Source organism: Canis lupus, chromosome 14 (assembly GCF_048164855.1).
Source record: "Canis lupus baileyi chromosome 14, mCanLup2.hap1, whole genome shotgun sequence".
Taxonomy (NCBI): domain Eukaryota; kingdom Metazoa; phylum Chordata; class Mammalia; order Carnivora; family Canidae; genus Canis; species Canis lupus.
This window is the reverse complement of record NC_132851.1, coordinates 49,567,336-50,144,051: the sequence shown is the minus strand read 5'-3', so window position 1 is coordinate 50,144,051 and position 576,716 is coordinate 49,567,336. Positions and strand designations below refer to the sequence as shown.

The 576,716-nt window shown below is 39.1% G+C and overlaps 6 protein-coding genes, 4 long non-coding RNA genes and 2 pseudogenes across 30 annotated transcripts; 7 read left to right on the top strand and 5 right to left on the bottom strand.

Annotated features, from left to right (window-relative positions):
- Nucleotides 1-97,996: 97,996 nt before the first annotated feature.
- Nucleotides 97,997-98,555, bottom strand: LOC140603550 (protein Cripto-like; annotated as a pseudogene).
- Nucleotides 98,556-119,833: 21,278 nt separating this feature from the next.
- On the top strand, nt 119,834-148,512 carry NMU (neuromedin U). The gene is made up of 11 exons (XM_072775112.1): nt 119,834-119,992; nt 120,321-120,516; nt 126,910-126,968; nt 134,618-134,665; nt 137,988-138,047; nt 139,006-139,035; nt 139,128-139,178; nt 140,805-140,879; nt 144,588-144,641; nt 145,674-145,713; nt 148,363-148,512. Exons 2-10 carry the CDS (start codon nt 120,426-120,428, stop codon nt 145,707-145,709), a joined length of 504 nt encoding a protein of 167 aa, XP_072631213.1. The 5' UTR covers nt 119,834-119,992; nt 120,321-120,425; the 3' UTR covers nt 145,710-145,713; nt 148,363-148,512.
- Nucleotides 148,513-151,801: 3,289 nt separating this feature from the next.
- Nucleotides 151,802-181,335, top strand: PDCL2 (phosducin like 2). Its single transcript, XM_072775089.1, has 6 exons — nt 151,802-151,982; nt 157,154-157,274; nt 157,819-157,909; nt 171,662-171,805; nt 177,946-178,154; nt 181,147-181,335. The coding sequence occupies exons 1-6, from the start codon at nt 151,977-151,979 to the stop codon at nt 181,302-181,304; spliced, it is 729 nt and encodes a 242-aa protein (XP_072631190.1). The 5' UTR covers nt 151,802-151,976; the 3' UTR covers nt 181,305-181,335.
- Nucleotides 170,936-187,235, bottom strand: LOC140604094 (uncharacterized). Its single transcript, XR_012007132.1, has 3 exons — nt 186,235-187,235; nt 173,118-173,429; nt 170,936-171,138 (listed from the first exon to the last, which is right to left on the bottom strand). It is a non-coding gene; the product is annotated as an uncharacterized lncRNA (long non-coding RNA).
- A 551-nt stretch (nt 187,236-187,786) lies between these two features.
- CLOCK (clock circadian regulator) lies at nt 187,787-328,972 on the top strand. Of its 17 annotated transcripts, none has more exons than XM_072775104.1 (25): nt 187,787-187,943; nt 189,182-189,260; nt 222,854-222,940; nt 227,087-227,227; nt 247,754-247,846; nt 254,563-254,652; nt 257,243-257,302; nt 260,971-261,119; nt 264,367-264,458; nt 277,817-277,906; nt 283,749-283,869; nt 287,062-287,175; nt 287,306-287,424; nt 289,591-289,673; nt 290,371-290,477; nt 296,003-296,150; nt 296,688-296,763; nt 302,189-302,330; nt 304,743-304,843; nt 305,368-305,457; nt 308,670-308,822; nt 309,651-309,860; nt 310,575-310,777; nt 318,021-318,276; nt 321,160-328,972. In XM_072775104.1, exons 6-25 carry the CDS (start codon nt 254,606-254,608, stop codon nt 321,337-321,339), a joined length of 2,541 nt encoding a protein of 846 aa, XP_072631205.1. In that variant the 5' UTR covers nt 187,787-187,943; nt 189,182-189,260; nt 222,854-222,940; nt 227,087-227,227; nt 247,754-247,846; nt 254,563-254,605; the 3' UTR covers nt 321,340-328,972. The 17 variants fall into 17 exon arrangements, with proteins under 17 accessions (XP_072631205.1, XP_072631208.1, XP_072631207.1 ...); XM_072775094.1 differs by having other exon boundaries at nt 187,788-187,943; nt 310,572-310,777; XM_072775098.1 differs by lacking the exon at nt 187,787-187,943 and adding an exon at nt 188,022-188,089 and having other exon boundaries at nt 310,572-310,777.
- Nucleotides 201,586-201,699, top strand: LOC140604382 (U4 spliceosomal RNA; annotated as a pseudogene).
- Nucleotides 328,973-329,861: 889 nt separating the features above from the next.
- TMEM165 (transmembrane protein 165) lies at nt 329,862-354,698 on the bottom strand. Its single transcript, XM_072775109.1, has 6 exons — nt 354,474-354,698; nt 343,194-343,419; nt 335,794-335,969; nt 335,075-335,257; nt 331,709-331,814; nt 329,862-330,836 (listed from the first exon to the last, which is right to left on the bottom strand). Exons 1-6 carry the CDS (start codon nt 354,681-354,683, stop codon nt 330,760-330,762), a joined length of 978 nt encoding a protein of 325 aa, XP_072631210.1. The 5' UTR covers nt 354,684-354,698; the 3' UTR covers nt 329,862-330,759.
- Nucleotides 353,839-361,188, top strand: LOC140604098 (uncharacterized). Of its 3 annotated transcripts, none has more exons than XR_012007134.1 (4): nt 353,839-354,210; nt 357,430-357,485; nt 358,094-358,318; nt 361,024-361,188. It is a non-coding gene; the product is annotated as an uncharacterized lncRNA (long non-coding RNA). The 3 variants fall into 3 exon arrangements; XR_012007136.1 differs by lacking the exon at nt 353,839-354,210 and adding an exon at nt 355,263-356,191 and having other exon boundaries at nt 357,430-357,560; XR_012007135.1 differs by lacking the exon at nt 353,839-354,210 and adding an exon at nt 355,328-356,191.
- Nucleotides 361,189-368,017: 6,829 nt separating this feature from the next.
- Nucleotides 368,018-385,138, bottom strand: SRD5A3 (steroid 5 alpha-reductase 3). Of its 2 annotated transcripts, XR_012007133.1 has the most exons (6): nt 384,863-385,138; nt 377,453-377,595; nt 375,228-375,425; nt 371,763-371,897; nt 369,373-370,876; nt 368,018-369,241 (listed from the first exon to the last, which is right to left on the bottom strand). XR_012007133.1 is itself a non-coding variant. In XM_072775110.1 (5 exons), exons 1-5 carry the CDS (start codon nt 385,081-385,083, stop codon nt 370,617-370,619), a joined length of 957 nt encoding a protein of 318 aa, XP_072631211.1. In that variant the 5' UTR covers nt 385,084-385,138; the 3' UTR covers nt 368,018-370,616. The 2 variants fall into 2 exon arrangements, 1 of the variants encoding a protein (XP_072631211.1); XM_072775110.1 differs by having other exon boundaries at nt 368,018-370,876.
- Nucleotides 385,139-386,629: 1,491 nt separating this feature from the next.
- On the top strand, nt 386,630-516,471 carry LOC140604092 (uncharacterized). Of its 2 annotated transcripts, none has more exons than XR_012007131.1 (4): nt 386,630-387,137; nt 403,142-403,197; nt 490,461-490,554; nt 515,412-516,471. It is a non-coding gene; the product is annotated as an uncharacterized lncRNA (long non-coding RNA). The 2 variants fall into 2 exon arrangements; XR_012007130.1 differs by lacking the exon at nt 515,412-516,471 and adding an exon at nt 508,777-509,039.
- On the bottom strand, nt 448,345-453,045 carry LOC140603479 (uncharacterized). The gene is made up of 2 exons (XR_012006457.1): nt 452,584-453,045; nt 448,345-448,384 (listed from the first exon to the last, which is right to left on the bottom strand). It is a non-coding gene; the product is annotated as an uncharacterized lncRNA (long non-coding RNA).
- Nucleotides 516,472-527,761: 11,290 nt separating the features above from the next.
- Nucleotides 527,762-571,504, top strand: KDR (kinase insert domain receptor). The gene is made up of 30 exons (XM_072775088.1): nt 527,762-527,918; nt 532,110-532,203; nt 534,208-534,404; nt 537,437-537,567; nt 537,800-537,968; nt 538,560-538,699; nt 539,326-539,503; nt 540,969-541,083; nt 541,173-541,336; nt 543,149-543,302; nt 544,223-544,346; nt 544,860-544,968; nt 545,821-546,162; nt 548,286-548,432; nt 548,786-548,917; nt 551,304-551,410; nt 551,843-551,978; nt 552,347-552,451; nt 554,021-554,134; nt 554,696-554,784; nt 555,268-555,421; nt 557,343-557,440; nt 559,665-559,787; nt 559,933-560,044; nt 560,265-560,364; nt 560,770-560,875; nt 562,423-562,574; nt 567,340-567,439; nt 567,952-568,037; nt 569,803-571,504. The coding sequence occupies exons 1-30, from the start codon at nt 527,852-527,854 to the stop codon at nt 570,023-570,025; spliced, it is 4,068 nt and encodes a 1,355-aa protein (XP_072631189.1). The 5' UTR covers nt 527,762-527,851; the 3' UTR covers nt 570,026-571,504.
- Nucleotides 571,505-576,716: the final 5,212 nt, after the last annotated feature.

Sequence of the window (576,716 nt, the reverse complement as noted above, 5' to 3'; positions counted from 1 at the left end):
AAGCTATTCCTTTTCTTCATTTTTTTAGTCCTTAATTCTATTTTTGATGATCTATACCCTTAGAGCATTCATTGACTTGAGGATAGATCTGAAAGCCTTTCATATTCACTATCAAGTCAATAAAACACTTTTGTTTTCCTCTAATAATGTGAAACCTTCCAAAAGATGAAAAACAAATTAATTTGCTCTCCATTTGCTCAGCAGGAGTAATGAGCAGTAGGTAAAACTCTGAGGAGAAAACAAATTCACTGGAACTTTAGAATTTGGGAGTTGAGAGTACTTGGATTTTTGTGAGCCCCTGAGTTTCACGATGCGATTTTTATCAGCATGTATAAGCTAATTTTGTTTTTCTTTAGGCACATTGCCACATGTTTACTGATCATGTGGATGCAAGTGTGTCTAGTACCTACCAGGCAGCTTGTGGGTGTTCTGCAACTCTGAGAGGCAGAGTCTGCAAGGATGGAAGGAGGGGGGCTGTGGGCTGGCCCAGGAGGTGCTTTGGTGCAGTTTCATGGATGGAAAGGACTCATGGAGGTGGAATTCAAGATGTTGTACTCTGTGCTTCTGAGAGAAAAAGGAGAGGGGTTTGAGGTCTGGGGTTCAAGGCATGCTGCCTCTTTATTCTGCTGGCTTAGGGAAAGCAGCCACCTTCCTGGCAAAGGAACTGAGGAGGGTTTATATCAGCACTTGGTGAATCCTGGCCCAATAGCAGTGTGTGTGTGTGTGTGTGTGTGTGGCCTGCGCAGCTAAATAGCACATCATCATCACAATCATAATTAACATCATAATAGGTAGCATAGTTGAGGGCTTTCTGCAGGTCAGATAATATGATAAATGCTTTATACCTGAACCCATTTGACTTTTACAATAATAACTCTTGGTAATAAGTACTATTTATCATTTCCATTTTAAAGATGAGGTAGTGGAGGGGCAGAGTTTTCAAAGGACATCTGACTGACAAGTGATACAGTCAGATTTTTGCTCAGGCCTGTCTGTGGTGGCACCTGTGTGCTTCACCACTGTACCACACTGCCCAGAGCAGAGGGGCAAAGAGTCCAGGTAGGAAGCACTGGGACCTGCTACAGCCCTGTGAACAGGGAATGCAGTGTAATAATTGCAGCTCCAGGATTGTGAAAGCAGCCCAGTAGGAATAAAGGGACTCAGTCTACAAGCTGCTACTTTCTGCATTTCGGCCACTGGAGGAAGGAAAGGTTTTGTGACTGTGGTGACCAGAAGTGAGGAATATATCTACGACTGTGGCAGAAGCAGTGAGCATATTAACATCTGGGTCAGAAACAACCTCTGGGTCACACAGGGGGCCTCTGTTGGAGACCAAAGAGTTTAACACCCTTGAAAGCCCTGGCTGAGTTTTATCAACTAGGAAGCTCATATACACTGTTGCCTATCACAGCACATCATTTATTAGCATTCATCCAGAAGGGTTCACCTGCAGCAGGCACCCTGCTTTCTTTTTATGTAATACTTCTATCACTCTCCAGGGACAAAGCTGCACTCTGGTGGTAGCTCCATGTCCTCAGATTAGATGACCAGGCTTTACTACCCTGGTGAGCCTCCTTATTTCCCATGGCAGCTCTGTCCTGTTGGTCATCACCTCTCTAGCCCTACCCACCGACTCCATTCCAGGGAATTGCAGAGAATAACAAGGAACTGGGAACACTCAAAAGGCAGGAAGTGGGATACATGATGCTAGTGGGCAGCAGAGCAATTTGGAAGGGGCCTGATCTGGCCTGTCCTACCCTTTGTGCCAGCCTGATTGGCTGACATGGAGTACCAGAAATAGCAGAAGCAATGAGTATTGATGAGTTGGTTCTGCTGAAATGTATGTCTTTGTAGCATACCACCCCCAAGTTTCCTGTAGCTTATCTCACTAGGCGTTGTCATCAGGATCAAATGAAATAAAGCAGAGAGCTTATTTTACATTGTCCTAGGCATAGGGTACTTTTAGAGCTGGTGGCAAACTGTATTACTTATAAACATTCAGTCTATCTCTTGGGGGAAGAACTGTTTATCCCTACCCTGTTGATACTGGCTTGGTCCTGTGATTTGCTTTAGCCAATTGCCTGTGAGCAGAAGTGATGTATGTCATTTCTGGGCAAAAGCTTTAAGAGCCAGCACGTGGTTCTCCACATTGTCTTTCCCTCCTCTGCCTTTGTTGGGATGCAGCCTCTGTCAGCTTAGGTTCCCAGTGATTGCAAGAGCAGGCAAAGCCCACTGCTGATGCAGGATATGCACGAGTGAGGAATAAACATTGTTTTAAACTGCTGAGAGTTCTCGGGTTGTTTGATACTGCAGAATAGCCTCACCTTGCCCAAATGATATGTAGCTAAACCATGAGGTGTTAGGGTGTTTCTGGAAATGAGCTACTGGAAATGTAAATGCTACTATTTATAACCAAGATTGAAACACTTAGGAAAAAGCCAAGGAAAACTTGTTGGTTTCAGTTTGAGCTGAAGAGAAAGACTCCTTTTTACTCTTTGTTATAATTTTTTAAAAAGACTTTTATTTATTGATCTATTCATTAGAGACACAGAGAGAGAGGCAGAGACACAGAGAGAGAAGCAGGCTCCCTGCGGGGAGCCCCATGTGGGACTCAATCATAGGACCCTGGGATCACGCCCTGAGCCAAAGGCAGATGCTCAACCACTGAGCCACCCAGGCTTCACTACTTGTTATTATTTCAAAATTTTTCAAAATTTTTCTTTGTATCTTGTGCTTTGGTCTTTAGCTTGAGTTCAGTATTTAACTGGCATATACTACACGTCCCACTATGCAGAAAATACCATATATACAGTATATTTCTTTACCTTCTATGCACAAATTTGGGTTTATATTAGTGTTAGGAGATGTGGAAAACCTGTTATTGACTTAAAAATCATCTTGTATATTTGAACTTCACTATCTTTTTATGTAGCATTTGCAGCTTGTTGTAAAATATCATCTATGAAATAGAACAGCCTGTTTGAAGGGTACTTAGTAATGTCACCACTGCTTATATGACAAAAATTATATAATTGAAAAATTAAGAAATGGTCTAGTTTTTAAAAAATTAAGTCTACCTGAAACTATCAGGCATTTATTTTTAAGTGAAAAGAGAAATACTTTAAAAATATTATTGCCATGGAAATTTATTTAATGAAATAAATAATAAACTATCTTTTAAATGAACCTTTACTCTAGGAGAAGTATCTGATATTAAAAAAATATATATAGTCATGTGATTTGACCAGGGAGAAGCAGAGCAAATGACTTTACAAGTTTACTTCATAAATATGTATGTATAGTTTTCTGTGTGTGTTTAAGTATTATATATATATGTGTGTGTGTGTGTGTGTGTGTGTGAGAGTGGTGAGATTTTAATTTTGTTTTTAGGATTTTTGCTGTATTCTTACACAGAGTACAAGCACAATACCAGGAAACATGCAGTTCTCTAAGGTACACATTTTCTCTAGACAATTCTTCCAGTTTAAAAGAAAGTCATTAATAGAGTTGATATTTTTTATTGGAAATTTAAGATAATCTGCTATAAATGTTTAGTGAGGTTGAAATTAACAGGATATGTTGAAAAGTGCATGGGCCTTGATGACATACAGACCTGGATCTGAATCCTAATGTTATCCTTACTACTTATATGTATTTGGGCAAGTACATATATCCTTTCCACCCTCAGTTTTTTCACATATAAATGGACATATTGGGACAGTCTTCTATGCTGTTGATTAAAAAGATAAGAGAGGATTGTCTTATCTCTTCTTGTTGCATCTGTTTTCATCTGGATACTTAGAACAGTACCCAATGTCAGATATTCAATACTTGCTGAATGAATGGATGATTCAATGAATGCACAGCATAGGTCAAAATACTAAAACGGGTATATAAACTTTATGAGTTTGTATCAATTTCTGGATCTCTTATTCTCTGTACGACTTTCTAGAGTACCACCAAATCAGGCAGTGCAATCATCTATCAGAAATCAGTGGCATATTTTTTGTTTGTGTGCACACATGTGTGTTCTTTAGAATACTGTTCACTTTACAATTTTATGACACAAATGCATCCAAAGAGGTAAATATATCATCATGCTTTTAATTTACATATGATTCATGTATTCACCACAGCTGATATAAGACCAGCAATATGTTATATTACCTATGATTAGATGTATGAATTAAACTAGACTAAGACAAAAGGTAGAAACATTTTTAAAACCAAGGATAGTAATCACCAACCATCAGAAAGTCATATAGCTTAAAAGCACCTCAATTGATTTTTAAATTTAATTTATTTTCGGTTTTGTTATAGTACTATTCTGATAGCTCATTTATGCTCATGCCTCCCTCCTGTAGCCCAGACATTTATATGGAGGATGAAGCCTCAGAGAAAGAGAAGAAATGGAAATTTGGCATACTTTTGCTAGTAAGAAGTCTGTGGTTTAAAAAGGAGAGACCAGACATAAAAAAATGTATTGTCTAATCAGTGCTCTAATAAGGCACTGTATAAAGTCTCAAAATGTGCTGCACAGACAGTGGGAGCATGAAAGTATGTAACAAGGAACCTAGTGTGTCTAAGTGCAGTGGATTCAGAAGTCAACGTGGGGAGAACCAGGGTGAAAGAGCATTTTCAGCAGTGGCTTCACCTATCAATTTTGAGGTAAGGGATATTGATCCTATAGTGGCATACTCCGATCACAGTCTTAATAGCATCTGAGAAACAGGAAAACCGCTATGTATCTTTGCAAAAGACTAACCAGGCCATGACATTCAATATCAATTCCAAATGACAGGTAAGTGAAAAATGAGCCATTGATGTTCTGGATAGGTGTGAATTCTGTGTTATTGCTTAAAGAGAACAGTGCTATTTTAGCTTGAGAGTTTGCTTCCCAAAGTTCCCTTACACAAAGGATCAAAATAATTTTTCGAGTAGGGTTTTGCTTTTGCTACTGGAGTCTGAGTCCCCCCCCCCCCCCATATCCTGCAAAGAGACTGGAAGCCCCAGGGCAGCCCCAGGTTTAGTGAAAGCACAACAGAAGTAGTGTGGCGTGTTAGCGTGTTAGTTAGCAATAACTAATAACTTAATTTCATCTTGGTGTTGCCTCTAATTAGTCCTGCAACTTTGGACCAGTTCCTGAACCTATTTTAGAGGATATTTGGATATAAGTGTATTAAGCATGTTTCTAGTTTCTGTAAATTTGATGCTTTAACATCTGACCTACATGCATATACTGAACATGCCTTGTTCTGGATAACCCAATACTATGCCTGGGTCTCCTGTCTCCCTCATTCCCTCCGCAGGCTCCTCAGGAGTCCTCTCCAGGGGCATGTTTTTCCAATATGGACCAACTGATGCAGAGTCCACATTCCAACCATCTTCTTTATCAGACTCTTATACCCTGGGCCATTCCACACTTGCCTTCATGAGCCCAAGGGCAAGTACTAGGCAACTAGGGACAGCTTCTGTGTCCCACATCCTGCTGGAATTACTCGGATAATCCTAGACCTATTTACCTACTTCACCTGTTACTCCCCATGGAAGCCACAATAGAGGCTTTTGCCCACAGTTCCCTCTTCTTTCTGTTTCACAACCAAGCCCAGTGCCTCCTCATGTGGTTTCCTCCTCTTGAGAGTTGTGAGCAACAAACTAGCTTTGCAGTGGCAGTTGTCTCTTAATCTGTTGGAGTCAGATTTTCTATTAACGCACTATATTTTATTTTCCTTTAAAGATTTTATTTATTTATTTTAGAGAGAAAGAGTACGAGTGGTGGGGGGGAGCAGAGGGAGAGGGACAAGCAGATTCCACACTGAGCACAGAGCCTGACTTGGGGCTCTATCTCATGACCCTGAGATCATGACCTGAGCTGAAACCAAGAGTTGGATGTTTAACTGACTGAGCCACCCAGGGGACCAGTGCACTGTATTATATTTTATTTTATTTTATTTTATTTTATTTTATTTTTATTTATTTATTTTTAAAGATTCTGTTTATTTATTCGTGAGAGAGAGAGAGAGAGAGAGAGAGAAAGAGAGAGGCAGAGACACAGGCAGAGGGAGAAGCAGGCTCCATGCAGGGAGCCCGACGTGGGACTCGATCCCGGGTCTCCAGGATCACACCCTGGGCTGAAGGCGGCTCTGGGCCATGTGGGCTGCCCTGTGCACTATATTTTAAAGCAGTAAAGAACTGATTTCACTCTAAGTCTTCCTAACTACAGTGGATACTCAGACGGATGGGAACTGGGAACCATGGAGAAAGTCTTTCTAGGTTGCAGGAGTCTCTTGTCTTTGCTTTGCTCTATACACCTGCTCCATCCTGCTTACTTTCTAAGGGCTGGCTTCCTTTGCTGTTGGGTTATGACTCATCAGAGTTGCCCTCAGTAGTACTCTTGGGTGACAAGTCTGTTCAAATCCGACATCCATATTTTAACTGCCTGAGGCTTTCTCTGTCTCTCTTCTGAATTCTTGGGAGAAAAAAAATTTGATCAGGCCAGTACAGCCTTGAACAAGCTGCCCATGAACCAGCTGCAGCCAGTGGGTAGGACAGACATGGCTGCGAGGCATTCAGAGGGGAGGTGGGAGGAACTGAGTACCTGAGGGCATCTCTCAGTATTATTTCAAAAAAGTAAAGAAAGGGGTTCCATTTTTAAAAATTACAAATAGCTGAAAATATTACAAGTTATTCTTCAAAACCAGACTTGTTCAGTCAGGTAGCTCATTTCCCAAAGCACAAAGGTGAAATCAAGAGGTCTGCAATGTTACTGAGTTCAGTCTTCTAGTAGAAATGATAAACTGATGACTTCTCAGAGAGCTCTAAAGAAAATGCTGATAAAAGCCATACCTGTTGTTCATCTTGTAAGTGATGCCTTAGGGTACTGTGGAAAGCTGAAACTTGGAGATTATTTAACAATAGAGGAATAATTGTTTCAGAGACTTAAGTTGAGACATTATGAAAGCCTAGTGAATGTAAAAATTAAACACTGTTTATTAGAGTTTAAAAGGACTGTAGGTCAGGGTAAGGGTTTTAAAGTAATTTAGTTAAAATAAATCCAACATTAGGACTTACAACTTCTTTTTTTTTTTTTTTTTAAGATTTTATTTATTTGACACACACACAGCATGAGCATGAGCATGAGCAGGGGGAGGAACAGAGGAAGAGGGAGAAGCAGACTCCCCTCTGAGCAGGGAGCCTGACATGGGGCTCAATCCCAGGACCCCAGGATCATGACCCGAGCCGAAAGCAGGTGCTTAACTGACTGAGCCACCCAGGCACCCCAGGGCTTATAATTTTTAAAAAGGAGATGCTTTAATTATTTAGTTTCCATAGATGCATGCAACAAGGAGAAGCCATGGAGGACAGGTGAGGTGGTGGCTGTCAGCAAGGAGAGCCCTCATCAGCACCTGAGTCAGCCGGCACCTTGGTCTTGGACTTCTGATCTCTGACGCTGTGAGGAAATAAATTTCTTTTGTTTAAGCCACCCAGACTATAAAGTCTAAGCAGACAGATATCCTTCAAGTCTTTTTGGCCATGAAATTTATTATTAAAATATCACTGTTACAACCCCCCTCCCCCAAAAACCTGCACTGTTTCCCAGAGAATTCTGAGGAGAAAAGCTAATGTTTTTCTCTTTAAAATGTGTAAATGATGTCTTTCTCAAGGGATCTTTCTCAAATTGATTAGCAGTGAAGTGCCCCTGGTTGTCCCAGTAGGGTGTGTAGAGATGAAGATGGTCAAAATTTGAGCTAAGGCATTTTAAAAAAAATTTTTATTTATTTATGATAGTCACAAAGAGAGAGAGAGAGAGAGAGAGAGAGAGAGAGAGGCAGAGACACAAGCAGGCTCCATGCACCGGGAGCCCGACGTGGGATTCAATCCGGGGTCTCCAGGATCGTGCCCTGGGCCAAAGGCAGGCGCTAAACCGCTGCACCACCCAGGGATCCCCCGAGCTAAGGCATTTTTAATTTAAGTATTTTTTAAAACTTACTTATGAATTTGTTTGGAAATGCAATGCAACTTCAAGCCCCTAAGCCTCACAGCTGTTTTTCCTAGCTCTACTAAAATGTTTCTAGTTGGAGCCAAAGTCTGAACCTGGGTTATTTCAAAACATGTGGACAGTCACAGGGATGAAGGCTACTTCTAGGACATCCTAATTCCCCATGATCCTGTAGTCTCTGTGAAGTAACGGGGGATAATGACATAGACTTACTGATTGAGAGGTGGTTAGAAGTCCTTAGTCATGGCAAAAGTGATTTATTTGGGATCTCAGGCAGATTTTAGATGCAGACTGCTTATTCACATTGTATCATCCAGTGAATGAAGTGCAAATTCCCACACTTTTTAAAAAATTTATTTTTAAAGTTCAAGTATCATTAACACAGTGTTATATTAGTTTCAGGTGTACAATATAACAATTCAGCAATTCTATATATTACTCAGTGCTCATCGCAATAAGTGTACTCTTAATTCCCTCCACCTGTTTCACTCATTCCCCTGCCTCCTTCCTCTTCATCTACTTGCCATCTGGCAACCATCAGTTTGTTCTCTGTATTTAAGAGTCTATTTTTTTGTCTCTTTTTCCTTTGTTCATTTGTTTTATTCCTTAAATTCCATATATGAGTAAAGTGACATGGTATTTGTCTTTCTCTGACTTATTTCACTTAGCATTATGCTCTCTAGACCTACCCATGTTGTTGAAAGTGGCATTTCATTTTTTATGGGTAATATTCCTGTGTGTGTGTGTGTGTGTGTGTGTGTGTAGCACATCTTTATCCATTCATCAAAGAAAATGAAAACACTAATTCGAAAATATATGTGCACCCCTATGTTTATTGCACCATTATTTACAAATTCCCACCACTTTTTTGAAGTAGGGCTACATGTCCAGTGCAGAACTCAGTGTGGGGCTTGAACTCATGACCCTGAGATCAAGAACTGAGCTGAGATCAAGAGTCAGACGCTTAACTGAGTCACCCAGGCACCCCCATCCTACAACTTTTAATCAGAGTTGGCCTGTGGGCCCCTGCAGGTTAATCTACAGGTGTTTTAATGAAAATTTGCTAACATTTAAACACATAAAAATCTCTCATAAAAATCAAGCTTTTTGGCTTGTTTTTAAAAACTGGAAGAACTGGCCAGATCAGAATAATGTATATTATCATACACTATTACTCATGTATCCCTGTAGACAAGTCATGAAGTCTCCAGGTCCCTAGTCTTTATGACTTTTCTTGATGTCTTTGATCTGTCTTTTCTACTCATTCATATTATGGGTCATTTGAAATCAGAGACCTTTAAGAAGATTGCTCTACACTGGCCTCTTTCTCAGAATCCATTGGCTGCTGGATCAGAACATTAGGCTAAATAAAACACTGTAAATGAGTCAACTTTAGTCATTATGTACACATAAATTATGAAAGAGGGGTTTCATTAGAATGATTGCTTCTGTCTAAATCAATCAAACAAAAAAAAAAACCCCTCCTTGGGGAAACACAAACCCATCCCTGGGCAGAAAGAGTTGGTATCTGGAGGAAAATCCAGTTTTGCAACTTCAAATAAATTTGCTTTTCTACTTGAATTTTAGAAACATCTTAGATTTTATTAAATCAGGCATAAGTGGGACGCCTGGGTGGCTCTGTGGTTGAATGTCTGCCTTTGGCTCAGGGCGTGATCCTGGAGTCCCGGGATCGAGTCCCACATCAGGCTCCCTGCAGGGAGCCTGCTTCTCCCTCTTCCTATGTCTCTGCTTCTATCTCTGTGTGTCTCTCATGAATAAATAAATAAAATCTTTAAAAAAAAAAAAAAAAAACAGGCGTAAGTAAGCATACTTCTTATTTCCTCCAAAGACTCAGCAATACATCTAGGTGGCATGGACAAACTTAAAGTAAACAGAGGCAGGAGAGACTGGATAGGAAACGAAAAGAAGGAGATGAAAAGAAGGAATGATTGCTGAAGTAAAAAGAAAAGGGATGAGCATCATAATTTCCATTACCTTTTGTTTCAGAGCCATTTTGATTCACTTTTGTTTTGGACTGTTATTGTTAATTAATCCACCAGGTGGTGCTCTGAAATACCAAATAAACTTCAGTCCTTAAAAATGTATGTCACCTGGACCTTCCAGTGTTGACATACATCAAAACTGAAAATGACACGTCTGATCACTCCTTATTTGAAAATATTTCTATTCTATAAATACATGAAATGTTAGAAAGATGAAATTTAGGATAAAAATTGAAGATTCATTTAAATTGTTATTTTTCACCATGAAAGACTCTTAACTATAGGAAACAGAGGGTTGCTGGAGTAGGGTAGGGGAGGGATGGGGTAATTTGATGATAGACATTAAGAAGGGCACATGATGTGATGAGCACTGGGTATTATACGCAACTGATGAATTATTGAACACTACATCTGAAACTAATGGTGTACAATATGTTGGCTAATTGAATTTAAATTTTAAAAAAAGAAAGTGGAAAAATGGTTATTTTAATTTTCCTTAAAGGTGTCTTTATATTTATAAAGTATAAATTTTAAAAATCAAGAGAATTGCAATGACTTTTTGTACCCCTAAAAATCTATGTTTACATATTCTCCTCCCAGTTTCTTAGTTGGTCCCCTGTTAGAGCCTTCTGTCCCCGTTGCATCTGTAGATGCTATGAGATGCAGAGTGAAGTTAATTGGAGGAGTCTAATTTTCTACATTCCACCTAGAATCACCAAACACACTAGCTCTATACTCCCAAGTTTTGGTCTCTGCTTTTGGTACACCTCTGTCTTCTGGGACCCCTCAGAAGCTGAGGTCCAGCTTGTCCATCTAGTACCCTGGTTTCCTCTTGGCTGCCTCCAAACACAAATTCCCAGATAGGTCTGACTCTACTCCCCCTTTCATAGCCACTGGAGGTGAATTTAGACTATTTTTTCAAAGTCTCTATGGCACAATATAATTTAAAGAGGAAAAAATAAGTGACAAGAGGAACTACGCATTGGGGGCTGTGTTCTCAAAGATTTGCATTAAATACTAATAATTATGACAAATGACATTGTGAATATAGCAACAATATCCTTGGAGTCAGACTGTCCTGAGTTCAGATCCTGACTACTCTACACATCACCTATGTGATTATGGCAAAACTTTGAACCTCATTTTTCTCTTCTGTATAATGATAATGATTCCTACTTTCCTTGGTTGTTGTGGGGATTAAATGAAATCTCAAACTTAAGGCACCTGGTTTAGTAGACTATCAGCTTCAATGCCCTTTCTTTTCCCTTTCTTACCCTAGTCCTGTGTTCCAAATTAAAATTTTTTCAGTGCCAGTAACAGGGGCACTTCTATGCTCCCCTAAGCCTTGTCTTGCCTTGGTAATTGGTTTCCAAATTTTCCTGATGTGACCACTGCCTGGATCTTCACTATCTTGCTACTTCCAGTTCCTCATTGCCTCGAGCTTTATGCTGCTGGAACAATCACTAGATGTAGTTTGCTGTCTGTAGCTTGCCTGCTTTCTAGAATGGCTGTTAGTGCTCGCTTCGGCAGCACATATACTAAAATCTAGAATGGCTGTTATCCCTAACAGCCTGCTCTCTGGGTACATCCTCCACTCCCATAGCCCAGTGAGATCCCCATTCCTGCTTTGGGGTTAACCTCCTAAACAACTGCCCTATTGTGAAGGCCTCATTTAAATCACTGGGCTTGATGATTTAGGAAAAGTGTTGCCCAGCTGCACTGTGCACAGCATCTTTGCTACCTATGCATGTGCAGAAAGGTGGTGATTTTTTAAAAATTTTATTTATTTATTCATGAGAGACAGAAAGAGAGAGAGAGAGGCAGAGACATAGGCATAGGGAGGAGCAGGCTCCATGCAGGAAGCCAGATGTGGGACTCAATCCCAGGTCTCCAGGATCACACCCTGGACTGAGGGCTTGCATAGGGCTTCCTGTTCAGTGGAGAACCTGCTTCTTCCTCTGCCTCTCTGCACCACCATGCATCTTGCTCGTGTTCTCTCTCTCTCTCTCTCTCTCTCTCAAGCAAATAAATAAAGTCTTTTAAAAAATTGCTTGCATAAATAAATAAATAAATAGGATGTGGAAGATGGTCTGTATGTCCTGACAGAGAGTGCTGACCTTTGCTAGGACAGCTTGAGGATCTGCAAAAGTTTCATCTGAGGTGTTGTATCACCATAAAGCATGGGTCCTTTCAAGACAGGAGTCCACTTAGTGGAGCCCCAGGCAGCAAAGTCAAGGCTGTAATATGAAGTCTGAAAGATGAAGTGAGGTCATCAACAAAAGACCAGATAAAGACCTCAGAAGCTGTGTGTCCTCAGAACAGGTGGTTCAGGCCCAAGGCCAAATACACTCACAGAATGAGTTACAGGGGCCTTCGAAGGCAAAGCTATCAGCTGGGAAAACGCATTAGGGCATGTTACTATTACTCTAGCTGCTTAACAGTGCACTCCTGTTTACATACATTTAAATACCAACCCAGTAATTCATGGGTATAATTTTCTATCATACTTCTTAAACTGTTTTTATGCTAAAAAGTGCCCTTTAGAAAGTCCATTTATCTGAATTATTTTTTTTTCCCACACTGGTGTAATAAACACAAATGCTTTTTCTGCTATGAGGAATTGACTCAACTTATATAAAATATAGCCTCATGCAGATTTTTACATTCAGTGCTTAAAATCCAAACATTTAAAATTCTGAGAGAAGTAATAAATAAATTTTAATAGAAACTCTGCAAATGCGCCACTTAATTAATGGTGGAAATGATTGTGAAAATCTGCTAGTTTTCATAGTGTTCCTAATTATAGACACAGAAATATTCTAGTAATTGGCATTTGGTCAAGCTCAGGATTATTTGAAATTGGTTCTCAATGCAAATTTTATCTCCAAAACTTGAGTCTGCTCTGCACAAACAGTAACACTGAGCAATAACCCAAAATGCATATGGTCCCAGTGAACCGACTGTCATAGTTTTAAGGAGTCCAAAATAAGACGTTTCAGTTTCCAAAGCCATTTCTTCTTTATCTCCTCAGAAGAGTAACACCATTGGCAGCTCTGCAGTTCATTCCAAGTTGTACACACAACCATTCTCTCTAAAAAACAGAACCAAAATAAAAGACTGATTATTCTGAATGCTTTTTTCCCCCTGATCCAGTTTCGGTCATAAGGTGATGTTGGTTAACTTTAAATTTTGCTTAACAGGATCTTTAAAAATCAATGTAAAGGATGGATCTTAAGGGCAAGCTCAAAAAGCCAATCTCAAATGGTTATATACTGGGTGATTATATAATAGCCTCCAAATGACAAAGTTATAGTGCTGGAGGAGCAGACCAGTGGTTGCTGGGGCTAGTGCTGGGGCCCGGGGTGTCACAATTAAGGATTAACATTGGGAAGTTTCTCTGTAGTGGTGGAACCATTCTAAATCTTGATAGAAGTACTGGTTATTCAAATCTACACATACAATAAAACTTCATAGACTAGAAAAGAGGAAAGGGAAAAAAAAGTGTTTATAAAATCTGTGAAATCTGAATAAAGTCTACACCTGAGTTAATAAAATTGAACAATATTAGTGTCCTGTTTTTGACAATGAGCTAAGGGCATATAACATTATTGGGGGGGAAAAAAAAAAACATTATTGGGGGAAGCTGGGTGGAGGGTACATGGTAGCTCTACTACTTTTTCAGTTCCTTATAAACCTTAAACTATTCAAAGATAAAGTTATTTTTTTTAAATCAGTAGAAAGTAATTAGGTGAAGGGTTTCTTTATTTCTTTTTAAAATTTTTTAAATTAATTAATTAATTAATTAATTTTTTTTTATTGGTGTTCAATTTACTAACATACAGAATAACCCCCAGTGCCCGTCAACCCATTCACTCCCACCCCCCGCCCTCCTCCCCTTCCAACACCCCTAGTTCGTTTCCCAGAGTTAGCAGTCTTTACGTTCTGTCTCCCTTTCTGATATTTCCCACACATTTCTTCCCCCTTCCTTTATATTCCCTTCACTATTATTTATATTCCCCAAATGAATGAGAACATATAATGTTTGTCCTTCTCCGACTGGCTTACTTCACTCAGCATGATACCCTCCAGTTCCATCCACGTTGAAGCAAATGGTGGGTATTTGTCATTTCTAATAGCTGAGTAATATTCCATTGTATACATAAACCACATCTTCTTTATCCATTCATCTTTCGTTGGACACCGAGGCTCCTTCCACAGTTTGGCTATCGTGGCCATTGCTGCTATAAACATCGGGGTGCAGGTGTCCCGGCGTTTCACTGCATCTGTATCTTTGGGGTAAATCCCCAGCAGTGCAATTGCTGGGTCATAGGGCAGGTCTATTTTTAACTCTTTGAGGAACCTCCACACAGTTTTCCAGAGTGGCTGCACCAGTTCACATTCCCACCAACAGTGTATGAGGGTTCCCTTTTCTCCGCATCCTCTCCAACATTTGTGGTTTCCTGCCTTGTTAATTTGCCCCATTCTCATTGGTGTGAGGTGGTATCTCATTGTGGTTTTGATTTGTATTTCACTGATGGCAAGTGATGAAGAGCATTTTCTCATGTGCATGTTGGCCATGTCTATGTCTTCCTCTGTGAGATTTCTCTTCATGTCTTTTGCCCATTTCATGATTGGATTGTTTGTTTCTTTGGTGTTGAGTTTAAGAAGTTCTTTATAGATCTTGGAAAGTAGCCCTTTATCTGATATGTCATTTGCAAATATCTTCTCCCGTTCTGTAGGTTGTCTTTGAGTTTTGTTGACTGTATCCTTTGCTGTGCAAAAGCTTCTTATCTTGATGAAGTCCCAATAGTTCATTTTTGCTTTTGTTTCTTTTGCCTTCGTGGATGTATCTTGCAAGAAGTTACTGTGGCCGAGTTCAAAAAGGGTGTTGCCTGTGTTCTTCTCTAGGATTTTGATGGAATCTTGTCTCACATTTAGATCTTTTATCCATTTTGAGTTTATCTTTGTGTATGGTGAAAGAGAGTGGTCTAGTTTCATTCTTCTGCATGTGGATGTCCAATTTTCCCAGCACCATTTATTGAAGAGACTGTCTTTCTTCCAATGGATAGTCTTTCCTCCTTTATCGAATATTAGTTGACCATAAAGTTCAGGGTCCACTTCTGGATTCTCTATTCTGTTCCACTGATCTATGTGTCTGTTTTTGTGCCAGTACCACACTGTCTTGATGACCACAGCTTTGTAGTACAACCTGAAATCTGGCATTGTGATGCCCCCAGATATGGTTTTCTTTTTTAAAATTCCCTGGCTATTCGGGGTCTTTTCTGATTCCACACAAATCTTAAAATAATTTGTTCTAACTCTCTGAAGAAAGTCCATGGTATTTTGATAGGGATTGCATTAAACGTGTATATTGCCCTGGGTAACATTGACATTTTCACAATATTAATTCTGCCAATCCATGAGCATGGAATATTTTTCCATCTCTTTGTGTCTTCCTCAATTTCTTTGAGAAGGGTTCTATAGTTTTGAGGGTATAGATCCTTTACATCTTTGGTTAGGTTTATTCCTAGGTATCTTATGCTTTTGGGTGCAATTGTAAATGGGATTGACTCCTTAATTTCTCTTTCTTCAGTCTCATTGTTAGTGTATAGAAATGCCACTGACTTCTGGGCATTGATTTGTATCCTGCCACGCTACCGAATTGCTGTATGAGTTCTAGCAATCTTGGGGTGGAGACTTTTGGGTTTTCTATGTAGAGTATCATGTCATCGGCGAAGAGGGAGAGTTTGACTTCTTCTTTGCCAATTTGAATGCCTTTAATGTCTTTTTGTTGTCTGATTGCTGAGGCTAGGACTTCCAGTACTATGTTGAACAGCAGTGGTGAGAGTGGACATCCCTGTCTTGTTCCTGATCTTAGGGGAAAGGCTCCCAGTGCTTCCCCATTGAGAATGATATTTGCTGTGGGCTTTTCATAGATGGCTTTTAAGATGTCGAGGAATGTTCCCTCTATCCCTACACTCTGAAGAGTTTTGATCAGGAATGGATGCTGTATTTTGTCAAATGCTTTCTCTGCATCCAATGAGAGGATCATATGGTTCTTGGTTTTTCTCTTGCTGATATGATGAATCACATTGATTGTTTTACGAGTGTTGAACCAGCCTTGTGTCCCAGGGATAAATCCTACTTGGTCATGGTGAATAATTTTTTTAATGTACTCTTGGATCCTATTGGCCAGTATCTTGTTGAGAATTTTTGCATCCATGTTCATCAGGGATATTGGTCTGTAATTCTCCTTTTTGGTGGGGTCTTTGTCTGGTTTTGGAATTAAGGTGATGCTGGCCTCATAGAACGAATTTGGAAGTACTCCATCTCTTTCTATCTTTCCAAACAGCTTTAGGAGAATAGGTATGATTTCTTCTTTAAACGTTTGATAGAATTCCCCTGGGAAGCCATCTGGCCCTGGACTCTTGTGTCTTGGGAGGTTTTTGATGACTGCTTCAATTTCCTCCCTGGTTATTGGCCTGTTCAGGTTTTCTATTTCTTCCTGTTCCAGTTTTGGTAGTTTGTGGCTTTCCAGGAATGCGTCCATTTCTTCTAGATTGCCTAATTTATTGGCGTATAGCTGTTCATAATATGTTTTTAAAATCGTTTGTATTTCCTTGGTGTTGGTAGTGATCTCTCCTTTCTCATTCATGATTTTATTAATTTGAGTCTTCTCTCTCTTCTTTTTAATAAGGCTGGCTAATGGTTTATCTATCTTGTTAATTCTTTCAAAGAACCAACTCCTGGTTTTGTTGATCTGTTCCACAGTTCTTCTGGTCTCGATTTCGTTGAGTTCTGCTCGAATCTTTATTAACTCCCTTCTTCTCTTGGGTGTAGGATCTATTTGCTGTTTTTTCTCTAGCTCCTTTATGTGTAAGGTTAGCTTTTGTATTTGAGTTCTTTCCAGTTTTTGAATGGATGCTTGTATTGCGATGTATTTCCCCCTTAGGACTGCTTTTGCTGCATCCCAAAGATTTTGAACGGTTGTATCTTCATTCTCATTAGTTTCCATGAATCTTTTTAATTCTTCCTTAATTTCCTGGTTGACCCTTTTATCTTTTAGCAGGATGGTCCTTAACCTCCACGTGTTTGAGGTCCTTCCAAACTTCTTGTTGTGATTTAGTTCTAATTTCAAGGCATTATGGTCTGAGAATATGCAGGGGACAATCCCAATCTTTTGGTATCGGTTCAGACCCGATTTGTGACCCAATATGTGGTCTATTCTGGAGAAAGTTCCATGTGCGCTTGAGAAGAATGTGTATTCAGTTGAGTTTGGATGTAAAGTTCTGTAGATATCTGTGAAATCCATCTGGTCCAGTGTATCATTTAAAGCTCTCGTTTCTTTGGAGATGTGCTTAGAAGACCTATCGAGTATAGAAAGAGCTAGATTGAAGTCACCAAGTATAAGTGTATTATTATCTAAGTATTTCTTCACTTTGGTTATTAATTGATTGATATATTTGGCAGCTCCCACATTCGGGGCATATATATTGAGGATTGTTAAGTCCTCTTGTTGAATAGATCCTTTAAGTATGAGATAGTGTCCCTCTTCATCTCTCACTACAGTCTTTGGGGTAAATTTTAGTTTATCTGATATAAGGATGGATACCCCTGCTTTCTTTTGAGGACCATTCGAATGGTAAATGGTTCTCCAACCTTTTATTTTCAGGCTGTAGGTGTCCTTCTGTCTAAAATGAGTCTCTTGTAGACAGCAAATAGATGGGTCCTGCTTTTTTATCCAGTCTGAAACCCTGCGCCTTTTGATGGGGTCATTAAGCCCGTTCACATTCAGAGTTACTATTGAGAGATATGAGTTTAGTGTCATCATGTTATCTATTCAGTCCTTGTTTTTGTGGACTGTTCCACTGAACTTCTTCTTAAAGGGGAATTTTAAGAGTCCCCCTTAAAATTTCTTGCAGAGCTGGTTTGGAGGTCACATATTCTTTTAGTTGCTGCCTGTCTTGGAAGCTCTTTATCTCTCCTTCCATTTTGAATGAGAGCCTTGCTGGATAAAGTATTCTTGGTTGCATGTTCTTCTCATTTAGGACCCTGAATATATCCTGCCAGCCCTTTCTGGCCTGCCAGGTCTCTGTGGAGAGGTCTGCTGTTACCCTAATACTCCTCCCCATAAAAGTCAGGGATTTCTTGTCTCTTGCTGCTTTAAGGATCATCTCTTTATCTTTGGAATTTGCAAGCTTCACTATTAAATGTCGAGGTGTTGAACGGTTTTTATTGATTTTAGGGGGGATCTCTCTATTTCCTGGATCTGAATGCCTGTTTCCCTTCCCAGATTAGGAAAGTTTTCAGCTAGAATTTGTTCAAATACATATTCTGGCCCTCTGTCCCTTTCGGCGCCCTCGGGAACCCCAATTAAACGTAGGTTTTTCTTCCTCAGGCTGTCGTTTATTTCCCTTAATCTATCTTCATGGTCTTTTAATTGTTTGTCTCTTTTTTCCTCAGTTTCCCTCTTTGCTATCAACTTGTCTTCTATGTCACTCACTCGTTCTTCCACCTCGTTAACCCTCGTCGTTAGGACTTCTAGTTTGGATTGCATCTCATTCAATTGATTTTTAATTTCTGCCTGATTAGCTCTAAATTCTGCAGTCATGAAGTCTCTTGAGTCCTTTATACTTTTTTCTAGAGCCACCAGTAGCTGTATAATAGTGCTTCTGAATTGGCTTTCTGACATTGAATTGTAATCCAGATTTTGTAACTCTGTGGGAGAGAGGACTGTTTCTGATTCTTTCTTTTGAGGTGAGGTTTTCCTTCTAGTCATTTTGCTCAGTGCAGAGTGGCCAAAAGCAAGTTGTATTGGAAAAAAGAGAAAAAGAGAGGAGAGAAAGAAGGAAAGAAAAGAGAAAGAGAAAAACAAGGGAAGAAAAAAAAAACGAAAAAAAAAAAAAAAGAAGAAAAAGAGAAAGAAAAAGAAAGGAGAAAAAAAAGGGGGTGGGGGAAGGAAACAAATCAAAAAGCAAAACAAAACAAAACAAAAAAAAGAACCACCGGGGAGTATCTTCTGATTCTGTGTACTTTAAGTCCCTTGGCTTCTCCTGGAAGTTGTCCGTCTAGCTGGTGTTCTGGGGGAGGGGCCTGTTGTGCTGGTTTTCAGGTGTTAGCAGTTGGGGGAGCTGCTGTGCCCCTGCCTGGTGCAGGGCTCAGTGGGGGTTATTTACCCCGTGAGGCCGCAGGAGGAACAGCCCCAGTGGTGGGGCCAGCTCTGGGAACCTGGATTCAGCTCAGGCAGGAACTCCGTCTGCAGGGCCTGGAGGCTCCGGGGCGGGGCCGCTGCTCTGCTCAGCTGGGGCAGGGGCGTCCTTGCTGTCCTGGGCCCTCCCGGTCTCTGCCTGTCCCGGGGGAGGCGGGATCCTGGGCTGTGTCCCGGCGCCCTGTGCTCCGGGGCCTGCGCTGGTGGATTCGCGCTCCCGGGCCGCGCAGCCCCCTCCGCGGAGCCGCCGCCCGAGCCCCTCCGAGCTGCTCCTGAAACCGCGCAGCCCCCTCCGCACGGAGCCTCTTCCTCTGCCCGAGCCCCTCCGAGCTGCTCCCGCCCCGCAGCCCCCTCCGCGGAGCCGCCGCCCGAGCCCCTCCAGCTGCTCCGGTCCCGCCGGTCCCGCCGTGCGCGCTGCAGCCCTTAGGGAGCTCGGCGCACTCTCCCGGGGCGCAGGTGTCTGTTAGTGTCCGTGGGAGCCCGAGGGCATCCCCGCCCTCCTGGGTCCTGCTCCAACTCCCCGCGAGCCCCTTTCCGCCCGGGAAGGTCGGTGCAGCTCCTGCTCCTCCGGGTCGGGGCTCTCCTGTCCTGGGGACACTCGCCCCGGCCTCAGCCCGGCTCCTCGCGGGCCCCTCCCCCTTGGAGGCCTTTGTTTCTTTATTTCTTTTTCCCCGTCTTCCTACCTTGATAGAAGCGCGAACTCTTCTCACTGTTGCATTCCAGCTGGTCTCTCTTTAATTCTCAGGCCGAATTCATAGATTTTCAGGATGATTGGAAGGTTTTCTAGGTAATTTGGTGGAGACAGGTGATTTGGAGACCCTACTCTTCCGCCATCTTGCTCCTCCCCCCCTTTTAATTTATTTTTTATTGGTGTTCAATTTACCAACATACAGAATAACCCCCAGTGCCCGTCACCCATTCACTCCCACCCCCCACCCTCCTCCCCTTCTACCACCCCTAGTTCGTTTCCCAGAGTTAGCAGTCTTTATGTTCTGTCTCCCTTTCTGATATTTCCCACACATTTCTTCTCCCTTCCCTTATATTCCCTTTCACTATTATTTATATTCCCCAAATGAATGAGAACATATAATGTTTAAATGACAGCATCTAGGTTCTTGGAATAAAGTATAAAGTAGAGACGTTAAATGCTTTAGGGAAAAAGGAAGGTTTGTAATAATTCATAGCAATTTCCCAATAATAATTTCCTAAATAGTATTTCCTTTTAGTGGTAGTTTCTTCTCCCCCTCCTGTTTGTCCAATTTTTAAAAATCTCCTATGCTCCTTTGTAACACATGAAAACTGTGCTTCCTTCTCTCCCACTATCTTCTATTTCTTGTGCAAAATGTCATCTCATTACCCTACAAAGCCAAAATCCAGGTCAATAACTTCCATCATTGTTATAAATTTAGTCCCTAGTCTATATGTACTTCTTTGTATTTCTGGAGAGAGGATAGGGTGTTGGAAGAACCTTGACTAGCTAGGATAGTGAGGTAGAGAAGAGAATGTCTCCTTATTTAAACTTTACTAAGGGTAAGAGTCTCAGCATTCAAACCTCTGAATTATTTTTTTTGCATGGCAAGAATGTGTCTAGATTTAAAAAAAATAAAACTACAAGTGAGTAAAAGTACTTCCAGCTGTCTCCAAATCCCTATATAACTCACTTTTAGAAATGATCTTTAGGAGGTACCTGGGAAGGGACTAGAGTAAACAAGAAATAAGTTGGTAATATTTTCTGTCACACTGGCCTGGTCAAAATGTTGGCAAAATGAGGTGACATTCAAAATTGCTAATTTTCTCATTCCAGTGCAAAATTTCTTGGTACTGCAGAGGTCAAAGTCGATTTTCCAGAATTGTTTTAGGGTTCACGTTTACCTGAATCTTTAGGTCAATATGATACCAAAACTCAAGACAATAATCTATAATAGACTTATCCTATCTTTAAAGGAAAGAAAAAATAAAATGAAAAAAATGTGGGTACAGAAGTTTTCTGTTTGATATTCAAGAATGATTCTACATTGCTCAATTATATAAACAAACTTTGGAGATTCTTGGAAATGGCTTGCCAAATTCAATTTTCTTTATAGTTTTGACCAGTCTAAACTCTTCTCCAAAGCCTTTGGAAATGTGGGGGTCAAAGGAAGGCCAGAGTAAGAATTGCAATTGCAGTTACATGGAGTGTCTGTGTGGGATGAAGAATATGACTTCTTTTATTAAATATGACACAAGAAATAATTACCAAAGTGAACCCTGGTGTCTACTGGTGTATAATACATTTTGGTGTTGTGGAGTAATAGTGGTAGCAGATGAGTCATGAAATTAACATTTATAAGATACCAATCAGATCCTTTCAAATATCATCAGTGTCTGCATATCTTCTCTGCCCTTCATTGATTTTGAAATATAGAAAAACAAATTACCCTGGTTCTAGAGAGCCTTATAAAAATGAATACGAAAATCTCTGGGATGGGGTTCTCATTGACTTAAAACTTGGCTAGCATTGTCATTCCTTTCTCAGTGTCTCTCTGGACAGTCTAAAGATATCTTAAATATCCTGAATGACGATTTGGGAATCCCTGGAATGTAGACTTCCAAAGGCAGTGACTTTGTGTTCCATGCCATGTCTCCAGTGCTGGAACAGTGCCTGACATAAGCGCTCAAGGGCCATTTGTTGAGTTGGATTGGTAAATTGTTATTGGGAAAAGAACTTTGTTTCTTCACTTAGACCAACCTTGGTTAGGAGCCTGACTCTGCCACTGGGGGACCTGGAAAATACTTCACTTCCCAGAGCTTCAGTTTTCTTGTGAATAGGGTGCTGACCAGATTAATCAAGATAGCATGCACAAAGTATCAAGCATGGAGCTTAGGAAGTACTGGGTTTTGGTGGATGATTGTTCCCTCAATAACTCATATCCATCCCATCCTTTTTCTGTTAGAGCTTTCTATTTTTCAAAATGCAATTAATTCAAAAGGAAGTACATCAGAGAAGACTATCCTGATTTCTAAAAGGAGTCTCCAGAAGCTGAATTCTGGGCAAAGGAACTCACTTCTTCCTGATTTCCTTTGCTTTACTAATCCTAAATTAATAACTACTTCATATTGGACCTATGCCAGTGTAAACATGGAAAACACACCACATTCTAGATTTCCATCAGACTTCACATTTGTTATTTTCAGATGGGATGGAGGTGGGGGAATTTGGGTCTAGTTGTGTGTTCTATTTTATTTTCCATTTATCAAGTAGGTTGTTACATGGACCTTTTGGATGTCTAGGATGACCCAAGAAGCTAAAAATGCAGAACTTTCTTCTTTCTTGACATCTCATGGTTGACATATTAAATTCCTCAAACAGGTGATTTCTAAGCATTCTTGTCTTATAGATTGATCACAAGTTCTTACTATCATTCAGTTCTAGTGTACCTTGAATCCCTCATTTACTTTACTTTTTTTTTAAGATTTTATTTATTTATTCATGAGAGACACACACACATAGAGAGAAAGAGAGAGAGGCAGAGACACAGGTAGAGGGAGAAGCAGGCTCCATGCAGGAGCCTGATGTGGGACTCGATTCCAGGTCTCCAGGATCACACCCTAAGGTGAAGGTGGTACTAAACCACTGAGCCACCCGGGCTGCCCCTTCATTTACTTTATTAACTAATACTGTAATGGATTATTGGTTGCTGATTGTGTATCTGTGCATTCTAATGCAGTGAGGAATAACTGAAAATAAGAAACAAATTGAGGATATGGAATCTATTCTCAGGAAAAAATAACTATAAAGAAAAATTTAAATATATTTGTTGTGTTAAATGTATTTACAAAATGGATTGGATAAATACAGGTAAGCTATTATTATTATATGTGATTATTATTATAATTACTAGTTAAACTGAAAAGTCAAACCTTGTATACATTAGACAACTAGGAAAAATTATTTGGGAATATAGGCAAATGCTTGAGAATGTGGTAGAGCATTTATTTACATACTGGTGGGATTTTATTTTATTTTTTTATTTTTTTTAATTTTTATTTATGATAGTCACAGAGAGAGAGAGAGAGAGAGGGAGAGAGAGAGGGGCAGAGACACGGGCAGAGGGAGAAGCAGGCTCCATGCACCAGGAGCCCAACATGGGATTCGATCCCGGGTCTCCAAGATCGCGCCCTGGGCCAAAGGCAGGCGCCAAACCGCTGCGCCACCCAAGGATCCCACTGGTGGGATTTTAAAAAAGATTTATTTATTCATTTGAGAGAGACAGAGAGAGAGCATGAGTGGAAGGGGCAGAAGGAAAAGGAGAAAGAACCCCAAGCAAGCTCTGGGCTGAGCTCAGAGCCGAGGCAGGACTTGATCTCACAACCCCAGCCAAAACCAAGAGTTGGGCACTCAACAAACTGTGCCACCCAGGTGCCCCTTATATATTATTTTTAAAAAGTTTTCACTCTTGAAATATAGTTGACACACATATATCATACATATATAGTTTCAAGTGTACAACTTGGTGATTTGATAATTCTATATGTTACCGCAACAAATGTAGTTACCATCTGTCACTATACAACATTACTGCAGTATTAATGACTATATTCCCTATGCAGTACTTTTCATCTCTGTGACTTATTTATTTTATAACTGAAAGTTTATACTTCTTCCTCTTTATTTAGCCCATTCTCCCACCATCTCCCCTCTGGCAATACCAGTTTGGTCATATTTATAAGTCTCTTTTAGTTTGTTAATTTGTTCTATTTTTGAGATCCCAGATATAAGTGAAATCACATGGCATTTGTCTTTCTCTATCTGACTTATTTCAATTAACACAATACTCTCTAGGTCCATCCATGTTGTCACCAATGGCAAGATCTTTCTTTTTGATGGCTCAGTAATATCCATTGTATATGTATACACACACACACACACACACACACACACACCACATCTTTTTTATCCTTTCATCTATTAATGGACAATTAGCCTATTTTAAATAATGCTACAATAAAAAATGGAGGTGCATATAACTTTAAACTTTGTATAATTTTAATTTTAATATGTAGTGTTATATTAATTCCAGGTGTGCAATATAGTGATTCAACAGTTCTATACATTACTCAGTGCTCATCATGATATGTGTCCTCTTAATCCCCTTCACCTATTTTACCCATTTCCCTACCCACCTCCTCTGATACCCATGAGTTTGTTCTCTATTAAGAATCTGTTTTTTGGTTTATCTCTTTTTTTCTTTGTTCATTTGTTTTGTTTCTTAAATTCCACATTTGAGTGAAATCAAATGGTATTTGTGTTTCTCTGATTGACCTATTCACTTAGTATTTTACCCTCTTAATTCATTGATGTTGTTGCAAATGGCAAGATTTCATTCTTCTTTGTGGATAATATTCCACTGATATACATATATATATATGTGTGCATGTGTGTATGTGTGTATGTATATATACACACATACACACACACACACCCCACATCTTCTTTATGCATTCATTTATCAATGAACACTTGGGCTAGTTCCATGATTTGGCTTTTGTAAACAATACTGCAATAAACATAGGGGCACATACATCTTTTCAAATTAATGCTTTATATTCTTTGAGTAAATACCATTTAGTGGAATTAATAGATCATGTGGTAATCCTATTTATAAGTTTTTGAGGAACCTCTATACCATTTTCCATTGTGGCTGTACCCATTTGCATTCCCACCAACAGTGTAGAAAGGGTCTCTTTTATCCATATCTTTGCCAACACCAGTTGTTTCTTGTGTTGTTAATTTTAGCCATTCTGACAGGTGTGAGATGCTATCTCATTGTAATTTTTTTTAATTTTATTTATTTATGATAGTCACACACACAGAGAGAGAGAGAGAGAGAGAGAGGCAGAGACACAGGCAGAGGGAGAAGCAGGCTCCATGCACCGGGAGCCTGACGTGGGATTCGATCCCGGGTCTCCAGGATCACGCCCTGGGCCAAAGGCAGGCGCCAAACCGCTGCGCCACCCAGGGATCCCCTCATTGTAATTTTTATTTGCATTTCCCTGATGATGAGTGGTGTTGACCATCTTTGAATATGCCTGTTGGCTGTTTTCTTTAGAGAAATGCCTATTCATGTCTTCTGCCCATTTTTAAATTGGATCATTTGTTTTTTTGGTGTTGAGTTGTATCAACTTTTTATATATTTTGGATACTAACCCCTTATCAGATATGTCATTTGCAAATATCTTCTCCTATTCAGTAGGCTTTTAGTTTTGTTGATTGTTTCCTTTGCTGTGAAGAAGCTTTTTATTTTGATATAGTCCCAATAGTTTGTGTTTCCTTTTGTTTCCCTTGTCCATGGAGACCTATCTAGAAAAATGTTTTTACAGTTAATATCAGATAAATTACTGCCTGTGCTCTCTTCTAGGCATTTTATGGTCTCACATTTAGATTGTCAATTCATTTTGAGTTTATTTTTGTATATGGTACAAGAAAGTGGTCCAGTTTCATTCTTTTGCATGTAACTGTTCCATTTTCCCAATGCCATTTGTTGAAGAGACTGTCTTTTCCCCATTGCACATCCTTGCCTCCTTTGTCTAAAATGACCATATAATTGTGAGTTTATTTCTGGGCTCTGTATTCTATTCTACTGATATCTAGGTGTCTGTTTTGTGCCAGTACCATACTGTTCTCATTACTACAGTGTTGTGGTATATCTTGAAATCTGGGATGATACCTCCAGTTTTGTTCTTTTTCAAGTTTGCTTTGGTTATTCAGGGTTTTGTGGTTCCATACAAGTTTTAGGATTATTTGTTGTAGTTCTGTGGAAAATGCTGTTGGTATTTGATAAGGGTTTCATTAAATCTGTAGGTTGCTTTGAGTACTATGGACATTTTAACAATATTTGTTCTCCCAATCCATAAGTATGGAGTATCTTTCCATTTGCCCATGTCATTTTCAATTTCTTTCATTAATGTGTTATGGTTTTCAGAATATAAATCTTTCACCTCCTTGGTAAAGTTTATTTCTAGGTATTTTCTTATTTTTTAGTGTACTTACGAATGGGACTGTTTTATTAATTTATCTTTCTGTTACCTCATTATTAGTGTATAGAAATGCAATAGATTTCTGTATATTGATTTTTGTATCTTGTGACCCTACAGAATTCATGTATCAGTTCTAGTAGTTTTTTTTTGGGTCTTTTGGGTTTTCTATATAAGTATCATGTCAACTCAAATAGTGAAAGTTTCTTTTTCCTTGCCAAATTGAATACCTTTTATTTCTTTTTCTTGTCTGATTGCTGTGGCTAAGACTTCCAGTACTATGTTGAATGAAAGTGGTTAGAGTGGACATCTTATTTTATTCCTGATCTTGGGGGAAAAGCTCTCAGTTTTTCACCATTCAGTAGGATATTGGCTGTCTGTTTTTCTTATAAGGCCTTTATTATGTTGAGGTATGTTCCCTCTAAACCTAATTTATTGAGGATTTTTATCATGAATGGATGTTGCACTTTGTCAAATGCTTTTTCTACATCTATTGAGATGATCACATGGTTTTTATCCTTTCTGTTATTGACTTGATATATCATATTGATTGATTTGTGAATATTGCATCACACTTGCATCCCAGAAATGAATCCCACTTGATTGTGATGAAAGCTTTTTAAAATGTATTGTTGGATTTGGTTTGCTAATATTTTGTTGAGGATTTTTACATCTATGTTCATCAGGGATATTGTTCTGTAATTCTCTTTTTTGGTAGTTTTAAATTTAGTTTTGGTATCAGAGTAAATACTGACCTCATAGAATGAATTCGGAGGGTTTCCTTCCTCTTCTATTTTTTTTTTTTTTTTTGGAACAGTTTGAGAAGAATAGGTATTAACTCTTCCTTAAATTCACAGGTGAATTCATCTGGCCCTGGGCTTTTGTTTGTTGGGAGATTTTTAACTACTGATTTTGTTTCTTTGCTGGTTATTTGCTTTTTTTGTTGGTCTGTTCAAGTTTTCTATTTCTACTTATTTCAGTTTTGGTAGTTTATATGTTTCTAGGAATTTATCCATTTCTTCCGGGTTGTCTGATTTGTTGGCATAGTTTTTCATAATATTCTCTTATAAACTGTACTTCTGTGCTGTTGGCCATCATTTTTACTCTCTCATTTATGATTTTATTTATTTGGGTCCTTTCTCTTTTCTTTTTGATAAGTCTGGATAGAGTTTTACCAATTTTATTATTTTTTTCAAAGAACTAACTCCTGGTTTCATTGATCTATCCTATTGGTTGTTTTTAGTTTACATTTCATTTATTTGTGCTCTAATCTTTATTTACTTTCTTCTACTGATTTGAGATTTTGTTTGTTCTTTTTCTAACAGGTATTAAGGTTAGGCTGTGTATTTGAGATTTTTCTTACTTCTCAAGATAGGCCTGTATTGTTATACACTTCCCTCTTATAACAACCTTTGCTGCATCCCAAAGATTTGGGACCATTTTATTTTCATTTTCACTTGTCTCCATGTATTTTTTTATGTTGTCTTTGATTTCTTGGTTGACCCATTCATTGTTGGTAGCATGTTATTTAATTTCCATGTATTTGTGGTCTTTTCATATTTTTTTTTCTCATGGCTGATTTCTAGTTTCATAGCGTTGTGATCGGAAAAGATGCAAGGAATGGCTTTGATCTTTTTGAATTTGTTAAGACTTGTTTTGTGGCATAATATGTGATATATTCTAGATAATGATCTATATGCACTTGAAAAGAAATGTGTATTCTGTTTTAGGATAGAATGTTCTTAATATATCTATTAGGTCCATTTAGTCCAATATATCATTCAAAGCCTGTTTCTTTCACTGTTTCTTGTTGATTTTCTGTTTGGATGATCTAGCCGTTAATGTAAGTGGGGTGTTAAAGTCCCCTATTATTGTATTACTATTTTTTTAAGATTTTATTTATTCATGAGAGACACACACACAAAGAGAGAGAGAGAGGCAAAGACACAGGCAGAGGGAGAAGCAGGCTCCATGCAGGACCCATGCCTGGGTCTCCAGGATCACGCCCTGGGCCTAAGGCAGGCACTAAACTGCTGAGCTACCCAGGGATTCCTTTTTGTACTACTATTGATTACTTCCTCTGTGTTTGTTATTTGCTGCTTTATGTATTTGGGTGCTCCCATGTTGGGCGCATAAATATTTATAATCATTATATCTTCTTGTTGGATTGTCCCCTTTATCACTATACAGTGTCCTTGTTTGTGTCTTGTACAGCCTTTGTTTTTTTTAAATAAATTTATTTTTTATTGGTGTTCAATTTACCAACATACAGAATAACACCCAGTGCTCATCCCGTCAAGTGCCCCCCTCAGTGCCCGTCACCCATTCACCCCCACCCCCATCCCTCCTCCCCTTCCATCACCCCTAGTTCGTTTCCCAGAGTTAGGTGTCTTTATGTTCTGTCTCCCTTTCTGATATTTCCCCACATTTCTTCTCCCTTCCCTTATATTCCCTTTCACTATTATTTATACTCCCCAAATGAATGAGAACATATAATGTTTGTCCTTCTCCGATTGACTTACTTCACTCAGCATAATACCCTCCAGTTCCATCCACGTTGAAGCAAATGGTGGGTATTTGTCGTTTCTAATGGCTGAGTAATATTCCATTGTATACATAAACCACATCTTCTTTATCCATTCATCTTTCGATGGACACCGAGGCTCCTTCCACAGTGTGGCTATCGTGGCCATTGCTGCTATAAACATCGGGGTGCAGGTGTCCCGGCGTTTCATTGCATCTGTATCTTTGGGGTAAGTCCCCACCAGTTCAATTGCTGGGTCGTAGGGCAGGTCTATTTTTAACTCTTTGAAGAACCTCCACATAGTTTTCCAGAGTGGCTGCACCAGTTCACATTCCCACCAACAGTGTAAGAGGGTTCCCTTTTCTCCGCATCCTCTCCAACATTTGTTGTTTCCTGCCTTGTTAATTTGCCCCATTCTCACTGGTGTGAGGTGGTATCTCATTGTGGTTTTGATTTGTATTTCCCTGATGGCAAGTGATGCAGAGCATTTCTCATATGCGTGTTGGCCATGTCTATGTTTTCCTCTGTGAGATTTCTCTTCATGTCTTTTGCCCATTTCATGATCGGATTGTTTGTTTCTTTGGTGTTGAGTTTAATAAGTTCTTTATAGATCTTGGAAACTAGCCCTTTATCTGATAGTCATTTGCAAATATCTTCTCCCGTTCTGTAGGTTGTCTTTTAGTTTTGTTGACTGTATCCTTTGCTGTGCAAAAGCTTCTTATCTTGATTAAGTCCCAATAGTTCATTTTTGCTTTTGTGTCTTTTGCCTTCGTGGATGTATCTTGCAAGAAGTTACTGTGGCCGAGTTCAAAAAGGGTGTTGCCTGTGTTCTTCTCTAGGATTTTGATGGAATCTTGTCTCACATTTAGATCTTTCATCCATTTTGAGTTTATCTTTGTGTATGGTGAAAGAGAGTGGTCTAGTTTCATTCTTCTGCATGTGGATGTCCAATTTTCCCAGCACCATTTATTGAAGAGACTGTCTTTCTTCCAATGGATAGTCTTTCCTCCTTTATCGAATATTAGTTGACCATAAAGTTCAGGGTTCACTTCTGGGTTCTCTATTCTTTTCCATTGATCTATGTGTCTGTTTTTGTGCCAGTACCACACTGTCTTGATGACCACAGCTTTGTAGTACAACCTGAAATCTGGCATTGTGATGCCCCCAGATATGTTTTTTTTTTTAATTCCCCTGGCTATTCGGGGTCTTTTCTGATTCCACACAAATCTTAAAATAATTTGTTCTAACTCTCTGAAGAAAGTCCATGGTATTTTAATAGGGATTGCATTAAATGTGTAAATTGCCCTGGGTAACATTGACATTTTCACAATATTAATTCTGCCAGTCCATGAGCATGGAATATTTTTCCATCTCTTTGTGTTTTCCTCAATTTCTTTCAGAAGTGTGCTATAGTTTTGAAGGTATAGATCCTTTACCTCTTTGGTTAGGTTTATTCCTAGGTATCTTAGGCTTTTGGGTGCAATTGTAAATGGGATTGACACCTTAATTTCTCTTTCTTCAGTCTCGTTGTTAGTGTATAGAAATGCCACTGATTTCTGGGCATTGATTTTGTATCCTGCCACGCTACCAAATTGCTGTATGAGTTCTAGCAATCTTGGGGTGGAGGCTTTTGGGTTTCTATGTAGAGTATCATGTCATCGGCGAAGAGGGAGAGTTTGACTTCTTCTTTGCCAATTTGAATGCCTTTAATGTCTTTTTGTTGTCTGATTGCTGAGGCTAGGACTTCCAGTACTATGTTGAATAGCAGTGGTGAGAGTGGACATCCCTGTCATGTTCCTGATCTTAGGGGAAAGGCTCCCAGTGCTTCCCCATTGAGAATGATATTTGCTGTGGGCTTTTCATAGATAGCTTTTAAGATGTTGAGGAATGTTCCCTCTATCCCTACACTCTGAAGAGTTTTGATCAGGAATGGATGCTGTATTTTGTCAAATGCTTTCCCTGCATCTAATGAGAGGATCATATGGTTCTTGGTTTTTCTCTTGCTGATATGATGAATCACATTGATTGTTTTACGAGTGTTGAACCAGCCTTGTGTCCCAGGGATAAATCCTACTTGGTCATGGTGAATAATTTTCTTAATGTATTGTTGGATCCTATTGGCTAGTATCTTGTTGAGAATTTTTGCATCCATGTTCATCAGGGATATTGGTCTGTAATTCTCCTTTTTGGTGGGGTCTTTGTCTGGTTTTGGAATTAAGGTGATGCTGGCCTCATAGAACGAATTTGGAAGTACTCCATCTCTTTCTATCTTTCTAAACAGTTTTAGTAGAATAGGTATGGTTTCTTCTTTAAACGTTTGATAGAATTCCCCTGGGAAGCCATCTGGCCCTGGACTTTTGTGTCTTGGGAGGTTTTTGATGACTGCTTCAATTTCCTCCGTAGTTATTCACCTGTTCAGGTTTTCTATTTCTTCCTGTTCCAGTTTTGGTAGTTTGTGGCTTTCCAGGAATGTGTCCATTTCTTCCAGATTGCCTAATTTATTAGCGTATAGTTGTTCATAATATGTTTTTAAAATCGTTTGTATTTCCTTTTGTTGGTAGTGATCTCTCCTTTCTCATTCATGATTTTATTAATTTGAGTCTTCTCTCTCTTCTTTTTAATAAGGCTGGCTAATGGTTTATCTATCTTATTAATTCTTTCAAAGAACCAACTCCTGGTTCTGTTGATCTGTTCCACAGTTCTTCTGGTCTCGATTTCGTTGAGTTCTGCTCGAATCTTTATTAACTCTCTTCTTCTGTGGGGTGTAGGATCTATTTGCTGTTTTTTCTCTAGCTCCTTTATGTGTAAGGTTAGCTTCTGTATTTGAGTTCTTTCCAGTTTTTGAATGGATGCTTGTATTGCGATGCATTTCCCCCTTAGGACTGCTTTTGCTGCATCCCAAAGATTTTGAACGGTTGTATCTTCATTCTCATTAGTTTCCATGAATCTTTTTAATTCTTCCTTAATTTCCTGGTTGACCCTTTCATCTTGTAGCAGGATGGTCCTTAACCTCCACGTGTTTGAGGTCCTTCCAAACTTCTTGTTGTGATTTAGTTCTAATTTCAAGGCATTATGGTCTGAGAATATGCAGGGGACGATCCCAATCTTTTGGTATCGGTTCAGACCCTATTTGTGACCCAGTATGTGGTCTATTCTGGAGAAAGTCCCATGTGCAGTTGAGAAGAATGTGTATTCAGCTGAGTTTGGATGTAAAGTTCTGTAGATATCTGTGAAATCCATCTGGTCCAGTGTATCATTTAAAGCTCTCGTTTCTTTAGAGATGTTGTGCTTAGAAGACCTATCGAGTATAGAAAGAGCTAGATTGAAGTCACCAAGTATGAGTGTATTATTATCTAAGTATTTCTTCCCTTTGGTTATTAATTGATTTAAATATTTGGCAGTTCCCACATTCGGGGCATATATATTGAGGATTGTTAAGTCCTCTTGTTGGATAGATCCTTTAAGTATGATATAGTGTCCTTCTTCATCTCTTACTACAGTCTTCGGGGTAAATTTTAGTTTATCTGATATAAGGATGGCTACCCCTGCTTTCTTTTGAGGACCATTTGAATGGTAAATGGTTCTCCAACCTTTTATTTTCAGGCTGTAGGTGTCCTTCTGTCTAAAATGAGTCTCTTGTAGACAGCAAATAGATGGGTCCTGCTTTTTTATCCAGTCTGAAACCCTGCGCCTTTTGATGGGGTCATTAAGCCCGTTCACATTCAGAGTTACTATTGAGACATATGAGTTTAGTGTCATCATGATATCTATTCAGTCCTTGTTTTTGTGGATTGTTCCACTGAACTTCTTCTTAAAGGGTAATTTTAAGAGTCCCCCTTAAAATTTCTTGCAGAGCTGGTTTGGAGGTCACTTATTCTTTCAGTTGCTGCCTGTCTTGGAAGCTCTTTATCTCTCCTTCCATTTTGAATGAGAGCCTTGCTGGATAAAGTATTCTTGGTTGCATGTTCTTCTCATTTAGGACCCTGAATATATCCTGCCAGCCCTTTCTGGCCTGCCAGGTCTCTGTGGAGAGGTCTGCTGTTACCCTAATACTCCTCCCCATAAAGGTCAGGGATTTCTTGTCTCTTGCTGCTTTAAGGATCTTCTCTTTATCTTTGGAATTGGCAAGCTTCACTATTAAATGTCGAGGTGTTGAATGGTTTTTATTGATTTGTGTCTGTTTCCCTTCCCAGATTAGGAAAGTTTTCAGCTATGATTTGTTCAAATACATACTCTGGCCCTCTGGCCCTTTCAGCGCCCTCGGGAACCCCAATTAAACGTAGGTTTTTCTTCCTCAGGCTGTCCTTTATTTCCCTTAATCTATTCATGGTCTTTTAATTGTTTGTCTCTTTTTTCCTCAGTTTCCCTCTTTGCCATCAACTTGTCTTCTATGTCACTCACTCGTTCTTCCACCTCGTTAACCCTCGTCGTTAGGACTTCTAGTTTGGATTGCATCTCATTCAATTGATTTTTAATTTCTGCCTGATTGGATCTAAATTCTGCAGTCATGAAGTCTCTTGAGTCCTTTATGCTTTTTTCTAGAGCCACCAGAAGCTGTATAATAGTGCTTCTGAATTGGCTTTCTGACATTGAATTGTAATCCAGATTTTGTAACTCTGTGGGAGAGAAGACTGTTTCTGATTCTTTCTTTTGAGGTGAGGTTTTCCTTCTAGTCATTTTGCTCAGTGCAGAGTGCCCAAAAATAAGTTGTATTGGGAAAAGGAGAAAAAGAGAGAGAGAGAAAAAGGAAAGAAAAGATAAAAAGAAAAAACAAAAAAGGAAGAAAAAAAGAAAAAAAGAGAAGAAAAAAGAAAAAGAAAGGAAAAAAAAGGGGTGGGGGAAGCAAACAAATCAAAAAGCAAACAAAACAAAACAAAACAAAAACAAAAACAAAAAAACACGGGGGAATATCTTCTGATTCTGTGTACTTTAAGTCCCTTGCCTTCCCCTGGAACTTGTCCTTCTAGCTGGTCTTCTGGGGGAGGGGCCTGTTGTGCTGATTTTCAGGTGTTAGCACTTGGGGGAGCTGCTCTGCCCCCTGCCTGGTGCAGGGCTCAATGGGGGTTGTTTACCCGTGAGGCCCCAGGAGGAACAACCACAGTGGCGGCGGCCAGCTCTGGAACCCTGGAGTCAGCTCCTGCAGTAGCTCCGGAGCTCTAGGTCTGCAGGGCCTGGAGGCTCCGGGGTGGGGCCGCTGATCTTCTCAGCTCGGGGCAGGAGCGACCTTGCGGTCCTGGGCCCTCCCGGCCTCTGCCTGTCCTGGGGGGAGGCCGGATCCTGGCCTGTGTCCTGGCACCCAGTGCTCCCAGGCCTGCGCTGTTGGATTCGCGATCCGGCTGTGCAGCCCCCTCCGCATGGAGCCTCTTCCTCCGCCCGAGCGCCCCCGAGCTGCTCCCGGCCCGGCAGCCCCCTCCGCTGAGCCGCCAGCTGAGCCCCTCTGAGCTGCTCCCAGCCGCGCAGCCCCCTCCGGGGAGCTGCTCCGGGTCCCGCAGTGCGCGCTGCAGCCCTTAGGGAGCTCGGCGCACTCTCCTGGGCGCGCAGGTGTCTGTTAGTGTCCCAGGGAACCCGAGCGCATCCCCACCCTCTTGGGGTCCTGCTCTAACTCCCTGCGAGCCCCTTTCCGCCCGGGAAGATTGGTGCAGCTCCTGCTTCTCCGGGACGGGGCTCTCCTGTCCTGGGGACATTTGCCCCGGCCTCAGCCCGGCTCCTCGCGGGGCCCCTCCCCCTTGGATGCCTTTTGTTTCTTTATTTCTTTTTCCCCGTCTTCCTACCTGATAGAAGCACGAACTCTTCTCACTGTAGCATTCCAGCTGGTCTCTCTTTAAATCTCAGGCCGAATTTGTAGATTTTCAGGATAATTTGAAGGTTATCTAGGTAATTTGGTGGGGACAGGTGATTTGGGGACCCTACTCTTCCGCCATCTTGCCCCTCCTCCCACAGTCTTTGTTTTAAAGTCTATTTTGTCTGATATAAATATTGACACCCCAGCTTTATTCTCACTTCCCTTTTCCATCACTTCACTTTCAATCTGCATGTGTCATTGGGTCTGAAACAAGTCTCTTCTGGGAGCATATAGATAGATCTTGCTTTTTTATTCATTCCATCACCCTGTGTCTTTTTATTAGAGTGTTTAGTCCATTTACAGTCAGAGTAATAGGTACATATTTGTTGCTACTGTGTTAGTTCTTGCTTCAGTTTTGGTAGTTTTTTTTTTTTTTTTAGATTTTATTTATTTATTCATGAGAGACACAGAGAGAGAGAGGCAGAGACAAGGCAGAGGAAGAAGAAGGCTCCTCACAGGGAGCCCGATGCGGGACACAATCCCATGAATGGGATCACGCCCTGAGCCAAAGGCAGATGCTCAGTCACTGAGCCACCCTGGTGTCTCTAGCTTTGGTAGTTTATGTTTCTAGGAATTTATTCAGTTCTTCCAGGTTGTCCAATTTGTTGGCATATAGTTTTTCATAGTATTCTTTTATAAGTTGTATTTCTGTAGTGTTGTTCTTTTTCCTCTCTCATTTGTGATTTTACTTATTCGGGTGCATATAGATAGGTCTTGCTTTTTTATCCATCCCATCACCCTGTGTCTTTTGATTGGAGCATTTAGTCTATTTACATTCAAAGTAATTATTGATAGGTATATATTTCTGCCATCATGTTAGTTGTTTTATGGTTGTTTTTGTAGTTCTTCTTTGTTCCTTTCTTTTGTTCTCTTCTCAAATGGTTTATGGTTACCATTAGGTTTATATACATTATTATGCATAATAATAGTCTATATTGAGTTGATGGCCACTTAAGTTTGAACCCATTCTAAAAGTAGTAAATTTTCATTCCTCTCTCTGCCATATTTGGGGTATGTATAGTGTCATATTTTACATCCTTTTATTTTGTGAATCCCTTGAGATATAGATATAGGTATAGATACTTAATTTTACTGTTCTTGTGCTTCCTACTTTTTAAAATTCTTCTTATTGTCTTTTCTTTCCACTCAAAGAGTCCTCTTTAATATTTCTTGTAGGGCTAGTTTAGTGCTCATAAATTCATTTAACTTTTATTTGTCTAGGACAAATATCTTTTCTGAAAGATAACCTTGCTGGATAGAGCAGTCTTGGTTTCAGGTTTTCACTTTCAGCACTTTGAATATATCATGCACTATCTTCTGGCCTACAAAGTTTCTGCTGAAAAATCAACTGATTACCTTATGGGATTTCCCTTGTATGTAACTGTTTTAGTTTCTCTTGCTGCCTTTAAAATTCTCTCTTTATCACTGCTTTTTAACATTTTAGTTACTGTGTGTCTTGATATGGACCTCCTTAGATTGATTCTCGTGGGGAATCTCTGTGCTTCCTAGATCTGGATTTCTGGATTTCTCTTTCCTTCTCCAGATTCAATAAGTTATCAGGTATTATTTCTTCAAATACATTTTCTGCCCCCTTTTCTTTCTCTCCTTTTCCTGGGATCCCTATAATGCATATGTTATTACAGTTGATGGTTTCATTGATTTCCTTTAATCTATTTTCATTTTTTATTATCCTTTTTAGTCTTTCCTGTTCAGTTTGTTTGCTTTCCATTACTCTGTCCTCAGATTGCTGATCCGTTCTACTTCCTGTAATCTGCTGTTTATACTCTTCAATGTATTTTTAATTTCAGTTATTGATTTCTTCATCTCTGGTTCTTTTTAACATTTTCTATTTCTTTGTTGAGGGTCTCACTGAGGTCCTCTACTCTTTTCTCAAGTCCAGGGATCCTCTTTATGACAATTACTTTAAATTCTTTATTAGGCATATTACTTATCTCCATCTCATTTAGCTGTCTTGTTATTTTGTCCTGTTCTTTTATTTGAGATACAGTCCTTTGTCTTCTCATTTTGTCTAACTCTCTGTGGATCTGTTTCTATATTTAGGAAAGTCAGCTACATCTCTTGAAAGTAGTGGCCCTATGAAGAAGAGGTCTTGTTGTGTGTGCCTGGTAATGCAATATTCCCTGTTTACCAGAACCTAGTACTTCAGAGGTGTCTCCTGTGTACATTATGTGTAACCTACTATTGTGGCTGAGCCACATTTGCCTCCAGTCCAGTCTGCAATGGCTGTCTTTGCCTGTTATGGGCAGAGTTTCATCCTTATGTTGTTAGTGGGCCATTTTGGGGCCATGCTGGACTTGAGTTGGGTCAGACCAGGCATTTGTCAGAGCAGTGGTAGCACTGAATCATTCTCCCTCTGTTATATCCTGAGACATTTTCACTGGTGGGTGAGGCCTGCAGTCAGACAATATGTCTGACCCCAGCCCACTGCTGGAGCTGCAGTCAGACTGGGGAGTGTGGTTATCTTCCCTCTCTCCAGGGTAGGAATCATTTTATAATTGTGCTGGCCCTGGTTGAGGCTGCTTACACACTACCAGGCTTGTGGCACTATTTTGGATGGAGGGGATGGGATTATAGGAGGACAGGGAAGGATGTGCTGTTTAGAAGCTAGGTGAAGTGGTGTTTGGGCTGCTGTGGTTCCCACAAAGGTCTATGTATCTAGGCTGGGGTGCAGGAGAGGAAAATGACACCCACCAACTCCTTTGTTTCTGGAGAAGTCTCCCAAAGATCCCTGCCCCTCCAGCACATGCTCTGATATTAGTAAACAAATCTCCTTCCTACATACCCTAGGTATTTTTCAAATTGCTATTTCTGTGCTATATCTCTGCAGAACTGCTTGTCGTGTTGTCTCTTGAAGGATGGGGACTCAGCTTCCGGTTGCTCTCTGATTCTCCCAGAGCCAAGCCCAGTGATTTTTAAAGTTCCAGATGTTAAATCCCATTGATTGTAAGAACTCATGAAGTTTGGTCATTCTAGTCTTCAAAGCTAAATGTTATGGGAATTCATCTTCCCACTGTGGACCCCCTGTGCCTGGGGTACCCAGTATGGTCCACTCCTCTCCCCTCTCTATATCCTTGGTGTCCCTCCTGCAGACAGTTTGACAAGTGTCATTGTCAGGGTGACCTTGGCTGTAAGACATACTGGTACTATGTAAAAAAGAAAGGTGTGGTGGAGGTTGGGACCAGAGAAATTAATTGGGACAAAAGTGTTGACAAACCTTCTAGAAAGACACTAGAAATTACCAGGTCTACAAAGGCACAGAAAACTCTTTCCTAAATGCCAAAAATTTCTAGGGATCATCTTGGGTATTTGTTAAAAATACATTATCAGGCCCTACCCTAGATATCCTGAACTAGAACTTATAGGAGAAGGGCTTAGAATTTTGTATTTTAAATGAGCACACCTGATGACTATGACTAAGTAATTTTAGGAAAGACTGCTTTAGTCTAATATAGTGTACAATCAGAATTAAAGTTTTCTTACTCATGAGGCAGAATAAGGCTGGGAAGCTGAGCTTTTGAGATTCAGAAGGGTTGTATAAAAAGTATAACAAGAAGGGATCCAGGAAGCAAGATACAGCTTTGAGAAATAAGACTGCCATGTTCTAGATATAGATATTAGGGTTCCAGTGAACTGCACCATTAAACGCAAGGCTCTAGTGCTTGTGGGAAATTAGTGGAGGCAGAATCTTGAGAGATAAGATATCAAACAAACATCCTGGCAACAGATGAGTGTGGTGGCAAAAATCCTACCCTCTTGATGTAGATGAAAGATTTAGGCTTGTGTAGTATACCTGTCTGATGGCCTGCAGAAGTTGTGGGGTATGCCAAATCCTTGTGAGTAAACAGCAGATGATGTCTCTATTGAGAAGGATCTTATACTGTATGGTAGCCACTGGGGCATATGAATAGTCCTTAGGAAACCAAAATCCACTGCCAAGGCTGGACAGGCAGTGAGGAGACTCCAGTTTTTCCTCAAGGCCTTATTCTTTGGGTCTTCATGAAAAGGTGTCTGGTGAAGCTTTTGGTGTAGGTCCTTGAAGCTTCCCCTTGAAGTTCATTAGGGTCATGGTAGGTATAATCATGTGCCAGAACTCCAAAGGTGAAGGCAAATCTCAGAGAACTTGAGTAGTGCTGTTAAGCCTAGGAAATCCTTCTCACAAGACAGCCTGAGTTTTCTGCAACCTCAGAGGATGTCCTGGAAGTGGACATTACTTTCAGGTGAGGTTTGAGCATTTGGTGGAGGTAAGCATGTGATGTATGAAGATGATTTGTAAGTTCTATTGGAACAAGAGTGGGAACTGTTAGACTGGGAAGTAATACAATTTGACTTTGATCATTTTTATAGACTGAATGTTTGTGTCTCTCCCATCCCTTCAAATTCATATGTGGAAACCTAATCCCTAGTGTGCTGGTGTGTAGAAGCCTTTTGGAGGTGATTAGGTCATGAAAGTAGAGTTATCATGGATAGAATTGGTGCCTTTATAAGATGCTCAAGAGATCAGAGTTCCACCATTCCACACAGCAAAAAACATGGCCTATGTGAACAAGGTAGTGGGTCCTCACCAAACACTGAATTTACTGGCACCTTGATCTTGGATTTTCTCATTTCCAGAACTGTGGAAATGAGAAAATCACAACACAAATAATGTGTTGTTTATAAGCCACCCAGTCTATGATATTCTGTTATAGCAGCCCAAAGAGACTAAGACAATTTTAAGATAAATAATAGAAATTATAGCTGCTTTTTTTTTATAGCTGCTTTTTAAAAATTCAAATAATAGCCTGGAGTGTCTTTCTAAATTCTAATAAATTTGTTTTCCTCTCTCAACAAGAGTCTCTCATTATTCTCTTCATGGCCAAAAGAAACAATAGACTTTCTGGTTCGCTATTTTTTATGCTGATCCTCCAGGTTATATTGTCATGTTTTGCATCCTAAGCTTCTCATTTAGAATCAGTAAATAACTGAGTAACACTTCTTGAATGAATTAGAAGACTTGGCTCTCTTCATCTTTCAGAATCCTCTCTGCCAGTCACACTTCTTCCTATTGCTTATAGCCATGTCAAAATCACTTCTTCCATGAAACCTCCCCTGGCTCCTCCATCTGTGTATGAATTCTGCATCTTTTGAGACCCCACAGCACGTTGGTTTATAAGTCCTTTATGGCACTCACCACTTACATTCTTCCTTTTACCTTTAACAACATTTCACTTCTCTTTATTTAGCGTTTATTAATAGTCCTTCCTGTCCCTTCCATGAAGGAAACCTATAGAAGAAATAGAAAATAAATGAGAAAATGGCAATGAAAGGAAAACAAAGATAGGACTATAAGATGAAGCCTACTGCTACAAATATTTAGTGGATACTTGCCATATCTCACATGCTAGACAGTCTCTGCTCTCCTGGAATGCAGAATTGAGTCAGGGCAGATATATGCATTAAAGGACCAGTTCAACTTTCAGAAGTACCCAGGGACCCACTTCAAACCATCAATAGAGATTTGATTTTAGTAATTTAGCCTCCTACCTATCTTCTTGCTAATTTACCCACTCTAGCGTAGAAAATGGGCAACAGTGTATTCTTAACTTGCTAATATTTTTTATTCAAAGACTTCCTTTCTAACTTCATAGATACCTTGGTAGCTTTTCACCAAGTTTTCTTCAAAGTTCAACAGTTTCTACTGCCAAGGCTGGAAGACTGTTCATATAGTTATGTTGGGGAGACAGGGTATCCCTTAATTTTTCCATGGAATTTCCATTCCAGTTTGTGTATACTTAATATAGATTATCTAGTAAAATGAGTCCTTGGCAGTTTTTCATCAAGTACAGCTGCCTCTGTAAAAGAGGCTACAGTTTTAAGCTGTTTTCTCTACATTGGCTAAATGGCAGCAAATAAGATAATGATCATTTTCCAAATGTCATAAGAGCAACTGATGGCACCAACATAGTCATTTATGGCTCCAGGGCAAACTATGGGTGGAATGTTATGACTGTACAAATATGTGAAAATGTAGATTATTATCATAGCAATGTAAAAAGCTACTGATTTTCCCCCAATCAATACCTAGTTTTTGTATTTTGACCAAAATAATTGTAGAGGAAAGTCCCTTCTAGGCCATTTTAAGAGCAAAGCATTTGCATTAGGAACTTTTTTTAAAATATAAGAATATTTAATTTAATTTTTATTTATATCTTTATGCACGAAGAAAGAATAAGGAAAAGTATAATTGTAGTATAATTTTGATTCCAATTGAGCTTTTAAAATAGTATTTTTATTATAATAACTATCACCTTAGATAATAACTAGCAATTAGAATTTTCTCTCACAGGACATATTTCTTCAAAAATGTTGATTTTTTTTCTTGCTCTATTTTCAAAATTTGACTAAGTTGTTAATTTAAGATCATAAGTTTAAGTGCTCCTCCATGAATTAGAATTTTATTTGTAGGCAGCTTTAAGAAATGTTAATTTCCTGAGTCTTTTCCCCTGTATATAGTAAAGTCAGTTACTTTAACATAGAAAGAAGATATTAGACCCTGCCCCGCAAGAGAGTCAGGTGTATGCATTTATGTATATGAGGAGCTTTGCTAGCATCATTTTGGGGCTTTTTCTTGGGGTAAGATTATATCCGGTATAGTGTTGAGGGGGAGGAGGAAAGAGTGTCAAGAGGCATCCGGCAGGCTGGGTCAATGTGGATGGCAGTGCGCAGGCGTCAACCTGTGATGATCCAAGCAGCAGGGAGAGCCGAAAATGGGAGGTCATTTGGTGACACTTGGAACCAAGGAAAATCATAGCAAAAGCCAAAGGGAAATAAGTCAGGAATCTGGGAACAACTGCTAGGGGGATCCAAATAAATTTGTAAAAGGTTTCAGGCAAATATTTATTAAATATCTGACAATGCTTCCCAAGTGTTCTGACCACAGTTAATAAGAACTACATTTTATGTCTTAGCCTAACACACATTGACACACAGCCCTCACTGTGTCAAGAGTTTTACAAAGATCCTTACCTTCACCTTGAGTGAGGCACTCCAAAATTTTCAGTTCTCTTAGGTTCAATTCTATTTCATTTAAAAATGTTGATAGGATGGGTACCTGGCTGGTGTGGTCCATAGAGCAAGTGGTTCTAGATCTTGGGGTTGTGGGTTTGGGCCTCATGTTGGCTATAGAGATTACTTAAAAATAAAACATCTTTAAAAAAATAAAGATGTTGATAGGAGACTTATAAATTTCTTTCATGATCTGTTAATTGATAGGAAGCCATAGTTTAAAATGTACTGTCTTGGGGATGAGGGAGATGGAATAAAGAGAGTTAAAAAAAAAAAAAAAAAAAGGACTAAAAGACTGGAGGACATGGTTTCTGATTTTAAGGAGTTGGAAAGCTCCATAGGAAGTTGGAATGTAACAAGTGAAATGACCAAACATAACACATTTAGAGTAGAATAAATGGAAACAAGCAGATTAACAGGGAAATTAATATTAATACAAGTTGGTTATAGAAGTGTTGGCTTGATATGTGAATAGCTAAGGTCAGCAATTAGCCCCTCATGGATGTGGTTAACATCTTACTCATCTTCATAGCCCTTTACTGCTTGACACACTGCCTTGCACTGATGTTTGAATAGTTTAGCACAATGGGAATACCAAGGCATTGTTGTTATTCCATGTCTCTTCAGGGCTGAAGTTAAAATTCTTATTTTTTATTTAGGAGAATATCCTAAATTATTTCCCATGATAGTTTAGTAGAAATTAGTTTATCAAGTTACTGCGGTTATTTGACCTTGGATTGGCTTTGAGGTTGTGGGTGGTGACTATCAAAGGGAAAACTTAGGAAGGTGAGGGGAGCCTCAGGGACACTCACAGAAAGGAAATACATATCAGAGCACTGAAGTCAAACTTTATCTACTTAAATAATCTTACTTCAAATTATTCTGCTATGCCACTGCAACATTTACTTAAATAATATCTTGTAGTTATGTCCTCTCATTGTTTTTATGGTGTTTCCTCAATCTTGACACCACAGGTAGATTTTATTGTGGCTTTTCAATAGGCATTATGGGTTCTCCCCACTTTCCCACCACGACCAAATCTACAATGTGGATACATAAAAGATGCCCAAAAATTACTTGGGGGTAGAAAATATATAAAACTCTATACAGGGATCCCTGGGTGGCGCAGCGGTTTGGCGCCTGCCTTTGGCCCAGGGCGTGATCCTGGAGACCCAGGATTGAATCCCACGTCGGGCTCCCGGTGCATGGAGCCTGCTTCTCCCTCTGCCTGTGTCTCTGCCTCTCTCTCTCTGTGTGTGTGTGTGTGTGTGTGTGTGACTATCATAAATAAATTAAAAAAAAAAACTCTATACAATTAGAGATTATCTCTCTTGCTCATTTTATCTTTACCCTAATACACAATAGCCATAATTTTTATATGAACAAATACATTTTCTCAGTGGTCTCTGAATTCCACAGCCCCTTTCCTTTAGGGGCTGGAAAAACTATCATCTCTGAGCTTAAATTCTCATTTCCTTGTATTCATCACATGTGTCAGTATACAATAGAAGCATTATCTTTTTTAGTTAAAATTCTGGCAGGGAACTACAATCAGTGATTATATACTCTAAATGACTTTCATATTTGTTGTCAGCTCTAAAGCTAGGAGGCCAGTTGAACCTGACCACAGATTACCTCGTGACCTTAGATGATTCAGTAGTATCAACTCTCTTTTGAAGTTGTAAGTTAAATAATCTTTATATGTCAGTATAGAAGATGATGCAAATTTCTTTTTTTTTTAAAGATTTATTTATTTACTTATTCAGAGAGAGCGAAAGAGAGGCAGAGACACAGGCAGAGAGAGAAGCAGGCGCCATGCAGAGAGCCCAATGCGGGACTCGATCCCGGGTCTCCAGGATCATACCCCGGGCCGCAGGCGGCGCTAAACCGCTGCACCACCGGGGCTGCCCACAAATTTCTTTCATACTCAGCTATCCATAGTCTTTTCTTAGGGTTGTTGTTGGCAATAGCCTGTATCATATGAGGAAATATCTACATGTTCCTGATGTAATTAAGACAAGTTCTTCCCCTGAAAAATTTCCATACCGTTCTTCACCAAGAGCAACTCTTGATGTAGCTGGAAGAAGTTTGGAAAGTAGTAATATTTCTGTGTGATAATGTTGCACAAACATTGGAATATATTTCTGAATTGCAATCCACCAATTCTGCAGTCTACATCTACCACATTATATTTATTTTGATTAATTACATAAAATATTTTTCAGTATAACCATAAAAAGAAACAAATTAAAATGGGCATTCCCTTTTTTTATTAAATATCCTTCTACAACATCATTTCAATAAACGCCTAGTATTCCACCCAAGGAATGGATCACAATGTGAATAAGTTTAAAATAGAATTTACAACAACAAAATATCTTACTCAAGGATCCACAGTTTCTGCCAAGACTTCATTCTCAGCTGCTAGGAAAATAACACTCAACACAAAGAAATGTCAGCTTCAGATAAGATAAATGGTTTAAATTTGATGTCTCATTGAAAGTCTGATTCTTTTCCCTCTAAAATATCAAGAATCTTTGTTCCAAGGGGGTATAAAGACAGATCTTTGTTGTCTTGACACTCACCAAGGAAGTACCTAGAATTCCTGTGTTAACTTTTTAAATTTTTAGATTGTACTTAGATGTTAAACTGATAATTTACTCTTTCAGAAAATTTTTAAGATGAGAGATCCACTCTTTGTGATATAGGGTAGTCTAGCAAGCTAGATAAGATAAATAGCAAGACCTTGTAGGATCTTTCTTGATTATATTTAATAACACTCTTTATTAAATATACTTAGTTTATTAAATATACTTATTTAATAAAGTATTTGTAAGTATATAAATAAATAAGTATAAATAAATTATAAATTTATATTTTATATTATATTTTATTATAAATTATAATTTATACTTATAAAGTATAAATCCAATCATTTCTTAAGAAACTACTCTTTGCTGGAATTGGGGAATAAGTATGAGTAAGACATAATTTTGTAAAGAAGAGAGCTTTTTACTCTTCACTGACAAACTGAATCATCATTTGTAAATGCTTCTGAAGAGTATAAATATTGCAAATAACATTTGTAGGTTTTTAGGAAAAATGTAATTCATTATCATACACATCTGTGGCACAAATGGCCTGGCCTGTATCTTACAGAGCATTAAACTTCTTCTGTCTTGAGGTCCCAGTCCTGAAACTTTGGGTTCCTTCCATATTTGCAAATTATTAGTAATAAATTAACAAAAAGAAACGTATAACAACTACATACAGATAGTTATATTTGATGTCCACATTGATCATCAACTTGGTGTCATTCCTTAATGTCCCACAAAAATACATGCTTTTTCTGATAGAGATTCAACCATTATTACATCATGCTCTATTATCCATTGATGGATGCCCTATCACCTGTTCCTAAGGTTGATGGCTCCCTGTTCAAGAGGGTCTTCTGTTCTCTTAGCAGCATTATCTAGTTCTTTCTTTCATTGATTTGTCAAATATTTATCAAACACCTAATCTATGGTTCTGCTGTTCTCTGTTTATAATACTACATGTCTTGTGCTTAAGGCATTACCCTGCTTTTTTCAAAGTCCTGTTTTGATAATTGTTCCAGCATATATCCTGAATACACTGGGGGTTTTCTCTGGTACTTGGACTAATGGCAAAATAAGGTAACTCAGATTTAATTGAATGTAGTATGTCTTGCTTGATGGAACCAGTGCAAATTACAAGCATTTAAAAATTTGAATTACTTTAATAAGGACAAAGTAATTTCCTAAATTAATTAATATATAATTTATTAACTGCTATTAAGCCCTTGTTAATTAAATAGAATGGAAAGTTAAATAAAAAGATGGATAATTTCCTAAAGGAGATGAAGTTGTGATTTAAATATCTTTCTTAATTGGTTTAATAGACAAGCACAGTAGTGTATAATTCATCTAGGACTTGGAACTTCAGGGTGATGAAAGACCACACAGGTAGAGCATTATAAGAACAGGAGAGAGTAGGGATCATTTCCAGAGAATGACTGTATTCTTTTTTGTTCTATTTCAGTGGTTATTAACTTTTTCTTGGTTAAGAATTCAATATACATAAGTCAACTAATGTTTACCAATTATCTCTTATACCCAGGCATTGTAGGCATAGGAGCTAAGGATTTATTTGAACAAAATAGATCTTTTTGAGAATTTGGTGAAAGCTAAGGACTCCTTCCAAGAGAAAAAAAATTAAATATATACTGCATATTTATAACAGTTTTTGCACACAAACTCTCAAGAGGTATATAGACTTTTGAGATTCATCCATGGAGACCCATGGGTCTGTGGATTTAATTTAAGGACCACTGCCCTATTTGAAGTTATTCAACCTAGGAATGATATATATGTGCCTTTGGACTAGTCACTTAACCTCCCAAGGCTTCCATTTTCTTGTCTGTTAAATGAGAGCAGTAGATGAAAGTTTTCCTTTTCTAAAAATCTGTCTGTGAATGGATACTACAAATATGCTTGTCTATTTATGTCATTTACCTCTCTGTTGCTCATATTAGGGTGTGGGGATAGGAAAGAATAGTATAAAACAGAGCATAACAAAATAGAATAGGAATCAAAGAATCTCCTGGAGTTTAGAGACCATATAAACTCCTCCATGAGTCTGCGCCCTGCTGTCTTCAGGAGCCACAGCCCGGGGAGCACAATTCCAGCAGCACAGGGACCTGGATCCCAAGGTGCCGGGTGGACACAGCCGGAATCCTGTGTTCCCCCTGGGACAGGCGGAGGTGGGGAGAGCACAGGACAGCAAGGACTCTCCTGCCACTGGGTGCCCCCAAACTGTGCAGATCAGTGCACCTGTGCTGCCCCGGGAGCATCCAGGCCAGTGCGGACTGGGAGACTGTGGTGATTATTGTGGGATCTGACTCCAGAGCTGGAGACCTGGCCCCCACCAGTGTTGTTATTCCTTGTGTCACTGTGTGCCTGAGAGAGTGGAGCCACCAGGGAATAGAGGCCTCATGGGGTAAACAGCTCCCACTGAGCCTGACATCCAGTGGGGGGCAGTGCATCTCCCCCAGGTACACACACCTGAGAATCAGCCCAGCAGGCCCCTCCCCCAGAAGACCAGCTAGAGCAAGTTCTTGACCCAGCAACGCTGGAAAGCTCCAGGGGAAGTTGAGGGATTTACAGTATATAAAACCAGTTTTTTTCTTCCTTTTTCCGGTACAATTTGTTTTTATATCAGACTGTGTAAATTTCCATTTTTTTTCTCTTTTCCCACCTTAACTACAATATTTTACCACCTCTTCATTTTTAAGATTTTTCCTTTTTGACTTTCATATTTCTACAACTACAGGTCCTAGATATATTTTCCACTTCTAGATTCCCTTCAACATACTCAATTTAATTTGGGGAGATATACAAGATATGTTTTTTTTTTTTTTTGCTTTGTGTTTTTTGTTTGCCTCATTTTGTTCTACAGTGGTGGAAGTCAATACCTTCTAAAACATGACCAGCATGCACCCAGAACCAAGTGGTACACTGTGCTGGTTCATTCTGTGAGATTCCTTATTCCCATTTTTCCCCTCTCTTTTATCTCATTTATGTTTTGGTGGTCAATGTTGGGGCCCTCTACAAGTATTTCTGGCGTATATAAATTTGGGACTGAGCATCTTGTAACATACAAAACTTAATATACTCAGAACCAAGAGGATCACCCTCTAGAACCCCTCAGGTAGACTACATTCTCTCTCCACTACAACTTCGTCACCACCACCATCTCCCAGTCCCCACCCCCACATTTTTCTTCTCCTCTTTCTTTCTTTTATCTTTTTCTTTTTCTTTTTCTCTTCTTCTTTGGCATTCTTGGCCTTTTATTTTTTACTACTTTGTTTTAAAATTTGTTTTTCACTTTAACAGTCCTTTTGTTTTATTTCGTTCTGAGCTTTGTTTTCAATTTCTGGTCTCTGACCTCATCAGAATCATCTAGGGTGAAATTTACTTAGGTTGTGGTTGATATTATTGACTCAGCCCACTCATACAGCCACTCTGCACTGAGCAAAATGACTAGAAAGAAGAACTCACCACAAAAGAAAGAATCAGAAACAGTCCTCTGCCACAGAGTTACAGAATTTGGATTACAATTCGATGTCAGAAAGCCAATTCAGAAGCACAATTATAAAGCTACTGGTGGCTCTGGAAAAAAGCATAAAGGAATCAAGAGGCTTCATGACTGCAGAATTTAGATCTAATCAGACTGAAATTAAAAATCAATTAAATGAGATGCAGTCCAAACCGGAGGTCCTAACAATGGGGGTTAATGAGGTAGAAGAAAGAGTGAGTGACAGAAGACAAGTTGATGGCAAGGAAGGAAGCTGAGGAAAAAAGAGAAAAACAAAAGACTATAAGGGAAGGTTAAGGGAAATAAATGATAGCCTCAGAAGGAAAAATCTACATATAATTGGGGTTCCAGAGACACCGAGAGGGGCAGAGGGACAGAAAGCATATTTGAACAAATTATAGCTGAGAACTTTCCTAATTTGGGGAGGGAAACAGGCATTCAGATCCATGAAATAGAGAGGTTCCCCCCAAATCAGTAAAAACCGTTCAACACCTCGACATTTAATAGCGAAACGTGCAAATTCCAAAGGTAAAAAGAAAATCCTTAAAGCAGCAAGAGACAAGAGATCCCTAACTTATATGGGGAGAAATATTAGATTAACAGCAGACCTCTCCACAGAGACCTGGCGGGACAGAAAGGGCTGGCAGGATATATTCAGGGTCCTAAATGAGAAGAACATGCAGCCAAGAATACTTTATTCAGCAAGCCTGTCATTCAGAATAGAAATGGAGATAAAGAGCTTCCAAGATAGGCAGAAACTGAAAGAATATGTGACCACCAAACCAGCTCTGCAAGAAATATTAAGGGGGGGACCCTGTAAAAGAAAGAGGAAGCCCAAAGAAAAAATTCACAAAAACAGGGACTGAATAGGTATTACGATGACACTAAATTCATATCTTTCAACAGTAACTCTGAATGTGAATGGGCTAAATGATCCCATAAAAAGACGCAGGGTTTCAGACTGGATAAAAAAGCAAGACCCATCTATTTGCTGTCTACAAGAGACTCATTTTAGACTAAGAATACCTACAGCCTGAAAATGAAAGGTTGGAGACCATTTACCATTCAAATGGTCCTCAATAGAAAGCTGGGGTAGCAATCATCATAACAGATAAAAGTTTTTATCCCAAAGACTGTAGTAAGAGATGAAGAGGGACACTCTATCATATTTAAAGGGTCTATCCAACAAGAAGACCTAACAATCATGAATATTTATGCCCCGAATGTGGGAGCTGCCAAGTATATCAATTAATAACCAAAGAAAAGACATATAATAATACACTAATCGTAGGAGACTTCAACATGCCACTTTCGGCAAATGACAGATATAAGCACAACATCTCCAAAGAAACAAGAACTTTAAATGATATACTGGACCAGATGGATTTCAACGATATTTACAGAACTTTGCATCCAAACGCAACTGAATACACATTCTTCTCAAGTGCACATGGAACTTTCTCCAGAATAGACCACATACTGGGTCACAAATCAGGTCTCAACCAATATCAAAAGATTGAGATTGTCCTCTGCATATTTTCAGACCATAATGCTTTGAAACTTGAACTCAATCACAAGAAGAAATTTGGAAGAAACTCAAACACGTGGAAGTTAAAGAGCATCCTGCTAAAAGATGAATGGATCAACCATGAAATTAGAGAAGAATTAAAAAGATTCATGGAAACTAATGAAAATGAAGATACAACTGTTCAATATCTTTGGGATACAGCAAAAGCAGTCCTAAGAGGGAAATATGCAATACAAGCATTCCTCAAAAAATTGGAAAAAACTCAAATACACAAGCTAACCTCACACCTAAAGGAGCTGGAGAAAGAACAGCAAATAAAACCTAAACAAGCAGAAGAAGAGAGTTAATAAAGTTTGAAGCAGAACTCAGTGAAATAGAGACCAGAAGAACTGTAGAAGAGATCAACAAAACCTGGTCTTTTGAAAGCTGGTTCTTTGAAAGAATTAATAGATAGATAAAGCATTAGCCAGCCTTATTAAAAAGAAAAGAGAAAAGACTCAAATTAATAAAATCATGAATTAAAAAGGAGAGATCACAACAAATACCAAGGAAATACAAATGATTTTAAAAACGTATTATGAGAAGGTATACGCCAAAAAATTAGGCAATCTAGAAGAAATGCACACATTTTTGGAAAACCATGGAACTACCAAAACTGGAACAGCAGAAACAGAAACCCTGAACAGGCCAATAACCAGGGAGGAAATTGAAGCAGTCATCAAAAACCTCCCAAGACACAAAAGTCCAGGGCCAGATGGCTTCCCAGGGGAATTCTATCTAATGTTTAAATAAGAAACAATACTTATTCTACTAAAGCTATTCCAAAAGATAGAAAAGGATGGAATACTTCCAAACTCGTTTTATGAGGCCAGCATCACCTTAATTCCAAAACCAGACAGAGACCCCACCAAAAAGAATTATGGACCAATATAATTATAGATCTGATGAACACAGATGCAAAAATTCTCAACAAGATTCTAGCCAATAGGATCCAACAGTACATTAAGAAGATTACTCACCGTGACCAAGTGGGATTTATCCCCGGGATGCAAGGTTGGTTCAACACTCATAAAACAATCAACGTGATAGATCATATCAACAAGGGAAAAAACAAGAACCATATGATCCTCTCAATAGATGCAGAAAAAGAATTTGACAAAAATACAGCATCCATTCCTGATCAAAACTCTTCAGAATGTAGGGATAGAGCGAACATTCCTCAGCATCTTAAAAGCCATCTACGAAAAGCCCACAGCAAATATCATTCTCAATGGGGAAACACTGGGAGCCTTTCCCCTAAGATCAGGAACATGACAGGGATGTCCACTCTCACCACTGCTATTCAACATAGTATTAGAAGTCCTAGCCTCAGCAAATCAGATAACAAAAAGAAATAAAAGGCATTCAAAGTGGCAAAGAAGTCAAACTCTCCCTCTTCACCGATGACATGATACTGCATGTAGAAAACCCAAAAAACTCCACCCCAAGATTTCTAGAACTCATACAGCAATTTGGCACTGTGGCAGGATACAAAATGAATGCCCAGAAATCAGTGGCATTTCTATACACTAACAATGAGACTGAAGAAAGAGAAATTAAGGAATCAATCCCATTTACAATTGCACCCAAAAACATAAGATACCTAGGAATAAACCTAACCGAGAGATAAAGGATCTATACCCTAAAAGCTACAGAACACTTCTGAAAGAAATTGAAGAAGACACAAAGAGATGGAAAAATATTCCATGCTCATTGATTGGAAGAACTAATATTGTGAAAATGTCTATGCTACCCAGGGAAATTTACATATTCAATGCAATCCCTATCAAAATACCATGGACTTTCTTCAGAGAGTTAGAACAAATAATCTTAAGATTTGTGTGGAATCAGAAATGACCCTGAATAGCCAGGGGAATATTGAAAAAGAAAACCAGAGCCGGGGGCATCACAATGCCAGGTTTCAGGTTGTACTACAAAGCTGTGATCATCAAGACAGTATGGTACTGGCACAAAAACAGACACATAGATCAATGGAAAAGAATAGAGAACCCAGAAATGGGCCCTCAGCTCTTTGGTCAACTAATATTCGGCAAGGCAGGAAAGACTATCCACTAGAAAAAGAACAGTCTTTTCAATAAATTGTGCTGGGAAAATTGGACAGCCACACACAGAAGAATGAAGCTAGACCATTCTCTTACACCATACAAAAAGATAAACTCAAAATGGATGAAAGATCTAAATGTGAGACAAGATTCCATCAAAATCCTAGAGGAGAACACAGGCAACACCCTTTTTGAACTCAGCCACAGTAACTTCTTGCAAGATACATCCACGAAGGCAAAAGACACAAAAGCAAAAATGAACTATTGGGACTTCATCAAGATAAGAAGTTTTTGCACAGCAAAGGATACAGTCAACAAAACTAAAAGACAACCTACAGAATGGGAGAAGATATCAGATAAAGGGCTAGTTTCCAAGATCTATAAAGAACTTATTAAACTCAACAGCAAAGAAACAAACAATCCAATCATGAAATGGGAAAAAGACATGAAGAGAAATTTCACAGAGGAAGACATAGACATGGCCAACAAGCACATGAGAAAATGCTCTGCATCCCTTGCCATCAGGGAAATATAAATCAAAACCACAATGAGATACCACCTCTCACCAGTGAGAATGGTGAAAATTAACAAGACAGGAAACAGCAAATGTTGGAGAGGATGTGGAGAAAGGGGAACCTTCTTGCACTGTTGGTGGGAATGTGAACTGGCGCAGCCACTCCAGAAAACTGTGTGGAGGTTCCTCAAAGAGTTAAAAATAGAGCTACCCTATGACCCAGCAATTGCACTACGGGAGATTTACCCCAACAATACTGATGCAGTGAAACCGAGACACCTGCACCCCGATGTTCATAGCAGCAATGTCCACAATCGCCAAACTGTGAAAGGAGCCTTGGTGTCCAACAAAAGATGAATGGATAAAGATGCGGTCTATTATATACTATGGAATATTACTCAGCCATTAGAAACGACAAATACCCACCATTTGCTTCAATGTGGATGGAACTAGAGGGTATTATGCTGAGTGAAGTAAGTCAATTGTAGAAGGACAAATGTTACATAGTTTCATTCATTTGGGGAATATAAAAAATAATGAAAGGGACTAAAGGGGAAATGAGTGGGAAATATCAGAGAGGGAGACAGAACATGAGAGACTCCTAACTCTGGGAAACGAACAAGGGGTAGTGGAAAGGGAGGTGGGCGGGGGAACAGGGTGACTGGGTGATGGGCACTGAGGGGGGCACTTGACAGGATGAGCACTGGGTGTTATGCTGTATGTTGGCAAATTGAACTCCAATAAAAAAATATACAAAAAAAAAAAAACCCTCCTCCATAAGAAGAGACAATGACAATTGGTAAATGATCTCTTGGTGAGTGAATGTCAGAGTTAGGATCTGGCTCTGTACTTCTTGACTTCCAGTCCACAGCTCTTTCCACAATGCCACAGTATGTATGAAGATTTTATCCCCACTAGTGCCCATAAAGTGGTTACACTAGTAACGTAATATATATAGTGTATTGAGTAGTAGAAGATATAATAGTGGTTGTATTAATAACTTTCTCCTTGAATTGATATGGTGAATCTCAGTTCTTGTTGAATTAAGATATTTGTCTTTTTTTTTAATTTTTTATTGGTGTTCAATTTACTAACATACAGAATAACCCCCAGTGCCCGTCACCCATTCACTCCCACCCCCCGCCCTCCTCCCCTTCTACCACCCCTAGTTCGTTTCCCAGAGTTAGCAGTCTTTACGTTCTGTCTCCCTTTCTAATATTTCCCACACATTTCTTCTCCCTTCCCTTATATTCCCTTTCACTATTATTTATATTCCCCAAATGAATGAGAACATATAATGTTTGTCCTTCTCCGACTGACTTACTTGACTCAGCATAATACCCTCCAGTTCCATCCACGTTGAAGCAAATGGTGGGTATTTGTCATTTCTAATAGCTGAGTAATATTCCATTGTATACATAAACCACATCTTCTTTATCCATTCATCTTTCGTTGGACACCGAGGCTCCTTTCACAGTTTGGCTATATTTGTCTTTAATTAGGTGTATTACTAATAAAAATATTTTATAGACTTGGCATGAAAGATACTTGGTATAAAAGATACTTATGAAATTCAAGGATCTGTGGGAAATCCAGAAAGCTTTACTAATGGCAATAATCCTAGTGTTATTAGTTGAATTGTGTTCATCCCAAATTTATACATTGAAGTCCTAACCCCCAGTACCTTACAATATGGCCTTACTTAGATATAGGGTGTTTATGGTGACAATCAAGTTAAAAATGAGATTATTAGAGTGGACCCTAATTCAATATTGACTAGTGTCCTTATAAAAAGGGAAAATTTGGAGAGAGACTAATGCAGTAAGAACACCATGTGAACATAAAGGCAGAGGTTGAGATGATAGGTATATGCATGAGTCAATATTTAAAATATGTGATAGTTAAGCCTGTTACAAAAGACTAACATGCAAATAATTTGTCCCCATCACTCATTAAATCTTACCATCAGAAATATTGACAGTTCTATAGTAATGTGATTTTTAAAAAGTTCCATTTATTAAGTGTTACAATGTGCTAAATGCTATGAGACATACAAGTATGCTATAAGCTACTTTATTTAACTTTGTAACTTTCTGAAATATTTTGAAAAATTCAATACTGATATGTGCTATACCTTTCTTATTCCACTTAATGACTCATGCACTTACTGATGCCAATAATATTTGAGCTAAAGCTTTTGTTCCAACATTAAATCATTCTACCACATTTCACAATGAATATTTTTAGCAAATATTTTCCAGTAACTATTTTTGTAGAAAAATAGTAAAAAAAAAATTCCACTAACTATTTGCCCTGATCTGAAAAATATTTCTGGCATCCACAGTTAAATATTTTGACAGTCATATGAATCTAATATGAATAAACCAAACTCTGAGGTACTAAGGGAAGGCACCACAGAAAGAGATAAAATAATAATTATTTTGGAGTAAATTATTGTTTACTCCATGGCATAATTTAAGAGTCTCATGCTCTACCGACTGAGCTAGCCGGGCGCTTATGGCATAATTTAAATGCATAAAATGAAAGCATTTTTAGAACAATTACAAAATTTTTTTAGGCATATTTTAAAAATAAATATACTATAAGTTATTGGAGAATATGCTTAGCAATGTTATAAAATGTATTCACTGTTTTCAGTTTGAGATTTTTGTGGTGATGGAATGGGTCAAGACAGCAGTTGGGACTCTGAGGAATGCACTTGTGTAGCTAAATCATTTAGCCAACATTTCATTTATTTATTCATGAGAGACATGTCTCTCATGAATAAAGAGAGAGAGAGAGAGAGAGAGGCAGAGGAAGAAGCAGACCCCCTGTAAGGAGCCCGATGTGGGACTCATCCTGGGTCCCGGGATCACACCCTGAGCCGATGGCAGATGCTCAACCACTGAGCCACCCAGGTGTCCCTTAACCAACATTTTTAAGTTGATAAAAATAACATACCTTATTTTCACATCCAAAATGTGTAATAATGTTTACATGTGATTCACATTTTATTACATTTAATTACATAAAATTATTCATGCAAAGCACCAAGGTCATTGCCTAGCACAAAGAAAAGTGTTCCGGATATTAGCTGCAACCCTTCAACTCCTAATTAAATTTAACAAAGATGTCAGTTACATACTATTGTGCCTAACATTATGCTAGATTGTCTATTTAAGAAAGTATTTTTTGTTTAATTTATTTAAGGTATAAATATATCTCATGGCGTGAGAAAAACTTTAAAGAGTAATATTCAATCCAACAAAGATTGAAGTTTCAAGTTAAAGCAGGTAGGAATTAAAAGATTTGACATTGTCTCTATTCTTGAAGAGTTTGCTGCCACTATTTGAGAATAAGACCACATATAAATAAGTACTCTGTTGCCTTATATAAATGGTAGATAAGTAGCTGTTTAGGGAAGGGTAGTAATGTGATCTGCAGTGGTCAGATAGAATGTGAACTGAATCTTAAAGAATGGAAAAGGTTTGGACAGGCAATGAGGAAAGAGAGAGCCTCCTGGGAGAGTAAATGTTTTCTCACTTATAAGCAGAGCAAGTAGTTTTTAAAACTATTTTAAAATTTACTGTACAAATTATGGTGTTTGCTAATGTCCTGTTAGGTTTGAGGTTGTAAAATCATCCCCTAATATAGGTGCTTTGCTTAGGGTCATTTTCAAAACCTCCTTGAGAAATTTGAGGACTCAGAATAGCCAAGACAATCTTGAAAAAGAACAAAGTTGGTCAAAGTTTGTGGCTAAGCCTTAGCCACTTAGAAGGTTTAACTTTTACCATGCGAGATGTGTGTGGTTTGGAGGCCACTTTACCGTTCAGAGTTTAGGGAGTTAACTTTGTTGTTGTTGTACCTTTTCAGCTGTAGGAGCTGTAGGAGCTAGTAGGTTGGAGCTTCCTTTTTTGATAGCTCCTGAGAGGTCTAAGGGAAATATAATTAAAAAACAAAATCTCCTCCCAACAACAGAAAACCTCTCCACAGACATAGCAGAGAGAGAAAACAGTTTTGTTATTGAATAAACATTAAGCCAGCATGTCATGTGCGTCAGAAGCAATCCGCTAGGACATGGCAAAGACTGAAAGAAATCTCACCCTGATATATCACCAAGCAGGTACAACAAATTATGTGCATGTTTTCCAGGTAAACAATGTCTTGTCAAGTAAGAAGACTTGGCAGCACCTTTGGCACACATAGTTCATACTCGCTTTACCTGGTAATTGGAGTGGCCATCTGTGTTGACTTTATCCAGGAGGAAAACAAACTTCTCTTCATGACAGGATGTAGTTTTGCAACCTGGAACAGGGCCCTACTGAATTTAGACTCCTACCTCCCCGCAGAGACTGGGAGACAGGAGTGCTCTCTCCCTTGATGGCTCCCAGGTCTTTCCAGATGTTACTGGGTCACAGAGCAGAAAAAGGCTGATCTAGTCTCCAAAAGGATTTATATACATTTCAGAGAGGAGAAAGTACTTAGCTTTACGAGTCTCCTAAAGTAAGTGACCTGGGAAAAAATAAGCAAGAGAAGAACTCTCTTTCCTTGTTTTCAACAGGGAAGATTAAGCCTCTTATTTCTAATTGTATTTGCTCTTATGGGGGATGCAAACCTTGATGTTCAGAGGCTGCAAGGGATGCCTGTGGTGTTATTTTTAAGCCTGTTTTCCTAGGAGTTGCCCCTTAGAGTGGCTTATTGTTCTGTCTGTTTGGTCAGAGGTTGTATTTAAGCCCCTTATGCCATTGAGTCTTCTCTCCTGTGTTGATAATTCTGTGTCCAGCTTGAGAAGTGCTTTCAAGTTTGCCCATCTCCTGAGGGCTCCAACGGGGGGGGGGTGGGCAGCCGAGTATATTTGCACTGCCTTCCAGATCCCCAGAGTTGACTCTGACCCAAGACACCCATTAAACTTCAAGCTGCTTTGCTGTTTTGCTGTATCAAGGAGCTGCCAGCCTCTTCTTAATTGCCCTCCACAAAGATCTGTATTATTTTTCAAAAATGCCCTTAGGGACGGAGTTCTGCACTCCCAGTTCCAAATAAAGTCAGTTTTCTCAGAGCTTCAAAGCTCTTTTTCCAAATGGGCTGCCTTTCCTCCAGGACAGAACCCCTGTACCACTCTACCACATTTGGTTTTGGGGACCTACTTTCCCTGGAATGACACCCCTGCTCTGTGAGTATGCACTGTGGTGGGAGGGAGAGGGAATTGGCAGCCCATGGTCTTCTCAGCATACCCCTTCAGGCATGGGACCTCCACCCTATGAGTAGAGCTGGAGTGGAGGTGATTGGGGCTCCAGTATATTTGGCCTCTGTGCCTGGGGTAGAGCTTCTGCATTATGAATAGAGGGCTGGGCAGAGGAGGAGAGACCTGATCCTCTTAGGCACACTTACCTAGAACAGAGCTTCCTAGAATAGATGAGAAACATCTGCACCCTGCCCATCTTGGACTGAAACTGTAGTCCCAGACTGGGAGCTGGCAAGGAGTGGAACTCCCATTTTCTTGGCTGCACATGAATAGAACTTCTGTAAGGAAGAGCTGGGAGGAACAGTGAAGTAGGTTATGGTTCAAATACTACTATTTTTCCTGATATTTAATAGATTTTCTTGAATGAATGTTTCTCCATTTGCTGTATACCCTTAGGACAATTTCTAGAGACTTTAAATAAATAAAAATTTCTCTTTAACTAGTCAAATTGTTTCACTGGCATTTGAGCTCCTTACTCTATCATTCTGGAAGCCCCACTTCTCACCTTCATTTTGAAATATACTTTACCGGATGCAGAATTCTGGAATAATGAGTTGACTTTTGTTACTGTTTTTGTTTAAGTATTTTAAAGACATTTCTATATTTTGGTTTACATACTTTTTGATGATCGTCATCCATGCCTTTGTTCTCTGTATATAATGTTTTTTTTTCTACTTCCCTAAGTTTTTTTTTTCCTTTTGTTTTTAGCAGTTTGTAATTTGGTTGGGAATATTTCTTTTCCAATTTTCCTCACTTGGGGTTCTCTGAACTTTTTGGACTTGTGTTTCTTGTTGTTATTAATTTTGGAAAAATTCTCAGCCATTATCCATCCCTATAGATATTTCTGTTGAACTGTTCTCTCTTCCTTCTCCCTCTGGTACTCCAATTAGATCCATATTACACCATTTGATATTATCTCCAAAACTCTTAGATGGTCTGAGTCTTTACTGTTTTTGCTATTGTTTGTTTTTCCCCCACTTTGTTTTCACTTTGAGTTTTTAAGATTTTATTTATTTATTCATGAGAGAAAGAGAGAGAGAGGGAGAGAGAGAGAGAGAGGCAGAGACACAGGCAGAGGGAGAAGCAGGCTCCATGCAGGGAGCCTGACGTGGGACTCAATCCCGGGTCTCCAGGATCAGGCCTTGGGCTGAAGGTGGCACTAAACCGCTAAGCCACCAGGGCTTCTCTCACTTTGAGTTTCAGTTGAGATAATGTCTGCTGATTTATCTTCAAGTTCACTGATTCTTTCCTCTGTTACATCCAGTTGTCTAATAAGTCTGTTGAAAGAATTATTTAACGCTGATGCTGTGTCTTTTTTAATTTCTAGAATTTCTTTTCTTTTTTTCTTTTTTTAGAGAGAGAACACGTGCATGCATGAGTTGGTGGGGAGGGGCAAAGGGAGAGGGAAAGAAGAGTGAATTTTAAGCCGGCACCACACTCAGCAAGGAGCCCAACACAGGGCTCAGTCTCATGACTCTGAGATCATGACCTGAGCTGAAATCAAGAGTCAGACATTTAACTGACTGAGCCACTCAGGTGCCCCATATTCCTAGAATTTCTATTTGACCATCTCATATATATTCCATCTCTTTGCTAAAATTCTCCATCTATCATTCAATTCTGTTCTACTAGAGGATTTAACATATTAATCATAATTATTTAAATCTCTATTAGTTTTAACATCTGTTTCTACCTCTTGTAGCTGCTTTAGCTTGATAATGACTTGGTTTTATTTTTTATTTATTTATTTTTTAATATTTTATTTATTTATTTATGATAGTCACACAGAGAGAGAGAGAGAGAGAGGCAGAGACACAGGCAGAGAGAGAAGCAGGCTCCATGCAGCGGGAGCCCGATGTGGGATTCGATCCCGGGTCTCCAGGATCGCGCCCTGGGCCAAAGGCAGGCGCCAAACCGCTGCGCCACCCAGGGATACCATGACTTGGTTTTAGTTGCTTTTTGGATCTCTTATTTTTTTTTAATTGAATGTCAGAAATGTGTAAAACAACATCAGAGACTAAGGTAAAAAAGCGGTTACATCTGGAAATGAACGTGTTTCCTTTTCTGTCAGGTTAGTCAGTAGTTTAGCTGTATTTATTGTTGTTGTACTTAACCTAAGTACAACATAGACTTCAGATTCCTCCATCAGAGGGTTACTGATACTTGTACTTGGTGTGGAACCTGGCATGAAAAAAGGGTTTTTCTTAATTTTCCTGCTTCACCCTCAGCCTTCAGTGGGCCCTGCCCACTTGTGCCACAAAGAGGTTTTGTTTTATGCTTTTATCTCCCCACTCCCCACAAAGTGACAAAGTTATTACTTGTTACTTAGTGCCATAATTATGATGGGGACATGGGCTTTCTCAGTTTTTGTGCTCTGTTTTCAGTGAGGAATGAGTACTGTGTGCACTGGGCCTCAGTGCTAAAGCTTTCTCAGTCTTTCTACCCATTCATGCCAATGCACTTTGCCTTGTATTGGTGAGGAACTTTGGTAGGAGCAAGTTTCTCATCTCACCTCCAATAGTTGAAGATCTTTGCTTTATACCAGTGCAGGATCCTAGGCCTGAATAGGTTTCCTTTCCCCTCTTCCAGCAGAAGATAGCCTTTATTTCTGTCTCTTCCTCAGTGGTAGAGAGCATACTCTTGGAATGTGGGAGGGTAGAGGACTTCCTATTTCTCTTCCAATGGGAGGAGGTCTTTGTCTGGGACCATGAGGTAGAATGTTTCCTTTCTTTCCCTAGAACCTAATGGTTTTTGCTTTTTAAGAGTCAAGGGTCTTGAAGCAGATGGGTTTTCATGTCAGTGCATTATCTAGAATAGAGAGGTTCTCCCAATTCTTCCACCCTGACCCCAGTCTTTTTTGTGAGCACACAGTGGATGCCTATGGAAATAGCTGGTGAGAAAGTTCAGAATCCTAGAGATTGTTAGGTATTATGATAGCCCACACTTAGCCTTTAAGTATTCTTTGAAATTTCAGCTGTTTTCTCGTAACCTGCTTTTTGGGTAGCTACCTCTTCCTCCCACACTATGTCAACTCATCTCTCTTTGGAGGGGCTCTTTATCCTTTGGAATTAAGCTTACCTGGTTATCATTTGACCTCACCTTTCTGATAGTGGTGTATCAATCTATTGCAATCATTAGCCTTTTGGTTCTTAATTGTAGACTTTTTTTTTTTTAATCACTTTAACTTCACATTGGTTCTTGTGCTTTTGGGAATAACCTAGTAATTTTGAAGTATTTCCTTTCTTTCTGATATAAATTGAACCAGTCTCATTTGTATCTTTCCTCCTCTAGACCTGGAACTAGATATTTCTGTAAGGATATCTAGTTCCTTTTAGTGACAAATAATATCTAGGAATCATAATCTGAGGGCTAAGGGGGCTCTTTGTTTTTTTTCCATTTATAAACATTTATTTATTTATTTATTTATTTATTTATTTATATTTATTTTTTTTATTGGAGTTCAATTTGCAAACATAGAGCATATCACCCAGTGCTCATCCTGTCAAGTGCCCCCCTCAGTGCCCGTCACCCAGTCACCCCGTCACCCCGTTCCCCCGCCTACCTCCCTTTCCACTACCCCTTGTTCATTTCCCGGAGTTAGGAGTCTCTCATGTTCTGTCATCCTCACTGATATTTTCACTCATTTTCTCTCCTTTCCCCTTTATTCCCTTTCACTATTTTTTATATTCTAAGGGTGCTCTTTGATATTGAATTGTCATTGCTTCTAGGCTTTTACAGTGTACAGAGCTAGAAAATGTGTGCTTTTCAGAGGAAACAATCTCATAATTGATACTGATATTTCTTTTTTTTTTAAAAAAAACAACATCCTTTTTTTAAATTTTTTTAAAATTTTTTTTATTTATTTATGATAGTCACAGAGAGAGAGAGGCAGAGACATAGGCAGAGGTAGAAGCAGGCTCCATGCAGCGGGAGCCCGATGTGGGATTCGATCCCGGGTTTCCAGGATCGCGCCCCGGGCCAAAGGCAGGCGGCCAAACCGCTGCGCCACCCAGGGATCCCTGACACTGATATTTCTAGTTCAAATCTGAGATTATGTAACATGTTTGATTTTATACTTGTATTATTTTATGTTACAGTTGAAATCTTGGTTCCTAATGGCATTAACAAGATATTTATTTGCTTTATCCTATTACATATGTAATGTTTTCAGAATAACGATGCCACTATTATTACTAACAGTAAGATTCTTGAATGCAGTTTAAGATTACTTTGTAATTCTTTTTTGCCATTAGGATATATACTAGTGAAGTACAAAGGTCCAACTCAAAATTCCTTCAAGAGGAATATAATGTCACAAGATAATGTCAGAAAGTAATAAGCTCTCTGACTTTCTGACATTATCTATGCTGACCCACTCTGCCTCATGCTTTTTTTCCCCTTGGAACATTTATAATTCCAATGTTGAATCTCACACTCTGCACCTGACTCAGATGGCCTTGAATTGCCTTTTACTTAAAGACTTTAAATAAAGTTGAGTATAATGCAATGAGATCAATCTTCTTGAGAGATCTATGGAGTTAATCTAATTTATTATCACCACAGTAAACTCGAAAGGGTAGATAGATGCATTTGTTCTTTATATATCAGAAGGAAATAGTTTCCCTTACTAAGCAATAAAAATTTAATTAATTTTTTGGGAACTTGTCTCACAATGACACAGACTGAATAGTTAGATCATCTTCCAGGACCTGGAAACCAGATAGGTCCCCAATACCCAATACCAAATGACAGGTGGAACTTGGATCAGAAAAAAGCTGGGCAAGGTATCTGAGGATCTCTGCTGGTCCATTGAGGCTGGATAAATGAAATAGCTTGATCTTGTGTTCAGAAACCTATACTTTGGAAATCCATTTTCCCTTTCACATTTAGTAAATTTTTTCTTTAAATATGTTTGCTCATCTCAAATAAGGACAGGAGTATTTGCCAAAGAGAAACAAGGGCAGGAATATTTCTTTGTCCATGTATGGACCACCATAGTTTAAGGATTTGGACAAGATGGGAGTGATAGAAATCAGAGCAAAAGAATCCCAGGAAGCAGCCACATCCAGAAAAGCAGAGTGGGGCAAAGATGGGGCATGGTCACCTCTTCTATGCCTTTCAGAGCTTAGTCAGCCTGTGTTTTATGTGGGTGACTGGCTATTCCCTCCCATGCTCCCCACTGAAGCAGAGTGGCAAGGAGGGAAACAGACGAACCGTGAACTGTAAGATCCAAGCTCTGACCCTTACTGTTTTTGTAGCATCAGAATAATCCCTAGAGCTCAGCATGATCTGGTGGCTGCATCCCTTGCCAACGTCATCCTCTACTCACTTGGCCCATTCCCTGTGCTCACTCGCCAGTTGATTCCTGCTTCTGAGCTGACCATTGTACTTTCTGTTTGCTCTGCCCAGATGTTCTTCACACATTTTACACTGGCAGGCCCTTTCTCTTTGTTCCTGACTCAGGCTCACATACCACCTCTTCAGAGAGGCCCTTTCATCAGAATGACCTCTTTCTAGCCAGTCCCTCACTGATCTTATCAAGCCTTCCAGAGAGCTTATCACTTTCTGACATTATCGTGTATATCTCTTTGCTTTCTTGCCATTGTCTGTCTTCCTCCCTCTGGGTTATCAGCTTCACAGGCCAGCAACCTGGTATGTCTTGCTGGCTCCTATGTTACTCACACTGGGGCCTGGCACTTGGTGGACACTCCGTAAATGTTTGTTGAATGAATTGAATGAATGTGAAATGAAAGAGACAAATAGTTATATACGTGTGTGTGTGTGTACATGCATTTACTTATGCTTTATTTCTTGAAAGAGTATGAAGTGACTTACAAGAAGCAACCAGCTTTGAATCTAGGAAGCAATTAATTTTTCATTTTGTTGATACTTACGCCATTTTTCACTGTGATCTGCTTATTCATTTGCAATAAAGGGTATAGATTTCATTTTCTTTACCCATTTTCTATAGCAGAAAATGAAGTCTTCTGGTCCTCTCTGACTATATGAAATGGCTGTTTCTTTTTTTCCTGTCATATTGTTATTAACCTATTGCTACAATTGATAGTTATTTATCAAATCAGCCACTGATTGATACAGCATAAAAATCTAGGAGCAACTAAAAACAAATGATATACTTTATCAACAAAAAGATTAATGAATTTCCTTCAAATATGAGACTATTTGTCAATATTTTGTTGTTGTTAAAAAAAAATTTTGTTGTTGTTCACCCACCAGGCTTATTTCCATAATATGTGAAATTTTAGTTAGAAAATTTGCATCCCTGTCATTATTCATGACCAATCAAGTCATGGAAAAAGAGAGGTCAGATTAAAATTTTTAAATGACGTAATTATAAGGCAGATTGCCAGATCCTAAGTGGCCAGATCTCTGTGAAAATTCCTTTTATCATTCGGGTGTTAGAAAAGATGTATATAATTGGTTTGCTCCTTGTATATAATTGTGTATGGAAAGATAGCAATCCAACATTACAGAAGGAATTAAAAGGTGTGGGACTATTATTTGAGATAGGGTCCAGGAAAATCCATTAATGTGGTTTTCAGTAAGTTGCTTATTTTTTTGTTTACTTTTGCCACCTGTTTTCTCACCTGTAAATTTAGAGTGTTAGACCCCCTTAAGCATCAAATTTTAGCTCTGAAATTCATTGACAGGTCTCCCTTCTTTCTTCTATCTCCTTTGGTCATTTTCAGAGGACACCAGCAGACATCCCTAAACTAATTTAAATTTCTGAGAATGATCTGTTATGAGTTTGGGAGAGTAGAGAAGTTTTCCGAAGAGCTGATAGGTAATACTGCTGCTGCTGGGAATCTCTTCAAGTTCATGTCACAGTCACAGCCATCTTAGACCTCAAGTCTGACCTGTGGGCTCATGTTCAATTTGTGGGCAACCTTGCTTAGAGGATAAATATAGCAAGACGTGGATTTTCCTTTTTCTTAAATTTTATTTATTTATTAGATACAGGGAGAGAGAGAGAGAGAGAGAGAGAGAGAGAGGCAGAGGGAGAGGGAGAAGCAGGCTCCATGCAGGAAGCCGGACGTGGGACTCCATCCGGGGTCTCCAGGATTATGCCCTGGGCTGAAGGCGGTGCTAAACCGCTAAGGGTTTGCCCGGATTTTCCTTTTTGACATTAAAAAGAACCTGGCTATTAAAACCGACCATTTAACAGCTGTATCTGGACATTCAAGCTACATGTGGGATGGGTTGTTTTTACTAATCGTTTGCAATGCAGTTTATCTCAAAGTATAGTTTGTGAATTTCAAGGGTCAGAATCCTCCCCTGCCATCTATACTGTGTCTAAAATGACCTACTGAACCAGAATCTGGTGGAAGGGGATGGTGCCCAGGGATCTGCAAGTTTCACAAATTCTCCATGTGATTCTTATTCACACTCAGGTTTTGAAACCATCTTGTCAATTTATTATTTCTGATAAATTAGAAATAATTTCTAACTATCCTGCTGAAAGTGGAGAAGCAAGGTAGACCCACACAACTTAGTAGGGCAAATCCTACATCATTATACTGAAAGAAAATGAGTTTGACATTTGTAACAGGCTGATTTGCTTGTACTGTAATCCTTATATAACTTCATTTGAATATTTTTCTCCTTAATTTCTGTTCTTGAATTTATTTTCAAGTGATTGTGAAAACACAAAGTATTTGTGGTATTTTTGCTTATTTAAAGATACTATTTAATTTAAGGTAATAGATAAAATAATTTTATTCCCTTCTTAATGTTCCAAAAGTACATACTAGTTTAGTTTAATGTAATATCTAGTGGTAATATAAAAAATATAAAATTTTCTTAACTGAAAACCACTACCTCCCCCAACCAAAAAACACAGAAAAATAAAATCTTCACACTATAATTTTTTTTTTAAATCTACGATAGTCATACAGAGAGAGAGAGAGAGGCAGAGACACAGGCAGAGGGAGAAGCAGGCTCCATGCACCGGGAGCCCGACGTGGGATTCGATCCTGGGTCTCCAGGATCGCGCCCGGGCCAAAGGCAGGCGCCAAACCACTGCGCCACCCAGGGATCCCCTATAAATGTTTTTAAACTAACGCATCCATAAGATGATCATTATTCATACATCTCTTTAATGCATTTTTAATCTATTAATAGTCACCAATATATTTTTAACTGTAGTAAAATATGCTTAAGATAAAACTTATTATCTTAACCATTTCTAAGTGTATATATTTGTTGTAAATATATTCATGTTATTGAATAACCAAACTCCAGAATTTTTTCATCTCGTAAAACTAAAGTTCTATGCCCATCAAACAACAACTCTTTGTTTCTTCCTCCCTGTAGTACCTGGCAACACCATTCTACTTTGTTTCTATGAATTCAAATTATCTATATATCTCATAGAAGTGGATTCAGACAGTATTTGTCTTTTTGTGTATTTCATTTAACATAATATCCCCAAGGTTTATCCATATTGTAGCATGTGTCAAATTTCCTTTTTTTTTTTAAGGAAATAAATAGTTCATTGTATAAATACACCACACTTCATCTATTTATCCATCGATGGATACTGTGACTGCTTCTACCTTTCAGTTATTGTCAATAATGCTCCCATGAATATGGGAGTACAATTATCTCTACAAGACCCTGATTTCAAATTTTTTAGATGTATACCCAGAACTAGAATTGCTAGATCATATGGTAATTATATTTTTAATTTTCTGAGGAACTGCCATAATGTTTTCTATAGTGGCTGCACCATTTTACATCCTACCAACATTGCTTAAGGGTTCCAACTTATTTTCTTTTAAGATTTATTAATTTATTTTTGAGAGAGGGAGAGAGAGAACATGAGTGAGGAGAGGAGCAGAAGGAGAGGGAGAGAGAGAATCCTAAGCAGCAGACTCCACAGTGAGCACCACGCCTGACATGGGACTCCATCCCAGGACCCCGAGATCATGATGTGAGCCAAAATCAGGAGTGGGATACCTAAGTGACTGAGCCACCAAGGCATCCTAAGGCTTCCAATTTCTCCATATCCTTACCAACACATGTTATTTTCAAAGATCATCAATGTTTTGATTTATTCTTTTTATGGACATGTTTTGTTGAGGTAAGAGTTCTAGAACAAGGTAGAGTTTTTATAAGTTTTTTTGGTTATTTATTACAAATTAATTTCTAATTAAAAAAATGCTTTGTTTCATAGGTTTATTTAAATGAACACATAGTTACAGAGAATTCATGTTTTATTAATCACACATAGTCTATAATATAGCAAATCATGACTTTTATTGAACTTAAATACAGTCAAATATTTATATAGTGATTTTATAGTGATCTACAGTTTACAATGCATCTTCATATGTTTTCTTACAGTATTTTCATGCTGATTATTTATAGCCATGATCTTTCTCAAATGCAAATCTGATCATTTCACTCTAACTTGTAGATTTCTAAGATTTCCTAATACCCATAGAATAAAAATAAACCGTCTCAGCATGGCAAATTATCTCTAGCCCCATCTCTAGTTGCATTGTCCTCCCACCCTACATTTCAGCTGAATCAAACTGCATGTAGTTTGTTGATCACACTATATATATCTTTGACTATTTCTTCATGGTTCCCTTTGGCTGGAATACCCTTCCCAACATTGCACCCTAGATTCACTGGGAAAAATTACTTGTGCTTAAGACTCACTTCAAGTGTAACCTCTTTTATAATGCCTGTCCTATCTCTCTCTGGGTGCCAGTGAGATGTCCTTTCAAGTCCATCTCTTACCAAGTAGAAGTAACCTCTCTTTTTCTGCCCAATGTGGACAGATAGGTTTTCTTTACAGGACTCATCACATTTTACTACATTCCTTTATACTCCTGTCAATCTCTCTTTCTAAACTGTGGATTTTATGAATGGGGAGGTTGAGTGTAGTTTAATTCCAGTGTCTGGCACTTAGTAAATGTTCAATAAATGTATGTTGAATGAATAATTGAATTAATAGTGAATATATGGGGGACTATGGCTCTATGAAGTAAGTAGGTAATAATATTTATATAAGATTAAAAGCGATTAATGAGCTTCCCAAGATCATACCATAGTAATTTGAGGGCTACAACTCAAATCCATATTTTTTAGCTTAATGCTTCCCCCACCCAGTGTGGCCTTCCAAATTTAAAATGCCAACATTAAAAATAGTGTATAAAAGAACAATAAAACACACTTATTCCAATTATTGAGTCTTTTTAAATAGGTGGATAAACTAATCTGATTCTTTCAACATATTTAATTGAATCTGTTTCCTGATGCTCCTACTTTGTCTCATTTATGAAATATTTCATTAAAATCCAGTAAAGGCACTATATAGTTGTGTTAGTAAAGTCTTGACATGAATATTATCCAAATCCAAGCAGTTATAAACATTTGCAAATTCTTTCTTTCAAAGTAATCTCATAATTTCTTTTCTCCCATTTTCCATCCCAGTGGTAATGAAAATAGCACGGACATTGGACCGGAGCCTTTGGCCTGTATTGGCTTACTGGTTATATGACCTTATCCCAAGTCATCTTGCCTGTATGCCTTAGTTTGCTTACCTACAAAATGAGAAGAATGATACCTATTTCATAGCATTACTGTGAAGATCAAGTGAGATAGAATATGCCCAATGCCTGGTACATATTAGGTATGCAAAACATGTCAATTCCCTCCTTACATGAATTTAGTTCATTAAAAAAATAGACATTGTATTTTTCAGAATGCAGTGAGATCAATTTGAAGATCATGTCTTCCAAAGCAGCCTGAAGTTTCTTCAAGGCAAAGATCACATGTCATTCATCTTTTCTACAGTCTCTCACACGGTAAATAAATATTTCCCGATTGCTGGTCATTTACATCAGGCATGTATATTTATAAAATACTTTTCAATAACTTCTTTGCTTATCATTTACTATGTGCTTTAAAAGAAGCTATACATTTTCCTAGAACTTCAGGTGGTGACCAGTGAAAGATGACTGATTATGGCCTTTGTATTTTGTCACCATGCTGTGTCTTTCTGGATGGGGCTCAGGCAGAGAATCAGAAACAAAACTCATTTGGCCTCACATCATCTGGCTTTTATACTAACTCCATTTTTTATAAGCTCTGGAGGAATGAGGCTTCAGATTAAATTAGTCTTCTTAGAGCCTGCTATTAGAAGTCTAATATATACTGTATTTAATTTTTAGTTTGCATATATGCAATTACAATAGTCATTTTCAAATGAATATTTACATGTTCCCGCATAGTCTAGACAACTGTTAATTTTTAGATTGAGCATATCTGTGCTACCTCATACGAACAGAAAATCTCCCATTCATTGAGTAGCTAAGACCAGGACATTTGAAACCATTAGAGAGGTTTTATATATGTTTTATCATTTGATCCTTACAATGACCCTGTAAATTAATTATTATCCCCATTTTACAAATTAAAACAACAACAACAACAACTGGGTTCCATGAAGTTAAGGATTTGTCTCAGGGTCCCTTAGATAGTAAGTTGTAGGACTGAAAATGAGATCCATATATCTGGTTATAAAACTGCTACTCTTGTAATGATACCAATATTTTCCAATGAAGAGACAAAAAATAAGAATACAGAAACAAATAATCTGGGATGATGTGCCTAAACATAAATAAGGACAAGGTCTATCATAGACACAGGTAGTGTAAAACATCACTGAACAAATTCAGATATGTGTTTCAGAAAAATGCAATGTTTCTTGTGGAAGAGAATTATTATAAATGTTTCTTTTTGGAAAAACCTATAGTTTATCAGAAAAGTATTTTTTAATAATTTGAAATTGTTGAAGAAGGCTAAGATGTCTTAATAAAGCTACATTAGACTAGCCAAATTGTTGTATAATAACATACACTCGCGGTTTGGAAAGTTCTATTTTTACCTCCACAAATATTTCCTTCAGGCACATTAGGGATGCTTAGCTTCTGGGAGTTGGCTCCTCAAACTGATTTGCAGGTTCCTACTTACTTCAGATGTATACTTTCCTGTGTGAAAGTAGAAGTTCAGTATTGATCAGATGTTTACCAACTAGCTTTCTTGTTGTAGGTTCCATAACTTAGGAGGAATGTATAAGAATTTGTCTCATGTGTTAAGGAATGAGAATCATATGTGGGTAGTAAATAAGATTCATGCATATTGGTTACTAAGTACATGGGAATTAATTTAGATCATCTGCCCTCCTGAGCAAAAACTATTGTGACCTGCTAGTTCTAGCTCAAGTGCCACTATCGCCCAAGGTCATAATTGTTTATTTTTGCCATTAGGAAGAATTTCTTAAAGTTAACAAAGATAAATTATCTACTTTGGATATGTTAGCTTTTAATTGGTAGTATGGCTCATTTCTTGTGAACATATGATTCTCAGCTTTAAGTGGATTTTAGAGTACTATAAACGTAATTTAGATTCCCATTTTATTTGACTCCTGGAGAACCATATGCAATTCTTTTGCTATAGAAGAATTAATCCAAAATCCATGTTTATTATTTGACTTTCCTTGTCTCTTGCTTAATTTAATTGATAAAGAGATACCTTTAATTTTAGGGACTTGGGTTCTCTTACAATTTGGGGGCTTGGCAGAAACAGTGGACAATTCATGTCATCTTCATTTGGCTCAGTGAGAGTGTGTCTTTTTCTACATGGTCTCTGAATCATCCTTAGAAAAATCATGTGCTTTGTCCATGTAGTCAGCTCATAGGAGCTCCACAGCATTCCACAAAGTAGAAATCCAAAGAGGAAGATGACCTCATGAGAATCAAAAACTTCAGTTTCAGAATTATTGAAGCAATTTAAACAGAGTTTAAAAATTTTTTTTAAGATTGTATTTATTTCTTCGCAAGAGACACACAGAGAGAGAATGGCAGATGAGAAAAACAAATGTAAGGAGAAGAAGGGACTTCCCCTGAGAGAAATACAAATTAAATGAAAATGAAATAAAATAAATTAAGTCATATTTTGAATATTCACAGTTCTATCCATGGTATGGACCCACCTAGAACATAGAGTGTACAATAGATGTCAGAGGCATAGAACCTGACCGAGTAGAAAAAGATCTAAACTTGGACCAGAACAGAAGCACAGAGCATTATGTCCTACTGAGGGAAGATCAACAATTAACATCAGACCCACACTCTATGCTCATTGAAAACTGTCATTTAACTACCTATCTTATATGAGTTGTGTATGGTTTATCCCATTTAGAGTTTGTATTTTCTTAACTAATCCCTTTCATAGATAGTCTTCTGCAGATTCCCTTAAGATACTGGTAAGGGGGATGTCAGTACTAGATGGACCCAAATGACCTTTACACTTGCCATCCTGGTTCCCAGATTGGGTAGACCAGTCATGTACCCAGCACATCCATGTTGATTGATTAGACACTTGGATTAAGGGGCATACTAATCCTTTAAAATTATGTTTGATCCTCAAATATATTTCCTTTGTGAATTAAACAACTAAACATCATCCCTGTATTTATTCCTCTCATCTACATTAGTGGATTAGAATGCATTTTTATTCCCCCAAATTTGTTTCTAGTGAAAGCCAGTACTGATTCAGGAGAACTGCTTTAGAGCTGGTATGTACGTACCCACAGAGGTGGCCATTAGGGAGTACCTGGTCAAGAAATAAGTATGGAATGAGTATAAGGCCAGACTCTTAGCTCAGCAAATGAAGATATGAAGCAGACTCACTGGCTCAGGTCATTTTTATTTTTAACGAAAAGTCCTAAAAGAGATTGAAAAACACAATTAGAACGTATTTCAGCATGCTCTTAGAAGTGCCATTGTAGGGGTCAAGGCATGGGGTTTATTTAGTTTGCTTAACTAAACGATGCCCCTCCCTAACTTGTCCAAAGCTCTACCTGGTAACTTCCTCATACTGGAAAATATAATTGAAACTTGATAAGACATATTGTTGTTTTTTTTGAATTGTGTGTTTAAGATTTAATTAGTAAAGTGGTATCGCTGCACATTAGAAATTGTTCTCAATACATTTGTTAGTGATAAAAGCAGTCTATAAAATTATGACTAATATGTTTTCAATAAAGGTATATATATGCATTTTTACAGTATAGTATATGGCACAAAATTTTAACAACGATAATCTAGTAATGATGTATTTTTTTGGTGTTTTAAAGTTTTATTCTTTGACTATTCTTATATTTCCAAAAATATTTTCATAACAGATTACTGTTTAAATCAGAAAAAGAAACTTAAAAAATTCCAGTTCTGCCTAGGTTAATGTTTCTGTAAGATGAACTGCAGATTGTGAAAGACTAACATAGTAAATAAAGAGGAAAGTTCATAAAGGAAAGCTTCCTGTTATATGAGACCTGTATCTTGTCCTGGCAAAGTCAAAAATGTTACTATCATAAGACATTAGTAGATGCTTATTGACCCCCACCTCATATACCTTAGCCCACCTCCAATTTCGACTTTTAGCTCTGGATGTTGACAGCATTCCACCTCCAGTGCCCACTCTGGGAATAAGATTTTGTGGGTAAATGCCTCAGCTTCCTGATCTTTGGTGGGAGGTTTTTGAGGTATTCCTCAAAGGGTCCTGTATTAGTTACCTGTTGTGGTGTGACAAAATGCCTTAAATTTAGTTTAAAATAACAAACATTTCTTGTTCCATAGTTTCTCTAGGTCAGGAATCAGGGAGCAGGTTTGCTGGGTTGTGTTGGCTCAGAGTCTCTCACAAGGATGCAGTCATCTGAGGCATGACTGGGTCAGAAACATTCACTTCCAACACACTTATGTGACTGTTGGTAGGAGGCTTAACTTCACCCTCTGGACCTATTCCTGGGGCTCCTCACCACATGGCTTCCCCCATAGTGAGTAGTCTGAAAGAATGGGCACTTTCCAGTGTCCAAAAAGGAAGCCATAGTCTTTTTTTATGACCTAATCTCAGAAGTGACATACCATCACTTCCATTGTTTGCTATTGGTTACTCAGACCAAGGCTGGTAGAGTCTGGGAGGACATACACAGGTGTGACTACAAAGAAGTAGGTGTTGTCAGGGGCCATCTTGGAGGCTGGCTACCACGGGTCCCAGCAGGACTGAGAAGTCAATAGATAAGGCATTGCTAGGTTGTCTTTTTCTTTTTCCATGACATCCTCCTCATTCCCTCCCTTCTGCTTCCTGAGATCACCTTCACTCCAATGAAAACCCTCCCGAAAACTGACCTAAACCGAAGTCTGACTTAGATTCTCATTTCAGAGCAACCCCAAATAAGAGAAATCTTGGCTCATATGCAAAATGTCAGTTAAGGTCTTCCTTGAATTTTGTTAGTTTACCAAAAAAATGGCCTCACTTCACGTTTTTAACTTTTTATATGAAAATAATATAAAACATCAAGTTGCAATAATAGTATAATGAGCCCCCATATATATTCATCCAGATTCACCAGTTTTTAATGTTTTGCCACATTTACTTTTATTCTCGAAAGGCCTGCATTTGAAACCCAAATAAAATATCAAATATCACTCATGCTTTGCTTTTATTCTATATTTAAAATATGACATAATTTTATTTCATTTTCATTTAATTTGTATTTTTCTCAGGGGAAGTCCCTTCTTCTCCTTACATTTGTTTTTCTCATCTGAAATGTGAAGATAATAACATTTACGGGTTAGGTGTGTTATAAAGGTTGAGTGAGCTAGTGCACATAAGACACTCAGCACATGGCCTGGCACACAGTGAGCACTCAACAAATATTAACCATTCATTCATTTTTATTAACAAATATTTATTAAGAAAGTTTTTGCTTTTATTCTTATTATATATCTTTTTAAAAAGATTTTATTTGTTTGACAGAGAGCACACAAGCAGGCCCAGTGGCAGTCAGAGGGAGAGGGAGAAGTAGGCTTGCTGCTGAGTGCAGAGCTCCATGAGGGGGCTTGATGAGGGGTTCTATCCCAGGACCTTAGGATTATGACCTGAGCTGAGGGCAGATACATAACCAACTGAGCCACCTAGGTGCCCTCATATTGTGGATCTTTGATGACTTATAAATAATTCAATTCCAGGAGGTAAGCACTGGTAATGAGAGTTAAAATTATAGTACGTTGACAAAGATTAAATAAATTGATATCGGAGTTTGCTTCAAAATAATTTGCAGGAGGAATGGCTAGGGATGTAGATGAAACAAGATTTTGAAGCTGGATGATGGGAACATAAGGTTTCATTATATTATCTTCTTTTTTAAATGTGTTTGAAATTTTCCATAATACAAAGTTAGAAAAAAAAGTACAAAGACACAGACATACAAATCAAATTAACCACTCTCAAATGCCTAGTAAATGTCACATTTTCTCAGAGTTGGGTCATTTAATTAGTTTGAAAAATAGTAAAATGAGACGATGAATCTTAAGCTTCTGACAGCCACAAAAGTTGCCTTCATGTACCTGCACCATTAATTTGACAGCTACTTTTCCATATTATTTTAGTATTGGGCTTTGACACAAATTATGTCCAAGTATTTTACCCATAGGCTATGCCTGAATAATAAATTGTTTACTTATTTCAGGTTTATTTCATTACATAGGCATTCATAAGATTATATTTATAAATGTGATTCTTTTTTTAAGATTGTATTTATTTATTTGAGAGAGAGAGAGAGAGAGAGCACAAGCAGGAGGAGTGGCAGGCAAAGGGAGAGGGAGAAGCAGACTCCCAGCTGAGCAAGGAGCCTGAAGTGGGACTTGATCCCAGACCCTGAGATCATGACCCGAGCCAAAGGCAGATGCTGAACTGACTGAGCCATGCAGGTGCCCCTATAAATGTGATTCTTAAATCTACTAATCAATTTAGGCCCTAACCAATGGGAGCCCAAACATTTTCCATGCAACAAAAGCTGGTATAGTTTAAATTTGTATTGTGAATGGCTATATTCTGAGAGCCAAACAGCAAAATTTTCTTGAATCATCATTCTTACTTTGATAAGAAACAAATATAAGCAAGAGAGGAGTTGTAAACTTGAATAATTTCTTCGTTAGAGATCCCTGAGCATTTTTTGTGAACCTCTTGAACTCGGTCTGAAAATGACTTTTCAGATGAAAACATGTGTGTTCCACCCTTCCCTCCTTCTCCAAAATCTTGTTCCATTATCTCCTCCCCAAACTGATTCTTCAATCTCTCTCCATGTTCTCACTTATGGTTGTGTGGACTAGTCTGGTCCGGTATTCCTTATCTTAAAATTCAGCAAGACTCTGCCCAGATGCCAAACTCTCGCTGATACACAGGAAGAGGACAAGAGTATATGCTATAGGTATAAAGACATTGTGGACAAAGGAAACAGTGGCTGCTCTGTGTTCCAAGGGTAGAGGACATTAATTATGGCACTGATTTCCTTCAAGCTGCTCCTCACAAGGCCATATTTGGGCAGCTTATTCCGATGTAAATAAAAGCAGATATGTGTTTCATAACATTATGTGAAGCTCCCAAGCAACTACCTCTGAATAGGCCAGCAAGTAAAGAATAACAGAAAAAATTGCACAAAGAAGTAGCAGCAAAGGGTTCAATTTTTCCTTTCTAAGCCCAGAAACCTTTCTGGCCTCAACCTTCATGATCTACTCTGCCTATGCCTCCTCACAAAAGGAGCTGCATGTCTGACTTCATTCTTTCATCAGAAGAATAAGAAAGTGACATTTTAAAAAAGCAATGGATTTTATTTTTTAAAGATTTTATTTATTTATTCATCACACACACACACACACACACACACACACACACAGAGGCAGAGACACAAGCAGAGGGAGAAGCAGGCTCCATGCAGGGAGTCCAATGTGGGACTTGATCCCAGGTCTCCAGGATCACACCCAGGGCTGAAGGCGGTGCTAAACTGCTGAGCCACCTGGGCTGCCTTAAAAAACAATGGATTTTAAAAGTTTCCAAGAATGCATCCATTTCTTCCAGATTGCCTAATTTGTTGGCATATAGTTGCTCATAATATGTCCTTAAATCTTTTGTATTTCCGTGGTGTTGGTGTGATCACTCCACTTTCATTTATGTTTTTATTAATTTGGGTCCTTTCTCTTTTCTTTTTGATAAGCCTGGTTAGGGATGCCTGGGTGGCTCAGTGGTTGAGCGTCTACCTTTGGCTCAGATTGTGATTCTGGGATCCAGGATTGAGTCCCACATTGGACTCCCTGCATGGAGCCTGCTTCTCCCTCTGCCTCTCTCTCTGCGAGAAAATAAATAAAATCTTAAAAAAGAAAAAGATAATCCTGACTAGGTGCTTTCAATCTTATTAATTCTTTCAAAGAACCAGCTTCTAGTTTTGTTGATCTGTTCTACAGTTCTTCTGGTTTGTATTTCATTGATTTCTGCTCTCCTCCTTATTATTTCTCTTCTCCTGCTTGGCTTAGGCTTTATTTGCTGTTCTTTCTCCAGCTCATTTAGGTGTAAGGTTCGCTTGTGTATTTGAGATTTTTCTAATTTTTTGAGGGAAGCTTGTATTAAAATGTACTTTCCTCTTAGGACTGCCTTTGCTGTATCCCAAAGGTGTTAAACAGTTGTGTTTTCACTTTCATTAGTTTGCATGAATGTTTTTAATTCTTCTTTAATTTCCTGGTTGACCCATTCATTCTTCAGTAGGATGCTCTTTAACTTCCAAGTGTTTAAGTTCCTTCAAATTTCCTTTTGTGATTAAGTTCTAGTTTCAAAGCATTGTGGTCTGAAAATATGCAGGGAATAATCCCAATCTTTTGGTATCAGTTGAGACCTGATTTGTGACCAGTATGTGATCTGTTCTGGAGAAAATTCCATGTGTATTTGAGAAGAATGTGTATTCTGTTGCTTTAGGATTGAATTTTCTGTATATATCTGTGAAGGCCATCTGGTCCGGTGTGTCATTCAAAGCCCTTGTTTCTTTGTTGATCCTCTGCTTAGATTATCTGTCCTTTGCCGTGAGTGAGGTGTTGAAGTCCCCTACTATTAATGTCTTATTATCTGTGTATTTCTTTACTTTGGTTATGGATTGGTTTATATAATTAGCTGCTCCCAATTTTGGAGCCTAAATATTTATAATTGTTAGATCTTCTTGTTAGATAGACCCTTTAAGTATAATATAGTGTCCCTCTTCATCTCTTACTAGTCTTTGGTTTAAAATATAATTTATTGGGATGCTGTATAGTTTTACAATCAAAAGAGGGCTTGGGGAACGCCGGGGTGGCTCAGTGGTTGAATGTTTGCCCTTGGCTCAGGGCATGATCCTGGCTGGAGTCCTGGGATTGAGTCTGGCATTGGGCTCCCTGTGAGGACCCTACTTCTCCCTCTGCCTGTCTCTGCCTCTCTCTCTCTCTGTTGGTCTCTCATGAATAAATAAATAAATCTTTTTAAAAAATAAAATCTAATTTATCTGATATGAGGATTGCTACCCCAGCTTTCTTTTGAAATCCATTTGCATGGTAAATGGTTCTCCATCCCCTCATTTTCAGTCTGGAGGTATCTTTGTAGACAGCATATGTATGGGTCTTGTTTTTTTTTTAAGATTTTATTTATTTATGAGAGAGAGAGAGAAAGGCAGAGACACAGACACAGGCAAAGGGAGAAGCAGGCTCCATGCAGGGAGCCTGATGTGGGATTTGATCCTGGGTCTCCAGGGTCACACCCTGGACTGAAGGCAGCACTAAACCACTGAGCAACTGGGGCTACCCAGGTCTTGCTTTTTTATCCAATCTGATACCCTGTGTCTTTTGATTGGAGCATTTTGCTGAGGATGTAGAGAAAGGGCAACCCTCTTACACTGTTGGTGGGAATACAAGCTAGTATAGCTACTCTGGAAAACAGAATGAAGGTTCCTCAAGAAGTTGAAAATAGAGCTACCTTACAACCCAGCAATTGCACACTATTGTGTGTGTATGTATATATATATATACATACACACACACTGTATACACACACACACACACACACACACACACAATGAAATATAGCCCAGCCATTAGAAAGGATGCATACCTATTTACATTGATGTGGATGGAACTAGAGGGTAGTATGTTAAGTGAAATAAGTCAATTAGAGAAAGACAATTATCATATGGTTTTACTCATGTGGAATATAAGAAACCATGCAAAGAACTATAAGGGAAGGGAGAGAAAACTGGGAAGAGATCAGAGAAGGAGACAAACCATGAGAGACTCCTAACTCAGGGAATAAACAGCGTTGCTGAAAGGTAGGGGATAAGGTAATTGGGTGATGGGCATTAAGGAGGGCACTTGATGTGATGAGTACTGGGTGTTGTATGCAATGGATGAATTGCTAAATTCTACCTCTGAGACTAATAATACAGTATATGTTAACTAAATTGGGTTTTTACAAAAAAATAAAGAGCAATGGATTCTAAATTAAGATTTTCGCTGCTTGGTAACATCCTGGAAAAGGAGAATTTAAATTTTTCTCATCTGTGTCCTTACATATTTGAACTCTCTGGAAGGACTCAGTGGAAACAAACTCTATTGGGCTTTGTTTAAGTGTGTACTCAGTGCTTACTAAGAAAGGTTAGTTTGAATCCTTGGGATGGTTCCTTATTTTCATTCTCACAGTTGTTTTCCACAAGATAATTAACTTAATTCTCCTTCTACCATTCTCTGTTAATTATAGCTATGGCTTGCCGGAAATGAGTTACTATAATATTCAAAGTCAATCACATGAATTTAATGAAATTAGATATGACTGTAGTTTGGAATGGGAACCTGGTGCAGAATGTCATACATTTTCATTTTTTTCCCTGCTTTTTTCCCGTCTTACTGTACTAAATGGATTTGCTTCATTGAATCACCAGCTCTTAGAATCTAAAGCTTCCTTATACATCAGAGTTGGGATTTATTCAGTACTGTATCATCTGCATGGAGCATCTGGAACACCGTATGTGCTTAGCAAATATTTGCTCAATAGCTTTGTTTGGGTCTGTCTTCCCACTCAGTGCAGGAATCTTTTCAACTATTTTCCTTCTGCTTGGACCTTTCTGCTTCCAGGGAGTCTCTTCCTTTCTTCTTCCTTCCCATCTTTTCTCCCTTCTCTTCCTGTAGATCTATATTAAGTAAATCTATGCTGGGCACTGTGCTGGGCTCTGGAATATTAATGGTGAAAATATGCTTCCTGCCCTTGTGGAATTCACAGATGAGTAGGGAAGACAAATGTCTATTAAAAGGTCAAGCAAGAAAAGTAAAGATAAATGCTAAGGTGGAGAGCACAGAGGGCAAAGTGGCCTCCTCTGGGAGGTCAAGAAGGATTCTGTGAAGAGGGGAGAACTGAGACCTGAAGGATGAATGGCAGTTGGTTTGGTGTAGAAAAGAAGGAAGACCACCCAGGCAGAAAGACCTGGGTGTTCAAGACTGGAATATGGGGAGGACCTGAGTGTGCACCAGGGACTGCAGTCAGCTGAGTAAGGGGGGAATGGGGAAAAGCTGGGGCTGGGCACCAACAGGAAGGCCTGCCACACAGGGTCTTGTAAACTCTGCTAAGGAACTTGGACTTCATCTTAAAAGCATTGGGAAACCATCCAGTGATTTTTACAAGGGGGTGATATGATCAAGTTGGCATCCCATTCACTGCAAGTTGTGCATGCGTGTGTGTGTGTGTGTGTGTGTGTGTGTGTTACAAAGTTCTTCCCTCTACTGACTTCAGACTGCCTCCCTATGACTTTGCCTCACCTCGTCTTGTTCTGTCTCTCTTCTGGAGCTCTCCAGAAACAAATCCACTCCCTTTTCTCAGTGATGCCTTTTCAAACGGAAGTTCTGTTTCAGCTTATTACTATCCTAATCACATTCTTCTGTACTTTCTTTATAATCAATCTTCCTAATGAAACATGGCTCATGAAGTTGAGTATAATTCTCCAGAAAGCTTTGGAGAATAACGGATATATTATTTTCTGTGGTTTGGACATCATTCTAGAGACACATGCAACACCAACTGTTTCCTATTAAGTTTGTAGTTTATCAAGTAACCCCAACCCACCCAGCCTTTTGAGATGCAAAGCTAAAATTCATAGGGTCTCTCTCATTTTGTTTTTGCTCCATTTTTAAAGCGCATGTAAATACGATGGCTCTGGGGTTCAGCCCCAACATTGCCATCAGCTTGCTGTACAATTCTGGAAAGGTCACATATTCTCTCCAGGCCTTTGTGCTTTAGAGAGGGGAGAATTTCTTTCTCCAATTCTGATGTATCATTCTGTGTGGTAGGAACCCCATTCCTGAACAAGTCTTGGATTGTCTCCATCCCTCTCACTCAATATCCCCAGAGGAGTGACTGATCTGATGGGTGAATTTGGAAGGAGAACATGGACACCCATAGCTCATGCCTTCCTCTCTCCCCTTTCTTTAGGAGCAAGCCAGCACACAGAAAGGATGTGCCCTCATCTGCTCCCCTGTGCTGAAAGTTTTCCAAGGAGTGTGAATCTCCAGATAGGCCTGCAGCATTCCAGTGGGTTTCTGTATTGGGAGGCCCACTTATGTGCAGATTTAAGCAGTTTCTTCATTATTAACTTCAACTATAATAAAATAATAGTTCTATCCTCAACTGCCTTATATCATTGTCCTATTTCTCAGTTGATTCAGATACAATACTATTTTTGGGCTCTCTCAAACAATGAAGGGATAACCAATGTTCATTTTCTAAAATTCCTGTCTTTAAAAACAGGACTTGGGATCCCTGGGTGGCTCGGCAGTTTAGCGTGTGTCTTTGGCTCAGGACGTGGTCCTGGAGTCCCGGGATCGAGTCCCGAGTCGGGTTCCCTGCATGGAGCCTGCTTCCCCTCTGCCTGTGTCTCTGCCTCTCTCTCCCTCTCTCCCTCTCTCTCTGTCTCTCATGAATAAATAAATAAAATCTTTAAAAAAAAAAAAAAACAACAGGACTTTGCATTTATCCCATTAAATGTCTTTAGGTTGGTTCCAGCCTGTTCTTCACTACAGCCAGTATTAGCACTAATTGGTACCCAGTGGTCTGGAGGAGTTAACTCATGTTCTTAACCAACTAGCTAGCTCTAAGTGATGCTGACTCTGGAATACATTCAAGAAAAAGAATGCATTATACTGAAGTGTTGCCATAGTATTATTCTCAACACCATCGTACAATAATATGGAAGCTCCAGCAGTAAAATGCCATTTCTTTGGGAGGCTTAAAATCAGATATGCTCTGTATTTATTTCCACTCTGCTGTAACTAATGTCATAGGAGGTCATATGTTACACATTTGACATATCCCCTGAAAAGTTTGTCCATGGTGCCTGTCGTGCAACAAATGCAGAACTAATCACACACATTGGTGATGGTGGTGTGTCAAATTGTTAGTAGTAGTAGTAGTATTTGCCAACTGCTTTACATGATTTAAAGAACTTTCAGGTACAGTATCTCACTTGGGTTTCCCAGCAACCCTGTGCAACAGAGTAAGAAGTATAGTCTTCATTTTGCAAATGAGGATACTGGCTCAGAGGTGTTCAAAAATGTGTCTCAAACCACAAAGTATATTTAGTAGTGGAGTCAGAACCAGAACATAAGGCTTGCAAATGTCTGAAATTTGCCTCTAATCCTATGGCCACTCCAATTATGTATTATCTTCCACCCTGAATTGGTTCTTACTTACAACTCTGATATAGATGTGAATATCACACGTTCATCACTAGACTCAGTGCCCCTAGTAAATTGCCTCTTCATGTTGTTCACTGTTGTGTCTATAACACACGTCTTGTGGGCAATAGGTCCCAGCTTCCTCAGGTTAGGGGCCAAGTGCATGCTGTTTTCTCAGCACCACATTTAATGTGGAATGGCAAAACCATACTTGATTTTAAAAAGAGAATGGAGAATGTGTTTGATATCCATCTTCTCTTTTTTCTCTCTTTACTTGGTTTTATAGATACAATATTAATGCATAGTGGGAAGGGCTCTAAGACCACAGGTATTAGAAACAGACTACATAGCTTCCATTCCTGGCTCTGCCAATTGCTGCTTGGCAATTTTTTTTTTTTTTGCATTCTCCTGAAAGCAGAGCCTGAAACATGAACTTGGGTGAAGATAATTTACTTCAGAAGTGATCTCAGGAAGCAAAGGTGGGGAAATTGAGATTTGGAAGGAAGAAAAACCAATAAGCAGTATATAAATGATTTGGCTGCTGTTATGGGCAAATAAGACTCACTTGTGCTGGAGACCTGAGGACCTATATAGAACTGTCTCATCCCAAGATGGGGACACTGGTGCATTTACCTACTGATTCCAACTCCACCCACCCATTGGTTGAGAGTAGACCCTAAAGTTATTGTCTCCATCCCTCCCAAATGATGCAAATGATGATCCTGAATGTCTATCACCATATAATTAAAAGGAATAAACTTATAGGCATACAGAAATCCAAGGAGTGTATGCACACACATGTGTGTGTGCCTGTGTGGGCATATGCCACGTGCACACTTAATTTTAGTAATTCATGAAAGATTTAATCCATATGATCTTCATATTTCAGAAGTCTTATGTTTTGGAGATCCAATTATGTTAATCTGCATTTGGCATTTTCTTCATTTTTCTGACATTATTACAACAAGACTGATTACATACCCAATGCTGTATTTTTCATCCTACTGATTTATTTATTTTATAACTGAAAGTTTATACCTCTTAATCCCCTTCACCTATTTCTCCCATCTTCCCAACGCACTCCCCTCTGGAAACCACCAGTTTGTTCTCTGTATTATTCTGGGGTTTTTTTTTTTGTTTATTCATTCATTTTGGTTTTTTAGATTCCACATATGATTGGAATCATATGGTACTTGTCTTTGACTGACTTCATTTAGCATTTTATTCTCTAGATCCATCCATGTTGTTGCAAATAGTCAGATCTTATACTTTTTTATGGCTGAATAATATTGCAAGATATATATATATATTCTTTATATTCTATATGTATATATTCTTTATATATATATATCTTCTTTATCCACTCATCTATAGATTTTCACACTTGGATTGCTTCCATATCTTGGCTATTGTATACAGTGATATAATAGGAATGCATATATGTTTTTGAATTAGTGTTTTCATTTTCTTTGGATAAATACCCAGTCCTGGAATTACTGGGTTGTGTGGTAATTCTGTTTTTGAGGAATCTCCATGCTATTTTCCACAATGGCTATACCAATTCACATTCCTACCAACAGTGCATGAAGGTTCCTTTTCTCCACATTCTCACCAACACTTGTTATTTCTTGTCTTTTTAATATTAGCCATTCTGACAGGTGGGAGATGGTATCTCATTGTGGTTTTGATTTGCATTTCCCTGGGGATAAGTAATGTTGAACACTTTTCACTTGTCTGTTGGCTATCTGGATGTCTTCTCTAGAAAAATGTCTATTCAGGTCCTCTGCCCCTTTTTAAATCAGATTGGTTTGTGTGTGTGTTGAGTTATATACATTCTTTATATATTTTTATACTACCCCTTATGAGTCATATCATTTGAGAAAATCTTTTCTCATTCAGTAGATTGCCTTTTAGTTTTGTTGACTGTTTCCTTCAATGTATGGAAGATTTTATTTTGATATAGTCCCAATAGTTTATTTTTTCTTTTGTTTCCCTTTCCTGAGGAGACATAGCTAGAAAAATGTTGCTTAAAGCTGATGTCCAAGAGATTACTGCTTATGTTTTTTTTTCTAAGAGTTTTGTGGTTCAGGTCTCATATTTAGGTCTTTAATTAATTTTGAGTTCATTTTTGTGTGGTTTAAGAAAGTGATCCAGTTTCATTATTTTGCATGTCACTATGTAGTTTTCCCAATACCACTTTTTGAAGAGACTATCTTTTTCCTCCTTTGCCATAGATTAATTGACCATATAAGTGTGGGTTTATTTCTGGGTTTTCTATCCCATTCCATTGATTTATGTGCCTATTTTTTGCCAGTGTAATACTATTTTGATTACTATAGCTTTTAGTATATCTTCAAATCTGGGATTGTGATACCTCTTTGTTCTTTTTTCTGAAGGTTTCTTTAGGTATTTGGGATATTTTGTGGTTTTGTACAAATTTGAGGATTATTTGTTCTAGTTCTATAAAAAGTACTATTTGTATTTTGATAGGGATTCGTTGAATCTGTAGATTTCTGTAAGTAGTATAGACATTTTGACAATATTAATTCTTCCAACCCATGAGCACAAAATATCTTGTCATTTGTTTGTGTTCTCTTCAGTTTCTTTCACTAATATTTTATAGTTTTCAGAATACAGGTCTTACATCTCTTTGGTTAAGTTTAATACCTACCTATAAATTAAGAAATACCTAGGTATTCTTTTTGGTGCAGTTGTAAATGGAATTGTTTTCTTAATTTTTCTTTCTGCTACTTTGTTATTAGTGTACAGAAATGCAGCAGATTTCTGTATATTACTTTTGTGTTTTCTGACTTTATTCATTTATTCTAATTATTTTTTGGTGGAGTCTATAGTTTTCTGTATATGGTATCATATCATATGCAAATAGTGACAGTTTTACTTATTTTTTTAGCAATATGGATGCCTTTTTTTTCTTTTGTTACCTGATTGCTGTGATTAGGACTTCCAGTACTATGTTGAATAAAAGTGGCAAGAACAGACATCCTTGTCTTGTCCCTGATTATTAGAGGAAAAATAGCTGTTTTTCTCCATTGAGTATGTTAGTTTAGCTGTGGGTTTGTCAGATATGGCCTTAGTTATGTTGAGGTATGTTCTCTCTAAACCAACTTTGCTGAGTTTTTTTTTTTTTTTTATCATATCAGATGTTAAATTTTGTCAAATGCTTTTTCTTCATCTACTGAGATGATCATATGATTTTTTATTCTTCATTTTTTTGATGTGGTATATCACATTGATTGATTTGCAGATATCGAATCATTCTTATATCCCTGAAATAAATCTCATTTGGTCTTGGCGATTGATCCTTTTAATGTATTATTAAATTCAGTTTGCTAATATTTTGTTTGAGGATTTTTTCATCTATGTTCATTAGGAATATTGGCCTGTAGTTTTTCTTTTTTGTAGTATCTTTGGATGGCTTAGAATCAGGGTAATGCTGCCCTCCTAGAATGAATTTGGAAGTTTTCCTTCCTTTTCTATTTTTTGGAATAGTTTGAGAATAGGTATTACCTCTTTTTTAAATGTTTGGTAGTATTCATCTGAGAATCCATCTGATCTGGATCCTAAAATTTTGTTTTAAGGAATTTTTTTATTACTCATTCAATATTTATTACTAGTAGTCAGTCTGTTCAGCTTTGTTATTTCTTCCTGATTCAGTTTTGAAAGATTGTATGTTTCTAGAAGTTTATTAATTTCTTCTAGGTTTTCAACAGTTTTCTGACATGTAATTTTTTGTAGTAGTCTCTTACAACCCTTTGTATTTTTGACGTGTCAGTTTTTATTTATGTTTCATTTCCGATTTTGTTCATTTGAGTATTCTCTTTTTGATGAGTCCAGCTAAAGGCTTATCAACTTTATTTATCTTCTCAAAGAAGCAGCTCTTGGTTTCATTGGTATTTTTCTGTTATATTTTTAATCCCTATTTCATTTAGTTCGGCTCTGATCTTTCTTATTTCCTTCCTTATATTGGTTTTGGGTTTTCATTTGTTCTTCTTTTTCTTGTTTCTTTAGGTATATGGTTAGATTGTTTGAGATTTTTCTCCATTTTTTTTAAGATTTTATTTATTTATTCATGAGAGACCCAGAGAGAGAGAGAGAGAGAGAGAGAGGCAGAGACACAAGCAGAGGGAGAAGCAGGCTCCATGCAGGGAGCCTGACGTGAGACTTGATCTCGGGTCTCCAGGATCACACCTTGGGCTAAAGGCGACAGTAAACTGCTGAGCCACCCGGGCTGTCCCTTAATCAGAGAAATTACATAATTGGAATTAGAGAGCTAGTACTGGTGCTAAGATTTTATATCCTGATGTTAGATTTTCTGGTCCCAACCCTAGCTCCACCATTCTTTAGGTATAGGCTCTTAACCAAGTTACCTTAACTTTCAAGGTCTTATTTTCCTTGTTTGTGCAACAGAGTGATAATAAGGCCTAGATTTTAGTATTGCTCTAAAGATTAGATGAGTTAAGGCTTAGGTGGAATTGAACGTAATATCTGATACTCAGTAAATATTCAATAAAAGTTAGTTATAATTATGTTGTTGATTTGATTTTAGAAAGAATTTTAGGTTGAGAATGGTAAGAAGGGTGGATTAGAAATGACAAAGCAAAAACATAGAAAACAATATCCAGATGAGATATCCAGAAGGGGGCCTGAGCCACACAAATGTATTTTATGTAAGCAGCTCTCCAAAACACAATGCCGTACCAGGAAAATGGTATCCTTGAGAGCCATACAGCACTATGGAAGGAACAGAATAATTAATAGGGCAAATTGCATTTTTTGAGATGGCTATGACAAGATCACTAATACCCAGTGCTCTTCTCTGAATGTGATGGTGATGTTTCTCCCATTCAATGGTAGGCCCTGTATTCCCTTCCCTTAGAATATTGGTGGACCTATGAATACCAGAGGTAACTATCTGATTTTCAAACCTGGGTCATAAAAGGGATACAGCTTCCACCCGGTACTCTTTGGACACTCCCTCTTGGAACCAGGAAGAAGAAGAGTTATCCATGGAGAGGACACATGTAGACGTTCTAGCCAATAGCCCTGGCAAAGGTCTGGGTAGAAAGATGAGACAATAGGTTTAGGTTTTGACACATGGTATTTGAAATATCTAAGGACAGCTACATTTAGATGTCCTGCAATCTGTTGACTCTCAAACCCAGAGGAATTAGGGCTACAGAGATTGTGATTCAAGAGGCAATTATGTTAAGCCATGGGATGACTGAATATCCCCAGGAAGAGTATAAAAGTGAGAAGAGACCCCAAATCAGAACTCTGAGAAAGCGTGCATTCGAGGAAAAAGAACAGATCAACGTGTAATCAGAGAAACAGGAGGAGAATCAGAAGAAATGGTTGGCAGAGGCACCAAGAAAGGTATGTTGGGAGGGGCTGGTCATTGGATCAAATGCTCTAGAGATGAAGAATGAGACATGAGAAGAGGGTATTGGGTTTAGCTCTTAGAAAGCCATTGGTGAATTTTGACAAAGGAATTTAGTAAAATAGAGGAATTGGAAGTCAGGTTGCAGATAGTGAGTATTATTAAGGAGGAATAAAGAAGCAGAAGTGCAAACTACTCTTTCTAGGATTTGTGGCAGTGTAGAGATAATAGAGCTAAAGCTAGGTGCAGGGCAGCCCCCGTGGCTCAGCGGTTTAGCACCGCCTTCAGCCCAGGGCCTGATCCTGGAGATCTGGAATAGAGTCCCAAGTCAGACTCCCTACATGGAGCCTGCTTCTCCCTCTGCCTGTGTCTCTGCCTCTCTCTCTCTGTGTCTCTCATGAATAAATAAATAAAATCCTTTAAAAAAATAATAAAGGTAGGTGCAATGAAATTCAGAGAATCCAACTATGCTCCTGGGCTGTAGAAAAGGACCCATGAGTTGGGGAGATTCATTGTACAATTATAAACTGTACAAAGTTGTCATTTACAGCAAAAGTGGGTGACTAGACAGGGAAAGTTTATTTCTTGATGCAAACTAAGGTAGAATCCTGGTAAGTGAGACAAATTTTGTTTTGTGGCCTGGAACATGATTCTGAGGGAAATTCCCAAAGTAAAGTTCCAAAAAATTTGTTGTTGTTGTTAAGTAGGCTTCATGTTAAGCATATTAGGCTGTGGGGCTTGAACTCAAAACCCTGAGATCAAGACCTGAGCAGAAATCAAGAGTTGGATGCTTAACCGACTGAACCACCCAAGTACCCTCCCCCCAAATATTTGAACAGTAACTTTTTTTTTTTGGAAAGAATATATAGATTCTTAGGATGCCCCTGGAAGACAATTTTTATTTGTCTGTATAAATTCTGGTGCCCTGGCAAGAGCAGATACTGTAATTATTTCCATTCTACAGTAAAGGTAGAGGTATAGAGTATCCTGGTAACTTCCCTCCAAAGTGTGAGCTCTTCATACTGTACTGGCCTTCTTTGCCTCTGTGTTTTGAGAAAGTTTTCTTTTATATATGTTTTTTTTACACTTATTGCTCATGTGGGTAATATTGTACAGTTTAAAGATACAGAGGTCATCTGGGTAGGGATTGACTGGCTGATTTTTCAATCTGTGAGACAAGACCTCGAAGACTGGCCCTACCTTGATGAAATCACCAGTCTTTCAAGTCTGGTTCTTAGCTTTGTGACCCAGGAACTTCACTTTCCCAGCCTACCAAAAAAGTCAGCTGACGCAAGTGATCTGGCTTAGACTAAACCACCTTGCTTACCAAATTATCATTTCATGCTGGGGGCTGTTCTTTTGGAACAACACATCACATCTGTCCTCCAGGAAGCTCTTCCTGGTTTCAAGATATCTCAAAGCCTGTGTGGATATAAATCAGTTGGTTGCTTTGTGAGCACAAAGCCAAAACAAAGGGAGGTTGATAGTATAGCCAGATATATCAGGAAGCTAAATGAGTCATTTCTGACTCAGAGCACAGTATTGCCTTTAGTAAGCATATTTACTTTCTTAGGGTCAGTGTTTGTTCCCCTGGACAATGTTAGATAGAAGGACACTGCCACCTTTAGTTGTTCTGATCCCCGTTTTCTGGCAGTTTCTTTCTTTTTTTTTTAAATTTATTTATGATAGGCACACAGTGAGAGAGAGAGAGAGAGGCAGAGACACAGACAGAGGGAGAAGCGGGCTCCATGCACCGGGAGCCCGACGTGGGATTCGATCCCGGGTCTCCAGGATCGCGCCCTGGGCCAAAGGCAGGCGCCAATCCACTGCGCCACCCAGGGATCCCCTGATCCCCATTTTCATATTTTCATGTAGACTACTCTCTCTTGCTGCAATATTCTATTTTTTTAAAAGATTTTATTTATTCATGAGAGAGAGAAAGAGAGAGAGAGAGAGAGAGAGAGAGAGAGAGAGAGGCAGAGACACAGGCAGAGGGAGAAGCAGGCTCCACGCAGGGAGCCCAACACGGGACTCGATCCTAGGTCTCCAGGATCACACCCTGGGCTGAAGGCAGCGCTAAGCCACCGAGCCACCCGGGCTGCCCTGCAACATTCTTTATTATGAGATATTTATTTCATACAATACTGTGTGGGGGCTTGAATCCTTTTATTTTTTTAATTTGGCTGCCTTTACATATGTGTTGATATTTTAAATCAACTCCATTCTTTACCCTCTCTACCTGACTACACTGTACTCCCTGAACAGACACGGCATGCTCTGAAGGAAGTAAATCAGACAGCTCCATGCGAGAAGTTATTTTTAAAACTTGCATTTTGCCTAGTGAAATACCTGTAAGAACACTGCTGGGGAACATTAAAGAAATAGCATAGCACTGCTATTCCCCCTAAGCTATTATTGTAGATTCCAGCCATTTATATTTTGCTTTTATATTGGTTTGTTCTCCATAAAACTCCCTCATGAAAACCCAGAAGAGATATTTAGACCACAAGCACAGCTGTGTTTGATGGCCCTTCAAGGTCTTAATACTTTTTTCTTTTGGAGTGGACTCCCCAGATCCTATCTGCTAACTCCTTTATTAACTTGATCTTTAGATGTCTTTATATTTATTTGGCTTATATCTATGAGTAAAAGCCATGTTCTCCAAATGCAGTTTGTGCTCTTTAAGACTTTGTTTAAAATTTCTTATGTGACAGTGAATATTCACCTGTTCCTTAAAGTTATAGCTTTATCTATAAAGCAAACATAATACCAGTACCAATTTATATTAGATTCTATCCACTGGTTCCATCTCATATTATTTTCAGGCTTCTAAACACCTATGTTCTCTAGCTCCATAGGCCGGAAATTTGTGTTCTGGTCTAGGAATTAAGAAACTTACTTACTATCACGTGAGAAGACTTAAAACCTTCCAAAATGCTAACTCATGTTCCCGCTCCCCAACCCTGGAGAATTTCAGAGTGGCATTGCAGCACATGCTGTCAGTCTGTCAATGTCTTGCCCAGATTCCTCCTCCTGCCACTTCAGCATGCCCTAGCCTACTTCCAGCTGCTGGTAGCTCCATCTCTTTGCCTGAGGGCTTTTCTTGAAACCACGTGCTCTGCCCGGATACAAAGGGGCAGGCTAGAAGGAAGGAATGGGGAATTAAAATACCTGAGCTTCCTCAACTAAGGACTGTTAGGACATGGTGTACAAATACTCAACATAACCCACTCTAGAGTGGACACCTTTGAGGTATATATTATACCATTTCTCCAAGTTCCTAGCAGCACAAAGCTTCAGTTGCCCACAATGATAGATAGCTTGATTACATGCCCTTTATTGCTTCCTTCCTTTCCCTGTCTCACTTCCTCATTCCCTACCTGTGCTTCCTGCGCTTTACATATAAACTACTTTCACTTGAATCATTGTCTCAGGGTTTGCTTCTGAGCCCAAACTGAGGCATGATATAATGGAGAAAAGGAAACTCCCAAGGTGTAGGACCAATAAAATCAATAGTCGTAGAGTCACAGCTGATGAACTATAATGGACATAGTGCCTGGTATATAATAATAATTGTTTTATTCATACTTTTCAAACAATCATTGCTTGAGGTCTTCCTTCAAGGAGCTCCCAAACCATTGGAAGTGGTTGACATATGGAATGCCTGAGTGGCTCAGCAGCTGAAGGTCTGCCTTTGGCTCACGGTGTGATCCCGGGGTCTAGGATCAAGTCCCACATCAGGTTCCCTGCAGGGAGCCTGCTTCTCCCTATGCTTCTGCCTATGTCCCTGCCTCTCTTTCTCTGTGTCTCTCATGAATAAATAAAATCTTTTTTAAAAAAGAAGTGGTTGACTTATAAACTCTGCAACTTTAATACAGTATAATTAGTGCTATAAGGGAGGTGTTAGAAACCTCCTGTGGAAGAATAGAGATGAATCAATAGTTCAGCAGGCTGGGATTGGAACTGGAGAAGGGGTTTCAGAGAAAGTTTTATTGATGGAGTGACAGGTAGGGAAGCTGGAAAAGAGCATTTCAAAAGGAAGAGCATGAACAGAGAGAGATTTGAACAAGCTGGGAGTACTGACAAGGTAAAGGGAACAGTGGGCTCCAGCATGGGGCGTTAGGGCGTAATGAGTGAGATGAAATTGTGAGAGGCCTCAAATGTCATGTGAAGGGGAATCAGCCTCTTTCTGAAAGTGATAGTGAGACATCAGAGGCTATGAAGTGAAGGAGCACTATGATCAGATCTTTACATTAGAAAATCTGACTTCCAGATATCTATGGAAGTAGATGGGACTACTTGGAGTAGTAGTATGAAGTAATATGGGACTTAAAACTGTTCTTAGTGCTCTTTTTACTTAGATGGGACAGTAGAAGGTAAGTGGTTAAACACATGGGATTTTATTTATTTTATTTATTTTATTTTTTATTTTTATATTTATTTATTTATTTTTTTATCTGCCTCTTGCTAATTGTGTGATAAAATAACTAATCTTGAGACAACTGGGTGGCTCAGCGGTTGAGCATCTGCCTTTGGCTCAGGGTTTGATCCCAGGTCCAGGGATCAAGTCCCGCATCAGGCTCCCTGTCAGGAGCCTGCTTCTCCCTCTGTCTCTGCTTTTCTCTGTGTTTCTCTCATGAATAAATAACTAATATCTTTTTTAAAAATAACTAATCTTTATTGATTTTACTGTGTTCATGGTGCAGTTATAGGTACTTTACATAAACTCAATTATTAAGTCATTTTTCCTTCAGATTCCTTACCTATGCAATGGAGATTTTTTAAAAAGATTTTATTTATTTATTAATGAGAGACAGAGAGAGAGAGGCAGAAACACAGGCAGAGGGAGAAGCAGGCTCCATGCAAGGAGCCCAACATGGGACTCGTTCCCAGGACCCCAGGATCAGGCCCTGGACTGAAGGTGGCGCTAAACCTCTGAGCCACTGGGGCTGCCCTACAATGGAGATATTTTAATAACAATATGGTATGTAACTGTCTGGCTGAGTAGTTACATAAATAAATTTACTTGTGTGAAACTCTTAGAACAATGCCTGGTATATAGCAGATAGCAGGTGATTAATATATACTATTGTTATTATTATATGCACCCCTCTGCTCTCAAAAGAGCTCATATTAAGGGGAATCCATGGCTTCACTAAGTTCCCCCATATGTGAGTTCCGACATTCATTACTGAACAGTATCCCTGGTAGGCACATGCTCCTGTTAAAGAACAGTGGAGGGTTATATGGTACAATCTCACATAGCCTTACTTTCCTTATATAGTTCTAAGAATTTTTGTCCACTGAAAAAGCAGCATACCTCCCAGACCAGAGACTTTGGAGAGCTGTCCATTAGTGGAGGTGCTGAAGGAGTTAGAATAAGTTTTTCAAAAAAAAAAAAAAAAAAAAAAAGAATAAGTTTTTCAACAGCCAAGGCACCTGAGCAGTGTTCTAGGCCTTGGAATCTAGGAGATAAAAGAAGCATGAAATTGGAAGTCAGTTCTAGGATCAGAATCTGGAGCAATGTCCGTTTGGCACATTTGATTTCAAGGAGCTTCTGCTCATTGTCTGTGGAACTGTCTGTAGAGCCTCCAGTGAACAACTAGTAAGTGGCTCACCCCACAGAGAAGATTCACATGGTTTTGACTGTGGAAAGGGCTATAGAGTTTCCTTGTGGGACAACCTTACTCCTGAAGCTTCAAGTAAGTTATAATTCTAAATGTCCCAAGCATGACACCTTGAGGGACAATGGAGACTATGGAGTGACAAGTTATTAAGCTTCTTACACAGACATCTTATGAAATTTGAAAGTTATAATTATGAATGTGGGCTCTAGGTACCGACAATAATTTTGGATTAGAGTTTGGCTTTCAAATTTCTAGAAACAAATGAGGTTTACAAAAACAGGTGCACTGATATTGTGATTTAGGCTTTATATATTTAGAAGTTGAACTAATTTTAGCTTTTTTGGAAAAACATTGCATGGCCATGTTGCTTGATTGTATGTATCCTTCCTAATTTTGTTCCTTTCACTAAACTCTTCCGCCTCGAGGTGAGTAGAAGGGTTGGCTTGAATCTTCAGACATTTCATGTTCATGGGGTCCCTGGGTGGCTCAGTCAGTTAAGTGTCTGATTCTTGATTTCAGCTAAGGTCATGATCTCCAGGTCGTTGTGGGGCTGAGATCAAGCCCCGCAACATGCCCCACATTGGACTCTGCATCAGGGTCCACGCTGGGCATGGAGCCTGCTTAAGATTCTCTCTCTCCCTCTCCTTCTGTCCCCACCCCCAAGTCTTCTCTCTCTCTTAAAAAAAAAAAAAAGAAATCTCATGTTCATAAGGAACTCTTGGGCCATTTTCTGGTTTCTTTAAAACAATGGGAGAAAACCATTTACCATCAATTGGGCCATTTATGTATTTTTGGGGTGTGTTTATACCAATAGTTCCTTAATTTAGATCAAGGAAAATGTATTGTCCTTCCTTCACATAAATTCCATGTTTTGAAAGATTCTGCCTATGAAACAAACAACTTCAACTGAGAAGTAATTGTTGGTTCATGAGAATTAAAGTAAGGGATTAAAGAATTTAGAAATAGGGAAAATGAAGTTGAATTCCTACTAGATCAGGGGAAAGAAATCTAAAGAGAAGGAGACAGAATTGATACCATTGTAGCCAAAAGCAAATACATTTGATGTCTCATTACCATGTATAATGCAACCATAGGTGATTATATAAATACTGTAATGGAGCCCAATTGGCTAACTCACCATCCATTCTGACATATTTTTAATGTGTCTTCCCACCCTTAAGAGGCTCAGAAATTTTGAACTACATTTCTGAGAGTTCCTTGCATCTAAGAATTTGGGTTTGAGTTGGAGTCTGCTAAGTTGGATGAACTTTCAAGGAGACTTGAATTGGAATGGAGATAAGTAGGGAGAGAGAAAGGCAGGGTGTACTGTATTAGAGAAGCATGGATCCAGCTTCCCAGTTCAACAGGCAGCTCTTTGATTGTGTCAGGGGCAGCAGCTGCCCTGACAACCCAGTTCTTGTGATGATGTGCCTTCAGGAGATGACCCAAGAATGCTACTGAAGTCTGTTATTTCAGCCCTCCCAACAATTCCATGAGCTACTAAATACCTTGTAATATATCTCATTCCACTTACACTACCTAGAGTGGATTCTGTGTCTACAAATGGACTCTGACCTATGCAGTTTCCACTAGGAATAAATATTGAAAGGAGATCGAGAACTCATGACCACCTTTTCATATCAATCTAGGCTTTTCCCAGTTCTCAAAAAAAAAGTTGGAACAAAGTGGAATCCTCACTTAATCAATTTTAAATGTTTAGCATCCAGATGGATATTATGGAGAACTCTTGTTATGATGAGCACTGGGTATTATAGATAAGTGATGAATCACTAAATTCTACTCCTGAAACTAATATTATACTATATGTTAACTAACTAGAATTTAAATAAAAATTTGGGGAAAAAAGAGTGCAAACTCAAAAAAAAAAAAACAACAAAATTCAGTAATTACATTAAATAAGTGGGCTAAACATTCTAATTAAAAAAATAAATGTTTACCACTCACACACAATGGGTCAATGTTTATTTCCATAAGTATGTAAAACAGTGTTTATTTTATGTTGGCTTCAAAATCCTTACTCTCACAAGTAAGAAAACTGATTATAAATATTTTCTATTTCATGTTCACACCTCCCTATTGGAGAGTAAAAAAGTTAATCAGCTAATAGTTTGGTTTGTATCTACATCAAAACATTCCCCTCCTTCCCAGGGAATTTTAAGGTGTTAGGGAATTTTTAAACTTCATAATAAAGGCAAAATATGGCAGCACAGAATAAACTGTTGGGAATTTGAAAATAATTTTGAGGTGCTACAAATTTGCTAAGAACAATTTGAAAATCTTTAGCTTGATGATAAATGAATTATAATTGGGGGGAAAAAACTCTCCTGATTTGCTAGTGTTAAATAAGTTAGTCTTACTGGCCAGAATATACATATATTTTATTGGCTTAACTAAAATGAAGAGATTATAGATCACATTATTTTCTTTAAAATTAAATTTAATAATTTTCCTTGATTATACGTTCATTGTAGAAAAAAGTTTCTACAAATACATTATAGAAATCCACCATCCATAATCCTACCGCCCATATATAACTATTGATAATCTCAGTACATATCCTTGTCTCTTTCTTTTGGGGTGTGTGTGTGTGTGTGTGTGTGTGTGTGTGTATTATTGACATCATATTATATATGCTGGTATGAAACCTCACTTTTTTTTTTTAAGAGAGAGAGAGCATGAGCAGGGAGCTGAGGATGGTGAGAGAGGGAGAGAGAGAATCTTAAGCAGGTATCATGCCCAGTGCAGAGCTTGACTTGGGCCTCAATCCCATGACCCTGAAATCATGACCTGAGTAGAAATCAAGAACCAGACATTTAACCAACTGAACCACCCAGGTTGCTCCTCTTTTTTTAAATAAAACATCATATTACAAAAATACCTAACTTTTAAATTTGAAAGGGATATTATTTTGCAACCTGTGCTTCCTTGTGCCATGCAGGTAATAAATGGTATTTAATCTACATGCTTCAGCATCTTTTCAAAATAATCTTATAAAGCATTATTATCCTTGTTTTCCTTATAACACAACGATAAAATTTGTGTCTACAATGAAATTAAATTACTATTCTTTACTACCCATTTGGTTAATATGTTTATTATTTTGGTAAAATCTGAAACATGAAGCAGATTGAAAATAAGAGTTGAAAAAGCAGATTGAAATAAGCAGTTAGGTACCAACTAAGGAAATAATATTAACAACTATTATCGTCAGTGAGGTAAGAAACATACTTTGGAGGTATTCTCCATCCTAAACATATCAGCGACACTAAGTTACAAGAATAAAAAATATTCCAATTATCACCACCAGCATCAGGAACCATCTGACTCTCCCTCTGCCCATCTGGAGAGCATTTCTAAATCCTCTAAACAATTAGGAGCAGCCTCACAGGCCTCTGGAGTGAAATGCTTCTTACAAAATCTATTCAACAAGAGGTGAGCCTGAGTTTATGCATTAAAAACTATTTATGCATCCTTTGGCCTTGCTACTCAAGGTGTGAATCTGGACCAGTATCATTAGTATTACCTGGGAGCTAGTTAGAAATTCAGAATATTGGGCTCTACTCTAGATCTTCAAGTCCACATCTGTATTTTAACAAGATCCTTGACTCATTTGTATGCACATTAAACTTTTAAAGGCATTGCATTGCATTGGGAGGTAAACGATATACTAAAGAATATTTTTTCTCTCATCTAATTGTGGAACTTACAAATGCTCCCCAGATGGACAAGAGAGACCGTCAGATGGTCTCTTTTCCTTTTCCATATTGATTCTCTATGCAGTGAGATCTAGTGTTTCGTGTAGAAGATCCAGACCACTCTGGTTGAATCCTGCGTTTACCATTTGTATAACCTCACTGCTCCTCAGTTTTTCTACCTGTACAAAAGGAATAATAATAGTATCTCAAAGAGTTGTGAGGATTAACGAGTTAATACTTTTTAAACTCTAATGGGAGGCCTAGGTGGCTCAATTGGTTAACTGTATGACTCTTGCTCTCAGCTCAGATCTTTTTTTTTTTTTAAGATTTTATTTATTTATTCATGAGAGACACAGAGAGAGAGAGAGAGAGAGGCAGAGACACAGGCAGATGGAGAAGCAGGCTCCATGCAAGGAGCCTGATGTGGGACTCGATACTGGGTCTCCAGGATCACACCCTGGGCCACAGGCGGCGCTAAACCACTGCACTACCGGGGCTGCCCTCAGCTCAGATCTTGATCTCAGGGTTGTGAGTTCAAGCCCTGCGTTGGGCTAGGCTGGATCTGGAGCCTACTTTTAAATAAATAAATAAATAAATAAATAAATAAATAAATAAATAAATCTCTTAGAACAGTGCTTAGCACATAGTAAGTATTCAAAAAAGATTCATTAGCATCATTATCAAGGTCTGAGTTTTGTAAGCCATTATCCTAGAATCTCACGTCCTACTTTAAGGTTGCTGCTGGCCGAATGGTCCAGAGACAAGGCTGGTCAGTTCAGAGAACCTGAGATAAGCAGGTTTGTCCGTAACCACTTTAGGACAGGTCTAGCTCTGGCATGAGACTACCATTTAATAGCTTAGTGCCCCAGTGTAATGATCATGGGATATTAATTACTAGACTAACCTCTCTTTCCCTCAAGTCCATTCATTAAAAGTCATTGAAAAATTTTTAGCCAATTCCCTGAAATCTTATTATCTCTACTTTGTAAGAAAACAAACTTCTTGAGTATAATGAAAAACCACTGTTAATATATCTTCTTCTTATATAATTTGATGTCATTGATGGAATCAATTCTGGCGATTTTCCATTCCTCTCTTTGCTGCAAATAACTCAAGTAAAGATGCGAGACTGAGTGAAATGAAAATGACAGTAACCTGATTCCATCCATCACCAGTCATCTCTAAGAAAGAAATGTCCCTTGGGCAGCCTGGTGTCTCAGCGGTTTAGCGCCACCTTCAGTCCAGGTCCTGATCCTGGAGACCACTGATGGAGTCCCACGTCGGGCTCCCTGCATGGAGCCTGCTTCTCCCTCTGCCTGTGTCTCTGCCTCTCTCTCTCTCTCTCTCTCTCTCTGTGTCTCATAAATAAATAAATAAAATCTTAAAAAAAAAGAAAAGAAAAGAAATGTCCCAGGCCAAGGAACACCTACCAGCCAGAGATTTGGGCTGTAACCCTGACATGGAGCCCTAGAGTACAAGGAGAAATCCTGTTGCCTGGGTCACTGCTTCTGAAAATATACAAATAAATCATCTTGTTAAAATGCAGATTCTGAGTGGAGCCTGAGATAGTGGAAGAGGGCCTGAGATTCTGCATTTCTAACAAGCTCCCAGGTGAAATCAATGCTGCTGGACTATGGACCACACTTTGAGTGAGGATTAGGCTATAACTGGTTACACCTAAGTAAGTCAAAACGATTCTTCTGCAACGGCCTGCCTGAACCCCACCCAAATCTTGACTCTATATTGTGGTTCTTAGTCCCATTTGCGCATTACAAACCATCTAAGACCCTCATCCCCAACTCCAGATGTTCTAATTTAATTGTTCTGGGGTCCATGAGTGGAAGAGAGCCAAAAAGGAAGAGTCAAAAAGAAATGATTCTTTTTTTCTCCCAACCTGGGAAAGGTTGGAGTTTTCATCCGTCTGCTTTAATAATGAAATTCTTCTTTGGCACTGTGATCTAATAAAATAACCTTGCCCTTGACTCTGACCCAGATTTGAGTAGAGAGTCAACAAGAGTGGAAACCCTTGAGCTTTTCATGGAGGTGAATAATAACTGCATGCAGTCAACATGGATGTCAAACCATTTTAATACAGCAGACCTAGAATGTTCTTTAAAATATAATACTAAAACATGTTCTTTTTTTAAAAAAAATAGATGCTATTTATTTATTTGAGAGAGAGAGTTGGAGGAGAGGCAGACAACCCACTGAGCAGGGAGCCTAATGCGGGTCTCAATTCCAGGACCCTGAGATCACATGACCCAGGCCAAAGGCAGACACTTAACCGACTGAGCCACCCAGCTGCCCCTATGGCTGACGTTTTTGGAGGGTAGGGCAGAAGAAAGTAGTACCTTAAGGTAACATTAGGGACTATGATGAAAATCTATTCACTATTTCAAGGCAATGACCAAATGATCATCTCTAGTTAAGACACTAGAGTGACAGCCTTTACAGGTTATGAAATTTGCATAACAAATACTGCATATGCAAGTGTCCACTAACAGTAACTTTGTAGAGCAAGGCAGATACCAGCTAGCAAAAAAGTGGTGCCCGAAGACAGTGTTAATCTTGGAATCCTGGAAACCAGGAAGTGCTCATCCATCACGTGGCCATCACACCCTGGTAGAAATGTCTGCAGAAAGCAGTGTAGCCGGCCTCACCAGCATTTACGCATGGAACATCTCTTGGGCAGCCAGGTGTCATGGGGCACAGACTCACAGTTCTCTTTTCGAGAATCGTGCTCACAGTTGCGACCATAGAAGGAGGGGCGGGCAGGCACAGAAGGATCCCAGCATGCAGGTTTCCCCATTCAGACAGCAAGTTTTGTTTAACTCCTTACTGTCCTGGATCCCTACGGAGGGCACAAAGTGGGAAGCCCGGTGATGAAATGCAGGCTCCTCTCGGGACCAGACACTGCCACCATCCCTTAAGGGCGGCTCTCTCCTCGAAAGTTCACGGTGGCCCAACCCAGCAACTAATTCCAGTTCAAACGCTTTGGAAATGGTCATAATCAAAATCACCCTGAAAGAGAAGCGCTCCATCTTTCTGAGGTCCATAGCTTCTAACGAGTCAGGGGGAAGGAATGTCAGCATGGCTTTCATTCATGGTCATTGCTAAAATACCCAAAGGAAAACATGAATTTCATGAAATGAAAAATGGGGATTTAGCAAGAAGAGTATCTCAGAGAAGGATGCTTTCCCCAGAAGGTCTTAGGAGGAACAGGAGCAGGATGTCCTGAGAGACGGGGGGCTCATCACCGAGCTGGGTCCTAAGGAATGCTTTGACCTTAGCCGGGGAGCGAGCCCAGCCAGCGGCCTCTCCTTCCTCAGCAACCACGAGGGAGGCAGGGAGGGCCGGCAGGTGGGCACGGAGGCTGAGACCCACGCCCATCACCAGGCACGGCCTCTCCTGGGCTCCTAAAACATGTTCTTGTGAAAAAACTAGGTCCAGGAATTCAGGAATGCTAATTTTCTCAGACTCTGGCAAAGGGACAACAAATCATATATTCACTTAGTGGTGGTGGGGTATATAAATATATATATTAATATATATATTTAATCCTTTTTTGAGGATTTTATGCTCTAGTGCTCTAGTTTGGGAAATAAAACCTACATGTTGGGGCAGGCCAGGTGGCTCAGCAGTTTAGCACCTCCTTCAGCCCAGGGCCTGATCCTGGGGACCTGGAATGAAGTCCCACGTCAGGCTCCCTGCATGGAGCCTGCTTCTCCCTCTGCCTGTGTCTCTGCCTCTCTCTGTGTCTCTCATGAATGAATGAATGAATGAATGAATGAATGAATGAATGAATGAATAAATCTATCTTTTAAAAAATAAAATAAATAAAACCTACATGATACAGTAAAGGGTTAACTCAGCAGGTCTGGGTTGCTCGAACCCTGTATATTCCAAAGAAAGCCTATCTTTATAGGACTGGCCTAGCTCCTGGATGATAATCTCTGAGCCTTTGGAATATCCTGCCTGTTAAGCATGTTTTTGTATGACTAAGGCCCTGGACCATGTTGTATCAGTTTGACCTCTGGAGAGCTGCAATGTGAGTAGTTAATGTTTGTCATGTGGGCACTGCATGCATACATGACTGATTTGCAATAATCATCATGGCTAAGAAGGCTCGAGTGGGTTTCTCTAGCTGGCAATACTTCACATGTGTTATCATGTATCATTACATAGAGAATGAAGTACATCCCTGTGCAACTCCATTAGGAAGAAACACCTGAAAACTTGTGCCTGATTTCTCCTGATTTGTCACATGCACCTTCTCATTTGCTGATTTTAATCTGTATCCTCTCATTGTAGTAACTGTAACGATGGGTTAACAGTTTTACTGAGTTCTGTTGAGCCTTTCTTGCAAATCATCAAGCCTGAGTGTGGTCTTAGAAACCATTGATAAAACATGGAACAGGCAAGACTGTTCCCGCCTCCCGCCCAGGAAGTTTATTTGGGAGGTGATCCAGAAAACAGAAGAGAAAGAAGGAAATAAAGCACACGTTACCGCATTGATCATCATCGTAAGTGCCCAAGGCTTGATGTTCCTGGGACATTCTGAGGAACTATAAAATATCTCTCAGAACTGTCTTCCTAAAGTGTGGTGGCAGCATTTATCCACCCCACTTCCCATTAATTATTTTTTTCAAAAAGATATTGGCTCCTTTAAATTCTGATCACTTTGATTATAAACTCCTGGGTATGTCCCACCCTGAGGCATCAAAGAGGCTCCAGGGCAGAAAGCAGGAGGTAGTTGGCAGAGCCTAGGCAGGGTGTTGTCGGAGCTGTGCAAAGGCTGGTTGCCATGGTAATGGCTGGAGTAGAAGATGGCTGAAAGCATGTGAGGCTGAGCATAAGAACTATTTATGACATGGGCAGCCCAGGTGGCTCAGCGGTTTAATGCTGCCTTCGGCCCAGGGCGTGATCCTGGAGACCCAGGATCGAGTCCTGTGTTGAGCTCCCTGCATGGAGCCTGCTTCTCCCTCTGCCTATGTCTCTGCTTTTCTCTCTCTCTCTCTCTCTCTTTCTCATGAATAAATAAATAAAATCTTAAAAAAGAAAAGAACTATTTATGACAGTCTATACCCTTGTACCACAACTTGTTGCCCTACATTAGGTCCAGTCCAGAACCCTCAAGATAGTGGTTGGCCACAATCTCTATAAAAGATTCAGTTCAGAACAAACTACAGTCAGTACTGCTGCAAATGGTCTCAAGGCTACTGCTGATATTTATGATCCACCTTTTCTGTTGTCCATTCTAGATTCCCTTCACCCTAGGCCTGCAAGCTAGGTCAGCAGAGTGCAAGCTTGTAGGAAGTAAGCATCCAGAACATTGAAAAGGAAATATATAAAATGTGTGAGGTGATTTTTAAAACTCAAGTTGAGACACTGTCTGGTTCTGCTGGACCCCAAACATGGGAATGGTTGCTGGTTATATAAATAGTAATTTATTGTGTGAATTGCTGTTACAGAAGGGAATATGCTGTATCCTCAATGTGTTCTGAGGCGGAAAACGGAGATTGAAAACTACTGATCTAGAAAACAACTAGTATTTGAAAACTTGATTTAAATTTAAAATGTTCTAGAAAGTAAAAAAATACTGTGATTAAATATGTACAACTGATCATCCATAATTTATGAGACAAAGAAACACTTTTTATGCTTTTATGAGAATTATACCCTGTCATTTTCTTAGTATCTGCTGGAATTCTGTTTCATAACACTGATCACTAAGGCCCTTCATTTATTAGAGTAATTTAACTATATTAAGACAACAAAATAAAAATTTAATGCCATCCCTATTTAAATCAAATCATCAGAGGGGCTTGGATTTAAGAAAAACTCAGAAAAAAGAAACACAGACAGATACACCCATATATACAAAACAGCATTCTCTATTTCTGTTTTAACTAATTTCCTATTTAAGAAGTCAAAACTCATGATGTCAGATATACATTTATCCAAAAAACATCATGAAGTCAAGAGTTCACTCATGTTTTTCCTTCCTTCTAAACAGATAATCATAGCAAACCTATTTAAAGAAGTTAGAAAGTATTCACATTATGATGACAAATGCTATATATAAGATTATACATATAATCTATGTATTATATCTATACACACACTCACATATATCTATATATTCAATTTTGTAAAAAAAATATAAGGTAAGTGGTGCCCTGCTGGCTCAGTTGGTAGAGCATGCGACTCCTGATCTCAGAGTTGTAAGTTAAAACCCTGTAATGGGTATAGAGATTACTTAAACAATAAATAAATAAAATCTTTTTTTTTTTTTTTTTTTTTTTAAAGACATAGGGGATCCCTGGGTGGCTCAGCGGCTTAGCATCTGCCTTTAGCGTGATCCTGGAGACCTGGGATCAAGACCCACATCGGGCTCCCTGCACGGAGCCTGCTTCTCCCTCTGCCTGTGTCTCTGCCTCTCTTTCTGTGTCTCTCATGAATAAATAAATAAAACCTTTAAAAAGTAAAATAAAAAAATAAAAAAGACAAAGTGAGATAAAACTATAGAACTTAACCATTACTATCATTGTTATTATTATCATTATCCTCATTCATTATTCAGGTCTATAATTCCTTGTCTAGGGATCCCTGGGTGGCGCAGCGGTTTGGCGCCTGCCTTTGGCCCAGGGCGTGATCCTGAAGAGAGGGGATCGAATCCCACGTCGGGCTCCCGGTGCATGGAGCCTGCTTCTCCCTCTGCCTGTGTCTCTCCCTTCTCTCTCTCTCTCTCTGTGACTATTATAAATAAATAAAAATTAAATAAATAAAAAAGAAAAAAAAATTCCTTGTCTAAAACTCTTGGAGCTAGATGTATGTTAGTTCAAAATTTTTTAGGCTTTTGAAAAGTAATACCGTGTATTTACAGAGTATTACAGAACAACTGCCATTTGGTCTGGGAAAGAATCCTGTAGTGAAAAAATAAATATTTATGCCACAAAATGTTGGAAATTCACACTAAATGGCATAAATGATATAAATAAATAGCTATGAGTAGTCTTTACATTTCAGGCCAAGTTTTGTTACCAAATTAATTTAGCTTATGTCAGGTTTCACTGCCAAATGAGTTATGAAACGTAGCTTGGGGCTTTTTGGATTTTAAAATTGCTGTTATGAGTTTGTGGACTCTTTCATTATTTTCATTTCATAGCTCAGGCTTGGATTAAAAAGGGCAAATATCACCTGCACCCAGAATGTTTGCTCACTGTCAGTGCTCAAAGCCCCACATATGGCAGAAAGGAAATAGGTTTTTTTGTTAGACAGACCTGGTTTGAATCAGACTTGGGAAAGTCACTTACCTTCCCTGAACTTCATTTTTCTCATCTACAAAATGTGTACAGTAACTCTGTGAACCGTCAATATTCCACAGGATGTATCTTGAGATCTTATAAAACTACAAACTTGTGAATCTCATTAGGTAAGATAGTCCCCTCACAAAATTCAATATATTTTTAGTGAACCCAGTTGCTTATCCACAATAGCTCATCTGTTGCCCTTTACAAGTAGTGAGACAGTCTAAATAGAGCTTATAAAAAAATGAATATTCAAAAGCTGTTGTTGGTTTGTTTCACTATCTCACATACAACATCTCGTAATCACTTATGTGGAGACATGTTTTATTCTTTATATGTAGTTGAATTTTGCTTTGGACATTGACACATCCATGGGAAACATCCAAATATGAAAATAAGAGACTTAACTAGGACTTTTTTAAAAAATGTTTTATTTTATTTTGAGAGAGTACATGTGAGCGGGGATAGGGGTAAAAAGGGAGAGATAATTTTAAGTAGATACTATGTATGAAGCTCTATGTGGGGCTCAATCTCATGACCCTGAGATCATGACCTGAGCTGAAATCAAGAGCTAACTGAGCCACCCAAGTACCCCAGCTGGAATTTTTTGATACCATGCAAAGAAAGTGCTTTTTAAGGTCTCTACTTAAAAAAAAAAAAAAAAAAAAAATTATATATATATATATATATTTTTATATATATGGAAAGTTTTGAAAAGAATAGTCATTTTTATGTAGTAATTCAATAATTTGAACTTAATTTTCCCCAAAGAAATTGAGGAAAAATAGTAAATAATTTTTAGATAATGGCTACCAAAACAAGGGAAATTTAAATACTTAAATCCACTGAAAGCTTATTCATAAAACAAACTTTCAAAGACTTAAAATTTTCACTTTTAAGTACAAAAAAAGCATTTGGAAATAGACATTTCACTGATGTTATTATTTTTAATTTAATGCATGGCAAACACCTAATTTCAGGTACTTTTGTGATGCTTAAAAATCCTTCATTTAAGGAGATACAGGATTTGGGGACTGTCTAGAGCCATTTACCCTTACCATAATCACTAACAATTCAGCTGAGCTTAAGTACAATTCACGAATCTAGAGTTGTACAGGATAAAGTTAAACAATTCAGGATGCCTGGAGTGTGTCATTTTTGGTATATAAGATTCAAAAATGAGTCAAATGAATCTCAAGATTTCACAATTAATAACAAAAAAAGGGACACTTCAATTCTAATTCAGACTTAGGGAATTAAAATGACTATTATATAAAAAAAATAAAATAAAATGACTCTTATGAAATCACATCTTCACAAAGTAGAAAGTCACCAGAATTAAATAATCAATCAAGCCTTGGGAAGAAAAGAGACATTATCTACTTGATATCTTTGTAAGTTTTAAATGAGTACTATGTGTGCCTGGAAATGAAAGTCTGGCTATCAAAGCCGCTGACAGGCAATGGCATCCTTCTCTGCCCCAAGAGAATGTTAATAATTCTTAGAGATGATATTTAGAATGAACTATTTTCTCTAGACTGTCCTCTGACATAAGAATGATCAGTTATCTTATGTGACTGAGTCTAGATTATGTCCTTTCTGGAGTGTCCTTATTGTGGTTTTTACAATTGGCATCCATCATAGATGAGAATGCTGATAGTTGGCAGTTGTGGTATCACTAATAAATATAAAAATGAATTTCTAACAAATGAGAACAAAAATAATACATTCAAAGTCTGTATCTAAAAATAATGTTTCTCATTTATTCATCCATTATCTGGGCAAGTTATTACGTCTCCTTAAGAGATTGAAAATAATGCTAATGATTTAATAAAATTTGATTACAATGTCTTTAAGTAGTTTTCCATGCTCCTGGGATAATCAAAGTGCTCAGAGGAGAAAAAAAAGTTGCGTTCTTTATGAATTCTATTTCCTCTCCCATGGATTCTCCATTTTTCTTAGATGGTACAACTGTTACCATCAGAATCTCACAAGATTTAGTCTGTATCAGAATTACCCAATTTAGGGAGAAAAAGCTCTAACTGGCAACATTTCCTTACTCTGAAGACTTTTTTCTCTCTGAAATAATCAAATTATAGGACAGTAATTTGGTCATATTACTAACTGTAACAATAATATTCTCTGCTACCAGAAGGATAGTGTTTTTCTTTGTTTTTATACCATACACATAAAGGATAGTTTTTAAGGAGACATTGTGTGTTAGGCATTGATACCTTATTATCTTTTAGGCCTGAGGCTTTTTTTGCTAAGTAATACCTAAGGAAGATTAATGTTTTATTCATAAGGTCCCAAACTTGAAACTATCCAACTGCCCATAAACCGGAGAATGAATTTTTTTAAAAATGGAATATTCATTCAATAAAATGCTACTGAGCAACAAATAAGAATGAACTACTAAATATAAGTGACAACATGAATAGCTCTCAAAAACATTTTCATCTATACCCACTAGAATGGCTGTAGTCAAAAAGACAATAACAAATGTTGGCAAGGATATGAAGAAACTAAAACCCTCATACATTGCTGGTGGGAATTTAAAATTATGTAACCACTCTGGAAAGTAGTTTTGCTGTTTCTTAAAAAGTTAAACATAAATGTACCAGATGAGCCAGTAATTCATCTTCTACTTCTCTACAACCCAAAATAAATGAAAACATATGTGAAAACAAAGATTTACAAATGAGTATTCATAGCAGCATTTTTCATGCAGTCAAAAAACTGAAACAACCCAAAATACTCATCAACAAACGAAAGGATTGAAAAAATGAATGGATAAACAAAACTAAGTATGTCCACACCATGGAATATTATTTAGCCAATAGAAGTTAAGGGGGACATATCTAGGCTACAATATTAATGAAATTCAAAATACTGTACTAAGTGAAAGAAGCCAGACACAAGGGGTCACATATTGCATGATTTAATTTACATGGGCAAATGTGTAAAGACAGAAAATAGATTAGTAGTTGCCTGGTTTGGGTGTGGGTTTGGGAAATACTTGAAAACAAAAATGAAGGATCTTACTGAGATGATGAAAATATTCTAAAACTAGATTACATAATTGCTCATCTGGAAAAATTTGTTAAAGTCATCCAACTACACTCAGAATGGGTGAATGTAATGATATGTGAAAGAAGCCAGACACAAAAGAGTATATTCATGCATGGTTCCTTTTAGATAAAGTTTAAAAATAGGCAAAATTAGTCAATGGTGTTAGGAGCCAGATATTGGTTGCCCTGAGGTAAGAGTGGAGGATTATTGATGGGAAAGGAACCACAGGGAACTTTCTGGGGTGACAAGAATGTTCTACACCTACATCTTGTTTTTTGAGGTAGATACCCAAATTGCTAAAGGGGATACAATTGTTAAAACTTGACACACTGAGCACTTAAGATCTGTGTATTTTGTTGTATGCAAATTTTATATCCATTAAAAATATAACAATAATTCCTTAATATTACCAAAAATTCAGTTTTGAATCCCCTAATTATTTATACAAAGGTGATTTGTTTAAATTAGTGTCTAAACAAATTCCACATATTGAACTTAATTGGTATGTCTCTCAAGTCTTTTTACTTTTTTTTGCTTCAAGAAAAATAACAAGAGGTGCCTGGCCAGAGCATGAGGCTTTTGATCTCAGGGTAGTAACTTTAAGCCCCACATTGAGTATAAAGGTTACTTGAAAATAAAATCTTGAAAAGAAAAAGAAATATAACAAAATTGATTTCTTGGTATGTGTTTTGCACATACATTTCATTCCATTTTTAGTAACTTTTGAAAAATATTTTTTCTATAATAAAATGCAAAGTGTTCAGTGTACATAGCTTGATAATCTTATAATGTGTACATGTATTTCTAATTAGGAAAGTAATTTAACCACATTGTACAATATATGAAAATGAGGGAAAATAAAATAAAAACAACTATGATTACCATTTTGGTATATTTCTTTTTATCTTTTTATGCAATGGCCTCTCCTGTGAAATGATATGTATAAAATATAGTATCTATTATTATTATTCCTTTCACAGGCATATATTTCTGAGGAAATGGTCAAATTTGTAGCTATAAATCTTAGTAATGCAACCATACTGAATTCTGAAGCCGCAGGCATGGTATCTGATACTACTCTATCATGGTCATATCCAAGGTAATTAGGAAAAGGCTACACACATGTGCAGCAGCATTGTGTACAATCACCTGTCTTCTGATGGATTGATTTCTTTATTTTTTAAAAGAAAATACATTTTATTATAATTCCTTATGAAGTTAAAGACAGAGGCAGACCCTTTTAAATAAGGGATCATAAAACAACAAAGGACCATTCCATTCAAAATCAAGCTTTCTAAAACATTTAAAAATGTAAGATAATACACAGGATCCTCAGTCAGCATTCCAGCTACTAACACGCAGTTCCCCTGTCACAGCTAGAGAGATTTACATCCACTTTCCAAATTCTCAGGTGAAGAAGGACGAGCCATATGATTTTTTTAAGTAGCAAAACTGCACATTAACGTAGTTGTTCATCTCCAGCGTGCAGCTCTTTCCATTTAGGGAGAGCAACATTCCAGTGTGTAACACATATAATTGTATGTATTCAGAATTTTCCTTCTTGGCTGTCTTCTCTTTCCTGTTGACAATCTCTCCAATGTATAAGTTTGCTGTTCCTGGGCTTCTCTTGAGGCCACCTTGTTTATTTGCATCACTTCCTGTGGTTATTCTTATAGGAGCTGGATGCTGAGGGACAATATAGGCTACAGGTATGGAAGCTTCAAGATCCGAGAACTTTGACATAAACACAAACATATACATAAATGTGCAGAAATTTTCCTGAGGATTGCAGAGGTCTTTGTGTTTGTTTCAGGGGAAAAGATACTGAATTATTCCGTACACAGGGGCCCATATTCACTTCCCAGTAGTTTTCCATTTAACAGAAGGATTGCATAGGTCTTTCCTTTGACATTTTCAGGTTCTCAACTGAGTATGTTTTCTTGAAAATGAAGTCATGTCCCAGCATATGTTTTGATCTATTCTTATCATAAGCTGACTTACTCCATACATGGGCTTTTTGAAAATAGTTTCCATGTAGCACTTGAAGCATTGATCTTTCTGCAATCTCATTAACTCCCATGTAAATGCCAGGTTTAACTGAGGAAGAATAAACTATGTTAAATGATGGGAACCTTGAGGTTTGGGTATTACTTTTACAGGCAGCAATTTCTTTCTGGTTTGGAAAAGGTCATAGCTTTTCTAAGTGTGCTGTTGTGGCAGGCAGTGGGAAGGGAATGCTGGGTGCTGCTGTTCCTTTTCCTGAAATGTAATGAGATGTAATTGGTCTGTCAACAAAAATGACTTTCGGAGGCTACAGTAAAATCAAATCAACACAAACAAGATTATCCTAAAGTGACTTTGGGTTTTTTGTTAAGATTTTATTTATTTATTCATGAGAGACACAGAGAGAGAAGCAGAGACATAGGCAGAGGGAGAAGCAGGCTCCCCACTGGAAGCCTGATGCAGGACTCAATGCCAGGACGCCGGGATCACAACCTGAGCCAAAAGCAGACACTCAACCACTGAGCCATGCAGGTACCGCCTAAAGTGACTTTTGAATAAAAGTGGTTATCCTGTTTTCTAAATAGCTTTGAAAATAATACCAAAAGGATGGAAACAAATTCAAAGGTAACTTAATGTTTTTAAAAGTTGATTGAGAACTGGGAATCTGGTTGGCTCAATCTGTTAAGTGTCTGCATTTGTTTGGCTCAGGTCATGATCCCGGGGTCCTGGGATTGAGTCCTGTGTTGGGCTCTCTGCTCAGCAAGGAATCTACCTCCCCTTCTCCACACCCCACAAACTCATGCTCAGTCTATCACTCTCTTTATCTTACATAAATAAATAAAACCTTTTAAAAAATAAATAAGATAAAAGTTTATGAGAGCCTTTTCAAAAAATGTGCAGGAGCAATTGGACATCACCGGTCCATCCAATTGGACAAAACCTTGACTTAAACCTTATACCTTATGTAAAATTTAACTTAAAATTAATCACAGACTTAAGTATAAAACATAAAAATACAAAACTTTTAGAAAAAACATAGGAGAAAACATTCAGAACCTAGACTTGGTGAAAAACTTTCTTTCAGATGTGACACCAGAAGCATCCATGAAAGGAAAAATGTGATAAATTGCACCTCATCAAAATTAAAACTTTTGTAGGGCAACTGGCTGGTGTACTCAGTAAAGCATTCAACTCTTGATCTTGGGATTGTGAGTTTGAGCTCCACATATGGCGTGGAGTTTACTTAAAATAAAAAAAAAATTTAAATTAAAACTTGTTCTGTGAAAGATCTTGTGAAGAGGATGAAAAGCCAAGCTACAGACTGAAAGAAAATATTTGTGAATCACGTATTCAATATAAGGTTCTGTATTTAGAATATATTAAGAACACTTAGAGACCAACAATTAAAAAATAATAATAAAATCTAACATACATTTCATTGAAGAGAACATAGAGATGGCATATTTGCAAAGATAACATCAATAGCTCTTAGGGAAGTGCACATCAAAACCTCAAGAAGATGGGGACACCTGAGTAGCTCAGTGGTTGAGCGTCTGCCTTTGGCTCAGGGCGTGTGATCCCAGGATCTCTGTGGGGAGCCTGCTTCTCCCTTTGCCTATGTCTCTACTTTTCTCTCTGTGTCTCTCATGAATAAGCAAATAAAATCTTTAAAAAAAACACACACACAAGAAGATATCACTATACACCAACAGAATAGCTAAAATAAAACATAATGAAACACCAAATGCTAGAAAGGGTACAGAGAAACCATCACCCACTGCTGATGGGAAAGTAATACGGTATAGCTATTCTAGAAAATAGTTTGTCAATCTCTTACAAAGTTAAATAAGCACTTAGCATATGACCCAGCAGTTGCATTCTTGAGCATTTATCCCAGAGAAGGGAAAAATTATGTCAATGCAGAAACCTGTACACAGTTGTTCAGAGCAGCTCTATTCATAATAACAAAAACTGGATGCCATTCAACAGTTGAATGGTTAAATAGAATATAATAGAAGGAAATCTAATGATACAACTTGGAAGGGTCTCAAGGGAATTAAAATTAAGAGTTTTTAAAAAGCCATTCTCCAAAGGTAACGTACTATATGATTCCACTTAAATAACATTTTTAAAATAACAAAATAATATAGAGGAAGAACAGATGGTTGCTAGGATTAAGAATGAGGATGGGGGGGCTTGGTATTGACTACACAAGGTTAGCATAGGGAGTCTTGTGGTGATGGAATTGTTCTGTCTTGATTCTGGTGGTGGTTACAAGAATTTATGCATTTATAAAATTGCATAAAAACACACACACGAGCACATGTAAAATTGGCACTATCTGAATAAGCTCTATGGAATGTATTAATGTCACTTACCTGATTTTAATATTATCCTATAATTATGAAAGATGTTACTTTTGGAGAACACTAAATAAAAGACACATAGGACCTGTCTGTATACTTTTTTGTAAAAACTTCTTGTCAATCCAAAATTCTTTCAAAATAGGAAGTTTAGAAAAATTGCAGGGGCTTGAGTTGTATGTTTATTGAGAAGTCTGGTTGGTAAAAGACCATTGTAGTAGTTTGTCCCATCTCCTTCTTCTGCCTTCCAGGGGAGCTGGTGGGTCTAGGTCTTGAAAGTTTCACAAAAGAACTCAATCCCAGATCCACGGATCACGCTCTGAGCTGGAGGCAGATGCTCAACTGGTCAACTGCTGAGCTACCCAGGCATCCCTTTCTTTTTTTCTTTTTTTCTTTTTTTTTTAATGTCTGTTATTCCTAGGCTCAACATTACCACCCCTCGTTGTGAAACTTTTATTTATTTTTAAAAAGATTTTATTTATTCATGAGAGACACAAAAAGAGAGAGTGGCAGAGACATAGGTAGAGGAAGAAGCAGGCTCCCTGCAGGGAGCCTGATGTGGGACTAATCCCGGATCCCGGGATCAAGCCCTGAGCTGAAGACAGACGCTCAACCACTGAGTCACCCAGGTGTCCCTCATTGTGAAATTTTTAAAACGTGGAGCAAAACTTTAGAAGTTTTCAAAACCCTCTCTTCTATTTGAAGACTTCTCTTCCTTCTCCATTTGCTTATCATCACCCATACAGTAAAACTTGTTGTGAACTTATTTTGTGTCAAACACTATTGAAATTTTTAGAAACCCAAACTAAACAAAATAAAAATGGAAATTTTTGATTTGCCTAATTCTGAACTCCAAAGGATGGACCTGACTTAAGGCATGTATAACAATTTCAATCTCTTTTTTTCTTTCTCCATTTCTCCTCACTACTTGGTATCATTCTAAGATAGCCTCTCTTCATGTAACTCACATGGTCTTTATATGTCAGGAAAAAAAGAAAGCCTTTGCCATAGCCCCTGTGCTAATCCAGGGATTGCCCTTGAATCTTATAAGACTCAGAGAGGAGGGAAGAGGGAGAGGGAGAGAAGAGGGATAGCTGGTTTTCCAAAGGAAGGGATGTTGTGCGGACAAAATTTATACACTCTCATGAATAATAAAAACTGGACTTTTCAAAGGTCAGTTATTATCCCAGGCCTCCCAGCTAACAGGTGGTGTTGCTATGACTCAAAGATGGTTTGTCCAGCTTCACTGCTCTGGTTCTCAATCCTGAGGTCATATTGCCTCTAAGAATTCTTGCTCTTCTGGTTAGATAATCCCAGTTCCAAACAAGATTTCTACACCTATTTTTATTTTCTACCATATGTTTATTGACTTTAAAAAAAAATTCCAGGGCAGCCCTGGTGGCCCAGCAGTTTAGCGCCACCTTCAGCCTGGGGTGTGATCCTGGGGACCTGGGATCAAGTACCACGTCAGGCTCCCTACATGGACCCTGCTTCTCCCTCTGCCTTTGTCTCTGCCTCTCTCTCTCTCTCTCTCTCTGTTGTGTGTTTCTCATGAATAAATAAATTAAAAAAAATTTTTTTTAATTCCAGGTTCTGAAGTCTCCCAAACTGAGTAGAACAGAATAGGAAATAGAACCAGGGAAGATTCTAAGCAATGCTTTATACATTAAAAGATGTCTTCTTTATTCCCATATGATTTAAGGGTGTATCACCATCTAGAGTAGATACATGCTTAAAGATTATATAATATTATAAAGTTTTATGAATTAGATTATTTTCCTTATTCATATATATGTATATATATATTTAGTGCCCACTATATCCCAACCACTCTTAGCACCAAGAACTAAAGACAATAGAATAATATGAAAGTGAATATTAAGTAAACAGTTGCCTTTTTTTTTTAAAGTAGGCTCCATGCCCAACATGGAGCTTAAACTCATGACCCTAAGATCAAGACCTGCATTGAGATCAAGAGTTGGATGCTTAGCCAACTGAGCCACCCAGGCACCCCTAAAATAAGTGTTTTCAAAACGATAAAGGAGATTAAAATCCTGACTTGGAGTTCTCTGTCCCGCAAAGAGAGACAGATAATAAACAAACAACAACTCTATTGAGTTATCGGGTATGGTCTACCGGGTGGTAGTATAATAGTAAATGCTAGGGAAAAAGTAAAGCTGTGTAAAGTACAGGAGGGATGAAGTCCTGAGAGAAAGAGTGCTATTTATTCTCAGATGATCAGGGAAGGAAGACATCATCAATAAGGCAGCATCTTATCTGCTTCCAATGCTTTGTCCAGTATAGAATTAATGATGTGGTGGGATAGAACAGGAGTTGGAGGCAATTCCTTGACATATTTTTAAGAGAATGAAAGTACAAGGAGATAAAAGGGTGAGAAAAAGAAGAAGTTCAGGTTGATTTTGATTGACCAATGACAATTGCCACAAATCAACAGTTGGCTGTTGGCAATTGAAACAAAAGACATTAAACATACAGATGTCATGACAGAGAATCCCCCGGTGACCTGCTTGGAAACCTACTCAGGTAAGGCAGTAATTGCCTTAACTTTATTTTTCAGTTTTCTCTGAGAAGTATGTTATCTTGTCTATTTCTGTTTTTCCCTTACACTGTTTAAAAAATTTTAAATTAGGGTTGAAACTCAGTAAGATTGAAAGTAACTTCTATCTGAAATCATACTAATGAGTGAAAACACAGGAAGGGGATCTGTGATTAATTTATGAGAAAAATGGATTTGATTACTTTACAAATGAACGAAGATGTGGCATTGGCTAATTTTATTCTTTTCAGAAATTTCTTAAAACAATATCAACTAGTATTTAAAGCAGTATGACATACACATATATACAACTTGCAGCATTTCATATCTGCATGGTCCACTTAAAAAATCAGACCTAAAATTATTTGAGACACTAGAGATAAAATGAGTAGTGATTATTCCTTTTATGATACTAACTGAAATGTCACTTATTTTTATATTCAGAAACTTACTCCAGGTCTCTTTTGATCATGTCAACATTTTTTAAAAAGATCAAATCATACCATTTTCTTCTCTTTATTTCTTCCAATTACCTTTGACCAAATGCATAAGATTTTTTATTTGAATATGTCTATGTAAGGAAACTGTGTATTTTTCATAAGTACCAGATATCTTTTGAAAATACAATAATGTTTTAATTCATTTTTAAATAGATTGAAAACCATCTGGTGACTAAAAATGGTTTTACAGTTTTACTGTGTAGAAATAATAAAATTTACTTTATCTGCCCTGTTATTTTTATAGCTATCATTTAATTTTAGGTTCTGTTTTTATAAAACCTCATATGTCAGGAAGCATTTGCTTTTCCGCCAGCTTTGCCCTGATGTGATTCATAAATATGTCAAGAAAATCTAATAAATCTTTCATTAGTCTGTATTAATATTTTAATTGCAATTTAAGGAACAAAGAAAAGAGTCTGCCCTCAACTGACTAAAATTTTTTTATCATCATGTTTCAAATTAGAAGTAACAGTTCTGCTTTTCTGTAATGGCTTTGCCCTCAGAACATCTATCATGAAAAATCTAGCCCTGTGGGCATTGATGTAACTGCAAAAAGTTATTGACTTTTGCCTTTTAAAAAATTCTCTTATTACTTTTCTCAAAAGGAATTTATCTCTAAAGGCTTTGAGGTAAACCTGTGTCTGCATGTTAACCTTCCCTGGACTGTGCTGAGAGAATTCACAGACAATGTTTCCACCCACAGTGCCTCCTGATCTCAAGAGTTGAAGAGATGGAACGTAGCTTCTTTCGCAAAACACAAAAACAGTTAAAAAAATAAACAACAAAATCCCAAAACATTAGCAAAAGTGTCTCTTGGACATACAAATTTCTTGTTGGCCATAAGTCCATATCACTATGTGCATTGGAAAACCCTTAAGGGGAAGGATTACAATAATGATGGTTATTATTCCTGAAACTATTCAAAATTAATTTTATCAAAAAAATTAATTTTACCAAGTAATTAGAGAAAAATTTAAAGCTTCCTCCTCTTATAAAAGATGTTGTATTTCTTACAATTATGTGAGCTACTGTGTCAATATTAGGGCAGCTAATTATCCTACAACAGAAAGTCTTAAGAAAGGTAGATATATTTGGTCTCTGATCCTCCATTTCTTGTATTCATTCTTCTTCTGCTGTCTTCTAGAAGAGTTTCTCCTAGAGTGATTTCTCGGTACAATGTGGTACCGAGAGGTCTCTCGGTACCAAAAGTCCTTCTGAGTCAAGAGATTTTGTGGGAAGCAGAAAGGTTGATATCTACATAGTTTGAAGACATGGATGGGAAAAGGGATAATTAGGATTATTGGAGTTACTATAAAACTTATGAAATATTAGTGCTGAAAGAGAAGGCAAACTCAGCTATAAAATGGGAATTTCATCTAGATGCCAAAGATGTTTGTGGAGAGAGCTGAAAGGTATCCTTGTCACTAAATAATAGCTACCCATCTTCTGAACCAAATAGAGCCACAGTCACTTGGTCATTTTTCCAGCCACAAATGACCACCTCTTCTTGCGCCTCAGCTCTGTAGGTCCACAACTGGCTTTTTCCCTGAATCCTACTTGGAAACCATAGGCTAAATTGGGTCTTTGGAGTCATTGGCTGTTTTTTTTTTTTTTTCCATTGGCTGTTTTATTTATTAATTGAAAAAAAAATTTTAGTGAACTTCTTATTTATTTTTTCTCTTTTCAACACAAGGCTAGAACTCATGACCCTGAGACTGAGACCTGCATCGAGATCAAGAGTTGGATGCCTAACTGACTGAGCCACCCAGGTGTCCCTATTTATTTTCTTTTTAAAATTTTCTATTTATTTTTAAGTAAGCTCTAACACCCAAAAGGAGCACTGAATTCACCAACCCAAGATCAAGAGTCACATGCTCTACCAAATGAGTCAGTCAAGTTCTGACTCACTCCTCAATTCCTCAATTCCTCACTCAGGAATTGTTGGCTTTCAACTTCCATAACCTCTATAGAACTTTGACTCTTAGATATTAGAAACTCTTAAGCAAAAACTTTTCTCTACATTTCAAATTTGATATCAGGTTGGTATTTCTAAAAGGTTCATCCTGCATGAGTATAGGCTGTAAAATACAGGAAGTAAAGAGCGTGGATGATAGGGTGCAAGTGGTCTTAGAGAAGCAAAACAGGACACAGACTTTTCAGCATTTTGTGCATCTATAACTCTTATAGCTGACACTGACTTAATAAATGCTCACTGAGTGAATGAACAAATGAGCATCCTAAAAGCATTCGAGTTATCATTATTTCACAAATGCTATCCACTTTCCATGTTTTAGATAATGATGATATTCCTAGTTAAAGGTTATATCAAAGTGACCATAAAGAACAAGGTTCTCCATCTGGGTGTAATGAAGTATTTTCTGACCTGAAAAAAATCAAAGCTGTGACTCTAGCACAGTCATTGATACAACCATGGCTCAGGTGAATGTCTTCACAAAGTGGGAGAGGAGGATCTCATAGTTGCCAAGAACATGCAGAAATTAAATAGCGAATTTTGGATATTTCATGCCAAAAACGGGTAAAACTTACCTGTACTAAATGTTTAGCAAAGACTGCCACCATCTAGTCCAACAGTCACCATGATTGTAACTGACCTGGGCTTCTTTCTTCTTTGAAAATTGAGGTGTAAATCACATACCGTATAATCCTTTTAAGGTATGGAATTCAAGGGATTTTAGTATTTACAAGATTGAGCAGCCATCACTGTTGTCTAATTCCAGAACATTTTCATTACCCTGAAAGGGACCCCCCCTTACTGATTAGCCATCATATCATGTCTGTTTCTCCCCAGGCCCTGGACACTACTTATCTATTTTCTCCCTGTGTGCAATGCCTCATACAATATGTAGCCTTTTGTCATTGGCTTCTTTGACTTAGCAAAACTTAAAAACAGGTTCATCCAGGCGATAGCAAGTTATCATTCCTTCATCCCTTTCTCTGGCTCTGCTGTAGACTTCTGCAATGTCCTCCCACTGTGGTCACCCTGCCTGCATCTACTAGGGTCCTTGGGAACCTGCTCACCATGGAAGCCAGGATGAGCTTTTTCAAATGTCAGTCACATCACCTCACTCTTTAACTCAAAATCCTCTAAAGGCTTTCTATTTTACTTAGAGAAAAATTTGATCTCCTTGCCATGGCCTCTAATGGCCTTCAATGATCAGGATCTGACCTTGTCTACTTCTCCAACCTCAGCTTCACCCTATTTTTCACTCTATGCCAGTGACTTCTGCTTCTTTAAGCTTTCTGGCTTGTTTCTGTCTTCGAGTCTTTGTACCTGATGGTCCCTTCACCGGGGGCCCTTCATTTGTAGTCCTTCCCATGACTGGTTTCTTCTCATCCTTAAGGCCTCCCACAGCATCTCCCCAGAGAAGCCAGGCTAGATAAGCCTGTCTCAAGTATCTTTCCCCCAACTCGCAGTCACCTATTATTATTGCATTATCCTGTTTTATTTTATTTTAAGATTATTTATTTATTTATTAATGAGAGACACACAAAGAGAGGCAGAGACATAGGCAGAGGGAGAAGCAGGCTCCCTACCTGAGCCAAAGACAGATGCTCAACCACTGAGCCACCCAAGCATCCCTGCATTATCCTGTTTTAATTTCTTTGTAGTATTTACTACTATGTGAAATTGCTTTGTTTTGTCATATTATTATCATCATTTTCTCCTTGAAAATCTGTCAACTCCACAAAGGCAGGGACTTTAGCTGACTTGGTCACTGCTGTATCCCAAGCTTCTACAAGGGAGCCTAGAAGGTGCTCAATTCATATTTGAAGGATTGTATGACTATTGTGCCTAGAACTTCTAAAGTTTCTAGATCTTGCCCCTATTCTCAATTCCTAAACCTGGATCTCTTTGCCTGCTACTAGACTTTGCTATTGCCAACTACTGTTTGACTGGATTTCTCTCTATTGCTGACTTTTTCACTGTCTGACATGCAACCCTTCCCTAACACCCTCCATGATGAGTCTTCTGAATGTCCCTATCATAGGCTAGCAGGTCTTGTTAATCTGTAGGTCCATGATCAAACGGAGCCTTCATACTTACAGGGTGTAGGCAGAAATTAAAGTTCAGTTGCCCATTTGCAATCAGGAATGCAAGAGATAATGGGTAAGAGGAATCAGCATGGTACCCAGATTCAAACTTTCAGTGTTGAACAGAGTAAATGGGAGTGCTTTAGATTCTATATACTACATATGATGGTGCATACTGATGTACAAGCTCAGTTTATTTATTTTTTTAAATATTTTATTTATTTATTCATGACAAATAGAGAGAGAGAGAGAGAAAGAGAGAGAGGGAGAAGCAGACTCCATGCAGGGAGCCCGACATGGGACTTGATCCCAGGTCCCCAGGATCACAGCCCGGGCTGAAAGTGGTGCTAAACCGCTGGGCCACCGGGGCTGCCCACAAACTCAGTTTAAATGAACATGGGGACACTTGGGGAGCTCCGTGGCTGAGTATCTGCCTTTGGCTCAGGGTATGATCGATCCCTGGGGTCCTGGGATTAAGTACCGCATCAGGCTCCCCACAGGGAGCCTGCTTCTCCCTCAGCCTATGTCTCTGCCTCTTTCTCTGTGTCTCTCATGAATAAATAAATAAATAATCACTTAGAATATAAATAAATAAATAAGAACTTCTAGGTACAGACTGCAATGTTTGTAAGAGAATTGTTAAGCCTCCCCTGCAGAAATCTGGGATCTAATTTCCTTGAAATATTTGGACAAAAGGGGACCTCTGGAATCAGCTTCATTCAGTCAGTTGTGGAATCCATAGTCTTTGCTTATGGGTAACTAAAGTGCCTATCTTCCCTCATTCTCCCATCCATCTTCTCTTATCATCCAAGTCACACAACAGCATGACCATTAGTCAGCACATCTTTTCTTAAGCAATTTTTTCAAAAATAACTCATATACAGAGAGTAGAACACAAGCCATAAGTGAGGAGAAAATATTTGCCAAACATTTAACCAATAAAAGTTCTGGAATACATAAAGCATTCCTATAATGGGTTAAAAAAAATAAAAAGCCTAACAACCCAATGGGGGCAAGAAACAAATGGGCATTTCACTGTTGCGAAAACAGCAATGGCGAATATATTTGTGAAAAGATACTCACCCTTATTATTAACGCTGGAAATTGTAAATTAAATCTATAATGAGATGCCACACCCACCAGACTGGCAAAGCTTTCTGCAAGGATGTGCAGCAATGGAAATTTCATGCATTGTTGGTGGTGTGGAGATTGGTATAACACATCGGAAAACAATTTAAAGTAGAGTTTAATGAGATTTTTCTCCCATGATAACTCTACTTCCAAGTACAGACCTCTGAAAACTCCTGCACATGTGCACCAAGGGACATGTACAAGGACATTCAGAGCCACCAGGTTCATGCAGAAAAAAATACTTGCAATGCATGAGTTGTTTCTTTTGCTGACCTGCTGGGGTATAAAAAGCCTTGAGGCCACTATTTGCAGGCTTCTCTGTTCTCACTGACATCTCACCCCACACAAGCTGCTGAAGCTAGACATCCTTCAGTGCACCTCCAGGAAATACAGGAAGGCAATCGGGAATCAGGGCCACCTCCACCCATCAAAATCCTCTGCACTACCTTTTTACTACTTTGGGAATAAATCAAAGCTTAAGCAATACTGATCAAATCTATTCTCATCCATCCTTGATTCCTGGTTTGGACCATGACTGTCATCCGGCCTTGCTCATATGCTGCATGAAAACTTAAAAACAGGAGTGACTATTTTTTTCTTATTACCTGTCAGGATGAGCACTTGCCTTGTAAGACAGCTATTTCAGTATGGATTTGGGGCCCTTCACCAAGTTCTAATTTCCTTTAGGGAAATTCCTCCTGTTACTAAAGATTCTAGTCTTTAAGGCCCCACTTTGCCTATAGTGCTTTGCACAGTGCATTTCTAGTGCATTAAAATCCCCAGCTTAGAGAAGAAAGGTCTTCGCAGAGGGGTCTCTCCCACAGGCTGATATCCTTGGGCAGACAATTTAATCTCCAAGTATCATCAGTATCATCAAATAAGCGTCATAATAGTTTTACCTTCCAGAGATGACATGAGTGTTAAATTAAATAGCAGGGGAAGATGTCCCTTAGGAAATGTTAATGTACTTCCTTTCTACCCTTTCCTCTGTGTTGCTTTCGTAAGGAGGTCAAATGAGCTCAGTCTTCCCTCTTTCAGTAGAAGGAAATTAAAACAGTATCAGCCAGTGTCCTAGAGAGGCTGCTTCCTGGACATTTCCACTTAGGAAGTAAAGGAAAGTATGGAGGGGGATGGCAGAGTTCCCATCACCCTAGAAATCAGAAAGCAACAGCTAGGGGGAGGGACCGCGGGAGAAACGCATGGAAAAACGAGCAACCTTGGGAACACATAGGATAGCCAGAGACCTTCCAGACCTATTGGAAATGTATGTGTGGTCAAATCCCAGCAATCCTTTCTCCTCGAGCTTCTTCAACAGATAACTGCATTTCCCTAAATGATCTCAGATCTTGCAGGAATTGGGGGAACACCAGGGTCACCACTGGTACTCCGGTACGCACCGGGCTTGAGCTGGGAGCTGGGGACGAAGGAGCGAGCGGGACAGAGGTGCTTCTGCGGAGGTGGAGGTGCGCACAGTGGGTGCGGCAGAGGAGGCCTTCCCGAGAGGTGCGCCAGGGGCGTCCCAGGACCCCCCCCCCCCCCCCCCGCGTAAGAACCCCGATCCCGGCCCCTTCGGGCCTCCGGGCTCGCGCTCCTCCTCCAGCCCCCGCCCAGACCCTCTCCGAGCAGGGAACGGACGTGCACTGGGTCGTTTCCAGGCTCATCCCCGAGCCCCGGGGCGGCCGGAGCGAGAGGCGCCCTGAGTCACGACAGTGGCCGGGGGCGGGTCCCGCCGCGGGTGGGGGCCGGGGGCGGGCGGCGGGTCGCGAGTGACGCGACGGAGCCCGGGGGCGTGGGCGGCGAGCTGACGCGCGTGGGGACCGCGCCGCCCCAGCCCACGTGTCCGCCAGATTTAAAACTTGGCGGCGGAGCCCCGCGAGCCGCGCGTCCGGGACCCGGAGGCACTGCCAGGGCCCCGCGTGCCGCGCTGAGCCCCGAGATGCCCGCAGCGGCCGAGATGCCCGCGCCGCCCCCGCCGCCGCCGCTGCTGCTGCTGCTGCTGCTCGCCTGCTGCGCGGGCACCTGCCCAGGTGAGCGCCCGCGCCCGCCGTCCTGGCGCCTTCCCCGGGCCACCTGCCTCGCTCTCTTCCTCCCTTTCTGCTGTCGGCTTGGGGGGGGGGGGCTCCCCGGCTTCCCGCCTCTGACGACCCTCGCGCGGCGCCGCGCACCGGCCCCCAGCCCCGCAGGTCCCGCGCACCTGGCTGGGCTCCCTCACGCGCGGGACGTCCGTGGCCCGCGGACCCGGGAAAACTTGAACGAACGAACATGCCGAAAATTAAAGTGCGTTCCCTTTCGTGGCAATGACTAGCCGGATTGATGGCTAAAGCCGAACTGGACTTTGACACCTGCCGATCACCTGGCGCTGCTGCCGGTGAACTCGGGAGAGCGCCGCTCTCCTTTAGGGAGTGAGCTCCTGTTGCGTTCAGATCACCCCGAGCGACGAAACAGGCCCCCTTCTGGCCCTTTAGAAGGGGACGGGGGTGCGCTCGGTGCCTTTCTAGGTTCTGACGCACCAGGTCAGGAAAAAGAACGGAGACTTTCTTTGTATCACAGAGTTGGAGAGGCAAGTGCGCCAGCCGGGCTTTCAATCAGTGCCGCAGCGAAAGCCAGTGAAGGCAGATGCCATCTGATAAAATAGGGATTTCCAGTGCTTGGCTCAGAGAAAAGAACTGGAAAAAGCAAAATCGAGGTCAGGGAGGGATGTCTGCAGCTTGGGAGACGAGGTAGAAGGAAGCCCAGTATGTTCCAGCGGGGAGATCACTCCCCTATTCCCCAAAGATTACCTGGAGGGATCCATCCTTTGCCCCCCACCTCTGATCCAGAGTCCCCTCCAGGGCCAGCCACTATCCTGCCAAGACTGAATCTTCTAACTCCACAGCAGGTTCCCTTAGCTTCCCTCTGCCCTCCTGGCGGTGAGGCAGAGGTGCGCAGACCATGTCATCACTGTTGAGAGCACTGGGGACTTGAAACCGTAACTGCAGGGGCCTTTCAGAGCTTGCAGGCCAGCCTTCAATTAGAGGTGGAGAAACTGAAGCTATTCTTTTCCAATATATTTATTTTTATTGCTGTCCTTTTATCATTTTTGGTTTTTTGGCCCCTTTCCTGGGGGTATTGGAGAAGGAGGTGGGGAGGAGCTCTCCTGCTTGCAAAATGAGGTCATTTGGCTATGGAATGTTAGCAGTCCGAAGCTAGACCTAAACCTTCTCCATCACATAGCCAGCAATGCTACAGCATAACCTATGCAAGGTAGTGTTAATATTTTAATGTTTTTAATTTGTTTTTGGTAGAATTAGGGTGGCAGTCTTTATCTACCTTGTTAAAGAAGCAGATGATTATAGTTTTAAAAGTGTCCTTTTCTCTGTAAAGCAAATGTACCTGCTATACATGTTACATGCTATATGATTACAGTGATATTTGGATCGGTGGGAGATAACTGCTTTTTTGAGAAATGGGGGAATTTTCAGGCTGCTGGTGATTAAGCAGAAACTGTAGAAGGCCTTTTTTTTTTTTTTGGCAAAAGACAAGTCTTTTTTTTTTTTTTTTTTTTTTTATTGGTGTTCAATTTACTAACATACAGAATAACACCCAGTGCCCGTCACCCATTCACTCCCACCCCCCGCCCTCCTCCCCTTCTACCACCCCTAGTTCGTTTCCCAGAGTTAGCAGTCTTTACGTTCTGTCTCCCTTTCTGATATTTCCCACACATTTCTTCCCCCTTCCCTTATTTTCCCTTTCACTATTATTTATATTCCCCAAATGAATGAGAACATATAATGTTTGTCCTTCTCCGACTGACTTACTTCACTCAGCATAATACCCTCCAGTTCCATCCACGTTGAAGCAAATGGTGGGTATTTGTCATTTCTAATAGCTGAGTAATATTCCATTGTATACATAAACCACATCTTCTTTATCCATTCATCGCAAAAGACAAGTCTTGGGTTTTATGTTGAGAAAGAATGTTTCTGCTGGCTGACCAATCATCTCATAAACATCCCCAGTATTTCTCAAGCAAACAGACAAGATGCCTTTTCCACTGCACAGAAACCCCCTAGACTATCATTTTGTATCTTTTTCCCCTTTAGACCTGCTCTTGATATTGAAAAAAATAATTTTATCTCTCTAAAGATGTGAGGGAGAGGGGAATGAGTGAACATAGTATGATCTTCCCTAGTCCTGAGTCCCTAAAAATGGCATTGGAAGGGAAGCATGACATACATAATCAAAACTGGGAGATAATCTATGAAGATTAATCATTATGCAGGATGTAACTGGATGTATCTAAAAACAACAAAACAAATATCACAAAGCCGTAGGAAAATAAAATAGTGTCAAAAAGTGGAGCATCCTTGGCAAAATGAGTTAGCAGAGCATGCAACAGCAAGATAAAGAGCCAGTCACAAGTCTGGTGGATGGAAACAGTTTACGATTCAAAGAACATCATTAAAATAAAGAAAGAAATTTTCTAAAAGAGGGAACATTTTGGATAACTGCAACAAACCTTGATTTGGCTTGTGACAGTAAGTGATCAAAGTGCCCAAGACTAAATTAAGAAGGGTTTTTTCCTACTCAGACCCTTGCTCTTTGAATATGTCTTAAAATTCAGACTCCTGCTCATTGACTATGTCTTAAAATTCAGTCAGTAGTAACAATTTCTCACTTTGGAACCCTACACTAGCTAAGTGCTAGCAACAAGGAAAGAAAATTAGCACCACTTTTAGAATAATTAAGTCTGGGGATGCCTGGGTGGCTCTGCAGTTGAGCGGTTGAGTGTCTGCCTTTGGCTGAGGGTGTGATCCTGGAATCCCAGATTGGGTCCTCCCCCCCCCCCCCCACCAGCATTGGGCTCCCTGCATGGAGCCTGCTTCTCCCTCTGCCTGTGTCTGCCTCTGTGTGTGTGTCTCTCATGAATAAATAAATAAAATCTTTAAGAAAAGTAATTATCTCTGTTTTTCAGAGAGAGACAGGTACTATATGATCTGACCTGTACATGCAATCTAAAAAACCCCAGCAAAACAAAATCAAACCAAGCATGTGGATACAGAGAACAGAATAGGGGTTCACAGAGGTAGGAGGTGGAAGTTTGAAATGCGTAAAGGGAGTCAAAAGGTACAAACTTCCATTTATAAAATAAATAAGCCATGAGGATGTAATGTAAAGCATGGTGACTACATGGTGTATTTGAAAGCTGCTAAGAGTGAATCTTAAAAGTTCTCATCACAAGAAAAAAAACCTCTGTAACTACGTTGGTGATAGATGTTAATGAGACTTATTGTGGTGATCATTTCACAATATATACAAATTTAGGATTGTTATGTTGTGCAGCTGCAACTAGCATAATGTATGTTGGTTATACCCCAATCTAAAGGTCAGTTCTTCTTTCTCTAACAGATGGTGTATTTGCAGATGCAAAAGTTGTCTATCCGTATTATTTGCATTAGTTAGACTGTACACTATAAGACTAAAGGTTTCACTTTACTAGACAGTATATAAGTATCTTAAAGCTGATCAAAAACAGTGCAGTTTTTGTAATCTACGAGATAACGACACTTTGACTATACTTAAGAAAATATCTAGGGATCCCTGGGTGGCGCAGCGGTTTGGCACCTGCCTTTGGCCCAGGGCGCAATCCTGGAGACCCAGGATCGAATCCCACATCGGGCTCCCGGTGCATGGAGCCTGCTTTTCCCTCTGCCTGTGTCTCTGCCTCTCTCTCTCTCTCTCTCTCTCTCTGTGAGACTATCATAAATTTAAAAAAAAAAGTATCTAGTACTACTATTTGACTATATAAAGCCCATACCTAGGGTATCTTGGGGGAAAAAATCACATCAACTTTGGTTAACAAGTACACAAAGGGAAGAAAAATATTTCCTTTTTACATTTGGGTCTGGTACTCGGATATTAGTGAGTTTCTATAAATTAAAAACATTTTGAAATTTTGGCTCCTCTAACCTTTTTACCCTGAGACTGTTTACATGTGTTGTGTAAGAACCACAAAGTACCCCTTTTTGATTATATAAGTGCTTGGGAGTAAGATATCATGGCAATTTCTGTGTGGCCCATGCAAGCTTGGGATGTGGAAGGAGGCAAGCTCACCGGGAGGCAGCATGGAGCTGGGAGCTTCCACTTTTACCGAAGGGTGGGAGACAGGCAGGTGAAGAAAGAATATAAAATTGTGAGGTGTCTGGGTTGCTCAGTTGGTTAAGCATCTGCTTTTGGCTCAGGTCATGAACCTGTGTTGGGCTCCCTGCTCAGAGGGGAGCCTGCTTCTCCCTCCCCCTCTCCCCCTGCTCATGTTCTCTCTCTATCTCAAATAAATAAAATTTAAAACAAAAAAAAAAGAGTATAAAATTGTATTCTTTAAACAGGAGCACCTGTCAAAGAGAAATGAACAGTGGTATAGTGAGTGGAGAAATCAGAAGTACATGCTGGTAAAGACTGAATCGAAAGAGTGGAAATCTTTGTGTTTTCCCTTTGCATCCGTACCTGCCTCTGGTTCTGTTCTTTTCCATCAAATCGTGCCCTCCCCTTCCATTCCTCTCCATTCCACCTTCCTATTATTCAGTCTTAGTAACTGCAGATAAGCAGGGCGTCCAAGTTGTAAGGAATGGGCCAATGGCCTTTTAGGTGGTTTTCGAGAGAACATCCATACCCCATTTTGGAAGTGTTCAGACTTGTTAGAGAGAAGCTTGGACCTAAAATGTCTCTTTGAGCTGCTTAGTTGTGTTGAACAATGAGGCATCCTCCATTTCTTCCTACGATGCAATGTTCTATCCTCCTGGATGTTCAGTGGTATCCAAGAACCAGTAGCATCAGTATCATCAGGGAACTTGATAGAAAAGCAGACGCTTGGGCTGGTCTCTGACTGCCTGAATTAGAATCTCATTGAGTAAGATCACCAGGTATTTTTTGTTTGTTTTAGAGACTTTATTTATTTATTCATGAGAGACACAGAAAGAGAGGCAGACACATAGGCAGAGGGAGAAGCAGGTTCCCTGTGGGGAGCCTGATGCAAGACTCGATCCCAGAACCCCGGGATCACCACCTGAGCCAAAGACGGATGCTCAACCACTGAGTTTCCTCATCTTAAAGTGAGAACAGGTATAAGAGCTATTTCAAAAGTCTGTTAAAAGGATATAATACACTTTAAATGTCCAGGATAGTGCCTGGCATCAATAAATGCTCAGTGTTAGTAGGTGCTATCTTATTTTTAAAAAGTTATTTTCTTTAAGCTTATTCTTTTAAGTATTTAATTTTGCTACATTTGAGATCTTAGAAAAACTTAGTCTTTGATTGCAGGACATTTTCTTGATTTTATTAAAGATAAATGTACATAGATAAGAAAATAAATAGTAATCACATTTAATATTAATAAATATTATTTCAGTGTTTTTGCTGAAATAATTTACATAGCATGAATTAGAAAATTGAATCTATGGAGAAAATATTATTTTAGTGGATGTAAGCTAGCTAACATTTTATTTCAGTAATAATTAAGGGCCTAACAAATAATTATTCTTTAAAAGACCTTTATTGAAATATACTTTATATACAACTCAGTAGGGGTTTTTAAAAAGATTTTATTTAATTATTTTAAAAAGCGAAGGAGAGCACACAAGCAGGAGGAGAAAGAGAGAGATCTCCAGGAGTCTCCACACTGAATGCAAAGCCCAACTCGGGGCTCAATCCCAGGACTCTGAGATCATGACCTGAGTGAAAACCAAGAGTTGGACAGTTAACCAACTGAACCACCCAGGTGCCCCAACTCAGTGGGTTTTACATAGACTTTAAGAACTGTGTAGCTATCACAATAATACAATTTTCCACTCCCCCCCCCAAAAAAAATCTGTTATGTCCATTTGCAGTCAATCTCCATTCCTACTCCCAGCTCCAGGCAACCACTAATCTTTCTATTATTATAGATTTGCCTTTTCTGGACATTCCATATAAATGGAATCATATAATCTTGATCTTTTGCATCTGGCTTATTTGATTTAGCATAGTATGTCTGAGATTCCTTTTTGATGAAGTATATATCAGTACTTCATTCCTTTTTATTGCCAAATAGTATTCCATTATGTGCATACACCACCTTTTGTTTATCTCTTATCAAATAACAGATATTTGGATCATTTCCACTCTGAGGCTATTATGATATACTGCTATGCACATTTATGTATACATGTTTTTGTGTAGACGAAAACAAATTCATTCTTAGAGTTATATTTTTGAAATGCTACTAAGGTTTATTTAATAATTATGTATCCTTATACTAAGTCTAATGCTGAAATATCTAGCTGAAATAGGAGGGTAATGATGTACAGTGAAAATGAAAAATGTCATCTGAAACTGAATTATATATAAATGTTTAACTTTAAAAGAAATACTATAAAAATAACATGTAAGCATAACTTTATTTTTAGGTGCTCCAGTATTATCTCAAGGATTACAGCCTGAACAAGAACCACAGCTGTGGAATGAGGTAAAGAATTGTTCTTATGCAAATTAGTGGAAATTTTACCTTATTTGAAATTATCAAATGAAATAAGATAATTGAGTTTTGAGACAACTATGATTTTACTAATATTCTGATATGATAATATTCAGAATTATTATTCTCTTGAAATGAAAGAAGGAAAATGAAAAGAAACAAAACAATTACAGTAAATGGTAAAGTAACATGACAGAAATAAGCCCAATAATAGAGTAATTACAATAATGTGAATGTACCAAAAATAACACTTAAAGACAGAGATTCTCAGATTGGATTTTTAAAATAAAGACCCAACAATTTGTTGTCTATAAAAGTTGCACTTAAAAAAGAAAAAAAGGCTATCCAAAAAGTCTGGGAAAGGACCTTCCAAAAAATATGAATTGCAAGAAAATTGGAGTAGCGATCTTAATATCTGATAAAATAGAATTCAAATAAACCATCATAGAAAAGAGGGAACCTTATTTTATGCTTTTATTAATAATGCTCAGTATCTCCATATGCTCAGATCTTGAATTATGTTCAGTGTTTTTATGCTGATAAAAGAACAGCAGAGCAAAAGATATAGCCATTATTAATATGTAGTTTAAAAAAACTCAAAATTTACTTAATAACTGGTAGAACTTCATGGAAAAATAGATCAATGAACAGTTATAGTTAGAGATTTTAGTATACCTCTCTCAAAACTGATGACATATAAGTAGATACAGCAAAGATTTAACCGTTCCATTAATAAATTCGAACTATTAAAAATACTTTTTAAAACCTACACTAGATAGTATACAGATTCTTTCTGAGTATAATTGGAACATTACACAAAAATAGACCATGTGTGAGGACACAAAACTTCCGTAAGTTAAAAGGGAAGCATTTTATTTTATTTTATTTTATTTTTTTATTTTATTTTTTTAGTCTGTGAATACCTTGTTCTACATTTTATTTATTTATTTTTTATTTTATTTTTTTTTAATTTATTTTTTATTGGTGTTCAATTTACTAACATACAGAATAACACCCAGTGCCCGTCACCCATTCACTCCCACCCCCCGCCCTCCTCCCCTTCCACCACCCCTAGTTCGTTTCCCAGAATTAGCAGTCTTTACGTTCTGTCTCCCTTTCTGACACTTCCCACACATTTCTTCTCCCTTCCCTTAAAGGGAAGCATTTTAAATGTTTTCCATTCATAACGCAAAAGAATTAGAAATTAACAGCAATGAAAGTACAACTTCAATATCCCATCTGTTTAGAAAATATGCAGCATTCTGGTAAATAACACCAGGCTAAAGAGAAAATTACAAAATGGTTAGAATTAAATCACATAAAAACACTGTAAGTCAAAATGTGGGGGCACCTGGCTGGCTCAGTCAGTAGAGCACGCAACTCTTGACCTCAGGGTCATGAGTTCAAGCCCCATGTGGAGTGTAGTTGAACTAGAAGTGCCAGAGAGTAAATGCCCCCCACTTTAGATAGCCCTCAATTGGTGACCCAAGGGAGTTGCTGAATAAGTACCTTAGCTGCCTCTTCCCTCTATCCCTCTTCAGTTGGGATAACAGATGTATTCTGCATTGGTTCCTAGAGTTCCCCAGACAGACTGATCCCAGTTATCCATGGTGGTAATATGCTTGAAAACATACTCTTTACTGGATTCCTTCTCTTTCTTCTCTGTCTTCATTATCCTACCAGTGCTTCTTGGGTCATCTCCCCGAATAATCTACTCATATCTACATCACTATCTCAAGGTCTGTTTCTGAGAGAACCCAAACTAAGGCAGAAATGCACAACTTACAATGAAAGCAACATTAAAAATCAGAGGGGAAAGCACAGATTGTTTAGCAAGTGAAGGCTGAGAAACTGGCTCGCTGTATGGAGAAAAATAAAGCCAACACCTCATTGGACATTTTGTAATGTATATAAATATCAAATCACAATGTTGTGCACCTGAAACTAATATATGCCAATTATTTTTCAATAAAAAAAAACTAACAAGTGAGCTCCAAGTGGATTAAAGATCTAAATACAAATGGTAAATGATAGTTAATAGAATCTATCTTTTCTATTAGGAAAATATCTTTGTGAGCTCGGAGGAGGGAATGACTTCTAAAACAAAATTTCAAATATAGATCATAAGGCCAAAAAGATGATAGATTGAATTACATTAAAAGTAAATATTTCTATCAAAAAGACTATATTTAAAAAAAAAAGTAAGAGCCTTTGAAAGATGTTGGCTACATATAAAACTGACAAAGGATTAATTTCTAGAATCTCTAAGATACTCTATCAAACCAATTGGATAAAAGATAGGAATCCAAGGTAAAAGTAGTCAAAGACAGAACAATTTACAAAGAAGAAACCTGAAGACCAACAAGTATATAAAGAGAGGCTCAGATTCATTAGTAAAAAAGAAATGAAAATTAAGACAACAACAACAAAGTGTCACTCTCTACCCATTAGACTAGCAAAAAATTGGAATCTAGGTAATGGCAAGAGTTGGCAAGAACGTGGAATGTACAAATCTCACACGTTGCTGGTGAGAGTGTAAACTGGAGCTATCTGGAAAGCAACCTAGATATCCCCATAATCTAGCATTCCCCCTCCTGGGTATATAGCTCAAAAATATCCTCCTTTAGAGCCATAAGTGGAAAACAGATACAAGGAGGTGGATAACAGCTTTGCTTATATTAAAATAGAACTGGAGGAAACCCAGCTATCTATCATTGGGGAGTGGGTAGGCAACAGTCATATGGTAGGCGCATTATAGAGTATTCTATAGCAGTTAGGAGCAACAAACTAGATGTCCCCAGTAACGTGGATAGATCTCAAAATATAGTTTTGAGTGAAAAAAAAGTAAGAAAATGCCATACATGCACACCAAATAGCAATACAAATTTTACAAGAACATAAATAAATGGGGAACACACATCAAATACATTAAGAAGAGTTGCCCATGGGAGGATGGAATAGGAATAAGAAACTGAAACATAAAAGAATAAATAAATAAAGCGAGTTCAGTGATGATCATAAACTATGAGCTGAGGAGAATATTCTGTGTACCTAAGCCACCCCAAACAAAATACATAAAGAAAGAGGCAAGTTGGAAAGTAAGTGCCAAGTACTACACAAGCTCTAATAACATAGAAATTCATAAAGTTTATGATAAAGTTCTCTGCCTTGGTCATCTATCAAAATACATGCTAAAGGCAGATAAACAAGATGAAGAATAATTCAGACAACAGACATTAATGTATAATACAGAAACATTTATTTTAGCTTGAAATTATATTTCTGTGGAAAATCTTTGAAAAAATATTTTAGATGATAACGTTGGGAAAAAACAGTGTTGTAAAATACTACGTTCTTTTACAGAAGATACTAAGATGCTAGAACATGTACTTTTCTCCTGGAGGTTTTAGAAATTACTGAGCTATTCAGACACCAGAAACACATTTTTTCAAACCTTATACAGAGATCTGACCATTTTCAAGCAGATTCATCAGTGGACTCTACAGAGTTCTCAAAAGCAATTAGTGACATTTAAAACCATTAGGGCCACAAGCTGAGTAAACTGAACAAATGCTTATCCAAATGGAAAGTGGGTGAACAATGTTGCTGTGCCTTTTAAAGGAAAGAGAACAAAGACTGCAAAGCTTTGCAATTATCTCCCAATTTGATTAATTGGCGTTTTTCTTATTCTGCTATTTTTATTCAAACAATATGAATGCACTAATTCATTAGCCCTTAGGCTCAAGGATTCACTATTTTTGGACACAGCCACCTCGCCCAGGCAGGCAGCTTGGTCTGCAGGTGGACAGCTTTGCCTTGGAGCATGTGATATCTTCAGATACCTAAGTACCACAAAAGTGTTATGGGAGGAATCTGTTCCTCTAACCATCCTGAAGCGAACTAAGCAAATTAAGTGGAGGTGATACATTGAAGCATTGATCACAATTCACAGCTTTAGAAAGGTATCTTTTTGCCTTTCAAACCCAGGAAATTGACTCAATTGACTTTTAATTTTCTCTCCATAAGTTCAATGCAATTTAATTAAAGAATATTTATTGAACATTTATTCCGGGCAAGTTAGATATGGCATAGCCCCTGCCCTCAAGAAGTTTATCCCTGTATGCATGTGTATATATCTTTGCAGTCATGATTCTAAATTTGTATGGCGTGGAAAAGGGGATAGTGGGTAGACACAGGGATGAGTGGAATAAAAAAATTCCCTAAATATTTGTGACATATAGAGGCCATGAGAGGCTCTGTGGGGATAAAAAGGAGAGAGACATGAAGACTTTGGTCTTCTTCATTTTTCTCTAAATTAGGGAATCGTATATTATAGTACATGTTCAACTTGGAAGCAATAAGGAGCATGAGGAGTTATGACCGAAGAGTATGATTATTCCCTCTTTGGTATAGTGTAAGAATGAAAACTAAATTAAACTGATCAACAAAGAATTCTGAGATGTCATACCATAAACAGGACTCAAATCATCCCAGACAAGAAACAGTACTGTTTTTTTCCAGCCCCATTTTAAAAGGCCACCAAAGAAATAAATGCCATAAACTACTCCAGACATCCAGCTTTAGTGCTTAACTTTGCAGCAGTTTTTTAATGATTAATATAAATCTCCTATACTACAGTTTGAAGTCTTTCCGTTTTTCTCTTTAAGATAAAGACTGAGAACAGCTGTCAACTGTTCAATAAACTTTTTTAGTCTGTAAAGATTTCTTTCTCTCAACCACAACAGCTGATATTCCCTGCTTCTAACTATTGCCATTACAAAAAAACACAACAATATTTTATTGTATCACCACCTCCTTTTTCATAAAGACCAGTTGATATCACATTTTGTTTATACAATTTAAAATGCTCCTTAGTAATACAAAACACAGGTGATTCCCTGAACATCTATTTCATGATAACATACATTCATGTTATAAGTCAGACACACAGTATCTCCATTTATTTTTTTTTATTTAAATCCAACTGGCCAACATATAGTACATCATTAGTTTCAGATGTAGTTTTCAATAACTCATGAGTTGCGTATAACACCCAGTGCTCATCACATCATGTGCTCTTCTTAATGCCCATCACCCAGTTACCCCCATCTCCCTCCCCTCCAGCAACTCTGTTTCTTTCTTAGAGCTAAGTGTCTTTCATGGTTTGTCTTCCTCTCTGATTTTTCCCATTCAGTTTCCCCTCCATTTAGATTTCCATCATATATTCTATCTTATATTGTCATTATTCTTCAAAAGGAAATTAGATATTAATACGTGAATCCCACTGAATGAAGAAGGGCATCACATTACCTTTGATGCAGCCACAACTACAATCCACACAATTTCACACACCCACCAGGAATACAGGTATTTCATGAAGTGATTAGAGAATAGAAATACATTAAAATTTGCCAGTTACAAATGCCAGATAGGGTCAGTATAAAAAGCATGTTGTAATTAACTATATCTGTCCAAAATTCCATCCCCTTTATTTTTTGAAGCATACTAGCAAGTACAGTATCTAAGCATTTAACTCATATTTCCTATAATATTTCCTGTATTACTCATATTCCCTATAATATTCCCTGTATTACTCATATTCCCTGTAATATTCTGACTTAATGTCTGAAAAGAGTGACTGACTTATTGCTTTCTACTGTGAATTGTGACATTTACTGACATTTGATGCAAAGTATGTTTCATGACATACTTTTCTAAATTTTTATGTCTGTAAAGTTATTTTCCTTTATGCACTCCCTGGTGCTTTCTAAGGTGTATTTTTTTAAAACAAAGGTCTTTCCCCTTTCATTACATTTCTAGGGTTCGAATCTAGTGTGACTTTGGGGATATTGAGTAATGATTGAATTCCAGTTAAAGGCTTTACTACTTTCTTGACATGTTATGGTTTCTCTCCTGCACGATATCTATGATGATGAGTAAGTTGTGAGCTCCAGTGAGAGACTTGCCACATTCTTTATATTTGTAAGGTTTCCCCTCAGTGTGAACTCTGTAATGATGAGTAAGGGTTGAGAAGTCCTTAAAGAATTTACCATATTCTTTACATTGACAAAGTTTCTCTTCAGTATGAATTCCATGATATTGAATAAGGTTTCAGCACTGAATAAAGGGCTTCCAAATTCTTTGTAAAATTTCTCTCCAATATAAATTCTCTGATATTGAGTCAGGGATTAGCATCGTTGAAAAGCTTGCCACAGGGATGCCTGGGTGACTCAGCGATTGAGCATCTGCCTTCTGCTCAGGGTGTGATCTCAGGTCCGTAGATCAAGTCTCTCATATCAGGCTTCCTGCAAGGAGCCTGCTTCTCCCTCTGTCTATGTCTCTGCCTCTCTCTCTGTGTCTCTCATGAATAAATAAATAAAATCTTTTAAAAAGGTGTTCTGAGAAAAATACTGATATAAAAAATAAATGAAAGCTTGCCACATTCTTTAACTGGTAATCAAGCCTTACTCAACATCACAGAATTCAGAAATCTATAAACTTGACAAATGTGGGGCGATACTTAACCATCCATAGTGCTCAATAAGTATCAGTATCGATCATCGGGAAGACCTTTACATGTGTAGTAAAATTAGAAAGGCCTTTACATAGGAGTCAAACATAAAAAAACTACAAAGCCTGTAGGGGAAGGGAAGGAAAAATAAAATAAGAGGGAAACAGAGAAGGAAGCAAACCAGAAGAGACTCCTAACTCTAGGAAACAAACTGAGGGCCTATGGAGGGGAGAAGGGTGGGGAATAGGGTAACGGGTTGGGCATGAAAGAGGACACGTGATGTGATGAGCACTGGGTGTCATATGCAACTGATGAATCTCTGAATTCTACTTCTAAAACTAATAATACATTATATGTTAATTAAATTGAATTTAAATTTAAAAATTTAAAAACCTACCAGAGGCCTTTGTAATGGAAAGAGCAATGCAGTGAACCTGAGAAAAAGTTTAAGCAAGGCTCAAATGGTAATAAACATCTGAGGACTCACTTTCCAGAGAACCGTTATAAATAAAATAAATGTGTGAAGGTCTTTTCTGAAAGCTCAGACGTTTTTATACGTACGAGTGTTCATATTGGAGAGAATCTTTAGACATGTAATGAATGTAAGAAAGCTTTTTCCTCCGATCAGAGAATTCATGTTGGAAAAACCCACGTAGATGTAATAAATCTGGGAAAGTCTTGAGTCAGTCGTCAAGTCTAAATAGACAGAAGACAATGTAAACTGGAGAGAAAACCTACAAATGTGGGGAATCTGGCGAGGCTCTTAAGTGGCCCCCCTTATTCCACATCACAGAATTCATGCTGGAGGGAAAGCTTACAAATGTAAAGAGTGTGGCTCTTTATTGATTCCCCAGTAAACCTTCACTGAAATAGAACCTTTTCCTAATGCTGGCTCCTTGCTGGGGAACTGATAGACTGCCACTGATTAAGAATTTTTCCTAAAAAATAATAATAATAATTTTTCCTGTGTGCTACTGATCAGTTTTGCACTTATGCTATTATCATGTTAACTTAGTTGATGTGGTTCGATTTATGTCATAAAGAACTACATGATAACAGGGTGCTCCTTGATTTTGAGGCCATTCTTTCTGTTTCCGAATTGTAACTGGCATTTTTTTATTTTCTACAGATAAGGGATGCATGTTCCGCTTTCCTGTCCCTTGACTCTCAGCCTCAGGTAATTCCAGTTGGCGGTGTTTTGTAGTGACTTAAGTAGATGTCGCTCCATTTCTCCCTCTGGACCTGTCATTACTTTATGGACTCATTAAAACATGTCAACACATTAGAAATGATTACATCATCTGCAGGTAATAATCAGTGCTATGAGTTTATGTTGTAAGGTCATGCTGGGGCCTTTATCTCTAAGTGAAATAGATTTGCAGGTAATATGCACATATTTTGGAAATGAAAATGCTAATTTCAAAATCAAATTCTGTGTTAGATTAAAAATAATGTGTCTGTTGCTGCATTTGGAGGCTAATATTCCGTCCCTCAATTGAGTTTGAAACCCATGGAGAGAGAAACATGGAGTCAGTCTCAGAGATCAAGTATCATTGTAACTGAAAAGTCAATTTATAAATGTGGCCTTCGATCTGGTGCCAAGTGTGTCTGCTAAAACTACTCCCAGAATGAAACTGGGGTTGCACAGTGACTCAAAGCCTCCCCGCCAGTCAGGTTTTCTGGCACCAGGCAGAGACCCGACAAGAACAGCCAGCCAGAAAGCTGGTTCCCTGGGAAGAAAGGGCTGAATGGAGCATTCCCAGTTTCCTCCTCCCAGTCATCCATCAGGTGAGCCTGTCCTCTTCCCACAGGCAAGGGTTCAGAGAGGGTTGGGGAGTGAGGAGTGGGAGTCCAGCTCCTGTAGGTGGAAGTGGGAGGAGCTGAAAATAAGCGCGTCCTCCTTACACCATCTCAACTGGGCGCTGCTGCTTTCTGTCTGCAGCTCTATTTCCCAGGTAACTTCAGAGTGTTGCCTTTCTTCACCAGTATCACTAGTGTCCCGGATGCAGAGGAGATTCTCAGGAGAGGATCTTGGCTCAAGTTCTTTCAAAGCAATCAGTGGTGTGCCTGGGGCATAACCCCTCTGTGGTCTGGCTGAGGTGCCATGCTATGCCAAGGTCATAGTGTCCTTCCAGAGTGCCATCATGTAGAGAAGCAGCCTTGTGCAGTGGCTGTCTCCTGCCTCAACCCATTCCCCAGTCTGCAGACGAGTATGTGCAGGGAGCTAGTGGCATTAGATGGAAAAGCAAGACCAGGATCACACTACATGACATTTATGAATGACATTTCAAATTGTAAGGAGCACTGATGGATATATGACATGGGCTGGATGTTAATCAGTGTGTAAGCTTCTGCATTGATTTTAAATTCAGGAACACCCTCAGAATCATTTTATGTCTTCAGTACTAAAAGGATGAATTTAAAACACTCCCTAGACACCAGGAAGCTAAATGAAGCTTTTTCTGGATTTGGAGACTGTGCACCTTTGGATGAGAGCTTCATAAATTTACCATGGAATTGTTTATGTTTACTGATACAATTTTTAAAATTCACTACTTTTTGCATGAACTACAATTTTATTATTCATGTGATTATCTGAACGGGGCTTCAGAACACTTTTAACCAAATAGAAAAGAAGGGATCTTTAAGGTCCACAAATAAAAAATAAAATCTTAAAAACCTAGTGTGAGAAAAATCCTTGAAGAATAGTGGTAGCTCAGAGAATAATGGCTTTATGAGAAGAGTGGCCGGAGAAAATGCAATTTGTTTTGAAACTTTTTTTCCGTCAAACTTCAGTCTTGTTGCCAAGCCTCATCTGGCTTCAAAACTATGTTCTCAGGAGACACTGAATTTATTCTTCTGCGTGTTAAGAGACACATGACATCACTAGATATTTTCTTTTTATTGTTTTGTGTTTTACAGCATTTCTAGATAGGCCATAAAAGGAGGCTTCAGGAATGTGTTTCCAGATTTTTATGGGGTGACCTATGTACCCAACCCTGAAGGGAAAAAGTGGGAAGGAACGGACCAGTGGTACTCTTTCCCTCATCCAACCCCCAGCCATAGGCTTAACAGTCAATGCCAGGGAAACCCACGAATGCCTGCAGGTCAGATGGCCGAGCTCCCAGGCCACACTGGACCAACTACGAGCCACATGTGGTATCGAGCAGCCCACGGTCTTTTAGAACCTCACTCTCTTTACACACGAGAAGAACTCTTGCTGTCCTGTGTCTCTCACAGCTGTGTTTTAAGGACAGAATATGAATTAGGTGTATGGAAGTGTTTTTGCAGTATATTGAAGCACTTCGTAAATGTGAACCATTTCATCTTATTCCTAAATATCCCCACAGTCTGCATGGCAGGCAAACAAATGGAAGAGAACAAAGCAGACCTCTAGGGTGAGAATATCGGTGGCCCCCAAACAATCTTTTATGGCACGTCTTCTAAATTAGGAGTAACTACAGTTGTAAATCCAGCTTTACAGGCCACACATTCTTTCAGGCTATTATTGTTAACTAATTGCTATGTACCTGGCACTGTGCTAAGAGCTCTACCTACGTTTAATCCTTCCAAGAACTCTCTGCAGCTATGCTGTCATCCCTGATTTATAGCTGAAGAAACTGAAGCTTAGAGACGTTAGGTAACCAGCCCAAGATGACACAGCTGAGGAGCAGAAATGGAACTTGCGGTGCTTTAGGGTTGCAGGCTGCTCAGCTCCATAGCCTGTGTTTTCATCTGCTAATTATATTGTTCCCCCAGCCCCTTTCCAGCTCCTCAGCGCTTCTAATGTGCATTTATTAAGTAATCAATTGTTCATGGTACTAGTGTGCTGAGTTCTGTGCAAAGCAGGTTTCGCCCCTGCTTGTCCATTTGTGTTGCTCCTCACCACACCCAGCTGGCTCCTAACCACAGGGAGCCCTGCCCTATTTTTCTGCGCTCAGATGCTTTGTAAAACCTGATCCCGGGGTGTGCAGTCAGCAGCCTGGCAGGGTGGTAACTCAGATGAGGTGCACCGTATGCGCCTTCTTCCCCCTCCAACTCCCATTGTTTGCGAGCAATTGCAGGATTTTCAAATTAGCCAATAATGAGTAATATTCAGCGAGGCTCACAGCTTTGGCACATAGATTCAGACTTTGCTACAAGCTGGGAAGAATAATCCCTCTTTTTGGCACCATTCTCCTTTCTCTCAGTCATAGAATTTCATGGACACTTAGCAAGCCCTGAGAATCTGTATCTGGACCACAGTGCAAGCCTGAATCCTTGCATATGTACAGTGTATAACATTCTCCCCCACTGCTTGGAAGGAGGGTTTTACTTGTAGGAGCCAAGTTTTTGTCATGGGAGAAACCAAGGGATTCCTGCAGAGTTTTAATGGGACACAAGAAGGATTCTATTCTGGGCATTTGGAATATCCTTGCGCTTCTAACATTCAGCGGTTCTATCTTCTACACAAATGTAAAAGCAGAAGCTCGGCCTATGAACCTTCTTCTTTTCACTAGGCACCCAATGCATTGAAGGAGCTTTGCATCACAATTATGGGGACTCTACCAAAGCCCCAGGTAAGGCTGAAATAGTATTTTATTTGTAGGCAAAAATAAAAAAAATTAAAAATTGCCCAGTGATGCCTGGGAATTTCTTCCGGAAGAAAATATGCCCTGTTTAGGAAGCATGTCATGAAGAGCTAGGAGAGCATAAGTCAATTTGGGATAAGAAACAGATACTTCAGCTTCTCAGTTGTCTGGGAATTCAGTGTCAACCATAACGGAGTTTACAGTCATCTAATTGGAAAATTATATGCCTTCCTCATAAGATGTGTTCTAGTTCTGATGAGAGAAACTTGGAGTCATTTTGGCTTTTTCTCTTCCTAACTTATACTATAATTGGAGAACAGATGTGTCTCAGCTTAGAGGTTAGAACATTGTGCTTTGTTAGAGAGGAGGACGTTAAAAATATGAAAAAAGCAAACTATATTGTCAACACCACTGTGAAAATTATATTCTTACTGGGGCACCTGGGTGGCTCAGTTGGTTAAGTGTCAGACTCTTGATTTCAGCTCAGGTCATGATCTCAGGGTCAGGGGATCAAGCCCCTAATTAGGCTCTGCGCTGGGTGTAGAGCCTGCTTAAGATTCTCTCTCGCCTTCTGCCCGTCCTGCCCCCTCCTCATGCTCCCTAAAAAAGAAAGAAAAGAAAATTAATTTCCCATTTTACCACTGTTGAACTATTAGGATGTTTCCAATTTTATTGTTTATTTACTTATAAACAATATTTAATTAATTTCCCATTTATTTTTAGAGCAATATGTGCCTAACCAATTTCAGTCTTATATTTTATATATAACATATGTGTCACATGTTTTTTAAAATTATATATAATTTATAATATTATAAATTTTGCCTTACATATACTATAGTATATGATTATAATACACTATAATAATATGGTAAGATAGTGTTTTTATATTATATAATTTTATAATATGTTATATATAATATGATTTTTCTCTTTTTTCCAACAGGAAACTGATGAAAAAGATAATACCAAAAGGGTAAGGTGATTTCCATAAATATATACACTAAAAAAATTGTAAAAGAAACCAATAGCCACCTATAGTAAATCTCACTACTTTTTTTTTTACAGTTTTTATTTCATTATTCAAAGACACGGAAGTTGGGCAATTCAAATGTTGTGGTAAGTTGTAGAATTACTTCTTATTAGAAATCACTAGTATTTTTCTTCAATCTGTTTTGCAGTTTACCTAATACAGCTAGATCAGGATTCATGTTTTTTTCTTTAAAAGTTTATATGTGGATAAACAAATGAAATTCAATATTCATTACACGTTTAATCTTTTTTATCTTCCTAGCTACACATAAATTAAGTTTATTCATTGATCCAACAATTATTTACTGAGTATCTATTATGTGCCAAGCACAATTCTAGGTACTAGAAATATAGCAGTAAATAAAATAGAAAATTCAAAAAAGAAATCCCTCCTGTCATGAAATTTACATTCTAGGTACAAAAAAATAAAGCATATGATCAAGTAAAATATCCTGTTTTAGATACCAATTAGTACAAGGAAAAAAACAGATTTATCCAAAGTCATTTTAAGAATGATTTTAAAAGATGACTGCCAAAAATGTCATTAAATATAACTAGAAATATCCACTTCTATTCCTCAGATCTCCTTATTTGTAATTAGGCTTTTAATGTGAGAATTTACTAAGATTAGCCAGACACCAGTAAAGTGAATTCAGTTTACTTCTAAATTGTGTGGTTTTAGTGGTAGTTTTTCTTTTTATATGAATGGATTTTAAAAAATGCTATTCTGGTGCTTCAATCTGGAATGCTTAGTAATTATTCGACTGTAGTATTCCTTCTCTGCTTGTGAGTCACTTCCATGGACCAATTTAGGGAATGAGGAGCATAGTGTATTTTAAACATGTGTGTACCTGCGAAAAGATAACTGTGATCTAAAGTCAGTTTTTAAATGTTTATCCTGGTGAATATTCTTATGTCTGAGGAGACGCACGGTGGGTTATACTGGCTTTAAACCAGATACAAATTGAACTGGTTAACAGATAACCGTTACATAAGGCTTAAAGTAATCCATTTGATAAATGAATTAAATATCTGTGAGAAAGTTCAATTCAAGCCCTGCCTTTAAAATGAAACTGTATCAGGTAACCACATGTCTCAAGTGTACTTTCATTTTCTTCTGCTTGACATCTTTACATTTTGAGAAGATACACCTAAGTCACATTTTTTTCACTATCGATGACACATTTGTCACTTTTTTGTGTCCCCTGTTGTCTTGTTCCATACGTTCAGTTTTAAACAAAATACATCTTCTATGAAGGAGACTACTAGATGTGTGTACGGGGATAATGTCCCAGACAAACATTTTTGTAGTGGAAAACCGATCCTCACAGAGTTGGCTTCGTCTGTCCACACCGTTTTGCATAAGTCTGGAAGCAGCAGCTTTTTGCCTCTCGGAGATGCAGGCGGATGATTTCCTCGCCGGCAGCTGCTGATGGAGCCGAGGCCCTAAGAAAAGTGTTTCTTCGGCATAATGACAAGGAGCCCAGTGCGGAGCTACCACATTTTATTCAGTCTCATGGCTTAGTCCCCACATTCTCTGGAGGGCTCTCAAAGGGCTACCTTACATAACACATCCTTCTTGTCCTTTTTTGGGGGCTGGAGCAAGTAGAGTGGGTCAAACCAAAACCAAAACTGAACAAGTAGGAGACCGTCTTTATGCCCAATGCTGAGAAGCTTCTGTGCTCATCACGTGTGTGTATTCATGTCTCTCAGTCGTCTGTCCTGCATCCGTTACTGCAGCTTGTCCCTCAACTGCATGAGAGAAGAATGAAGAGATTCAGACTGGACGTATGTAACACAAACTGCATGCTTGCCTTGCCACTCTCTGTGGGGCCGTTAATTCCCAGTGCTGGGGATTTCTAAGACGCTCTTTTTCAGGATAAGCCCGACATAAACACCCTGTGGAAGAGCATGTGTTTGCGGAAGTGTTTTCCCTGAGGAACACTATGCCTCCTCCCCATATTTCTGTCCCTTTGGATTCAAGCTGGGGGCAGTTGAGGGAAGCTGGGGTGACATTCCCTTCCGAGGGTCGTGGCCCTCCCAGTGAGGACACTATGCTTGGTTTAAGGAAAGGACAGGGCAGCGGGCCCAGTCCTTAGGTAGGGCCTGGAGAAAAGAGGAAGGACAATTTACCGCCCCTCACCACACAGGTTGGCAGTTGGCTAGGATGGTAAGCTTTCTATCCAAGTATTAAAATGTTAGCAAGAGTAAGGCTCATGAGGTATATATATCAGAATATATATACATATATCTGATAAATATATGAGAAACTAAATGCAGGCATTTGGGGTTTTGCACAATTAAACAAAAATATGGCCCGAATCCAGTATCTATGTTGAAGAGGAATACAATGGAGTTTTAACATGTTTTTGGCTAGAGATTGTGGAGTCTTTATTGTCATTTTAAAAAAAAAGTTTAACTCTTTCAATGATGAAAGTTTCTAGGTATTACTTTTAAGTGAATGCCTTACATTATTGTCATGCATTTATAGTTTTAAGTCTTCTATTACCTCAGTTTATTCTTTTGGCAACTCTGTTAGGATTTATACAAGTATTGGTGTCTCCAGGTTACTAAAAGGAAAACAACTCAGAATAGAGATGTTTCCCAAGATTGTGCTAGTAAGTGAGATTAAAGATTACAGCAGAGTTTTCTGACTTCTAGTCTAGGCAAATATTTTTTTTCACTATGCTGTCTTTTTATTGTCTAATCTGGGATACTTCTATGATTTCTTCAGAGGCATTTAGGTAACCTCTACACTCAACATGGGGCTCAAGAACTTACAACCCGGAAATCAAGAGTCGCATACTCTACCAACTGAGCCAGCCAGGCGCCTCACTTCTATTATTTTATTGTTAGATTTTTCCCTTAATTTAAGTACCATGTTAATTTTGTTCTTAAAATACTACCAAAAGTCCTCAAGTACTTTTAAAAATGCATATGGTTTAGGCAAATAAATTCCTCAAAATTTATTTTTATGGTCACTATTTCCTTCCTAAATTCTTCACATTCTTAAACTAAGCTTCCATCAGGGAAGACAAAATCTGCTGCCTACTTCAATAAGAAATATAAGAGGATGGGCACCTGGGTGGCTCAGTGGTTGAGCCTTTGGCTCCGGTTGTGGTCCCAGGGTCCTAGAATCAAATCCTGTATCAGGCTCCCCCTAGGGAGCCTCCTTCTCCCTCTGCCTATGTCTCTGCCTCTCTGTGTCTCTTATTTATAAATAAAATCTTAAAAAAAAAAAAAAAAGAAAAGAAAAGAAATATAAGAACTGTAGTAGTCTCTTAAAATTTAGGATTTCCAGTATGAAAAAAAATCAAATCCTTGTCAACAAACTTCCTAGAAGTAATATATGCTTGTTTGAATTAACTTTTACTTTCTGAAGACTGCTTGACTCATAAACAGTGTAAGATTTCAGTTTAAAGATCTAGTTTCTTAAAATACACCTACAAATTATTAGTTTACTATATCACTTCAGTGTCATTGTTTACCAGAGCTAAACCCTCAGTATTATGGCCAGTGATACTTTGTCTGAATGTTCCACCTTGAGTGAGACTTTATTTTCAGAAAACTAGCTGAATATGTGACCTCTGACTTAGCAATACATCCTGTTGAACAATTAACTCCTAAAAGTATTTTTCAACAAGCCAAGTTTCATAGGAACTGATGCATAGAAAAAATTATAATAGAGTGTTAGCTTTGCTGGGTCTAAGTTACCTAATTTTAAAACAGATTTTTGATAGTGAAATGTTTTGTATTCTTAAAGAAAATGAGTTTTCAGATCTTAGTGCATTTGAACACTTTTTCTTAAATGTTGTTTGCTAGACATTCCTTACTTCCATTCCCACATCTTTTTTATCTCTACTTCCCAAATTCTTTCTCCAATAAGGCTAAAAGGATCTGTATGTTTAGGGCTTATAAGTTTTAAAATTTGACATTATTTAAGTTACATTTTTCCCTGCCCTTTTTTTTTCTGTTTAATATAACACACATAACTTTTCTTACATAAGCATAGAAATATATAGTGTCCATGTGTACATTTTAAAATATTAAATAGGGGCTCAGTCGGTTAAGTGTCTGCCTTCAGCTCAGGTCATGATCCTGGGGTCCTGGGAGTGAGCCCTGCATTGGGCTCTCTGCTCAGTGGAGAGCCTGTTTCCCCCTCTCCCTCTGCCCCCCTCCCCCTGCTTGTGCTCTCTTTGTCTCTCACTTTTGCTCACTTTATCTCAAATAAATAAATAAAATCTTTAAAATAATTAAGAACAAAATATTAAGTAATTTGGGGACTGTATTTGTAGTCAGATGAGAAGTAGATACAAAATATTGAGAATTTAAGATATGTTTGTTGTAAGGCAAAGATTTCAAAGGGTTTTTTTTTTTTAGGTTTATTTGTTTATTTAGATAATCTCTATACCCAATGTGAGGCTTGAACTCATGACCCTGAGATCAGGAGTCACATAGTCTTCCAACTGAGCCAACCAGGCACTCCAAATTAATATGGGATTTCAGAATTTTAATGGATGTCAGAGCCAATTCTTAGAATTAAAAAAATACGATTATACTTATGGAATAATTTTAAAAGGCCTTAATGACAAATTTCATAGTGATTGCCATTCTGATATTTCTATAAGGAGTAGTTGTTGAAAATAGGAAACTACAAGAACCTATTTTATGGAAACCATAAAACGTTAAATCTTTTCCATTATTTAAAATGAAATATTTTACAAGAAAAGAAGCACTTCAAAATATACCTACTATGAAAAATTGGTTTGTTCTTATTTGGCATTTTTTTTCATTATCATTTCTGTGAATATGATTATATTGGGAATATCAACTCAAGTCTCATTGAATAAATATAGGTTACCAAAGTTGTCCTTCAATTTCAATTTCGATTCCTATAGAAATATAGTGTATCTTAGCTCTGACACAATTCTATATTTTTCCCTGTTTGTGTGTTAGCACATACAATATGTATTTTAAAGAAACTATTTCATTGTAACAAAATGCTGAGAGGAGATTTTAAGTCTAGTTAATCTATGAACTGTTGTTTTCATTCTACTTACTAATGAATATACATACAACTGACAAACTTCCTAGATGCTGTTAATGTTGATAAGGAAATTATTTTATTATTTTATTTAAAAAAATTTTAAGTAATCTCTACCCCCAAAATGGCACTCAAACTCAATGACTCTGAGATCAAGAGTTGCATTCTCCACCGACTGAGCTAGCCAGATGCCCCTAGGAAATTATTTTAAAATACAACATTCTGGTGATACTCCTGGGTGAAAATTCCTCAAGTATACATTCAAAGATTACTCATTGATGGGAATTGTATACTCAAGTCCTTGATTCCTTCCTTGTTTTTTTTTTTTTTTTTTTTCCTTCCTTGTTTAATTATGGTAGTTGAAAATCTTGGAGCTTCTCTAAGAATTCACTAAGAATTTGCACTTATTTTTACTGTTAGTTGATTTGCAATGGCTTCATTTTCTCTTCCAGGAAGAATTCCAAGGTCCTATCGCAAGCCAAGTTCGAAGACAGTTTTTGTTCAGGGTATGCAAGTCCTGTATTTTTAAAAATCTCTCAACGTTAAAATTGAAAAATACTCTGTGCATTTATGTACATGAAGTTTTTAAGTTTGTTTGTACATATTTAAGTTTGTTTATAGATATAGAGTCAGAGATTCACTTCTTCATCCACCGTATTGTTTTAATATTACGGTATCTCTGACCTTTTCTCTAATCCACTCATGTTTGTAAATGCCCCAAATGACATTCACCTAGTAAACACTTTAGTTCTATGAAATTTCATGTGCAGGTAATGAATGTCTTAAAGATGCATTACTCTTTAAGTTCCAAAGAATCATTTACTAAATATTTGCTTCAGGAGACTGGAAGAATTATGACTATTTTCATAAGTTTTTAAAAGGAAAAGAATCAACTATACTAGAGGCTGTAAGTAGACAAAACTTTGTAATTACATTTCGCATTTTGTATGTCCAAATTGTGTATGAAATGTGTTTCTTTCTAAGCAGCCTCACTTTCTAAAATGTTTGTATCCGTACTATATTACCAGAAATTTTTTATTCATTCATTTAGCAACTATTTTTTTAAATCTCTATGGGGTGCTGGGCAGTGTTGCAAAGGCTAGAAGTATACAGATAGATAGGATTCCATTCTTAGGCTCTAAGAGTTCACAGCTTAAAGCAGAAAACATAAATAAACAAATACAAAATACTGTGTTACATACACCCTCAAACCAGGGGCTGTGGTTTCTAAAAGAAAGGCACTGAGCTCAGGCCAGAGAGTGGAAGAGGTCCAGAGAAGGTTTTAAGGGTTGAAAAATCAGCAGGAATTAGCCAGTGAAATAGTTAACTGAGGAATTTCAACTTTATTGTTTGGCTAGGAAGAGCCCTATGTTAAGATTTGCATTTTGGAAACTAATTCTAACAACAAGTTGGAGAATGGATGAAAGAGCAAAACTAGATAAAAGAAGAAATAATAACTCCCATCGAAATCATTAGGTTGCTTTGTATGAAAATTAATTTCATTAATCCTGATTTATTTCTTATTTGTTATTTTCTAGCCACGCAATGGAAGGAGGTCAGAAGGTTACATTTAAAATGGTATGTACTTCCCAATTCAATCCAGTTTGAAAATTTCTGTCATTTTCAGATATTCACAAATTAAACTAAGCTCAGTATATTCCTATCACTTGATTGCCTGTGTACATTAATATTGTCTATACATATTACCATTATAGGGGCAGTGGGGGACTTATATGATGGAAAACATCAGTATTTTAGAGCCAGATTTGCCTTGCCCATGTCATGTGTTCCTTAGACTATGCCACAAGAGTCCCATTGGTTTTATAGACATTGGCCTGCCTTATCATTTATTGTGCAAGTAATATGTCAGGGATTGTGTCCTTCTCGTGGTAATCAGTGTCCACAAATAATGGGCCAGAACTTACAGATTGAATGTATTTCTGCCTCCCAAGTAACCTGTATTTGTTTATTTTTTTATTTATTTACGATAGTCACAGAGAGAGAGAGAGAGGCAGAGACATAGGCAGAGGGAGAAGCAGGCTCCATGCACCGGGAGCCTGATGTGGGACTCGATTCCGGGTCTCCAGGATCGCGCCCTGGGCCAAAGGCAGGGGCCAAACCGCTGCGCCACCCAGGGATCCCAGTAACCTGTATTTGAAGATTCCTTATAAGAGCTGTGGTTTACCACTTCTAAAGAACTAAGAAAATGTGGGAAGATATGAGAACATGACTTCTACTTTGGGACTCACAGAGTTTCCACAGCAAGGCTGGAGATATAGTAGATGTATGGCTGGCCCTACATATTTAATAATATGTTAATCCTGATATCTTATTGGGCTGTGAATTTTGAAATATATGTCTAGAACCCCAAATGCAGATTGATAAATCTAATATATTCTATTAATGTTATATGATCATAAATGCAGACTCTATGCTTAACATATTTTTGTAGATTTTTTTCATATCACTACCTTAACCCTTAAATACATAGTTAGCTTAAGAATATTAAAATTCTTAGTATTTTCTCATAGAAACAAAAATCAAAGAGCACTATTTCTAACTAATGAAGAAAATACCAAAAATTATACAAAGCTAGCAAATAAAGAGATAATAAATAAATGGTTCAACATTAGGAGGAACTGAGAACAAAAGGATAATGGAAAATAAAATAAAATAACATAATTAGCCTTCCCTAATTAAGAAAAAAAGAGATATACAAACACACATATATATGTTTGAATACATATATTTAAACATAAAAATATATAAACATACAAATGAAAATAAGGAAATTAAAACAGATATAGAAAAAATGGAAATCCTAAGACAGTACTTTGCAATCTCTGTGTTTATCAGTTTGAAAATCTGGATAAAATGGAGGATTGTCTAGTAAAGTAGGTACTACCAAAATGGACATCAGAAGAAATTAAAAAAAAAATCCTCTGAATAGAATAATGGCCATGGGGGAAAAAAAAAAGGAAAACATTACCTAGAACCCCCCCGCAAAAGTACTAGACCAATAGACTGAATTTTTACAGTTCAGAGATGGAAGAAAATCTCAAAGTATTTTTTATGAAGCCAGAAAATACTAATACCAAAACCTTATAAAAGTGATATAAGAAAGGAAACTGTAGGTCAATTCTGTTTATAAATATCAATGCAAAGATGTTAAAGAAATAATAAATTGTATTCAGCAGCATATTTTAAAAATTACATAACTCCATAGAAGTGAAGTTTGTTCCAACAGCTCAGGATGGTTCAACATTAGGAGGAACTAAGAACAGAAGGACAGGGATCCCTGGGTGGCGCAGCGGTTTGGCGCCTGCCTTTGGCCTGGGGCGTGATCCTGGAGACCCGGGATCAAATCCCACGTCGGGCTCCCGGTGCATGGAGCCTGCTTCTCCCTCTGCCTATGTCTCTGCTTCTCTCTCTCTCTCTCTGTGTGACTATCATAAAAAAAAAAAAAAAAAAAAAGAACAGAAGGACAATGGAAAAGAAGCTATCTTTTATACTATTACAAATGTAGAGACATTTACAAAAGTGGACAAAAAACAGCTTAACACTAGATGAAAAAAATGCCTGTGCTTGTAACACCAAACCAAGTGGTAGAGTGCTCACAAATGTGAAATGGAATTTAATCTGTGACTTTGTTAATTTAGTAAAACTTTCTTTCTGATTGAGGGAAATATCTTTATTTGGATTGTTTTCAAGATTGAGGCTTACACAGACTAACTCACTCAGGATTTCATTTTATTTTGTCAATAGTGAAATGGTTCAATAATCATTTTTTTCTTTGTTTTTCTCATCTTATTATCTGAGGTCTTACTCTGTCCTGATGACTTATATTTACTTGGAAAATGGTTAGACATAAAATAGGATGATTTAATTGCAGATATAAAAGGAAATAAATACATGAGGAGTAACCGCAACTTTTGAAATATTTTATTCATAGATCTTATTGGCATCAATGAATTCTAGGAAACCACTTTTATATAGTTAAATACTGTAAAATTTTGGAAAATATGGACATATAAAATAAGTGTTCTATCGGGGAGAGATGAATAGCTGAAAATATACAGACTGAAGAATAGCTGAGAAATATCTCTGATGTCAGTTTTATCATACATGGAGAAATATTTATAGGAATGTCTATATACCAACATTGCATATGAACCTTCACATACTTACTTACACTTGACTCTAACTTTAATTTTTCTTTTTATACAGGATACCAACTATTTTCTGCAGAAGCGGCACCAGAGAATGCAAAATGTTGACATTCTCTTTTCTTCTCAGAAACAATCCTTGCTAAACTTACCATGTTTGAGAATCCATGTGTTGTAAACATTCCCAATAAAAGCCGGTTGAGATTATAAATGCTTAATTTGTTGACGGTTTTAAAAACATCTTAAAATATTTTTTCTTATGTAATAAAGCTGTAAATAATGATGTTCCTTAGATCCCTGTAGCTTTCGACAATACAGTTGACCCTTGAACAACACAGGTTTGAACTGCAAGATTCACTTATACATGAACTTTTTTCAAAAAATACAGTACAACACTGTAAATGTATTTTCTCTTATTTTTAAAAAGATTTTATTTATGTTATTTATGTATTTTCAGAGAGAGAGCACACACACACACAATCAGGGACAGGGGCAGAGGGAGAGAGAATCTCAAGCAGACTCCCTGCTGAGTAGGGAGCCCAAGTTGGGGCTCAAACCCATAACCACAAGATCATGACCTGAGCCAAAATCAAGAATTGAAGGAACACTCAACTGACTGAGCCACCCAGGCACCTTTATTTCTTCTTGTTATTTTTTAAATAACATTTTATTCTTTTTAGCTTACCTTATTGTAAGAATACAGCATATAACACACATAAAATACAAAATATGTGCTCATCAACTATGTTATTGGTAAGGCTTCTGATCAATCATGGGCTATTAGCAGTTAAGTTTGGGAAATTTTGACTGTGTAGGGGATCCCCTTAACCCCTGTGTTGTTCAGGATCAACCATACTGACACACATGCTCCAAAGTCTAACTAAAATAGTTTATTAAAACTCAACTCTCTTCTGAGTGACTTTAATAAAAATATTTTAGTTCACCCTATTTGGATTTCATCAATGACAAATCACCAGCACTTATGAATACCATAGTGTCCAGGAGCTAACTACCTTCAGCCATGATCCATCCAAATAGTCCAATAAGCAAGTTCTGATTTATCTACCATAAAAGACATGTCCAACTGCTACAAACATATCAAGGGGTTAGCTTTTTCTACCAACTAGAAGTGTTCAATTTATCTTAAAATAAGTCGTTTCACTGAACAACATCTGAAAGGCAACTAGTCTCGTCCATTACCAGAAAGAAAATCTCACGAACACACTTGGAAAACTTTTTACATCAAATCAGTGTTTATTGGACACAGAATTAATCTCAGATGGATACTGAGATCATCTCCCTTCAGGTTCCCCGGCGTTTTTCCCTTCTGATGCCCTTCCTGGATAATCTCCACCAGCAAGCAGGCTGGCTGATTAGAGGAGGTTGGCTCTAGAATGAGTAGGTTTGGGTCTTAAATTCTTCAGGGTAGAGTACCTCACAAAGCTTTATCTTACTGATGCCAACTAAAAATTATAGCTTAAATTATGCCTTTTACTAATAAAATCCCTTAATTTCACTTCTTGTCAACCTGCACAAAGAACATAAGAAAGAACAGAAGAAGACCAAAAAAAATACATTATTTAAAAAATGAATTGCTTTGAAAGATGGGGGGCTTGAGAGGATTGAGGGCCTTCTGCTCTAAAGCCACAAATACATAGGGCAACATTAGCTAGTGCTACACACAGTAGTAATTCAACTAGCTTAGGTTTTAGATTGTCAAAATAAAAAGGAGTCAAATATTAATTTAAGAAGTAATTTCCAGGGCTTCTCAGAAATACAGAGAGTCTTAGGTCATGTACATTTTTCAAGGTTCCCAGGATATTAAAAAGAAGAAGAAGAAGAAGAAGAAGAAGAAGAAGAAGAAGAAGAAGAAGAAGAAGAAGAAGAAGAGGGAGGGGGAGGGGCAGGAGGAGGAGGAGAAGGAGGAGGAGGGGGAGGAGGAGGAGAAGAAGAAAAAACGACCAAAACATGGTTACAAAAATTGTGGGATGTTTAAAAATATTTTATATTTAGTAAGTTAGTTCATATTCTATATACCAACACAATAAAATATATAGGTTGCCAGGAGTACAAGATTTGTATTAAATATTAAATGGGCATTACACATGAAGTGGTCCAACACTGAACCCAAGTTTAAAATTGTGTCACTTGGGACACCTGGGTGGTTCAGTCAATTAATTAAGTATCTGCCTTTGGCTCAGGTCATGATCTCTGGGCCCTTGGATCAAGCCTCCCATCAGGCTCCCTGCTGGGGGGGGGGTGCTGCTTCTCCCTCTGCCCCTCCCCCTGCTCATGCTTGCACACTCTCTCTTTCTGAAATAAAACCTTTAAAAAATAAATAAAATTGTATCACTAAAAACATTTTTTTTCTTCTTTTCCAAATCCTATCAGTATATCTCTGTGACCATGTATAACCTTACTTGGTGATGATATCAAATGTTTTCTTCAGGTTCCTGGCAAGCTCCCAGTAAACATCCTTTCCTTAACCTAACCACCAAGGAACCGGACTGTCTAGGTTTCCTATCTAAAGCCAGAGCTCTTATCTTCTAAGGCAGTGGGTTTTTAAGATGGGGGTGGAGCACTTTTTGACAATCTGATGAAAGCTCTGTCCTAAACCCCCAACCAACAAATGTACACCTACAACACGTGTACAACTGGGGAGTTTTGGGTGGGAGATTCCCTAAAATCCATCCAAATATAGGCTATGGGCTCCAGGTTAAGAAGCCATCCTCTGGGGACACCTGGATGGCTCAGTGGTTGAGTGTCTGCCTTTGACTCAAATCCTGATCCCTGGGTGTTGGGATCCGGGTATTGGGATCCCATCTCACATTGGGACAAAAAAAAAAAAAAGAGAGGGAGGCCTTTTTAGATATTTTTATGTGACACAATAGTTTAAGGAGACTGTAAATATTTTTTTGACTATAAATATTTGTTTAATTACCTGAGAATTCAAGGACGCTGATAAGTAATGTACCTCAAAGTGAACCAATATATTAAAGATCTTAGGGGCACCTGGGTGGCTCAGCGGTTGAGGGTCTGCCTTTGGCTCAGGGCGTGATCCTGGGGTCCTGGGATCGAGTCCCCCACCGGGCTCCCCACAGGGAGCCTGCCCCTCTCTCCATGTCTCTCATGAATAAATAAATAAAATTGAATGAATGAATGAATGAATGAATGAATGAATGAATAAATAAATAAATAAATAAATAAATAAATAAATAAATAAATAAATAAATAAATCTTAAAGAAAGAAAGAGAAAAAAGCATCCCACCCCTGGAGGGCTCTCTCCCCTGGATTTTGTTATTTCTCGGTGAAGACAGGACTCAGGGGTCGAAGGGTGCCGGAGGCTCTGAAACAACGTGCTGACAGGAGGGAAGGCTGGCGGAACAGGAGCACCTGCCCCGGGCGCCGACAGGTGCGGCACCCCCTAGAAGGGACGGCGGGCGGCGGCCGCACCGCAGCAACCCCCGGGCCGCGCCTCCACGTTGCCTGGCAACAGCGCCGCGCCAGGTGCGGGGGCCGAGGCCGGGTTCGCCCCTCGCGCTCCCCGCGGGCGGTGGAAACCGCTGGGCCCGCGGCCCGCTCGCCTCCCCCTGGAAGCCGACTTCGGGGTGCGGGTGAGGCGTCCTCCCCCGGCCGCTGGACGACGCTGGCTCGCGAGGGCGAAGGGGAGCACCATGCAGGTGGGCAGCCTGGGGAACCGCCGGCTGGGCCTGGAGTGGGGGGCACCCAGGGGGTGCGCAGCCCACATTTGTTCTCGTACGAGCTCAGTGTTGCCTGCGGCTCCTTGAGGTTTGGGGCTGTCCGACTTGAGCCCCCCGAGAACACCAAATCCACACGCAAGACTTCGGCTGGGCCTGGGGGAGCGTTCGGAGGGTCGAGGGCCGGGTTTCACACCTGCGCCCTGGAAGCCTTCTGCTGCCCTACTTCTGACTTGAGAAACAGGCCAGCGACGGTAGCCCGGGTGTCATTCAATTGCAGTATTCTGCTCTCCTGCTTTAAAAAATAATAATAAAATAAAAAATTAAAAAAATATCAGAATGGACACCCAGGAGCTGCATCTGTCTTGAGAGAGACCAGCTGTCCCTGGAGTTTCTCCCACCTGACTGCAAAAGCTCAGCTAGACTTCCAGGTGTTCCTTAGAGGGCTGCTCCTCTGTCTAAAGCTTCCTTACTAGCCGGAAGCCTGTGCCTCTGTTTCTTCTTTTATCAGAGTAAAATTCTCACTTTCTGACTTTCAGAAACTGCTGCTTTCCCCCTGCTCCCCCAAATGAAAACTGTGATTTTTTTCTTGTTTTACATATTTATTTTTTACTGTATATACTGTATAATTTACTAGGATATTTTGAATATAAATCACATGTAATTTTTAATGGATAGTCTTTGTGTGTCAATTATAGATTCCTAGCAAATACATTTTCTCCCATCTGTAAAAACATTGCAAATTTGTCTGGATTTATGCCTCCTCTTTAAGAAATAGGTCAAAATATAATTGAGAGTGAAGTTAACGGCACATTAACCTTTGTTCATTTATTCATTGATTTATTCAACAGCCAGTTTATTCAGTGTTTATGTTTAGTTACCAATTTCTTCTAAAAGAGCTTACTATGAGGGAGAGAGAGTGGTAACTATTTGTGGCATGATAAATGCCATAATAGTTTTAACAAATAGATCTTGGTACCTATTTCTAGTAGATAAAATTTCATAGTAATTTCTAAAAATGAAGGAAAGCATAGACTGTAGAGCATTTACTGTTATATTCCATTGCAATGAACTCCTACATCAGTTAAGGAAGAACAGAGAAGGTATAAATAAAACCATAAGAATGTGGTATCATGAATATCAAGAAGGACCATTTTAGCAAGAAAGAATGACAAAGTCTCTCCCATTCTGCTTAAGAGATCAAATACAATGAATATCCACTGAAATGAACAACATGGAGCTCATAGGTGACATTAGCTAGAACATTTTTGAAAGTATTGGAAGCAACTTGGGAGTGGATTGAAGAGTTAATGGGAGGTGGGAGTACTTACAGCTTAGGTAGACAATTGTGTCAAGAAGTTTAACTATGGAGGAGAAAAGAGAAGATGGTAGGGGATGTCAAGTGCAGAAGGAGTTTTTTAAAAAAGGTAGTGCTGGATTTCTGAGATAGTGAACTACTCTCCTGCTTCATACAAGTAAAAATGCTGGCTAACATGTAAAACACATTTCTTTAAAAGCATCAAAGGGATGACTTGATAGTAAGAAACTATGAGACCAAATTTGAAGGGAAATTGGAAAACCACACAAATGGATTTCCACAATTCCAAAGCCACTGTTACCCTGAAGGCATTAGCAGTCTGTGTTTTGGTCCTGGGTATAATCACAGGGTGAAAGGAACCAAAGGGGTATGGTCCACCAAACGATGGAAAGTTAGTAGGAACAAAAGATAATTTCATGTCTAGGGGAATTCAGGGAAGGGTGTCTTGATGCTAGTGGAATAGGGGAGAAAAAGAAAAAGAATAATACCTATCCCCAAGAAGTTGTGGCCCAAGGCAACTCTCATATAGATTACGACCTAGGGCATATTGTCGGGGGTCCAGCAAGCCTTAAATTTGATATATATTAGTTATAGATTTAGTGCCCATAAATGCCAGGAAGAAATTTAAAAATCCTCTGTGTTGGAAGATGTCTTTATCTTAGGGCTCAAAGAATTGCCTTAGATAAGTTCCCAAGGATAGGAAACAGAAATCAATGAAAAGTAACCAAGCACACAAGGAAACAGGTCACTATGAATGTGAACCAACAGGAGACTTTGTTAGAATGATCAGAAACAGGTTATAAAACAATTATGTTTATTAGTTTAAAAAAGTAAGACTAGATTGAAATTATCTGCAGGGAATAGTGAGCCAAAAAAATTGATGAAGACATATTTATACACTACAATGGATAATCCAAAAGAAAATTAAGAAAGCAATTCCCTGTATATTTGCATCAAAAAGAATCAGATACTTAGGAATCAATGTAACCAAAAAGGCAAAAGACTTGTACACTGAAAACTACAAAATACTGCTGAAAGAAATTAAAGAAGACATAAATAAGTAGAGAACAACCCATGTCCGTGGATTGGAAGACTTAAATTGTCAATATGTCAATACTTCCTAAAACAGTCTACAGATTCTGTGTAATCCCTACCAAAACCCCAATGACATTTTTTGGTAAAAATAGAAAAACCCATCTTAAAATTCATATAAATCTTAGGAGACCCAACATACCTGAAAGTCTTTTAAACGGTGAACAAAATTGGAGGACCCAATTTCTGATTTCAAAATATATTGCAAAGCAGCAGTAAAACCATGTGGTACTGATAGAAAGACAGACATAATAAAGAAAAATGGAATAAAACAGAGAGCCCAGAAAGAAACCCTTACACACTGACCAAATGATTTGCAGCAAGCATGCTAAGACTATTTAAGCGAAAGGATAGTCTTTTGACAAATGGTGGTGGGAAAACTGGGTATCCACATCCAATGAATAAAGAAAAATTAACTGAAAAAGGATCAAAGACGTAGATGTAAGAACTAAAACTATAGAATACTTAGAAAAAAACATAGGGGAAAATCACCATGACATAGGATTGGCAATGATTTCTTGGATATGACACCAAAAATATAGGCAAAACAAGTTAAAAATAGATAAATTGGACTTCACCAAAGCTTAAAACTTTTATGCATCAGAGGACATTGCTGTATCAATCAAGCAAAAATACAAACCACAAAATGGGAGAAAATATTTGTAAATTATATAATTGACAAAAGATTAATATTCATAATATATAAAGAGCTCTTAAAATTCAATATCAAAAAGACAAACCCTATTGAGCAGGGACCCTGATGCAGGGGCTTGATCCCAGGACCTCGGGCAGATATCCAACTGACTGAACCACCCAGGCACCCCTTATTTTGGCTTTAATGAAGAATTTGCTTTAAACAAAGGTACCACTGTGGTGGGGGATGGATAAACATTAAAAACTAAATATATTTTTTCTCTTAATTTCCTTAAAAGATATTATAATTTTTTAAGGCAGAAATTGTAACATTGTATTATAGATATTCAAATATATGTATGTAGATTATTAGTCTTGGCAAATATTTATCAATTTCATTAATCTTCTTTAAGAACCAAAGTGTTTTCTTAAATTCCAAATATATAATGATCTCTTAGTGATTTCTCTCCTTGGTCACTGTGCTCAAATCTGTGAGGCTTTATTCAATTTCTCAGCTTCTTGCCCTCTTCCAAAATTGATAGTTGATCCATAGGGAAAGGCTCCAAACATACAACTCCTCTCTGGGCCTCTTTCTTATCCAAGATCTTCTCCTGATAATTCTCTTCACTGCCTTGTTGATTCTCCAATGCTTTCAAATTTTACTAGATGTTTTCAGCAAAAGGCTTATATTCAAATTGTGTAGTCTACTAGTGCAGAACTCCTACTGATACTGATTTTTTATTGTTATAAGACATAGAAAAATAGGGATTGAAAAGAAAGAATAGAAAGGAAGATCTCATGGATAGGGAGACTGGTAAAAGACAAAGTGTGGATAGAAAAACAAAACTTTGGCCAAAGAATAGAATGAAGAGGAGAAATAAGATGGTACTTGTATTTGTTATTTATTGTTGCATAACGAAGTACCACAAACATGCTGTCTTAAAACAACATATTTATTGTCTCAGAGTTTTTTATGGGTCAAGGATCCAGTCATTGCTTAGCTGGACCTCTTCTCCAGAGTCTCCCACAAGGTTGCAATGGAAGTGTTAGCCAAAGCTGCAGTCTCATTTGAAGGTACAGCAGAGAAAGAATATACTTCTAAATTCACTTACATGGTATTTGGCAGAATTCAGTTTTTGGGGGGCTATATGACTAAAGACCTCAATTTCTAGCTGATTGCGGGTTATTCCCATAGTTCTCTCCATAGAGCGCCTCACAATATGGCAGCTTGCTTTATCAAAGCCAGCCAATGAGAAGAGTGCTGGCAAGACGGAAGCTACAATATTATGGAGTATAATCATAGAAATGACATTTCTTCATCTTTGCCATGTTCTGTTGGTTAGAAGCATGTCACAGTTCCCACCCATAATCAAGGAGAGAGGGCTATGGAGGGATGTGAATACCAGAATGTGGAGATCATTCAAAGTCATCAAATACTTTGCCACAGTATTCCTTCATGTATGTATAGTTCTCTCTTCTCCTGGAAGGAAATATCAGTGAAAATGGACATCAAACTAGAAAGATAAGAGTTAATATATTACAACTTCTGGAAAAGCAGCAAATAAAATATCAAATCCTAAGTTACAAAGAAAACAAGATTAACTTTCATAGAAAGAAACTATGATTAGACATAATTTAAACTATGGAAAACTTCCCAGCCTCTTCTAACATTTAACCTTAGAGTAAGAGCCCTCAAAGCTGTATAGTTGAAAAGAGAAACATGTTCACCTGGAGGTCTTAAATGCCTATGTAGAAAAATGGAACAGTATTTGTGTGCATGATGTGAATTCTATAGTCATCAGAGAATTTTCCATGATTTATGAGTTTACTTCATTAATATTTGATATATGTGTTCCAAATTGATTTTTTATTAAACATCTCGGTAACTTTGAGGGTAGAGGATGTATCCTATTTATCAAAGTATGTTACCACTAGTGCTGGGAAGTGAGGGAAAAGTAGGCCACTTTGTTCTATTCTTTGAAACTAATTATCTAGTTATCTATAGAGCTCATGAACAATTACGTGGTTGAAAATGCTATTATATATCAGTTTTGCATATACATATTAAAATGCACAGCTATATTAATAGATTTTCTATTTTTTTTCATAGGATCCAAATGAAGATACAGAATGGAATGAAATTTTAAGAGATTTTGGCATTCTTCCTCCAAAAGAAGAACCAAAAGATGAAATTGAAGAAATGGTTTTACGTTTACAGAAAGAAGCAATGGGTACAGTTATGCAGTTAGTGGGCTGGATGAAGGAGATAATGATAGTGAAAATATATTTCATAAACTGAGAGAAAGGATATTAGAAATCCTACCTACACTTTTGAAATGAGGATGCTAATACCTAAAATTTTAAATTCATGTGTCACATGTCACAAGCTGGTTAGTAACAGCTGAAATGTCCTGGTATCTAACCTAGTGAGCCTTTTCTCTACCATATTCCTCTATGCCATAGTTATCTTCCATTTTGATCAGGTATATAATATGTTTTATTTGTCAAGATTTTCAAGCACTTGGGAAATCTGAATTTATGGAGTCTAACTGATGTTCACATCTACTTTAAATGTAACTTGGTAATTCTGTGAACTTGGAGGGAGACTCACTTTAAACAAATCTGAAGCAGTCAGCCACAAAATACAGTTATATATTGGAGAACCTGCAACATTAAAGATATTCTTTATTTCCATTTATCTATATATTGTTTTTTCTATAAAGTAAAAAAATGGTTTTTAAATAATTCAATTATCTAAAATGTATTTTGTTTTAGTTAAGCCATATGAAAAAATGACTCTTGCACAGTTGAAGGAAGCTGAAGATGAATTTGATGAAGAGGATATGAGAGCTATTGAAATATATAGGTACAGTGATTTATTTGGGCAACTTACGAGTTTTTGAATAGAGAAATAGAATAAATGAATGAAGAATGAAACAAGAAAAAGCCCTATAGATTTTTAAAAGAAAAAAACTAATTTTTAGAACATTTTAGTTATTTTTAAAGATTTTATACATTCGAGAGATTATGAGCAGGGGTGGGGGACAGAGGAAAAGGGAGAAGCAAACTCCCTGCTAAGCAGGGAGCCTGATATGGTACTCAATCCCAGGACCCTGGGTTCATAACCTGAGCCAAAGTCAGAAGCTTAATTGATTGAGCCACCTAGGTGCTCCAAGAACATTTTAGTTCTAGTTTTTGTTTTTAAAGTAACCTCTATACCCAACATGAAGCTTGAACTCACAACCCTGAGATCAAGAGTCACATGGTCTACCAACTGAGCCAGCCAGGTGCCCCATTTAAGAACATTTTAAAACCAATTCACTTTATATAAGATGGAAATTTTTTTCTGGAATATTTTTAACTTTGCTTAAGTAAAAAACTATTCAATAATATACAATAGAACTTCATCAGATTACATTTAAGTAAAGTGGAAAACATCAATAAAAGACCAAAAAAAGCCACAGTTTTCCTTCTAGGATGATGTCTATCCTTTAATAAACAATTAGTTACCAGTCATAAATAAATTATTTTAGAAATTAGAACAGGTGCATATATTTTCCAACTTATCCTGATACTAAAGCCAAATAAAAAAAATTTAAAAACAATGTCATAGAAAAATACCTCTTATGAACATAGGCACAAAATTTTTAAACAAAATATTAGCAAGTTAGGTCCAGCGATTTAAAAAGAAGACATATACATCCTGATCAAGCAGGTTTGGCCCCAAGAATGCTTTGTTTTAACATAAAAATGGAAAAAAAAACAACAGGGAATTGAGTTAGAAGCAGCAATAGTCTGGTAGCAATGAGTACACCTAGCTCTTAGCTCTTGGTTTATACATGCTATTCTTTAATAACAGGAACCAGTGTTCCTTGGAAAACTGCTTCATTCTGCAGTATGAGTTGAGAAAGCACAATGTGAGTCTGGAGCATCTTGTACCAGAAAGTAAAGAAGTGCTAAAGAAAAATTGTTTTATAAAGGTATAGGAACCAAACTAAAGACCTGAAAATAGCCAGTGTTAGAACAACTTGAACAACAAAATAAATACTCATAATACTGATATAAATAAATAATACATGAACAAATTCAGAGAAAGTCACACCTCTTCCTCACTGAAAATTCCAATATATAAATGTTAGGTAGAATAAAGAAAAAAGAAAATCACCATCAGGTGTGCCTGGGTGGCTCAGTCAGTTAAGTGTCTACATTCAGCTCAGGTCATGATCCCAGGGTCCTGGGATCTAGCCTTGTATGAGGCTCCCTGCTCAGCAGGGAGTCTGCATCTCCCTCTCCCACTGCCCCTTCCCCTGGCTCATTCTCTCTCTCTCTCCCTCTCTCTCTCTCTCTCTCTCTCTCTCACACACACACACACACACATAAATAAAATCTTAAAAAAGAAAAAATCACCATTGGAAGACCAGAATAATAATCCCCCATTGGCCAGCTCTGCTGACAGATGCTGAAATGAGTGGGAAAGTTTAAATAGAAACAGGATATTTTCATAATCTGAAAGTTATCTCCCCCAAAATATTTAGTAATTATAATGGAGGAAATAGTAAGTCTACGATGTAGTTTTGGCAAATCCCATCTTATAGAAGTGACCAAGGTTAACATCACCAATAATTTATATTGACATCAAGTAACTCTTAATATCATGCACTGAGAAAGATATATTACCCACATAATATCCTTGTCGGTAATTCATAACCTCTGTCCAATTATAAAAATACATGAGAAAAACCCAAATTTGAGAGACTTTAGAAAAACAACTGACTAGGTTGACATCAGGAAAGATGGCAAGAGTAGAAAGCACCAGGAATCTATATTTCCACCTAGATAACTATTGTACTGGCAGAGACTGTCTCAAGTGACAGCTTTGGAACTCTGAAGTCGGTTTGAACACTTGCAGCTTCCAAGATAAAGTTTAACAGTAAGTTGTAGTTAGTGTTGATTGATTTCAGTCCTTAGAGTGGTAAGAGCTATACATCCCTTATACCCAGCCCCATGGTAGGCAACTGCTTGGACAGCAGCCTGTGTTTCTGGCACAGCTTGTTGGAGAGTGGACAATAAAGACTTTGTCCTCAATATCAAGGTTCTGTGTTCTGATTATGAATTGTTGCTTCTGAAGGTAGAAGGTAATAGGCACAAAGAGTGGTGTCAACTTTCACTGGCTCAGGTGGCTTCCAGAAGATTTAAAGGAGCTACATCTGTTTGTTTGTTTGTTTGTTTGTTTGTTATTTTGGACATTCAAAAACAACCATATAAATGAGGAATTTAGAAAGATTTGGGAAAGATGAAAACTCAGAAAAGACCTGAAACAACTTTAATGCTTTTACCTCAGGCTGATCTCTGATACAGAGACATATAATAATAAAACAATAAAAGAAATCATCAGAGGTGAGGGTCTGATTTCCAGAGTTACCACATTGTAAGAATCCAGTGTTCTTGTCAAAAAAAAAAAAAAAAAAAATCACAAGACATATGGAGGAACAGAAAAGTATGGCCTATTCAAAGAATAAACTAAATAGATACAAAAGACACCTGAGGAAGCCCAGATGTCAGACTTATTAGACAATGACATAGAACCAAAACTAAATTAAAGTTGCTTAAAGAGGGCAGCCCCGGTGGCGCAGCGGTTTAGTGCCGCCTGCAGCCCAGGGCATGATCCTGGAGACCCTGGATCGAGTCCCACATCGGGCTCTCTGTGTAGAGCCTGCTTCTCCCTCTGCCTGTGTCTCTGCCTCTCTCTCTCTCTCATGAATAAATAAATAAAATCTTAAAAAAAAATAAAGTTGCTTAAAGAGCTAAAGGAAGACATGGACAAAGACAGGAAAGGATCATATGAACAAAGTGAGAATAGCTATAAAGGGAGATAGAAATTATAAAAAAGAATGAAAAAGATGCTCTGAAACTTAAAAAGTACAATAAAAATTGAAGTGAAATAAAGAGGACTTCAAAAGCAGATTTGAACAAGCTGAAGAAAAAAATCAGCAAATTTGAAAATAAGACAATTGAAATGATTGAATCTGAGGAACAGAAGGATAAAAGAATGAAGAGAAGTGAACAGAGCCTAATTAGCCTTGTGGTACACTAAGTGAGCCAACTTATAAAAATCTCAGTGGAAGAAAAGAGAAAGAAGAGAATATTTGAAGAAATAATGCCTGCAAACTTACCAAATTTAAGGAGAATCATAAATTTATAAATCCAAGATACTCTATGAATTTCAGTACGATAAACTCAAAGAGACCCACACAAAGACACATCATAATCAACTATGAAAAAATAACAGAATCTTGAAATCAGTGAGAGAGAAGTGACTTGCCACATACAAGGAACATTTAATAAAACTATCAATTTCTCATCAGAAACGTTGGAGGCCGGAAGGCAATGAGTTGATATATTTAGAGTTCTGCAAAACGACAGCAATAACACATAAAACTGTCAACTGGGAATTATTCATTTGACAAAAGTATGCTACAAGAATGAAGGAGAAATGAAGACATTCCTAGATAAAAGATAAGTGAATTTGTTCCTACCAGAACTGCCCTAAGAAATTAGCTAAAAGGGTCCTTCCTGCTGAAATTAAAGGGCTCTAGATAGTAACTCAAAGCCTTCTGGTAAAGATAACTACATAAGTAAATATAAAAGAATTGCTCAAATTTTGGTTCTTAATTCTATTTTTTCCAGTATGATTTTTTTTTATTTTTATTTATTTATGATAATCACAGAGAGAGAGAGAGAGAGGCAGAGACATAGGCAGAGGGAGAAGCAGGCTCCATGCACCGGGAGCCTGAAGTGGGATTCGATCCTGGGTCTCCAGGATTGCACCCTGGGCCAAAGGCAGGTGCCAAACCACTGCGCCACCCAGGGATCCCTTTTCTGGTATGATTTAAAAGGCAAGTATATAAAACAACCAACAATTACAAGTTGATGTTAATGAACAGACAATACATAACAATGTAGTCTGTAACAGTAACAGTAAAAAAGAGGAGGGATGGAGGTGTATACCAGCAGAGTGTTTGTGTAGTATTGAAACTAAGTTGGAATTATTCACGGTAGGTCATTATAAGACATTAATTTTAATCCTTAAGGTAACCACTGAGAAAAAACTAAAAGAATACAGAAAAGAAGCAAATTAAAATGGCACATTATAAAAATCAAGTAAATACAAAAAGAAACAGTGATAGAATTGAGGGGAAAATGCACATGAGAAACACAGAAATGAGCTAAATGACAAAAGTAAGTCCTTTATTAGTAATTGCTTTGTCGTGTTGGTCCCAGCCTATTGATAGTGATGCTGTTGGCTAGGAATGCCTGAGGCATTCATCTGGGCCTGTATTATTCATATTTTTTGGCTAGACCAGCCTTGTGGTTCTTATTATTATTTTAGAGTGCACTTAAGCAAAAATCCCATCAGAAAGCAGTAAGGAAAAAGATGTATTACTCATAGGTCCTGGAAAATATGTGGCATGCCTGTGGGCCACAGAGCCAGATCATAGGTAGGGAGAGAGAATGCAGAGCTAGGCCTCTGCCTTTATTAGGATCCAATGGTAGCATGTTTAGGTTTCACAGGTATACTCTTTACTGGCTAATTTAGAGCATAAGAGCTGGAATTAGAGCATGGGAAGGGAAAGCTGGCCACTCAAGCAGTCCAGGTTATCCAAGGTTTTCTGAAAGAGGGCTCTTCATGGGTGGGGGCAGCCTAATTCCTTATCTGGTTGTTTTGCTAGTAGCTGTGTCATACAGCTGGCAATATGTTTTTCAAGATGTATATCTTTTTAAATGGATGCCTCAGCAATCAAAAGCTTAATGTCAGGCACTTACACTACAATTAAAAAGCTTCATGTCAGGCACTTAATATTGCCTAGTTTGAATGTATTTTAAATTAATCCAGTTGATCTCCAATTAAGGGCAGAAATTGGCAAAATGAATACGAAGAAACACAAGCCATGTCCTGAAAACCAAAGAAATCTTGAGAAAGAACAAAGTTGGAGGATTCAAACTTCCTGATATTAAAATGTACTACAAAGTGACAGTAATCAAAGCAATGTGACAGTGACATGAGAATAGACATACAGACCAATAGAATAGAATACAGAGCCTAGAAAGAAACCCTCACATGTATAGTCAAATGATTTTCAACAAGATCCCAAACCCTTTCAATGTTTTCAACAAATGGTACTGGAAAAACTGGATTTCTATATGTAGAAGAATAAAGTTGGACTCCTATCTCATAAACAAAAAATGACTCAAAGTGTATCAAAGACCTAAATGTAAGAACTAAAACTCTAAAGCTTTTTGAAGAAAACATGGAGAGGGGGAATGTCCATGACATTGGAATTGGCAATGATTTCCTGGAAATGACACCAAAAGCATAGGCAACAAAAGAAAAAATAGGAAAATTGGACGGTATCAAAATTTAAATTTTTTGTGCAAAAGGCACTATCAAGAGAGTGAAAAGAAAACCCACGAAATAGGAGAAGATATTTGCAAATTATATATATGATATGGGATTACTAACCAGAATGTATAAAGAATTCCTAGAACTCAACAACAAAAGACAAATAACCCATTAAAAAAACATGCAAAGGACTTGAATTGACATTTCTCCAAAGCAGATATACAAAAGGAAAATAAGTACATGAAAAGATGATCAACTTAATTAATCACTAGGGAAATGCAAATCAAAACCGTGAGATTTCACTTCATTCTTACTAGGGTGGTTATAATAAGACAGACAAGAGTTGATGAGTATGTGGAGAAATTGGAACCCTCATACATTGTTGGTGGGAATGTAAAATGGTGCACTGCTTTGAAAAATAGAATGGAATTTCCTCAAATATGAAACAGAATTACCATATGATCCAGAAATTACTGTGTGTATATATATGTATATATATACATATATATATATATAATATGATATTACTATCATAATAGCCCAAAAAGAACGTGAATGTCCATCAACTAACTGGGTGTTAGATAAACAAAGCGTGGTTCATCTGTACTATGGAATGTTATTCAGCCATGTAAAGAAATGTGGTACTGATACATGCTACATGATTGAACCCTGAAAATAAGTGAAAGCAACCAGTGACAGGCCACATTTTATATGATTCCATTTATATGAACTATCCCAGGATAAGAAAATCCATAGAGACAGAAAGTAGATTAATTAATAGGGCCTATAATGGGGGAATAGGGAATAACTACAGATGGAATTTCTTTAGGGCAGTAAAAATATTCTAGAATTAGGTAGTGATGATGGATGCATGACTTTGTGAATATTTAAAAAATTACTGAACTGTGGGTGCCTGGGTTGCTCAGTTGGTTGAGTATCTGACTCTTGTTTTCTGCTCAGGTCAGGGTCTCAGGGTTGTGGGAGGGAGCCCGGCATCAGGCTCTGCTCTGTGTTCAGCAAGAAGTCTGCTTTTCTCTCTCCTTCCACCCCTCCCCCTGCTCATGCTTTCCCTCTCTCTCTAAAATAAATAAATAACTCTTTTTTAACAAAATCACTGAATTGTATACTTTAAATAGTTGAATTTTATTGCACATGCATGCCTCACTTTCTTGTACTTCACTTTATTGCATTTTGCAGATTTGTATTTTTTACAAATTGGAAGTTTGTAGCAACCCTGTCTTGAGCAAGGTTTTGGTGCCATTTTTCTAAAACATTTACTCACTTCAGGACTGTCACATTTTCATAATTCTTGCAATATTTCAAACTTTTTTATTATTAAATTTGTTATCGTGATCTGTGATCAGTGATTAAGACTCCGAAAGCTTGGATGCGATTAGCATTTTTTAGCAATAAAGTATTTTTTTAAAAGATTTATTTATTTACTTAGAGAGAGAGAGAGAGAGAGGCAGAGACACAGGCAGAGGGAGAAGCAGGCTCCATGCAGGAAGCCCGATGTGGGACCCGATCCCGGGTCCCCAGGATCACACCCCAGGCTGCAGGAGGCGCCAAACCGCTGCGCCACCGGGGCTGCCCACAATAAAGTATTTTTTATTTGCTATTTATTTTTACCTTATGAAGGTATATATATATATATTGGGTTTTTTTGACATAATACTATTACACTCAATAGACTACAGTATAGTGTAAACATAACTTATACACAGTGGGAAATCAAAAAATTCCTTTGACTCGCTTTATTGTGATATTCACTTTATTGCAATGGTCTAGAACCAAACTCACAATATCTTTAAGATATGCTAATATATGAGTTATATTACAATTAAAATGTAAAGATCAAGGAGGAGCTGAAATCTTCATATGACCACTCTGGAAAACAGTTTGGCAATTTCTTACAAAGCCACACGTACATTTATTTTTTTATTTTTAAAGATTTTATTTATTTATTCATGAGAGAGAGAGAGGCGGAGACACAGACAGAGGGAGAAGCAGGCTTCATGCAGGGACGTGGGACCCTATCCGGGGACTCCAGGATCACGCCCTGGGCCAAAGGCAGGCGTCAAACCACTGAGCCACTCAGGGATCCCCCTACATTTAACATATAAATCAGCAATCACATTCCTGAGGGAATGGAAGATATATGTCAATATAAAGAATTGTACATGAATATTCACAATAGCTAAAAACAAGACAACCTAACAGTCCATCAATATGATGCATGTAAAATAAATGAAAAAGCAAATTGTAGTGTATTCATGAAATGGAATACTATTCTGTAAGAATAGAAAGCAAACTACTGATGGACACAATAACTAGTGAAATTCAAAAGCATTATACTAAATGAAAGAAGCTGAACCAGGAGAATATTTGACATATGATCATATGCATCATTTAAAAATATGATTTTTGATGAAATTATAAATTTCTAAAATTGATTCAAGTGATAGAGAAGCATAAGACAGAAGGTAGACTGCTTCCTAAAATTTGCTTTCTAGCTGATTTTTCTCTATTTTCAAGGCACAGATAATCTCTGTTTTTATAAGGATGGAGAGCTTACTAACTTATTGCATAAAACATTGTTATATTAACTGACAATATAACCCTGATTGTCACAATTAGACAAGGCTCATTCAGAAATGAAGTAAGACTCATGATTCTTAGGTTGGTAGGTCAAAATAACCATCCAACACTTTTAATAAAAAAATTATATTTCTCGTGTGAATTGACTTTATGATAATGCAACCAGCAAAATTCAGACTGTGGGAAATCTTGGACAAACAATCTGGTTTCCTTCAACAAAGAAATTGCTAGGGAAAAAAAGAGATGAAAAGGAATCTGTAGATTAAATGAGATTTAAGAGATATTAACAACATTTGTATAAATCTAATTTGGATCCTCATTTGAACAGACTTTTAAAAATGGAGACAGTACTCAATGCCACTGAACATTTGAAAATGGTTAATTTGGTAAATTTTATGTATGTTTTATGTATTTTAGAATAGGATTATTTGAACAATATCTAAATATATTAAGGAATTATCACTGTTTTAGGTGTGATTGAGCCATGTGAATTAAATGTTTTAAAGCCTTGTCTTTTGGAGCTATGTAATGAAATATTTACAGGTGAAATTACATGATGTCTTATATTTGCCTCAGAATAGCCCTTGAGATGGGAAGTTAATGGGGGTAGAAATGCAAGAGAATTGGCCACATATATATCTGGGGTCTTTTTACCTTTGTATATGTTAATAATATGTGTTCCTGGGAGCAACACCAAGGGGTAATATTCAGTAAATTTGGGTTGGATCTCAGGAATATGCCCATCTGTAGAACCTGCTATACCTAAAGGATTCTCATATAGAATGTCCACATGCCTTAACTTGAAAAACATTGCTTTAGACCAGTTTCACTTTTGAAACATAGATTCCAAAATCTTAAATACCATATTGGCAAATAAAACAGTATATTAAAATAATCGTATATAGTAAATAGAGTTTATTCAAGGAATGCAAAGATTATTCAAGGATAGCAATCCTACTAATGTAATAATTTGTGTCAGCAGAATTTATGGAGGTGATTAATCCTGCTGTAACCAGCAGCTATACAATCTCAGTGGTTTCAGAGTTCCTCATTCACAGGTGGTGCATGTCCTACAGTTCCCCTGAACAAGTCTCCTCTGGGTGATGATTAGGGATCTGGGCTTTTTTCCTCAGGTTCTTTTTGTCATGTCAGAATCCTTTCCCTCCAGGCTTTGAGACTAGGGAGATAGTGTAAGTGATAGCATAGGACATTTCAGGAGTGAGTCACAGAAATGCACATATCACTTTCACTCTTGTTTTATTGGACATAATCCAGGCTCCAGTTAGGCCTAACCTAACTGCAAGGGAAGCTGGCAAATGTAGTTTTCCCGTGAGCCCTGGAAGAGGAAGCACCTAACCAATCTCTGCCACAGAGATTAAAGAGAGGCACTAAATGTGGAAGTTCTCTCATTTGCATATTCCATATCAAAAGTCCAATTCTAATCGCCCCAAATTACAGCATTACTTTCATATTTCTGCTGTCACTTTGGATCTAAGGAAGAAAGGAACCTGTAGCCTTTCAAAAGTTGTGATTAACAAGGAAAAGGTCCATAGTCATCCTGATGGTGGTGACTTAAAGCAAATTCCTCAATTAAAGCCAAAACAAAAAGTTTTAAGACTTTTTTTTTTAAAGCAGTTTTACATTCGTAGAAAAACTGAGTGAAAGGTACAGAGATGTACGTGGGTGTATGAAGGTGTATGAAGGTAGAGCAAGTATATGTAGGTGAATGTGAAATTTTGAAGCAGCTTCTGTAGATTCACATGCAGTTGTAGGAAATAATACAGAGAAATCTTGTATACATTTTATCATTTCTTCCAATGGTACTGTTTTGCAAGATGGTAGTATAATAGCACAACTAAGATGTTGACACTGATAGAAGATACTTATATTATTCAGTTGCCCAGTTTTGCTTCTACTAATGTGTGTGTATATTTAGTTCTATACACTTTAACATTTAAATCATACAATTCAGTGATTTTTAGTATACTCACGGAGTTATGAAACTTTCACTACCATCTAATTCTAGGACATTTTCATCAACCCAAAAGAAATTCTGAACTTGTTAGTGTTCATTCCCCATCCCTCCCTAAAAATATATATATATACACACCAATATACCTCCTGCCCAGCACATTCCTCCCTCCATTATCAACACCTCCCACCAGAGTACTAGATTTACTATAATTGATGAACCCACATCAATACACCATAATCACCCAAAGTCCAGAGTGTACATTACAGTTCATTCTTAGTGTTGTATTTTCTATCAGCTTGGACAAATGTATAATGACATGTATCCATCATTATGGGATCATACAAAGTATTTTCACTGCCCTAAAAATTCTCCATGGTCTGCCTATTTACCAGCCTTCCCCTCCACCCCTCCAACCCCCCACTCCCTCCCCTGTTTACCAATCCCTGGCTACCACTGATATCTTTATTGTCTCCATAGTCTTGCCTTTTCCAGATTGTCATATAGTTGGGGTCACACAGCATGTAGCCTTCTCAAATTGGCTTCTTTGACTTAGTAATATGCATTTAAGATTCCTCTGTGTCTTATCATGGCTTGATAGCTCATTTCTTTTTAGCACTGACTAATAATACAGTATCTGGTTATACTGCAGCGTATCCATTCACTTATTGAAGTACATACATCTTTATTGCTTCCAAGTTTCGGCGATGATAAATAATATTAGAGCTGCTATAAACACCTGTGTGCAGGCTTCTGTGTGGACGCAGTTTTCATTCCTTTGGGTACTTACCTAGGAGCATGATAGCTGGGTCATATGGTGTTTAATTATATTAGAGACCTCCAAACTGTCTTCCAAAAGGTATACATTTTGCATTCCCTCTGGCAATGAATGAGAGTTCCTGTGATTTCACATCCTCTCAATCATTTGATGTCAGTGTTCTGGATTTTGACCCTTTTCATAGATACATAGTCGTCTCTTGTTTCAATTCATATTTCCCTGATGACATAGATGTAGGGCACCTTTTCATATGCTTCTTTGTCATCAATATATTCTTTCGTGGGTTGTCTGTTAAGGTCCTTGGCCCACTTTCAAATCAGGTTTTTTTTTTTTTTTATCATTAAGGTTTTAGAGTTCTGTGTATATTTTGGATAATAGTCCTTCATCAGATGTGTCTTCCACAAATATTTTCTTCCAGTTTTTGCAAAGGAGATAGGTCCCAGTAGACAACAGTTGCTGCAGTAGCTTTCTGATCTCCAGTGTAGGTTGATAGTAGGACACAACTGAAACAGTAGTTCCAGATTTCCCAGTTTCTGGATTGCAGCAGAGAAAGCTCTTTCCTTGGCAGGCCAGTTTTCAAGGTTGTTTTTGGAGTCATTCCTGGTAACTCAGCCTAAAGTCTTCATCTTTACATCAAGTGTGTAAAACACTTAATCCCCCAGATTAAGCTTCCTGCTATTTAAAAGTAGCTGGAGGGCTTTCTGTTTTTGTGACTGAATCCTAATAGATATGTTAGGTGAAGACTGCAGGCCATTGAACACTATGTCCCTTTCTATGGCAAAACCAAACCAGATTTCTGTGACTCTTCCTGCCCACTTCCACTGAAATAACAAGGGAAAATGAGGAGGAGAAGGTGCAGGAGTAGAGGAAGAAGTGAAATAGTTGACAGTCACACCATTAAGTAGGTGTGGTACCATCATTGGGACAAAAACTTTTTGACATTTTTGGTAGCTATAGCCAGTGAGATAAAATTGAAGCAATTAATGATAGTGATGCTAAATATTCATTGCAAACAAAATAGAGCTCCCAAAAGATTTTTGGAGTAACCATAAGTTATGGATATCTGGACCGGTAGAGGGAAAATTGAAGGACTTCAGTTTGAAACTTGTGAAAAAAACCTTTGATTTGGATTCCTATTCTTGGCAATTTCCTCTAGGCTTCATTTTGCTTGGTTTACTTTTTATGTAAAGTGAGTGGTTTTACCTAACATGTTTCTAATACATGAAGTAAGGACAGGGTGTTCTAAAATATACCCAGGATTTTGTATTAAATTCAGGTATGGTTATGCCAACAGAATAGGAGATATTTGCCATTTCAAAGATAGTTTATCATTCAGTTCTCAAGAGTAGCTGGCTTGCCCTACAATGCAAGGCCATAGAAGGAAGCACCAGAGTTGGCTAAGAGGCAGAAAAAGTGAGGTGATAGTATGGACATGACTCCTCATTGTGATTTCCAGGGAAAAGGCAAGTTACACAGAGTGAGCAGATTTAGGATTGGCTAGTTTGAATAATTTTGGCAGGCTCTGGACTGTAGGAGCTGTCTCCAGTTGTCTGATTCCTGGCACAGGAATGGTTAGGGAATAGGATTAGTGACTCTGGCCAGTAAAGGAGGTGGTTGAGGAACTGGGCTCTGGATTGGTTGGTTTGCTTTTAAGCAATGTTCTCTGCAGTGGGTATTTGCTATCTTTAGAAATTACCTAGCCCTGGGCAAAGCAGTCTCTCCAGGATTGGCAAGGTCCCAGATGCCAGAGCATCAATACAGAAAATAAGAAAACAGGGCCTGGCTGGCTCAGTTGGTAGAGCACATGATTCTTGATTTTGGGGTTGTGAGTTTGAGCCCCATGTTGGGTATGGAGACTACTTTAAAAATTTTTTTTAATTATGCAGAAAATAAGAAAATATAGCTAATACACAGAGAAAGAAAGGAGTACATACTCCCAGATAACTTAGAGATAGGGATCAGTAACTTTTAAGAAAGCAAGTGTATCAGAAACCATTTGAATTTGCTTCATGAATCCAAGCATTCGACAACTAAAAGCATGCAAATTCTGAGTTGTTTAACAAAATTTCAATGTTCTCTATGGATAAATAACGAAGTAACATTTATTAAATGCTCAAGGTGTGCTAGGCACCATCCAAAGAAATCTACATGTATTATCTCATTTAATCCCCAACAATCCTATGCAAGTAGGTATTAATATCATTCCCATTTGCACTTGGGGAACTGAAGCTTAGAGAAATTAAATACTTGCCTGCGATCATGCTGCTCGTAAGTGGGTGTTGGCATTTAAACACAGTTTAGTCTGACCTTAGAGTAATCACTCTTCTCACTCTACCACTTCTCTTCCTGCAATAAATTTATAACAAGTAATTACATATATTTGCAAAGGCTTTGGACTGAAGGTCAGCTCAGCATGATAGTTAAGAGCATGCAAAAAGGATAATAATAGTACTAACTTCATAAAGTTAAATTAGTTAATATAATGCACTTCCAGTGCTTGGCAACATAGTAAGCACTCAATAGATATTAGCTATTATTATTACTTCCTTAGTAAGTTTTTAACCTGTGTATGAGAATTTGTTGGCTCAATGTCTAAATAAACTCCCTATAGCTATGATTAAGACCTAGTCTTAAATAAAAATAAATTTAAAAGTCAATAGTTAACTCTTTATTCTTTGTAATACCTGTAACACAAATGCCTTTTATCAAAAGAGAAATTGGCATTATAAGACTATTAATAGTTATTGTCATTCTTGAAAGTGTTTGATATGTACTAGCATTACCTTCATTGCCCTAAATTGTTACTATAAATTGGAATGATCTGAAGACTATGACAATTTTCTTTTTTTCATTTCATTTTTTTAATTAGAGAAAAGCGGTTACAGGAATGGAAAGCTCTTAGGAAAAAACAAAAATTTGGGGAATTAAGAGAAATATCTGGAAATCAGTATGTGAATGAAGTCACAAACGCAGAAAAAGATGTATCAGTTGTAATTCATTTATACAGATCAAGGTAATTACCATAGTATTTTTGTAAAATGTTAATATACTAATGTTTTAAGATACTTATGTCTGGTTTTGAGATTTTACAAGCATATAACAAAGACTATTGAAGAAAAGGACATATTATGTATACAACATATATATATATCAAATATATATCAAGATATATATATCAAAAAACAGAAATCAACCAAGTAAATTTGAAGATCTAATTGGCTTTATCCAGTGATTAATGAATCAGGCAGCATTCTATTTGGCAGGTAGAGGGGAGCTCCAAGGAGTTGTACAAAATGGGAGGTTTTTATACCAAGGAGGATGAGACAGGAAGTCATTAGTAAAAGAAAAGAAAGGATTATTTCAGGCAAGGTCACCTTCTTTTAGGGGGAATGACAGGGGTGGGTGGGGGGGTGTTTCTTATTAGATGGATCCTATCACCTCATCTTCCTCTGGGGAATGGAGAGCCCATGTGACAGATTACCTTATTTGGAACTAACCAGAAAATTCCAGATTGACTGGCTGGCTCAGTCAGAAGAGCATTCAACTCTTGATCTCAGGGTTGTGAGTTTGAGCCCCATGTTGAATATAGAGATTACTTAAATAAATAAATAAACTTTAAAAAGAAAATTGAAAAATAACACTCTTTGGCAGTTAATTTTTTTTAACTTACAAAAAAATTTCAAACATACAGAAAAGTAGAAAGAATAATAAAAATGAACACTCTAAATGCCAGCCAGGTAGTTTCAACAATGAACATTTTGCCATTTTTATGTTTTGGGTTTTTTTTTTTTTTAAGATTTATTTATTTATTTGGAAGAGAGAGAACACAAAAGGAGAGGGAGAGGAAGAGGGAGAAGCAGACTTCCCACTGAGCAGAGAGCCTGACAGGGGGCTCCATCCCAGGACCCTGGGATCATGACCTAAGCCAAAGGCAGATGCTTAACTGACTGAGCCACCCAGGGGCTCCATGTTATGTTTTCATTTGTAGATACATAAATGTGTATATATTTGCAGAATCATTTCAAAGTAAATTACACACAGCATAAAGCTCTATAAAGTAAGTACTTTGGCCCACATCTTCAAAATATAAGGGTATTTTTTATATAACCACAATACTGTTTCCTCACCTAACAAAATTAGTAATAATTCCAAACTTAATAATTGGTGAAGGAGCCAGTCAAGGGTCACGCAGTGCATTTGGATATATCATGTCTCTTAAGTCTCTTTTAAGAGAACAATTCCCTGGTACTCTCCTATGCTCCCCAAACAGTTAATTTATAGTGCCTACTTGTACTAAGTATAACCCAAATGTCCCCAGGCCTTACCTGCCTGGTATATGACAATTGGGTTGAGTGGACATTCCCCCAAGTCCAAGCCCCAGAGACACTGCAAGCTCCCACAGTTTCACAAATCTCTCTAGCATTAGGTCCCAGCTACGCTGCCCGGGCTCTAAGCCAGTCCAGGAACAAAGGCCATCCCGGGGGCCCTCATCGTCTTCATCTCATTCTCTGAAGAAAAAATGTCTTCTCTCTCCAGGTGCTCACAGAAACTCTGTACAGAGCAATTTATGCAAATTAGAGCCCTGCTGTTTACCAGCTCATCAATTCCTCACACAAAGTTTGAGAGGACACCATGTCCTGTAAAAGAAGACATTACTGTTATTGTTACTAAAATGCTTGGTAATTATTTTTTGAGTAGCTTAAAGCCTTAAAAAGAATTGCTTCCCATTTTTCCTTTACCACTTATCTGGTGAAACCAATCTGTAAATGCTGCTGATTTGGTTTCTCACAAAGAAGTATGAGAGACACGTTTACAATAATGGAATCCGTGTGTGAGAAATGTTATGTACTAAAGTGGTTCACTGAATATCTTCTCTGGGACTCAGTATGATTAGCAGAATAAATGTTGGATCTGAGTGCCCTACCAGAGCATAAAATTACTTACTTTAATTCTAGAAGAATTATTAGATTTGACAAATAATTTTCAAAAATTCATGAGAGAGATTGAATGTGTTATAGTTTCAGCCAGGCTTTTTCATTTCCTTTGATGGACTCAAGGAATAAATATCTTTTTAAATAATATTTTAAGTATTTGTGACCTTCTCAGAAGATATTTTGAGAGGCAACCAATCTAAGATAATTATATGCAATAATCATTTTCTTGACATTAGGAAAATGTATTCATGTATTGGTATAAAACGCCCATTTGTGGGTTTTTTTTTAAGATTTTATTTATTTATTCATGAGAGACACACACACACACACACAGAGGCAGAGACACAGGCAGAGGGAGAAGCAGGCTCCATGCAGGGAGCCCAATGTGGGACTCGATCCTGGGTCTCCAGGATTATGCCCTGGGCTGCAGGCGATGCTAAACTGCTGAGCCACTCGGGCTGCCTTAAAACACCCAGTTGAAGAAAACTAATCTGTAATCAAATTTGTAAAACGGAAAATAATTATTTGTGTGACAATGGTCCTTAGAAAAGCCTAGTTTTTAATAATGGGTTGACTCATAACTTTTCATATTGCAAAATGGAGTATAACTATTAAACACATTTGGTTTTGTTTTTTTTTAATTTTTATTTATTTATGATAGTCACAGAGAGAGAGAGAGAGGCAGAGACACAGGCAGAGGGAGAAGCAGGCTCCATGCCTCCCACCGGGAGCCCGATGTGGGATTCGATCCCGGGTCTCCAGGATTGCGCCCTGGGCCAAAGGCAGGCGCTAAACCGCTGCACCACCCAGGGATCCCTGTTAAACACATTTGTATGTTTAGCTGCCTTCTATAAATGTATAGGAATACGTTTTAAAAGATTTTGTTTATTTATCTGAGAGAAAGAGAGAGAAAGAGCCCAAGCAGTGGGAAATGGAGAGGGAGAAGCAGACTTCCCACTGTGCAGAAAGCCTGATGCGGAGCTCCATCCCAGGACCCTGGGATCATGACCTGAGCCACAGGCAGACACTTAACTGACTGAGCCAGATGCTCCAAGAGTCTGTTCTTGAACTAGGTTCCTCTGTTCTGTAATTTTAATGTCTTTTTGCCATTAAAATTCTAGAACTGGGCTGACTCTTTATCCAAGTGAAGGCTCAGCTTGCCGAGTGTCCCCTAGGGGGATCTAATCATCCTGGGCCAGTGAACTTAGTGGCTGAGCTTCAGGTCAGCCTTGATTCTGATTTTATTCAATCTTACCCCTGGGCCCAAATTCCAATTTTGGCTTCTACATCATTCTTATGCCAAATGCATATTTTGAACCTCGAATACCATAACTAGGCCCTTATCTCATGTTCGATGTCAGAGGTCTCCCTTACAGTTTACAGTTCTTCTGGGGGTATATTCTGGCCCCTGAGCCCCTTACTAAATGTGTTCCCTTACCGCTTGCTGTCAAAATTGTTTTCAGGCAAACTATCTTCTCCCTGCACATAATCTGTTACACCACACTCTCTTAACTCTACACTTTTCACTATCACCACCAATGTCCACCTACCTGCCATTCACCCCATCTACCCCATAAGTGTCTGTCATTACCACTGATCTAGCTCTCCTTCTGACAGTAATGATGCAATTCCATTAAATTAGGTATTAGTGGATTCATTTTACCTATTTGAGGAAAACTGAAACTTACAAAGGCAATTTACATTGTTGCTTTGTGTGGAAAATTGATATTTATGTTAGGTGGCTCATGCTTTTCTAATATTACAATAGGTCACCCACTAAAATAAAACAGACTCTAGATTTGTAGCAGGTTGTAGTTATCAAAATAAATGGCATTCTATATTTTGAAATGTAAGTTAAACGTATAATGCATTTAATTAGTTTTTCTTAGTTTCTTCCACCATAAATTGATATATAACATCATCTAGTATTAAGAGGATTTCTGAAGATTTTGTAGATGGTGGAGATACAAAGCCATCACTATAGCAGAGAGAGACCCTCTCTGCTATAGATTAAACATAACAATACAGTGTTTTAGGTGCTAGAGTTGAATTTTATATAGTCCTGAAGAAGGGGTAGTACGTTTTATCCTTGGAGGAAGGAAGTCTGGAACTTTCTACAGAGTATGTAATTCCTGGTCTTGGCCTCAAAAAATAAGATTCCCCAAAGAGGAAGTAGACAGGATGAGGTGGGATGTGTTAGAGTGTACAGCTTAAAGAAAGATTACAGAAATAAGACAGCATCTTGCTTTAAGTAATGTGGTAGCAGACAAAGAGACCACAGAGAACCTTGAAAGCTACACAGAGGAGCCCAGACTTTATCCCAAAGACTGTGAAAAGCCACTTAGGGAGGGACTTTAAGCTTGAGAGCAGGGCAGTTGTTACATGGTGAGATTTTCATGCTGAGCTCCCTTTGTCAGCAAGGGTCAAGGATGAATTTGGGAAACTAAGACTGGAAACAGGTCATTTAGGACAATCTGATGGAGCTCAGTTGAGAAAGGAAAGGAGTAAGATAATGGAGAAAAAGAGGAGAGGTTAGTTAGGTATGAGATAAGGAAGTAGGAGCAACATGATTTGATTACCGATTAGATGTAGAGAAAAGGGAGATTTCTGGCCTCTGTGCCAAACTAAGAAAATACAGAAGAAATGTATAATATATACATATATACTTTTTTTTCTTTAAGGGAGGTGGGGACATGAAGTTCATCAGTGTTTTTTTGTTTTGTTTTGTTTTGTTTTTTTAGTTCATCAGTGTTTATATCAGAATGGATAAGATGGCACAGTGAAATGTGTCCAGTATAAGAGAGTCCAGGACACAATCACAAAGAACATCCACATTTGAGTCATAGACAGAAGAAGGAAGTCAAAGAAGTAAAAAGGAAATTAATAGAAAGTGTTATCACAGCAGCTCTTCTTGCCCACGGGTCCTGTCCCCGTGCTTTAATAAAACCACCTTTTTTTTTTTTTCCCCTGGGGAAAAAAGTGTTATCACAAAAGCCAATAAAAGGGAAAACCTTTCAAGAAAGGAAGTGAACAGAACATAGAGATTATTATTTTCCTTTCTTTTGGGGCTATGAACAAGAGAGAGTGGTTATTTGAAGGAGACATAGAGTTGTAAGTAACTCTTAAAAATTTAGTAACTTAAGTATATTTATAGAAAGTGGAGGAAACAAGAGGGAGAGCAAAATAACAAGCAGAGAAAGGTCCCATGGGAAATGTGTATGGGATAAAGTAAAGGATTGGCTCTGAAACAGTTTGATAAGGCTGTGAATGAGTGAGAGAGAAAAGGGACTAATTGAAGAGTGGGTATATTGGGAGTCAAATGATAGCAGGAAGAATTGCAGGTTCTGGTCACACTTCCAATCAATTTTTTAAAAATTTATTAATCTCTCTACCCAACATGAGGTTTGAATTCATGATCCCAAGATCAAGAGTCGCATGTTCTTCCAACTGAGCCAACCAGGTGCCCCTTAAAGATCTGATAGCGAATAGTTCTAGATAATGGGAAATAGGATGCTTCATGGAGTGGGATGTCAAAGAAAAGTGTGGATGAGGTCAAGAAATTCAAGGAAATTTGAGATTAAAAAAAAGAAAGAAATTTGAGATAAGACACTTTGGATGTCATAATCTCATGTAAAAATAAGCCCAAGGTGGTGAAAAGAGTTGGAATCCTTTGTTTCAACTCAGAACTACTAAGGATTCCCTAGAAGTGTCCTGTCTTGTTTTGTTTTCCCTTAGTCCTGTAAACTAGGAACTAACTTGATTAAATTGATGCTAAGTCAGATGTGGTTAGCCTTAGTTATGCATCAAATTCCCATGGTAGCAAGCTTCACTCCCAGGCTATAATTGTGTTTACAATAAATATGGTAGGGCTCTGCAGTTTATCATTACTAAAAGTAAAAAGAGAAGATAAGAGTTTATATGCTGTTATATTAAAAGAATATCCAAAGAGGTGAACCTGGGTGGCTTAGTCGGTTAAGTACTGACTCTTGGTTTCTACCCAGGTCTTGGTCTCATGGGTCCTGGGATAGGGCTCTGTGCTCAGCTGGGAGTTGGCTTGAAGATGCTCTTTCTCTGCCCCTCCCCCCACTTAGCCCCCCCCCATTAATTAATTAAAAAAAGAATATCTAAAGATGTATTTTTGTCATGTAGATATTTCACTTAGTTCATTAGAGAGAAGTAGTGTGTTTTTAAAGATGTTGTGTACTGTTTCTCTTTTTAGCATCCCAATGTGTTTGTTGGTTAACCAGCATCTTAGTCTCCTAGCAAGAAAGTTTCCGGAAACTAAGTTTGTTAAAGCCATCGTGAACAGCTGTATTCAACACTACCATGACAATTGTCTACCAACAATTTTTGTTTATAAAAACGGTCAGATAGAAGGCAAATTCATTGGAATTATAGAATGTGGAGGGATAAATCTCAAGCTAGAAGGTAATAATACTATTTTAAAAATGTTTATTAAACAGGTGAAAACTTCCAAAAATTTACAAATATCGTGAAAGTTTATCTCCATAAAACATAAGGTATTTTCCCTCCCTTCTAATCTCTTCTTGTAGGCCTCCCGATTAATTTTCCTATAGTAATATGCTTCTTACAACATCTACTTGCTTAAATCCTTAAATGTTCCTTGTGGTCAAATAAGTTAAAAATACAGAATCTTCTGCTTAAGAATTTCAGCCTACCGATCCAACTGTATTACTGCAGAGACATCTTACTCATTTGTGCCTTTATTCTTGGTCTCATACTCATGCCCTGGACCCTAAATACCCTACCATTCTTTATTGTTCCTCCATATCCTGTTCCTTTGTGGTTCTCCTAGGTTTCCATTTCTCTAATTACGTGACTTTGGACCAATTCATAATCTTCCTCTTCTCTCCTAAATTTCTGTAGCATATTTTCTCTATAAAATTTATTTTTCACTTATCCACATACTATCTGATTTTATCAGTTAATTAATTCCCTTTATTTTCTTTTTCACAGTATGTAGCACAGCACTTTATAATTTTAATTTCTTTAGTAATTTTTATTTCCTGACCTCCTTCCAAGGCCATATCTAGTCATTTCTTGGAACTGCTTTAATCTATATTATTAAAATCTTTTTCTCACACCATGTTAAAGCCATTGAGCCTCATCCTTTTAATTAAACAAATTAATACGCAAGAGTACAAATAATAATATAGCAAACATTTATGTAATCGATTACTGTCGAAAATAACAAATGTGAACATTTCTTCATGTTTGCTTGAGCTATTTGTTTGTTGTTCAAATAAACATTACAGATATAGTTAAAGTTACCTATATTTTCTTCCTAGTCCCATTCCCCTTCCTATCTCTCAGCAGGCAATCATGATCATGAATATTGTGTTATCTGGTCCATGTTTTTTGTGGGTTTTTTGGGTATTTTTGGTATAAACAATTTTTTAAATTGTTGTAAAATACACATAACATGAAATTTACCATCTTAATCATTTAAAAATATATAATACAGTATTATTAACCATAGTTAACATGCTGTACATTACATACTCAGGACTTATTTGGCCATTTTTAAGTATACAGTTCAGCAGCATTAAGTAAATTCACACTGTTGTGCAGCCATCATCACTATCCATCTCTAGAACTCTTTCATCTTACATAACTGCACTCTATATCTACTGAACAATAGCTCCCTATTCCCTTCTCCTCCTCTGGTCTTGGTAACTACCATTCTACTTTCTGACTCCATGAATTGACTACTTTCAATATCTCATATGAATGAATCATACAGTATTTGTCCTTTTGTGACTGGCTTATTTCATTTGGCATAATGTCCTCAAGGTTCATTCATTTTATGGCATTTGTCGGAATCTCCTTCCTTTTTAAGGCTGAATAATATTCCATTTTATGTTTAGGCCATATTTTGTGTATCCATTCATCTGTCCATGGACACTTGGGTTGCTTCTACCTTTTGGCTTTTGTGAATCATGATGCTATGAACATAGATGTACAAATAATCTGTTCTAGTCCCAGTTTTCAATTCTTTTGGGCATATATTTGGAAGTAGAATTGCTGGATCATATAGTAATTCTATTTTAAGTTTTTGAGAGACAGCATTCTGTTTTGCATAGTAGCTGCCCCATTTTATGCTTCCATCAACAGTGCACAGGAATTCCAATTTCTCCACATCCTCATCAATATTTGTTTTCTGTGTATATATGCGTGTGTGTTGTAGTAACAATCCTAATGTATGTGAGGTATTTTCCCCACTGATTTTTAATGTTTCCTAATGTCATTTTTCATGGTTCCAAAACTGCTTCAATTTATTTTTGAAATTTCTATTGTCTATCCCTGAATCAATGTTTATTCCTATAGCTTTATTAACAAGCTAGTAGTCTTCAGTAGGGCAAATCTTTTCCAACATTTCACATAAATGTTGGAATTAGTCGACTTATATGAAAAATCCAGTTATTAGTCATTTTTATAGAGGAATTGTTGGAGACTTGATATGCAATAACAGTGGATGTTCCTATCCATGAATGAGCTGTATCTCATCATTTAACTTGGTCTTTTATGTATTTTGTGATTTTCCTCATAGATGTATAGATTACATTTTTTTAAAAGATGTTATTTGTTTCTTCATGAGAGACACACAGAGAGCAGAGACATGGGCAGAGGGAGAAGCAGGCTCCATGCAGGGAACCCCATGTAGGCCTCGATCCAGGATTCCCGGATCACACCCTGAGTTGAAGGCAGACACCCAACCTCTAAGCCACCCAGGCATCCCTATAGATTACATTTTGTAACATATTTTATAATTTTCCTCAAACGTGTGTTTTGTAATTTGCCTCATAAATGTTCTGTTCATCTATACTACACTTAGGAATAAATTTAACAAAATGATGAATTTGTAGGGATTGGAATATTTCGTTATCAGTTCAATTGGAATTTTGATTATCAGTTCAATTCTTTTGGTTTCTCCCTCGGGCATATTTTGGTGATTTATATGTTTGTTAAAATTTTCCCATTAAAGTTTTCAAATGTCTCAGCATAAGTTTTTCATAGTCTCATAGCCATATTAGAATCTACCTTGGCTATGCTCCATTTAAGTTGTTTATATGAATTGATTTCTTTCCTTTTGTGATTTTTTTTAAATTTTTTCCTTTTGTGATCTTTTTTGCCTGAGGTATATCTATTAGTTTCTTCAAAGAACAACCTTTTGATTTTATTGGTCACCTAAACTGATTTTGTTTTCCTACTTTTGCTAAATCTTTTCTTCATTATATTTCTCTTTCAGCTTTTCCTGGATTTACTTTATTTTTTTTCTAGCTGCTTCATTTGAACTTTTAAGACACTTATTTTCAGTCAATTTAAAATAAACATTTTAGCCATAATTTCTCCCTTTAAGTATAACTTTGCTGTATCCAATGTGTATTTTGTATTGCAGAACTTGAGTGGAAACTAGCAGAAGTTGGAGCAATACAGACTGATTTAGAAGAAAACCCCAAAAAAAGCATTGTAGATGTGATGGTATCTTCAATTAGAAACACTTCTATTTATGATGACACTAATAGTTCAAACAGTGATAATGATGATACCAAATAGAAATATTTAATAAATAGCTTCAAAGTATTTATATACTGAATGTTTTGTCATTCTTTATAATAATCAGAGATCAGAAAATTTTTAGATTTTCGTTTTTATATTAGAAGTATAGTTATACATCATTTCAAAAACTTTCAGGTATTTCAGAATATTTATTGCCTCCAACAAAGCCAGAATTTGTATTGAGCCCTTAATATTTTTCTGTGGTTTATCCTTTTTTGACTCATGTTGGATAAAAGCACAAAATATTACAAGTCCTCTGTGTTGCTTACTCCCAAAGAGGCCTATGAATGAAAATAATGAAAGATGACCATGAAATTTCACTTCAGTTACATCAATAGATATTTTTATTATCATTATTTTTTAAGTAGGCTCTACACCCAACATGGGGTTTGAACTCATGATCCTGAGATTGAGTCACATGCTCTACTGACTGAGCCACCCCTATATCGATAGATTTTTTTTTAAATTATTATTTTTTATTATTTTTTATTTCACTCAAGGCCCCTATTATTTAGGGGCCTTGAGTGAAAATACTTAAATTTATGACCATGCTTTTTTTTTTTTAATCTCTTGTTACAAAAAAGATTAACCACTCATTAGAAAAACGCAATTTAAGGATTCTGAAAAGTACATAGGAAACATCTGTACTCATTGTTTTTAATAGTTCTGTTATAAAGCAGAAAATTACTAAGTACTCTCACTGATGACTATAGAATCAGAAGTGTATGACATGTAGTTTCGAAATTAGGAGAAGTGAGACAAATATATTATAAGGCTTCCCCATGTTTTAATACTAATCACAGAAGACATCATCATGAAAAAGTATACAATATTAGGACACTGCAGAAGACCTACAGGCTGTTTTATCTTAGCTTAGTAATGAGCAGCACTCTTAAAGATGGTAAATCCAGCATGAAATAGTTCAGTAACAGGTTTTATTCTTCTACTTTGTTTGTATATACATGATGACTCATTATCATTCGGATTGTGGATATTCACTGATTTGTGAGAATCCATACTAAGTTTAAATGATTAAATTACAACAGTAAATTGGCGAGAATTGAGACATTTGACGTGGAGTCAAGAAAAGACTGCTGTTCTTGTCGGGGGTTGGATGGGGGAATAGGAATCAGAGGCTTTGGACAACGAGGAAGTGGGAGGCAGGTTAAATACAGATTTGAATATGGTAACAGGTAAGGTAAAAATCAAATGATCTAACTTGGCAAAGGATTAGGAAGATGTCTTCTGAGATGGCTAAGGGCTTTTGAAAACCTACATCTTAAAAAAAAAAAAAAAAAAAAAAAAACCTACATCTTGGGATGAAAGGATGGAAAATCGAGTTGCACAGATTTTTTTTAAATAGCATTATGCATACATAAGAGAAATAATAATCTATACCGGTTCAACTCCTGAAATTCTCTTTAACAAATGGATGGACATGTTTCTAGCTACAATAAAAGTTGTGGAAATGAAAAGCCATATTATAAAGTTAAAATATAACTTTAATACCATGTAATGTACATAAGTAACATTATTGCATCTCCAGTTAAAACCAAATGCAAAAAGTTCCAAGTGTAATCTTTTTTTAAAGTAAATACATATTTGTCTATTTTTCAAGTTAAAATTAACAGAGGAAGTATTAATAGTATTAATAGTAAGCTACCTGAATGAAAAGATATGTATTTCCCTTCTAACTCTTAACTCAGATCCACCAGGTGGCAGTAAGTTTTTATTCACAAGAACAGTTAACGAAGACTAATATTTATAAAAATCACAAAATTATAGCATATCATAATTAGGCTGGTTGTGATTCCAGTTGGTCTTTTTCAAATTATGTGTCCATGCGGACTTCCCCCCAATACACATTATTCTGGCAAGTTTGTGCCTGCCATTGCAGGTCAGTTCTACTTCCATATGCTATTTCATTTATACATTCTCACTTATAGTGAGAGTAGGGTATAAATACTTGTCAGAATGCTGAGAAATTAATATTTGTTTTCTGTTTTATTGAGTGATTTTTATTTAATGGGATATGTTTAAAATTCTTTTTTTTGAAGTTGCCAATATTCAATTGTTTTTGACCTACAAAAAAGGGATGATTTCATATATCTCAACCTAATATTTTTCTCTATTCCTTGCTGCCAACCATGCAATTCCCTTCCCTGCTTGACAGTGCCTTATTTGTCAAAGCGTAGTCCTGGAATTTGCAGCATTCCCAGAGGCTAGTTAGAAATCAGAATCTCAAGACCCATCCCAGACTAACTGAATTGGAATTTTTGTTTTAATGAGATCCTTAGGTGATTGAGCAGCACTTGGTATCAAACCCCTTAAATACATCTTCAGTGCATTCTTTAACTTTTCCTCTACATTCTTGGTTATTAAGAGTGATCATATTTCACTATTTGATTTCAGGTTGTCTCCCTTTTGTACTTTAAAACACACTACTAAGGCTAATGCTTGACAGGATTATAATCTGCTGCCTGCATTCATCATCTAGGATATAAAGATAATCCTAAAAATCTTCTTTTTAGCATGTTTTACCTTTTATCTCATGTATTCATTCATCCATTCATTCACCTCAGGCACTGAAACACATACTGCAAATTCAGTGGTGGACAAAACATAGTTCTTGCCTCTTGGAGTTTACCACATGCTGGTGAGGATGTTAGTTAATAAATAAGAAAACAAATATCAAACAAATATACATGTAACTTAAACGTGGTATTATGGAGGAAACAGTGGGCAAAATAGTAACCGTGAGTCCCAGGGGGTGGGGATGTAGCTGAGAGGTAGGAGAAACCTTTACTTAAAAATGAGGTAGGTAGAATTTTGAGACATGAGGACTGAGGAGACAGCCATGAGAAAAGGTAGGAGGGTGATCCAGGAAGGACACCTTTGGTATGTGCCAAAGCCAGAGAACAGAGATAGATTAGCAAGGAACTGAGGCAAGTTTCTATGTGGGAGTGTTATGGGAAAAGGAGAAAATGGAGAACATGAGGTGGGAGAGGTAGCAAGGGCTAGATCAAACAGGGGATAATGATTGTGATTAGGAATTTGCATGAAATGGGAAGCAAAGGTTTTCAAGTAGGAACATGATTTCATTCATATTTCCAAAAGAATATTCATGCTGCTCTTTATTTTTTTTTATTTTTTATTTTTTTATTTTTTTTTCATGCTGCTCTTTAAAGAATAGATTGAAAGGGCATTTGAGATACCCAAGAGGAGACAATTGGACATATGTGTATGGAGCCCAAAGGAGAGGTGTAGGCTGGAGTACAAATTTTGAAGTTGTTTCAACCATTCCTAGGGGCCCAACAACAAATTGTAAACATCTAAAACCACCATCCTTACTACTCAACCTTTATGTAGCACTTTATAAGTTACATTTGATCATCCTAATTCTGAGATTCCTCTATCTTTACAGATAAGTGCTCTGAAGCTCGGAAAATTAACTTGTTCAGCGTCTCTTAGTTTAGTATTACTCAGGATTTAAGCCCAGACCTTTGACTCCAAAGTCCGTAATACCACTCATATTATTGTACTTCCCTCTATTTTAAAGGTTCTAGAAACAGTATTAGTAATTAGCTAAACCATGGAGATTTCTAATAACAAAAAATCCCCACAAACTGTCCTTATATTCCCTATTACACATATCTTAGATTTCCTATGTTCCAATTCACTTTAAACTATAGTAGTGAAACTAGTAATGCCAATGAATGGCTGGATGAGAGAGGTATTATGAAAGGACAGACAGGACTTTGTAACTGATGGGACCCAAGAACTAAGGGAAGAATTTGAGCAAGAGACGTTAAGTATTACACAAAAGGAGATATCATTAATAATAACCAACACTTAGGGGTGCCTGGCTGGCTGAGTGGTTGGAGCATGTGACTCGATCTCAGAGTCATAAGTTGGAGCCCCATATTGGGTGTGGAACCTACTTAAAAAAAAATACTAGTCAAGAGAGATCTCTTATGTACCAGGTATTATTACACACACACATACATAACTACAACTATATATCTATATAGATCTGTATCTCTATATCTCAATTATCCCACGAGACAGGTTTTCTATTATCCTCATTTTATAGATGAGAAAACTGAAGAACAGGGAAATAACTTGCTCAAAGTCATGCAGATATTAAGTGGTGGGATTTTAAACAGGCAGTTTAGTTTCTGACTTTGTACACTTAACTCAGCTGTATTGTCTCTATCAAGATATCAACTAGGGGAATCAGTTGGAAATAAAACAGTATAGTGTATGAGGAGGAATTAACAGAATATTTAAATCATATATATAAATTGTGTTTAGGCTGGAGCCCTAAATCTGTGAAACTATGAGGCAAAATGTTTTAGGGAAAAGAATTGGGAAGTTGGAAGAGTTATTAGAAACATCTGATAGGGGGATCCCTGGGTGGCACAACGGTTTAGCGCCTGCCTTTGGCCCAGGGCGCGATCCTGGAGACCCGGGATCGAATCCCACGTCAGGCTCTCGGTGCATGGAGCCTGCTTCTCCTTCTGCCTGTGTCTCTGCCTCTCTCTTTCTCTCTGTGACTATCATAAATAAATAAAAATAAAAAAAATTAAAAAAAAAAGAAACATCTGATAGCTTTCTTAGAACAGATAAAATGTGAACTGAATTGTGGGAAATGTTCAAGAAGTGGCTGAGCAGAAAAACAGAGGATTATCAACAGGTCTTGGTAAATGATTAAATACAGAAAGAGAGAGGAAGGAGTCAAAGATGAACATGAGTTGATAGTAGCAACTAAGAGGACAATGGAACCATTAAAAGGGGCAAAGGTATTTTTGAAGATATGAACTCTAGATGATGTAGAACTGAGGAGGATCACTTTCTCTAGAAAAGATTATAAACATCCGTGTCATAAGGTGAAGCACTCAAACCCTCTGGTTTGGCTGCAACCTACCTTACTGGTATTAACTTTGCTTCCTCTCCTGCTACCAGCATCCCTTAGGATTCAGGATAGCAAGTGACAGAAAACTTCTCACTAGTTTAAGCAATAAAACACAAATATGAAAGAACTAATTTAACTGAAATTTCCAGTTATTTAGTCCACATTGAATTCTGGGCATCAAACGTATTCCCAGGCCGCATCTCCATCTTTCAATCTGCTTTTTTTCCATGTTGTCTTCTTTCTCAGAATAATCCCTAAGTGGAAGGATGGCTTCAGGCCTTCATTTTCCCAGATTTAAGTCCATTGGCAGAGAGCACCCTTCCTGGTAACCCCAGCCTAAGGCAGAGGATTAACTCAAATATGCTGTCCCTGTGGAGTCCTACCTACCCCAGCCCCGCGGACTGAGTGAATAGTTCCCCAAAGGAAATGATCAGAATTAAGGAATGAACGCTGAACAGACGAAAATATCTACTAAAATTCCCTTCTGCTATATAATGGAGTAGGTCAATAAATCCTTCTTTTCCCACTCTTGACAAGAAAAATGCTCAGATGAGGGATGAGGGCTAAGTTCCTTAATTACGATGTTTTCTCCTCTGGGCATACAGCGAGAATTTCAAATGCTTACTGGGGTGAATGTTACCTTGAAAGGCGCAGTTTATAGCTGAAAGGGTTGTGTACTTTTTTTCTGAAACAAGAAAAGTGGCTTCTATGCCAAATCCAAAGGACGTTCACTTAAAACATGAGAACGGCTAGAAACGAGGACTGCGCAGACGTCTTTTCCAATCATCTACAGCTACCGAGACGTGCTTTCCCACGTGGACCGAGTGTGTGTTTAAGTATCAAGGGAAGTAATTTCCCCTAAGGTAGGTAGGAAGTATTCTCACGTTTTTCTAGAAAGGGAAGCCTTGCAAATCTGGTCCCTGGCGTCCGCCCATGCTTCCTCCCCCACCCTTCGCCGGGCGGTCACCAGGCCTCCACCACCAGGCGCGGAGCCCCGGGGGACACACGCTGACCTCCCGACCCCCCGACCCCCCGCCACCCCGCGCCCCGGCCCCGGGGCCACATCCGCTGTCCGCAGGCCCGCGCACCCGTGGGGCGACCCGCGCCGCGCCCGGGATGCGCATCCACCTTCGCCAACCAGCTCTCCCCGCCCCGAGAGAGCAAACACGGGGGATGCCGCCGGGGAATGAGGGGGGGGAAGTCCCCCGCCAGCCAACACCCGGGGGAAAAAAATAAAATCTCCCCTGGTGCGCTGGCTACAAGAAGCCCTCCCGCCGCCGCCGCGCTCCCCGCAGGCCAAGCCGCCCGGACCCAAGGCCGCCCCCCGCCCGCCTCCCCCTCCGCCCGGCCCGGCCCCGCCCCGCCCCCCCGGCTTTCCAGTACTGAGCGCGAGGAAGTGGGCGCCGGGGAGCTCCCGGTTTCCCTCCGCCGACGGCGCAGACGCACGGCCCGAGGGCGCCCGGGATCCCCTCCGCGGCTCCGCGGCCCCGCGCCGCCTAACGGGCCAAGTCGCATGCGCGCCGAGCTGCGCCGGGGAAAGGGAGAGTGAGGGGAGGGGCGAGCGGCGAGCGGCGGCCGCCGGAGCCCGCGGGGGCCGCGGACGACGCATGCGCCGCCAGGGAGCGCAATCACGGGCCGCGCTCGCGGCTGCCGGCTCCGAGAGGAAACCCCGCGGGCGAGAGCGCGGAGGAAATCTGGCCGCCGACGCGTGCGCGCTCCCGGTGAGTGGCGCCCCGCCGGGTGGGCCCGGGGCTCCCGTCGGCCGGCCGCCCGCCTCGCCGGCGCATGCGCGCTCCCGGGGCCGGTGGAGGAGGGGAAGGGAAGGGAGGGGGAGGAGCGGGCGCCGTAGCGGTGCATTTTTTTGGAGGTAGGTGGGCGGGGGTGGGGAGGGAGGGGAGCGCCGCCCGCGGGCCCAGGTGCTGCGTGTGCCGGCCGCCGCGGGGTCGCCCGGACGCCGCCGGGGTCGCGGCTCCGAGTGGCCGCAGCCGGAGTCGGGGTGGGGGAGGGAAGGGGCCGGGGCCGCCGCCAGCCACACGGTGAGGGCGCGGGGAAGGGAGGGCGGGGGGCGGGGGCGCCGGGGGGCGGCGGCCCGGGCAGGGCCGGGCGGGAGCCGGAGCCCAAGTTCCCTGCCGGTGGCCCTGCTGTGCCCTTTCCCGGGAGTTGGGGTGGAGCCGCGCTCGGGTTGCGGGGCCCTCCGGGGCCGCTGGGGTTACCTGCGGGGCGGCGGCGGGGCCGGGGCTGGGGCCGGGGCCGGGGCCGGGGCCGGGGCCGGGGCTGGGGCCGGGGCGCGCGGCGGGCCGGGGGCGGGGGCCGGGGCCGGGGGCGGGGGCCCGGAGCGCGCGGCGGCGCTGGGGCCGGTTCCCGCGGCGGCGCGGCCGGGAAAGCCGCAGGCGCGGGGCCGGGAGGGCTTTCGCCGGGGACCCGCTAGGCCTTGTGACCCACTTTATTCCTGTCACAACTCGGGCACGTTTGGAGCGGCGCCCAATGGGGCGGCGGGGCGGCCAGCTCCTCGGGGAACCCCCGCCCTCCCGGCGCCCGGCCCGCGGTCGGAGCGGGCGGCCGCCGCCCGGGGGCTGGTTCCGTTAGGGGTCGGGGTTCCGGGGCTGCGGGCGGCGGGGCGCCCCGCTGTGCCCGCCGTCCCCGCCGTGCCCGCTGCGGCGGGGCGCCCGGGCCTCTCCGCCCGGTCCCGGCGCTCCGGCCCCCGGCGGGTCCTTCCTGCACGTAGCGCCGCAGAGCGGGGGACGCTCCTGAGTGTTTTCGCGGCGGGTAGAGGTCCTGTTGGTGACGCCGGGCTCCCGAAACATCCACGCCGCCGCCTCTGACCTGGCGCATCAGACAGCTCGGGTCAGGTGGTCGTTGCCTTGCTCTGGGGATGCCACGCAGGAGGAGGACTTTAGGGCTTACCAGCCTTTAAAAAAAAAAAAAAAATCAAAAAAAAATCCGATGTTTTCTTTTACAGCGAAGGCAGAGCACAAGAAGAAAGTTTTGCAGTCATTGGTGATATGACTATTACGCTGATCCCCCAAATCAAACTAAAGGTAACTTCACTTACTGCATTCTAACTGGTGGCTTTTGTTTTTGTAGTAAGAGAGTTGTGGGGTTTTTTGTTTTGGTTTGGTTTGGTTTGGTTTTGTGTTTTGCGCCTTCTTCACCTGCTTCACAAAACAAACGTCCCGAAAAGGATAAAACTTAGCTAATGAGTTGTTTTCTTGAAAGTCATCCCTTGGGACACCTCAAATCTGGTTTTTTGTTTTTGTTTTTTTATTTGTTTTGTGTTTTGCGCCTTCTTCACCTGCTTCACAAAACAAACGTCCCGAAAAGGATAAAACTTAGCTAATGAGTTGTTTTCTTGAAAGTCATCCCTTGGGACACCTCAAATCTGGTTTTTTGTTTTTGTTTTTTTATTTGTTTTGTGTTTTGCGCCTTCTTCACCTGCTTCACAAAACAAACGTCCCGAAAAGGATAAAACTTAGCTAATGAGTTGTTTTCTTGAAAGTCATTCCTTGGGACACCTCAAATCTGGTTTGTTTTTTAAGATCTTATGGGGGGGTGGGCAAGAGAGGGAAAGGAAACTAACTCAGGTAGTTATGTAGTTGGAAGGACAAGATGTCATTAAAGGTTAGGCAGGAGAAGGCAGATGAATGTTGTGGTGGAGCTAGTCTCGATCAGCCACGAGAAGAAAAATGAGGAAGCTTTTTGTGCACTGGCATGGAGAGCTCTCCAAAATATGTTATAAAGTGGGGGGAAAAAAAAGCAACCCCAACAAGGTGTAGGACAGTGTGAATAATGTGCTACTTTATGTGTAAAGATGTGGGGGAGGAATAAGAATATGAACTTGCGTTTGTTCTTCAATCATAAACTCTGGGAGGATACTGGGGAAGTAGTACCAGTGGGAGAGAGGGAGAAACTGTAGTGTCGATGAAGGGGGGTGGGAAGTGAGATGTATACTGCATGTGTCTTGGTATTCAAAAATTTTTGTGATGATGTTACAGATTCATAAACTAGGTTAAACAAAAATCCTCTTCAAAATGACTTGCTCTGTGGGTTTTGTCTGTTTGCCTGTCTCTGTTCCATTACTTGTGTTGATTTGGGCCATTTTCAGTATGATTTCTCTTACTGTTTTTTAGAAAAATGATATTGAAAGTTTAGAATAAGCTTGGCTCTTTCTCCTTTAATTTTTAAGATGCTAAATGTCACAGACTAACTCCTGCAGACGCTTAGTTGTATTTTGCCTTGCTTAGATATATAACGGCATTGTTTACATGGGGCATTATGGCTGGATTACGCAGTTTTCAAAGGATGGTTTTGTGTCCCCTTCCTCTTTTTTCAGGAGTCATAGTCATATGAAATTTTATTTTTCTTAACCACAGAGTTGTGATAATTGGAGAATATGAACACTCCATTACAATGATAATAGACCTGATTGTCTAGTAGTTTGCTTTTCAGACTGGGAAACTCTTTTCTCTTAAGGAAATCACATATGAACCTCAATGAAAATTTGTGAAGATAGTTCTTATGAAAAATTAAAGTTGAGATGCAGTGTATTTCTATTGGTGCAATAATGTAAAAGACTTTTTTGATTTATGGATTGCTGTAAAAATTGTGTGGGTTTTTTTTTTTTTTTTTTTTTTTAAAGCTTTGCCAGCCTAACCTTTATAATTAGGTTAAAATTGAAAAAGGGCTTTGTTAGAGTGGATATAATTTTGAGGGGAGGGTACTGAAACTCCCTCTGGTGGCAAATACTGTATAATCAAAGTAGTGAACCTTGAGTAGTGGGTGACAATTGCTTTGGGCATTTTTGTTACCAGTATTCCTTTTCATTTTGCAGGATAGGATAATTGCATTATTTCTGTTTGATCTGTAGGTCTGTAGTAGCCAAGCTTCTGCAAAATGGCATTTATTTTTCATTTGAAACCATGTGGGTTTATTAATCCATTTTAAAAATAGAATCATATTTCAGAATTTTACTTAATATTATTTTTAAAATTATAGAAGTAAATTGATGCTGATGAAAGATGAAAACAACACAATTTGTATCTAAGTGAAAACTTCCTTTGCATACCTAGACTTTTATTTCACATCCCTCCCCAGAGATAACTGCTGTTAACACTGTTGTATAACCACCTAGATCTTCTGTGTGTTTATAAACATGACTTTTTCATACCGAAAATTGAATTATCTCTTTTGTCCATTTGCCTCTGCTGTGGGCTCTTTTACTACCAACAGGGCAGGGAGACAACTTGGAGTATTTCAGAAAGTTTATAACATATGGTTTACTCCTTAGAACATACTCTTTTCACTTGTGAGGGGCCAGTCGGCTTGGAGTGCATTTACAGCTTGCAGTTAGATCATACTGGTGTGAGCTTTATCTGGTGTAGGTTGGATTCAGCTGAAAGAGTTGGATTCCTTGGATTCTAGGGTTTTCTTTGGGCTTTGACCTGGTCAGTAGTTCACAGGTTAAACTTTTTCTCCTGTTCTTGCAGACCACTAGGAACTCCTTAGATTACATGATGAGTTTCTTTGGGTCTTCTGAAGTGAATGTAGGCAGACTCTTAACTAAGAGACATTCATTCTTGAATGAAATCTAGCCTGTGAAGGGGAAAGGAGGAGAAGAGGCTTTTTGGTCTGACTTGTACTTAGCCTGACAGCAGACATGTCTCCTGACAGTGAATATGCACACCTCCACCCACCTCCTATCTCACCCTGCAAGAGAATACTACTTTTCTAATAATTCTTTTCAGGTGAAAGAGTGCAGAAAGTTAAGAGGATTAACCAAAACTAAATCTTTACTCAGCTATGTGAGATACACAGATGAAGTACCATCGACCCTGCCCTCTATGGGTTTGAAACCAAGTGTAATTAAAAGAGCACATGTGTAATGATTATTACACAAGATAGGAAATGATCAATTCCAGAAGAAAAATATACGTAAGGTTTATATAAGGATGAGGCTCTTTCCAGCCTTTTATTTTTACAGGATGGGGTTTGGAGAAATAATTTATATTCAACCTTTTAAATAGTTAAGAAAGGATAGAGCAAACTTAGAAAGCTCCAGTCTAAAAAAAGAAAGCTCCAGTCTTAGCCTTCAATGAATAAGGAAGTAAGGAGTTTAGTTGCATTGTTATAGCAGACGTTTATAAGACTAATTGATACTTGCTTTTTTTTTTTTTATAGTAGTACACAGGAAAGAGCCATTTGATGTTTAGTTTGATAATTATGATACAGCCTACATTAGGTTTCAGGATTGTTAGGAATATTAAGAAATTTAATTCTGTCAGTTGTTATCTACCATCTGATATGTCAGGCAGTGTCAGTATTAAAACTAAATTGTTTCTTTTTTCCTTTCCTGAAAGCACATATTTAATGTATTCTTCCCCCACAGTTTTACTTCTTGTGCTGTGTCAATTAAAATACATGTTGGCTGCAAATATCTTAAACAATGAAAACAATGAAAGCAAACAACATTGTGAAAAATTGAAGCTCTATATTACACCAAAATTACCTTTTATTGTTTTGTGTGTTTCCGTCCAATTCTTTGCAGATGCATAAATTTTTTCTTATAGGCATTGTACCAGTAAAGATTGCATTTTCCCTTTTATCAAGTCTAACATGCTAGATGAAGTTGTATGAATTCTATTTTAGAATAAAGCGTCAGAGTGATTTATTTCTTACTAATTGACTATAATTACTGTAATGGCATTTATATTTATAGGTTGCTTTTCAACCGTTTGTCAGTCTGTTAGTGTAACTTCTGTGAATTAGATGGATAGTGTACAGCTCTGTTAGTGTAACTTCTATGAATTAGATGGATAAGAGATTCCTGTTTTTCTCCATGTTTTTGGTTATGCAAATTTTAAATTACCTAAACCCATCCTCATAAGTATAGTGTTGTCTTTTTTTATTAATGTGTTTTAGGTGTGTATTTCACAGAGATGTAATTCTGCTATTTTAAGTCTTAGACTAAGTCAACAGAAATCACTTGTAAAAAATTTTTATTTTATTTAATTATTTATTCATAAAAAATACACAGAGAGAGAGGCAGAGGGAGAAGCAGGCTCCATGCAGGGAGCCCAATGTGGGACTCGACCCTGGGACTCCAGGATCACACCCTGGGCAGAAGGCAGTGCTAAACCGCTGAGCCACTGGGCTGCCCGTAAAAAAAATCTTTATGAATTGCTTTTGACCTGTGGTATACTGCTTAGGATGTGACTTACCTTTATTTTTCAGAAACATTTTAATTTCTACATTTATGAGGTCAAATAGTAATACAGAAATTCCCACTTTTTCAGAGTTCACATTTAATCAGGTACTTTAATTTTTAATTCTCACCTAGAATAGTGGAAAACAAAAATACAGGTTAGTTCATGTTAAGTGGTTTTGTATTTAAAGACAAAACAAAACAAATCACAGATGGGGGTTTTACTAGTAAAGACTAAACCATGTCCCTAGTTAAGAATTTGTTATTTGCATTAAAATATGACTTTAATGTAAATAATGCCTTTGTCTCTTTCTTAATCTCTTTCTCCCAGTTATAAAAATAGCACATCCCTAACATAGAAAATTTGGGAAACACAAAAAAGCATGAGTTAAATTTTTAATGTATTATTGGAAATTCCACCACAAAGAAGTGCCATTATTAACCTTCTGGAATATCTTCCAGCATTTTGTTTAGCCATTATATAAATATATGTGTACTTAGTAGAGGCTTAATGATGTTTACAAAATGGGCTCATAATGCACCTACCGTAGTGCAAATTATTCTATTCACTTACCAATAAATCCTGAACATCTTAATGTCAGTATTTTTCTACAACATTATTTTTAATGGTTGTAGACTACTCTTATCTTTTTGTGTGATCATTTACTAACTGATCTTTTTCAGTTGGACATTTAAGTTACCAATTTTTAAAATAATAGTGTCACTTTTGAATTAGAATTTAAATAGACTAATATTGAATTTGTATTACTACCCAGATTAAACTGAGCTTTTGTGCTTTGTGTTGAAAAAATATACCATAAGTATATAATAAATTATCTAATAATGATCCATAATAAAGTGAACCCAAGATTTTTATAATGTTATTTTATTCCTAAAGTATGTTTTACTTTGAATTGTATTAATCTAACTTTGCATTTTATGAGCGTAAATCTTTTGAATAACAGTATTCTAGAACAGGCTTTCTAAGTAGGGTGGGGAAGTAGTCTGTACACATTAAAATGAAGTTCAACAGAGAGGTTTTTTTGATTGCTCCAAAACACTTCCTTAAAAGGAAAATCTAAATACCAAGAAAGAATCCTTCATCACCCCCAAATTGACATTAGCTTTGTATAGGATTTCTGTGACATTTTATTCTACTCCTAGGTATATCTGTATCTTCCAGTTTAAGTTGGGGGGATAAACTAAGTTAAATTACTTTTAAGAGAAAATAGGTGAGCTCCTACTTAAAGTTCAATACGGTAATTTTTAGTATGTCTTCTCTTGTCTATTTTTGGAAGTTTCTCAGGTTTAATGAATATACTTTTGATAGTGACTCCTTTTTACTTTTTTCTCTAGCATGAAAGTAGAAGTTTTTAGTTTTATTTTCTCAGTGATGTGACCAGATAATTAAAATATCTGGTTTTATTCTAAGTAAAGCTTGTTTATTGCCTGAAACTTAATGACAAAGACAGCACTACTTTAACAAGGCCTTAATGACTTACATTGATAGCGTGGTGTGGTGATCACGAGAGCAAGGTTCCAGAGCTAGCCTGCTTGGGGCATTCAGATCCTGGCTTTACTGCTAGATGGCTGTAGGACCACCTCAATTTCTCATTTATAAAAGGAAGATAATACTAGTTTATAATATGATTTGAAGATTAAATGAGACAACACATGGAAATTACTTAGAACAAAGAGCATTATATTACATAGTTAAGTGGTCAATAAATGTTAGTGGTTATTCCGGTTTTGTTATTTTCAAAGTGTATACCAGACAGGGCTCTTACTCCCCCCCCCCCCCAATTTAAATATATTTAAAGAAGTTGCTTAGAGTTTAGTTTTTTGTTTTGTTTTGTTTTTTAAAGATTTTATTTATTCATGAGAGACACAGGAAGAGAGGCAGGGGGAGAAGCAGGCTCCTTGCAGGGAGCCTGACAAGGGACTCGATCCCAGGTCTCCAGGAACACACCCTGGGCTGAAGGCGGCGCTAAACTGCTGAGCCACCCAGGCTGCCCTTAGAGTTTAGTTTTTATGTAGAGTTTGGAGTGCTTCTCTTTTTATGTGACTTAGAATAATAAAGTTACTAGAACATATTTCCAAGATGCATGGTATTGTCTATTTCTTTGAAGTCCTTTGTCAAGTTTTGATTCATGAAAACTGGTAACTGGTTTTCTTCTGTGTTGAAACTTAGATTTTAGTTGAGGTAATATTAGAAAAAGTTATTTAGGAAACCCACAGATTAAAATGAAAAATGTTAGTACTTAAATTTTGTTTTACAACTTTATAATACAATGGAAAGATCAAAGATTTTTTATTAGAAGCAAGAAGTGAAGTGACCAAACCATTAGTGGGAAAATCTGTTTCCAACTCTTACCTGATAATTTTTGTCTCCATCAGAAATGGTGATAACATAATAATGTATTTATAATTATAAAGATTTCTTAGTTTCAAGATTAGACTTTTATTGCGTGAAGTAAGTTTATATTAACTTCTTTTTAGACTTGATCATTCTTTTTCTGTAGGTCTATAATCTTGTTGGAGCTGATCATTAAAATTTGTAAACTAATTTTTCTTTTGAAAATTGTTGTGATTTTTGTAAAAATGAGTCTTGTTCCTTAGAAAAGAATTAAGGTGCCAAAAATCACAAAGAAAATCTATGATGAAAAAAACCACCTAAAATCTCAGGGATGAGCCCAATTAAAAACTTTTCTCCCAGTATCTTCTGAGGCATTTGTGTGTGTGTGTTGCAATTTTATAGTAAGTGGAATATTTGTAGTTCTGTAAGCTTTTTTTTTTTTCATGTGTACTGGATGTCTTTGTGAATAAATACAGATTATCATTATTTTAATCGTGTTAGTTTTTTACTTTGAGTATTTAGTTAATTTTTTTTTTCTAAGTTTGCCACTACCATCAACTTTGACTTCTTGAATCATCTGCTTTGCATTCCTTTTTATCCCCCTGTTTTGCTTTCTTTTGAGTTAATAAGTCATTTTTATTCTGTTTTTCCTACTATTTGGTTGTGAGTTATATATTCTTATATTTTTAGTGGTTGTTCCAGAGATTATAACTAGTATACTTAATATTATAGTACAAATGACTGCTTCTACCATTCTGCAGTAATGCGAGTTTAATTTTTAACTCCTCCTCCAACCTTTTTGTATTATTATTGTTCTATATTTTATTTGTGCAGATTTTAAACTCCATATTTTAGACAGCCAATTTTTGTTAATACTTACTCTTTCTAGGTTTCTTCCTGTCTTTGTGTGCTTCTTTCTGGGATCATTTTCCTTTTGTTTGAATAGGTTCCTTTAGTATGTTTAATACTAATCTACCTACAGACAATGATTTTTTTTTTTTTGAGATAGTCTTAATTTCACATTCTTTTTTGAATTTTTTTTTTTTTTTTTTTTTTACTGAATATAGAAATCTAAGTTGGTAGTTATTTTTTTTCTTTATTAAAAAATGTTTTGATGTCTTCTGGCTTTTTATTGAAGTCCACTTCTAGTCTTATTGAAGGTAATTATTACCTTATAATCTTGCTGATAATCATTTATTTTTCTTTGACTACTTTTAAGACTTTCTCTTTTTAGTATTTTAGCTCTTTGACTATGATGTGTTGAGGTGTGGTTTTCTTTGTGTTTTGCTTTATGTTCATTCAGCTATTTGAATTAGTAGTTTGATGTCTTTTAATTTGAGGATATTCTGTTATTCCTCTTCAAATATTGCTTCTGTTTCCTTCCCCCTTTTTCAGATTCTCATTTAGACATGATATAAGTCAATGATTATGTTCCACACATCTCTTAAAATTTTTCTCAGTGTTTCATTTGAGTATCTTCTGTTGACCCTTCTTCCATTAGTAAAACTAGTTTCTCTTTTGTTGAAACTGATTTATTGTATTCTTAATTTTACATTGTAATTTTGAGTGTTAGAACAATTTAATTGTATTTTATAGATTTCTAATACTTGAGTTCTCTCGAATATACTGATTAGTTATTTAAATGTTTGTTGATTCCAATATCTGCATCATCTGTTCTGCTTATAGGATTTGTTTTTCTGTTGGTTATTGGTTGTGTGGTTGTATGTTTCCAGCTCTTCATATGCATGCTGAGTTTCTGAAGGAACTTGTCCATTTCATCTATGCTGTAGGATTTGTTGGTAATCTTATTATCTTTTAAATACAGAACCTATAGTTCTGTATTTAAAATTTATAAGATTTTAAATATATATTTTTATATATATTAAAATTTATTTAACATTTATAGTTAAATCTGCAATCTGTAGAGATTCAGTATCATTTTTGACTTGGGTAATCTGTATCTTTTTTTCACTTGATCAATCTGGCTAGAGATTTATTAATTTTATTAAGGTTCTCAAAGAAACTGCTTTAGGTTTAGCCAATTTTCTCGGTTTGTTGTTTATTTCCCACCTCTGTTCTGAACTTTATTATTTTCTTTAACTTTTTAGTTAAAGTTTAGTTTTTTAGTTTTAGTTTGTTTTCTGTTTCCAGTTTCTTTGGGTACAAGCTGAGGTCGTCGATTTCCTGTCTGCATTCCTCCCCTGTCCATCCCCAGGTGTGGTATAAACTTCCCTCTAAATATTGCCTACAGATTTTATATATATTTTTTTTTTTTCCATTTTCATTCAGCTCAAAATAGTCTCTGATCTGCTTTTTGATGTCATCTTTGACCAATAAATTATTTAGAAGTGTGTTAGTTTTTAGATAGTTGAGGATTTTCCAGAATTTAACTTAAAAACTTTCTGTTTTTAAGTTAGTTTCATTGTGATGAGAGGACATACTTTATTTTTTTTATTTTTTTAAAAGATTACTTATTTATTTATTCATGAGAGACACAGAGAGAGAGGCAGAGACACAGACAGAGGGAGAAGCAGGCTCCATGCAGGGAGCCCGATGTGGGACTCAATCCCAGGTCTCCAGGATCACGCCCTGGGCCAAAGGCAGGTGCTAAACCACTGAGCCACCCAGGGATCCGAGAGGACATACTTTACATGACTTGGAACTTTTAGTTATATTGAGATTTGTTTTATGGCTCAGAATTTAGTCTATCTTGGTAAAGGTTCCATGTGCATTTGAAAATGAATATATATCCTGCTGTTACTGGCTGATGTTATATAAATGTCAGGTCAAGTTGGTTGATTTATAAGTTTTTCTTGAATGCCAGACATTGTGATTAAAAACAAAATAAAGTAAACATTACTGAGTATGTTTTGTCAGGCAGGGTTCACTTTTTCTCCTAGGCAGGTAGAGTAGGGAGCCAATCATCTTAATTTATATGGAGGCTGGATTGCTATTTTAGTAATTTGATGATACTTTTCTTCTTATTTGCCTGTTTTGTACAGTGTGGACTTCCAGGACTTTCACTTCAAAGCCTGGTGGTCTTTGTCCTCTTAGCAGTGCCAAAGGTGGGAAATTTCACTTTGCTTTTCAGTTTTTCAGTTAACTATTTAGTCTTTTTACTCTATATAGTTTTAAAATTAAGCTGATGTCCTGGCAGAGATAGTAGCTTTGATCTTAAAAGTCCCTGCAGTCTTCCAGTTTTGTTACTCCAGCCCTTGTGTGAACACCAAAAGCTCTTTTGAGTTCTCTATCCTTTAGCATCAGTGTTCTGCACAGAAATTTGTTTTCAGCCTCCAGCCCATCCTCATAATCAGGAAATACCCAGGTTCTCTTGTTCTCCATCTTTCCACATCTTCTGCCTTAGAAGAATAGGATTTTTGTAACTTATTTAGCTTTTCTAGTTGTTCTCAGCAAGAATATAGGCCGGCTGTAAGCTATTCTATCTTACCTGGATGTGGACAACTTATTTTTTAAAGCTACACAGAATACTTAATTTCCATGAGCTATTTTGTGTTAAGTATTTTATTTTATTTTATTAAGATTTTATTTATTTATTCATGAGAGACGAGAGAGAGAGAGACAGGTAGGCAGAAACACAGGCAGAGGGAGAAGCAGGCTCCACTCAGGGAGCCTGACGTGGGACTCCACCCCGGGTCTCCAGAATCACAGCCCGGGCTGCAGGCGGCACTAAACCACTGCGCCACCGGGGCTGCCCCTTGTGTTCAGTATTTTATTATAAGGTAGTTGGATTTTAGTTTCTGACCTAGGTTACTCCTTAAAACTCAGCTTTATTTATATATGTTAAAATTCACAACGTTAAGTATACACGTTTTCACAGATGCATTCTTGTGCGTATCACCACAATCAAGATACAGAAAATTCTTATCATCCTGAAAAATTCTCTCTCCCCTGGCAACCACTGATCTGTTTTCTATTGATATAGTTTTGCCTTTTCTACAAATGTGATATAAAAGGAATCATACTATATGTTGTCTTCTGGGTCTGGCCTGCATTTAGTGTAATGCTTTTGATAATTCTTTGTCAATAGTTTCTTTCTTTTATGGCTGAATACTATTTCATTTTATGGAATATGAAATAGTTTTTTTATAATTGTCAGTTGGTAGACATTTGAATTGCTTCCAACTTTTGGCCTTGATGAACAAAACTGCTAAACATTTTGGACATGGGTTTTCACCTGGGCAGACATCTAGGAATGGAATTGCTGGGTTGCGTGTTTAGCTTTATAAGATACCATCAAACTGTTTTCTCAGGTGGCTGTATACTTACATCCTCCTCAGAAATGTATGAGTTTCCATTGCTACATTTTTGTCAACACTTGGTATTGTCACTGTTTTAAGTTTCAGCCATTTTAGTGGTTGTGTAATTGTATATCTCATTGTGGTTTCAATTTGCATTTTTCTTTTTCTTTTAAAGATTTTATTTATTTATTCACGAGAGATAGAGAGGGAGGCAGAGACACAGGCAGAAGGAGAAGCAGGCTTCCTGTGGGGAACATGATGTGGGACTTGATCCTGGGACCTCGGGATCACGCCCTGAGCCAAAGGCAGATGCTCAACCACTGAGCCACCCAGGTGTCCCTCAATTAGCATTTTTCTAATGACTAATGATATTGAGCGTGTTTTCATGTGCTTATTGGTCATTCCTATATTTTGTGAAGTGTCTGCTCAAATATTTTGACCATTTAGAAAAATGGGTTCCTTATGGAGACCTAAAAGATTGTTTTTCTCTAATATATTCTGATATGAAGTCCTTATCAGATGTTAGAATTGTGAAAGTTCCCTCCCAATCTGTGCCTTCCTTTATTTTCTTAATGGTGTCTTTGAAAAGTCTTACATTTTGATGAAATACGATATATCAGTTCTTTTATGCTTTAGGTTTTTTGTCTTCAAAGAAATATTTATCTACCTCTAGAGATTTTTCTCATGTTTCTTACAGAAGTTTTATAGTTTTAGCTTTTGTGTTTAAGTCTACGGTTCATTGTGATATATTGACTCTATAGATCAATTTAGAAAGAAATGACATCTTACTACTGAGTGTTTTGATCCACAAACACAGTATAACCTCTCCATTCATTTAGGCCTGTAGTTTCTCTCAGCATTGCTTTTATAGTTTTTTAATATCCTTTTAGTAGTGTACTTTATCTTGCTCATTCAGCAAGCCTTACTGAGCATCTAGTGTGTGCCAGATACCATTCTAGTTGCTGGTGTTACAGCAGCTGAACAAAGTAGGCAAAAAGTCCTGCCCTTGAGGAGCTTAATATTCCAACTGGAGGAAGCTAGATGAGAAACCAGTAAGTATATTAGATGGTCATTAGTACTATTGGAGAAAAACCCATCAGGCTGTAGGGGGTTGTAGTATATGAATGTGAGGGAGGTAGGACAGGGTTTACAATTTTAAATAGGGTGAACAGAGAAGTTTTCATTGAGAAGTCTGTATTTGAGCAGCCCTTAGTCTGCTACATACATGAATAATGAAACAAGTAACAATTTCAGAAGGAAAAGGGGAAAGAATGGGATAGCTTAAGTAGGTGTGCTAAGTATGCTAATTAACCCCTGTGAAATAACTAGGAGCCCATAGCACTTAGAATCAATAAATGTAGTCATAGAAGTATACCTAACGGTAGAGAGGTAAACAGTAAGAAAGATAATGTGGTTGGTTGAAATCTAGGATGAGAAAGGGAGGAGGAAAAATAAAGACATTGTATCATATCTCATAGTAGAGAACTAAAAGGTAATGTGAAGAAATGGAGGACTAAGTTTGTTTTATATGAGTATGATTTTAAAGATGTAGCTTTGTGCAGTGGCAGTATGGTAGCCAATGAGGTTTATCCAAGGTACGGTTTTTGCTAATTGATTATAAAGATGTCCATTAGTATAATAATTGAAACCTTATTAAAAGTAAGAGGTATTCTGTAAAATATAAAGAGGGTGAAATTAAGCAACACAAAGATGAGTACTTTGATTGTAACATTTATTTTATGAAGTACCAAATATCTGTAAAAATCATAATTAAAACATTAATATTCAAAAGGCAAAAAACATACCAGAGATTTATTCACAAAAACCATAAATGGTAGACAGACCATAGTGAATCAAATGAACAAAACCTTAAAGCAATAGAACACCTAAATACCCCAATTACTAAGCAGAATTTGATGGACAAACTGAATTCTACCTTGAAAACAGACCTACCTTTTTCTCAAGCACCTATTGAACATATACAAAACTTGATTATAATACTAGATTATAAAGAAAACCTTAATACATGCCAGAAGATAGGAGTAATATAGAGGTGCCAATCTATTATGGTAGCTACTAGCTACATCTAGCAATTAACATGTAATAAAAGTTAAATTCAGCATTTACTCTCACATGCCTCAATAAGATTGGTTGATTTTGGAATGAGGAGAAAAGAATGCAGATTGAAGATAATATAAGTGAACTAAATCGTTCTCTTTCATAACATGGAGTCAATAGATGTAATTTTGATGTTAAATAATAAAGACAGGGTTGTTATCTATAATTATGAAGATAAATATAAAAATAAGTGAAGTACAAAAAATAGGTGAAAGTGATTGTTCTTTTGTAGCAGTTAGGCAGGCTGCCTTCCCATTATAAGCCTTTTTGTACTTTAAAAAAACAAAACAAAACATGTATATGTATTACATCAATAATATGTAAGTTTTAAGAAACTGGTGGGATAAATAAAAGCACCCTAGAAACTGTCTTGTACAATAGTTTCTTTTCCAATAAATAATAAGTATAATTTCATTTCTTTGTATAAAGTGAAAAACACTCTAGTTCTCTTATACTGAAAGTATAAATTTTTTTTTTGTGGGGGGCACCAGTAACCTAGTTGTCTCTTCTGGTCATGAAGATAGCAAATAGTTCTGTGATGGGCATATACTGCTTATCTTTACTTGACAAAAATACTTAATTTTGATTTCAGTAGTCAATAAAAGATTGAGAACACTTTAAGATTTTAATTTAAATACATTAAATTTATTTAACAACAAAAGCACACTTAAATGGGTCAAGAAATAAAAGTCAAAACGTGTACTCATAGCCTTTAAAGGTTTATGAAATATTTCAAGGCATTTTCTCTTTTGGAATTTCTAGGAATATTTTGAATATAGGAATGACATCTTTAATAAGGACATAAGACAAATAATTATGAAATTTTTACTACTTGTATAAAGAAAATATTGGTTACTATTTAAGGTACCACTTTGTAGAACATAATTTATTCAAAACTGTAGTTACATTTTTTCAAAATATATTATTACATCTTTTCTATAAAGTCACTCTTAGGAAATATAGGTAAGGGTCAGGGTGAAAAATAAAAGAAGTTTTGCCCTGTAATCTGAGAATATTATTTGAAAACATATAGGCATACTACATCAAGACAGTGTCACTTGTTGAATGGATACAGTATTTGTTTCCCAGATAGACTGGCTATGCTAGTTTTTAGAACTTGACACTCTGAAATTACCAATATACTGTAGTTTGACTTTCAAGTAAGCTTTACATATAAATAAGAAAATTAAACATATTGGGATTAAGTATAAACACTTAGCTTGGAGGAATAGCATTACACAGCAAATTCTCAAAAATCAAAAAAGAAATAGAAACCATTAAAATAAACAGAAATCCTAGAGTTAAAGAATATAGTGACTGAACTGAAGATTCCCATAGATTCAACAGTAGATTCCACCAAGGAGAAAAAAGAATTAGAAGAAGACCAAAGGTCATTTAATATGTAATCAGAGCAATAGTAAAAGGGAATGAAAAAGAGTGAAGAATGCCCATGAAATGTTCATGAGATGCTATTAAACTGTGTGTTATTGAAATCCTGGAGGAAGAGAGGAAGAAAGGAACACAATGCTAATTTTTAAAGGAATAATGGCTAAGTACTTCCCAAATCTAGGGAGAGATTTGGCCATCTAAGTTCATGAAACTAATAGGTCCTCCCAAATTTCAAACCAAAATCTTCTCCAAGACATTGTACTAAGACTGTCTAAAGTCAAACATAAAATTTAGAAGCATCAAGGGGGGAAAAAATTGCTCCCATATAAGAGAGCCCCTGTAAGGTTATCAGCAGATTTCTCAGCAGAAACTTTGAGCCAGGTGAAAGTGGGATGATCTATTCAGTCCCAAAAGGAAAAGCCTGCCAACCAGGAAAATTCTGCCAGAAAAATTGTCCAAGATTGTAGGAGAGCTAATAAAGACTTTCCCAAATAGATAAAAAGTTGAGAGTGTCACCATTAGACCTGATGTATAAGAAGTGCTGAGAGTTCTTCAAGCTGAAATGAAAAGATGCTACTTAGTAATGTAAAACCTTATAAAATTACAGAACATGTTGGTAAAGGTAAGTATAAAATCAAATTCAGAGTATTCTTTACAATATAATGTGATAATCGTTTAACTAGTAATATAAAGGTTTAGTTAGAAGGCAAAATTATTAAAAACCATAGCTGCAGTAGTTTATAAGGACACATATAAAAAGTAAATTCAATGTCAAAAACAAAATATGGGAGAGGGGCATGAAAGAATGGAGTTTTTTTTTAACTCTTTTTATAGTTTTTTAATTTTTACATTTTTTAATTTAAATTCAATTTGCTACCATATAGTGGAATACCCAGCGCTCATCCTATCAGGTGCCCTCCTTAGTACCTGTCACCCAGTTACCCTATTCCCCCCACCCACCTCCCCTTCCTTTGTTTACGAGACGAGTCTCTCATGGTTAGTCTCCCTCTCCGATTTTTCCCATTCATTTCCCCTCCTTTCCCTTATAATTCCTTTCACTATTTCTTATATTCCACGTTTGAGTGAAACCATATGATGATTGTCCTCCGATTGACTTATTTCACTCAGCGTAATACCCTCCAGTTCCATCCACGTTGAAGCAAATGGTGGGTATTTGTCTCTTCTAATGGCTGAATAATATTCTATTGTGTATATGTTGTATGTACATATATATGTGTGTGTGTGTGTATATATGTATATATATGCATGCCACATATTCTTTATCCATTCATCCTTTGAAGGACATCGTGGCTCCTTCCACAGTTTGGCTGTTATGGACATTGCAGCAAATTCTTGCAAGATACATCTATGGAGGCAAGGGAAACAAAAGCAAAAATGAACTATTGGGATTTAAGATAAAGAGCTTCTGGAGGGGAGGAGCAAGATGGCGGAAGAGTAGGGTCGCCAAATCACCTGTCTCCACCAAACTACCTAGAAAACCTTCAAATTATCCTGAAAATCTATGAATTCGGCCTGAGATTTAAAGAGAGACCAGCTGGAATGCTACAGTGAGAAGAATTCGCGCTTCTATCAAGGTAGGAAGACGGGGAAAAAGAAATAAAGGAACAAAGGCCTCCAAGGGGGAGGGGCCCCGCGAGGAGCCGGGCTGAGGCCGGGGCGAGTGTCCCCAGGACAGGAGAGCCCCGTCCCGGAGACGCAGGAGCTGCACCGACCTTCCCGGGCGGAAAGGGGCTCGTGGGGAGGTGGAGCAGGACCCAGGAGGGCGAGGATGCCCTCCGGCTCCCTGGGACAGTAACAGCAACTGCGCGCCCAGGAGAGTGCGCCGAGCTCCCTAAGGGCTGCAGCGCGCACGGCGGGACCCGGCGGGACCCGGAGCAGCTCGGGGGGCTCGGGCGGCGGCTCCGCGGAGGGGGCTGCGCGGCCCCGGGAGCAGCTCGGAGGGGCTCGGGCAGAGGAAGAGGCTCCGTGCAGAGGGGGCTGCGCGGTTCCAGGAGCAGCTCGGAGGGGCTTGGGCGGCAGCTCCGCGGAGGGGGCTGCGCAGCCCGGGAGCGCGAATCCACCAGCGCAGGCCCCGGAGCACAGGGCGCCGGGACACAGCCCAGGATCCGGCCTCCCCCGGGACAGGCAGAGGCCGGGAGGGCCCAGGACAGCAAGGACGCTCCTGCCCCGAGCTGAGCAGATCAGCGGCCCCGCCCCGGAGCCTCCAGGCCCTGCAGACGGAGTTCCGGCCGGAGCTGAATCCAGGTTTCCAGAGCTGCCCCGCCACTGGGGCTGTTCCTCCTGCGGCCTCACGGGGTAAACAACCCCCACCGAGCCCTGCACCAGGCAGGGGCACAGCAGCTCCCCCAACTGCTAACACCTGAAAATCAGCACAACAGGCCCCTCCCCCAGAACACCAGCTAGACGGACAACTTCCAGGAGAAGCCAAGGGACTTAAAGTACACAGAATCAGAAGATACTCCCCGGTGGTTCTTTTTTTGTTTGTTTGTTTTTGTTTTTGTTTTTGTTTTTGTTTTATTTTGCTTTTTGATTTGTATCCTTCCCTCACCCCCTTTTTTTTCTCCTTTCTTTTTCTTTCTCTTTTTCTTCCCTTTTTTTTTTTTGTTTTTTTTTTCTTTTTCTTCCCTTTTTTTTCTCTTTCTCTTTTCTTTCCTTCTTTCTCTCCTCTCTTTTTCTCTTTTTCCCAATACAACTTGCTTTTGGCCACTCTGCACTGAGCAAAATGACAGGAGGAAAACCTCACCTCAAAAGAAAGAATCAGAAACAGTCCTCTCTCCCACAGAGTTACAAAATCTGGATTACAATTCAATGTCAGAAAGCCAATTCAGAAGCACTATTATACAGCTACTGGTGGCTCTAGAAAAAAGTATAAAGGACTCAAGAGACTTCATGACTGCAGAATTTAGAGCTAATCAGGCAGAAATTAAAAATCAATTGAATGAGATGCAATCCAAACTAGAAGTCCTAACGACGAGGGTTAACGAGGTGGAAGAACGAGTGAGTGACCTAGAAGACAAGTTGATAGCAAAGAGGGAAACTGAGGAAAAAAGAGACAATTAAAAGACCATGAAGATAGATTAAGGGAAATAAACGACAGCCTGAGAAAGAAAAACCTACGTTTAATTGGTGTTCCCGAGGGCGCCGAAAGGGACAGAGGGCCAGAATATGTATTTGAACAAATTCTAGCTGAAAACTTTCCTAATCTGGGAAGGGAAACAGGCATTCAGATCCAGGAAATAGAGAGATCCCCCCCTAAAATCTATAAAAACCGTTCAACACCTCGACATTTAATTGTGAAGCTTGCAAATTCCAAAGATAAAGAGAAGATCCTTAAAGCAGCAAGAGACAGGAAATCCCTGACTTTTATGGGGAGGAGTATTAGGGTAACAGCAGACCTCTCCACAGAGACCTGGCAGGCCAGAAAGGGCTGGCAGGATATATTCAGGGTCCTAAATGAGAAGAACATGCAACCAAGAATACTTTATCCAGCAAGGCTCTCATTCAAAATGGAAGGAGAGATAAAGAGCTTCCAAGACAGGCAGCAACTAAAAGAATATGTGACCTCCAAACCAGCTCTGCAAGAAATTTTAAGGGGGCCTCTTAAAATTCCCCTTTAAGAAGAAGTTCAGTGGAACAGTCCACAAATACAAAGACTGAATAGATATCATGATGACACTAAACTCATATCTCTCAATAGTAACTCTGAATGTGAACGGGCTTAATGACCCCATCAAAAGGCGCAGGGTTTCAGACTGGATAAAAAAGCAGGACCCATCTATTTGCTGTCTACAAGAGACTCATTTTAGACAGAAGGACACCTACAGCCTGAAAATAAAAGGTTGGAGAACCATTTACCATTCGAATGGTCCTCAAAAGAAAGCAGGGGTAGCCATCCTTATATCAGATAAACTAAAATTTACCCCAAAGACTGTAGTGAGAGATGAAGAGGGACACTATATCATACTTAAAGGATCTATTCAACAAGAGGACTTAACAATCCTCAATATATACGCTCCGAATGTGGGAGCTGCCAAATATATAAATCAATTATTAACCAAAGTGAAGAAATACTTAGGTAATAATACACTTATACTTGGTGACTTCAATCTAGCTCTTTCTATACTCGATAGGTCTTCTAAGCAAAACATCTCCAAAGAAACGAAAGCTTTAAATGATACACTGGACCAGATGGATTTCACAGATATCTACAGAACTTTACATCCAAACTCAACTGAATACACATTCTTCTCAAGCGCACATGGAACTTTCTCCAGAATAGACCACATATTGGGTCACAAATCGGGTCTGAACCGATACCAAAAGATTGGGATTGTCCCCTGCATATTCTCGGACCATAATGCCTTGAAATTAGAACTAAATCACAACAAGAAGTTTGGAAGGACCTCAAACACATGGAGGTTAAGGACCATCCTGCTAAAAGATAAAAGGGTCAACCAAGAAATTAAGGAAGAATTAAAAAGATTCATGGAAACTAATGAGAATGAAGATACAACCGTTCAAAATCTTTGGGATGCAGCAAAAGCAGTCCTAAGGGGGAAATACATCGCAATACAAGCATCCATTCAAAAACTGGAAAGAACTCAAATACAAAAGCTAACCTTACACATAAAGGAGCTAGAGAAAAAACAGTAAATAGATCCTACACCCAAGAGAAGAAGGGAGTTAATAAAGATTCGAGCAGAACTCAACGAAATCGAGACCAGAAGAACTGTGGAACAGATCAACAGAACCAGGAGTTGGTTCTTTGAAAGAATTAATAAGATAGATAAACCATTAGCCAGCCTTATTAAAAAGAAGAGAGAGAAGACTCAAATTAATAAAATCATGAATGAGAAAGGAGAGATCACTACCAACACCAAGGAAATACAAACGATTTTAAAAACATATTATGAACAGCTATACGCCAATAAATTAGGCAATCTAGAAGAAATGGACGCATTCCTGGAAAGCCACAAACTACCAAAACTGGAACAGGAAGAAATAGAAAACCTGAACAGGCCAATAACCAGGGAGGAAATTGAAGCAGTCATCAAAAACCTCCCAAGACACAAGAGTCCAGGGCCAGATGGCTTCCCAGGAGAATTTTATCAAACGTTTAAAGAAGAAATCATACCTATTCTCCTAAAGCTGTTTGGAAAGATAGAAAGAGATGGAGTACTTCCAAATTCGTTCTATGAAGCCAGCATCACCTTAATTCCAAAGCCAGACAAAGACCCCGCCAAAAAGGAGAATTACAGACCAATATCCCTGATGAACATGGATGCAAAAATTCTCAACAAGATACTGGCCAATAGGATCCAACAGTACATTAAGAAAATTATTCACCATGACCAAGTAGGATTTATCCCCGGGACACAAGGCTGGTTCAACACCCGTAAAACAATCAATGTGATTCATCATATCAGCAAGAGAAAAACCAAGAACCATATGATCCTCTCATTAGATGCAGAGAAAGCATTTGACAAAATACAGCATCCATTCCTGATCAAAACTCTTCAGAGTGTAGGGATAGAGGGAACATTCCTCGACATCTTAAAAGCCATCTATGAAAAGCCCACAGCAAATATCATTCTCAATGGGGAAGCACTGGGAGCCTTTCCCCTAAGATCAGGAACAAGACAGGGATGTCCATTCTCACCACTGCTGTTCAACATAGTACTGGAAGTCCTAGCCTCAGCAATCAGACAACAAAAAGACATTAAAGGCATTCAAATTGGCAAAGAAGAAGTCAAACTCTCCCTCTTCGCCGATGACATGATACTCTACATAGAAAACCCAAAAGTCTCCACCCCAAGATTGCTAGAACTCATACAGCAATTCGGTAGCGTGGCAGGATACAAAATCAATGCCCAGAAGTCAGTGGCATTTCTATACACTAACAATGAGACTGAAGAAAGAGAAATTAAGGAGTCAATCCCATTTACAATTGCACCCAAAAGCATAAGATACCTAGGAATAAACCTAACCAAAGATGTAAAGGATCTATACCCTCAAAACTATAGAACCCTTCTCAAAGAAATTGAGGAAAACACAAAGAGATGGAAAAATATTCCATGCTCATGGACTGGCAGAATTAATATTGTGAAAATGTCAATGTTACCCAGGGCAATATACATGTTTAATGCAATCCCTATCAAAATACCATGGACTTTCTTCAGAGAGTTAGAACAAATTATTTTAAGATTTGTGTGGAATCAGAAAAGACCCCGAATAGCCAGGGGAATTTTAAAAAAGAAAACCATATCTGGGGGCATCACAATGCCAGATTTCAGGTTGTACTACAAAGCTGTGGTCATCAAGACAGTGTGGTACTGGCACAAAAACAGACACATAGATCAGTGGAACAGAATAGAGAATCCAGAAGTGGACCCTGAACTTTACGGGCAACTAATATTCGATAAAGGAGGAAAGACTATCCATTGGAAGAAAGACAGTCTCTTCAATAAATGGTGCTGGGAAAATTGGACATCCACATGCAGAAGAATGAAACTAGACCACTCTCTTTCACCATACACAAAGATAAACTCAAAATGGATGAAAGATCTAAATGTGAGACAAGATTCCATCAAAATCCTAGAGAAGAACACAGGCAACACCCTTTTTGAACTCGGCCATAGTAACTTCTTGCAAGATACATCCACGAAGGCAAAAGAAACAAAAGCAAAAATGAACTATTGGGACTTCATCAAGATAAGAAGCTTTTGCACAGCAAAGGATACAGTCAACAAAACTCAAAGACAACCTACAGAATGGGAGAAGATATTTGCAAATGACATATCAGATAAAGGGCTAGTTTCCAAGATCTATAAAGAACTTATTAAACTTAACACCAAAGAAACAAACAATCCAATCATGAAATGGGCAAAAGACATGAACAGAAATCTCACAGAGGAAGACATAGACATGGCCAACATGCATATGAGAAAATGCTCTGCATCACTTGCCATCAGGGAAATACAAATCAAAACTACAATGAGATACCACCTCACACCAGTGAGAATGGGGAAAATTAACAAGGCAGGAAACAACAAATGTTGGAGAGGATGCGGAGAAAAGGGAACCCTCTTACACTGCTGGTGGGAATGTGAACTGGTGCAGCCACTCTGGAAAACTGTGTGGAGGTTCCTCAAACAGTTAAAAATAGACCTGCCCTACGACCCAGCAATTGCACTGTTGGGGATTTACCCCAAAGATACAAATGCAATGAAACGCTGGGACACCTGCACCCCGATGTTTCTAGCAGCAATGGCCACGATAGCCAAACTGTGGAAGGAGCCTCGGTGTCCAACGAAAGATGAATGGATAAAGAAGATGTGGTTTATGTATACAATGGAATATTACTCAGCTATTAGAAATGACAAATACCCACCATTTGCTTCAACGTGGATGGAAGTGGAGGGTATTATGCTGAGTGAAGTAAGTCAGTCGGAGAAGGACAAACATTATATGTTCTCATTCATTTGGGGAATATAAATAATAGTGAAAGGTAAAATAAGGGAAGGGGGAAGAAATGTGTGGGAAATATCAGAAAGGGAGACAGAACGTAAAGACTGCTTACTCTGGGAAACGAACTAGGGGTGGTAGAAGGGGAGGAGGGCGGGGGGTGGGAGTGAATGGGTGACGGGCACTGGGTGTTATTCTGTATGTTAGTAAATTGAACACCAATTAAAAAAAAAAAAGAGCTTCTGCACGGCAAAATAAACAGTCAACAAAACTAAAAGACAACCTACAGAATGGGAGAAGATATTTGTACATTAGATAATTAGATAAAGAGCTAGTATCCAAGATCTATAAAGAATTTACCAAATTCAACACCCAAGAAACAAAGAATCCAATCATGAAATGGGAGAAGACATGAACAGAAGTTGCTCCAGAGAAGACCTACACATGGCCAACAAGCACTGAAAAACTGCTCTGCATCACTTGCCATCAGGGAAATACAAATCAAAACCACAATGAGATACCACCTCACACCAGTGAGAATGGCTTAAATTAACAAGACAGGAAACAACAAATATTGGAGAGGATGTGGAGAAAGGGGAACCCTTTTGCACTGTTGGTCGGAATGCAAACTGGTACAGACACTTTGGAAAACAGTGTGGTGGTTCCTCAAGAAGTTAAAAATAGAGCTACCCTATGATCCAGCAATTGTACTACTGGGTATTTACCGCAAAGATACTGATGTAGTGAAATGCCGGGATACTTGCACCCCGATGTTCATAGCAGCAGTGTCCACAAAAGAATGGAGATTTTGAATGTGATCAAAGTTGTTAGCTTAGTAACAGTCTCTTATAAGATATTTTATGTAAGCCTTTTGGCAACCACAGAGCAAAACCTGCAGTACATTCACAGAAGATAGAGAAGGGAATCAAAACATACTACTACAGAAAATCAGTTCACAAAGACCACAGAAGTGGAAGAAAGGAATGAGGGGACTACATGAAATAAATAAGATGGCATTAGTAAGTTCTTACCTATCAATAATTACATTAATGCAAATGGGTTAAATTTTCCAATCAAAAGTCCCAGAGTGGCTGACTGGATTAAAAAACAAGAACCAACTAGATATAGGCTGCCCACCAGAGACTCATTTTGGCTTTAAGGACACGTGTAGGTTCAAATTAAGGGATGGAAAAAGATAATCTATGCAAATGGAAACCAAAGAGAGCAGTGGTAGCTATACCAAATATAGATTTTAAGTTAAAAATAGATTTTAAGTTAAAAACTGTATCAAGACACAAAGTCATTATAAAATGAAAAAGAAGTTAACTCATTAAGAGGACATAACAGATGATCAGGGGAGAAATAGACCACAATACAATAATAGTAGGGGACTTGAATATCCCATTATCAACAGTGGATAGATCATCTTGACAGAAAATAAGGAAACACTGGACATGAAATATACCTATACATAGAAGAGAACATTCTACCCAGCAGCAGCAGAATACATTTTTCTCAAGTGTACAAGGAACACTCTATAGGATAGAGCATATATCTTAAGTCACAATTGCCTTAGCAAATGTAGGAAGATTGATTTTATATCAAGTATCTTTTCCAACCATGGTGGTATGAAACTAGAAACAATAGGAGAAAAACTGGAAAATTCTCAGTTGTGTGGTAATAATACCCACCTGAACAATCAGTGGGTTGAAGCAAGTGAAAGGATAGTGAAAATACAGTTGATCCTTGAACAATGTAGGGTTGAAAATTCCATGTAGTCACATAGTCAAAAATCTGTGTATAAATTTTGGCTTCCTAAAACCATTACTAAGTCTACTGTTGACTGGAAGGCTTTTTGGTCAACATAAGCCATTGATTAATACATATTTTGTGTGTTACATGTGTTACATGTTACATACATACACGTTTATATTGTTACAATAAACTAGAGAAAAAAAACATTAAGAAAATTTTAGGGAAAATTTATAGTACTATATATATTTAAAAATAACCCACGTGTAAATGGACCTGTGCAGTTCAAATCTGTGGTGTTCAAGAATAAACTTTTTTTTTTTTAAGATTTATTTAGTCATGAAAGACACACACACGCACACGCACAGGCACAGGGAGAAGCAGGCTCCATGCTGGGAGCCCGACGTGGAACTCGATCTTGGATCTCCAGGATCACACCCTGGGCCGAAGGCAGCACTAAACCGCTGAGCCACCGGGGCTGCCCTCAAGAATAAACTATTACTTAAAAGTGGAGACCCAAGATACCAAAACACGTGGATGTAGCAAAAGCAGTTTTTAGAGGGAAGTTCATAGTGATAAATACCTTAGGTTAAGGAACTACACTACATGTTAAGGAACTAGAAAAAGAACACACTAAACTCAAAGTTAGCAGAAGGAAGATGAGAGCAGAGCTAAATGAAATAGAGACTGGGACAGCAATGTAAAAGAAGGAATTAGTTTCCTTCTTCAAAAAAATAGCTATTTTTTTTAAAGATTTTATTTATTTGAGAGAGAGAGGGAGCACGAGAGTGAGGTGAAGGGTTGAGGGAGAAGCAGACTCCCTGCTGAGCAGGGAGCCTGATGTGGGGCTCCATCCTAGCACTCTGGGATTATGACTTGAGCCAAAGGCAGATGCTTAACTGACTGGGCCAACCAGGTGCCCTGAATAATTGGTTTTTTGAAAAAGACTTGACAGGCCCTTAGCTAGACTAAGAAAAAAAAGACTCAAAATCAGAAATGAAAGGAATATTACACCTGATAGAACAGAAATGGAAAGGATCATGAACCTACTACGAGCAATTATATGCCAACAAATTAGCCTAAAAGAAATGGGTAAGTTCCTAGAAAGATATAACATAACAAGATTGAATAATGAAGTAGAAACTAAGGAGACTGAAATAGTAATCAAAAACCTGCCAATAAAGAAAAGCACAGGATCAGGTTTCACCGGTGAGTTTTATCAAACATTTGAAGAATAATTAACACCAGTCTTACACTTTTCCAAAAAAATAAAAGAGGAGGGAGCACTCCCAAACTCATTTTATAAGATAGTCATTATCCTGATACCACAGCCAGATTAGGATACTATAAGATAATTGGAGGCCAGTATTCCTGAAGAATATAGATGCAGAAATTCTCAACAGAATCCTAGCAAACTGAATCCAGTGGCATATTAAAAGGTTCATACACAATGATCAAGTGTGATATATCCTTGGGGTACAAGGATGCTTCAACATACACAAGTCAGTGAATGTGATACACAACATTAATAGAATGAAAAATAAAAATAATTGATTATTGAATAGTTTCAGAAAAAGCATTTTATAAAGTTATTCTTTCATGATAAAAACTCTTAACAAATTAGGTATAGAAGGCACATACCTCACCTGTGAGGGAATAAGTATTTGTTGTTTTAAGCCACCCAGTTTGTAGTCCTGGCAGCCCTAGAAAACTAATGCAAGTTTCTATTAAAAAAAAAAAAAAAAAAAGTAATGTGAAATTAAAATTAAAAAAAAAATTGACACAGGCTCTAAAACTTACGCAAAAAAAAAAAAATGAATAGAAGAGTAACATGCAAAAAGCAAATGAGTCCGAATAAAACTTATTTTAGTAAATGGAAAGAAACTTTATAGACAAAATAAGCACAAACAGTATAGCAACAAAGAAATAGCAAGGGTTGTGAAAAATAGAACATTAAGAAGTAAAAACAGGCACACATTTATTTACAAGGTAGCCTTTTAAACATTTTTATTGTTAATTTTCTAGTTTTGTTACACTGTAATTTCTACCAGGATTGTTTTATGGCAGTTTCTCTGGTGATAGAAGTATTCCAATTGCTGAGCAATAGAAGCCACTAGCCATAGGAAGCAATTCGTGCATACAGAATATCTATCTATTTGTGCCTTTGATTTCCTTTAGCTGTGTTTTGTAGTTGTCAGTGTACAAGTTTTTCACCAAGTTGGTTAAGTTTATTTCGTTTTCTTTCCTTTTTTTTTTTTTGTTTATTTCTAAGTGTTTTATGTTTTGATGCTATTGTAAACACAGTTTTCTTAATTTCCTTTTCAAATTACTCATTAGTGTGTAGAAAAAACCCTGATTTTTGTTAGTTTTATATTATACAGTTTTGCTGAAATCATTTATTGGTTTTAACATTTAAAAAAAATTTTTTTTATTTATTTATGATAGTCACAGAGAGAGAGAGAGAGAGAGGCAGAGACACAGGCAGAGGGAGAAGCAGGCTCCATGCACCGGGAGCCCGACGTGGGATTCGATCCCCAGTCTCCGGGATCGCGCCCTGGGCCAAAGGCAGGCGCCAAACCGCTGCGCTACCCAGGGATCCCTGGTTTTAACATTTTTTGATGGATATAGAATCATTAAGGTTTTATACATACATGTCATCTATGAAAAGATAAATTTTTACTTCTTCCTTCCCTGTTTAGATGCCTTTTATTTCTTTGTCTTGCCTGATAATTGCTCTAGCTAGGACTTCTAGCACTCTGTTGAATAGAAGTGATGAAAGTGGGCATCTTTGCCTTTTTCCTAATCTTAGAGGAAAAGCTTTTAGTTTTTCTTTTTTCTTTTTCTTTTTTTAGCTTTCAGTTTTTCATTTTTTTTTTTTTTTTCAGTTTTTCATTGTTGAGTATGATGTTAGCTTTGGGCATTTCATATATAAGGCCTTTATTATATTAAGGCAGTTCTTTTTTTTTAATTTTTAAAGATTTTATTTATTCGTGAAAGAGACACAGAGGCAGAGACATAGGCAGAGGGAGAAGGAGGCTCCCTGTGGAGAACCCAATGCGGGACTTGATCCCAGGACCCCGGGATCATGCCCTGAGCCAAAGGCAGATGCTCAATCACAGAGCCACCCAGGCATCCTATTTTGAGGTAGTTCTATTTGGCTTATTGAGTATGTTTATTAAGAAAGGGTGTTTAATTTTGTTTGATGCTTTTTCTGCATCAATTGAAATGTTCATGTGTTTTTTCCCTTCATTCTCTTAATGTGGTGTATTACACTGATAGATTTTCATATGTTGAACCATCCTTGCATTTTAGGTACACATACCACTTGATCATAGTTCATAATCTTTTTAATGTACTGTTGAATTTGGTTTCTTAGTATTTTGTTGAGAATTTTTGTGTCTGTCTTCATCAGGGATATTACTCTGTAGTTTTCTTGTGTCGTCTTCTGATACCAGGATAATGTTGGCCTTATAGAAGGAGTTTGGAAGTGTTCTCTTTAATTCTTTGGAAGAGTTTGAGGAACTTTAAATGCTTTAGAGAATTATCCTGTGAAACCATATAGTGCCAAGGTTTTTTCTTCCTTTGGGATCTGCTTTAATTTCTTGATTAATTCAGTTTCAATTATGTCTCTTCACTTCCTACTGAAAAAGATGAAAATTTAGCTTACCTATTCTGTTTTTAATCTCCTCTTTTCTCTCTGCATTCCAAGTTTAAAAGTTACTGTGTTATTTTATTAATATTTTTGAAATTGTAAATATTTAGATTCCTTAGATAATTGTATTTTAAATCCCTACCATGTAAGATAAGAACACTATGACGTGTTGGGTACCTGGCTGGCTCAGTTGGTAGAGCGTGTGACTTTAGATCTTGGGGCTGTAATTTTGAGCCCCACATTGGGTGTAGAGATTCCATAAAAATAAAATCTTTAAATAATGGTAAAAAAAGAACACCAAAACTTCTATCATTTTCTTCATCATGTGTCTTCTACTCTTTCATTTCCATTCCTGTCTTCTCTTCAGTATTTAAGTAGGTTTATAATGTAACATTTATGTTCTGTAATGAGAAGAATTTGGGTTTATCAGGTTGATTTGAAAAGCTAAATACAGTAAACTATTGAATTAGTGTTAAGTTTTATTTTCAGTAGGTCCAAGATTGCAATGCTAATGGAGCTCCAAAAAATATTTGATATCAATGTTTTTCAGCATTATACTACTAGTTTGCTTTATATTCTTACTAGTTTGCTTTATGTTGTTCATCTTCTTGCCATTATGACCTTTAGTTGCATTTTTTCTTGATAGATAAAAAGATACCTTTACCATATCCTCACATGTTTCCTGCTTGAATGATCTCTATTGTTTGTTGAATAGAATCTCTAGTTTTCTTGACGACCTCTCTTTTAGAGCCTTTTCCTGCCTGTTTTAGTCTTGATAGATTTGGAAGTCTGTATATCTGCCATTCAGAGATATTCCTGCATTTCTGGGTTAGATTTACTGTTTCTTAGGTCCCACATAGGTCTCTTTCATGGCATTCTCCCTCATCCTAAATTAACTTTAGTATACAAGGTATTTATAATTTAGTGTGCAAGGTTCTAAAATAAATTCTTGCTGTTCTTCAGATGGCTTTGGCCTGGCTCATAATTGATAGTTTAGCTGTGTGTAGAAATTTAGATTCAGATTAATTTTCCCTCAGATATTAGGGTTTTGCTCTATTTTTTTCTGGGTCAAGATGGTGAGAAGTCTGACCTTACTCTGAGACTTGTTACTTTCTAAATGACTTCTCTCTCTTTGGAAGTTTTAGTGTCTTTGTAGTTCTGGAATCTTAAAGATAGATATTTGTCGAGGTGTGAATTATTTTTGCCCTTCTAACTGGACTCTCTGGAGTTAATAGGCCCTTTGTGGTAAATGCATGTGTCTTCCTTCAGGTATGGGAAATTTTCTTTTATTATTTCTTTGGTAATATTTTGTGGTTTTTTTATGTTGTCCCATTTTGAAATGCTCACCAGCAGAATGTTGGTTTTCTGGATTGATTTTATGTCTTTTATTTCTTCTCATGTTTGCTGTCTCTCTCTCTATGTGTGTTTTTTTTAATGTGTTCTGACAGAGTCCTTCAACTATATCTTTGTGCCTTTCTCTGAATGTCTGTGAACACATTGTTAATACCCCAGTAACTTTATTTATTGTCTGCTTGTATCATTTTGAAAGGCAACATGGTATAGTGTTAGTAGTTACAAGCTTAAGCAATAAAACCAGACTGCTAGACTGTGTGGGTTTAGATCCCCAGCTCTACCACTTAATAATCTTAGGTCACTTAATGTGACCAAAATTAAGATAATAACTAGTTTGTGGATAAAGGAGTTTATATTTGTAAAGCATTTATAACATTTCTTGGTGTAGTGAAATCTGCATTATTTGTTAAATATGGTTTTGTTTCATGCACTACAGTTTCTTCAGGAATGTCTTGAGGATATTTTGTTTTGTTTTTGAGTTTTCTGTACCCTAAATAATTAATCTTTCCAGGGTTAACTGATATATTTATTTATTTTGTTCTTTTTTTTAGCTGCTGTTTTTTATTGTATGTATATAGTCCTCTAATTTCCTAAGAAAGCAAAATCTTTGTCAACTCATGATTTTGTTTTAATGGAATATTTTAAACTATACAACAATATACAGAATAGAATAATGAAATTCTGTCACTCATCTTTAATGATTGGGTCTTTTTTCATCTGCATCCTCATTCATTTATCCTTTCCTAATACTGTTTCCCATTATTCCACATGTCACTGATCTATAATTATTTTTAGTATATTTCTAAAACTAAAGACCTTGAGTCTTTTTAAATTTTAGAATAGTTGATGCTCCCCTCCTCCTGCCTTTATCTTTTTCCTCCTCCATGTTGAAGGAACTGGATCGGATGTTCTATAGAGTATTTCACATTCTGGATTTGTCTTATTGCTTTTTCTTGATGTCATTTATTCTCTTCTGGTAGTAATGTAAAATGGAAGTTTGATCTAAATCAGTGTTTATAAACTTTTTGTTTTCTTTTTTCATTATTGTCCCCTTAAAGGGCCTTTTTAGAATATTTTCTTATTTTACTTTATTGTCTACCTCCTGAGACCCAGGGGGATAGATCATAGTGTTGTGCTTTGGAGATTAAGAAACTTTTATTATTTAAAAAAAAAAAAAAAAGAAACTTTTATTATTTAAGATCCTTTTAGGGATCCTGGGGTGGTGCAGCGGTTTGGCGCCTGCCTTTGGCCCAGGGCGTGATCCTCGAGACCCGGGATCGAATCCCACATCGGGCTCCCGGTGCATGGAGCCTGCTTCTCCCTCTGTCTGTGTCTCTCTGCCTCTCTCTCTCTCTGTGACTATCATAAAATAATAAAATAAAATAAAAGATCCTTTTACCCCTTGGGTGTGACATTGTTCCAGTTAAGAATATATGATCTAGGGCGGCCCAGGTGGCTCAGTGGTTTAGTGCCGCCTTCAGCCCAGGGTGTGATCCTGGAGACCCAGGATCGAGTTCCACGTCAGGCTCCCTGCATGGAGCCTGCTTCTCCCTCTGCCTGTGTCTCTGACACTCTCTCTCTCTCTCTCTCTCTCTCTGTCTCTCATGAGTAAATAAATAAAATTAAAAAAAAAAAAAAGAATATATGATCTAAAAGTTTGATCCCATTTTGACTCTTTTCAACAAGAATATAAGTAGTAGTATGTATTACATGTTACATCAGGAGGTACTTACTACCTAGTTGTCTCACTTTTGGAAATGCTAAGATTGATTAGTGCATACAGTTGGTGGCAATACGATCCATTGTGAAATTTACTATCACTTTTTCTCCTAATCATTTAAAATCTATTAATGATTATTGGCCATCTTTTTATGTCATTTCTTCTGTTCTTACCAGCCGAAATTCTTTGAAGGACTGGCTCTCACCAGGTCTCTTTGACCTTAAGATACAGTTTGACAGGATAGGCAAAAAAGTATGTGATTAATATTCTTTCATTTACCAATTTTTGATTAGCCCTTAGTTATACCATCAATATTCATTGGCTTTAATTTTGTACTTTTTTATTTATGTATTTATTTGTAGCATTTCTAGCTCTTTCTAAGGGCTAGTATTTCATGAGCGTTATTCTTTCTTTGAGGTCTTCCAAAGAACAAAGGCAAAATTAGCTGTTTTTAAGTTTAGTAAAAGTTATTCTAACTTACATTATATTCATTTTTATTTAAACATTGTCCTATTTCATCATTCTGAGATTTATTTCATCATGACTCATTAGTTTTTTCCATATCTTCTAAAGAGATATGAAAATAGAAGAATGATGGAATCTCATAAGATGATAGAATACGGGGGGAAAAGTGTTTCTCAATAAAAAATTTAAAACACTAACTTTGGTGTGTCCTACTTTTACTTGAAGACATGCTATTGATTTGACTGAAGTAAGAGCTCTCTCTCTCTCTCTCTCTTTTTGGTAAAGGCTTTTCTCAACTCCTTAAACCCATATAAAGTATCTTCAATTCATAGACACAAGACATAGGTGGCTGACAGAATGTACTAATTTCTTTGTTGATTTTTGGAGAATGGAGAAAATACAGATCTTGAATTCTAAGTAATTCTAGATAAGTTATGTAAGGAGTCTAGTCTTAAGCTTTTTACCTGGATAAACTAAATTATAGCACTCTTCAATATTTATCATCATTGTTTTCATTGGATTCTCTCATGTGAGCTTTTATTATTGTTTTTTAAAGATTTTATTTATTTATTCATGAGAGACACGGAGAGAGAGAGAGGCAGAGAGAGAAGCAGGCTCCTTGCAGAGAGCTCGACGCGGGACTCGATCTCGGGTTTCCAGGATCACGCCCGTGGGTGAACCAAGGCAGCCGCTAAACCACTGAGCCACCCAGGCGTCCCTTGTGTGAGCTTTTAAATCAAAAGTTTTTATTATTCTCAGTTCCAGAAGTTGTAGCAGGCCATTTGGGTCAAAATATCTCCTTTCTAATGTTAGGTATTATAATTAACATAAGTGAAGGGGATAGGGAAAGACAATACCACACTAGAGATGCAGTGCTTCCATTAAGGGTATTCCCCTGATATCAGTATTTCAAATTACTTCTTCGGTGTTTTGGATGTTTTTACCATTCAAGGTAATGCATTGTAGTGAGTTGTTAGATGTGTGAGAGATATTTCTCTTGTGAACTGGAAGAAAAAGGATTATAAAATGAAGTGTAGAAAATGTAGAGTGTAGGAAAGGAGAAGCCAGTATAATGTTCTGACCTTGATTTCAATTCTAGTAGCTGGTTAGTAACTATGGAAATTAAGAATCTGGAAATTGATTCCCTTAAAACTATTTGGTCCCCAGTGTGAAGACTGCTGATTTAAGGTTTAATCTTTCATCACTAGATTATAGTCTTGAATCTAAGGCTACTGCATACAATTCATCCACTTTTTATTTTCATTATCGTTAATTTCCTTAAGGACCTTCATCACTGTGCACTGATTGCTGCTTTTTCTCAGCGTTCTCTTTGAGGATTCTTTTTCATTTTTCCTGAGTATTTTCCTCAGTGAAACAGTTATTTACTCTCTCTTCCTCTTTTAGCATGTGTATATTTTTACTAACAAACGACTTTCCTCAGGTTTTGATTCTTTTCTGTTGCATCAGATTTTGTCTGTGTGATTGTTGGTTCTTCATTCATTCAAAGATAACTTGGGATGTGCTGCAAAAATGTAATTGCCCAGGAGCTGCAAACATTGTACATTGTTGCATTTCAATGACTAAAACTCCATGAGGGGAGGAATTTGGATATGTAGGACATACCATAGTGAGTGAATGAATAAGGAGACTAGAATTTCCCAAACACTGGCCTTAATAGAACTGCTAGTTTAAGAAAAATTTAACCAAATTAATCTTGTTGTCTTTTATTTTTGTTGATTGATATTTAAAATAGTACTTTTCTGGTAGAAGAGTAACAAAAATGCTTTTAATATTGTGGTGAGAAATGTTGTTAATGTTTCTGATCATTTTAACTTTAATTGGTAATAAGAATTACTGGCCATGATTGGATAGTTTCATAAAATCACACTGGAAATACAGGGTAATAAAAGTACTTCCCTCATAGGGATGTTGTGAGGATCTAGTCAGCACATACGTAAAGCACTTACAACAGGGCTTCACACATAGCTAAGTGCTTGGTAACTGTTAGCAAATGAGAATAATGCTAAGACTGACTTCTTTCCCATCATTCTGCAGGCAGTTTCTTGATGGTTAGTTGATCTGTTCATTCATTGAGAGGCTGGCTATTGGCCCAAGGCAGTTGTCCCTCAGGCCCTTCCTTGCAAAAGCTCCCTAAAAGGATCATCCTCCACAAGCATTTTTCCTCAGCTTCCTTCCCAAGGACCTCCCCACCCCCCAGACCTTTGAGGCTTGTGGGCTGGAAAGAACTTCAGAATGGCTAGTACATTGCAGTCAGGTGGTGAGGGTTTAAAATGGGCTCTGCCTTTTACAAAGCCCTGTGTGAGTCTTTGACTCAGGGCAAATTGCTTCACCTCTTATTTCCTTCCTTATCCATCTCACCTCAGAAAATATTCTTTTTATCTCTTTTCTTACTCTGAACAGCCACACTGCACTTAATTTATACAAATACCATATTCTCTCTGGCCCTTTGAACACGCTGTTCACTTTGGATGAAACACTTTCTCTTCCCTCCTGCCTTGTATTCATTTGGCCAGATCCTATTCATGTTTGCATTAAATGCCCCTCCTTTAGGGGAGGCCATTTGTAACCAATTCCCACCACGCTGGTGTGTATTTCTGCCATGATTTCCCCTCACATCATGATTCTTAAAGCCTTTCATCCCATTTGGAGTTGCCCTACATAGTGAGCTCCCACAGAGTTTGATGGGATCTGACATGTTCATTGCTGCATCTCCAGTTCTTGGCACATAGGAAGCCCCAATTAATGCTGTATACATGGATGGGAAAAAAATACCAGAGATACTGTTGCTTAGGCTTTGGCTAACATTATCTCCACAGCTGCCCTTGTTTTACAGAATTTTTATTTTATTTTTTTTCCTGTAAAGCCGCTGAAACTTAGAAGCTGATTCTGTCACAGTTTAAGATGCCTTTGGAAAATTCTGCATTCTTCTTAGATGAATCTTTAGAACTTGGTGAGTTTCACTAGATCCTTCAGTTTTCATTTTGAGCTCAGAGGTATGCGTGTTTTTTCTTTTTTTCTGCATAATTCATAATTATTGGATACAGTGAGGTTTGCAATATCCTAGCAAGAAGCATAGGACAAAGTATTATAAAAATATTTAGAGCATGATCTTCTACTTGCTTTGATAGCCTTAATTTATCTTTAGAATTTTACTTTTTTGAGGAGTAAAAAGTTACTGATAAAAAATAGTGATAGGGAATAAAGGGGAAAGGAGAGAAAATGAGTGGGAAATATCAGTGAGGGAGACAGAACATGAGAGACTCCTAACTCTGGGAAACAAACAAGGAGTAGTGGAAAGGGAGGTGGGCGAGGAGGTTGGGGTGACTGGGTGACGGGCACTGGGGGGGGCACTTGATGGGATGAGCCTTGGTGATATGCTGTATGTTGGCAAATTGAATACCAATAAAAAAAGTTACTGATTGGAAAGATAATTGATATGCAGATATAAAGTATTTTCTTCAGTTCTTGAAATTTTTACGTTACTACTCAGAAGAATTATAACATCTTTTTCTGAGATAAGGAAGGCGATTTGTAAATGACTGAAAAGCAAAATAAGAATTGTTTCATGTTATATTTTAAGTCTAGTGATAAAGAATTAGTTGACTGAGGTAAAAAAGGGCCAGTCACCCAGTGCAGCTCCAGCTTATAAGCAAGTCTATCAGTAAGTAGTCTGCATAATACTAGATTTAGCCTGCTGCTTTTTTTTTTGTATGACCTATGAGCTAAGAATAGTGTTTATATTTTTAAATGATTACAGGGAAAAAAAATCTCAAACGAATACTATTTTGTGATGTGAAAATGATACAAAATTCAAATTTCAGCATCTATGAATAAAGCTTTATTGGAACACAGCCACTCTTATTTTACATATCGTATATGGCTGTTTCATGTTTAGTGGCAGAGTTAATTTAAATACAGTAGTTGCATCATCAGATTGTTACAGTCTGGAAAGCCAAAAATATTTTACTATATGACCCTTTAAGATAAGTAGTTGGCCTATACTCTTCATGGTTGGAGAAGCATTTATAGGTTGAGTGTTAGTTGCTTCATTTTCAAAATAGGGAAAAATAATACCTTTCCTATCTGAAAGCGAGGATCTTGGGTTTACTAAATTACAGGTTCCCTAAGGGTAGATATCATGCCTGTTTTTTAAACAGTAGATGCCGCCATAGCTATTATAGGCCCGACACATGGTTGACACACAATGTTGAGTAAAAGAACAAGATCTGTTGTAGCTCTAGTACCTATTATATCTATTATTATTATGATCAGAATAATTCCAGTGTTTTTGAAGGTTTGCGTGTTGGTATGGGTGTTTTTTGTTAAATATAGGAGTGAATTAAGAAAACACACACCAAAAAAGAAAAAAAAAACTGTAAGAACGAGTTTTGATGGAAACAGTAATTTTCTCTGGATTTTTTCTTTCCAGAGAGCCATCAGATCATTGGCCAGATTTATTTGTCTAAGTTGATTATATATGTATATTGTTACTTTTTGAAATCTTAAGAGGCAAGATAAACCACTCATCCCAAAATTACGAATCTCAAAGGAACTTAGAAGCCTCCTTGTTATAATACACACACACACACACACTAAAAACTGTTGAACGGAAAGATTCATATATTCTCATTTAAGTCTTCTGAAACTTCCCCAGCTTATCTACTGAATCTCTCTTTTCCTTTTTCTAAAGATTTGGTTTATTTATTTGACACAGAGAGAGAACGAACAAGCAGGGGGAGTGGCAGGGAGAGGAAGAAGCAGGCTCCCTACTGAGCAGGGAGCCCTCCACAGGCTGGAGCCTGACTCAGGGCTCTATCCCAGGACCCCTGGGCCAAAGGCAGATGTTTAATGGACTGAGCCATGTAGGCACCACATGAATCTCTCTCTCTCTCTCTCTTTTTTTTAATGAACCTTCCCTGTATAGTTTGCTCAAGAACATAGCTTTTAAAATTTTATGCTGCAGAACACTTTGTAAAGATCAGATAGTTTAGGGCAGCCCCAGTGGCGCAGTGGTTTGGTGCCGCCTGCAGCCCCGGGTGTGATCCTGGAGACCCAGGATCGAGTCCCACGTCGGGCTCCCTGTGTGGAGCCTGCTTCTCCCTCTGCCTGTCTCTCTCTCTCCTTCTCTCTCTCTGTGTCTCTATGAATAAATAAAATATTAAAAAAAAAAGATCAGATAGTTTAAATGACATTTAGTTGAGAAAAGCCGTTCCAGATTAAATAAGTCTAGAGAGATCAGATAGTTAAATGCTGTACATGATTCTGGACTGGATCCTGTATTGGTGGAGGAAGAAAGCCCTAGAGGACTTCATTTGCTCAGTTAAAAAAAAAAAAAATTGGAAAATAGATATTAAGTTAAAATTTTGTATGATTGTTAAATTTTTTGAAGTTAGTAACTATATTATGGCTATTTAAGAGAATGTCTTTGTTCTTAAGAGGCATATGTTGATGTATTTAGGGATGAAAGATCTGATATATATATCTTATCTTATTCTCCAATGGCTCAGCAAATGCTTATCCATACAAGATTTAAAAATGAGAATGTTAATTAATTGATAAATCTGGACAGAGTATACATAGGAGTTCTTTGAACTATTTGTACACTTTTCTGAAAGTTTGAAAGTATTTCCAAGTAAAAAGTTTAAAGAAATGACATTAGCAATTATCAGAAAACCTAGAGATTATATCCAAATACTGTTGCTTTTAAATTATTATTAACTTTTATTAGAATACACTTATAGTCCTTGTCCTTTTTTCAAAGTGCTTTCACACATACTCTGTTTACATGGTGGTACTGTTCGAAACAGTAATTTTTTGTTGAGTGGTTTATGGTTAATTATGTGGTCATCAATGCAGATACCCCGTTCTTTGATTCTTTACTCGATTTAACAAGTTTGACTTACAAATAGTTTATAAAACTTATAGTAATATGAAGATAAAATGAAATAGAACTTTGCAAAGGTAGAAACTGGTATGCAAAGAAAGTCTTTATATTAGCAGTATTCTTGCTGATTATCTTATCAATTTTTTAATCATAAGATAATAGTTAAATACCAATTCGCAGAATTTAGAACTTCAAAGAATCTTAGGTATAATGTTAAATTTTCTTCTGTCTGATATCTTTCTTTAATGTCCACTTTAGCTTGTATTATAAAAAATCTATTGTGTTCCCTTAGCTCCATAAGTATGCTTTGCTTTTAAAAGTACATCTGATTTTACTATCTTAAATTTATATTTTGACCTTAAATTTATTATATTTTGAAGGAAATTCAGGAGTAGGGATCTATTATAGTATTTCTCAAAATGAGGTTAATAATTGATTACCTTTTTGAGCTTTATATTTTTAGCACTCTATATTTAGTAATTTCATTTTCACAAAAGCCTTATGCTAACACCTTGCCTTGATTTGCTATTCAGTTCTAGCTAAAACTGCTGCTAAGCCTCAGAAGGCTTAGGTTTTCTTACCCCCCCCCCCCCTTTTTTTTTGCCAGATATGAATTATGAGAAGTAGGGATCTGGAACTAAGTATAGAAAACTGATCAAAAGAGGCGCCTGAGTGGCTCAGTCAGTTGGGCGTCCAACTCTTGGTTTCAGGGTGAATCATGGTCTCAAGGTCCTGGTATTGAGCCTAACCTCAGGCTCCTTGCTCCATGGAGTTTGTCTGCTTGAGGATTCTCTCTCCATCTTCCTTGCCTCTCCCTTCGCTTGCATGTGCTCAGTGTCTCTGAAATAAATCTTTAGAAAAAAAGAAAAGGAAAATGTATTGATTATATGTACATTAAGGAAAAAAGCCATTTTAGAATTTCAGGATGTAAATAGTGGGTTCAGTCTAACTTCACCCTAGACCTTCTCTTTCCTTCATAATTTGGGAAGGATCCATATATCAAGATAATTCTTCAGTAATTGTGCTGAAAAAGGAAGTAAAAGGAAGTATTCGATTAGAAAGCAAACTGATGTAGAAACCTAGTTTTCCTAGGCTTGAATTTTACCAAGTAAAATAACTAAAAAGTTAAAAATTTAAAAGTTAAGCGACCGATACAGTCTTGCTAACTTTTAAAACTTTTTTGCATTTAATTAAACCATGCTTTTTATAAAGTGGATAAATCTTGAGTATCCTTTTGATGAAATTTTATGAAGTCAATGCTCGTTTAACCAATACCAAGATCAAGATATAGAATACTTTCATCAACCTAGGAGCCTCCTTCATGCCCCCGACAGTCAACACACATTTCTGAAGGTAACTATTATTCTGACTTCATTTACTATTCATTAGTATTGTCTATTTTTTAACATCTTTTGACTATTTTTTTGGATCAATATCTTGTTTATGTGAGTCACACATGTTGATTCATAAAACGTTGTAACGTTAATTTATTCTTTTTCATTGTTTTGAATCCTTCATTGTATATGTCACAGTTTTATCCATTATCCTGTTGATGAACATTTGGATCATTATCAGTTTTTGGCTATTATGAACAGTGCTACTGTGAATATTCTTGACCATGTCTTTTGGCGCACATATGCATGCATTCTTTTGAGTAAATATCCAAGAGTGAAGTTGTTGATCATGAAACTCTTTAGCTTTAGTAGATGCTTCTAGTTTTTGAAAGTGATTGAGTCAATTTATACTATTTTCTACATCCTCACCAATGCTTAAAATTATGTTTTTTTAAATATTAGCTCCTTTGCTACATATGTGGTAAGAAGTTAGGAACTTTAATTTGTAATTCCCTGCTGACTTTAAAGATTTATTAGCACATGTTTATATGCTATTGACCATTTGAATATCCTCTTTTGAGAAATACCTATTCATGTCATTTGACCATTTTTCTATTGACTTGTCTTATGGATTGGTACGAGTTCTTTATTTCTAGGATAAATTTTTTATTAGATTAAATATTGAAGGTATCTATCCTACTTCTTTACTATCTTAATAGTGTACCTTTATTAAGAAAATTTCTTAATTTTAATAGTCCATCTTGTCAAACTGTTCCTTTATGGTTTTAAGTAATCTTTGTCCATCCCAAAGCCAAGAAGTTATTCTTGTATGTTTTCTCCTATAAACTTGATTGTTTAAATCTTTACATTTAGGTTTATGCATGGTATATGATAGGATTCCTGGTTCATTTTATTTTACATATGGAAACCCATTTTGTCCAATATTATTTATTGAAAAGACTATCCTTTCCCTATAGTAATGCACTAGTGCCTTTGTTGTAATTCAGGTGAGTGTTTATTCGTTCATGGTTCTGTTTTTGGACTCTTCTGTTCCATCAGTCTAGTGTGCTGGTTTTATATTCTTCTAATTGCTATAACTCTAAATCCTCCAATTATGTTCTTCACAATTCCTTGTTTTTTTTGGTCCTTTGAATTTCTTTTTTTTTTTTTTTTAAGATTTTTATTTACTCATGAGAGACACAGAGAGAGAGAGAGAGAGAGACAGAGACACAGGCAGAGGGAGAAGCAGGCTCCATGCAAGGAGCCCGATGTGGGACTCGATCCTGGATCTCCAGGATCACACCCCAGGCTGCAGGCGGCGCTAAACCGCTGCGCCACCGGGGCTGCCCGGTCCTTTGAATTTCAATAAAAATTTTATACTCGACCTGTCAGTTTCCTAATAAATAGATAACCTGCCTTATAGTAAGCAAGTTTTAAAAAAATAGTAAGCACTTTTAATAGTGTTATTTAATATTATTATTGACTAGCTTGATATCAAATGTACAGAGCAAGTTGAATATATTGGACATCTTTCAATATTGAGAGTTTCAGCACCTTAACTACTATAGTACTTCCATGTATTTAGGCCTTTTAAAATTTCTCTCAGAATTTTATTTTGGGTGTGGAGGTCGTATACATCTCTGTTAACCTTTTAGATATCATAATGATATTGTGGTTATATGTTTTTGTTAGTCCTTGTAATTTATAGGTTTACACTAGGGTGTTTACAGATGCAGTGATACAGTTTGGGGGGTTTACTTTTAATAATGCAAAGGAGGGTGGGAAGGAACAGAGAAGGACCAGAATAGATGTAACCAGATTTACCATGATTTGATAATTGTTGAAAATGGATGGTATTTGGGTTAATAGTTATATTATTCTTTTTACTTTTGTATACGTTTGAAATTTTTCATAAAACCAGGTTAAAAAAAGTAATGACTATAGCAGGTTGAAAAACAAATATATAAGACTTTAGAAGTTCATTAAAATACTAAAAAAAATTCTCACAGGCATCAATCAGGTCATGTAAATGAAAGAATCAACCATTTAATGTTTTTCTGCACAGATTATATTTCAAGATTTTATTTTTATGTGTGTAAGAGAGCTACGGGCACATGAGTATGGGAAGGGGCAGAGGAAGTAGCGGACTCCCCACTGAGAAGGGAGCCTGATGACTCCCTCCCGACCTGGGATCATGACTTTAGCCCAAGACAGATGCTTAACCAACTGAGCCACCTAGGTGCCCGATTATATTTCAGGATAACCAAATAGTTAAGAGGGAAAGTTTACCTTTATAGAAGAATCACAGCTAATAAGAAATGCTGAGAAAATAATAGATTTAGAAAACTCACCACAGTGCAACTTCTAATGAAAGAATAGATCTAGATGATCATCAGTCAATAACTACTAAAGTCACTAGGTGAAAGGTCTGTTGGGACATGGGTATAATACAATTGGATAGACCAAGATGGAGTAAGACTAATTCTTTGATTAGAACTAGAAACTCCTAATGGAATAAAAAACCCGACTCTTTGAAGACTGAAAATTAATAATAGGCAAATTGAGAAGGAAAGTCATAATTTGAAGTGTAGCCTGTATGATTGTGAGTGTACCATTTTACTCTTTCCATGATCCAGCTTTGACCAAGTGGTGGGCAGAATTGTGGAACTGCACAGAGGGTGTATCAGTTAGCAAAAACTTCAAGAGAAACCCCTCATTTCTAGCAGAGGGTAAGGAAGAAGGGGATCCGCTTTTTTTTTCCTTTTTCTCTCTTAAGCCTGCCCTAAGATTATCTCCACTTCTAAATTGTGCTGTCGTTGTGGCACTAGCACTTAAAACTGAAAGAAAAATAATTTCTCTCGCGGGAGGAATTGAGAAAGGGACTGCTGAAAACTGCAGCATGCTGGGAAAATCTCAAGGAGAAGAGAATTGAGAGGAGATTCTCTGATTGTGAATATGAACCCACAACGGTCCTACCTTACTCATGATCATGCACAGAACGTACTTAAAGAAACACAAGAAGGACTTAGAGAATTTGAACTATGATATAAACCACTGTTCAGATCCAGACTTGCATTTGAGTGGTGCATGCAAAGGATAGACCCAAATAACACAGTAAAAGTAAAGGCTTTAAAAACCAAACTGACATTCGAACTGCTACCCCAGAAGGCAATACAGAACTTACAATCTAAACTTCAATAAAAAAATCAAATTATCCAGGAGGGGTCAATAGCATCTGGAGTTTTATAACCTAATATTCAGGTCTAGGATATAATCCAAATTTTTGACATACCAAGAAATAGGAAAATCTGACCACTTTGTAAGGGAAAATACAATAAATAGATGCCAGACCTGGGATGATACAGTGATGGAATTATTTAAAAAAGGCTTTAAAGCACCTGTTATATCTGTGCTCCTTGAGGTAAAAGTGAACGCTCTTGAAATGAATGGAAGCATAGTTCTTTGAAAAATAGAAATCACATAAAAGAATGAAATGGAAATTTCAGAACCAAAAAATACAATATATGAAATACAAAATTTAAGGGGCACCTGGGTGGCTCAGTGATTGAGCATCTGCCTTTGGCTCAGGGTGTGATCCTGGAGTCCTGGAATCGAGTCCCACCAGTCTCCCCAGAGGGAGCCTGCTTCTCTGTCTGCCTGTATCTCTGCTTCTCTCTCTCTGTCTCTCATGAATAAATAAATAAGATCTTTAAAAAAAAAAAAATACAAAATTTACTGTCTGGGCTCAGTAGCAGATAGAAAGATAAATCAATAGAAATCTCAAATCCTGTGTATTCTTTATCAAGGGTATATCTCTGTGCTGTAACACTTGACAGGTTGCACCTTGTCAGGTTGCACCTTGAGAAACCTGGTCATAGGCCTTCTGGCTCTGAATTAGTATTCCACGCACACATCCTCTTTTGTCATTAATTACTCCTATTCATGCTACTGAGACGATTTGTCTGTGCAGTGTGAGCCCTATCTCCCTTCATACTCCACAGATTCAGGTGGTGTCTTGATCTGCTATTTTCTAAGACCTTAGCATTTCAAGTGAGGATCCAGCAATCAGTTTAATCCGATTTAAAAAATAATAGCCAACTATTACATTTATTTCAAAATTATTTATTTTATTTATATATTTATTTCAAAACTTTGAAGGTAAATAAGGGATAGAGAGAAAAGTGCAATGGATAGCATATATATGATTCATACGGCTAGGAGTAAATTTTATCTTGAAGTGTAGATAAAATTATTATTTTAGTGACAAAATACTCTATGGTAGTTCTGAATATTCTGTAGTTCAGGATGCATCTAAATGTACTTGAACTAGGTTTCAGATGATTGTGAACTTGCTTGGACTACTTGGCTACACAAAAGCAACCTAGCAGTTTACCCAAGTTTTAATACATCAAAACAACTGCCTATTTTATAAAGTGATTATACTGCAAAAAATTAGAGGAATACTTGTGGCCTTAAGAGTTGATATATTTTATTTTTAGTGGCATTTTAAATGGGTCTGGTGGCCTCATTAATGAAGTATATAAAATGTTAAGACATTGTCATTGTATTTGTACATACTAGTTTTAAGTTACTAAATCTCTCACGAGGTAGCCCTAAACCTAGTATTTTCATAATCCTACTTAATAATCAAATTTCCTAACAGGTCCCTGGAGATTTTTTAGCACTAATGAAATTCTGTACTTCTAGGTTGATATAATTTATTAATTCATTCTTGCCCTCCCTTTCTTCTCTATCCTTCTCCCTCTCTCTCTCCCTTCCCTGCCACTCCTATCCATCTCAGAAATGTACATACACCCAGGGGCACCCGGGTGGCTCAGTTGGTTAAGCAACTGACTCTTGGTTTCAGCTCAGGTCCTGATCTCATGGGTTGTGGGATTGAGCCTTGCATCAGGCTCCATGCTCATAGGAGTCCATCTGGATATTCTCTCTCTGCCTCTTCTCTATCTCAATTAAATAAAATTTGAGGAGAAAAAACATTAACATACACTTTTATTTTTAAGATTTTATTTATTTATTGAGACACACACACACGCACACACACACACACACACAGGCAGAGTCACAGGCAGAGGGGAGAAGCAGGCTCCACGCAGGGAGCCAGACGCGGGACCTGATCCCTGGTCTCTAGGATCACACCCGGGCTGCAGGCAGCGCTAAACCACTGCGCCACCAGGGCTGCCCCACTTTTCGTTTTAAAACAGGCCACTCCACAAAGGCTTGGATTTAATCAGTCTTCTTTGGACACCTGTTTGACACTTAATAAATTATGTTTTGTTTTGTTTTGTTTTAGTGCAGTATATAGCACATGACATAGTCATCCAAAAGGGAAAGTATACTTTCATATTCATTTGGACATTAACTTTTGCCATCCAGAAAAAACAGACATAGAGCCTCTTGCTGCCATATAACAATAAAGTTAGGCTTGAAAGTTGCAGTTGAAATCCTGGAACACGAGTTTATCAATTATTATCCATGTTATTTTTCAGTTCCCTTGAAGAAACATGAAAGAAAAAGCTCAGAAGTTACAATACTTCAATAATATAATAGGAAAAAAAAAAGGTTACAAACTATCTAGCATGGTGGTGTAGTCTTTTATCTAATGATCAAATAATATTCACTAATGTCTTGTCTTCCTCAAAGATACTTAATTTTGTCTTCACCAAAGAGAGACTTCTTGGGTCATGGAATGTGGTAGGCAGAATAATGGTCCTTCAAAGATGTCCATGCCATAATTCCCAGAACCTGTGACTATGTTAGGTTAAATGGCAAAGAGGAATTAGGGTTGCGAAAGTTATCTTGGATTATCTGGATGAGCCCAGTGTAATCTGTCACTACAGTCTGTATGATAAGAGGGTGGCAGAAGAGATGGCAGCTTGAGGATATGCCTGCTGCTGGCTTTGAAGATTGAGCAGGAGAGCCATAAGCCAAGGAAAGTGAGCAGCTTTGAGAAGCTGTAAAGGCAAGGAAACATTTTTTGCTAAAGGTGCCAGAAAGGTCACCTTTAGCAGCCGTAGCCCTGCCGACACCTTGAGTTTAGCCCAGTGAGACCTGTATTGGACTCAGATCTGCAGAACGGGGAGAGACTATGTTTGTTTTCTCATTCCATTAAGTTTGTGGTAATGTGTTATAGAAACCATAGGAAATTAATACATGGTATGTCCATTTAATTTTCCACCAATGTGAATTTTACATACTGATTTATTGAATCCTGGTATAACAATAAGATTTCCTGTGAATGTCAATTCTAGTTTATTAAGAAGTTTTTTGTGTTGATAATTTGTTGGCATTGATGAATGGACCTTTGTTTACCCAGGGGTAAACTACCTCATGGGAATGGTGAGAAGTTGATTGTGGCTGGAGAATAGGGAGTGCATAGAGTGAGGGTGAAATGGGGGCTGAAGACAGAGAAATAGAATGAAGCTAGAAGGGAAAATAGGTACCATGCAGTGTGGCAAGAGAACTGACCTTGGTTCCCTTCCACATGTTCTGTAATATTTGTATTAGTGCCTAAAGTATTAATAAATGCTGTAAGTTGGAATTATAAGAAGTGTTTATTTGTATGACTTGAGCTATGTAGAGTTGTAAGCAATCATTGCATTTTGCCACAGAATGTCTCATGGAGTGGCTTATCCATATGATAAATGTACCCAAGTAGGCCTCAGTCTGATCTCTGAAAAAGGAATAAGATGCTCCTATATTCTGTGGACCATATCAGTCCATCACATGAATAGGGAGCTCAGGCATTATTTGAAGAAATACATTAGTTGAATCATTAGAATAGTCTTGGGTCCTACTAAGAAAGTTAAACTAATTTTTTAGTGTTTGTTTATTTAATGAGACTTCAAAAATACTTCACATTTAGGCCTTTGAAAGATGAGAGTTCTGGTATCGTTTGTTATTTGTCTTGAGCCAGAATCTTGTCTGATTCATAAAAATTTGGTTTGGGGTGTGTTTCTTGTTCTTACTGTCAATTCTCAGTCAAGTGGGTCTCAGAGACTGCTATATAGAGTTAAGAATGTTTTCATTTTGCTAATATTTTACATCCATTGTAGAGGTAGGATAATGTTCCCATTTAGTGCTAAGTTAAGAACTATTTAATTTCATCTTTATTCATACATTAAACAGTTCATTTAAAAAGTATTTGAATCTTTCTTTACAAGTTAAAATTGTTCTGTGAGGAATAATTATCTTTTTTTTAAGATTATTTCCTTTTTTTTTTTAATTTTTATTTTTTTATGATAGTCACAGAGAGAGAGAGAGAGAGAGAGAGAGAGAGGCAGAGACATAGGCAAAGGGAGAAGCAGGCTCCATGCACCGGGAGCCAGATGTGGGATCTTTTTAGCTGTAATACAAACATTGAGCACTCTGCAGAAGCAAGTTAGAATTTTTCATAAATGTTGATAAACGTAGTTGAAGATTGATGCTTGGATTTTGTGTCATACCAGTCAGTTAAATTTCAGCAGTACTTTTAATTAATGTTAATAGATCCATCAGTCCCAGAAATATCTGGGATATCAGATTTAACTAACCTAAATACCAAAGTAGGTCAGTGGGTCAATAGGTTATTAGATTAAAAAAAGATTTATTGTAGTCTCCATTTTTTAAACTCAGGTTCTTGAGTTAATCATTTTAAATTAATAATTTAAAGATTTTTAATAATTAGATGAAATTAAAAGTTTTTTCTTTAAATTATGTGCACAGAACATGGAAAAATAGTCTCTATTACTCTTACTTTGAAACAGTAACATGTTATTTTGTTGCTCCTATTTTGTTTTCTGGAATGGATAAACATGTATTTTATGTTGGACAATTAAAATAGAGAAAGGCAGCACTTAAGTTTTTTGGTTATAATAATAGTGCATGTTCGTGGGAGAAATTTTAGAACGTACTAAAGAAAAAAATTTTAAATTCATAAGCTACTTAGGAATAACCACAGTTCTACCTTTGGCTCATTTGGATTTATGTTTGATATATCTTAATGCCACTGATACTGTTATTAGATGCTTGAATTCTTTCTAGCTTTACTAGATTGTGCATAATAGTATAATGAATATAAAACTTTGGATACACCTCTGATTGTTCCTGTTCCCTTTTTTTCTCAAAGTAAAATTACTGGGTCAAAGAATATAAATATTTTCAAGCAATTGATACACCTTGCCAAACCTTTTTTTTGTTGTTGTTGTTGTTTTTTTTTTTTTTTTTTTTTTTTTAAGATTTCATCTATCTTTGTGAGAGGGAGAGAAAGAATGAGCACAACAAATTGGGGCAGGGGCTAAGGGAGAAGCAGATTCCCCACTGAGCAGGGAGCCCAGGCAGGACTCTGGGATCATGACTTAAGCCCAAGGCAGACGCTTAACCAACTGAGCCACCCAGGTGCCCTTCACCAAACTTTTTCTCACCAAGCTTTTTTAAAGAAAGGGATATCCAATTTACTTTCTTAAAGCAATGCTGTTTTTTATCTCCTTCACCAAAGGTATCAAGCTCTTTGTTATTAAATATAATGGTTATTTTAGAGTTATTATCTTGTCTGCACTGTAATATCAGCATTGTCAACTTCTCAAAACCTCTTTTCCTTTCATTTTAATGACAGCTAATCTTTCTTGGCTTTCTTCTGTCCCTTTGATCCTTTGCCATCTAGTTGATATTTTTAACACTAATCATATTTAAAATTCATTTGCTGTTTTCTGTGTACTGTCCCAAACACGTAACATATTTAATCCTTGGAACTGCATGTACCTATTATTTTCTCCATTTTAAAAATGAAAGAAGTAATGCGTAGAGATGAAGTGATTAGTCTGAGACCCACAGTTAATAAAGGGACTGAGCTGTAATGTGTACCCAGGAAATCTGTTTTCACAGCCCAGTTCTTTTTTTATTTGTTTGATTCTTAGGTAAATTACTTAAAATTTTTTTGTTTTATTGAAGTATAGTTGACACAATGTTACATTAGTGTCAGGTGTTCATCATAGTGCTTGGCCAACTCTATATATTATGCTGTGCTCACTGTAAGAGTAGCTCCCATCTTTCACCATACGACACTATTCCAGTACCACTGACTATATTCTTTGTGCTGTGCCTTTTATTTCCATGACTCATATTCACTCTATAACCAGATGCCTGTATCTTCTCCTTCCCTTCCCCCATTTTGCCCATTCCTTGACCTCCACCTCTGGCAATCGCCAGTTTGTTCTTTGTACTTATGGGTCTGTTTCTGTTCTTATTTGTTCATTTGTTTTGGTTTTTAAAATTTCAGATATAAGTGAAATCATATGGTACTTGTCTTTCTCTGACTTATTTCACTTAGTTTAATGCCCTCTTGGTCCATACATGTTGTCACAAATAGCAATACTTACGCTAAGCACTATTCCATTTCCCAGCACCATCTATTGAAGAGACCCCTTTGTTGTAGGTTAATTGACCATATATGCATGGATTTATTTCTGTGTTCTCCATTCTTTTCCATTGATCTGTCTTTGTGCCAGTACCATATTGTTTGAATAACTATAGCTTTGTACTGTCTCTTGAAATCTGTGATTATGATATTTTCAGTTTTATTCTTTTCTCAGATTGCTGTGGCTCTTTGTAGTCTTTTGTGGAACAAATGTTGGCATTATTTATTCTAGGTCTGTGAAAAATACCACTGGTATTTTGATTACACTGAATCTGTAGATTGCTTTGGGCAGTACATACATTTTAACAATATTAATTCTTCCAATTCGTGATCATGAATATCTTTCCATTTGTTTGTGTCATCTTCAATTTCTTTCATTAATAAAGTTTTCAGAGTATTCGTAGAGCTCCTTTTTTTAAGTTACTTGCTCTGCCTCCTTCCTATTTTCTTAGTCTTCTTCCGGTTTCTAAAATACTATTTTTTAATCAAGTTTCTTTTCTTTTTTTATTTTTTTTTCAAGTTTCAATCTTAGTCTGTCTTTTTCTTATTTTATGTTTTTTCTAGAAAATCCCATCACTGTCTTTAGTTTACATATTTATGTTGATGACTTCCGATTTACATTTTCATCCTGTTTTCTTGAATGCCAGGCTCACTTATAACCACCAACTGGATGTTTCTCCTCTTGCATATCCCTTAGACATCTTAAACACTACATGTCTAAAACTGAATCCATCATCTAAAGTATATGTGAGGTATCTGTAACGGTGATTAAGAGCATAGTTCAAGCTAAACTATCAGCGTTCATAACTCAGCTTTATTGCTGACCTTACTTGGCTTACTTACAGTCTTTGTGTTTCAGTTTCCTCATCAGTAAAATGGAGATAATAATAGCTTACTTCATATGATTGTTGAGAGTCTTAAATGAGAGAAAACTTTGAGGAATGCCGGACACATAGTAAGTGTTCAATAAATGGTGGCCGCTGCTTTCAACGTCATTACCTCCCACTTCCCTTCTAGGTTTCCTGTATGTTTCCTATGAGCCTACAGAGAGGTCCAAGCCAAAATTTGGGTGATACTCTCAACTGCTTCCTGACCTCCCCACTTCTGATTATTAATCACCAAATTCTGTCTAGTCATCTTAGTATCTATTAAAATTCTTTTTAAAAATATTTTATTTATTTAGAAAAAGAGAGCACTCAAGTGGGGGCTGGGCAGAGAGAGAGGGACAAGTAGACTCCCTACTGAATAAGGAGCCCTATTGGGGCTCCATTCCAGGACCCCGGTATCATGACTTTGGCCAAAGTCAGATGCTTAACTAATTGAGCCACCCAGATTCCCCCACTTACTAAAATTCTTATATTTCTTTATATAACCTCTGCCTCTATATTATTTTGCCTGAACCTATAATACCTTACTTCTATTAGTCTTCTTAACTCTAGTTTGGCCTGATTTTCTCCATTCTCTATATTGTAGCCAGAATGATATTTCAGAAGAGCAAATCTATTAATATCACTTCCCTGCTAAAAACTACTTCAGTGTTGTCATGTTGCCATTGAGGCCCAGGTGATTTTTCTTTTTTAACCTTCATGTGGCCTTTCATGATATATACTCCCCATCATTCTTGTCTCTTACCACCAGTTTTTACCACACCCTGTCCCTAGGTTTTTGCTGTAATCATGTTGAACTACTTCCAGTACCCTAAAATCTTAGTTCTTTCTTGTGTCTCCAGACCTTTGCATATACCGTTCTTTTGGCATCAAAGTTCTTTGTCTCTTGGCCTGGTGAATTTATTTATCCTTCGAATCTCAACTTAGGGATTACTTCTTCTAGGAGGCTTCCTTAATAACTCTGTCTCTAATAACTGTATGTATTCATAGTGTTTTGTGTGTACCTCTGGAAAGTACCTCAAATGCAGTTGCTGTATCTGTTTTGTCATTTAAAACTACCATTAGCGTAGTGTTAGACAATTATATTCATGCTCAGTAAATATTTGCTGGATGATAAATATATGAAATATAATTTTTAAGGAATCATTAGTATTCATAACAAGTTTTTAGTTTAAGTTGTTTGATTTCTAGCCAGGAATAATTTTACATTTATTACCCATTTGTTTTCTTTGTGCTTCATTTAGTTACACTTTTTGCTCATTTTAGGGGGTTGGATTTTAACCTTTTTCTCAATAACTTCTAAATATCCTTATATGAGGGGCACCTGGGTGGTTCAAGTTGGTTAAGTGTCTGCCTTGGCTCAGGTAATGATCCTGGGATCAGGCTCCCTGTTCAGCCAGAACTCTGCTTCCCCCTCTCTCTACACCCCTCCCTTGTTTGTGTTCTCTCTCAAATTAGTAAATAAAATATATTTTTTAAATTATTTATTTGAGAGAGAGCCAAAGAGCATAAGTGAGGGGAGTGGGGAGGAGAAGCAGACTCCTCAGTGAGCGGGGAGCTCATTGTGGGGCTCGATCCTGGGACCCCAAAATTATGACCCAACTCAAAGGCAGACGCTTAACAGACTGAGCTACCCAGGAACCTTAAATAAATAAAATCTAAAAAAAAAAAAAAAAAAAAAAATCCTAATGTGGTAAAAATATTAACCCTTTGTCATGCTGCATATGCTTAAGCCTTTTGTTTTTTCAAGGGGCAGTTGCCATTTATGTTTATTTTGTTAATAAAAATAGGTATCCCTATGCATTATATCTTTTATTCTTTACAAGAACCCTCTTAGGTAAGAATTCTGAGGCTTAGAGACGCCTGGATGGCTCAGCGGTTGAGCATCTGCCTTTGGCTCAGGGCATGATCCTGGGGTCCTGAGATCGAGTGCTGCATTGGGCCCCCTCTGGGGAGCCTGCTTCTACCTCTGCCTGTGTCTCTGCCTCTGTCTCTGTGTCTCTCATGAATAAATTAAAAAAAAAAAAAAAAAGGAATTCTGAGGCTTAGGATGGTTATATTCCAGAGATTTCCATCCATGCTTTTCTAAATTCCATAGGTCTTAAGTTTTGTACTGAATCCTCAAGCATGCTGTTTATCAGCTGGTTTAATTCTGACTTGAGAGCACTACCCCAAAGTACTTAAAACCAACTAGGACATGGGCATCTGACTTCTGAATTTTGCTTCATGCACATTTTAGGGACTCAGTCCTGTTGCTCAGGTGCTTTTGACTCAGACCATTTATTTTTTATTTGATTCCTTTAATTTCCCAGAGTATTATTTTGTTATTAAAAAAATTCCCTTTTAAAAAAAAATTCCCTTTTCTCAAAAATATATCACCTTTTGCTATCAAAAATATCCTTTTATGTTGCTGTTATATTGCATATACAATTATATTCTTGATTTTTAAAAAACTTAGAATGGGCATTGGGTGGGTCAGAAGCAAACTTGAGTGTAAAATTTTGCACTAATTTTGTGGCAGGGTTGAATGGGTCTCAGTTAATTCAGTTATTCACCAATGCCAGTTGAGTAATATTTGTCAGATATTCTCACAGGTCCTAGTAATAGATGAATAAGTAAATTACTACTCCTTTTATTTTTTAAGATTTTTTTTATTTATTCATGAGAGACAGAGAGAAAGAGAGGCAGAGACACAGGCAGAGGGTAGAAGCAGGCTCCCCTAAAGGAACCCCATGCAGGACTCAATCTCGGATCCTGGGATCAGTCCCTGAGCCGAAGGCAGACACTCAACTGCTGAGCCACCCAGGCATCCCTATTACTCCTATTCTGAAGGAACTCATGATTTAGAAGAATATTGCCACTAAGAATGTTACAGTGATATTCCACTTCTGCAATGAAAACTAGTTAGAACATAGTAATTCCTAATTTTCCTTGTCAGTGAAAGAATATTGATAACTGAAACTGACAGGTTTATGAAGTTTACCACACCAAAAATTTTAAGTAAAATTTATCCTAATTACCTTCTTGAAGGTGAAAATGAAAACTAAAGTATGCATGCATGTACACACACATACACACAGAAAGTAGGGAGACAGTGGAGAAACCAAATATGAATCAGCCATATGTGAATAGTTGTCTCTTCAATAAATATATGTAAAGATGAATATCAGTCACTTTTGGGTCATGCCTTTTTTATATTAGCTGATGTGGAGACTTCAGTGAAGGTAATTCATATATGTTCATTCTTAAAGCAAGCATTTGATTTAAACTTTCATCAGACTTTGAGTGCTTTCTTATAAAGAACCTATGTTTGGAACTACTGAGAACTAATTCACAGGAAAACTATTAAATAGTAAATACTGTGGCAACCTCTGTATAGTTGGTGTTATAATAATGCTTTAGATCATGTCATTAATCTGTACTATGGTTTGTTACAGGAAAAGACCTAAGAAATTCTTTGTTGTTAACTAGCTTCTTCAATTTATTAAGTACCTATAATCTCTAACACAGAGCTTGAACTTCTGTTGATCCTTAAATACTTACTGACTTAAAATGAAAAATTGACAGCCTTAATCTAATTTATTGTACCTTTATTTTTCTGTAATTTTTTTACTGTAATAAAAATTCTAATTGAAAAAATTTATCCTACCTTTTTTTTTTACTTTAAAGTTCCTAGGTAAAACAAATAAAAAAAATAAAGTTACTAGGTAAAAATACACTTGTAATTTAAACATTAAAATTTTAAAAATTAATTTAAAGTGACACTTTTAATCACTTTTAATTTAAAAAAAATTATTATGGGAAAATGAAAACAAGTAACAGAGTCCCCCCTTTGTCCTAATAACAAACAAAAAAGGGAATGGTCTGAAAATCAACAATCCTTGGATGCATAAAAGGGGGAGGGGGCACAGGGAAAACCTGATCACAGGGTAATCTCCCCAAGATTGGAGAGTCAGGCAAACACAGAAAGTCATAGACTTTACAAGCTGAAACTATCTCAAAAACCAGTGCAGAATCAGCACTGTAATTGACAAATTGCCGGAGGCTCACTGTGGGTAACTTTGACAACTTAAAAACTCCCAAGGGGATCTAGTTATAGGGAGACTTCAACAGTAGCATAAGATTTACCTCTGGGAGCTCAACCAGGTTCCAACAGTGAATATCAGAAAAATCTCCACTAAAAAAAAAGAAAAGAAAAGAAAAGAAAAATCTCCACTTGCTTCCAGCTGGTGTAGAGAGAAAAGAACCATTTTGAAATATACCAGAGCACTCTGTTCTTAACATGACCTACCCTTAGGAAAAACTAGTTAACCAGAATCTAACTGATCTGGAGGCAAGGAAGTACCAAATGCCTGCCTACTCTAACCATCTTAGTTTACCTAAAGAGGGAGAAAAAACCCCCGAGAAACATTGATGAAGTTCACAGTCCAGCTGCACATGCTCACTAAAAGACTGAGACCTAATCCTGGGCTGTAGAATGCTCCACTCCCCCACACCTCACCACCACGTTACTAATGGCCTGTTTATAGCAGTTCCTTTTACCTAGTACCTCATGTCCAGCAATCAAGAAAAAATTATACGGCTTACCAAAAAGACAACATGATTTGAAGAGACAGAGCAAATATCAGAGCCAGACATGGCACAAGGATGTTGGAGTTACCAGATAAGGAATTTATGATTAATATGCTCAGGGATCTAATGGATAAAATAGTATGCGGGAACTAGGTGGGAAGTGTAAGTGGGGAGATGGAAAGCCTAAGAATGAAGGTAGATAAGGAGTACCAGAAATGAAGAATACCTTTGACAGGCTTCTTAGTAAACTAGACACGTGAGTCAGGTACCTCTGAGCTAGAGAATATCTTAGAATCCTCAAAAATGAAAAACAAGGACAAAGTCTGAAAAGAAAATATCTAGGGATTGTGTGACAACTACAAAAGTTGTAATATGGGTGTAATGGGAGTATCAGGAAAAAGGAAAGATTTGAAATAATAATAACTGAGAATTTCCCCAAGTTAATGTCAAACCCCAAATAACAGACCCAGGAAATTTAGAGACCATCAAGAAGGATAAATACCCCCCCAAACAACACCTAGGTGTATCATTTTCAAACTATAGAAAATGAGATATAAAGAAAAAAATCCTAAAAGAAGCCAGAGGAGAGAAACACCTTACCTAGAGAAGAAGAATTACATTTGACTTCTCCTCAGAAGTGGTGCAAATAAGAAGAAAGTAGAATAACATACTTAAATCATTGAGAGAAAAATTCACCAACCTAGTATTCGTTTTCTTCCAAAAGAAGAAATTATTCTTCCAAAATGAAGAAGAAATACTTTCTCAAACAAATTGAGGGAATTTATTGGTGGTAGACCTACCTTGCCGGAGATATTAAAAGAAGTTCTTTAGAGAGAAGGAAGATGGTATAGGTCAGAAACTTGGAAGTTTGTAAAGTGAGAAAGAGCATTGATGAAGGAGTAGGTAAAGCTAAAAAAAACAACAAACTTATTTTTATTCTTAATTGACCTCACATAACAGTTCAAAATAATAGTAGCAAAAATGAATTTGATTGTGTATACGAACGAACGTATGCTTATATATAAGTGAAATGAATGACAATATTATAAGGGATAAGAGGGAGGAATAAGGATTATTTGGTTATTATAAGGTATACTACTTGTCAAGTGGCATAGTGTTTATTTGAAAGTGAACTTGGATTAGTCGTAAACGTATACTGTAGGGGTACCTGGCTGACTCATTTGGTAGAGCATGTGACTTGATCTCAGGGTCATGAGTTCAAGCCTCATGTTGAGGGTAGAGTTTACTTAAAAAATATATCTATGTGTAAAAGAAAGAAACTTTAAAAATGTATGTTGTAAACTCTAGGGTACCACCTAAAGAATAAAAAAGTAAAAACCACTAAACCACTAAAAAAAGGTAAAGAATAAGAAACCTAACCAATATGTTAAGAAAGGAAAGAATAGGAATACTGTAAACTGCTCAGAAAATCATGTAAGATGCTGAAAATGGCAAAAAGCAGGGTGAAAGACAAAGGTGGGAGCAAAGAACAAGAGCAATAAATAGAAACAATAATAAATATGGTAGATATTAGTCCAGCTGTATCAATAATCACTTTGAAAGACAGATTGTCAGAGTGGATTAAAAAACAAGATCCAACTATGTGTTGTCTACAAGAAACTCACTGTAAATATAAAGGCATATATAGATTAAATGGATGGTGTGAAAAGACCATATAATATGAAATCTGCTCTCTTAAAACTTTAAGTGCATGCAGTATTGTTAACTCTATACATTGTTGTGTAGCAGATCTCACACTTTTTCATCCTGTATGACTGTGAAGCTCTATATCCTGATTTCCTGAATCAGCAATTCCTGATTTCCCCCTTCCCCAAGCCCCTGACAACCACCATTCTGCCTTCTGCTTCCATCAGTTTGGCTACTTTAGACACCTTATGTAAGTGAAATCATGCCTTATTTGTTCTTGTATGATTGGCTTATTTTACTTAGCGTAATGTCCTCAAGATTCATCCATGTTAAGTATGAAAGGATTTCTTTCTTTTTGAGAGCTGAATAATATTCTGGTGTGTGTATATACCACATTTTCTCTATCCATTCGTCTGTCCATGGACCGTTTAGGCTGTTTCCACCTGTTGGCTTTTGTGCATATGCTGCAATGTTCACTTCGAGGTCCTAGGAGTGCAGTGATCTCTTCAAGATCCTCTCGTTCCTTTTGCATAAATACCCAGAAGCAGAATTCCTGGATCATATGATAGTTGTATTATTAGTTTTTTGAGGAATTTTTTTTTCTGTTTTCCACAGCAGTACTATTTTACCTTCCCACCCACAGTGAACAAAGTACCAATTTTTCCACATCCTTGCCAAAATTATTTGTTCTCTGTGTTTTTGTTGTTTTATAATGGCCATTCTAACAGGGATGTGATAATATCTCATTGTGGTTATGATTTGCATTTCTCTTTCGATTACGGATTTTGAACATCTTTCCATATCTATCTATTGGCCATTGATATGTCTTAGAAGAAATGTTTAAGTCATTTGCTTATTTTTAAAATTGGGTTATTTGTGGGTTTTGATGTTTTGCTGAGATGTAGTTCTGTTTGTATTTTGGGTATTAACTCCTTATCAGATAATCAGATACTTTCTCCCATTCCATAGATTACCTTTTAACGCTGTTGTTTCTTTTGCTGTGCAGAAGTTAACTTGGAGTCCTACTTGTCAGTTTTTGCTTTTGTTTCTTTTGCTTTTGGTGTTCATACCCAAGACCTCATTTCCAAATCCAGTGTCCTGAAACCTTCCCCTTTGTTTTCCTCTAGGAGTTTATATTTCAAGTCTGACATTTAAGTCTTTAATATATATTGATTTGATTTTTGTGTACAGTATAAGATAGTGTCCATTCAGGCAGCCCAGGTGGCTCAGCAGTTTAGTGCCACCTTCAGTCCAGGGCCTGATCCTGGAGACCCGGGATCAAGTCCCATGTCAGGCTCCCTGCATGGAGCCTGCTTCTCCTTTAGCCTGTGTCTCTGCCTCTCTCTCTCTCTGTCTCATGAATAAATAAATAAAATCTTAAAAAAAAAAAAAAAAGATAGTGTCCATTCAGTTTCAGTCTTTTGCATGTGGGTATACTGTTTTCCCAGCACCATTTGTTAAGGACACTATGCTTTCCAGTGTTGTGGTCTTGGCACACATGTTGAAGATCATTTGACCATATATGCCTAGGTTTATCTCTGGGTGTTCTCTTCTTTACCTTTGGTCTGTGTGTTCATCTTTATGCCACTGCCATACCATTTGATTAGCTTTATAATATGTTTACAGGTCAGGAAATGTGAGGCATTCAGCTTTGTTCTTTTTTCTCAAGATTGTTTTGATTAGTTGAGATCTATTGTTGTTCCATATGAATTTTAGGATTTTTTTTTTTCAATTTCTGCAAAGAATGCCATTGGGATTTTGATATAGAGATGGCATTGAATCTGTAGGTGACATTGGGTAATGTGGACATTTTAATGATATTAAATCTTCTGTAACCGTCCTGTGTATGTCCGCTGTAGACTTGCCTCCATTTATTTGTGTTTTAATTTCTTTCAGTAGTGTTTTGTAGTTTTCTTTGTACAGGTCTTTTGCCTTTTTGGTTAGGTTTGTCCTAATTATTTTATTCATGACTCAGTCTTGGTAGGTTGTATATTTTTAAGAATTTATCTATTTCTTCTAAGTTACCTAGTTTGCTGGTGTCTAATTGTTCATTGTAGTCTCAGGATCCTTTGTATGTCTGTGGTGTCAATTGTAGTACTACATCTTTCACTTCTGATTTTGAGTTTTCTCTACTATTTTTTCTTATTCTAGGTAAAGGTTTCTCAATTTTGTTCATCTTTTCTAAAAAGTTCTCTTTTCACTTTTTCCTATTGTTTATCCTATTTTGTTTACATCTGCTTTAGTCTTTATTATTTACTTCTTTCTACTAACTTTGAACTTGTTTTTCTCATTCCTTGAAGTGTAAATTTAGAGTTCAGTTTTGAGATACTCTTTTCCTTTTTTAAAAAAGCTGGAGTCTGTTTTATTTATTTATGAGATATATTTATTTATTTTAGAGAGAGAGTGCAAGGGGAAAGGGCAGAGGGTTAGAGAGAATCTGAAGCAGACTCTTTGCAGAGCATGGAGCTGGTCACCAGGCTTGATTTTCATGATCCTGAGATAATGACCTGAACCAAAACCAAGCATTGGACGCTTAATTGTGCCACCCAGGTGCTCCCCAAATTTTTTTTTCTTTTTTAATGTAGTATTTACCACTGTAAACTTCCCTGTTACTACTGCTTTTGCTGCATCCCATAAGTTTTGATGTGTTATGCTTTTGTCTCCAGGTATTTTTTAATTTCCCTTTTGATTTTTTTCTTTGATCCACTGCTTAAGAGTATATTGTTTTCATACATTTGTGAATTTTCCAGTTCTCCTTGTGTAATTGCTAGTTTCATTCCATTGTCAGCAGAAAAGATAGTTGTATGATTTCAGTGTTCTTAAATTTGTTAAGACTTATTTTGTGACCCAGTATGTGATCTGTCCTGGAGAATGTTCCATATGCAGTTGAGAAGAATTTGTATTGTGCTGCTGTTGGGCAGAATGTTCTGTATATGTCTGTCAAGTTGATTCGGTCTGTAATGTTATTCAGGTTGCCTGTTTCCTTATTGATATTCTGTCTGGATGTTTTATCCTTGTTGACACTGGGATATTGAAATCTTTTACTGTATTGTGTTGCACTCTCTCTTTTCAGTTCCATCTATGTTTGTTTCAAATACTTGGGTGTTCTCATGTTGGGTGTATATATTATTGGTATATACTTATATTCTACGTATATTCATCTTCCTGATGAATTGACTCTTTTATCATTATATAACGTCATTTTTTGCCTCTTGTCAGTTTTTGACTTAAAGTTTGTTTTGTTTGATATAAGTATGGCCCCTCCTGTGCTCTTTTGGTTACATTTGCATGGACTATCTTTTTTTCACTTTTACTTTTATCTGCTGTATGTCCTTAAATCTAGAGTCTGTTGTAGACAACAAATGGTTGAATCTTACTTTTTCTGATCCATTTAGCTACTCTCTTTTGATTGCTGACTTTCGTCTATTTACACTTAAAGTAATTATTGATAAGGTAGACTTACTGTGTCCATTTTGTTACTCTTTTTTGACTGTCTTGTAGTTTTTTGTTACTTTGTTCCTCCTGTTGCCTTCCTTTGTTTCTTTGTTTTTGTTGTTTGTTTTTTTCTTTTAGTTACATGCTTGATTCCTTTCTCATTTCCTTTTGTGTATCCTCTATAGGTGTCTTCTTGGTGCTTAGCCATGGGTCTTACATAAAACATTTTATAATCTTGACAATTATATTAGACTTTAGAATTTTAACTCTTTTACTTGTCTCTCCTTTCCACACTTTGTTTTCAGCATCACAAATTATATCTTTTTATTGTGTGTCTTCTTAATGTATTTTTGTAAGTATAGTTATTTTCATACTTTTGCATTTTAACTTCTATACTAGGATTAAGTTATTGTTTTCATTTATTCATTAAGTTTTAGAAACAATTAGAAACAATTTGTAGAGTTTAACATTTGTTATGTACACTTTTGTGACTAAGTTCAAATTTTATGTTTAAAAATTACCTTAAAATTTTTCATGATAAATTTCTATGTAAATTGAGTAAATCTAATAAATTTTTTTGTTGTTTAAACAGAATTCTGAGACTGATGGTCAGCCATATAGAAGAATACATTGAACCTATAGTTTTCTGAAGAATCAGTTCAAAAGAGCCAAAAAAATACAAAAGGTAATGAAAAAGTTATATCTTAGAATGTACTTTGGAATGACATTTTCCAGCAAAGTACATAAATGAATCCATAAGTTATTTTGACACACTAATTTGGGGAATGTTTTATTTAAAAATTTTTCCTGTTGTATTTTATTCCAAATGCTTATTGTATCAGCTATATTCAGTTACTATTTTAGAAACTGAGAATACAATGATGAATAAGACAGAAACTGTCCCTGCTCTCATTAGGGTTGCATTCTAAAGGGAGGGAGGACAAATAGTAAACCAATGAAACATTTGTTGTTAGTGCAATGCCCCAAATTAAAATGGATAATAGAGACTAGTGACTACTTTCACTATTGAAAGAAATAGTGAAATATTTAAATGCCCTAATTGAAGAAGAATATTTCAGGTAAGATCTGAATGGCAAGAATGTGTCAGCCCTGTGAAGATCTGAGAGAGGAGATTTATAGGCAGTAAACAAAAATGACCATGGAATGCTTGAAGAACAGAAAGAGAAAATGTGACTAGAGTATAAATGAGGGAAAGAGTATATGGAATTCAGGTTGGAGAAGAAAATTGGGAGAGGAGCAAATTTCTAGAGAAGGTCAAGTGTTCTGTTTAGTTGCATAATATTTTAGACACTTGTAAAATCTGTAGAAATATCAAAAAGGTAGTTGGATAGATAACTCTGAAGTTTAGATTCTGGTCTAGGGGTGTGGATTTGGGAGTTATTGGCATAGAGAGATACTTAGAGGAATATGTCTGGATGAAATTATCTAGGAAGTATACATAGATTGAGAAGGAGTTAGCCTTGGGACATGCCAGTATTAGAGGAGAAGAAACAGCCAGTGAGATGGGTGAAAAATTACGAAAGTGTTCTGTCATAGAAGGCAAAACAAGAAAAATATTTAATAAATGCAGAAGTGATCAGTTATGTTACATCACATGCTATTCAGAGGTAAAATAGTAGAGTAAAGCAGTCATTAGACTTGGCAACATGAATGTCATTTATAACTAATAAGAGAGAACAGTCTCAGTGGGAGTGGGTGAGGGTGAACGCTTGATTAAAATTGATGAAGAGAAAATGGGGAATTTCCGGTTAAAGATGGCAAAAAAAAATGTGATTAAGTTCTATTTCTTCTTGAAACTCCACTAAAGCTAAAGTAGGGTGTTTTTTTTATTTGTTTTTTTAAACAAAAGATAGCACAAAAATAAAGAGAATGGGAAACAATTACAACAGAATTTTGGAAGCTGAAAAATGAATGGAAATATGATATCTGTCTTCTAGATCTAAGAATCTAAGCCAGCTGTGAGAATGCTGAAGAACAAACTTTATGACACTATAGAGCCTCTAAAATGTTAGGAATTAGAGCACTCTACTTCTGCAAACAGGAGTAAGAGTGAGACTAAACACAGGCCGATTTGTTGCCAGTCTAAGTCAGTAAAAAACAATGATTAATTCTAGGAAAGCTTATTTTAGAAAAGGGAAGCAATTGTAGTATGCTGTATGGCTCAGCTGTGAATTGCATTTGGAGAGCCATATAATAATGTTAACTCTGAATATAACCACCTCGCCAAAATTATGATACTGAGAATTTGGGCAAGAGTGCACGTATATGAGGTAAACATGAGATGTCAAAGAGAACTGAATTCTTATTTTTCTTAGGGGGATTATGCCTGAAAAATAAGACTTGAACAGGAGTTCAAGTTCAATTACATTGGCACAGCTTGAATAAATTGGTACTGTGTAGGCATCCCCACTTAAAACAGAAGGAATCAAGAAGTGACAAAGGATATCAGAGCATAGACTGCCAGAAGAAATGGTTCAAGAGGTGAAAGTGGTGGAAAGTGGGAAATGGAGATCAGAGGACAGAAGACTTCTGATTTTTTAATAAGTCTTCTAAAACTATGTGGACACTTTAGACTCTGAACATGTATACGTTGGTGAAAATAAACACTAAGTTTTAAAGTAAGGGAGAGAATGGAATTAAAGATGTTGAAACAACAATTGTCCTCTGCCATGCAGTTTTCCTGTGAGATGGAGCAGAAAAGGAGAGACAGTACCTGAAGGGGGTTGATGGGTCAAGATTTGTTTTTGATTTGTTCTTTAAGGTTAAAATACTAAGATGTCGATCAGAAAAATCCAATTATCAAGAGAGGGATTTGTGATGTAGGAATAGAAAGCCTTGAGAGGTGACAACAAATGGGATTCAGAGGACAGTATCATGTCATTAGATACTGCACAGTTTATTTTTAATATAGAACATGTAGTTTTATGTATAAGGATTCTTTTCCAAAGATAGATTTCTAGGCACTGAGATTTTCTGTTAATTATGTTTAATGTTGCATGCTGAATTAAAAACATATCTGCTTCTATACTTGGCAAAGTTTGAATGTTTTATAAAATGTCTTAGTTTTTAATATCTCATTTCATGAATATTTTTTTAAAGCTTGTTTTTAAAGTGATATTTTTTTTTAAATTTTTTTATTGGTGTTCAATTACCAACATACAGAATAACCCCCAGTGCCCGTTTAAAGTGATGTTTTAAAAGACTTATACCATCCTTGCCCTTTATCATCATAAAATAATATCATCACTGGAAAGCTGGGAAGTCATCACTCAGTGAAGTTGAGCTCAAGTTGCTTAAGTAAAGGAGCATTTGATTCCTTCCTAGCTGAAATTTGATTATTGGTAATTTAATTTGTGAAATTTGGATTCTGGTAACTGTAACTGATCCTTTCAAAGACATTATTGCATACCATACTGGCATTGTAATGTCAGTATTTAAGAAAGAAGACTTTTAAAGATTTTACTTATTTATTTTAGAGAAGGAGCACATGAGCAGGGGGAGGGGCAGAGGGACAAGTGGACTGCGCCCAGCATGGAGCCTAATGCAGGGCTCTGTCCCAAGACTCAGATCATGACTTGAGTCGAAATCAAGAGTTGGATTCTCAACCCAGGCGCCCCAAGAATGAAGACTTTTAATGATAAAATTTGATCTGTATTAGATTATATACTTGAAATACTTTGCTGTGTGTAGGGACATCACTTAGTTATTTAAAACTGAATCCTTAGGGCAGCCCAGGTGGCTCAGGGGTTTAGCGCCACCTTCAGCCCAGGGCCTGATCCTGGAGACCCGGGATCGAGTCCCATGTCAGGCTCCCTGCATGGAGCCTGCTCGCTCTTCCTGTGTCTCTGCCTCTCTCTCTCTCTTTCTCTCTCTCTCTCTCTCTGTCTCATGAATAAATAGATAAAATATTTAAAAAAAAAAAACTGAATCCTTAGAATCCATAGCATGGGCAATGTGATTCTGGACAGTTTTTTTTTTTTTTTTTTTTTTTTTTGGTACTGAAAATGTGAGGCCTAGAGTAGTTCCAAAACAAGAGCTTTTGGCTGTTCCTGCATTACCACTGTGGTTTGATACAATTAATTTGACACCATTTAAAGAAGTTAAGAGAAGTCTTCTCACACTTGGCTTTAGAGTACTTAGTTGGGCCTGTTTTACTTCTTCACATACCTTTCCCTTAAATATAGCTTGTTTTTCAGTTGGTGGCTAGACAAGGAGAGAAAAGATCTTGGACTGGACTGTTAGAGATACAGTCTTTTTTTTTTTTTTTTAAAGATTTTATTTATTTATTTATGAGAGCCACTGAGAGAGAGGCAGAGACAGAAGACAGAGGGAGAAGCAGGCTCCATGCAAGAAGCCCAATGCAGGACTCGATCCCAGTACTCCGGGATCACTCCCTGAGCCGAAGGCAGACGCTCAACCGCTGAGCCACCCAGGCGTCCCAAGATACATATAGTAGTCTTATGTTGTTCACTTTGCAGCACAATAAATGTTTGGAAGAATATTGTTAATCAACTTTAGTAAAATAGCCTAATAAAGCATCAGCCTGTATGCTCTAAATCATTTTGGGTTCAGTCAGGATGACTCTAATTCTTGGGGTCTTTTTTTTTTCCTTTTCTAGTTTGCCCTATTTTCTGTCTTTTGATAATTAAAAAAACATATAGTTGGTGCCACATAAGACTCAGATCTGGCCTTCTTACTTTAAAGTGAAACTGTCCTTTTTTAATTCATCCAACTTGGGTGTTACTTTTGCATTGTTCTTTTTTTACTAGTGATAGAATCAGCCTCTGTTATTACCGTGATGATAACACGGTATGTTTCTTAGGCCATGGGGAGGTGGGGGTTGTACTTAGGTCATCTTTAAAATCTAGCTCTCAGGAGATCCCTGAATGGCTCAGTGGTTTGGCGCCTGCCTTTGGCCCAGGGCGCAATCCTGGAGTCCCAGGATTGAGTCCCACATCAGGCTCCCTGCTGGAGCCTGCTTCTCCCTCTGCCTGTGTTTCTACCTCTCTTTCTCTCTCTCTATCATGAATAAATAAATAAATAAATAAATAAATAAAATCTTAAAAAAAATAAAATAAAATCTAGCTCTCAGATTGTGTAATTCCATGTTTCATCTGCTAATGTTGACCCAGACACTTAAAACCAGTATTTTATTGAGTGCTAGTTTTTATTTTTACCTCTGACTCCTCACTTATTTTCTTTTAAGAGTTCTTAGCCCTTCGCAGTTTCACTTCTGCAGCCATAACCACATGGGCACTGCAGCATCATTGAGCAAGGACCATTCACTTGCTCCTTCATGCCTGTACGTTTGAAAACAGTGATAGAATAGTTCAGAATCCCATGCTCTTGGGACACCTTTCATCTTTTCTCAGAGTTACACGTTAATTTACACTGTTTTCTAAATTTTAAATAAAAGATATAATAGTTAAAGTAGAATTTCTTATGCCTCAAAACTGTTAGGGATTTTATTAGCATTAAAGTGGTTCAATATTTAACTCACAACTATAGGATATAAGTATCTTGTGTGAATAAAATCTGCTTTATATTTCAGATATAGGGTGACAGATTTTAGGCTTATGATTCCATCTTAAAGTAGTTAATTCTTTCAATGTGGGCATGAGACTTTTTATAATAAGGCCTCTCCTTCTGCCCTCCTTCCGCCTTCCTTCCCTCCTTCTTCCCTCCCTTCATCCTTCCCTGCCCCCCCCCCCGCACCCACTTCCATATCTCTGCACCCAGTGTGGGGCTCAAACCTACAACCCCGAGATCAGGAGTCACATGCTATACTGATTGAGCCAGCCAGCCACCCAGTAAGGCTCTTTTCTACTTACCTTGCCTTCATCCTTCTATACACTCTTATTCTCACTTTATGGTCTAGTAATTAAACTTCAGGTTGTAACATGACTAGATATTTCTCTAAAGAAAATGCTAATAAACCTCTTAAGTTTCTCAAATAGGATGCTCCCTTGTCTCATAAAGACCTGTACCTTTGCAAATTGCCATTCTTGTGGCTTTCTTTCAAATGGTCGTACAAATTACATGGGGACCTTGTTAAAATGTAGATTCTGATTCAGTAGGACTGTCTTTTAACAAGGTCTCAGATAATGCTAGTGCTGATGGTCTCTGAACCATATTTTTAGTGACAGCAATCTAGACTACCTGACAAACTCATTATAGTCAAGAAAATTTCCTCTGTCTCCCTGTTCCCTTGCAGATTTTTGCCTACAGCGAATGTATCTTTTATCCTTGTATCCCTAAAGCTTAGCCTACTATTTAATAGAAGATAGGGTTTCAACAAATGTTTGTTGTTGACTAGATTTTTTTAAATTAAAGAATAGGTGACATACATTGTTATATTAGTTTCAGGTATAAACAGTGATTGAACAATTCTGTACATTATACAGTGCTCACCATGTCACCATATAGTGTTGTTATAATATTGACTATATTCCCTATACTATACTTTTTATTCCCATGATTGATTTATTTTGTAATTGACAGTTTGTACACCTTCTCTTCACCTATTTTACTCATCCTCCCAGTCCCCTCCCCTCTGGCAACTACCAGTTGTATTTGTATTTATGAATCTCTTTCTGTTTTGTTTTGTGTTTTAGATTTTACATATAAGTGAAATCATAGGAAATTTGTCTTTCTCTGTCTGACTTATTTCACCCAGCATGATACCTTCTAGTTTCGTTTATGTTGTCAAGATTGGCAAGAGTTCATTTTTTTTAAGGCTGAGTAATATTCCACTGTATATTCCTCCAACACCCACACCACATCTTTATCCATTCTGTTGATGGGCAACCTAGATTGTTTCCATATCTTGGCTGTTGTAAATATTGATGCATGAATATAGGGGTGTATATATCTTTTTGAATTATAGCCTATTCATAATTATATACTCTAATATATATACTGGGATGCCTGGGTGGCTCAGTGGTTGAGTGTCTGCCTTCAGCCCAGGGCATGATCCCAGAGTCCTGGAATTGAGTTCCATATTGGGCTCCCCGCAAGGGACCTGCTTCTCCCCTTTGCCTATGTCTCTGCCTCTCTCTCTGTGTCTCTCATGAATAAATAATTTTTTAAAAAAAATCTTGAAAATATATATATACTAAAAAGAGGAGCATTTTTTTATTACTTTATAATAGAAAATGAATCCATAAATGTTTTCCCCCTGTATTCCTTTTTTAGAAGGAAAAACGACTCACCTGTGCCCTAGCTAAAGGTATTTGTTTAAAAATAATGTTTCAACCTTGGGTACAGACCAAAACATTTATATTCTCTGTGATAACATACAGTGTTTCTCAACATTACTGTATTTGTGGAAATAACTTTTTTTTGCAAACTAATGACTTTTTATTTTTCCTTCCACCCAAGGAGAAGTACAAATGTCTACCACAAGACGAAAACGTAATATGTTATGTTGTTTACCGTAAGCTGTAGTAAAATGAGCTCGATTGTTGACAGGTATGTTTTTAGAAACTCTTTGTTTTGAATCCTATCAAACTATTTTAAATTTTTTTATTAGAGTGATGGTCTATACCATTTCATGTTTAAACAGAATTCCTTTGAACATGTTTCATGTTTAAACATAATTCCTGTTACATTCAATTTCTGTATTGAGTGAACATAGTGTAATAATATGACATATTGATAACTGTCTATAGCCAAAGTCAGCAGCATATGGTTGTGTCCTAAACAGATCTTGAATTGTAATTTTGAGTGGTCAGAGCTACTCTGAAAGAAACTGTGACAGCTGCAGATGTTTCCTTGGCACCTTATGGAATCTTTTTATGTATTGTTCTTTTTCTCCTTATCTGTTGGTGCTAACTCCATCCCTTTAAGCATCTTATTAGCATTTGTGATTGATAAGTGGTAACTATAATTAGGATTTTATCTCCTGCCAGGAGGAGAAACCTTGTTTCTTTGATCTTAAAACTTTTTTTTTTTTTTAACATTTTAACACCTCTGACACTGAGATTCATTTTACAATTGTCTTATCCATAGTTTAATTGGTAGCATTTGTTTCCTTCTTGGTGTCACATGAAATACTGATAAATCTGTATAAAAATCAGTGGTGTTTTTAATTTGATGAAATACAGTAACATGTTTTAAGCTCTTACTCTTTGACAGCTCTTTGTTGAGTACTTTGTATATGTTACTTCTTAGCCTCATAATAATGCCATTAGACTTTACAGCTGAGGGTAGGATAGGTCAGGGAGGTTGAATAATTTGTTTAAGGTCACATCGTTAAGTGCTGAGCTGGAATTATGACTTGTGTTGGTCTGTCTGACACTGAAGTTCTTGTATATTTATTATAGGGGATTCTTTAAGAGTTTTGTAGCTAGAGTTGTATACAGAAGTGTGAATTTTGACATCTGGGGCCAGCCTGTCCCCTTTCCTGTGAGATAAACAGTGAAGATATGTACTCTACCAGAACTTAAGACCTAAGGGGCAAGGAGTTTGCTTAGAGAGGCCTACCTGCAGCCCCGCCATATTTTCAGGTGGACTGTAAGTGTAGTTGTCCCTCAGAAGGGGGATGTTCCTTCAGTGCTCCTGAGAAATTAAATATAATTATGGTATTATGCTTCTTGGTGATTGCCAGTTCCCATTCTAGACAGTATGATATCTAGAGATAACCTCTGTGTTCAGACATAAAGCAGTGATGCTTTTTTTTTTTTTTTTTAAGATTTTATTTATTTATTCATGAGAGACAGAGAGAGAGAGAGAGAGGCAGAGACACAGGCAGAGGGAGAAGCAGGCTCCATGCAGGGAGCCTGATGTGGGACTCGATCCTGGGACTCCAGGATCATGCCCTGGGCTGAGGGCGGCGCTAACCGCTGAGTCACCCGGGCTGCCCTACTCTTCTGCCATCTTGCCCCTCCATCCACCCGGGCTGCCCAAAGCAGTGATTCTTAATATGAGTTCATTATATCTGGGAATATCATGGAAGTTATGGACTCTCTCCTCAGTAAAGTGCATGTACATACAGAAGTTTTCATAAATTGCAATGCGTCCTTGGAACCCTGAAAGTCCAGACATGGAGCTCTATGATACAAGATTTGTAGATGTTCTCAACAGTGGATCCAGCAGGCAATATATGTGCTTTATAGGCCATGGAAAGGTGTGGTTAAAATAGTGAATGTGAATTCATGAAAAGCTCATATGAAATTATTTAATATTGCTACTTAAGGTTAAGGAATTAGCCTCCAGTGCTCTTGATTTCGTTTTTAGAATGCTGTTCCCCTAGATCTTTCCATTACCAACCTCTTCTTGTCACTTAGATCTGAGCTTAAAGTCCAACCCTCAGCACGCCTTTCCCTAACCACTCAGATTAAGGTAGCATCACAGTACCTAAACAATCACCCCTTTTTAAAAAATTCTAAAACTTGTCATTGTATATTCCTTTCTTGATTTGTTTCATTCTACTAGAAAATAAGCTGTAAGAGAGCAGGGATCTCTGTGTTTGATTAACTGCTCTGTAATCATGTCCAGAATAGAGCCTGGCACATGAGTACTAATAAATATTTGTCAAATGAATCAGTAATGAATGAAATGTATTAATATAAGTTAAAGCTAGATATTATGATGTTTATGAGTGAGTGATTTGTGATTTTATAACATGAATGTCTCAATAAATTTTTAAGCTATGCTCTTATAATTAAAAATAATTTCAAATGAATCATTTTATATAATGGTAAATACGCTGACTTTCTGGATTTTCACTGAATACTAACAGTTTGAAACGATATTAACCTCTGATTAGATTAAATTCTGTTTTTGTTTTTTTTTTTAGCATGTATATATAGTACATAAGAAGTTTTACAATTCACATTTATGATAAGCTTTTTAAAAATACAATTAAACATGGGTAAACTTTAATTTTTTAATATTTATTAGAAAACAACTTAGCAGTTAACTGAGTTTGAATTTGTACAATTTTTTACTCTACAAAAATCCTAGGATATAACTGATTTGATTCACATGTCATGTTGGTATTGCTCTTGCTTAATGAGTCTGCTCTTATTTTCTCTATCTACTTTCTTTTTTCTTTTAGAGAAGATGGTAGTATTTTTGATGGGTTGGTGGAAGAAGATGACAAGGACAAAGCAAAAAGGTAGTTCAATTTAAGATGTTAAATAATAAATGAATAATAAGCAAATGTAAGAGTAAATAGTAAAACAGTGATTTCCAAAAGCTCTCTGCCTTAACAACTTATATATATTGGCAAGTTTGAAATGCTTAGAATGTCAGTATGCAGTTTGTAGTTTAAATAAAGTTATCCTGTAAAAGTGCACATCTCATCACATCATATTATGAGTATATAATATCTATAAGACATCACTAGGAATGTTAACCTTCATCCCTTTGCTAAGGTAGGGTTTACCAGATTCACCATTATAGTTACTGCTTTCCCTTAACTTGCTCTGTTCTTTGGTAACAAGTCAGTAAGTGTAGCCTACCTTCAGAGTAGGGATGGAGGGAATTAAGCTCCACCTCCCATAGGAGGGGATATCTACACACATTTGGAATACTTGTGTAAAAAAAAATGTTTCCCTTTTTTTTATATATATCTGTATGGACTCGTGTTTTTATACTTTAGGTTATACTCCAGTGCTGTTCTATTTTGTTGCTCAAATTGTTTCAGCTTTGGCGATTGAGAGTTCTTTCAGGGTAGGCTTCTATGGTCTCCACATGTCTCCATTTTCCCAGTAGAAGGGAAAGTAGACAGTGGGGAAAGGGAGGGAAGAATTGTTGGAGAGGTAGCCTCAAGTAGGTGAGGGAATGGGACCTAAAGCCATCGTGGTATTGATGGGGGCTTCCACCTAAAGTAGGAGCCTTGGCAGTTAATTATAATCAGGAAGAGAAAGGCCCAGGTAGCATTTCAGCAAAGTTTGTAGTCCCTCAGAGTGAGTAGTAAACACTTTATTTTTTTTTTCTGTGTTGAACTATATGGTTGTTAGACAAGGGTAAATGTTGTATTATAGACAGATACAAAAGATAAACATGTAATAAGTAATAGTTCTTACATGTCTGCATTTAGCAAAAAAAAAAAAAAAAAGAGGGGAGTTACTGGGATTTGAAAAATATTCACAGTAACCAGGTAAGTTGCTGAATACTTTAATGAATGATAAAATATATCTCAGAAGAAGATTTTGAGGAAACTATATGGTGTATTCAAGGAAATAAAAAGGCTTGGATTTGAAGCTAAAAGTATATAGGACAATCCCTATCCCTTAACCTCAGTCTGGTGAAGGAAAGTTCTTCAGTCATGCCTAAATGAAGAGGTAGATCTGTAAGGAATTGACTCGGACAGTCTTAAAGGCCAAGTTTATAGATGGATAAGGTAAGCTAAGGGTATTCTATTTTTGAAGACTTTGAGAATGTTTTTAGGGAACCAAAAATACTATGGCTTTGGAAGACATTGGAAAAAGACAGAGAACCTCACAATACTGTCAGAAATAAGCAGGACCACACTGAACAGTGACTGAAACAATTATGAGTTCAAGTATCTTAGTTTGTAACCAAGAACAAAGGGAGTTTTATACCCACCCGCAAAATGAAACATCTGTGACCTGTCATCAGGGAAATTATCACAAGGGCTAGGAACTTCCAGCCTAAATGGAATATGGAGTGAAGTTTACTTTAGTGGTTATGATCCAGTCATAGAGTTGGCAATATTTGATCTCTGTACGTGTTCTTCTCCTGGAATAAAAATGGCTGATTTTCATGGTAGCTGTATGGCACTGGGCTTGTCCTCCTCTGTGCCTAAGTTGTCATCTGTAACTTGAAAAGTGGTAATAAAGTCTACCTCACAGGAATAAATGAGATTTCACAAGTATTTATAGTAATGCCTGACACATAAATATGCAATGAATATTGGCTTTTATTTTTATCCCGATTCATGTGTTCAGATACATATGCTAATTCTCAGATGCTTATTTATTTTTTCTAAAGGAGTATAGCTAGATTTGTATATCTAAGCCTCTTGTATATATCTTTTAAAACGTGAAACAGGCAATTTCATTGTATTTGAATTCTCTCCAAACCATCTGTCCACCAAGACCAGCATCACATATTATATTTCACATTAATAAACAGAGTTATTAGTAACATGGGAATCCTCTTAGGTTTCTGTTCTGCTTCCCACTGCAAACCAGGTCTGATTTACCTAGAATGGATAAGTTCTGCCTCTTAAGCCTCAAATCCACACTACCTCTATTAACAGCGCTTGCCTCCTAAATGGTCATCTAGTGTCCAGGTGTATTTGCCATACAGTAAGTTTTCAAGAGTATTTGCCAAATTAATTTGTTTCACCAAGCGTTGATCCTTTTTATCACTCTTATCATTCTGATGGCAGAATGGTCTTATTAACAAGCAGGTCTGTTCATATTTCTTTGCTGGAAAACATTTCAGTGCCTTCCCATGACTTTCAGGATTAAATTAAAATCCTTTTATGTAACCTAAAAACTTCATGTTTTTTCCAGGCATTTATTTCTCCCCCCTACCCCCTAGCTCTAGCCTACCGAAGCACAGACAACCTGTTCATTGGCCATGTTAGCCAGATTGAACTACTTTTGACAGGTTTTTGTTCATGTAGACATTTCCTGTACCTGCAATGCCTTGCATATACCCCACTGCCATCCTTTTCTCACTTAGCCTTCATGACTTACTTCAGTATGTGAGGATGCCATCCCTGCTTCCTCGAATTTCCATAGGAATTGGCTAAACTTCTTGAAAGAGCTTGTATTTCCCCAGTATCCTTAACCTTTATTAGCTCAGTCTCTCTTATTATAGCAAGCACTCAGTTTGATGGAGTCATTTGATATCTATTAAGTTTATTAAGAGGTTTGAACCATTTTATTTTTTCCCAGTACTAACAGAATAAATGCTTTTGTTACTGAAAAAAAATAAAATAAGATTATCTTCTGACCTTCTGGGATATGATTATACTTTGCTTAGGCAAAAACTAAATTAGAAAATCAAAGTTCACAAAGTAGACAATTAGAGGTATTATAGAATGATTAATTGCTATATAAATAATTGTATTTACTTCTCTGAAGGTCTTGGTGCCGCTTGGTATTTGTTTACTGGTTAACTGCTTCACATACAACAGTACTAATTATTCATTTGGCATGCATATTTTGAGTGCTTACTGTTTGTTAGTTGTTACGCTTAAGTGCTTAGATGAAAAAATTGGGGCTCTGTTATTAGGGTGTACACAATCTAATGGAGAGAAAGAAATGCAAACAAATGGTTATTGCTCTGTGCTGGAGCAGCCTGGCATACAGGAATCAAGAGGAAGACTGTATGGATAAGCCTGAGGGTAGAGAGATTTTCATTTTTAGATTTGTTTGTAATATAAACCTTATAAGAGATGGCTGCTTTTCTCCTACCTAGTAATTTTGAATAATTTGTATTCATACATTGTATGCACTTCCACAAATATATTTTGGAATATTCATAATAAACTAATAAGGAAAATATAAATTCTTGGTAAACACTAGATTAAATAAAACCTGAAATTTGAATGAAGTTTGTTCTTACTGGCGTTTTCCTAAGAACATGTTTGCCAAATGCTTAATATGTAAGTTCTTCAGTGATAAGAAAATTATTGCCCCAATTAACTGTACATTGTTGGTAACTTGTGGATAAATACTTATTACCACCTATATTGATAGAAGTACGTGGTGCGTAGTTGTGTCCAGAATAAGCATTGTATTAAACTGTGTGTGTAATCAAATGGATTGTTTGAAAGCTGCTTAATTTTTTTTTTTCCATCAGAGTATCTAGAAACAAATCTGAAAAGAAACGTAGAGATCAATTTAATGTTCTCATTAAAGAACTGGGATCCATGCTTCCTGGTAATGCTAGGAAGATGGACAAATCTACTGTTCTGCAGAAGAGCATTGATTTTTTACGAAAACATAAAGGTAAAATTTTAACTTTATAAGATGGATTTTTTAAAATAACAGATTCTTCCTTAAAGCATAATATGATAGAATCTTGACAGTGATTCTTAAAATTGGATGTGTGTCCTCACCTTTTTTTGAGAGAAAGAAATCAATTGCTTTTTTAAAGATTTCCTGGTATGTTCTTTATTTCATTCAACAAACATTTATTTAGTGCCTACTATATCCTAGATTTTTGGGGTGCAGAGTAACAGTCCTGGCCCTCAGTTAACCCAAGCCAAGGAAGACAAACGTATAAACAGCTAATTTACAATGGAGATACTTAGAATGTGAGTAGTGTTTGTAAACCATAAACCTTCTCTGAGAACACGGGGGGGGGGGGGAATGTGTCAGAAAAGGCTTAAAAATAGTTGAGCTTTCCACTGAGTCTTCATTTTAGATTAAGTAGAGAGAATAGCATTTCATCTGGAGGAAATAGGAAATAGCATATGCAAAAGCAGAGAAGCAGAGTTCAGTGGAATTGGAGTATAGTTGAATTGGAAAATTATGGGCATATTTCAAAGAAAGTCAAGAACCACATCATGAGGCCCTTATATACCATTTTAAAAGATGATTTCAGCGTATGTTTAGGAAATAAACACTGTGTGTGAAATAAGGTATGATTATTAATCAAAGAAAATCATTTAGACTAATTGAGTCATGAAGTGAAAAAGTTAACATTGAATGTTTTGGTAACAGAGATAATAGATGAAAAACTTACAGAAGGACCTTTCCTTTTCCAAATGTAAATGAAATAGTAAAACTTCTCAAAAGGAGAATTTGTAACTAGTACCTTTTATTCACTCCTCCTGGGCTCACTCAGTCATGCATTACCAGGCTGATTTATGCTCCACCACTCTTTGAAATTATTTTTCTTAATTTCACAGATGCAAGCAGCCCCATGCCTTCTGCCACCAACCAGACAATAGCAGTAGCTTTTGAATACACCTTAATGCACTGGAATTTTTTTTTAAAGATTTATGTATTTATTATATAGAGAGAGTAGGAGTGTGTGAGCAGGGGGAGGAGCAGAGGGAGAGAGAGAATCCCAAGCAGGCTTCATGCTCAGTGCAGAGCCTGACGTGGGGCATGATCCTAGGACCCTGAGATCATGACCTTAGCGGGAATCAAGAGTTAGAAGCTTAACCCACTGAGCCATCCAGGCGCACTGGAAATTTTAATCCATCCTCCTGTTTCCCGCCCCCCTCCCTTGGCCTGTGTTACACTGTACTGCACTTCTTCATTCACCTCCCCTTCCTAACTGGAACTTTTTTTGCCCTTTAAATGTCTTGTCTTTTGTGTTCTTGCTTTCTCTATAGTGTTTCCTGTGGTTATTTCATTCCATAGCTTCAACTATTGGCCTCTTTATTAAGCTACCGTATCTGTATTTTTAGGTGTAAATTTTTCAGTCTTTTGTTTCCAGATAACTTCTAGTTCTTTCTTTTGCATGTGCTCAGACACTGTACATTCGTTTTCATTTTGTCAAATCACCTCTTTCTCTCAACTTTCCTTTTTACATTTTTAAAATACTACCCTTTCAGATTTTAGGACTCAAGCCTGAAAAGATTTGGATTTTTTTCATCTTCCTTAGTACCTTATCACAGTTGCCAAATTCTGTTGATTCTTGTGTAAATGTGTCAAAATTGCTTGTATTCATTTTTATTGTCACCATTATCGTTACATTTTACCTCTGCAGATAGTATTCTCACCTTTGTGCCCCTTGTTGGCATACTCAATCCCCTCGGACATTGCAGTTCAATAAATGATTGCTGAATGAAATAAAATCATAGAAATGCATTTGCCCCTGATAATAGAAGATTAATTCTCACATTATGTAGATCTTTTTTCGAAATTGGGTATATAATTCTCACAAAAATAAAATTTACCTTAAATTGAAAGGGAATTCTTTTTTTTTTTTTTTTTAAAGATTTTATTTATTCATGGAGACATACAGAGAGAGACAGAGAGAGAGAGAGGCAGAGACACAGGCAGAGGGAGAAGCAGGCTCCATGCAGGGAGCCCGACATGGTACTCGATCCTGGGTCTCTAGGGTCACAACCTGGGCTGAAGGCAGACACTAAACCGCTGAGCCTCCCAGGCTGCCCAGGAATTCTATTATACTTATTATTAGTACTCTAAGCTTGTGTTTAACTGAACTTGATGGATTTGCTTGTGGATTCAAATCCTTTTTCTGGAAGTATACAATTGATGTGAATTTGAAAAGCATGACTATATTCCACAGAATTAGTAGCCAGACTTCTTAGTTACTCTTCATATGGTAGTGCAGGCATTTCCAGTATGTCTGGTAATACAAAATCAGAACACCTTAGTTCCTACTTTTCACTGCAAAGTAGAATATATTTTGTAGTGTGAAATCTATGACATAGGTTTTTATTTTGCCTGGTTGTTTAATTTGTCTGCATTTAAAAACAAAAATACTTATTCCCTAAATATTTCAGGTTTCATTATTTATAAATAGCTTTCTCATAACTAAATCCATTAGAAAAATGTTGCAAGGTAAACCACTAATTTTGTTAAAATGTGTGCCCCCCAAACCAGGGATCTACAGATTTTTGACCAGTTTCCTACCACTAAGAAAACATTCAAGAAGGCACTAACCAAAAATCAGTCTGGGATTATTACTTTAAAGTTTTCGCCCCAAATCTTAATTTAGTCTTCTTGATGAATTCAGAATAGAACATCTCAAATTGGAAGGAACCTTTCTGCCTGGCAATAGGTAAACATAAAGTCGTCTTAGTTAAAAGCAGACTGACTGACTTCCTTGGCACCTTTCCTCTAGGCTCAGGTCCTTACGACTGCTCTAGTTAAGTTCCACCATTTGAATGTCAAGAGAAGGATGAGGAGAAAGAATTTCCTTCTAATGCTTGATTCTGATATGCTTGTTCTGATTCCTATGTGGTCATTATATCAAGCAGGAAGCAGTCTCAGGCCTTCAGGATTACAGGCTGTGAAAGCTCCCCAGAGAAAAACCAAAGACTGGTATTTCCAAGAGACCAAATCCAAGTAGATAACTTGCCGCATTAGCCCATGTATTTCATCATACTCATGCCTGGGCCTCCTGATACCTACCTAAACCAGTAAATGTTATTGCCTGTGGTTCTTATATTAGAGAGGGAGAAGAGAAGGCAACTTGCTGGACTTTTGTACTACCCTATACCCCTACCCTGTGTTTGGAGTATGCCACTAATGTGTCAAATAATCTTTACAGAAATCACTGCACAGTCAGATGCCAGTGAAATCCGACAGGACTGGAAACCTACATTCCTTAGTAATGAAGAATTTACACAATTAATGTTAGAGGTATGTCTAGATTTAATTTTTGAAAAGTTTTATTTTCCTCAAAAAATAAATCATTGAGGTGATGAATTTTAGTATACTAATATTGAAAAGCCTTAATTCATCGTAAATCAGTAAACTATGTCTTCAATTAAAATTAATCAATGTAAGTATAAGTAAATAGTACTATGTGTTAAGGTAGTATTAAATTTTCATATTTTTTTTATAGTACATGATTTTTGAGAGGCTTAATAAAAGTCAGAAACCTATAGCTATCAAGTTCTTTACCTGAGGCCACACTAACAACATTCAAATGACAAATAATGTATTTTATTCATCGCATGTTAAATATTACTTAGGAGGGGTGCCTGGCTGGCTCAGTAAAGCATGTGACTCTTGATCTCAGAGTCATGAGTTCAAGCCCCATGTTAGGTGTAAAGATTACTTAAAAATAAAATCTTTAAATATTATTATGAAATGTATACTACTGGACTAAGGATCTTTTTTAACAAATTGAAGTTCACCTAAATATAATATAAAATAACAAATGGAGTATTTTGAAAATATTGAAACATTGCAATATACATTGAAAGGCAACCCTTTTTAATTCAAGTAGAAATGTTTAAAAGGAAATAAGTAAATGTTCTGTAAAAAATTATTTTTGAAAACCATTCAGAACATATTTGCTTATAATTGAAAACCCTTAATACCTCATAAGTCAATTATAAAATCCACAAAAAGTTTTGAATCCTATCCATCAATTTTACTTTTCTACTTTTTAATCATTTTCTATATAGGAAACGATTTCTATATAGATGTCATCTTTGCACACAAAATACACAGAGTTCAGTATCAAATTTCCATGGAAACTTAAGATAGGAAAGGTGGTATACTTTGGCAATAACCGTTAAGGACAAGAAAAATAAGCAAACTAGACATAGAGTTGAGGAAAGCAATCAAGGTAGGGATGTAGAGCTTGTCAAATAATTTACATCTCTTACCCTGTTTGTTTTTATATATATATTATATATATATAATTTTAGGATTTTATTTATTTATTTATTTATTTATTTATTTATTTATCTATCTATCTATCTATCTATTTTTTTAAAGATTTATTAATTTATTCATTCAGAGAGAGCGAGAGAGAGGCTGAGACCCACACAGGCAGAGGGAGAAGCAGGCTCCATGCAGGAAGCCCAATGTGGGACTCGATCCCGGTTCTCCAGGATCACACCCCGGGCTGCAGGCGGCGCTAAACCGCTGCGCCACCAGGGCTACCAAGATTTTATTTATTTATAAGAGACACAATGAGGGGCAGAGACATAAGTAGAGAGAGAAGCAGGCTCCAAATAGGGAGTTCAATGTGGGACTCGATCCTGGACCTCAAGGATCATGCCTTGGGCTGAAAGGAGTCACTCAACTGCTGAGCCACCCGGGATCCCTTGTTTAGATATATTATTTTAGATCTTAAGCATTTATCTGTCATGTATGTATGTGTAATGACCATATTCACTAAAGTATGAAGCAACATCAAGTATCTTGCAAATTAATGTTATTTTTCTGTTTATACTTTAGATGGAACAGTTAATTACCAGATTAATTAATATATATTCAGCAGAAATGTTACTATCTGAAAATTTGTTGGACTGTATATATACTTGTAGCTGTGCTTAACGTCTGAAAATAACTGAGCACTTTTCACATATTAACTCAGTGAATATTCACAATAATCTAAATAGTCTGTTAGTATTCTTTCTTACTTTCCTCATTTGGAAATTGATGAACAAAGGGATAATGTTACCCAAAGTAACAAGAGTTAGTAAGTAGCTCAGTAGCGCAGTAAGTAGCTCAGCTAGGATTCACTGCAGCCTCTGATCTTCATGGCCTGAGCCTCTGTGCACACTGAAACTTCTTTTCAGTGAAAGCTAGCCAAAGAACAGACCTTTTAGCTTAAAAACCAGCAATTAGCTCTTTAAATTAGTGGACACTTAATTTATAAACCAAATAATAGTTTCTAATATTAAGATTTTTTTCCTCTAAAAGGTAAGTGTTCTGCTATAACAAAAATATTTTATTACTTCTAAAGTTCATAAAAAAGTGGTCTGTAATAGCCTTCTGATCATTTACTCATCACTAAACTCATTAACATTGCCCAAAATTACTGTGTTAGATATAAGTAACATGCTTATGAAGAGTACATGCACACAAAATAATGTTTACTTTTTATTTTTTTAAAGATTTTATTTATTTATTCATGACAGACACACAGAGAGAGAGAGGGAGGCAGAAACACAGGCAGAGGGAGAAGCAGGCTCCATGCAGGGAGCCTGACATGGGACTCTATTCCCGGTCTCCAGGATCACACCCCAAGCTGAAGGTGGCGCTAAACCGCTGCGCCACTGGGGCTGCCCTAAACTAATGTTTAAACAGAGAAAGGAAATAGCTCATTTAATTGCTTCTTAATTTTTATTTTATAAACTCAATGCAGTGATTTAATAAGATCTTCTCTGTTAATCATAAAATACCCATTCTTCTTTATTGGTATGAAAAATTTCTTATAAATTCATAAATTTATATATAATATCTTCATTTATTTCTTAATACCTTAAGATAAATTCATTAATAGGCTAAACAGTGAGGCACTGTCTCTAAATTTTCTTTACACTGGTCAGGTTTTTTTTATTTGCCAAGACACATGTAGTACCTATGTAGATAACTACCAAAAATAAATAAATCTAGAGATTATAACATTGTAATATGCAACCGAGAAAACTTCAACATATTAAAAATTTTGAAAATATAAATTGTCTTGTTATACTCACAGCTTTTTAGATTACATTCCTAAAAAGTGTTACATTTGTTTATTAATGTGTTAGACATTTTTGCTTTTTAGTATTAACTATATATTCTGCATATTAACTGTATACTATATATCTACTATTCATTAACTGCTGTATATGTAGCATATATATATCCCAACAATTACTATGCCAAGATATGTACGAGATACTAGGAGAAGATGTATAAATGTGTACATATATTACAACCATGGTCCAACTAACCTACTTGTGTTACAGTTGGCTATTTGTGTTGATCAGATTATAGATCAGCAGTCTGGATATCATTTTCAGCAGAATTTTAAATATAGGCATTATCTTGGAATATTAGAATTGCTAGTAGAAGGGATTAAATCATTCAGCTCATTTTATTTATGAGGCCCAGAGAAGTTGTAATTTGTCCAAGGTCAGGTAGCTAATTAATGAAAGAACTGGGAAACATAACTTATGTGTTGGCTGTTTCTCATCTATTCTCCATTGCTACCTGTCCCTCTCCCTTTTATCTTTGTTGCCTGTGGAATATTCCTTTTTATTCTTGGGAGGGAGGAAGTTGGTTTGAGGGTAGTCAAGGAATTCAGGACAATTTAGTTTGATCAGATCTTTCTACAAAGTCCTATCTATATGAAGTAATCTCCGTGTATGAAGCTCATTCCCCTTAGCAGCTGGCCATTCTCTCCAGTAATTTACAAGGGAAGGGCTAGTGCCCTGTCAGCCTCATCTTAGATACAGATGCACAAGGAAGTACTGTCCTCTTCCCTAGAACTTCCATTCCAGTCTTCCCCAGATCAAACATTGAATAAATAATAAGGATTTACACAGTTCTTTTATTGCGGGCCAAGTAGATGTCAAATAGGAAGGCAAGGAGGTTTTTTTTTTTTTAAGTTTTCATTTTAATTCCAGTTAACATATAGTGTTATATTAGTCACAGGTGTACAATATAGTCACAGGTGTACAATATAGTGATTCAGCAATTCTGTACATTACCTGGTGCTCATTAAAAGTGCACTCCTTAATCTTTGTCACCTGTTTAACCCATCCCCTTACCCACTTCTCCTCTGGTAACCATCAGTTTTCGACAGTTAAGACTCTGTTTCTTGGTTTGTCTCTCTTTTTTCCCTTTGCTCATTTGTTTTGTTTCTTAAATTCCACATATCAGTGAAGTCATTTGGTATTTATCTTTCTCTGACTGACTTATTTCACTTAGCATTATACTCTCTAGCTTTATCCATGTTGTTGCAAAAGGCAAAAATTCATTTTTTATGGCTGAATATTTCATGATATATATGTGTATGCCTATGTATATGCCTATGTATATGCCTGTGTATATGCATATATATATATTTCCTCATGTATACACACACACACATACCACACCATACCCATTGATCAGTCGATGGACAGTTGGCCTACTTCCCTATCTTGGCTGTTGTAAATAATGCTGCTATAAACATCAGGACACACATAGCCCTTTGAATTAGTGTTTTTGAATTTTGTGGATAGATACCCAGTAGTGTGATTGCTGGATCATGGGGTAGTTCTATTTTTAACTTTCTGAGGAACTCTCATACTGTTTTCCACAGTGCATTCCCACCAACAGTGCAGGAAGTTTCTTTTTTTCTCCACATCCTCACCATCACCAGTTGTTTCTTGTGTTGTTGGTTTTAGCCGTTCTGACAGGTGTGAGGTGATAGCTCATTCTAGTATTGATTTGCATTTTCCTGATGGTAAGTGATGATGAGCATCTTTTCATGTGACTATTGGTCATCTGTATGTCTTTGGAGAAATGTCTGTTCTTGTCTTCTGCCCATTGTTTAATTGGATTATTTGGTTTTATAAGTTTTTTATGTATTTTGGGTGCTAACCCTTTATCAGATACATCATTGTAAATATCTTCTCTCATTCCATCGGTTTCCTTTTAATAGTTTTGTTGATTATTTTTGCTTTTGTTTCTCTTGCCTCAGGGGACGTATCTAGAAAAAATTGCTATGGCTGATGTCAGAGAAGTTAAATACCTATGCTCTCTTCTAAGATTTTTAGAAGGTCTCATATTTAATCTTTAATCTATTTCTAATTTATTTTTGTATATGGTATAACATACTGGTCCAGTTTTTCCAACAGCATCTGTTGAAGAGACTGTTTCCCATTGGATATTCTTTCTGGCTTTGACGAAAATTGACAGTATAATTTTGGTTTATTTTAGGGTTTTCTGTTCTGTTAATCTGTATGTCTGTTTTTGTGCCATTACCATACTGTTTTGATTACTACAGGTTTGTAATGTAACTTGAAGTCCAGAATTGTGATGCCTCCAGCTTTGCTTTTCTTTTTCAGGATTACTTTGGTTATACAAGGTCTTTTGTTCCATACAAACTTTAGGATTGATTGTTCTAGTTCTGTAAAAAAAATGCTATTGGTATTTTGATAGGGATTGCATTAAATGTGTAGACTGCTTTGGGTAGTATGGACATTTTAAACAATATTTACTCTTCTAATCCATGATTATGGCATGTCTTTCCATTTCTTTGTGTCATTTTCCATTTCTTTTATAAATGTCTTCATAGTTTTCAGAGCATAGGTCTTTCATCTCTTGGTTAGCTTTATTCCTAGGTATCTTACTATTTTTGGTGCAATTTTAAACGAGATTGTTTTCTTAATTTCTCATTCTGCTGATTCATTATTGATATCTAGAAATGCAACAGATTTCTGTAGATTGATTCTGTATCTTGTGACTTTACTGAACTTGTGTATCAGGTCTAGCAAAATGTTGGTGGAGCCTTTGGGTTTTCTGTCTACAGTATCATGTCCTATGCAAATATTGAAAGCTTTACTTCTTCCTTACAGATTTGAATGCATTATATTTCTTTTTGTTGTCTGATTGCTGTGGCTAGGACTTCCAGTACTATGTTGAATAAAAGTGGTGAAAGTAAGTAGCCTTGTGTTGTTCCTGACCTTAGGGGAAAAACTGTTTTTCCTCATTAAGGATAAGTCTTTTGGGTTTTCTATATAAAGTATCATGTCAACTGAAAATAGTCAAAGTTTAACCTCTTCTTTGCCAAATTGAATGCCTTTTATTTCTTTTTCTTGGCTCATTGCTATGGCTAGGACTTCCAGTACTATGCTGAATAAAAGTGGTGAGAGTGGAGAGTCTTGTTCCTGATCTTAGGGGAAAAGCTCTTAGTTTTTCACCATTAAGTATGATGTTAGCTGTGTGTTTTTCATATAAGGTCTTTATTAGGTTAAGATATATTACTTCTAAACCCACTTTATTGAGATTTCATAAATGGATGTTGTACTTTGTCAAATGCTTTTTCTGCATCTATTGAGATGATCATATGGGTTTTATCCTTTGTCTTATTGACTCGTGTCACACTGATTTGTGAATACTGAACCACCCTTGCACCCTAGAAATAAATCCCACTTGATTGTGATGAATGCTTTTTAAAATGTATTGTTGGATTTGGTTTGCTAATATTTTGTTGAAGATTTTTGCATCTATGTTCATCAGAGATAGTCTTCTGTAGTTCTTTTTTTTTTTTTTTTTGTAGTTTTTTAGTTGGTTTTCATATCAGGGTAAATGCTGGCTTCACAGAATGAATTTGGAAGGTTTCCTTCCTCTTCTATTTTTTGGGATAGTTTGACAAGAATAGGTATTAACCCTTCTTTAAATATTTGGTAGAATTTGCCTATGAAGCCATCTAGGTCTGTGCTTCTGTTTGTTGGGAGTTTTTTGATTACTGATTTTATTTCTTTGCTGGTTTTTGGTCTGTTCAAATTTTCTATTTTCCTGTTTCAGTTTTGGTAGGTTATGTGTTTCAGGAATTTATCCATTTCTTCTGTGTTGTCCAATTTGTTGGCATATAGTTTTTTTATGATCTGTCGCAATTGTATTTCTGTAGTATTTGTTATTTCTCTTCTCTAATTTGTGATTTTATTTATTTGGGTGCTTCTCTTTTTTCTTAATAAGTTGGCTGGAGGTTTATCAGTTTTACTGTTTTCAAAGAACCAGCACTGATTTCATTGATCTGCACTTTTGTTTTTTTTAGTTTCTGTATCATTTATTTCTCTTCTTATCTTTATTATTTCCTTCTTTCTCCTGGTTTTCAGTTTTGTTTATTCTTTTTCTAGCTCCTTTAGGTGTAAGTTTACTTTGTTTATGAGATTTTTCTTCTTGAGGTAGGCCTATATTGCTATAAAACTTCCCTCTTAGAACTGCTTTTGCCATGTCCTGAAGGATTTCATTTTCATTGTTTTCATGTCTTTTTAAATTTCTCTTATTTCCTAATTGACCCATTCATTGTTTAGTAGCATGATATTTAACCTCTATGTGTTTGTGGTCTTTCCAGAATTTTTTCTTGTGGTTGACTTCTAGTTTCATAGAGTTGTGGTCAAAAAAAAAAAAAAAGAATGCATGGCATGACTTCAGTCTTTTTTAATTTGTTGAGTATTGTTTTTGACTTAATATGTGATCTGTTCTGGAAAATGTTCTGTGTGCATATAAAAAGAATGTATTCTGCTGTTTTAGGATGGAATGTTCCAAATATGTCTATAAAATCCATCTCACCCAGTGCTCATTCATAGCCATCGTTTCCTTGTTGATATTTTGTTTAAATGATCTGTGTATCAATGTAAGTGGGGTGTTAAAGTCCCCTACTATTATTGTATTATTATCGATTAGTTCCTTTATATTTGTTTTTTTTTTTAAAGTAGGCTCCATGCCCAGCGTGGAGCCCAACGTGGTGCTTCAACTCATGACCCTGAGATCGAGACCTGAGCTGAAATCAAGTTGGACACTTAACCTCCTGAGTCACCCAGGCGCCCCTTTATGTTTGTTACTGTTTTATGTATTTGAGTGCATAAATATTCACAATTGTTACATCTTTTTGTTGGATTGTCCCCTTTTTTATTATATAGTGTCTTTCTTTGCCTGTTGTTCCAGGAAAATAAATGTTCTTGTTTAAAAAAATAAAGATTTTATTTTTAAGTATTCTCTACATCCAGCATGGGGCTCAAACTCACAACTCCAAGATCAAGAGTCACATGCTCCACTGACTGAGCCAGCCAAGTGGTCCAGTCTTTGTTTTGAAGTCTAATTTGTCTTATAATAGTATTGCTCTTCTGGCTTTCTATTCTTTTTTTTTTTTTTTTTTTTCCAAATTTTTATTTAAATTCCTGCTAGTTAACATATAGTTAGTTTCAATTTTAGATTTTAGTAACTCATAACCTACATACAACACCCAGTAGTCATGACAGTGAGTGCCGTCCTTAATGCCCGTTATGTGTTTAGTACCTTCCCCTCCAATAACTGTCAGTTTGTTCTTTATAGTTAAGAGTCTTTTTCTTGGTTTGCCTCTTTCTTGACATCCATTTGCTTGATAAGTATTTCTCCATCCCCTCACTTTAAATCTACAGGTGTCTTCAGGTCTAAAATCTTCTGATTGGATCCTTTAGTCCATTAACTTTCAAAGTAATTATCAATAGATATGTATTCGTTGCCATTTTATTACCTGTTTAGTGATTGTTTCTGAAGATTTTCTCCGATTCTTTCTCTCTGATAGTTTGCTGGTTTTCTCTAGTGATATATTTGGTTGTATTTCTCTTTATTCTATGCATATTTATTAGTGGCTTTTGATCTGTGGTTGTCATTAGGTTTGTATATAACATCTGCATATAGCAATTTATATTAAGTTGATGGTTGTTTAAGTTTGAACCAATTCTTTATACCTCTCCTCCCCATGTTCTAGGTATATGGTGTCATATTTTTACATCCTTTTATTGTGTGAGTTCCTTGACTGATATTTTATAGAAATACTCATTTTTACTGAGTTTCCCACCTTCACACTTGTCACTTTTGGTCTTTCTTTTCCACTCAGTTTTCCCTTTAATATTTCTTGCAAGGCTGGTTTACTGGTCATGAACTCCTTTAGTTTTTATTTGTCTGGGAAAACTTTTTTTCCCCCCTGGGAAACTCTTTATCTCTTCTTCTGTTCTGTTCTCTAGCCATGTTGAATAGAGTATTCTTGGCTGCAGATTTTTCCCATTCATTACTTTGAATATATCATGCCCACTCCCTTCTGGCTTGGAAAGTTTCTGTTGAAAAATACTCTGCTGGCTTTAGGGGGCTTCCTTTGAATGTAAAAAAAAAAAAAAAACAACAACAACAAAAAACTTTTATCTTGCTTCTTTAAAATTTTTTTCTTTATCACTATATTTTGCCATTTTAATTACAGTATGCCTTGGTGTGGATCTGCTTTTGTTGATTTTGTTGAGGATTCTCTGTGCCTCTTGGATCTGGATATCTGTTTTCTTCCCTAGATTTGGGAAATTTTCAGCTATTATCTCTTCAAATAAATTTTCTGCCCCCTTTCTCTCTCCTCTTCTGGGACTCCTATAATACAAATGTTTCTGTGTTTGATGGAGTCACTGAATTCCATAAGTCTATTTTCATTTTGTGTAATTCTTTTTTCTCTCTTTTGTTCAGCTTGATTACTTTCCATTACTCTGTATTCTAGGTCCTTCGTTTATTCCTCTGCTTCTGCAGTCCTGCTGTTCATTGCACCAAGTGTATTTCTCGCTTCATTTATTGAGTTCTTTATCTCTGCTCTATTATTTCTTATCTCTGTGTTGAGGGTCTCGCTGATGTCTTCCACTCTTTTCTAAAGTCTGGTGAATATATTTAGGATCATAACTTTAAATTTTCTATCAGTCATGTTACTTATATCAGTTTTACTTAGATCTCTGGCTGTGGCCTTGTCCTTCTCTTTCATTTGGGAAAAATTCCTCTGCCTTCTTATTTTGTATAAATCTCTGCCTGCTTCTCTGTTTTAGGAAAGTCAGCTTTGTCTCCTGTTCTTGAGGGTAATGGCCTTAAGAAGAAGAGGTCTTGTTGTGCCCTGCTGGGTAGTAACACCTCTTCCCCAGAGGCTGGCCCTGCAAGGAGTATCTCCAGTGTGTGCTTTGTATGCTCTGCTGTTGTGTCCTGGCTGCTTTATCCTTCAGGCCAGTCGTCTGCAGAGATTTTCTTTACCTGTTGTGAAATGAAATCTGTTACTACCACCAGTGGAACTGAGGTCCTGCAAGACTCCTGGATAGGGAGATGTGGTGTGGACAAGAGTTTGGGCTGGTTTTCTGTGGGAGGGGGGCCATCACACTGGGACTGATACAGGCATGTCTGGGAAAAGCAGTTTTTCTGGAGCACAGGAAGGTGGGGTTTGGTGTAAGCAAGTTAGGTAGCGAGTGTTGGGCTGCACTGATTCCCACAGGTGGCTGTGTGCTTAGACTGAGGGGTGGGAGAAGAAGATGGTGCCTGCCAGTCCTATGTTCCTGGTGGGGTCTTTCTGTGAATGCTGTCTGGGACACACTCTGAAATGAACAAATAAGCTCCCCACTGTGTGTCCCAGGTGCTCATCAGGTCACTGTTTCCACACTATGTGTCCCCAAGCTGTTTGCCCTGCCTTTTTCCCCAATGTCCTAGGACTCTCCCTGAGCCAAACCTGCTAATCAGGTGTTAAGCCCTGCTGGTTGCCAGAACTCATGAAATTTGGCCCCTCTCACTTTCTAAGCCAGTTGCTATGGGGATTTATTTTTCCCATGCATTCACCTATGTGCTGGTCTGTCTTTTGCCAGTCTCTGCTACTGGGGCTCTCTCCCTACTGCAGCAGCCCATCTTTTTCACTGCCCTTCAGCACTTCCTACCTTCTTCATTATGGTGTCTTCTCTACGTTTAGTTATGGAGTTTGCTGTGCCAGTCTTTAGATGAATTTCTGGGGTACTTAGGATGATTTGATAGTTAACTAATTGTATTTGTGGGACAAGGTTGAGCCTAGGGTCCTCCTACTCTGTCATCATCTTTGAAGACAGTTTTAACTAATGAACTCTTTCTATTACATCATCTAGTACTGGGGAAAGGACTAAGTTTCACCAGTTCCCGTCTTGGGAGTAGGGTGTCCTTCCCTGCCTTACTTTCTGTTCTGTCTCTCTAATCTTCCTCCTTAAGGCCCTCTTCAAGACCCCTTTAGCTTTTGCTGTACTCATCCATTGTGCTCAGAAATTGCATCCCTCCACTCACAAGAAGTCTGGGCCCTGGGTCCTTCTTGTGTTAAAACTTTTGTGATATATTGGCTCAGGCTTTTCTCTGCCTAGGCTTTACCTGTGTTGAAGATGAAAGGGCAGGCTCTGATTCTAGCATTGGTCTTATTTCATTAAGAGTTCTGATTTCAGTTCATTCTCTTCACAGAAGAGAGCCGTATCAATTTCTAGCAAATATCCCAAGAGCAAATACAGATCACCATAGTAAATACTAATTTACTTTCAAAGATAGCACAAGCTAGCTTCACATGAAGCATGTTCTTAATACGTTTTGACTCCATTCATTATGAAATAATAATACTGGCATTATCGTAAGGAGTTTTTGTAAAAATAATTTCATTAATTTTTTTTTTAAGATTTATTTATTTACTTTAGAGAGAGAAAACCAGCACATGTGCATGGGGTGGGGGCAAGAGGAAGAGAGAGAACCTCACACAGACTCCCCACTGAGTGCAGAGCTTGATGTAGGGCTCAACCTCCTGTCCCAGAGATCATGACCTGAACTGACATCAAGACTGAGCTACCCAGGCACCCCTTGAAATTTCTTAAATTACCAGGTGTTTCTCTCTCTCTCTCTCTCTCTCTCTCACACACCCACACACACACACACGCGTGCACACACACACCCTTGGCCAAGAATGGGTTTTTCTGAGCCATTCTAGAAGATAAACATCTATCAAAATAAGTTCTTTCTGAAACCCAGATCTGTCCCCCAGTAGAAGGTAAGGGGAAGTGGAGGGTGCCTTTTTCCATAGAGTCAGCAATTCTTCAACAGTTACTTAGAAGTAGAGGGAGATTGCTCTAACTCCCAGGTCCATACATTTATACTATAGGTATTTTTTTTATAGGTATTTTTTTATCCACTGTGTCCCACACATCTGCTAGGTGCTTACAGATAACAGTATTGAAGAAGATATATATGGTTCTTATGAGCAATTGCTATCCTTTGAGAGAGCCCTATAATTACAAAGAAATTTGAATTTATCATGGTAACTTTTTTTTTAAGATTTTATTTATTCATGAGAGACAGGGGGAAAGAGGCAGAGACACAGGCAGAGGCAGAAGCAGATTCCCTGCTGGGAGCCTGATGTGGGACTCAATCCGGATCCCAGGATCACCCTGGGCCAAAGGCAGACTCTCAACCTCTGAGTCACCCACGTGTCCCATGGTAACTGTTTTGATAAGCAAAGAGGAACTCCTCTTACAGTATATCTTTTCTACTATATATCTTCAGTATTTTTCACTGGATCTTCCTCTCCTTGAGCCTGTATATATACTTCAGTTACTTTCCTTGATACTTGGTCCTCTCAGAATTTGTTCTTTCGCCTTTCTTCCCTCTAAAGTTCATAAAGGAGTAGTTTATAATGATCTGATTATCCACTTGTCTCTAAACTCCTTATAGTCTGATTCACCTTACTACCAACACAACTCTTGAAAGTCACCAAAATTCATTTCTCATTTTCTTAGTCCTTATCCTGTTGGATCTCATTTTACAGTGAACTATCCCTCTTCCTGCTCACTCACCTTGTCATTTCCTCTTCCTTGACGACAGTATCTTCTCTGTTCTCTGTCATTTTCTCTGGCACTTGTCCTTCCCCTCATCCTTGTGCATAGATAATTACCCCAAGGATTTGTCTTTGGCATGTTTCTGTCTTTTGCAGATTGCATTTCTTCAGCTGTGTCTGGGATTTTCAAGTGAAAATACTTTATAAAACATAAAGTACAGGATTGCTTTATTATTAAGTATTGTATCCCCTGTACCACCTTCTCTCCTGAACTCTAACTTCCCATTTCTCAATGCTTGCCCAAGTCCTTCTCTGTTCTTACTGCTACTAATGTCATTCAGATTTTCATTAACTTAAACTTATCTGATTCTTCCAAAAGCCGCTGAGATTTTCCTATCTTAATTGTTTCCTCTAAATCCAGGTACATACTGCTTCTAGACTACTTTTGAACAAAATCCTTATGTCTTTGACCTGGTATTCAAGGCCTTTCATGATCTGACCTTAGCCTACTTTTTCAGCTTAATTTCCCTTTTACTTTATCCCTAGTATATCTCCTTAAGCTTCAATCAAACATCTTTTTATTAACATATCCAAAAGGTGGTAATGTGTTCTTTTGTGTGTCAAAGATCTATCATTGATCATGTGTGCTTCAGATACTAGTATCTTCAGATAAGGCAATTTTCATATAATATACATATAATAATGGTAGAACATTAAGTATCTATGTTTTAGAAGCCAGTTCTCCCATATATGACCATAGTATGATGATTTTTTCCAGAAACATTTAAAAATGCGTAAAAATATGTAATAAGGTATTGTAAAGGGAAAAGCTAGCATTTGGCAGTACTCTGGAAAGTGCACATTAAGTCCTTTGTCTTTTAATTGGATTTTTTTTTTCTATCCTGTGAAATATTTTTTTTCTTTTCACTTAACTGACCATTATGTTTAATTTCAGGCTCTTGATGGTTTTTTTTTAGCAATCATGACAGATGGAAGCATAATATATGTGTCTGAGAGTATAACTTCATTACTTGAACATTTACCAGTAAGTATCTTGTGATGTCTTTCTTATTTAATGCCTGTTTTAAATGTTCTAAAGCACAAGGAAGAGGACCTCTAGAGCAGTGTTGAACAGTGGTTAGACTGGGGATGAGAGCTCTAACCATGCCACTATATTCTAACCTCTGCCCTCCTTATTCTAATGCTGTTTTCATCATTTTCCTTTTTGATCATCATGGCGTGTTTCCTTTTTAATCAGCCTGGTGACAGTGTTGCTAAACCACTGGAAATATCTTGAGAATAACTAATTTTCTAGAGATATTTATTCCCACTAGAGGAACTCAAATAATTTTCTCAAAAGAATAACTTAGAATAACACACTAAAAGTAAGAGTTACAGAATTTTTGTGCTCTGTGCTTGAATTGAGAATTTAATAATGGCCATATTCAATTTGTATTCAATATGACTGAAAGAGTACAGAGTTAGAAAAGAATCATTTTGTATAATTTTGATTAGGATGGTGAATACCTGAGTTATATTTTGATGTCTGCTATTTTATCAAGCATATATTTATTGAACATCTTCTCTGTGTCACACTCTATATTAGGTGCTGTGCTACAATTCTGTTTTTATTTGAAATGTAATTGTTTAAAAAAATAAAATGTAATTGTTTTTATCTAAGATAGAACTTGTAGTATAAATATTCTGAAATTACTTATAAATTACTCTTAAATTGCCCATCTCTTGAAGATTTCTAACAGTACAAAGTAAACTTCTGTAAAGGTCTCTTTCAAGAGATGAAGAGCAGTATCTCCCTCCCAGTGATTATTCTCTACCTCATAGGTTATCAAAAGAACAGACTCCATACTTTAAAAGACCAGATTCTCCAGCAGGGCTAGTTGAGATTGAAGTGTCTGGTCATTAATGTTTTCCCCATCAATGAAAACCCTCTTTGTCTTCACATTCTCTCTTGTTTTATTTTGTTGTTGTTTTTTTTAACTTTTAATTTTAGAACTGTTTTTAGATTTACAGAAAAATGAATATAGTACAGAGAATTCCCATATGCCTCATACCCAATTTCCTCTGTTACTCATATATTCTGGATATTTTTAGTTGTTTGTGTCAGCCAAAGCTTATAGACTGGCAGGTGAATTTTTGGGCAGAGGAGATTGTTGCTGATCCAGTAGACCCATTTCATTTCCTTCTTCTTTAATAGTAGCCTTTATTAAAACAGTGCTGTTCTCCAGTTACTGTGGATACTTTCCCTCATATCACTGACATTACTGTCACAAGTATCTTTTGAGAAAATGAAATACTTATTTAGGATTAAACATAATAAGAGAAAACAATATGTGCTTTCCTAGTTTTAGTTGTCATTAAATATTAACAAATAGTTTTAAATAATTTCTTTTTGTTTTAATATGCAACCTTTTTCTCTAAAATAGAATTTTTGTTGTTGCCTGAGAGGAAAGAAACATTAGCAAATCCCCAAGTTAGGCTTTACTGTTTATAATTTAATTCTGTTGAGAAATTAAAATTTGCCATCTTAGTGATCAATATGACTTAAAATTTTTAAATTCTAATTCTATGAAATTATAAAACTGATACTTTAGGTCCTACAAAAAATATTTTTCTTAACTTCATACTTATGAAATTAATTTAGGTACATTTTAACCTACTTATGGCTAATAATCAGAAGGAATTTTACTGGGTTTTTTTCCCCTCTTGGTCTGACATTCTGTGACAAAGTCATAGGATCATACAACCTTAGTGTCAGAAGGGATTTTAGACCTCCTTAGCCCAGTCTCCCTTTATGTTATCAGCAGACACGTACCCAGAGAAACTGGGCTTAATTATGTAAGAATTTAGTGAAAGTGCCAACACAAAAAGTCAGGTCTCTTTACTGGGAACTTAAAATTGGTAACACTTTACAAGTGAAGATTAATTTCCTCACACTAGTTTAAATATGTTCCTAAGAGAGAACATATTAAACTTGTAATCACATGTAATATCAGCGGGGATGATTAACCATGTTACAGAGTCCAGGAGTAAAAGTGCTGCTTTTAAGATACTTTTCCTGACCTTTTCTGCTGTCCTTAAGGTGTTAGTTTGGAAATATAAACACAAGTATTTTTTAATAAAATCAGTACAGACTTTGGTATAAACAGTATGCAAAAATACAATTTAGAATTTTTTTGAATAGTTATATAATGATTTTGAGAACTTTCTTGATAGGGCTAGAATTGTTGTTCCTTATACCTGTACCTAAGGAACACAGTTGTCGTATCCAACACACATTTGCCATTTTTTTAAAGAGGAGCTTTTAGTCCCTTGTAAGCAACTTGTGTTTATATTTCCAAACTAAAGCAATTATCTAACTGTTGGTTGTCTACTTGAAAGAAAAAGAAATTGGTAATAGTGAATAGTTTCTACTAAATGGTCACATTGACCTACTGTATTATAAAAGAACAGAAAGGCCTGTATGATCCAGTAATTCCACTCTTGGTTATTTACCCAAAGAAAACACAAACATTAATTCAGAAAGATATAGGTACCCCTGTGTTTATTGCAGCATTATTTATAATAGCCAAGCTATGGAAGCATCCCAAGTGTTCATCAATAGATAAATGGATAAAGAAAGTGTTAGATAGAGACACACACACACACACACACACACACATATATATATATATACTGGAATTCTACTCAGCCATAAAAAAAGAATGAAATCTTGCCATTTGCAAAAACATAAATGGATCTAGAGGGTATTATAGTAAGCGAAATAAATCAGATAAATACCAAATAGTTTCACTTATATGTGGAATCTGAAAAATAAAACAAATGAATTTTAAAAACTCAACAGACTGTTAAATACACAGAACAAACTAGTAACCTCCAAGGAGATGGATGAAGGGGAGGATGGATGAAATAGGAGAAGGAGATTAAGAGGCACAAACTTCTAGTTTAAGAAAAAGAAAAGAAATAGGTTGTTGATTTATGTCACATTATAATAAGTAGGTTTTATATTTCTTCATGAAAATGATTAAGGGAGATAGAAGGATCCATATAGCTACCATTTTATTTTCTTTCCTTTGAATTGTGTTTGGGAACTAAGTGGATGGTTTGCCAGCATCAAGTATGATCAGCTTCATTTAGAGATTTTAAATGTAGTGGTTCAAGGAAAAGTTTGACACATTAATTAGTTGCCTGCTGACTCTGACATTTCATATTATTAAGTATCAGAGGAAGCAAAATGGTGAGGAAGCATCACTTGTGACCGTACCACTGTATATTATTCATATTTTCTCTGTGAATATGAAACTTCCTATAAGTTTATAGATGGAAAAGCAGGGGTAATGTGGCTCCAATCATAATTTACTGAAATAGTAGAAAAAAATTGTAGATAAGAATAAATAATAGTAGAAAACTATAATCCTTTCCAAAATGATTATTTTCCAAAATGAAAGTTTCAGTTTTTCAAATTGGTGTCTTATTTTTCTGTTAATTTTTAATATTAGTATCAATGCTTGTATTACTGATATTTTATTTTGTCAATAAAAAGCAATTTTCTAGCTTTTGTCCTTAATCATGCTTGAATTTTTAGTTCATTATTACTAAGGTTTTTCAGACTTTCAGAAAAATCTCAAAATACAGATATATTTTTGATATGGTTATTCCAAAGCCTTTATCAAATAATTCCTTAAACCAAAATATTTTACTGTACTAATAACTGTTATATGCAGAGCATAGTGCTAATGTGCCTTAATTTGAAGGGCAGAAGATGAAGGTGTAAGAGATAAGGCCCCTCTTTTTTTTTTTTCAAGATTTTATTTATTTATTCATGACAGACACACAGAGAGAGGCAGAGACATAGGCAGAGGGAAAAGCAGGCTCCTCACAGGGAATCTGATGTGAGACTCGATCCCCAGACCCAGGATCATGCCCTGAGCTGAAGGCCGACATTCAACCACTGAGCCACCCAGGTGTCCCGAGATAAGGCCCTTTTTTTTTCACCTACGGGTTAGCAGGGCATAGACATTAAAATATAACAAATATTTTTATGGAAAATGAATGATATGGGTAATAAATCTAAAAGAATTCCATTATTTTTACTGTGGATTATGGTGTTAAGAATGATTTTTAAAAAAAATCAGTTTCAGAGGTAGAATTTAGTGATTCATCAGTTGCATTTAACACCCAATGCTCATTACAAGTACTCTACTTAATGCCCATCACCCAGTTACCCCATCCCCCACCTACCTCCCCTCCAGCAACTGTTTCCTAAAGTTCAGCATCTCTAATGGTTTGCCTTCTTTTCAATTTTCATCTTACTTTATTTTTCCTTCCCTTCCCCTATGTCCATCTGTTTTGTTTCTTAAATTCCACATATGAGTGAAATCGTATAGTATTTGCCTTTCTCTGACTTATTTCAATTAGCATAATACTCTCTAGTTCCATCTACATCATTGCAAATGGCAAGAAGAGAATGGTTTTTTGAAGGAAATAGTTTGAGCTGATCTTTGAGAGGGTACAAACCTGTTGAAAGATGGGGGAGGGATATTTACTTCATGGGGTGAATGTTGAGGGCTAGAGAAAAGACAAGAAAAAGAATATGAATGTATGGCTTGTATGGAGAGTAATAAAACAGCCCTTCCTTACCTCCCACTAATCCCCATGTTTGTTTCTTATTGTAGTTTGAGGGTTTTGTTTTGTTTTTTTTTTTTTTACTTTTGTTTTTAACAAAATCTTTATAGGGTTTAAAATAGAAACAGTGGAAGTGCTTTGGTTGAATGTAAGTGGATAGACCCTTAGCCCAACCTATACAAGTCCTTTCATTTCCCTTGCCCTTCACCCCTTCCTCCATAGTTCTTAAGATACCACTTCACTCTCCCCAGGATTCCATGAGGCAGTTTGAAAATGTAGAAAAACCAAGTAGAGTGGACTAGCTTTGATAGGAGGTGTGAAGTCACTGAAGTTTTGTCAGTGGTGTTTTTTTTTTATTATTATTATTTTTATATATTTATGTGAGAGAGAGGGAATGTGGGGGTGTGTGCATGAGTCAGGGGGAAAGGGCAAAGGGAGAGGGAGAAGCAAACTCCCTGCTGAGCAGGGAGCCTGATATAGGGCTGGATCCCAGGACCTTGGGATCATGACCTGAGCCGAAGGTAGACACTTAACCAACCGAGCTACCCAGGAGCCCTTTGTCAGTTTTTTAAGGTATAGGAACTATCTTAATCATTTTTGATTCCACAGCCATGGCACATCATTGTTGGTTACTAAATCATGGTTAAAGCCATATTTTTAGCAAGAATTGTAATGCTTAAAATACTACTTGCCTTTTTTGTTATCTAAAAGCAGGACTTTTGACAACAAGATACAGGATATATGACTGGAAAAAGTGAGGTAAAAAAGAAAGGACACATTAGACAGTTGAAATAACAAACACTAGAATCAAACCTCCTCTTTACTTAGGCAGTGGCTAGTGCTTTGGTACTTTGTATAGTGTACACCACCATAATTTAGGAGAGGTTTAGACATATTGTAAGGCTGTTTCTTATAGCCAAAGATTTTTTCTAATAAACCTTCTGAATCCTGTTATATATTAAATTTGGTGAAACTCATCTTTGGAAATAATGTATCAGATTTTCAAAGTCATATTGATCAAAGATCTGATGACACTAGTATCAGGCATGGAGGTCATGTTAACCTTCATTACACCTTCTATTGTTTTTTGAGTTGTGCTCTATAACATGGCATTGTCACTTTTTATGGATATTTGAAAGTTAGCCATATGCTCATGTGATATTTTAAGAATGATGATACACTTTTAAAATAAATACACCTTGAATCACTAAAATTATTTTATTTTTTAAAAATTTCTTTTTCAGTCTGATCTTGTGGATCAAAGCATATTTAATTTTATCCCAGAAGGGGAACATTCAGAAGTTTATAAAATGCTCTCTACTCATCTGCTGGAAAGTGATTCCTTAACCCCTGAATATTTAAAATGTAAGTAGTAGCTATCAAGCAAAAAGTTAAATGTATTTGTTTGCATTTTCCTTTACTTTTGTAAGTTTTAACACAGACATGTCTAACCAAATTAACACATAGCATTATTCCATATACCACATTAGATCCTTTTTAAGTGTGTGTGTATGTGTGTATATATATATATATATATATATATGTATATATGTATATATATAAAAAATAGAATTATGACTATATTAAAAATCTGAAATCTCTCTCCGGGCATATTGAAATCTCATCTTTTTTGTTACAGTAGTTTAAAAGTATACTTTACACAAAAATAGAACTTGGTAATAAATTTTAAAAAATCTTTTTGTATGTAATGAGAAAAAATTGAAATATTCTCATTTTCATCACTAATCAGTTGAACATCAAAACTGTGGAAAAAATAACTTCCCTGTTTCAGAATATTATTAAGTAAGGGAAATTGCTTTATTAACTAAACAGAATTAAGTTATCATTTATTGGATGTATTTAACGTGCCTGGAACTTGTGCTGTATCATAAAATTGCCAAGAATGTGAAAAATAGTTCTTACCTTTAAGAAGTACAAAATACTGTGGTATAATCAAACACCTCTTGTAGGTTCATTTGACTAATTTGATCAGAATATCTCATTTTCTTCACTAAATTACACCTTGTTTATCTGAAATTGTTATAAAACAGTTTAGTGTTTAATCACTATAGAGGCCAGCTATAGAGGCCAGTTATAGGTCTATAAATAGTGTTTGACTTCATGGATTGCATGGCATTGCTTGAAGTAAATATATAGAGCAAAGAGAGAAGAAAGCTGGAACTCTGGGACCTAGCAGTAGGTGGACAGAGGAGAAAAGGTCTACTTTAGAGACCTTCCTAAGGGCAGAATTGGCTAGAGAACTGAATGCAAGCAAGTCTTTGGCAGAAAGATAGTGCTTAGATTTCTGCTTCCAACAGTACTTTTTGATAGAGAAAAGCTTTAATTAAATGACTTCTTGATTCTCTAGTTAAACAGTTGATATACAAAAAAAAGTATTCATGCCAGAGGAGAAATGTGATACAAAATGGGAAATTGATTAGAAAATTCAGGATTCTGCAAACTGTTCGTTTGGGCCATAATGAAGGTGGGGTGGTACAAGTGGTATGATTTGTGTTCAGAGAAGGAAATAAAGCTTAATATTAATAGTTCATCCTAAGGAATTTGATTTTTACTCTTTATATAGCGAGGAGCCAGTGAAAGGGGATTTGTAAAAAAGTGGTCTGAAAATATATATCTCAGGTGGAAAATTTTGAAAGTACCAGACTGGAGGCTTAGAATAGCAAAAGAGGGAAGCCCGGATGGCTCAGCGGTTTAGCGCCACCTTCGGCCCAGGGCATAATCCTGGAGACCCGGGATCGAGTCCCATGTCAGGCTCCCCAAAGGGAACCTGCTTGTCCCTCTGCCTGTGTCTGTGCCTCTCTCTCTCTCATGAATAAATAAATAAAATCTTAAAAAAAAAAAAAAACAGCAATAGAAGTAAGAGTGGAAAGGAAAGCCTATATGAGTTTGAGTAAATAAACTCAAGAGAACTTGTTATTAGACACAGGTAACCACGTGGCTAGGGATCATCAGTGGGGAAGGTTTTAGGAAGAAAGTAGTTAGATTTTGAATCTGTTGAGTTTGATAATAAAACCATTCATGGTAATGACAGAAGGGTATGAATTAAATGCTGTGAGCAGAAATAGGCATTACTAGTCCTTGAATGCTAGAATGATGATGAAGGTAATATTAGTCTAAGAGTAGTAGGCAAGATTGAATTTGAGTAGCAAGGGTGTAGAAGCTTAAAGAATACATTCTGCAGTTACCTGGATGCAGAGTAATTTGTCTACTAAATTGGTGTTACTGGATATTGGAAAAAATGTCTAATGAGAGCTTCATTGGTAAAATAAATAGCAGGTCCTGGTGACAAATTAGTTTGGGGACATGGGATAGGTGGAGAAGAGACCAAATTGATAGGGTTTCTAACTGGGAAGATAACATACATAGGACAAAGGAGAACAGCTGGTTTAGAAGAAAGAGGAATAAATTAACTTCCAGATATTTTGAGTTTAAGCTACTTGGTGGGACAGTCAAGTAGAAATGTCCTAAAGCAATAGTGATACGAGACTTGGTCTTACATAAAATGTTAGAATTAGGAAGAGAGATTTAGGAGACAATAAATTTTACCAAAGCCAATAAGTTTATAAGAGATAGTGGAAGATAAAGATAAATAGAACTTTTGTGAATGCCCATAGTTTGAAAATAGATTGACAGAGGGTTTATAGATGCAATTATTGTAGGAAAGTAAGTTTCGTGTTACGGGGATGAAGACCTAATGAGTTTTAAAAGAGGTAGAAACAAGGAAAGATCATTGAAATCACCAATTTTAGAAACAATGAGGAAAGATCATTGAAGTTAACAATATAAATGTGGGTGATCTTCAGAAGAGCAATTTCTTCAGAGATGTAAGGACTTAAACCAAATTTCATGAGGAAAACTAGAGCACATGGAAACTAGAGCACATAATAAAAAGGAAGATCTATGATCTAAAAAGAATAGCATGAAAAACGCTTTGTTCAAGATGGAAAGACCTGGACAAATTTAAAAGTGAAAGTAAGGAGCCAAAGAAGAGAAGATAAGGATGCTAAAGGAATGAATGACAGTGGTGTCCTAGAGAAGGTAGAAAAGACTGTTCAAGGTAGAGAGAAGCATTAGTTTTGTAATGGGAAGCAAAACCTTTCTTTGATATGAGTGAGGAATGAGAAGGAAGGACAGATAAAAGTGGGGAAACAGTTGCTTATATCGGGAAATCTGTCTTCTCTATTAAGAACAAGGTTCCAGGGCAGCCCCGGTGGCGCAGCGGTTTAGCGCCGCCTGCAGCCCGGGTCATGATCTGGAGACCCTGGATCGAGTCCCACGTCAGGCTCTCTGCATGGAGCCTGCTTCTCCCTCTGCCTGTGTCTCTGCCTCTCTCTCTCTCTGCATCTCTATGAATAAAATTAAAAAAAAAAAAAAAAAAAGGTTCCATCATCTTCTAAAGATATTATACTTTTATGGACTAAATAAAATGTCATTGAAGACTTATGGTGGAGAAAAGAGTGATTATAAACTTACACAAATTTTATCATCTTATAATCATGATAAGTCACAAATATATCACATTTTTTCTCATTTCAGCAAAAAATCAATTAGAATTCTGTTGTCATATGCTTCGAGGAACAATAGACCCAAAGGAGCCATCTACCTATGAATATGTGAAATTTATAGGAAATTTTAAATCCTTAAACAGTGGTAAGTTAAAAATATAGTGAATTTTAACTTGGTATTTCTTTTAAGCTTTTAAAGATGCAGATGTTTTGAACATCAGTAAAAACTAGATTTTACTGGAGTAACTGATGATATCTATTTCTTATTGTTTTAGTATCCACTTCAGCACACAATGGTTTTGAAGGAACTATACAACGCACACACAGGCCATCTTACGATGATAGAGTTTGTTTTGTAGCTACTGTGAGATTAGCTACACCTCAGTTCATCAAGGTATGTTTCTGATTGTTTTCTGAAGAGGATTCCACTTCATAATATAAAAACTACCTTTGCTGTTTCCAAAATAAACTGAAATTTCTTACATTGAAGTGGTAGTGATCATGACTCCTTAAATATACATGGTCATGATAATTTTTTTCTTTTGTTTAATTTAAAATTAATGAACATACAGTGTATTATTAGTTTTGCAGGTAGAGTTTAGTGATTCATCATTTGAATATAACACCCAGGGTTCATTACATCAAGTGCCCTCCTTAATGCCCATCACCCAGTTACCCCATTCCCCCACTCACTTCACCTCCAGCAACCCTCAGTTTGTTTCCTAGAGTTAAGAATCTCTTATGGTTTATCTCCTTCTCTCATTTCATCTTTATTTTGGGTTATCAAGGCACTCATTAAATTGTAACTAATTTAAAAATATATCTCCTTGCAGTTAACCAGTGGTTATGTATCACCACCATCCTGCTTTTGTACAAAATTTCAGGGTACTTTTTGAATAGTTCACAATCCGCATTAAAGGGGAAAGGCCAAAAATCGAAGTAATTTTTAAGGATTGCTTTTGAAATTCTCTTTTGAAAAATGAAAGTGGCCTTTTACTGGATATAATTTACCTTTTCAGTTTTAAAATTCAGTTAAATTTATTTTATTTCCTGGGGCCCAAGAAGTAGATGATTAAATGAGTGGGAATATGAAAGAGTTCAACCCCTAGAAAGTGGCTTGAAATAAGCCACGCTAAGATTTTAAATTTAGGGAGATACTATATTCTAGGACAGAATGCTGAAATAGCAGTTAGAGAATCTTAATCTAGTCTTGCTCTGCTTGTTCTGTTCTTAGGATTTAATAGCAATGGCTAACATTTGGTGAGTGCTGCATACTTCATGTGTATTATTTAACTCTTGTAGCAACTTTGTAAGATGCTAGTATGGTCCTCATTTTATATATAAAGAATCTGAGGCTTGAGGAAGTTATGTTACTTGTTCAGAGTTGCAGCTGATAAGTGGCAGAACTGAGATTGATTCTAATTCCCATTCTTTCAAAGCCCAAGCTCTTAATTCACTACATTGTGCTACAGAAGGTCATTCAAGGACACAGAGAAGGTTTGAATACATTGCTGAGTATGACTAGGGTCTAGGGTTACTGTGTGTGGAGAGGGTAGGGATATTAGGAGATGAGATTAGAAAAGCAAGCAGAGTCCAGAAATGAAAAGTGTTTCATTATCGTTTCTCCATGATAAAGATTTTAAACTTTATCCTAACCAAATGAAATATCATGAAAGGTTTTAAGCAGAGAAGTTATAATCATACTTGAGTATTAGAAGGTAATTATGGCCAGAAAAGAAGATGAGTTATAAAACAAGGAGACTTGTCTGGGGAGAAGCATTGGCAATAATATGAGCCAGTGATGGCAAGTCTAGCAAGTAAGTGATGGCAAGTATAGTAAGACCATGAAGATAGATGGCATCAAACATTTCTTTTTTTCAATTTAGAACGTAAAATTGAAAGGGTTTGTTAAGAGCCATTAAGGTGATTTTTAAAAGGAGAAAATGAGAGTGTGTTGTGACTATCAGATTTCTAGACTGATGGCACAACACAGGTATGCCTCCAGTAATGAGATGCAAAACTGTGTGAGTATGAGGAGTAAGGCAGTTAGTTCATTTTAGGACATGTTGAGTTTGTGATGCGTGGAGACATCCAGATAGAAATACAGAACTGTAGTTAAGGAGAGAGATCTGAATTTAAAATTAGGGTTTTAAAGGCATGTGAGTGAATAGAGAAATATGTTGAGTGAGAAATACTCCCCCAGAAGTCTACATCTGTTTATTGCCACATTCTTTTTTTTTTTTTTTTTTTTCTTTGACAGAGCACAAGCAGGGGGAGTGACAGGCAGAGGGAGAAGCAGACTCCTCTTTGAGCAGGGAGTCTGATGCGAGGCTCGATCCCAGGACCCCGGGATCATGACCCCTGCAGAAGGCAAATGTTTAACCAACTGAGCCACCCAGGCGCCCTGCCACAGTCTTTAATACTAGAAATTTAAAATGTGATTAAAAAATAATTTAGGGGAAAATTATCTAATGATGACTTTCATAGCTAACAATATTTAGGATTGTTCCAAAGAGCACAGAACAGTACTTCTAAATTTTAATTATTAATTTTCTTGTAGGAAATGTGCACTGTTGAAGAACCTAATGAAGAGTTTACATCTAGACATAGTTTAGAATGGAAGTTCCTATTTCTAGATCACAGGTAATTTCATTTTAAATTCAGTAAAAAGCTAAAAGTCATATAACTTGAAATTAATGGGTTTCAAGGACAAACTTTTTCTAATCCAATGTTCAAATCCATCATCCATTTTTCAAAAACTAAAGATTCTGCTAACACTGATTTCTTTTTTTAAAGATTTTTTTTTAGTTTTTATTTTTAAAAGATTATTTATTCGTTTGAGAGAGAGCGAGTGAGTGAGTGAAAAGACAAGGAGTGGGTGGGGCTGTCAGAGGGAGAGGGAAAAGCAGACTCCCTGCTGAGCAGAGAGACCAACTCCTGCTTGATCCCCAGACCCTGGAATCATGACCTGGGCCGAAAGCAGGTGCTTAACTGACTGAGCCACCCAGACACCCCAAGATAGATATATATATGGATAGATAGATATTTAACTTGTTTAAGAGAGAGAGAGAAAGTGTGCACATGTGTACAGCCAGGAGGGGGAGGTGTCTGTGTAGAAGGAGAGGGAGAGAAAGAATATCAAGCAGACACCCCACAAAGTGTGGAGCCCAATGACATAGGACTCCATCCCACCACCCTGAGATTGTGACCAGAGCCGAAACCAAGAGTCTTATGCTCAGCCAACTGACCCACCTAGGCAACCCCCACAAACTGATTTCTAGTTGAGGAATTTCTTACTATGGAAAAAGTTTTAATACTGATTGTTTTATATGTAATTTAGGGCACCACCTATAATAGGATATTTGCCATTTGAAGTTCTGGGAACATCAGGCTATGATTACTATCATGTGGATGACCTAGAAAATTTGGCAAAGTGTCATGAGCACTGTAAGTAGATTTTAATATTTCTGGTGATAATTACTGCTTTTAGTCAAGTAAATAGTATTATTAATAGAAGGTGGTAAAATGCAGACTTGTAACCATTTTTTTATTTTTGAAAAATACTGGAAGATTTTTTTTTTTTGAAGATTTGACTTTATAACCAATCCAGTAGGAATCCTAGATCAAACTTAAACTTGTTCCTGTTTTACATATTTTAATCTATAATAGTAAGTACAAGTTTATAATATGGCATCTAATAAACCTTGTTTTTGAAATAAGTTCTACAACTGGAGTAAGAGAAGTAGATTCCTTTGGAAATTGTAATAGTATGTCAAAATATTATAACACTGTTTCTTAGTTTTGATATCCAGTCATGTAAGTTTGCAGGAGGCAGGTACACATTAAAAAAAACTCTTAGAAAGCACATAGTGAGTGCTTAATGTTACCTGCCATTATGGTTATTAGTAGCAGGATCATTAGCATCTCATTGTGCCTGGCTGACATTATTCTAAACAATTTATATACATTATCTCCATTATTCATCACCAGAGTTCTAGAAAGTACATATTATTACCTCCATGAGTAGACTAAGGCACAGTAAAACCAAGTAATTTACTCAAATTCCCACAATCCATTGGTGGCAGAAACAGGATTAGAGTCTAGACTGTTTACCACATGCTGTTCCTTCTTTGTTTCAGAAGTTTGCTTTAATGATGTTTTATTTGCTTCTCTGATTCTCCCCCCAAATCCTACCCTCTTTAACTGTCCTCTAAAGCTTGTAATTAGATGTTTAAGATACTACCATGATGCCTTAGGTTGGTGTAGTAAGCCTCTGTATGAAAATTAATCATGTTACATAACAGCATCAATCAACTAAATGGAAGATTTCAGAATAAAGTTCTTTCAGCACAAAAAAAAAAAAAAAAAAAAAAAAAAAAAAAAAAAAACAACATTATTCACCCCAGGTATTTTGGCTTTCTTTTTCAACAATCTTTTGGCTATTTGGGTCTTTTCTGGTTCATACAAATTTTAGGATTGTATGTTCCAACCCTGTGAAATAAGCTGATGGTATTTTGATAGGGATTGCATTGAGTATAGAGATTGCTCTATGTAGCATAGACACTTTAACAATATTCTTCTAATCCATGAGCATGGAATGTTTTTCCATTTCTTTGTGTCTTCCTTAGTTTCTTTCATGAGTGTTCTATAATTTTGGTTTGTTTGTTTTTTTGTTTGTTTTTGTTTTTTTAGATTTTATGTATTTGTGAGAGACACAGAGAGAGGCAGAGACACAGGCAGAGGGAGGGAGAAACAGGCCCCCTGTGTGGAGCCTGATGTGGGACTAGATCCCAGGACCCCGGGATCATGCCAGGTGGAAGGCAGATGCTCAATGACTGAGCCACCCAGGTGTCCCTCTTTAGTTTTCTAAGTACAGATCTTTTGCCTCTTTGGTTAGGTTTATTCTTTAGGTATCTTATGGTTTTGGGTGTAATTGTAAATGGGATTGACTCCTTTATTTCTCTTTCTTCTGTCTCATTGTTATTGTATAAAAATGCAACTGATTTCTGGGCATTGATTTTATATCCTGCCACTTGGCTAAATTCCTGTATGCATTGTATCGATTTTGGGGTCAAGTCTTTTGGGTTTTCCATATAGAGTATCATGTCATCATCTGCAAAGAGGGAGAGTTTGGCTTCTTTGCTGATTTGGATACCTTTTATTTCTTTTTGTTGTCTGACTGCTGAGGCTAGGACTTCTAGTACTATGTTGAACAGCAGTAGTGAGAGTGGACATCCTTGCCGTCTTCCTGACCTTAGGGGGAAAGCTCTCAGTTTTCCTCCATTGAGAATGATATTCACTGTGGGCTTTGTGCATAGGACTTTTATGATATTGAGGAATGTTTATCCCTACTCTGCGAAGAGTTTTAATCAAGAAAGGATGCTGTACTTTGTCAAATGCATTTTCTTTTTCTATTGAGATGATCATACAGTTCTTGTCCTTTCTTTTATTAATGTGTAGTGTATTGCACTGATTTGCGGATGTTGAACCACCCTAGGAATAAATCCCACTTGGTTGTGGTGAATAATCCTTTTAATGTACTATTGGATCCTATTGGCTAGTATATTGGTGAGAATTTTGGCATCTATGCTTATCAGGGAAATTGGATTGTAATTCTCCTTTTTGGTGAGGTCTTTGTCTGGTTTGGGGATCAAGATAATGCTGGCCTCATAGAGAGTTTGGAAGTTTTTCTTCCATTTCTATTTTTTGAAACAGCTTTAGAAGAAGAGGTATTAATTCTTCTTTAAATGTTTGGTAGAATTCCCCTGGGAAGCCATCTGGCCCTGGACTCTCTGTTGGGAGGTTTTTGATTTTTTGCTTAAATTTCCTTGCTGGTCATGGGTCTGTTCAGATTTTCTATTTCTATTTCAGTTTTGGTAGTTTATACTTATCTAGGAATGCATCCATTTCTTACAGATTGCCTAATTTATTAGCATATAGTTGTTCATAGTATGTTCTTATAATTGTTTGTATTCAGTGTTGGTTGTGATATCTCCTCTTTCATTCATGATTTTATTTACTTGGGTCCTCGATTTCTGCTCTAATCTTTATTCTTTGTCTTCTGCTGTGTTTAGGCTTTATTTGCTGTTCTTTCTCCAGCTCCTTTAGGTATAAGGTTAGGTGGTATAGTTAAGACCTTTCTTGTTTTTTTGAGAAAGGCTTGTATTGCTATATACTTCCCACTAAGGATTGCCTTTGCAGTATCCCAAGGGTTTTGAACAGTTGTGCTTTCATTTTCATTTGTTTCCATGAATTTTTTTAATTCTTTAGTTTCCTGGTTGACCCATTCATTTTTTAGTAGGATGCTCCTTAGCTTCCATGTATTTGAGTTCTTTCCAAATGTCCTCTTGCGATTGAGTTCCAGTTTCAAAGCATTATGGTCTAAAAATATGGAGATAATGATCCCATTCTTTTGGTACTGGTTGAGACCTGATTTCTGATCCAGTATGTGATCCATTCTGGGGGTTCCATGTGTATTTGAGAAGAATATGTAATGTTCTGAATATATCTGTGAAGTCTATCTGGTCCAGTGTGTCATTCAAAGCAGAAGAAACAAGCAAAGAAAGCTTGTTTCTTTGTTGATCTTCTGCTTAGATGATCTGTCTATTGCAGTGAATGGGGTATTCTCTTCTTTGAAGTTAGTTTTTGAGGTAGAATTGTCATTCTACCCAGAGAAGAATGGATGGACGAGGGAATAAAGTACTGAAATGACCACAACAACCCCAGAGAAATATACACTAAACAAATCAGAAAAGACTTAAAACTGGAAGAAAAAAAAATATATATATATAATCAAACAAGTAAACAGAATAGAGCAGTCCACTGGATCCTGTGTGCACTTTGGTCCCTTTGTTAGAAAAATAGATCCCAAAATTGTAACAAAAGAAAAACTTACATGTGGAAAAAAAATCATTAAATACAATGAAAGGATAGAATGTAACTGTAAAAATGAAAATTAAAAGAGAAAAAAAGAAAAAGAAGGAATATAAACAGAAAGGTGAATAAAACAGAGCAATACACTATATCCCGAGTGTATTTTGGTTGGTTTGTTAAACTACATCTCAGAATTGTGAGGACAGAAAAACCTATATATACACAAATAAGATTAAATGTATGAAAGGATAGACGGTAACTGTAAAGATGAAAATTAAAGATTTTGACAAAAAGAAAAAAATGAAGAAGAAGAAGAAGAAGAAACCTGAAACAAACCAGTAAAGAGAATAGAGCCATACACTGGATTCTGGGTGTATTTTGGTTTCTTAGAAGAAATTGCATCCCAAAACAGTAAAGAAAGAAAAACATATAAACAAGATAAAATTAAATACAATGAAAGGGTAGAATGTTTAACTGTAAAAATGAAAATTAAAGAAGATTTTTAAAAAATTGGATAAAATAAGAAATTGGCTGAAAAAGTAAAGAGAAAAAATTAAAATTGGAAGACTAAAGAATCGTGGGGGGAAAAAAACCCATAAATTCTATATGCTGTATTCTCCCAGTGCTGGAATTTTGCGGTTCTCAGTGTTGGAATGATTTGGTCTTTGCAGGATGTTTAGGTTGATCCTCTGGGGGAGGGGCCTGTTGTGCTGATTCTCAAGTGTCTTTGCCCTTGGAGGAACTGCACTGCCCTTGCCAGGGGACCAGGTTTACTAATCTGCTCCAGATTGCTGTTGGTGGTGGCTCTTTGTTTCCTGAAGGCTTCCATGCTGCTTTAGAGGATGAGAGTGAAGGTGGCAGCCAACCAATCTCCAGCCCCAGAGCCAAAAGCTCAGGGCCCCACTCTTCAGTGCACCCTCATGGAAAAGCAGTTGGTCTCCCTGGTCGCCTGTCCACACTCCGTGCTCACCCAGCCTATGTCTGACCATTTCAATCTAGTATAATGGTGAGAATTTACCCCCCTCCCAGGCTCCTAGGGATGCTCCCATGCAGCTCCTCCCAAGGGAGGAAGCAAGGATCTCACAGGTTCTCCTGCTTGCTGGTCCCTTGCTCAGAGAGCGGTCGTGCAGGCTGTGCCACAGTTTGCTGTTTATGACAACCTGGAGCTGAGAGCCCACTCACAGGCTCATTAATAGAATTTGGCTTCCCTGCTCTGATGTCTGGGAACTGTGCTGCACTCAGGCACCCCTGGTCTTCTTGAGACCCTGAGAATCCTGAGACCACACTGTCCCACCTAGGATTATGCCTTGCTTGGCCACCTGAGCATCTTTCAGGCAGGGACGTCCCTCAGTGGAGCAGACTTCTGGAAGTACCGATTTTGCACTTCACTGTTCTATCACTTTCCATAGCTGGCTTGTGGAGGCTCCCTCCCCTTGCATTTTATGTTCCCGTATATCACCTTGGATTCACTTCTCTGCACTTCCTACCTTACAGAAAGTGGTTGCTTTTCTATTTGTAGAGTTGTAGCTATTCTTAGATCTCCGGTTGAGTTCGCAGGTGTTCAAAATGATTTAATAGCTATCAAGCTGAATTCCTGGGACCAGATGAAACTAAGGTCTGCTACTCCTCCACCATCTTGGACCTCTCTCTTATCAGTTATTTTAAACAATTATGTTACTTTGATTTTGGTTAAAGTTTTGAATTAAATGCCCCAAAGTTGCTGTACCTGCCAGGGTACCTGTGGGGAAAAAAAATCCCTCAAATGTGATTACTTATTGCTGTTATCTTCAGTTTGTTTTGATAGAAGGAAGTCAGTACGTGAATATGTCATTCTTAAGTATTTGGAAATCTAATGTGTGTGAAAAGTATCTGAGATCAGCAATAACTGGCTCTAAGTTGGGCACTGTGGAAGATACGTTAGTTGCTTGGGACCATAAGCTATCTCTATAGAATAACATTTTCTTGTAACTGATACATATGTTATTGAAAAGCCAGAAGAATTGTGTATATGGGTTTAATTGTAAATGATAGCTTTGACTAAAAACCATATTCATAACTAATGATATAAATCAATAAATATTTTTCTCTTTTCTTTTTAGTAATGCAATATGGGAAAGGCAAATCATGTTATTATAGGTTCCTCACCAAGGGACAGCAGTGGATTTGGCTTCAAACTCATTATTACATCACTTATCATCAGTGGAATTCAAGGCCAGAGTTTATTGTTTGTACTCACACCGTAGTAAGGTAATAATTCTTTTATAGCATTTCTGAATTATAGAAACACTGATAATGGTATTGGCAATGTAATTTTTAGGCATGACTTGTTAAGAGACACAGTGATCTTTTTCCTAATTTTTGACACATGTTTTCAGTGCATTATTAAATTCACTTAGGCATTATGTAGAAATAGAGTGTAAGTACACGCACATATATATAATTCTTGACATAAACATCATGGTTTAGAACAGAAATTGTAACTGTCTTTTATGTACCAAAGCCAGTCATATAAAAGGAGAACTGGAGTAGATAAGCATACTCTTCCTTTATTTAATTCCTCTTCAGTACGATGTAGTTACAGATCATTTACAGTAGCGTATAAAACTTTTGAGATACCTAGATTAAGATAGAACACTATAGATGTGTTCTAGGTTCGTGCAGTACGTAGCAAATAGTCTGGAATCTGTGATGAACAAGTAAAACACATAACAAATATGGAATGCACCTCTGCAGTATTTTAAATGAATGATTAAGCACCAAAATTCTATTTTTTTCCATTTGTAGTTATGCAGAAGTTAGGGCTGAAAGACGACGAGAACTTGGCATTGAAGAGTCTCTTCCTGAGACAGCTGCTGACAAAGTATGTATCTTAGAGTTTAAAAAAAAATTTTTTTCTTCCCAATGAAAGACAAAACTCAGTAATTTATAGGAAAAGTATTTTTCAAATATTTCATTTCCTCACTTGTGACAGGGTTATAAATTATATTTTACTATTTATTTTTATTTCAAATATAGTACTTTAAAACCTTACCTGTTTCTAAAAAAAGATTTGAAAGACCTCCTATATAGTGAGAGACATATATGGTCTCAGATATAAACTGCCATTAACTAATTGCCTACAGTGTGCAAAGCTCTGGCTAGTTCTTTATATGAAGCATGGAGTGTCATTTATTCCTCAGATACCCTTATCCCATAGGTAATATCCTCATTTTGAAAATGTTGAAACTGAGGCTTTGACAGGAGGTTGGGGGTACCTCCCCTAAAGGTACCTCCTCTGCCAACCCTTAGTAAATTCAATTAACCCTAACGATGCATGGCTGGAAGTTATAGTCAGAATTTGAACTCTGGTTTCTCTTTTCATTACATCAGGTAGAAGTACAATATATTGTTACCTATTGCTGTGTACAGAACTTAATGATGTAAAATATAGAATAATACATTTATTATCTCCTGGTTTCTGTGAGAGATCTAGGCAAAGTTTAGATGGGCCCTTTGCTTAGAATTGGTCATTGACTGAAATCAAGGTGTCAGCCCAGGGTCTCTCACACGGATGTAATCACAGTGTCAGTGGGGACCATAGTCATCTCAAGGTTCTGCTAGGGGCAGAATCTGTTTCCAGGCTCACTCAGTGCTTGTTGGAAGGATGGGGTTCCTCAATGGCAGTTGGACTGAAGGTTTGGTTTCTTGCTGGCTAATGGCCAGATACAGCCTTCAGTTCCTTTCCAGGTAGCCATTTCCATCAGAGCAAGTAGATAAGAATATCCAGGGAGAGAGAACAACAGCAGAATGAGAGAGTCTTTTGTAACCTATTCAGAGAAGTAATATCCCATCACTTTTGTCTGTTCTGTTCATTAGAAGCAAATCACTAGGTCCAGCCTATACTGTAGGGAGGGATTATACAAGGTAGTGAATACCAGGAGGGTGGGGGGATCATGGTGAGCTATGTCAGAAGTTGCCTACAACAGTTATTTTTGATGTGCAGAAAATAAGTGGAATGAAAAGAATCAAGAATCTGTGTAAAAAGTGAGTTAAATAAGGCATTGCCAGGGTCAGTATGGGAGATACCATTCAGTTTTTTAACAAACCTTATTAAGTACTCTTTCCATGTGCCAAAGTACTGGACATGGCTTGAGATGCTGAGAATACAGCAGTGAATAACCCTGAGAAGTTCTCTGCAATGATGGATCCCACATGAAAGAATTTTGTCAAAGAGGCTTTGTATGCTTAGAGGAAGAAGATCTAGTATGTTTTAGGAAGATACATTTTCTGAGAAAAGTGCTTAAATCTAGGGTTCTTTGAAATGAGGGAAGACAGTTATAGAAACTAAAGTAAGACAGAGGTTGTTCCTCCTTGCTTTGTTTTCTCTTATGCCAGTATCCAACCCTTAGAAAATTCAATTAGCCCTACTTCCAAAATATACTGTGCCTATGTCTATTTTAACTGTGTTTACTCTTTACCTCCACAGTCCTCCTAGAGATTAGGGAAGAGGTCCATTTGATACACACACACACACATATATTTTAAAGATCTTATTTATTTGTTCAAGAGAGAGAAAGTGAGCACTAGAGAGAAAGTGAGCAAGCATGAGTTGAGGCAGAGGGAGAGAGAGAAGCAGACTCCCTGCTGAGTGGGGAGCCTGATACGGATCTCAATCCCAGGACCCCGGGATCACGACCTGAGCCGAAAGCAGACACTTAACTGACTGAGCCACCCAGGCACCCCTTGACATATATTTTTGAGAAACTTTAATGTTTGGATGGATTTTAAGGTCATGAATCTAAATATCACCAAGGGAATGAATAGAGAGAGAGAGAGAGAGAGAGAGAGGATGATCAAGGGCTAAGTACTGGGGCACTCCATCCTTAAGAGTGAAGGAGACAAGAACAATCACAGAGGAGACTGAAGGGAATATCCAGGGATCCAGGGAGGTATGAATAAAACCAGGAAACTGAGTTATCTTAGAAGCTAGGAGAAAGCATGTCTATGAAGAGAGAACAATCAGCTTTCTCAGATTCAGCTGCAAGAGGTTAAATTAGATGAGCACTGAGTTTAACAACATATATTCGTTGATCAGTAAGAGCAGATTGGGTGGAATAGGAATATGAGTGAAAGCCTGATTAGGGTGGGCATAAGAGAGAATTTTCTACGACAAGGGGGGTTAGAGACAGTGAGTGGGGAAAGTTTTCCTACAAAGAGAGGAGTGGCACAGTAGTAAGTAGAAGAAGTAGGCTTAAAAGAAGTTTTTGCTTTTTAAGGTGGGAGAAATAATAGCATGTTTACATACTGGTGAGAATGGTCTGTTGGGGAGAGAAGAATTACTGAGAGAGAGAGAGAGAGAAATGCTAGAGCAGGGCAGCCTGAGTGGTTCAGTGGTTTAGGGCCACCTTCAGCCCAGGGCCTGATCCTGGAGTCCCAGGATGGAGCCTGCTTCTCCCTCTGCCTGTGTCTCTGCTCGCCCCCCTCTGTCTCTCATGAATAAATAAAAAATAAAATCTTAAAAAAAAAAAAAGAAAGAAATGCTAGAGCAGTGTTCTTGAGTAGATGAGAAGATGGGATCCAGTCCACAAGTGGACAGATTGGGCTTAGCTAGTGGAAAAACTATTCAGTGACAAGAAGGGTTTTGGGCAAACTATGACCTTTAGGCCACATCTAGTCCTCTGCCTGGTTTTGTAACACCCACAAGCTAAAAATGTGTTTTCCAGATGTTTTTAAGTGATTGAAATAAATCAAGAGAAGAATAATGTTTGTGACACATGAAAATTATATCCTGATTCCACAGCCACACTCAGTTGTTTATATACTGCCTGTGGCTGCTTTGTGCTGTTAACAGCAGAGTTGAATGGTTGGAGCAGACTGTGTGGCCCTCAAAGCCTATGGTATTTGACTCTGACTCTCACAGAGAGTGTTTGCTGATCCCTGATCTGTAGTGACATGAAGAAAGGCAAAATACATGAGTACAGGTGCTGCTAGATAGATTGATATAATAATAGCTTATCGCAGTACTCTTCAGTGAACTAGGAAGTAGAGTAACCAGCTAAGAGTGAGGTTAGGAGAAAACTTGTTGGAGGTTTGAGAAGAGAGGAGCAAGGATTAAATTGTTTTCTAGGAGTAGGAAAGTGAACAAAGTAATTTTAGTCTGTTTGGCAGGCAGGATTAAGGACCTGCTTGAGGTTCTTGGCCATTAATTTAGAGAAAACAGTTGCCATGTTGTATTTCTTCAGCCATGTTCAGAATAGACTAATAAGCATTGGGATTTTTCCATGGGAGTGTGGTGTGAAGGGAGGTGGGAGTAAGAGAGTTGATGACAACTGTAAGAGTGTGATTCTGATAATTAACCATGAATTTAAGCTGGGTGAAGAAGGGAGAAAAGACATAAAATGAGAGAGTGATTGTGAAAATATGGTACAATCAATGTATTTTATCTTCCACTAAAGGATTACTGGAGTTGGGATACTAAGGAGAAATGAATAGGAAATATGGAAAATGCTGATCAATGTTTGAAACTGAAATTGTGGAAAGTTTATTCTTACTGGTAATGACAAGGTCTAGGTTATGACTAAGAATGAGTGACTAAGGACAGGTAGAAATCAAGATCAAGACGTCGAGGAAGAGAGAAGTCATAATGTTGAACATGTGAATTGATATTGGTAACTGTGGAAGTAAGAATTAGTGAGGAAAAGACTAAGCCAGGAGCAGAAATTTGAATTCAGGTATTTAGTGAGGAGTGACCTTAAGGTCAGTAAATGACTGCAGCAATAAGAGGTAGTCATATAGTGATAATGTGAGATTCTGGCTATGAGTTTTGAGAAAGAAGAAAAGGGAAAGGTTCTGGGAAGAGCAGTAGGAGGACTTTTGTTCCCCTCCAGAGCAGGGTTTTGAAGGTTAGGAGATAGAAAATAGGCACCACTTAAAAGATCTTTAAGAACGCGGTATTTTCTAGAGACATCTGGGTTTTAGTTAGAGCAGGCCAGCAAATGGATATTCAGAGGTGAGGTTGAGGATAGATTTGGCTGATTATGGGTAATATTCCACTGTATGGATATATACCACATTTTGTTTATTCATCTAGCAATGCACACTTGGGTTGCACCTATCTTTTGGGTACTGTGAATCATGCTGCTGTGAACATGAGTGTACAAATATTTGTTTGAGTCTGCTTTCAATTCTTTTGAGTATATACCTAGAAATGGAATTACTAGATCATGTAGTAATTTTATATGTAAGTTTTGAGGAATTGTCATACTGTTTTCTTTAGTGGCTGCACTATTTTATATTCCCACCAGCAGTGTACAAAATTTCCGGTTTATCCTTGTCAAACCTGGTGATATTGTGTTTTTTTATTTTATTTTTTTTTTGTTTTTTTTTTTTGTTTTTTTATTTTAAATAATAGTCATCCTGATGGGTTTAAAGTGGTTATCTCACGGCTTTGATACGCATTTCCCAAATGATTAGTGACATTAATCATCTTTTCATGTGTTTTATTGGCCATTTATGTATCTTCTTTTGAGAAATATCTTTGTAAGACCTTTGTTTTTAAATTGGATTTGGGCAGCCCTGGTGGCGCAGCGGTTTAGCGCCACCTGCAGCCCGGGGCGTGATCCTGGAGACCCTGGATCGAGTCCCACATCAGGCTCTCTCTGTATGATGCCTGCTTCTCCTCTGCCTGTGTCTCTGCCTCTCTCTCTCTCTCTCTCTGTCTCTGTGAATAAATAAAAATAAAATCTTTAAAAAATAAAAAAAAAATAAATTGGATTCTTCGGGGGAAGGTTGCTGTTTAATTGTAAGGTTCTTTATATATTGTGGGTGTTAATCCCTTATCAGATAAGTGGTTTGCAAGTGTTTTCTCCCATCCCATGGGCTGCCTTTCCACTCTATTTGTAGTGTCATTTGATGCACATTTGTTTCCTATGCTTTTAGTGTCACATGCAAGAAGTCTGCCCAATCCAGGGTCATAAAGCTTTTCCCCTTTTCTTCTAAAAGTTTTATAGTTTTAGTTCTTATGCTTAGGTCATTGATCTATTTGAGTTAATTTTTATATATGGTATAAATTAAGAAAGACTATAGCTTCATTCTTTCACATCTGTTTCTGTAAATAGAGAATAAAGCCAAAATTTTCTGGCTATAGAAAAGAAACTTTTATTTCCTTACCTAATATTACACAGGTACCTTTGCCTTGTTGTGGGTAAAAACTGATTTTGGGGAGGAAGGGGTAGCAGGCTGTATCATTAATTTGGAATCTCTGAACTGAATCTCAAGAATACATTTATTTTACTCTGTCTCTTTAGAGCCAAGATTCTGGGTCTGATAATCGTATAAACACAGTCAGTCTCAAGGAAGCCTTGGAAAGGTTTGATCACAGCCCAACCCCGTCTGCTTCCTCCCGGAGTTCAAGAAAATCATCTCACACAGCAGTCTCAGACCCTTCCTGTAAGTATCCTAGCTTGAAAGCACTTTCTCTCAAGAGAGTACTTCTAATGTGTTACTAGTATCAGCATTTTTCATCAAATGCTACTTTATTTCTTATATGGAAAGGTTTACTGTAGTATTGATTGAAGTACTCTTTTTAGATCTTTTTCTTTTTAGTTGAATTATAATTAACATATGGTGTCATATTAGCTTCAAGTGTACAATATGATGACTTAACAATTCTATAAATAGTGCTCATCATGATAAGATCTTGATCCACTTCACCAATTTAAGAAACAAAACAAATGAACAAAGAAAAAACAAAGAACCAGATTCTTAAATATAGAAAACAGACTGGTTGCTTGCCAGAGGGGAGACAAGTGGGAAGGTGGGTGAAATGCTACTTCAAAATGATAAATTTAAAAAAGAAAATGATAAATTTTTGCATCTCTGAAATATACTAACCTTCCAATGAGCAAAAAGCATGTCGCTCACATTTAACAAAGAATTAAATTTATAAAGAAGCCTATAAAATGTTTAGGTAGTACTGTTGGTATTGTTAAGTTGCTTTTAATCATCCCTCAAAAATAAAAAAGCAAAACTGTTTATTCCTTTATTTACTGGTAGAACCAGCCAGTGTTCTTTAAGTTTGCTTTTTTTTTTTTTTTTTTTAAGATTTTTTTTTATTTGAGAGGAAGAGTGCAAATGCACAAGTTGCAGGAGGAGCAGAAGGAGTGGGAGAAGCAGGTTCCCCACCCAGCAGGCAGTCTGACCTATGTATGGCTCAAAGCCAGGACCCTGAGATCATGACCTAAGCCGAAGGCAGATGATTAAACTGACAGAGCCACCCAGCCACTTTTTTTTTTTTTAAGCCTGCTTTTTGAATGTTATTTTTAGTTCTTATTTTTAATGAAGACTTGTATAATTATCATTGAATTAGTGACCTTTTTTTGTTTAAAGAGTTTAGCACTTTTATTTCCCAGGTATTAAAACTATGTAAGGAAAAAGGTTGTTGGAACCACTCAACACCGTGAGTAGACCATTAGAGGTGTTAAACATGGAGTTTCTGAAATGTTGGAGAAAAAAGTTTCCCCTTTGAAGCTGTTTTTCTCTTTTTATACATTTTATTTTACTGTGATAAGAATGCTTAAAGTGAGGTCTACCCTCTTAAATTTTTAAACATACAATGCATTATTGTTGACTGTAGGTTGTAGTGCAGATCTCTAGAGCTTATTCATTGTACTTAACGGAAACAGTTTACCCATTCATTAATAACTCCTTATTTTCTTGTATCCCCCCACAGCCCTTGGCAATCACCATTCTACTCTTTGATTCAATGAATTTCTGTATTTTAGATGCCTCATATAATGGAGTCATGTAGTACTTGTCTTTTCATCTTTGGGTTTTTGTACTTATTAGCATAATGTCCTCAAGATTCATCCAAATTGTCATAACTTGCAAAATTTCATTCTTTTTAAAGGTTGAATAGTATTTCATTGTACGTATATTACCACATTTTGTTTTTCCATTCATCTGTCAGTAGACAGATTGTTTCCACATCTTAGCTATAAAGAATAGTGCTACAGTGAGTGAACATAGGAGTGCTAGTATCTCTTCGAGATCTGATTTCAGTTCTCTTGGATAAATACTCAGAAGTGAAATTGCTGGATCACATGTGGTAGTTCTATTTTTAATTTTTTGAGAAACTTCCATTATTGTTTCCCATGGTGACTGTACCGTTTCATATCCCCCCACCAATTTTAAGTGTACAAGGATTCCAATTTCTTTACATTCTCAGCAACACTTCTTGTTTTTTTGATAATAGCCATCTTGTCAGGTGTGAAGTAGTATCTCATTGTGATTTTGATTTGTGTTTCCCTGATGATGAGTGACCTTTAACATTTTTTCATATTCTGGTTGGCCATTTGTGTATCTTCTTGAAGAAATGTCTATTCAAGTCATTAGGCCATTTTTTAATTGAGTTACTAGGATTTTTTACTATTGAGTTCGGGGACTAGTAACCATTTTTTTTTTTTAAAGATTTTATTTATTCATGAGAGACAGAGAGAGAGAGAGATTGAGAGGCAGAGGGAGAAGCAGGCTCCATGCAGGGAGCCTGACTCGGGACTCGATCCCAGGACTCCAGGATCAGGCCCTGGGCTGAAGGCGGCACTAAACTGCTGAGCCACCCAGGCTGCCCGACTAGTAACCATTTTTAAGCTTAAAGTTTGCCTATTTCAAAGATTTTCTTTGTCCTTAAGAAAGAAGTAATCAAAATGAATCCTCTTATTGTCAGACTTCCCTTTTATAAAATAATTAGAAAAATAGTTGAAATATTATTTTTATTCACCAAAATCCATTTTGAGATTAATCCTTGGGAATTAACATTTTATAAAGTACTAACACTATTTCATTTTTGTTGACTAACCTCAGCAACACCAACAAAGATCCCAACGGACACAAGCACTCCTCCCAGACCACATTTACCATCTCATGAAAAGATGGCGCCAAGGAGGGCATCATTTAGTAGTCAGGTAAACTTTCCTACTTAATATTCTTCTGAATAAAGATTTATTAGAAGGAGGGGGAAGTCATCTAAATCTTTAGAAATTCATTAATGCATTATCCTTTTCTATAAAGATCAAAATAGCTGTTGATAAATAACACTTGCAATCTTTCCCTTTTTGTGAAATAGCTCTCAAACATACTCCTTTTGCTTGTTTTCCAGGTATAATGTTAGACATTTCTTTTAATTAAGAAAAGTTAATAATTAAACCATTTATATCTAGTTTTGAATACTAATCACTTTTATGTCCATTTGACTTTTATTGAAAGCCCATGCAAAATAATGTGGCAGATGTCTTAGAAGATAAAAGGATAAATAGGGAATAGGCATGTCCAGTGTAGAGGGGAAGATGTGCATACACCTGTACTCAGCTAAAAATGTTATGAGGCAAATTGTAGTTCAGTTATAAAGATGCCATGTGGTATTTCTGTGGAAGTACTTATGGATGGGAGTAATTGTCACTCTAGTATTATTTTTTATTTTGCTTCCTAGTCCATAAATTCCCAGTCTGTTGGTCAGTCGTTAACACAGCCAGCGATGTCTCAAGCTGCAAATTTACCAATTCCACAAGGCATGTCCCAGGTATTTTTGTTTATTTGTTTGAGTTGAGTATTTTAAAATGATAAATTGTTTTTAAGCTAATAAAGATTTGAAAAATCTATATATTTTTAGTGCAGTGAATCTCACCTGTGGGCATTTATGTCTGGGGGATATTTCTGATTGTCAGTGATTGTGGAGTACCACTGACCCATAATAGGCAGGGGCTAGGGATGCTAGTTGTCTTTCAGTATGCATGACAGTTTTGCACAACAAAAAATTATCCTGGTTTATATGCTATAACACCCCCACTGAGAGTATAGACAGAAAGATATTAAAGATGAAATATAGCTGTCGATTTTGTTATTCCTATGGATATTGGAAGAATCAAGTAATTTTATTCATGTATCCATTCATTTGTATATGGGACATTTATTGAGTTCCTTGAGTTATTGCAGGTGCCGGCAGTACAAATACAAGTATACTGTTAAACATTTAGAAGCAATGACCTAGAACTACATTGCTAATGTTATGTAGTCTGTGCTTAAGGTGTATAGGCTGATATGTGAGTGCATTAGATGGACTCCTAATGCAGCCTGAGGAAGTGAAGGAAAACTTTCTGGAAGAATTGTTGCTTGGGCTGAGTCCTGAAGGGGCCTATAGCAAGACAGAGGAGAGGTATTACAAAAGGGACACGAAGTTACTTCTGATTATAACTTCCCAACTTGTAATTTATGACTCTGCATTCATTCAGTGCCTCAAACACATTAAAAATACTAGATAGTGGTAAAAAGAATCCAAACTGTTTTATTTGCTTAACTATATCTTCACTTAGTATTTCAAATGATGATAGTTAACAATAGGTAAAAATGGTTTTCTAAAAATACCTTTATCTTATATGGTTATTATTTAAATTATATGTACATAATTATAGCCATTATATGAGACCTGTACAAATATATTGACAGTGTTGTAAATTACCTAAACATTGTAATCTTGACTTACAGCAACATGATCATGTAAGGTGCTTACGTATTATCTGTAGTCATAATAGTTTTTATCAACATTGAGTCCTCAAATGCTTTTTGTTCTGAAGGTTAACAGATTTTTTATGTAAATATTTAGATGTGCTTTCAATATTATTTGTTCACTCATCTCAAGATACTGAATGAGTATTTCTTAACATTTTAAGGGATATTTTCATGAAATTAATAATGTCTGCTATGTCAAAAATGTTAACAAGTGTCAGATCTCATATTTTGTTGAGTGAGAAAGCCACTTTACCTCTTAGTTCCTTTTATTTTTTATTTCCTGTTACTGTGCCTTCTGTTTATATCTTTTATTTGCATTTAATAGAAATCCTTTAAGTGATGACAATATAATGTTTACCCAAAGGTGTAAATAATTTTTAAGATAAGATACATCATATGATATAATTATAACATTTTGGATAATATTTTTTTAAGGCATGAGGGAGCTGAGGTACAAAATTTGAAATATTTTGTCATAGTGTAATCAAATGCAGGATATGAGGTGATGATTGTCAACTTCAGAAGTCAGAGTTGTATACCTTTTGAAGAGTAATATTCAGTATCCTCAACACAAACTTTTGAAGATAGAGAAAAAATCTTTTGGTGGGAGGGCATTTCTCACTTTTAGATGCAGTTCACTCAAGGAGACTTTCTTTTTATGATTTCATTTATTTGAGAGAGAGAGAGCATGTGCAAGAGAGTACATGGAGGGAGGAGCAGAAGGAGAAGCAGAGGCTCCCCACTGAGCAGGGAGCCCAAAGTGTAGGGCTCAATCCCAGGACCCCAGGATCGTGACCTGAGCCGAAGGCAGATACTTAATTGACTAAGCCACCCAGGTGCCCCTGTAGGAGACTATTTTAAGATTAAGATGCTTTTCCAATAAATTGGAATTCTTTCTGCTAAACTATGTCCTAAGCTAAATATTCATGGAAATAATTAAATGAGCATTTATACACTTAAGTGATGAATCACTAAGTGTGGCTAAATTTCAAGCTAGTAAATAGAAGCTGCTTATGACTCAAGTGAAACAGTGAAATAAGATTGAAAATCCTGGAAGTAGGATAACTGTTTTCATTCTTGTATGCATTTTTTCATTCATAATTACTTAGTTTGTAAAAGTCTACATTTCATACTTGTCTGAGAACAGTTTCAGTTGAAAATATGAGTAAAAATATGGTTAGTTATCTGTTAGATTTTTATAACCTAATGGTGTGTACAAAGAGGACATTCTAGGGATAACAGAATTTGATATAAATAATTCTAGGAGCAGGCTACTTTTTCATTTGTTAAATGGTAGAAATTAAGCAACTTGTTCTAGGAAATGGTAGAGCCACAATATGAGCTCTGTTCTTTTTTTGTTGTTATTTTAGAGAGAGAGAAACAGCACATGCACCGTGTGTGAGAGGGAAGGGGCAAAAGGAGAGGGAGAAAGAGAAAATCTCAAGCAGACTTCATGCTGAGCTCAGAGCCAGAAGCAGTCAGGGCTCAATCTCAGAACCCTGTGATCATGACCTGAGCCAAAATCAAGAGTTGCAGGCTTAACCAATTGAGCCACCCAGGCATTCGTGAGCTCTGGTCTTCTAATGCCAGTGTGTACTTCTAATCAGTCAAGATCCAGTCAGAAGGCAGAAGCCATACCAGAAATTTGAAATAGGGGTAATAATTTTAAAAATTATTAACTAGTAACAATTCCAAAGAATATAGGAAAATGGATGTAAAGAGCAGTTAGTGAGACGGAGACTATGCAAAGAAGGAACAAGTTGGAAAACTCTCCCGACCTCCTAAACTCTTCTCCAGCCAGGTTGAAACTCACTTTCCATTGGGGTTGATATGGCTGCAGCAGCCACTTGATGGAAGAACGGTTCACTGAGGTGCCACAGACCAGGGCTGGAGAGTAGGAAGCCACCTGCTGGGATACCAGCAAAATTTTCAAGGGAGCATCCCATTAGGAGGCCAGTAAGACTTGCTGGAAAGTCATCTCCCTTTTCAGTAATAATTTCTCCCTTTGCAGTATCCCTCTAGCTCCATCTACTGACATGACTAAGTTTGTGTCTGCTGACAAATATTTATAGGTCCAGCCAAGCAAAGGTGGGTGAATTAGGTAATACATTGATAACTGGCATAACATTCTTGTCTCATGATATATTTATTCTACTTATTTTTCCCAATTATGAAGAGTAAGTGATTCTAAAATATGTTACACTTTTCCCATACATGGTACTTCAGTTTCAGTTTTCAGCTCAACTAGGAGCCATGCAGCATCTAAAAGACCAATTAGAGCAACGAACACGGATGATAGAAGCAAATATTCATCGACAACAAGAAGAACTAAGAAAAATTCAGGAACAACTTCAAATGGTCCATGGTCAAGGGCTGCAAGTAAGTTGTTATTACATTTGAATACAAGCAAAGCAAGCCATTTATATTTTAGTTTCTTAGGAAAGTTGACTTTTCTTAATTAAAAATAAGTAAGAGATACAGTTCATCAATTTAGTTGAGTAAATACTCATTGGTTACCTACTCAGTATGATTGCACTTACAGTCAGATTCATTCCTAAGAGTATTTCCATCAACATCCTTGTTTCTCCAGATCAGTCTCCTTTAGCAGTCTAACTTTTAGTAAGCTTAAACCCGTAATAGAAAAATAATATTTTATATAGACTTTTAGGTACAGAGTTTATAAATCAGTCATCAGTCATTATTTTAGTAAAATACTAGAAGATATGATTTGAACTAGTCTTATTTGGTCAAAGGACAGGGCCACTGTAAAGTTGTATCTCTCAGAGGAGACTTAGATTTTGGGGTAGGGAAACTTTAAGTTAAAACTACTTCTATCTAATGCCATACATTATAAACAGTGAGTGATGCAGAACCGCAGGTCCATAGACCTTTTGGGTAGCTAGTAGAACAGACAATGCCCAATATGTAAGATGTTCAAACAAGTGGAAGTTTTGAAGTTTATACGCCTTTTTCTGACAATTGGAAACACAATAGGGTTAGGATGACTGGAAGAACAAATATGAATTCTGTTTTATTCAGTAATTGTTTATTGTTGCTAATTGTTCACTCAAAATGACTTAGCCATCCTCTTTGCTTTTTAAAAACTTAATTCATAGCTTGTTTTTGCTTCCTTTTTTTTTGATTGCTCTCATTCTTCTTTGTTTTTAATCTACAAAGTTCATTTTAATGTAATCTTTATTTTTAAAGATGTTTTTACAACAATCAACCCCTGGTTTGAATTTTGGTTCTGTTCAACTTTCTTCTGGAAATTCATCTAACATCCAGCAACTCGCACCTATAAATATGCAGGGCCAGGTCGTTCAAACTAACCAAATTCAAAGTGGAATGAATACTGGACACATTGGCACAACTCAACATATGATACCACAGCAGACTTTACAGAGTACATCAAGTCAGGTAACATTATCAAGTGCAGTGGGGTATGGAATGTTCAGTGGTTGAAATGTATACTATTGTGAAAACAAAAATGAAATCTGTCTGGAATCATTCCGTACTTTAACCTTTTAATAGTAATAATTAGAAAGCTTAGTTTTGAAGGTGATCATTAACATATTTTGTGAAAAATTGTTAAATTGCTGATATTATCAGTGTTTTCAGTATTTTGACATTTAAGAATTTTATAGTTCATTTAAAATGCACATGCAGACTACTTCTGTATGTTAAAAAGTTTGAACTTACAAAAGAGGCTGACCAGGAAACATGTTACTACAGGTGAAGTATATACTGTTAGAGTAGTAATAATTTAATCAGTATTCTAGGAAATTTCATAAAAATTCAGGAAATTTGATGCAGGTAATTGGTATACATCTGTGGCTGTAAATCCCAAGGGTAAATGAAATCTAAAGATGTCTAATGTCAGTCACTCACTTCGGGCATTAACAGAAATTCTAAAGTTCATAGCTTATATTCCAACAAGATATTGAAGACTAATTCATTCTCAGTTACTATAAGTCTTGGTCCTTTGTAGTTAGATTTCTCCCAGAGTAATATGTCCTGCCTCTTCTTTTTCGGTCATGTCAACTATTGTTGGAATGATGAATAGTGGTTGTGTATTTCCTAAAAAAATTTTTTTTGTTTAATTCATCTGTAATGTCTTCTATTTTCTAGCAGAGTCAACAAAATGTACTGAGTGGGCACAGTCAGCAAACTTCTCTTCCCAGTCAGACGCAGAGCACTCTCACAGCGCCGCTCTATAACACTATGGTGATCTCTCAGCCGGCAGCCGGAGGCATGGTCCAGATTCCATCCAGCATGCCGCAGAACAGTACCCAGAGCGCCGCAGTAACTACATTCACTCAGGACAGACAGATCAGGTGGTTGTCATATTGCGTTAGTCATTCCAAAGTTGTAAAAACTGATTAGTTAAAAAATAGTTAATTTGATTTATAAAGACATGATTTTAGTTTGTAGCTAACTCCTGCCAGCATTCTTGAATTAGAAATAAAAAAGCAGAATATGTCCATTGTTTAAGGACATCGTAATAAAAGAATAACAACAAATTTTGTTTCCTGTCCAGAAATGTTCCACCAATATTGTAGAATTCAATCTCCATAACACAGTTATTTGAGTTTTATGGCCTATGTGTGCTATATATGTATGATTATGACACTTTCATCATTTGAATACAAATGTTGATGAGTTTTCATGCAGTAACAGTGGTTAACGTTTATACTACCATAGCTTATATATGTTATGGAATAAAAGTAGCTGACTTTCTTGAGTTTGTTGGGTACTGTACTAGGTGCTCAAAATACGCTCTCTCACATTTTTAAAAAAGTGTGTATTGGATCTTTTATTTCCAGGATAAGAAAAAAGTGAGTTTATAGTAATTTGGTCAGGGGCTTATAGGTAGTTAAGGGGGCAATGAGTAGTTTCTAATTTAAGCCTGGGTATCTGATTTCAAAACTCAAGTGCTTACATTTATATAATACACTATTTTGTGAGCCATTCTAGAAAAAACCCATTAGTGGGTATTCCAAATAGCTGACCTGGAAACAAATATTTTGAAGGAGTTATTTCATATATTGGGAAGCTGTCTTTTAACAACTACAGAATCTCTATGGTCTTAAAACTTCTATTAAAAAAAATTTTTTTTTACTTCTATTACTGCAATATAAGTCGGCTGCTGCTTTTATAATACAGTTTTGTTGTGTCAAACCATGCAATAGGTTTTATTAAAATCCTGTTAATTTCCAGAGTAAAGAAGCTGCAGGATCACAGAGGCAATGAGAGCAGGGAGAGCTTATTTCTTCTCTTTGGAACTCAGTTCCCCAAGTGAAGTCCAGATTTTAGCTCTGGCATTCTGAAAGGAGAGATTATAAATGTGCTCCCTAGAAATGTAGATATTAGTTCCAAAGTCTGAGGAAGAAGACATTGATCTAGAATGCTGATACGCATTTTGGAGAATACAATTTAGCAACTATTTGTAGACCTCTTTATTTGAAGGGAAAAGATATATTTCAGCAACCACTGGAGTGCCTACTTAAGTGAGTATGGCACATTCCTTGTCCCAAGAGAAAGGTCAGACTAGTAAGCCATAGAGAGTTAAACAAATCCATATTATTTGGTATGATAAATAGGTCTTCAGAAAAAGAAAGTGAACAGTTTTACAGGTTGAGAAAAACAGCGAAGAGAAGGGTATGGTCAAGGCCAAGTTTTATGGAGGAGGAGGTAGTTGGCCTGAGTCTTTTTTTTTTATATATAAATTTATTTTTTATTGGTGTTCAATTTGCCAACATACAGAATAACACCCAGTGCTCATCCCGTCAAGTGCCCACCTCAGTGCCCATCACCCAGTCACCCCCACCCCCCGCCCACCTCCCCTTCCACCACCCCTTGTTCGTTTCCCAAGTTAGGAGTCTCTCATGTTCTGTCTCCCTCAATGATATTTCCCACTCTTTTTTTCTCCTTTCCCCTTTATTCCCTTTCACTATTTTTTATATTCCCCGAATGAATGAGACCATATAATGTTTGTCCTTCTCCGATTGACTTATTCCACTCAGCATAATACCCTCCAGTTCCATCCACCTTGAAGCAAATGGTGGGTATTTGTCGTTTCTAATGGCTGAGTCATAATCCATTATATACATAAACCACATCTTCTTTATCCATCTGAGGCTCCTTCCACAGTTTGGCTATTGTGGACATTGCTGCTATAAACATCGGGGTGCAGGTGTCCCGGCATTTCACTGCATCTGTATCTTTGGGGTAAATCACCAGCAGTGCAATTGCTGGGTCGTAGGGCAGATCTATTTTTAACTCTTTGAGGAACCTCCACACAGTTTTCCAGAGTGGCTGCACCAGTTCACATTCTCACCAACAGTGCAGGAGGGTTCCCCTTTCTCCACATCCTCTCCAACATTTTTTGTTTCCTGCTTTGCTAATTTTCCCCATTCTCACTGGTGTGAGGTGGTATCTCATTGTGGTTTTGATTTGTATTTCCCTGATGGCAAGGGATGCGGAGCATTTCCTCATGTGCGTGTTGGCCATGTCTATGTCTTCCTCTGTGAGATTTCTGTTCATGTCTTTTGCCCATTTCATGATCGGATTGTTTGTTTCTTTGCTGTTAAGTTTAATAAGTTCTTTATAGATTTTGGAAACTTGCCCTTTAACTGATACGTCATTTGCAAATATCTTCTCCCATTCTGTAGGTTATCTTTGAGTTTTGTTGATGGTATCTTTGCTGTGCAAAAGCTTCTTATCTTGATGAAGTCCCAATAGTTCATTTTTGCTTTTGTTTCTCTTGCCTTCATGAATGAATCTTGCAAGAAGTTACTGTGGCCGAGTTCAAAAAGGGTGTTGCCTGTGTTCTCCTCTAGGATTTTGATGGAATCTTGTCTCACATTTAGATCTTTCATCCATTTTGAGTTCATCTTTGTGTATGGTGAAAGAGAGTGGTCTAGTTTCATTCTTCTGCATGTGGATGTCCAATTTTCCCAGCACCATTTATTGAAGAGACTGTCTTTTTTCCAGTGGATAGTCTTTTCTCCTTTGTCGAATATTAGTTGACCATAGAGTTGAGAGTCCACTTCTGGATTCTCTATTCTGTTCCATTGATCTATGTGTCTGTTTTTGTGCCAGTACCACACTGTCTTGATGACCACAGCTTTGTAGTACAACCTGAAATCTGGCATTTTGATGCCCCCAGCTATGGTTTTCTTTTTTAAAATTCCCCTGGCTATTCGGGGTCTTTTCTGATTCCACACAAATCTTAAAATAATTTGTTCTAACTCTCTGAAGAAAGTCCATGGTATTTTGATAGGGATTGCATTAAACGTGTAAATTGCCCTGGGTAACATTGACATTTTCACAATATTAATTCTTCCAATCCATGAGCATGGAATATTTTTCCATCTCTTTGTGTCTTCCTCAATTTCTTTCAGAAGTATTCTGTAGTTTTTAGGGTATAGATCCTTTACCTCTTTGGTTAGGTTTATTCCTAGGTGTATCTTATGCTTTTGGGTGTAATTATAAATGGGACTGACTCCTTAATCTCTCTTTCTTCCATCTCATTGTTAGTGTATAGAAATGCCACTGACTTCTGGGCATTGATTTTGTATCCTGCCACACTGCCAAATTGCTGTATGAGTTTTAGCAATCTTGGGGTGGAGTCTTTTGGGCTTTCCATGTAGAGTATCATGTCATCGGCAAAGAAGGAGAGTTTGACTTCTTTGCCAATTTTGAATGCCTTTTATTTCTTTTTGTTGTCTGATTGCTGAGGCTAGGACTTCTAGTACTATGTTGAATAGCAGTGGTGAGAGTGGACATCCCTGTCTTGTTCCTGATCTTAGGGGAAAGGCTACCAGTGCTTCCGCATTGAGAATGATATTTGGTGTGGGCTTTGCATAGATGGCTTTTAAGATGTTGAGGAATGTTCCCTCTATCCCTACACTCTGAAGAGTTTTGATCAGGAATGGATGCTGTATTTTGTCAAATGCTTTCTCTGCATCTAATGAGAGGATCATATGGTTCTTGGTTTTTCTCTTGCTGATATGATGAATCACATGCTGATATGATGAATCACATTGATTGTTTTATGAGCGTTGAACCAGCCTTGCATCCCGGGGATAAACCCTACTTGGTCATGGTGAATAATCTTCTTAATGTATTGTTGGATCCAATTGGCTAGTATCTTGTTGAGAATTTTTGCATCCATGTTCATCAGGGATATTGGTCTATATAATTCTCCTTTTTGGTGGGGTCTTTGGTTTTGGAATTAAGGTGATGCTGGCCTCATAGAACGAGTATGGAATTACTCCATCTCTTTCTGTCTTTCCGAACAGCTTTAGTAGAATAGGTATGGTTTCTTCTTTAAACATTTGATAGAATTCCCCAGGGAAGTCATCTAGTTGGCCTGAGTCTTAAAGAGTAGGCTTTGGGTGTTTGTGTGTCAGGGAGTCTCAGAAGGGTGTTCTAAACAAAAGGTGTTCTAAACAAAGCCACAGAAGTGAGAATTAAGTAGTTTGAAGAATGTCTCTTGGTGCTGGAGATGGATGAAATAGTCTCATCACATTTTATCAGAGAGCAGTTTGGACAATTTTTTTTAAGATTACAAAGAAATGAGCATTTAGTATTTCTGTGCCTAAGCCACTTTGTAAATGTTACTTTATCTTTGGGCATAATTCTTCATATATGAATTTTTTATTCTTTTATACATATTTTTTTGCATTAAGTAATACATTTGGTCCTGAAGTGTATATGAAATAGAGTATTTTATTTTCAGGATTTGGTATGAATTCCCCTGATAGGTTTGAAAAACTAGACAAAGACCATACAAAATCAGAAAAACTACAGGCTAATTTCACTCATGAATTTAGATATAAAAATCTTCAACAGAATATTAGCAAACAATGGACTGCCTGGCTGGCTCATTCAGAAGAGCCTGGAACTCTTGATCTTGGGATTGTGATTTCAAGCACCATGTTTGGTTGTATAGATTACATAAATGAATGAGTGAATGAATGAATTTTAAAAACTGGGAAAAAAAAGATTTGGTATGGATTCAAAAATAGATTTATTTTGTCTTATAGACCACATAAATAATAAAGTACATTTCTGCTAACTGTAATACCATTATATACTTTACACAGTTTATCACTGCAGTAATGTCCTGGTCCATTCACAGTGGAGTCATACCTCTGTAATGGCCAATGTTAGAAACTAACTTCATTGCACAGAAGGGGCAAATAGAAATAATATTGTTCCCCGAACAGGCATCATTTTTTGTTGTTGCTTTTTTATTAAAATAGAAGAAGGAAGGTGGGGAGGGAGCAAATATTAGTGAAGTCTAACACAATGTGGGTACTATGCTGCATTGATGAATTTATAAATTGAAGGTACTTTTATTCATTGTTAGAACATCATTTAATTTTGAACTGTGTTTATAAAATACAACTTGCAGTGTAAGTATCATCTGTAAGCCTAGAGAGGTTTTTAAAAATTAGGGAGGGAGACAGAACATGAGAGACTTATGAGGGAGACAGAACATGAGAGACTTCTAACTCTGGGAAACGAACTAGGGGTGGTAGAAAGGGAAGTGGGCGGGGGGTGGGGGGTGACTGGGTGACGGGCACTGAGGGGGGACACTTGATGGGATGAGCACTGGGTGTTATTCTTTATGTTGGCAAATTGAACACCAATAAAAAAAATTAAAAAAATAAAAAATAAAAATCCCTTATGATAGCTCTAAGTTTATTCATGATTAGCAAAATGAACACATGCCACATACATGACTCCCAAGTACCTAGTAATTTTATAAAAAGGAAAAAGATATTTTTTTAACAAGTTTAAAACTTTTTTTCATTGTGGTAAAATATACATGAAGTTTACCATGTTAACATGTACAGTTCATTGGTATTGAGTACATTCATACATTTGTGACCATCATTACCATCAATCTCCAGAACTTTTTTCTTCTTCCCAAACTGAGACGCTATATCCATTGAACAATAAGTCCCTAGTCCTCCTCCACCATTCTGCTTTCTAAACACATAAGTCTTTGAGTTTGACTACTCTAGGTACTCTAGATCAAATGGAATTGTACAATATGTGTGTCTTTTGTGACTGGCTTATTTCACTTGGAACCTTGTCTTCAAGGTTCATCCATGTTGTAGCATGTGCCTGAATTTTATTCCTTTTATTACTTTTTTTAAAGAGATTGATTGATTGGGCAGCCCAGGTGGCTCAGTGGTTTAGTGCCGCCTTCAGCCCAGGGCATGATCCCATGTCAGGCTCCCTGCATGGAGCCTGCTTCTCCCTCTGCCTGTGTCTCTGCCTCTCTGTGTCTCTCATAAATGAATAAATAGCGTCTTTAAAAAAAAGAGAGAGATTGATTTAGTGAGTGGGAATGGAGAGGAACAGGGGGAGGGAGAGAATCTTAAGCAGGCTCCACATTCAGAGCCCCATGGGGGGCTTGATCTCAGGACCCTGAGATCATGACCTGAGCTGAAGTCAAGAATTGCACACCTAACCTACTAAGCCACCCAGGGGTCCTAATTTTATTCCTTTTTAAGGCTAAATAATATTTCATTGTGTGAATATACCATGTTTTGTTTATTCATCTGATGGTCAGTTGGGTTGCATCCATTGTTTTGCTATTGTGAATCATACTGCTATGAACATGAGTGTACAAATATCTGAGATCCTGCTTTCAGTTCTTTTTGCGTATATATCTAGAAATGGAATTGCTGGATCGTGGTAATTTTGTATATAATTTTTTAAGGAACAGTCCTACCATTTTCCATAATAGCACTATTGTAATGTTCCACCAGCAGTGCATGCTCCAGTTTCTCCATATCTACACCAACACTAGTTACTTCCTGTTTGTTTTATAATAGCCATCTGATGGATGTGATATAGTATCTCGTCGTTGTTTTGATTTGCATTTCACTAATGATAGGTGCTGTTGAACATCTTTTGATTTGCTTGTTGACCATTTGTGTATCTTATTTAGAAAAACATCTATTGAAGACCCTTGCCCATTTTTTAATCACATTGTTGGTGAGTTATAGGTTGCTTTATATATTCTAGTTATTAACCCCTTATTGGATATATGATTTGCAGATAATTTCTCCCACTCTCAAAGGGTTTCTCTTTCCCTTTGATACACAAAAGTTTTTAATTTTGATGTCCAGTTTATCTATTTTTTCTTTTGTTTGTGCTGTTAGCATCCTGTCCAAGAAATCACTGCCCAATCCAGTGTCCTGAAACTTTCCCCCTTTTTTCCTAAGAGTTTCATAGTTGTAGCTCTTAAGTTTAGTGCTTTAATCCATTCTGAGTTAATTTTTGTATGTGGTGTAAGGTAAAGGTCCAGCTTCATTCTTTTGCATGTGGATATCCAAAAAATTTATATTTTGTGATCATTTCGTTTTGCTATATATATTTTTGTTTTACTGGTATTCCCAGAGGAATCCTTAAAAACAAATATGAAACAAAATTGGAATGTACAGCTTTTAAAAACTAAACTGACAATATCATTGGATATATCTTAGTGTTTAGCCCGCTGCCTTTTATAACCTATGCCTTATACTTCTGACTCCCTTTCTTTCCTCTTAACAGATTTTCTCAAGGTCAGCAGCTCGTGACCAAATTAGTAACTGCGCCTGTAGCTTGTGGGGCAGTGATGGTACCTAGCACAATGCTCATGGGTCAGGTGGTGACCGCCTACCCTACTTTTGCTACACAACAGCAGCAGTCACAGACACTGTCAGTCACACAACAGCAGCAGCAGCAGAGCTCCCAGGAACAGCAGCTCGCTTCAGTTCAGCAACCGTCTCAGGCTCAGCTGACCCAACCACCGCAGCAGTTTTTACAGGTAACTCTCCCCATGGGGAACTCTCCTGAACCCATTTACTTCTGTATAGTGGAATTAGACATTAAAAAAAGTTTTGGAAGTCATCTGAAAAACCCATAAAAGCTTATTGTACAAGTTAAATTTCTGGAAGGGGAGAAAGCTTGTCCCAGTTAGCTGTTTTTTCTTCCCTTGTTTGGTCTTTGGAAGATTTTAGCTCTGCTGTGGACATACCCAATTGTCTGAACTACTAGATAGAAAAAGTAGCTACTTGCTGTCCACATCAAGGCACTGTATATAGTAGCACTCTGTCTAGCTAGAGTTTCTGGAATTCAGACTCTTTCCTCCTTTTAGTGGCCCATCACACACCACTTCTACATGGCAAAGGTATCAAAAGGGATTTTTAGAAGAATTAGTTATAGGCATTATCTTAAATTACTATGTTGGATTAAATTTTATAATGATTTTGGTTATAAGTTAATGTCAGAGGAGAAATACTGTGGCAGGCTGTATATCATGATTGAGAGTGTGGGCTCTCAAGTCAGGCTGCCCTGAGGTTGAGTCACTGCTATGCTACATACTGTGTGACCTTTGGCAGGTTACTTACTAAAATTCTGTTTCTTTATCTATAGTATGGAGATGCTAATAGTTCATACCTCATGGGTAAACAATACATGTAAATCACTGAAGATAGTTACAAGGTACAGAACTAGCTGTCATTTATGAGCAATGTTTTGATTAATGTAGTAAACACCCAGATTAAATATGTAGACACATATTTCATCACATATCCCATGTATCAGTAGACTAGATCTACTTATCTAAAGAAATGGAAGGGGATCCCTGGGTGGCGCAGCGGTTTAGCGCCTGCCTTTGGCCCAGGGCGCGATCCTGGAGACCCAGGATCGAATCCCACGTCGGGCTCCCGGTGCATGGAGCCTGCTTCTCCCTCTGCCTGTGTCTCTGCCTCTCTCTCTCTCTCTGTGTGTGACTATCATAAATAAATTAAAAAAAAAAAAAAAAAAGAAATGGAAGAAAGTTACCTATGTTGTGATCCTCAGCTAGGAATTCAGCAGGATACATTTCTGGACCTTAGTACCCTCCCTGGAGTACACAGTAGCAGATTATGACATCTGAAACCCAGCTTTTTCCCTTCTGGCCTACGGAGAGCAATTTTGAATAAAGGCTAGCCCAGATATGTGCTGGAGATGATTCCATGCAGGCCAGCCACATACATACATACTCTGGGAGTTTTAGAGTTACACAACATACGGTGTGATTAGAAGATTCAGTATTATACTGTATACAGGGGCATACATATGTCATTAATTTATCACCCTTCGTATTATGGTGCTAATAAAGTTCTTAACTTGGTGATAACAGAAAATTAAAACAGATTAGTTGCCTAAATATCTCTGAGTCGTACTGACAGTCCCTTAGACCTTAAGACTGTATTGCAGCTATTAATGACAAGGTTAGCTATTGTTACAAATGAATTAATGACAATAATTTATAACAAGTTATAAACTATTATCTAGAGGAAATAATACTCAGAATTGAGCAAAACCTTAAAGAAGTTGCTTAAGATCAAGTCTTCTAAATCTATCAGGGAACAAAGGCCCTTAAAAGAACACTGTTTTCTCCCTCACTTCTGAAAAAGAATTCCAAAGACATGGGACCCCCTAAAGAAATAAGATGAGCAGCACCATTTAGAATACGCTTCTGTGTAGATAGTAAATACACAGTTTGTCTTCTTTGATCATGTAACCTCCGGCTCCAAAATATGCCTCTGTTGTAATCCTGTAAGGCTCACAAATATCCTGAGTTCTTTATGTTACAAAAACTTCTCCTAAATCACAGAAGTCCAGAATAACAAAAGCTTTCTAGGTCCTTGGCAAAGATTAAGGTTCAAGGATCTGTCCTTCTGTGTGTATGCTTATATGTGGGCGTGGGTGCACACATGTCATTTATATGTATTTGCAAAAATCTCCCATCACAGTCCTATGTTTAGATTAGGAGCCCTGCATCAAGTTGTGTTGTCAGTGGGAAGAAAGGACATTCATTGTAAAAATCCACTTTCTTTGGGCTAATTTTCTTTGTATCACCAGAAATAGTAATCAGATGAAACAGGTTCAAGGAGTTGAGACTTGGCCCAGGGTTACACAGTTAATAAATGGCAGAGCACAATTCACATCCAGACCTTCTGATCTGAAGATCCTGTGTCCTTGTTTGGCTTGTTTGTTTGTTTGTTTTACACCGCACTGCTACATATAGGACTTAAGGCTCTAACTTTGCCCTCATTTTTGTGGTACTTCTAAATAATAGTGATGTTAACATTTAATCTTCATATAAACCCAATGTGGAGGCACTGTGTTTATTTTGTAAATCAAGAAACTGAGCCCCAGAGAAGAGAATAGTTTGAGTAAGTCCCCTGTCTAGGAAATGGGTTAGCCAGAGTTTGAACCCAGGGGCCAATGCTCTCGGCTACTGAAGTGCTGCTCTGACCTCTGAACAAGCCTGTGCAGAAGGCATTGTCATTTGACCTCAGTATTTGTTTCATGTGTTCTTGGCTCTGCTTACATTTTACTGTGTTTAAAATTGTGGTCTTTAGGATCTGTAAAGGGAAAAACTGTGGTTTGTCTCAAGACGTAGATTTATTTCTACAACAAAAGATATCTAGCTCAGATTCCTTAAAAAATAAATGAAAAATTCTGTATTTTCAAAAAGAAGGGAAGCCTCATAAATCTTTTCCAAACTATTGTTTTTAAATAAGAGGTCAAAAAGGATGTAGGTTATGTGGAATTTAAGGATTCTGTCCCTATCTAGGGTAAAAAAAACTTGAGTAAATCTTAATGTAATCAGTGTAACTGGGGTAAAGCCATATTGTATAATGCATTTGTCTTTTAGACTTCAAGGTTGCTCCACGGGAATCCTTCAACTCAGCTTATCCTCTCTGCTGCGTTTCCACTACAACAGAGCACTTTCCCTCAGTCGCATCACCAGCAGCACCAGTCTCAGCAACAGCAGCAGCTGAGCCGGCACAGGACTGACAGTGTGACCGATCCTTCCAAGGTTCCGCCACAGTAGCGCACACGCCTCCTCTCGGACCTCGGGGGAGGAAGGGCTTGTCCCATAACAGTTGCTCAGATGATCTGAGGCTAGAAGGAAAAGTTCCAGCAGTTTCACAAGATGCAGTATTGAATGTTGTAGTTTCTGGAATTCGTTAGCAGGGAAAATGCTGCCTAGTGCTACAGATGTATATTAAATACCAGCCAGCAGGAGATGACCATGGGGCCATAGCCAATTCTGACAGTGTTTTACTTGCCCAGTTATTTTTTTGATGGAAAGAGTATATTGCCAAATGTTAAGAAGCTCAGCTATGAAACATGACCTCCAGTCAATGAGAAAGGCACTAACAATGTTAGTAACTTTTAGTGGTTCTGTGCCTGTTTTCGAGTGTTACAGAGGACACACCACTGTCATGTCAGGGGTTGCTTACAATGATGCCATGAAGGCAGTCCAGTAGACCCAGTAGGCCCCCTCTCCCCTTTCCCCTTTCCTCTCCCTTTTCAGATAATGATTGGATAGTAATTAATTTCAGAATGTTGTGTGGTTCAAATTCTCTATGTACAGATGCTGTAAAAAAATTATGTATGTGTCTGGATAAAAGGAGAGAAAGCAAAACATTTTGTAAGCTGCATGAAAGCATTATCTCCTCTTAGGTATATTTCCTTAGATTCTGACACCATGTGCAAACTAGTAGGTTCTCTGTTTCCCCTTATGTTTACAACACAATAGTGTTCTACTCACTTTTCCGGGGCACAAGGCTTTTTGTTCATACTTTGGCTGTGATGTCACAGTTTGTTCAGTGAGGTATGATGTGCTGCTGGGAATGGATATTTTTTTCTAGGTTAAATTATTGAAACAACAGGATTTTCAAGTTACTCAGAAATATCCCTCATTTCATTAATTTTCATTTATGTTTGAAAATAGGATTTGCACTGCTTTATTTTAGGTGGTTGGAAGTTTTGGTCACATATTTTGATATAGTTCATAGTTGGAAATAGTTGTGTAAACGGCTTTCAATAAGCCTGAAAGTCATTTCAAGAATGTTCCAGTTATAGGAGTAAAATTTGCACACAAAAGATTTTAGGCACTTTTTAACATTCTCACTGGTGGGAATTTTAACTTTTAGGATTTGTTGGGATCTTTTTATTATCCTTCACAATTTCAATGCTTCTTTTAGTCAGAAATGATTCAGGGTTATTTGAGGGGAAAAAAAAACCCATAGTGCCTTGATTTTGATTCAGGTGATAACTCACCATCTTGAACTCATTGTCTGGTTTCAGTAGCAGTTTTGAAACCTTAGTACATTTTTAACAGCATGTGGGTGTCAGTGCCATTATGATTCTCCTAAGTTCCCATGAAGACTGCTTTGAGTCTCTTGGACTGGAGGTAGAAGTAACTTAGGAATAAAAGGTGACATCCTAACACTATCAGTCACTGATGTGATCACACAACTGTTTTCCTAAATCAACATCTTCCTTCCAAGCTAAACAGACAGTTAAGAACTACCTGTAAATATTTTCTCAATAGGATCTTGATAGTCCACAAAGAAAAAAGGAGTGGGAATTGGCTTTGCCTTCACCATAACACTAGAATATTGTAACTCACATGCTTTCTAAACATGCACTAAGATTTCATTTGGCAATATTAGATTCTAAAGGTAATAAATTCCAACATAAATTACATTTAAAAAGCATTTTATAGATTTTTATGGTACTAATAATTAAATTTACAACTATAGAGCAAAGGAAGATTTATGGAAATACCGTATTAGAATATCAAAGATTATTATTGCAAAAAGGGAGAATAGCAAGCTGTAATGAATCAAAATTGATCTTAAAAAGAGTATGTATAACAGAACTATGGTTGTTAAACAGAAAAAGGTTTTGAGCAATGAAAATAACCTACTACAGAATTGCTCTTAAGCTCAGTTCTTAAGACTTTCCTGTCCTCTACTTTGCTCTCCTCCCGAAGGGATGTACTTTGTCTTTCTATAGACAATTGTACCTGGCCACACTTAAATTAGGAAGTTAGAGTGAAAAAGAAAATAACCAAAGAAAGTTGGTACCTACCCTTCTACAAAGGAAGTGTCACTAGATACCAATCAATAATTAACATATCAAGAAGCTCCTCTTCTAGCTAAATGATCTGGATGAAGAGATTTCTGACTTTCTCATGAATGTCAAGAATAGTTGTCAGTGTGTGTGTGTGTAACTTGAGCATAGGTGCACATAGACGGAATTGACAACAGTAGAATATGGCAACAGTATTAATTTTCTCCCCTTTCAAATTGCCTTTCTCAACCTTATCATGCCATTCCATATATATATCTGAGTTGTGCCTCATTTTTTTATTGGCAATATCTAGTGGTATGGATCACAGAAGATCTGAAGAACTGTTATATTAAGATTTATCCTCTAAATACCATATTTACAAGGAAAGATGGTCAACTGTGAGTACTGTGTACTTAGGTTAACGAAGGCAAAGCGTAAGGCAAGCCACAAGGCCAATCTGTAGGTAGACTATTCACATTCTCAACAGTTCCTTCAAGTATCTTCCATCCTCATAAATATTTGGAAAGGAGAGTTAGATAAAATGTTGTTTTATAATTCCTGTTGTTCCTCACAGCTCATTTTCACCCTGCTTAGAATGGATTGCTGAATAGAGAGGAACAGCTGGCTGCTTTCCCTCTGCTTGTCCGTACGAAGTCGAAGAGCTAGTAAGCACCATCTGCTTCCGTTCCTTTTGTGCTTTCCTCCTGCTTTCCTTGCACTTGGGCCCAGAGCTGTCCCTACCCCTCCCGCCCCCTGCCATCATTGAGACTTGAGTGTTCTGGTGAAGACTCGGCCTTCGCCTGTTCTTCATGTCTGTAGCCAAAGTTGTTCCTTAAAATCCCAAATCTGTGTAATGAAGAAATACCAAATAGAGACACTTTGCAGCTACTTAAAAGTCCTTCCCTTCCCTCCGCTTTACTCTCATGGAGATTAGTTTTTTCCTGAAAATAATTTTATTCTGAGTGGCACTTTTTAGGTAAGAAATTCTCTTGAAGCAATGGGAAAAGGTCTGCTGCTCTGCCGTCACCCTGCTTTGGACGGCTGTGGCACTGCTGTCATGTTGTTCAGCAACTCGAGTGAGGACTGCGAGGATCAAAGTGCTGCTAAGAGTGGTGTCAAACCTAGACACTCAAAAGTTACTCCGGTTTTGGGGTAGAATGTATTGGACAAAAAGCAAATAGGAGGGATGGGGATTGCACAAGAGCAAATACCACCGTTCAGTCTCTGAACTGTGTCCTAAGCTGAGGGGGTGATTTGAGCCCCGTGCTCTGCATTGTCACTTAAATCTGGTTCAGGAATGTACTAGAAATAAAAGGATGCCAGTGACTGAACAGTTGTATGTTATAGAATCCTCAGTGCAGAATAGTGAAAATGCTGTTTTTGGTTTCAGAAGTGCTAGAGTCTTCTGGTCATTGCCTTAAAGCTGTTTGCTTGCAGTTAGTTCAGGGCACGGAGGGACGCAGCTCAGTGCAGGGCATCGTGCTAGAGGGAGAGGAGTCTGTTCAAGAAGCCTTAGGAAGGGGCCCTTTAAAATAGTACTTTCTCTGGCTCCACACAGGTGAAATTATTGTAAACTGGATATTACTCGATTTGTTTTCTGATGTTTCCACTACAGTGAGGTAAACCTTTTATTTAAAGTGGAATGCAAATAGCATTTTACTCTAGTATTGCTCATTTCTACCTTTTTTTCCTCTATTTCTTTGATGATTGAAAGTTTGTTGGTGAACATTTGTGTAAAACTCATTCAAGTCTATAACCTCTCCAATATCTGTGACCCTACTACTCTTAGTCCTTGGGAGTCAGTGTTGGAAGGTATAAACACTGGATATTACTATTGCTGAGTGAGTCTAGCCAGGAGTAAGTGGATTGGAATTTTCAAATAGTGGAAAAGAAAGAGCACAAAGGCACTTGCCATTTTAATAGTGATTAGAAAAAGAGACCCTTTTAAGTTTGTTTGGGTTGGGTGAGCATTCCTCTGAAAGGAGCTTCTGAAATAAATGCAAAGGAAAAGAGTCGACTATTTTTATAGCATATTTAATATATTTGTATATAACTATGAATATAGTAGGAACCCTCCACATGCCTCCCACTTTTCTAATTTACTCCCCCTTTTGCCATAGCACTAGCATAGCCTCATCCGCATGGGTAACGTGCCTATCGTCAGCCTACCAAAAGATAGTGCTGCTGCTTTCTGAGACAGGTGAGAGGACCCAACTCTCATGCCCGGGGATCCTTTCTGTAGGAATAGCACACACTCTTCAAACAACATACCACAGTCTGAAAGCATCATTTTGAAATGTAACAAGCACTTTATTGCAACTATTCATTTTGATAAAGTTTATTATCTTAGGCATTACCATTTCTAAAGGATCCCCAAATCATCACTTAGGTGAAATTTTAAAATGACACATTTCTGAGAAATGTTTAGATCCAGTGAACCGTAGCAGGTTTATGGGAGTGATTTCAAGGTAGCCAAATGAATTTTGACTTTGGTTTTGAATGTGGTGGAGTCAGGAGATAGTATATGCCTAGTTCCATTTCGACACTATTGTAAACCTATCTTGCCTATTGTGTGGACACCAAAAGAGACCAATGAGCCTGTTTATTTTCAGAGGTCTAGGAAAATTGCAACAGTGTGAATAGATGTGTAGAACTAACCTAAAAGTGATTGGTAGTAATATTTTAGAATACAATACTTTCACGAATTATTCTGGGTGTTTTAAATGTGCTCTGAAATGTTGGCATGTCATTTCAGTGTTTCCATTTGAATTGCTCTTGTAATATTTTTGCACAAAAAGGACTGAGAAAAAAGACTACTTCGGTTGAAGAAAAGTATAATTTGGTCTTATTTTTAAAATGTCCCCTGTGGAAACTGTGGGGATGAATTTCGTTGGTATAGTTATTAATTCAGGATATTTAAAACAGTATTGAACAGCTCACAAGAAATTAAGCCAACGTGGACATTTAAAAATTAAAACTTTCTTTCCATGTGACTGTTTTTGCATATTTTTCCCCTTGTCGTAATTTAACACTACATTCCTTGTTTTTCGTAAATAAAATAATACTTTGCAGGTTCTGCTTTGAGTATTTAACAATATTTTGTAAGTTGCCTGGGTTTTCCTAGGGAAACAGTCTTTAGTGAAATAGGATATAGTTTATGAAGAGACTGTTTTAAGTGGAATTCCATCACCACCACCAGCAAACACTGAGGTGCTGCATTAAGTGACAATCAAAATAGTGAGTATTTATGGAAGAATATAGAAAGTGATTTTTAAAGACGCAATTGCTTTGAAAGCAGTTCTCTGGGTTTCTTGAATGAAAATGGCTAAATGTATTTATTTATATTTTAAAATATCTTCGTGTTGTTTTCTCATCAAAGTGATTTCACATTGTCATGTATTTAATTTGTGGTTTGTTTTGTTTGCTTTGTAATCTTTTAAAGAACTGACTCTTCTTATCTGGGGCTCAGTCTCTAGCCTTCATGAGGACTCTCCCTGGGCCAATCCAAATCTGTTTTACTTCGGGACGGCAGTGGAGGGACAAAGCCAGATGGTCCTTGCACTTCCTTCCTGTTCTCAATTAAATTAATAATGAAAAAATAAAGGTAACTCCTTCCAAATCTGCTTTGTATAGCTCCAGCCTTTTTCTAGTTTCACTTGCTGCCTTTTCTATTTTATGGGTACTTTTTATATGACCGCTTCCCCAACGCAGCCAAAGGCCAGTATGACGGAACTGATGGCACACATCACCTCTGTTTTGCCCATTTGGGAAAATGTTTGTAAGACGATCAGTATCTTCTAATGGCCGTCACTATCATGTCCGTACAAAAATCCATTTAAAGTCCTTAAATATAGGTGGAACAATGTATGTGCACTGTACTCTCTACAAAAAATGTTTGCTGTCTTTATATAGCATACTGTTACACGCTAGCTATACGGTTTGCTTGGTCCTTTAAGAACAAAAGTCCTCCATACACAGCACTGTCCACTACAGTAGTGTCTGACCGTTCAAAGCCTAGAAATTTGAGGATACTCCTTTACCTAGTATGTGTTGGAACAGAATTCTCCACGCCAGGGCTCCCCGAGCAGCTCCTGAATCTCACAGGCCAGGTACAGGGCATACTGTCTAGCTGTTGGAACGAACCCCTTAGAGAATGGTAATTAAAGCACGTCAACCACAAGTTGGATTTAGTATTGTAAAAAATGTTGAACTCTGAGGGTTACATTGAAAATGTGATTTTTCAAATGTATGCTTTTAAATTTTTGAGGAAACAAACTGTGACATCGCTTTAAAAATGACATTCAAATGTTTTATGTGTGTTTTGAGTTGGTCTGTAACTGGTGCAAATTCACTGCTGGCAAGGGTTGTGCCAGTACTCGAGTTAAAATGGAAGGAAAACTCTATTATGCTTAGACAGATGTGTTCTATGTAACTAGACAATCATCATGAAGCAAAAAAAGTTGGCCAGGAAATGTCCTTTGGTTTTGTTTTTTCTTTTTTTCATGTCAGCCAGAACAGCTGTAATTCTCAGACCATTCTAGAATTATTTTGAGATCTATTTTACTATGGCGTAAGTTGGGGAAGGGCCTCGGTATGGCACTCGCACATTCACTCTATGTAGAGATTGAAGCCCAAAGATGAGTCACATTCAGTGCTGTACTGAAACCAGTTAGTGCAAAAAAAAAGTTTTATCTTTGTAAATTTTTGTTAACATCAGTTAGTGGCTGTAAAAACATACACCAAACTCTTTCTAATGTTCTGTGTGGTTCTTGGTGTGCTACTCTTGACATTTCTGTCCTTACTGCTTGGTTCTTGGTTTTAAATAAAAATTAGATGTAGCCCATTGTTCTTAACTTCCAGAAGAGTAGAGTTATAAGTGGCTAGCCGATCTTAAGAATACCTACACTTTTCCTAAAGCAAACATTTAACTGAAATCCAAATTGATTTACAAAAATGAGACTGACATTTCCTAGGTAGGTATTGTCTTCTGCCCAAATCCTAAATTGCACAGAAGCAAGAAGGGATAGCGAATGGTTTCAATGGTGCTACATTAGGTTTTCTGATTTTCATGAGCTGTGTTTAGAAATACAATATTATATATAATGTGGATCATTTTGTTACCAACTTAATGTTGATTGCCATTTCAATTTGGTGTTACAATTGGTTACACTTGTTTTTCAGAGCTGTCCTTTGAGAAGAGGTAAAATGTTTTTATTAGCCTACCTCCACTCAGGCCTCTTGGTGTATGATCATTTCTCCAGGTTATGATGTGCATAGTTTTTTAAAACCACATGTACTATTATTATAATGCTTTCCCATAGACTTTTGTAATGTATTCAGAACCTAAAATCCTAGCAAAAGAGCCAAGCAGTAGCATTGGTTGTTTTTTTGTTGTTTGTTTTTCTTTTGGTAAATGTAAAAATAATTAGATCCAGACTTTGTTTCCTTATTCAATTTTAAAAATAAAAAATACCTCAGTGCTGTTTTTCAGTATCACCTGCATTTCTCAAAAAATAACACCCGCTTTATGTGGCACATAACTTGTAAGAATCACGTTATTTTGGATTTTAAAGGAAGACTATTAAATATTTTAAAATCAATACCAATGACATTTTCTTTTCTTTTTTATTCAGCAGTAGAGTATAACAGTATTAGCCATTTGTACCTTGTAGCTTCAAGTCTGAGCTACCAAATTCTGTGAGTAGTTCTGTCCTGTTACAAGATTGTGGTGCCTCAGAAAGCTACGCTGTTATTCAAGTATCTAGCTGATTCTCCGCTGGACCACTACTAGGCCCAGGCTGGGATGGTCCCAGCTACTTTCTAACAAGAAATTATCCTTTCTGTTCCAGGAAGAAGGTAGAATGTAACTACTTGGCTGCTGGGTGTATAACAATGGAAAGTAGTAGTAGGGGACAGACAGACTAACGGTGTAGTCTGGAGACTTAACCTGAAATTTCTCTGAAGAGTTTTATTTTCACACACAGGCATCGTGTTTACTACCCTGTAATGGCCCTTGTTACGGTGGCTGGAGAACTCCTTAGGAAGTTTCCAAAAGCGACTCCTCAGTATGTGCTACTGCTCCTTGTAAGAGGCTGTTTACTCCCTGGCAGGGCTGCTGCACGGGGGAACCGCACACAGGCGCCGGGAGACGCGGTGCTGCTGTTTGCAGAGAACAGTAATCGTTAGACTACACTGACGTAAGCGTGTCACTAACGGTGTGAGGAGGTCGCCTTCCCCTGGTGGTCACGGGCCCTAGAACGAAACCGGGTGGCTGACATACCGCTCTACTATACAACTTTTTTTCTTTAATCTTGTTAGAACCTACTGTGTCCCAGAGCTGTATGAGGATTAAAGTGAGACGGCGCTTTAGAAGAGGCTTCGCTCCTGCTTTTGTAACATCAACTTTAGAAGCTGGTCTATAACTGTTAATACTGCTTTGATAAATTATTGTTACAGACTCACTTATATAACACACAAGGGAAAACAAGCTCTGGTCATACGGCTTTTATTTACACTGTATCTATGTTACATTGTTTATTCAATATAGAAAAAATATGAATACACTCATAGTATTCTCTTGTAATTTAGTAATTCCACATTGTCAAATATTGACTGTTTTCATATTGGGTTTGTCACCCAATTTAAAGAAAAAAAAAAAGGGAGAACGGACCTGGGAAACAATTCTCATCCTGTTACAGTAATACGTTACCTTAAAAAAGAAAAAAAGTAATTTTTAAAAGGCTTGTGATTACACTGCTTTCTGGCTTAAGGAAGTTTTTTTTTTTTTTTAAGATTTTATTTATTCATAAGAGACACAGAGAGAGAGGCAAAGACACAGAGGGAGAAGCAGGCTCCATGCAGGGAGCCCGATGTGGGACTCGATCCCGGGTCTCCAGGATCAGGCCCTGAGCTAAAGGCGGCGCTAAGCCACCGGGGCTGCCCGTAAGGAAGTATTTTAAAAGCTAAAATTCATTCCTCCCAAGGAAAAGTTTAAGGCAAATATCATAAAACACCTCAGTGATCCAGGAGAAAATATGGTCAGTGCTGAAAGAAAACCAAGGGTAGACCTCATTGCACAGTGGTTCTGTGTGTACCGTCTCCCACCTAAAAACCCACAAACACTAAAAGAGAAAGTGACCATATTATTAACATAATTGTACTGAAGAAAAAAATCCACACTTAGAGGTCAGGTTTCTTTTAAAAATCCATGTTGCAAATAGAATCAATGATTTTTTTTTGACATAATACTTTCATTTAAATAGGTCAAACTCACAAATCAATGCTACAAAATACAGTCTTTTCTGTCACTTTTAGTTATAATGTACACTATGTACATAAACATAAGAGTTACCTATCTTAAACGAAATACAAATGAACAAACGGCTTGTTAAAAACCAGAATCGGGACTTATAAACAGTGCAGAAAATGCAAATGCCAAAAATACGATGCCTCCTATGATTGTCACTGTAAGAGAAGAGAAAAAAAAATGAAATAAGGCAAAATTCCTCTATGAGGGAGCTGTTGCCCATTATTCTAATCTGGTGAACTAACCGTGAAAATAAATCATTAGAAACACCCAAACCCCACTTCTACAGCAAAGAATACTTCCTATGCCTGACTGGGCAGGAGTAACCCAGTGCTGCTCCAGCGCGGTTTCCAGAAATGACAATTGTGTTAAAACTGAGACCGTGCTGACAAGCAACAATGGAACCCCAACTCCTCTTAAAAAACTCCGTTATTAAAAGGAACGTTCAACAACCTCCCAACAAGCAAAGAGATTTTTTTATTGCATTTTTAGAGCCTCCCAGCTACACAGGAGCTTTTCAGTGGAATCTGTAAGCGGTCTCCACCTATGAATCCCAATCTTGTAAGACATACTTTTAAGGCCAAGAAGTTTTATTTCCAACTTGATTTTTTTACTTAAATATACCGATAAAAAGTGACAATAAATCCAGTAAGGCTTTTATTTATTTATTTTCCAGTAAGGCTTTTAGATGAATTTGTATTTTACCAGCATCTATGTATGTGAAAAACAGTCCATGTTTGCAATAGCAGAGGCAATGACCTAGACCTCCAAGAGGTCACCGTTTGTTGTAGAGACAGAGCGAACTCCAGAAGTAAAAATTTAGAACTCCTCTTTCTCTCATATCTTAGTAATTCTAAGAGGTAAAACAAATGGCATTTTCTTTGTAATTTAAAAAACAAAAGGGGCACCTGGATGGCTCAAGCATCAGGGTAGTGAGTTCAAGCCCCATGTTGGGCTCCCGGGTGAGTGTGGAGCCTACTTTAAGAAATAGTAAAATTTTAAAAATAAAAATACAAAACCAAAGACTTACCAGTCCTGACAGAGATTTTTTGTGCGATCATTCTTCCTCCGATCACTGCCAATCCAGTACATAAGCAGTGGCCCACCGTGCCACCCACTGCTACGCCATATGGGTCCTAGAAGCAAGTATAACTACCGTTAATTTAAAAGCAGTTGAAACGGTTACCTGAGAACTATTAGCCACTGCAAATGGAGATCAACAACAACAAAGCCTACCGAGCTCTGAAAATCCAAGTGTGTAATCTATGGAACGTGTTCTAGCTAGGAATAGAGCTGAAAGTAGAAGAAAACTGTGTGAGCTCAAAAGCCCTTGGCGCACTCCACCCACAGGTGGTATTTAGCTCTCAAGGGACAAGTGCTGAGGAGACTCCACCTAGACCTCGCCTCGGGCAGGGTCTGCTAGGTCGGCTATCCTGAGGAAACGGGGCCAGCCTTTGAGTACAGACCCCGCCTCCCTTCACCGAGTCCTCACCCTCCGTGCTTTAACTCTGTGCCAGGGACGCAGTATTCCTCCAGTGAACGCTTGCTACCACAGCAAAGTGGAGGTGCCTCCGGTGGGGAAGACCAGTGAAGGTTTCCCAGAAGAGCAAGCCCTGGGCAGCCCAGGTAGCTCGGTGGTCTAGCGCCGCCTTCAGCCCAGGGCCTGATCCTGGAGGCCTGGGATCGAGTCCCATGTCGGGCTCCCTGCATGGAGCCTGCTTCTCCCTCTGCCTGTGTCTCTGCCCCTCTCTCTCTCTCTCTGTGTCTCTCATGAATAAATAAAATCTTTAAAAAAAAAAAAAAAAGGCAGGCCTGCAAAACAGGAAGATTTGACTTTGTTGTATGGGGGAGAGAACACACTAGAAGGCAACAGGCCACCAGTAAGAGACAGCTGCGGAATATGTGACCATCTAACAAAACCTGGTAGAGGTCCAGGTCAGCTCGCGAAGGACCCGATCTATCAGCTTAGAATTTAGGCTTAAGACACTGGTTGGTTTTTAGCTGGCCAGGCCCAGAAGAGAATGAACTGGAAGGGAAGGGAACAAGATTAAAGGCAAGGTGGTCAACGGGGGAGGCTACTGCCTGGATTGGGGTGGAAGCCTGGAGGCACAGAAAAGTGGGCAGATGTGAGAAACTGAGGCGGTGTAGTTGATGGGCCTTAGTGATGAGTGAGAGCTAGGGGTTAGGGAAGAGAAGTACAGGCACGACACCCCTAGTTCTGCCCATGGTTCTCTGGGTGAGGATAATACCAACAGGACTTCAGTGGGAGGAGTGAAGCAAGGTTAGCGGGTGTGGACAGGAGTTAAAAGTGGGGAAGTTCAGGAGCCCGATGAGTTCTGTCTTGAGGAAAGCAGCGGAAGGACCTGAGAAGGCGGCGAAGGAAAGCAGCCCTGAAGGGGTGGCAGAGGGGCCACTTCGAGGCGGGGTGGGGGGCACCCGGAAGAGAGGCGGAAGTGAGGAAGGGGGGACACTCTTACAAGAGCAAACCCCCCTGCATGCCGACTGGCCAGCAGCTCCGCAATTGGGCTGGGAGAAGGGCGGAGGTCCCAGCAACCAGGGGCCGGGAGGCGGGGCCCTGAGGGGGGCCCCTGGGGGAGTGGGGTCCTGCTGGGGGCGGGGGGGACACATGTAGCGCTGTCAACCCATTGGGGGCCCCGAGGCCTCAGCCGGCGCCTGCCAAGGGCGGGGTCACCGTGTTTGAAACTGACGCCTGAAAAGTCACTGGATTAAGTAAAATTAAACAGTTCCTTTAATACCAAAGTTTTAAGTCTGTTATTTGCAAAGTTTATTTGATCCTGGAACCTCACCCCCTACTTTTTTCTCCTTTCATTTTTTGTTTTGTTTTTTGGCTTAGTCACTCATTAACCACTCAAAGGACCCTGTGTTGGAAGCAGGAATGACGTTCAGACTAAAGCCAACGCGCTTCCACACGATTTATGCAAACGACTGGCAAGACACGTCAGGATGGCCGGCACTTCTGCCCGCGGGACGAGGGGCCCTTCCCGAGGCACTGCCCCACGCGGGCGTCAGCAGGCCAGACGCCAGGACCTCTGCCATCCGATCACGCACCCTGCACAGCCACCCCACCATCGAAAGGTCCCGTACTTCCAGGTCCCAACCCTGGCAACCTGAAAGCCAGTAAAAAAGGCCAGAAATCGAGAGAGACATAGGGCACAGCCATCACGGTGGCATTTTCAAGGAAAGTGTTAAAATACAGGGCCCGAGTGAAAACCTGACTTCCATTATTTTCCATACAGCAGTTTTGATGCTTGTCTGACAAAGCAGCCCCGGCCCAGCCGTCCAGCCCGGCCCTCAACTCTTGTTTGAAACTGGGGCCTGTGTTCAGGAACTTGCTCCTTCACGGCAGGCGTCTCCCGGGGGCTAAGGACTAACTCAGATCGAGCGTGTTATCTGAATCCTACCGCTGGACTGAAAACTGACGCAACCTAACATACAAAATAGACACAGTTACGGTGTCGGCTACGCTCAAGGAGAGCCGCGAAGGAACCGCAGCACTGCTTTCCGCCACCATCTCCCTGGCTCACCTTCCTGCGTGAGCCATAAGATGCCCCACGGGAAACTAATCTTTCTCAAAAGATTAACATTTTAAAAAACAACCCACCCCCCACCCCCCGCAAAGCTCTCCTTTAAATAGGTGACATTTGACAGCCACGAACAAGATATACAAGAAAAGGTTCGAAGGGAGAGAGCTCCAGCTTCTAGTCCTTGCCCCCCACTACCAACGAGCTTGGCTTTGGATAAGATACCCAGTGTCTGCACCTCAGGTTCTGTATCTTTCGAGCAAAGGAGAGGACAGTGACCGGAAACCTCTTCTAGCTTACCATCCTAGGCCTTAGCATTCCAGGTCTAGGAGGAGCGAAACTGGACATACAGGAACAAGTCAACTGTAACCGCGCTACCCAGAGATAGGCACTGTGACCATCTGATGTCCTGAGGTTTCTGTTCACCGAGGACTGAGTATTCCCAGGGGTACACAGACACTGGTAGATAAACGAACTAATTTCTCATGTGCTGGACAGTTCGGCTGTTTAATGTTCCACCGAATGACAGTTTGTAACGTAACCTGTGCAACGCTTAAGTTCTAAGAAAACACACAGAAAACCAAGTCGGGACAACGGCCACAGTATCACTGTGGCAAAACTGAAGGAAGAGGAGTCAGAGAGAAGCCCAAAGATGGCAATTCCGCTGGGACGCAGAATGCCATCTGACTGTCGAAACCGGAGATGGGCCATCTTAAAGAGAACCAGGATGTTCAGGTCTAACGTCGTCTGGCGTGTGAAGCAGGCCCTCGGCCCAGGGTCCTGTGGAGCAAAGTAACACTGCCGTGCTTAAGCGTCACGGACACAGAAGCAGCTGCTTCTCAAGTACTACCCACCTCTCTAGCTGCCAAAACAATCGTAGTTAGTTGTGAGCGATCACCCCATTCTGCTAAGAACGTTAATGTAAGAGCTTGGACAAAGATGGGGGAGATAAAATGCAGCCATCTTTTCTGAGGTATCGCTGTGCTGGCACCCGTTTCAACATCGCCTGGTCCATTTAAGAGTTTGGTTCGTTGAAACTAAATTAAAAAGAGAGCGAGCGAGACATTAACCCCAGGAAACAAATCAAAATAGTACAAAATCACTTAATCTTTCTTTTAAAAAGGGTTTATATCCTCTGGAATTTGTTCCAAGAAACTAAAATTACGTGACCTCACACTTTTCTTTTGAACCACCTCACACAACAAGCGCTATGTTCCCGATTCTTCCATTCTTCCGCAACAAACAAATCAGTATTTACTGCTCACTTACTATCCTAAATGCTGCGGGAGAAAACATGTCAAATATAAACTATGGTTCCTACTTTGCAGGAGCTCCTAATCCCTGACTGAGGAGCCTGATCCCCGAAGGTCAGCATCAGCCCAGCGTCCCTCCCTCCCGGCCACCTCACCCCGGGTCCCATCACAGGCAGCTCTAGGAGGCAAACCCGGCACAAGCTCCTTTTGTGTAGCCCACACCTGTGACACAGAGAGGGTGCACCGCCCACGAGCTCCGGAGTGCTGGCTCTTAGCTGGGTGCTTCTCTGGTCCCGGGATCTAACGCTGCCATGACTTACTTCTTCATCTTTTTTCTTTAACTCCGCTTGAACTTCTTCCAGTTCCTCTTGACCTTCATCTGGACTCATCTTCAAGCCTTCTCGAAGCATTCTAATGCCAAAAATGGCAAATAATGCGGTTGAAACATAGTATGTATACACCCTGGGGATGACTGTGGTGGCATAGCCGAACAAAACTGGAAGAAAATGCAACAGTATGTCCTGTTACTTAGCACATATCGCAAACCAAGCAACAGAACAGTTAACTTTAGAAATCATAATTTAACATTGTTCTCGGGATGCCTTGGTGGCTCAGTCGGTGGAGGGGGAGGCTTTTGATTTCGCTTTGGGTCCTGGGATCAAGCCCTGCATCTGGTTCCATGCTCACTGCAGAGTCTGCTTCAGATTATCTCTCTCCCTCTGCTCCTCCCCAATTCAAGCATACTCACTCGCTCTAAAATAAATAAATCTTAAAAAAAAAAAAAAAGAAAAAACATTGTTCTGAAGCCGCCTCGAAGCTTATCTTTACGTAAGAAGCTAGTCTAACACATAATAACCTTAAATAATTCCACTTCTTTCCCTCTACCAATGTTGGAACCTTGGATCAAGCCAGTGGCCTAACACAATGAGACCAATGGTCCAGATGAAGACGGCATGTGTTCCACAGGGAGATAATGAACTCCTCTCCAGACACGTTCAGCCAGGGCCTGGCTTGCCACATGTCATGCCGGGCACAGAACTTCAGGTAGAAAGTTAACTTTGACGCCCTCTAAAGATCCTGAGGTCTTACAACTTGGAAGCTATACCACTTTCATATATAAGTGATACTTCATCACAAATCTTTAAATTACAAACTTCTATAAGTAACCCAAACTCTGCTCCTATTTTAAGTATATCTTGTAAAAGAAAATAATTCCTATGCATATATTAAAATAACATTTATGACAGACCCAAACTTACTCTGCTTTAAAATTTATTCAAATTTACTCATTCTTAAAAAAAAATTTACTCTTTCTTTCCTATCATTAAAAAAAGAGGACAAATGTGTAACTCATACAAAAAACTATACTTGGAACCATATCAAGATTCCAAAAAAAAAAAAAAAAAAAAGATTCCAAATCCTGTGAAACATAAATTACACTAGTATTATCAGTGCAGTGTTTAAAATTTAAAAGCGATGGAAGGGCCAGAGGATGATTCCACATACATAATAAACGCAACTACTCTTCATTTAACATGCTCTTTTAATAAAATGGACACAGCACTTAAAATCTGCCTGAACATCAAATGTACAACCACATAGGTAAAATGTTCCCAGTTCACTGTATTACAAAATTGAAGTTTTTAAAATCATGTTTAGAAATACATCAAATCTATGCTTATGTATACATGTATGTTTTAATTGTATGTATGAATATGTATATCTCCAAATCTGCATATGCACACACAACACAGACATGTATTTTCTAGCTCTCTCCACTGAAAAGGCCAACGAAGCAAAGACATCTCAGTAACGAGTCCACTCTACACAGACCTTGGTTTCTAATAGCATTTCCCCCTAAAAGGCTCGTCAGGAAAACGGCTAATTCCAGGGCTCGGCACTCAGGATACAAGATGAACCTGCATTATCTTGTTAGACTGGAAAGTAAGCCAGAGCAAAAACGATGACAGGAGCACACGATACAAGGACCAGGAGCCAGCTTGCAAGGGCGCCCTCCAGCCAAATCCGGGACAATTGAAGCAATATAGTTGAGTAACTAAAACCCACTGAAAAAATAAATTGCTCAGTTTATACTGACAATACATAGACCAGCCAATGGGATGGGAAGGAGAGCTCTTACTAGTGCAGCACATCAGGGGCCGTGGGGAACAAGGATGGGGCACGAGACCCCGAGACTGTGGTGCAGCCACCAAGGGAACGCGGAGATCACATGAGGATCATCCACTCTAAACATGGGGAAAGAGTATTTATATTGTCCTAAAGACTGCATATTAGTTGCAGGGAAAGAGACAAAGACCATATACAAGAGAAATCTTGACATCAGTGACGGACAGATGGACGTCCTGTTCTATCAGACGTAACACTCTCAAAGGGACTAACACCTATACGGTATTCTGGTCAAGAATGCACGATGTTAATCTAATCACAAGGTGACAGCAGACAAACACAAAATGAGGAGTGATCCATTAAAAAGGGCGGGGGGGGGGGCTGGAATCTTTAAAAAATGTTAACATCGTAAAATACAAGAAAAGGGTGCAGAAATTCCAGATTAAGAGACTAAAAAGAACCAGATGTAATACCTGACCTGGACTCGCTTCTCTATGGGAGGGGAAGAGCTGCCAGAGAAGGGGTCAGGTCCACTGACAAAACTAAAACAGGGATGGCAAAGCTCCTATCAAGTGTCCATGTGTGCGTATACATATAAAATATGTGTAGATGTACATGCGTTATGTATCTATAGATACAGCATGTGTATGTTACAACATATATCTATAAACACATAAATCACTTATGTACATACACGTACACAATTTTATTTGGATATAGCCAGACAGACAGTTCACAAACACTAAAACAAGTGAGGTAAAATGTTAACAGTGAATCTAGATAAAAAGTATACAGGTGTTCTTTGCATTATTTTATTTTTGCCACTTTGTAAATGTAAAATATTTTCCATAAAAGGTTTTATAATTTAAAAATGGAATCTAAAAAAATAAATAAATAGAAAGATAGATAGATGATTGATAGATAAAAATGGAATCTAGCAATCCTAAGTCTCCTAACTCAGTTTCCTTCTATCTTCAGATACAGATACTTACAGACACCTCCCATGCCATCTTTTCTGCCTGACATCTCTACAAGGAGCAAAAAACTACGTGGCTTTATAATTTTTCTTCTCCAGGTTACTGTCCCTCTATTTTCTCTCTTTGGAAATGTTGCCTCGGACACCCAAGCACTTTTGCTCTGGGCACAGTGAGATGTTACTTCTCCGTAAGTGAGGGCTTTGCACTGGTCGGAACAGAGCTACAAAGGTACTGGTCCTTCTACATCTCGGCAATGTTGAGATTCCAAGAAAACTCACGTGGGATGAAGAGAGAGATGTGGGATTCACTGAGAAGCTCAGCGAAAGGACATTAGTGTGAAGAGGGGAAAATGGGATAAAAGTGTGGGGCATATGAATCTTTGGTGACATGAAATTTTCTCCAGGAGGGACAGAAATCGAACTATAGACACACAGCGTCATAGAAGCCAAGAGAATAAAAAGGTGGGAATGGCCGTGAATGTGGTCTGTGGGGCTCGCTGAAATGAACCTGAACTCTAGAGAGGGAGCCGATCACTGAAGTGATCTTTCCAAAAGTGCCAAAAGCAGACATCAGATTACAGGTGGAGAAAGAGTGAAATGGGAGAAGGGCAGCGTGGGGGTGAAGGGCAGCAGTAACGAAGCCCAGGGGGTACCGAGGGCCAGCACCCCCAAGGGCAGCCGAGCCCTCCACCAGTGGACAGAAGACTCGAGACCCGCAAGTGCACGACCTCCAACCTGGGACCGAGCTGCTCCCAGGATGCAAAGACTTCACAGGGGGATGCGGGTGAAACTTCGGAGAGCAATCTATTTCCTGATGCTGAAGTTGCATAGGTGCTCCTTCCTAAGGGACTCCTCTGCCTGCAAACGTGCTCGACGCTAAGGAGTCAGGCAGGCTCCCCTTCCTCACATCCCTTCTCCGGCTGCCTTCTGCTCCCTTTACAAGGATGCCTTTTACCCGGGCTTTCTGTGGCGTGTTTCCCTCACAGGATGAGCATATACATCCTCGGGCAGCAGAGGCCGTCTAAAAGACTGGTGTCCTCAGTCAAGGCGTCATAAACCAGACGCGGGGCTTCGGGCCTGCCCCGGCTTAGGCAAGTTTCTGCTAAGGTCCTGACATCAGAAATAATGGCATTACGTTTCTTGGAACTGATGGTCACGGCATGAGAAATGGGGTTTTTTGGCCTTGGCAGGAGTGAGTTTTCACTGAGAGATCGGGCCTCTTTTCTCTCCCCAACCAGCGTAAATAAATGCATTTCCCCCAAGACAGAGAGAGCATCAGAGGAAATCCTAAAGCTCGAGGGGTCTTCTTTCATCCTCCAGCCACTCTCAAAGCAGCTGCCCTGCCTAATCCAGCCACCCATCACCCCCTTCAGAGGAATGCCAAAGCAGATGGTTGTCATGGGGACGTATAGGTCATGTTCACCTAAATTCAAAAACCAAGTCAGATGATTTCTGACAGAAAGCCAGCCTGACTCGGATGATTTACTAGGGACCTCCTAGTCCTAGAACTGCTGCGGCAATCAGGGAGGGTGGCAGGCATTCTTCCACAAACGGAGGGAGCTAAATCTGCAGCGCCAAGCGCTGCCGAAAATGTACTGAAAAGATGTGATGTGATACGATTTTTAAACAAAAATCCTTTACTGGCAAAAGTACAATGAAAAGAACAGTATCCCAATATTCTCAATCGGTTCTAAACAGAGCCAGTTAAACACAGTCCTTCTAAGTAAAGGAGTAACGCGTAAGAACAGTCATTTGATAAATTTCAGAGAAACCTTTTGGTATACTTGGTGGCTTCCAATTCTCTTCTTTCAACAAAATCAACAGTATTTCAAATCTTATTTAGCGTTATTAATTTTTCAGCTGGTAAACCATTAAAAAACATTTTTGATGACAGACTAGTATATCATTTTAGCTTAAAACTCAGGAGTCCAATGAACGGAGTATCAGTTACAACAAAATTCCTTACTATCTACTTATTTATGTGAATAAAACTTCTCCACCTTTACCTCTATTATTAAAAATAAAGATTAGACTGCAGGATAAACCTTACTTCATATGAACTAATGTAAAAAGCACACTTCTGGGGCACATAGGTGGCTGTCGGTTAAGCATCTGACCTCCATCTCAGCTCAGTTCTCAACCCCACATTGGGCTCCACGCTGGGCATGGAGCCTACTTAAAAATAAATAAAATAAATAAATAAATGAGAAAAAAAAACCAGTTCTATCATTTCATTAAGAGATGCACTTCCAAACTTTTAAAAATGTTTCAGGTAGTGTGATGTATTAGCTAAATATATATAAATGTTTTTGGTTTGTGATATATTTTGCTTCTATCAACTGTGTACTATTAATAACTATGACTTAATCTGTAAAAATACTAACATTGGAGACTTAAAGGAAACCATCAGTATCTTTTTAAATTCAATTTATAAAGAAAAATAAAGTATGGGGCACTTGGGTGGTTCGGTTGGTTAAGCATTCCGACTCTTGATTTTGGCTCAGGTCGTGATCTCAGGGTCATGAGATCAAGCCCTGCGTCAGGCTCCACACTCAGCAGGGCTTCTGCTTAAGATTCTCTCTCTCTCTCTCTCTCTCTCTCTCTCTCTCTCTCCCCCCTCATACATGCACTCTCTAAAATAAATAAATCTTTAAATAAAAATTTCAAGTGATATGCATTTTTGTGCTGCAGGTAAATGACAGTGTTGAATAAGCTAAATCTGAAGGAACAAAAGCCGTAAAAGATTTTGAAGGAGAGAGTTATCACCTTTAGGGTAAAATTCCATGAGGAAAGGAAAGAAAAATAGGAATTAAAGGGGAAGGCAGCCCAGGTGGCTCAGCGGTTTAGAGCTGCCTTCAGCCCAGGGTGTGATCCTGGAGACCCAGGATCGAGTCCCACATCAGGCTTCCTGCATGGAGCCTGCTTCTCCCTCTACCTGTGTCTCTGCCTCTCTCTCTCTCTCTCTCTCTCTCTCTAGAATTAAAGGGGAAGAAAGAACAATGTCAATGTCCAAATGTTAAGGAAGAGTTTATTCAGGTATTTTTAAAGGAACGAAGGTGACAGTGGTTATCAAATTGCTAAAGGTATTTAGATCCCACCTGATATATTTTAAAAGACTACCTTAACAGTTCTATTTAATACAATATGCCAAAAATTAGATCTCTGCGACTCCTTAAGCTATGGTAAAAAGTTTTTAATAACTTCCACTTGAAAGAGGGTACACAGTTTTTCCAAAGGGTTCTGGAAACCCAAGGAGAAGGTGGGCAGACCACGGCTCCGGCCTATTTCCGGCAGCGCCAGGGAGAAAGCGCCCAGCAGCAGCCCCAGTGGCAGGCGGGCGAGGGCGGGCAGGGCAGGCACTCAGTCGGCCCTCAGCTGCGGAAAAGGAACCCATCACTTCAGGGAGTGGTGGGGACCCAGAGCACCAGGTTCTGAGGTGGGGACCAGCAGAAAGGCCAGCTTTCCAGTTCCCCTCAAAGCCAAAGCTTCAAAAACAAAATTCTCTGGTATCCTTCAAACTCATTCTAAACACAGGACTTCACCAACAACTCGCTCCACTCTTCCTATTTCCTCTATCAAAATGTACTTTTGAAGAAAAAATTGTTTATTAGAAAATATGAATAAAGCTAAAATGAACTCCTAAAATGTGAAAAGTACTCAAGTTATTTTAATCAGTAAAATATTTATTTATAACAGATTTAAAACGACGTAAACTTTAACAGGCGTCCAAGCAGCCATTAGGAGAACCTATGCCATACTTGAAGGAGCAGCTTCCGTGAGAGGCCTGCAAGGTCTGAGAGGTGGAGGGGGTAGGACTGAGCACCCGACACACAGGCCACAGTCCCATGGGCGAGGCAGGCATTAACTCAACATTCCACAGACGGGGATGTGAGGCTCACAGGTGAAGGAACTTACCAGTAGGCCACTACACAGCAGTCAGGTTCCAACCCAAGTCTGACTCTCAGGGGCAAGGTCACGGTTTTCCACCCAGCTCGGTGGCTTGGGGTGGCTTCTGAACCAGAGACTCAACCATGCTTCACTATTTAGTGTTAAGTTTACTTTCTCATGGTCTAATTCTTTGAAAAACTGAAGCCCATGCAAGAGTAATACAAACTGGAAATCTAGGAACAATTCATCCCTTTACTAGAATGGGTAAGAACAGCTTAATCAAACACAACAAACGTAAAGTGACTCCTCAGTTCCTGATTACCAAATGTCCTTCGACAGTTCTTGCTTTCCAACATGTCCTTGAAATGTCCTTCGATCCGCAATCCTCTGTTGTGACTTGAGTCCTATTTCTAGGATATAATCAGCTATAAGCTTATCTGGACTGAAAAGAAAAAAGCCAGGGTACACACAGCCAAAGCCAGGATAAAAAAAACTTGTGAATAAATGAGGAGTACAGACCTTGGCTGTGAAACGCTGAAAAAGTCAATTTTAAAAGTACCACATGGTTTTTAGTAATTTATGTAACTGACACCATTTTCTCTTCACTAAATTCTGGAATGCTGTCAACCCAAGTGCACCTAACCAGCCGAATGAGTCAATGACTCAATGCCCTGCACCATGCTTTCTCCTTAATTCAATAAAGTCATTAGGAGGAAAAAACACACTCACCTGATAAGCACGTCATTAGGCCCAAGGCAAGCATGGCCCCAGCCAACACAGTCAGACGGTTATAGCGCATTGCCATGATGGCTGCTATAAAAAATGTCTTATCACCCAGTTCAGATACAATGATAACTGATATAGCAGCGACAAATGCATGGATAAATCCCAAATTCGTTTGGGTAGCTGGATCTTCTTTATTGCTATGAACCGGGGCAGCTGGTGTAAATCCTTTCTGAAATAAAAAAAAAAAAAAACATACATATGTATCAGCTAGTTTTGGGGAAAAAATCATTACTTAAAATTCTTTTATTTTTGAACGTGAATTAAAGTCTTTCTGTTGTGGTCATTGGACTGACTTACTGTCTAAGGATTCTTGAAAGCCATTTCTAATGACCCAAACCTCCAACCGATGGATGCTACAAGGCAGGTCCAAGTATAAGCTACAAAATAATTTTTTAAAAGAAATAGAGACCAGCAATAGCCACATATTGAAACTACCTTATTTTCTACATATTTATGATTTGAGATGCTTAGATACATCTCATTCAAATTTTTATTTGTACCTTGAGTAGAGGAGAGCCAGGTACATTTATCAAACGTTCAACTAACAGAAACCTGAGAGAAATCCCTTTAACATTTTATAGGACAAAACAGAATCCAGAAAGCTCTGAACAGGCTAAAGCAAGAAATGGCTCTAGCTAAGATGAGGTTTAGTATATATGAGGATATAAAAATATATAAAGAATTTATACCACACCAAGAAACCTCAATAATCTGATTAAAAATGGGCAGAGGATCTGAACAGTTATCTTTCCAAAGACATCCAGATAGCCAACAGACACATGGAAATATGCTCCACATCACTAATCATCGGGGAAATGCAAATCAAAATCATGAGGTATCACCTTAAATCTGTCAAGATGGCTAGAATCAAAAAGATAAGAGACAACAAGTGTTGGTGAGGATGTGGAGAAAAAGAAACCCTCATGAACCTGGTGGGAATGCAAACTGGTGCAACCACTGTGGAAAACCACATGGAGGTTCCTCAAAAACTTAAAAATAGAACTACCCTATGATCCAGTAATGCCACTACTGAGTATTTACCCAAAGAAAACAAAAACACTAATTAGAAAAGATATATGCACTCCTATGTTTATTGCACCATTATTTATAATAGCCAAATCGGGAAGCAACCTGAGTGTCCATCAATAGAAGGATGGATAAAGATATAACATAGTGTGTATACACACTCGCGCGCGCATGCACACACTGGAATATTACTCAACCATAGAAAAGATGTGATTTTTGCCATGTGCAACAACATGGATGGACCGAGAGGCTATTATGCTACGTGAAATCAGAAAAAGACAATTACGTATGGTTTCACTCATGTGAAATCTAAAAAAACAAAACAAATGAATAAACAAAGAAATAAAAGGCAGAGCAAGCTCAGAATTACAGAGAACTGATGGCTGCCAGAGCGATGTGGGTAAGGTGATGGGCAAAATGGGTGAAGGGGAGTGGGAGCTACAGGCTTCCAGTTCTGGAATAAGTCACGGGGATGAAAGAACACCGCAGGGAATGCAGTCAGTGGGACTGTAGGCGTGCAGTGACAGCAGTAGCCACACTCCAGAGGGAGCAGAACGGAGAGAGTTGTCGCATCACCACGCTGTACACCTGAAACTCATGTAAGAATGTTTATTTTAACATTTTTAAGGGGTTGCAAAAAAAAAGAAAGAGGGACTGGAATGGGGAGGGATGAAAGAAGGAAGGGAAAATTATGCAACAGAGACCTTAAAAACCTAAAATACTATCTGGTCCAAAAAAAAAAAAAAAAAAAAACCAGCTTGCCAACACGGTTCTAAAACAATCAAATTAGGGACTAGGAAGGACTGGGGCCCACCTTCCATGCCTGCAGAAGTCAGTCTGCCGATCCGCATCTCTCCTGGGGAGCAAAGAGCGAGAACTAAACGGAAACAGCCACAGGCAGAGGCTTAGGAGGCCAGTTTCAGTTTACCGCAGAGAAAAGATTTCTGCCCCAGGGGAGAGCCCCGGGAGGCTGAACTGGATGGCTGGTGAAGTGGCAAGCTCCCTCTTCACAGCAGTGTTCCAGAGACCCTCCTCACACAGTGAGTGCAGGATGTCTGCAACCGGGCTACTTTGTCTCTCGGTCATGTCCAGGGACACTTTGGTTGTCACAGCTCAAGGGGAACTACTGGCATGTGGCGGGTGGAAGCCACAGATGCTACTATGGATGGGAAGTAATGAACAGGACAGCCCCCCAACCCCCACAACAAAAATGATCTCTCCAACATGTCAATAGTTCCCAGGCTGAGAAACTGTGGACTAGATAAATCCCTTCTAAACATCTCCAATCCTAACAGCCCATCTGTAATTAATTTTTAAAGTCTATGAATCTCTACAAACCTAAGACATAAAAAAAGAAAAAAAAAAACCACCCCAAGAACACATGTGATATTTGATAGGGTAAAAAAATAACTTTTGGGGTGCCTGGGGGGCTCAGTCATGATCTTGGTTGGGGTCCTGGGATGGAATCCTACATCAGGGAGCCTGCTTCTCCCTCTCCCTCTGCCTGCTGATCCCCCATTTGTGCTCTGTCAGATAAATAAATAAAATCGTAAAAAAAAAAAAAAAAAAAAGAAAGAAAAAAGAAAAAACAGAAGTACTTTTATTTACAAAAGTCCTCGTCAGAGATGTTAGAGATAAGACTCAAATCCTAAATTCTTAGTCCGCATGTCATTCCTCAACTCAGTTCCACAGTAAATATCAGCAAGATGTAAGCATTTATCAAACTAAACCTCTCAGCTAAAAATTGGGGAGATTTAACATTTGAGAAAATATTTGGTGTTAGGACTAAACCAAAAGGACAGCTGTGGAAGCTAGCTAGCTCTTGATGAAGTACCCTTTTAAGGAATTCTTGCTTTCTGTCCATCACTACTTTAGTTCCATCTATGCTGATGTTCCTTTAAGAATGAGCTTCCTTTCTCTTCAAATGATCATTAAGCCATCATTAAAAAAAAAAAAAAACAAACAAACAAACAAACAAAAAAACGCATTTCAACTCCGGTTCTTGAAAGTGCAACCATTTTCTAAGAAAATGTTTAGGAAAAAATATACACAGTTTATGACCAATTAGCTCTAAACTCAAACAGAAATGCTTACTTTTAAAAACACAACAGTGATCAAAACTACATATTCCTGTGGCTTTATAATTCGCAGCCATAAAACCCCGGCCACATTACTTAGCCTCTCTCTGTTTTTCTGTGAAATAAGGACAAAATAAAACTTGCCTTACAAGGACAATAAAACAAAAAACTACATATTCTTAAGAACTTGCTATATACAGAACACAGGAAAACCGACTTGCAGCTTTTATCATACATTAGGCTGATCTGAGATACCCAAAAAGATAGTGTTAAAACACCAACAACTGTTGTGAGAAGAACTTAAAGCTAAAGCCACCAGATATTACAGAGATCAATTTAAAACTTAAAATGCTAATAACAGAGCCAGAAAACGATCAGCCTCTATTCATTTGCTGTCAAATGCCTAAGTGCTCACTGCGCAGGAGCATCTCCCTTTTTTCTAACTCACCTTCAGGCTGACCTGCAGTGGTTTAATACGTGGCTCTGGTATCAGGCTGCCTGGGCCCGAGCCAAGGCATTACCAGTTACCGGTTGCCCTCGGGCCCGGAAGTTTACCTCCCTGTGACTCAAGCTGCCCAGTAAGAGGAGAGGTAGCTCCACAGACACGGTCACCGTGAAGTTTAAATGGCCACTACATGTAAAGCTGTGAGGGTGATGCCTAGCACACGGCGAGCACTCGGTTATAAGGAGTTACCATAGCACACCACAACACGACCAGTTTAATCTTTGTAAAACTATGTCATGTTAACTCACTGTTTAACAACGAGCCTCAGATTCCATATTGAAGGATGAGCCAGAGCAGTGCTGTCCAGTAAAAAATAATGCAGGCCACATAATTTAAATTCTGTTGCCCCATTTTAAAAAGTAAAAGCAGACGAAATTATTTGTAATAATATCTTATTTAACCTGATACATCCAAAATACTCTGGAAACACAGCGTTTTTTTCACACTGGCATCTGTCTACTTAACACACACATCTCATGCACATCTCCATTTGGACTAGACACATTTCAAGTGCCTAAGAAGCACCACATGGCTCAGGGCTATAGTTCTGAGCAGTGCAACACAAGGGCCTGGGGAGCTCTTGGTAACCACAAGCCTTCAATCATGCAGTCCTACTGCCCCTTCCTACCTCCTTTTCATTATTTACCTTGATTGCTCAAGTTCCAACTTACAGAGAACCTCAGAAGCAAGGCCTACCCCAATGACTCCAGTCCAATGATCCTACTATCCTCAAGTGAAAGTGAATGCATACCAGTCATGGCAGATACATGACTGAAACAAAGTTTAAGGCAGGAACACTCAAGGATTTAATCTTTTTGTATTAGTAACATCTATAACTGTAATATTATCATCTGTAATAATAAAAGACAAAATAACTAAATGTCCATCAACAGGGAACTGGTTACATAGATGGTCGCTCCATGTCTCAGAATGTATTTTAAAATGTAAGTAAAAATTAGAACGTTTTATTTATGCCAATGAAGAAAAGTCAGCAAGGTATTTTTAAATTGGAAAAAAAGCACATACTATGCATATAGGAGGTAGGTATATAGTTTATTACAGTTGTTAATGCATGCCAAATCTCAACCCTGTGTGTTTACAGGGAAGAAACCACGATGACTAGAACAGGGGTCCACAAACTTTTTCTTAAAGCATCAAATATTTAGCCTCATGGGCCACATGGTCTCTTCAATAACTACCCAATTCATATGCTATAGCTTGAGTACAGCCACAGATAATACTTTAATGAACGGGCATGGCTCTGTTCTAATAAAAGACTTTATTTATAAAAACAAAGAGCCAGCGGTAAAACGCAGTTTGCTGACCCCTGAACTAGAATATAGGAGGAAGAAGAGACATACTTTTTCACTCTACATTCTCTGTACTTCTCATGCACACAACAGACACCTGTTGTCCATCGCTTCAAAAATTTCTTGACCCAATCTCTTGCTCTGCTTATGGAGAACTAATTCCTTGAAGGATATAACTGGTCACAGGCAGGTCCAACCAGAAAGTAAGGGCTCAGTACTTATTCACTACGTGGAAGTATGGAGGAATTAACAACCTGTGGGGCAACCTTTGGCCCACGGGGGTGTAGTGGGGGGCGACCCCGAAATTCATTTCATCAGCCTCCCTGAAGCCACAGCAGGATTTGGTACTAGCCAGTCACAGAGTGACTAACTTCAAGATGCATCGAGGTATGTGCCCTTAGCTCATTCCCAGGACTATCTGAAAGATTACAGGCGTGCTCAGAGAACAGGGAGTAAACCTTCAGATGAATGGCTGGGGTAAGATGAGAAAGATAAATTGAACTCAGAATGAAAATCCTGTGTTTAGTTAGACCAGCTCAGAGGCAACATTTTCTGCCCTTAAAAGTTTCTGAGAAGCCACAAATATGACTAATAGATCAGGGCAGAAAGTAGAGAAGGCCCCCACTGGACCAATTAATGAGGAGGGCGGCTGCATTAAGACCAATGTTAAAGACAATTTAAAGAAGGGAAAACTGTGTAGGATGGAAAGGAAAGATATCAAGAGGATTTTAAAAAGCTGAGGAGGGGGATGCAGGGATCAAAGATGATAGTAAGGTTTTCTGCTGAGTTTACTGGGAGAATTATTTATATTCCTACAAAGTATGTGGGCAAGAGGAAAAAAGATAAGGTTCCAGACATGTTCACTGTGAGGCCGTAAAAAGCATTTCAAGTGAAGGTTTCCAAGAGGCCATCAGCCAGATGCTCTGCAAGTAGATGAGATTTTCAAAGGAAAGGGAGATGGGATTAAGTGGAAAAAGAATAAGCCCTAGAGAAGGTCTTTACCTAGGGAAGGGGGACATAGGGGATAAACAGAACAACACAACCCATCGTGGATATTCAGAGTGCCAGGCAGGACAGCACCGCAGATGGTCAAGTCAGGGAAGGCACCATTCACTGAGCTACTAACTAGCCGCCAAGTACTTTCCCGTGTACGGTTTACCCTGCTACTCAACAACCTGAGAGCTGTTATCTCCACTTAACAGAAGAAGAGAGGTGTAAGCTTACTAAGACAGAGGGTCATCCAGCCAAGATGGGGTAGGGTTCTTAAAGGAGGGTGAACAGTGTGAAATGAGATCTGAAAAAGACCCCAGGCTGTAGCGAGTAGGTAGGTTGTAGGAATCCTTCACACTCAGAATTTCAATGAAAAGATAGGGACTGAAGCCAGACACTGGAAGACTAAACTGAAGTGAAAGAGCAGCTCATTCCCTAATTAGAAATCTGGTCTATAAAACTGAAGAATAGGAACAAATATAGTCAAGTAGTTAAATCAATGGTCTTTTTCCCATCTTTCCCAAAAAGGAGAAGTCTGCAGGCATGTGTCAGCAGACAGAAAGTGAGTATGAATAAAGACCCTGAGGAGGGGGGAAGTAGTGGAGGTGGGAAGAGGACAGGCACAGGGTCACAGGGGAGAGGCACGGAGAGGATGGCGGTCACATCCCACGTGTGGAGAAAGGCAGAAAGTGTAGATGTCACAGGCGGGCCACGGGCAGGGGCTGGAAAGTCCAGTATCCCACCATCCAGCGACACAGTGTTATCAGTCATAAAACACCAGTGCTTTCCTTCGTGTAAATACCACCATTTCAGTATTTTAATTTGAAATGGTGGGTTTCAGGTACCAAGTATTTACATCTTGAGAGCAGGGCTCATTTAAAGAAAAAAAAATTGCTGAATAAAACTCATCTTTACTCATAAAATTAGTTCCAAATTGAAAAATGGTGGAGGAGAAAAATTTTGTCCCTCATTTTAGAAAGTATTCCTCTGGGCTTTCATGATCTTCAGGAGAAGGATGAAAATGCCAACAAGGCAAACAGGAGCCCTAGAGTTCAGATGGGCACGTGGCGGCAGTGACCTGAATGAAACCTGCGTGGGAACTCCAGCCAGGCAGCCGCATGAGCCAGAGAAGATGCAGATGCTCCTGCAAAACAGGAGCTACGGCCAGGCCAGCTACCCGGAAAAGGACGGGTCTCCCTGCAAGAAAACAGCAATAAAGCCGCTCAACAAGTCATCATACAAGAGGTGAAATTACTTGGAGATAAAGGAATCTAGAGGAAAATGCTTAGAGTTAGCTTTGAACTGTCCCCTCCCCATTACTTTACCTTTCCCACAAGGTGGGAAATGTGCATAAAAATATATGTGTGACTGACACCACAGATAAACCCGGTTTTAAGAGACTGGAAGGGGGATCCCTGGGTGGCACAGCGGTTTGGCGCCTGCCTTTGGCCCAGGGCGTGATCCTGGAGACCCGGGATCGAATCCCACATCGGGCTCCCGGTGCATGGAGCCTGCTTCTCCCTCTGCCTATGTCTCTGCCTCTCTCTCTCTCTCTGTGACTATCATAAATAAAAATTAAAAAAAAAAAAAAAAAAAAAAAAAGAGACTGGAAGGGTGCCTGGGTGGTTCAGTCAGTTAAGCAACTGACTCTTGATTTCAGCTCAGGTGATAGTCTCAGGGTCCCAAGATCCACCCTGTGTCTGGCTCCAGGCTCAGCAGGGAATCTGCTTGAAATGCTCTCTCTCCCTCTCCCTCTGCCTCTTCCCTTGCTCACGCAGTCTCTCTAAATAAAATCTTTAAGAAAATAAAAAATAAGAGACTATTAAAAGATAAGATTGTATTTTATTATAAATTTTCACTATCATGTCTTTTTATTTGTAAATGGTTAGGTTTGCTAGTATTTTATTTTGTTATTATGAGTTCATATTAGAATACTATATATTTAAAAGATTTTTATAAATACATCTTGTTTTAATAAGTTTAACGACTTTCTTATAAATGATACTGTGTTATAATGTGTTCATAAATAGAGATTTGAAATGTACTCAATGTATTTAGCCTCGCCGATTTTTTTTTTTTTTTAATTTCTTTGATGGGAGAATACCACCAAATAAACTCCGTAACATCATGATCACTTCATTCTGACACAGCAATCATGAATAAGACAGGAATCACTGAAGAGCCTCTCTCTTTGCTCCTTTTAAAAGGGCTAGAATTGCAAGGCCGGGCTGGATGGAGCAGGAGTGCAACCTCATGAAAATGGGAAAAAAGTTTAAAATACTGCACGGAAGATCTTCTCACAGTTCAAAGATAATAAATAAGAGAAATGCCAAGAAACAGTAAAGCAGAAGTAAAACAACAAGAATTTGTACTGGGTGAGGTAATAGGTATTTGTGGCTTTATTAACCATGCTATGCAACCAGAGCAGTTCTTTGGACTTCCAGAATATGCAGCAAATTATAAACCACTTTTATTAAATCTGTCTGATCTCCCCCAACTAAATGGACTTATTGCTTCTTGTATTACATGCTCCGCTCAGGGAAGGAATAAGAAAAAAGAAAAAAAAAAGTCACTAAAAGCATAAACTGCATAAATGAAAGGATCCAAGTGGTCAACAACTACTCTTTCCACGGGTTTTGTACACTGGGGTTTATTGGTAATTTATTTGTAACTCAAAGTAGAGCGTGAACTCCCCCAACTTCTTTTTACCTGATTATAGAAAAACAAACCAACCCAGTGTAGAAAGCCCTGTCAGAAGTTCAGTTGTCAAAAAAAAAAAAAGAAGCTCAGTTGTCTTGCTTCAAAGCACCCTGAGATACAACATTTTTATAATGCATATTACACGTGAATGTCTACCAGGATGGTGAAGGAGAGACTCTTCCCTCTCCATTTTCAGAAGTCCACTCTCACACAGTGGCATGAAAAAAGTAAATTTAAATATCCTACCCTTTAATAAGATCTACTGGATGCAGCTGCAAAGCAAATCGGTTGCAACATCCAGATATCCAGCAATGTTCAGCCCTTGCTTATCCAGTTATTAAACTGAACTCTGACCATATCTTACCTCTACCAACTCAATAAAAAAAGCAAAGCAAACTTATATTACATGGTTTAGAAAACATGAAAGAAAAATCTCTTCCACCATGCTATAGTACTGCAGAGAAAAAAACCAGAACTGTATCAAAATGTTAGGTGAAAATATAATTAAAACAAGAGACTTAGATTCTACTACAATATAGAACAATTTAGAATAAATTACTCTTAAAAGAACCACCAGCTGACCCTTGAACAGTGAAGGGTTAGGGGCATGGAGCCCCTGCACAGTGGGAAAACTGCATATGACTTTGAGGTCCCCCAAAACTTAACTATTAATAGCCTACTGCTGACAGGAAGGCTTATTGATAACATACACAGATATTGAGTAACATATTTTGCCTTATATATACCACATACTGTGTTCTCAAAATAAGCTAGCAAAAAGAAAATGGTAAAATCATAAAGAAAACACATTTACAGTACTTCACTGAAAAAAAAAAAATCCACGTATAAGTGGACCCATGCACTTCAAACCCATTGTACAAGGGTCAACTGCATTTCAAAATATTAAAGACAAAAATCATATTATACTGTGCCTGTCCCATCTCCAGTTTTACAGGCAAGGATCCTTAAGACCACCTAAACACAGTCACTACACACTGCTGCCTTTATTTTACAAGGCTAGACCTTTTTCCTGTCTAGGAGGGTATTATTAATAACCACACCTACCACTATTTATATCTCAAAAATCACTATAGGATGAAAACTCTGATGAAAGGCCTGGAATGTTACATTCAAAATCTCTCTCACTCACAGAGTTACTTAACCCACAGTAACTGCGATTGAAAATTGAGTTAATGATAGATAATGAGTTTAAATGACAGAGGGCCAGAAGATAAACACTAAGAATACATTTCACGAATCAGCATTTCAGTTCAACTTCAGAAGTGGAAATAGCTAGAGGGGCAGCTGAGCCCAGGAGTGACAGGCGAGAGAGAAATTACCACGAAGTTTTAGGGAAGTCTTCAGAGAGGAGGGATCTGCTGGTTCTCGAAAGATGGGTGTGCTGCCTCTCACTCTCTCTCATGAATAAATAAATGAAATCTTAAAAAAAAAAATTAAAAAAAAAAAAAAAAAAGGGCAGCCCTGGTGGCTTAGAGGTTTGGCGCCGCCTTCGGCCCAGGGCATGACCCTGGAGACTCGGGATCGAGTCCCACGTCGGGCTCCCTGCTTGGAGCCTGCTTCTCCCTCTGCCTGTGTCTCTGCCTCTCTCTGTGTGTGTCTCTCATGAATAAATAAATGAAATATTAAAAAAAAAAAAGAGAGAGAAAAGAAAAAAGAAAGATGGGTGCGGTTCTGACCCGTGGGCCCCAAGCCCACAGAAGCCTTTTTAGGGAGGCTGTCTGCTGGGGAGACTAGCCGCAGGGCACATGGCACATCTCCAGTCCGAGTGGTTTGGATATTGCGTATGAGCAAGGGAGTGGCGTCTAAAAAGCCTGGAGGCTGACTTGGGGCCAAATCGGGAAGAAATCTCAACATCCTGCGAGAGGATGGGCTCAAGGCAGTAGGCAGGGGCAACCCCCTGAGGATTTCCGAGAAGTAAAACAGATTTCAATTTCAGAAACATGAGTCAGGTGGCGACGGTCCGCATGCAGCCTGGGCGGGAGTGGAGGCCTGGGGCGCGGGGAGGCTGGGCGCCAAACCTCTCCCACCGAGGCCTCCCTCCATTCAGGGGTCCTCCCTGGAAAGGAGGAGGCAGCTTCCCCGGCACCGGCAAAGCATCTGAAAACGCCCGCCGGGGTTCCGCGTACGAGTGACCGAGCGACTCTGCGCACGTAACTTAGGACGTTAGTGAGACCGAGAGGGCAGGGGGCGCGCCCGGACCGGGTCCCGGCATCCCACCCGCCGCGGCGCTCAGCCTTCCCGCGGCCGGAGCACGCTCTTAAGAAGGGAGAGTCAGGCCTCGCGATCCAGGCACGTGTGGCCCACGCACGGGCCCGCCAAGCCGCACGCGGGTAAGCGGTGAGCGAGGGGCGAGCGGGCCCAGCCACGCCACGCCCGACGCTGTTGTCCGCGGGGAACACGGGCAGCCGCCCACTGCCCTCGGTTAAGACCTGGTCCCCGGCAGGAGCGTCGGCCGCTCCCCGGGGCGCGTCCGCCGCATCCCGGCGCTCCTCCCTCCCCCACGGGGAGCGGGCGGGGCCGGCCCACCCGGGGAAGCGCCCGCCGCCGCCCTCCGCCGCCCGCCGCCCCCCGGCCCCCGCCCCCCCCCGCTCACCTCGGCCCGGGCGGGCTCGGGGCCCTGCGCCGCCGCGGGCTGCGGCTGCAGCTGCTGGGCGGGCGCCGGCGGTTCCTTGTTCCGGTGGCTGAGGTCTCCGTCGGGGGCTGCGCGGCCGCCGCTCGGGGCCCAGAGCAGCGCGAGCAGCAGGAGCAGAGGCAGCCGCGCCGCAGATGCGCGGCCACTCCCCCGGGCCGCCGCCGCCGCCATCCCGCCGGCCGCCACCGCCACCGCCACGCACCGGTGCCGCAGGAGGAAGTGCGGGCGCCGGAGCCGCCGCCGCCGTGCGCCCCTCACGCGTCGCCGCCGCCGCCGCCGCTCAGCGAGCAGCCGGCAGCATGCGGGAAGCGGCGAGGCCCGGCGAGAGGCTCAGCGCAGGCCGGCGTCCGCGCGGCCCTCCCCCGCTCCCGCGGCGCGGCCTCAGGACTCCGCCAACTGTCTCGGCGCCGCCCGGCCCGGGTCCTCGGGGCCCCGCCCCTGCCCGTGACGGCCTCCCATTGGCCCGGCGTCCGCCGCGGCGTCGTGACGTCACCGGGCAGGTTGAGGTGCGGCCCGCGCCCTCGTCCCATTGGGCCCCGCGCGCCTGGGAGGCCCCGGCCGCGTGACGCTCCGCGCCTCGCCGCCCCCTCGCGCCCCACGCGGGGCCTCCCTCGGCGGCGCCCGCCCGGCCCCGCTGCCCGCGGCGGATCCCAGGGGGCCGGCCCGTCGGCGCGCTCGGGCTACGTGGCGCTCGCGGCGGGCACCGCCACACCTGCCCGCGTCCGCCCTGCCGGCCGGCCGACGGCGGTGTGCCCACGGGGGGGCCGCGGTGCAGGCGCCTCTGCAGCGGGCGGGAGAGCGCGGCCGGACCCCGCACGGCTGGCCTCGCGCGCCGTCGGTCTGCCCGCGAGGTATCCCCGGGCCGGACACCCTCGGCAGCCTTTCCCTCTGGGAGGCCTGGGACAGCGCCCGTCCTCGGCGGCTCCCGGGGCGTGTCTGGCCCTTGCAGCCGGCTGCCCAGGGCGCCCGCGGCGCAGGATAAGCCTCCAGCGTGGCTTACGCTCGGGTCCTGACCCCCGGGCCCTGAGATCCAGCCTCGCGTGACGCTCCACGCTGCCTGGGGGCCTCTCTCTGCGTCTCCCTTCGCCCCCGCCCGCCCTGCCCCCTCCCCAGCTCGCTCGCTCCCTCTCCCCCCTCCCTCCCTCCCCCTCCCTCCCTCTCTCTCCCTCTCTCTCTAAAAATAATTTTAAAAACAAAAGAAAGGAAATTGAGTGTTCAGGACTTTTGAAAGATGGGCATTGTGGCGGGCAAGAGTAGAAAACAGGAAAGGATGATCATTGGTTGGGCTTGAAAGGAGTTGTACATCTTCTATTAAAAAAAAAAGTTGAGCTATTGAGTTATCAGAACTTTAAGAAATGCTACTCTTCTATAAAAAAACAGTTGAGCTATTGAGTTATCATAACTTCCACTAAGAGAAATGCTAACCTATTAAAAACAGTTGAGCTATTGAGTTACCAGAACTTCGACTAAGAGAAGTGCTAATCGCATGCCAAGCAATATCTATTTAACATATATGCACGTACAGTGATTCAAGCTGTACTTTGTGAAGAGCGATGGAAGTTATCTCTTGAATAGTGGGACAAGAAATGAATCCACCAAAACAATCTGTGGCAAAATGAGCAAACCGACTTTGAGTTCCCTGAAGATACTACTTTGCGTCGTCAGGTGGTAAAGCTGCGGTGGGTGCTGCTCCTCCCGTCTGTAATTACCTTCCTCCGTTCCACTACTGTAAACTCCTACTCCTATTTCTAAAACCTGCTCAGGCCTGACCTCTCAGAAGTCTCCCTCCAACAGCCGTCTTACAGAATCCGTTCCCCCTGGCTTCCCGCTACTACATAGCTCATGTATGCCTCTCTTGTATAAGCAGCCAGGATGCCTCCTACACAGTTTGGGGTACAAATGTTGTGCCTCCCACTTCATCCCTAGAGTGCAGATGTCTGAGCCCTGATAAACCAGTCATAGGTAGCCCAGAAGTCCAAACTATCCGGCCTCTAACATCCTCTCCTTTTCTGTGCTTGAGAGGTACCCCAAAGGGAGTCTAGTGACTCAGCCTGATGGCTGAAATGGAAGGGTAAATAAAGGTGGCAAAATTAGCCATGTGTCCCTGATCCCTGGAAAGTGCTGGGCTTATTTTCTGGGGTGGGCCACCCACCCTCTAGAACTCTTAACAGGAAGTGCTCCTGGCCAAATTCCCAGTGAGCCAAGGCAATGACGTTAATGGATTACAGCTACAAGATGCCAAGGCACTGGCTGTTGCATGTGAGGTGGCTCAGCGCTAAGGCAGCAAAGCTGTTTAGCAGAAGTAAAGTAAAGCAAACAGACAAAGCCTTGTCCCGACAGTAGTGTCAGTGCCGTGTCTGAACTGGGCCTGAGTAGGGGCCCCTGCAGCCTGTCCCAGTGTCGCCTTGATCCCATAGGACCTAAGGCTCTACAGTTAGGCCCCAGGTGTCAGATTCCAAAGTAATGACTTCTTTGCCCCATCAGGAGGGCTAATCAGAGCCCTGGCTTCACCGCTCTGAGAATTTAAAGCCATCGTTATTCTAACCTCACTGATGACAATCTCCCTTTAAAAAAAAAAAAAAAAAAAAAAAGGTCTAAAAAGTAGATTTCCTGGTACATTTCTTGGCAAACAACTGGAGCTACTTACTTGACCCCTATCCAGTAAGGATGTGAGAGGATAACAATTCCAAGATGCGTTTTGTATTTTGGGTTTTTTTGTTTTTTTGGGTTTTTTTTTGTCTCAGCCTATATATATAGACAGTCTCACTACAGTGAATCACTGACAGGCGCCCTTCTGCTTAAGAAACCCTACCACATATGTGTCACACTGTCTTTTAATGCTTTTTGATTCCTACCTCCTTACTGAGTCTTGAGGTTCTAGATGGTAAGATTATGTCTTTTCTCTCTTTATGCCTAGAACCCAGCAGACTTCCCAACATGGTAATTGTGGCCATCATTACAGCACTACTAGTAGTAAGTCACTATCGAGTGCTTATTCTGATCCAGGCAGTGAACGGAACATGTTAAGTGAATGATCTTCCAAGGGAGGTACCAGCATCCTCATTTTTACAAATGAGAAATCTGAGACTTAGGTCACAAGGCTTTCACAAAATTACGCAGCTATTGAGGGACAGAATTGGGCTTGATCCCTGCTGGTTGAATTTAACTGTGCCCTACTTACTGAAAATTGAAATGGATAAAACCAGCCAATTAATGGTGAACATTTCCATTATTTATTAGAGGAAAATGCTCTTTCTCCACTCCAAGTTCCCAGGGGGAGGACTGTTTCCTGGCTCTCTCAGAGATGTAACCATTTTACCACTGATGTTATAAGGCCTACTTGACTAGAGTAACCTAGCATACTGGGCGGAACTCTGCCACTTTACTCCTCTCCGGAGATGCAGCCCACAGGGTGAATTAATCCCTGCTGCTCTGAGCCCAGTGCTGCTTGTGAGAGGCTAGAGACAGCTCTTGATTCTGGAATTCGATATTAGCCCTGCACCCCTGGCTACCAGACCTATAGTCCTTTCCTCCAACCCTACCACCTGTCTCACTCTTTGTTTTCCTCCTCAACTTTTCAGAAGGAGTGAAGAGGCGAGCTATTTCCTGAGCTCCCTAGAGAGCTCTCCTGCACCCCCAAATCATCAAGGAGTGGATTACTTTACTTTGAACAGTCCACAGAGGAAGGGCTGGTTAGAGAAGCCAGAACAGGGAATGATGAGAAACAGAAACCAGAAAATTCATGCCAAGAGTCAGCTGAAGATCATTCAAAATTAAAAAGAAGGCGCTGGCAAATTGATGTGTAGGTAAATGACAAATAGTAATTTACAACTTGCTTGACCTTCTCGACTCTTGAAGAACTTCTGCTATGTGAAATGAAGCGCACTGCTACCCACAGGCTCACCAACAACCCCTTCAGATAATGGGGATCCGGGCCTTGTAGGGGACCTCTGCTGATCCAGAGGAAAGGGGGCTGCCCTTCTAGGCCCACTCTTAGACTTCCCTGGATTTCCACAAACAGGCTGACAATTCAGGAAGACTGTTACCGACCCGCTTCATTCCCACTTCTCAAGCTAGCTGCTTGCTGTCTCCATCTGAGGATTTCACAGGCATTTCAAAGCTGAAGCAAAACGGGTCTCTTGGTTTCCCTCCAAAAACCTGTTCCTTTCCCAGTCCTCCTATCTCAGTAAATGGAACCAGCACCTCCCTGTTAGACTCCACTAATTTCTTCCTACCCACATCCAATCTACCAGCAAGTTCTGTTGTCTCTGCCTCTAAAATAGAGTCTGAATCTCTTCACTTCCTTCCATCTCCTTGTCCACAGTAACTACCTTGTCCAAGGTAGGTGTTATTTCTCACCTAGACTCTTTAAAGAGACTTCTAATGTCATAGTCTTCCTGCTTCCACTCTTGCCCATCTGTAATCTAACCAGCAGTCAGGTGAACTTGCAAAATGAAAATAAATCATTTCATTCCCCTGCTTAACATTATCTAATGGCTCTCAATGCCCTTAGAATAAAGTCCAAAGTCCCTATCTCTGAATTAAAGTTCTGTGTCATCTAACCCCTGCCTTCTGGGTGACTTCATCCCTTGGCTTTTCTCTACCTCATGTGCCATGCCCAACCAAGCTTGTTTCTGCCCTCAAGACCTTTGTACAGTGCTTGTTGTTACTCTTCTTGGCTCACTCTTTCTTCAGATCTTCTGGTCCCATAGTGTAAATAACACCTCCTTGAGGGAGACCTTCCTCCACATCCATCTAAAGTAGGTAGACCTTCCCTCCCCTCACCCTGGTCACTCTATCTCACCTTTATTTATTTATTTATTTATTTATTTTTTTAGCTTTTTCATTTTTTCATAGTACTTATCACTATCTGAACTTATCTTGATTTTCTAATTGTTTACTCATTATATTTATTATCTGTATTCTTCAACTGAAATGTAAGCTTGGTCAGGGCAGGAATCCTACCTGTTTTGCTCACAGTATCCCCAAGGTCTAAAATAGTGCCTGGCCATAGAACACAGTCAGATATGAATGAAGCATTAGTTTAATGAAATTATGAGGATGAAAAGACAAAGACAAATCTAGATATAGACATAGACATAGTCTGGCTCAAAACCACAGATTTCTGATCTTGTCATAGCTTCATCTTTGAAGATCAGCCTCATTTCACACTTGTACATTCCTCCCACCTGGCCTGAGTGGCTCTGAAGAGTCTTCTATGCCGTCTTTGTCTTTGGCTCAATTCTGAGAGACAGAGTTCATCCTACTTTCTGATCACATCCTAGTGGCCTTGAGTTCATTCACAGCCAAAGACAAGAATCAGTCTTTAACTCACCAAGAACTCTTCAACCCAGAATACCTCTCCTCTCTGCAAGTGATTGCCTGGTCCATTGAAGCCTGACAGCGACTGAGACTCCACATCCTTCATCCCCTCAACCCTTCCCCCAGATTAGGGGACATCCTCTCAGGCCCAGCTCCCTCCATTGTCAAGTTAATGCAAGAAGTTTGGTGATCCTATCCAGGATGGAGAGCTGGTTGGAAATTGGGTGGGGGCAATGCTGTTTCACTAAAATAAGATTTGAGTATTAGTAAGATGTTAGGTCAAAATCCTGTGGATAGAGAAATACAAATTTATTTGACTAGATGAAGGGCTTTAAAATGAGAAGTCATAGCCATGGAATGGAAGACCCTCTATTTCCCTCCTGCCATGCCTTGACAGCAGAGCTCAAAAGCTATGCCATGAAAAGTACATGAAATACGAACATTTCTCCTTATGCAAAATTCTGCACTCCAGCTCATACTATGACATTGTTTTATTCTTAACATAGATTAAATGTCTACTAGCTGATTTTGTACAGAACACATTAAGAATATGCATTTTCTTGTATTTTGTGCTCTTTTCTACACTTCTTAAGTATTCATAGCCACAAACTGCCTTCAATAATGGCTGATGACAAAAAGCAGTCATGCTCTTACCTGTGGTCAGGGCTGGCTACAAAACATGCTGGGCCCAGGGCAAAATGAATATGTGGGACCTCTGTTCAAAAAATAGGGAAAGAGGGGCCTGGGTGGCTCAGTTGGTTAGGTGGCCGACTCTTGATTTCGGTTCATGTCATGATCACAGGGTTGTGAGTTGGAGCCCGGCATCAGGCTCCGTGCTGGGCATGGAGCCTACCTAAGGTTCTTTCTCTCCCTCTCCCTCTGCCCCTCCCCTCCCCCTCCTCAAATTAAAAAAAAAAAAAGGGCAGAGAAAAGAGTGCAGTTAATTAAAGATACTAATGCAATAGGGGTAATAGTGATACATGAGTAACTATATGAACTTAATTGCAAAATAATAGTTTCAGTGTCATAATTTTATGTAACACAGTAAATAATAATAGTTCATTAATGTGATATCTTGATTGATTGTGAAATTTTTCTGGCTTGCCTGCAAGTTCCCCACAATTTATCCTGTCATTTTATTTTCATTTTCAATAGATAAGAAATTCATTTCATGCAGTTTCTTTTTCAGCCGATATAAATGAAAGCAAGATCGTTCACTCTTGGCAAATGCAAGATCTCAAACAGATCATTTTCATTCTGGAAAAGACCTTTTTTGTTGATGCAACCATTAAGAATGGTTTATAGGCTGTGACAACATTAAGATAACTTTCTAATAAATTATTTCGAAATTAAATTTTAGTATTTCTAGAGTGTTGATTCTTGTGGAACAGTTTATCTCTAAGCAGATTTAATTCCTCATACAAATTAGTTTTATGTAAATCTGAATTTAACTGGAAGTATACATTTATATAATGGCATTTTAATATTTCCTCACACATGAGGCAAAACATTTCCTGAAACCTTGTGGAAGTTGTACTAGCAGCTAAGGTGGCTTCATGATTTGACTATAATTCAAAGGACCTGTTTATGCAAGTGGGACGTGAAGGAAGGAGCGACGTTTCTAACTACACCCAGAACTTTTAATTGAATACTGTCTCCTTTAATAGGCAAATCAGGGTGCTATTGGTCCATGAGGTAGTAGAAGGATTTGCCTTGAGGTCTTTCTTGTTTCACTTACTATAAAAGAGTTTGAATTTTATGGTAATGAAGACATACCTTGTCAGGCCATGAAAATGAAAGGTAGGCCTGGATATTGTAGGGCAAGTTACAAGGAGTGCTCCACCTGTAGGTAACCATTCCCTTGTGAACCTCTTCTAACAGTTTTAAGGTCCATCCATATACCCAAATGCCTTTTCATCCTAATAGGACTTCTCATCCTAATACACCCTTTGAATGAGTAAAATTTATTAGCACGCATGCCCAAAATGACATACTCAGTTGCTTATTCACTTCTGACATATCCTCAGGCTATCCGGCGCTTCTGCATCTGAATTACCACACCCCAATAAAGATGCAATCCAGTGAATGCAAATAAAATTCATCTGAGTTAAAAGCCCATGACCCTCTGATCTAAAACAACACTAAGGGGGCACCTGGGTGGCTCAGCAGTTGAGCATCTGCCTTGGGCTCAGGGTGTGATCCTGGTCCCAGGATCGGGCTCCCTGTGAAGAGCCTGCTTCTCCCTCTGCCTGTGTCTCTGCCTCTCTCTTTCTGTGTCTCTCATGAATAAATAAATAAAATCTTTGAACAAACAACAGTAAGAACAACCACAAAATTTAACAACTTGACAATCTGGAAAGTTGTTCTGAGAAGGGAAGAATATTAAAGTATATAATATCATCATTGTGGATAGGGTAAACTGATTTGTTTTACACATTTTGGAATTCTGGAATGGAAAAATAAAACTTTTGAAGAATGAAAGAGTTTTTTAAAAGACAGAAGTTGTATAAGAAACTTTGAAGATACAAGATCACCAAAGATATTACTGAGAATATGAAAAAGGGGCCCAAAATGGACTCAGGTAAATTTATAATAGATTAATACATTATTTAGAAAAATCAAGAATTTTGACGTCTCTTCCATCTCCAAGTTTATGAGCTTGATTTCATGGAAGGCACTCATCCATTAATAAATTCTACTTTCAGAACTGTAGTCTCCAAGGTATGGAAGAGAAGAAAAGGAATCCATTTCTATTTCACTGCCCCTCACCAATTGAGGTAGTCCTGAATTGCATGATTACTCTGAAATCTAAAGTTTTCTTCCATGTCTTAAAAGCAAAATCATGGAAGGAGACTCTAGTAGACAATTTTAGATGGGAAGGGAGAAAGATGATTGGAAATGCAACTTGGCCACAACGATTAGGTGGGAATGAGAAGTGGAATATTGAACTAACACCTACCCTTTTCAATCATTAACATGGGCATATTTTGCACTAAAAATAACTTATTCTCACCATTTCATAAGCATAGAATTGGAGGCACCCAGCTGGATCAGTCTGTGGAGCATGCAACTCTTGATCTCAGAGTTGTAAGTTTGAGCCCCACATTGGGTGTAGACATTACTCAAAAATAAAATCTTAGGGAAAAAAAAAAAAAAAAAACAAGCACAGAACTGAAGGAGTATTACAGAGAAACAGATTAAGTTCTTTCTAATTTATTGGATTATATACTTCCTCTGGCATGGGCTCTTGTTTTTTCTATAAACCTCAAAGATTTTATCTATAACACATGTCAAAAAATCGTGGTCATAGTTAGAGCAGGCCACAGAGTAATAGGTCTAGAAGTCAAGAAGTGAGAAATCTCAAAGTGCTGACTTTTTTTTAAGTGTAGGGGAGAAACCAGAGTTAGAGATACAGGCTTCAAGTTGAAGAGTAACCACTTTCCTCTTCACTAACGGGCTTTAATCTTAGTATTTTGAAGAATGAATGCATTTATTCCAATTTCCCATAAATGCTGCATTTCTCTTATAAAACCTGATAAAAATGTGTGTGTGGGATTGTTATAATTTATGGATACCTAAGCATTACTTTTGCTTGAACTTCATTTTATTTTCTCTTTACCATAATTGTTACTGATTTCTGGGTCGTATAATACACAATTGGATCATTGCTTTTCCCACGTGTGAATATAAACTGTGTTTGGTGTTCATAAGGTAGATATTATTGCAATTCTGCAACAAAGTCACAGCAGGAAATTAGTGGTTATGCAGAAAACAGTGACAGTAGAAGCATTCTTTGGATGAATATTTATTGAGTGTCTATTATGTACCAGACCCTCTTCTGGTGCTGGGGATATATCTGCAAAACAAAACAAAACAAAACAAAACAAAACAAAAAAGCCCAAAACAATATTTTACATTCTAACGAGGAGAGACAGACAATAAAATAATAAGCATAAATGAAAAAGCACATTGTAGAGTTTTTTTTTTTCTTAGAAAAGAGTGCATCAGATGGCTACTGCTATAGAACCACTTCGAAATGAAGTGACTCAGCAATAAGTATTTGTTATTGCTTATAATAGCAAAGAGGGGGTGGAAATGAGAGAGGCTAGGTTGCAACTTTAAGCAAGGAGGTCACTTCATTGAGAAGGTGACTGTGGTAAACAGCTCCTTGGATGGCGCCCCTTTATCCATACCTCCCAATCATCCTGCCTTTGTACAATCCCCTTCCTTTGAATGTGGACTGGTCTGGTGACTGCCTTCCTACAAGCAGAATATAGCAAAGGCAATGGGATGTCACTTCCAAGATCAGGTTACAAAGGCATGGTGTTTCCTGTCTTGCATGCCCTTGCTTGCTTGCTTGCTTGCTCTGATGGGACCTGGGTACTGTGCCATGAGCCCTTAGTTCAATAGCTCACAAGGAACTGAATCCTGCTAACAACCAGGCGAGCAAGTTGGGATGTGGGTCCTGCCTTGGTGGAGCCTACAGAGGAGATCTCAGCCCTGGTGCCACCTTGACTGCAGTGAATCCTTGGGGTGAAGGCACTCGGCTCATTTGCACTTGAAATCCTGATGCACAGAAGCTTTTAGATGTTTGCTGTTTTCAGCTGCTAAAATTTGGAGTCCTTTGTTACACAGCAATAGATAACTAATACAGCAACTTGAAGGACATGAGGGAGTTAGCTGTACGGCAGCTATCTCGGGGACAAGCATTCTAGGCCGAGGGCTCAGCCAGTGCAAAGGCCTACCAGAGGGACAGGACTGATGTGTAAGAAATGGCAAGGAGGCCACTGGATAGGAAGTGGATGAGAGCAAAAATAGGAGATGAGGAAAGAGGTAACTGGGGGCCAGATCATGTTGGGGGGGGGGGGTAGGAGGTTATTATAGGAACTTAGGCTTTTATCTGAGAGAAAGTGGGAGCTGTTGTAAAGAGTATGAGATGATACAAGTTTTTGAAAGATCTGGCAATAGGTTTTTGAAAGATCACTCTGGCTCGTGTGAAAAATCAGCCATAAGGGATAAGGGGAGAAAGCAGGGGAAAAGATTAGGAGTTTATTGCAGTAAATTAGGTAAGAAATGATGGGCAGCTTAGATCAGGATGGCAGTGAGTAGAGTTATTATAATAGGGATGATTCTGGAGGTATTCTGAAGGTAAAACCACAGACTGGCTAGTGGAGTGTGAAGGAAGGGGAAAAAGCAAGGAAGACGTTATCATTTTTGCTTCGAGAAAATAAGACTAAGATCCACCTAAGACTGTAGGTGGATCAGGTGCGGGAGATGGAAAGTCAGAACCTAACTTTAAATCATGTCAAAACTTGAGATATCTGTTATACATCAGATAGAGTTCTTAAGTAGACAACTGGGTATACGAGCCTGGAGCGCAGGAGTGATGTTTAGGACAGATATGTCAACACGGGAGTTGTCAGCACATAAACGGTACTTAAAAGTCCTGAGACTGGATGAGGTCACCAAGTACAGAGAGTGAGAGGAACCAGGAACTGTGGATTGCACACTCCAAGCATTCGGAAGTTAGGAAAGGGGGAAGGAGTCAGTAGAGGAATGTGGGCAGGAGCAGCCAGGGAGCTAGGGGGAAAACCTGGGGCGGGGGGTGGGGGGTGTCTTGTAGACAAGTAGGGCAAGTGACCAGCTGCTGCTGCTGTGTTGGGATGGATACCTCGAACAGACCACTGGCTTTAGTAGGGTCATTGGAGATCTTTCCCGGAGCAGTTTCACTGGAGTCGTGAGGCCTACACAGTTACTCAAGTCAGTGGGAGAAGAACCAACACTAGTCCGAATATAATAAATCTTTCTAGTTTTGTTGCAAAAAAAAAAAAAAACACCACCACCACCACCACCAACAAAAAAAACCCCAAAAAAACAAAAACAAAACCAAAGCTAATACACAAAACAAGCCCAGAAATAAGCTTGTTATCTGGTAAGGGGAATGAGATTAGGTTCTGCTTAAAGAAATGTTGAGGAAAGGGCAAAAATGTGATGATCTAGTGGAAGGAAGAATGGTCAGGCATTCTTTTTTTTTTTTTAATTTTTATTTATTTATGATAGTTACAGAGAGAGAGAGGCAGAGACACAGGCAGAGGGAGAAGCAGGCTCCATGCACCAGGAGCCCGATGTGGGACTCGATCCCGGGTCTCCAGGATCGCACCCTGGGCCAAAGGCAGGCGCCAAACCGCTGCGCCACCCAGGGATCCCTGGTCAGGCATTCTTACGTAGAATCTAGGGCTCAAGTAGGGGACCTGGCTTTGGGAGGAAATCCAGAGATATGGTTTATAGTTTCAGGAAAAAATTGTCATGACTTTCAAGTGAACAAAAAATATTACTGGTGTCCTTTCTAGCACACTCTGGGTTCTCTACCCCGAGTCTTTGAGCTATTTTACAACTCATAGACCACTGATAGGAATGCAAATACTTCTTTTCATTTGGCATATAAATGAATTTTGTCTGATGGAGGTTCAATTGCATTCCCTCCCCTACTGTGTAGATGCTAGTTTTGCAACTAATAAGCAATTAATTTGCATCTATTACATTCATTTTGGCATGCCTCGTTATCCATTTATTTGTTAGGAATTCTTTCAACTGGTTCTAATATTTACCGGTTCCTTCATCCCTTAATGAGTTAAATAAAATTATTGGCGTATGTTCATTTTATATTTGTACGAGAATCATGATTTTACATTTAAAAAAGGATCCTTCAATAATAGTAACAAGAGAAAGCGTTTGGAGGAACAGATGTCTTAGGTGGGTGGAGGAGGTGGTGGTGGTAACCTGTGGGGAGTTCTCTTCCAGTAGCTTCATTTTCCTGAGGACACACATGTAATACAGTCAGCAGAGTGGGAGAGTGAACGGACTAGAGGATTTTAGTATGATTGAGGCATTGAAGAGCACTTGAGGTTAGTGGTCATGGATTTGAAGTGGGTTGTCTGTGGATTGTATTTCTCTAGCCACTGTTTAGTTGTGTGGGCACACACACGGGAAGAGTTCAATCTAACCAGGGCTGTGGCTTTGCTAAATTGGTAGGAAGAGGCAGTGTAAAGCAAGAGTTGAAGACATATATGAAGGAATGATCATAGTGATTTGCCTGAAATTTAAGCAGGGTAAAGAGATTAGAGAAGACTTACGGGCGAAGGACAATAAAAATGCCATGAGATTAATAGACTGGAGGTCTCAATAGGGTGGAAAGATGGTTGGAGTTGCAGTCCTAGAACAATGAGCTGGAAAGACAGGAGCTGGTGGTCAGAAAGCAAGCAAAATATTTTCTCTTTGTGGGGCTGGAATTAGAGCACCTAAACCAACATTCTACTGTTTGAGGGTCACTCACCTGCTGTCCACCAAATTCCCGTTTTTGTAAGTGGAAGCACTGTTTTGCACTGACTGCTTACTTCCCCCTTCTCCTAGTTTTATTCCCAAGATGATTCCATGAAATCGAATCTTGCTTTTTTCAGGAGTGAACAGAATCTGCACAGAGATAGGCAGCACCTGGTCTCTAAGCTATGGAAGGTCGTGCAGTTGGAGCACGGCACAAAGGACACCAGGCACAAAGGGTGAGGTGGGGCTGGGATCTGGCCCGAGCACTGCCCACGGAGCTACAGAACCATCACCAGCAGCCTTCTGTGCCCACAAAGGGTCATGCTCTGCTGCTATGGGGAGGTTCTGTGAGGTAGCTTTTCTAATTCCCAGAAAGGTGTGGTGTAGGCCAAGGAGCCCTGATAAAAACTGCACACATGCTATGAAGTTTTACCAGAGGGCTAGACTCGAAGCAGCTTTGTCTTTCTGCTGAGAAATCTCTTGTGTTCTTTTGTCCCCTATGTGCTTCAAGACTTGAGAATCTTTATCAAGGAAGAGACTTAATACTACACTTTCTCAATTGCATAGAATAGCTCTTTGCAATTCAGTTTTTACTTGGGAGAATTAAATTTTGCTTTCCCTAAAATCAATACCTGGCTTTCTAGATCATTGGTATTTGAGAAACGTGATGAAGTACATATAGCATGAATTAGTTGTGGATCACTGCCAGGCCCCCTGTTTCTTGTCCCTTTATTAGAAAAATCTTAGGTTAGACTAATATATGTAATTTATGAAACCAGTTAAATGATTTTTTCCCTGATAAGCAATGTGAAAGGGTGGGCAGAAATTGCTTTAGACAGGTGTAAAAAATTTCTACTTGCTCATTTCCTATTTTAAGATCTTTATTTTTAAAAGATTTTATTTATTTATTCATGAGAGACACACAGAGAGAGGCAGAGACATAAGCAGAGGGAGGAGCAGGCTCCCTAAGGGGAGTCCAATGCGGGACTTGATCCTAGGACCCGGGGATCATGACCTGAGCCAAAGGCAGACGCTCAACCACTGAGCCATCCAGGTGCCCCTAAGATCTTTAATATATTGGTTCACTTTGAGGTACATTACTTATCAATGTCCTTGAATTCTCAGGTAGTTATACAAATATTTACAGTCTCCTTAAACTATTAAGTGTCACATAGAAATATCTAAAAAGGCCTCCCTCTTTTTTGGTAGGAATTCTAGCAATCACCATTCTTTATGTTGAAAACATAACCTAGGACACAGCCCTCTGGAGACAAAATGATCCACGCTCACTGACAGCAAATGTTAGTATGGAGGATGAGCTATAACTTGGAGACTTAACAGAAGCAAAGGCTATTTTCAGCACACTTGTACAGTCAGTAGTTAGGCCAGGGAATGCTGTTAGGAGGTAGTCTGGTGTCATTTCTGCTAACTCAGTAGTAATAGAATGAAGGGTTGAGTCTTGGTGACTATGGTGGCAGGAAGATTAGGGGACTCCAGCCCCCAACCTATTTCTGGCTTTTCCCCAGGAGGGGTTTGCTCCCTCTCTGGGAGCACAGGACATTTTCATTACACACACAGCAATGCCGCTCACGATCTCACAAGCACAACACAGTTCTCAACTATTCTCCATGGTTAAGCTTTCAACCAAGGCCACTTTGTTCTGAACCCATTTAAGGACATCCCTACTTCGTCTTCAGCCTCCACCTAAGAAGCACAGTGTTTGGGCAAGGAAGGGAGAGGGGAAGTAAAAGACATGGAAGCAAATGTGAGGGACAGTAGGGAACAGCAGGCTTGAGACAAGGACACCGGGGACTGGGAACGCCTTCTAACCGCCCCTGATAGGGTTCCTCACAGGGGATATCATCCTTTTACTTAAAAGTACAATGAGATTACAGAACATCACTCACATTCTTGACTAATGTAGGTATGAAAGGGCATGCTATAGCAAAATACATCTTTCCCCAAATAGTTTGCTATTAAAAATTATGTGTGCCATTTGTGTGGGAATTAAGCCCAGATGGCAACATGCTTTCCATTTCCGGTGTAGGAAGCTTTATTCCTGAGTCCTGGTCCTGAGGATGGCAAACCTAAATGATGAATGAAATGAATACATCATTTATCTGCATAGACTGAGCAACCAAGTGGAGTGGTGTTTGGTGGATGGGAGAGGAAATGCTACAGCAGAATTATTTTTAAAAATGTGCTTTCATATACATACATTGAAAATCTGGATTAAGAAGAATCTCAATTAACGGCTTTGGTTTACAACTCCAAGGGTGAGGATGGGAGGACATTCTTAGGCTGCACTTGATGATGTGTCTGATTAATGATGAGGTTCTTTCTCCCACAGTTAGGTGCATATTAGTGCAAAACTTTAGTAGCTAGTAGACTATGACACCTGCACAAAAGCAATCAGGTTGATGCCCCAGTCACTAAGCCAGGAAATCTTATGTTGCACAGTTGTACCGTTTTTACTGCATTGCTCGGCCTTAGCATTAGTTTTCAAGTTGTTTTTCTTTTAAACCATGCAGTTATTTCCCTTTGATCTAATGTTTTTTCCTTTAACATAAACTATTTTAGTGTAAACTTTATTCCCCAAAATCTTCAGATTCACTGCATTAAAATAGTTCGGTAGTTAAACTCAGGCAAAGCTTAATCCAGTTTGAATAACTGGGTATGAATGAGGCTATAGCTCTATCCAGTCTGCAGCAAAGGTCGATCTATTCACTGAAGGCTCTTTACACATCAATATAAAAATATTTTATTTTCAGATGCTTTCACTTTAAAGGTACTTCCTTGGAAGAGATGTCAAAAAAAGGTATTAAATAAAAGATTTCAAACCTCCTGTTAGGCTATGATTTGAGGGGGAAATGAGTGGAAACCACGATTGCTGGTTACATAACTGGAAATTTTGGTGGCCATATGTGAAAGTGTAAACTATCTCCAACAGACTCATTTTTCCCTGAATCTGTTGGTGTGAAATTATATATTGTTATTTTCAAACTCTTCTGCTTTTTATTGAAATACAACAGTTACTCAGCACCTACTATGTTGCTTATTATGTAGTCCCGCTCATTTGTCCCTAACAAAAACCAAGCCACGGATGGTCTTCTCCCCTCCTCTGGGGATGTGTGTGCATGTGTGAAGTGTCTATATATTCTTGGTACTTCCCCTTTGAGCCAGCTTGGAGAAGTCTCATCTACTTTTTAGCAGTTGGTTGGTCTTAATAAAGCCTCTGAAGGTAGACATGGCACTCCCAGGTCTGCCAGAAGTATTTCTTCTTTGAAGATTCATTTTCTTGAGGAGTATTGCTTTGTTCATTCAGTGAAGACTTGTGGGTATAAAAATGGAGCACAGAGTTTCAAACCATTCTGCAGGAACTGTACTTTGGTCCCTAGATGTTGTCTCGAGGAAGTGAACCTGTCACCTGGCTTGCATTCTTCATGCAACCTTGAGGTTATCTTAAAATAGGAACGGCAGGAAAGCTTTCCTATGCTTTGGATAGGAGACAAAATTGCTTTTGTAGAATTTGTGGCTGAGGAGAGCACACAGGGCCTGGCTGAAGAAAACATATGTCACCACGAGCCACCAAGTTAAGTTGTGGAATCCAAAGGTGACAGCCATGGAGATGTAGATCATCAGCTCTGCTAAGTAGTTAGGGGAAGAAACATATTCAAACCAGTCCCCAAAAGGGATTCGGTGGTTACAGTGGATGACCACTCCTGAAACAGAAACAGAAGACTTCCTGAACATAGAAGTTGTGGAAAGCAAGCTTACCACCTCGGGCCCCAAGTAATTTACAAAAACTCTGATTTAAAAAAAGAGGATCACAAACCTGTGTGCAAACCCACTTCCTGTCACACTTCCACTGTCAACTGACTATGTGTTAAAAAGCTACACGTTTAAATTATACCATCGACTGAAGATAAGCACAGAGGGAAGCCTGTTTCTCCACCAAGCCTCCTACCTAGTCATTAGAGCTCAGACTGCAGAGTCAGACTGCGTGAGTTCAAATCCTGACTCTACTACTTACATGTCATGGAACTCTGGAAAAGTTGTTTAACACCTCCGTGCCTCAGTTTCCTCATCTGTATAGTGAGGAGGAGACTGTTCTCACCTCAAGTGAGTGCTGTGAAGCTATGTAAAGCACCAGGAACAGGGTTCGGCATAGCATAAGTACTTTATAAATGTTGAACAGTATTATACCATTTTTGATACTTCAAAAAAACTAATAAAAACTGTATCTGTGGCAAGTCAACATGAGCTAGCTAAGAAGTCAAGTTTTTTTGCTTTGGCTGGAATGACACTAACTCAGCATGATGATACGAATACTCACATGCTGGTGAAGCCCGTATCTGCAGTGCAGGCCCCCAAATACGGGCACAGAATAGAACCATAGAATGTCAGGGCTAGATGGCCACGGAAATCTTTCAGCAGAACGCTCTCGTTTTACAAAGGGGAAGATCAAGACCCAGAGAGGTGTCTTATCAAAAATGAGTATTGGATAGATTAGTCAATTAGTTTAGGGCAGGAAAGGAAAAGATAAACAGACACAATGAACTTCTGAGGGTTAAAATGCACATGCAGAGGTTCTAAAAGACATCTCACCTGCTTTATTTTTCCTGAGATTGCCAAGAATAACGTGGCACTTGTACTGATGGGCAGACGACCAGATAAACATCAGCATTCCGAGGATATGGAACCACCGAGCTTGCATCAAGAGATTTTTCCCTATCACATAGACTACAGAAAAAAAAAAAAAAAAAAAAGAATTAGCTTATCAGCCAACCTGCAAAATTTGAGAGGCTCAGGGAAGTATACAGCTCGTAGGACACAATTATCCACTTATCCAGTTCCTCACGACTAGAAAATTATCCTGATATAATTTACCAAGTCTGGAGGGGGAGAACCCTGTCCCTGTGGGTGAAGGGGTATGCTCTTTAGCCAGGGGCAGCTCCTACCACATGGACACATTCTCCTGCTCCCTCTTCAAATGCTTCAAGCACGCACAGAGGTTGGCTCTGTGTCCTACTCCTGTGACACACTCTTGCAAAGACTGCTTTGCATTTATATTTCTAAGCCTAGTTTTATGTCTTCTTTCTTATAGTCTACTGTCAGGAAAACACTCCTAAAGGAATCTCACCCTGAGTTGCCACCCTAAGCCACTCAGGGGAGACCCTGCATGCAGGACACTGACTTGACTGGCTCCGGCCAATGAAGAAAACCACTGGAAGTAAAGGCTCACAGTGGGACTTCGCAAAAGAGGAGAAATGTACACTGCAAGGTGAAAACCCAAACGTTTTCCCTTTCTGATTAGAAAGAGCCAGGACAGATTTAGTTCAGAAGTAGAAACACTCAAAGTATCTTCTTCCTCTTTCTTCTCCAGCTACCAAGCCGACAGGAAGAAAGCAGGTCTTCTGAGGACTGGAGTCAGAAAACAAAGTAAGGACTTCCTTATGGTCAGCAGGAAGCAGTCAGGCTGCTTAGGAACTTGACTGAAGAAACAAAGTGTCCATTGACTGTGGACTGACTGAGGGGAAAAGCCTGAGGGGCTGGAACCAAGAGAGACCTTATGGAGCTGATTCAGGTCAGAGAACCAGGAATCCTGCTATTCCCTAGGGGCACTGCAGTAGGACTCAGGTGAGGATGGCTAATGACTAATAGGAGTCCACCAACCTGTGTTCATTTCTTAAAAAAAATTGCCCTATATAAACACTTTCCGATAGACTCTTAATGTTTACTAGACTTACCATTTAATGGAATGGTTATATTTTTATAGGCTAATAATAAACAAAATATGAAAAATAGTTTTGTATTGGAGGGCTATAAGAGCAAGTCATTTTAGGATTAAAAACTGAAGCAAGTGTTTGAGCGTTCACGTCACTGCCAACTCACCCACTCTGATTCAGAGAAAAGTACCTCTGAGGGAAAGACTGCAAAGACTAAGTTGGAATTATAATGCAGACAAGGGGAGGCAGGTGGAAGGCTGAGCGTCCAATCTGTGTGGTATTTAATTCTTTATTTACTCTTTAATTACTGTCTACCGAGCCTGGCATCTCGCACAAGGGATAAAGCAGTGAGTAAGGCAAGATCTCAGGCCTCAGGAGCCCACATTCCAGTGGCAAGGGGCAGACAGAAACAAGTAGGCAAATCAATAACCGAGACAAGTTTAGGTAGAGATGGCATCCTGGGGAAAATAAAATACAGCAGTGTAATGGAGCGTGGTTGGAGGAAGACTTTGAAGATAAGGAGACGAGAAGGTCTGGGCAGCTTACAGATGTTCTTTCTCTTTTACAAGAACCCTCTGATATCAGGATGTGCCCCTAATTACAGATGAAGGTTCTGAGGCTGAGGGTGGCTAAGTAAGCCAGAATTCAGACCCAGGTGCCCCTGACTCCCAAGCCCAGGCTATTCCCGTCAGACTCTGCAGCTGGCAAATGTCCCAGTGTATTCTCTCTCAATGAATTCCAGAAGCCAGTTGTCCCCATATTGTCCCAAATGCCTGCATAGGACTTCTTGAGAGATAAGCAGATGAAACAGAAGACAGTTTCAGAAAGCAATGTCTAGAAAGTGATTTTTGTGGGTGTTTCAGCTGCCTCTTCTTGACTGTTTATATAGAAGGGAGGGCAAAAGCTGGGGTCAAGCTAGCAGGTGAAGCTCCAGAGGAGATATGGAATGCCAACGGAGGCTAACACAGTGAAAGCTGGTGGGTTAGCCAAGTGCTTCGGAAAGCTCCTTTGGGTGGAAATCCTATTACCGCTCACCATGAATAACAGGTAAGCTCTTGATATGGGCTGCACGTGAAGGCCACAGCAGAGAGCTCAGGGAGGAAACACTGACCGGGCTAAATTCACTGGAATCAGATGGAGAGATGCTAGCTGAGTGGCTGAAGCCAATAAATAATTCATAAATTAAGAAAGATCATTTCTCAAGCCATAGAGGCCTTGGGTTGTGCTATAGCAACAGAGATGATGTTCAAGGGGCTACTCTGAAGCCGAAATCAAACCTGAGGAGAAAGCACACTCCCCAAGTACTGGAAACATCTAGACTTTGGTCTCTATTTACAAGGATGGCTAGGAAATGTGAAGACCTGAACTTAGAGAAAACAGTCATGACTGGTCTCGGTACAGTGTCTGGGCAGAGGGATACCAAAGGTCCAGGGTGAGGTTAGCCTCAGCACTAAAAGCTAACTTCAGTCACCCCAAACGACTTGAGTTCTGTGTAATAAGCATGCATGGTTTTTACAAAAATGACAGCCCTAATGTGTAAGATCTCCAGCCTCCCTCCCCACGCCACACACCCAAAACACACTTCATTTCCTCCACATGAACCAAGGTCATGGTCTTGCTTCCCTCTTCCTGGCTAGTGGAAGCTCAGAAACGTTCAGACACAATCCTGACTCACTACAGTACTCTTTTGTCCTCTCCGCTCAGGCTGCCTCCCTTGAAGGAAAGCTTTGTTATAATCAGAATAATCGTAGGAACTGAATGGCAACAAAATGGCTCTCTATTCCCTCTTCAAATCACTACTTTTCACCACTAGCCCTTCCTCCTTGGGTTTTCTGAGATTTAATCCTGCACCACCCTTCTGCTTTTACACCCGCACCCCAGGGAGACAGAGCCTTTGCTGGGGCAACCTTCTTTGCTGACCCTTTTTCTTGTTCTTGGGTGCTCCTTTGTTTCTTGTCCAACTGTTAACCATACTCCCTCTGTCTTCCCAGAGTAACTCCGCATGAGTTCACGGACTTCAGTCCCACCAAGGGAGATCCACATCCCAATTCTTCATCCTTACACCAAGCCTCCTGAACACCTGGCACTTACTACCTTTACTATAGGCATTAGTGCTTACGTTGGCATCTTTCAGGTTTTAGCAATTCTTTTAATAGTTAACATATATCCCCTCGGGCATGTTGACATTTTCTAACTACTAGTTGAGTTCAAACTCTTCAAATGCAAAGTGGGTTGGGCAGGTCTACTTTCAAACTTCTGTAATGCTTCGTGGACTGCTTTGCCTGAGAAGTACCTCATTGGCCCAGTGTGACTCAGCTAACAGAAGACCCCAAGGACCACTCACCGTTCCTGCCATCCATTGGCACTTGGCTCAGCACAGTTAGGCCGGTGAGGACATAGTAGACAAGTCCAAAACAGTACTGGACGACGTGAATCACAGCATTGGAGAAGACACTGACATACAGGCACTCGAAGAGCCTTCGCAAACTGTGTAGCCACAGAAATACTAACACTAAGAATGCAGACAGCGCCAGCTCACTCCCTATAATTCAGAATGCAACATGTTAGCACCTCTCCTTCCAGGATTAACCCAAAGTTAGATTTTTTTTTCCTGCTGTTTAACAGATTTTTAAATAAAATTAGAGCTAGGAGAGGACCCTAAAAATCTAGTGTAACACTTTTTTTTTTTTTTTAAGTCATGAGGAAGTGGGCCATGTGAAGTTAAGGAATTTGGCTAGTCACAAACTCAGGTTTCTGGACTCTCCATCATGTGAAAGCCTTCCGGTTTTCACAGACGTATGTCACTGTGAAGGAGTCTGTGCACTCAGAACCTGCTATCTGTGGATCTCTGGTTCCTGGAACTAAAAGCCAGATGAAGATGGTCAGGAGAATGCTCGGATGACCTCTAACAACCCCAGCTGGTGGGATCCCTGGGTCAGGGAGACGAGACACAGGCACGCCAAGAAGCAGAAAAGAGGACAGGAACAGAGACGGAGGGAATTATGCATTTCTTTCCATATGAAAAAAAAAAAAAAGAGACAATTATAATTTTCAGGGGACTGTGTGAGCCTTGAGATCTATCTTCCTACCTGTCTTTCATTCCCTCTGCCAAAAGAATTTGGAAGTAATGCTGGTTTTTAAAATGACATAACACCTAGATGTTTTTTTTAAATGAATGTCACATGCACACACAGAGACACACACACAAGAATACAGTGAGGATACAGCTTAACAGATTTTTACAAACTAAACCATGTATTCCACCCATATAATCAGCACCCAGGACATAGAAGCAGAACACAACTAGCACTCCCTTGTATTCCCCTCCAGGCACTGCCTCCCCACCCATGGGTAAGGCCTATCCAGACTTCTATCAGTACAGAATAGCTTTGGGTGTTTTTGTATTTTGCATATAGTAAATCCTAGTTTTAACTCGTTAGGAATAGGTTAAAACAAGTATACAAATAAAACTCCTCACAACCAACCCTCCAAATACCAGAGCCCCAGTGAACCCCACAGTAAACAAAGGAAGAGATAGAGTTTTAGTGGGTGAAGTGGGATATGCTGAGGCCTCCTCCCCTTCCAAGTACAATCTGCATAGGTCTTCCCTTCTGGCTGTCATCGTTTGCAACAAGTCCCTCTGGTTATATAGGAAAGGACTGTTCCCACAGAGCCAGTGGTTTGGCTGTGGGAACAAAAGACAGAGATAGCACCAGAACAATCTGTTTCTAATTCTGCCCCTCACGCTCTCCCTGACATTAATTGAGGCCACCTTATGGTTTTCACCTTCAAGTCCTAATTTTTAAAATTGTTCTGTGTATCCTTTATCCGAGGTAAAGTGAGGTGAATTTAAAGGCTATTTTTTTAAAATTTTTTTTTATGATAGTCACAGAGAGAGAGAGAGGCAGAGACACAGGCAGAGGGAGAAGCAGGCTCCATGCACCGGGAGCCTGACGTGGGATTCGATCCCGGGTCTCCAGGATCACGCCCTGGGCCAAAGGCAGGCGCCAAACCACTGCGCCACCCAGGGATCCCTAAAGGCTATTTTATAGTCTTCTGGTCAACAACTATTTATAGTCAATTTTATTATATAACTAAAGCTTACAGGATAACAAGCGTTTTTAACTGGCGATCAAAAAGTAATTATCTATTTTATTTCTGGGGTTCTGAGACAGGACTTTGGTTCAACTATAGAAATGACAAATGTTTCAAGGCAAACCCGAGGGATCCTAAGAGCTTTTCCAATGAAGTGTATAAAGTGCATAAATTTATCGATAGTACTAAAAATATCAGAGAGAGAACAGCCAGTCCTGTACACAGCACAGCACCCGCTGGGAGTCTGGGGCGAACAGCTGACTCTCAGTGTGTTGTGATCTCAGCGAGGGACATGGAGACACCCCTGTGGCCACCTAGCTAACAACCATGCAGAACTCTTTCTTGCCCTCACCCTCCACTTCCTGGGCCCACAGAGGAGCCCGGGGGTGCCTGTGAAATACCAGGAACATCTCCCTGCAGGCTGAAAGACAAGGAACAGGATGAAATGGTTGTAACTAGCCAGCAGAGTCATACCTTGGAACTGGGCAGCCCCGAGAATTCTGAGCAGACCATGAAGCCAGTTTGGAAAAGGCACTCCCAGGAACAGAGACTGAGTAAGGTGCCAAAGCAGGAAGCCATTCCACAGCACTGAGATGATGTAGAAATGAGAAAAATACCTGCAAGGTTAAACCAGTTTAGGCAGTTATCAGGGGGAGGTCCACTTTAAAGCATTGTGCAGGAAGAATATTTTTAGGCTCCCGATCCTCTTTCCTCCATTCCCAAAGTATAGTTTAGTTTTTTAATAGAACCTGAATCCTGCAGGCGTTCAGATTTTTAAAATCTTTCAAATGATGGGACTGGTAAACTCATAGGTAAAAGAGGCCTCCTGAGGTTAACGGGAATGTGATTGACCTTGTTAAACCTAGATAGAGGGTCAATTAGCAATCTCTCTTATCTCTGGGTAACAGGGTTGGCTCAGGTTCCAACATAGGGGGGACCAGACCCTGGCAAAGAGAACCTAGACTGTGCCAACTCAAGCCAAATGTGTGAAAGATTTCTAAATCCTGGGCAATGTTGCTGCAATAGCCATACAACTGTTACACAACATTTGCAAAACCACAAGCTCTCAGGGTTGCCAGGAACCTTAAAGGTCTTCTGATTCAGTGTTTTCCTAAATTGTGTTGACCTAAATTACTTTTATAATAACATGACAAATATTAACTCATAAAATGAGGTATCAACTCCTGATGGTTATAGCTCCCATCAAATACAGTGCCTATTTTGCAATCAACGCAGTTACAAATGAAAATACAAATAAAGCCGGGGCCAATGAAAATTGGAATTAGCAATGTTACTGTAATGTGAAAGAGGATGTTGGTTTACTGAGATGAAATCATCTACTATAGCACAAAGGCTGAACACGGGTTCTTCTGAGGTCCCTTAACCTATACTTCTATTTTTCTTTAAGTCAACTCAAAATCCTTCTGACTCAGCAGAGTGTCTTCTTTGGTCTTCGACATATCACTTTGTATTAAGCCACCTCCTTGTCTTATTAGTCACACAAAAGTAAATCGACGTCAGGGATTTTTTCTTCCAGATGATCTAGAATATGCTTGTACCAGAAGTGCCTGCAATCCAGTCTGACAAATACTGACCTAATCTGATCCTTCCATAGCAACTCACTTAATTCTCCCAACTACTATTACAAATTCTATCACTGGATCTGCCCCCGCTGAGCTAGCCTGTAGTTCCTTTATTTTTTTTTAAAGATTTATTTATTTATGATAGAGATAGACACAGAGAGAGAGAGAGAGAGGCAGAGACACAGGAGGATGGAGAAGCAGGCTCCATGCTGGGAGCCCGATGTGGGAATCGATCCCGGGACTCCAGGATCGTACCCTGGGCCAAAGGCAAGCGCTAAACTGCTGAGCCACCCAGGGATCCCTAGCCTGTAGTTCCTGATTCCAATCTTCTCTGGGCTCAAGAACTTAGTTTCCTCAAGAGTTCACCTGTGTCATTTCCAGTACCCCCCCCCCCCCCACCTGGCCACTGGTTTTTCGTTGTCTTCCAGGGTCTTTCTTAAGACACACTTCCTAGAACTGAGCCCTGGTATGGTCTGAGCTACAGGAACAGAGCAGAATGTCAGCAGCACCTTGCTCTGGAGGCTTCCACACCGAGGGGAGGGGCCAACTTTTGAAAAGTATCTTCTGGGCCAGCCACTTCATTTCTACCCACTTCATTTCTCCATAAATATTAATGAGAACTTAGAACATGCTGGGCAACGTTCTAGGATCTGGGAACTCAGTGAACAGACCAGGTCTCTGCCTTGATGAAGTTTACCTTTCAGCATATATATGGTCCACAAATGAACCTATGGATATCTAGCATAATGTCGGGTTAGGGGGCAGGGCGGGTGCAGAGGGGAGGCCATTCTGGATGGGTGGCCAAGGGTGGCCTATCTGGAAGTGACATTTGGCTAGAATGAATAAGCCCAGAGAAAGAATTTTCTAGGCAGAGGAAATGACAACCGCAAAGGCTCTGAGGAACAGTAAAGGACATCTGTGTGGGGAGGGCTAGGCGGTCATGTGGGAGAAGCAGATGCTATAGGGTCTTAAAAGGACACTGGCTTTTACGCAGTGTGTTGGGAGCCATTTGTGCAGAGCAACTTAAATAACATATTTTAGTCCTTCTGGCTGAGGACAAGTTCTGGAGATTGATAGCGATGGCTGCACAGCAACGTCAATGTATTCAAAACTAATGAACTGTACATCTGATAAGGGCTAAAAATTGCTAAGTGTTATGTATATGTTACCACACATGCACAAAGCACTGCTTTTTCATTTCACTCTTTTTAAAGTTAAAAAAAATCCTTCTGGTAAGTAGGCAGAAACAACTCTGTAAAGTTTATTTGGTTATCTTCATGTGGCAGATGAGAAAACCAAGGCTTAGCTGCTAAGTTACATATCCAAGGCCACACAGTAAGTGGTGGCATTAGCTCCAGACTCAGCCCAGATGACTCTGAAGTTAAAAGCACTTTTTTTTTTTTTTTTTTTTTTAAGTGGGCTCCATGCGGGGCCCTGGGATCAAGACCAGAGCTGAGATCGGTATTCAGAAACTTAACCAACTGAGCCTCCCAGACGCCTCCACACTGCTGCCCTTCGAGTTCATGCAACCTAGACCTGCCCGAACCTGCTTTTCTGTCCCTATATTACTCCTGACAATTTATACCAAGCTTAAAGTCAACCAATTGCTCAAATATGTTTGGGAGAAGTTGCTAAGCCACATCTTGCTATGCCCTACTTGTGCCCTGATGTTTCTGATTCACAGGCAGATTGCTGTTCTAATTCCTACATTTTACACATTCTATCTCGTTTTGCTTGCCTGATTTTCCTCTATAAGAAACATCTTTTGCTCCATAAAACTCTTGCTTTTTAAAAAGACCCAGCTTTAGTCTCAAACAACAGATCTAAGAACTCTACTCTTTTTGTTTTAGACATTCTCTCTCTTTTTCCTCCCTTGGCACTTTGCATAACTGTAGCAGTTTTCCAAGCCTGTGGGAAGAGGGAGAAGGTGATCTTTATGGTAACCCAGGACTTGGCACCAAGCAAGCACTCCCTTGATTCAATAAATATTTTAGTGCTTATTAGGAGCTAGGGACTGCTCTAGGTATCCGGCAATGAAAACAACAGAGGATTCCAGCCTTCCTGGCACTTATGCTCACACTCACACACACAAAAGTAAATTTATAGCATGCCAGCAGGTGGTAACTGTTATGGAGAAAATAAATGCCAGGAAGAGAAGGAATATGGGGGACGGTAGAATGATACTTTTAAACAGGGTGGATAGGTAACACCTCATTGGGAAGGTAATATGTGAGTAGAATTATAGGAAGTGAGGACAGAAACCACGTGGCTATGTGGGGGAAGAACTTTCTAGGTCGGGGTGGGGGGGAGGGCGGCAGGCAGTGCAAAGGCCTGTGAGGTGTGAAGGAAGGTTATAGAGAGGCCCACAAAACTGGATTGGTACCACATGGGGGGCTAACTATAGGGCAGAAGTCAGTGAGGTGGTAGGAACAAAACTACATTGGATCTTGGGCTCTTCCTGTGAGTTGGAAGCCACTGGATGAATCTGAGCCAGGAGGCAGGATCTTATAATACATGTTTGCTGATAGCTAGAACTGATCCAAGGCGCCACTAGGGGGGTTATGGGGCTAAGGACGTGAACCAATGTTTACTGAATTCTGACTAGGTGCCTGGCCCGTGCTAAGTGCTTTAATGTCATGACCGCCCATATGACAAGGAGGGGCTATTATGTGAACACTCTACTCCATACCACTGCCTTTTGCCTGACCCATCATCGCAGCCTCTTATTCAGTCTTCTCCACACGATGGCTGGCCATCCTTTCAAGACCCGAACCACAGAATGTCATGCTTTCTTCCCCATCCTAAAGCCATCAATGGCTTCCCATACACTCAGAACAGAATCTTACCTCCACCAGGGCCCTGGTGAGCCAGCCCTGCCTCCCCCAGTGAACTCATCTCCTGTCCCACACCTCCCTGACCATTCTCTCCAGTGTTGTCACTGCCACTGTCATGGCCACCCCCATTTTGTTCACGATCAAGTAATCCTGCTGGACTTTCTCTGAGGCACTTAATACAAAATTATCTTGCTTGTTTTGTAAGATTTGTTCACATAATTACTGCCTTATAAGAACCAAAGCTCCTGGCACACAAGTACTCTATAAATGCGGATTGAAATAATTGAAAGAGAAGGTATCTCATCCAAAGTTATTCTGAGTAAGCAGCTAATCAACAAACCAACTAAAACTAAACCCTTTTTTCCTTAAAATTCATTCAAAATATAGTGATCAAGGACCTTGTTATTTGTCAGGCACTGAACCAGGGATATGATAACAAGACAAATGTAAACTTATGGCCAGTTTTTAGTCTACAGCAGGGATTCTTTACATTTTTCTTCCATGGATTCCTTTGGTAGTCTGTTGAAGGGTACTGGCCACTTCTTAAAATGGTATCACAAAATACATAGGGATTACCAAGGAAACCAATTATATTGAAGCATAGATAACATAATTACCAAAAAAGAAATTTGTGATATAGTAATATATGTGCTAAATTACTGTTCTCAAATAATAAGATCCAGTGATTCATTCCTGTGGTGATGAAAATAATGTTCTGAGGTTTCTTCAAAAATCTTAATGTGATATTAAAAAAGTTGTTCCAAAAAAATAAAATAAAAAAAATTAAAAAGTTGTCCCAATATTGCAAGTACTGCTAGTTCTATTGTGGTTTGTTGATTACATATATTATTAGGGAAATGCTGAATTTTGGCTACAGGTGAGTGAAGATGTAATTTTTTTCTAATGGAGGTTTGCCTTCAATTCTGTCCACTGGACCTCTGGTTAGGACTGCTGAACCCTGGGGAGAAAAGTCTGGATGGCTTTTTTTGCTACCAGAGCTTAATTCAACTGCAATGCTTTGATGCCATTTGGAAATTTAGAAGAAGTACTTTTATAAACATCACACAAGTCAAGAGCATTGACTCATGTCGGAGATCACCTATTTATTTAGACTTTCTGGGAAGTCAGTAAGCTATGAAGCACAAGGAAAACAAGAAAAGCACCATCGCCTTAATTTAGGAAAAAACGCTACCCAACATTGGTTGTAGAACTGAACAAGCCATGAACTGATTTAAGTTTATTCCTGCCTCCTTAGGAAAAAAAAATCACCCCAAACAAAATCACCTAAGCACCATTTTTAGATGCAGAAATGTGATTTACAGCTGCCTCTAAGCGTAAAAATCATGGGCTTATTTTCACTTTTAAGAGTATGATTGAATTTTGCACAAGGAAAAATATTTAAATAGTATCTAGGCATATTTTTTTTTTTATTGGCCTGGACTTGCTGTATCTTCTTCCAATACTCAAAGAAATGGTAAATTTTGAATAAACAAAACATCCCTTGGACATCATGGGAGGTTCTACTCTAGAATTCTGAAAGAAGAAAAAGGTGTAAATTATGGGAGAAACTGCAACAAGCCCAAAGAGTAGTAACGAATGAAGTAAAGCACCAAGTCTGTTCCTTAGCGGTCGCACCTTTGAGTACTAACAGCTGGGGTACGGGAGCCTGAGAAATGGTTGGCTGTGGGGAATGATTTGAATGAGTCTAATCTAGGGACACCAATACCTTTTTCAAAATTCAGGAAACAAGTTGTTAGAATTCACACTAAGAAATAATTTTTCCGGGACACCTGTGTGGCTCAGCGGTTGAGCACCTGCCTTTGGCCCAGGGCATGATCCTGGAGACCTGGGATCAAGTCCCACATCCGGCTCCCTGCATGGAGCCTGCTTCTCCCTCTGCCTGTGTCTCTGCCTCTCTCTCTCTCTCTGTATGACTATCATAAACAAATTAAAAAAAAAATCTTAAAAAAAAATTTTTTTTCGGGACACTTGTGTGGCTCAGCGGTTGAGCATCTGCCTCCCGCCCAGGGTGTGATCCTGGAGACTCGGGATGGATCCTGCTTCTCCCTCTGCCTATGTCTCTGCCTCTCTTTATGTCTTTCATGAATAAATAAATAAAATCTTAAAAAAAATTTTTTTCCTTCACTTTATCAATTAAAAAAGTGATAATCCGGGAGTGCCACTGCTATAAAGCAGAAAAGGATGTACTGCAACCGGACTTGATTAAAAATTGACTAACCTGTGCTAAATACCTCTACCTCCTCCCATGGCCTCATTCTCCTTCCTCCTCTCCTGGGTGACCCAGTTCTTCCTTCTCAGCGTCAACACCTGGCAACTGTTTCTCCAACAGACACAAGTGGGGGGTTATCTCCGTTTCAGAAACCACATGACAGCCCACATTCTTGTCTGGGGACCTGGGACACTCTCTGAGAGGCTCAAACGATAACCCGGGTGTTTTGACACATTAGAAACCTTTTCACATTCCTCTAGACTCCTTCCTACATACATGCATTTAGATGCATCTTTTTTTTTTTTTTTTTTTAAAGATTTCATTTACTTATTCATGAGAGACACAGAGAGAAGCAGAGACCCAGGCAGGGGGAGAAGCAGGCTCCATGCACCGGGAGCCCGACGTGGGATTCGATCCCGGGTCTCCAGGATCACACCTTGGGCTGAAGGCGGCGCTAAACCGCTGGGCCACCCGGGCTGCCCTAGGTGCATCTTAAAGTCAGAAATGCTTCTCTCCAGACCGTCCAGAAGTGTTTGGCTGACTCTTCCCCGCTGTGTTCTGAATTCAAAGTAAAAGACAACAACAACAACAACAAAAACAAAGGCAAACTATAACACGTCTTTACGATTCCTGAAAGCAGCCTACTTTAAGCCCTAACGATTTAATCTTTCGTCGAACTTGGTCGTGAAGTCTGTTGAGAGTCGGATAGAGCTGCGGGCTCAGGCTTGGGCCGCTCTCCGGGGGCGGGGGGGGGCCCAGGTGCGAGCGAGGGGGAGGGTCGGTGCCCGTGCGGCCGGAGGGGGTGGCGCCGGGTGGCAGGCCCGCGGCTCGCCGCCTCCCCCGTCCTGACTTCGCGGGTCGGAGACAAATGGGGGAAACTGAGGCCTGCCTCGCGTCCACAAGTGAGGGGCCTCAAGCTACATGATGCGCCCTACAGTGCAGGGGGGGCGGGGGAAGAACTGGGGGCCCAAAGGCTTTAACCTGCCGCCCGGGGACCAGGCCTACAGTCGGAAGCGCTGCCATTGCCCCGAGGGAGAGGCTCCGCGGGCCTCGGGCATCCCCTGCCCCCCGCACCCCGCCCGGGCCCGACGCGGACGCCGCAGCGCCCCGAGGCCCGGCCCCGGCAGCGCCGCGCGGGGAGCCCGCGCCCGCCTCTGCTGCCCCCTGCCGGCCGCCCGAGCCGCGCCCCGGGCTCTCCGCGCCTCGGCTTCCCGGGCTGCAGCCGGGGCGCGGTTACCTCTTGGGGACGTCAAAGACCCGGCAGGCGGCCGGGCGCGACGGCCCCTCGCGCTTGGTTTTCCCATAGCGGATCAGGTCCTGGAAAAGCGCGCAGGCCGGGAGCAGGCCGGGCGGCACGAGCTGCAGCAGCAGGGTCAGCAGGAAGGCGGCGGTCAGCGTGAGCCACAGGGCGCGCAGCGGCGTCAGCGCCCAGAGCTCGGCCCCGGCCCACGGAGCCATGGCCCGCGCGCCGCCCCGAGCTCCCAGGGCCCGGAGCCCCCGAGCTCCACCGGCCGCGCAGCCGCCGCCGCCGCCGCCCGCGCGCACACGCCAGGCTCCGCGGGGCGGGGCGTCGGGACGCAGCGGGGGCGGGGACGCGCGTGGCCACGCCCACCGGGTGGGCGGGGCCACGCTGGCGCCGGGCGGCCGCGCTGGGTCCCTAAGCGGACTCCGGGACCCTCCGGCGGAACCGGGGAGCGACCCAACCCTGCGACTCGAAGACCTGCCACGAAGTCTGCGCTGCTGCGGTGCTGTCGGTGGAAAAGCGGAATCAACCCTGAACGCTTCACTTTACGGCGTTTAGTTTTTCTTTTTCTTTTTTAAAGATTTTATTTATTTGTTTATGAGAGAGAGAGAGAGAGACGGGGCAGAGACCCAGGCAGAGGGAGAAGCAGGCTCCCTGCAGGGGGCCCGATGGGGGACTCGATCCCGGGACCCCAGGATCACACCCCGGGCTGAAGGCGGGTGCTAAACCGCTGAGCCACCCGGGGATCCCCCGACTCACAAACATTTCTTTCTTTCTTTCTTTCTTTCTTTCTTTCTTTCTTTCTTTCTTTCTTTCTTTCTTTCTTTCTTTCTTTCTTTCTCTTTCTTTTCTTTCTCTCTTTTTCTTTTCTCTCTCTTTTCTTTTCTTTTCTTTTCTTCTTTTCTTTTCTTTTCTTTCCTTTTCTTTCCTTTTCTTTCTTTTTTTTTAATTGGAGTTCAGTTTGCCAACATACAGCATACCACCCAGGGCTCATCCCGCCGAGTGTAGGGCGTTTAGTTAAATCCTGTTGCAACAACACGTCGTGGTATCAGTGCCCACGTTCACACGATAGTGATAAAGCCTAGGAACACGGAGCGCCCTTTAGGGTGATGGCTGAAACGGGAGGGTCGGTGCAAAAAAGCTGACTCTCGAATACACGGCTGGGAGTGCAAACAACCACACTAATGCAGGTCTGGGTGTATGTTGATGAGGAAGGCGGGTCGTCCCCCCAAATGAAGGGTTGTATTAGGATGTTGGGAATGTGTGTAATTTACACATCTAAAGTAGAAAATCAAGGCAATGGCAAAGGACCCAAAAGTGAAAGTGCTAAAGGTTGTATTTTTAAAAATGGCATTCCTTTCCTTAGACTTGCACTCCCTAGAGGCAGTTTTTTAACTCTACGTGATGACAGTGCTATTAAGTGACTCATCAATTTTAAACATTTAAAATTTTGACTTAGTTTAAGTCAGTAAAGTCAATTTAAGTATGGAGTTTTTCAGTTGCGGTAAATGAAAATTTAACCCTTTGAGGTAATTTTTAAAAAGCCGTTAAAATGTTAGGGATCCCTGGATGGCTCAGCAGTTAAGTGCCTGCCTTCCACCCAGGGCGTGATCCTTGGGACCTAGGATCGAGTCCCACATCAGGCTCCCTGCATGGAGCCTGCTTCTCCCTCTGCCTGTGTCTCTGCCTCTCTCTCTCTCTCTCTCTGTGTCTCTCATGAATAAATAAAAATAAGATCTTAACAAAAAAGATAATTAAAAAAACCCTTTAAAATGTCAATTCTAAAAAAGATTGTATGCCTCTTATAGGATAGACACCGTTTTGGACAGTGAGGACAGAGAGGTTTACAGGACAATGCCACTGCCTTTTTGGAGCTTACTTTGTTGAGATTGGGTGGCAGGTGAGGGGCGAGAGGGGGAAGAGGCAGCTGGCTTATTGCACTTACCCCCAATGAGATGTCTTACATGTGTGTTGAATAAACATCAGGGAACTGGGGTGGGTAGGTTAAACAACCAAAGGATTGTTACAGTTTTGCTTCTTTGTGCAAGAATGCCTAAGGCTTTACCAGTGCCCTGAGAGCTATGTGATAAAGGATGGTCAAATTGGCCTTCTAGCTGGGACAATGAGCTCTTGTCTGACCCAGAATCTCTTCCGTGGGAGTTACCCCTTCATTTCTCTTCATTGTTTTTAGGTTAACACCACAGAAATGCAGCTGGCCGTTCTAGAACCTCTTTCCAGACAAACTACTTGCAGGCATTAGGCTTCCTTGGTGAGAGAGATTCTCTTTTAATTATTTGACTTGGGAAAGTTTGCAAAACAAGATAGGTGTGTGTTTGTGTGTAATAAAATAGGAAAGATTGAGGCTAGAGGGCAAAGTATCTCTTTCTCTGTTTTTGGTTCAGATTTTAATCAGAGTGCACAGTTCATATTCAGGCAAGCCCCCTTGTAGAGGGCAGTGGCTAAATAGGAAGTCACAAGTCAAACCCTACTGAGAGCATTTGTATATGTTTAAATCCTTATTGGAGTGAATTATTTCAGACGTGGAAAACCAGGCTAAAGAGAGAGAGAGAGATCATCACCACTAAGTATAAGTCAATTTTTATCTATCTTCATTGAAATTACCAACAGTATATGATCAACAGATCTCTGGCTTTGCCTGCAGTAGATGACAGTGCCATTCTTCCAGATGTTCAGGGCAAAAACTTTCAACTCAACCTTGATTCCTCTCTCTCTCACTGCCTAACTATAATTGGTCAGCAACTCCTCTTGGTTGTGCCTTCAAAACATGAAACCCAAATTCAGTCAATTCAATGAAACCTTTGGAGTCAATGCTTTATGAAAGACCCTAACCAGCTTAGTAAGTAAGGAAAAGAGGAAATTTCTAAGAACTGCAAAGTAAGAAACAAGCTGTCATTATTTGAAGATTATAAGAAACTCCAATAAAATCTACAGACAAGATATTAGAACTAATGGGAGAATTCGGAAAGGTTGCTGGATACAAAGATCAATTTATAAATATTGATCATTTTATTTCCTAGCAAACACAGAAAATAATTGTTTTAGAGATATGATTTTAAATGGCATAAAATATTATGTGTTTAGGACTAAATCCCATAAAATATATGTAAGTCTTTTTCAAAGAAAATAAAATCATACTGGTATTAAAAAAGACGTATCTAAAATGAGAGCTATACTGAGATGACAGATTGGTTAGGATGACAGACAGTTCTTCCCAGACTGGTTTATAGAATAAATGTAATCCTGATCAAATTCCAACTTTTTGTGGAATTTAAAAACCTGATTCTAAAATTTATATGGAAGGAGTCCCTGGGTGGCTCAGTCAGTTGAGGATTAGACTCTTGACTTCAGCTCAGGTCATGATCTCAGGGTTGTGAGACTGAGCCCCACATTGGAATCCATGCTCAGTGGGGTGTCTGCTTGAGATTCTCTCCCTCTTCTTCTGCCGCTCTCCCTGTTTCCACTCTCTCTCTCTCTGAAATAAATAAATCTTTAAAAAAATAAAAATATAAAATTTATATGGAAGTAGGAAAGGCTGAAGATGGCCAAGGCACTCTTGAAGTTGAAGGAGATTGGAGGGTTTATTCTATGACACATCAAGGCTAACACAGAGCTGTAGTAATGATGTCAGTGTGGAATGAAAGTAGGGATAGACAATAGACAGTGGAGCATGGTGGAGAGCCCAGAAACAAATCCCCATATGTACAAACACTTGATGTATGATTGAGGTTGTGTGATACATCAGTGGGGAAAGGATGTACTTTGTAAGTGAGGCTAGGACAGATGAATAAATCTCTGGAGATAGACATGAGTGGTGACAGAAGAGAGAGAAAGAAATGGGATCCCTTCCTTACTCCATTAGTAAAAAAAATCAATTCCAGGTGGATTAGAGGCCTAGTGTGAAAGGCAAAAATAAATCTAGAAGATAATATAGGAGACTACTTTCTCCTTTATCTTCTAGAAGGTTATATAAGAAACCACTTGATTGGGGATCCCTGGGTGGCGCATTGGTTTAGCGCCTGCCTTTGGCCCAGGGCGCGATCCTGGAGACCCGGGATCGAATCCCACGTCAGGCTCCCGGTGCATGGAGCCTGCTTCTCCCTCTGCCTATGTCTCTGCCTCTCTCTCTGTGTGTGACTATCATAAATAAATAAATAAAAAAAATTAAAAAAAAAAAAAAAAGAAAGAAACCACTTGATCTCCTGGTAGGGAAGTTCTCTCCGCCCCACCCCAAGATATAAAAAACAACTGGAAGAAAATATCAGTACATTCTGCAACATAAAAATTCAAATCTTATTTTCATCAAAAGACATCATAGAGTGAAATACAAGGCACAGAATGGGGAAAGGTATTTACTATACATAAAGCTAATATACAATTAAATAAAAAACATTTTAAAAATGAAAAAAGAAAAAAAGGACAGGCAAAGAATGGGCAAAAGACTTGAGCAGGACTTCCCCAAAGATATTCAGACTACCAAGAACATATAAAAATGTGACTGATCACATAGATAATCAGGGAATTGAAAATTAAATGGAATATAATATTACATCAGAATGGCTAAAATTAAAACAACTGAGATACTAGGTGTTAAAATTCTAGAGCAACTGGAATCATCAAAACATGCTGAGGCAGGAGAAATGGTTACAACCACCTTGGGAAACAGGTTGGCATTATCTAGTAAAGTTGAATGTATCATATTCTATGACTTAGCAATTCCACTCCTGGATGTATGTTAGAGCAAGGCACATGCATGTGCTCCAGGAGATATAGACAATAATATTCAAAGGACATTCATGATAGGTCAAAACTGGAAACAACCCAAATGTCTATAAACAATTGACTAGGTAAATACAGTGATCCATTTTCAGACAATCCAATATTCTAGAGAGATTGCAAGGAACCTAGTATAGCTCCATGCAATATGGATAAATCTTACAAACAGTGTTGGGTGAGACAAGACAAGGTGACAAATTACACACTGTATAATCCTACTTATATAAAGTTTAAAAACAGGAAAGAAAAGCAAAGAAATGACTATTATAAAAGGCAGGTCACTTTCAAGGGAGAAAAGTTTGTGTTTGGTAAGAGGTTTATGTGAGGGACTTCTGGGGTCCTGGTGGTGCTCTATTTATTGATCTGTGTGGTGGCTATAGAGATGTTTACTTTATAATTATTGTTATGCTCTATACTTGTGTTTCATGTGCTTTTATGTACTTTTTATTGCATTTTACAATAAAAAAATGTTAGAGAAGTACATTCATAATCTGACCATTTCTTACCGAGTCATTCCTACTACCCTGGTCCAAACCACTTTTCCCTCTCTACTGTATTATTGTAATAGCTTCCCAGCTAGTATCTGATTTCTATTCCTTGTCCCCTTTATAGTCTATTCTCCACACAGTAGCCAGAGTAATCTTGTTAAAAATGTAAGTGAATCATGTCACTCCTCTGCTCAAAACTCTACTGTCTGCCTTCTACCTGTTTACCTTAGATCCAGTTTCCTGGGCAATGGTTCTATCTTTTCACTCAGTTATCTTTCTTAACCAAAAAAATAACATAAAATTTTGGTCTAAACCTTTGATGCTTCTGCTGCTACAAGCGAATGCCAAACCACCTGAAAAAGATCGTCAGAGCAAAAAGAACTCACACTAAAGGTGGGTTCCTAAAAAGTATTGGACTCATGGAATCCATATCTATGAGTGACAAAAATCAGGAATACAGAGCTCTAAGAAGTTGAGATAACTAAATCACAATCTGAGAGGTATAAAACTAATATGTTCAAAATGTTCCAAGACACAATAGAAGGAGTCAAAACCCTAGAAATAATGCACTGTTGGAGAAGACCAGGCAAGTTTTATAGGCACAAATATAAGTTCTAGAAAAGGCAAAAGTGCATGGGGTGCCTGGCACCTGGGTGGAGCAGTTGGTAAGCTTCTGACTCTTGGTTTCAGCTCAGGTCATGGTCTCATGATCCTGGGATTGAGCCCCGAGTTGGGCTCCGTGCTCAGCATGGAGTCTGCTTGGGAATCTCTCCCTTCTCCCTCTATCCCTCCTCCACTCTGTCCCTCTCCCTCTATCCCTCCTCTGCCTCTCTAAAATAAATACATAAATCTTAAAAAAAAAAAGGCAAAAAGTGATTGGAAAGCCCATTAGAGAGCTGAAAAGAGACTGGGAAACTATTTCTGTGGTAGATATTCAGAAAACAGTGAAATTCATAGAGATTGAAAATGAAAGAAGGAAAGAAACAAGGAGGGAGAAGGAAGTGAGCCAACCAATAACCAAGAGGAGGCCAGAAGAGAGAAAATGCAGAACACACAAAGTTTGAAAAGGTAGCAGTTGAAAAATTTTCCAATTTAATTAAAATTGTGACTCTTCATATCTAAGGAACATAATGAAACTTAGGCAGAAAAAATAAAGATATCTAGACACAGAAGCAAAAATTTATTTTTATTTTTTTAAAAGATTTTATCTACTTATCCATGAGAGACACAGGCAGAGGGAGAAGCAGGCTCCCTGCAGGGAGCCCAATGTGGACTCCATCCCAGGATCCTGGGGTCATGCCCTGAGCCGAAGGCAGATGCTCAACCACTGAGCCACCCAGATACCCCCAGAAGCAAAAATTTAAGTCAGACAAAACACACACACAAAATCTTAAAGGCAGCCAGAGAAGAAAAACAAATTACCTAGAGGAGTGATAATTAGACCAACAACAGTAATAATATGATCCAGAAATCAGTGGAATCCCATTTCAAAATATTAAAGCAAAGTAACTGTCAATTAGAATCTATGCACAAGAAACTACCATTCAAGGATAATAGAATTTTTGAAAATTGAAGTAACGTAATTCATTACTCATAGGGTCCTACTGAAAAAAGTACATGAGCACGTCCTTTGGAAAGAAGGCAATCAGGATCCCTGGGTGGCGCAGCAGTTTGGTGCCTGCCTTTGGCCCAGGGTGCAATCCTGGAGACCCGGGATCGAATCCCACGTCGGGCTCCTGGTGCATGGAGCCTGCTTCTCCCTCTGCCTATGTCTCTGCCTCTCTCTCTCTCTCTCTGTGACTATCATAAATAAATAAATAAATAAATAAATAAATAAATAAATAAATAAATAAATGAAGGAAATCAAACCCAGAAGAAAAGAGTGAGATGTGGTGGACAATGATAAACGATGTAATTAGCAGGTGAGGTGTTTACTTAGGTAACTGAGTAGGCACTTATTTCATAAAATGATGTTATTGACAAACTTGTATAAAAAATAAAGTTGGAATAAAATAATAGAGAATGGTTAAGATGGGATGAAGTGGTAAATTTCTTTTAAGGTCTTTGTGTTTGGGAGGATAAGAACTATCATGTTAGATGTCAAGCCTCAAGTTAATATTAAAAAAAATGTAAGGTCAGGACGCCTGCGTGGCTGCCTTCAGCTCAGGGTGTGATCCCAGAGTCCCGGGATCAAGTCCTGCATCGGTCTCCCCATAGGGAGCTTGCTTCTCCCTCTGCCTATGTCTCTGCCTCTCTCTCTCATGAATAAATAAAATCATAAAAAAATAAAAATAAAAACATAAGGTCCACCAATACAATATAAGTAGGATTCAAACTGTATGTAGTGGGGAAAGGGACAAAGGGAAGTATACAAATGGCCAATACGCATAGCAGAAGACCTCAACGTCGTTATCTATCAGCAAAAATCCAAACCCAAACCTCAGTGAGATGCACTTCACACCCAGTGGTACAACTACAATCAGATAATAACAAGTGTGGAGAAATTAGAACCCTCACACACTACTAGGGGGAATGGGAAATGGTGCACATTGAAAAACAGTCTGGGAATTCCTCAAAAAAGTGAAACATGGAGGTACCACGTGGTCTAGCAATTGTACTGCTAGGCGTAGAATCACAAGAATTAAAAACGTATGCCCACAAGGAAGCTTGTACGTGAATGTTTACAGCAGCATTCTTAAGAATAGCCAAAGATGGAAAAAATAGAAATATCTGTCAGTGGATGAATGCATAAGCAAAAGGTGGTATATCCATACAATGGAATTATATTTGGCCATAAAAATGAATGAAGGGCCAATATGTGCTGTGACGACTCGGGTGAACCTTGAGAACAGTATGGTCAGTGGAAGGAAACAAAAGACACAGAACAATGCATTGAGATTTGAGGGGTGAGTATAATTTATCACCACCTCCCCCTCTCCTCGCCCTCAAACAGCAGTCTTGGTGAGAGGTGAGAGCCCAGAGTCTGCTGAGCCTCTCAGTCTCAATTCCCTTTCCCAAGTTCATTAAGCAGGTAAACCATTTTTTCTCCCATGGGAAGAAGTGAGTGATGAGGACTGGAGAAATGTAGCCAGTATGGTCCCCCCCTTACTTTTTCTTCCTTTATCTTGGTAACCCCTCTAAACATTGCGTGGTACATTCCTCTGTTCACTCATACACCAACTATTGAGCACCAACTATGGGCACAGTGCATAGTGGGGATTAGAAATACTGGGCTATAGCCTCGGGGAGCGGGCATTTATGGTCGGGTGGGTGGGGTGGGGGGGACACAACATGAAACATCTGAGCAGCTGGACAACAATCAGATCAGCCCCTTTGAGGGTTGGATATCCCAAGGCTCAGTCCTGAAACTCTTCTCAGTTCCATTTCCACTCACTTCTCCAGTGATCTCGTGCTTCAGGGACTGAAATAATTCCAAGGCCTCAACCTTCCCCTTGAATCATTCTAGTCTACCTAATTTTAAAAATGAATATTTAAAAGTCATCTTAAATTCATCTCTAAAAGCAATTTCTGATCTTCCCTCTCTCCCTTCTTTTCCTCACAAAAAATCTACTCATGTCTCAGTTTTCCCAGGAGCTGGTTATCTCCATTCCTCAAAAATCTTGGCCTTATCTTGTCATCTCATACACCACATCTAATCCACCTGAAAATCCTGCTAGGTTAACCTTCAAACTATGTCTAGAATTTGATACCATTTCAGTATCTCCAGGACTATCATTCTTGTTCATGTCCCCGTCACTTCCTGCCTGGATTGTTAAAATAATCTTCTAACTCCCATTTCTGCCTTAGTCCCTAAGGTCTATTTCCCTCACAGAAGCTGAAGTGATTTCTTCTCAAGGCTAAGTCAGATCATGTTTCGCATCTGCTAAACTCTCTAGTGGCTTTCCTTGTACTTAGAGGAACATCAAAAATCCTTACAAGGGCCTACTCAGTCCTCCCTGATCTGGCCCCTGCTACCTCTCTGACTTCATCTCCTACTCCTCTTGCCATGTCCCTCTACCCCACACTCCCTTCACACTGGCCTCTGTGTTGCTCCTCAAACTGCTAAGCATGCTCCTGCCTTATGGCCTTTGTATTTTTGTTCCATTTGACCAAGCAGCTCTCCCCCAGTTAACTGCATGACTACTTCCAGTGATTCTTTTGGCTTCCACTCAAAATTAAGACACCACCCTATATAAAATAGTACCTTCCTCCTTTGCACTCCCTCTCCCCATATCTCCACAATATTTGTTACAATCTGACATTCCATGTATCCCATCATTTATGTGTTTATTGTCTGTCCTTAGCCACCAAAATAAATGCATGGAGGGGGGCAGCAATTGTTTTACTCCCTATTTTTATAGTGCCCATGTCACTGCCTGCCATATAGGTACTCAATGTATATTGTTGAATGATTGAATAGTGAATCATTCCATATCTATTCAAGACATCAGTACAAGAAATGAAAGGCAGTGCATACTTGAGTGCCACATTAATGGTATTGAAATTAATATTTTTGCATATCATTTTCATTATTATTACATTCCAATAATTATATGCAACCAGCCATCTGTTCACTATTACATACAATAAGCAGGGTTGATGTCCTATTATTTTATTTAGGTTAATAACAAAACCTGACATGAGTAATGGATAAAACATGAGGAAATGGGACAATTGAAAGGAAGAGAGTGGGAGTTAAACTTTCCTTCCTATATGACTTACATCATTAAAAAAAATTCATTTTGTTACTGTGCTTCCTATTCCACTCAGTATATTCAATTCAAATGACACAGAAATTCATTTCCTAAGTTCAATCTACATTTTCCAGTTGGCATACAAAAGAATAATGGCTTATGAGAGAAAGCATTTGGGTCATATGCATAGAGCACTGGAAATTGATTAGGTTTGATTCATCTTAGTAAAAACCTTCACAAAAATAAGTGGAAAATATTTTAACCACATCTACTCCTTGGAATTCTTTGCTAATATTATTTTACCTGGAACCTCCTCTTTCTATGCAATGAATTACGTTCTCACCACCAAAAACTAGTATCTATTTGTGTTTCTTTTAACAATGTGTTTAATTGCAAAGCAATTTTGACATAAAGGCACTACTAACTTTATTTTTTATTTTTCTTATTGAAATTCTATTTGCCAACATACAGTATAACACTCAGCGCTCATCCCATCAAGAAAGTGATACTTTTTAAAGCATTTTCCTGAATTTCTGTATAGTGTTACCAGCTAATGTAAAGAAGGGAACATTTCCTTAAGTATAGAACCTGATCAACAGAAACTAATCTGTTCTTTCAACACATATTATTCAAAGTCCTTCTGTGTGCTAAATATACTGTGAAGAGCTGGACATTCAGAGAATGAGTAAGACTGTCCTGCGAGGAGCTGGGTTATAAACTGAAACTCCTTCTTCTACCTTCCTTCTTATCCTAAAGGGATCTGTCTCCTTTACACAGTTCTTGGCCATTTGCAAGGATGTAACCTTGCAGTGGGCAGTATACACTAGTGACTCAGTAAAAGCCGGGAAGGAAAGCTCACATGTAGACCTGGCCTGACTCCTAGCAAGATAAACATAAAACCTCAACTAATGGTCTTTCCTCAATTCCTGTTCTTTGAACATCACATGTGTCTTTCAACAGAAAATTACTAGGCGTGCTGAAAGACAAGAAAAAACAGTGTGAAGAGACAAAGCAAGCATTACAACAAGATTCAGATATGGCAGAGATTTTGGAAATTAAATTCCCAAAGATCAGGAATTTAAAATAACTATGTTTTATGGTCTCTAATGAAAAGAAAGTGGGCAACATGCAAGACCAGATGGGTAAGTGAAGCAGGGAGATGGACAATTCAAAAGAAATGCTGTAAGACAAACAAAAAAACAGTGTAACAGAAATGAATACGTCTAAACAGCTGATCACTAAAATGGACGTGGCTAAGGAGAGAATCAGTGAGTTTGAGTATATTTCAATAGAAACTTCCTAGACTGAAATACAAACAAAAATGAGAATGGAAAAGTTGAGCAGAATATCAAAGAACTGTGGGGGCAATCACTAATAAGGTGATCTATGCTTAACGGGAATATCAGAGGGAGCAGGAGGAGAAACGAGCAGCAAAAATATCTAATAATAATGGCTGAGAATTTTCAAAATTAACAACAGATCCCAAACCACAGATTCAGAAAGCTCAGAGAATACCAGCAAGATAAGTACCAAAAAATCTACACCTAACCATATTGGATTAATGTTGCAGAAAACGAAAGAGAGAAAAAAGTCTTAAAAACCTATGGAGGAACAAGGATAGGAGTTACGCTATTTTTCTAAAAACTGAATGCAATCAAGCTGTCTCTCAGTAGGTGAGTGAATGAACAAACCTTGATACATCCATACAATTGCATATAGATTAGTAATAAAAAGAAACATGTTATCGAGCCTCCCAAAGACATGGGTGGATCAGAAATGAATATTGCGAAGTGGAAGCCTATCTACTGAGAAGGCTACAGACTCTATGATTTTAACCATATTACATTATTCTGGAAAAGACAACTGTAAAGTGTAAAAAAAAAAAAAAAAGTGGTTGCCAGGGGCTTGGCAGGTGAGTAGGTAGGGATGAATAGGTGATGCACAGGGAATTTTTAGGGTGATGACACCACTCGTATCATGCTGTCATAGTGGATATATGACATGCATTTGACACAATCCACAGAACTGTACAGTGCAAAGAGTGAATACTGATGTAAACTTTGGATTTAGCTAATATAAAATTTGAAAAGAAAAAAATTGTTCTTAGTGACTCAGTGATTGGAATGCACATTATTGATTCCAGACTCCGGCCTTTTTTTTTCCGTGGTGATAGGATGTTAATTGTAGGAATGATTTAGGTACAGGTTTTGAATGTTCTTGTGTAGTGACTTATGGTGACTTTCTTGTACAAGTGCTCAAGAATACCTTAGAATTCTGTTATAAATATCCCTGAAGACACCATAAAGTCTCATATACTTACAATGATACTTTGTTTTCTGCTAGTGATGTAGCAATCTGTTTTATCTTTACTCTGAGAGGGAAAGGTCTGCAGGAAGATACCATGTTGGGTGCGATCATTGGCAGTTTCAAGACCACCAGGGAATCAGGTCTTGGGGCAGCCAACTGAATAACCATGAACAAGCCACATTACCACTTTGGGTCTCAGTTTGCTCATTTGTAAAGCAAAGGGGCTGGATTGTATCAAAAAGTCTCAAATTTAATATATAGGAATCACCTGGGGATTTTGCTAAAATGTAGATTCCTACTCAGTAGGTGGGGGATAGGGGTCTGAAAACCTGCATTTCTAGCAAGCTCTCCCGTAATGAACACCCGTGCTGCTGATCCTTGGCCCACATTCTGAGCGGTGAAGGTGAGATCAGCCTTGTCTGATGGAAAGATAATGTGAACTACGTGTATAATTTTAAATGTCTAGAAGCTACATTAAAAAGGTAAAAACAAGTAGGTAAAATTAATTGTGGTGACATTTTAACTTGATATAATAAAAAATATTGTACCATCATCAATGTAAAATTATGAATGAGATACTTAATATTTTTTCCGCATTAATTCTTTGAAATCTGGTGTGTGCACATCTCAATTTGAACTAGCATATTTCAAGTGCTCAATAGCCAGATGCCTGCTACCATGTAGGGACCACACAGGGCTAGACCATCTCTGTTGCCCATTTCCCCGCATTTTCCCAAAATTCAGGTCTACTTTCTAAGTCAAATAGACTCCTTCCTCCAGGTGGCGCTGATGTTCTTTGTTTCGTCCTTGAAAACGTGTTTTTGCTTGCGTGAGAGCGCTACAGAGGCCACTTAACGTTATTTACTCGTTTAGTTCCTTCTCTTCATTCATTCCATAATTTATGTTTCCAGGGCATATTAATGTAAGCGTATTATATTCTCTGTAACGTTGTCCAATAACTAAAGCCTACAAAGTTATTGTTAATTATGCCAAAGTAAATTATAGGAGAAATACATAAAATCACTGTTTTCCACTCTTAGGAGGATGAGCTATAGAGGATTGATGTCTGATTATATAATATATTAAGACATGATATGGTGGTGACCAACTATTTAATAGAGCACAAGTGAAAATAGGAGAATTACTGACTTTAAATAATTGATGATTTAAATAGTAACTTTGTGACATGGTTGTTTTACCAAGAGGAGGAAAATATTTCTCCTTCAGTTTTATCTAATACTGGATGACTGGTACTTTCCATTGGTGATTTACGTGTTGAGTTTTCTGAAAGGGAAATGATAAATACAAAGGTTACTTTTCCATTTCAACTCTGTAATTTTGTCCATGCTTCAGCCATACTATATTTGAGACTTTACATTTTCTGGAAGAATAATTTTATTTATTTTTTAAAAAGATTTTATTTATTTATTCATGAGAGACACACAGAGAGAGGCAGAGACACAGGCAGAGAGAGAAGCAGGATCTCTGTGGGGAGCCCGATGCAGGACCAGATCCCAGGTCCCTGGGATCACGCCCTGGGCCAAAGGCAGATGCTCAACCACTGAGCCACGCAGGAGTCCCTGGAAGAATATTTTAATACTCAGGCTTAGTTTTAAGAAGATATGACCAATCTTCAATTTTTTTTTGAAAGATTTATTTCTTTTGAGCATGTCTCTAATGATAACAAAAATATGTCAGATATGGTGAACAAGGGATTTAAATGTGTTAACTTGGGTGGCTCAGCAGTTGAGCATCTACCTTTGGCTCAGGTTGTGATCCCGGGGTCCTGGAATCGAGTCCCCATTGGGCTTCCCTCAGGGAGCCTGTTACTCCCTCTGCCTATGTCTCTGCCTCGCTCTGTGTCTCTCATGAATAAATAAATAAAATCTTAAAAAAAAAAACCCAAACAGATGTGTTAACTCAAAAAAAAAAAATGTGTTAACTCATCTTCACAGTAAACCAGTAAGATAGATACTTTCATTATCCCCACATTTCAAGAGAGGAAATGGGTGCTCTGGGGATTCAACTCTTGGTTTTGGCTCATGTCATGATCTCATGGGTTGTGAGATGAAGCCCCACATTGGGCTCCATGCTCAGCAGAGTCTGCTTGAGATTCTCTACCACCTCACTGGTCTCTCTAAAATAAATCCTAAAAAAAAATTTAAAGAGGTAAAGCATGAATTCAAATCTAGTCTGTTGAACCCTAAAGTTCATTTCCATAACTACTACACTACATTTAAGAAGCTCTTTCCCTCTGTCTCTGAATTTGCTGACCAGTTGACAAGATAGTCAATAAAAACAATAGTCTACAATATCCAAGATGGGGAAAGCGGTTGCATTTTATAATGATAAAAGCTAAAATATTTAAAATAAGATCAGAGAGTCAAAATTTCAGGTACTTTGGTCTTAGTGCTCATGAGTCTCTAGTGACAACCCAGGCCAAGTCATTGAAACTCTTATTTCTACATCTACAAGATGCGAACTGACATTTCTCCAAGGAAGATATATAAATGGCCAAATGACACATGAAAAAAATGCTCAATGTCATTCAGCATCAGGAAAATACAAATTAAAAACCACAACAAGATACCACATCACGCCAGTAAAAATGGCTAAAATTAATAAGTCAGGAATGTTGACAAGGATGTGGAGAAAGGGGAACCCTGTTAACACTTTGCTGGGAATGCAGACTGGTGCAGCCACTCTGGAAAACAGTATGGAGATTCCTCAAAAAGTTGACAAGTTAAAAATAGAGCTATCCTATGACGTAGCAATTGCACTACTAGGTATTTACTCTAAAGATATAAATGTAATGATCCAAAGGGGCATTTGCACTCCAACTTTTATAGCAGCAAAGTCCACTACAGCCAAATTATGGAAGGAGCCCAGGTGTCCATTGACAGATGAATGGACAGAGAAGAGGTGGTATATACACACACTGGAATACTACTCAACCATCAAAAAGAATTAAATCTTGCCATTTGCAATGACATGGATGGAACTAGAGGGTATTATGCTAAGTCAAATAAGTCAGTCAGAGGAAGACAAATATATTATTTCAGTCATATGTGGAATTTGAGAAACAAAACAGATGAACATAGGGAAAGGGAAATAAATCAGGAAAGGAAAAATAAATCAGAGAGGGAGACAAGCTATAAGAGACTCTTAACTCTAGGAGACAAACTGAGGGTCACTAGAGGGGAGGGGGTGGGGGAATGGGGTAACTAGGTGATGGGCATTAAGGAGGGCAAGTGATGTAATGAGCCCTGGGTGTTATATTCAAATGATGAATCACTAAACTCTACCTGCAAAATATACTATATGCTAATTAATTAATTTTATTTTAATATAGTACATATTAAAATATACAATAAAATATATTGCTAATATAGTATACAAAATATACTATATGCTAATTAATTTATTTTATTATTTTATTTTATTATTTTTTTTAATTAATTGATTTTAAATAAAAAAAAAGAATGAATAGGAAAGGTTGAATTCACAATATGATTTCTGACAACTCACATCATAATATAAATTCCTTCCACATGATATTGTAAAAATTTATTCATTATATTCTATTATGCATGGATTTCCCAGCAGTTTTTATATGATCTCTTTTTGATACATATAATACAAAATGGTGTGTGTGTGTCTGTGTGTGTGTGTGTGTGTGTGTGTGTGTGAAAGAATTCAGCTCAAATCCTCAATATCAATTTCCTCACCTGAAAATCAGGTTGGTACATTTTTTTTTCCTGAGGATACATCATAAGACTTAAGTGAGATGATATATGCAAAGTCCTAGCATAACTTAATACTCAATAATGCTAATTTTGTAGAATAAGAGAATTATCAATAAGCTACATCCATGCCTGCTTACTTTGCTTTTTAAGGGAACCTGATATCCAGTGACAAATGGAACACAGAAGTGAGGCTACTCCTCAGACAAAGAAAGTCTACTCCCCCCAATTCCCCCAATTCTCCATCTTTTGATGGAATTGGGCCAAGTTCATCTAACTTATGCAGCAAACTGCTTTAGTTCTTTACTTTGCTTTGGCAGGAAAAACCAGTCTGTTAAGTAATCTTGTTGAAGGGCTTATGAAGACATTATGGTACTTGGCTTCCTATCTTATCCTAGTCGCCTGGATGAAAAATCTGTCTTTCCTTCCTATCTCTCAGACAAAGGATTTATAACTACTTTAGCATATTATTGAAGCAAAGAGACACTGTGGAAACTTGCCTCTGGGCTGACTTTTGTAGGTCCTGACTTGGGTGCCTTGCTCAAGGTTCACAGTAGGAAAAAAAAATATATTGTTTTTTAAATGTCAGCAATTCCGGATATAAAGGGGATTCTTTTCTTTTGATTTCCTTTTTCTTTTCTTCTGTTTTTTTCCCCTCTTCCTCCTCCCTCCCTGTACCCGTACTTTTTTCTTTTTCATCCGTGTGTGACTGCATCTGAGAACACATAAATCTTAAAACTTTTCATGGGGTTCTTGAAAGCCAGCCCAAATGATTTTTTCCTCATCAAATCCCCTCTTTTGTTGCTGGCCAGGAACAAAGCCACCTAAGCCAAGTGGTCACAGTTCACTTCACACATACGAAGAAGGAAAATCTATTTTCAATCCCTAAAGATTAAGGGACAGTCTGCTTCTGGTACTGGAAGGGGGGTCTTGGAAAAAAAGATTCATGGACAGAGCATGATCTCAGAATATCCTCCAAGGATTCCCAAGATGCCCAAACAAATATGGAGTCTGAGAATTTCCCCGTGTAGTGTGTTTGGAAAAGGAATGGAAAGTTGGAGAAAGAGGGAAAACTTTATCAAGTAGACAGACAGACTAGCCCCACATGAGTGCTATCTTAGGGCAGACAGGGAGATTCAACCGTGATGGTTTTGGATAATGTACAAGGTTGAATTGGGAGAGAATTTTCCCACAAAGGAACCTGGTATCTGCTGTCCTTTCTCTGGAGTAGCTGCAAAGTAGATAGTGGGACATGGGGTAAATAGGGAAGGGGGATCATCCAGGAATGATGGTGCCTTAGCCTCTCCCTCAGCTCCCCACTCCCCTCCCCCGCTCCACCTGTGCTCATTGCTCACCTTACTGGTGACCAGTGGTGAGGTGCAGCAGACGTGGGAAGTAGGTAAGGCTTCATAACCACATGGAACTGCCTTTGAATGAATCCCCACTCTACTTCTGAGTGATTTTGGCAAGTCCCTTAGCTACCCTGAGCCTCAATTTCCTTCTCTGGAAATGCAAATATTATCTGCCCGATAACCTAACCAAGTTGTGGTGGGAATCACATTAGGTAATGGAAAGGAAGGCACTTTGCAAATTATCAAGGGCTGCAAATGTGGTCTAACGATAACAATGACCGATGGGACCCATGCATCTTATGTCTGCGAATTTCTGCAGATTGAAGGTTTGGGTTCGCTGGTGATCTCTCCTTCTCTTTTCTTTGTCTGATGACAGATGGGAGGTGGGTCAGCCCCCATCAGATGGAATGAATCATATTGCAGGTAGAAGAGCCCCCCAGCCCCTTCCCCTCAAGCTCGCAGCTCCCTATGGCCCTGCTAGGCCCAAGTACACTGCCTTGCTCCCGGTTGTGCTTACCTAGGCCTTCTCACTCGCTTGTCTGCACAAGAGAAAACGCAGGATCCAGAAATAGAGACACTTGCTCACGTTCACACAACCCTTACATGGGAGGGTCAGGATTCTAAGGTAGGAGCCCTTTTTTCTCACAGGGAATGGAGGCGAGTATAGTTCTCTCTACTTTTGTCCATCTTACCTTCCCCTCTCTCTCCTCCACACTCTCTTCTCTTTCCATCTTCTCATCTTCTCTCCCTCTTCCTCACCTTCTTCTCCTTGAGGTATGAAGTTTCCTTTACTAAATAACCAGGGGAAATTTAAAAAGAAATTAAGAGCAAGAGTTAGAAGTCTTTTTTTTGTTTGTTTGTTTTTTTGCTAAATGTGTTTTTTTTTTTTTTTCAGAGTTTTCAAGGAAAGCACCAAAGAAGTAAAGTCCCTGGTGGTTACAGACTACATGGGTTTGTGCCTGTTTTTCTAAGAGCTATTTTTAAAAAAAATGTTGTTTATATTATCTGCACAGGAAATACATGAATACATTTCCATCATAAATTCTAAAAGTTGAATATTACAGATCAAATTAAAGTTTCATTTGATCCCCTTCTCCCAACCTCAAATGTAACTATGGCTATCACTTTAGTATGTATTTTCCTAGAACTTTAAAAATCAATTTATACACATTTATCTAGATAAACATATATGATTATTATTTTTACATGACTGCTGCTTTTATCATTCTGTTGCTAGTTTTTAAAATTTTATTCATGCCGTGGATCATGTCTGGACATATACACGTGACTCATTCTTTGACTGCTTCATAGTATGAAGCCATGATAATTTAAGTACTTCCCTACTAACGGGCTAGTAGGTGATTTTCATCCCAATACAAACAGTGTTCCAATGATTGACTTCTTACTTGAGTGATGCTTCTCTAGGGTAAATACTATAATGTTGTGAATCTGAATATAACAAAATTGGTTGATTGGCTTCCATCCTCCACTTAACTCTTGTTCTCAAAAGGCAGTTAACTAAAGATCTCTTACCATCATCACTTGGGATTCTTTCATTTCAGTAGATTGCCAGTTTTGTACAATACAATTTTTACAGTCTTTTTATACTTTTGTGATATCACAGGCTACCTGAAAAGTATCTATTTTTGGCAAAGTATTGTTTGTGTTACTCGTGCAATAATCAAGTATGCACTTGGCCCAGTTGTGCGTGTTTAGGTATGTATAGTTAATGAATTAGTAGTGTAATCCAAACTGCCCTCCCAGATGCCTATACCAACTTATATTCCTGCCAGTACTGAGCAAGAAAACACATTTCCTCAAATCCTCATCAACACCTGATATTTTCAAACATTAAACATTATGCCATTCTGGTGGGATGGATAAAAAGGATATTTCATTATTGTATTAATTTGCATTTTCACCCTGCTTTTCTTCTCATGGCAGAAATGTCCTCCTTAAGGAGTTCTTACATCTTCATCGAGCAGTGGGGAGTCCCTTTCCCAGGACCCCTAGATAGGGTTTGGAGAAGATAGCTGGAATCGTGGTGAGGTCCAGAGTTCCATACACAACCTCCCCTCGCCCCAGGGCTCTGGGTCCTATACTGAAAATTCTCATAGTATCCCAATCCATGATCCAGCTCTGGAATATTAGGCTATATTTAGAAGTTCTTCAGAGATGCTATAAAATGATCACACACTCCCTTTTTCCTTGTTGTTTTTCTATGGTAGGTGTATTCTATGCACAGTCTTTTATTTTATTTTATTTTTATTTTTTTATTTTTTTTATTATATATTTTTTATTTTATTTTTTATTTTATTTTTTGTATTTTTTGGGTTTTTTTTTTGTATTTTTTTTTTTTTAGATCTGGAGACCTGCACTGTAACATCTGAACAATATGTATGTACTTTTAGATTATGAAAATACTACATATGCATTATTCAAAACCTGAAAAATTTTAAGGGAGTATGAAGTAGAAAATTATCTTCTACTCAGAGACAACCATTGCTAAGATGAAATATATAGCTTGAAGAAAATACATTTTCAGATATAAGCATATCTGCCTTCTGTCCAGATTTTATAAATGTCTGCTATACTCATTTTTTAAACTGCTCAGAGAGATCATTTTCTCTTGTTTCCTCTGATATTTTGTTGATGAGTGTGTTCCTACATTACTCATTTGGAATATAATACAGTTGGCCCATGAACAATGCAGGGGGGAGGCAGTTAGGGGCATCGACACCCATGCCATCAAAATATCTGCATATAACCTTTGACTCCTCCAAAACACAGCTACTAATAGCACACTGCTGAGTGGAAGCCTTGCCATTAACATAAACAGTTGATCAACACATATTTCTTATGTTAGATATATTATATTCTGTATTTTTACAATAAAGTAAGCTAGAGAAAAGAAAATGTTAAGAAAATCATAAGGGAGAGAATATACATTTAGAGTAACGTACTGTATTTACTGAAAAAACAAAACAAAACCAAAGCTGGATGTAAGTGGACCCGCACAGTTCAAACCCATGTTTTTCAAGGGTCAACTGTGTATCTTTAAACTTCTAGTTGAAACCTAGCATGAAATGGTCACTCCTTGCACATGCCTACTGAAAGCTCATTAAGGTATGAGGCTCTCTTGGCTCAGTGGGACCTCAGACCCTGAGGTGCTGTGGGTCCTCAGGGTAGACAAGCCTCTTGCACTCTTCTGGAGCGATAGGACAATGTCATAATAGTCTCACAGTTTGTTCAGGAACACCTCCTACTTTGCACAAGGATCAAGAGCCCCTAATGGCAAGAATACAAACCTTCTCCACAACTGTTGTCCCAAAACATAGACCTAAGAAGAGGTCTGAGGTCCCTGAGAAGAAGCCTAGCCACACAGGCCAGATTGGGTGGAGGGGATGACTTCAGATTTCATGAGCCTATCTATGTCTGTCCAGTGTCCTTGCTCTTTTCCTGAGCTTCTCGACTGTGCCAGCTGGGGAGACAAAGATACCTCCTTGCCCCGCTCCCCAAAGCAGCCAGAGTCATTCGGCTGTCCATTTTGCACACCAAATTCTTGGAGACAGTTTTTCTTTCATAAGCACAAAAGAAATATTCTTTATTATGGCTAAGATAAATGCTCTATACTTCTCACAAGTGGTGAGGAGGAATGTTGAATTAAACGCTCTGATTAGTTCAGTTCTACTGTGAACATGACTAGTTGGCTGCTCTTGTTTCCTCTCTTGGTCCACAGTTTGTTTAATTGACTCTGAACATTAAGTGATGATTGAAACGGGTTGATTTAGAATAGATGGTTTCACGCTACCAGAGAGGAAGTGCTTTCTGAAATCTGCCACCTTATGAGTGGGGCCTGTGATTCCTGGCAGCAATTTGTGAACAATGAAGCCTTATTTCCCATATTGGTGGTTGTTTAAAAAGCACCATCAGATCTTTGGATTGATTGGCTCAAAGTAGTGGTTCCCTGGCCCTACTGGACCTCATTAGGGCATCAAGAATGGAGATCAGCTGAAAGGGTCAGTGGCTAGCTTGTGGAAGCTAACTAGCTAGTTGGTGGGAAGATTCTTATTTTACTTGTAATTTTGGTGGCATTCTCAAGGGAGGACTCAATGTTTGAGACTGAAATGCTTGTGTGGGGATTACAGAAGAAAACTCTAAATTCTAGGGTGAGTGTGGCAGGATCTGGGCCGGCCAGCCAACTGGATGTCACACCTAGCTGTGGCCTTGAAAGGGCCCTCCCCAAAGGAAATTGGGGTTTAAGGGGAGAAATAATGAGAGAGGATAAAGGCCAGAGAATCTGAAAGTGAGGGGGAAGAGAATGAACGGGGCTCGGAGTGGGAAAATTCAGTGTCAATGGCATCAGCAAAGACCTCTCGCTGGGAGCCAGTGGGCTCTGGGGTCACCTTGTTTTCACTTACCAACTCCTTAAGACACAAGGTACCTCAAGCCCTGAGAGCTTCCCGAATTCTCAGAAAAGTGCCTTTTAGGCTAATGCAAGCCTGGAGGGATGAGCGATGAAGGCCCCTTGACTTTATTGCTGAGCTTCTTTATGGAACCAGAGAGTGGCTAGAAGCATAAAAGTTTTTCAGTCTTTTCTGTTATATATAGTCATGCAAGTACATCTAACATTCAGATCAAGGGCTGTGATAGAGGTGATACCAAGGGAACCCCTTAAAAGGTAAGTATCACATTCTGTTCCCTGAGATCAACACTTCCCTTCAACCAGTCCAAGGATCTTCCGGCTCCAGAAGATTTTGGCTAAGACCCCAGAGCTGGTATTTTTAATAGTGGGGGCTGGGTGAGTCCCTTACAATTTCCGAGCCTCATACTCCTTGCCTGAAGATGGAAAATGCAGATTAAAATAAAGGTCGAGGGTATGGAAGTTTTGTAAACTGTGTAGTGCTATGTAAATATTTTTATCCTTTGGAAGGAATCATATATTTAAAAAGAGATGTTGCAAGGAGCAGACTGTCTACACAGGGAGATACTCAAAATTCTATTAGTACCATATACGTGGTAGACAGAAATGATGTACATGCCTTACATATGCAGGCTTCCTGCTATCTGATAGAGTGTTTCCATGAAAACTTTTGTAAACCAAAATGGCTTAAGGCAAAGAAATAACGACTATTAATTTATATGGAAATATTTTTGAGCATTCCCAGACCTGAATAATGATCTCTCTTAGGCTTTTCTGGTACCTTAGCACCCGTCTTGCTAACGGATGCACAAAGTAAATCCAGATGAAGCACAGATGCTCACAGACTATGGTGGCTTGATGCTATTATCCTGAATGTAGTTCCTGGGGAAGGAACTTGGCAGGGCCATCCTTGCTCACTGCTTGGGGTGCATGCTGCCTCTATACGACCTCACTGCAAAACAAATGCTGAATGCTATATCCCCCTTTCGCCTTTTTCTGTAAAAGTAAAAATCCTCTCTGAATTTTTTTCAGTTAGCAAAAACAGGTACTAGTGTAGGTCTTTCATAAAAGCGAAGTGGCGTAATGTGAACTTTTGAAAAGCTGGGGATACCTATATATAAATTGTCTCCAAGCTTCTGAGGAACAATGTAGGATATATGTATGCATATATACAGAACCAGAAACAATAGGACTGGTCTATCTGTCTAGATCTATAATTCAAGAGATTTGTTATAAGAAATTGACTCACAGTTATGGAGGCAGAAAAATCTAGACTGAGGACAACTGATGGAATAGGTCCAATTCAAGGCCCCCGAAGCAGGAGAGCCAATAGTAGGATGGCTGAATCTGAGTCTGAGGGGGGGGGAGGGAAACTGAAAACTAATATCCTAACTCAAAAACAGCAGGCAGAGATTGAGAGAGAGAGACAGAGAGAGAGAGAGAGAGAGAGAGAAAATGAATGCTCCCTTACTCTGGCCTTGAATGGACTGGATGAGGCCCTCCAGCATTGGACAGGGCAAACTGATTCAAATGTTAATCTCATCCAACAACATCCTGCTAGACACACACCAAAGTAATGTTTAACTAAATATCTGAGCACCCCATGGCCAAGTTAATATAAAACTAACCGTCATAGGGTGCCTGGGTGGCTCAGTTGGTTGGGCAACCAACGCTTGATTTCAGCTCAAGTAAGATCTCTGGATGGTGACATCGAGCCCTGCATTGGGATCCACGCTCAGCAGGAAATCTGCTTGAGATGCTTTCCCTCCACCCCTTCCCCCACACTACCCATGTACTCGCTCTCTCAAATAAATAAATCTTTAAAAAAATTAACCGTCATATACTCCCTTCAGAGTGAAACTCTAAATAGAAGATGGAGATCATCTAGGGAAAAGAATATAACTTGCCATACCTACTATAAAGGTTTGTGTAGAAGCTTAAAACACAATACAGGGCAGGGAACTGTGAAAACACCTGAGGCGACATGGCCCAAATGAGAAATGTACTGTGGGTTTGGCTTTATCTGAGCCTAGAATTTTACCAGCTCTAACAAAATGGGTAGACCAGAACTCTTCCAGTGGTTCCTTGTGCTTCACTCTTTTGGGCTGGCAGTTTAAGAGGATAATGTTGGTGTCGGCATTGTTTGCGGGTGGACCCATATGTGTGGTCATTATGATGCTCACTAACTAGAGCAAAATACATTCTGCAGAACATGACACGTGGAGTCTGAGAACTAGATTGGAGTCACGTTATAATATCTTGGATTTTATACTTGGGATGTTTGGAGTGTACTTGTGATATCATCTTGAGAAAATCTCATCTCTTTGAAATGTTTCCTCATTTGTATGTAATGAGATGTAGAAAATGTTTATTATTTTAATGGCTGGTATGGAAATTCATTTTTAAGGACAGACCATCTGTATCATTTAAAAGTCTGCTACAGGGGCGCCTGGGTGGCTCAGTTGGTTAAGCGTCTGCCTTCAGGCTTAGGTCATGATTCCAGGGTCCTGGGGTTGAGACTTATGTCCTGTTCCCCACTCAGGGGGGAGCCTGATTCTCCCTCTCCCTCTGTACCACCCCTTTGCTCATGCTCTTTCTCTCTCTCAAATAAATAAAATCTTTTTTTTTTTAAGTCTGCTACAAGTGATTAAAAAATCTCAAGTTAAAATAGCCTAAGAAAAAAGGGAAGTTACTGGCTCAGTAAATGAAAAGTCCAGAGATGGGGCTGGTGCATTAATTTCTAAATTGCTATGATATTAATGGTGTAAAACAACAGAAATTCATTTCACAGTTCTGGAGGCCGGAAGTCTGAAATCCAGGTGCTGGCAGGGCTGTCCTCCTTCCAGAGGCTCTAGGGGTCCATCTCTTCTTGTCTCTGGTGGCTACCTGGCATCCTTGGTGTTCCTTAGGATTGGGAGCACAGTCAAAACCACAGTTGGAGTGATTAGAGCCCTGTCACTTCCCTCTCTGCCATCATCTTCATATCAGCTTCTTCTTTGTGTGTCTGTGTTTTCTCTTCTTTGGTCTGCCTCAAATCTTCCTCTCTCTTTATAGGAATGCATGTGATTCCATTTAGAGCCTGGATAATCCTGGATAAGTTCCTCCTCACATTTTTCTGCCATATAAGATAATATTCACTTTTTGCCATATAAGGTAGCATTTACATGTTCCAGGGACTAGGATATAGATATATCTTTATGGCCACCATTCAACCCACTAAAGACATTGGCTTCAGATATTGCTGGCAACAGGCCCAAATTATGCCATCAGGACTCAGTTTCATACCATCTTTCAGCTATCCTTCGTGTGTGCCTTTGGTCTCAGGCTCCGTTTATAGCAAGATGGTGGCAGGAGCTCTTGATTTTTTATCCTCTCAGCTTCATAACTGACTGAATCAAATCCTCTCTCTCAGCCTCAGAGAAAGTCTCATAGGGCTTTCTTGTGTATAAGGGGTCACTTATCTGTTCCCAAACCAGTAACTGTGACCAGGGCCATGTGAGGCTCTGATTGGCTTGGGCAGTGTCATAGGATCATAGTATCAGCTATTCTGGGACCACATGGACTGAGAACTGGGGAGAATGGCTCCCCAAAGAAAGATGAAGGCTATTACCACAGAAAGGGGAGGTGGATACTGGGTGGCAAGTTAAGAAACAAAAACAATTCAAAGAAAACCCCCTCAATTATTTAATGCATTAGCTTGTTGATAAGATGCATCAATAAGCCCTTTATTGATGTAAAGGAAGAAAGCTACGCTGTGTAATATAGAAGAGAAGGGGGGTTTGTGGGGGTGTTTGGGGAGATCTAAGGAGTAGAATAGGAGAGACACCAGAGGGGTCTAACTGGGATTTTGTAGAGATATGTACTGTGTGAGATGACCCTTTCAGGCGCTCCATGAATCTTCAATACAATTCTAGAAAAATTATGATATACTTAAATAAATCAATGAGATTTCTTATAGGAATGGTGAAGGGGCTGAGTTTATATCAAGCTTGGGAATTGGCCAAAATAGAGTCAGCTTTTTTAGATAAAGTTGAGAGCAGAGATGTGGGTTATATGTAAAATAGGGCTAATGACTCTCTCTTCACAGGGCTGTGTGCATGGGGGTGGGGTGGAGTGGGGGTGTCAACTGAGATCAAAGATTTGAAAATATTTTCTGTTAAAGGATACACTCCTGGGAGTTACCCTTCTATTGTTTTCATGACTTTCCTCATGAGTTCATATCCATGTAACCTGTTAGTTTTCCTCAAGATTGTCCCCAGATACTTATCAGGGAATCAGTCAAGAATGTAGATAAATCTGCTGAAATCCATCTTCTCACCATCAAAGACCTCAGAGCACATCCCTACTGATGGTAGGGTGTCTTGGCAAACAAGGATGCCATTTCTGGTTTCTTGTGGAGACGACAATGCCAGAGACAGAGCTGAGCTTCAATGAGTCGGACAAAAGTTGACTTCTGATGTCGCTTGGGGCCCCGCAGTGGGGGCACATCCATGAGTGCGGTTGCATCTGTCAATCTTCTGAAATCATGTGCCAAATGTGTGAGTGTGGGCAGATGTGTGCACACGCCTCTCCCATTGTCCTGGGAAGAGGGTTCATGGCTTTCAACAGAGTCTCAGAGGAGTCATGACCTCCCAAAGGTTAAGTACTACTGACTTGTAGCATCACTAGCGATGAGACTTTGTTGAAAGGTAAATGAAGAAACCTGAGAATTATAAACCCACTCAACTGTCAGCTCACTTAGGCTGGCTCTTCTCTGAAGTTCTGGTGTGCCACTCTGACAAAAACATTTGGGAAAAAGCAAACCATTTTTTATACAGGCACTCATTCCTTTTTTTAAAACAATGTCTTTAAAAATTTGTGTTTTTTACATTGGAAAGATAATACTACTTTTAGAAAATTTAGGCACTAAAGAAAAGCAAAAGGTATTTTAAAAAAATCCTTCAAATATCTCATGGAAAAGTTTGCTGGCAGCACAGTCTAAGGAGCATAAGCTTTGGTATAAGATACACTTGAGTTTGTGTTGTGTGAGATTTTGGGAAAGTTGCTTAATTTCATCAAGTCTGTCTTCTCATTAATAAAATTGAAATACTAGTTGTACTTATATCATGGTGTTGGGGATTAAATGAGAAAATGCATGTATAGTGGCTGGCACAGTGCCTGGCATGCAGTAAGTATTTAATACATGATCAGGTTTTGTCATGAGTATTATTTTCTTTCCAAATCTTTTCTACATACTGAGATCATACTGTTCCTTAGATGATACAACTTTATATACTGCATTTTTTTCTCTTTTCATTGTAGTCATCCCCCATACCATTAAATATTCCTTATCAATGTTAGTTTTAAAAGCTAGTATGTTATATTAAACATAAGGTATATATTCAAATTTACTTGATAATTTCTACATTGAGAATTGGGGTGTTTTCAATTTTTAACTACCATAAACGTATGTCGTCATGAGCAACCTGGGATTTGTTGCTTTTTAGTATCCAAACAAGATGGTGCCATCAATGTATTTTAGGCAAACATACTTTTGAAACCAGTATGTTTTGCAGAACAATGGGAATTTTTGCAGTGGATATATATGATTGCTTCAAGACAGCTGAAAGACTGCAAGATGGAGAAACATTATGAATTTTACTTGTGACTGCTGCTTTGACTTCTGGGAACACCCAACTCTAATAGTTTCAATTCATAGCAAAAGGAGGGGGAAAAACCACAAGAGAGAAAAAAAGGAGGGGTACCTGAGTTATATAAGGACACGAGTTTACCAACTGAAAGGGAGACCCCTCCCAAATCACAGTGGCTTAAATAAATTTGAAATTGGTCTTTTCTCTCATATAACTGTTGTGGTGTAATGGCCCAGGCTGGCATGGGGACTTCAGGGACCTGGCCTACTTTCATCTGTTGTTCCCATCCTCACAGTCCACAATGGCTCACTCATCTCGCTTGTGGGAAAAAAGAAATGGGGAAGAAAGCAAGCATTTGCTCTTTAAGAAGTTGTGTGCACCATTTCAGCTCACATTCTAGTGGCTAGAAAATGATCAATGGCCATATCTAGTTGCAAAGGACACTGGGAAATGTATTTTTAGTTCTGGGAATCCTTGTATACAGCAACCCATTTGGGTTTCTATTTCTATGGGAGAAGAGGAGAACAGATATCGAAGGACAGCAGAGAGCTTTTAAAACAAAAAATAAAGTGAAAAGACCCAGGGTGTTGGAGATAGGGGAGCAAGAAGAGAACAAGGACTCCTATCAGAGCAATGAATGTATCAAGAGTGTAAATCACTTTTGCCCTGTATATTACCCATCCTTAATCTTATTTAGACTCAGTTTCTAGATGTTTGGTTACAGTTTCTCCAGCTTTTTCTTTTCCTCTCTTTGGTATCACCCTTCTACCCACAAAGTCCTGTTCTGGTAGTGCCTTTCCATTCAACAAGCATTCAGAAAGTGCTGCGTATAGGTGGCTATGATACATCCAACTGGTGGAAACAAACACACAATGAAGCCCAATTAGTATAAACAAGAGATGTTTGGAAGTCGGGTACTGTGGGGGTCCTAGGGGGAGAGGGACCTTTTCTAATTAGAGCGGAGTTGGGGACTGCTCTAAGGAAGGCGCATAGAGGTGGTCTTAGAACTGAATCTTGGGGCATCTGGGCTGCTCAGTTGGTTAAGTGTCTGACTCTTGATTTCAGCTCAGGTCATGATCTTGGGGTTGTGAAATCGAGCCCTGCATCAGGCTCTGTGCTCAGTGGGGAGTCTGCTTGAGATTCTCTCTCTCCCGTTCTCCCACTGCCCCTCCCCTCCTTGCATAAGCATGTGCTCTCTCTCTCTAAATAAAATCTTTTTTAAAAAGAGAACTGAATCTTTTTCAGAGAAATAGAAGGTGTTTGTTGGACCGATAGAGCGTGGTGAGGAGAAGGAGCAGGATGAAGCGCAGGAAAACATCCTCCTTGTGTGTGATTCATGGTTGTAAGATGACAAAAGGCCAATTCAGATGGGTTTAAGCATAAAGACAAAATGTATTGGCTTATGTAATTTAATATTTTAATGGGGTGGGAAATGCAGATCCAATTTCAGAATCAACTGGATCCAAGCATTTGATGGTTGCCCCTCAGCCTGGGCTTCTTCCTTCTCCAGACTCTGTTTTCTTTCTCTTGGCTTCTGGTAGGCAGGATCTTTGTATGAGGTGGCAGAGATGACCACAAATGCTCAGGATTCAATCTAGTCTCTGAGATGCCCCAGTAGAGCTTTTCCCAGTGGTTCCAGCTGAAGCTTTTGGATTATCTCTGATTGGACTGACTTGTACCACATTCCCAACCTGGAATATGAGTATGGTAGGGCAGCCCCAAACAAACTGTCTCTCTAGAGTGAGTTAGGTGTTGTTTTCTGAAGGAAAATGAGTAATATTAGCAGAAGAAGGAAAAGTAGATGTTGGGCAAAACCAGCAGATGAACATGGAAGTTCATTTCAGGAACTCCTAATTATCCAGGATAAGTAGAGTACAAGACCATTGAATGGAGGGCTTTGGATGTTGTTGTGCAGAGCATGGGCTTTAGCTGGGTGCTACTGAAGGATTTTAATCAGAAGTAACATGGTCCTTTCATACATTATTAGTAACTAAAGTCTGTAGTTAAGTTTTATTCTTTGTGTTATACATTCTGTGGGTTTTGACAAATGTGTAATGATGTGTATCCACTTTTACAGTGTCCTACAGTGTAGTTTTACTGTCCTAAAAATCCCTCATGCTCTTTCTATTCATCCTTCTTACCTTCCAAACCTCTGACAACCACTGGTCTTTTCACTATCTCCATAGTTTTACCTTTTCCAGAATGTCAGATAGTTGGAATCCTATAGTTTGTATCCTTTTTAGATTGGTGTCTTGCATTTAGTGATGTATGTTTAAGGATCCTGCATGTCAGGGATCTCTGGATGGCTCAGCAGTTTGGTGCCTGCCTTTGGCCCAGGGAGTGATCCTGGAGTCCTGGGATCAAGTCCCACGTCGGGCTCCCTGCATGGAGCCTGCTTCTCCCTCTGCCTATGTCTCTGCCTCTCTCTCTCTTTCTCTCTCTTTCTGTCTCTCATGAATAAATAAATAAAATCTTAAGAAAAAAAGGATCCTGCATGCCTTTATATGGCTTGAGAGCTCATTCTTTTTTATTGCTGAATAATATTCCACTGTATATGGATGGACCACTTTGTTTATCCTTTTACCTACTGAAGAACATCTTTGTTGCTTCCATATATTGGTAATTTCATAATTGCCAATTTGTGTGCAGGGTTTTTCTTTTTTTTAAAGATTTTATTTATTTATTCATGAGAAACACACAGAGAGAGGCAGAGACACCGGCAGAGGGAGAACAGGCTCCATGCAGGGAGCCCGATGTGGGACTCGATTCTGGAACTCCAGGATCACACCCTGACCTGTAGGCAGATGCTCAACCGCTGAGCCACCCAGGCATCCCTGTGTGCAGGTTTTTATATGGACATAAGTTTTAAACTCATTTGGGTAAATAAATACGAAGGAGTGTGATTGCTAGATCAAACATGGTTCTCTGAATAACCTTTTATTTGCTCTCACATTTAGTAATTTACTTGATTTTCACAGGAGCTCTCTAAGGTGACACCCATTTATTTTTCCACTTTTTATTTATTTTATTTTATTTTATTTTATTTTATTTTATTTTATTTCATTTTGTTATTTATTTATGATAGTCACACACACACACACACACAGAGAGAGAGAGAGAGAGAGGCAGAGACACAGGCAGAGGGAGAAGCAGGCTCCATGCACCGGGAGCCCGACGTGGGATTCGATCCCGGGTCTCCAGGGTCGTGCCCTGGGCCAAAGGCAGGCGCTAAACTGCTGCACCACCCAGAGATCCCTATTTTTCCACTTTTTAAATGAGAAACTGAGGCTCTAAGAGTTCAAGTAAAACATGTAGGTTCATATAGTTAGTGAATGTGTGACCCAGACACTTCATCCATGCTTTTCACATGGCCTGAAGTGTACAATAAAGCACTTAGGCAGAATAATTCTCATGATCTCAGCCCAAATCACTGAAACAATGAGACCAGGTCAGTCTCAGAAAAGAGGTGGGGGAAGCAGTAAGTTTCTTTTTAGTGTCTTCCTGGGCCCACACCCAGACTCTGTCTTTCAAACAGACGTCCTCTGGCCTCCTCCCCAGGATCAAAAGGCATCTTTACTATTACTCTGGAAGCTGCCCAGTAACTGGCCGGATAACTAGATGAAGTCATTTGAATAATTGTTATTATTAATGACTCAATGTGCTACCCCTCCCAGATAAAATGTGCATTTTCATAGTAGCTTTTAATACCTTCACTCAAAACAGTGAAAAATGTGGGAATTTTCAGCATCAGGCAGGGAGGGCTTGAGGGGTGGAAAGAAATGATGTGAGATCTCCCAGTGCTCCTCAAATATCCCTCACAGTTAGTTTGGACTAAAAGTAATGCCCACAGGTAATGACATTTACTCTTTCATTTCATTCCTGGATGCAGAAATCATCCCATTAAATGGGAAGATGATATTCATGGATGAAACCACGCAGGTATAGTGACTTTTCCTTCCAGTAGCTCTGCCTTAATGTCCTATCAGGAATATTTACCAACCTCGTAGTTAATTACTCTCAGTGAGATACACCACATTTGTTGATGGGCAGTGGTGGCATGATGAAAGGGTAGTTTGGAGTATTTTAGCCTCCTTTCTACTCTCCCAAACATTACAAATAATCATATGATATGAATAAAAACAATGTGTTGGTTACATAAATGTAGCTTTATGACAAATCTCTTCCAAGCAGGTGGTTGGCCCTAAATCCCTCTTTTGTGGAAACTGGGTTGCTGCCACTGAGAAAGGCTTCTCACAGGATTTAGAAAATAAAATAAACATCGCTAGTGTGAATTTTGACATTATCCCTCAAACATCGAAAGAGCAGTGTCTTGATTATTACAATAGGTGTCTGGCCTCCCTCCAGCAAACTCTATTTTTACAACGAAAGTGACTCAGATTCCTTCCTTTTGCCTTTAAAATGTGAGTAGCTAACTGGCAAAGCCCTGGCCTTGGGCATCTCTGATTTTATGAGAATCTTTGGATAATCTTGGAGTCTTACAGTAAATGAAAGCATTGCTTGCCTAAATAGCATTCCTGTTATTAAAAAAAGAAGATTCCTGGGATTTAGTGTATCTGAGTGAAGTTTTACCTCTTTCGAGACCTCAGGGGAGCCATCTCCTAGGTGTGTAAGGCTGCTGGGTGGGCACATTATAACTTAAAGCCACCCCCCAAAGGAATATTCCATGGGTGGTTGTGATTTTGCACAGGAAGGTTTTTTTACGATTTTATTTGTTTGTTTGTTTATTTATGTATTTATTTATTTATGTATTTATTTATTTATGTATTTATTTATTTATTTATTTATTTGTAGGACATTAGTTGGGCCTGGGGAGAGGGTCAGAGAGAGAGAGAGGGAGGGAGAGAGAGAATTTAAGCAGGCTCCACACCCAGCCAGGAGTCTGCCATGTGGCTCAATCTCATGGCCCTGAGATCATGACCTGAGCCAAAATCAAGAGTAAGATGCTTAACTGACTGAGCTACCCAGGTACCCTTGCAAGGGGAAGTGTTAAGTCGGTTCATTCCGGGTACCAGAATCTGGATGAGATATTTGGGGTTCACCTCGCCTGAGCATTTGTAACAACACTGGTTGAACATTTAACCTGATGTATCTTTTAATAGTCCCCATGGCTTCAGAATCTAGCCCAAATCCCTAACATGGCTCCAGGGCCCTTCGAGATCTGCCCTTCTAACCATTCCCCTATTTCCCTAACCCCGGGTACTTCAGGTACTTTGTGCTCCTGTAGAGCTCCAGCCTGCAGAGTTATAGTTGTTTACCATTCTAACTCCCCTGCTAAGCTGTTGGCCCTGGACTTTCATTCCTGAGCACAGGGTGTGGAATTCTGTAGCAATCCGTAAATATCTGCTGAATGAACAAATGAAAACAATTCATTGATGAACCCAAACTATAGGCTGAGCTATGAACATTTTACCGGAAAGCTAGCTTAAGCAAATGTCTTGAAAAGCACAGTATGAGGTATATGAAGAGAATGGATCTAGTATTAACCCATCTCTCCTCATTGTGAACTCAGTAGCGCCTTCAGTAGAGAGGGGCCAAGGGAATCAATCATTCTGCCCTGGCTCTGTGTGCCTTGGCTCACTTTCTTTCTTGGCCCTGACTTTGCATTGTCCCAGAGGCTCTTTTCTGCACCATACTCATCTACATCTCATGTTCACATGCACTGGAATGGGCTCTTTCCTTTATCAGGGTTTTGATAGACATCTCAGTCTATCTGAATGAAGTTGTGCCAAGTTCACAGTCTAAGGAGACCCCATTTTACACCGTGGGGTCTTGTTGTTTCTGATTTGCTACCGTAAGACCTCTATATGGCCTGACCTTGAAGAAGCCTTGTGCTATATTGAATGTTTATGCCCCTCCGACCCCAAATTTGTATGTTGAAAATCCTAACTCCCAATGTGATGGTATTTGGAGGTAAGACCTTTAGCAGGTGATTAGTAACCTTTTAAAAGATACTCTAGAGATCTCTCTTGTCTCTTCCACTATATGAGGACAGAGTAGACCAGTTAGTTACAAAGCAGGTAGTGGGTTCTCACCAGACACTGAAACTGTTGGCACCTCAATCTTGGACTTTCAGGCTCCAGAAATAAAGGTTTGTTGTTTGAGCCACTCAGTTTCTGGTACTTTTTATCATGGCAGCCTGAATGGAGTAAGACACCTGGTTTCCTTCAGTGGGCCTTCTGTAGAAAACAGAGGCTTGCTGCTTTTTCCTGGGGTGCTTCTTTCTCTGTTCTGTTCTGCCCTATGGTTTTATGGGAGCACTGGGAGGTGTAGTCAAAACCACCACCATCACCATTGTCACCACCACTATCACTGACACCAGCACGATTATCACTACTATCACCATATCACCATCAACACTCATGTGTCACTTCCTTGCTTTAGCTGCAGTGCTAAGTACCTTACCCATGTTCATTCACTGAATCTTCATGACAGCCTTATGGAATAGGTGCCATTATTTGAATCTTCCTTTTGTGGATGAGGACGTGGAGGCACAGAAGGACTCTGACTTGTTCAAAGTCATATAGCTATCAAATGACACTCACCTGGGTTTTTCTTGGAACAAGTTCCCCTCTGTACTACGTGTTACACTGTGCTGTGCCCTCCACCATCCTAGCTCTAACCGCCAGAGTTTTTTATGGTATACTCACCTTTATGTGGACCTTAGAGGCAGAGCTATGGAAACAAAACATTTTCCTTTCATGTGGTCTTTATTTCTTTGGTCTGCCTTTCTTTCTGGCTTGATGGTCAGCTCTTGACTTTGTGCTGATGATCCTTGGGTATTGGATATTTTCCAGTAATAAGAGAATCCTGCTAGAAGGAGGATGATGTGACAGTAGGAGGTAGGGGTTAGGGGGGTTAGGTTTTAGGTGAAGCATTTGGGGGAGGGGATACAGAGAAAGAATATTTGAGACCCTCTGGAATAATATTGCAGAGTGATGTAGGCTTCATACCTCCCATTCCAGCACTCTTTAGAATTTTCAAAAATGGAAGCTCATCTATCTTTACCACGGCTTTGTGAGCTAGAAAACAGCAGCTCAGAAAGTTAAATGATTTGCCATAGGTTATCCAGCTATTAAGCAGCAAAGCAGGTCTAGTGCTTCTGTTTCCTCGTTCTGTTTTCACTAGAACACCCTTTTTCTCTATGATGGTATGAGCAGATGAAGAGTAAAAATAGACACACTCAATCTTTATAATTTAAAATTTTCTTTTATTGTTTCCCCAGAAAACAATGAATGAAAGATGAACTTGGAGTCCCTGTTGAGTGGCTTGGCTATTGCTAGTACCTTCCTTCTCACCAATGAGTTATGGTTGGAATTTGTGATGAGTAACTTCAGAAGAGCCAAGGCTTTGGTTGCTGAATCAATGATGTTTGATTCCTTTTGTCCAGAAATCAGGCTGACTCTTATACTAGTCTGGATTTTTGAAGGTGGTTAGTTTGTGTGATTGTGAGAAAGTCACCTATCCTTTGTTCCTGTTCCCATCTCTGTCCCAGGTGATGGGAGAATTATTATGCTTGGAGTGTAGAGAAGTGGGAGGGGAAAGATAGTACTGGAGCTTCCAAATGATATAATTCTATTCAATTCCATCATTGAACATTGTACCCTGTGTTTGTGTGGTATCTATTTTTACTTTCACCTTTCCACCTTTTATCAGGCTGTTTATTTTTTCATCAGTTTTTAAAAGATTTTATTTATTTATTCATGATAAACATAGAGAGAGAGAGAGAGGCAGAGACACAGGCAGAGGGAGAAGCAAGCTCCATGCCGGGAGCCTGATGCGGGACTTGATCCTGGAACTCCAGGATCATGCCCTGGGCCAAAGGCAGGTGCTGAACCGCTGAGCCACCCAGGGATCCCTATTTTTTCATCATGAGAATGTATTATTCTTGTAATAACAACAAGAACTATTATAAAATAACCAGCAAAAAACTAACTCTATTTTAATTCTACCTTCTGCCTCCAAAGTGGAATGAAGAATGAGTGCAAAATTGCTTTGTAATAAACGGGGGAAACCCCCACTGAACTCTAAGTATTCTTTACATTTCTTTCTCTACGCACCTGCCTACTCTATTTACTTAAATGAAAGTTCTTCATAATTATTTTAATTCAACAAAATTTTGTTCCATGGCTATTTTTGGCTAATTACTGATTTGGTTCCCCAAACAATAAGACATTATACCTGCCCTTCCAGAAATGACAGATTGGTGGATGAGACATGAAAAAATGCTGGTCTCCCTAAGATGTTTCTTGAGGCAGAAGTAGGGTCCTACCACACATGGAATTGCAGGGCTCTCAAGCACATCCCTTTCTAGTGCTGCCTCACTGGCCTCCATGGTATCCACCTTTCACCTGCTCCCACTGCAGAGGTGGGTTGCTGGTCATCCCTGGTGCTCAGATGCTGTGCATGATGATGCCTTCTCATTTCTCCTCTGGCTGGTCCAGCTCCATGCTCATACCATTGAGACACTGCTCACCTCAGCTTTCCCCAGCTTTCATATCATGTGGGAAAAGCATCTTTTATTCCTAATTCTGGTATATTCCCATACATAGACCACAAAGGAGAATTGCCTTCTGTTCTCCCAGTTACAAATTATACAAATCTGGATACAAATTATAAATGTAAAATTAAAATTACAAAAAAAAATTGTAAAAAAACCCAAAGAGGACACAGAAAAACCACCCAAATTTTGGTTGTAGCTCCCATCTTTAGAGTTCCCACTAAGCTCCTTCATGTCAGGACACAGGTCTCTCTTGCTCACTTGTGTATCCCCAGTGTCCAGTATGGAGCCTGACTCAGAGTAGGTACTCACTAAATGTTTGTTGTGTGTGAATGGAGGACTAAATGACTCAGACATGCATCCCTGTGAACTTGGCCAAGGACAAGCTGAATGGCAGATACCATGCTGTACTCAAAATTAGCCCTTCCTTGGACACTGGCTGACTGTCCTTGGAACATGTTTGTGTGACTTGGCCCTCTCTTCCCTCAGGATGAATTCATTTCCCAGGAGGATCCTCAGACCCTCATGCAATAGAACCTTGGCAGACCCACCCCAGGGCCCTCCAGATTTGCCCAGGCCCTGTCTGGATCTGACATGAAGATGGCCTGGGCTCAAGCCAGGGCTAAGCTACATAAACAATGACAGCTGGAATGTCAAGTGCAAGGACAAGAACCATGAGAGGGAAGAACAGTTACTTCTGATCAGGAAGGCCAAGGAAGGCATTAGGAGGTGATCAGAGTGAGGACCAGCTGCAGGCGCAGGGTCACAGAGCACCTAGGAGCACAATGTTCTGTGTCAGAAAGCCCACTGTGTAGAATAAAATTGGGAGAAGATGAAATAAAAATTGTTTGGGGACAGTGGTGGACTTTATTTCCAAGGCCAAGAGAAACAAACTGACCTGAGTTTGGGAAGTGTCAGATGAATGATGGATTGCAGGGAGAGAGATTGGAAAGCTGCTTCAGAAGCTCCATCGTTAATCCAAGGAAGAGGTTGGAAACTGACCAGAGGTGGGGCAATGGGAACTCAAAGTCTCCTCTACTACATAGTAGTCCTTTGTTTACTTATTTGGGTATTCACAACACATCTAAACCCAGTGTCAGGCCCAGAAATCATGGTCGATGGATGACTGTAGAATGAACGAGTTAATAAAGTGCAGATGGAAAAGACACTGAGGACATAGAATCCATAGATTCTGAGAGTGGGGAGCAGATTGGGGAGAGAAAGAGAGAAGATGAAGGTAAGATGTGGATTTTAGGTATTCCCGGGAGGCTCCTACCCGAGGTGAGAGTTTGAGGGAAAGCAGGTAGGGATTGAGAGAGGATTATGACAACATCGAACAAGCCCACATTCTATGCCAGGAGTGCTTCTAAAGGTTTCATGTGTGATAACTTATTTTATTCTTATGATAACCTTATGGAGGAAGTATTAGTATTCTTTGACAGTGAGGACATTGAGGCTCAAGGAGGTTAGGTACATCCTGCAGTCACATAGCTAACGGGAGGCATTCCCAGAATTTGAACCCTTGCCTCTTAGTTTGGGATCTGTTGCATTTGAGATCCCTGTGGCCAAATCTGCAGTTATTGGGAGGCACGTCACGTGCCACTTTGCAGATGTTTTTCAAGCTCCTTTGGTTTTATGATCAGTTCTGTGATTCTAACTAGGTACATTAGTCATGGTTCTGCAGAGAAACTGAACCAGTAGGATGTCTATCTATCATCTATCTATCTATCTATCTATCTATCTATCTATCTATCTATCTATCATTTACCTATCCATTCACCCATCTACCTATCTATCCAGACTCATTTTAAGGAGCTTGCTCATGTGATTGTCAAGATTTGGCAAGTCCAAAATCTGCAGGGTAGGCTGGCAGGCTGGAGACCCAGGGAAGGGTTGAATCCGAAAGTGGTCTGCTGGACTTGTTCTTCTCCCACAAGGTCAGTCTTTTTCTCCTAATACCTTCAACTGAATGGATGAGACCACCTCACATTGTAAAGGATAATCTGTTTTACTCAAAGCCTATTGGTTTAAATGTTATTATTATCTTGAAGTGTCTTCACAGAGACATCTAGAATAATATTGGGCCAAATATCTGGGTATCATGGCCTAGCTAAATTGATCCATAAAATTAACTCTCACACTAGGGCTTAGAAAATAAGGACAGTGGCAAGTACTTAGCATACACTGCAGGTGGTCTTACTGAAGCAGGATGGAGGTGTGAATCAGCATTTGGTAAAGTTGGAAAGTTTGAAAAGTTCATGAAAAAGTTTGGGAAGTTTTAGGCTTGGATTACCAGCATTTATGGTCTTTCAAATAATGCATTTAGTAATGGTTTGATGCTATTAAGGAAGATGCGGTTAACTATGGTTTCTAGGTATATTTAATAGTTCTCTTTTTTAAAAGATTTTATTTATTTATTCGTGAGAGACACACAGAGAGAGGCAGAGACATAGGCAGAAGGAGAAGCAGGCTCCCAGGAGGGATCACGCCCTGAGCTGAAGGCAGATGCTCAACCGCTGAGCCACCCAGGTGTTGCATATTTAATTTTCTAAGAATATAGAATGAAATGACTATGGTTATAGCATCCATATTAGTCCAACCAATCTCCAATTTATCAATTTGTCATGGCAGTAAAAGGAAGGCTGTTTCAGACATTTGGAGGGCATTTCTGTCCCACTGGGAGTACTTGAGTTTTGTGTCCGGCCCTGACTTCCCAGAAAGGGTGAGCAGCATGTCACAGGCAGCCAGAGGAGCCATGGGTTCAAGTACCATCGCAGCCCAATCTGAATATCAACTTACTTCCTTCCTTTTGAATCAATACACTTAGATTCCCACATGTTTTCTATGTGAGCATTTTTTCTTGAATATTTATTGGCCTGGGTTATATTACCTCTCCCTCCAATATATATTTATTCTGGGACTAGCACTTTTAAATTCTCAGAAATTACCACAAATATTGACATTTATTTTCTAGGCTCCAAAAAAACATCATTTATGCTGTTTGGAAAGACGTTATTTGGTGTCTGGTTAGCTAAGAAATGGAGACGTTGAAACCTAATCTTAGTTTGGGGTTCTAGAACGCCCTTTTGAGAATATGATTTTTATCTGTATTTGAGAATATGCAAAAGATAAAAGTAAATTTAAGCTTTATATAGTACTTTATAAACATGAGTTCATTCTTTCTGTGTTCTTATGATGCTATGCAAAATATAGTTATATTTTCAGTAGAGTCAGTAAAATCTTTAAAGAGGTAAATTGGCCTAAATTACTTGGTGGTCAAGCCAGGAATTAAACTCTTGTCTCCAGATTCCCTGACCAGGGAGCCCTGGGAGGAGGCAGAGATCTGGTTCACATGCTGGGAGGTCTGGTGGAAAGAGTATAAACTCTGGGGTCATGGGTTCAAATCTCTGCTCTACCTCTCACCAGCTGTGTGAACTTGAACAAGTTATTTGACTTCTCTGACTACTAAAAGCACATATGAGATACTGGAGATCACAGAAAGATGAGCAGTTAATTATATTTGTAACCCTTTTACTGGTTGGAGAATAACCAAGTGTTTCAGGTAACATTTAAGAAGTTTCTGCATTCTCAGAGCACATCAGTCTGAAGATAAAGTGGTGCCAAATTAACAGGAACAGAAAACCTCAGCATTTCTCTACCTGAAGATGATATGGGCCTAAAAAATTTATTAACACGAGCCAGGCATTTTTTTGGGGGGAACATTGTAGTATTTGGCATATTTCTCCAGCAATTATTAATTTCATTGTATTTTCTGACATTCTTTGCTGGTTTTAGGGAATTTAGGATGGGTGTCAAAACCCTAGTTGGATATCTCCAGTGCAGAGTCTGAAACACAGACAAGGGTCAGGTAGTTTGGGGGAGATGATCCCAGGAAGCACAATGAAGGAGGAGGATTATAGTGGGCAACTGGCTCTGAAGAACCTTACAGAAGGCTCCTCAGAATAATTCTTCCATTGGGTAGGAGGTTGGGGCATTTACTTATCTACTGACTCTGTTATCCCATTTGTTAAAGGCTGGTTCTGGGGATATTAATTTCTTTTTCTCTTCTGGGCAAGGGCTACATGCAGACTTAGTAGTCTTCCTTGCTTTTGGAGAAAAACTCTGAGCAGAAAATCTGGAAATACCTTGACAGAACCTTGAGTTGGAATCCGGTGTCGTAAGCAAGTATGCCCACGATAGCTATGCTGAAATCAGGTGGGCTAAAGGGAGTGTGGCAAAGACCACAATCACTATTTGTTACAGACCTTTATTTTCCCCTCAATGGTTTCTGGTAATGTGTAGGGGGAACTTCATGTGTAGTTGCACATATGTGGCTGGAGCTCTGTGAAGCCATGTCTGATGTGAATGCTCTTGGCCTCCTCTGAGCTTTGCAAAGCTCAGAGGAGGCCACTCGACTAGTATGCCCCCATCTCTGCCATCTCCCACTGAGGCATATCACAACCACACTGTACCAACATCAAACCACTGAGGTGGGGACAATCCTTTTTACCTGACTTTGTACCCTATATTCTGACTTTGATCCCCAAAGCATTAAAGCAATGAGAATCTGGGAAACTTCTGTGAAGTCGCAAATATCACCTGGACGAGGAACATCTCGATCCACTGTGACCTCTTCCCGCAGTATCTTGGATCAGTTAATGTGTTTTGTACCAGAGAGCTCAGAGTTGAGGAAATATGAAGGCAGATGGATAGTTCTTGTGGGAATCAGGAGTCTAGACATAGCTGAGAGGAATTAGGAGCTTTCTTTTCTTTTTTGAAGTCCAGGCAGAAAAGGCAAGGAGTCAGGAGAAAGGAATTCACAGGCTGAGGGGGCTTCTATGTGTCAGCCATTTATAATGTTATATCTCTTTTTAAAAAAGATTTTATTTATTTATTCATAAGACACACACACACACACACACACAGAGGCAGAGACATAGGCAGAATGAGAAGCAGGCTCCCCACAAGGAGCCCGATGTGGGACTCGATCCTGGACCCTGGGATCAGGTCCTGGGCCAAAGGCAGACGCTCAACCCCTGAGCCACCCAGGCATCCCTATAATGTTCTATCTCATTTAATCTTTATTGCATTTCACATTACTATAAAGTAAACATTACTATTTCCAAGATGATCAAAGCAACAAAAGTTCAGGGGGAATAAATAATTTTCCCAAGTTCACTATGTTAGGAAGAGACAGAGGAAGGATTTGAACCCTGGTGTATCTAGTATTTTTTTTTTTATTTGGTGTATCTAGTATTAAAGTCTGAGCAATCATATAGCAGCTGAATGGAGAAAAGAAAGGAGAAAAGTCAGGACATAACTAAATTGGAGGTGAGCGCTTGAAGAGTGGGTTGAGCTACAGATTCTGATTTCAGTTTGCACTCTGAACTATGGGAGCAGTCCTCAGAATGAATTCCACAGGTTGAAGCAAGCATTCATGTGAAAATGGCCTGGGGGATTGAGCTGGCTACAAATTCAGTGAGCCATCAGGTGCTGCTGCTGCAAAGACTGGGAAGTGTCCTTACTTTGTATTATAGACTCAAGGCCAGGTGGAGGAGGTCATAGGCCCACTGTGGTTTGTTCTGTTTAGAATTTACTTGGCAGTCCACTTTTTAGCCACCACACTTTAAGGGGCACTAGGAGATTTACAAATCAGATTGTTTGTATTGATTGTTGTGTGAGATGTATTGTAGGCAGGAGCTATACAACTGGAGGAAGGGAGCACAGAAGGAGACAAGGTGGCTGTTTTCATATACTTAAAGGGCTCATACAAGAATTTGCACCCAAAACATTGGAACTAGGCAAATAGAAGGGAATGAAGGAAGCTCTTACTTATTGAGACCCATGTGTATCAGTTGCTGCACTTGAGCTGAGTACTTGAACTCTAAGGAAGATGGGAACAATAAGCTGAACTGAAATGTCTACCAGTATGAGAACATTCCTCTTAGACATTTCAAACAGAGATTGGATTAATGTGGACAGAGATATTGCAGGAGGGGATTTCGGCATTACCCGAGCAGTTTGAATAGAGGAGGAATGACTTCTCAGATCTATTTCACCCTTATAACTGTGTGGATAATCTCAGCCACTTATTCATTCTTCAAGATCATTGAGAACAGGACATTCATCAATTAGATATATTAAAATAAAAATAAAGATCCTCGAAGACAAAGATAAAAAATTCTAAAATCCTAAAGAAAAAACAGACCACATGCAAAGGAACAGGAATCTTCTTGAAATCAGAACTGCAGATGAAATAGTAAGATACCACTTTATGATGATAAAATTAACAAAAACCTGTAAGGTTTGATCGTTTTGATCACTGGTCAGATAATTCCATTTGAGGAGAGATTCTCATGTGCTAGTGAATGAGAATTGGGATAGTCTTTCTGGAAAACAATCTGGTGCTTCTTGGTGAAATTGAGAAGGGTGCATATTCTCTGTCACCCACAATCCCTTTTCTTAGTCACATGCTCCCGAGGAACTCTTGCGCAGATATAAGGAATCACATAGGAGCTTCTGAATATTTTTTGGCAACACCGTTTGTGACAGTAGGGAGTTGGGAGGGACTTGTCCATCACAATGGGAATAGGCAGGTAAATCATAGTGAATATCTAGTGCAATAGTCACAGTTCAATGAACTAGATGTACCCACAGTTTAACATGGATTGATCTTAAAAACATACTGAAAAGAGCAAGAAGTTGAATAAAATTTATATGCAATATCGCTTATGTAAAATAAAAACACGTAAATAAGATTGTTATTTATCTTTCAATAATATATCCAGATGCAAGGACATTTATCATAAACATGATTGTGGGGCGGGAAATGGAGGCGGAGCTGTGAAGGATATGAAGGGGGAGAAGGGATACAATAGAATAAAAAAGGTAAGGAAAGGCTCGTGCACAGAGAACATGTCAACTTCTGTACTTCTGATAATGTGCTGTGAACCTAAAAGGTTTACAAAATTTTTTAAACAGCAGGAAAAATATAATTATTATCTTTTCAAATTGCATATTCATTCATTTAATCATTTAACACATTTTTATTGAGCACCTACTATCTACCTGGTACTGGCCCTAGGCACTGGGCCTACCAGCGGTCAATGACACACTTACAGGATAAATACCCAGAAGAATTGCTGGGTCAGAGGTTACTACACTAAAAAGTTAATAGATATTGCTAAAGTGTCCTCCCAAATCTATACCAACTGCTATTTTTTGTTGGGTGGGTTGTTTTCTGATATGGTCTTAGCAGGGATACTTTCCAAGTGTAGATGAAGGGATTGATAGGGAGGGAGTTGGGAAGAATTCTAAGAGAAGTTGGAGTTTTAGTATTTGTGTTTCATGTGAGCTGAGCCAACCTGGACCTGGGTGGAGGAATAGAAGCTCAGGGCAAATTGTGAGATATTCCAGAGGCACATGTTCCCCAGGCTTGCCCTGACCTGGGCATTTTCTCTCTTGGGTCATTTAACAGTGTGCTCTGATATCAAACACCTGCCATGGCAAGGGGAGAGGAAAACTCACTTCATTACCCATTGTCACCCTTTAGCAGGAGCGCAGTGTCTGTGCCTATGGCCAGCACCCCTACTAGGCTTCCAGTGAGTTCCCATCCAACTGCTATAACCCTAGATGGTAGCCTGTGGGCTCCACCCAGGGTCCTTGATGGAAACAGGATGTAATGTTTCCAAGTGGAGTGAGCAGGAGCTGCTTATCTGCAGGGGTCAGTATGGCAGACAGAAACATTCTCTGTGACCTTCCTTCCTTGGAGTGTTTGAAACCATGACCCCACTCTCCTTTATGGAGGAGGTAACTGAAGAGTTTAAACTAAGTGGGGCATAAGATTAATAAAAAAAAAAAAGTGGGGCATAAACATGAAATGTTTGTATTTTCTCCAATTATTAATTTCTATTTTTAAAAAAGATTTTACTTATTTATTTCAGAGACAGAGAGAGAAAGAGAGAGTAAGAAGGGACATAGGGGGAGGGAGAAAGAATCTGAAGCAGACTCTGCACTGAGCATGGAGCCCAGTGGGGGCTCAGTCCCACAACCACAAGATCATGACCTGAGCTGAAACCAAGAGTTGGATGCTTAACCAACCGAGTCACCCAGGCGCCCCTCCAATTACTGATTTCTCTAGTGTTCACCTGAATTCCCAATTCCCACTCTCTAACATTTTTGGCGGGTTCCATAACTTTCTGCTTTCTTTCACTGATAAAAATTTTAGTCCATTTTGGTTTAAAAAGTCAATATCAGACTCAATTTAAATCTATCTCCTACTTCTTCTAAACCATGGGTTCGACCTGAGGCCTGGGAGATCTGGGGCAGGAGTGTACAAGCTTCCTTTTCACTTTTCATCAGACCCAGCACCTTAGAATAGAGAGGGAGGTAATAGGCAAAAGGTGGGGGATGGAGGAGAAATAGTCTATGTTGAGATACACACCTTCTCCCTCTCCTGGCTCTATCAATATGTTTCCTCTGATAGATGTTTCCATCTTCCCAGTGCTACTCAGTAAGAAATCTGCTTTCACATATCTCTGGACAAGCATCAGGCATCAAGCTCCACATTTGTGGATGCCCCCAAATTCTAGGAAAATTATGCCAAGCTCTCCTAGAAGACCTCTTCTTACACTCCCCTTAGATAACAACCTCAGTATGGGACTTCAGATTGTATAATTCAGTGGGCATCCATCCAAGAGTGAGATGCTAGCTTTCTCATTTTCACTACCCTTTTTCTCTAAAAGTGATTTTTCTGCAATCCTGCCCATCTCTTGACTTTATGAGGATAAGGAAGCATATTATCTTCAGTCTTGTACAGAAACATCTCTTGCCAAGGACCCATGAGGTTGGTAAGCTCTTCATTCCAACTCTCTATCCTCTCTTTCCTTCTTAGATTACATTGAGAAAGGTTTTGTGTATGGGGTGGGGGTTGGGGTGGTGGTGATGGTAGTAGGGTTAGTTCTGCTGATTTTCAGAAAGCCCTTTGTTGTGGCTCACTTGAGAGTGTGGTGTATTTAGACCTTCTTTGTACTCAGCCAGAAGCTCTTGTCTCTTTTCCAGGGCAACAGGAAAAGTCCTACTCAACCTCCTCTCACATAGGAGCATCATGCTGGGTGAAAACTTCCGGAATCTGGACACAACTCCTGACACTAGATGTAGAAACTGAAGGCTAGGACCATGTTTTCAAAATTAAACAAAGAGGAAAGGGAAGCACCCCCCACATGGGCTGAAAGTGCGCAGTAATCTCCCTTGGCCATTGATCTCTCTCCTTAAATATTCTATGGCAGGTAATGGGAAAGAGGAAAATATGCACTGAGAGAACAAACTGAGGTAGAAAGAACATTTGCAGGGAAGGGAGACATGGTCTTTTTTTTTTTTTTTTCTCTGTTTAGGAGTATAGTATGTTGAGGTACTTCTTGAGGTAGAATGAGAGCCCATCTCCTGATGCCACCACGAGGAAAAAGATTTGCAACTAAAGGCCATCCATCTGTCTATCTGTCTATTCATTCACTTATCTACTCAACCAATTAAATGCCTTGCCCACTCAACAAGAATTAATATCTTCTTTGAGGCAAGTACTATGTAATGAAAACCATCTTTGTGCTATGTCTTTTCTCTCCTTTCTATTCCCACCTCCCTCAGTTTTCCTGCATAGATTTGGAATTATTAGGATCATATATATTCCTGGATACAGGACCTGGTTTGGCTGGTCAGAGACCCCACTACAGAGCAAAGTGGACCAGGGATGACTGTCTCTAGGGGCTACTGATCTGCTGAAGTTCTTACAAATTTCTTTAATTCTTTCTTGGTGTCCTTCTTTATAAAGTGAAGCATGACCATGACTTAATTTTTTTTCTATTAGTGTGGGCTTTAAAAAAAAATAAATATGTGTATATATTCAATTTGAATGTTGAATTGAATATAAAATGACTATGTATATCAATAACACACAGAGACCTATATACATTCAGTTGTAGATGCGGATATTATTATTCTTGTTACTCAGATGAGGAAACAATGTCAGAGAAATTCAGGTTTTACTTAAAGACTCAGAGTACTGATGGAGTCTCAATTTAAATTCAGGCCTGTTTGATTCCAGAGCCCACCACCACCTTTCTGCTTATGCCATAATGTCTCCAGTCAATAAGATCTAAAATGGAAGGATAAGTAAAAAAAAAGAAGATCACATGTATTCCACAAAATATATCGGGTCTTCACAGGGCTATGTTTTAGTGCTTTGGGGAAGATGCTGAGGAATTCATTATTTGTGTGTAGTAAGTGGTCATTTCTGCACAGATCACATAGGATGATTAAATTTAAATTTATGTCTGTAACTGGCATTTGCTCTTCTTGTCATTGTTTTCATATATTCCTCTTAGTAATGTTCTTAGCTTAACATCTTTGTAAGAATTTCTCCATTCCCAGAGCCTTGTGGGGTCAAGCTCCCTTCTCTGGCTTCTCAGAAGGGAGCATAAAAATTTGTACTTTACAAATATGACTACAGTAGTAAGTCTCTAGAGTTCAACCCAACATCTTTTGGAATTTGTGTTTTTTTACAGTCTCTTTCCCTTGAATCTGGCTGTGGCTGGGGCTCACTATTGACCAATAGAATTTGGGTGGAGGTGATATGACAGGACTTTTGAGACTAGGTCATAAACCTTATAACCCCTGCTTGGGTCTCTTGGAGTGCTTGCTCTTAGGACACTCTTTTCTCAGAACACTCCCTCTTAGAAACCAAGGCTGTGTCATAAGAAAGTCATATTACATGGATGGCCATGTACTGACATTCTAGTTGATGTGTCACCTGGCTTGTACCTGACGGCAGCATCACTGGGCAGCCATGTAAGCATGCCATCTTGAACATCCAGCCTAGCCCATTCATGCCTTCAGATAACTTTTGGCCTAGACACCGTAGGATTGTAACCATGTGAACAAGAACTGCCTCACTGAGGTCACTCAAGCCACAGAACCAGGAGAGAGAAGAGCAAAGCAGAGTTTTAAGTCACTAAGTTGGTGAAGTGGTGGTGGTGGTGGTTTGTTACACAGCAAAAGATAACTGGAACAATTCCTCTGGAAAGAGGCCAGATTCCCAGGCTATTGTTGACTAGTGGTACTTTTGAGTTAGGATCTGGAACTTAATAGTTTCTTGACTTTGTGCAAGTTCCTTCACTTCTGTGTATCTCAATGTGCTCATCTGGGAAAAAAAAAGTCCTATATTATAGGACTTTTGTGAGAATTAAATATGGTCTTTGTAAAGGGTTTGACATGGTGCCTGGTATTTTCTAGCACTAAATGTTAGCTATGGTAATAATTATTGAAATGAGTGGTTTTATGAAACTGAACAAAGTTCCTCCTAAAACACAATCATTTATTAACATTTTCCTTTATTTTTGTTTTGGTCTCTTTCCCACTGGTCCTAACCTACGAAATTGCCTGGGAGCCAAGTCATGCAAACTTTGTGGCAAAGCTGCCTTGTTCTGTTCTGCCACAGATTTCAACTGAAGGGCAGACTTTCTGAGTTGACCTGATTGTTTTTTGAGTGGAGGGGACATGAACCTTCAATTCACTCATTTTAACCTCTTTTTCAAATACCCTATCAGTTTTGCTTTTCCTCAGTCTTCTCCAGGGAATTGCTTTTCTTACATGAAGGGCAGAAGAAACTGAGCAGGTAACTGATGTCTGAATAAAGATGACAGAAATGAGGGTTATTGAGATGAAAATGAAAATTGACACATACATTGTCCTCCCGTTGGTCTCTTAATGACTTGTGGCTGAAAGCGTCATGTTGTTTTTATAAAATGGAACCAAACATATACTGGGGCTTGTTGAAATGCCAGGATGAATGAAGCTTTTCAGAATAGCAAACATTTTTCTATGGCTTTACCACTCCTGTGATTATGTTAATGCTGGGGAGGGTGAACAGGGACCTTGGTACAACATGACCACCATGAATCCCATCTCCTCCCATACCCATATTTTAGATTCCAAGCTTCAATAACAAAGTTGCATTAAAACAGCTCTCCGAGTAGTGTGCTGTATACCTAACCCCATCTCTCACTATATTTGGATTCTCCCTTTTTATAGTCAAGGCATATTTAGAAGAGAGGGTCAAGTGACTTGTGCTGGGAATTTTATGCAAACTAAAAATCTGCATGTAGAAGTGAGATAGAAAGGGAGAAAGATTGCTATATTTCATTTAGTTTTTTTTTTAAAAGATTTTATTTATTTATTCATGAGAGACACACAGAGAGAGAGAGAGAGAGGCAGAGACATAGGCAGAGGGAGAAGCAGGCTCCATGCCGGGAGCCCGACGTGGGACTCGATCCCGGGACTTCAGGAGCAGGCCCTGGGCTGAAGGCAGCGCTACACCGCTGAGCCACCTGGGCTGCCCTGTTTTTTAGCTTAATACAAAAATATCTGGTTTAGGTCTTTAATTTGTACCTGAAAAAAACCTAAACCATAGAAATCTTGAAGTAAATTTTATCACTTGAGAAATTGGGGTGAGGGGCAGGGAGGACCTATTTTCAGAGTCACTTGATAGCGGAAAGAATCCCTTTTTCGTAGAGGGGTACCACTTATTAGGAATCAGACTTGTAATGGTTGCTTATGTGATGGTTTCTTGGACTGCCTGAAATTGCAGGATGTTTAATCCTGTTCAGCTCCCAGAGAGCTTGGCATACAGTAGGCACACAATAAGTGCCTGATAATAGAATAAAGAAATGAAACACATCTGCCAATTGCTCCAGCCATGTGTGGCTTCCTCTGCTCATCAAGTTGACTTCTATCAGGAGTTTTGTTTGTGTTTTTAAAGTTACGTCAGTCTCTGCAGTTCTAGCTGGTTCTCTTTTTTCCCTTTTCACATCTGAGAGACAAAACCTACTCTTTTTAGTTTGCGAGTTGCCTTTGTATCTGTGAGAGGGGACGAGGTAAACTGAGTTTCATGGATTGTGGCCTGGACTGAAAGCTGAGTCCTGACTCTTAGTTTATGAAAAATGATCTATGCTTGGAGATAATATAGTTCTATTGCATCTTTGTCAAAGGTGATCTATACTTTTGAATTTTTGGTGATCTGTGATGGTGGAAAATTATACATTTTGAATAAAAATCTTGAAAACCTAGGTTTTAAGTCATAGATTTTTGAATCAATAATTTAATAAAGGACTGAATGTTTGAGTTAGTTGCTGTAATTAAGTTCTGTTGATTAGAATGGAAAAATCATTACTCACTGAAGGGTGACTGTTTTTTGGCTCTAGGAGTAAAGAGCTTGTGGTCTTAATGCACATTTAATCAAATTGATTCCGTTATTAGGAACAAGCATGTTTGACAATTTTACCCAAGAGCTTAAAGTCAATGTCTTAAAGCCATAGTCTTTTTTTTTTTTAATTTTTTTTATTTGAAAGAAAGGCTTCCTACCCAGAGTTGAGAGACTAGTCTAGTCTGGTGTACTAGCCTTGTGAAATCTGAAATTGTCAATCTGCGAATGTACAAGAAAAAAAGCTTGGCTTATCTATGACCATCTTTCATTTTCCAATACTCAGTGGTCAAGGTGAGAGTTTGTAGTTCTGCCTTTGGAAACTTCCAGTGCCATCTCTTGTTTCATTCCTGTCTTACTTTCAAGGGATTATAGAATATATATTTCTTTTTTTGTAATTTAAATTTAATTGATTAACATGTAGTGTATTATGAGTTTTAGAGGTAGAGTTTAGTGATTCATCAGTTGCATATAACACCCAGTGCTCATTACATCACATGCCCTCCTTAATGCCCATAACCCAGTTACCCCTTCCCTCCACTCGCCTCCCCTCCCACAACCCTCAGTTGTTTCCTACAGTTAAGAATGTCTTATGGTTTGTCTCCCTCTCTGGTTTCATCTTATTTTTCTCTCCCTTCCTCTATGATCATCTGCTTTGTTTCTTAAATTCCACATATGATTGAAATCATATATTTGTCTTTCTCTGATTGACTTATTTCACTTAGCATAATACCCTCTAGTTGCATCCACATCATTGCAAATGATAAGATTTCAGTTTTTAAAAGATTTTATTTATTTATTCATCAGAGACACAGAGAGAGGCAGAGACCCAGGCAGAGGGAGAAGCAGGCTCCATGCAGGGAGCCCGATGTGAGACTCGATCCTGGAACTCCAGGATCACACCCTGAACCAAAGGCAGATGCTCAACTGCTGAGCCACCCATGCATCCCAAGATTTCATTTTTTGGATGGCTGTCTAATATTCCATTGTAAAATATGGAAAGAGCCCAGATGTCCATTGACAGATGAATGGATATAGATTATATATTTCTATAGTCTTTCCTTATTTTAAACCATCCCCCCCCCAATATTTCCTTGCCCCTAACTCTATGAAGTTTCAAGTGATAAACTATCAGGGGCAAAATTGGTGGATGAACAGAAGATGGAAAGATGAATTCAATTTACACTTTAAATGTCCAGCTAAAGCTTTGAAACTGAAAAAATACCTAGCAGAAATAGTTAACTAGTTATTTTTTTTAATTTTTACTTATTTATGATAGTCACACACACAGAGAGAGAGAGAGAGAGAGAGGCAGAGACACAGGCAGAGGGAGAAGCAGGCTCCATGCACCGGGAGCCCGATGCGGGATTCGATCCCGGGTCTCCAGGATCGCGCCCCGGGCCAAAGGCAGGCGCCAAACCGCTGAGCCACCCAGGGATCCCAGTTAACTAGTTATTAATAGTTATCTTAGGGATCCCTGGGTGGCGCAGCGGTTTGGCGCCTGCCTTTGGCCCGGGGCGCGATCCTGGAGACTCGATCCCGCATCGGGCTCCCGGTGCGTGGAGCCTGCTTCTCCCTCTGCCTATGTCTCTGACTCTCTCTCTCTCTCTCTCTCTCTGTGACTATCATAAATTTAAAAAAAAATTTTAAAAATAGTTATCTTAAATAGTTATTATTGTACAGTACTGGGTGATCTTTGGCAAATACTGGCATTTGTGTGTACTTACTTCAAAGGAGATGTCAATTTGAGAATAATAACAATTGAGATATTATTAGTTCTTATGAGACTAAGATTGCCATAGAATAGATAATAAATCAAATTTGTCCTAACCTCAAAATTAAAATGAATGAATGTGTTATAGCAAATAGTTTGAATCAGTAGCATTCATTGAGGACTTATGGCATGTCAGATATGAGGATAAATGCTCTGTTTACATTATTTCATTTAATTATTTAAATAGCCCAGTGCTGCAGGGAGTCACATTACTCTGTTTTATAGATGAGGAAATTGAGGCTTATGAATTAGATAACTTGTCCAGGTAAAGTAAGGTAATGTTGATAAGCTAGATGCAATAGTACCTGTTATCAGGTGCCTTTTCTATGCCAGAGATTTTCACATACATATTGTATTTAATCTTTAAGACAATCCTTTGGGGGTAAGGGTAAGGCATGGATATTCTCAGTTTACAGATAAGAAAATTGAGGTTCAGCAAGGTCAGGTGTCTTGCTCAAGGCAATGCAAGTAGAAAATGATGAAGGTGTCCAAATCTTCTGACTTCAAAGCAGAAATGGGTCTCAAAATTGTTAAAATGGGAACACCTGGAAATCATAGTCTTTGTAGACTGCAATTAGGAACACTATGCTCTTTTTGGAACATGGGGGAAAGAATGGTATGGTTAATTCCAATGTAGGAACTAAGAACAATTTTAATAGCAAAAAATAAATCTACATGTAAGAAATAAAAAAATTAACCTGTGACAGTCATCCAGGTATGTCACTCAGATCTCCCTTCAAGACAGGACCTGCTGTGAAGAAAGCAGTGAACCATAAGCTGTTGCATATTTGTGATCAGCTCCAGTACTCATGCCAAAGCCAAGTCCTCCCCAGACTGCTCCCAGCTAATGACTGGCCAAGATGGAGGTATTAGAGGTGGGCTATTTCTGTTTCAATGTGGAACTTCTCAGTGGGCACTCTTCACTCTGAGCTTCCTTGAGAGTCTGGCTGAGATTTTCACAGAGGTCACTGAAGTCTGAGGCTCTTGCTACTGAGCCCTTCTTCTTTCCCTCTCTCCTGTTGTAGGTGTCAGATCAGAAACATGGTCTGGAGTTTCTCTTGACCTGAACCTTCTCTTGCTCCTTCTCCCTTTTGTCCTTCATAAGCATTTCCCCCAGTACATCCATTTATTATATTTCTAATTCTGCTTCCTGGAGGTCCTATTTCCTGTAGGCCCCAGATTATGCAGAATCGAAAACACTATTGTCTGTGAAAAAATAACAATGAGCTATTGAATTAATTGTTTATTAATATTTGTTTGCTATTTTATCATTCATTTTGTCAGCTGCTAATATTTTCCAGCAGTATGTGATAATACCAATATTTTAAGGAAAAGCTATAAGAAGAAGACAAACACTTTAACAATGGAGACAATCTATCCATGAATCTAGTTTTTTTGGGGAGGAGACTGCTATTATTTTTTTTAAAGATTTATTTATTTATTTATGATAGACATAGAGAGAGAGAGAGAGGCAGAGACACAGGAGGAGGGAGAAGCAGGCTCCATGCCGGGAGCCCGACGTGGGACTCGATCCGGGGACTCCAGGATCGCGCCCTGCCCCGAAGGCAGGCGCTAAACCGCTGAGCCACCCAGGGATCCCCCGAGACTGCTATTATTTTATGTAGTAATCTCATGTCTTTGTCAAGTTTGAGGGATCATGATAAATTAATGAAGATACAATCATACGGATTTTTAAATTTGCAAGGTGAGAAATTTGATTTTCTTCCCAGTCATGGATGAACTAACCAAGGGAGATTGATTCATGTCATCTACATTCACACTAAACTAATTTCTAAACCCAAATTCCAGCTAACTGATTTATGATAAGACACATATGAGGCCCAGTCAATTAATAGAGGGACCATTTGCATAGGTTGTTATAAGGTCCTTATTATTACCCTTATAATTGCTATTATAGATATTATTAATACAGAGATCAGTTGACTAGCACCAGAACTCATGTAGCCTGAATTGTGTTGATGACAAAAAGACAAATCATTCTTTTACGTGCCATTTTCAACTTAAAGTTTTATTATTTTTTCTTCTCTGTAAAAGCAGGACATATCATTGTAGAAAACAAAGTACAGATAAGCTAACAACAAAGCAAAATAAGAGAACAAAAAACTACTTACAATCTCATTACTCACAGGTTTTTCCTGCTAATATTTTGGTGTGTACTTTTTCCATCATTATTTACTAAGCATACATAAAAATATTTTAAATACACTGTACCATCCATTTTATCTTATGTCTTGTCTTTTTACTCAGCAATATAACTTGAACATTTTTCCATTGCATTAAATATTCTTCTGCTATGTGGTTTCCTAACTATTTTTGGATTATAACATGTATCAAAGTTATGCTCTCTTGCCTTAGAAAAGTGAACACGCACACAAAATGTTGCATACAAATTTTAGGAGTTTCACTGCCTGAAAACTGTGCATTTCCTGTCCCTGCCTGTAACATTATAGACAGCTGCACAGTATTCCAACCAGTTTAATACTGTAATTTATTTATTCATTTATTTTAATACTATATTTAATCAGATTCTTGTAGCTATCTTTTCCTTATCATCAACAATGTGACTGGGATCTTTTATATTTGTCATTATAATATTCCTTCACATCACAATTCCCAATTCTGTAACTTCATAGTTAACAATTTAGCTCAAAAATTTAACTATTAATGGCCACTGTGTATTCATATAGAAGAGAGAGGACAATTCCTGAAAGATTTTTACCTTTGGGAGTACTATGTGAAATCCGGTAATACTGATATTTGAATCCGTTTTTGAAACACCACCTGTGCAATGGTGTTGGTGACACATGTTTTAAAGATTCTCAAAGGTAGTAATTTTTTTTTGTTTTTAGTGTTTGTGTGTGTATATATTTATGCATGTGTGTATTCATTTCAAGTATAATTAACAAATTGTATTATATTAGTTTCAAGTGTACAATATAGTGATTCAACAATTCTGTACATTACTCAGTGCTCTTCTAAGTGTATTCTTAATCCCCTTCATTTATTTCACCCATTCCCTCTTGTAACTGCCAATGTTTTCTCTATATGTAAAAGTCCGTTTTCTTATTTGTCTCTTTTTAAGAAAATCTTTGTTTCTTATATTCCACATATGAGTGAAATTGTATGGTATTTGTCTTTCTCTGACTTATTTTACTTAGCAATAAGCCCTCTAGATCAATACATGTTGTTGCAAATGGCAAGATCTCATTTTTTTAAGGCTGAGTAATATTCCAATGCATGTATATACCACATCTTTGTCCATTTATTTATTGATGGACAGTTGGGCTGATTTCGTATTTTGGCTATTATAAATAAAACATTGATAAACTTAGGGATGCATGTACCTTTTCCAATTAGCGTTTTGTGTTCTTTGAGGTAAATACCCACTAGTGAAATTACTAGATCATACGGCAATTCTATTTTTAATTTTTTTGAGGAACCTTCATACTGTTTTCCACAGTAGCTATAGCCAGTTTGCATTCCCACCAAAGCACACAGGCTCCTTTTTCTCCACATTCTTGCCAACACACCTGTTATTTCTTGAGTTTTTTATTTTAGCCATTCTGACAGATGTGAGGTGATATCTCATTGTGGTTTTGATTTGTATTTCCTTGCTGGTTAGTGATGTTGGCATCTTTTCATATGTCTGTTAGCCATCTGTATGTCTTCTTTGGAGAAATACCTGTTCATATCTTCTGCAAAGTTTTAAATTGGATCATTTTTTTGTGTGTGTTCCATTGTATACGTTCTTTATCTATTTTGAATATTAACCTCTTATTGGATATGTCATTGGCAAACATCTTTTCCCATTGAATAGGTTGTCCTTTTGTTTTGAGGCTTGTTTCCTTTGCTGTGAAGAAACTTTTTATTTTGATGTAGTCCCAATGATTTATTTTTGCTTTTGTTTCCCTTCAGAAGACGTATCTAGAAAAATGTTTCTATGGCTGATGTCAGAGAAATTACTGCCTGTGCTCCCTTCTAGGATTTTTATGGTTTCAGGTCTCACATTTAGGTCTTTAATCCATTTTGAGTTCATTTTTCTGTATGCTGTAAGAAAGTGGTCCAGTTTCATCCTTTTGCATGTAGCTGTCCAGTTTGCCTGACATCATTTGTTGAAGAGACTCTTTTCCATTGTATATTATTGCCTCTTTTGTTGTAGATTAATTGGCCATATAATTATGGGTTTATTTCTGAGCTTTCAGTTCTATGTGTCTAATTTTTGTGCCAGTATCAAAGGTGGTAAATTTTTAACTTTGAAAGTGAATTTTATTTTTAAAAATGGGCCTAAAGTCTTTGGAACAAAGTTATTTTAATGAGTTGACTAAATAAACCCAATTATAGCATTTTGGCTATTATCCAAGGTATTAATTTTTTTTTTTTTTTTTTTTTTTTTTTTTTTTTTTTTTTTTAGTTTAAGACTGGTTCTGTGACTGGCACAAAAAGAGACTTTCCTAAAGAGAACAAAGAAAGCAGCAGTAGAATAAATTTATAACTTCCCAAGATGACTATTTGGATTAGAAATTCACTTCTACAAATACAAATAGTTTAAAAGGAAATTTGTATCATTATTGTGATGGTTCATTTTATGTCAATTTAGCTAGGCTGTGGTACCAATTTTTTTCTCAAATACCAATCGATGATCCTGCTTTGAAGGTATTGTTTAATGAGATTAACATATTATACCAGTAGACTTTGAATAAAGCAGATTACTCTCCATTAGGTGGGTGGGCCTCAGCTAATCATTTGAAGGCCTCAGCAGCATAGACTGAGGTCCCTGAATGGGAAAGAATTCTGCCTCTAGACTGCAACATGGAAATCCTGCCTATGTTTCTAGCATTTGGACTCAAGACTGCAACATCAACTCCTGCATGAATTTCCAGTCTTCACTTTGCCCTATAGATTTTAGACATGCCAGCCCCTATGCTCATGGGAACCAATTCCTTGAAATAAATCTGTCTCTACATATATCCTATTGGTTCTGTTTCATTGATGAACTTTGACTAATACAATTACCAATTGTTCCCAAAGTCTTAAAGTCATCCCTTCTGTTGTGTGTTTTTCTTGCTGTTATCAATTAAAAGGAGAAAGTCTTGCTGACCTTGTCTCGGATTTTAAAGTCTATATACCTTTGTGGTGATGGCCCTTTGTCTGACTCCAGATGAAATATTGTAGATTTTTAAAAACATTGAGAACAGTATTTGTTTAAAGAAATCAACTTTCTAAAATTGCATTGGGACCATTTACTTATCCTTATTATTTTTAATTGTAAAATAGATATAATATAAAACTTAAAATCTCAGCCATTTTTAAGTGCACAGTTCAGTAGTCTTAAGTATACTCACATTGTTGTGAAACAGATTTCCAGAACTCTTCATCTTTCAAAAAATGAACTTTATATCCATTAAACAATGATTCCTAGTTTGTTTCTCCTAGGAACCACCATTCTACTTTCTGTCTCTACAAGTTTGGCTACTCTAGATACCTCACATAAGTGGAATCATATACTATTTGTCTTTTGTGCCTGGTTTTATTTCACTTGGCACAATGTCCTCAAGGTTCATCCATGTTATAGGATGTATCAGAATTTCCTTCCTTTCTAAGGCTAGATAATATCCCATTGTACATATTACCACATTTATTTATCCATTCATCTATCAATAGACATTTAAGTGGCTTCCACCTCTTGGCTATTGTGAATAATAATGCTATAATCATATATGTGCAAATATCTCTGAGCCCTACTCTTAATTCTTATTGATCTACATCCAGAAGTGGAATTGCTGGATCATATGGTAGTTCTATGTTTAATTTTTTTGAGAAGCTACCATACTGTTTTCAATAGTGGATATTCCACCTTACATTCCCACTAACAGTGCACAGAATTTCCAGTTTCTACACATCCTTGCCAACCTTTGTTATTTTCTGCTTGTTTGATAGTGGTCATCCTAGTGGGTATAAAATGGTAGCTTTTTTACTTACATTACTCTAATGATTAGTGATGTTGAACATCTTTTCATGTACTTATTGGCCATTTGTATGTTTTCTTTGGAGAAATGTCCACTTGAGTTCTTGGCCCATTTTTAAATTGTTTTTGTCGTTGTTGAGTTATATGATTTCTTTATGTATATATCCTGGATATTAACCTCTTATCAGATATATGATTTGCAAATATTTCCTTCTAGTCCGCAACTTGCCTTTTTGCTCTGTTGATTATCTCCTTTGGCACAGATGTTTTCAATTTTAATGCAGCCCAGTTTATCTATTTTTGTTGTTATTGTTGGCTATGCTTTTGGTGTTATGGGGACCATTCATGCTTTTTTTTTTCTAAAATCACTTTATATTTATGTATATAACACCATATGAATAGTCCATATATCTTTCCAATAATACACATATTTTTGCCTTCAGTAGCACTCAATTCCCTCCCTCCTCCCCGTCAACACATTCTCACAGGAATCTTTGCAAAAAAGTCTTAGGCAGGGGATTTGGGCTGTTTTTTTTTCTGACCATGGCCAAGACTTGGTCATCATGATTCACTATGGCTCTAAAGTGAGTGAGGAGGACATTTGGAAGTAATTTTCTGTCATAACAGCTAGCACCAAGCAGATATCTAGGTCATATTTATTGAATGATTGAATGATTGTCTCGTTTTTTGGCATCTGAGAATATTTTCAGAATTATTTTCATGTTTCTTTTAGTCTTGCCACAGTCATTCCTTCAGCCTGAGTATATGCAATTTGTATGACTGGAAAATCAGTCGAACAGGTTGTTGTTGCCACAGAATGCCCAGAGATTGTTGTTTTGAACGACTGATGTCATCTCTCTAAGGCAAGTTGATATGATAGTGAAAAGTGGAGGTTCCAAGGGTGTGAAGGCTAATTTCAGGTTACATACTGAAGGGAAAACAAGAGAGCCAGTTATGGAAGCTGAAAATTCAAAATCTTATACCATTATCACTGCACAGTGCACAAATGGCCTCCTTTTACTCTATAAACAAAGATTGCCAGAGAAAATCTTGCCAAGCGAATGGCTCTAAATGCAACTACTAGATTAAGAGCTCCTGGAAGGCAAGGGCAACATCTATCAATCCGTGTATTCCCAGCAAACATACCTATGTAAGCATGTACGCACACTTATGTGTACACACGTGAATGCACACAATGAATGAACATACATCTCAAAGAGAAATAAAATTTTGTTTCAGTCATTTTACTTAGAGTCCATCTATGCCTGTATAACTGAATCATATACACATAGTCAATGTGTCTAAATATAGCTGAGTGTGAATGTCCAAGTTTATACCTATTTTATCAGGTTAGGAGAATTTTAGTAAATTCATAAAAATGATTCAAAGTGTCTGAGAATACATTCTGATTTTGGTTGTGAGCTGAATTTTGGGGAAAGAAAGATAGTGTTTTCTGAATTTTCCTAGACCAAAATGAGAAACCGAGCATCTTAAAAATAATTACTGTTTGTGCCTTTCTCTTTGGAGACCCTGACTTGTTTCTCTTTGTTTTTTTGATATCACCACACTGGTTTCCCCAGAGGACATTGACGTTGACAGAGAAAGACCAAATGAACCTGGTGACTTAATCCAAATGTCATAACAAAAGCAAGTCTTAGCATGCTTCTGAAGGATTGACTTTCAAGCAGGAACTGAGTTGTTTTGGAAACTTAGCTAATGACATTGTTATTATTTCTCATGAGTGATAATTTCTCATGAGGGATTGATAGATCAATCCCACTTGCATTTAGTGTAATCCCTATAGACCTGAGTGATGACCCATCAACACAGAAGTTGTGTGGCTCTAAATCTTGGTCAAAGCTCTCTTCTCTGCAAGAAGGATGTGACATTTGCCTCTGGAATTTTTACATTTGTCTGTGAACTGCCCCCTCCCCACCATAATGTTTCTTAATAAGTGTGTCTCAAAATTTTGAACCATCTCTCACCCTGAGACTATTAGTAGACTTGAAAAATTTAAAGGGTAAATTTGCAAAGCACAACTGACGTGTGTAAAAATTCAGGCAAGACACATGTGTTACAGGTATTAGTATTCATCTGATTTGCACATTTTAATTGTGCCTTGCACACAGTAGAACTGCAATAAATATTTACTGCATGCTGAATGGATGAAGTGAATTTGGAAATAAGCAGGGAACCCTTGTGGCATCGTAAATAACCATAAAACTATGTTTTTACAGATATCATTGGGACACAATCATATCTTCTTGACCTTCTTAGGTCTTTATTGATGTGTTTTGACTGATACTAAGAAGATGCTAGTTTGAAAGGAGACGCCTATAATTTAAAAACATGATTTTTACCATCTCCTAACACTTCACAAAGGTCAATAGGGTAGATAAACAACTTCCTACAGCTGCTGCTACATCTGGCACACGCCTGCAGCAGAAAGTGTGCGCTGAAAAGATAAACACGTCAGGTTGTATCTACTTGCCTGCCTATGCTTTTTTGCATCTGAACTTGACCCTTAGCAATTAATATTAAAACCAGGCTTGACATTAATGAATAAAAATTCAAAAGAAGTTATGCTGGACTGAAATTACCAGCATCTCAAGGGGATACATTTCTCCGATGGTTTTGAGGTTAACTTTGATTTTGTAATCCTGGCTCAACATCTTATCTTTGTTGTTTCCCTCTGGGAGCCATCTTATGTTGATTTCTGCACAGTCAGGTCCTTTAAGATCCCCTACTTGATTAACGCTGAACATGAATTGTTCTATCTAGATGGATTTACTTATATATGGATCTTTGCCAAATTTTCTTCCATTATGTGACCTCCTGAGGATGCTTCTAGCTCTGAGATCCTGTAACAATCTGGGTATATCTAAAATTAGCAGGTGATTCTTTAAAAGTCATCACATGAAATTCTGTAGTAGCTTCAAGTTAAGTAATCTGGTGGTTAATTATCTCGTATATTTCTTATAAGTACTACTGATGACTGGGAGCCTTGAAAAACCCACTGGACCTGGACCTATTCGTGGAAGACTTGACAAAGTAAACTGTAGGGATGAGGTATGGCTTTATGATGTTCACTCATTGTATTTGTGGTGAAGCTGGGAAGGCCCTCTGTAAACACTTATTGAATTAAAGAAAGGCCACTCAATTCCAAGTTGATTTTTCTATCCATGAAACCACAGCAACTTTCTAAAAAAGACTGTCAAGTCTAATATTGTTGATTCTCTTACTTGCTAACTAAGCACCCAGATGCCATTATTCACATTGTTTGGAAATGTTTATATATTCCTATCTCAAATATTTTTCATAGAATCGGGTTATGTCTCTACATATGGGCTTTAGATCTGTGAGCTTTATAATTTCAATTCTCTCCTCCATTTTTTTTTGCACAAATAACCAATGATATAAGTGAACTAGCTTTATTATTATTATTATTATTTTGAAGACATCTGAAATTTCTAGAAAAACATCTGAATATTCCATTTTCCTTTGTGGTGGCAGGCACAACCTCTGTGGTGGTCATTTCTGCATTGATCCTTGACCAACAAATGCAGGTATCCAGGCATGATGTTTACACTCTGTTTTTACCAAATTGCTGGGTGAGCACTTTACAAGATCACAGAATGTTCTCTATCTCCTGATTAGCATTTAGAGAACCTTGGCAACTGGGATGGAGCCATAGGAGGGAAGCAGGCTGCTATTTAAATGGAGGAAAGTCACTCTGTGGCTGATAAGCTGGAGGAGTGATGAATTGCAAACGGCCTTTCAGCCTTAGGAATTCACAGTGCGGGTCTACCCTGAACCCCGCCAGCATCTGATGAACTTTTACTTTTCACAACATCATCTGAGAACCGTGATAGGGGCAAAGAAACGTCTGCGCATGGTCTGCTGTGGATGCTTGTCAGTTGGTTTACAGATAATCTACAGACCGTGGAGTATTTTGCTGACATACTTAAGACCAGAAACACAGCAGCAGGAAACGTTAAGTTCGCAAGGCTTCTGGGAATAGGAGTCACCAGTCCACAGTATAATAGTTCTGTTTTAAGAGAGGTCAAAATATTGTTGATAAATACTAGGTTTCAGATGGGACAAAACTCTATAAATGCATTTTTTAAAAAGACGAATAACACCATACCTGCTGACTTGATAAAATACTAGTAAAACTCCAGAGGTGAACTGTGAAGCCCCTTCATCTGCAAGGGGAGGCATGGCTTGGAGATTTAAAAAAAGGGTGGCTAACCCAGTTTGGTTTCCAGTTATGCTCTGTTGGTACACATTTGTGACTTATACATTACCCAAGTGAAGACCTCCCGGGTTGTAATGGTGGAGTAGAGCACCCCTAACATCTGGCACAGTGTCTGGCACATCTTAGTTATTAACTAAATTTTTGTGAATGAATAAAAGGATAGAACTATGCTTTATAGAGTCACATGCCCGGCTTTTCTCATTGATGCCTATTTTGGGTTAATTTGCTGTGATTGATCCACCTATAGTCTGCCCAGCATGACTATAAAATCATAATACGGATGAATGTGCATGGCTTATGGAATTAGACTCTACTCATGCACATTCCTGATGGCTACTAGGTGTTCAGTGCTGGGCAGAGGACAAAGAGGAAGAGGAATGATGCATGATCTTTGTCTTCAAAGAGATGCTCATGTAGTTGGGGAGACAAGACTAAAAGACTTTCAACAATAGCATATTCATAGGAGTCTAAGTGATCCAGTATTATATTGTCTAACCTAGACTGTGTCAGCTTGGGGGCTATTGCTTTCATTATCTGGTTTTATTCTACTTCAGACTGTTCTTGGCATTAAATAGAATCATAGAATGTTAGGGTGAATGGCATTTAAATATCTCTGATATCTGTTGCACAACTCCTCTTTTTCTTCTCCTTTTTTTTTTTTTTTAATGAGACCGATGGCAGGATAAGGGCCTTGCCCAAAATCACATGGTTACGCAGTTGGTGGCAATGTTCACTCATTTCCCTAGGATTTTGGTTCCAAAGTATGTTAGAGCCCTAGGCTCATGCCAGGAGTTGCTTTGTTTCTAAATAAGGGCTTTGTTTCATTGTAATAGAGACACTATTGCATAGGGGGTCTGAGACAGAGGCAACTTATACTGAACTCTACTCCTCAACAAATATGGTCAAGTAGGTTTCCATGGTGTGTATACTTTCTCTTTTAAATTTTTTTTAATTTAAATTTTATTTTATTTTTATTTTTAAAATAAAAAACAGCCCCTTAGGATTATGCTCATAATCTGCACAGTGTAAGAAATGTTGGAATCTCCTAATGTCATCCGAGATTTAACAGCTAACATTTCCTGAGCTCAAAGGCACAGACCTCTGCTCATTCCATGCACTTAACTGTCATAACCATCCTCTGAAGCAGATCTGGAGGCTTAGAGAGTTTAAGGAACTTGTTTAAGTTCTCAGATATAGCATGTGTTGGGGTTACGCTCTAAACCCAAGTCAGGCTTCCGAGCCTATGCCTTTAACTGCAGTTCCATACTATTTGTGTGTTTGTGCTTTTATAAGATTTCATTTATTTATTTGAGCTACAGCACGAGCAGGGGGGAGGGGAGAGGGAGAAGGAGAAGCAGATTCGCTGCTGAACAGGGAGCCTGACTCGGGGCTGGATCCCAGGACCCCTGAGATCATGATCTGAGCTGAAGGCAGATGCTTAACTGACTGAGCCACCCAGGTGCCCAGGATTCATGTATTTTAAATACCAGACTCCTAGAAGTTGGCATGATGGGAGTCCACTGTACTTCTGAGTTGTTGAAACATTCCAACATCCATCCAAAATCTTGACTATGCACTCTCTAGCTAGACTGTGTCTACTGGGTCCCTCTTCAACATTCACATCTTCTCAAGAAGGGAGATAGCAATGCTTGGTTTATCATGGGGCACTGGTGAGCCAGTTGGCAATTTAAACATAGGAGTCATGACCCTCCAGCTCTTACATTTCCTATGACTATTCCTTCCTCCTCCCCCTCCTCCTCCTTCTCCTCCACCTCTTACATTTGCTATGACTATTCCTTCCTTCCTTTTCTTCCTCTTCCTCCCCCTCCTCTTCCCCTCTTCCCTTCTTCTTCTCCTCCTCCTCCTCCTCTTCCCCTCCTCCTCCTTCCCCTCCTCCCCCTCCCCTCCTCCTCCTACTACTCTTTTTCTTCTTCTTCTTCTTCTTCTTCTTCTTCTTCTTCTTCTTCTTCTTCCTTTCTTCTTCTTCTTTTCTCCTCCTCCTTCTTCTCCTTCTCCTCCTCCTTCTTCTTTTTCTTCTTCTTCTTCTTCTTCTTCTTCTTCTTCTTCTTCTTCTTCTTCTTCCTTTCTTCTTCTTTTCTCCTCCTCCTCCTCCTCCTCCTCCTCCTCCTTCTTCTTCTTCTTCTTCTTCTTCTTCTTCTTCTTCTTCTTCTTCTTCTTCTTTCTTCTTCTTCTTCTTCTTCTCTTTCTCCTCCTCCTCCTCCTCCTCCTCCTCCTCCTCCTCCTCCTTTTTTTCCTCTTCCTTCTCCTTTTTCTTCCAGTTGGGTTTAGTGAAAAATCTGGAAAGATTTATTGATTTGAAAATGTTACAACAATTAGCAAATTTGTGTTACCTTATAAAACTGGCAATTTGGTGAATAGCTGATTATTTTAAGTGTTTCTCCTTTTCCTCGGCCTCTTGAAAACATTTTTTTAAAGTAACATAAGAATGGAGAAAAAGGAAGTGACCCCCATGGCTTCAGTGTAACTCACTCCTGGTCTTTCTAGAGGAGCCTCCTGCTCTGCAGAGAATTGGAGTCTAGGACATCTAACCCATCCAGAGTTTGGGTGGGTGGGTGGACTTTCAGATTTGATTAGGGCCTTGGAATTCAGCTTAGCAAATGAACTTAAAAAGTTGAGGCAAAATAGAGAGAGGACCCCTGACTCTTAGAGTGGGATAGTGGCCTTTCTGAGCAGGAAGTGTTCTGATGTGCTGACAATGAGGAAACAGACCATGTTTTTGTTTATTTTCTCATAAAGTGCTGATGAACAAATGAGGGAGTTGCATTAAGGGGCTCCAAAGGCAAGCTGTGAAAAGAGATTGGGGTTTATCAGCCTTTTGGCCTGGTTTCCTCTGGAAAGAATGCTTATGACATGGCCCGGCTCTGCGAATCTGTGTGTCACCCCCACCCCCACCACTGTCATGCCCTCCTTCCCTCACATCCCTTGATAACTTTGATTGCTTCAAACTGATGTCAGCCCTTTTTGGCAGATGGGGAGATGGTAGGCCGTAAGGATTCCTTAAATAAAAGAAGCAAATGCATGAAAGATAAAGCCAATTTCCATACACTAAATAACCCTCTTTTTTTTTTGTTTTGTTTTGTGTGGTGTGTGTGTATGTGTGTGTGTATGTGTGGTGATGTGAGATAGTTCTGAATTTGATTTCTGGACTCCTTTAAAGAGGTTCCTAGGAAATTGGCTAGAGGTAGTAGGAGAGGGGTTTTGTTGGAAGGAACATTTATGTTATTTTGGATCTAAGGTCTTACCTGATACAAAAAATGGAGAGAAGCCAGGAATATGAGGAAAACATTGCCTTTAGCTAGCTATAGAATGAATCTGTCGCTTTGGAAGATAAAAATTGTTAAGCAGCATACCTTAAAAAAAATATGAGCTATGGTCTGTTGTAGAGCAAGACATGGAATAAAGAAAGAAAAGATCAAATAAATTTTATAAAGTTAAATAATCCAGAAGCTTGCTTTCCTGCTAAACTCTGTGTGTACAAGTTTTATGAAGAGTGATTCTGGAACACTTCTGACTTTATAAATAAATTTTATAAAGTTAAATAATCCAGAAGCTTGCTTTCCTGCTAAACTCTGTGTGTACAAGTTTTATGAAGAGTGATTCTGGAACAGTCATTATCATTGCTCCTTAGTTGCAGTTTTATCAGCTTCAAAGGTCGCTCTACCTTCCCCTGGGGGGGAGAGTAGAAGTCTGTTTCCCCTGAGTGAGAGTTGACATTGTAGGAGGACGGTAATGTCTGGTAAAATAACTCACTAAAAATCAAGTTTGACCAGTGTGCTTCTGAGTCGAGGGATTTAAAATGTTTCACAGATGATAGCAATTTTAACCACTGTGGCCTAGAGTAATTCCAAGGAATAAAAAACAGCAATAAACGTTTCAGAGTGGATCTGACCCAATAGTGAAGGTTTCCTCAGGTAGTTTTTTTTTTTTTTAAATTTCTTGCAATGCATGAATATACAATGAAAGTAATCATAGGGTTTTGGAAGTGATTGGATTATATAGTGGAAAGAGATGAAATATTTGATGTGAAAGTCAGTGTTCTCAGAAATAAAGACTAGCATGAACTTTGCTCTTTTTTTTTTTGCTGTATATTTTAATAAGACATGTGGATCAAGTATCTGACAGCTGAAGCGTTTACTACAGGATGCAGGAGGTTAATGTGGTCTAGTGGAGTCTTCAGCTTGGGACTCACTAAAGATGAAGAACGATGCAAGTTCATGGAACCAGTCAACGATATTGATAGAGAGCTATTTCGTTCCTCTCAGAGAGACAAGCTGATGGATTGTCACCATAGGGTAGTGAGTATATGATAGGGGCAGGTGTTCAAGTCACTAAACTTCCATGAGCCTCAGTATCCTTCCAAGAGGGTGGAAGGAGGCGATGACTATGGGCTCTGGAGCCAGATGCCGGAGCTGAGTCCCAGTTTTGTGAGTGACTAGCAGCCAGCCCTTCAGCCCTGTTACTCCCTTCTCTGTGCCTCAGTATCCTTATCTGTAAAAGAAGATGTCACATGAACCTCCTAGGGTTGTGAGGTTTAAATGAGTTAACACTTGTAAGGTGCTTAGAATGATGCCTGGGACAGTGTAGACACCTAATAAATGCTTGCTACCATTACTGATAAATGTCACATGTATCTGAATTCTCTAGAATCTTTCTTGTTTCTAGTTTTCTACCTAGAGCGTGCATGGCAATGGCAATTTTTAAAACTACCATTAAAATTTCTTCTACCTAGAGAGTGATGAAATGGCAATTTTTAAAACTACCATTAAAATTTATTCTACCTAGAGAGTGATGAAATGGCAATTTTTAAAACTAAAAGTTGCAGCACTTCCTGGATGTAAGGTACAATTGAAGCAAAAGGCTGAGTTTATTATGAGATGCCATTGTTTTACTTTGAAGAGCTCTTGTAATACCAGGGGTCTAGACATCCTAGCACTTTAATGTGACCTACCAAAACAAAAATAATAACACGCATGTCTTATAAAAATACTACACAGGAAGACTTCAGATCAAAGATACTATTTAAATATGAAACATTATTATTTTTATTTTGCTATTACTCAGACTTTCCTACATAAAAAGAAAAAAAATATGATTTTAGTGAAAAATGCCCCCGCTTTTGTTTTGATACGTGCTAACTATAGAAATAAAGGAGTTGGATCAGCATAATCAAAACCAAAATTACAATGCCGTATTGTCAATATTATGAATTTGTTTGGAAATTTTCAACCTCAGCATCTTCAGAGCTCTTTCCACCTCACATTGCTGACAAAGATTCACTAAAATTCATGACGCTGCGTATCATAACATTTTGACTTTATACGTTTGAATTAAAATTGTTTTAATTTTGATTAATAGCTGAAAACACTGTTAGAGATCACCTAGACCACATTCCTCACTTCACAGAAGGATACTGAGGCCCAGAGAGAAACAGCACTTCACTCAGCCGGGTGATGGTGCAGCCCAGACTAGACCTAGGGCAGGCCTCCTGATGCCTGGTCCCAGCCCTCCAGTCACTTTTCTTCTACCTTCTAGAAAGTATCTGTGACAACATCCTTGCCTCCCTCATTCCTTTCCCCAACACTGTTGTCATGCTCAACTTTCATTTGCAGTCTGGAATCCTCAGTCAGAAGCTTCTCTGAGCTTCAGCTTCCTCATCGGTAAGACAGGATTATAGAGCCTAGTTTGCAGAGTTGTAGGTCTGACTGAAAAACATTTGGGAAGTGCCTGGCATAGGATGAACTCCCAATAAATATTGTTGTTGAAGATACCATGGTCCTTAAAACACATTTTTTTTGCGGGGGGGAATTTATATCTTGGGACTGGCAAGAAATTGTTTAAAAATATGTTTTTTGGGGGCTGAACTTGCTGCTGAACAAGGCTGTCTCATTCAGAATTGCTTTTGGTTTATAGACTAATCGTGCTGAATGGTAGCTGACGATAGAAAGCACATTTGAATATAACCACTCATTCCTTCCTCCAGAGGTAGGAAGCATTTCTGAAAACGGAGGAGGCGTAATAATATAACCACCGTTCACTGGGGGCTTACTATGGGAGAGGCACTTGCTAAGCTCTTCACAGAGGTTTTTCCTCCTGAATCTCAGTTGCTTTGAGAGGCAAGTCCCCATTCTATCTAGGAAAAGCTGAGGCTTAGAGGTTAGTAACCTGTACAAGGTCAATGACAGAGTGAAGACCCAACACGGACATTCTGATTGCAAAGCCCCAACTTTAACCCCATATAACCCAAGTCCCTATCCCCAGGCTGTCATTGAACAAATTCCTCAAATAACTGCTCAAATAACCACTCAGTTTTCTTCTTTGCTGATGTAGGTACAGTTGATTCTCATCACCTGGGAGATTTTCTCTCTCCTGGTGCCAGAGCAAAGGCACCCATGGCTGTTGTTTCAGCTTCCTGGCAGCACAGTAACAAATCACTACAAACTGGGTGGCTTGAAATCATAGAAATTTATTCACTTACAGTTCTGGAGGCTAGAAGTGTGAAATCAAGGTGTTGGCAGGACTGCAGTCCCTCTGAAGGCTCTAGGAAAGAATCTTTTCTTGCTTCTTCTAGATTCCGATGATTCCCAACAGTCCTTCACTTTCCTTGCTTTGTAGCTACATCATTCTGATCCTTTCTTCCATCTTCACGTGGCTTCCTTCCCTGTGCATCTGTGTCTGTGTCTGAATCTCTTCTCTTTTCTCTTATAAAGACACCAGTCATTGGATTGAGAACCCATCCTGATCCAGTATGACCTCATCTTGAGTAATTATATCGGCAAAGACTCTATTTCCAAATAGGGTCACATTCTAAAGTTCTGGATGCACACAAATTTTGGGGGGACATTATTCAATCCTCTACAGCTGTTTTCCCTCGGAAGCATATGACTTAGGTGGAAATCCACCCCCCAGAAATGATGTATTTTTACCTTCTCTAGGGCCCTGTGGCTAGACATAGGCAAAACATAAAGTATTTTTCATTTTAGATCCCTATTATTTCTATGAGCAGGTATTTTCTGTTGCAAATCACAACAGTACATAGTTAGTCTGGAATCCATTCCATAAGCCTTTTGAAATTTTAATGAGCTGCAAGCAAAATCTAATTTTTCAGAAGAAATAATGCAGTGGCTCCTTCTGGCGCAGACTCAGAGGGCTCATGGCCATGAACCCTTCAAAGAGTCCACCCTGAGAAATGTTCCAAGGCTCATGTCTCCTGCAAGTCTCCTTCCTTCAGAGCCCTGGGCCTTGGAGAGTGGGGCCATTTGTCAGGAAGCCATTTATCTGTCTTCATTGCTGGTGGGAGTGAAAAGTGACAAAACAGTGTTATCAGAGGCTGTGTTCACAGTTGTGATAGGCGTCAAGGAGACCCCAACTGGTCCTACATTTATTTACTAGAGCTGCCAATAAGATTTGTGCCCACACAAACATATACAAGTATGCATCACATTTATGTTGCAATCCTGGGTGAATTGTGAAGAAAAATTGGCACATTCTTAAGCTGACTTTTTGAGCCCCCTTTCATGTTTAAAGCAAATCATTTATTTGTTGATTATAGCTTTGTGTCTGGACTCCAGCCCCGCTGGTCTTTTTTCCATCTCTGGAAGATGCCAAGCTCATTCCTGCCCCAGGGACTTTATATCTGTTTCTTTCTCTCCTTCAAAACCCTTTTCCTCAAATCTTCCTGATGCCAGTTTCTCATATCTCTCCTCAAGAGGTCTTGTCGCTCACATGTCTCCTCATATCATATCTTTCCTTGTCACCCATATCTCTCCTCAAGAGGTCTTCCCTGACTACCCTAGAATCTGTCTATACCACCCTGCTTTATTTTCGTTATAGCACAAGCCTAACTTGACTTGTAGTTATAATTATTTTGTCTAGTTGCTTATATTTCTGTCCTTTCCACCCTCTATTACAAACTCCATGAAATCAGAGACTTTGTTTTGTTCCCTGATATATCTCCAGCATCTAGAGTAGTACCTGGCTTATAAGAAGTGCTCAATTAGTATATGTCACTGAGTTCCTGACCCATCCTATATTTAATCTTTACCTTAGACTAAATGGACTCCAGAAGCTCTATTCAAGAGAATTCAGTTTCCAGTCTCTCTTCTCAGACAAGCAAGGGTCAGGCCACTGGACAAAGACTCCCAGCCTAGCTGGAATGATTCTGGCTTGGTATGGGGAAGGGTAGAAAGGACTGGCCACAGGCTGTAGAGCTTATTTTTGCAGGTCCAAAGTGGAGTGAAGCAAGCCAGGCAACCCAGTTATCAACCTAAAGGGAATAGGCAAAGAGGGGAAATCCAGATTCAAGGAAACAGGAAGGAACCAGGGAAACCAGACCAAAACAATGGGGTTCAAAGTAAAGAATGGGAGGTGGAACCTGAAGGAAGTCCCTGAGCTGTGGAATCGTAGACACAGCTGCTTATAGGGTCTTTGACCAAGTGCACAGGTGGAAAGGAAGTTATTAAAGGCAGTGACTTATACTCATTCACTCAGCATCAAGTCAGACTTACTATTGGACCAGTTCTAATCTTGCACCTGAATCCAAATTACTAGACCTCGATCTTTTCCCCCCAAACTCAGCACCCTCCATATGTACCCAAGCCCTAGAACCGAACATGAATCTCATTCCCAGTTATGGAGAGACAGGTGAGCAGAAGGTAGAACTACTTATAAAATGACAGATGTTCTACTCTGAATATATTTGGCAAGCCTGATTTCTTAGTATTAAGTGTGAGCTTTGAAATGCTAAAATACTTATGGAAAATAATTAATAAAGGAAGCACTTACTTGAAGTGAGCCTTAGGGATAAATGGGGGACGTATGTTGCTAATTAGCCAGCTATTCCTATGGATAGAGACTGTTTAATCTTTAGCCAGAGCAAAAATGAGGTGTTTATGAGCTGATCTATTAAAGTTTCAAGTGTACTTCATTCGCAGTGTAATCTTAAAAGTCTGAAAAATTATTGTTGGCTGGAGTTATATGGGATAGAGTCCTCAAGTTGCAGCAGAAATGCTGGAAGGGAAGAGGTAAGTCAGAGTTCCTGGCCTAGCTGCTGTGTAGTGGCAAGACGTTGGATGCCCTCACATTGGCTGCCAAATAAGCCGATTTCTAACATCATTGATTCTCTGTTCACCCATAATATGTATGAGATCATATATGTATGTGGCAAAACATACATATAAGTAAGTATGTCTTCAAAATATATCTACAATTAGATTGATGTGAGTCTAAAAGTAAATTTTCCTGGTGATGTTCACATTCTCTGTGTACATTATTAAATACAGTGTCAAATGAAGCTTGTTTTTGGGGGGATTAGGTTTCATACTTTGAAGACAGGACTCCAACTTATCCATCAGGCTTCTGTGCTTCTGCCATAAGTCTATAGTGGACATCTCTGTTGTTTTACTGCCTCAGCCTCCATTTCTTGTTCTTTTGGTAGCAGCCTTGTGATTTTGCTTGGAGGAAATGTCTTAGTTTCTGTTCAGCAGAGGCCATGTGACCTAGGAATGGCCCCTTATGGCATTAGATTCCTCAGTCCGTGGTGGTGAGTAGTTCAGGGATGGGCTCATAGTCTTGTCAAAACCAATTGAACTTTATTCTTTGTTTCCTTTTTTTTTTCTTTTGAACTATTGGAAAGACAGTATCTGTATTTCTGCATTGTGTTGTTGAGCACTTTGGATATAAGTCTGGATTTGTTGACAGCCATCTTTACACTATCAGGAAAGCCTGGCTAATAATGAGCAATCACAAAGAAAAGTAGGCTGCAATTTCATGAGATATCAAGTTCTGAAGATTCCAAATAATATAATTATACATGAGCTTCAGTTTTGTGACCTGCTGGATTTTCTTTTCTGCCAAAGCCAATTTGAACTGTAAGTTGTTAGTTGCAACCGAAGGAGTCTTGCTACAAAGGTACTTACCTTCCCCGCTTTAAATGAGGAATAAAAATGAAATCCTCTAGATCACAAATCTCATGAGAACAGGGATGTTGCCCACTTTCCTATCACCTAGATCTACTGGCCCATAGTAGGTGCTCAATAAATATTTGTGACAATAATTATAGTGCCGAGGCTCATTAACCAGCTCTGTTTTAAAAATATGTTTTTCTTATTATGGTAGTAGATGTTTGTTATAGTAATTTTACAAAAAAGGTTTAAAAAGTTATAGATATTTTACAAAAAAAGATTTTAAAAATATAAACTTTACAAAAAAGATTAAAAAACTACAAAAAAGATTACCTTACCCTTCAGAGATAAGCATCGTTAACTGTAGCATATAGTATAGTTTTTCAATCCTATATCATATATTTTTCAAGAATGGTGTTGTATTTTGGGGCCCCTGGGTGACTCAGTTGGTTCAGCATCAGATTCTTGATTTCAGCTCAGGTCACGATCTCAGGGTGGTGGGATCGAGCCCCGAGTCAGGCTCCGTGCTCAAGGAGGAGTCTGCTTGTCTCTCTCTCTCTGCCCCACCCCCTGCTTGCACTCACCCTCTCTCTCCAAAATAAATAAACAAATAAATAAAATCTTTAAAATAAGGCATTATATTTCATATATTGTTTTGCTCATATATGGTTCTTCCAGTTAATATATAATGAGCCAATTTCCAAGTTACTACATCATGTTTTACAGTATACTTTTAAATGGCTACATAGTATTTTGCTTTATGGATGCAACTAAACTTACTTAAGACATCCCTAATTATGGACTTTTGGGTTATTTCCAATTTTCAGTAATAAACTCAATATTCACAAATATCAACAATCAGTTCCTTAGCACCATTTTTAGAAATGGAATTATTGAGCCAAAGAGCATGAGCAAGTTTAAGACTCTTTTTACTTATTACCAAATGATTTCTGCACTCTCCTGAACCTGAGTATTAAAAGGTTTTAACAATCTTTGAAAAACTGATAGGTAAGAAATATTATCTATCTGTTTTTTTTCTTTGTAGTTAGTGAGGTTTCAGTTTTTTAAAAAATATTATAGCCCATTGATATTTCTCCTTCCATGAATTTTAGAACAGTTCTTTATGTCATGATCTGTTTCTTAATATATTTATCATATTTTATATTTGAAGATGCTGCTCCAGGCCTGTGGCTTCCAGAACAACTGTTTTCCTGACAGCAGTGGGTACTTGGCCTTTCCATTAATAGCCATGTCAACCTTTCAGAAGACCAATCACTGTGGACTTGGCCTTTTAGTGCCATGAACTGCAAAAACATTTTAAGTCTCACTGTCATATTTATTTCAGATGCTCATTCTGACAGTTCTGCTTGATTTAATCACCACTTAAGGCTTCTTTGCTTATTGCAGACCATCATTGTCAGTAGTGGCATCATCAGATGTTTCTGTTCCACTGTTTCAAATCATCATTCCCTTTCACCAGATTATTGCAATAGTTTCCCAAGTGGCTTTTCTTTCTCGCTCTCTTGCCTGGTCACATCTATCCCCTGCCTTCTCACCTGGGAAATAAACAGTTGAGCAATCAAAAAAAAATCAGAGCTTGGATCACATTACTGCCCATAAACCTTCAATGACCCCAGAGTGTTTACTGAGTACAGATTCAGCTTTGCATTCAAGGCCTTCACGACTTGGTCCCAGCTCACCCTTCCATTCCACTGTTGCCTTACTCTGAATCTTACCCCTCAATCAAGCCGAACTCCCTCTGTGTCTTTATTCACATTGCTCTCTTCTCCTTGAATGCTCTTCACTCTCATCTCTGCTTGTCGACATCCTTGAAGACATAGTCCTTTTGCCCTCCTTCTCCCCCCCATGAGGTCATCTCCACTCCCTTAGCCAGGAAGGTCTCTCCCTCTTCTTGCATCAAACACATAGTACACATAAATCTTAGAGAACTAGCCTCCCCCTATTGCCTCCTATGGTTATTTTTATACATGACTTGTCTTCCTTAATTAGAGGGAGAACACTCATCTAAAGATATAACTATAGCTCTGAAAGGTTCTGGAGGAAAATCAGTCAAAACATTTAAGAGGCTTATGTTTTTCTCCCCCTTACATTGTGGGTCTGGTCCCTGGCATTTCCTGCGCTTCTATGTCAGCATCTATCTTAACCTAGTAACTCAATTGTTTCTATAGCTCTAATGTCCCTGATTTTAATCCTGAATTTTGCGTGGGGGCTTCTGAAATGTACTTCAGGATCCCACTTTGTTTTTCTTCTGTGTTTAGGAGGAAGAGAGGCAGGGGGTCGGTAAACACAACCTGGAGAGCTTCCCCAAACAGGCAGCCAGATACTTTGATCATTAGTTCTGTTACTCGTCTTCCTCTCTGCTGCCTCATGAGAATCTATTTTCCAGGCCTGTTTTGAAGAAGCAGAAATGGTCACTCCTTCATAATCAGGGAGCCATGAAGCTGTTCAATAAGGTGTTCATTTCTTGTTAATTCAATTACATACATATAGTCAAAATTCTGCAATCTAGAACAAAAGTTACCCTTCCCCTTTTACACTCAGATTGGTTAACTGGGAGAGGGGCTAAGCTTTTTATCCATGGTGCCATAGGGATAATAAGAATGCCCTGCCTATACACATCTTAATATGGTCATGATTTCACTTGGCATTGTCTTGTTGGAAATCCTCTCTTATGTCACACCAGTTTTAAGATTGCTAAAATAAATACTGCTGAAAGCATTCACAATATGTTGGCATGATAAGGGAGATAAAGGTGTTCCATTTCTCTAGCTTTCTTTTCAACCCCCTTTTTGCTCACCAACACTCACTCACATCACAGAGGTATGTGGTAAGTAGTTAAGTTCTAGAAATTAGAACTTAATTTCCCTCTGGTTTTAAGTACATTTGGTTCTGGGATGCCTGGATGGCTCAGTGGTTGAGCATCTGCCTTCGGCTCAGGGCATGATCCCGGGGTCCTGGAATCGAGTCCCACATCGAGATCCGTGCATGGAGCCTGCTTCTCCCTCTGCCTGTGTCTCTGCTTATTTCTGTGTGTCTCTCATGAATAAATAAGTAAAATCTTTAAAAAAATACATTTGATTCTAGCACCAGAGAACTTGGCTTAAGCTAGGATCCGAGTTCTTGGCTTGTCAGGAGTCACCAGGGATCACAGGAGTGTGCTTAGGAGCCAGGTACAGGAGTCAACTTCAAGTGGAACTTTCCCCAGCCCATAAGGCCTGACAAAAGAATCTCCATTAGCCTCTACCATCTGCCCTCTGCCCACTCTGGTTTCCTTCCATGCTTTCTGTCATCTTCCTGATTCCTTCATTTCTGTCCAGTATTTCTCCTGGCTATGCTGCTGCTGCATTGGCACCTAGCACTGGGATCCTGACCTGTTGTGGAAAACCCTAAGTCTTAAACACAGAAGCTCTTAGTCTGAGAGGCACTGCTGATTGGGCTTCGGGTCCTGGCAGGGGCTGGGCACCTCCCATCTGCTGGGCATTGAGCAAACTGGGCCAAGGGCAACCACAGTGCAAGGCTAGAAGCAAAAAAGGAGAAATATTTAATGGGCCCAACCATCAGGATGAACCATCATCTTCACCAGGAGATACCTTTGCCTTATTTTGAGCAAAATGTATGTTTTCAGTTAAGTGCATCTCTTTGCACCCTTAGTTCTAAAGGGACTGAGCCAAGTGTTCCAATTCATAAACTTCAGCTGTCTCATTCCATTGATTAAGAAACTGCTGATGGTTCACTGACTATACTATGTCATGTACTTACTCATTCATTCATTTTTTTCATTCCTTCATTCTTTACTTATTAGTCTCCTACTTTGTGCAGGACCCTGGGCTCACCACTGTGCAGAAACAAATATGAATAATAAATTTATGGGACCTGCTTTCAGAGAGCTTCTGGACTAGCCACAAAGATACCATTATAACACCAACCATTACAGAAACATAAAGAATATAAGTGTTTATTAGTGGGAACACAGAAAAAGAATAATTAGTTTCATCGGGAATCTCTGAGGTGGTTTTATAGAAGGGTGAAACTTAATTTGTGTCTTGAAGGATGAGTTGGATTTGGTAGATGAAGAATGGGAAGTAGGGCCATCTAGGGTGAAGAAATTGGATGAACCCAATAGCAAGGCCCGAAAACGCATGGCGTATTCAGCAAATGGTCAGTTGAGCTTGGAATGAAGGTTGTATGGGTAGATTTAAGGTGTTGAGATAAAAGGGGTAAGCTGTTGTTGGACTTTGGAAGGTCCTGGATGTTCATTCTATAGGCAAGAGAGAGCCATTAAGGATTTCTGAGGGGGTGTGTGTGGGTGTGTGTGTGTGTGTGGGGTGACCCGAACAAAGCTGTGTTTTGCAAACATCCTTCTGGCAGCAGTGAAAAGGATGAGTTGATGAGAAGAAGTTGTGGACAGGGAGGCCAGGTAAGAAGCTTATCCAAACAAAAGATAAGGGCAGTCTAAACTAGAACATAAAAGTGACTCAAGGCTATTTTATCGACCTAAGCTACTGATTCTTCGCTTTGGTTTAAATAGGGTTGCTTTCCAGAAATGCTTGAAGAATGAGGGTGATAATTTAATTTTTTTTTTCAAAGACAGACTTAGAGAGGGCATTTCTAAATTCTATGTTAAAGCTGTTAGTATTGGTGAAACATTTAGGTTTGAAGGCCTACCAGAGGGATACATGTAAGGAAAAAGACTTAGCAAGACACAATTCATTTTGAAGAATCAGAGACTCAGTATCACCGTAAAATAACCAAGGATACCAAGCACTACATAAGATAAGGGGTTTACATAATTAAATGCTCTGGTAGGGTTGCTTTCCTCTCTCCATTTCTTGCAAGAGGAGTTCTATTAACTTTAATAATCCTGATGGCATCAGCAACTCATGGCAGAAAGCCAAAGGCAGGAGTGGAGGTTGAATATTTTCAGGGGTGCTTGATTGGAGGGTGAGCATTTGCCTTATCCAAGGGTTTCAGCCTTTGTTCGTTGTTATAAGAAAAATTGGACGTGAACATTCTTTGGTGATGTATCACCTCTTCGGTGAAATTCAGCTAGCTTTTGTGACATATCCATTATGTACGATCGTTGTTCTAAGAGGACAGCGATGAATAAGAAATGATCTCTGTCTTTACCTGTGAGTGGGAGAGCAGAGGTACTTACTCCCACAACTGGACTTGATTAGAAACCTTCTCACTGACATACTAATGATGAGATAAAGACCAGGAATGAGACTCAAATGCAATAATGGGAATTAGTTAGTTCTGTGTCCTCTTTTTCCTTATGTTGTCAGAGACTTGGCTGAATTTTTGTTCTAATCATTCTGTAAAGTTTATTCAGTCACTGTTGATGGTCCTCATCTGAAATATAGGAGTTATGATCACAGGTGTGCCAGGGACCCAGCTCAGGGCCCCCAATACCCTATGCATTAATTTTTTCCCCCTCCCTTCCGATTCCTCAGCATCGGAACTTCACCTCTTTCTTTTTCTTTTTTTTTCTTTTTCTTTTTTTACTTCACCTCTTTCTTTTTGAATATTTAAAAAAGATTTTATTTATTTATTCATGAGAGACACAGAGAGAGAGAGAGGCAGAGACAGGCAGAGGGAGAAACAGGCTCCTCGCAAGGAGCCCTAGTGGGACTCGATCCTGGAACTTGGGATCATGCCCTGGGCCAAAGGCAGATGCTCAACCCCTGAGCCACCCAGGTGTCCCTCTTTTATGAATTTATTGTTTCTTCAGAGGCTCCCTGGTGGTTTCTTGTTTCCCTTTTTCCTCACTTGGCCTCTTTCTCTCCACCTTCCTCCCCTCCCAATGGTTTTTCTTTTCCCCTCCTACCTTCCTGGACTTGCTATTTGTCCTTTTTTCTGCTTCTTGATCCTAAATGTCTGTCTCTCTGGATTCTAGTAGGGATTGAAATTTCCATTTTCAGACTCTCTTGTGTTTATTACAGAAACCCTCCTGTTTCTGATTCTAAACTTAAAGATAGATGAACATAATGTTTTGTTAACAAAGAGGTGCCTTTTGCTTTATTAACCTTGTCGTCTCCCATTCTTCATGGGGAGGTGACCCAGAGTAGAAGGTCTGTGAGAGATAAGAACTGCCCTAACAAAGGTTAAAATGGATTAATCTGTGTCTGATTATTGTTTCAGGTAACTGGCCAGGCCCGCTTTGGCCAAGGGACTTCACTCTTCATTTTTTCACTGTGTCCAGAGCCAGCCCTCATAGGCAGCCAGATTTCAGATTGGCTCTTCTGAACAAAGCTGAGCTCTGGAATAAATTTTGGAAGGTAGTCCAATGATGTTGCTTTGCCTCTGCCTTCTGAAAGCACATGTTCCCTGGTTTGGAGAAGTGATTTAAAGTGAGTCCCTGAGGGTGCCTGGATGTCTTGTCAGTTAAGCGTCTGACTCTTGATTTTGGCTCAGGTCATGATCTCAGTCTGGTTACACACTCAGCATGGTGTCTGGTTCTACACTCAGTGTGGTGTCTGCTTGAGATTCTCTCTCTCTGTAAAATAAATAAATCTTTTTTTAAAAAAAGTGAATCTCTGGAAATCTATGTCAATCTCCCTTACTGTCTGCAGAGGATAATAACATTCATTTATTATCTCAATACATGTGTCTACTTTGAGCCTGCTCTCTACCAGATTCTGTGCTAGGTGCTTTGTGTCAAGCCATACCTCACAGTATATCTTTATTTTACAGATGAGGAAACTGAGGCTCAGAAAGTAATGATGCCATGAGGAGCAATTCTCTTGAGATTTAGACCCAACTCTGTATGACTTCTATGCCTCCTCCTATTTTCTCAAGTTTTATGATGGACTAGCCTCTATGCCCAGTATGTTCATGCTTAATTTATACAGAAACCATTAGAAACAAAGATTATTAATCCATTTTACAGATGAGGACCCTGGAATAATGGTTTGAATTTATCAGCCCTGAAGGCAGTAGTTTTGAGGAGTGGAGGGTAAGATTACAAAGGCAGATCAGGGGTCAGATTATGGAAGGACTTGAATACTCAATGAAAGAGTATAGACTTTTTCTGATGGGTGGTTGTGAACCTTTTAGTTTTTGTTTTGATTTTTCAGCTGTATTTCCATAAGAGAAATCATATTCTCTTGACTTCTAAAGCTTAAAGATTATTATAAAAATAAGTATCTGAAAATGTTTTCAATTTTTCACAGGAAATAAATGTTTTAAATTAAAGACATCACTATATTACTTACAAAACATGGGGGATGCCTAGGTGGTTGAGCTTGTTTTGGCTTAGGTCATGATGGCGGGGATGTGAGATTGAGTTCCGTGACAGACTCCATGCTCAGCTCCCTCCCACCCAATAAATAAAATAAATCTTAAAAAAAAAAAGTGAAAGCATGATCCTTGGAGAATTTATACATAAAATAAATGAGAAGTTGGCTAGATGGATGGATGAAAATTAAAGTCACAGAAAAAACAAGGTATTAGGAAAAATTAAAAGAAGTATTGACCCAATATGAAAGGAAAATAAATCTGCTCCAAAGAAAGGCCTGACATAGAAAGATTTCATTAGAACCAGGGGCAAGGACATCTACTAAGTCAGAGTTGAGAAACGATGGGGAAACCTTGTGATGATTGAGAGTTTACTCCAATCTGAAGACATTCTCATTGATTGGATACCATGGGTTCCAGATATGTAGACGTTTACTTTTGATGAAAAAGTATGACATTTTCTATGAAAAAAAAATTGCCATATAATGTAATGGTCTAAACAAGAGGGCATGAAGATATTTAATGTTCTTGAGGAAACTAATCATAAGTACGCACATCCTAGTGTTTCAGAAAAACACTTTATATACAATTTATGTACTACCTACAAGCTATTTTTATTTTCAGCTGATATAGTTTCCTAAGGACATAGGTTCATTTTATTAGTTTGGTCTTAGTTTATATTTAGAGGGGAATGTACATATGTAAAATTAAGAAAATTCTTAATTAGTAAGAAGTGGAAAGTTTTTCATTCTTCAAAAATATGTGTCCTTTTAGCTACCAAATAAATCAGGACAGCTTCAAAAATGCATGATAGGCTATAGGAGACAAGCACATTCATTTGAATAGATTGGCAGAGACAGTACTTAATTTTATTTTATTTTATTTTTTATTTTTTTAAATTTATATTTATTTATGATAGTCACACAGAGAGAGAGAGAGAGAGGCAGAGACATAGGCAGAGGGAGAAGCAGGCTCCATGCACTGGGAGCCCGACGTGGGATTCGATCCCGGGTCTCCAGGATCGCGCCCTGGGCCAAAGGAAGGCGCTAAACCGCTGCGCCACCCAGGGATCCCCAGTACTTAATTTTAGACTTGCAATCTGCTTAGTATCCACTGATTAGAATTCAAAACTTCCTTTTTCTAATGGTATTTAGAATATTTTGGAAAACAAAGGGTCAGAATCTTATTTTCTTAAATTCATTGCACATAATTAAATATCACATATGCAAATAGTTATTTTTAATTTGACATAACAACTAGGAGACTACATGATCAAGAATGAAAATACCATAAAGGAAGAGTGTAGCACACATAGCTGACTTAGATCTTCATTTCTCCTCTATGTTTATATATGTGAGGTGGAAAGAGGCTCTCAAGCCATTATCCTCAATTAATAAAAGAGTTCCATCATGCATTGTTTTCAGTTATCTTTGTATTCCAGGTAGTAGTTTTTACTTTTTGCCTATAATTTCCTGATAACAATATGAGTTTTTGAGTGACGTTTCTTGGATATCTATTGCCTTTTCGTTTTGAAGCTGTTTTCAGGCTAGCTCTGGTATGCGCAAGAATAAAGAACATGTGCTTTACATGCTTTGTATTCTGCACACATTAAAAGCTTATTGAGGGTTTTACGATGGTAGACATTAGGGTTGATGGTGATGGCGGTAGTGATGATGATGGTGGTGGTGGTAGGATGGTGCTACATTGGGCACATAGCAATCTCAAAATATCAGAAACATCATGAAAACCCATTGCGATATGAAGCCAGGCAGTGACCTATTTTAAAGTGGTTATAACTTTAATCACATCTACTACACTTAGGAGTGTAGTCTTAGAATTGATAGGCTATCGGTGGTTCAGCTGGTTACGCATCTGCCTTTGGCTAAGGTCATGATCCCAGGGTTCTGGGATCCAGACGCAGGTAGGGCTCCCTGCTCAGTGGGGAGTCTGCTTCTCTCTCTCCCTCTGCCCCTCCACCCACTCTTGCTCATGGTCTCTCTCTCAAATAAATAAATAAAATCTTTAGAAAAAAAAAAAGAGAATTGCTAGGCTATCCAGTTGACATTAGTGATGACAAGATTAGATGAATTGTAGGTAAAAACACTGGGCAGTCATTGTAAAATGAAATGTTAAGATTATGTGGAAACATGGGAAAATGTTTAGCATCATGTTAAATAGAAAAAAAAGTAAAATTAACATGTGCATGCAATATATTCAATTATGTAAAATTAAAAATATAAAAAATGAAATTGGTATTCCTGGGGTAGGATTATGTGTAATTTATTATAACTATCATTATTAGACTTAACTATTAGTATTTTTATTTTTACTTTGACTTTTCTATATCAACTTTATTTTTGAAACCATGGTGCCTGGTCAAACTGTAATTATTCCATGGCCGAGTCATGGGACAACAGTGCAAACTCTGCTATCCCCTTGTGCCATGGGCCTGCCTGGAAGGGACATGTAAAGAATAGTAAAGATGGTACTTGCTTGGTACTCACAAAAGGCCAATGTGTTGGGTTAGTTGGAGCAATTATATATCATGAGGTTGTTCAGATCCACAGCATCAGTTAGATGTGGTGTCATGGCGATGTGGGGACAGGCACGCCAAAGCAGGAAAGTGTGTGGGTGTGTGTTAGGGGGAAAGAGGGAAAGGAAAAGATAGAAGCAGGTACTAAAGAAAGAAGTGAAAGGAAGTGAGACCTAAGGTAAAAGAGATAAAAGAAGGGGAGATTCTTTGGGCTAAAAGTTGTGGGAAATATTCACATAACTAAATTACATATTTTGTTTCACTTATTTATTTTTTCTTTAAAGATTTTATTTATTTATTCATGAGAGACACAGAGAGGGAGGCAGAGACATTGGCAGAGGGAGAAGCAGGCTCCCTGGGGGGAACTCGATGTGGGACTCGGTCCCAGGACCCCAGGATCATGACCTGAGCCGAAGGCAAGAGCTCAACCACTGAGCCACCTAGGTGGCCCTATGTATTTTGTTTTAAATGATAATTAATGCATTCTGCAATGTTAAAATATCTATATTTCCTTTGCTACCACTTTTTGCTTTTTGATATTTAAGTACAAAGATGTACTTGAGTTGGAGATTATGTGCCATCTCTATTGGGAATCCTGAGGCGTGAGTGGCATAGTGACTTGGCAGGGGGAGATCGGGTGGGACATTTGTAAAACCTATGAAAATGTCACAGGACAAATAACTATTTAAACTGCCTGAGGTTTTCCTAAAGCAGAAGCCAGATTATTACACTGTTCATCCTGCTTGGCCAATGGTAACTTCACCCCTGGCCCAGGATGAATGACAATGTTTGCCAGGTTTCAATGAATTTCAACAGCAGTCATTTTATTAACCGTGATTATGAGAGTGGGAGGTGGGAGCTACAGGCTGGTGAAAAGCCAGAGGGTGTTCAGAAATACTTATTTGTTGGGCTTATTTTAGAGGCATCTCTTAAGATGGGAAAAATGAGGTGCCTCTGTTTCACAGAGTGGCTGCCTATTGCCAGATCAACTTTCCCCCATCCAACCTCTCCTATTGAATAGGGTAGCAATGGCAAGTAGATCAGACATGCAAGCTTCTCTTGCCTGAAAGAAAAAAAAAAAAACCAACCCAACTTAAAATCAAAAGGACATTTTAACTTGACCACCTGGAATAAAAGAAAATAATAGCAATATATATTTTCCATTTTGCATAGTTTTACAAAATTTTATCTCCAGGGGCTTCCTTTCACTTCTGGTTGTGGGAGGGCTATGGTTTCAAGGCCGTGGAGGGCTTCTTTTGGATGTGGTTGCTGAAGCTGTCTAGAGCCAAGGTTTTATTAAAAGCAACATCCAAAAGCAGAAAACAGTCTCTGCAAAAGGGAGCACAGAATGGTTCGTGCCATGACACTCACCGAAATATAAGAGCGGTGAAAAATTTAAGCCTCAGAAGCAAAAACAGGAAGGACAAGAAATGCACTTTCAGGGAGAGCTGGAGGACTTTGGAGGACTTCCCCCCGTAATCCTATCTCCTCTCCACGTGTTTGTGTAACTAATACCCTCCATCTGCGCAAACAGATCAAGGGACATGCATCTTTTGGGGTGTTTCTCTGGGAGGTATTTTCTATCTCCGGCTTGAGGTGGAAGGCTTCGGCACTAATTGATTCCACGTTAGAAGGCAGGTTGGATAGTTAATGAGCACACTTTCCTTAGCACATTTCATAACGAGCATGCACAAAGTCACAGGGAAAATAAGAGTTGAATTTGGGAGGTTTTCTAGCCTATTAAAGTTTCCAGCAGCTTAATGAGGGACTGAATACATACCAGCAAGTTTAAAACCCGGTAATACCAGGCAGATGGATGCAACTGAGCTTTTGGGCACTCAGTGGCTCAAGAAGTATTGGGAACTGATTTGACTATTCCACCTCTTCTTGGGTGACTGAGGTGTTGACAGGGCTAGGATAGGCATGTGTCACCTCTGGGCTGGGTCCAGAGAGAGGTAGGTGTGAGATTCCTAAGCTCTTCTACCCTGCCATGCTCTATGAATGCATTTCATTGGTTACTTGTATGTAATATAAATATTTAATTGTAAGCATTATCTGTATATTGGGTATATGGGGTAGGGCAACATAGGGATCTGTGTTCAAAGAGCTCAAAAGCAGTCAGAGAATAGACATATGAATAACTAATACTAAAATAGCACAACTGTTGGAATAAATCAGAGATCTAGAAAGTGATAAAGACAACTACCTTGGAAAGCCGTTTAGAAGTACATGTTTAAGTAAACACACACACACTCACACAGACAGTGTGACCCAGCAATTCCGCATCTGGGTATATACCAAACAGAAATAAGTCCATATGTCCACAAGAGAAGGTAGGTCCAAGAATGCTCACGGCAGCTTTATTCATAATAGCTCCCAAATGGAAGCAGCCCAAATGTATTTATTCACAGAGTAGATAAATCAGTTGTGGTATATTCATAAAAGTAGAACACACACAAAAACATATACGCTGTATGATTTCATTTATATAGAGCTTAGAAACAGATAAATGAGTCTATTGTGGCAGAAGTTAGAATGGTAGTGACCTTTAGATGGTAAAGTAGTGACTGAGAGGAGGAGGAGGCATGTGAAAGTTTGCTGAGCTACCCGAGTTATTTGATATGTTGATGTGGTGGTTGTTACAGGTGTACTCATATGTAAAAGTTAATCAATACTTAAGATTTGTGTCCTTAGTTTATGTAAGTTATATCTCAAGAAAATAATTTTATACAATGATTACATTAAAATAAAAGAGATGTGGTAACATTGATGAAGGAACCACTGAAATTTTCTAGGGGAATGAAATGAGCACGAGGGACATTTGGCCTACTGTGTTGAAGGTGTTTGGGCCTTCTGGTCAACTCTTCAAGGATCTGGACATGAGTCAAGGGGCGGGTTTAGTAGCACAGAGGGAAGAGATTGAGAGAGTTGATGGGGGCCAAAAGTAGGGCTGCGGGAATTGAGGGAGGCAGAGGGGAAGGCATTTCAGAGGTAGAATGAGTAAGGGTCTCAAGTGACTGAAACCATGTGTGTACGGAGGAAACTGGGAGGGAAAAGGAGAGGATAAACACAAGAAAAGCTCTAATGGTCCTCCCCTGGGTGACTGGGCTGCTGATGCCATTGCTAAAGAAGTTTGAAGGAAGAACACATTTGAACCTATGTTAAGTCATATGATCAGTGGGTTTGGCCTGGCAGCAATCAGAACCTGCATTTAGATGAATTAACAACGACACTTGATACATGACTTGAATTCTTCTTCTTCTCATTCCACAAATAACGACCTCAAAGTACAGATCCTTGATTCTATGCCTGAATAATGTAGGTCATAGTAGGTCCTTCTAATTGCCCCAAAGAGAAGCTTTAGGATGTTTAATTATGGTGATATTTATATATTGATATCTTTTTGCACATTCAATACTTCTTCTGTTTCTAAACTCGGGCTCATTCCAGAGTCTCGTTAAATCTTGTGGAGAAACATCCACGGAAGAAATGTTCCAAGCTGCAGGCACACACACTTCCACCAAACCCAAGAAGCTAGGTACAGCAATAAATACGGAAGCACCTTATTATTGTTCTATCTGCTAGGGGGTGCTAGACCTCATCTTACTATTTATTCTTATTTTGGGTTCTCATGGCCGAGTGCTACAGTACGGTGTGGTTTAGGATGGGGCTCACCCAGAGGAGTTCTGGGCCCAACAGAAGACTCTGGGAGATGGAAGATCGCCTGTCGTCTGCTTGTTTACTGCTTTTTTGACAAAACTGTTCTCTCCCCTTTTGTTTAAAGCCTAATTAATGTGTTTTGAGTATACATGCCTTTTCATTTCCTCAGTCTTCACCCTGAATGGATGTTATCTGGCTGGCTGTCAGGGGGAGTTACTGGGTTAGAGCTGCTGTCTGCACTCTACCTACGCCAGCCCAGATCTATACACTGAATAAGCCATCTTATTTCCTGGGCTGGGTCAAAGTAACTGATAGGGCTCCTCCTACTGCTCTTCCTGCTGTGGGGGCAGGGAAGAATGGCTGACAGAGAGCTTCCTGTTTCCTGTTTGCCTCCAGGAGAGCACAATTCTAAATGGCCCCATTCCTCTGCCTTGGGAAAGGCAATTGTCCTCTGCTCTTAATCAAGCCTCCTGGGAAGTCACCTGCGATTCTTCAGAGGGTCTAGCCTTCCAGAGATAACAACAGTGTTGTTAAAAATTCCTCACTGTGCTGCTTGTTCAAGGAAAAAAAAATGAAAATGGTAAAATTGCCGATGAATTATAGCTGTTGTTAAACCTAATTCGAGGGGGACTTTATGAACTTAAAATGTTCAGTAATCTGTTGAAAATTTTCTTTATTCTGATACAGAGTTATGTCTTTGATCTGGAAATCCTTACCGTAAATTTTTGATTTGCATTTTTTTTTTAAAGTAAGAGAAATTATTTTTCTAGGTCAGTCTGTGACATTTGTGAGTTTGAACAGATTAATTTTATGCCTCCTGACATCAATGAGCCTTTTCAGTTAAGTAACTTATTTTGTGAAATGTGTAGGAAGGCCACTCGATTCTTATTTGGAGCCAGAAATTTACTTGTGTGTGCCCCTTCACTGGAAAGTCCAGGCTCTGGTTCTTTCCACGTAGTCTCAGTGTTCATATGCTCTAGAAACCCTCCACCCCTCTGAAATTCAACTGCTCCCAGCACTCTGAACTTGTTATGCTTTTTTCCAAACTCTAGGGTAGCAGCTGTCAGAGTGGTTTAGTGTGTATCAGAATCACCTAGAGGGCTTGAGACCACACAGGTCTCTGGGACTCACCAGAGTTTCTGCTTCAGCAGGTTTGGGGGAAGGCCCGAGAATGTGCATTTCTAACAAATTACCAGGTGATGCTACTGCTGCTGGTTCAGGGACCACACTTTGAGGGCTACTATATTAGACTTCTGCTTGAAACATCTGTGATATTTTTTATAATAGTGAAAGGGAATAAAGGGGAAAGGAGAAAAAATGAGTGGGAAATATCAGAAAGGGAGACAGAATATGAGAGACTCCTAACTCTGGGAAACAAACTAGGGGTGGGGGAAGGGGAGGTGGGCAGGGGTTGGGGGTGACTGGGTGACAGGCACTGAGGCGGGCACTTGATGAGATGAGCACTGGGTGTTATGCTATATGTTGGTAAATTGAACTCCAATTAAAAAAAAAACCTGTGATAGACAAAATCATGGCCCTCCAAACATGTCTGCATTTCAATCCCCAGATTCTATGACTATGTTAATTTACATGACAAAAGGGACTTTGCAGATGTGGTTAAGGATCTTGAGATGAGAAGATTATCCTAGATTATCTGGATATGCCCAGGGTAATCACAATGGCCCTTATAAGAGGGAAGCAAGAGGACCAGAGGCAGAAGAGGGAGATTTGATGACAGAAGCTGAGGTTCACTGACACACCCCAAGATGGAGGCAGTGACTGTAAACCAAGGAATTCAGGTAGTTTTCAGAAGATAGAAGGGGCACAGAAACAGAATCTTTCCTGGAACCTCTCGAAAGGACAACATTCTGCCAACATTTTGATTTATTAAGACTCATTTCAGACCTCTGACTTTGAGAGCTATGATCATTTAGTGCTGTTTTAAGTCACTAGGTTTGTGGTAATTTGTTACAGCAGCAATAGGAAACTAATACAACATCCCACCTCATATTGCAGTCTATCTAAAGGATTAGATAAAAAAAAAAAAGAAAAGCTAGAATTCTTGCTTTTGGGGAGCTTCTAATCTATCAGAGGAGGCAGACATAAGATGACCACCATATTCATATATACCATATACATGAATATGTTACATAAATGCATGTGTTTGTGTGTGTTTCATAAATAATATACCAATATAACATACTTCCTCAGGGTATAATCATTTATTTATATATCTTTCTACACAGAGATTGTAAATTTCGGGCAGAAGGGGCAATTTCTTTCCCATTAACTTCTTTCTTTTTTTTTTTTTAAGATTTTATTTATTTATTCATGGGAGACACACAGAGAGAGGCAGAGACACAGGCAAAGGGAGAAGCAGGCTCCGTGCAGGTAGCCCGAGGTGGGACTCGATCCTGGGACTCCAGGATCATGCCCTGGACCAAAGGAAGGCACTAAACCGCTGAGCCACTCAGGGGTCCCACTTTCCCATTAATTTCTTGAAGGTAGTAATGGTTCTTCTTTTGAGCTATATTCATTATTTTGAAAAACTTGGTAGAAAGATTATACTTTATATAAGGATTACATGAATCATGATTTCAGAAGTATACTTTATTTAGTAAAGTTTTTCAAGAGTTTAAGTTTATAGTGGAGATAAATGGAAATCAGTTTTTCAAACTGACAACTAGCACTTCATCATGAAAAAAATCTTGAGCAGGAGTTAAAAGGACAAAGTTTTTGTTTTGGAGCAAATAGTTCTTCTGTAAAATGAGTGAATCTAATTAGATGATCTCTAAGTTTCTTTCAGATCTAAAGTTCTGTGGTTCTGTAATCTTTTCTCAGAACCCAAAGCACAATGCCTTGCACGTAAGAAGGACTGAGTAAATGAAGGAATCTGAGTACTATTTTGGAAGTATCAGACTATTTTGTATTCCACACATTGCTAAAGTATAAGTATCTGTGTTTCTGGAACAAAATGGAATTCTTAGACACAAAGTAAAATAAAAGTTCAGACTCAGGAGAAAACTATTTATTTGAAAATGAGTAATGTAACCTTTTATTCCCTATTAACTAAAAACAAAACAAAACAAAACAAAAAAACCAAAATAAAACTCAATGTCCTAAACACCTTGTAGCCTGAGGAACAGGCTGTTTATTTTTTATTTTATTTTTTTAGACTTTATTTATTTATTCATGAGAGACACACAGAAGCAAAGACACAGGCAGAAGGAGAAGCTGGCTCCCTGCGGGTAGCCTGATGCAGGACTTGATCCCAGGACTCTAGGATCACAACCTTAGCCAAAGGCAGATGCTCAACCACTGAGCCACCCAGGTGCCCCTGAAACAGGGGCTGTTTAAACAGCACAAAGTGAAGTGAAGATTTGGCAATTAGTGGATCAATTTGATAAATTCAGATTATGACAGAGCATGATTCATTCTAGGGCAGTCCTTCAAAAATCAATCAGAAGACTTCTGACAATGCTGAATTGCAGATCAATCCTTCAACTGACAGTAATTAGAAATGAATAAAATTTAAGAGTATATATCTTTGAAGGCATCTGAAAGTTACTGAGACAGAGAGAAGAGGCCAAAGTGCTAGAAATAAGAGATACACAAAGGTAAATGTTATTTTTCTCTCGCAAGGCATTGGCTGATTTACAAGTGGTGAATGAAACACTAAGAAGCTGAACAGAAAATGGTGGCGGAGTTTCTATTAGTCTTAGGCAGGTGAAAGAACAATACTGGAATCCAGAGCCCACCAAAAAAGAGGGGCTGTAGTTAACATTTCGGTCTGTCATTTGGGATCCTCAAAAGATTGCATCCTAGGAGTAAGGAAGAAATAAAAATAGACAACTGGCACAAAAAAAAAAAAAATGAAATCCTTTTTCTTGCCAGCTAGTTCTTGATTGGGTTAAAGTGATCTGTTTTTACTCTGAATAGTTGCCAGAAGCAAAAGTAAATAATCTCTGGGGGGCCTATAATATCACACAGAGCCTCAGGTTATCTCCATACTTTTCCTCTTCAGTGTCTGGCATGCAATAAAACTTCACCAGGCATACCAGCAGACAAACCACATGGTCAAAAATCAAGCAGAAAACTAGAGAATAGCTATAGGCCAACAAAATATCCTGATATTTGAGGCAGCACACACAGGCTTTAAAATAATATGTTAAAGAGATTAGATGACAGTGGAAAATTTCAGCAGAGAACTAGAAACAATGAAAAAAGTAGTTTTACAGCTGAAAGTTTCAATACTTAAAATTAGGAATTCAACAGATAAGTTTAAGAGCACATTAGGCATCAAAGAAAATGTTAGGAAACTGGAAGATAGATCAGAAAATAGTATCATGACTGAGGAATCAAGAGAAGAAAAGTATGGAAAATAGAAAATAGCACATAAGAGACATAGGAACATAATGAATGAAAATATCTAAGATGTATGTTACTGGAGAGCCAGGAGAGGAAATAAGGAATAGAGCAGAAATAATACTTAAATGATATTGAGAATTCCTGGATACTGATAGAATGTATCAAGCCATAAATCCAAAGAGTGGTTTGGAACCCAAGCAGGATAAATACAAAGATCCACTCTGGGTCCTGGATTATCAGCATTAGTGACTTTAGCAAACTACTAGTTTTACCCAACTATTAAAATTTCCAAACTATTTTGAAATGAAGGTTAGTCACTGGGATATAAGCAGAATTTGTTGATTAGGATTTCCAGGAAAATCCCTTAAGAGAATCCCTTAAGAGAAACAGACACTGTCATACACTCTTTGCCCTTGGCCACTGCCTCCTTTCTGCTTCTTGAAATGAGGCATGATAGCTAAGCTAGATTGCTTCATTAGGCCATTATAATTGTTAACTTTATGTGCCAATCTGGCTAAGCCACGGTTCCCAAACATGTGGTTAAACATTAGTTTAGAATTTGCTGTGAAGGTATTTTTAAAAGCAAGATTAATGTTGAAATCAGAAGACTGAATAAAGCAGCTTACCCTCTACAAAGTAGGGGGACCTCATAGAATCAGTTGAAGGTTATAAGAGAAATAAAACATGTATCCCTTGAGGAAAAGGAAATTTTGCCTATAGGATGCCTTTGGATTTGAGCTAAAACATCAAATCTTTCCTGAGTCTCCAGCCTTTTGGTCTACTCTAACAGATTTTGGACTTGCAGTCTCCACAATCATAGTCATCAATCCCTTAAGACGGTCTTCTGTGTGGAAATATACAGACACATCCTACTGATTCTGTTTCTCTGGAGAACCCTAACTAATGTATCTGTGAAAAGACACAATGGAGCAGAAAGATAAAATGAATCTGTGTATCTGCTATCTGTGAACTTCTAGCTCTAAGCTGTTTACTTCTGGACTTCTCTTATGTGCGAGAGTAGTAAACCTATACATGTTTGACGGATTTTTCATGAGATTTAAAAAAATAGCCTCAAATAACACTAATCAAGAAAATGACATTTTATAAATCATCTGAATCATGCTCAACTTTTCTTTTTACTCATACAATATCCACACAGGGCAAAAGCTGCTTCCATTTTCTTGACTTGCTTAATAGTCTCTACTTACTTAAAAATATGTGATGGGACAAGAAACATGGATTCTCAGTTATGGCTTATTAATAATAAATGGCCATGAATCAGGCCTCCTAAATCTTTTGGATTTATCTGGTCCTATCACATGAAGAAGAAGAATTTCTTCTGATTGATAGTAAACAAGAAAAGACTGGTTAAAATTATTTGCTCCATTCAGAGGCCAAGTCAAGGCTAGAAATTAAACTATTGTACACTAGACTGTCTCATCTTTGTATAATCAAAATAATGACTCAATATAAAATTTTATCTTCCGTTTACCTTGTTCTCCTACTGTGACTGAGTTCTTAATTGTACTATTTGTGACAATGATTTATTTGCTTTTCCTTTAAGTATAATTTTTCATGAAGTCTGTTGGAAGGAATTTACAGATGCTCTTGTGACAGCTTTTGTCTGGATTCTGAAAGAAAATTCCACCACGTGAATTGCACGATGTATGAGTGCTATACCACTGGCCTAAGAGAAATCATATTAAAATTTAGTAAGGTCACAAATAAAGGGGAAGCTTTGTGAATAATGATTAATGCAATATTTAAGCTAAGCTTTATTAGATGCATATCTGTAAATGGTACGGCTGGGGAAGAATTGCTGATTTATTTTTAATAGACTCATAATAATATTTTTTTCTTATGCTAACTATAAAATTTTTAAAAACCTCTCTTCAATAGCAACACATTTTCTGAGCCTGGGGACCTATTTTACTTTTGTCTGCCATAATCTTGAGAATTAACTGTGACGTTCAAGTTGCAAAACTATGAATGGTCAAAAAGTATGAAGGCTAAGAATAGAACAGACTTTGAAAATCAAATACCAATTTGAAATTGGGGTTTTCCATGCTCTCTCCATTTAAATCTAGTCATCTAAAATATTTGTTTTTTCTTCCTTTGTCAGTGTTTAATCTTTCTTATAGACCTGTAGGCTCACAGGCCATATGTTACAGGCTGAGTGAGATTTTTCCACTTCTACTGGCTTCATGGTGTATTTTCTCATGTGTGTGTGTGTGTCTCTCTCTCTATATATAGACACACACACACACACACACACACACATATATATATATAGACACACATCCTATTTTTCTGTAACTTTTAACTCTTTTCATGTTACAATTAACCAACTGGTATGCAATCCTCTTCAAAAATTTCCTGTTTTTTTTTTTTTTTTTGTGTGTGTGTGTGTGTGTGGGTATTTTGTCTTATTTTATCCTGAAAAAAAAGGGGGGGGAGGGGCTTTTAATAGTTTGAAAATAAAACTGGAAGTAGAAACTATATATTATGGTTAGCAGACTACATTGAATGTATTATGTTAACTTCATTTGTGTTTCCCTTCAACCCTGTGCCTTTGTTATTTTATTAAAATTTTTTAAGAAGACTTTTTGTTTTGAGATAACTATGGATTCACATGGTTGTAAGGAATAATAGAGAGCAATGCTGTATAGATTTTTTTAACCAAGTTTTCCCCAGTGGTAACATCTTGCAAAACTACAGTATAATACCATAATCAAGATATGGACATTGATGGAGTCAAGACACAAGACGGAGAAGATTCCTATCATAGTAAGAGTCTCTCATGTTAGCCTTTTATAGCTACATTGCTTCCCTCTCTCCCTCCCCCCACCCCATTCCCTGTGTACCCCCTGGCAATCACTAATCATTCTACATTTCAACATAATTTTGTAACTTCAAGAATGTTATATAAATGGAAACATACAGTAGTAATGCTTTGGGTTTGGTTTTCTTCACTTAGAATAATTCTCTGGAGTTGATCATCATTTCATGTTCTTAATTTGCTGTTTGTATGTCTTCAGTGAAATATCTATGTGTTTTTACCTATTTTCTAATTTCTAATTTACCCATTTTTTTTTACTGTTGAGTTTTTGAGAATTCTTGATACAGTATATATTTTTTAAAATTTGTGGTTTACAAACAGTTTTTTCTAGTCAATAGCTTGTCTTTTCACCCTTTCAACAGGGTCTTTCACAAAGCAAAAATTTTAAATTTTAATGGACTTGGATTTATCAATTTTTCCTTTAATGACTTATGTTTTTGGCATTAAGGCTTCAAATCTTTTGCAGCCCCAGATTCCATGGATTTCCCCATTTCCCCCCTAAGTATTATGCTTTATATTAAGTCTGTGATCCATTTTGAGTTAATTTTTGTATAAGGTATGAGACTTAGGTCAAGGCTTCTTGCTTTGTTTTATTTTGTTTTGTTTTGTTTTGTTTTTGCCTACAGGTATGCAGTCTTTACAAAATCATTTCTTGTAAAGGCTTTCCTCCATTGAATTATTTTGCATCTTTGTCGAAAAGCAATTGGGTATATTTGTGTGAATCTATTCATTGATCTGTATGTCTATCTCTTCACCAATACTTTACAGTCTTTATTACACACAGTAGCTATATCACTTTCTGAAATTAAGATTTAACCAGCCACATCTTTTCCAAGATTGTTTTAGCTAGTCTAGTTCCTTTGCCTTTCCACACTAATTTGAAAGTAATCTTGTACCTACAAAAACAGCTTTGCTGGGGGTTTGCTAGGAATTTTAGTAAGCCAGTGAATCAATTTGGGGACAACTAATTTTTTGGCCATATTGGGTCTTCCAATCCATGGGTATATCTCTTTCTATTTATTTAGATCTTCTTTGATTTCTTTTATCATTATTCTATAGTTTTCGTCATATAAGTTTTATACATGTTCTGTTAGATTTACACCTAAGGATTTCATTTTATTTGAGTGACTGAAAATGGAACTATATTTTTAATTTAAATGTTTGTGTGTTTGTTGCTAGTATATAGAACTAAGATTAAGTTTAGTTTGCTTAATTGTATTCTGTGACCTTGCCAAACTCAACAATTAGGTCTGGTATTTCTTTTTTCTTTTTATAGACTCTTTGGGACTTTTCTTTGTTGACAGTTTGAAAATAAGGACAGTTTTATTTTCTCCTTTATGATCCATTTTTTTCTTACTTTATTGCACTGGCTAGAACTTCCCAAAAGTATGTTTAATAACAGCAGTAAGAGTAGACATCCTGCTTTGTTGCTGATCTTAGAGGGAAATGCTTTCTTTCACTGTTAAGTATAATGTTAGTTGCAAGTTTTTGGTAGATGCTCTTTACCAAGCTGAAGAAGTTCCTTTCTATTATTATTTTTCTGAGAGTGGTTAACATGCATGTATTAATTTGTCAATGCCTTTTCTGCATTGATTGGTATATTATTATTATATGACCATTCATATTATATGTTTCATATTGTGTGAATCGTGGTAGTTTGTGTTTTTTGAGGAGTTGATCTATTTTGTCTCTGTTGTTAAACATGTGTACTATACTTCCCTAGTCTCCTTTTAATGTCTGCAGGGTCTGTAGGGATAGCCCTTTATTTTTTGATACTTATATTGGCAATTAATGTCTTCTCTCCTTCTTTGTCAATTTTGCTAGAGGTTTGCCAGTTTTATTGATCTTTTCAAGACACTAGCTCTTTGTTAATTTTCTCTATTTTTAATATTTTCATTTTCATGGATTTCTACTCTTTTCTTTATTATTCCTTCCTTCTTTTTGGTCTGCCTTCTTCCTCCACCTTTCAGAGTCTTTTAATGTTTTTTTTTTTTTTTTTTTTTTACATATCATGGATTTTTAGTTGTAGTTAATAGTAGGAATAGGAAAAAGTGCATCTACTCCATCCTCCCAGACTGTACATTTTGTTTTTATATGGTGACAATGTCCCTCAATTTTGCTCTTAAAGCATAGGTCAAGATTAACCTTATCTTTTGTTGTGTTAAGGAAATATGGAAATATGGGGTGTGCTGGGAAATAGCTTTTTGCGATGGTTTTTTGTTCTTGTCATGATGGATGTTCAGTAAGTAATTATTGAAAGTGCACAAGCAATAGTACTTAGGGTAGGGGTACCTAATTTAGTGAATATTTGCAGTAGATCTAGAACTCCCCTTGTACTTCCATTAGATGGCCACTGTCACCAGGACTGCTTCTGATTAGCTGACTTCTTTGTGGGGAGAGGAAAGAGCAATAGGCACAGAAAACTTGTTAACTTTCTCTCTCCCTCTTTTACTCTCTCTTTTCCTTTGCTTCAAACTGATTTCAAATCTGAGGAAAGTAACACCTTTTCATCATAGAGATAACAAAAATCATGCTTTAACTTTATATTATATATTTGATATATATATACTTCAACAAACAGTTCAGTTGTACTCATTTAAGGTTTTACATTAATGATGGGTCAGTTTGGTGCTGCAATGGTTTCATTTTTCTGTTACCCTTTATCATTCTGATGTGAAAATCATGTTGAAGGGGAAATTGTTTGTGCATATAATGAGTATAACTTGCATCCTAGGGGCCTTGAAATGCAGTTTACTAAACCAAATACAAAAGGCAACAGTCTAAACATAGATTTCTCCATAGTCAAGCTCTTCCTGTGAAGGCTTAAAAAAAAAAAAAAAAAAAAGAAAAGAAAAAACTTAGGGAATTGTCACACACTTCCCATTGTTATTCACACGCTTGTTTGGGATCTGATTGTGGCAGCTGCGAGAGGCCTGACATTTTAGCAGGGAGGAGAAGCAGGGCAGGAGTTAGAAGTCTCTGGATCTGAACAGCACCTTCAAATTCACTGTTGCCTTTGGGCCTTCTTGAAAAGATAATGGTTGTAGAATTTGGAGAGATTATTCCTGTAGTAAAACAAATTCAATTAGCTGAGAACATGTAAGAACATTGTAGAATACAGAATTAAAATACTACCAAACCCTATAAGTTGCATTAAACTTTGTTTTTAAATGGCTTGACATGCAAGCTAACAAATATTTATCAAGAAACAGCCATGTAATAGACACTATACCAAGAGCTGTTGGGGATACAAAGATGAACAAGCCCCCAGTCCCTGAATTAAAGAAATAAACAATCTAGAGGGAGAATTAGAATGCATGCAAAGAATTGCTGTACCATGTGCTTGAAATTTGGCTTTATGAAGGAGTTGTCACTTGAACTCAATCCTGAAGGATGATTTAGTGGTTGTAAGCAATAGAGATGGACTCTGGGTAATCAAAGGCAGGGAGAAAAAAAAGGAAAAAGGGGGAATCTATTGGGTATTGTGGGAGTCACTCCTGAATTGAAATAAAAGGGAACAGACATTGTGAATTGATGTATCAGGATTGGTTTCAGGTTTTTTTTTCAGAGCATGATCTATAAGGATGGGTCAACTCCAACATTGTTGGGTCAGGTCACTTCTCTGAAGGTAAAAATTTCAAGGTGAGAAGGCCTGACAGGTATTACTTGGGTCATGTACCCACTTATTGGCCAGTGCAATGCCAGGGGAATCATTCCTGAAAGGAAGATCATGGGCTTTAGTCAAAGGCCAGTGGTTCTCATGTTGGGCACCATGAACCACAGACAGGTAGAGGGAAGAACTGAATAGAGACACAGAAGTGGGGGAAATAAGGAGAATGTCTGAGCAAGGCAAATGATCTAGTCAGGCTTAGGGCATAAGGGGACAGAGGGGACTGAATTGGGAGAGATGAGGAAGAAGAGGCAGATTGAAAGTGGGCAATGGAAGGCCTTCACCACATGTTTGGATCTGAAGTTGGAAACAATGGATGGGAGTGAGAGCAGACCTGGTAAGCTCTATGCTTTGAGAATAGTTTTCTGGAAACAGACTTAGGGTGTAAAAAGGAAAGGTTGCAGGCAGGGAGGTCAAAGGGGAGATCACTTAGATGGAAAGGAGAAAAGAAAGTTTATACAATGCTTTTCTTATCATTAAATAATAACACTTACACATGTTTTATTTTTACCCCATAAAAAGGACAGGACATGAATTATTTACCCTTTTAAATAGATACAACACCGGAAGCTCAAGAATTTAAGGTCCTGCTCTAGATCCCCCGATGGGTATGGAGGATCCAGGGCTCTCTCCACCTCCAGCTGCTGGGGGACTCTCTGTAGCATGTGAGACATTGCAGCCAGAGCCAGCTGACTTAGCTTCCCTGCATCACAGGCTGTGACCCATTTTTTCACCACCAGGATTATGTTCTTTTGACGTTGTGCCCTTGAGTAAATAGCTTCAGTAAACCTGAATCTTGGCTTGTGCCTGACATGCTTATGGCCTGATTGGGGTTTTTCCTTCTGTGCCTTGAGAGAGGATTTTGCAAAAGGAGTTACTGAAACTGTGCTCAGCAGCTGAGCACAAGGATGAAGATAGCAAAGGAGGAAACACAACAGTGGAGTGGTTAATAACTAGGCTGAGGAGCACCAGCTTGCCTCGTTTGTTAAAGTCCTTGCTCTGCCTCTTCCCAAGCTGGGTTTCCTTGGCCATGATTCCCGCCTCCCTCAGGCTCTGCTTCTTCCTCTGTAAAATGGAGATAATAAGACATCTGTTCCTCAGAGTTCTTGTGAGGGTTAGATGAAATGATGCTTGCAGAGACCCTGGGGGAGTGTTCTGGCCCCCAGGAAGTGCTTAATAATGCCACTACTGCAATACTGTTGCTCTGATCTGAATGAAAACATGGCGGGAGAAATGCTCCACCTAGGCCTGGGACATTTGAGCTTCGGTGCCATCTAGTGGCCAGGACGTTCCAGAATATGCTGTCAGCCTAGGTGTTGCCCCCACAGGTGTTTAAAAGGAGAGAGAGACTGTTCCTCTGTAGCTGAATGAATTCCTGCTGACTTCATCCAAGAGTCTTCCATGCAGGCCAGGACCAGAATGCTGTGTGACCTCATTCCTGGAATGAGCTGCATGAAAAAAGGAAAACTTTAGACCGTGGAGCCTCTAGTGCCTTCTCTCTTGAGCTGGCCACACAAGGGAAGCCCTTGTGTTTTCAACAGGTGTGGTAGGCTCCCAGAGCAATGCAGACTACAGACTGACTTGCTATTGTAGTGGGTAGGAATGTGATTATGGTGGTCATGTGGTTTGTGACTCAACCAGCAGAGTAACTTTGGAAAGTTACTTAACCTCTTTGAGCCTCTGGGGCTATGGAGGGCCATAGTAACTACCTCACAGGGTTCTCATAAGAATGCACTGTGTGATTAGCATAGAGCCTGATGCACAGAAGGTGCTCGGTAAACATTAGCCATCCTTTTATTTTTCACTTTTGCAGTAGATGTTTGTGTTAAAGGAGGGCCACTCACTCGTTCATTCATTTAATCATTCAACCATTCAACTGATACCTATTGAGAACATATTCTGTTCCAGAAACTGAGCCGAAGCCATGCATAAAGCAGACACAACTGCTCAGGGTCAGTGTGATGAGCATCAAACAAGAGGTTCCCAAGGGAGCTGTGCATCACTGAGCTTGAGTTGTAGGCTGAACAAAGGACCTTCTATGGAGCATCATTCATATCCTAGACGTCGTGGATTTGTACAAATTTACATGATGCTTTTAAAGCATATGGGACTTAAGTTTCTTGTTCTTAAAAAAAAAAGTCAGCATATTACAGATGAAAGTAAAGTGCCTTGAAGGGGTATCACCTTCTGATTTGTTTAAAAGTACCATGTGGGCTGGCAGTGGACTAGTGATTGTATTTGAGTACGTGTATTGGGATTCCTTCCGTGCGCTGCTGGTGAAGGGCACCGCTTTCACTCTGAGGTGGGGCTAAGGGGCATCACATTTATTTTTCACCAGTATCATCAGACATTAATCAATCTATCCCTCCTCCTCTTTTAGTTTCTCTCTGCAGTGTCTCTATGTTCCTGACTGTTTTCTTGCTTTAGTTCATGGGAACTCAGTGAGCTCCCATGTACCACTTCTTTCAGAAGACCACCCTTCAGCCTGCATCGGAGATGGAATTATTCCCCTAAACTAAGTCCTAAAACAGTGGTTTTCATGAAAGGCTGGGTGAGGGATGTTGGGGAGAGTAGAAAGTGGCTTACGAATGCTCGGGGAAAACACATTCAATCTGATACTATATTAAGTAGTATATTGTAGGGCAATATAATACTGTATACATGAAATATTCCGTATTATACTGAGCGGTAGAAAATATGGACTCCTTTCATAATATAATCAACCAAAGCGAAGACCAACAAATTCTTCCTGACTGGTGAGCTTACACAAAAAGACAGATTCCTTAGGGATTCCCAGGGACCATCCCACACAGGGACTATACTGAGCTCCAGTTGAGACAGCTGGGTAAGACTTTCCCACTTATCAAAATGGAACATGGCCTAAAACAAAATTGACCTAGAAACCCAAAGGCTGAAAAATGTCTGTTTATCTGCATTTCAAAAATTTCTAAATGGACACTGCTTGGGAACTCCCAAATAATAGCAACGGCAATGATCGCAATGACATTGACTTCGTGCCAGGTTCTGTGCTGGAAACATACCACACGGTACCTCCTTTAATCTTCACCATATTAAGGACGTAAGTAAGAAAAGTTTTGGTGGTGAGGCTGCTCCTGTTGATGCTTCACCAAAGCTCGGTGGCTTTCCTGCAGTCGGACAACTTTTCTTTCTGGGCCCTGCATTCTCGCTTCAGTGCTGTTTCTTCCTGAACAGCAAGCACCTTCCTTGTCCCACTTGGCAGCCTGGTTCATAAATTAATTTCCCTTCATTTAGATGTGTTCTGCAGCCCCTGGTGGATAATTAAAAAGTTAATTTTATAATAATTAATATTAGCATAGGGCTTCAGGGTCGGGATCTTTTACCAAAATCCTGTCTTTTATATTTCCTTTTCAGCCTCTGTTGCAGAGAGGCTCTGCAAAAGAGATTTCTGTTTACACGCAGCTGGCAGGGAGAGAACAGAATCTTTGCTACTTAGCTGTTTTTTGACTTTAAAAAGTCTGGCTCAGAAATGTGTTTTTGCCTTGTTTTGTTCTATAGGATTGGTTTATTGCTACTGAGCAAGTTTTGCCTCAAAGTTACTATTATTGAACACATTTCCAGTAGGCCCTAGCCTGAAATGGCATAAACTTAATGTCTTTTCAGGCAGTTACGTGGGGGAAGCAATATCTATGTGATTAGAAGAAAATTGTTTAAATCTTACCCCTTACTTTGTGTTTCTGGAAGCATAGCAACGGACTAAAATCTCACTTCTTTTGGGATCCCTGGGTGGCTCAGTGGTTGAGCGTCTGCCTTTGGCTCAGGGCATGATCCTGGGGTCCTGGGATCGAATCCCACATCGGGCTCCCTGCATGGAGCCTGCTTCTCCCTCTGCCTGTGTCTCTGCCTCTCTCTGTGTGTCTCTCATGAATAAATAAATAAAATCTTAAAAAAAAAAGTCACTCCTTTTGTGCTCTAAATGGGCACCTTTACTGCATCATATGCTAAGGTATACCTATCCCTCTTGAACTATAACTCTTGTTTCTTGCTTCTGTGATATATCATATCTTTATTCTGTGAAGCCCAGAGTTTTAAACGATTGTACTTGAATCTATTTTTTGGTGATGGTGGTGGTGGTGGAGAGTTAATGTCCCCACTTCCCCTGATGGCTTCTACAGGAAGCTTAAGGCGTAATCAGACTATAAAATCCTGACCAGAGAGGCGATCGTAATTTCAGCTACAGACTAAGCAGATAAGAGACGACCGGCTATTCACCAGTCAGAAAGATAAGGGAATGAGTTTGATTCCTCATTAAAAGCTTCATGGTTTAAGTCTTTAAAAAAAAAAAAAAAGTGCAGGGTCTTTGCTTATTAAGTTACATAAACAGAGTGAAGTGCCATGGGGGAGAATGGAAACTCTTGGTGTGACCTATAATTAGAAAATTTCCACACAGAGAATAAAAACAGAGACTGTACGCCACTTCCTGACCCCACTCACCCACAGAGGCTAAGCCATTGGTGGGACTCAGATAAGAAAACACCAAGGAAAGGAAACCTGAGCCAGGCGGCCTGTTTGCTCTGATGGGATCCAGCCTGAGAGCGATGGATGGAACATGCCCTTGTAGTTTAAATCACCTCCAAGGCACCACCGGTGAGAAGGGAAGGCATCACTTTCTTGCAGAAGCAGTAAACCAAATGACACAACCGACAGTGTGCCATGCTGGCTAAGGACACGGACGGAGATCATCGCCTCATTAGGGTAGAATGAAAGGTCTGGTTGGTCTATGGGCCCTTGCCTACCCCTTCTGGTATTTTAGGTGAGATGCTCCCCGCCTCCCACCCCCGCAGTGTGTCGGTAGGATCTGGGTCCTGATGCCTGGCCTCCTCCCTCCTCCCAAGGCTGTTGTTAAGGACTCAGGGTGAGGATGCACACCAAAGCACTTAGATAGCTGCCAACACCCTCCCACATGCTGGCTGTTGTTATGTTACTTTCCGTATGTTAACTACATTTCTCTATAGCATGGTATAAAAAAAAATTACATCCGGAATCTAAAGTAGACATTAAAAAAAAAAAAAAAAGGCTCTGATTTTTTTTTCTTTCCTTACCATTAGACAAGTCCTGTGCAAGGAAAGTGGTCAGTGGCATCGCTGACTTAAGTTCCTCCCATCTCTGCGGTGGCTCACACTGTGCACTGATCAAGGTCAATCCTGAGACTTCCATGCCCCGCTTTCCCGGGGCTTCCTGATGCCAGGCTCTGTGCTAGGGAAGAGCAGACTGTGTGTGCTGTGAGTCCCGGGGAGAAGGCGGGGAGTCGGAATCTTGCTCTCCCACTTACTCATTATGGGATTTTGGGAATATAGGTTCACTTTTCTGGGCTTCCATTTCCTTCTATGCCTGTCTGTCTGTATCATTCTCCTTTACATCTCCACATACCCTAAAATGGGGTAAGAATATGGACTCTGGTGGTTTGCTAGGTTCCATGAGTCAATGGATTGGTAAACTGTTTGAGGACAGAGAAGGCATCCCAAGCACATAAAACAGTGCTGACAGGTAGTAGATGCTCAATTAAACTGAATAAAAAAATATATTTAAAAAATTCCTAGCATGGTGACTGATACATCGTAGGTGCTTTTCAGAATTTTTATTCCATTTCCCCAATAAGTGTTTTTTTTTCTTAAAAAAGGTGTTTACTAATTAACTGAATAATACACTTAATAAATCCCTTAGCCCCTCTGGGCTTCATTCTTCATCTGTAAAAGAAATTAGTATAGTTTACCTCTTATGTCTGCTCTGTCTGACAAAGATTTGCTTTTTCCAACAGTCACATCTACCCCCAATGGAGACCAGTTTTGTCTGTAATGAATGTACTGTGGCTTTGGTGGTTGGCTTACAATCAGCTGGTATAAAAAAAGGAAAGCCTTAAAATTCTAACCAATTTCAACTTTCACATGAAAAGCTCTCTATTTTGCCTTGGACAGTTCTGTTTTTTTCCGTATTCCATCCAGTTAGTGTACTTTCCACTCTCAAAAGTGTTCAGGTTTAGAAGATAAATTGTATTGTCACGAATTATGAATGATGAGGGCAACTGGCTGCCTGGCAAATGAGTGGCCTCCTAAGCTTTCCAGCAGGACATAAGGCCCTGGCCCCTGAGCCCGGTGCTGGTCAAAGCAGCTGTCCTGGACATGCTGTTGAGTTCTAGGGACCCAGAGAAGCTCCAGCACATTTGGAGGAACCTAGAACCATGTCATCTGAGGAACAACATTAGGAATGAGGGATGTTTAGCTTAGAGAAAGCTCTCACAGGGTACATGGCTGATTGGAAATGTTTTAAAACCATCAAGACTCGTTCCAGTGGCAGCAGAAGGCCAAACAAGGGCCCATGAGAGGCCCGCCAAGGAGAAGCATGTTAGATTCATCATGGACCAGCCTGGCAGTGATATCAGTTCCTATGTCAGGATATGGGATTATGTCCACAATACACTACTACATTTTTAAAAAGCTGGTGGCAGAAATGTATATAGAGTCTGGTCCCATTTATATAAAAATGCTTGCATTGATAACTTTGTGTATAAACAGAAGCTGTCTCGGTAAATAGGATGGAAAACACTACGGCTGAGAGGAGTTTTCTCTGGAGAGTAGAATTTTGTTGAGCACAGTGGGGGGATTTTAATGTTTTACTTTACAGACTTTTATAATATTTCACATTACAAACTGCTGTGTTGTTTAACATATATCATGGATTTAAAAAAAATAATACATAAGAAAAAGTTGTAATGACAGGAAGTAACGCATCAGGTGAAGAACAGAATTAGAACCATCAGAGCTCAAAGAAAAAAAAATAAGTCAGTTGCCTTTGGAAATAGAGTTCCCCTCCTCTGGAGAGACCCAAGGATGGGAACAAGTATCTCACTGGTGTTAGAGATACTCATGTGTGAGTCTGTGATCTGTAAGGATTTGACATCCCTGGGATTCTACTCCACTTTGAGATTCTGTGAGATAAAACCATTTAATGGTTATGCTTGAAGCCATTTTAAACCATGATCCTGGGCTGAAAAGCAAGAATGAGGCCATGACTATTACTCTCTGCTTTAAGGTTTCTCTGTTGAATGCTGTTACTATTTTTAGCCATCACATTATCATGGGAGATTTCTTGAGTGGCTGCTGTGTTGCAGACTTTGTGCTTTACACACACACTTTCATTTAATTTTCGTGATAGTGCATGATAGCACCATTATTATTTCCATAATAATGGAGTAATAATGGGTGGGGAAACAAGCAAAGAGGGGTAAAACAACTTGCTCAATGTCACAGTGCCGGTCGTGTGGGGATTTTGGATGTCAGTCTAACATCCATCTGACACCTGCTCAATTACATATAAAAATGTGACCTTGGGCATCAGCTCCTCTCTGAAGACAGTTTCTGATTAGTCTAACCCAACAATTATACCCAAAAGAAATTTAAATTATTAATATTATTATTTTTGCCCTCCTCACTGTAAAAGGCAGGATGATTTGGAACTTGTTCATGCACTTTTTGGGGTTAATTTTCTGAGGAAATGACCTTAGCCCTGGTGGGACCAGGGCATCCATCTGCCTGAGTGGGTGGCGTGGGAAAACACAAGGGGACAGTTTGGACGTTGGAAATCTTACATATAGAATGCAAAGACAAAAGGTGCAAGAAATAGGCCCTCCCTAATGTTGAAAATAAAATTGCGTTCTGGCGGAAGACAGTTATTGTTTTGAGGAGGGATTTTCTGAATTCCTTAATTTCCCCTTAAAGCACACAGAGGAAAAGACCTTGCTTTCTCCACCAGAGACGAGATAGCTTGATTACTAGGCTTGTTGCTGTGCCATATAACCCTGCATAGTAAATGAATATCCCCCCCCCCCATTTCCAGCCCCAAGACTTGATGGGAAGAAGAGAAGTGGGCAAAAGAGAGAGAGGGTGAACGAGGAGAGGGGAGAAGTAGGCACCTGGCCATGTGCCCCTCCAGGTTGGAGCTCCTCAGGGAGGATTTGTGTTAAAAGCAGAGAAATTTTGGGGAGTCTGAGGGCTGAGCCTTGGCCCAACTTCTTGGGTACAGCCTGGGACAGTTGTAGTCTCTCTGGAGAGCCCCTCGATATATCAGATTCTGGAAAACGGGTGGCCTGCAGACTTAATCAGACATGGCTGAGAGAGGCTTCTGGTGTTTGCTGAGGTGCTGAGGCCAGAGTGACAGGCAGCTCAGAGAATCCTGTGAGCCCAGGCTGCAGAATAGGTCACAGAAAGTGGTCCCGTGAGGAAGTTGGCTGGATTTCCTCTGCCTCACTCAGGCCTGCGTGTGGACTGGGGGACCGTGTGAGTAGACAAGTAGACAAGACTGGGCCTCTGTAACAACCCGGAAGTCAGAAAGTTGAATGAGGGATGTTTGTATGGGTACCTCAATAATGCTGACGGGCCCCAAGGTTGAGGCAGCCTGAGCTCACAAAGGCCACAGTAGGCCAGAGGGCTCCTGTCCACCAAGCTGCACTCTTTTTTCCATGCATCCGGACCCCTCCAGACCTCACCCAGAACCCAGCAGCCAGGGAGGGCCCAGATGGCTGAGAAATCTGAGATGGTGCTTTTTTTTTTTTTTATAAATTTATTTTTTATTGGTGTTCAATTTACCAACATATAGAATAACACCCAGTGCTCATCCCATCAAGTGCCCCCCTCAGTGCCCATCACCCAGTCACCCCATCCCCCGCCCACCTCCCCTTCCACCACACCTAGTTCACTTCCCAGAGTAAGGAGTCTCTCATGTTCTGTCTCCCTTTCTGATATTTCCCACTCGTTTTTTCTCCTTTCCCTTTTATTCCCTTTCACTATTTTTTATATTTCCCAAGTGAATGAGACCGTATAGTGTTTGTCCTTCTCCGATTGACTTATTTCACTCAGCATAATACCCTCCAGTTCCATGAGATGGTGCTTTATTTGGAATGGCACTGTCTGATAGAACATTCTGCAATGAGGCAGACATTGTAAGCATCCAGTAGGGTAGCCAGGAGCCACATGTAGCTAACTGTTAAACACCGGAAATGTGGCTAGCAACCTTGAGGAATTGAATCAAAATTTTTTTCGATTTTAACTTTTTTTTTATTGTAAAACAAAGAAGTAACAACCTTGAAAGAGAGTTTATTTTTTTTGAAAGAGAATTCAAAATAGAAAACAGTAACATGTATAATCTTTGCACTATAACAAAACGTTTTTTACTTATTCTCTCTTAGTCTTCATGCTCTTATATATCTATTTATGTTCTGAAATCAGAATACATACAAGATAAAAACTAACTTTTAATTACTTTACCTCTAAGGATATCTAGGAAGAGAGCTAAAATATTTCTAAGTAAAGGGCAGGGAGACTAAAGATGTGTCTTGTATTTTTTTCTTTTGGAAAATTATTTGAAAGAATCAAAAGGAAAATCAAAAGCCTTATTTAAAATGAGTGTGGAATTGAAATTTAAATGTTAATTAACATACTGGACAGCGCATATTTAGAGGGACCATTTAATGCACTAGATTGAACCAAGTTAAGTAGATAGAACGAAAAGTTAATGTTTCCCCTCCAACAAGTGGGTATTGTAAAGAAGAATGAATTAGTTACAGATCCAATAAGGAAACTACCTCTTCTCTGTATATCTGAGATAAATTTGTGACCCTCCCCCCGTGTTACTACTGATGAATGTGGGCTCACTGTCGAAAAAGCTGGAAAATACAAGTGAGCAAAAAAGAAAAACTGGCCAACATCTATATAGTCCCACCACTTCCCTTTTAATTTTAATAAGTATCTGTCCAGTCATGTGTTTGGGTGTTAATGTGCGTGCACCTGATTACTCCTGGCAGTGGGATGATCATGTCCTATTGTTTTATGATTTGCTTTTTCCTCTGAATTAGATCACAAATGATCCCCAAATGAAGAGACTGGGGGTGTCTTCAGTGTTTCCAGGTCATGAACGATGATGCTCTGCTACATGTCCTGGTGGCTAAATCTTTGTACACACCACACTACTTTTCTTGGCTACTACTCATCTCCATTCCCTGTCTCTCTGATTTTTGTGAAGTCTTCTCCCTGGAACATTCTGTGATACCTTCCCATCAACCAACCAATCTACGCTGCCTTTTCTCTCCCCACAGAAGTCCACCTTGCTCCACCGTGAAGGAATTAGAGGAAGATCAATTGACCTCACCTGAGTTGAATATCTACCAGGATTAAGCCAGATGGGAGAAGGTAGGTCCTCTCTCCTGGTTGGGAGTGGGGTTCTCTGCTGGTCTCCACATAAGATTTAAGAGGTAAAGAGGCCATACGGTTGTTTCCTGTTTATGGAAACCTCATCTTTCTTCACCTGTCCTTCCTGTTCCCGACTTCCTGTCCTTGCCTTCATGTGACCCTTACAATTTCCTGCTCTGTTGACCTGCCATGAGTTTATGGTGGGAATGTTTGACAAGATTCCCCAACCAGGTAGGATCGCTATATATCCCACTCACTTGGCTCTGCATTGGTTACCAAACCCCATTTCTAATTGGACTGATTTCCACAGTTTAGGAATATTTCCCTAGCCTGTCTCTATTCTCTCAGGGCGAATCATTGCTCTACAGTCACTTCTGAGACAGATTCTTTGAATTACTAAACAATGACAAGAGTAAGAGGAATAGGAAAGAGTCATTCATCGCTGATAATTGTCTTCATGCTGCATGAATCATCAGTCCCTATTTGTATCTAGGGTGAATAAGAGGTTACCGTAAAGAAGTGCTATAAAAATTATTACTTTATTCTGAAAAGTCAACACATGCACAGGCATAAAATTAAGAAAGCACGAAAAGGTCTAGAGTGAAAAGTAATTCTCCCTTTTACCTCCATCCCTAGAGAGCTTCCTCACCAGGCAACCGTTATTACCAGTTTCTTGTGGAGGTAACTATACCCACATGTCCAGTAAGGTGACTGCCTGCCACATATGCCCGTGTGTATACAGCTGCATTGAACACATGAAAAGTGGCTAGTCCAAAACTGAGATGTGCTCTAAATATAAAATACATGCCATATTTCAGAGACTTCTGAAAGAAAGCATGTCAAGATCTCCTAAATAATTTTTGTATTGATTGTATACCAAAGTGATCATCTTTTAGATATTCTTAAATGAATTTTGCCTATTTCTTTCTACTTTGTAGCTACTAGAAAATTTAGTTACTTACGTGACTCACATTTGCAGCTTGCAGTACATCTCTACGGGAGGGGAGGGTGCTGGTCTATACAGAACTAAGTTATCTATATATACATATTTGTATGTCATGGTCATAGAGCCTTATTTAAAATATATCTGAGAATATATAATCTGATACCTATAATCTATATCTATATCTGATATAAATATAGATATTTATATATCTATAATATATAAATATATCTGAGAATAATAATAATTTTATGTTTCCACTATGGTTTCCAAAGCATGTTCATTGGTTTCGCATTCAATTCTTTTTTTTGTTTGTTTTGTTTTTTTTTTTTTTGCATTCAATTCTTATAATAACCCAGTAACATAAGCGTTTTACCTAATAGCACAACAAAGCAGAGGAAAGGAAGAGAAATGAACCTTTGTGTGGGATACTTTATACACATAAATCCATTTAATTTTGAACACAATATGGAGGCAGGGTTTAGAGGTTTTTAAAAATTTTATCAAAAAAAACTTTTTTGAGAGCGTGTATTTGGTGTGTACATGTGTGCATAGGGTGGGGGGGGAATGAGTGGTGAGAGACAGAGTGAGAGAGGGAGGGAGGGAGGGAGGGAGGGAGGGAGGGAAGGAGGGAGAGGGTCTCTGCATTGAGCATGGGTCGATCTCACACCCTGAGATCATGACCTGAGCCTAAATCAAGAGTCATATGTTTAACTGACTGAGCCACCCAGGCGCCCCTTACAGGTCTTATTACTCCCATTTTACAAATGAGGACAATGAGGTTCAGCATGGTTATGGCTCACAGGAATCCCATAGTTAGTCAATGGAGGGGTTCATGGTGCAACTTTACTGTCAGATAAACATGAGTGAGCTGTAGCTCTGCTACTTTACTAGCTGTGCGAACTTGGACAAGTTTATTAACATGTAGAATGGAGAAAATAAGAGAAACTGTCATGGGGGTGTCAAAATGAATGGAGACAGCATTTATAAGTTCTTTGCACAGTGCCGAGCACAAAGCAAGCCCTTAAAACGTGTGTGTGTGTGTGTGCATGTGTGTGCCAAGATTCAAACCCAGATTTCTAGTTTCCTGAGCTCCAACCTCTTCATATCTCCTCTCCTGGTGACTCAGTCCCTTCTGGGCAGCAAGACTCAGTTTTTCTGACCCAGGTATCATCATCATTCCGTCATTTACTCCTCTATAAATTGGGGGGAAAGCAGGAACAGACAGGAGGCATTTCCAGGTCTCCATCTGCCTGCCACCTCTCCAGCTAAGGAACGTGTTGAGCCTCCCCGTACCCGAGAATCTTCTTCATCAAATATGTCATGTGCTACTACTGCTAAGGTGGAGACTCCTATGGGCTTTCTTTGATGTCTTGGAGCAAAATAAGTTGCAAGCCACGGGGACTTGTGAGTGAAAACGAGGAGACCCTCGTCCTGGGGAGGTGGATGTGGAATCCATCGTTGGCTTCAGGGACACTGGTGATTAGGGTTAGGCAAGCTGTGGTGTATTCAGATGGCCCCCAAATCAAGCAACTCATTATCATATAATAAACTACGGTTGTGAAATTGAGCAGAACCCTCTGATTTTTGAACAGTCTTTATTCTTTCCCTTTTGAAAAAAAAATGACAGGAAGTAAGCGATCAGGAAATGTAGGAACAATGGCCTTTTCCTGGAAGAGTGGCTCTGAAGGATGACTAAACGTTCAGCCACGCTGGGCTCTGGGCTCGGCTGGGGAGGATGAGGCCAGGGGTCTGCTCGCTGGGAGGGGGGGCCCAGGGGTAACTCCCAGTGATGGGCAGAGCCACCCCCGGAGCTGGTGTATTATTTATGACTCTCTATCTGGTGAAAAGAAGTGAGAGATTGTGGCAAGGTTAGGTTGGGCCCGGAGACCATCAAGCTGTTAATTGGCAAGAACTGCCACCTGATTTGAGGCCTTTCGAAAGTTCTTAGTATCAGGCAGGAAGAGCCAAGAGAGACTGCTTTCATTTAGTAAGCCCCCAGTTATTTTCTCTCCGTAAAAATAATCAATCATAATTTGTAAAAAAAAATAAAACTACCTCTCGGAATGTCTTCTCAGCCTGAAGTAATAATCAGTGTTATACTGAATTAATGTCACTCCACTCCCGGGCTGGCACAGACTCGGGGTGCTTCACCTATGCTAAGCAGCCTTACTACCAGCAAATGTGCAATTTCTCCTAGGCTTTGGGAAATGTTCCAAAGCCCCCCTGGAGTCTCCCTTCTTTGCTCCTCAGATCCTTGAGAGGACCAGGAGCTTTGGTGTCTGTTTCACAGGGGTTCCTAGGAAGGGAGGAGGTCCCTTTCCAGTGGAGCATCGGATGCAGGTAACATTAATGTTTTTATTTCTTTGAAAAAGAAAAATGTAAAGTTGAGAAGGAAAAAGATTATACATAATCCCATCACTTGGACAAATTATGTAAGTAGAGTGTCTTTAGTCCTCTCATTACATGCCTCTCATTTTTAACACTGTAAAAAAAAAAGGCTCCTGCCATTTCTTTTCTTAACTGTGATATGATATGTATAAAATAGACAACTTTGAGACTATAAATATATGATACATATAAAGATAAAATACCTAAGTATAAATATAAATATATTATACATATATTTATAAATATATTATTTATACAAGTAAAATACTTATTCATTTATTCATTTATAAATACATGTATTTGTATAAATGTAACATTAAAATATATAAATATATATATATACCTACTTTCTTAAAATGGGATGCAATTTGCTACTTTTTTTTTAATTTGCTACTTTTTATTCAGATTTTCCACATCAGCACCTAAAACTCTTCCTTTTAAAAAATGGTTACAAAACAGCTGACGTCCAGCAAAGTTTATGATGTGCTGTGTTCTTCTACGCACTTTGCAAGCATTAAACTCACTTTAGTCCTCACAACAACCTGTGAGGCAACCACTTTTGTCATTCCCATTCTACAGAGGTAAGAGAGGAAGGCCTGGGGAGGCTAAGTAATTTGCCCCGATTCAGGCAACATTAATGCACCCAGATTCCAGCTCACACAGTTGGGCTCTAGCACCCATTTACCTCTGATCCGTCACCGGCATTCACACTGTGCCAGGCATGGGTGGACCAGTTTAGTGGCCATCCTGATTTCTTTCTTGTTATTTCCATGCTTAATGAACATCTCTGTGCATACATCTTTGTGTCCTTTTGCTTCTCTTTCAGAGGTATTATGTCCTAGAGGTGGTGTGTCCCAGTGGGGGGGCGCTGGTTCAAATTTTAATAGGTGTATTTAAAATTTCAATTTCAATGGGTGATTTGAATTTCTTTTTTTTTAAGCACGTGCTAGGTGCCAAACATAGTTTCCCATCCACTATCATGGCACTCTTGTGCGTATGTATTATGAACACTCTCATAACCTGTAGAAATTAAAAGATTTGTCCTGAGTCCCATAGCTAATCGGTACCTGAAATTCCAAACCCAGGGTCTTGGCTCCACATTTTGTGTGAATTCCACTGTACACTAGCATTTAATGTGGTAATTGCCATGTGAAGGTTTTTAGGATTTATTCTTAGGAGCCAGAATTTAAGCCTAAACCCACCAAGCCTGTCAATGTTATAAGGTCTCAGTTCTTCCCCAGTGAAGGGAGGGATTTAAGTTCCTAGAAAAACACCCCAAATATTTCTTTAGAGCTCAATGTTAACTAGAATATGTTGATACTGAAAAATGATTTCTATAGTTTTAATTCTTCTTAATGTCTTAACATGATTTATATTAAAGAATACAGTCTCTGCATTTATCAAGCAGTTGCTTACTGGAAATTCTAAAAAAAGAATCATAGATTTACTTAAAAACATAAACATAGTCTGATCATGGGACAGATGAATAGGCACTGTGTGGATTTTGGACATTTCTTCTTTCTCCTGTCCATTTTTGTGTCATTTCCCTGGCCTGCTACTTACTAATGGGTTCACGCTGGGCAGGTTACTTTATCATGTTAAACCTAATTTCCTCATCTGGAAAATAGGGATAGCCAAAGTATCCCATTCTGTGGAATTATTGCAAGGACTGAGCCAAATAACCCATGCCTATTGTTTGACACTGTGCCTGACACACAGTAGGCCAGAATAAATGTTAGCAGGTTGTAGTAGCAGCAGCCCAAACCACAGTCAAGAATGGACAGTTAGGTTGAGGGGGGATGGGCAAAGTGGGTGACCGGCTGATGCTGAGGTAGTAATAAGTATGTGGTAGATGAGGAAGAAGTAATTGTATGTGACAGGGATGGTAGGAACGATGGCTGGGGGTGCCGGCTAACCTGGATATGGGGGTAGGGCAGGAAGGAACTCAGTTTAAAATATCAGGTTTTGTACTTGATTTTCACCATTGGCTTTTTGAGGTCTTGGTTAATTGAATCTTTTCGCCACAAGGATAAAACGCTCCTCTTTTGCATTGGGGGTGAGTTGATATGAATTAATCAGGCTCTGTGAAGTGTGTCGAGGAGTTATGATCTATGTAGGTATGTGTGGGAGCAGTTTCACCAGATGTGAAAGTCAAATTAGTTAGTGTGGCTGCTGCCTGCAGCTGAGGTGAAGGTTTATCTGGGAAAGAGGAGGAATCTGTTGGCTAAAAACAAGACTTTGGGTTTTATCCATGGTTGTCCATATTCTATGTCCTTCAATAATTAAGACTTGGCTCTACACCAGCAATGCGGGAGCCTTAGAATTCATATGTAGGAGTTTGGGTGAGTAACGTTCTGATGCTTAATATTACCTGGAGGTAACTATTGGGTCTGTAAGACTAGCCAGGAAATCTCATGAAAAGAGTTCCTTTGTTGATATATTGGCTCCTGTTTCATTGTATTTGGTACAGTGATCCAATGAAAATAATAATTTTTACTTTTCTGGTTTATTTGTGGGTTAGGCTGAAAAGCTAAGGAACTCAGTACTGACAAAGGACCAGGAGAAAAATGAATTAATTGAAGCCTCCCAAAACTCCAAGTGAAGAATGCTATAGTGACCATCTTGTGGTTGCCCCCCCCCCGCCCCCCCCACCCCCGGTGCCCTTCTGCACACAGATTCCCTCTCTTTCTTTCAGAAAATCACATTTCTCTGGTGCTTATCTTATGCCTTGGATAGAGAGGTGGCACTTTCTCCTAGCTCTAGTGGGGACTCAACTCTAACCAATGAGAATACCACGTCCCTGTGGCTACAGTAACTAATTTTGGGGGTGAGCCTTTGACTAATGCCAGATCAAACATAGACAATCCTGATACTCTTGCTCAAATTTTGGGGGGAGAGATAATTTCTGTTGAGATTGCTTAACTGGCAGACTGTACAGCTAGATCTGCTGCAGGCCATCTTGCCACCACAGAAGGGGAGTCTTCCAGAGAAGGAAGCCAACATAAAGGAAAACAGAGCCAGGGATGGATACCAATTCCTGATGACACCATATGAGTATCTGGATCCAGCCATACTTGAAGCGAGAACGGCTTGGATGTTTGTTATATGAACAAATAAAATGATTTTGTTCTTGTTGTTCAAGTTGATTTGAACTTTTATTTATTTTTTAAAGATTTATTTATTTATTTATGATAGACAGAGAGAGAGAGAGAGAGAGAGAGAGGCAGAGACACAGGAGGAGGGAGAAGCAGGCTCCATGCAGGGAGCCCGACGTGGGACTCGATCCTGGGACTCCAGGATCATGCCTTGGGCCAAAGGCAGGCGCCAAACCGCTGAGCCACCCAGGGATCCCCTGATTTGAACTCTTAAAAAAAAATTCCAGTAGTTTGTAATCTAAGTATTCTAAACTCAGCAAGGAAGACTCTATCAATATACAAATTCACAGCCTAGAGAAATTGTCAGAATATTCTGTTAATTTTCATGGTCTTAAAAAAAGGAAAAATATCTCAGTGATGAGACTTTATTTCTGTTGGCTGCTTTCCAAAATATGTTAGGATGAACAGCCATGGTATTCTTTTTCTTGCCCCAAATGTGTTTCTGACAACTACATGGTATTCAGATAGCCAGCGTGGTGTACAAATCCCCCGCCGGTCTAATTTTATTGTGTTCCGTTGTATCTGTTTTACAAAGACTAGGTGTTCCTTCTCCCTCTTTTGTCTTTACTCTTCACATCCAGATTCTTAGCTGGAGCTCTGTGGAAGACAAGTTTCTCTTCTCAGAGGAGCATCTTGCCACATTAACACAGGAATCACACTGATATTACAGATTGTCCCTACCCTCCAGGTCCTGAAAGAGGGGGCTTGGAAGGCTTAAGTAGATGTGTGGTGGCAGTCTACAGAGAGAGAGAGAGAGAGAGAGAGATGAGACTGCCGAGACCACAAATGGCAAACAGAGGGGTTGTATTCTCCAGAGAGCAGAGTTAGCACCATCCATCCATTACCAGGAGCCATATCTTAGACCCTTGATTGTGGGATTGTAAAACTGGGTTGGCCTGATAGTAAGAGAGCATTGAGATTGGAACTTTCCAACTCTAAATGTCTAGCTTTGCACTGTAAGAAAACCATATTCCATTGACAAGAATTTATTTCATATTTTGCACTGGTTTGCAGTGGTTAGAGGAGAACCCAGCACTGGCCTGAGCATCTCTGGATTGGGATTAAAAATGCAAATGCCCGAGGCAGGCCAAGCAGCTGGCAGAGTGGGCAATGTGGACTGGGGAGTGGGTTGGGGGGGGTGTGCATTGAGCACCTGCATGATTAAAGGAGAAGTTGTTGCCATTCAGCCCTATCCAAGGGGCATGAGCATGTGCAGCATGAGCCTGGCGCTGCAGGATCTTCAGTGCTGCACAGAGGGGCTGGAAACCCAGAAGTCATCAGTTTGTAATCTCTGACTTGATAATAAGTGATTGTGCCAGGTGGCTGGATATCGGGTCGGGTTTAAACCTAATTTAGTTCACTTTAAACAGAACCCAAAGTGTCATGGTTTAGAGCACAGACTCTGGTTATCAAGCCGATCAGGTTTTATGGCCTGCCCTTGACACTCGCTAATGTCACGACCTTGGCAAAGGAACTCGTCTTGGAGATGGTTTCACATCTTTGTGAAAGCGGTTTTGGGAGGGGCAGAAAAAATGAGGTTAAATGACGATGTTCTTAAAGCTCTCATAGAGTGGTAGGGTAAAAGTGTAAAGCTTTAATTAATGCTGGCAATTCTAGGACCAGAGCTGACAAATCTACGTAAGATATTGGTTTTGTATTCTCCAGAAACATAAAGTCCAAGAGGAAATATTGTGAGGTGGTTAAAAGTAGTACAAGTGGCAGAGTCACATTCGGCTCCCTTTGCTAGGAGCCTTTGGCCTCAGTTTTCTGTTCTGTGAAATGGGGATCTCAGGTTGCTTTTCCAAAAAAAAAAAAAGATTCTGAGGAGGATTAAATGAGTGAATCCCTATAACATTTCGAACACATGCCGACACACATTAAGAACTATGGGAGTGAAAGGTTATAACCCTATCATTGAAATAAAGTTTTAATAGCTCTCATAACTTTGGAACTTGAGTAAGGCTGTCTACACACCCTGGAACCTGTGGTTTGCATTATGCTAACGTTAATAACACCTGCAGCGTTAATAACACCTATTTTTTTACCTTAAAGAGTTGGAAAGGTTTACTTACCGCTTTAAGGGCCACTTCAAGTCCACAGCGAAAAGGATAAAATGTAGAGGATAAAAAAAAAAAAAAAAAAAAAAAGAAAAAAAAAAGAAAGAAAGAAAAAAAAGAGTGCAATTATGTCAAGTTCTTTAAAAGGAGGTTTTGCAAAACTGACCCACCAGAGGGGGTCAGGTAGGTTTAGGAAACAATGAAGAGTCTTGCTGCGAGCCTGTCCTGTGCAACGCACATTGCCAGGCGGAGCTGCAAAGCTTGAGTAAATGGGGCAGGTGAGGCCGCTGCATCCAGGCGCGCCTCTGCACGTGGTTGGCGGGGGTGGGGGGTGTGGGGTGGGTTCCTGAGGTCTTTTTCTTTTCTCAGAAGTCACGGGGGTGCTGGTGTGCAGGGGTGAAGATGGGTATTGAGCTCGGGAGTAATGCAGAAGCGAGTCTCGCCCAGGGCGCGGGGGTGGGGGTGGGGGTGGGGCAAGGGGTCGGGCCGGGGCGCAGCGCACTCGCCGCTTCTTCCCAAGGCGGGGGGAGTGGGAGCGAGTCTCCAAAAGGTTTCGCGCTGACCCTCGTGGGTGTGTCTGAAAGACGCCAAGGCGGCTGATGGCCCGCGTAGACGCTCAGCGGCTGATGGCCCGCGTAGACGCTCAGCGCCCGGAGCGCGGTGGGGGCCTCCCCCGGGCCGGGGCCGCGGAGTGGGGCGCGGAGAGGGGCGCCCTCCTGGCCCGCAGAGGCACCGTCCGCGGAGGCCTCCTCGGTCCCCGCCCCTGCAGCCCCGCGGGTCCCCCCCCTGCGCGCACCTGGCGCCGCGGAGATGCCCCCCGCCCCCCCTCCGCGCCCCGACTCTAAGCCCCGGGGCCACCCTCCGGGAAGGAAGGCCGCTGCCTGATCATTCGTGGGCTTCATTAACCAGAAGGTGATGGACAGACTGGAAACCAGGCTGAGAGGTCCTGAAGGGAGGGCCTGCTTTCCAGCTGGAAAAGGGGGGGGAAGGGTGTCCTCTGAGTGGTGGGTAGCAGTTCTGTGAAAAAGCAAAGACCTCTCGCGTGTAGGCACCTTTGCTGAATGGACAGTGTTCCCTCTACGACAGTTACGTAGGTACAGGTTGTGAACCCCGGTGGCCTCTCTCGCAGCCCAGCCAGAGCCAGTGGGGGTGTCAGAGAGCTGGGGTCGCTTGCAGGGGGGACCTCGGGGGAGGAAGGCCCGCCCTTGAACCTCCCTGAGATTCACTTTGTTCTTTAATGTTCGGAGGACAGTAGGACAGTAACCCCTGAGCTACCTCGCAGGTTTCTGTCTAGGGTCAGAGGAGGCAGGTTCTGTAGGTTGGAAGTTCTTTAGGAATGATCAAGTAGTGCAGAAACATTGGCTATGGTTACAGGAGTTTCAAATTAATTCCTCCACCTGCTGTCTGATGCATCTAATCATTGAGGGTGCAACTGCTCCAAGTGGAAAGTTGGATATTTAGCTCAATTTGGTAAGTATTTATTGAGTGACTCCTGTTGTAAGTAGCTGTCTATATGATCTGACAGTGTGGACAGCTGGTCTGAGCAAGGTGAGCCTCCTACACCACGTTGGCAGTGACTTTGGGGAGTTTGGGGGGTAAGTTATTGACACCATCGTCCCCAACTCTTTATGTTCTCCGTGATTGCTTGTTGAACTTCCATTTTTTTATTATGGAAAATGTCTGTGTTCTGAGTAATAATTGGCTTTGTTTCCATGTTATTTCATATACCTCACTCATTCTTTAAAAAAAATTAATTCATTCTTATTTAGAATTGTAATTAAATACTATTAAATGGTTTACTGTGGGATTTCATGGTTCAAGCTAAGACTAATTGTATTTGGGGAGGAAAATACAATTTTATTATTTACTTTATTTCAGGTCAGAATCGTTTTTAAATAGTTGCATAAGGTCAAATATATTAAATATGTATATAAACTTGAGAACTCTAATGAGAGAAAAATCCTTTTCCAAACAACTACATACTAGAGTTTAGAGGAGGAAAAAGCCCAAAGTTGTCTTTCAAGGAAAAGAAGTATAACTTAAACTAGAATAATTTGTATATTAATATTATATAATATAATAATCTGTATATTAAAGAAAGCCCATAGCTTGAGTTCTACATTATCGTCTCATTATAATTAAATTCAAAGGACCATTTTCTCCCTTATTGGAAGTCTAATTGCATGTATGGACTGCACAGTTTAAAAAGTGTAATAATCACCTACTGCCCCATATTACTTAAACTTATTGCCTAGGTATTATTTGAATAAGAAAGATGGTCCTCGGCAGGGTGAGGTTGTACAGCTCATTCTTACGCCTCTCCAGCCAGCATCTTTCACAGGACTAGGCTCAAAGTAATTGCATAATATATATTTTTGACTTGATTAATTGTCCAGATGCTTTTGTTGTACTGTAGTTTGTTTCTATTGAGCCAGATACTGTTATCCCTAATTTAATAAATATCTCATTGTCAACTTTAACTTTTTGTAAATTTAAGCCTCTTATAAATTACCTTGGGCTGTCAGGCTTCTGTAACAATTTCCAGGGGGTTGTCACTTCCCTTCTTTAATCTGTATAAGATTAAAAGAATAAAGTCTCTTGGAGATAGTTCAGAATGACACTCAGTGTGAGTGACTTTGAAGAAATAAAGCTGGAGAAACGCCTTGCAGTTATGCCCAGCCAACACATCCACTATTGCGTGCTTTGGGTTTTGGTTTGAGGCCCATGGAAAGCCATCTCCTTAAACAGAGCCACCTTGGATGATATTTCGCCTCTAATTTCAATCTGTGGAAGGGGAGAGGGGAGAAAGAATAACGCTGCTTTCATCACTGATCACTTTGGTGACATCAAAGGATTAAGGGAAGTGGTGTGTGTGTGTGTGTGTGTGTGTGTGTGTGTGTTTCTGGGCCTCTCACCTACGTCCCTTCCTCTTCACTCTCCATAAAGCTTATCTAGGAAGCCAGGCACCATTTGCCATGTGACAGTAAGGTGTGTATAATACGTGCTCTGGTAGGTTTGTGTTTGTAACACAAATATATGGAGTTGTCACTGAGGCAGCAACTGCTTGCTATCAAGAGAAGCATCCAGAATGAGGATTACCAAGCCTGGCCTGTGGGCAGATGTCTTCTTGACATAGCTTTCTCTCCCCCTTAATATCTATATCTTCACTTAGGAGATTCTCGCTTTGTTTGTTATTGTTGTTCATTTTCTTTTCTGATATCAACCTATATGTGCATAAACTTTTGTTTCATCGCCCCACCCCTGGCCTTCCCCTCCGCCGCCAAGTATCTTCTAGTTTCAAGGGTATAGAGGTGAAAACAAAATAAAACGGAAAGCTGTTCAGATAACCCAGGAGGATTTTAAGACCCCTTTGTTATAACAATCCTTTTATGTTTGAAATATTTATTGGGCCTCTTCCTGGTCATGATCAGAAGGGAAACCTGAATTGGTGCCCTCTAAGTGGCTTGTGGAGACAGAGGAGTACATGTTTACAGTCAAGATGGTGCTTGATCTTAGAACGACAGGAAATGATTTTGCAAATCCAGATAAACCATTTTATCCTAGAAAGCATACAGGCAAACACAGTTTAAAGTAAACACACGAGAATCCTTAGGTTGTGCCCCATGGGCAGAGTGTTGGGAGAAGCTAACACTTCTCCAAAGTAAGGACAATTTGGTGAAAGAGTTGCCTCTAAGTGACTTGTTTGGCCTGTGTGTCTCTTGCAGGTGTAAGCTTTTAGATTTCCATAACGGAGCAATACACAGTGAAACAGTGGAGTTTGTTTGAATGAAGGAATAGGATAGAATAAATATAGGATAAATATTCCCCCAGATAAATCCTATGGGAAATCATCAACAAAGCATGAAAAAGAAGATTAGGGAGAGAAACTTGCCTCATCAGATCTTAAAATTTGCTGTAAAGCTACTAATAAAACAATATATTATTCATATATCGATCAACGGAACACAAGAGAGTCTGGAACAGATTAAAATATACATACGCTATCTTTAAATTGCTAAAAGGGGTATTTTTAAAATAATAAATGGTGGTAGGACTTTTCAGTTGGATCAGTTAACAGCTAGTGTTTAGTGAGCATTTACAATGTTCCAGATATTACTCTAATTGCTTTTCATGTATTAATTCAATCCTCATAACAACCTTTTGAGATAGAAACTCTGTTTTTAAAGGATTTTATTTATTTATTTATTTGAGAGAAAGAGCGAGCGAGCATGAGTGGGGGGAGGGGCAGAGGGAGAAGGAGAGGGAGGAGGAGGCTCCCTGCTGAATGGGGAGCCTGACATGGGGCTTGATCCCAGGACCCTGGGATCATGACCTGAGCCCAAGGCAGACACTTAGCTGACTGGGCCACCCAGGCACCCTGAGTTAGAAACTCTTATTATCCCCCTTTGAAGAAGAAAAAATGGAAACACAGGGAGGTTTAGAAACTGATTCAAAATCATACGGTTGATATTGGGGAGTCAAGATTTGAATGTTGGCGGTAAAATTAGATCACTACCTGGTTTATTCCATATAAAAACTCAGTTTTAAGGGCACCTGGGTGGCTCAGTGGTTGAGCATCTGCCTTTGGCTCAGGTCGTGATCCTGGGGTCCTGGGATCAATTCCTGCATCAGGCTCCCTTACAGGGGTCTGCTTCTCCCTTACAGGAGCCTGCTTCTCCCTCAGCCTGTGTCTCTGCCTCTCTCTCAGTGTCTCTCATGAATAAATAAATAAAATCTTTAAAAAGGAAAAACACCTCAATTTGAGGGGTATCTGGGTGGTTTAGTCAGTGTTTCTGATCCTTGATCTCAGCTCAGGTCTTGATCTCGGGGTTCAAGCCCGAGTTGGACTCTGTGCTGTCTGTGGAGCCAACTTAAAAAGAAAAAAAAAAAAAACAAAAACAATTTAATTTCAGATGGATTAAAAATCTAAATGTATAAAATAACATCTTTGTAACATTAATACACTGTAAGAAGATAATCCAAAGGAACAATTACATAATCTTGAAATTAAAGAAAGTTTCTTTTTATTTTTTTAAAGATTTTATTTATTTATTTATGACAGAGAGAGAGAGAGAGAGGCAGAGACACAGGCAGAGGGAGAAGCAGGCTCCATGCATGCAGGGAGCCCAGTGTGGGACTCGACCCCAGGTCTCCAGGATCACACCCCAGGCCTAAGGGGGCGCTAAACCACTAAGATACCGGGGCTGCCCCTAAAGAAACTTTCTTAAGCAAGACAGAAATCCCAAAAGAAATAAAGAAAAGAAACATTGGCCTGCCATTAAACAAACAAACAAAAAAACAACAACAACAACTCAGGCTTGTCGATAAAATACCATAAGCAAAATCAAAAGTCCAATGATTAACCAAGGGGCAATATATTTGCAACCATTTGACAAGAAGAGTGTGTATCTGTAATCTGCAAAGAACTTTTATAAAAGTTCTGACATTTTAAAAAAGTCCAATTAAAAAAATGGGCAATAGATATGAACTGGCAATTCACAGGAGATAAAGTCCAAGTGGTCAACAAATATTTAACAGTGGCCGTGCGTGGGGTGCTGATAGACTTTTAGGGAAACTCCCAGTGTTTCCGTTTGGTTTCACTTTGGTCAGGAAACTAGGTTTTTAAAAAAGTTTTTCTCCTCCCTCCCACTTTCTGACAACACCCCACCTTCCACCCCTATTACTTTCAAGATGTGTAAGTTCCTTATCCTCTGTTTGGAGAGTCCAGGCCGCTGGCACAGAGGGAGGTTAGTGGTCGGGGAGTAAGCTGTTGAAAGTACACTCTTGAGAACTACCTGGCAGTGATTTCCTGCTGCTCTGTTTCCTGGTTCTCTGGTGGAAGCTATCTCTCCTTTCCGCTCTGTGATCTGGAGTCCTAGTCTTTCCATCCCTTTCTCTGCCCCTGCTTAGGATAGATCCTCTCTGTTCCTCGTTTCCACTTCTTTTTTGCTCTAGCCACAGTCCTATCTAATCTTGGGGAGAAGAAAAGCAGGCATTAAAACCTCCCTATTCAGCCTTTAGGCCTGAGGTTTCTTTGAGCCTTTATTTCAGCTTAGAGTCGGGGTGGGAGTGGGGGATAGAAAAATAGCCAGTAAGAGAACACAGAAAACACGCACATTAACTTCACACTCTGAGATATTATCTGGCTGTAGGTCTATGTTTTTAATTTCTCCAGGACTCAGGAAATGCAGATAATGGTGAAATGACTTCTCTTTCCCCTTTAGCTTGTTCAAAGTTTAAAATATTGATACCATCCAATATAGGCCAGAGCTGGGGGGAAAAAGATGCTCTTTCTTTATGGTTGGGAGATGAAGTGCTAACACTTTTTAGGAATTGCTAAAACATGTCTGTACCGATTAAAATTTAATCTGACATAAATTTTGACCTAGAAGTACACATCTAAGGACTTAGCTTGAAGAAACAAAAGTACCAGATACTTATAAGATTCATTGTAGAGTTATTTACCAGGGGGCTGCAGACAACCCACGTACCTATCCAGGAATAACTGAATAAATTATAGCACATTCATGTAATAGAATATTGTGCAGCTACTAAAAAGGACATTAACCATTAGTCTACCTGCTGTGTCTCTAGATTTTGACTATTCTGAACATTTCATTTAAATGGAACCATACAATGTGTGGCCTGTTGTGACTGGCTTTGTTGACTTAGCATAATGTTTTAAAGGTTTACAGTTCTTTGTTCTTTCTTATCGTCTGATGATATTCCATTGAGTGGTTATGGCACTTTTTATTTATGTGTTCATCAGTCAGACATTTGGAGTGTTTCTCAACTTTTTGGCTATTATGACTAATGCTACTATTAGCATTCCTGTGCAAGTTTTTGTGTGAACATGTTTTCATCTCTCTGGGGTATATACCTGGGAGTGAAACTGCTAGGTCATAAGCTTAGCCTTTTGAGGAGTTGCCAGGCTGTTTGCCAAAGCGACTGTGGTCATAGAATTTTAGAACTTAGATGGGACCACAGAAATTATTAGCGATATTTAAGGCATCTTTAAGAGTTCCAGGGAACTGACTTAACAAAGTCAAAAAACTAACTTTGGGAGAGAAGAACCTAAATCTCGATATATTTTTTTTTTTGGTCTACTTTTATTGTGCTTATGTTTTCTTTAACTTGTAAAATCTGAAACATTTAGAATTAAAAAATTTTTTTGTACGTGTATTCACCCATATACATTAATTTGATTACAAACATGATCACAAACATGGATTCTCCCCCTTTTAAATGCTTATCTTTTTCTCCTCTCCCACATCACCTTTGTCCCCTCCACAAGGTAATTAATGCTGAAATCTGGGACACCTGTGTGGCTCAGTGGTTGAGTGTCTGCCTTTGGCTCAGGTCATGCATGGTCCCAGGGTCCTGGGATAGAGTCCTGCATCATGCTCCCCTTGGGGAGCCTGCTTCTCCCTCTGCCTGTGTCTATGCCTCTCTCTCTCTGTGTTTCTTATGAATAAATAAATATAATCTTTAAAAAAATCCTAAAAAGGGGCACCTGGGTGACTCAGTCAGTTAAGCATCTGCCTTCAGCTCAGGTCATATCTCAGGGTCCTGGGATGGAGCCCCACTTTGGGCTCCCTGCTCAGCAGAGAGTCTGCTTCTCCTTCTGCCTCTCCCCTCATTCTTTCTCTTTCTCTAATAATAAATAAAACCCTAAAAAAGCCCTAGAAAATATTCTTTCGTATTTTATCTATGATAATAAAATTCTACACATATACTCATACAGAAATGGATTTTTTTTTGTCACTGTTTTACAAGAATCGGATCATACTGTACTATTTTTTTTTGTATGTTCCCTGTGGAATTTCCTTCAGGCAGTGTTCCTTCATTTCAATATTTTAAATGCCTGTATAAAACTCAATGATGTGACTATTTTACCATATATTGAGCCTACTGGTGAGTCTTCACTCATTATTTCTGGTTATTAATTTAATTTTTTACTGGACAGTGCTATAATAAACACACTTGCTACTCAGGTGTGGTTCATGGATTAGCAGCATTAGCATCACCTGGGAATTTGAGAGAGCTTCAGAATCTCAGGTTCCCGCTCCAGCCTACTGAACTTGAATCTGCGTTTTAACCAGATCCCACAGAAGATTCATATCACGTTGCAGACTGAACACACACCTAGTCTATGTGACCTTTTATACTAGCACTAGCATTTCTGTAAGTTAGATTCCAAGGAGGGAATTCTGGGGCAAAAGGATATTCATACTTTTAAAGATAATAATTTCCTGGAGGTTATGTTTACTATGTACATTAGCTCATTCGTTTTTAGAGACTCCCTCCAACTTTTCCGTTCCCAAGGCTGCTGTGGCCATTAAACAAGGAAATGGGCATGGGGCGAGTCATCTGCAGAAGACGTGGGCTGACTGATGAAGTGCAAGGATGGTCCAGGACGCAGAGATGGGCAGGATGTCATTGTCAGCTAAGCTCATGTGCAGGTGACTGCCCTTGGACAGAAAAAAAAAAGGTCAAGGGTCAGGAAACATGTGGACCCTGAGGAGAGCAGAGAAAGTACTGAGTCTAAGCCACTTTTCCTGATTTGATCCAAGCCAAGCGGAAAGCAAAGGGCTGCGTCAACTCACTCTCCCTGAACTGGTGCATCAGCAGAACGAGCTGAGCCTCTCCTGCTTGCCTCCGGATCCCAAACACAGAGTTTGTGCCCCTCCAGCTGCTCAGCTCAGGGCTCCAGCACGCAAAGGAGAAGAAAGGCCACTTGGACGCCTCGCCCTCCTCAATCTTGCTCAAGGCCGACAACTGTTGCAGAAGGTCATCAGCCAACAGAGTGTCATCTCCACATGTTTCCCTCTTCTGAAGCCTGCAGCTTCTCAGTGTATGATCAGTTCCATGAGCCATGTGTTGTTTCAGCTTTGATATTCATGCTCCTGAGGTCTTGAATTATTTATTATCACCAAGAAGTCAAAATATTCATTCATCTATGGCTTGAGGAAAATTTGATCTTCTGTGAGCCAATGACTAATACTCTTAAACTTAAAAAAAAAATCTGTGTGTAATGACTATTCTTCATGCCTAATGGTTTATTTATATGGCCCTTTTGTTAACATTCCGCCTCACTCTAAGTGGACGATTCCAGGTCATTTGTTGGGAAAGCAGAGCATCTGAAAAGCAAAAATGTAAGTTACACATATCCATACTTTTAAAAAGTATAAAAGTAATGTTAAAAATCTCCACCAGCACAGAAAATAATAAAATAAAAAATAGAAGTCAGCTTCCAAACTCACAGACATCAACATTGTTGACAATTTCTTACACTGCCCCCTGGACCTGGTATGTGCATGAGGCGCATTCATGAGGTACAGATGTCCTTTTTTGCGTTAACTATATGGGATCATATGAGACACACCTGCTTGGCAGTTTGCTTTTTCAGCAATATATTTAACTCCTCCCTATTGATAGATATTGAGGTTATTTCCATTTTTAAGCCTTCAAATCACCTCATTCTATAACGAATATCCTTGTTATAGGAACTTTGTGGACTAGTACATGTACATCTTTAAATCACTACATTCTGGTATTTGTTACCCAGCCATGGTGATAGTTTTAAAAGCTGGAAACAGAGCCTGAAGGCAAAAATAAAGGGTATGACGTATCCCTAGATTTCTCCTCTTTGGTCTCTTTCCCCTAACTGCTACAGGTAATTGAAAGCCGACTACAGGGAAAGAAGAGAAGCAGAAAAGAAATATATTTAGGAAATACGGACAAAGATTGTCTTGGATGCCATGAAGATCAGCTCTTAGGAGATATGTGACTTAATAATTTTCATTCTGGTAAATTCTTAGTAAATTTCATTCTGGTAATTTTCATCTGGTAAATTCTTAGTACATTCTGGTAATCACAAGCAGTGATTTCATTTGTCACAAAATAAGTTGTTGTTGTCCTCCTCCTCCTCCTCCTCCTCCTCCTCCTCCTCCTCCTCCTCCTCCTCCTCCTCCTCCTCCTCCTCCTCCTTCTTCTTCTTCTTCTTCTTCTTCTTCTTCTTCTTCTATCACCACTGAAGGTTTACCTGTCATCCAAGCCCTGGGTTTTTGCTCCTTGTAATGAATGCCAGTGCTACTAATTGCTTGTTGTGTAAATTTGACATCCTGTGTATTTAGCCTTACCAATTTATTTTCTAATGTTATGTATTCTGACTTGCTAATCTTACAAACATCTTCATGGAAAGCTTTCCATCTCTCTAAATACTCTGTAGCACCTCTGCAGCCACATGGAAATGATAGTGGCTACTTAGTCACTTTATAAATTGATTTCTCTGGACTCCAGTTCTACGTTATTTTCTATTCAATATCAAGAGATAAATAAGGGAAACATTTTTTTCCATAGCCCCTTCCTAAGGTAGACCAATACTAAACATCCCATTTGAGTTTTCCAACCTGTGTTTCCAGGGTCTGGGTGGACCAAAACATGGCATTTCGTGACAATGACCATGAACCTTTGTTTTGTTTCCTCTCACAGGTCAGGTGGCCGTAGCTGGCACACAAGTAGAAACAGATGTTGTGAAGGGTAAGGAGGTATGTGGTGCCAGTGTCTCAGTTCTGGGAAAAGGAAGCACTTCACAGAGAGTAGGTGCCACCCATAGGGGCTGTCGTCTGCCAAGTGAAACCAGTTTGGCTGAGAGAGCTAAAAATAATTTCCAAGGGTAGAAGGTAATGTTTGTTTATACATGAAATTGAACGAGGGTGTGTGTGTACGTGTCTTTCTGTGTGTGTACCTGGTGCATGCTCCATTCCAATGAGGCCTATTAACCTATTTATGAATCCCAAGTGCAGAAGAACTTTTAAAATTTCATATTTGATCTGTTCAGAAGAATAGAGTTGTTAGATCTGTTATAACAGGCATAGAAGAAAGTATTTGAAATTTCCTTTGGTTTTTGACTATCTGACTGAGAGCCATGAAGCTTTCCAAAAAGGACTTGGGGCTTTGAAGAGCTAGGCAAGTCTACCGGGTGATTGAACCATTACTTAATTCTTCCTCCTAATTCTGTAAGTGGAATTAGGTTACATTTGGAGGATTATACCCAAGACCATTATTAGATGGAATTTAGTGCAAAAGCTGGATCTCTTTGGATAAGTTACTAAACTTCTTTGTGCCTCAGTTTTCTCTTCATTTCTATAAAATGTATGGCATATATCCACAGTTATAGTACCATACAGAATTGTTTCACTACCCTAAACAATCTCTGTTTTAAGAGGCCCTTCAAGTAGTTCTTATGCATGTTCATGTTTGACAATCATTGCATTAGAGGATAGAATTTGTGAAAGCTGAAGAAATAGCCAAGAGATTTAGACTGTCTTAAATCACACATCTAAATTGAAGCCATAATTGATTTATACTGCTGTCCTCTCAACACATATTTGGGTACATGACTAGTCCAGTCTTCAGAAGGATTTAGGAACTTTCAGTGTTGAAGCCTCTACTTCCTTCTTCGCTGGAATTTTAGGACACTCTCTTCTCTCAGCATACTAATTGGAAAGTAGGATAGAGCTGTGGAAAAGACACTGATTTATTTTTAAGAGAAAATATTGTATTACTGAAAAATTTCACTATATACCAAAGGACAGAGAAAAGTATAACAAATCCCCACAGACCTGTGTTAAACTTTAATAATGATCAACTCGTGTCCTATCTTGTTTTATCTATATTCATATTCATCTCTCCCTCTATCCCAAATTATTTTTGAGTGAATCCAAGATAATAATTTCATTTCACTTGTAAATATATATGGTCCAGAAAGATAGAAGAAAAGGGATCACTTCCCAACTAATTTTATGGGACTGCTATTACCATGGTAACAAACCCAGTGAAAGATATTATAAGGAAAATAAACTATAGACCAATGTTTCTCCTGAACATGGATTAAAAAATGCTTAACAAAATATTTTCATTAAAAAAAAGATTTTATTTATTTATTTGACAGAAAGAGAGAGAGAGAGAGAGCACAAGCAGGGGGAGCAGCAGGCAGAGGGAGAGGGAGAAGCAGGTAGAGGGAGAAGGAGAAGCAGGCTTCCAGCTGAGCAGAGAGCCTGCTGTGAGCTCGATCCCAGGACCCTGGGACTGTGACTTGAGCTAAAGGCAGACACTTAACCCACTGAGCCACCTAGGTGCCCCAATAAAATATTTTCAAATCATAACTAGCCAAATGTTAAAAAAAACCTTAATAATAATAGCACATCATGTCCAGTAGAATGCAAGGTTGGTTTGACATTCAAAATCAATCAATGTGATTTGCCAGTACAACTATAAGAAACATGATTATTCATAGAAGAGTCCGAAGAGTCAACCAAAAAGCTACTAGAACTAGTATGTGAGTCTAGCAAGGGCACAGATAACAAGGACAATATAAAATTAATTGTACTTTTATGTAATAGCACAGGATAATTGAATATTAAAACTTGAAAAATAGGGCAGCCTGGGTGGCTCAGAAGTTTAGCACCATCTTCAGCCCAGGGTGTGATCCTGGAGACCCGGGATCAAGTCCCACATCGGGCTCCCTGCATGGAGCCTGCTTCTCCCTCTGCCTTGTGCCTCTGCCTCTCTCTCTGTTTGTGTCTCTCATGAATAAATAAATAAAATCTTTTTTAAAAGCTTGAAAAATAGTACCATTTACAATGGCATCAGAAAACATGAAATACTTTGGGATAAATCTATCAAAATGGTCAAGATTTGGATGCTGAAAACTATAAAGCACTTGTGAGAGAAACTGTAGTCAAATCTGTGATGATCCCTAATGTCCCCTATCTCTGGATATTCAAGTCCTAGTATTAATGTCCTTCCACAGTGATGAGGCCTGAACTATATAACTAATAGGATATTGTGCACTTGGTAGTGTAGGACTTCCAATTCTAGGTCATAAAACATACTGTAGCTTCCACCTTGCTATCTTGGATCCCTTTCTCTAGGAAAGTCAATATCCATGTCATGAGGACACTTCAGTAGCCCTATGGAGACCCCCAACATGCAGTGGGGATCTGAATCCTTCCTTGATAGTCATGTGAGTGACACACTAGAAATGGATTCCTCAGCACCAATCAAACCTTCCCAGGACTGAATCCCTGGCTGACATGCTGATTGCAACCTCTTTAAAGACTCGGAACTAGAATCAGCTAAACTACTCCCCAACCCCTGAACCACACTCATGGACAACAGAAACTTTGCAATAATAAGTGCTTATTGTTTGAAGCCATTAGGTTTTGGAGTAATCTTTTATGCAGTAATAGAACACTAACACAGGTTTTGGTGCTAGAATTGAGGTTGCTGCCATAATAAATATTTTAAAATGTGAGAGTAACTTTTGTGTTTTTTTGTTTTTTGTTTTTGCTTTTGTTTTTTGAGAGTGGCTTTCTAAAAAAAGATTTTATTTATTTATTCATGAGAGACACAGAAAGAGAGAGAGGCAGAGACACAGGCAGAGGAAGAAGCAGGCTCCAAGCAGGGAGCCTGATGCGGAACTCGATCCCAGGACTCCAGGATCACTCCCTGGATGGAAAGCAGGCGCTAAACCACTGAGCTACTGAGGGGATCCCCTGAGAGTGGCTTTTGAGTGGCGTGGTCAGAAGAAGCTATCAGGACTTTGAGAGGCATGTTAGTGAAAACCTAAAGAGTATTGAAGAGATGGTCATGTGATTTTTATCCTTCATTCTGTTAATGTTCTATATCATATGAGTTGACTTTGTATGTTGAATCATCCTTGTATCCCAGGGGTAAATCCCACTTGGTTATGGTGTATGATCCTTTTAATGTGGTGTTGAGTTCAGTTTGCTAGCATTTTGCTGAGGATTTACACATCAATGCTCATCAGGGATACTGGTTTATAGTTGTCTTTTCTTGTGTTGTCTTTGTCTGGTTTTGAGAATCTAATCGTGGCTCATCTGGCACCAAATCTCCCACTTCTCCACTGTAGTCCTATACTTACCTTTCAAACAGATATGGAAGACTGGGAAGAGAAAAGTGTCTATAGGACTAGCTATCTGAGATTAAATATTACTATATGTTATTACATAGGAAATTAATTTTAAAAATAATAATGACAGCCTTAATATGTAAGGTATTGTGAATCCTCAATATATTTTGAGGATTCTTCTCCTTTCAAAGTCATGTGGAATATATTTTAAAGGATTTCCCACTTTCCAGTCACAGGGATAGTTATTTAGGAGCTTATAATGAAAAGACTTATCTAAAGAATTGAACAGGCATCAATTTAAAAAAATGCCATTAATCAATATAAAATTAAAATATAACATGGACCAAATCCTGCATATTGAAACTTTCCCGCATAAATTTTTGCTAAACCATTAAAATATGTATGTGTAGGAGGAGTTGTATTTTTTAAAGAATACTGATAAAATTTGTAGCAGAAGCATAATGGCATTTGAGAAGGCTGCTAGTATGAGCTTAAAGGAAAATAAAGAAGATATTACCAGACACTGGAGGCAGAAAGTTTAGCAGAAAGATCTAAGATGTTGTCTCAGAGACCATTCAGTCAAACGACTGGTTTTCTAAGGAACTTTAAGGCTATTAATTCCCAGCACTGTCAGCAGAAGCTCAAGGTAAAGGAACACTCACCTCAAAGAGATTTATGGTTGTGGATTTTGACTAATAGAGTGAATCTCTAATAGAGTTGTAGGGAAGGGGCACCTGGGTGGTTCAGTTGGTTGTGTCCAACTCTTGATTTTGGCTCAGGTCATGATCTCAGGGTCGTGAGATTGAGCCCTGCCTCAGGCTCCATGATAGGCATGGATTAAGATTCTTAAGATTCTTTTTAAGATTCTTTTTCCCTCTGCCCCGCAATCCTTGGCCCCCTTGCCCCCTCTCATTCTCCCCCACCCCCCAAAAAAAAGAGTTGTAGGGGAACTACAAAATGTTTTTAAAAATTTTTTAAAGATTTTAGAATTTTTTTTATTCATGAGAGATAGAGAGAGAAAGGCAGAGACATAGGCAGAGGGAGAAGCAGGCTCCCTGCGGGGAGCCTGATGTGGGACTCCATCCCAGGACCCCAAGACCCCAGGATCACGCCCTGAGCTGAAGACAGATGCTCAACCACGGAGCCACCCAGGTGTCCCAGGGAACTACCAAATGTTTAAGGGAATTATGTCAGCAGAAATATTACCATCTTAGAATGATATCCAGTTTCTATTCAAAATTCTTGATTCTTTAATTTTAAATTTCTTTCCACTTAAGGATACTGATTTGTCAAGCCAGAAGATCTACATTTAAATCCTTGCATTTGCATTTACCAGTGGCTGTCAAGGATCCTTAAATTTTTTGAGCTTCATAGGATTGTTTTGAAGAGAAAATATAATAATGTATAAAAATATTTTGTAAGCAGGAGCTTAATACATTTTAGCTTTTAAAATGAATTGTCACTGATATTTATGAGTTCTCTGAGGTCAAGATTCTGCTTTGGCATTACCATGGAACACATAAGGAGACAGGGAAAACTATTCCATCCTCTGTAGGCAGAAGGGCAAGAGTTTCTGTTCACATTCCCTTACCCACCAGGGCAAATGTGATGTTAATAAAGACAACTCCACATTAGAGAAGGTGAATGTGGTCTTTAACAGCTTTTTAAAAAATTCAGTCTATTATCATGTTTTTTGTTATTGAAGTTAAAATGTAAAGTTATAATTTATCAATGAAAATATTAAAAACTATGAGCTTGTATTATAAATGAAATCTCTTCTCTGTTCCCATCCCTATCCTGGTCCTCAGGGGTAATTATTTTCAAGGTTCTTGTGTGCCCTTTAGGACTTCTTCTTCTTCTTCTTCTTTTTTTTTTTTTTCTGTAGCTGTTCAAAACTCTTTAAAACCAAAATGTTTCTTGAATAAGAAAGAACAGCTTCAACATATGGTATCTTTACTTGTTCATTCTCTTGATGAGAATAAATAGGTCACCAAAAACAAAGTGGCTAAGTCAAAAGCATTTCTTTTACATTAGAGGAGGCTGGGAAAAGAGGCACAGGGAACCTCAACTCTCCATATTTTTAGTTTGATTGTCCACATTTTCCCTCATTTTAAGTGTCATTATTACACATTCCTAACTGTTACTTAGAGAAACTCTAGACTCTAACAGGTGAAACCTCATCTGGTATTTTTAAATATTTCAATATATCTACACTCATGGATCTGAGTTTAAGGAATTAAAAAAAAAAGGCTCATGAATTCTCTACTTCATTTCGTTGGGATCTTAAGACATTTTATGAAATATAGACAAGCTGAAGCTTATTAGCAATTAGAGATTTTACAGTGTTTCTGCTTCACTTCAATCCTCTCAAGGCTGTTTCCATCACTTCCTCAAGAGTCCAGAAACCCCTCCAGGTCCTTGGACTGCAGCTCCATAGATCAGACCCCAGGCCAGTCGGTGGCATGCTTCCTGCTGCCCGTGTGAAGGACACAGCCTGCGACCCAGTCCACCCCACGATGTCTTCTCAATTAGGGCAGGCCGGAAAACAACTGTGATCAGTATTTCAGCTCTGTGGACAATTTCCCTCATGTGGTGGCCCGATGATGGAGGCCATTCAACCGTTCAGCAGGCCGACCAGCTCTGCGACAATCATGCTCCAGGCGTGCTCCCCGGCCTGCCCCTTTAGGACTTCTAGGCATATATGTATAAAAAGTGTTATGTGATTCTTAAAGAAAATTTAAGTCATCCATATTTTTCTTACTGAGGAATAATCACTATTAAATTCTGATGTGTGTGGTTTTAGTCTGTTGGCTGTATACAAGCACATGCATACAGACATTTTTAAACTTTGTGAAATGTAAGCCCATAAAGAATTGTAAGGATTGTTGCAGCCTAGGGTCCTCACTTAGGACCCTGAAGAATTCTTGTGACTGGATATAAGAGCTAGGGATTGCTCCCATTCATTGGAATTTAGCTTTTGACTTGAGGAGCTAGGAAGGGTGAAAGACGGCATCATCTACAACATTGCATTCAGCAGTGTTTTTAGATCAGAGAAACCAATTTGAATGATTCATCTTTGTTGAAACTCAATTTTGGTGTCTGCATCCCTCCCAACCTCCCTGAAGCAGTTCTTTCATGCAGAATAGCATTTAACATAAATCATAACTCCGGAAAAAATGAGAGAGTTGCTTCAGTAAACATAAAAAGTTTATCTTCTGTTTGAAGCTAATATCCAGAAAGTTGTAATTCTTTCTATCAAAATGAATTGTTATTAGACTGTTGACTTCAGATCCTTGCTTTCTTGGTATTTTCTCAGCTGTAGATAGGAACATTACATGTGGTAAATATTGAATTGTAATTTGAAGTATCCAAGGGTGTTTTAAGACTTTTTAATATTGTGGATGTTCTTACTTTTGGAAAATTCATGCTGAATCATGGCAAACACATTAAAATGCATTCATATTAAATAGATTTTTTTTTTGCTATTTTAGCTATTCATTTGTAGTTATTTTTTGCTAAGTATTTTTTAAAATTATTTTGAGTTTGTTAAGAATAAGCTATTTTGTTCTAATGAGTCATACTTTTAAAATTCCTCATATATTTTTGGTACTCATTAGAAAGCTCACTGTGACTATAGTATTCAATGGATGAAGTAGTCCTGGAGCTATAATGCTTTTATTTCTGTTTTAGAAGAATCTTTTCTGTTCTCACGAACAAGAGTTTAACAAGATTAGAATGATTAGAATCACATTAGAACACACACACAAAAAAAAAAAAAAAAAAAAGAACACACAAAATAATCTGTTGTTCAGGTTTTCTTCCCAGAGATTCTGATTCATTTGATGTAGGATGGTTCTAGGTACCAGTACTTTTTTTCAAATCTCCCTAGACTCAGGAGATTCTCATGTGTAGTCAGGATTGAGAAACCCTTGTTTAACATTAATAAATAGTTGGCTACATTATTTACTAGACAAAATTTTAAAATAAAATATATAAATACATATAAATAGTATAATATAAATAATACATAAATATTTAATTATAATATATAAAATAAATATAAATAAAAACAAAGATAAATTCTCTAACATAAAACAAGAGCAATATCCCTAACTTTCAAAAAGTTTAAAATTCTAGTGTTTGCATTGATCAGTCATAATTATGTTGCTATTGAAAAGAAAAATTAATAATTTGCTGAGTAAATTGAGATTGCTGGACAAGATGTCACTTGTGCTCAAGGAACACACCTCTGGCATTACAGCAGATTTCTGGGTACAGGGTGTGGGGCAAAATTTCGTGCTGTTGTCAACTTGGGAAGACTGTCATAGTCACATGTTGGAGGAAATTCTGTGTTGCCAAGTGTGGCTGTGGAGGATCTTTTTCATACTTCTTTAAGATGCATATAATCAAGATCTGTCTTTAGAAGATACTGACTCATTGACTGAAGCCAGGAGACTGGGTTTTATAATCTCTTGAGGGTCCCTGTAGTTCTATGAGTTTCATCTCACAGGATGAACAGCATTAGGGAGTCAACTGACATACTGTCCCCTAAGAATTATTGTCAGGAGCAACTTCAAATATGATCCAGAATTAGTTCCTTATGGTTTTATTCTCTTATGATCATGGGCTGAAAGATATGAAGCATATGATATTGGATATCAGGTCAGGAAGAAGATATAGAGGCACAAAGGATAATTTTGGATGAAGATATGAGATTTATTGAGTCTCAAATATATTATCCCAGTAGCCTAGTTAAGAGATGGTCATAGCTTGGATGGTTGGTTTAATATAAGAACAAACTAGAGGAATGCCTGGGTGGCTCAGTGATTGGGCGTCTGCCTTTGGCCTGGGGCATGATCCTGGAGTCCTGGGATCGAGTCCCACATTGGGCTCCCTGCATGGAGTCTGCTTCTCCCTCTGCCTGTGCCTCTGCCTCTCTCTCTGTGTCTCTCATGAATAAATAAATAAAATCTTAAAAAAAAAGAACAAACTAGAAAAAAACAGGTATGTTAGGAAAGAGTAGTTGGGAATATTGTGAGATGCTCTGAATGGGAGGTCTCAAAGACAATTATTTTTGTGACTGCTTTACCAGGAGGTATATTTTATTAAGCTAGTGAGCCAGCATAAAAGTCTTCTTTCAAGTATAACTTTGGATTCATTCTGTCCTGGCTCAAGTCCTGGCTCTACAATACACAAGCTATATAACATTGGGCAAGTTACTTAACCTCTTTGAGCCTCATTTTCTACATCTATGAAATAAAGATAATAATAGTACCTACCTTGTAGATTGTTGGTGAGGAGTAAAGGAGTCAACACATATAAAGTTCTTATATGGTCACTCAAAAAATGTTAGCTATTCCTATAATAATACCATTGGATGAAGGGGAAATATTTCACAGGAAGAATGAAAAGTCTTATCTTCAATTAACTGGAAGTTTAGAGAAAACAATTATGAGAACTGCACTAAGCCTGCCCTCTATCTCACAATATGTTGAGAAAGATAGACACACATAACCCAAATAAATCTGATGTAAAGGAGAGTATCATATATGCTAAAACAGATACTGAATAACGGATTCCTAGAGTATGAGGAACATTCTGGTCATTGATCAGTTAGTTGTCTCCTTAACAACCATTTCCCCTTGCTTTTTAAAGATCCCCAGCAGGCACAGTTAAGCATCTGACTCTTGATATCAGCTCAGGCCTCCATCTCAGGGTTGTGAGCTCAAGCCATGTATTGGGCTCTAAACTGGGTATGGAGCCTACTTAAAAACAAAACTCTTCCTGATTGTTCTTTGAGAAATAATCCCTTCCCCATTTCAATGATATGTTTTTGATGTTATCAACCCCATTCTGAATTGTAGCGATGGACTCTTGATTGATCTAAGCTTATTGGCATCCTTCCTGCCTCTGTGATCTGAGTGTTTATAACCCCTCTAAACCCATATGTTGAAATTCTCACTTCCAAAGTTGATGATATTGGTAGGTAACTCTGGGAGGTTATTAGGTCATGAGGGTGGAGCCCTCATGAGTGGGATTAATGTTTTTGTAAAAAAGACCGCAGACAAACCCTCTCAACCTCTTCCACCATGTGAGGACACAGCAAGAAGATGGCTTTCTGTGAAGCAGGAAGTGGCCCGTATTAGACACCAAAACTGCTGGCACCTTGATCTTAGACTTCCCTGCTTCCAGAACTGTGAGAAATAAATTTCTGTTGATTGTGAGTCACCAGTCTATGGTGTCTTGTTATAATAACCTCAATGGGCTAGGACACTGCCCCTGTAATTGGTGTAGGCTTGTAGGCAAATAAGATACAGGGAAATAGATGTTTGCTGAAGACAGAGTCTTCCTTGGTATTTCTCAAGTGCTTTCCAGTAAGGAGTTTTCTCTTTCTGTGGACTGTGTATTGTGAGAATGTACAACCATTTTTTTCCAACTATGAAGAGATCCTGCGAGCAGAATTGAGAAAATCACAGAAGAATGGCAGGATGACACACTGAGACTCTTGACCAAACTATCTGAAGTCAGTCTATAATTTAAAGCAACATGATCCTATACATTTAAACCAACTCAAGCTGGCTTTTCTGTTGCTTAAAACCCAAGAAATCCTGACTATTGTAGTCAGAGACAGTAATTCATTCACATGGGCAGGGCAAGAAGTGTAGGAATGGAGGAAACTTCTTGGGGCCTGGTTTTGAAGGGATGCCAGCCTCCTACAGGCAGATAGTAGAATGAAGTACATTCCAAGCAAAGAGAACACCTTGAACATAAGCCTGGAGACAAGAGAGTATAAGGCATTTTCTGGAAGTGGGCAGTGGACCCCGTCTGGCTGGAATATAGAGTATGTATGTGGCATACTGGAAGGTAACCTAGAAAAACAGGAAGCAGGCAAAGAATGAAACCTTTGAACACCAGGCTAAGTATTTGGGGCTTTATGCTGTGTTTAAATGCCAACTGTCAAAGATAAAAGACAGCTGAACCTTGTGTTTTAGAAAGATAACTCTGGCAGCAGAGTGATGGATGGATTGGAATATTCCAGGACAAAGGCAAAATGGTCATGAATCAGGGCAGTCTGATGAACTAAAATAGGGGGTGGATATGAGAGATGTAAAGAATATAGCCCAGATTGGATTTGGGTGGAAAGGAAAAGGCAGGGGAATGTTATGCCTACAAGGTATAGAGTATAAGTGTCTAGAAGGCCTCTGCCCTTGATACAGCTGGAGGAGGCAATACTGGAGTGAAGTGGTGATGAGTTCAGTTTTGGACACTTTGAATTTAAGAGATCAGTGGAACATACACACGGAAATGTGTAGGAGGGTCAGAGATTAGATTAGAGCTACTGCAGGAAATCAGAGCTGGCAAGCACAATTTTGCAAGGGATTCCCACAAAGAAGATAACTGATGGCACAAAGTGGAATGAGGTCCCTGAGAAAGTCATGGAAAGGCTCATAGGAGGATGACCAAAACTGAATGTGGAGATTCCTTATCTTTAGAGTTGAGCAAAGAAGCCCAAGCCTCTGAAGGGTGTTGGCTGGAGAGGTAGGTATGCACATTAGTAGGAGCATCAAACAAAGGCAGAACTTCCAAGGGGGTGGACAATAGGATAGATGTTGTGGAGATGCTGGGCAGAGTCAAGACTGAGAAGAAGCTATTGTCCTTGAAGAGAGAAGGTGAAGGGTGACCTCTGCTCTTTCAAGAACCTCTCTGATTAAGGAAAGGTAAACGCAATAGGCAATGAAGTAGCTTTAGGGAAAAACAAGGTCAAGTTTTCTTAGGATAAGGAAATGTGAGTGTTTTTGTACACAATCCAAAGACCATTCTAATGTCTAATATTTTCGATGTGTTGCTTTGTTACTAGACTCATTTTCTCCACATCTGGAACTTCTATTTATATTATGTGGTCAGATGCATGAAATGACTCCCTTATGGCCTTTCATGTGCCTATAACCAGCCTGACCAATTTTTGGATGATTATCAGTTAGATCTGAAGTTGTATTTTTTATCTTACTTAAAAATTTTCCCTCTGTGTGGGGCTTTCCTCGGTGAGTTGTTTCATTTGTTTTTATTTTTTAATTTTTTAAAATTTCTATGTGCACCAAGGTAGTGAAGTATCAGAAGTGAACATTCAGAAACACTGCTCAAGAAGAGAATTTTTATTTGTACCTCAAGGGACTACTCACCAATGTTTTGGAAACTCTGGAGACTAAATTTATATTCAAAGAACAAAAAAATTTTCTGCTGTCATTGACTAGCTCTTAATGCTGGTGAAGCAACATTACGGGGAAATACTCTTTATTCTGTAAAAATGTGAACAGTACTGCAAACTGGCACAGCTAAGCTGGAAGTGTATATATTTTTCCTGTGGAAGATGAGTGACTTATAACTATTGTCTGGGAAACAAAGGCTTTTTTCTTTAACACACTATTTGGTTCTTGAAAAATTTTGATAAGCTTTAAAAAGGGGAAATGGTCTTAATTCACTAGAAAATGGTTACAATCTGCAAAAGGCACACATTCAAGTCACACATTTCTTGTATAGCACATGCAAATCTAATAAATGCTTTTTTTTCTTTTTCTTCATTACTCAAAATCAAAAACAAAACTCCAATTGCCACTGCTTAATAAATTAAGAACTTTTTCATTCTATTTGTGTCTATATTGCCATTATTTCAACAATTTGCTCTCTGTAAAGATAGTTGTGATAGATACACATGAGGCACGTGATTCTGGGGAGAAAGAGTGAAGGAGAAACAAAGACCAGCAGAAAAGAAAATGACAAAAATTATTTGAAATTCATCAGTGTATTGAGAAGTGAGTATGCACTGACTGTTAGGCACTGAGGAAACAAAATGAATTTGACCTAATTTCTGCTTTTGAGGGAGAATCATTCACACAAACATATGGCTATATTTTATGTGATATGTCATATCATATAAGTGCTGTGTATATGTAGGAAAAAACAATTTCCTAGCTCTGTGAATAACAAAATAGTTCATATTAATTTGTCTAGGATAAAGTATAAATTCAATATAGCTCTGGATATATTTATACGACTATAATTTAAGAGTGATCACGTAAGGTACATGACACATAGGTGGCATATATAATTGGCACCCCATGGTATCTTGGACAATAACTCTATTTAATTAGACATGTCACCATAAGTCTATAGTATATAAGATACATTTTATTAAATAAGCACCATGATTTGCATTTCACCATTCTTATTAAAACTTAACAACCATCCTTTTAAACTCAACTACCTGCTCAGGTAAGACAACCCTTGACTAAATCTTCTGAGAAGATTTCAAATGAACAAGACGGGGAACAAAAAACTAAAACATACCACTTGGGAAGGACATTTGAGCTGAGTATTGAAGGTTGAATAAAAGTTTTCCAGGGGACTAAAGAACAACAACAAAATCCATGGTGGAAAAGAAAAGCCTCAAATGCACAAATGATTGTGTGTAAGAACAACTACCTTTCTTTCTTTCTTTCTTTCTTTCTTTCTTTCTTTCTTTCTTTCTTTCTTTCTTTCTTTTTAAAGATTTTATTTATTTATTCATGAAAGACACAGAGAGAGGCAGAGACACAGGCAGAGGGAGAAGCAGGCTCCCACTGTGGGACCCAATCCCGGATCCCGGGATCACACCCTGAGCCAAAGGCAGACACTCAACCACTGAGCCACTCAGGCGTACCAAGAACAACTGCCTTTCTTTAGAGTATAGGGGTTGGGTAGAAGGTGAAGATCCAGTTGGGTTGCAATTCCTGTTGTGGGTGAAAGGGAAATCATATTACCTGATTTTCACCCTTTCTTGGTCATTTGTCCCAGAGTGATTCTCCTAAGCCACCCTGGGCCTTCTATGTGCTTAGGAAATAAAGCCATAGTCATAGAGAGGCTGAGGAAGCCAATGACGTCAACTGACTCCACTTCATCCTTTGAAAGAGACCAGCCCTCAATAAGAAACTCTCTCTATGTGCCTGGAGGGGTCTTTCTTGGATGTTTAATACCTCTCTGCCTTTAAATTCGGATTCTACTACATGTGGGATTTTGGAAACGTAAAACCTTCTAAATCTCATCTCCTGCCCGCACTGCCCCTGCTACAAGCCACTGTGATGATTGTCTGCATTGGATTACTGTGGACATTAAAAGAAGATAATTCAAGGAAACCACCTGGCATATAATAACTGCTCCTCGAATTGCCTTCTGCACCCCCTCTTCCTTCTTCCTTAAAGAAGTAAAGAGTGTCTTGAGTTCCATATGTTATTAAGTAACGGTGAGAAAGCTATGCATCAATTGTTTGCAAACAGATAAAGCGACTTTTTTGGCAAAACTTAGGAAGGCAAAGGAATGCTACTTAAGTTAAAAATAAATAATGTCTTGTCTTTACTTCTCTTCTTTACTAAGACCTGCTAATATTCCTTGCTACCCTCTGGGGATGTTGTAAGTTTAAAGCAAGGGATGAAGTGAAGTATTCAGAACAGTGCCTACCCAAAGAACATGCTCAATGAATGTTGGCTACTTTTATTATTTTCTAACATCCTTCTCTGGTGCTGTGGGGATTTTCAGTTGATTATTTAAATGCCCTGCATGCTTTCCACGTTTAAAATTTTTTATATTGTCCTTATGTGAGATATAACAAGAAGCTATATGGGAGGATGTGGGGAGGGCCCATAGGGTACATATTTAAAGTACCTGGGATTTTTCCTTTGTGGATGATAAATCAAATTCTGTTTCATCTGTTTCACAAAAAGGATGAGGAGTTTGTTTTATATTTATTAGAATGTAAGACCTTATGAATAAAACCAACCACTGATAGAAACATGCAAGGCAAGCCTGGCTTTGTGGGCACCTAACCTTTCTATCTTCGAACATGCAAATATATTTCGAGTTTAAGTTAAAAATATAAATCACACAGACAGTGAAATAAATGTAGGGGTGGAAGGAAGGTGAATGAGAGATGACGGTATGCTCATACTCTCCCATGGCTTGATAGTCATGAGTACAGATGCGCTATGAAATCAAGCCAACATCTGGCAAGTTATAGCATAAACAAATATTGGAAACAAATGAAAAGAAGTAAACACGAGAAAGTGTTATGCAAACTGTAATCAACAAATGGCAGTATTTGAAAAATATAACAGCCACTAGAAGGGAGAGTTGATCTTAGTTTATGTTTTTATTTGTAAAAGTAACACTTTCTTCTTTTGATGGAGTGTCATAGAAATCTGTGAAGTAAAAAGTGCAATGTGCCTCCTTGCCTCAACCATTTCCTAGAGGTAATGTCAAGATACTGACAGCGGAAAAGTTAGTGATAATATACTAGATCAAGCATCGCTTTGGTTGTAGATACAATTTTTTTAACATAGAAAATTTTAAACATGTAAAAGTAAAGAGAATAGTAAAACGAAGCCACATATACTCAGCACCCAACTTCCACAATTATTAAATTTTTGCTAGACTTCATATCTACTTTTTAACATACAAAGGCCAAAATGCTTGTGGTGGTGGAACCAAATTTGGCATCACGGAGTATAATTTATGTGGTGTCCTTTGGTGATATGAACAATGTATATTCTGTGTGCGCAGAACCCAAAGAAGTAGCTGGAATACAGAGCACTCTGAGTTAAATTTGCCCTGGATGGAGCTGTGTGATGACTGTTCATTTATGCTCATCTTGCCTTTATTTTCACCATTGTAACTCTGGTTTCTATTGTAGTGCTTAGCACACAGTAGGTGCCCCCAAACCGCTTTCAAACGAATGAGCCTCATTTGCAGTGTGGATTTCTGTAGCACAAAGGAGGCCACGCACTGTAGCAGGACTAACGCTCACAGAATGCTTCCCGATGTATTAGATGCTTACTATGTGCTGGGTGCCTGTGCTCACCAGCTGTGGGGTCCTATTCTTAGGGACTTACATGCAGTAACTCATTTAATTCTTGCAAAAAAACCGTGTGAAGAAGGTACTACGATCATCTTTCGGGTTTCCTAGGTATGCAGCCAGTAAGTGGGTCAAGATCCCATGGATCATAAGGGGTAGATCTTGGGGTTAAGCCCAGTTAGTGTGGCCCTAGAGTCTCTCTGTATTTAGCGACATTCTCTGCTGCTTCCCCCCAAATGTGTGTGAATCCCATCTCTAGAGCACTGAACACACTTGGGCACTTTGATAGGTCTTGGTTGTACCTGTACTGCAGGATTAACTCACAAAATCACTCCAATGGTGCCAGATAATGGGAGGGTGTTGCCCGTAGACCAGACATTTTTTAAAAAACAGACTTTGTCATTTTTCATGAACATAAGGCACTTCTAAGTGCTGCGTGGGAGGGAATGTGGTAGACTGATTTCATTGAGACCTTGCCAAATTCTGGTCTTGTGGCCATCAAAGACGCATCATTTCCTCCAAGACTTCTAAAGGGGGCTATTACCACGGGCCTGCAGGTTCTGGTTTGCATTCAGAGGAGACACTATCTTCCTAAGTGAGACCTGGAAGAGGAAGTGTCATGAATTGTAAATAAGCCTGAAAGAAAAGAATTGTTTGGTGATGGAAATGGAGAAAAATGGCCTTTTCCAAACCAGGTTCCATCCCTACCCCCATTCCGTGTGCAGCTTTGCCAGAGCCCCTCCTGTTTTATTTGCTAAGTTTACAAGGAGGAAGAGAGGAGTTTCTCTAAGGATACTCATGCCTCTGACTAGTAATCTCCTAGATTAAATATTAGTATATCTCTACAAGTAGAACATCATCCCACTATTAAAAAGAATAAGATGGGGTCTTACGGGTTGGTGTAGAATGATCTTCAAGTTATACCTTAAAGTGAAAAAAACCAACAGTATTTATACCAGGGCCACCCTTGGTGACACTCTATGCATGCATAAAGTTTGCTTGGAAAAAAAAAAAAGGAAAGATGAAAATGCTTGCCCTTGCTGAAGAAGGGCTTTAAAAACAACAACAACAACAAAAAGATTTTATTTATTTGACAGAGTGAGTGGGAGTGTGCACAAGCAAGGGGAGTGGCAGAGGGGGAGGGAGAAGCAGGCTCCCCAGGGACATAGGGCTCTATCCTGGGACCCCAGGATCATGTCCTGAGCCAAAGGCAGACGCCTCACCTACTGAGCCGCCCAGGTGCCCCTGCAGAAGGGCTTTTCATTCAAGACTTTCTCATATTATAAAAAAGTTTTAAGCATATACATTTATTATATTTCAAAGTTAAATTGTTTCAGTTGTCCACCTGGCAAAGTAGAAGAGTAAATACAGCCAACATTTTAATCATGGAAGAAGAAAAGTAACACTTTATGTTGGGTATTTCAGGAAGGGGGGTTTGGCCTACATGCAGAAATAGTAATTCTCTCTCTCCATCTCTCTGAAGGATGATCCTTTAAGACAGAGAGATCTGCAAGATCCCTATTTAACGAAGTTAGGGGATGTGTCATGTCACTCTCTAGGCGTGGGGAGAAATGGAGAGAAAAGAAGGAAAAAAAGCCTCTAAAGGCATCTGAGTTCTCCAAACAGCTCCATCCTAAGGAGTCTACAAGCGCAGGGGTAGTTGTGAGGTTTGGGACGGGTTGTTCTGGGTGCCCAGGTCTGGGAGCCCTCGCTTCATTGCTTCTCCAGGGAAGCCGGCCTCCTTCTCACGGGGCCTAAGGCTATCTTGGCTGGGAGCTCTGTTCTGCAGAGGGGCCTGGTCACAAGCCCAGGAGGACTCACGTAGGGGCTCGTTGTCAGCTAACACGGTGGACAGAAGTCCTAGTCTCAAGGCGACAGCCTCCTCGGGGAGGGGCGACTCTCACGCTGCGGGGACGCTAGAGCCCTGGGTACCTGCAGCTCCCTGGAGCCCTGATGTCGGTTTTTGGTAAAAAGCAGGTAAGGGGTACCAGTTTAATCGCCTTTGGGGGGGGGGCGGCTAGGCTGCAAACCTACAAACATCTGAAGCTGCCAGGTATGAGAGGAAACAGGGAGAACTCTGGAGAACTGAGCGGGTGCAGATCCTGACTGAAGGCATTCAGATTCAGATTTTTAAGCTACAATTTTGCTGGCCAAGCAAAACACTCGACCTGGCTGCACTCGCTGCGGGTTTGCGATCCTGCCTGCGCCCGGGCTCCGTGCAACCTGCTGCTGGCCCCCGTCTGTCCGTCCCCAGCCCCTGGAGGGACGCCGCGGGCGCCGGGGACGGTCGCACATCCCGGAGCCCCCCGCAAGGCTCAGAGCCCCCCGCCCCCATCTCCGAGGGCCCCAACCTCCTGAAGCCTGGAGGGTCGCAGAAGCCCTGCCCCGGCCACGCCGCATCGCTACCCGAAGGGGGGTTGCTGCGCTCGGGAGACCCGGGGCCAGGCGCCGGCCCAGGCGAGACGTAGCGGGCCCCGGGGGCGGGGCTGGGGGGCGGGGCCGCCGGCCGCGGGGAGCCACGCCCCTCTGGGCCACGCCCCGGTAGGGCCCCGCCCACCCAGGCCCCGCCCCTCCAGGCCCCGCCCCCAGGCTCTAGAGTCTCGGCCCCGGCTCCCACCGCGCACTGAGCCCCGGGACCCCGGGAGCGCGGCCGGTGCACCGTGCCGTCCCCTCGGCCCGCGCGGGGCATCACTTGCGCGCTACGGGAAGCCCAGCGCCGCCGCGCCGCGCGCATTTCCTCTGCCCGCCGCCCCCGCAGACGCCCCTGCGCGCCGTGGCCGGAGCCCGGGCGCCCCCGCCCTGCCCCCCGCGCCGCACGGTCCTGCGCTGCGGCGCCCGTCCCGCCTCCGCGCCTTCTTCTCGGGGCGGGCCCGGGGAGGAAGAGCCGCGCCGGAGTCCGGGGCGCTGCGCCGCGCCGCGCGCGAGGTCGGGATGGAGAGCAAGGCGCTGCTGGCCATCGCTCTGTGGCTCTGCGTGGAGACCGGGGCTGCCTCCGGGGGTAAGGAGCCCACGCCCCAGAAGGACGGCGGAGAGGTCGGGCGCGGGCGAGAGACCGGGGATGCCGAGAGGTCCTGCAGGCCCGCCTGCCCCGGAACCGGAGAGCCGGAGCGAAGCGAAGCCACTTGACAACTCGGTCGTTTTTTTTTTTTTTTTTTTTTTTTTTTCTTTTTTTTCATTTGCCAACCTGGAGGCTGACGCTCTTGGATTGGCCCAAGGGTTTCCAAAGAGTTGGTGGTCTCCAGAGCCCCGGTTCCTTGCAGAAGGTGGCCTCCGACCCGGGCCTGCGGAGCTCTCGGGAGGGCGGGCGCCCGCGGCTGGCAGCAGGAGGTGCCCGGCGGGAGGGACGCCGCGCAGGGAGCGCGGGCCAGTAGCTCCCACCGCGCCGCGCGCTCCGCTCGCGGAGTCCAGGGGGACCCCGGGGTGCCTTTCCCTCCGGGCTGCAGCCCACAAACCCACCCACCGTGTAGGGGGTGCGGCTCGGGAGGGAAACTTTTTTTTTTTCTTTTCCCCTTGATGCTGGATGCTGCTCTCCTTGCAGGGAGAAGGTGAAAGGGCTCTCAGCCCGGGGGGGGGGGGGGGGTGTGACAGCTTCCCCAAATGTCTCCAAGTAACAGTCACCTTCTTATGTAAAACAACGGCATCTTTCAAAGCTCGGGTCCTTGGGATAAGCGCACGGTCAGAAGTTCAAGTTCTGAAAACTTAACTCTGCGGGACTCGGTAGCTAGAGTTAGCGCCCCTCGGTTCTTTCCTTGCCACCTAAAATGTCAGTCTCCTTCAGGATTAGGAACACACATGCTCTTGATGCCATGAATGTCTGTCTTTCCCTCTTCGCTCTACTCAACACCCTCCCCTCCCCGCTCCCCCACGCGCCCTTCTCGTATCTCTTTTCTGTGGCCAGAGTTTGCCGATTTCCAGATTTCCACTCTTCGGAGGGTGAGAAAGGGGAGAGGGTGGAGGGAGGAAAAAAAAAGTCAGATAATTCGGGGAAAAATTCCTTACACTGGAATAAAAGAATCGCATGTCTTAAAAAAAAAAAGAAAAGAAAAGAAAAGAAAAGGCATTCGTATACAGTAACAAGATCATCTATCTATAGTTATTAAATTTTCTTAATAATGACTTGGTTCATCGGGGCCAGCTCCACCATGGACACTCATTTGTCCCTGACAAGACCTCGCTCTCCCCCTTTATGGTCTGGAACATGTGGTTGTTCAGTATCCCACAAAGAAGTGAGTTGCTTCTAAGCCTGGGGTGTTTCATAGCGCAGCAGTAGTAACTGCAATCGGGTTGCCCTGAATATAACGATGAGGTTGCCCTTTTGGAGTGTGTGACTTGCTTAATTGGATTGGGCTATAATTGGTGCCATCAAATTCTAGAGACAGAGGCACTGTTGTTTTTCCTTCCTGTCTTTGAGCTGGAAGGGTAATAGCGCACAAATTAATTAATTTGGGTTAGAGGATTTGAACATAGAAGGGCTTTTTATAGAGTAGCAGCATATGTACTTCTTGTAGTTATTTCTTTAGAATTTTCTGAAGAGTAGGACTTAAACTTGCCCATGGAAATGAATGAAGCTTAGTGGAGGAAAACAAAATCGAATGTTGGTTGGTCTACAGATACGAATTTGGAGTTATCCTTATTGATAGAGGCTTGCTGAAAAGATTTTTGTTGTATACATGTCTCTAGGATAGTATGGTATTGTCTTAGCTTCCTATGAAGGGGGAACATATCTTTAATTAATTTTTTTAACATAAGAAAGTGTGTCCAGAGGGTGAGATAATCCGTGACAATAATTTATGAGAGATCTTCAAGAACCTCTTATTTTGCTGGTAGGACAAACATAGCTTATTTAGAGCCGTACTTTTGCTACATTTTTTTTCTCACATAAATGTGCCCAAATAATCCGTTCTTTCTCATTTGGATCATTGTACAAATTGTATTAAGTTACTGCTTTCAACATGTTTCTCAACCTAGTGTTTCCCAGCCAAGTTTGATACTTGAACTCATCCGAATCAGTTGTTTTTATTTTCCTTTTCTTAAACAAAGTGAGACTTCATTGTTGGAAGGCTTTTCTATTGCTTTAAACACTTTGCTTTATTGTTTGTCTACTTTGAGGACAGTTTTTTCCTTCCATATTGAAAAGTGCTACGCTAATTAACTGAACATGATAAGCCAGATCAACAGCTGTCCAAGAGTATCCCATAGACCATGTGTGATCAAATCATGTTAAGTGCTTGTTAAAATGCAGATTTGGAGGGCTAGGGATGTCTTACACGTCCTAAAGCTTAAGAATTATTGGCCCAAACACAAGTCAGTACCAATACCAATGAGTTTCTGAGATTTACTGATGCAACTTAATTTCTAGTGTTTTTTTTTTAAACTATGATATTGATCAACAAATCTGCAGTTGTGTCAACAACCTACTTTGTACATCTGGGTGAGTGTGTAGAAATATATGTGATCAGCTGTTTGTTTTGTCTGTGGCCATTCACTTTGGGATCCACAGATTCAGTGTATTAGGTATTTGCACTGGATATTTGCTCACTCTCTCTACTCTTACTTTTTCATATTTGCAAATACTGTCTTATTTACCCAACAAGATCAGGGTAGCTTAGGCCTCAGAAGTCAGTGGTTCTTTAAACATTTTTTAAAATTATTTTTAAAATTCTAGTATAATTAACATACAGTGTTATATTAGTTTCAGGTCCACAATATAGTGATTCAACAGTTCTGTACATTACTCAGTGCTCATCATGATAAACATACTCTTTAATCCCCATCACCTGTATCACCCATCTCCCAACTTACCTCCCCTCTGGTATCCATCAGCTAGTTTTCTATTTTTAAGAGTCTATTTTTTATTTGTCTTTTTGTTTTGTTTGTTCATTTGTTTTGTCTCTTAAATTCCACATACGAGTGAAATCTTTGCTTATTTGTCTTTCTCTGACAAATATTATTTAAAATAATACTCTGTACCTCTATCCGCATGATTGCAAATGGCAAAATTTCGTTCTTTTTTATGGCTGAGTAATATCCCATGACATCTACATCTTCATTATCCACTCATCTATTGATGGACACTTGGGTTACTTCCATATCTTGGCTGATGTAAACAATGCTGCAATAAACTCAGGGGTGCATGTATGTTTTTTAATTAGTGTTCTCATTTTCTTTGGATAGAGAGTCATTTGCTCTTAGTTGACGTGAGTCAAGGATCATATTAAGCTTGGGTGCTTACCCAGCATCCATCACTTTTAAAGGTGATAATTTGGAGATCTGGATATTAGTTAAGGCCCTAGCATGGTGGACAGTTTTTATTTCCCTGATAGTTTTTCATTACTTGCTAGCTCTTTGCATTTAGTTCACAGAGAACTTTGTTTTCTTGCTGTGGTGTGACTTGTGGTGAGGAATCTGTCCTGCTTTATTTTTAGGTAAAGACAGCTTTCTTGTGTATCAGGGAGAGCTCAGAACTTTGATTAATAAGCTGAGATTCCCCAATTGTAATTCATTAGCATTACGCTTTTTTAGTTCCATTCTCTAAGGAAAAGTGTATTAATAGGTGTATTATAGGGACACTGGCAATTTCTTTTTTCTTCTTCAATTCCTCTCACCTAGTTTTAATCTACAGTCTTCCAACTTTGGCAGTTCAGTTACCAGGGGAAGTGCACTAGAGAATTGATAAAGGAAAAATGAAAAAAAAAAAAAAAAGAAAAATGAGACAATGTCATGGACACCCCCCCCCTTTCAGGGTTCATAGATGAACTATATAGAAGTTTCTCTTAGGAGTACTCATTAATCAGCAATTTAGTCAAATGTGTGCATCCTATGCTTTATAAGAAATGTCAGTGGGTCCTTTCCCAAGGGAGTGAGATCATCAGATGAAGGTTCATTTGGTTTCAATGTCCTATATCCTTTTGTAAGACCTTGAAGTTGGCAATGCAGGAAAACAGGAACTCCACCCTAGCTCCATGAATTGCAGAACTTTTGTGTTGGTTTATGACCATCTGCCCATTCTTCCTGTTATGACACAGTTTGTGAACTTTTACTGGGAATGGTGAAAAGTAAATTCACAGTTTTACACAATGAATTGCTGAAGAGGCCTTTTAAAGTATAGAGTGTGCATTGTTTATGGAAGGTGTTTCCTATTGGGTCTGACTCAGTGGCAACTACATTCATTTATTTAATTTGTTTCTAGGTTTGCCTAGTGTTTCCCTTCATCCACCCAGACTCAGCATACAAAAAGACATACTTACAATTATGGCTAATACAACTCTCCAGATTACTTGCAGGTAAGGATGCATTTTAGATTCAGATTTCCTGGGTTAAGTAACTCATTGCTTATTGAGGGAAAAATAATTTCTGTAAGCAGAATTATCATAGAGTGGTTGTAATTGTAACTAGTGAGGATTCCAATACATGATTTAATAATGAAAAAAATGAGAAAGCTCTTCTCCTAAAAATTTCATTTAATTTTGCTGGAATTTTGTTCCTGCTACTCTCTGCTAATACAGACACACACACACACACACACACACACACACACGCATGCACGCACGCATACAATATAGCACCTGGCACATAGTAGATAGTAGATACTCAATAAATATTGAATACATAAGTGAAATTGAGAACTTACTCTCTTGCCTTTAAGGGATGGAGTTGAAGGAGTTTGGGGCCATATTTATCATATTCAGAATAGCTCTTGGACATTTGTGTAGCCCTTGCCAAGAATTTTATTTTATGATAAAATTATGACTGTAATAGCAATTTAAATTTCAGCCATTAATAGTACTGAGTGCATGTCCTGCACAAGGTAATGGACTTCATGCTTTGCCTTGATGTTCTGGAAAGCCTCTCTTCTCATTTGCTAGCAAGAAGCCATGCTATTGATATTTGCTAACAGGGGAAGCAGGCTTCTTTGAAAGGAAGAAGCATTTAAATCTTGTGTCAGAGCCCCTACCCCAAAATGAAACGTAGGAGACCTTAGGGTTTAATACAGTGGACCCAGAGGCTTCTCAGGAAACTCTCAGTGTGTCTTGGGCAGAGATGTGGAGACATGAGTGGAGGTGACATTGCCCTCAGAGAAGAGAGCTAGGGGTCCACAGAGAACCTTGGGCAGCTTACTGCCATTGCTTATGCTTGATGAACACCAGTGTTCAACACGACACAGATCTATTTTAGACTGCAGAGTGTGAAGGATGCCCTTGTCCCCTTATCAAGGGTAGGTCAACAATGCCCAGCCCTTGGGAGAAAACATAGTAACAGTGCTATTTCTCTAGCTTTGCTGTTTGAAGACACATTTCTTAGTGGGTTTTCCTCTTACCCATCCTCAATAACAGAGGCCATTTAAAATCCCCAAAGATCCCATATTCCCTTTTAAAACTCATTCAAAAGAATTTCTTATGTCCTGAAAAAGCCATGAAGTGTGTGAAAGTAACTTCATTAATGTAGCTGCAACTTCATGGAAATTTCAGATTCTTTGAAAGAAGAATCAATGAAGAATCTATGTTCTTTTTAATGTGACTATCTTTCTCAGGGCTTTGCAGGGAAATGCTGCAAAGAAAGTAATCTCTGAATGCAGCCTGTATAAGGTCCTGTGAGGCTCTTAGACAGTTGTGCCCTCTTCCTTCTGAACTTCACTTCTTACTGTCCCACCTGCTCACTCTTAATGGACTACTCCGACTTCCTTGCCATTCCCCTGGTACTCCAGATACTCCTGCCCCAAGGCCTTTACATTTTCTGTTCCCTCTGCCTGGAACACCGTTCCTCCCTATATTCATATGGCTTCATCAAGCCCCCTCCTTCCAGAGCTCTTTACTCTCTGTATATTCTATATCTCCTCTCTAGTACTTATCACCACCCTACATTTTACTTACATCACATATTTTTACTTACTTAAAAAAATAATTTAGCTTTGTTGAGGTTCCCTTGCTGTTTCATTGCCTGCTTTCTCTAACTAGACTAAAGTTCCATAAAGGCATTGACTCTTGTCTGATTTGTCCACTGCTGTATCCCCAGACTTTAACAACATTTGGCACATAGTACCTGCTTAAAAAATATTTGTTGAGTGAATGAGTTGATTAATAGAAAACTCAGGAATCCTTATACGTAATGTCTGAAGCTGAGTTTATGGCTTTTTGTCATCTGTCCATCCAGCTTGTCATTGTTGGTAGAAAGCTGCGAATCTGTCTGTTGGGTTTATATAAGTTTGAGAAACAAACCTTCTGTTTTCTTAGAAACAGCCCCATAGTGTGGCATTTCACATGATTACTTCCCTGGAATTAATTTTTCAGGGGACAGAGGGACTTGGACTGGCTCTGGCCCAACAATCAGAGTGGCTCTGAGAAAAGAGTGGAGGTGACTGAGTGCAGTGACAGCTTCTTTTGTAAGATGCTCACGATTCCAAAAGTGATGGGAAATGATACTGGAGCCTACAAGTGCTTCTATCGGGACACTGACATGGCCTCGGTCATTTATGTCTACGTTCAAGGTAAGTAGTTTCATGGAATTCATTTCCCAAGCTGATTTACCAGTTATAAAACACAATAGGCGCAGGGAAGAATAGAGTACACTGGAGTACAACAAAAGGCTCGCTCCAAAGGCTGTTTGCCAACAGGAATACACAGAATTCTTCTCTCTCAAGGCTTTCTCTGAGAACAAGACTCATTGATTTGTTCTGGAACTTGGGCCCGTATTACATCTCTTTTGCTCAGTTAGTGTGGTTCTGATCTTTGTTTCTCAGGGAAATCTGTGTTCACAGTTGGCTGCAGGGATTTATTAAAAGCCTTCTGATGTTTGAGAAAAAGAACCTGAAGTCCTTGAAAAGGAAGATTCAGGGGTGCGTTATGGAGGGGTTTCTGTGGAGAGATAGGTTATCTATGACGGGGGAGGAGGTTTTCCCAAGAATGCACAGGGAAACAGCTAAGAGCTCTGGAACTTTTTTTGTACATAAGAACTTCTCTTCTCCCACTTATACTTTGTGAAAGACAATTTCATCCTCTTGCACAAATGAAGATATTACCTCAAAGGGCCTTTGGAGGCCAGTGTTTCTTTGCCTGTGTGGTCTGAGATCTTGGATAAGAAGCCACGTCTTTCTAGAGTTTGCAATTTGGGATCGACATCATGTAGGATAAAACACATGTCCACGTAGAATAAAACAGTGTTATACGTATTTAGTATTTATAATAAAAATTATGTCTTCTTTTGTGTTTTAAAAATCCTATACTAGCTTAATTTTCCTGTGGAAACTGACCTAACTGATGATAGTTATAAATCTGTCATATAATTTTGGGGAATGTTAGTGTTGTATATATGTAGTACTTTGCTTGGATATATTAAATATTTTTCTTTTCAGTGAAAATGAGCTGTTTAGACATCTTATTTATGCATTTATATATATTTTCGCATCCCGGAGGATTTGAGGCAGGTGAAGATGGCTTAGACTTTTTCTCCAGAAGCATCTCTTATAGACTGGGAATTTCATTAGCTTTAGGAAGCACACTTTGCATATCTCCATTTACATTTCAATAATGCAATATGGTCAGTGCAGTGAGAAAATGGAGACTACATCAAGATAACGTATGTCATTCCTGGATTGCACAATATTTGAGAATTATTTTTGCCCAGGATGAGCACAGTCCAAGATAGAATTCTGTGCCCTCCTCCTTCCTCTGCAGAATTTGAAAGAGACAAGGCTCAGATCTTCGAGAATTTCTGGCTCCTTTTGATCTGGCAGTCTTGGGAGATCAGGCTTTCTCAGAAGATTGCAAGGATTTCCTGCTTTTAGCCTGTCTGGAAATACTACAAGATGAACCTCTCCCATAATATCTCGTTATTTCCTTCTCCCCAAGTCAGGAAACCTGGAGACATGTGAAAATTCATTTCATGAGTTACAGTAAATATTTTATTTTGAGAGGATGGGTGGTTGTTTGGGTTTCTTTTGTTTATTTCCTTTTTTTTTTTTTTTTTTTTTTTGGAATGCTGAAATAGAATTGATTTACTGAATAGCTTTAGTCTTACGTAAGGGGTTAACTTAGCTTCCAAAGACTTGTTCTGTAAGCAAGCGTGGTAATATTTCATAGTATGTGGCTGGAAGGTAGGTTCCTATTAAGAAGTAGCAATCCCTGGCACTGTTTATTTGTGCACTGCCCATCTTTGGGTATACCATTAAATTCTGCTTCCTGTCTAAGCCTAATGTTCTAGGAGGTGAGCTGTCCAAGATTTTGGTCATGAAGTTTAACAATGAGAAAGAAAGCACTGAAGTATTCCCTATGGACGGCCCTTTAAATGTCCCCTCTTGTCCCCTCCGGTCCCTACCTTACTTCCTTAGTCTTCTGACCCCATTCCCTCCAGCAATGGATGGAGCCAGGAAGTGGGTCTTGGCCTCATAAGATAATGGCTATGGCATGTGGTGGGCTGGATTGGCTGCCTTTCTGTGCTTTCCAGCTGGGAAGGAAATCAAACTTCTGCTGTTGCAGGGAATTAGCTGCCTTTCTCCCCTTGGTTTAATTAACTCTTTCTTTACTTGGACCAGTTATCCTGAAGAGCTCTGGAAAAGCTCGATCAGGTGTGTTGGGCATAGCAGTCTGAACCATTATCTCTGTGAGATTTCAAGCACGACTTCACACTACAGCGACTCTATCTCGGGAGAGTGGACTATTTTCCCAGTGGTGTATTCACACACTGTAGGAACGATGTTTGAATGACATTAAAATCTCTTTTTTTTCTTCTCACTTTTTGCCATGGTGGCTTTTTGAATTTTTGTCATTGAAGATATTAACGACTGCTGAATTTTAAACTAAATTCAACAACCACTGAACATTATTTTATAAAGAATCTCATATCTAGTGTTCACAGTCTTAAAATACGCAAATAAATTTTTCCATTGAATAATTGAACCCAAAAGTTGTTAGTTATCTTCTGCTTATTTTAAAGATCCTTTGAAATTCATTAGTTTATTTTCATGGCCTTTGGACATTCTTTGCCTACAGAAAGAATATGCTTTTTTTTTAAGCATTAATAAAATTCAATAGGTAAAGTACAGATTTAACTTCAAAATTACTTATAAATTAAAAAAATACTTTAAAACTTTTATGTACTTGGAAAATGTTTAGTATATAAGAAGAATGTATATGTGTATATGTAAGTGTATATGAAAAATGAAACATGTTCCTTCATTTTGAAAAAAATTATAATGAAACATCTGCTTAAATGTGAAACCTATAAAGTACATTCTACTTGTTGATGATCCTAGTGGAAAGAGTCAGTTTCATTCTAGGAGTTTTCTTTCAGATTTTTCATACACACACACACACACACACACACACACACACACGCGTATACCCTTTCTGCAGCATATCTTTGGAGCCAGATATCTACCAGCACACCAACCTGTGGATTCCTTTGCCTGGTGTGAAATGTCATTCTCAATCATTGACTTCTCTGGTTAGAGTTTATGAACTTGAAACAAGATCAACTTTTCTAGCAAATGCCATTAACTAATGGAGTTAAATTTTCTTCTAGATTACAGGTCTCCATTTATTGCTTCTGTTAGCGACCAACATGGAGTCGTGTACATCACTGAGAACAAAAATAAAACTGTGGTGATTCCATGTCTTGGGTCCATTTCCAACCTCAATGTGTCACTTTGTGCAGTAAGTTACATCTTCTTCAATCATCTCTCATGTTTTCATGATGTTAAGATGAGTAGCTATATATAATGTATTATCAACCATTTGTTTTAAAGATCCTTTCAGAAGAGTCAAAATGATAATAAATAAAACAAATTTATGTTCTTTAGTGATGAATTCCTTAGCGATCATTTCGCATGGTTTTCACTTTTGGAAAGCACTTTATTCAATATTTGATGTTTCTTTTTCCACTCAGAGGTATCCAGAAAAGAGGTTTGTTCCTGATGGAAACAGAATTTCCTGGGACAGTAAGAAAGGCTTTACTATCCCCAGCTACATGATCAGCTATGCTGGCATGGTCTTCTGCGAAGCAAAAATTAATGATGAAAGTTACCAGTCTATTATGTACATAGTTGTGGTTGTAGGTAAGTGGACAGTTTCTTTCCATATGATTAATATCAGATATTAAAGAATGGCTTCCTCTATTAAGATCCTGGAGATGAAGATATAGGGAGAAGAATAAAGGATATCGAAAAATACATTATTTTAAGATCTGGTGTGGGGCAGTTCATTACATCTGCTCTTCTCTACCAAGGAAACCTATGTGCAATTGAGTTTTTCTCCTTTCTTGCCAAGGCTAAGGATGGAAAAGAGTGTTATTATCGGAGCATATTTGATGGAAAATTCAATGTTCAGAGCATTGCTTGGCATCAGTTCTTTTAATTATACTTTTTTTTATGGAAAGCTCAGTGATTTACTAAAGCTGGCTTCATTGGCTATTGACTACTCAAATTTTACTGCTTTTCTCTCTACTGGGCTGTCTTTGAGATTCCTTCAGGTCTGCTTTGTAAGTCTCTTAGGCCATTTTGCTGGGAGTTACCAAGTATTGGTGAGGCCCTTAGGGGAAAAATGATATGGCACATTCTGAAGTTGCATCATTAAAAAAAAAAAATCTGTGCAAAGTTATACATTTATTTTCTCTTTCTTTCTCTGTGTTTTCAATTTACTTGCTCTAGGGTACAAGATTTATGATGTGATTCTCAGCCCCCCTCACGGAGTTGAGCTGTCTGTTGGAGAGAGGCTTGTCTTAAATTGTACTGTAAGAACTGAACTAAACGTAGGGCTTGACTTCAACTGGGAATACCCTTCTTTGAAGGTAACACTAACAATTGAAAGCCAGACCTCTCAATACTTTGATAATAAGCCCCAACAGAGTTTGTTTGAGAGATAGGGACTTCTCTGGCCAGATAAAATGTAAGGGCCTTAACTCACACACACTCACACACATGCACACACAGTTTAAAAGAACTGTAGAACATATAGCATCCGTGTAAAACTGATGCAATGCCAAGAACTCTGTCCCACTTTGCTACCATCAGGCTCTGAAGATTAGTTTTCTCTATGTGATTACATCTTTTCAGGTTGCATTATTTTTCTGTGCTCCAAAGTCTTTGTTCTATTTTTGCTTTTAGGAAAATTGTCTTTAAAAGGTGGCATGAGACATACTTCTCCATAAGCAGTGGTCATATTTGCTTGTGTTTGTGCAGTACCTACCCATCTCATTCCCACTATGTGAGGCCTTAAAAATCTTAATTCAGTTGATTCCATTTATTTCTTCTGGAACCAAATATATTGGTTGTCTAGATGATGTGAAAAGTTCTGAAGTCCCTATTATTAGCATGAATAGTGTTCTCCAAGGGCCAAGACTTGATCTCGTGGGTATCTAGAAGCTATCAGGTAATATTATGCTAGACTTTGAAAATTCCATGAACACTTTTTCAGCATCAGCATAAAAAACTTGTTAACCGGGACCTAAAAACCCAGTCTGGGAGTGAGATGAAGAAATTTTTGAGCACCTTGACTATAGATGGTGTAACCCGGAGTGACCAAGGGTGGTACACCTGTGCAGCTTCCAGTGGGCTGATGACCAAGAGGAACAGCACATTCATCAGGGTCCACGGTAAGCTAAGATCTCCTTTGGAATTATGCCATGCCTTGAGAAGTGGGATGATTTAAATACCTTTAGGTCAGTAGTGATTCCTATTTTGTTCATTCAGAAGACATTTTTGAGCTCCATTCAGAAGACATTTTGAGGTCACGTGGCTAGGGAGGCCATATGATTTATAGGTCAAGAGCATAGCTTGGGTTCAAATCCCAACTTTAATGATGAGATGAGCTAATATAGTAAGTGTTCACTAAATTTTACGTGTTGTGGTTGTTGATACTGTTATTCATAGTATAATAAGCAGAATATCATTATCGAAGATAGTTTTAAATTTTTCATTTTATTGCAAGGCTGAGAGGCCTATGTGAATAAGCATGGGCTTTGTAATTGGGGAGGCCTGGATTTAATTACTATCTGTGGGGCTTTGAACAAATAACCTTGTTTCTTATTTATTCTCTTTCCCTTATAATAATGTCACATAATAACACATAAAAGTCTCAGTTTAGGTGATGATTCATATGGCACCCAGTTTAGAGACCTTGGTAATGATTTTGGATTTTATAATATGGGAATTCATAGAAGGATTTGAGCAGAGAGAGACATGCTCTGGTTTATGTTTTTATAGGACTACTATGTATTTTATGAGAAATAGTTCAGAGAAATAAGGGCAGGAATAGGGAAACGAGTTGGGAGGCTAGTTACAGTTATCCAGGTGAGAGATAGTGAGTGGCTTGGACTAACTGGTAGAGGTAGGAGTGGAGAGAAGAGATATGATTCTGGATATATTTTTGAAGATAAAGCCAGCAGGATCTGCCTTTTGACTCAGTGGCTGTAGGGAGTAAGAGAAGAATGGAAGATGATTTGAATTTTTAGTGTGAGCAAGTGAGCGAATGGTCGTTTTATTTATTGAGATAGGGAAGACTGACAGGGAAGTAAGATTTGGAGAAACAGTGTTGGGTGTGTTTATTTGGACATGCCCACTAAACATCCGAGTGGAGATATTTAATATATAAACCGGGAACCCAGAGAAGGCCGGGGAGGAAATACAAATTTAGGAGGAATGTGAATGATAGTTTACAGCTGAGCCTGGGGGAAGGTGTAGATAAAGACAAGTGGTCTGAGGACTGAGTCCTTGGGACATATGGCAGGTAGATAAAGGGTGCCAGGGGAGCGGAGAAGAAGCAACCAAGATCCCTGGAGGACTTAGAGGAGCTTCACACAAAAGCAAATGCTTGGTTGAGACTTGAGCAGTCAGTAAGCTTGTAGTATGCACCTGGAGAGAGAGGAAACCAAATGCAGAAGCCGGTTGTGTGGGAGAAGCTGGACAGTGACCAAAGAAAGGAAGTGTGGGGAAATCCCTGAACTGTGGCAGCGCAGACTCTCCAGATCTTTGACTCTTCACTTGAAACCATAACTAAACCAAATGATCATTTATAATAAGTTGACATTTAAAATAATGATTATTTTTATTTTCTTTCAGAAAAACCCTTTGTTGCTTTTGGTAGTGGCATGGAATCTTCGGTGGAAGCCACTGTGGGAGATCGTGTCAGAATCCCTGTGAAGTACCTTGGTTACCCTCCCCCTGAAATAAAATGGTATGTATTGCAAATGAATGCAAAGCATTGTTCCACCTGAAAGCAAACCCTTAAATGATACTAATTCCTGAGATTTTTTTCCCCCATAGGTATAAAAATGGAAGACCCATTGAGTCCAATCACACAATAAAAGTGGGGCATGTCCTGACGATTATGGAAGTGAGTGAAAAAGATACAGGAAATTATACTGTCATCCTTACCAACCCCATTTCAAAGGAGAAACAGAGCCACGTGATATCTCTGGTTGTGAATGGTGAGTTCATTCAGTTTTCCTTCTCTGCCCAAAATTGATTATAAAGACTAAGACTGTATCTTCTTAAACAGCCAGGCCACCATTCCTTTGTCACCTGTTGCTTCACTGACATCATGAATGGGCTCCTATTTATAAATATGATCGAGAGCAATAGAGTCAAACTGAGGTGTAGGACACTGCACTCTAGACATGTTAGCCTAAGAGGCTGTGTATGTGGATTGTTTGGTGTCAAGTGCAGTATTGATGTAGATGATACACTCGACGGCAATATGCTATGAAATAAGAATGCCTACAGGGACAGTTGTCGTACTACCTTTGCTCTTGTCTCATGGAATTAGGCACCTGGCATGCAAACTTGTAAGTCTTTTTGAATTTTGTGGGAAGCCAGTTGCACAGGCAGGTTCCAACTCAGAAGGCTTTTGCAGGTTGATACTGTTGGCTTGTTGGCAGTTTAACAATTAAAACAAAACAAAACAAAACAAAAAACCCAAAAAACAAGAGACTAGGACCTATCTGACTCTGAGGCTATAAAGGGAGATACTAAGGTTGTGATTTAAGGATGATTTGAATGTCGTTTTTCCAGACGGAAAGCGTTCTGGGTGGGGAACATGGTCAAGTAAGTGTAGGAGATATTAAGTCAATGTACAATAGGTGTCTGTATAACAGGACTTATCAGGACCTTTACATAATATCCATGTATATTGCCATTCTCCAGGGGAAGAGACAAAGTATTGAGGCTTTAACAAAGTTATTTGACCAGAGCGTCCCCCCTCCCACCCTGGAAATCCATTAATCTCTTGCCCCAAACATAGTTTAGGAAATACTTTTCTGTTGGAATTCTTTGTTCTCCCTACTGGCATGGCATAATAAAACTTCAGGATCTTCATTTGTAAATTAAGGTGCTTCCCCGTATATCCTGCCACCACTCTGTATGTCCACTGAGCTCAGCTTCATTTCTTTGCTGGGATCTCAGCTTCAGGAGTATTTTAAAGAAAACAGGTTCCAGCAATGTCACTTAGAAGCCACTCAGGAGTAGGGGGCTGGGGAATGGCGAGAAGCTAGTAAGTGGGGGACGGGGGAAAGAAAATGAACACAAAATAAAGATGTAAAAATGGACAGTGTATAACCCCATCTCAAGAACTCACGAAGTCACTAAACAACGGATTCACCCTAGCATTTACCCCGCTATATAAAATTAACATAGAAAAGTGAAAATTTGAGAGTATAATCTGAGTCCTTAAGTTGCTAGTGATGGGAGAAGTTTTGCGTCAGTGACTTTGGAGCCAAAAAAAGGAAAGAGAAAAAAAGAGTGAGAAAGAGGAAGGGGGAGAGGGGAGAAATGGAAGGGAGGGAGAAAGGAAGGAGGGAAAGAAGTGGAGGAAGGAGAGGGAGGAGGAGGAGAGGTAGGTGGGTGACCTTGGGCAAGTCATTTAACTTTTCTGTTTCATTTTTCTCACATATGATTAAATGGGTTAACCCACGCAGAGCACTTAGACAACCGCTAGCGTGTAATGAATGTACAATCAGGATGATTTTCTTTCTTTCTGATCTTTTGAGATTGGGAGCACAGGGAGAGTTACCCCCTATCATGCGGACTGAGAAGAACCGAGGCAGAGGGTGGCCAGACTTGCACAAAGTCCTCCACTTGTGAGGATGATGGGTGTCACCAGCAGTCATAGCGCCTGTTTCCAAGTCTAGCTGTTCTTTGAAAAAGAAAAGGAGGGCAAAATCCTAGGCTTGGGTTGATGAAAACTCCCGCTTTTGTTCCCCAAAGAGGATCTCCAATTAAAAAGTGGCTTTTCCCATCTCCAGTCCCGCCCCAGATCGGTGAGAAATCCCTGATCTCTCCGGTGGATTCCTACCAGTATGGCACCACGCAGTCGCTGACATGCACGGTCTACGCCGTCCCCCCTCCGCACCACATCCGCTGGTACTGGCAGCTGGAGGAGTGCGCCTACAAGCCCGCGTGAGTAGGCCTACGTCCTCTAGTTGCCTGCTCTTTTGCATTTCTCACGGCCACACTGTGGTAGGACTCCATGCTCCCCACCCCAAGAAGGCCGTTCCAGAAAGTTATGCCCCAAGTGGTCCTTTCCGATCCTACCATCTTTCTCCATATCATAACGTTTTAGGAGATACCTTTCCTTGGGATGTCCCACCTTGAGATTAGCTAGCTCTCTCTTCCTAAATTAGCCCTGGTGCGCACACTTCTCGAAACGCAGGCTCTTTGCCCACCTTGCCAATAGCCAATCTTTGGGGTTTCTCCTTATTCCAGTCAACGGGTGAATACCACTGTCTCCTTCTTATCTGAGAGAAGGTCCATCTCAGAGGAAGAGCTGATGGATGTGAGGGAGCCACAGGCCAAGATGCAGCCTTTGGATTCTTAGGCCCAGCTTATCAGGTTCTAACACAAGTCCAGACATCCTTAGGAAGACAGAACAACAGGCCACCCACTACCACCCCGTGCAGTTCACTTCCTGTTGTTGTTTTTGAGATGGCCACTACTAGTTTCTTCCTCAGATGCTGACCATTTCCTCCACAAAGGCCACAGTCCCAGGGAGATTACTTTAAGAAGCCCAATTGACTTCTTAGTTTCCTTGTCTTCCTTTGAACTAAATTAACTTGAATTGTCTTGTCGGTTCAATTTATGAATGGAGGTTTGTTCCCAGAATAGCTGTTTCCCTCCTGTATCCTGAATGAATCTACCTAGAACCTTTTCCTTCTTTGCCGAGGCCTATTTTTAATTGGCGCCAAATCGTGTAACGTGGTAGGGTGCGTTGAAAGTTATTTCTAAGAACAGAATAACCGAGGTCTCACTCCTTTCCTTGCCACGGACTTGAACTAAAGAAAAATTCAGGCATCATAAGAGCTCTTATTTCTTCCTTATAGCCAAGCTGTCTTAATGACAAACCCATACACTTGTAAAGAATGGAGAAACGTGGATGACTTCCAGGGGGGAAATAAAATTGAAGTCAACAAGAATCAGTTTGCCCTAATTGAAGGAAAGAACAAAGTGAGTTCGAAGTTCCTTAATTTGAAAATCTGTCTCTCTCTCTCTTTTATGGGAGGATGGAAGGATGGCGTGGAAGCACGGGGCAGTCGTATGCGAGGGGTATTAGCGATTGATGGTCACGTTAATTGTACTATAAAATACTAACATATGAAGTTAGTTTGAAAACACCACTGGCTTTGAGAAGTGCCGTCGACTTATTAATATCTTATCAGAGAAAGATAAAACATGTATGCTGTTAAATCTCTGCATCTGTTGTGAGGGGATTCTGAGTTTACAAGTATGGAAATGAGTACAGTGCTGAGTTGAAACACTTTATTTGCTTTCCGGTTTCCAATGCCTGTTTTGTGTATTGCATGAACCACACCAGAGTAATTATTATTGCATGGATTTGAGAGAGGTCAGTGCAGTAGTGTGAATGGAACAGACAGGTCTTACGGGTTGAATTTTAGTCTGAAAGCATGAGCATAAACACAGCCTCCATCGTTTACAGCCCGGGATTTGTTTTTTCCACAGACTGTAAGTACCCTTGTTATCCAAGCAGCCAATGTGTCAGCTTTGTACAAATGCGAAGCCGTCAATAAAGTTGGGAGAGGAGAGAGGGTCATCTCCTTCCACGTGATCAGTGAGTATTGCTCTCCCTTTGGGGGGGGGTTAGATCTCTTGCCAAGGGGGCACTAGGCTGTCTGATGCTCTGTGGCCCTTGCCATTCCGGAGTGGCATGGTGTTTCGGAAGAGGACTTGGGCTGATTGGGGATGCTTTGGTTCATAAATGAAGACTCCTCAGCTAGCTGTTGGGTGCGTGGGAAGTCGGTAGAACTGACTCTCCCATTCCCTCAGGGGAGAGGATGGTTTTGCATATTTTTTTAGCCACAAATCCTGCATCACGGTTATGGCTCCACCATCCTAGTCTAGCACAGCGCTTGGCTTCTTGGGGTTCCATCAGTATTGGTGGGCTTGCTGCTGAGCTGTTGACAGTGTTGGGTTTTCCGGAGGCAATTGCAATGACACAGAGGCAGTTTCTGCCCAGTGCTGCTGATTCTGATTGTGCATCTTAATTTTATGGTTAAGCTTTAGCTGACCGGACTAGGTGGTCAAGAGTTCAGTGCGGGCTAATTTGTTGTCATAAATATAGCTTCAGTGTCATTGAGTGTGATGTGTCAATGAGGAACTAATTTTTAAAGTTCCTTGGTATAATTATCTGCTTTCAATATGTTTTGGATTTTTTTTTAATCTCTAAAGCTGTGTTTTGAGCCCAAAGTAGAGACTTGATACGTATCTGAGGAATGCATCTTGGTAAAATAATACATTTTGGAGCCCGAACTGTCTAGTTTGGTAGTCTCCTTGTATTCCTTTGCTGGGATTGCTAGGGCTTCACTTCTCTTGGTGCTTTACAGCAGTCTGAAGGCAACAGGAAGACAATAGTGTGCTGCCCAAATTAAATCACCATTTTCTAACCGTAGGTTTTATATTTCAGGGGGCCCTGAAATCACTTTGCAACCGGACACCCAGCCAACCGAGCAGGAGAGCGTGTCTTTGTGGTGCACTGCAGACAGAACTACGTTTGAGAACCTCACGTGGTACAAGTCTGGCCCACAGGCTCTGGCAGTCCATGCGGGAGAGGTGCCCACACCTGTTTGCAAGAACTTGGATGCTCTTTGGAGAATGAATGCCACCACGTTCTCTAATGGCACAAGTGACATTTTGATCCTGGAGCTCCAGAATGTGTCCTTGCAGGACCAAGGAGACTATGTGTGCTTCGCTCAGGACAGGAAGACCAAGAAAAGACATTGTGTGGTCAGACAGCTCACAGTTTTAGGTAAGGAGGCAATTTTGGTCATCAAAGACAGTTGGAAAGCCTTCAATGTGGTACTTTTAGGGACTGTAAGATCACTGTCCTATAGGAGCATAGGAAGTAGACTGGTGCACACTTGCCTTATTCACCGAATGTTCTGGAGGCAGAAAGAGGCCAATAGTGGTGAAGTGATGTATTAAAAAGAGAAAATAACATGTTCCTTTCTAGCTCTAATGATAGGACTTCACTATTATCTACAAGAGATTAGCTTAAACTGGGGAAATTCCTGCTTTATCCTTGGCATTTGTTTATTTTAGTAGACACGTATTCATGGAATGCCTACTATGAGCTAAGAAGGTTCCAGAAGTTCACAGTGGTAAGTAGGTAGACAAGATGAAAACACAGGCAACCACGGGGCAGCCATGGCACATTGTGGTCTTTGTGTCCATGAGGATGGGATTTGTTTTCTCTTCCTCCTTGCTGTAGCTCGCATCACAGAACATAGTGGCACATAGTAGGTGCTCAGGAAGGCATCTGCTGCATGAAGAGTTATTTAGGACCTGGGAGAGCCCGTGGGAGGGGTGCTGCACTCACTGCTTGCACCTCTGGGTCATCCCATGTAGTCCAACGTAGGGATCAATGGGATGATCATTTTAATGAGCTGATAGCTTTGTAAAATGCCCCAGGGAGCCACTCTCCACACCTCATCTAAACCCGTGTCCTGCACAGGAGCTGTGCAGCCATGCCTCTGTCTCTGGGGAAATGAGACAGATCTGGAAAGTTCTCTTTGTGTCCACTCTCTCCATTTTCTCCCCTCATGAGTGTCCCTTCCCAGTTTCTGGGATGCATGTGTTCTCTGATTTTACTCTTAAGAAGGGCAACAAACTGCCCAGGTGAATGAATCTATACCAAAGTTTTAGAGGAATAATATCTTCTTCAGAGGCCTTGGCAAGTTTAAGAGGTATCTTCAGACAGACCCTAGGATAGTATTTGCTGGTGTTAAGACTTAGGTGTCAAAAGAAGGAATATTTTAGGGTGAAGTCATTGCCAGGGCCCTTCATATCATATCACATACATGGCCATGTGTTTTCTGTTCACCTTGGTGACTGTCTGGTTTCAAATTAGTGGAAGAATTCAGAGAGAGATGTGAAGGGGCCATGCCCAGGAAATTTGTGCTCACAATGAGCTGCTTTGCTTTTCTAAGAGCTCCTAAGTTGTTTTCCTAAAATTATTCTTAGAAACAGACCAGAGCCCAGGATATTTGTTAAGCCCTAATGTAGTTCACCAATGAGGTAATCTCGTTTTGCTAAATATTGAAGTGGATTCTTTCAGCAAGATTCCATTTGATTGCTGTGGACAAAATATTTCTATATTTTGAAAGTTTTGCTATACATTGAAAGAAATACTCGTGGGCTTAATTTTCTTGAGATCTTTGACTTTCTTTAGGGATTTCTGTGTTGCTCTTTTGTGTTTTAGTGGGAATGGCACTGGACTAGGCTTTCAGTCTCACCAGTTTCTATTATTAGGTCAAATGCTTACTTAGTTATAAGGACTTGGATGAATCATTTACCCACCCCCCCTGCCCCATGAACTGCAGTTCTTTCCTCTGTGAAATAAGGTTAATATTCTTGTCCATTCCAGGGTTGAAAGTGAGCAACAGAGATAGTATAACTGAGTTTTGTAAAAAAAAAAAAAAAAAAAAAAAAAAGCCAAATAAATATAAGGTATTCTTTGTTGAATTACATTGAAGTTTCGCACTTTCCAAGAGAAACATGGCAAACTTCAAGGGTGTCACTAGCTGGAACTTTCGTGGGAGGGAAAGTTTCCCCTTGGGGGAAGCCGTGTCTAATTAGGAAAAACCCATAAAGGTGACAACCTTCATTTTGTGATGTGACAATCAACTAGAGTCACTAATAGGAATGTTCATAGAGGAGCAGTGACTTATCTCAACTGTCCTGACCTGTTTCATTTGACTTTACCTGGTGACCAATGGTATTGTCATCAACCTCTGTGTATTTGCAGCTTAGGAAATCAGTGGCTTACTGTTTACTAAGTTTAAACTATTTATCAGTTAACTGATGCTAAAACCATTTCAAAAGTTATAACTGAATGTTGTGTGATTTTTGTGTGTGTGTGTGTCTGCATAGAGCGCGTGGCGCCCATGATCACCGGAAACCTGGAGAATCAGACTACAAGTATTGGTGAAACCATTGAAGTTTCATGCACCACATCTGGGAATCCCCCTCCACAGATTACCTGGTTTAAAGATAACGAGACACTTGTGGAAGACTCAGGTGAATAGAATATGTCTATCTCTCATTGGTTGCAGAACTCTCCCGGAGACATGATCTAAATCCTACTTTATTTCTTGATTTGTTCTAGGTAGAAAAAAAAAAAAAAGCAATATTAGTGCCCATGGTCTGGCTCATTTCATAGATTCAGAATTAAAGTATTCAGAACCTTGTTGAATTCTATGGAAATGGGCGGGGGGGTGGTGAGGAGTCAGCAATGTATCCTGTATCACTAGTATCTTTGGAATTAGATACTAGTCCAAGGAAAGACCACCATTTATGTTTTTAAATTTTGTCCTGAAAAACGCCACCAGGTTACATTACAAATAAAAACAATTGTTTTTCTTTTCTCTTAGGCATTATACTGAAAGATGGGAACCGGAACCTCACCATCCGTAGGGTGAGGAAGGAGGATGAAGGCCTCTACACCTGCCAGGCATGCAGTGTTCTTGGGTGTGCAAAAGTGGAGGCATTTTTCATAGTAGAAGGTCAGTGGAAATGCATGGACACATCAGGTGGTTTTAAAAAGTTAGCTTGTATATATACTCAGACACTTTGGGTGGGAGGATCATAGGTGATTTTTGATATTCCTTGTACTTTGTAAATTTTCTAATCTAAGTATGTATTATTTTAACCAGAAAACATAACCAATGGTATTTTCATTCTGCTTGCATCATATTTCCTATCCTTGCTATTCTCGCTTTGGAAAAATTCTTAGCCGGGCAGCTGGGTTATTGTCCTTTCCCTTATTTTTTTCTGCATTTGAATGGCTCGATTAACTTGTTGTGGAAGTGTTACCTCTATATATACTTGGAAAAACATTAGGATTAGTGCTTAATCATCAAAACTCAATGGTATCCAGATAATCACAAGGGTGCACTGTTTTCATTTGGACTACAGACAATTAAAATTTATTTGTGGACAATAAACCATTGCGTCCCCGAAAAGGAAGTTTTAGGGTGTCTAAATGTGAAAGGAAATTCCTATGTGTATGCAGGAGTGATGTGAAATCTGGCATTTTTCCCAAATGGGAAAGGTAATTTGTGACGGAATATTTCTCTTTGGGAGTGTACTCCTATTTAAAAAAAATAATCCATGGAGGTGGGGAATGAAACTGTATTACCTGGGTGAAGGAATGGTAAGCAAGGGAAAGAAAGAAGGATGGTGACAGAAGGAATAACTGATGAATTTTTATGAACTCTTCCTAACGTGTCTCTAAAAGTCAAGATTTTAGTTGCCTTCATCTGTCAAATTGGGTTACATCTCGATGACTTGTTTTCCAATTTGTAGGCTTATTACCATTTTGTGAATTGCACTTGCAAAAAAGATTTCAAGTGTGTGAAATTAACAGCAATTTCAAGTGACATGGTGCTTTTGTCACTTCCAGAGTGCTTCCTGTTTAGGGCCAGTCCTAACGGGGACTTCCAGGGGTCTCCTGTGCTCTGCCTCGTTTCCACTGGCTGTTTGCAGTTATCCATGACTGAAGTGGGAACATTGGCACAGAGCTTATATTTACTTAGCATCCCAAAAAGAATACTAAGAAAGAGAGAGGTAGATATTTAATTGTTCTGGTATGTTCCCAAATGTTAGTATGGGGATATTATTAACACACTAACTCATACAGACAATTTAATCTTTGAACTTTATACTATGCATAATGGACTTTTAAATCTCTGTCTATAAAAAGAAAATGATTTCAGTAGGACCACCAGAGAAACAGAATCGACTTCCAAGCCATAGTTGGTACTTGTCTCTCCATTGTTAACCCTTACGTGGCTAACTAGTTAATTCCTTGTCCTTCAGCCCTTTTGAAGCTGCCTTGGGCCACTTGAACAGCTTATTTGATTCACACCGCACTCAGCCAGTGGGAGGCCTTAGGTGATAATTGCTTCCTTATCACTTCTTTGCTAATCACTCCTAGTTGAAAGCCTCCTCCGGCATTTAATTTCTCCCACTCAGAGCTGTCCTCTGGAGCCCTGAGCATCTGCAGCTTTCCTTGCCGACCTCTACTTTACCTTTCATGGATGGTTTAAACTCAGTTTATCTCCAGGCCATTCGGGATGCCCTCATCTCGGCTTTCTCTTCTTTTCCTTACTCAGGTTCCTGCCACACAAGGGCGGGGTAGTGTGATGGGTAACTGCTGCTGGACGGACTTTGTTTAACTCTTGACCTTCCCTCAACATGCTGTGTGCCCTTAATGAGGGAGCTTAACCTCTCTGAGCTTGTTTCTCCATCTAAAAACTGAGAATTGTTGAGAAGATTATGTGGGATGACGTATTTAAAGTAATGAGCACCTAGGGCCTCCCACTGGCTGAGTGAGGTGTGAATCAAATAAGCTGTTCAAGTGGCCCAAGGCAGCTTCATGGTAACCAATCACTCTCTGACCACTTGTTTTCTTATATAATCCTTTCTCAAACTCTGTACAGATGAAAACAGACTGTGCAAAACCTGACATTTATTTTCCTTAGAAAGAGGCCACTCACTATAAATTATTCAAGAACTTCCTGTGAATTAGAAAAAATGCTTTTTTTCCCCTATAGAATGTGATGTTTGCTTTCCTTCCAAGACTGCTCTTCCTCCAAATACCTCATGTTTTTCTTGTAAGACATCAACATTCCTATCCTTGATATCCTTAATTTCTACCCTTAAGAATCTTATCGTTGGAAATTTTCATGGGCAATGTTTTGCAAACTTTAAATTATCCATTAAGAATATTATAGACTCTCTCCAAGTTAGAGGCTTGTGACACTTCTTGTCTAGGATTTTTTCCAAGTTGGTAAACTTGAGATCTTGCTTTAGTGTTGAACTTTGTCCTTGTCTATCAAAAGGTATGAGTTTTCAACTGTTGATGCTCATTCAGTTGCATCTTTCCAGGTGCCCAGGAGAAGACGAACTTGGAAGTCATTATTCTAGTAGGCACGGCAGTGATTGCCATGTTCTTCTGGTTATTACTTGTCATCGTTCTACGGACCGTTAAGCGGGTAACAAAATCATTTCCCTTCCATCCCATGTACGTTGGTTTTCATGATTAATGAAAGCTGACTGGGGCTCTTTGAGTTGTTTCTTCCCATTGTTATTGGCTCAATGGGCACAATTTTATTTCAATACAATAACATTCTTTCCCACTTTCTTTTGGCTGGACCACTGGGCTTTAATTGATAGAAGCCACTAGAGGAGAAAAGGGCTTGGACTGTCTAGTGTAATTAAGATTTAAGTACTTCATTTTGAGCTCATTTGGGGGTTGAGAGAACACTGGATGTAGGATTATAATAGGACCTACTCTCAAACTCCATGAGTTTTATTTGAAAATGAGACATCAGGCATGGGGCTTCTATAAACAACAATAATAAGCACACAAAAAACAACAGCCAGACAACAGAGCGTATGTGACTGGAAGGAATAATGCTTTCCAGGCCAATGGAGGGGAACTGAAGACAGGCTACTTGTCCATCGTCATGGATCCAGATGAACTCCCCTTGGATGAGCACTGTGAACGCCTGCCTTATGATGCCAGCAAATGGGAGTTCCCCAGGGACCGGCTAAAACTAGGTGTGTTTTCAAGTGGTATTAATGTGATGTTGGGTTTGCTCGGGCATCTTTTCCTCCTTTAGGATGAAGACGAATCCAGTCTATTCACATGTTAGATTCAGGTTCAGAATATTCATTCCATCCCTTGAATTTGAATAATCATCCTTTTAGTCACTTAGAAGTAGGGTCCTTGTACAATTACCCAAAACAGGACATTTGGAGAATGAAGGGGGAGGTATTAAATAATGAAGCCAAGACAAGGGAGTTGAGCTGGAGTCCCCAAATTAAACTGGGATGTATGGTGACCCCATCTAGTCGGAATTTCTGCATGTCACTTTGGTGCTGTAATAGTCCAAGTCCGTTTTGTTTGCTGTCCTTGTTGACTGTAGGTAAGCCTCTTGGCCGTGGGGCCTTTGGCCAAGTGATTGAAGCAGATGCCTTTGGAATCGACAAGACAGCAACTTGCAAGACAGTGGCCGTCAAAATGTTAAAAGGTAAAAGCAAAATTACATGGTGACGTATTCCTCTATCTGCTTCATCTGGTTTGTAAACATGATGAAACGCTTGTATCCGCAGCTCTGTGGTTAGATGAGCCCACTAGCCAAGCGTGCAGACAGCTTTGGTGATACCTTTGTACGAATTGGGAAAAGGTTCCTCTTTTATAGCCTTGTGCCAGGGTGCATGGCCTGGCAAGCAAAGTTGAGGATGGGCTTCAGCTTCACCCACTTCCCCACTTTGCCCGGGAACCCTCAGGTAGGGCGTAGCTTATACAACTGTACTTAGTGGCCTGACTATAGGGGGAAAAATACCTTGGTTATGTAAAAATTGTTTCTTAATATATTATGGTGCATTGGTGAGATAATTATAGAACATGTAGAGACATGGAAAGAAATGTAATATAATAAGTAAAAATAGTAAGAGTGTAAAAACAGCATGTTTCCTAGAATTGGAATATGTGAAAGATTTTTCTCCTATAAAAGATAATGGTTGCACTAGGAAAGAAGGGCCACGGTGACATTTTAAAAATTATAAGCTTTGTAGGGACACCTGGGTGGCTCAGTGGTTGAGCGTCTGCCTTGGGCTTGGGTGTGATCCCGGGGTACTGGAATTGAGTCCTGCATCAGGCTCCCCGCAGGGAGCCTGCTTCTCCCTCTGCTGTGTCTCTGCCTCTCTTTGTGTGTGTCTCATGAATAAATAACATCTTTGAAAAAATTATAAGCTTTATAAACAATTGTTAATCCAAATAGTAATGGGATTCTGATCTTGTCATCTTTTTTTTAATTCTTTATTTTTTTATTTTTGGATCTTGTCATCTTAATTTGGGGAGGAGACGCATCTAAAGCTCTTGGTTCCATTTGTGATGTTGTCTCATTGACAGAGGCAGTGCCACTGACCCTTGGCCAGTAGGTCCTGTGCATTTCAAACCCACCTCTCCTTTTGCCTCTTCTCTCTTGTCGCTATGGGGGTATGCAGTTTTGAGGTGGCTCATCAGGGTCCGAGGTGTGGACGGTGTGTGTGAAGTAGAGGGAAGTGCACCGGTCTGTACAGGATCACACTTGCAGTTTTAGCCTCATCAGCCTCATGTGCCAACTGGCCTTGCCAGCTGGCCCTTGGTAGGTTTCCTGCTTGGCACTAATTGGCGGGAACTTCAGCATCGCCCCTAACACATAAGGATATTTAATACATGGTGTTGCTTCCTTACCAGGAAGCACTGAAATAATCAGGCCCCGAGCAGCATAGTCAACCTGATAGATGAAAATCCAATTTTGTAAGAGAAGAAACTCTGGGCATGATTCCATTTGCAGATGTATTCTCTGCTTTGCAAAAGTCTTCACAATGGATTCCTTTAAATATCAAACATTCTGGGTGCATTTAAAGTAAGAATTTGAATTAAAATTGGAAAATATAATTTATACTTGACTTTCAAGGCACCTCGTCTGTAAATTGGATTATGGTTGTATAATCCCTGGAGGGTAATTTGTACACATGCATGCAGTGGGAGCACCAATCCTCCTGAGCTCATGCCCACATTTATGATTTCCCTCTCTGCCATATATTTGTAGAAGGAGCAACACACAGTGAACACCGAGCCCTCATGTCTGAACTCAAGATCCTCATTCATATTGGCCACCATCTCAATGTGGTCAATCTCCTGGGTGCCTGTACCAAGCCGGGAGGTGAGTGTCTGTGGATGGTTCTGGTTGCCTGGTGATTTTGAATTATATTTTTCTGCTGGTATTTCAGGGAAACCATTCAACTCCCGTGGCCCTAATTTCCTTAACTTAGAATCCTGTGCCAGATTCCTAGATATAAATCTATTTCATGGAGATTTAACGGGCACTATAAATTGTTCTAGAACTTTCTGTGAATTAAAAAATGCCATTGTGCTATAGTACAGTTTGCTAGTTGTATAACAGGTGTTCAGATGAGAAAAATAAACTCAAAAAACTTGGAAGCAAAGACCTTAAGAGCAGTTCCCCCCACCCCGCAAAATGGGATCATCTTAGGCGATTGTGTGGAAAAGCAAGTGGGTGGACTTTCTTCTGAAATTTTGGTTAATCTTGTTGTGGAATTGCCTTTTGGTAAGAGAAAAGCTACACTATAAGGGCGCTGTGACCAGCTGATTTCGATGATCCTGTCCCCAGTGAAAGGTTGTAGTGTCCTTCAATGTATTAAACACTTGATGAGATATGTGAGTGAAAACATTTTCCTTTCTTGACATGCGGTGCTGTCTGCAGGGCCACTCATGGTGATTGTGGAATTTTGCAAGTTTGGAAACCTGTCAACTTACTTAAGGAGCAAGAGAAATGAATTTGTCCCCTACAAGGTATGTCATCTCTTAACTCAGCTCTGGCCACATTGTAAAATGAAGGAAAACACAAAGTGGTACAAACAAAGGGTTGCGGAAGGGGTGGTGGGTGGGGAGATGGGGTAACTAGATGATGAGCACTAAGGAAGGCACTTGATGGGATGAGCACTAGGTGTTATACTATATGTTGACAAATTGAATTTAAATTATTAGAAAAACCAACCAAAACCCCCCCCCCAAAACCAAAATGGTACAGGTTAATCTTTCTTTGTTAAAATGCTGTGATTACAGTAATTTTCTTTGGGTTATTATAATTTCCCTTCTTTTACCTTCTGGGGAACAGATCTTCTCATGGGGTTCGTTTGTATTATGCCCCAGATTTCGGCCCAAAGATTCCATATTCCTAAAATTGATGTCCTTCTGGTCTGCTTTGAAGAGATATAATTGTTTTCTAGAGATTTTTTCTGTATTCAAGGGGTGTGTGCATTTGCTTCTTTATAGACCAAAGGGGCCCGATTCCGTCAGGGGAAAGAATACGTTGGGGAAATCACTATGGATCCAAAGCGCCGCTTGGACAGCATCACCAGTAGTCAGAGTTCGGCCAGTTCTGGGTTTGTTGAAGAAAAATCCCTCAGTGATGTGGAGGAAGAGGAAGGTACCTGCTGCTACTTTCTCCACACTTTTGTAGAAAAGACAAGGTCATAGGGTGTTACGAGGAATTTTGTCATGGGAAAAGTTCAATACTCCCTAATATTTGGAAGAGACCAGAATTTCTAGACTGCCTCCATTCAGTCTTCCCAAAAGCAAAGTGTGGAAGCCCTGAATAAGCAACTGCCTAGGTTGTGGGGCCAAGTTCGGGGTGAGCCTGAGGTAATCCAGGAGGTCTAAGCAGTTGGCAACAATCAAATCAATGCTTTGGAACTATTGGGTCAGTTCCAATGCTTTGGAACTATTGGGAACAGCATTGTTCCTGAAGGACGAAGGAGGCTCTCTGGTGGTTGAATGGCCTCCCTATTGCCCTAAGCAGTTCAGCCCCACACTATCTAAGTCACCTGACCTCTTCGAGGCAGTGTAAGAGGTCACCTGCTATTTCTACCCTATTCCAACGGGCTTATCAAGCCTTTCCTGCAACCACACTTCCTCAGAGGAGTCTTGGTAAGCATATTTTCCTTTATCCAGTTATGCTTCCAGTGATATTTTAGTGCTCTCTGTGAGTAGAGCTGCATTCACAGCCTAACTTCCAGGACCCCTTCCAGCTCCAGGATACACTATCTATCTGCTTCCCTCAGAAGGAGCAGAGACAGCTCCATGGATATAGAGATGGGGCTTCCTGACATCTGGCTCCTCTTGAGGCATGAGCTTGGGAGAATCCAGTCATGAAATAGTGAAAGAAACCTGCTTCCCTTTCCCAAGACATGAGGCTACAGATAGAACTTAAATCTGGCTTCTTTCTCTCAGAAGCCAAGCAGGGCGTGCGAGGCTGGAGCTTGGTCTAGAGGAGTGGGGAGAGGCCATCCAGACCTCATGTAACTGGGCCCGCCCTCAGTGGGTCCCTCTCCGTCCCATCCTTCTCTCTCACAAAATGGTGGCCAGTGCATTGGAAACCCAAAAGATTGGGGTACTCAGGTGGAGTAGAAAGGGTGTTGGCCTGGAATTTGTCCTCCATTTCTTCATTTGGAAAATGAAAGAGTTTTATAAATTGTTCACTGAGAGCCCTCTAGCCCTGAGCATTAAAAAAAAAAAAAATCATTGAGAAAATGGTTCTCCGTCTTTCTAATATTTACAAGGCTATTATTACAAGCACGTTTTCATTTACTCTGGTATTTGTCTCCAGGAGAGAGGCCATCTCTTATCTTATCGGAGCAAAGTTAAGAGATCATGTTGAAACACCCATTAATGTCTTAGTGTTTATTTGTACCAGTTGCACGGAAATAAATACCACTGATTTACGTAAAACCATCTTTCTCTCTATGTTCCTGTCACCTCTCATTCATATCCTTGAAGGGGAAAAAAAAAAAGCATCCTCGTAGGCCTGTTTTAAGGTGTTTACAGTACTTTCTTAGCTCGAAAGTGAGAGAAGTAAAACATATTTCTGGTATTTTTAGTTATCTGTTGTAGATTATAATTTGACCTTTGGCCTTTGTCCCAGGACAAAGCCTGGAGAGAAAAGATTCAATGACCCTGAATATTGTTGTTTTATTTTTAGAGTTCTTGATATGAAACTATTGTTTATCCCTCTGGGTACATGAAAAAAAACAACAGTTTAAAACAGCAAACTAGAAAAAGTCCTCTTTCACTCCCTGCCGTGTCTGCCAAATTTACCTCCCTTTTTGCCTCCTGGATTTGTTGGTTCAATTTGACTAAGATGGAAAAAAACCAACATTTTTTCCTAAGGGGTATGATGAAAGCTAATCATACCGGGATTCAGCAAATTTACAGAGGACACGGGCATTTTCTCCCTGCTTCTGTTTCCAGAAGTTTCACTCCCAAGTGCTACAACGAAGATTACTCTAACTTAGAAACAAATACTTTCTGGTGGCAATACTGATCTCTGTCCTCCTACAATGTCCTGACAGTCTCCGAAGATCTGTACAAGAACTTCCTGACCTTGGAGCATCTCATCTGTTACAGCTTCCAGGTGGCCAAGGGCATGGAGTTTTTGGCATCACGGAAGGTAAGACGGATCCAGGGGAACCCAAGTAGCTCTTCAGATCCCAGATCTGGAAGTGAGGTGTCCAGGGCCAGCTACTGGTGTTTGTTTGGGACTGTAAGAGACTGGTCTCTACTGCTGGGACTATTCGAAGGGTTCTGTTGGAGAGGCCCCATTTCTGCTCATTTAAGGAGGTGTAAGGATTTCATGAAATTAATTTACACGATCATACTTATCAAACATCTACTAAGTGCTTGCAGTCTCCTAAGCACGAAGGACCCTGTGCGAACAAATGAGCAAAACTCTCCACCTTCCTGGGATGTACATCCTATTGGGTGGAGCAGGGGGTGCACAATATAAACAAGTCAGAGACATACTAGGTCGGATGGCAATAAGCACTGTGGGGAAAAATAAGCAGGAAAGGGTTAGAGAGTATACAGGAGTGGCATGTTTGTGTGTGCATATGCTTCTGTGGTTGCGTACACCAATTTTAAGGAGAATGGAGGAGGAAGGCTTGATAAGAATGTGATATCCGAGCAGTGACCTGGACGAGGTGAGGCACTGAGCCTTGCAGATATCTTGGCGTGAGAGAGTCTATTTTTAATTTATTTTACATTCATCACCATCCATCAAAAAGTATTTGTTAGTGGTATAATTAGAAATCAGGAAGGACGGGCTTCAGATGAGAGCGATTATAAAAGCTAAAATTAGAAAAGTAGGCCAAACAAAGACTGAGGTGGGGACGTGACAAGTTACAAATATTCCAGAGGCTGTAAACACCGCGGAGGGAGCGGGGTCGGTGTGAAGTCACCCCTCTGGGAAGGGTAGAGTGGATGGTTTTATATTAAACAAGAAAAATTCAAATTAAGTTTCAGGAAAGATGATCCGTCAGCAAAACGCATTTGCAGTACCCTCTTGGGGGGCGGGTGGGGAGGGCAGAAAGACTTAACGTTTTTGTTTTCCTAAATTAGAGTTGAAATCGCTAACCCATTTCTTTTGGGAAGCTTAAAGCACAGCTTTCAGAGCTTCAGGATCTCAGATGTTTCTGCCGGGGAGCTCTTTATCCCAAGGGGAAACGAGAGAGGGGTGGTCTTATGGGATTTTCCCATGGGGAAAGGCCCTTGGCCCTTCTTGGAGAGTCTGGTTTTATTTTATTATTATTTTTTAGAGGCCAGAGCCTGCTGTTTAGTCAGGGTGTCTCTTGACTGCAAAGGGAATGGGGTGGGGACCCGTTAATTTCCCTCGTATCTACCACCTGGTTTCTTGAATAGCACCCGGTTGTTGGGCTAACCCAAGAAGCCCTTTGGCCGGCAGAAAGGTAGGGGGGATGTCTGGTTTTGGAATCTCCTGTGTTGCTCAGTCATGCTTGACAGTGTGCTTTTGAATATGCCTCTTTCAAAGGGAGGTGCTACACAGAGGCAAGGGGTGGGGTGGTCAGCAATGCCTCCTCTGGTCACTCCTGCCTGGTTTCAGAATTCTCTGAGCCTTTCGTTCATTTATACGTGCTCCCGGAGACTCTTATGCCCTTACAGTTCTACCAGGTGGAGCTAAAGCTGCTCAGTAGGTAGGAAGTTGGATGAGGATGGAAGATACCAAGAAGAGAGAAACTGAGGACCAGAAAAGAGTGGAGAGAAAGCCAGGGGAATTCGGTTCTCCTTTGTAGTGCATTAGACAACCAACTGGGCCAGCGAGAAATCTCTGTCATAGACCCTTAGGATAACCCAACACTTTGAAAACAGGATGAGCACCGCGGGGGATGGTTTCTCAGAGCTGGTCAGTTTCGGTCCCATATGGAACTGGGAAACCAACAAAGGGCACCAAACCCAAAAGCACCCCTTGTTCCTGGTTTCTGTGCGTTCATTAGAAATAACCACCATTCTGGGGCCTCCCTGAATAGCAGGTTTTAACCATATATGGTGCCAGGCAAAAGGGATGTGTGGATGTGACCAGAAACACGTTCCTAATTGTGTCTAAGAGAAGTCTATTTATGACTCCATCACCATACTCTAACTTAATCATTTAACTCCCAAGTCTGGGGCCTTTTTATGGAATAAGCAGATGTGTGTCTCAACAAAAGTCAGATTTTTTAAAAAATTTTTTTCTTGAAGTGTTGATGAAAGATATTAGCCCAGCACATGTTAATCAGTTGGTTTTTCTGATGGGCTTTTTTAAAGCCTGAGGTCACAACAGATGCAGAAATCATCAGCTATGCCGAGGGCCCGAACGCACACATGATTCTTTTTTGCAGTGTATCCACAGGGACCTGGCGGCACGAAACATCCTCTTGTCGGAGAAGAACGTGGTTAAGATCTGTGACTTTGGCTTGGCCCGGGATATTTATAAAGACCCAGATTATGTCAGAAAAGGAGACGTAAGTTTCTAAGATGAACCCTGTTAAGTTGCAGAATCCAAATTCCTCTTTGCAAGCTTCAGGACCTACATTGAGAACAAAAGGAAGTTTCTTCTTCAGAGGCGTGCTAAGTTGGGTTCTGATTCCTTGTCTTGTACCCTCTTAGGCTCGCCTCCCTTTGAAATGGATGGCTCCAGAGACGATTTTTGACAGAGTGTACACAATTCAGAGTGATGTGTGGTCTTTTGGTGTCTTGCTCTGGGAAATATTTTCCTTAGGTAAGTCACTTGGTTTTGTCCCTCCATCCATACTCCAAACAGAGTGACATAAGTCAGTGGACCCAGTGCGCCTTTTCCTCTCCCGTGTTCCACCTTTCTGTGGTGAAAGTTACTTGGAAGCTTTGGATTTTTTTTTTTTTTTAATGATCATGTTCAAGAATGAGAGTTTCCAAGATGAAAGAATCAAATCAGATAATGTCCCATTCCTGTTTGATTCTAGGTGCTTCTCCGTATCCTGGAGTAAAGATTGATGAAGAATTTTGTAGGCGATTGAAAGAAGGCACCAGAATGAGGGCCCCTGATTATACCACACCAGAAATGTAAGGCTTTAAAAATATCTTTCTATCCTTTCTTTGCTCATAAAAGTTCTCCCTGCCCAGAAGATGTTTCATGATACAGACCTCTTTTATGGCCCGGTCTGTGTGCTACGACTCCCTGGAAGTCTTCCTTGATAATCTCAAGCAGAGAATCATCTCTTCTTGAAACAACAGCACTTTATCTATACCAAGCAGATAGTTTTTATTAGGTGTTGATTTCTAACATTTTCTCTACATACTTGATGCTCCAAAGTATAGGGCCCGGTGTTTTATATGGCGTTGTATTACTATTTAGCATCTGGGCTCGTGGTGAACTTCTCATAAATGTTTACTCACTCAAGTGCCTATTTTCAGCATCAGCTGAGGAAGGAGGAGGCAGTTAATGACATTAGTGTTTTGCTTCTCTAGGTACCAGACCATGCTTGACTGCTGGCATGGGGAACCCAATCAGAGACCCACGTTTTCCGAGTTGGTGGAACATTTGGGAAATCTGCTACAGGCTAATGCTCAGCAGGTTTGTGATCTCCATCCAAGACCCGTCCACAAGGGCTTCTTCCTCTCTAGGCCTTCCCATGGCCACCATATTCTTGTAGATCTAAGCAATAATGCTTTTTTAAAACTATCTGCCTACGCTTCTAGAGAGATGAGATCCTAATCCATAACCTAAGGGCAGATCACTCTTTCCTCCTGATGTATCTTTTTGTTGTCTTCAGATGCTCTTCTAAAGTAAAACAAGCAAACAAATAAAAAAATTTTTTTTTTTTTTAGGAAGTTGTAACCATTTTTCTCTTTTATTACTTTTTCTCATATGTTGCTTTGAATATTTGGTTTTATTTTTTTTTATTTTTTATTTTTTTTTATTGGTGTTCAATTTACTAACATACAGAATAACACCCAGTGCCCGTCACCCATTCACTCCCACCCCCCGCCCTCCTCCCCTTCTACCACCCCTAGTTCGTTTCCCAGAGTTAGCAGTCTTTACGTTCTGTCTCCCTTTCTGATATTTCCCACCCATTTCTTCTCCCTTCCCTTATTTTCCCTTTCACTATTATTTATATTCCCCAAATGAATGAGAACATATAATGTTTGTCCTTCTCCGACTGACTTACTTCACTCAGCATAATACCCTCCAGTTCCATCCACGTTGAAGCAAATGGTGGGTATTTGTCATTTCTAATAGCTGAGTAATATTCCATTGTATACATAAACCACCATGGTGTAATGGTGAGCACTCTGGACTCTGAATCCAACAAATAAAAATTTAGTTGATCCACAGACTATCAACAATGGATGGAATTCTTAATACACCGTCTGGGCAAAACCACATCTGAACCCTGCAAAATGGATGGCTTTTTCCTCAGTGAAATCCCAGGCCCCCATAACTTTCACTGGAGGATTTTAGAATTATAACCTTTACCATTAGAAAGTTATTTAATCTCCAGTCAATGGCCTCTTACTACCATGAATGGAAGCCAATTTCCTCCTGCTTTTCTTTTGAACAGGTGGGGGACAATGGGTCAAATCTGTTTTTATCAGTAAACCTTTCAAACGCTTAAGGGTATCAAATTGCCCTTTCTTTCTTTCTCTTGATGAAATAATGTTAAATTGTGCAACCTTTTCTCAGAAGACCCATTTTCCTGCGCATTTATTGCTTTTCTCTAGACTGTCATCAGATTTTCCATTGCCTTGAAATGTAGTGGCTAAAATTGGATGATATGCCCTTTGAAAGACTGGCTCATGTAGGTAGGGCTTTGTGAAGAAATTATCTCTCAGCTCTCCGCGCTCTGTTGCTACGTCTCTGGCCACAGCCTGCTTTGTTCTCTGTGGCCCCCTTACTCCTCTTGTTTTTATATTAACTCTTTCAACATACTTTCATATACTCACCCCTTTCAAGTGCCCTTTTGTTTTGGACGACCCATTTTTTAATGTCCGAACGTTCTACATAGCTTTGAAAGCCACATACCTCATAACCAAGAAGCCCCCCTGGCCTTTGTTTTTTCATGAAAAGCCTTTTGCGGGGCTGGAGCCATAACAATAAGCACTCCGTGTTTGTTGTTTCAGGATGGCAAAGACTACATTGTTCTCCCCATATCAGAGACTTTGAGCATGGAAGAGGATTCTGGACTCTCTCTGCCTACCTCACCTGTTTCCTGTATGGAGGAAGAGGAAGTGTGTGACCCCAAATTCCATTATGACAACACAGCAGGAATCAGGTACTGTATATGGTCAACATCCCCAGGGGGACGGGGCACTTCAAGGTCATTTGGGAAAGGGCTGGAAGGAAGGCTGCCATCTCACTTCCACATTTAACCTTAGCCCTGAGGCTGCTATCACAGGAAGTGCTCCTTGAGGAGGGCCAGGGTAGGTGAGTTTTCTTTCCATCTGTGGTCCACATTGCTGCCATAGCCCTTCCTTTAGAATCCCAAGCCCTGCAGCTGCAAATAGCTGGGATGCCATAGTTCGTTAATCTCCAGAAAAAGAGACCAATTTTATATAGACATCTGTATTTAAATTATCCCCATGTACTCTTTTATTAATGTGAATTAAGTGGCTTAGGAAAGATTCAGGAAGGAAGAGTTTTATGCATATATGAAAACACACTTACGCCTCGCTGGCTAGGATGCAGTATGCCATGGAGATGTGTCCCGAATTGGACTGGACAGCACATCTTCGGCAGCCCCTCCCCAGTCTGATGTTCAGCATTTTATTTGCATAATGGGACTTCTGGACTTATTTAAAACACATGCACTGCTGTCCTCTCCTGGTTTGTAAAGGGGGTCTGAAGGCAGCTTTCTTTTTTCTCTCTCCCAGCACCTGTGTCTGAGGATAGAGCTGATACGGTTTCTACAATATGATATTAAAATTGCCTTTTACTAAGCCTGGGGCTTCTTTGCTTTGTTTCTTTTCCCACTTTTTTGGGGGTGTTTTCCTCCTGTAACTAGAGCCCCGGAGCAGCAGGGTCCAGCCTGCCCACTTGACTGTGCCGTGGCTGCAGGGAAGGGTATGGAGCTCTAGGTTAGCCAGACTGCCAGGTGACAGGAGGCCCCCTGGACGGTTCCATAGAGTGGCAGGAACACTGCTGGAGTGGGTGGAAGCCAACAAGTAAACTGCCCATTACATTTATGCCAAGAGCTTTGAGTGTTTCTCAAAGAACTTTTCCTTCTGTTATCAGATTTTGCCTACACGATAACTCTCAGAGTTAGGCAAGGTAGGAAAACTATTATCTTTCTTGATGTAGATGGTGGACGTGAGGCTCAGAGCCGTCACTTGGCAAAAATAAACAATTGTGGTTAAAGATCCAGGTTTCAGTGTCCAACAGAACTGGTTGGATTACTAAGTCTGTCTCTTAGTGACCTGGACATCTTCACTGGGACCCAGGTGAAGACGCTGGTGTTCCAAAATGATTATTTTGAGAATTGCATGGTATAATGTATTTCTCATGTGCCCGGCACCTAGACAGCACCCCATACAGGATAGCTATTATGCAAGCTGCTTAAAATCACATCCCTATGACGAATCTGGTTCCTCCCATACCTCTCTCAGTCCTGTTTACTGCCACACCAAGGAGGGGCCCTCAGACAGAGACGTCAATGAACTGAAAGCCCAGTTAGTTCCACTCTCATGTTAAAAACCAGTAGTTCCACTCTCATGTTAAAAACCCCCTACTTCAAGCTCGGCTGGCCTTCTGGTTGGTAATTATTCCTGCAGCACCACTGCCTTCTTTATCAGCAAGCCATTGGATCGCGAACTCTATGCCTTGGGTTTTTTGTGACCAGGTGGAGGGAGGGCCCGAGCGGCAGTCTCTTGGCTCGCTTGGACGTTTTGCATATGGTGCCGAGAGTCGATGAAGTCATGTTTGTGTAATGGAAGTGCCAAGTGCAATGTTGGATCTGAATCAGGGCTGCTAACATTTATCCCCAGAAGCATGGACAAATGTGACACCACACTCTGAACATAGGCCTGGCTCCTATTTTCTGGCTACGATTTTCGTATTGGTCTTTCCAGTCCTGTTTCTCTTTTATCCAGCCATAATTTGAAAAATAAAATGGAAATTGGAATCTTTTGTCTTCACCCCCCCCCCCCACTGGCTTAACCCCCTGCCACCCTTTTTCCTTTTATAAAAACAAGACTCCAGCCATCACATTTTAATTATCTGGGTTAAAGGAAATGCAGAATTGAGGCATCTGCACATGGCACACCTCATTTGGAGGCTCTCTTTTGGAGGCTCTCTGCTTCCCTGGGGAGACCAGAGATGAGGCTGAGGTGCTTCTCAGCAGACTCATTCTGTTCTTTCCCCATCTCCAGTCAGGTAGAAAAGCTGATGAGTCTTTCTCATTTGCTTCCTCTTTATAGTTTTTAATCTCATTGCGTCATAAATAGAGCTGGACGGAGACATCACAGTGGGCATCAACCTCATGATTTGTTGCCCCTTTAAATTATTTAAAAGTATTTGTTCAACATTTATTTAGAGAAGAGGTCAAGAGATGTGGGGGGGAAAGGTGAACGGGACAGATCGCTAGTGTCTAGACTCAGCTTTGTCTCTAATTTCCCCTGTGGATTAGCTCTGGCCCCAAGTTTGCATGCTTTCTGCAAGAAAACACGTATTAATTGGACTCATCTTTCTTTGAGGGCAGTTTGGGGACCATCTGTGGTGACTCCATCATTTCCCCCCGGGGAGTTTCACCTCCCACTCCAAGCAGCTTATCAAAGATTTCTTTTCTCTCCCAGAGAAAGGTTTTGGCACACACCATTTTTCTTCATTTTGGTTAATTGCTGGTGATGATTAAGTGCTCCTTGTGGATGGATGTCTGGGACAGCCCCCTGGCTAGATGTTCCTGAATTTGGCTGTGATAGGACTGCTGGAAGTGAAACTGTCCATTCTCCTCCTTCTGTCTTCTCCCCCGTGCTGGTCCCACCGCACAGTCAGTGCCTGCGTGGGAGAGAACAGTGCTGTACACACAGTAGGTGCTTAATAAGGACTTGAACCATCATGTCCATTGTTCTCTTCTACTTTTCCCTTTCTGATATTTCCCAAGGGAGTCACTGTGGAGTAGGGCAGGAAAACAGTGGCCTTTACCATCTGAAGGCCAATTTCGAATCCCAGTCCTAGGCATTTCTGTCCTAAGTCGGAGCTTCCTCAACTCTTTTCTCCAAGGCAGCCACATTATTGCCCAGGTTCAGCCCCTCTGGTTGATTCTATCTGCTGTATATCTCTGGAATCTGTCTACTTCTCCAAACCCTGTGGGCATCACCTCTCTTGGGCAGGGTGCCCTTCTTTCTCCTAGAGACATGAAAAAGAGCCCCCCTGAGTGGTCTCACTGCCAATTTCACCTTCCTCTACCCCGAGCCATCTCTCTAAAGGGCACATCCGACTTTGCCAGTGTCATGCTTCGGGTTCTTCACTGGCTTCTCATGACCCAAAGAGTCTAGTTATGTGATTTGGGGCAAGTTCCTTAACCTTTCTATGTCTCGGTTTCCTCTTCTGAAGTTGAGATAGTAATACCCACCCCTACGGATACCATTTCTGAAGATGCTATGAAGCAATGGTTGAGGAGCATTTAGCACAGTGCCTGGCACGTCGTAGATTCTCAGTAAAGGATTCCTGAGTGATTGAATCAATGAATGATTAACTGTGGTACCAATAGGTTTTAGCGACAGCCACTTTTAGGGACTGCACTCAGGAGAAGTGGGCTTTTCTTTGTCTCTTTATATATTGGGTCTTCTTTCTTGTGGAGTTTCTTGAGTGAGGATGTCACTGGGGAACATCATTTTCTCCTCTCTGTAAAGGGGAGGAATCAGCCTCCTGGGTCAGGGCAGGGAGACTCAATTTCTATTCTCCTCCTTTGGCTCCAGTGTGTCCTCACCCCACTTGGTCACAGAAAACACAGGAACATGTAACATGCCCAAAAGCCTGCCTGTGGAGAAATATGCTGTATACACATGGAGAGTGAATTTGCTGTCCCTTGTGAAAAGGACTTCCCTTCTTGCCACTTGGGCTGTTGGTGCTTTTTACATAATCAAACTCATCCAAAGCTGGCACCCCCAGGAAACAGATGATATGTTGTCTAACAAGTCCTATTCTTTGAACTCCTGAAGGACATGGGTACCTTCAAGGGAGGAAAACAAGCTTTAGCTGATAGAGCGTCATTCTTTCTAAGAACCCTTGCCACCCACATCATTCATCCTCCAGATACCTCTGTGAGTGAGGGAGAGAAAGCTATTGCCAACACATTTTAAAGACGAGGCAACAGAGGCATGGAAATATTCATGACTTTCCCAAGTTTGTGTAGTCAGTGATGGACTTTGAAATAGAACATCTCATGACTCTTGAACCACTGCCTTTTCCCAAGACCAGCAGTTCTGTGGGCAGAAAATAGGAGATTGTGAGACTCAGCTCCCCCTATACACGCACACACACACTAAGCCTCTATTACATGCAGAAGGAGGAGGTTGTCTCCAGATCCTGCTGGGTTCAGTGTCTTTTACAGAACCCAGGTGAGATCCAGTGAGATCTGCAGGTGTTTCCTCTGGCCATCTTTCACTGAATGGTTGCTCTGCGGGCATTCTCTAGAAAAACTTTCCTGGAGGTGGCCAGGAAGATGTGTAACACTGTAATATGTCGAGAGCCCAGTGGAGGATTCTCAGGCAATCAGGAAACCAGGCAGAAGGCAGCTGATTACTTAGTTTGCTGATGTTGTCTGTAGTCCAGCCCCGGCCCTCAGAAGTAGGATTCAAAGGAACAGGAGCTCATCGAGGTCCCTCACTTAGATTATACTTTTAAATAGGCCCTCACAGGAAATGAAGCCTCCACTGTGTGCTAGCAGAGAAAGATTTTTGTTTTGTTTTTTTCTTTTTCCAAAGGATGTTTTGAAGGTTGCTATTAAACTTGTGGTTGAAAGATAATGAACTCAGGTATCACTTTTGGTCTCTGCAGCCAAATATACCACCACCCAAATATAAATATTGGTTCTTTTGCAGCCAGTATCTGCAGAACAGTAAGCGAAAGAGCCGGCCCGTGAGTGTAAAAACATTTGAAGATATCCCATTGGAAGAACCAGAAGTAAAAGTAATCCCAGATGTAAGTACATCTTTTAAAAATAGTCTTTAAAATAACACAAAGGATGAAATATTAGCTAGATAAATATTAGCCTAAGCATTAGAGTCTTGGAGCCTCATTACAAAGGTATGTGTCATGGGGTCATTATGGAGATGGAACTGATCAGTAGCCCCCCGCCCCCCTCCCATTGGTTTTTCCATAAGGACAGCCTCTGGTCCAATGTTCTAGATGGTCTAGCTTCATGCCCAGTTCCACTCAAGTGTAAATGGTATCGTTGTGAAAAGAAGGATGGCAAAAGGTCTCCTCAGCTGCTTCTTCCTAAATTCTTCTTCTCTTCTAGGGCTGGGTTTACTACTAGGAAGCAGTTGTTTCTCCCTGTAGCTGGCACAGTTTCTGGCTACGATATCTTTGCCTCCCTCTGTGGAACACTGGGAGCATACTGTCTGATAGATGGGTTAAGAAATCATTTTAATTAAGTAGTTGGTCAGTGTGCACACTCAATCAACCATGCCATCTCCTTGTCTCTTAAAAAGGACAACCAGACGGACAGTGGTATGGTCCTTGCCTCAGAAGAGCTGAAAACCCTGGAAGACAGAACCAAATTAGCTCCATCTTTTAGGTAAGGCTCAGCCAAATAGAAAAGACAAATGTCGATAGGAATTTTCAGAAGGAACTTAGAACTTTCAATGTCGATGCGGTTTTCCCTTTTTGTGTCTTTGTTGGTTAGGCAAATTTGCATCAACTGAACTGATAAAGAACTAAAACTAATCAAACAAATTATGTGGCACATCTGAAAAAGAATCTGAAATTAATTAGGGGCTTTGGTCAGTTCTTATGAGCATTTATGAATACCAGGGAATTTTTATGTTTGTATGGTCAGTGGTTTGTATGGCACTGGCTGGATAACAAAGGTCATTGGATATAATCCCTCGAATTGAAGTGATTAAAATCTTTGTGGACTCTGAAGAGTTTTCAAACCTGTACCTAAATGAGCACATCTGTCTTTAGAAGTCTGATGCGTAAATAAGCCCACATCTATTTATTTGAGATACTTCAACGTTATTGGCTGAATTATGTGGCTTATTATTATTATTGGCTTCCTTGTGGGAAAAATATTAAATTTGGTTGTGAATATGATTTCCTCCAGGTGGTTCTGTAGGAATCTTGTTTTGAATAGATATATTTGCTTTTAACCTAACAAATAAATGAAAATCTCTATAAAAATAGCAAGATGAAGAGCAGTTATTTATTTGCTAGGGAGCTCACTCTAGGTGAGAATTGAGAAGACTTTGATGTGCTTGTAACCAAACTATTATGTAAAGTGGGAACACCCATGGGTTGTTGAGGGATGTTCATGTAAAGAAAAAAGAATCAAAATGAGCCATTAAAACAAACACTTTTATCATTTGCTTTAGACCTAAAGTGAGAAATGGGTAGAGCCTATCATAGGTTTCATTCATTGATTTAAAAATATATTTATTCAGCAGTGACTATGTGCCAGGTACCATGCCATTGTTTGAGATACTAAACTCGTTTTATTGAGGCTGGAGTGAAAGAAAAATCATGTTTCTAGTCATTTGAAATGACTTTTAAACTGTATATGGACATAGAGTTAATGAAATCCTTTTGTAGTTTTTAACACGAATAACTTGATAAAACACATGTTAAGGGGAAAACCTCACACCTCAGACTGGCTTGAGAAACTGTAAATCCTAAAGTTTTAGGTCGGCACAGCCTACACTTTTGGGCTGTGACATAATTATGGTCTGTCATGATTCCACACCGTTGAAAACATTCTCTAGTTGCTGCTGAGTGATCCAGGCCCTCGGTCCTTCCAAAGAATGTGGCTTTGATGAGCAAAAAGCAGTTTTTGACAGTCAGGCTTGATTGCACACACGCTTCAACATATTCAAGTTTAAAATTGCTCAAGAACTTTATTAACACTGCACACATGCCGTGTAATCCCCAGTGGACACAGTGAGGCAAGCAGCCTCGGACTCAGAACATCCCAATTTCCTTTCACATCGTCCAAGAGTCCCCTTGGCTCCTATCACTGTATACAAACCTGTCAATCTTCCACGCCATAAAAATGCTCCATCCGTCGGAGCCTTTGCGTAACTCCAGAGAACTGCCTTTCATCTCATCACAGGCTTGAAAGACTTGGACCTGAATGAGAGGACTTATCTGCAACTGCGAGCTCATGCTAGTACCTGAAAATAGACATGGTCTGAGCAAACCTGATACGTTGATTAACAAGTGGGAGAGATAGGGGCTGGTGTCTCTGGGGAGATTACAGCCCACATGGGGTCAGGAATGGGTTTAGGGTAAGAGGGGAAGACTTGCCTTCCCTCCACCAACTCATCTGGTTGTCCTTTCTTCTGCAGTGGACTGATGCCCAGCAAGAGCAAGGAGTCTGTGGCATCCGAAGGCTCTAACCAAACGAGTGGCTACCAGTCCGGCTATCACTCCGATGACACGGATACCACTGTGTACTCCAGCGAGGAGGCCGAACTTTTAAAGCTGATGGAGATTGGACCACAAGCTGGCAGTGCAGCCCAGATTCTCCAGCCTGACTCTGGGCCCACATTGAGCTCTCCTCCTGTTTAAAAGGAGGCTCCCACGTCCCCCACTCCTGGAAATCACATGAGAGGTGCTGCTCAGATTTTCAAGTGTCGTTCTTTCCATCACTAGGAAGTAGCCACATTTGATTTTCATTTCAAAAAAAAAAAAAAAAAAAAAAAGGGACCTCAGACTGCAGGGAGCCAGTCCCCTAGGCATTTCCTGAGAAGATGTTTGTGACTCAAGAATGTGTTTGTGCTTTCTACCAGTGTTGGCCTTCTGTGTATGCATTTAAAAGCGTGTCTGATGCCCCTGACTGTGGGTCTCCCCGTGGGTTATAACAAAAGGAGTTCAAGAAATGGCTGCATCTGTCCATGAAGTGGCAACACCTGGGGAGTTGACACCTCTCTGTAAAACCAGAAGATAAACTGGGCAATGCAAGTGCTTTAGGTGTTGAAAATGGGAAAGACCTTTAGGGCCGAGTCCACCCAAGACCCTTTGTTTGAGATATGGGTCCTGAGCCAAGTCTTACGTGTGGGGTTTGGATTGACAGAAAGGAAGACGTTGGCTTGCTCTGAGAGCACGCTGGAGCCTGCGGATGCATTGTGTTGGCCGTTGTGGAGGTGGGCATGGGGTCTGTGAGGAAATGTAAAGGGCTTCAGATGAGGTTACTGGTTTTAGAAGGTTGCGTGCTCTTCCCGGTTGGGCTAAATGAGAGCTCCTTGGGCTGTTTCCGACTCCTAATGAGAGTGCCTTCCGGACTCTTACGCGTCTCCTGGCCAAGCCCCAGGAAGGAAATGATGCAGCTCTGGCTCCTTGTCTCCCAGGCCGATCCTTTATTCAGAGCACCATAAAGAAAGGACATTCAGACGGAGGCTCCCTGTCGTGTTGAAGAGTTCTGATTGTATAAACCAGCTTCTGGTGTCTTCTGGGTGAATACCCACATATCTGTCCTGATGTGATATATGTCTGAGCCTGAATGCAGTAGGTTCCGTATCAAGCTGTGGTGTCAAAGCTTCAGGAAGGATTTTACTCTTTGGTTCCTTCTCCCTTCCCTGAACCTTCCCCCTCTCTTCACCCCAATCCGTCAGTATCTTAGTAATTTGGCCTCTACACTCTAGTAAAAGCTGATTTGGTCTGTTCACTCTCTGAAGGACTGTTAGCCAGATTTCAAAATTATTTTATAGCCAAAGTTTTAACAACATCTATTCTATTATTTAGACTTTTAACACGTAAAGCTATTTCTACTGGTTTCTGCCCTTGTTCTTTCCTTTTTAAAAAAGAAAATGTATTTTCCATTTGGTACCATAGTGTGAGATGCTGGGAACCATGACTGTAAAACATGCTATGGCACATATATTTATAGTCTGTTTATGTAGAAACAAATGTAATATATTAAAACCTTATATTATATATGATGAACTTTGTACTATTCACATTTTATATCAGTATTATGTAGCATAACAAAGGCCGTAATGCTTTCAGCAGTTGATGCCATTTTATTAAAAAAAAATGGAAAAACTTAAATGAGTCCCTTTGCAAGCCTGCATTTCTGTTCTTATCATTTCTCTCACTTCTAAAGTGGAGGAGGGGAAATCAGACACAACTACCACGTGGCTTTTCATTTTGAATTGTTTCCTTCTTCTTCCTATAAAATATATTTTCGCAGTTTATACTTTTTTAAACCAATAAATGCATGCTTAGTAAAAAAAAAATACGACTATTTTGAGGGAAAGTACTTCTGACTTGAGGTGTAGCTGCTTCTCCCTTTCCTCTTTTTTTTGCACCAATAATTCACTCACATGTGGACTCTCATTATATTCTGAGCACCTTTGAGATTCTGAAAACAGGGACTGAGAGATAGAAGTACTCCCACAGTATCTGTGGCCCTCCAGTCAATCCTGTGGCTGTGACTATTGCCAACCCTTAAAATCAGAGGGCGAGAGATTCCCGAGACAGATGGAACATACTTGTGGTTTTCAATGATGACTCTATACTCAAGAGTGTCAGAACATCAGACGCAACATTACCATTTCCAGTGATTCAGTGATCACTAAAGATCACTGGCACCCAGGAGTGGCCCTACTCTTCGTGGTATTTTTTTTATACAAGTGTTGCAATATTTATATAGTCAAGTATACCTATCGTTTATTAAAAGATTTCATTTATTTATTTATTTTAGAGCCCATGAGCAGGGAGAGGGGCAGAGGGAGAGGGAGAAAATTTCAAGCAGGTTGCTGCTGAGTGTGAAGCCCCAAATGGGGTTTGATCCCATGACACCAAGATCATGACTTGAGCCGAAATCAAGAGTTGGATGCTCAACTGACTAAGCCTCTCAAACATACTTGTCATTTTTTTATGACTTCTGGGTTTCTAAATCTTAGTGGAGAAAGTTTTCTCAGTTCTAAAATAAATTCGAAATGTTCTTATTATGCTTAAATCTATTTGGCATTTATTTTTGTATATGGAGTGAGGTAGGAATCTGGCGTTGTTTTCTTCAAGTAGTTGTCGATCACAGCGAGTAGTCTTAATTAAATACACCTCTTTCCCTCCATGGTTGGAGGAATAACGCATTGCACCATTTTCCATCCCTATCATCTCATTGAGACATTCTGTACAGTATTATGATGGAGGAGAGAGTGGCCCTGGGCGTGCGTGATTCCTGGGGCAGCGCTTACAGATGTGGGCTGCTGGCCAGGATTCTTGGGTTAGAGGCTCTGATAGACATTGTTATAACATTGTTATAACCATTGGTCAGGCCTGACCTCCTCTATTCCTGTTATGACAGTGTCATCCAGTAAATGAATGGAAGAAGAGTCTAGGTGGTTCAAGATAGAGACGCCTTCATAGGAAAACAGAATTTCCTCATTTTAGGAAAAAAGAGATTTTGTTTCTCATAAGCGGCCCCTGGCACTGTCTCCAATGCTGGGAATTTGGATTCAGCTGAAACTTCACACTTTATAAAGAAATACTTTCAGCACCTCAGGCAGAATGATTAGGGGGTGAGGTTTGGCTCTCTCCTTCCTCTCTCTTCTGTCGTCCATGCTCCTTGTTCTTAGCTCCTTTTCTCTCCTCATTTGCCCTTGTGTTGAAGAGAACTTTGTGGCTTTTGAAAGTGCTTCCTGCATGGTCTTATTTTCAGAGCTTTAATTGGAGGCATTTGGTGTGTTTGAGGTGAGGCCACCCCCTCCCTTTTGCTCCTGGCCTCCGTCCTCTTCCTTTACTTGCTTTGTTCTTCTGCCTCCTTTCAAACTCCTCTGGCCCTTCCCTTTCCATTTCTCTCTTTCTACTAACCTGTCTCTGTGCTGCACCCTCCGGCCCCACCCACTGCAGCCTTTCACCTCCACTGGGGGTGGGGTGGGGGGGCAGGACAGGGAGAGCTGTGGGGAATTTAAGTTCCTATCCGCTAAGTTTTCCTATCAAGGAACATTCCTTGGTCCTTTTCAATGAAAAAAAGTAGAAAAGTAAAAAAATCTCAAACCTACAAATTTGTAGTTAATCCTATTTTCCTGTTTCCTCTTAACATGTCTTTCTTTCTACCTCTTATTCACATATTAATCTCCAAGATGATAAAATGTAAGCAAACCCAGGAAGCTAAAACCTTTGAGAGATTGGCTTTTCATATACACCTTTGCACATGTACATGCCCTTTCCCTGTAGCAGCAGTAGGTAGGTAGTGAACATAGCTCAAAGGGGGTTCTAATCTGTTCTAATCTAACCTAATTGCCTAATCTAATCTAATCTAATCTGCTCATACCCCTCTTTCACTTATGTCTAAGTGAAAATCTGGGCAGTCTTCATGAAAGCAGTCTTTTTTCTTTTTTAAGTAGTCTCCACACCCAGTATGGAGCCCAATGTGTGACTCAAACTCACCCTAAGATCAAGACCTGAGCTGAGATCAAGAATCGGACACTTAATGACTGAGCCACCCAGGTGCCCTGAAAACAGTTTTACGTCCAGTTTTTTTTTGGGATAAGTTACAGAATTCTCCTAAGGGATAACGAAATTAAAAAGGTAAATAAAGTCATTTACTGTGATTTTGCTGAGAGTGGAGAGAAGTGAGGAATCTAAGAAGAGCAATCCAAAGAGAAATTCAATAGCCACAGTGGCCTGAAGCTCTGGAGCTAATGTAGTAGAACATAACAGCCCCAGCTGAGGTCTGCTCAGAGATAAGGGCTCTGAGAGGGAAAAAAAATGTAGTCTAATGAAACTATGGATAAAGCAACTATTACAATAAATTGTGATTGATATCAAGCAAATATTAGTAAGAAGGCATCAAATTGAACTTTAGGCTTTATTTTCTTCTATGTACGACCTCTATGTATCATCTCAACACCTCTAAAAACAACATTAAATTCAGTAGTTTCTTCAAATGTTTTTGTTTAGAAATAAAATAATGAAAATAGGTGGGCTAATTTTTTTTTTCAGCTTCACTCATTTATTCCAAAGACTATAGAACCTATGATCAGTGTCCTTACCGACAAGCATAGTTACCAATAGCAATGACAGTGAACCCTCATACCTTAATTGTTTGAAGCCCAACTTTTGGATACATTGCAGTAGAAAAGGGGCAGAGAATAAAAAAACTGGACTTTGCTCTGGTATTGTTCCATTTGCTGTGTTTGTCCTCTTCTTCAGGAAGTGCTGTTTAGAGAGAATAACTTAAGGAATGTGGGTTGGGTTATTCCCAGCTAAAGGTACTCTCACTGCCTGAGTGAGCCAGTGTGAAGCCCGTGGGATATGGGGCATGTGATGACTCATCGAGAGCCCTCTGAGCTACTGTTACCTGCTGCTCTGCATGGGGCATCACTTGGGCTGACATGCCTTATCCTGGTGACGAGGATTGAAAACATTCCATTCATTGCCACAGAGAAAACACGAATGGAAATGAAAATCCAGATGCAAAGTGGGGAATTCAGGCTAGATATATGGTGAGCAACAACAACTCCCCTTCATTCCCCTCATTGACAAGAAAGCTGGCAGACAGTATCCTGAAGCACACATTGGAAAAAAGCAAGGCCTTCCATAGAAATCAAATACCAAGATTCAGCCCTTACTACTTACTACACTTATAAAGCAAGTACTATTTTGTTTGTTTATATTTAACCGTACTTATAAAAAACTTACAATGTGCCAGATACTCTTTTTAGGTTTATTAATATTAATTCATGCAATTAATAAGGACCTTGAAGAAAGATGTAGGCATCACAAGGTAGACCAAGTGGCAAGCGAGACAAGGATACATAAAAGGATCCTCACTGATGATTTCAACGAGTGTTTGGTAAGCATTTATGATGTGCTGGTTACCTTAGCAGGCAGTGGTCCTAACTATTCCCTTAGCTGCATGGGTTAAGAGTTCTCAACAAAACCAAAGAGAGAAGGACCTCCAATCTTATTCCAGAACATAAGATTGCATATCCTTATGATCTCACCTTAAATTGATCATAGTTCCCATTATTGGCTCATTGTTTATTCAGTCATTCTTTTTTAAAAAAGATGTTATTTATTTATTCAGGAGAGACACACAGAGAGAGGCAGAAACATAGGCAGAGGGAGAAGCTGGCTCCCTATGGGGAGCCTGATGCGGGACTTGATCCCAGAACCCTGGAACCACGCCCTGAGCCAAAGGCAGACACTCAACCACTGAGCCACCCAGGTGCTGCTGAATTCAGTTCTTCTTGAATAAAGTTCTGAGTTAAAAAACCCTTGTAGGCACTGTCATACATAGATCCACCATGGAGGGACTTAACCTGACGTTAGAGTCAGGATACTCATTAGAGAAACCAGGTAAGATGCCATATCACAGAGGGTTGAAGAAATTAGGCTTATATTTGTCTGGTTCACCTCATGTTGCAAAATTTGCATTTGGCTCGTATAGCAAGATGAGATTCTGATGGGGCTCCAGAATTCTAAGTTGGCAGGCATGGTATGGCAACACAGAAAGAACCTTTGGTTTTATCATAAGTAACATTGTGTGGTCCTTTATACCGCGGCTCTATGTTTTAAACATTTCTAATGGATGAAAATCCAAAGTACAGAAAGAATAAATTCCATCATTGTTATTAGTTTTACTAGGAATTCTTCAGTAGGGATTATTTTATATGACTTCTCCTTGGGTATTTAAAAATATTATCAGATAACATGCAACATTTCATAAGTACATCTGTTTCACAGATCAAAGTGTACTCCTGTATAAATTATCCTGAGCATCTCTTAAGTAACCTGCTCTCAAAGTCAATAGAAGTGAACTTTCTTCTATTCAATCATCGTGAATAGATCATGATATGTTGCTGTGCCTTTTTTCCGTCTGTCCTGTGTAGTATGGTTGGCAAATTGCCTTGAAGATCTGTCATGAAGAGAAAAAAAAGGGTCCTCATTCTTCTCTTATCACCCTTATTCATCAGCGAATTTCAGTGTTCTGCCCAGGTTTCGTTCTTGTAGTTGTTTGTACTGCAGGAGAGCTTTTGCTTCTTTGAGGAGCAAGACACAAGGATATCATGCCAGAAACCATTCCTGAGTCAGATCTCACAGAATTAGTAATGTAAACTTGTACCAGTGGGTATTAATTTTGGATGACATGTATCTTAGAGCAAGTTTAATCATGACATAATAGAACTTTTAGATAAATATATATTGTGGGTTTCACTTTACTCTATTTCATGGTGATAGATGTTTCAAGTAGCTCTACAGTCACTCAGACCTGAGTTGCTGGAAGAGCAGAGAACTAACCTTGATCATC

Coding starts and splice junctions, on each gene's coding strand:
- KDR (XM_072775088.1), top strand. CDS start 527,852: ATGGAGAGCAAGGCGCTGCTGGCCATCGCTCTGTGGCTCTGCGTGGAG. Junction 532,204..534,207: donor ACTCTCCAGATTACTTGCAG/GTAAGGATGCAT, acceptor TTAATTTTTCAG/GGGACAGAGGGACTTGGACT. Junction 546,163..548,285: donor CAGACAGCTCACAGTTTTAG/GTAAGGAGGCAA, acceptor GTGTCTGCATAG/AGCGCGTGGCGCCCATGATC.
- TMEM165 (XM_072775109.1), bottom strand. CDS start 354,683: ATGGCGGCGGCGGCGGCCCGGGGGAGTGGCCGCGCATCTGCGGCGCGG. Junction 331,815..335,074: donor TTGTTTTGGCAGCTAGAGAG/GTGGGTAGTACT, acceptor ACTTGCTTCTAG/GACCCATATGGCGTAGCAGT. Junction 330,837..331,708: donor AAAAATCTCTGTCAGGACTG/GTAAGTCTTTGG, acceptor CTTCTCTTACAG/TGACAATCATAGGAGGCATC.
- SRD5A3 (XM_072775110.1), bottom strand. CDS start 385,083: ATGGCTCCGTGGGCCGGGGCCGAGCTCTGGGCGCTGACGCCGCTGCGC. Junction 377,596..384,862: donor GTCTTTGACGTCCCCAAGAG/GTAACCGCGCCC, acceptor TTAACCTTGCAG/GTATTTTTCTCATTTCTACA. Junction 371,898..375,227: donor GCCAATGGATGGCAGGAACG/GTGAGTGGTCCT, acceptor TTTTTTCTGTAG/TCTATGTGATAGGGAAAAAT.
- NMU (XM_072775112.1), top strand. CDS start 120,426: ATGCCCGCAGCGGCCGAGATGCCCGCGCCGCCCCCGCCGCCGCCGCTG. Junction 120,517..126,909: donor CTGCGCGGGCACCTGCCCAG/GTGAGCGCCCGC, acceptor CTTTATTTTTAG/GTGCTCCAGTATTATCTCAA. Junction 140,880..144,587: donor TGAAGAGATTCAGACTGGAC/GTATGTAACACA, acceptor TTTCTCTTCCAG/GAAGAATTCCAAGGTCCTAT.
- PDCL2 (XM_072775089.1), top strand. Junction 157,275..157,818: donor TTTACAGAAAGAAGCAATGG/GTACAGTTATGC, acceptor ATTTTGTTTTAG/TTAAGCCATATGAAAAAATG. Junction 171,806..177,945: donor ATTCATTTATACAGATCAAG/GTAATTACCATA, acceptor TTCTCTTTTTAG/CATCCCAATGTGTTTGTTGG.
- CLOCK (XM_072775100.1), top strand. CDS start 254,606: ATGTTGTTTACCGTAAGCTGTAGTAAAATGAGCTCGATTGTTGACAG. Junction 287,176..287,305: donor TTTTAAATCCTTAAACAGTG/GTAAGTTAAAAA, acceptor TTATTGTTTTAG/TATCCACTTCAGCACACAAT. Junction 296,764..302,188: donor CTGAGACAGCTGCTGACAAA/GTATGTATCTTA, acceptor CTGTCTCTTTAG/AGCCAAGATTCTGGGTCTGA.